Below are 552,042 nucleotides of genomic sequence, written 5' to 3'. Positions count from 1 at the left end.
AGAATATGTCCCAGGCGTTGTCCAAATTGCTGTGTCGCTTCTTCTGCAACTTGGGCTCGTCCCGCAGGTAGCGCTCCAGTTCGTAGCAGGTCTGCAAGGGAGGAGAAGAGCAGAAGGTGAGAGTTCATGAAAAGTCGGTCCATTAGGGCGCAACAAGGTTAATGGGGAAACTGTTTTGGTCCTGGTTCTGGCTCTGGGTTGGTCCAATTCAATTTGCCCGGCGTACACATTGCCGGAATTTTCGAGCACATTAAGCCGATAATTTAGGGACGCTGCCCGCGGCCAGAAACATAAACATAAATTTCAAATTATGCCTTTATGCCTGGCGCAATTACAGGTAATAATTTTGCGCATTGAATTTATGGCCAGTTGCATACTTTTTGGGGCGCCCGACGTCGCTTAATGGAGGCGACAATAAAGTGCACATGAAATTGGGTGGTTTGGGTTGGGTTGGCTGATGGTTTGGGTTACCCCCAATTCCTTTGATCTGCGGACTCGTTTCGCAACTCGTTGCACGTGAAAGTGCACACGGTAAACAGCAAACTGCAAACAAGCCGCCGGCACTTGCCACGCCCCTTTGATGCAACGCATTCAATATACGAGGAAACTTATTTAAGGGGCAAGGTGGCAACATCGAGTGGGTTCGAGTATGTGTCTCTTAAAGTCACCCACAACAAATTGAAGGCACATGACGGGCAATTTGCCCAGTCATTTGTACAGAACCTTTTCGGAGGCATTCCAATTTGATTGGGGGTGCCAACAAATCTTATTAAGGGCGATGCAAAGCGCCGAGTAAAAAGCCAATGAGGCGGAATAAGCAGGCACATCAGCAAAATATGGAAAGAGAAATGGGGGAAATGGGGGAAATGGGGAAAGGGGAAGGAGAAAGCCCCTTTTGACCATTTTTACGGCTCACACATGCCCGCCGCGTAAATCACTTTAAGTGTTATTTCAAGAAAATAATTGCAACACATAAATTTCCACAACCCTTTTCACGCGACTCGACTCGTCGCACGGAGAACAGGGAAAACTATAATGGTTTATGAATCGGGATAATGGCCAAGGGGTGCTGGGATCTGGCTTAGACTTTCGGTTTTGGCCTCAGCACATACAGCATGATTAATGGGCGGCCGCCGCTGCCGCAGCTTCTGCTGCTGCCACTGCATTTCCCCGCCGCTTTTCCTTTATTTTCACTCAGACAATGCAGGCGGCGAAGTGGGGGGATGTTCAATCTTTGAGCAGAAATCTAAATAAAATGTTACATGCGCGCAATGCAAAAGCAATTTGATATATTGTCTCGGGGGTGGCAGGTAGTCGAAATGGGAAATGGGGAAAGGGGAAAGGGGAAAAGGGGGGAAGGTACTATCAAAAATGGCATTTTGATTTATGCGCTGGCGCTTTCGCTGCTCCCGGCGATGCTGCAAACAAATCACGTGAGCCAACAGGCCAAAGATTAGACGCGACTTTCAAATTGCTGCTGGCAAACAAGGACTCCACTCCACTCCCCCTCCAGATTTAGCTCAACTTGGGTGGCTGCGGATTCACCTGATTGATGGCCAGCGGGTGTGCAGTTCAGGACCCGGCCAATTTGTAAAAAAGCCAAGCCAACTTCGTCGGTTGGCCGGCAACAACAACACAACACACGTTGCCAAAACAATATTGCGCCATGTTAAAACTCAATTATTAAGCTAATTATGATGCGTTATCTCACGCTCGGTAATTAGTATAATTAGTGTTAGTTGCCAGGACGGCCGGTATTGTTTGTTGTATTGCGAAAAAGCGCTTGGCTAGTTGGATTTAAGCCAACAACTAAATGCGAGGATTTTAATTAAACTGAAAACCGCATGCAGATACTGCACGCTTTGCGGGCGGTGAAATTGGTTCGCAAAATGCGAATTATTATTGATAAGTGCAAAATCTAATTGCAACCACTTGCCGACCGTCAATTAGAAATGCACAGCAGTCTCTGATCGGCTTTAATATGAAAATGTGTGTGCTAATATTTCATTTCCCCAAAGTGAAGCACAGATTAAACGAAAACAGCAGAGTAGTTGGTTTTATGGGAAATACTTCGGTACCTATATGTTAAATAATATCCGCAATTCTGGCTAACAACCTGCATGTATGTATATAATTATGGATATTGACGGTTTTCCTACTTAAGCCCTTAACAACAGCAACAACGAGGAGGGTTGAAGACTAAGAAGAAGAAGAACACTTGGCAGCAGATTGAAGAGGGCAAAAGTTGGCTCTTTGTTGTAATCAACATAATTATTGTTGGCACAAAGTTCTGCGCGAAGGAGAAAACATTTTTCTGTCATGTGTGTGTGGGAGTAAAACTTTTCTACTTTTCTTAGAAAAACTTTTTTTTCTGCTGTTGCTCATTTGTGTTTAATAGAAATTTATTTGCCCGCCTTTGGATGTGTGCGTGTGTGTGAAGGTACAAATCCCGAATACGGTATACTGGTACGGGTGTCACTCGATGTATGTAACTGGGAAACTGGGAAACTGGTGCGAGGGCGACGACAAAACACTTTTGCGCACTTTTTCCCAGCAATTTATGTCGCTCCACTTTGGGCCACATAAAAATCTTCATTTCCGTGGCGTTTATTTGCCGTCTGCCTTGTGTTTCGTTTTCTATTTCTATTTCTGTTCCAGCTCCTGTTTCTGATCCTAAATTGTGGTTCTCCATTTCCCATTTCCCATCGCCTTTCCTTTCCTTTTTTATTTTTTTTTTCACTTTCTGGTCCTGTGCGGTGGAATTGTGTTTTAACTCTGAGCTGGTTTATGCGCTGCACTTAGGCGATGTGGTGACAGCTGCGGTTATTAAAACCTGCAAATTGTATTTATATCCCCGGGCAAAGTGGAACCAAGATTTTGACAAGCCGGAAAAAAAGAATAGACATATTTCGGCATAAATTTATTGGCTCACAGATTACCGGGACGGCAAAGAGATATTGTGCAGATACGGAAAGTGGAGGCAAGGCGATGTTATCCCCACTTTTAGGCTAAGCAAATTATAGAAGGAAGTTGAAGGCGAGACGAGGGAAAAATGCAGAGGAATCCTTAAATTTTAGCAATTATCTAACCACAAATTGTTTGCCTAGTCTAGAGCATTTGAGTTCTCGAGAGGATTCGAGGAGGTGGAGGTGGAGGAGGAGAACTCCCATTGTGTGGGGCTCGGGCAAATAAAATTTTGAGCCAAACCGGATGAAATGAAATGTTTGCCCAAGGACCAAGCGATCCAGGACTTTGGTGGCAAATTGAATTTGGCCACAGCAAATAGAGTCTGTCATTTTCCCCGGGTTTTCAAAGTGTGTGTTTGGGTGTGTGTGGGTGTGTGTGTGTGCCCACACATGCTAATGTAAAATAAAAGCATGCGATTAAATTTAATTATCTAGCATGTTTATTAAAGTCCACAAATGCGATATGGCAGTCGGGGGTAGGAATCGCACAATTGGGAGAGATTTGGAGTATTTGTCTGCTTGGAATACACACACACACACACACACTGACTTTGGGGCAATCCCCGCGGGATGCCACGCCCCCGGGCAACCGCCTTGGTGGGCGGAACATATTTAATTATGTGTGTAATTGAAAAAGACGCAACGGCAGTTAAGGAACATACGCATGCCTCAAAGAAAAGCTGTTGGGGCTGCGAGAAAAATCAAGCCGTGACTATTATGCGGCACATGTCTGCCAAGTATCCTGGATGTTCTGGATGTCCTGGATGTTCCTGGTGTCCTTGGTGTCCCGCTGCGATTTCAGTGCGTGTGTGTGAGTGTCTCCGCGGTGCGTGTCTGTGTATTAGAAAGACATTAGCCGACGCCAGCGGGCGGCAATCGTCCTGTGGTTACACGAAAGCGAAGGACTCAAGCACCAAGGACTCGGGACTCAGGACTCAGGACAAGAAGCATCTGCCATTGCCGAAAAAGCGCTACACAAATACAATTTTGGCTTCTCCGCCGCCGCCGCCGCCTGCATTATGTCATTTAATGAGCCATAATTCCAGCGAGGGCCTTAAGTCCTCGCCCCTCAAGGGAAATGTTCGCCGAACATTTTTCCGTTCTCCATTTGTGTCTGTCTTGCTGGCTGCCTCCATTTTGAAAGTTTTAATGAACGAAACGTAATGAAATTATGCCGACAATTAATGCCGCTCGAAATGGAAGCCAAGAAGGCACTTTAAGATGGCTTTTTCTCTTAAAGATGAGCATTGGATATCGAATTGGAATATTAGACAGACAGATGCTCTTCCATATGAAATATTGTATGTTTAAATTTGAAACAATTAAATTGTTTACAAGAAACTTTCAAAAAATTAACTTTGAATTTTAATCCAGACTAATCTCTTCTTAAAACATTTAATAGCCCACAAATCAGTGCAATTATTGCAGGTGTAATATTGCCAACAAATCTCTCACTCACTGTCGCAAATATTACAAATATTGCACTATATGGTATGCCTTACATATTTATATCTGAACACACATGCCGGGAGATTACACACAGATTGATACGTTTCGTGTGTCGTTTGGATTGCAACTATTGTTTTCAATTTACGTCCTGCTGCGCAGCTCCAACTCCTTCCCCAATCCCACCGAAAGTCCTGAAAATCCTGAGACTGCCAGCGATGCAGCTCCTTGTTATCTGGCTGTCAGCTAAGTGACTTCTTAATACGGGGAGATTGCGGGGGGCAGGGGGCAGAAAGTGGCTGCAATCTCTGGAGTTGTAAGTGCAGCAGCAGCAACAATATCAGCCAGTCACTAGTCACTCGATTTGGCAATAACAATAAGCCAGACAAGGAGCTGTGGGCTAACAGGGAGGTTGGCGGGGTAGTTGAATGGCTCTTGGCCATCGAGAGGTGACAGGCGACAGGGGCAAGGACGCAGCAGGATAATTGAATTATTGGCATTATCACTGCATTTGCACTTACACCCGAACACGCTGCCACCATCCCCTCTCCTTTCCTCCCAACTCCCTTCTCCTACCAACTTATTCCAGCCACATTACAAAGTGTAATGCGTTGATTTACTTGACCTGCCCCGCAGAAAGCCCGCTGCAGTTGTTTGCCAGTTTGTTTGTTTGTTTTCGGGTTGGAAGTGCACTTAAGCAACTGAGCTGGAGGAGAGTCGGGAAAAGCATTGCATAATTCCGGGCATTATGCTAATTTCCGAATGGAATGGAACTTCGACACACAAACACACACAAGTAGTTCTGCTTCAAAGGAGCACCAGGAGGACAAGGAGGATCACTTTCGCCAGGAGCGGAATCTCTGCTTTTAAGGCAGCGCCAATCGAAGGACTCTCGAGGACGCGCCACCGAAAAGTGTCTCCTCGAAAAAAGTAGTAAGAAAGTGGCTGTGGGGCAACTAATGCGTTGTACGCGCCGCTGAATTTAAATGAGGAATTAATGCGTACATTATTTCCAACCCTGCTCGACTGCGGCATCCCTCCTCAACTCAACCTTAGCGCAACTCAACTCCTGGCTACACAAACATTTTGCCACTTTCCACTTGCCACATGCATTGTGTGCCTGCCGCGTTTCGCTTTCGTTACGATTTCGGTCTTCCTTATTTTCTTTCTTGATTCTTTTTTTTTCGCTTTTCGTTTTCGCCGCCTGCCTTGGTTCGATTACGAGGTCCTTGGGATCCTTATTCCTCCCCCTCCCCACCACCCACCCAGCGAAACTCTGCCCCCGCCATTAGCTTTAAACTTGATGTTATTTGTGCGGCAGAGGCAAATTGCGATGGCTTTTCTTGTTGCCGCCTGCTTCGCTTTACGCTTCGTTTTGTCATTTTGCGGCATGTTGCCGCCTTGGCCCGGCCTAAATGACACTTTGCCCAAATGATGACGCTGACAATGATAATAAATAAATTTAACGCACTTCAAGTCGCAACGACCGGCTCGCGCCCCCCTAAAAAAAAAGCTGAAGCCAATGTCATTTGCATTTTATTTTTTGTTTTTCCTGTTTTTTTTTTTTTTTTTGCCTTCCTGCTGCCGCTGCTGTGTAACCAAAATTGAACTTTATTAACGGCCGAGTGTTTCTATGTTGTGGTCCATATTGGCGGCATTAAAGTCCGGCTGGAAGTTTAAAACACTGTGACGGCTTATCGGAGCTGTTCTGGTTGGACTGGTACGAGACTAAATCGAGAGCCAGAAACAATCACAATTTGCACATGACTGCCTGGGAAAGTGCGCCTGTGTGGGCACTCTGTTGCAATTAAGAGTTGCAGCCACAATTCACCGACTACTTTGAGTCGAAACAATCGATGGCATTGACCAAATGCCCCGGCTACATCCACTTAGTAGGCAATTACATTTGGAGAACATTCCTAGTCCTCCGTCCGGATTGAAATCGGAATGGGAATCGAAATCATAAGCCGCACACACACACACACACACACGAAATTATTTAACACATTTAGAGGCGGCCACAAAATGCGCACACTCACATTCAATCGGAAGGACCGCACACATGTCCTGGTTCAGGACCTCATCCCCGGTTGTCAGCATCAACGACACAGAGATTGTAAAACGTATAAAATAAAGACAAAAGCTTAATAACTGGACTCCCCGACAGGACTTCTTCCACAGCTGCCGTCCTTGTGTGACAATAAAAACTAATTTTTTGGGTCGCATTAAAAGGGATACACGTAAATGACAAAATAAGCACACACATACACACATATACACATTTCGGGTTGTCTGAGTTTCTGGGGAGCCCACAAAACTGTCGAGACGAAAAATGCAATTTCTGTGGTTTTCATTTTTACGGCAGACCCGTAGATGAAAGCCCTTCCCCTCCGAAAGAGCGAAGGTGGAACATTTTCTGTGTCTATTATGGCATTGAATGGATTTTGTGCTGATTCCCCTGATCCCAACCAGCTCCATTCCCCCCTTCCTCCCCCTCTTCCTCGCCAGAAATCCACAATCCACTATCATCTTTCAGTGTCTGCTTAAGTGTTTGTCTAACATTTTGTGGCTTATAACTATCATGGCTTATGATATTGACCCAAAACATGTTTAACAACGCATTTTGTCTGTGCACAAAAACCGAAAAATGTTTCATTTTATATACGGAAAGTGTGTGTAATGCGTAATGTGTATGTGTGTGTGTGGTGTGTGCGTGTGCGTGGGGTTTACGTTTAGTGAGGGGTTTATCGGCTCAATCCATCGATTGCTGGTTGGCAGGACACAAAGGGAACAGAAGCGAGAGAGAGAGGTGACCCAACATAAATAGGAAATTTGTACACAAAGCAGGTTTTTTCCCGACAATGTCGCCCGATAAAAGTAATAATATAAGGAGCGGATAAATGGGGAACATGGGGAGCTCCTCCGTAACAGCAACATGTGTCCGTGTCCCGAAAACTTAATTGCTGGCAAACTATTCCTACTGGGGAGTAGGCCAAATGAAATGGAATTACACTAAACAACCGAGTTTAAGGTCAAGTTTTTCGGGCCCCGTTCAGAGAAGGGACAATCAAATAATGGCAACAAGCTAAATAGCATTGCTGTGCGACCAGCAGCTTCAGCAGCAAAAGTTCTCTTGCCGAATGCAAAGCCAACAGAAATGGACAAAGTTTCCCGCTTCCCTTGGCAGCAGAGATTACGTAACAAGAGTGCCAAGGAATAGGATAGGAACATGGCCATAAAGTTCACTTAGGATGCCTTCTCCGTTCCCGGACAATCCCCTCTTCCCCCGAAAATTTGCATACACACACAGAAAGCCTTTAGTCCGGGGGAACCGAACAGAACAGAAAAACCGGACAAAAGTCGGACGGAGAGGAGCTTGTAGCCCGTTCGTTAACTAAAATACGATTGTATTTTATGCAGCGTGTCATGAAATATGCGACACTGCTTACATTTCATTTACACGCAGTGCGGGTGGATGGAACACACACATTTGCATAGGGGAGGATTCGCCCGCTTTCCCCGCTTTTCCCAACCCCTTTTTGGTGTGCAAAATTTATGCGAGAATTGCGCCAAATGCTGCAGTTGACATCGACCATCCAGAAATTGGCAAATATTTGACCGCTTTGCAGTCGGCATTTGCAATTCTATTGCCTGGCCCAAAGGGTCCTGCGAAGAGATAAGGAAGCGGAAACCACAGGATACACAGGCTGAGCTGAGCCGAGTTGTCTTTAAGCCGACACTCGCATAAAAGTGGCCATTAGTTGCACTCCATTTAACCGGGAAAACGAAAAAAATCCCCCTTTCTTTCTGTGGCCAAAGGAGTGGAGTGGCGTGGAGTGGAGCGAAGGATATAAAAAGCCGTAACAGGTGAAACAAGGACGAGGCAGCCAGAAATTGTGTAACAAAATGCTACGGCATCGCCTCATTCGCATTCATCAGCCCTCGTTTTTAATCCATTATGTGTCGGCGACATAAAGATTTAATGAATCGTAAACCTGAGTAATTGCCATCGCAGCCAGCAACAGGTAGCTCCTGGTTGGCCAAGGATTTAACTTGGCTAAAAGGGGGAAGGGAAACGAAAGGAGTTCCCGTTCATTGATTTCCTTGAGTGCACAGCCGTATCAGCTTGCAGTTTTCTCAGCTTTACTGCCAGGGCAACCACTCGTAGTAAATCGCTGCAGAAGAAGCAAGAAAACCCAATAAACAGAAACACAAAGTACTCTGCGCCAGCAGGTGAAGCCATGGAAAAGCGGGCGAGTTGTTGCCACAAGCTTTCAGCCAATGCAACTGGTGTCCATTGAACCCCGGCAATTAACAACTGCCCAGTTTAAGCCCAACAAAATCTAAGCACATCAAAATTCAATTCAGCTCCACTACAAAGCCTCTCTCCCCCAAAAAAAAACCAAAAAAAAAGAAGCAATCGAAACAGCTTGAGAGCTTTACCCATTTGTGTTGCACAAAACACAACAGTTTTGGGGCTCGATTGGCAGCCAAGTGACCCTTCCTGTCCATTTCCCCTTCACCTCTCCATTCCCCTCCTGCTCCTGCTGCATTTGGAATGCAGTTGGCCAACAGCAACTAAGCCGATTAGTTGTTGCACTGCCAACGAAACCGAAGCGGCAGCTCCAAAGCTGTTGCTCCATGGCCATTAAAACGAAATTGCAAATACGATTGAGCCTACTTTCTGGCGCTTAAGTGCCAACAATGTCGGTTCAAAAGGTGAGTTGTGTGTGTTGTGAGTTGGTTGGGCTGACAGGACAGGTGTTGCTGCAGTTGTTCGGGGGCCAAAGTTTAATTAATGCACTGGCTCGCTGACACCAAGGCATTCAAAATTTATTTGAGGAGCTTCTGCAGCTCGTGCAGTTGTGAAACCAGAGATGAGCTGTTTGCTCGACACCTACATCACCTACATATACTCGTATACTCAAATACTCGTATTCTCGTATGTTTGTAGGTGAGCCTCATGGATTTTTTCGTCGATGTCCACATCGCTTTTTACGGCTATTTTTGCGGCAATTTTCACCTGTCTACCTGAGCGCCCCTCATCGCTTTTCTATTTTTTAACCACAAACACAGGAATTCTCTGCTCCGCTGCACGGCTCGCCAGCCCTTCCATCCGTGTTTTTCCTCTATCTATTTTTTTTTTGCTGTTGTTTTGTTTTAGTTTTTCCCAACAGCTGCAGCCGGCCCGAAGCTTTGGGTGTTGATTATTGAACAACAAAACGCCGCCGAGACAACCAAAACGAACGAAAGCCTGGATCGGCAGACAGGAGGAGCAACGCAATAAAAAGGGGCATAAAACAACCACAATGTCAGACGGCAGAAATCGAACGAGGATTCGAGGATGTTGCTACCGATGTTGTTGCAATGTTGAATTGACCCCAATCAAGCCGGTTGCTGTTTGCAGATAGCCATTGTTACTGTTGCTGTTTTGGCTCGTTTTACACATTTTCCCCCTGCATGCGCCTCTTTTTCTGGGGTGTAATCGGGTTGGGGGTTGGGAAAATCGAGGAAAATGGGCGGCACGGTGGCATGGGGGCAGCGAGAGCCGCAGGGCAAGCAATTGATATGCTCCGTGAAACTTTATTGCCAACGAGAACGGCGAACGGAGAACGGAGAATTGACCATTGGCCAGCTGGTATTCTCGTTGTTAGCCCTGTTGTTTCTGGTCGCTGCTGCATGCACCATTGAATGCGGTTATTTAGATAAAAGTGCTCGAAATTACAAAACGCCATGGATGCCGTTGCTTCTGCCGTTGCCTCTCTGCCTCTGCCGATGTCGATGTCGACTAATTGAGGCTCTCGAATGGCCGGGGTCCCTTTTAAAGGCAATCTCCGCACTTTAAGCCCGGCCAACAACTGAATAATGCACGAATTTTGGGTCAAAAGCGCACCCAACGAACTTCGGTATGCACAAAAGCCCAAAAGGCAAGCAAAAAAGGGCGCCAAAAAATACGTATACGTATTTAAAGTACTCAAATATATATGTAAATATGTATATACAAATATATATATATTTGGTTCAACAAATGGAAAAGAAACCCCAAAGCCAAAGCGAAGGCAGGGAGGCAGATAGCCACAGTCCGTCGGACCGCAATGCTGAAAAGGAAGTTGCTTAATTAAAAGCGGATATTAGCAATTACAAGCCACAGCCAAAAGGACGAAAAAGGACGAGAAGGGACGAAGGGGATGAAAAGGGAGAGCAGCCGATAGAGGGCAGTTCCAATGAAACGGAAGTAAATGAAATGGCATTGAATGGCAGCCAGATAAACTGTGGGGAAATTAAAAACGCGTATGCCCCGGCAAAAAGAAGGCGAAAGGCGGAAGGCGGAAGGCGTGGCGAAAGGAGGCCAAAAGGACCTCGGACCTAGGAATTGAATGCCGAAAACATGGCATGGCGTCTTTGCCTCGCTTTTCTGGCCTGGTTTCCATTTCGCTTTTGACATTGTCGCGCGCTGCCTGTTTAATTTCACTTTGCCGCCGAAGGAAGCGGATGGAAGCGGTGAAAAAGCCAGAAAAAGGTGCGCCCCCAACATAATTAGGTTATCATCCTGGTCCCGGCACTGGTTTTCGCCCCCTTTTTTTTCCTGGCCCACAAAAGTTGACAACAACAACAAAAGTAACAACAACTGAAATCCTTAACAAGAACGAAACGCAGCGCGTAATTGTTAATGGGTTTTACAGCTCTGTTAGCCCGGATTTTTATACAGAGTATAATTTTTGTTGTTCCGTTCTGTGCTGTTCTGTACCGCTTTTCCCTCTTTCATGTTCTGGCTGCTGTTTTTGGCCCTGATTTATGCTGCGACCCAAATGTACAGGGCAAATAAATTATGCATTAGGTGTGGGCTTTCGGTGGGAGCTTGTTATTTGCCCATTTACCACCTGACCCTGCCGCAGATTCTCTGCGCCGTTGTAATTGAATCGAAATGCTAACAATCCGCCAATGAACATTCATCAGGACATTTGTATATAGGGCCAGAAATCGGAGTTGGTTACTCCATGGGGGTTTGCCACCCCTCTAGCCATTTATCTTTCATTTAGTGCCGCTGGTTCGGCTTCTTGACACTTTTCCCTTCGCCCGTCGAAGCCTTTTTAATACCTTAAATTTGCAACAAATCGCTGACAATAATTCGCACATGGCACTCAACAGGAATAAATTACGAGGACACATTGTAACGCAACCATATGGAAAAAAAGCGCTCGTCTGAAACAAAAGCGAGCACGAAGTGAGTGCAAAATATAAAAAAGGGAGGAAAAAAATGAGGGAAAAAAGGGAAAAGCCCCGTCGTAATGGCGCATCTGTTGAGGAAGGACTTTCCAGCACCGACTTTTCACCACCTCCATCCCGCAGTTTCCATTACCCCGCTCGCTCTCGCTGGGAACAATTGATGGACGTCAGCGCTTCGCTGCCCGAAAAAGAATTATTAAATTGATCGATGGCCATGAAAAAAAATATGCGAAAAGGTAAACTGAATAGCGCTGAAAGGCTTCGGCCAGGTGTCGACAACAAAAGGTGGCAGGCAATTGATGCAATTCCCGCAGCTCCAACTCGATCAAATGTCTGAGAGACAAAGGAGTGAAAATATGACACTGCCAAAAGCTGTAATTTGGGGAATATTTATAGGGGTATTTTTACATATTAAGTATTAACAATAAGTTTTAAAATTAACTGAAATTCATCACTTTATACTGGAATAATCTAAAGAGAGAGATTCCATGCTTTAAATAATTCCTAAATAAAAGATATATTACTCTGATGTTAAACAACCAATTCAAGAATGATGTAGTGCACTTTATCTCGTAACTGAGAACCTAGTTTCAACTACAAAGTGTCCTGCATTCCGCACCATTAAAAGCGGCAGCGAAGCTCTTGGCTTAAGTTCTTGGCCATAGTTGTGAGAGGGAGGGCCAAAGTTTTGCACGTTCGCGGCATAAATTCAAAACATGTCGCACTCATATATGAACCGCCATCCAGCAGCAAGTGGCCCGGCTACGTGGCATGCGGCATTTGGATTTGGATGTTTGAGCGGAGCGCGTGCCTTTGGCCAAAATGTGGGCCAAAACGGGGGAATTATGGACGCGTTACGTATGCGTGACTAGATGCAGGAGCCGTCAGAAAACGAGAACGAAGTGTGTAATTGCACATTACGCTTGTCCTGCCGGCGGCCATGATTCTGCTGCTGCCGCTGCCACTTTCGTTGGCTTTAGCTGGCTTTCATTTCGCCCTGTTAACAAATATTACGTATACGCAGTGCTGGCACAGAAAGCAATTTGGCAAAAGCAAAGTTGTATTGCACCCACACAAGCGTTTTAGGGGGGAAGCGGGTGGGGAAAATGCGGGTTCGCATTCGAGTTGATGAAATTGGAATACATCCAAAATGAAAATTAAATTCAACAATTTGCGGTTGTTTTTAGCTGTTTGTCTGCCGAAAAAAAGGAAACCCCAAACAGAAATGAGCCAAAGGGGGCGTAAAGCCAGGCTATCTTTCCTCCCACTCTTTGTTTGTGTGTGTGAGGGTGTGTGTGGGTGTGTGAGTGTGCATTTACATGCGGAAATGTGCAATTTGCCATTTCTCTGATTGTTTTTTGAAACTCAGCAGCAGCTCGTTCTCGGTTTCTGGCTCTATGGCCAAAGTGAAAGTTTCAGTCAGCATTTCATGCGATACTACTACCACTTTTTTCTCATTCATTTTTTTTAGCTTTTTCTGCTGTTTGCCAGGACAATACAGCAAATTGTTCACGCTCGGAAAAGTGCTGGGTGTTATTGTTTTCGTGGCAACACTTCTACCCGAAAATTAATTGAGTGCATATATTTTTTCACGCTGCGTTAGCTGCGATAGCAGCGATAACTGCAAACAGTCAGAAATCACTAATAAAAAACCCCTCGAAATTGGCCGCTGAAATGAGTTAAATCAAATGTGATTGAGGGCGAAGTCGCGGAGTGAGTCACAGTACACCGGCGGTAATTTAATGGTAATTACGTTTTCAGCATGCCTTTGGCATTCTAGCAAATTTCATTGTTAGCACTAAGCTTTTCCAGCCAGCCAGCCAGCCAACCAACCCACCGGTTCCCACCCGCTTTCACCCACTTTTTCTGCGGCAGAACAAACCGCAGCGGCAATTGCCGTTGTCATTGCTATTGTTGTTGCCGCCGTGTGCCAAAAATTTTTGAAATTTTGCAGTTGTTGCAACTGGCATTGTTTTTTCTCATTGTTTTTGTTGCTATTGTTGCTGCTGTTGTTGTTGTTGTTTTCCCGCTCTTGCGGCAACAGCGAATGCCATAAATTAAGTGCGGCGACAACGGCGACAGCCAGTGCAAAAGCAGCCACATGACAGCGGTAGAACGCAAAAAGGTAATTTTGCGAGTGGGAAAATGCAGTCGAGCCAAAAGCAGAACAACATACAACCTACAACATATAACAACCGAATACCGAAACAACCGAACACCCAAACACCCCAAACCGTTGACAATGGCATTGTGGGCCAGGGCAGCCAAAGCCAAGTAAAATGCACAACATTTGCATCTGACAATTGCTGAGGGACTGGGCTGGCAGACATGTGGAATAATATTATGAACTGCAGGCCGAGAGCAAAATTAATTACGGGGAGAGAGTTCTGAGCCAGATAAAAGTGTCACAGGCACAAAAACTAATTAAGAAATAAATAAAAAATACTTCCAATTCTTTGTTGCCAGCCGACTGAAACTCAGACTAACAAGCTTGAGCAATTACCAAAATAAATAAAAGAATAAATTTAAAACGTCTGAAACTAGAAACGCAAATAAAGCAAAGGAGAGATATATATTTATACAGTTATTTGAAGAGGTAAGATAGTACTTGAATTCATTGATAAAACCAATAATACAGGTTGCACGCTGAATATCCAATCCTAATCCTAATAGTTCAAATTTTAGATTTTAGATAATGAAAAAAAGTTCATTTAAATTTCAGCCATCGCCCTTAATAAAAGAGTATTTACCGGATTTCACAACGTTTGAAAGTGTAAATAATTGAATCGCATGAAAGGAAGCCATCGAGAGCTATGGAGATACAAATTTAAAATGCATCAAAGCATTTCAAATATTTATGGGTCAACATGGAAATATGCCAAAAATATGCGCAGCGACCTCAGTGAATATTTTCAGTTGCAGCAACTCCCTTTCGTCTCCTCTTGTGCAATTTAAATTTTCGTTTAGTCGAAGCTGTCAGTGGAAATTTATATTTACTAACTGCATATTAGACCGCAGACCGAATGCCCGATATGAAGAGCCCTCGACAAAACGAAAATAATTCAACGTGGTGATGCTGCAGCAAAAGCTGCAAAAAAATTATTAAATTGCCTTTCCACACGGAGAGCGAGGCAGGCACGCGGGTTGAGGGGCGGTGTTGCCCTGTGGCATACAGGCAATTTGTTGCATGGCATCAAATATGCAATAAATCTAACTGCTAAATCAACAAACAACTGCAACGCACCACAGAACGACAGACAGAAGGACAGACGGACAGACAGTCAGATAGTTCGGCCCAATAAAACAATGCAACACATTTTTGCAATTGAAATTGTAACTGAGCTGAGCTCAGCTCGATGTGTTCGTGTGTTTGCGAGTGGGCCAGCCCTAATCTGATTTACCATAAAGTCGAAAATGCATAACACTCGAAAGGGGGAGGGGAGTGGGGGGATCGGTCCCCAGAACTAACAATATGTGGCATACACCAGGGCGTTGCATATGATTTCAGCAGCCAAACACCGACAAACACACACGGGAAAGCCGAGGAAGCGGGGGAAAGGTTAGCCCCTTGTAAGCCCCTTGCTTTCATTTTATTTGTCGAGTTTTTTTCTTATTTAGTTAGATTTGCAAATACTTGTACAGAGAAAAAAACAAGAACCTCATGGAAAGAATGCATACATAATAAAAAGCCTGTTGAAACTTTGAATTCTTTGAAAAAAACTAAAATCCCGCATAACTCTGTAAACATTTCTGATAAATATTTGTTTAATAGATTTCATAGCCTCTCCTATTTTCTCTCAGTGCTGCTGGATGGCTCGACATGCAATTTGCTCGTGTTCAGCTGGTTTCACTGGTTGCTGTTGTTGTTCATGCATAAAACATGACAAAGTGCGTTGATGTTGCTATTGCTGCTGTTATTGTTATGGCAAGTTTATTTAGCTTCGTTTTACAAAGTACACCGAAAGTTGAGATTTTATGCAAATTCGCTTATTGCGTTCTACAACAATCAGAGTTTGCCCAAATAAAATAATCCGAATAAATGGAATGTATCGCAATGCAAAAACGCAAACGAGTTCCGAGTTCCATTCCGGACACGCCCACGTCAATTGGCCATAATGTTGGGCATTAGTTTGTTATTGCAGGTAGGTGGCCCGGAAATTCGTTTCGGTTTCAACGGCCACTCAATCGAATTTGCTGACAAATGAGCCAAACGATTTGGCCTGTTAGCCGCTGGCTGATAGCTGATAGCTGATAGCCCAACCGCTAATCGATTTTCCGGCTGGGAAAAACTCTAATTGGTCAACATTTGGTTAGCTTCAATTAGGCTATTGGCCGGGCCAAGTAAAGTGGGAGTGAAATCGGTATGGTATCGCATCCTTCTTCAATTGCCGGAGTTATCATTCGAAGGAAGTTATGCTGTCAAGTGGCTGCTGCCACTCAACTGAGAGCTTTTCCCTGTGTGAACTGACGACTGGAAAAGGTGCGAAAAACAAAGCGGAGCGAAACAAAAGCCCGCCTGTCCGTTCCTCCTGCCACGCCCCCTTTTTGCTCCGAGTGGATTCCGCTGTTGTCTCCTCCGCCTTCGCCTCTGTTTTTGCCTTTGCCTTTGGGTTTTGCAGTACGGTGTCCGGCAATCATTGGCAATTGCATTTGCCAATTGGCAGGCCATCAAGATTAGCAGGAGCAGAACAGAACAGGTGCCTTGTGCAACTTCCACATCGAGTGTCTGTTTCTCTTAAACCTGTGTTTCATCCTGCACTTGGAGAAAAACATGAGAAGAACTAATGGGAGTTGGAAACTTAAATGGTTTCCAAGTTAGATCCTTGAAATAAATGATGATATCTGTTGAACTTCAAATAAACAAAAATAATAGTTCATTTGTACTTTGATTATGCTGCGCATATTTGACTACTATATATTGTAAATATTTGACTACTGAATTTTTATAGATTATTTTCTCCAGTGTATTTTACTCTATCTCCACCAATTTATGCTGCTCTGCCTTGTGTGGAAGTGCATGTGCATCCGTGTGTCCTGAGTGCGAACAAAGGCAGCGCCGAAGAGGGAGTGTTTCGGAGGTAGGAAATTCCCCGACTCGACATGCAATTGTTGCGGCTCAAGTGCAAAACCCTCCCCCTCCCCCACCCACTTCCCCCGCAGGATTTCCCCACCCCCTCCGCCCCTCGCACAACCGCCATCCCCTCTCTCAACTGCGGCTGGAAGTCGTGTTTGTCTTAAGTGTTGCCGGCGATTAACAGTTTAGCCCGGCTTTGTTTGCCTTAAGTGAGCTGCACTAATAAGCCGAGTGTGCATGCAACAATTGACTGAATGACTCACGGCCCGAACAACGAAGAGCCAAGAATGGCGAACGGAAGGCGGAAAACGGAAAACGAGAACGGGAACACGAACACGGGGCTAATGGCCTAAACAAACAAAAGTTTCCGCCGTCGCCCGGTCAATTATTTACCTTGCGGTCGAGGGGGCCAACTCACAAAAAACCAAGAAAAAAAGTGGCAGCCAGATGAAGGGGTCGAAAATTGCTGCAGAAAAACTTGTGCAAATACAGTCAAATTATGAGCCCGTTACGGCATCTTTTTGCCATCCTTTCGCAGGAGTGAAAAAATGCAGACAGACATTTATGCATAATTAAAATGGACACCACGCATGGCTGTATCTCTCACTCCCTGTGTGTAAGTCGAAATATTAATTTCCTTGCTGGGCGCCGAGCTGAGCGAAAAACTATAAACTATGAGAAGCGCCAACGGAACGGGAGAGTCCGCAGGCATGAAAATTTAATTTTAATTAAAAATTGAAATGAATTTTTATTAAACTTTTGTTACTGTTTATGCATAATGCATAATGCATGCGGCGCTGGATCCGATTCATAATCATTACGGCAAATGCGGAGCGGTGCGGAGGAGATGGAGAAACTTTTACCGACCGCCAGGAGACGAAGGCGGCGCTCGTGTTTATGGCTTCTTTAATGAAAATCAAAGTTAATTAAAAGTAACGGCGTGCTGGAAAATGCTTCCATTGCGCCCTTAACAGCCAGCCATTGCCATTTGGCCAGGGCCATTCAAAGGCAGCATAAAAGGCCACCCAGTTTTACCACCCAACCTCCAACCATTTCCCACTTTTCCCGCTCCAGACAGTGCAGTTTTGGCCTGGTCAATAACCGCAAACTGCTCCACATAGCAGGGCGTCCGAATGGCAGTGGCATATTGTACAGTTTCCACTCAAGTTTTGCCCCAAAACTCGACACTAAATCATCCCCTTTTGACCTTTTTCCCCATCAGAAGAGAGCGAGAGGCGCTCGAGGACCTTTGTCAAAAATTATATGGGGCCATGATTACATAATTATTGGCTTTTCCGCGTAATCAGTTTAGCGTGTAAATTTGTGTGCGTGCCTTGATTAAATGCTTCGGCGATTCTTTTGACTGCCAGGAGCCATGAAATGGCAACAATGATATCTAAGGGGATAATGCCCCAAAAACTCAAAACTGGTTCGCTTCAGTTCGGTTCTGGGGCTGATGGCCATAATTGGTTTATGTTTGCATACTTTCGGGCATAATATGCTTTTGATTTTGGGCAGACGTGACCCCAGGGGATCCCAAGACTCCCCCGCTAATGATTTATGGAAAGTCAAGTGATTTATTCCTGCTCAGCGAAGTTTGTAATCCAATTTTAGCAGATTCGCTCTGTGGCTTTGCCGATATGCATGTGCCAGTCGAGACCTCAATGGTTCCATTTCGGAGTGGGGTTTTACCTGTAATGAAAGCAAATGTTGAAAGTTAGCCATCGCATCGAATCGCAGGAAATTTCTGTAAAATTTTACTAGGCTAAGTTCAAAAGGAAAACTTTTTCTGCGCTCGAAAGTGTGCTTCAATAAAATGTGAATCCTTTTTGTTCGAGAACAGAGTGTTGGGTCATTTCATTTCATTTCATTCGATTTCCATCGATTTTACATTTTCTAGGTGCTATAAAAACATTCTCAAGTACCTGAAAAGACATTTGTGGCGAGTTGTGGAATTGACTTTAAGGCAAACTAATTGTAAAGCACTTGCAAACAACTTTACTAAATTTGATTTTATGGAAAAGATGGTAACTTGAGCTGGCAATAAAGTTTGCACTTAAAAAAATCTTTAAGCTAATTAAATGAGTGTAACAAAATAAACATTTAAAAATGAATTTTGATAGATTTTCAGTGATGATGGAGTGATAATCAAAGCCTTAACGATCCCCCGTTTTAAATCCCCTGATTATGCTGGCTTGCAAAGTTTACAAAGCTATTTAAGGTTAATGATTCTGTCGCATCAGCCCCAATCTTCTCGGGTAATCACAGTAATTGGCATTAATAATTCAGGCCTTAACCTGTCAGGTCAATAAATCAAAATCAAGCTGCCAAGTCAAGTGAAACAGAAGACGATGGGAAAAGGAAGTCGCTCGAATCGATGAAGGGGAGTGAATTTCAGTAACTGCCACATTCATGTTTTTTAATGAAAACGATTTGAAGTTTGTTTGCTTTCTGTGAAAAATTTATTACTCTGCCTTACTTGGCAGACGACATAAATAAATCCACGCGCCGCACAAACAAATATCAAGCATATATACACGAGTATCCTTCGAACGGGGGGTTGTCTGCCAAAAGCTGTCAAAAGTCCTGATTTGATAAGAGCCAGCCGCAAACAAGGAGCAAGGCTCTGGGCCAGATGTTCTTATTTGGCATGACAACGGAGCTGAGTTTTCTCTGGCTCCTTCCCAATGAGCTCTTTAAGGCTGACGTCACATTTGCCAGCTTTAACAATTAGTTGGCCGGTGGCGGCGTTGCAGCTTTTCTCTTATGTTTTACGAGGCAGAAACCAAGGCTGCTGGCTGATAATCAAGGAAGCGAGTGGGGAGCGTTTTATCGCTTCACTAAGGCCGCAGTTTTTGTGGCACAATTATGTGAGCCAGACGAAAAGAAAAAAGCTGCGAAGACATAAACAAATACAATGCCAGCCAGTCGGGGAAAGCGAAATTTAATATGGCGCCATCTTGGTTTCGTTGGCAGCCTAATAGGCTTTGCTTTCCCCAGACTTTCCACCACCCCACTTTTTCCCACCACTTTTGGCAAATAAAACAAAAGGACCTACATGCCAGGATTCGTACATGTGTGAGGTCGAAAAGGCAGGACCTCAAGGTATGTTGGGCTTTCAGCGCCTTGCGGCTTTTAAGCGGCTTTGGCAAATTGTTTTGGGCCGCAGTCGTCGTCGTAGAGCCTTAAATATTTTTCATATGCGGCAGCTTTTCGCGCCTGCAAAAATGCAATAAAATTTTTACAGGCCGCAATGAATTTCCGTAGGTAGAATTAAATTTATAGACCCGTGCCGCGGAGCACATAATTTAGCATTTTAAGCGGCAATCCAATAGAAATTCCATAAAAAGACGCACTCAGCGGGACGGCAGCGACGATAATTGAATTAAATTATGGCCCCCACACAGAATAGCGCCCTCGGTTATTGGTTTTTGGCCATTCAGACTGTTTCCTGGCTGGCTGGATGGCTAATCCTGGCCAAGGGATAAGAATAACGGCTGGGGCTACCTCAAAATCAAACCCGGAATACTTTACGCAAACTTTTGCAGCGCGCAAATTTACATAGCAGATAATAAAATGATGTCGGAGTTTGGCCATCATCATCGCCTACCCCATATCCATCTATATCTCCATCTCCATTCACCATTCCCCTCATCTTGGTTTTCCAATCCTCGGGCATCATCATCAGCAGCATCCTCGCCGAGCGTCAACATTTTGAAAGCACTTAAACCGTTTGTTCGTACATGCAAAGTACGCAAATCGTGAGCACAAAGGGATGTCCCCACCCCCCACCACACCCCTCCCCCCCTCATTTTACGAGAGTTTTCCCTGAATTTTCCAACCCCCTCCCCTCTTTGAACCGCGTCTCCATCAGCGACTGCATTCATGCATAGACAACATTTCATTTTTCTTCTCGACGCTCGATGCTGGCGGCAATTTTTGCGCTGAAAGAAAACAGACGAGGGTGGGTTTTCCCCGGCTTTCTCGGGAAAATCTGTGCGGGAAAATTTACGCAGCTACTTAAAAACTATGCAGGCTTCAACAGCAGCAGAAGCAGCAGCTCCAGATTCAGATCCAACTTGCCGGCGGCTGGGAAACATGGCCCGAACCCAAATCTTCCGACTCCAGTCGAAGAACCCGGCATAATCCAATTCATGAAGTTGAAAGTCTGACAGGGGCGATGGGTGAAAAACGCAGCCAGCTGTCTGCGCAAATTTGGCGTAAATTTAATTTTCAAATAAACTGCACTTCTCCCCAAGGCCACAGAAATGAAGGGAACACAAAAAAAGTAAAAAAAAATATGGAAGGGAAACCGGAGTTTGGGAAATATTATGCAGTGGAGGGGAGAAAATATTCAATGCATTGCATTTACATCTTGTTATCGCTTGATTAATTGTCATTGTCAGTGTCAGGCAGCGTGCACTTTTCGTGGACGGGGTCGAAGAGCTTTCCCATTTTCATGGATGCTGCATGAGAGTGACATGGAGCAACTTCAAAGGGAAAACTTTTCCTGATTGGCAGCTTTTGCGACTGGCGGCTGATTAATTTCCGCCTGGCTGGCTCCTAATTGAATGCCGCTTGTTTAGCCAGCTTCCCCCGGCCTTCCTCTTTCTGCAAAAAGCCAAGATGAGCCACGAGCCATGAGCCATGAGCCATGAGCCTTCTGAGATACTCGTATATATTTTAACGCGCAATTATCGCAACACACAACCAACCGTTGGCAACGCGCGAACAACAAACAAGGATCTCCGGCCAAGTGCGAAGCAAATTGGCAAACAATTTGCGCCGAAAACGGAACCAGAATTTGTAACTCATTTTGGGCCAAATTAAGTGCCGTCAGGTGAGGCTGCCACTGGCAACAACCGGCTGGAAGCCGAATCCGAATCCGAAACATAGGCCTCTTCCACGCAGCCCTTTAATGTTCATCGCATAAATTTCCCCAATTTATTTTCCCCCGCAGAACAAAGAGCTCAAGGTGGCGCCCCAAAAACAGAAAAACAGAAAAAAAGGAAGAAACCCTACTCCCCAACCCATATAAACGCAGTAAATTAGAATTAGACGCGGTGGGCAATTTTATTGCAGACACACCCCACTTTGGGTGGTGCTGGTGTGGTTGGTGATTCTGGTGGTGCTGCTGGTGGTGGTGTTTTCGGTGGCCACACAACTTTTAATGACTTGAATTATGGCTAGTGGCGACTCCGTCTGGCTGGTGGCGTGTCTCTTTTTATGATTTCTTTTAATATTTTAATTGTGCTGCAGATAAGATAGGAGTTAATGCATATACATTTAGATATCTGCCGGATACGCCGGCCACTAGAGTCCTTGCCATTGGGGGGGCAAAAGTCATTAGGTCTTGTTTATACATTTTATTGGGTCAGGACACTAAAAGTTTTTATACAGAAACGCTCGTGGCTTCCTAATTAAATTTAGAATTTAATTTGGATTTAATTTGTGATTATCATGCCTTGCAAAAGCTTTAAATATGTATTCTTTAAGGACGACCGAAATTCGATTAGGAAAATTCAATTTCCCAACTAATAAAATGTAATTTCTTTTTCATTATCCTTTGCACAGGCACACACACACATACAGAAACACACTCTCAGCGAACTTGAATCGTGACTTGCATTTCCTTTCAATTATTAGACAGCAGAATCTTCAATGGAATTTCAATTAAAATGCCATTCGATTGCTTTCAGTTTTCAGCTCTCGTTTTTGTCACCCCATCAGCAAGTCGACTCATTTCGACTCGACTCACCTCACTTTCGGTGGCAACTTTTAATTGGCAACAAATTCGGCTATTTTGCCGTTTCCAACAAGTCGAAAATCCAAATGGAAACTTTCGCAGCCGCGTGCACCCAACAGGGCTTCCATATTTTTGGCTGTGAAAGCGAAAGTGTTGCTCTTAATTAGCTCATTAAAAGTTCATCATGATGTCGGCACACGAAACAATGGAACTATGTTATGTCGACCTGTGTGTGTAATTTGTAATTGAAACAGCCAATTTCGGGCATAAATGCTGATTGCCATTTATTGCTGCCAAATGCCCGAGTGCCGAATTTAAGCCCCAATGCATAATGGAATGCTATTCTGTCCTGGCCAAGTTTATTGTTTTGCCAACACCAAAAACTGACCAACAATGGGCGAAAGAAAATACCGAAGGAAGCCTTTCTTTTCCTTGCACTTTTCCTTGGCTTCGACTTATTGTTTTCCTCAAGTGCCAGGAAAAACGCTTGGAAAATCGATTGTGGGACAACAAAAACAGAAGTCTGGCCAGAGCAAATGGTGGGAAAAAGTGTGGAAATATTTTCACAGCTTGTTATAAACACATGGCGGTGGAGATAGGAGCTCCGTTCGGAAATTCCAACCGCTCGTAGGTAACAACAATCCACTCATAAAGTTCGCCCATTCTGCTGGAGAATCCTTTCGTTTGGTCCTGGCTCGATGACATGCATATTAATGATACGAGCTTGTCCAGACGGGAATCCGATTCGATTCAAGTCGATTCGAATGGCACACTGTACAGAGTAGTCTGCACAAATATTTTCATTAAAATTGGAAAAGTTTCCGTCCGTCCGACAGTCCGACTGGCTGACGGGACTAAACTTTGCCCGCGGAGAAGTCGGGAAAGCGTTTTAAGTTCTTTCAGCAGAAACTTTGGGGTCAACTTTTCCTCGCCCAATCGAACGGCTCGCTGGTTTAAAAAAGGGGGAAAAGGGATTTTCCGCCGGGACAGAGGGAATTATAAAGCCTTAATGCGCCGGGGCAAATCTGATTAAGCTGCGCTAATTGTTTGCACTAACCAACTGTGACTTCAACAAGCCAAGAAATGCAGTCAGAAAGGACAGTTTTTCCCCCCGCAGTCCCACTCTCAATCTGGCTCTATCTCCTTCTGTGTTCCCTTTTCCATGATGAATGAGCCCGAGTTGAGTGGGGAGCGGAAAATGGGAACTGGGAAATGGGCGGCGGGAAAAGCACAAGCCGGGTAAATAAAAGAGCATCCCTTATGAGGCCTGCCGCTCCTCCTTACCCACTTTCCTCAATTTTCCTCGCTCGCCTATGCCTTCTAATGTACATAAATTCCAACATTTGCTCATTTTAATGGGCATATTTTTGTCATTTTACAAAAGTTTTCGCAAAATGCAAAGAGGAAAAGCGGGAATGGAGCAGCCCGGCATGCAATGTAGACTTTTCCTCCACCATGTGCGCACTTATAAATTTTTTAGAGCGCAGGGATTTTCCATAAGCACAAACATGCAGCGCAGCCAGCCATCCAACTGGCATCTGTGCACTGTGATAAATATATGATAGTCATTTTTTAGGAAAATGAAGAGCCTGTCTGCTTAGTAGGAAATACATCTAGAGAAAATGTCATTTCTTGAGCCTTTCTAAAGTTAATTAATCTAAGAACAATATTTTATCGTTGATAGGTTTTAAATAAATTGATTATTACTCCAATCACCTTTAGATTTTTAATCAAGCAAAATCTGAAATATAATCCGGTTTTATGTAAAACACTTTAATCCAATATATAAGTTTATCTCTTAATAGTAATTGTAATTTGATTTAGATTTAATCTAAAGCTGATTCTTGTCAAACATGTGTGTAAAAACTAATCAAATTCAGATGCTAAATATTTTCCTACGCTATTTGCAGTGTCTGTGGAGGCTGGGAAAATCCAGGGGAGGAGGCCGAAAGGGGGCTGCAAGGGGATGGCTGCTGTCGTCGTCGGCGTGCCACAGAAAACACTGGGAAAACTCTTCAAGGCAGGCTCTGGCCATATATAGAGACACCAGGCAGACAGACAGACAGACGGAGAGAGTTAGATGGGTGGGCGGTGGAGAAAGGGGAAAGGGAAGGGGGAGGGGGAGCAGAAATGGTGGGAGGGGGAGTGGCAGCCAGTTGGTTGTCGTGCCGCTTTGTCTGCCACTGTCTGGGGCTGTGGGTGCCGTGCCGTGTCGCTCTGCTCGGCAAAAGCTGCGCAATGCCTTTATATCAAATGCGGTTTTTATTTCACTGCAGCAGCATCCGCAACAACAGCAACAACAACAACAGCGTCGCATTTAAGCCGCTTGCCAGCGGCTTTAACCAAACACTTTAAGACCGCGATTATTTGCCATATCAGGCCAACTGGGCGAATGCGTAATGAGTGCAGTTTTGCCTCGTTTCTAATATCCTGCGTGGCTGGCAAACAATGCCCGCCAGTATCTGTTGCAGTTTGCAGTTGCACTTTGAGTTTGAGTTTGAGTTGTTTCTTTTTTTTTACCCCAGCCGACGGGTGCAATGAACGCTCAAACAGACAGGCGCATTTCTGCATTTCACGGAACGCAAACGAGAACGAGAACGAGAAGTTTATTTGAAAAGTTGTGGGTGGCGAATGGGTGAAGGAGTAATCATTGTAAAGGCATTACTACAACTTTTCATTCAGTTTGTTTCGCTCGCTCTGCCTTTTTAATATGCCAGATACAAGCTATTCCCCTAGGATGAGCGAATGGATGGAAGGAATGGATGGCTGGCAGGATGGCAGAATGGCAGGATGGCAGGATGGATGAATGGATGGGTGTGGGGTCGCAATTCCATATTAACAACACGGCTCAAACTCTGGCATCGTTTTACGCTACGAGGCTACAACTGCGGCGCGGCCGGAAAATGCCAGGGCTTTTCATTCATGGCGCTGAGAAGTATGCAATGGAAATGCAATGCAAACTATGCACGACTGTGCGGTGAAAGTGGAAAACTAGAGGGGCGACGCCGGCGGAGAGATAGTCGTCCTGATTAATCCTAGTAGACTCTGTATGCTTTAATTGCTTCTCGTTCGCAAAAATGTTTTCGATACAAGCAGAGGATACTTTGTACAGAATTTAACTTTTATATCCTAGGGCGCTGGCACGCCCCCCAAACCAATTTACCGCAACGTCATCATAACCGTAAAAGTTAAATGCGCATAAAAGCGTCAGGATGGCGCTAAAAGGATATTCATGCAGCAATTTCTGTGATTTTACTTGTTTTTTTTCGCTTGCTACACACCACGAAACTCCTCTTCAGCTGTTGCATAATACATATAATAAAAATAAAGCTCGCTTCATAAACTCGATGGCTGTTGAGGCTCACAGAGCTCTGCTTTTTGTTTTTGACAAATTACTTAAAATACTTACGAGCGAATTATTTTGTGCGGGCCAGAAAAAAAAGCGTGTTGGAAATTACCTGAAAATAAAGGGAGAACAATTATTAGATTACGCTGGCGAAAAGGAGTCAATTATAGTGGGTTAGCATGGGATATGAGACCACTTTTCTTAGTTAGCTGTGGTGTTTACAAAACTGTTTTTCTGATTTACCGCCCACCGAAAAAATAACGAACAGCGGGGGAAAAAAAAAGGGAAAACATTTTCGCAGTGAACATTTTTGTTTATGGCCACGCTTTTCCGATTTTCCCCCACCCGCTCCGCGGAAAAGCGAGAATTTATGAGCATGTGCGTTGCATTTGTTTGACAAATTCGCATTGTTTTTGGGGTTTTGCCGGGCGAATTTTGTGAACATTTTGCCGGCGGCCATTTTCACGCTAGATAGAGGATATTCGTTTCTATACACTAGCATTTTTTTTCCATTCCCCTTCTACCGAAAAAATGAGGCTCCCTTTGACATGTTTTCTGTTTGTTTCGGATGAACAATTAAACAAAGCACAATGCAGACAATTGAAAAATGCCATCATGCAGCAGGCGATGTTGTTGCTGGCCATAAAATGCGGTCAGAATTGGTTGGCCAGGGCCATAATTAAAAGCCATTTACAGAGCGCTGCCTGCCTGCCATACAGCCATCCAGCCAGCCCGATAAATATGCAAAACACACAGTCATTTCCATACCGATGCCATACAATAATAATTCCATCAAAGAATTATTGAGAGGCACAGCAAACATTCGTCAATCGATGTTTGCCGCATTGATGAATTGAATTGAAATGGAAATGGAAATGGGAATGTCGATGCTTTGAAGTTCATTAAACTTTGCTACGCGCCCACGCATAGTTTCGTTTGGTGGGGGGATTTTCAATGGGGGAGGGGAATGGGAACCCCCGTGTTTCCAACGGGGGTTGGTTGCCGCCACTTGCCACTTGACTCGCTCATGACGCACTTAGGCATTCTAAACATGATTTCTAGCCCGCGGCAAGTTGTTGCTTCTCTTTCTGTCTCTTTGAAAAGGTGTAGGCCTGCCGAGCGTCCAGGCACGTACTTCGACATAAGCTGCCATATCGGCAGGCCAACCTCCCCCCTCACCACCCCTCACTCTCTCTCTTACCAAAAAAATCAGGCAGATAGATATATAAATAAACAAATGCGGTCACAACAATAGCACTAAATGCCAAACCTCTAAATGAATATTCCATTGTGATTTAAGTTTAAACGAACATATTTGGTTACGTGGTTTTTGTTTGATGTCGAACATTGATTTTGCTAATTTAGCATAAATGGTTTTTCCACTATTTAATATCAAGGAAGATATTTTTGGTTTTTGTTTATCAGATTTATTTATCATTATTTGTTTTGTTTCGCGCTTCATTACGATTACTATTGATTCATCCGCAACTGTAGGGGAAAACAACAAAGGAAAGAGACAAGATTTAAATTAAATGCACAGGGATGGCCACCTTCCCCCCACAAATAATTCCCCCTCATCTCCTTTGCCCATTTCATTTTATTTCTATATAAGTCCAGAGCTCTTACGTTCTTAGGCTGCGTCGGCGTTCGGAATTTTAAAATTTCCCGATATTTGCTTAGTTCGGTTGAAAGTTAAGGCCAGGACGTGCCTCTATTTGGAGTGCAAACATTTCGTAATAAATCAGGAATGCGAAAATAGCAAGCGGATTTTAAGCGAGTTGAGCCGTTTTTATGCAACACAAACAGACAGATATACACACACACACACACACAAAGTGGTTATATATTTTATAATATTTCTCGCTTACATTGTTGTGCACTCATAACTTATTTACATTTCCGCTCTCATTGGCCATTATGCGAAATTGCGCTTATTAATAATGAGTGGGGCTTACAAATAGGATTACACACGCCCTGCGTTCCGCAGATCGATGAGTGTTAATTATGCAGGAGGAAAAACAGCAGCGTCGCTTAAACACTGCACTCTCAACTTAAAGGTTGCAATCGGGTGAGCTGAATCGAATACTATTTGAATAGATTTCAGGCTCATTGAGCACTGGAGGCTGAAGCAAAAAGGGAGTTGGTTAGGTAAAATCGAAAAGCACTTAAGATGCCAAACGGAGGAACATCGGCATCTCTGCACAATCAGTCAGGAACCTCACAATATAAACACCAACGGATGCAAAACGCTTTTGCTGCCGTCGAAGCATTTATGGCATGCCTTCAAAAACGCTGCAAAATGCTGGAAAAAAATGGGAAAACTCCTCGCTCAATGCCAACGAGTGAAATGCATTCGAAGGCAGCGATGTGTGTTCAATATAAGAAGTGCGTTCAACCCGCTCGCCGCCAATATGTAGTTCAAAATGTATTTGCCATCGCCGCCTTTCCTTTTCTCCTTTTCTCGCTTTTCACTTTGGAGCCATGGAACACCTGAAAACCTTTTGCGGTGTCTGCAAATATGTCTGCGAAATATAAATACGCCGATGATGGATCCCCATCTCCCCCCCCCACCCCAATCATATTCAGCATATACAATTTAATACGAAAATAATGTTGCAACTTCCGCGAGGGTCCAGGGCCACTTGCAATTTTAATAAACTTCTCAACGAGGCGGCAACATCAACAACAAGGGGCCACCAGCGAAATGGAATAAAAGAAGAATCAGTAGCAGTAGCAGCAGCAGCAGCAGCACTTGAGACATTGAAAAGGTTCCATAAATGAAAATTCACTTCGCATAATAATGCGAAATTGTAATTATTTTGTCCGCATGCCAAACAGCTTGTGGAGTTGAGGGGAGGTGTTGGGGGTTAAAAACAGGGCAAAGGAATGCGGCACCGATTGAGTAAAAGAGCGGATATCCTTCTTAAAACAGGGGCATCATCCATCCCAGCAGCAGTTGTTCTACAGGCACTGATAAAAATAAATGATTGCAATCTTAAGTAAAGTAAAAACATTTGGAACTGAATTAAAACTTATTCTCCAAGCAAAACTGAATTATTCTTTTTACTTTGGGTGCCTTTGAATTTTATATACAATATTTTGAATATTTTTCTTTATATTTACATTTCTATAAGCAACATTTTTTACAGTGCACTCAGAACAGAAAGACGACAATCAGACTGAAAACGAGAGCAAGGGCCAGACAAGTGGGCAGTGATGAGTAGGACGACACAATGCCACAATGCAATTACAATGGGTCAGGCAGCAGCATCAGAGGCAACAGCAACAACAACAACAACATGCAGAGTAGCAACATGCAACATCCACAGCTGCGGCAAGAGCTTCCCCTGCCCATCGCGTGACGAAGGCAGCCTTGAGGCTGGAGGCATGCCACACAGGCGTCCACATAGGTGGACAGTCAAATTGCCTACACAATGGGCAAAACGGACCCCTCCGGCTGCAGAAATATTCGCTGCAATTCTGCAATTATTGCTGCAATCGCTCTTTCGCCCAGACTCTCACGCAAAAGCGGAAATTTTAATTTCACTCCGGCTCGCGTGCTCCCGATTCGCTTTTGGGATCCACGTAATGAGCGTGGAACACACTCGACTCGACTCAGCCGATGCAATGACTGAATGCCAAACCGACTGACTGACTGCCTGACTGGCTGACTGACTGATGGCATGGAGCTCCGGCTTCAAGCGGCATTAATGCAATTACGTGGAGTCTCAGTTTCAGTTTCGCCATCTGCAGCTCAATCCGGTGATGCTGCACTTGAAATGGGTTTGTGGGCCATCCGTGGAGCATCCTTTTCACCCTCATCCCAATCCCCTTACCCATCCCCCTGGGACACTCCATCCCTCATCTTAATCGAATCAACACACTTGACAATGTGGCGTGAAAAATCTTGCGCCAGCATCAATTTTCATTTATGGGCGAGGGCGAAGACACCTTGGCAAGAAGGCCGCAAAATGAGCGAATACATCAGCAGGATGCCCCATGGGAAAGGAGCAGAGAGGGGAGGGGAAAAGGAGATGGGGGCGTGGCACAAGGACAAGATGTATGTGGGCGGCCGTGTCACATTATCGTGCTGTGCTGTGGCAACATAAAAAATTCACCAACTAATTTGTGCGAGGCGCAAGGACACCGAAATGAAGTCTCGAAATGGGGCATGCCACAAGCACCTCATCCCCCGCTCCCTTCCTTCCATCCTTGCAACGAACTGTCGCTAATTTTATGACAAACGACAGACAGTCTCGCTGAGAGACATATTTATGGGATGGCGAGGGCTCCTTCATCACCTGGCACATCGTACATCAATTTTGGGGGCAGCGACAGGAACGAAGCCGAAGGACATGCCTCATAATTCTCAACTAGCTGAAAGCAGTCGCTAGTCGCCAGTCGCCAGTCCAAGATAAATGGCGGAATGTTCCACAAACGGTCGCCTTTGCACCCAACAAAAATCAGAGAAAAAGGTGTCGGTAATTCGGAAGAAGTTCATTTTATTTATGGTGTACTCAAAGTTTTTGGTTGGTTTTGATTGAAAGTTTTCAGAGGAATTTATGGGTGAACTTTACTTTTAAAGCAGAAAACAGAATGTTTTTTAAATATCTTGATCAATAAAACCAGTAATATTTTCCAATAAACGGTGTCAAAGTTTATTTTATGAGTACTTCTTATTTTTGTAAGTTTTTTTCCAGCAAACGCTTTTAATGGGTTTATTTTATAGTGCTCTCTATCAACCACCGACATCCAATATGTGCAGAGCATTAATTGATACAATTTACTTATAATAAAGCCAAAACTGCTGACCAAAAACAGTATTTATTTGCTCAACGGGAAAACATTTGCACACACTCGGTTATTTATTCGTGTATTTTCCACCTGGCAAACATCAGACGCGACTCAAAGTGAAATAAAAAATAATTTACATTTAAATGAAATATTTTATACTTTATTTTAAGTATTTTCTCATGCATAAAATTGGCATTTTTGCACTCTCCACTCATTGCCACCGACCCTCTTCATCAAATATATCCCACAAAACATAACCTGGGCCTGGGTCGCATCGGAAAACCAACAACGACGAGCCTTTCGGGCCAACTTCACCTTTGCCGGGTTGGGTTGGGCAAAAAAAAAAAAGAAGGAAAAATCAGCAACGAACGGAAAAAAGAGGAAACGAAAATGAAAAGTGGAAAATGTATTTTCAACAAATAACCCACAAATTTTACAGCTGCCGTTTTCATGCGGCTTCGGCGCCCCAAAAAATATGTTTTATTATTTGAAAGTCAAATGGAGAAAATGGCCCCAGCAACAACAACCACTAGCAGGCAGAATCAGGATCAGGAGGAGGGTGGAAAGTCAAGGACGTCCTCGCAGACAAACAAAGAACAGCCGCACAAAAAAGGACAAGCCGCCATTACATCAGATGTTTTTGGGGAATGGCAAAAAAGGGGAGGAGCTGGTCTTATCAAAAGCCTACGCACGACCGATTGTGGGAGGCTTCTGAGTTTTGGGGTGGCTGGAAAAAACAAAAAACAAAAAATACCACGAGGAGATAGAGAGATTGAGGCCGCCTGGACAATTCCTTTTAATGATGGTTTAGTTGCCCCTGCGACTCCCCTGCAATTTGCAAACATTTTTGAATAGTTAATTAAGTGCGACGTGTTCTACTTAAGGTTGAAAATAAAGAAACTGTTGCTGCCTCAAGGTTAGAGCCTAAATCCGACTTGGAAATACACTCACGGCTTGTCAAATAATTAAAATAGGAAGTAATAATCACTGTTTGTTATCCACACAAATATGGGTGTATCCATAAATATTCAAATATATATTTGTGCATGTCGCAAATCCTGTCACCTGTTTAAAGTGCCAATTTAGGAGCAGAAGTTTCCTAAAGGAATTATTTACAAAGTCGGAGACTTTCAGAATTTTCGGGCTCACTCAGCTAAATTGCTTCGCTAAGCGTGACTACAAAGCACGGGGTGTTTTTCGGGGAAGGAGGAGGGGGTAGGCGGTGCCAGGGGGCGTGGCAGTTAAGTACGCACAAAGCGTCTGCTTTAAGTGCCTCGAAATTATGCACAAATTTCAATGGTATTAGTCAAAGTTTGATAATGGCTTCGACGTCTCCTTCTACTTCTTCTCCATCGTCGAAGGGCGGCCAAAAGGTGTGCGCCATAATTGTTGGCCTGTCTGACACTTGATCCCCTCAGCCGGCGCTGTAAAATATTTTAATTTTTCTATTATTTCAGCTGAAGCAACATTAACCTGTGGGCGGAACGGGGAAACTCATCAAATTAGCAATTGTTGCATATTTTCGAGAGCCTAAGCTCTTTGTAATTAGAGCCGCCTTCTGTTTTTCGAGTTCCTGCCACCTGCGGGGCTTGTATTCGGATTCGGGCTTTGGGGTTTGAGTTCTTTGGGTTGGTTCTTTGGGTTGCTTGGGTTCTTGTGACGGTCCATCCATCCATTTGTTCGAGGACGAGGTCTAGACGGGACAGCCGCGTTGCCATGGGGAAGTTTCCTGCTGGCTCACAAAAGCCCGGCTATAAATAATTTAATTGCCCAGGCCACAAAAGGCCGCCAAGGACCCCGGGGCCATTGCATACTAGAGAATATGTCAATAAGCCCCGGCACAGGCCATTGATTATTTACACAAATTATTGCGTTGCCCTGGCGAAATCAGCGAAGCGTCCTGCAAGATGGCGACACGAGCTAGAAACTCAAACGCAACTCGAAACTGGAGGGCCAAAGGCTGAAAGCAGAAAGCCAAGCCAAATCAGGGCCAAGTCATCCCCCAGAAAGTCAACTTCTGTCGGTCGACATCCCTTTATTCAGGGTGTTAATTTTAAGATTTAACTCGCTGAAGGTGGCAAGCGAAATTCCTGAGAGGCTGATTAAATTCGACCCGAATTTAAAGCGGCAATCCGTGGTCTTCGGTTTACTCAAACTTGAGGGGCTGAAGGAAATTCCGGTGGGAATTTGGTTAACCATAACTTTGAGACTTAACTGGCTGAATAAGCTAACTAAGAGTTCCCTACATTCACTCAACTTTAAAATTTAATTGGCCACCAAAGGTATTAAAAAAATCAAGACTATAAAGTAAAGTTACTACGGTTAGAAGCCACTTCACAGGCATTATTAAGTATTTGTTTGTCCTAATACACAGTTTTTATTACATGTTTCGTAGTCATTGATTCGATTTATTTGCTATTTACATTACAAGCAATCAATTTTTCAGCTTCGATGGCTGCGCATCTGCAAATAATTGTGTGCAAACATTTAAATGAATTCAGCTAAAGATAAGCAAATATGGGCTAAAAAAAATAGCAAGGGCCGCGGGTAATCCAATATGGTGGTTACAAATGGACAAAAAACTCATTTCGATAAGCGGAAACCAAAAAACGAGCTTCAATTAAACATCTCTTCATGTTCGCAATAAAAAATGTTTTTTGTGTGAAAATGTTCGACCAAGAAATACTTTGGCTTTTCAATATTAAATTGCGGAGAATCGATTAAACGTTCTTAATTGATTGTGTTTCTCGTTTTGAAACTGAATGGGTATATCAGCAATTTTATTAATTACTCTTTCAGATCTATAGATAACACACGCTCTATGGTACATTTAAATACTTTTGCTTTTTCGACTCACAATTACCTTAATCAGTCGAAGAATAAATTCACAAAAACCACAAGTGCCGAGCACATAAAGCAAAAAGGTGTTCAAGGTAAAAATATTATTGTTCAAGTGTCAGGTTAAAACGTTTTACTCCCCGCAGCGAGTGACTGGCAAAATGTTGGCGTTGTGTGTGTTTATAACACACACATCCGAAAATAAGGAAAAACGGAATAATTCAGACAGACAGTCAGACATTTGGCAATTTTGCAGGTTACTTCATCGCCCGTCAAACGCTCTTCCCACGCTCTTTTCGTCCTGATCCTGCTGCTCCTGTTGGTCTTTTAGTCCTCCAGTCCGACTGACAGGCTGTTTGTGTGGTGTTTGTGTTTTTCGGCTGACATATCATACATCATATTACACGCACGAGCTGTCGGCGGGCGTCTGATCCTGGATTTTATTTGGCGAGGCGAGCAATTAATGTCAATAACCCGCTCATTATGCGGTGTATGCAGCCCTCGCTCGCTCGCTTTTTATATATAAATTTAAGTTTATTTGTGCAGCTGAAATCTACATAATTGCTGTCGCCGCCATAGACAACAAGCAATAAAACTGAAGAAAGGACGAAAGCAAGCCACATAATAATAAGACTTTGGCAACAATGAGCGAACCAAAGGGGGGACAACAGCAAAAAAAAAGGAAAGCTGTCGGGGATGGGTTTGGGGTGAAAAGGAAAAGTGAGTAAATAAAAAACGCGTAAAGTGGGTCAGAAGTGGCGGGCAGCGTGCAGCGGCGGAAAAGCCGAGAAAAGCGGCGAAAGCGGAGTGAAACGTTGCATACTTCAGGGCTGAAACTGAAGCTGAAGCAATAAAAGCCAACGAGCAGAAGTCCGTCCGCTGGCCAAAAAGGGGGTGGTGGTAAAATGGCTGGGCAGTTGGTTGGGTGGATGGGTGGTTGGGTGGCTGGGCGGTAGTTATGTTACCAGAATCGAGGACGCTTCTAGCCTAGGCCAACAAGCTGTGCGTGCGTTTGCTCCCCTTCAGTTGTTGTTATTGTTCGACTCGACTTGCCATTGTTATTGTTGTTAAGCCATTCAGCAGCAGTGGCAACAACAATGACGACACTTTTACAGTCACAACAACAACAAGAAGAAAAGAGGGGAAAAAACCCATAGCAGTGAGCCATATTTACCCACAACAATGGGCCAGGGCCAGTCAGCAAGCCAAAGTTGGCGCCTAGATGGCGTCCATCAACTCTCGAGCACATATAAACTCGCACAATGGCACCTCGCAAGGAGCTTTCCCTGCTCTTCCTACTCTTACTCCAACTTGTATATGTAAGTCTCTGCGATTCTCCGATTCCGTGTCTTTAAAGCGGCTTAAAGCCAAGTCGGCGAACATTAATTACAGCAGTGAGAGCGCTAAAAGCTTTCCACCACATGTGGCAGCTGGAGTGGCAGAAATTGTGCGAATCAGCGGGCGTTGAGATTTCCGCTTGCAATCGGGCGTTTAAATGGCTGCTGCACGGTGAAAATTTATGTGGTTCCCACACAGGATAGATGGTGATTTTAAAGTTTTAACAAGACATTTAAAACGGTAATAGCTTTGTTATTTATAAGCCAAGCGAAGTAATTAAAAAACGCTTCATTCCCAAACAGTTTTAATGAAAATTGGGAAGCAGCGCTGCCGACACACGTCAAAATAGCTACTTAACTGGAATTTAAAAATATTTTATTTTACAAAACTGCAAGAAGGCTCTTGATGAGATTCGGTGGTGCCGTGGACAGAAAAACCAAAAGCAAAGCAAGAGGATCTCAAATTTTTCTTTTGCGCACTCTTCGTGTGCTAATTGGACTTTGTCTAGTGCAGACGTACAACTACAAATACTCATCTGTAGACGGTCACCATTCACTCCGCGCGTGCCGCGCAAGAGGGGTAATGGATGGAAATCTTCATTCTAACTCTCAACCTAGCGGTAAGCAGTTTGATTATAAAAAAATGTTCCAAATAGCTGGTAAAACACCTTCGGAGATAAGGGAAGAGATCATCAGTTTACAACGCCCACTGTGCTCAAAATCTGCGAGCACTAGTACTATAACCTCAATGCTGGCTACAGCATCAGATGCGGAAATCAGCAGTGTTTGCTCTTCCGCGAGTATGGATAAAACTAATGTTTATTACTCCCAACGCTCATCTGGTAATTCATCCCCATTACCCAGAGGTGGGGCTGCAATTGTCTCTCCAACTCTTGGTGATAATTCAAAAATTTCTTCAACTCCGTTTTCTGATGCTGCTACCAAGTTGAAGCTAAGCCAAAGCCATCTGTCGTACAAGAGGAAGAAGCAACTTTCATATACTCCTTACCCTAAGAAGGTGCACAAAGAAAAGTTATCTGGATCACCCTCAGCATCAACCAGCAAGGCAAGCTCTAGTAATAGGTTTGCCTTACTAGACATGGAGGTGGACCTAGACAGTGACAGACCTGTTGAGGAAAGAAGTAATCTTTCCTTGGCAGATGCCCAAACAGATTTAAATGATGATATGGAAACAATTGTCTCAGATAATGAATTTGAACAAAATAATTCTAATGGCAAGAATAATCCCAACAATAATTTAAAACCACCACAAATTGTTCTAAGTTTTGTCAACCTTAACGATCTATTTGATGTTATTTCGGGGATCACTAGTCTAGATAACGTTATCGTTAAAGTAAATCAGGGATCTACAGCAAGAATATTTTCCAAGGACTCTAAAACTTATAGAGACATTGTTGATCATTTTGATGAAATGGAAATTGAATTCCATACGTACCAAATGAAGGAAGATAAACCACACAGAATAGTAGTTAAAGGGCTTCATCATAGCACATTAACTAGCGAAATTGTTGCCAATTTTAAAACCTTAGGTTTTGAAGCTCTTCAGGTGCATAACCCAAGATCTAGGTCTGACCCAGATGAGAAACTCAACATATTTTTTATCAATATTAAGCCATGTGCTAAAATTAATGCCATATATGATATAGTAACTCTTTGCCGCCAACGAGTGCGAATAGAAAGGATGCGTAAAAGATCTGAAATAGCTCAATGTATTCGTTGCCAAGAATTTGGACATACAGCGAAGTACTGCCGCCGGCATCCTAATTGTGCTCGCTGTGGAGAAGATCACCATACAAAGCAATGTGTTCGTCCCCAAGATCAACCGCCTACATGTATGCACTGTAGAGGGAATCATACAGCAAGCTACAAGGGTTGCCAATCTTATCAAGAATACCTTAGGCGATCGATGAGTTCAAAAAAACAATCAACGCGACAACATCCACAACAAAAACGTCAGCAACAACAGCCAATCCGAGAGCAGCAATCTCAGCAAATGCCTAACTCTTCTGCCAGCAATAATATAGGCTTATCTTATGCCTCTATTGTAAGAAATGGAATTGGTCATGCCCAGCGCCGTCTACATGATCTCCAAGCGCAGCCGCAAGTACAAAATTCGAAGAATACTCAACAACAACAATATGTGCTTGACGTTCAGTCTATATTGGAGCAACAGCAACAGCAATTTATGAAATGGCAACAACAACTTCAGCAACAGCAGCAGCAGCAATTCTTTTTGTGGTTACAACAACAGCAGCAGGAACAACAAAAGCAAAACAAACAGAACAGCCTTCGACTTGAAAGACTTGAAAATATGGTTTTCGAAATGGCCAATTCTATTAAGCAGTGGACTGGGGGCAAATCAGTGCTTCACAACAACGTTTCAGCCTCAAAATGAATACACTCAAAATCCTTATCTGGAATGTCAATGGCATTTCAGGTAAAGCCAGAGAAGTGGAATTCTTTGCGCACAACAACAACATTGATATTATACTTTTAAGTGAAATTAGGCTCAATCGAGGTGAAGTTGTCAAAATTTTCGGATATTCCTTCTATCCAGCATATAAACCTTCACGACATAATCAAGGAATGGGTGGGGCGGCGGTATTGGTAAGAAGCTCTCTCAGTCATTTCCCACAACGTATTATAGAAACGAAAAGCATTCAATTGTCTTCCATTAAAGTTGCGACCGGCTTAGGACTCGTGGATGTAAGCGCAATATACTGTCCTCCAGGCCAAAGAATTGTAGAAAGACATTTCACTGATATACTCTCTTCTTGTGGTCAGAGGTACATAGTTGGTGGTGACTGGAATGCTAGACATTGGATGTGGGGTGACACCTACAATTCACCCAGAGGCCGTGAGCTGGTTGAATCGATTTCAGCCAGAGGGTCCAAAATACTTGCCACTGGTTCACCAACGAGATACCCATATGTTCCTAGCCACACTGCTACTTGCATCGATTTTGCTTTATACCACGGAATTATGGATTCTCAAATCAATATCTGCCAAAACTGGGACTTGGAGTCTGATCACATTGCCCTTATTGTTAATCTACTAACAAATGGTTCCAATATCACCCGAAGCCCTCGGTTAATAACAAGTCGGACTGATCTCACTTCTTTCAAACAAATTCTTGATAACTCCTTTCAACTAAATTCTGCTCTGGACTCACGACAAGACATTGAGAATGCAGTTGACACTCTAACTAATAATATTTATATGGCTGCTTCTGCTTCGACGCCTTTGGAACCGGATTATCGTCCTATCAATTATGGTGTTGTTCTCACAAGGGAAGCCAAGGCGCTAATTGTAACAAAAAGGCGCCTTCGAAGAAGAGCAATTCGTTCTCAAGATCCTGAAGACCGTATTTTGTGGTACAGAGCTGCAATGCAACTTCGAACCCTTTTAAGGAGACTTCGAAGCGATTTTTTTGAGCATAAATTGTCTTCCATGGACTACACGGTGGATGCAAATTATTCACTGTGGAAATGTACAAAATCGCTTAAGCGCCAGCCCCTTAGACAGGTTCCTGTTCGGTGTCCCAGTGGTGAGCTCGCAAAAAATGAAGTGGAGCAGGCCAATGCTTTCGGTCTACATCTAGAAGAACGCTTCACTCCGTATAGCTTTGCATCGACAGTTCAGGTTAGCGAGACCCATCAAACTCTGGAGACGCCTCTGCAGATGTCGTTGCCAATAAAGCCTATAAGGATTGAAGAAATATCTGAAGTTATCCAGTCCTTACCGAAAAATAAGGCTCCAGGAATTGATAGAATTTGCAACGTAACGTTGAAGGCCTTGCCCATAAAAGCGATTCTATTTATAGCTTTAATATTTAATGCTATTATTAGGACTCAAGTGTTCCCAAAGCAATGGAAATTAGCAGCAATTCAGATGATCCACAAGCCAGGTAAGCCAGAGGCTGATCCTGAGTCTTACCGTCCGATAAGCCTCTTATCGTCCCTGTCCAAGTTGTGGGAGAGACTCATTGCCAATCGAATAGCAGTTATCATGAATCGAGACAATATCTTGCCAGACCACCAATTTGGTTTTCGAAGAGGACACGGCACTGTGGAACAAGTGCATAGATTGGTGAAACATATTTTGCAGGCCTTTGATGACAAAGAGTATTCCAACGCAGTTTTCATTGATATGCAGCAAGCCTTCGATAAGGTGTGGCATGTTGGACTTTTGCTTAAAATCAAAAACCTCCTACCTGCCCCCTACTATGGTCTTCTGAGATCCTACCTAGAAGAACGGGAGTTCAAGGTCAGAGTTAGGGACAGATACTCTGATAACTATAGAATGAGAGCAGGAGTACCTCAGGGCAGTGTGCTTGGGCCGCTGCTTTACTCTTTATATACAGTGGATATACCAAGCCCAAACAGACATCACATGATAGATCCTTCCAAAGCTTTGATTGCTACATATGCAGATGACATTGCAGTCATCTACAATTCCAGATGTCGGAGGGAAGCAGCAAATGGAATACAAGAATACCTTAAGGATCTTTCTGCTTGGTGTAAACGTTGGAATATGAGAATCAATCCGCAAAAAACTACGAACCCCTGCTTTACACTGAAGAGACTTGTATCTAACACCCCTGAAATCCAGCTAGAGGGAGTCAGTTTGGAACAGCCGTCGCAAGCAAAATATCTTGGTATCACACTGGATAAGCGCCTTACGTTCGGACCACATCTGAAAGCAACAGTCAAAAAATGTAACCAAAGGATTCAGCAACTGCGTTGGCTTACACACAGAAGGAGCACTTTGCCGCTGAGATGCAAGAGGGCAGTATATGCATTCTGTATCCTGCCAATCTGGCTTTATGGTATTCAAATTTGGGGGATCGCAGCCAAATCGAACTACAAAAGGTTACAAGTGTTGCAGAATCGGTTTCTACGTACCATTACTGACTGTCCCTGGTATGTGCGTGGCACGACACTTCACAGAGACCTAAATCTACACACTGTGGAAGAACAGATTGGGAGACACACAAGCCGATACCGAGATAGATTAGAAAGACACCGCAGCTTACTGGCTAGGAATCTACTCCCAGCGAGACCTTTGAGGCGTCTCAAAAGGCAAGGCTTTGCCAAGACGATAAGGAATCAATAAGAAAATACTATATATAATCCTCTTCTTAATGCTGAGGTTTGGTTTACTTTTCTCATTGGTGACACCTGTGTTGTTAAGTACTTTAATTTGCTGTACAGATTCTGCACTAAATAAATAAATAAAGAAAAAAAAAAAAAAAAAAAAAAAAAAAAAAAAATGAAAATTGGGTTTCTGCCCCAAGAAATTCTTTCACTATCGCTATATGTAAATTTATAGAAATTTTAGTTCCTGTGTAACACAACCCTTTCATTGGCCACCTAGGATAAAAAAGTAGAGAGAAGCTGTCGCAAAAAAGTTGTGTAATTTTCCCATTTAAATGCATTAAGCTATGCCTAAAAAGCCGCCAGCAACAATTTGTATGCCAAACACTAACGCACACTAGCAGACCCCCAATACACACACACACTCTAGCACACACACCCATACTCGTTCTCAGATAACCGAACTCTGTTTACTTTCATTTTGCATAACATTAGCGACAGGGACAGGTAGCCAAAGTTTTCCCCACCTTTTCACCTTCTCGGGCATTTTTCACTTTCATCAAACACACACAAAACTGAGAGGGCGCAAAAAACCGAAACCGCATAAAAATTGATGAGTTTCGTTTATGGGTTGTGTGTGTAGTAGTAGTGTGTGTGGGTGGGTGACACACATGGTGTCCTTCCTTAACCCTCCGATGCCCCGCACTTGGCTGCATGCATTAGGCACGCTCTACTTAATCGCAGCGCTCATCAATATGTAAGAGTGCCAAGTTTTCCAAGTCTGTTGCCCCCGAGAGCAAACACAAAAGCAACATCAACATCGCATACACAGCGGCAACATCAACGAAACCAGCAGCAATAGCAGCAGCAGCAGCAACAACACAGCGGCAACAGCAACATCAACAACAAAAGCCACAGCAGAAATCCTTGTATACAAATTAGAAAAGCAAATTGACGGGCTGGGGGAATGGCGATAGGAAGTGGGCTGAGTTCGGCTGGTGACAGCACATAAATATTTATTAAAGATGAAGACACATACACCCACCCACTCACACACTCACACACATACAAGGTCTCAGCGATATCCTTGCAGTCCTGCAGCCTGCATTAATATCCTGTGTGCTTGCGGATTTTGAGTCGACAGATAAAAACGGGAAATTACCAAAAGCCAAAAACCAACAGCAACACAAGGTGCCGACATCACAAACTTTGCAACTTTTCCAGTGCTTGGACCCGAAACTAAATTCCCCTTTTTCGGTAATTTTATGACGGTCCCTTTTTGCCAAAGAGTGACAAAACTATTAGCATATGGTGGGGTTGCAGGACCCCCGTATATATGTATATTCGCCACCCTTCGTCGAGCACTTAAGCATTGTAAAACAAGGCAATTTACCATAATGCAAAGGGCTCCCAGGGCCACACAAACATTTGAATAGTTGTGAAACTAGATAAAATAATGAATTGCGGTCATTTGATAGTGGAAGTTTGCTGGCCGAAACTATTTTCCATTTTCCATTTGATGCCAAAGCTCTTGAGTGCTGTCAATCTGCTTGCAAAGTATTTCGGATTATCATCAAGTGAGAGAACAAGCTTTTAAATTTAATTCCATAAGCATTCTCAGCTGGCATTTAATTGCTGAAGTGAAGAAATTCAAGTGTTTCTTGCCCGACCATCAATTTAAATAGCCTTAACAGGTCTTAATGTCATTTAAATCCCCTTTTAAGCAGCAAGATAAATCATTTACTTGCTAAAGGGAATTGGGCTTATAAGACTTACAAACTATTTAAATTTTAAATTGTAAACTTTATTACTTCTTTAACGCTAAATGTAGCCTACTTTTCCCAGTCGCAGAAGAAATCAATAGTCTGGCAAATAATTTTATTCTACTTTTTAAATCCAGCGCTAAACGCTAAGCGTCGAGCTCAGGTGCAAAAAATGGGAACAGGTGAGTGGGAAATTGCGGTGGAGCTGGGCGGAAGCTGACGTGAACTGACATTACATGCATTAGAAGCTATTAGAACGTTTCGAAAGGATGCTGCGGAACTGAAAGGGGTTTTGGGGGATGAGCGGGGATTGCGGGGGAATCGGTAAGCATCGGCATTCGATCCCCCGCTGATGGCTGTCGTAATCATCGGGCTATAGATAGCAGGAGCACCAGGAGCAAAATCGGGAGCAGGAGCAGTCAGGCATCCCGTGAAGCCGGCTTCAGCCGGGTAAAAAGCAAAAAGTTGCCTCGGCGCACACTTTGCCGTGTCATTGAACGTCGTAATGGCTTCGGTATCCATATGTGTGCCACATCCTTGCACACCCACCCACACACACACACACATACATATCGGATACAGGATATCTATCCGGCGGCGGATGTCGGCACATCTGTGTCTGTGTCTGTGCTGCCGGGTCTGTGTGGAATTTAAATAAATTAATACGCTGTATTAGACACATATTAGCAGAGGAAGGAGAATATCCTTCGATCCTTCGACGAGCGCTTTCCGCACTAGAAATCAGCCAAAAGTTAAAGGTGAAAGTGCATGTGGCATGCCACACACGGTGTGTTAGTTACGGTTGAGTGCCCGCCGGAATGCCACCAGCACACGTACCCATGCACCTCACCCGGAAAGCTGAGAACGGATTGCTGGGATTGGCAACAGGATGAGCTGCACTCAGAGAAAAACTTAGGAAACTAACTTTCATTACCAAGAAGAAACCAAAGTTAACTCTTAGATTATACAACTTCACCTATCATATTTTCTAACAGCCTTTAAAAAATATCTACTAATATATTACAATATCTACATAGTTTTCATTCTTTCAGTGTAGAAACAAAGGCACTCCAGCCAGCTGTTACTGAAATTCAATAACAAATGCATATTTAAGCGGTTCTACTTTGTGTATGCAAGATAGCGAAGGAGTCGGGAAATGAAGAAGAAAGTTATATAGAAATATTTAAGGAGAGACAAAGAAGGAAGACAGACTACCTTTTGGATGCAACAAAATTTTAATGACACCACAAATCTTTGCCCTTCACCGACTTTTACCACCTCGTTGTCGTACTCGCGATTGAAATTCCGATGCATTCAACTTCTTGTGGAGCAACGGCAACTGGAAAATTATTTAATAGAGCTATAAATCAAAGCGAGAGGTGGCAACCCTGATTTTCCCACAACCCCGCTGCACGAGTATATATATATATAGATGTATATATAGGAATACCTTGGAGACAAATGTCGTGCCAGGGGCAAACTTTTAATGAAGGCCTAGGCAAGCAAATATGGCAAAGTTTCTCGAAGGCGGCCAGGAAAATGATTTCAATAATCAACAAGGAATAGCGGAGCACAAAAGTTTTTCCTCGCATTTTCCAAAGGGGGGCGCTGCAAAACGGGGTGGTTTGTCTGGGAGTAAATTTAGAAAATGTAAATTGAAAGCCAATAAGTGTGAGGAGTTGTTTTCCCAGCGCCCTCCAGATAATCTGCATTGCATAAAATTGTTATACTTTTTTCTATCCAGAAGTTATTCTGCCATTCGACGACATTATAATACCGACCCCAAGGGCCATGATTTGCGAACGCAGAAGGGCAGAAGGGCAGAAGTCAGGGCATTTTATCAACGTAAGAAGTTTATTATGCAATACATTACGATCTCCATTGAGGCGGCTTTATTTATATGCAGGCAAGTGCAATTATAGCTCCCCGTACTCTCCAATCGTGTAGATAGAATCTGCATTGAGATAAATATGCGCAAAGAGCAAACCAATCATCGATAAATTCTGTTTGACAACGGCGAGAGGAAGATCCTGGGGCAAAACCACGAAAAGAAATCAATTTCCTGTGACTCGACTCCAAACATTCGACTCCATTTCTTGCGATTATCCTCATGTTTTTTCCCATACCCCCCCCATACATTTTCCGTACTCTTCACTTCTTTTTTCCCTTACTTTTTTTTTTTGTTTGTTGTTATACGGCCTCAGAAGGACCTCCCCGCATCCCGGACACATTTGCCGCCCCAAAAACTTGTCGAGTCGACTAAACCACTCAAGGCTATATAGCCATATAGCCGAGGACATGCAAAGGAATATGTTTTCCCCCGTATCCTGCAATATATTCAAATGTGTGTGCGTGCCTCGCCGGGCTTTGTGTGTGTTAGTGCTTTTCACTTCCTATTACCAAGGTAAACAAAAATTTTATTACCTTTTTATGAGCATGCCGGAGTCACAATGTCGCAGCCAGTTGCCAGTCCGCAATCCGTGACAGACAAAGAACCGGGGGGCCAGCGGATCGGGAATATATAGTATGGGATTGGGGATCGGGGATCGGGGGCACAAAGAGTAAACTATGCATAAACCATAAAAATTGGTAGTAAAAACGCAGGAGTGCAGAACTTCCTCCTCGGCCGCCGCTCCAGTTGTATAAATTCCATTTGAACTGGATAAATTGAATTTGCAAATGACATCAGAGCCACAGACAGAGATGCAGATAAGATACATTCGGAGTTCAGCCTCTCGCTCGCAGATTAATCAGTTTAAATCCAGCCTTTCATCTTGAGCACCACACACATCACACACACCCCCAATCACACACCCCCATGCCCCGTGCCGCATGCCACATGCCACATGCCAGTTGGCAAGCCATATAAATGGTCTCTCGCCGAACCGCTCACATCGATTTAATTTGGGAATTATCAAGGCTAAATAAATTTGCACATTTTGCGAGACTTTGTCGAATATCTTTATCCGTAGATGAGCGCAAATAATTTACTTACTGTGCGAAAAAGAAGCTACAAAATAGTGCCACTTAGTTGCGTCTCAACTACTCGGGTTCAAAAGCCAGCCGGAATATATACACATCGATATGGCTCACAGTGGCTATATATAGAACTGCTGATGTGTTTAAAGCTTTTGATACCCACTAAAATTTAGGGTATATATAGGAAAAGCAGAGACTGTAACCCAATACATTCTATTTAGTTTCAAAAGCATTTAAGTCTCTTTGAACAAATACTTCTCACTTCTGAATTTTGGTTCAAGTTCATATTTGGTAAGGTATCAATACTTCGACTCCCCAGAATACAACACCCAAAATTCATATCTATGGCCATCTATTAGCACGCCTCAAGGTTAGCAAACAGGGGAAGAAAATAAGAAAACTTTTCATTGTTTTCATATTTTGTTTGCTTCAGTGTTTGCCGAAGACGGCGATGAGTTTGTTTGCTTTTGTCGCTGCCTTAATTAGTCACTTGTTTGGCAGTATCTACGAAATATTTCTCAAAATTTATTTACCAAAAATTATATTGACTTCGCTTCAGTGACTTTCTGGCATTTCCACATGGCCGCACTGGATTATTCGGAGATTTAATTTAAAACCAATTGCTAGTTTAGCATTTGTTTGGCTGGCCAGTCAAGTGTGCCAAATATCCACCTAATTGGACAGCATCAATAAACAAAACTGCAGGCTGGCCGAACGCAGCGAGAGCTGTCAGGCTGAAAAATAGATAAGGCCAAGAACCAGTGGGCGGGAAATCTCAAATTCAGATTTATGTTGCAATTTGGCCAAGCAACAAATGGCAGGCGGCATTGGCGATGACACCGAAATTGCAGTGCAGGAAACGCAGCGAGACCTTGAGCCACAAATCCAGCGCTAAATGCGGCTGAAAAAGCGAATTTCCCCGTCCCCCCACTCCCCACTCGCTCCACCGTTCGTATAAATAAACGGGCTCTTGTGGCATGCAACAGAGGCATGCTTAAGAGATTGAGTGGTAATGAGTGGGGGCAGCACAGGCCCTTCTTCTTCCTCTTCTTCTGGCTCTTGCACCAAATCCTCCTCTCGAGGGCACGAGTCGGTTGCCGCTCGCCGCTTGCCGGTTGTCGGCTGTCCCGCCTGTCGTGCTGGGCGTTCTCCCCCAGATTGCTGCAATTAATCAAAAACTCTTGAAATTCTGCGGAAAATGCAGGCAGCTGAAAATGTCAGTCGAATAAACAGGAAGAAAAATGGGGGAGTTTTAGCTTAAAAAGCAATGAATTTTACCTAAAATAAAAACAGACTTGATCTACCGCAAAAAAGCTGACTGCAAAGTAAATACATTTAAATAAACTCGATCTATATGCAAAATAGAAATAAACAAACTCCTTGTTGACACAGATTGTTGATATTAAAAATATAGGAGGGTCACCTGCATTTTTTTCCCAGTGCACAGAAGGTGGTTGGGGTAAAATTTAAGACTGGGCTAAAGGGAAGATATATGCATGCACTTGTTTCTATCTGTGGAACATGTGTTTGCTGTTTGGCCATCGGCTGGATGTAAAATTCTTTGTTTAAGTTTCATTTCATCGCGCCTATTAAACATTTTCTTGACGCCTCTTATTGCCATTGGATCTGTGTTGGTGTTTTGTGTGCGTTTCGGATGGGGGTGGTTCATAATTTGTGTTTATTTTTAATACAGCTGCTGGCAGCCCCCTCATTTATGTTTTGGCTTAATTAAGAAAAATAATTAAACAATGTTGAAATTTTGCAGATTCCGTTATTATTTTTTTAACGGCCGCGAAGCACTAAAAAAACAATGCCTTCATTTAATTTGCATGGAGCTAATTGTATACAATTCGGTTCGGTTGGCAGTGGATTTCAGATGCCAGGGCTGCTGACTCAACTTCTCAATGCAATTGCTCCATTCATTGGTTCCGCTAGTAAGTCTTGTCAGAAGGCTTCTACGAACTTTCCCTGAGTCATGTGCACTTGCAGCTACTAGAGAACAGAACATTTTCCCCTCGCGAACTTAGTCATCGGAATCATCTGCTCTTGGCTCCCAATTGCTGTGTGAACCTAGCTGGAAACGCAACAATTGGGGGCCATTGGCAATGAGTCAACCCATTCCATTCCAACTCATCCGACGGCAGTCACATTCTCACGCAGCAGCAGCTGAAACACATGTTAAGTCATCTTGGGGGATCGGGGAATTATTTACTCGCACGCGTTGCCTATGCAAATTTAATTAGCGGCAAGCAGTCCCCTGGAACAAATGGCACTTATACCCTAGACCTTGAAGAGGTACTTTGCTATATCGGAGTGCTGTGCCAATTAAATCAATATAAGAACTGATATTGATTAATGATGGAAGAGTTTGTTGGTCATTCTTTGGAACAACATCGGAATAAATCAATCAATCTTGCCATAGACATTATACCATAGAACAAAAAATAATGAAATAATGACCTATACATATTAATAAATTAAAATAATTGATTAATATGAAATGGGTATTTTTAACTTAAAAAAGAAAAACTATTGAGGTCCTAGTTTAAACAACCAAGTGTATACTTAAAGATTATTTGCGTACAACACACCTTCTTCAATCAAACACTGTTTATATTTCCCAGGCGAATCTGTTGCAATCGCAGCTAAGCAAAAAATCGATTAAATGATTCATTGTGTGCCAGAGCCCATATAAATAAATAATCCAGAGCATCGAGTCAGTTTCCCCTTCAACCATTGGTATTTTAGCCGCTCCTCAAGTGTTTCATCTGGGCAAACACCCCAAGTTGCCCCAATCGTCCGTCATTAGTCTTCGGTCGTTATCTCGGCAAATATGGCCAATGTGAATCATGTAGTTACTGCGGTTTTACTTTCGATGGGGGCATGTTCCGATAGCGATCCGAGGCAATCGATCAGCTAACATCACGAGATAATCGAAAGAATGCCAGATTTTTTTTCGCCGTTGGCATTTGCTCATCGGATCCCCGATGACATCAGCTCGAGTTTTGTTTTCTGCTTAACAGTTGAAGCCATTCATAAACCAGTTTATCAAAAAATAATATGCATGCCAAGCCGAATGAATTATATAAGCGGAGAGATGGGCGAGAATACCATCATGATATCAGCCGAACGAAAAACATTTCGCGTTATTAGCATATTTCAAAGGCAAGGCGACAGTCAGTCAGTCAGTCAGTTAGGCATTTCGTCATTTCGTCAGTTTGTCAGCCAGAGGCAGGTAGTTGAAATTGAAATTCAATTTCGTTTTCTTTTCAAATTAAAATTTGTTTGTGCTGGAATTTGAATATCAAATTATGTCATTTGTTTGCGAAGCGTCCGTCGCTCGGCTTTTGTTTATAAGAAAAGCGCACAGATCGACGGACACTGACAGCAAGCCAAAATCTGTTTATAAACAAAAAACTTGTTTCGGTTTCTCGCAGCGCGCCAAAAGCAGAAACTCGCAACCAGAAACTCTCAACGAGCTGCTGCAACTTGTCTTCACATATACATATATGCACATATATGTATGTATATATTTCTGGCCCGGCTTTGTATATATAAAGCTGAATTAACTTTGCCATCGATTTACTACGGCCAGGCATGACGCTGTTTATATTTATAAAAGTAACAGAATACCATAAAAAACAAGCTGGCAGAGCTGATAAATCAGTTCAGTCGGCTAACCAGTTTTCAGCCGCGTATGCGTTTATTTTTGTTTTCAGCCCCGAATATCATACACTTCGCATGGTCGTGAGAAATTCCCAAGTCAAAGCTCAAGACCGCTAATTAAGCAGAGAGTACTGCAGATGATGATGACAAAGAACTGGCCAGAAAAGAGCAGTGTTGACCCGAAAATTGTGGGCAAACATACGCACAGTGAGAGAAAATCATTGGGATTACTAGATTTACATTTTAAAAGAATTTTTAAATTTAAATAAGATGTTCTTTTGGTTGTTTCTTTTTGTCAAAACAGGTTTATTTCTATAACCATGGGATATTGTATTTGCATTAGAAAGATCAAGGCCTTAAACATTAAATAGATAATACATAATACTAATTTTAGAGTGCTAATTTAGATTTCAGCTTATTTTTAGCCTTCTAAAGAAATATTTTTTTATCGGAATATAGAATTTATTTAGTTCTGTTTTTGACCGTTTTTTCGTTGGAATGATAGTTTCTTATCTGACAAAAAGATTAGCATAATTTAAGATAAATACCACCGCATTCAAACATTTTAATCATTTTTTTCTCAGTGTTTAAAACGAGCTTGCAACTTATGTGGCCGAGACTCGTACAGCTGTGGCCAACTGGCCGCTCTGGCTGGGCCGTCAATCAAAACGAATGCTGGACATTGCCATAACGACTTCACAGTGCAGCAGCAAAAGCAGCGGCTGCAAAATGTTCTTTTTGGCCAACATTTTGCGAGGCTGCCGGCGGGTTGCGTAACCTTTTCGGCCAGCCGTTTGCACGAGCACTGCACACCGAAATGCCATTAGAATAAATTACAATCATGGCTTTAATGAATTTCTGACGCCATGCATCCACACACACACACACATATATAAAAGCCAGAAGGCAGAAGGAGCGAGACAGACGAACTGTGGCACATGACTCATTAGAGCATCCGCTTTTGGCCAAGCTCCCCAGCGAGCAGCCATTGACTATTAACACAAATAGGCAAAATGACTGCCATTGCGGTGTCGCTGGCAGGTGTTTCGGCTGCCAATGCGGCATTACCATATTTAATAAGCCGAAAAATTATGCGACTTGAATTACAATTGGCCAATGCACTTCCATCTCTGCAGCGAGAGCAGAGAGACAACGGGCCACAGATAAAGCCGGAATGGGAGACGTCCAATAAAAGCCAAATGGCTGCGAGAAAATATTTATGCAGCTGTTTCGGCAGTGGCGTGAAAGCCCTAGAAGGACTCGTCGGCCAAAAGGAATGATAATGAGACAGCCACAAAAGCGGGAGACACCAAGAAATCACCAGAAAAAAACCCGACAAAGAAGGAAACATTAAAACAAATTCCAGCTAAAATTTAATATAGTTGAAATATATATACATTTTGAATTTATAAACACATTTTTAAGTTTTCCTTTTATACTTTCAAACTTAATTAAATTAAAACGAAGAGTAGCATTTTTTCCTGTGCAAAAGAAACTGTCTAAGTTTTTTATGCAAAGAAAAGGAACTGCTTAAAAAGCAAGACAATGCAGCAACGAATAAAATTATTCCTTAGGTTCAAGTGTCAAGTAAATGCAACATCGTACCATTTAAGCCACTTACAAGTTCTGCAGATTGCACTACAAATTATAGCATATTTCATAATATACTGTGAAAGCCCGAAAGCCTGAAAACCTGAAAGCCTTACAGAGTGTTAAGTCCTTCGTTACGTACGTCTTCATTTAGCTGCCAAACCTATTTTCGTATTCAGCCTGCATAATAATTATAAATAAGGGCTGGCAATGCAGCTCAGCGGAATAAGGGGAGCTTAGCAGCGAGTTGCCGTAAATGGAAAACTCTTTAGTGGCATTTTCTTCCTCTTTGGGGAAACTCGACGTGGAGCGCTTGGCTCTTGTCTTGGCCGGGGTCTAATCTTTAAGCGGCTTAAAGTTTCATGCAAAAACTCAATTTGCCACAATAACCTTCAGCTGGGTGGCAACTAAAACCAAAATGGCAAAAAGTGGCATCCTCTCAAGCCGCCTTTTTGCAACCGCCTTCATCTCCTCTGCGGCATGCAATTTCTCTCGTGTTAACGAAAGTTTTTTGCGGCCAGCGAAAAATTCGCTTTTCTTTTGTTTACTTTTGGCCGAAAAGTAAAATAAAAGGTAGGAGTAAAAGCCAGCGACAGCCTGCAACACGGAAGCAGGACGACGCCAGGCCTAGAGTCCTTGCACCCGCCCCCTTCCTCCCTCCCCCTTCTCTTTCCACCACTTCTCTTTCCACCCCGTTCGTTGTTCGCGTTTTTGCCCGCGTCGCGTGTTTTTGCTGATATTGCCACTAAACGCTGAGGCATACTTTCAGGCGTCTGACTGGCGCGCCTACATGACGTCGCACGTTTCCTGTGCCAGGAGCAACAAGAACTGAAAAAAATATATATACTATATATACTACCAAAACGCCAACAAGAACTGGGCCCAAAAATAATAATAATAGCAGTAATAATAGGAGACGGGCCAACGGCCGCAGCGGCACTAAATTCGAAAATAAAAGGAAGCCCGACTCTCTGTCCTCCGTTCAGCGTTTTTCCACCACTTTCCGCCGCACTTTCCCCCCTCGGCAACTAGTTTATGAAAAGCACTAAACTTTGCCCGCTCTTTTTGTTGCATTTTCCTTCCCCCTTTTCCCCATATTTTTCGTATAATTTTTTGTGGGAGGCAAGGCAGGTGTTGCCAATGTTGTTGCATATGAAGCAGGGTTGTCCTTTCAACCGTTTTTTTGCTGAATGGTTTAAGGTTGTTGAAAAGCTGGAGAGCTTATATATAAGTTTAAAAGGCTAAAAATATACATTCTGTTTTGGAAAATATACAAGATAATACCCTATTTTCCTTCTTAATTCTTTCTCAAACTTTTTAAAAAATATTTTGAATTTTTGTTCAGAATTTCTCGCTCTGCACTTTTATGTCTTTCTCCATTGGTGAGGTTCAATAGTTGGTAGGATCAACTTTATGGCCAACTTCTGATTTCTCGACTGCAAGTCTTTTGCTGTCATCGGTGCATATGTGCTGCCCCCCACTCCTGCCACCAATTTTATGCCCCCCGCTGTCTGTTTGGCTCACACTCTCGCTATATTTGGCCGGGTGTTGGGTGTTATTGTGTTTGTGCAGTCGAGCTTGACACCCCGAAACATGGCCACAAAACGCCACCACAGCAGTCACTTAAGAGTCACGTCCTCGCTCTCGTCCTGCTCCCCATCCTGTTCCCTATCCAGTTCCCCATCCTGCTCCCCATCCCGCTCCTCATCCAGTTCCTGCTCCTTCTCCTAGTTTCGAGACCGTGCCGTGCACTTGGCCAACGACTCCTGCCTGATAATGATCAAGGCGACCAGCCGTTAAAGTTGTGCCATTGTTGTATATGTGTGTGTGTGTGTTTATGTCTGTGTGAGTTTCTATGTGTGTGCAGGGTCCTTGCTCCGTTTGTCTTTTGTAATTGCTCTTGAATTGATGGCGATGGCACAGGGTGTGTTTTTGGGTGGTTTTTTGGGTGGCTTTCAGGTGAGCTTTGCGGCGCCATTTTTTGGCCAGCAATTTGCAAATTGTTTTGCAGCAGCAACAACAACAATGGCGGGTGAACTAAAACAAAAAGGATTTAGTGGAAGCCAGGACGAGGCCGCTTAAAGAGCCTCTATGCATGACTATGACTATGACTCCATTAAACGGGAGTGCAGCCAGGACCCTTGTCGCATGAAATATGTAAAATATTCCGTTGCATGGCCGCCGGCGACGCTTCAATGGATGGGGCTTTAAAAGCGTTGAAAAATAAAGGGCGGAAGGGGAAGGAGGAGGGGGAGTGGGGAGTGGGGAGCTGTGCAACCCCCCAGCTGTCTGGCACTAAAGTTATACAAATTAAAATTCAATTGTCTGCAGGCGGCATACAATGCAGCCTCAACTTCTTTTCACTGCGAAATGAGGTTAGGCAACTGCAGTGGGCAGGGATTTTCACAGGACTCGTGACTCAGGACTCACAACTGAATACTGAGGGACTGCGAACTGAGAACTGAGGACTCAGGACTACGACCATATGGCTGCAGGCGGGAAACTAATGCAGTCTTTGCAGGCTTTGCATGCAATTTGCAATTTGCACCCCTCTTTAAGCTTTAAGCCCCCCGGAACACCAACACCAACAGCAACACCAACACCAACACCAACACCAACAACTGCAACACCACCCCCAAAAACAGCCGGCAAAAACACCCAACCACTTTCCATTTTGCAAGCAAGACAATGAACTTTCTAAGCCAACAACGCCGGAGGGCCGAAAGCCAGGACTCATCCATATTCCTAGAGCCACTATCATGACGTCGTCATCCAGGCAAATGACAAACCACAGTATCGCGTGCTCTCTCTCTCTATCTCTTTCATACTCCTCCTCTAGCCGTCCCTTTCTGTTTGTCCAGCCCTGCAGTTGATGACGTCGATTGTTGATTGGGGAGTGCCCCTGGGTTTTTGGATGGTCTGGGTCACACCCCTTTTGCTGGCTGGTTTTTCTGCCCGTGAAAGGGTTCCCAGTCAGTCTGACATGTGGTTTGTTGTCTTTAGTCATTGCCCCCAAACGTCTGTCGACTGCCACGCCCCCTTTTCAGGCAACGGGGGAGTAGGGAGGGAGTAACTGCGGTGTTTATTTGCCGGCTTTGGCTCAGTTGCCTTGTGCTCCCATGAATGCATTTGGCCCCACGAACGGTGGAGCAGCACATGTTGTTGTTTGGCCAAGAAATTTGCATTTTAGCCAGCCACCAGGACAATGCATCGACTATCGATGGAAAAGGGTTTAAAGCATACTTAACAGGGCTTCAAGCGAAGCTATTAGGCTAAGAAAATGGCCACCAACCTGCAATGAAAAGAGCAGAAACAAAAATTAATTAGTTTTGATGGTTGATTTAAAGGGTTCTTAAATAAATAATATGACACTTTCAAAATTATTTTAAAATTCCCTATATATTTTCTTTAAATCCTAACCCATATTTATATACAAACACGTTGAATGTTTTTTTTGTGTTCCTTTCTACTCCAGCAATAGAAACAATTTCATCAATAAATACGATAAAATAGTCATAGAAAATATAGAAGATTGCTTGACTAATTGAATGCCTTGCGGGCCATTAATTTGTACTAAAAGGAAAACAATCAAAATGTTGAGACAGTCCCTTTAGTTCCTCGATTTGATTACGGCGGGAGGGGGAGGCGGCAAAAAAATAAGGACGGACCCGGGGACATCAAGGAAAACAATCAGAGTGCCGGGCTCCAATAAGAACAACACGACCGAAAACGAGGGTAAAACAAACACAGGACTCAGGACTCAGGACACTTGGACACTGAACATTGAAATGGACAACGCAAGGACTCGTCGCACATCATTGGCAGTGTAATTGAGTTGGGGGGTCGAAGCTCGACTTTATTTGCACTCGGGCTTCATAATTTTCGACTTTAATAAATATTGCAGGATCTTACGGCACACGAAGGATACGTCCCACGTCCTTTCGTTTTTCCCCTTGTGTGCCTGTTGGCGTTTCTCATTACTTGAGCAACAGAAAAGCCTGCAGGACACCCCTCCCACACACACACACACACTAGCACACACACACACATACAGAAAAGCAACAACTGTGGCTGTAATAGAGTTTTCGTTTTCGCGCTCGTTTTCCTCGAGTTTTCCTTTTTTGCTCACAGCTGTGCTTGCTTTTCTTTTCCCTCCCCCTTTGTTGTGATAAAGTTGCGCATTTTTTTCGCCTTCTTTCGCTTTCTTGCCGGATTCCTTGTTGCCTTTTTTATTGGATTTCATTTTATTTTCTGTTCTATTATTTGTGTGTTTTCCTTCGCTTTTCCTCCCCCGCCCCCCCCAAACCGCCACTTTACTTCACTCCTTGGCCACTTGTGCATTTTCCGCGGGCGGCAGGCGAAAAAATTAATTTGCAAGTTTTGCCTTTGGCGCAAAAATATTTACAATAAATTGAATTTGCAGCCAAAGCGAACAGAACCGAACCAAACTGAAACGAAACGAAACGAAATGGAGCGGTTCGCAGCGAAAGGCTAACAAAATGCTCAACAAATTGCGTATACGCCGCTTGGTCGCCGCTTGACAAATGAAAATGCTTATTGGATTTCCTTTTTCCCTCCTTGCCACTCCTTTCAGACAGCCCACAAAGCTGGCATTTTTGATTCGATTGGCCGGCTCTTCGTGTTTACCATCAAAGTGGAGGGGCAAAAAAAAGCGCGGAGGAAAATGCATGCAACATCATAAATTGCAACAATGCGGCAAGCCAAGCCGAGCGCCCCCTGGCGACACAACCTGAAAGCAAAGGGATATATGGAGCTTGTTGTGTGGCAAAAGGGTGTAGGTTGTGGGGTGGCTAACTGCCAGCCAATATCTGCATTATTGAAGTTTTTCGCGTGAAAAACAATTAACCGCAAGCAATTTCACCGCTGCCAACGAGGAACAGAAACAGGAATATCGTCGAGCACAGGATCCAGCAAAGCCATGGGGGTTGAAGGGGGGTTTTCAGGGTAAAAGGGGCGTGGTGGCAACAAAAGGAAGGGTGCCAACCTGTGGGCCCAAACAGTAACCGCAGAACCACCGCAGCAAATTAAACAAAGGCCACCAGCGAAAGGGCGAGCTTTAGTCTACAAATCACCTGAAAAGTGTTCTTTTGTTTCTATAGTATATAATTTTACAATAAGCTACACAAATTAATATCCAACAAATAAGATACTTTTAGGGAAGTATTATAGATGCAGAAATAAAAACCATCAACGGTTCATGAGTATTTTTGGATCTTATACTTCATTAGTAGATTGAACTAAGTAATTATAATTGTTGTGTAAAGAAAACAAGTAAGAAAATATTGGGTAAGCAAACCGCAGACAAAAGACGAATGGCGGAGTTATAATGTGTGTGTGAGGTCCTCTCAGCTCCTTAATTTCATCCTTGATCTGCGCCTGAGGACTCAAGTGTTTTCAGCTGAAGAAAAGCATTTGATGTTTTTAATTGAGTGCTTTTCGCAGCACTTGAGAGCGACACTTTCCCACACACACAAACAAACAACTGCAGGGAGATAAGCAGGAGGCAAACACCTACACAGACACACACACACTCTGCCTCACACAATGACACTCTAGGACTCTGTTGACACTTTAGCACGCTGCTTTGTCTCCTTTTTTTTGTGTGTGCGAGATGTTTAGCTTTCGAGAGGGGAAAAAACAGGGGGAGGGAGCAGGAAAGAGCATCGTTTACCCATTTCATTGCACTTAATCATGTCTCGCAGGCAAGTTGCTGCTTCAGCTCTAATGAGTTGCACTTTGACGTCAAGTCAAGGGCCGCCAAAGTGTCGAAGGACTAAACGAAATAAAAACACATACGCCGCACAGCAAACACACAGGATCAAAGATCAAACAGAGGGAAGATCAAAGGATTTTTAACAAATTTAATTTAAAGTACAGAATCTTCTTCTTCAGCATTTATTTTCCGTAAATAACTTTAACATCCTTGATTGTATAACTGTGTTTAAATTTGCAAAACATTATAATTTTTAAGCCCTCAAAGGTGTATACTTAGTAACCTGCTCTCAACATAAGACTCAAAATGTTTTTTAAATGACTTTCGATCATTTGACCCTTGTTCCATAAACTTTTTTGTGTGCAAATGGAGGAGGGGGGAAATCATCTATCCCTTGGGTGCAGGGGAATTTACAACTTTTTAATAAAATCACGTTTGGGCAACAAACCCAAAATGGGCGCACTACTGACAGCGACAGCAAAAGCAAGAGCAATATATTTACGGCCAAGACAAGAAAATTACTGAAGGCCAAAGGACTTAGTGTTTTATGGCCAACTCAGCCAACGCTGAGTACTCACTTTGGACCCTCCTTCCCCTCTCCCCTCCCCTTTTGCTTTTTGGCCCGATGTGTGTCTACTTTGTCGCATTGAAAGCCACAAGGGACCGCCGGCTCACAGACAGATACACATGCAAATAAAATAAGGACAACTATATATCCTATATATCCTGGCAGGGAGCGTGCTCAGTGTAGCGTGAAAAGTGCGAGACGCCGCCATAATGTGCGCTCTGATGCATGCCGCACACAAAAAAAAAGAGCACACAAAATAACACTCACACACACACATACAGAGAGACAGTGCTGAAAAAGCAGGAAAAAGGAAAAGCGGGGAAAAAATGAAAATATGACTAAATTAGCCTGAGCTCGGGGTCTCGTTTATAGTGCGGCACATATAAATTAAGTCCCCGGCTGGACTTGCACATGAAAATGTTCGAAATACAAATCTCTAAGGTCACGCTTTTCCCCTCCGCATGTGTCGCATGTTTTTACTTAACCGTAAAAAAAAAACGACCAGAACATGCAAAAAAAAAAAAAACATAACAGAAGAGAACAAAATAAAATAAAAAGAAAAAAGCTCATGTAAGGCAAAGAAAATGAGTACGGAAAGGAAAAGCCGGGTGTGGGAGCAAATGTAAGTGGGTGGGCGGGGAGGTCACGCATCGAAGGCGCCCGCTCGTCCTCCCAAAGGACTCGTGGATGGCAGTAACAGGCTCTGACGGGAATATGACTGCCACCATATGAGTATGAAAATAAAAAGAAACGGCGGGCTAAAAATATATATATGCGAGTATAGTAACCGATCGGGGAATATCCTGCATGTCGCCGAGAAGTACACTAAACATTATTGATTTTTTTACAGCCGAGTTTCTTAGACATACTCTTAGTTTTCCCCAGGGATGCCCTATAAAATTGACTCAAACACTATAACTTCGCAAGGATCTTGCACTTTAAATGTAATGAAATAAGGGACAACAAAAAAACATGAAAAGACAATCCCCAGCAGATGGGTCCCCAGTTAGAGGTATTCACCCCTCTCAATTGCTGCAGCCCCAAAAAAAAAAAAAAACACAAAAATGTTAAATTAAAAACGCACATCAGGAACGGCCATAACACCACCTCCCAACCCCAATTGTTAGGGATATGTGAACTTTTACGATTTGTTTGCACGGCGTTTTATTTTATTAATACAATATATATAAATTTCGCCTGGTTTTCTGAGCCTTTACCTTGGCACATAAAAACTGTGGCTCAGTAGCAGCTGCCTGGGGATGGAGTGGGTGGGCTGGCTTTTTTTTTGGGTGGTGCTAGTCGGCGGTGTGCGTGCAACCACCCCCGAAGATAACGGGCAAGGTGAGACTCACTCACACAGACTTTGCATAAATGTTGTTAAGGGGTGAGATGGCGAACACCACACCCTGCCGGCAATAAATTTTCATTTGTTTGCCGTGTGTAATTAGAAAATTAAAACCCAGTTTATACGCCACACTAACAGCCATGGGGAAAATGTGGAGGCGAAAAGGGGAGCGAAAACATGGCCATTACCGAACACAAACAGGCGGCCTACTCAATTGACCAGCTCAGGGGTTGCTTATTTTATTTACGACCACCTAGAAGGGTTGCTAACCTTAAACATTGAGCAAACAGCGCGGGCGTAAAACTAAGAGGCACCTAAAACATTTTGCGGCGAATTTCTGAGCAAAACATAAGCTGCACTTTCACCAAAAATTATGTGGCTGCTCTCTAGCACTTTCCAGCGAGCCGCAAAAAGCGTTCATTTTACGACTTTAAGACCCGCTCCCCACCATCCCCATCCACATCCATCCATCGAGCTACAGGCAGCTAAAAAGCAGGAACTCCCCTGGAAAATTTTTATGCGTAAACACGTCGCTGAAATAACCGCAACGGGAATGCCAAACGCATCGCTGCGCCCCGCGACTCATGTAAAAGTAAAAACTCATAAAATTGCATACAAATTTTATGAAAAAACACACTAAGCAAAAAAGGGAATTCGAGCACAAAACTTGACAACAGCGGAACGCATCGCATATTGTTATTGTTGCTGCTCGTTGGGGCGACATTGTTGCCAATTTGAATATGCCAAATGGCAGAAGTGGAGTGCGGCAGAAGTAAGCGGCCCGGAGCATCGGCATTTGCGGACAGCCCGCTCGTATAATTTGTGCCGGCGAACATAATTTTCGGAAACTGACTTTCTGGGGGAAGTCGTCGTAGTCATCGTCGTCGTCGTCGCCAGACTCGCAGTCTCGTAAACCCTGCTCACTATACGACCCCAACAGGAATTGTCTTCTTTGTTATGCCCTTTGAAGAGCATTGCCAATTTTTATGGAATCTCTCCAGTGGACCTGCAAAAAAGGTAACATCGGATTTGGGCCAAAGCTTATAAGCTCGTTTTGTAATGTATTTAAATTAGCTTGGAGTTTCAAATTTGCATCACTGAATTATTTTTTTACAGGGAGAAAATGCATGATATTTATATAAGTCTATTTCAAATATAATAATTCTTGAAATTTTTAAGGTATCTTTTGATAAGTAAGAGTAACCAAAATTCGTGGTTAGTTTTAAACAAATATTCCACTTTTTCCGACTTTCATTTTTTTATAGTTTTCCTGCGAAAATCAAATTGTGCTTCGTGTATTCCTTGTAAACTAAAAGTGCGCTGGCTGAGCACGCATAATACTTACACGCACACCCACACGCACACCCCCACACACACCTTGACATACACACACACACACATAGCCATCCCAAGGTACTCATACATATATGCACATCTTATGGACCATAAAAGAGGAGTGTGCGCCTGAAAAATGGGGCGAACCTGGAATGACTCTCAAAGTGCGGCCTGTTGTAGAGGTTAGCCGGCGTTGAGGTGGAGGGAAAATCGAGGGAAAATCGGAGGAAAAGTGGCAGGAAAACGCCAAGCCGGTGGGCAAGGTAACATTTGACACTAGTTAAAGGAAAAGAAATGCCTGTGAGCCGAGTTGTGGTGACTGTGTCATAAAAGCGTTTGCATTTTGCGGTGTAACACCTTTTAGTGTGATTGTATTTGGGCCACGCCCCCGAGCAGCGCATCCCACAATTGGTCTATGGGGAATACTTAAAGCCCACGCACACCGCCACACTAGCACACACACACAGAAACACTCACAAACACACACGTGCAGGACGCAATGCGCCATTTCAATTTTCTAAATTTACATTGCAGAATGCAAGTGTGTTTGCGCGTGAGTTCCATGCTCTAATAAATGTTGCCTTCTGAAATTCCTCACGTGCCGCACTCTGGTACACAGTAATACATTTTCAATATTTTTAAAAATTAATTAGTCAGCTTTCGTCTGAAGCAGAGAAGCTTTCCATTTAACTACAGTAAAAGTTTGATTTTGAAAATGCTTTGTAAATATATATTCGTTCGTAGAGATTTTTTCATTCTACCATTTTATTTCTTGCAGTGTTCTTCTAGAAAGAGTCATGGAACATGGTAGAAATATACAGAGAGAGACAGCTGCATCTATTGACAAGTTTTAACGCTCAACTTGGCTGGCAACTTCCTGCGTCTTTTGGTGCTTGATGTGATTTTGGTAGCGTTTTATTTGGCGCTTTAAATGCTCATAAAACTTGGGCATTACTCCGTGATTGGCTGCTACCCATACTTCTGGTTGGCCAAAAAAACATGAAACTGCAATTTGTCGCAGCTTCGAGGGCAGCAGCCAAACGTTGATTTACTTCCTGCAATTTGCTGGGCCAAATTTCCTTTTATGGCTCCATAAAAGTTCTCTATCGCTTTGCGATTCTATTTATTTATTTCGCTTGCCGCCCCATTAAACATTAAACGGTCAACATAATAATACCGACAATTAGACAACTCTGTAATCTGAATGCGGCACTAAAAAAGAAACAAAAACAATCAGCTAAATCAAATTTAGCCACACGCAATTTGTCCGGAAAACGAATTAACAACTAATTGCAGTCTGGGTCAGGCAGCATCAATCAAGTGCGATTGCTGATTCGATTTCCAATATCAAAGCGATCGAATATGAGCGCAAATAAATACCCCTGATAATTGTCAATAATGTAATTATTGCAAATATTCAAATTGCAACATTTGAGATTTTCAGAGAGGGAAGCTGTGGGAAATTTAATCATAATTTTAAATTCCGGTTCAACTAATAACGTCAGTTGTAATTAGAAAAACTTAGCAAAGCATTGAATTAAATTCATGGAATTTTCAATTTTAATTTAGCATTTCAATTGACTTTTTAATATTAAAATTGTTTCTATATCCGATTTACTTTGTTTTTGGTTGTGGGTAAAGTTTCTTTCCACTCTGTTTAGCTTGCAAAACTACTTCAATTTAGAAACACTTTTAGTTTTACTGGAAACAAGCAACTAACTGCTTAAAATAGCTCAAAAATGATTCAATTAAATTTAAAGTGAGTTTTCAACTCGAACAAAGGGAACGCAAAATTCTTGAAATCAAATTACATGTGATGTAGGAAAAGCACAAGCAAATACTGGCTAGCAAACCCTTAACTTCAATTACATTAAGGCAAGCGAACTTATTTACAACTCAAGGCGGACTTTTGCTTGTCAGTGGCATTTCATAAATTGGCTTTGCCAGCTCGAATGAAACGAAACCAGGGGAAGCTACTGCCGCAGCCCAGTTTGGTTAGTTTTGGTGAAAAATCCATTTTAATGATTTTGAACATGGCATCGCATCGGGCGACATGAGAAGCCAAGGGCAATGCCAAAGCCAAAAACTAAAGCCGGAGACAAGGAAGCCAGAGCCCGGGCTCGCTGCTATCATTAAGCAGCTTTGTCTGCCAGACAGTCAGCCACTATATATATATAGAGTAGATATAGGAACCACCAAGGAAGGACTCCTCCTTCAACTCCTTTCGCCCGCCCGCTCTCCTTGTTGGTCCTTTGGTAATTTTAATCCCATCTGGCAAGCGCACTTGCCTTCGGGCCAAAACCAACACCACTTGTTTGGGTTCCGGCAGCCCTTTTGTCTATCATTAGTTTTTCGGGGGTGTGATGGCCCTTTGAAGAGCCCGACGTACGCAATCCGAGCATCTTTCCTTTCCCCGGAAAACCCCTTGAAAACCACCTTTCTTCCCCACTTCCCCACTTCCCACACACGATCGCACCTTGGCCTTTTTGCTCGGTTTCGAGTTTGAGTTTCAGCAGAGCGTCGCTCAACCTTCAAAAACCCTATAACCCCGGGGTCGCCGGTGTCACATTCGCTCATATCAACTTACGGCTGCTGTTGATTTAGAGCCGACTTCTCCTTCTCGCAAACATAATATCCCCGGCTTAGCGGCAAAGGTGCGTCTGCCAACACGGAAAGGTGTGCCCCAGTCCCAAAGCGCAGTTGAAATCTCAGGATTTAGGTAAATTAAAGCCAAATGAGATTTGCGGCAAGCCAAGCCTCTTTGGAAGCTGTATACGTCGTATGTATATATACGCAACCCAAGTGGAATATATAGCCAGTGAGATAATGATAATGGCACGCGCCCTTTGCTGAGAAGGCTATAAAATTTATTAACCCGCTTAAAGTGTCAAACGGATCGAACTGAAATCGAAAATTCAAGGGGTAGGTGTAGCCATGGAATGTGGTCAAGCCCCAATGAGGCATAAAACATATATATTATATATGTACACATGCATGGAAAACCGAAAACAATTCCCAAAGAATTCGCTGCCAATTAAAATTGCGCCGCTCGTGATTTACATTCACACCAAATCGAGACAAGAATCTGTCACTGTGGCACATCGTAAATCCCGCCGCAGAGTCACATCGTCACATCGATGTAATAAAAAATAATAAATTCCAGGGCGGCGTTTCGCTTTCAAGTGATGTTGGGTTGTTCGGTTGTTGGGTTGTTGGGTTGTTGGGTTGCTGGTTTCATGGAGTCATGTTCCGCCTAACTTGCTCACTGGAGCAGAAGCTGTTGCAGTGTGTGCGGAGAAACCAAAACTGTGCCAAAGGCTCAATGACATCAAAAGTCATTTGCATACATCAAACGAAAGCGAATCTCTGGGAGAAATGTGTTCGCTCGTTTTGTTCGGTTCGCTCGTACGGGGAAGCCAGGTTTAATTGGCTAATTATGGGGGCCGGCTAAGGAGTACAACATCATCATTAAGTGCTCGGCAATTTTTGCCCCATGCTTTTGATTTCATGCCATGTCATATTAATTAACTACTAGCCTCCCCTCTATCTGCTTGGCCCACTAATCCCCGGGCTCCATTGTTGTCGGGTCCGCACACAGGTGGACGAAGTTGGCCGACTGGCAACAATCATAAATGTCATGGAGCCGTGTTGCCAGGGCCAAGAGCTCTCTGGCTCTCGCTTTTCCAGGCTTGTCTGTCGCCGGGCCTGGCCTATAATTAAAATGCCAGGGAGTATAGTAGTGTAGTGTGGTGGTAGTGTGGAGTAGGGTTCGAAAGACAAAGCGAGACCATCTTTCCATAGCATGTGTGTGTCTGGTGGGGAGTTTTCATGGTCATTCGTTTTTCATCTGCCTTGCCTTTGCCATGTTGCGGGATTTGTCCGCTTGTCAAGCTCATAATTCGATTCGAAATGCTATCGCAGTGGGGAAACAATAAGCAGAGCCGAGTGCTGCAATGGATCAACTCAAGTGGTTGTGTGATAAAGCCCCTTAAAATAAAAAATAATAAAAACAATAAAAAGTTCTCAGAAGCCGAGGCTTTTATAAAAATTCGTTTGCATACGAGCCGGCGGGCGAAACGGCCAGCAATTAGCCAAATGGACTGTGAAAATGCTAAAGTACTCGGTAAAATGCCATAAATCATGGCCAGGTTTGCGTCTGCCGGTTCTTCTCGGCTCCTGGCGCCTACGTAAACAATCGAAAAAATTGTGTAATATGTGCAAGAGATTCGACACACACACTCCACTCACAAACAATCATATACTCGGGTCGTATGTGTGTTTATTTTTTGGCAGTGGGCAAAAAGCGGTTGTCTCTTGTTTAATAAAAGTTCAAAATACACAAAACATGAAAATTGTGTCAATGAACTGCAAAGACCGCAACGAGTTTTTCTCACAATTGGTATTTCTCTCGGCTGCCAGCGATTCAAGGTCTATTAAATGCACGTTTTCGGTTGCTCGCTGTTTGTTGTTCGCTGTTTGGTTGGTTGTTTGTTGCTTTTTGTTCGACATAAAGCTAATGCAGCTGCATTTGAAAGTTGAAGGTTAATCCTATAATAAATTGTACGGTCCGAACGAGCGAGCACACCAGCCAGATCTTGACTGCAGTTAGTCAGTCAGTCACACAAACTGGGCTCTCCATTAAGAACATGACACATACTTGGCACGTAGCTCTGACATTCAAGCCAATAACAAACTAACAGCCAAACAGCCGAGCTTCAACTTGGCCAGAATGAGAGAGGTTCGGCTTTTGTGAGCCGGCTGGTTAAATAAAAAAAAATAAAACAAACCGGCACGCCCACACAAAAAATAAACACACAGAGACAGAACAATAAGCCATACCAATATCAGGAATGTTTATACAAACTACAAAACAAATTATAATTTTTTCTCCGACTCTTGGCATTCCAAACGGGTTAGTAATACTCGTAATGAACAAACAGCAATATCAACCGCAACAAATATGAATAAATTGAGTCGAAACACTTAACCGTAAAAAAAATTATATGCACAAAAGCAAATTGCCTGAGACTGTGGAATTCCAACAGTCAGATACCCATTAAGATTTGAATGTGGAAAATCTAATTGTAATTAGCAATTAGATAAATAATAAATGACCAAAACATCTTGGCTGTTTGTACTAAACAATAACCTTTGGCTAGCCCATCAAACCTGTTACTGATTCACGTATTCCAGGGTACAAATATTTTATGGATTTTTTCGCTATTTGGAGAATTCGAAATGAAATCAGCAACAATAACGAATAACAAAGCGGAGTGTCATGAATATAAATATATGCATTTAAAGTGGGCTTAAACGTGTGAAAATGGTTAGATTGCTGTATTCATTGCATTGTGGCATACAGATAATGAAAATCCCAATTACCCCAGAGAGAGACGACTGACTGTCGGCCAGAAAATTTTCCCATGGCCGTAAGTTAGCGGACAAACTTCAACGGTTTCCACTTCCTCTCGAAGCTCTTGGCCGTTTTGTTTTCGTTTTCCTCTTTTGAACCTGGCCGAAGAGCACGCTCAGTTATTAGCACATTTAGCGGGCAAATTTATGGCTAACAACCTCGCCTCTCTAGTAAGCCCGGCCTAAGACCAAAAAGTTAATTTCTGGTCAGATAAAAGTAACAAAGCCATCAACAACAACAAGAACGAAATGAAAGAGGAAGTCTGGGCCTCAGGACGAGAAGCTCAGCTGAGCTCATAAATTTTGCAGGCCAACTGCGTAAATCTCGGTTGATCTTTCGGGCCTCGTCGACTAGAAGTTGGTTTATGAAAATTGAAAGGCTTTCATCATAAATTTTGCAAGCAAATTGCTCCGGCCAAGGGCCATTTCAAAAGTGCGTGAAGTTACTCAAATATTAATTGCCGATTTTATTGCAGAAAAAACAGCAGCAGCAGCAGCAGCAGCAAAATCAGCAGCTGCTAACAAATGGTGTAAAAATGCGTGTAAATCCTTTAACAAATCTGCACGAAAAGTGAAGTTGCCCCACCAGAAGGTGGGAGGGGTGGAGTTTGGAGTGGAAAATAAGGAGTCCGGTGGCACGTGTCGCGGCATGAGCATCGCGTGCCACATTATGCCAGTTCACGGTCACGTTGGCAAATATTTGTGGCCCATTGTTGCTGTTGCCGTTGCCGTTGCTTTTGCTGTTGTTGTTGCCGTTGCTGTTGCCGTTTTTGCCGCTTTCGCGAAATGTGGCACACACAGTGCAACAACATGTACAAACGGACACAAACAATGGACCACTGCAGTCCACTCTGGACTTCGGAGTTGGACTCCCTCCTGTCGCCTCGTTTCAGCCATTTACCTGTGCAATGAGCATAAAACATCTGAGACGCGTGTCTCGCCGTGTGCACCGCGATATGCCACGCCCCCCTTCCACTGCCCTTCTAGGTCCCTTGAATGCGCCCCCCCTCACTTTTTGGGCCCACCATCACTTGGTCCACTTGGTCTTCCGCAATGTGGCCATGTGGCTTTTATTCTCTTTTTCGAGGCAACCATCTGATGACTCAATGGCCTGATGCGAATGCCGCCAAGTTAATTGGCAAGACGCACACGCTGCGTATGCTTAATGGCCGACACTCGAGCGATTTCTGTTCTTTGTTGGCTGTCTCCGCAAATCGAAACAGATTTGGCAATATATGGAAAGGCAGATCGAAAGGCGAAAAGCGGATTTATTTGCCAACATCTGTCATGGTTGGTCTTTAGATATCTAAGATGTGGCATCTGTGGAGATCAAGGAACAACAAAATCTGGCGAAAACATTTCTTTAACTGCAAATTTAAGAAGAACAGTTCAAGGTTTTCTTATTTGGAATATAAGAAAATATACATTCTGGTTTCTCAGTTTATTCACCCTGAACTTCAATCTTGAAATATATACCTTGTCAAAAATCTAGCTAGTTTTTAGATTGACCTATTTTAAAATTTAAAAAAAAATTCATAAAATATAGATTGTTCTTTGTTCAGCGGGAAGCTGCCCTCTCACTCTGTGATATATGATAGTCGCCGCTGGGAAAAGCCGGTTTTCCTTTTCCTCGCTGCGGGCGTGTGAAAAGCCGGGAAAATTCGAGCGGCATAGAATGACCAAGGGAACTTTCTAAAAGCCGGGCGACTTTCTATTAGCCCAGATGCGCTGGCCAGCCAATAAAGTGGCATAAATTAGCTCAACTTTTGGAATGTGCCTGCATCCGCTGCTGCAAAGCATAAATGCACGACAAAAATGTGTGTTTTTCGTATGCAAATGGCAAAACAGCACTGGCGAAGACAAAAATGAAACTGAAATTGTGACTTCCGCTCGCCAAAAGCGAGAAGCAAAAGAGCGGGAAAAACAAATCACAAAAGCGTCCGAACGAGCGTGGCAGTAAATATGCAATTATGTTGTTTATTTTTAGCTATAAAAATGCCAAACAAGAAAAGAGACCAACAAAATTCATTTAGTTATCATGGAAACGTACATACTCGTGTACAAAAAAAAAAGAAACTAGTTTCCCCGCATTGCATAAGCGCACGACGAAAACAAAAACACGTTAACTGCACACAGATGCAGAGTTGAACTGGAAACCCAAATACCAAATGGCGACTTCGATTTGTTTATTTTGAGCGGGTCGGTCTTTTGTCTAATGTCGAAATCTCATTAAATTGCAGTGTAAATGCATGTCAACGGTTTTATGAATGAAACAGTGCCCATCTCTTTCTAGAAAGAGACAGCGAGGAATGCGAAGGCGCGAGCAAGCATTTAATGGCATTTACAACAAGCGAAATAACAAGCGGAGAGAGACAACACACAGAGATGAAGAAAAAAGAAAAGAGTGTGCAAAAAGAAAAAACAGTAAAAAATAAGGAACAAAAACAAAATAGCTGGCACATGCGCTCAGTGTTTGCTTTTGTCTTTGTGCTATTGCTTTTGCGTTTGCGTTTGCTTTTGTCTTTTCGTTTGCCACTGCAGTTTGCCGGCGAAGTTCAACGAACGGCGAGAAATGAATGCCATAGTTGTTGCTATTGTCGCTGCGGTTGCTATTATTGTTGTTCTAATGAAAGTTAGATAAAATAGCAGACACAACGCGCTGTGTTCCCCTCGCTCTTTTGTGTTTTACATGAAGATTTATTAACTAGCACAATACCGAATGGTAGATAAATACGACAGCAGCAACAACAACCACGGCCTGCATATGTTAAACAAAAGCCCACCTCCCCCTCCTTCCCCTTCCCCACCCCCTCACCAATCACCCCACTTGTTTCGCTGCTTTTTTCCTCTTTGCCTTTTTATCTGGCGATTGCTTTTAATGAATTTATTTGCATTTTAAATTCGTCTGTGAGAGATTTGCTGCACTTGTCCACGCCGCGTATGCGTAATTTATTCCCAACTATCAGTCGGCTCCCACTGGCTTTTAATTTGCTGCTTTTTTGATGCAATTACAATATATTTTACAGGATGATTGATTGACTTGCCTGAATAATTGTTCGTCCGTGCGAGTGCCTCAAGTGGCGTATGCAAATTCAAGTTAATTAAACACTAAGCTGACGATTGCCAAACGCCACTTTGCACTTGGCAAATAAATCGGTAGATATATGTAGTTACATTTCAGTATCGGTGTCATTTGCAAACAGGTCAATAAACATCAAATTAAATACTTCTGAGGGCTGTCAAAGAAATATCATCAGAAGTGTTTCCCTTTAAGTCGAGACTCCGGATTTCCCCCCTTTCTGCCGTTCCCGATCCATCTATCTGGCCTATTCTTGGTTGACTGCCTGTGAAATTGCGGAAATGTTCGAAATTTAATATTGCTCCGTTCAAAGATTGATTCCCATGTTAACCAGACACTCGCACACAAGCGCCCTCGCACACACATTTTGTCGCTGCTCCCTGGAGCGGAACGGGGGGCGAAAAAGGGGATCCAGAGGTGGCGTGAAGGGCGGAGGAGGGGGAAGGGGGCAAGGGTCGAGGGGAATTGGGCGCCCTCTACTCACTCCACTAAAAACACAGCGGAAAAACACAGTTCTTAGATTAAAGAATTTGTTCTGGAACTAAAAAAGATTTCCCAGCTTAGTAAAAATTTTGTTTTCTTCAGAGCCCCATTAATTATTTTTAAAATTTGAAGAGATTTACTGTTTTTTGTTGTATACAAATTCTGGATTATTTCGGATTTTTTTTATTTTTTTTAAAGAAATTCTATTCTTGACCTTGTGGTTTTATCCTCAGTGCACTTTTGCTTCTGACTTCTGTTGCTTTGTGGTTCCCTTTTTTATTTTATGCATTGTTTTAGCACCATTTGCGTTCTGCCATCTTTCCAAAGCGCACTCTTTGTGCTGCAACTGCTGCTGCTGATGTTGCTACTGCAGTTGCTGTTGCTACTGCTGTTGCTGCTGCTGCTGCGCCTCCAAGTTATGGACTGCGGTTTTTGATTAAAAACATTGCCCCAGCCCCGGACTCAAGCGCGCTACCCATTGTTCAGCGAGCGTAACGTTAAAAAAACGGGGCTCAAGGTGGGGAAGACAGCACAATGGAACGTCGTCTGGATGATCGGTTCATAAATATTTTGCCAATGCCACACTCGGCACCCTCGCACTTCAGCAAAATTGCAACGGAATTACTGCCACTGGTCGCAGTAAATTAATTGACAACTTTTATTAGAAAATAGTTACAGTGCGGAGCGGAAAATGCAAGAAAATTAAATAAAGGGGAGGAGAGTGGCGGGTGGAAAGCCCACGAGGCGACAGCTGCAGAGATGGGAAAATGCCGCTGGCCAACACTCAACAAAGTTGCTCGAGAAATTAGCAAACAAAGCCGCAGCAGAAAGAAGAACGAAACAAATTCGAACGCAATTGAATGGAGTGGAGAGCACTCAGCTCCCTGAACTGACCAGCAACTCATTGGGGCCCCAACCTCCACATAATCGTATATATACATATACTATATATATAGCTGGGCATCTTGGCCCGAGGGCCGTTTCCAAGTACTTAAACTTTCGCTTTTGCTACTCTTTGTTCCGAGCACTTATTATTTTTAATTAATTGCGTTTTTTTTCGCATGTGTGCAAGATAATTATAAGCGCCATAAGCGACTAGATAAGAACAACACAGTGGTTTGGGATAAAAAAAGAGATAGGAGAAGCCCTCAGCGTTTGAAAATTATGTTGTTTATAATAGCAAACTTATTATGCAAAGTTCCGGAAAGTTGAAGTGGGGAATTTAAATCAAATTCATGAAGTTCCTTGAGTTATTCGATGGGCCAACTGGTCTATGATTAAATAGGGTTACTTTTAACCCGCTTAAGCTGGAAAACTAAATCTGAGTCGAATGCATTAATTTTGTCTGGCATTTTCACTCTTGTGATCTCCTCCGCTTCGAGTTGACTGCCAAATTAGCACATTTCGCAGCTGCATTCCGCATTCGACTCCCTCTTTTTTTTATTACTTACTAATTAATGGCAGACAATTTGTTAATTAGGACCACGCCCACCGCCTGGAATAAGTGCCAGTGAAGCGTGCCAAAGCTGCAAATGTCTAGATGGCTGACTGGCATCTCTAATTACCTGTAACGAGAGCAAGAAGTTGAAACGGGGATGAGAACGCTGGCAAGGAGTTGCTGGAACAAATCATTATTTAAAGTGGCGATGGGGTGAGTTTTTTGTCTATTTTTTTGTATGTTCTACCCATATCTGAGAACTTTCCCGCTTGTCGAATGCAAATGGAATGTGGCCGGGGAGCCAAAAGTGCAGCGCATTCACTCTCCCCATTCTTACTTTTTTTCTTTTATTTTTTTGCCAACCAACCAACCTGCATTGATGATTAAGCTCGGGTCGTGACTGCTGATGATGACGCAGCAACCTTTCGGGCTGATCAACCATCACCCTTTTCCCGGCCAAGTCTTCTCCATTTGGTTCGGTTCGGTTTGGTTCTGTTCTGGCCTGGCCTTAAGTGCTGGGCGAAGTGCCAAAGTGAAAAGGGACAGCAAATTGCATTCAGCTTGGAAATAACTTAATTCGAAATGAAACGTATTGAAAACCAAACCCGACTGAACTAAATTGAACCGAGCTGAGTCAAGTTGCATTGCGTGGCAGCAGAGAACCGCCGCTTTGGAGGCCAAAAGACACTGCGAGAAGTTTTGTATTCGCATTATACAAGACACAAATGAAGCTCTCAAAAAATCATCGAGTAAATGCCAAGGAGAAGTCAAGCTATAATTTTAAGTGGTCGTAAAAAAATGGTTGCCATAAAAAAATTCTCAATTACATTAACAAGTTTTACTAGCACTTTGAAGAACTTTTCTGATGAACTATGTAGGTTGAAACTTAACTAGGTCTAAGTAAATTAAATTGAAGAGGAAGCAGCTTTAACAAGTTTTTCAAAATGATAATCTTCTTTACAAAAACTAAAGTGAGATTTTACAGAACATTTTACAAAAGGCAGAATATTTTTCATAAAACTAGAAGTTTATGGATTTCTGTATTTAACTCCTCTGTAGTATTTTCTCCCAGTGCACTTAGCTTTGGCAGAGCAAACACCAGGCTCTTAGCGCTCAGCTCGCAGCTAAAGCTGTTGATTATATACCCAAGAGGGCTACGCAAGGGCGGTAGTCGGTGGGCGGGGCAGGTTGGGTGGTGGTGGAGGCGGTGGCTGTGGCTGTGGGCGGTGCGACATATTGATGAACTGCATTTACTCGTATCTGCGGTGTTGCCGGCATCTTCGGCTGATAATGATGCTGATGCAGCAGGGCAAACAACACCCGAACACCGAACATCGAACAACTGCGAGTGCAGTTCAAACAAATTGCAGCCGCCCCGCAGCAGCAGCTGACTACAGTATAGTATGGTATATAGACTATAGTCTATAGCCGACGGTCCATATCGATGGGTCTAAAAAGGGCGCTGCAGGAATGGAATGGAAAATGGCAATGGCAAATGGCAAATGGGAAAAGCAAAGCGCAGCAGCAGTGGAAAAACTAATAGCTTCACTCAAGCTTCTGGCATTGACAGCTAAATGTGCGCGGCAAATGCAATTTGCAGTTTGCAGTTTGCAGTTTTGCGGCCAAAAGGAGCTGCAGCACTTTCTAAGCAAATAGCCAGGGCGAACTCAAACTCAAACTGAAGCTCAGGCTCTCGAGCGAAAGGCAATCGAGAAAGCCAGCTGCAGACCGAGCAGTCATGTATCTGTATCCCTATGTGAGCCAGAGTGTTTGTTTTATTCTATATTTTTTTTTTCTTGGTCCAGACAGACAGTCAACACGTGGCCAAGCGGATGAGGATGCTCGTAATGATGAGTCCGGGGAGGAAACAATCCGTCCGCCCAAAGGGCCAATTGCAAATGCGGAAATATGCGAGAGAGAACGCAGTGAAATAGAAAAATTAAGCAACTGTCAAATCCTATAACGCATAACGAGTCGAGGGTGGCTGACAAGTTCGACATGGCCAGTTCGGTCGAAATTTAATAGCTCCGCTGGAGGAAGAGAACTGGGGAACTGGCAACAGGGAACTGGGAATAGGGAACTGGGAACTGGAAATGGGGAAACTGGGAACCCAGTGGACTCTGCTGGTTAACTGGAGCAGCCATAAAAAGCAGCAAAAACACAACTGTTGACAGGAGGGTTAAGAGCGACGAGGGCTTGGCAATCGGATAGCCATTGCATCTCCATGCAATGCCACTCCACACTCCACTTCGTGCCACTTCACTCCTCTGCTTTTCTTTGCCTCTTTTACAGAGCTTTTGTTCTACCCTTCTGGCCAAGTGGATGTTATAACTTGGTAATTCGATTTGCACAAAGTATTTTCTCTGGGAGCCAAGCGACAGGGAAAGGCGACTTCGATGCTGATGCTGTCCCTCTTTATTGCATAAGCGCATTTTACAGTACAGTCGCCGTTGCGATGGCAGTGGCAACCAGAGCAGCAGCAACAACATCTGCAACAGCAGCGACAACAAGAAGAGCTGCAACAACATTATCAAAGGCAAACGACAAATCGGTTGCCAGTAGCCGGCAACTGTTGTTGTTGCTGCTGCTGCTGCTGCTGCTGCGCCGGCAACATCTACAAGCCACGGCAGCAACATTGCGGTTGCCAGACCCATTGTGTTGCTGCCTGCCTCCGCTGCCGGCTGATGTTGCAGCTTGGCATCGGCATCGGCAACGGCATCGGCATCATCAAGTTACGTTCTTGTCTCATTGCCGCGCTTATCGCGCCATGTTTTGTTGTTTCGCAAATCGATTTGACGCCGTCTCCTTGGCTCGCCATCGTCATCGGTCCATCGTCTTCACTCAAGTGTCAATTTGTAGTTGTTGTTGCTGTTGCTGTTGCAGTTGTTGCTCCTGATGTTGCTGGTGTTGTTGCACACGCAGTGGGTCTTGCATATTGATGGGGCAAGAGCAGGCTGTCCGGCCAACCCACTGCTGGATGGATGTTAATAATCGCCGACTGCAATCAACATTGCTGCCGTGAATGGGGATCCATCGGTGGACTGGGTTTATCCCTCTGCGGATTCGCCATTCGCATCGCTCCCTTCTTCATTAATTCCTACAAATTAATTGTTTCTCGTGCATTTTTTGATGCTCGCGCCGAAGGGCCATTCATTTGCGGAGGAGCTCACTGGTCAAATTGAAAATCGTGCAGCTTCATCGCATCCCACTAATGACAAATAATAATTGCTGGCAATTTCTTTAATTCCACTTGAGTATAATTACTCGGACTGCCAGCAACAACAACAACAACAAGAACAACAACTGTAAGAGCAGACTGCCCGGCATTATTAATAAATTGCTATTGGTTTCTCAGGCTTCTGTCTGTTGAGTTGGAGCAAAAAGCTTAGTGGTTGCATTCCTGTGCTATTTCAGTTGGCTTTAATTCACCCACAGTTTTAAGTCGATTTGTTATGATCAAACAAAGGGTTGTTGCATCCACAAGCCACTGTTTATTATTAGACCTTTTTCAATTTATGGAGAAAGCTCCTTAAAAACATCTGTACATATATAAGATATATATAGATATGGACATGTGTGTTTGGAGGAACCCATACCGACTTATTTTCCAATTCGCTTGTGTGGCGTATTTTTATACGTTTGATACAATGAGCGCAATGAATGGTTGAATGAATGCTTGCCGACTTGAATGGATGAGCAAGCGTACAAATTAAATTATGCCATGACATACACTCGCTCCCTCTCTCTCACTCCCCGAATAGCGCCCTCTCGCTCTTTCCCACCAGGCAAGTGTTTGGCTGAGCTCAAGCTAATTGAATTTCTCACTGTCGCTTGCAATTTTCATTATTATTAAATTTTCAACTGTCTCTCTGTGTACATTGTGCGTAAGTGTGTGTAAGGGTGTGTGTGTGTGTGCGAGTTGCGTTTCGAGTGTGTTTATATTTAGTATCCGTAGTACAAAGTTTTTGCTTATTCAGGCGGAAATGAGATAATGAATGGGCCAGTTCGGCCAGTTCAGTTCAGTCTGGCGAATTTGATTCAGCTTTATTCAACTGACCGACTGACACCGAGAGCCATAAACGGAAAGTGCGTTTGCCCAGAAGCAGCGATTGCTTTTGTTTCGCTTCTTTTTTTGCTGGCTTGTTTGGCTTAATAGAAACAAATTGGAGGCGGCACAACTTAATTAAATGAATGTAAGCGACGCACAGTGGTCGGGCTTGTATGGAACCGCGGCCATAAATACTTCTAGATGTGCTATCGCTATGAAACTTTCACAAAAAATCTATAAAAATATTATAAATATATTATAAAAAAATTGACCGGATCATACCACTATATCCTATAGCTTCCATAGGAACGATTGGATCAGTGGTGGCGCTTTGATGAGAGAGCAGTCCTAAAATCACTTCTAATGGGCAGATCAGGCTAATATTTATACTGGAAGTTATTTACAAGCATAGAACTATAATAAAAAAAAATTGGAGCGATTGCTTAACTCCACTCCCACGCCAACCTTCTCAAAAAAGTTATGATAACAAAAAAATAGTTTGTGGCGGAAAAAAATCGATTTTTTTTTGGCTTATTGTATAGATATTTGTTCCGAAAATGTTCTCAAAAAATTTCAGATCCAAATTTGAAAAACTACAAGAGTTACAGGCCCTTACATGGAGCACATGTCGAACACCGGCCATTGCACAGTATTTGGGCTTGTATTGAGCAGCGGCCATAAGTACTTCTAGTTCAGTTATTGTAACGAAATTTACACCAAAATTCTAAAAAAATATTTTAAATGTATAGTAAAAAAAATTGGCCATATCGTACGTCTATATCATATAGCTGCTATAGGAATGATAGGAAAGAAATAAGTATATAGTATGAAAAACGTTTTTGTTTTTCAAGAAATTTAAACCAAACTTACAGATTGTATGCCTGAACCAGTTTTAGTGAATTTCAATGAAATAAATAAATAAAAATATTTCAAAAAAACATTACAAACACGAGCGACGAGGACAAAACAAAAGCACAATAAGGAAAAACTTTCCCTTTGCAAACGCTAGATGGCATCAGTATTTTCCCGATTATATAAACATCTGCAAATTTCTGCAGCTGATTTTAGGCTTATAAAACCCTAAAAGTCAGACGAACACATTAACATACATACTATTTGTGGGATTTCATGGCATCACAACTAAAACTTTAACTAAACATGAAAAAGATGTTCACAAAATAGTCGAAAAAGGGTTAATCGATCTAAAATACACAAATAATATGTAATTAGTCAGATAAATTTCATAAAACCAATTTTTTAAAGTTAATACCTTTAACTTTAAAATGCATTTTAAATAATTAAATTTGGTGAATTTTTGCGAACGTCCGACCATTTTGAACTTCACTTTTGTTTTCACGAAACTCACTAAAACGCAGCTGCAGGAGCAAAATTGAAGACGTGTTCACACTTTGCATTATATTTTAAGAATGTTCCGTTAGATTTCCGGAAAAAACTAGCTTGCAATGACAAAATATGGATAATTTAGAGACAAATTCTTAACATTTTGACTAATTATTTTAAAGTCGATTTTTCGATTTATGGCCTATGGGCGCAACCACTGTGCGACGGCGGGGCAACTACAGCCGAAAAGTACAGTTGACAGGGGGAACCAACTTGAAATAATTAAAAACCACAAGTGCTGGCTAAAAAGAGCCCGACCGGGCCAAGTCAACTCTTGGGAGCAGCCAGCCAGTCAGCCACATGCGAAAACCACACGAACCGCCGAAAGGAGGCGGCAGGAAGCGAGAGATACGATACACAAAGTGGCAAGGAGGCAAGGAGGCAATGAGGCAAGCAGGCAGAAAAGCCAGAAGAGCAAGAAGAGGCAGATCCCGAGGTGGATTACAAAAGGGGTTAATCAACAAAAGGGAGGGAAACTGTCGTGTTTATTTATGACAAGATGCTTCATCATAATCAGCCCCTGACACTTGTAGAGGCCGCCACAAAAAAGGGCAACCCACACATGCTGCATGCTACAAGCTGCTTGCTGCATGCTGCATGCAGCACATATTGCACGTGCAACGTGCAACACCTCGACGAAGAGGAAAGGCAACTGAAACGGCAACGGCAGAGTGAAGTGGCTTAATTGAAGTGATGCTCAGCAGGAGACAAAGCCCCCAGCCAACACCGAATTAATTAAGAAAGTAACCAAAGGAAAGGAAAGGCAGCAGGATGAGCAGGATGAGCATGAGAAGCAGGAGCAGGAGCAGAAGCAACATCTGCCGGCATCTTGGCTTCGGAATTAAGCAGCTCTCTAGTTCTCTAGCTCAACAGCTATCCAGCTATCTGGCCAAACTCGTTTCGGGCCAGCTCTCTTCGGCCTGAGACTCATCAGCATAACAATAAAGTTCTGTGAAATACGTTTATGGGCGCCCTGTCCCCCCAGCACACTCCAAACCCTTTTTAAATGGCTCTTTACATAATTCTGGTCAAGTGGGAAAACGTGGCAGTGGCAGCAGCAAGCAGCAGTTGAGTTCTTTTGGCTAGTTTTGCAACAGTTTCTCGATTGAAATTCGGAATGTTCGGACAGATCGGTGCGAGATATGCCACCACTCGAGGCACTTTAAACCGAAACTCTGGCAAATTGAATTTTTATGCCCAAAAGAGTCTCGAGTACGAGAACAAGCAAGTAATCAATTCGGAGAGGGAAGACATCAGCGCCAATATTGGAACATAAAGAACACAAATAAATCACATCGTTGCCTGGAATTACTGTTATGAAGCGAGCAGTCATAAAGACAAGTATACTTTTTTTCTTTTTTATTTTTTTTTTTTTTTTGGTTGGTTGTTCAGGAGGCAGGGAGGTGGAAAGCATTGGTTCGGTGGAACATTTTCGCGCCTTTATGGCTGAATAAATTTTTATTCATATAACTCACTCATACACACACGCACACGCAGTTCCAATAAATTGAGGAAAATCAAGTTCTCTCCTCTCTCTCACTTACGGAAAAACGATACGTAAAAGAAGGCACACGCATGGCATGGGCATCGGGAAAATGCTGAGCGGTAGCCAAAAAAAGAAGAAAAAAAGTGAATGCCAAAGAAAAATCATCATCAAAATCACTGAACATCAACGGGGGAGAAATGCCGGTTGACAGCGGGGCCGCTATGCAAATGGTGCTAATTTTTCAAAGGAACTGCTCGCAATCCTTAAAGGAACTGGATTTTCCTTTCGTCTACGCTCCTCCTCGCACGAAACTAATATGCGTAAAATTAGAGGAGTGCCGAAGTTGCAGCTGGAGGAGCAGAAGCTAATTTCCGAGCGAGTTCCGAAATTTCGTTTGTCGCGCACTTGGCTGCCATAACTTATGTGGAGCCTCAAAGGATTATAGTCTAATCCAAACCAGCTTAATCTGCTAGTGCACTATGAAAAATATAAGCCTTAAGCCTCTTGAAAAATAAATACTTAAGGAAAAAAGGTTTTACTATTCTCTAGCTGCTTTAAAAAGTTTCTTAGATCAAAAATTAGTTTACTGTCAGGCTTTACAAATATTAAAATGTAAATAATATTTTTTCAAAATTTTTTTTTCATTTTAAAGCATTGTAATTTATTGAGCTCTTTATTTAACTTTATTTTTTGCGAGTGCATCGCCTCCCACTGCGCAGTGCGACATGTGGAAGAGCTTAATCAACCCTCGCATGGCCCTTTTGTAGCTCTGTCAACAGGCAAAAGCGATTCAAAAGAAAAATGCGAGCAGCAAGAGACAAAGGACCGGGCCGAAAAGTAAAAGGAAAGGCAAAGGAACCAGGATACGAGAGGCCCAGCCAGGAAAATGAAAAAGACCAAAAACATGCCTTTTGACAGCTGCCGAAACTTTTGCATGACATTTATCACTGTCGCATAACAAATGAGCGACAGCAGCAGCAGCAGCAGCAGCAACAGCAACGGCGGCGGCAGCAACAAACATCGAAGAGTGATAAACCCCGGCATTGGCGGCAAAGTTTTCCTCTTCGAAGGGGGCAATCCCACCTACACAGCAGAAACACACGCACACACACACACAGAAAGCAAAGGAAACCAAAAGAAAGAATCAGGCTCAGCCTCCGAACACTCGAGCATAAACTTAAAGTTATCCAGAGATCCAGCGACACAAACAGAACCTGAATCAGCCAAGTGGGATGGGAATGGGAATGGGGATATGGGAGTCGAGGATGAGAATGAGGCTGCGGCTGCGACAGTAATCCCCCTCGATCTCCACCGCACCCTCGATGATATCCCGATATATATATAGTATACTCCTTATCCCTTTGCGCCCCCCACATGACACATGAGTTGTCAATGCAATATAATAAATACGATTTTTGACTTTGTTAAAGCGCTGCCAAGGCGTGTCGTTGTCCCAGATGTCTCCCCTCAAAACCCCCTCCCCCTTATCCCCCCCTTTATCCTTATCAGGAGGAGAAGCCCCGAGAAGTGTGTGTGGGCGGGGGAAATGCGCATTAGGCCGCAGGCGGGACTCTCGGTTTGCGTCTGGTCCTGGCCGCATACAATAAAGGATAATATGCATAAAATGCTCAAGTTTATACGCACCAGTTAAAATGTCATTTCGAGCTTATGCGTGAGAGCTTGTGTAGATTTGGGAGGGGAAAAGCAGAGGGAATTGGGAGAAATTGAAAGAAAAAAACGATAAACGATATTAAGAGGGATGTGAGTGTAATGCGAGTATGGCGAATAGGGTATATCCTTGGCCACGTTATTCGAGATCAAAAATGACTGGCAAACATGTTCATAAACCAAATGACTACAACACTTTGGCTTTGCACTTAATGCTGGAGTTTTTTCAGACTTGTTTTAGGTTATACACTTGAAATCATAGAACTGAAAATTTATTTAGTTGATATTTACTACCAATCATAGTAATAAAAGTGCAGTTTTTAGCTTAGATCACCAAGTAATAAATAAAAGTTTAGAAAGTGCAGTTAACATTTTTTCATTCAATTCAACTTTTATAGCTGGTCATATAAATTTGTAGTTAAGCCATTTTCAGAGCAACCTGCAACTAGTAATCTATACGAAATGCTAGCTATCGATTTCGACTTCCAACTAAGTCACTCCTGTGATTAGTTAATATACCCTTCTTGGAGAGGAAAAGAACCCAGCAAAGGAAACCACAAGAAGAGCCAGATGAGCATGTGACAGGCAAACAATGTTGCCTTTATTGATGTGCGTCTGAGACAGAGAGTGAGATGCGGCATGGGGCATAATGTGGTTGCCGAGACATGCAATATAAAATGGATTACCGAAGGAGGGGCGAGAATGCGACCGGGACTTAATCTAGTCCCGTCCATCATACTGGTGTATCTCTGCCCGATTTCCTGCAGCAATTTCCGTTTAATTATCAGCTGGCCGGTCAACAATAATCTGGCCAAGAGAGAGAGAGAGAGAGTGCCAGGTAAATGGTAACTCCGCATTCCATAACCAAAGCCAAGCAGTTGACCCAAGTTGGCTTCAACTTAAAGCAGACACCGGCGAACGGCAAACGCCGAACGACAAACGACAGACGGCAGAGAGAACTCTTTGACCAAGTTTGTGGGTTCGCCGATGGTGGCAAGCGAAACGACCCCATTAGGTGATAGACAAAATCGTAATCCCAAAGCAAATCAGTTGCCCTGCCCCGAGTTGTGGCAGCCAATGCAAAGAGCTCGAGCCGAAGAGCCGGCGAGCTGACAGCCAAGTTGCAGCCAGAGCCATAAAAAGCAGCACACAGACAGCAGATAGCCAGAAATAGAGTTGGCGGAAGGTGGGGAGTGCGGGGAGCGGAGGTTGGAGAACGGAGATTGGAGGTTGGAGGATGAAGCATGGAGGATGGTCAACCGGCGACTTTCCGCCACACGTGCTGGAAAAGCAGGAAAGCATAGAAGCAGGAAGGCATCAGAAAGCAGCAGGAAAGACCTCTGCAACTGTCGAATGCAAAACGGCAAGGGACCAACTGCAGTTGGCCAAAACAAAAAAAAAAAAAACAACAAAAACGAGAAGGAGGAGCTCCACCTACAGACCGCCAATGTCATAAGTACGAAATGGGAAAAAAGCACATGGCAAAGCGCGCTCTGAAATTGGCAAAACGTCAACACAGTTCCGCTCGCTCGCGATACTATTTCTTTTTTTTTCTACTTTGGTTTCGCCATATTTATGGAGCGGAGGAAGGCCGACCATATTTGGCATCATTAAGCTGCTTTGAGTCGGGCCTTTGAGGGCGTAAAATGAGCAGTCTTGCGATTGGAGATCGTTGACCCCAGACGAGATGCAATTGCCAACCAATGACCTTGATGGCCCCCTATGAAAGCAGAGATAGAGATACGGATACTGATACAGATACTGATACAAATGGGGAGATTTGAGTCTTAAGAGTGAGCGCAGTCTGATGGTGACTTGTGTTTTACACAAATTGACATCTGAAATGGCAGATTCATTTGGCGTGCCGGAGTAATGCGGAAGTGCGTGTCTCTGGCTCAACAGGCAATCCGCATCCGTATCTGTATTTGTATTTGTATCTGTATCTGTATCTGCATTCGAGTCTGGATCTGAATCTGCTTTGTCCATTTGCGGACGTTTCGCTTTTGCTCATCAATGCGCAATTATTTATTTATACAACATGTCTAACAGCCGTCTGTCTTTCTCTCTGTTTGTCTGCTGTTGCTGTTGTTGCTGCTGCTGCCGCTGATGTTGTTGCATGTTGCCACGGACAAAACCCCAACAACGACGCCCACATCGATGTTCCAACACCTCTGCACTGGCAAAGCCCCCCAGCCCATCATTGAATTAAACTTGTATGAGAATTGTTGTTTCCGTAGCTGTTGCTCTTTCGGCCTTTTCACATTTCATTGCCATCGCCGGCATTTGGCTCTTGCCAATCAGTAATTCCACTCTTGTGCCGTTCCTGTGTGTTTCAGCAGCTCCTTTTGTGTACCGATTTGAGCTATTTCCGCCGCTGACAGCAGCAGGAACCCCTCAACAACACACACAAAATAGCCCTGCACTTCCACTTTGCCGTCGAAAACAGTGCGTTGATATCTTAAATGACACCAGCCGCCAAATAAAGATTGACGTCAAATTCATTATCGCCAGCAACAAGGGACTTTTAGATCGAGGGGGAAGGGGAGTTACGGGGGCTTTTGTTCAGATGTGTCAAGTGCAGGCGTACATACGAGTAGATCCAGATAGCCACAGAATGCCATAATGCCATAAAATTCAGCTATACGAGTGTGTGGACTCTTGAAAGCAAACATTTTGTACATACACAATAATTGTTATCGATTTTTAATTGAAGTCGCACACGGAGATGGTAAATGTGCAATTAAAAAGGCAAATAACAATATTTGAATATGCATTGGATGCCTGAATAGTTTATCCCAAGACGTTTTGTTATTTAAATTGGTTTTTGCCAGCTATCGTTTGATTTAGATGACTTTTTATGGCAATTTAAAGAGTGACTATGACTTGGCATTTAAAAATTTAAGAAGAGGTTGATGGAGCCATGAGGGTACACTATTAAAAACCGATTAATCGGATAGTTCTCAGCGAGAGGCAGCCATTAAATTGCTCAATTTGCTGCATTCCAATGTGCTTTTAGTGAAAAAGTGCCAGCCCAATATGGGCATACCTCATGCATACGAAAAGCTTATACCTTCCCCACCAATTTCCCCTTGATTTTCGACTGGCATTGCAACACGAACAATCGCTCCATATACGAACCGACTTGGGGACGGGACACCGGGGCTCTGTTGCTATTTTTAATTCAATTAAATGTCATTTGCGCCACTCAACTTTAAATTTTAACTGCAGCATAATTTGGCCAGGCGACGCGTCGCCCAAAACCGGCAACAAAAGGGAAGCTCCAATGCGATGCGATGCGTTGCATTTTGCGTTGCGAATGTTGCCAGGTTGCCATGAAGCTGCCATGAGGCTGCCATGAGAATGCCATGTTGCGATGTTGCATGTGCGGCACGCGTGGGCAGGATGTGCAGGATGCGGCAGAGACAACGTTGCACGACGCCAACGCGAGAGCTGCCAAAAGGACAGGATAAAAGGAGGGCTCCAAAAGGTTGCAAATGGGGAAGGGGGAAATGAGGAAGGGGAAATGGGATTGGGGAATGGGGCAACGACAAGCAGGCAGAAAAAGAGACACAGACTTGCCAGCGGAGAGGCAGTTAATCTGGCGATAATGACGGCACATAAACAGCAACGATGATGATGGGCAACTGAGGCCAAACAAAAAAAAAAAAAAAAAAACCTTATAACTGGGTTGCTGTCACCCCTTTTTTTCGCTTATTTTTCTTTTTTTTTTGACTGTGTGGGAAGTGGTTGTTGCTGCTTCACCTTCAAAATGCCAAATTGCACGTAATGTGCGACACTTTTAGGCGACAAGCGAAGCATGCACTTTTCGCCTAATTTCCCAGGCGCTTTCACTTCAGCACAAATTAAAGTGTAATCAATTTGGCCCGAGAGGAAGTGGCAATGGCCTGTCGTCGTTCGTCGAGTGACATAATTCCAGCAGATATTAAACACTTTGTCATTTATGTGTCAAAATCATGTCAGCGTGAAAAGGCGAGAGACAAGGAGAGAACCAAGCCAACGAAATTGTCAAGTGTAATAGAAATCAAGTGAGTGAACAGACCGAGCAACTGACAAACTGCCACATGGACGGACTGACACGCATCTAAGGGAAAAGCGAAGGAAAAGTTAGGCAAGGGGAGGAAGGGAAAGGGGAGGTGGAAAACCCGGGGAAGCTGCAAAGAAACGCAGGAGCGAGTCCTTTTAAGTGGCGCACTCGCGGCCTAATGCTCTCCGACATATTTGGGGCGTGGCTTACAGAACGCTGCACTGCACTATATAGAACTACACTTGACTACACACCATGCAACACACTGTGCAACATGGCACCTGTCACGATGCTGGCGCAGTGGCAACTTGATGTCGCTGACAACAAAGCGGGCCAATCCCGCCTGCCTGCCACCCACTAACAAAAAAAAAAAAATCCACCCACGGCAAGTGGAAAGTAACGCCAACTGAGCTCGCTCCATTTTCCATGTGGCACAGTTTCCGCGCCACAAGCTCCTCTATCTCATCCACCCCCCTCCCTTCCTCCTTCGAAAAACTCCACGCCAGCCAAGGCATTGACCAACTTACCTTAATTGAATCCAAGTTCTTATCGCTCGCTAGCCAAAGTTTCTAAACAATATCTTATCATGCGAGCGAGTGCAAACTTTGGCTCGCTATCGCTGGGTTTTTAGGTAAACACAGTCAGCTGGCCTAATATCAATTAATTAAAAGCGAAAGTGCTTGACAACGACAGCAGTAAGCTGGTCAAACTAAGTTTAGTTGTACTGTATAAAATAAAAGGAAAAACGAGTAGTATCAAAGCAACCACAACTTTAATTTCAAGGATAACAATTATGTGTTTAAAAGCCTTACAAGGACGCAAGCCTTTTAGGCCTCAATAAAACGTTTCTGAATGTAGAAGCCCCATTTTTAACCCAGCTTTCTGGCGACCAACTTCAATTAATTAAAAGCGAAAGTGCCGGGCAACGTTGGCGAGCTAAATAAACTGGCCCAAAGAAATGCATACTTTCGGCGACTGGCATTAAATATTGAAAGGCCAGAAGGCTCTCAAACATTCATGGGAATTTCTTATTTCAGGGCGCCGCCGGCAGAGCTTAGCTCATTTGAAATGCAACCAAAAATTGACGCAGCCCAGCCGCATTAAGTAATGGGTGGTGCTCCGTGTTTTTGGTGCCCAAAGGAAGTCACGCATCCGCAACGCCAGAGAATATTCATTTAATCAAGTGGCCTAAGACTCCTGGTCTTCCCTTCGGCTTTTCCCTCACTTTTCCTTTCCTTTCCTCTGCTTTTCCTTTCCTTTTCCCGGTCACGTCAAGTGGGGACTTTTATGAAGCAGCCGCAGCAGCAGTTGAGATCATCTTGTGTGACATTGGGGGGCGGAGGTCATAAAAGCGGGCTGAGCGCCTTTTAATCGCCACTGTGTTAACGTGCAACGTTGCGTATGCGCAATTTTCTGCCATTTTATTGCTGATGAACATCGCAAAATTACAGCAACACTCTGGCCCACACACGTATTCAATGTCAATCATCATTTGCAGCAATTTATTATTATAATAATAAATGTTTCGGGGGCTCTTCCCTTGGGTAAAAAAGGCAAACCCCAGCCCACATTCAAATTTGCTTGCTTTTTTTTCGTTCCCATCTTGGCTTGACAACGAAAATTGTGTTTTCTTTCAAGTAGTTAACATGGAAAACGTTGAACAAATCGCATTAATTGCTGTTGTTGCAGTGGGACAAGCTGGAGGGGGAGGGGAAATGGGAAATGGGGGGTTCTATATGGGGGCTTAATGCGGGACAACTTTTGCCAGAGCAGCCCGCATAAGCATGTGTGTGTGTGTGTGTGTGTGTGTGTGTGTGATGGTGTGCTTTTTAAGTACCGCTATGACAGGCAGTAAAAACAACTTAACTTGGCTTGCCAAGCCAAGCCAAAGCAAACCGAAAACCCAAGGCATTGTTGAGCTGTTAATGAAAAGTCAACTTGATTTTATGCCAGACCAGCCAACCGTCCAAAAGCCTCGGCTTCCTGCCTCCTTTTTGCTCCTTCGTTGCTGCTTTTGGTCCTTCTGCCACGGCGTGTCGCATGCAAAGCCAATGTGCAACAAGACGGCAAGAAAAGCATGAGCCTCTCAGCCATGGAGCAACTGAAAAAACTTTCACTTTATCATTAAGCCTGACGGGTGAACTTTTTTGAGTGGCTGCTCGCTCCTCCGTGTGTGGCCAGTTTTCCAGCCTTACAGTTTCCCAGCTTTCCCAGGCACTAGGACTACTCCCTTATATTGAAACATAAATAGAATTATAAATACTCCACAGGCATCGTCCTCTCAGTGTGAGTGTGTGTAAAAGTGTGTTTATGTGTGTGTGAAAAATCAGTTAAAGTTATTGCATGTCGTCGCAACTCGACATAGACAAATGTTGCTCTTGTCACAAGTGGAAGAGGCAGCAGCAACAGCAGCAGCAGCAACAACACCAGGAACTCCTGGCCCACCCACGTCAACTGGCTGTCTTCATGTGCCTGTTGCCAACTTGACGAAAATTGAATTTCGAAACATGCTGGCTAAAAGAAAATGTACAAAAAAAACCAAGCAAAGGACTACAAAAAAAAAAACGGCATCGAGTACGAGAAACAAAACAAAATAAAACTCTCTCGCAAATAGAGAAACATTTCAGCGGCAAAAACGGCATGAACAACAACAACAAGAATAACAACAACTACAACAAAAACCATGAAAATGACAGCGTAAAGCCGGCAAATGCAACAACAGCAGCGGCAAAAACAAATGCCAACAAAATGGCGGCTGTTAAAATGCGAAAAACGCGTTGAAAACTGTTTGAACAACAAGGAGTTGCTGCGGCAAAGGAATCGAGCGAACGCACAACATCAGGACAACAACAACAACAACAACAACAACAACAACTGTATTTAGTGCCGCCATCATCACTAGAGGTATGTGTGTGTGTGTGTGTATGTGCTTCGCTAAGTGCCTTTGCTCTTCGTCCTTTGGATCCTTGGCCTCCCCTTTCCCCCCATTACTTATTTCCCCCCACACCGCCCTTTATTGTCCTTGTTTGCCAGTTATGTTTTTTAGCTTTACGTAAATTGCGTAAATTGTGTGCATTTTATTACGCTACACTTCATGCTGTCACGCCCCCATTTCCAACCATTCCCCCATCCGCCCATTTTTCATACATCACCTCTTTCTTCTTTTCATTTTTTTTTTTTGGTTGGCAAACATTTTGCCAAGTTTTTTTGGTTGCTCTGCTGTCAGCAGGAGGAAAATGTCTTCGTCAGTTTTATTAGGTGAGAACTGTGCGTTTTACGTGTAAGTTGTTGATGCGAACGGCAAACTGATGTGCGGATGTATCATGTTTTGGCCAAAATATGTTGACTGTATTTTGATGGGATCGAAACTAAGCCCTCGGGCCTGACCCATTTCAAAGGAAATTAATGTAAATTTATTGTCCGACCGTCTATCAGTCAGGCGAACAAGCAATTCGGCCCTTTGCCGTCACTCACGTCGTACCTTTAATAACACATTTTTTTTTTGGGCTAATTGATACGCCTGACGGCATCGCGTGACCAAAACTGAACGCTAAACGACAAAGATAAACACACAAGAAGAAATACTCGTAAAAGCGACAGAAAATGAGAATGAAAAAAAAGAAAACAACCGGCACGAAAAACGAAAACCAAAATCAAATCGCAGGGCGCCAACGAAACTTCCACGCGACGCCGTTCAAGTTCATTGCCATTTAGGCCAAAATTGGCGCACGCGGAACTTGTCTTCAGTCGAAATACAAAAAAAACAAGCACGAAGGAAGCCAAAATACGAACCGAAAACCCAGCGAACGGAAAACGAAAACCAAAACAATTCGAATACAATGTAAAGAAAAACACACAAGGCACACGGCTATTTTTGGTAACGCACGTAGAGCACCGACGGCCGCAGAAATTGTTGGTGAAAATTGAGGCATTAAATTGCACTCGATCGGCGGACGACGGATGGATTGTGCACACTTGGATCGAGAAGACCAGTTTCCCGGCACGTTTCCCCGGTTCCCACAGCCAAACCCCCCAAACCTTCCCGCCACTTTCCACTTGATAAATGCGAGGAGGCATTTAACGCATTTTGTTGCAATTAATTTTTTGGCTTAGGGAGTGTGCAAATTTTTGGTTGCCTGCCAACCGCGAAATGTTGATCGCCGACGGAAAATCGAAAAATCGGAAAAATCTTTTTCATAAAAGCGAAAATCTCGCATTCCATTATCAAGTGGTTGCAAATGAGATTTTTGCCTGCCAGCATGGCGAACTCATTGCTCTCGTAAAACACGGAAAATGCACTCAAAATGCAGTTGAAATTGCATTTAACACATTTTCCCGCCACCCATTTTCCGTGGCCTGCGGGGTATGAGGGATGTTACTTTTGATTTATTTGCATGACAAACGGGTTAATTACAGCATGTTGCGGCAGCAACCAGCCCCAGTGGGCCAGCCAGGCTAACAAAAACAGGATTTTTTTGCTTGCATAGAGGCAAGCACAATTGTTGCATGCTGCCCGCTGCTCAATATACACGATGATGCAACAAACAAAAAGCTGGGACATTGTGGGCGTTTGGAATTGGCGCCAGTGCTCCCTGGGAAACATATATTTATGTAAAAATATTTCGGCAATCGACAAGCTTGTTGTCCCTGCATCGTAAACGAAGTTTTGGAGACCGATGAAAATAAAAAGAAATAAACCCACTTGGCACCAGGAGGTGCAACGTCATTTATTACACCCAACTCACACACACACTGGCAAGCGAGGGTTTCTTTGTTATTTGATTGAGCTTGAGGCTGGCATTGAGTGTCCATAATGGAATTTTTATTTATTAAATGCGAGTCTCTGTCCATCGGCAGTGCCGTTGTGTAATTTATCACAGCCTGGCCAGCCAGAAAGGAATTTTCTGCGGGATTTAATGCCATGACAATGGGTGAGAAGCGGCGGAAAACGCGGCGGCAACTGGGGTTTTGTGTGGAGTGCGGACTGTGGAGTGTGGCAATGCATAACGCATTAACAAACGGCTTTCAGCTGCATATTGGCTTTTGTGATTAACGCTCACACATGCAGCGCGGCGAGCGCACAAAAACATTGATACCCTTGTTGCTGAAACGGGCTATCGATAGCTGCGATTTAACCCATGTTCCAGCGAAGTGAACTATCAGGGGGAAAATATGGCAAGGTACTTTAAGTTAATGAAAGGCTTGCAAAAAATGATTAAAAGGTAATACTTTTGAACCCATCAAATTACGCGTATTTACTATGAACATATACAAGGCTCAAAATCATTTTAAGCTTTCGGAAAAATATTATTGATATAACAACAACGTCTAAACCATTTTTTAATCAATTATGAATGGGTTGTTTTTTTAAGAACAGCTAAAAATAAGTTTCAGTATAAAAAAACCCATTCTGATTTATGCAAACCCATCTACGCTTTTAAAGCCAGACCAATGGGTTAACTGTGAGCTCTTTTTTCAATATTATAACGACTGTTAAATGCCACAAATTGTTTAATGCGTCGGCCTGCACTCAGCCCTCTTAACCCACCACCAGCAGCACCACCAGAACCACCTCCACCACCGCCTCGTTGGAACCTCAGTGGAACTCACGGTGGCTCTCCAGTGTGCAGCCACCGAGCGATTTATGCAAATGCAACCAATGCACTTAGCGCCGTTAAATAAACAAAGGCATTATCAGCAACAGCTCCAGCAGGCAGCAGTCATCAGGCAGCAGAGACAGAATGCAAAATGCAAAATGCAGAATGCAGAAATGCAAGACAATGCATTAAATTCCCTTTGCGAAATGCTGATGTGCGGAGTGCAAAGCCGCAGCAGCAGTAACACACATCAAAAATTCACTATGGAACTTATCTAAATGCACTAAATTACACATTTAGTAAGTATCTTAAATCAAGACCTGCACACACACACTTAAGCAATCTAAGCGCATAAACAACAAGAACAAACGATGAGGTTCGTATGCAAATTTTGCAGCAAGCTGGCTGGCAAATTGAGTTGGCATGGTCAGGGCTCTCAAGATTTTGCCCTAGCTGCTTAATTTGCGTGCGAGCTTTACATTTTTTTTTGTTTCTGCCTTTGCTCCCAGTAGTGCTCAGTATTTCTGCTGCCCTCCATCGATTATGTAAATGCGAAAATTTCCATTAAATGCATTGAATTCCATTACGAACGCATCATCATCATCGTCGTCGTCGTCGTCGTCGTTGTAGTGAGCGTTGTAAACCAGCCATCAGGCAGTCAGACAGACAGAGTGATTCGGTGGAGATCTCAGCTGTGGATGCCCATTGTCTTGCGGTCTTGGCGAATTTATAGCTCGACAACTACTACTGCCGCTCGGCACAATGAAGTCATTTGCTGTGGAATGCTCGCCGCTCGACGAGGCAAGTGAAAATGCCTGGCCCGAATATCGTAAATCGTTTACTGGTCGCCAGCCAGTTGCTTGTTGGCTGTTGCCTGTTAGCTGTTAGCTGTTGTCTGTTGTCTCTCGGAGGTATTTTCATTAGCCAAACACAAATTGAGGCAACACGACACGACACACAAACCGAAAGAAAAACACTTAACATCAACACGAAAAAGACTAAGCAAGCAACAAGGTTAAAATGGGGAGGGAAGTTGGGGGGGGAGGGGACTGTTTAGGCCAAGTCGAGCTCAACATGGCTCTGATCGGCTCAGGTGAGTGACTACAGCGGACTGAGCCACTCGCAGAGCGAGAAAAACCAACAGAAACTACTGTTTAAACATCTCTGCAAGCCGCGCTTGTTGCCACGGATTTTACCTGGTTTTCTGTCTGGTTTTTACCCCTTTTTTCCAATGTTGGCCAATGACCAAACAGAAGCTTACCGATGCTTATTGCAGCTGGCGGGGCTTATAATTTGCGTACTGAGCTTGGAGCCATCATTTTCGTAGTTTCTGTGGGGTGGATGTGTGAAAATTTCTGTGTTGGCCTGCGGCATTTTAGAAACTGCAGCTGGCGTAAATGTGCATTCAAATGGATCTTTTGTTTGCGGCTTTCACTGCTGACGCCGCCGCTTCACTTTTGTATTTGGCTACGCATTTCACACTCTAAGTGGTGAAAATCTCTCTTTGACGCACATTTCAAAACTGAAAACTGTAAAACTGGCAACTGTAACCGAAAACCGAACTGAAATCGTTGAAAACCCGGGAAAATGTCGAGGGAAAATCAAGAGTGCGATGGCGTTTTGGAGAGGCCCAGCAAAACCCTGGTTCTGATAATCTTCACCCTCGCCGTTTTCCTCAAGTTGTGCATCATTATTGTGGAGATAATGGTCTGATGGAATTACCTGAAACGAGACAAGAAAAAAGGGACGTAATTAGTTGGCGTTTTCTTTGCGTTTTCTTTTTATTTTAAGATAAGTGTAAACAAAGAGCCGAGAAAAGCGATTGATTGGGATCAAATGGTGGAGTGACTGCAGTTTTAGTTTTGATCTTTCCCTTCACAGGAGTCGCATTTCATCGGGGGTGAGTTGTGTGTTTCTCTTACTTCTCCTTGCTCCTTCTTAGGTTTTTTCGGGGAGTATTCGATTACAAAAAGGTTTTCATTATTAGCCTTGGTCCTCATCAGCATTTGACTTTTCCCCATTTGCCGCGCAAACAAGCGTAGGCGACCGGAAAAACCGCAAGGGTAAAAACATAATTTCATTTGGCCTGCTGTGCAGAACAGTGAAAATAATTTGACAACTTACTTAAAAATATGTCACATGAAGAAGGTCAGAAATTGGCGGTTGGGCAGCCGTAAAAAAGGGTTGCAACCCCAGGAGCCCCCAGGAAACCAAAAAAAAAAAAAAACACAAACGAACCTCCAGCGAGAAGCGTCGCTTGTCTGGAAAATCAAAATGAAAATCCAGAAAGGGGAGCAACTTTTATTAAAAGCTGTCAGCGCGACAAAACCCCAAACATATTGCCCGAGTTGGGTTTCATTTTTCTTCCCCGGGCATAAAGTTAAAACGTCATCGTGGCTTCATTACGAATTCTTCGAATGCTTCTCACCACCTTTTGGCCAAAAAAAATACGGCAAAAAGTAAAGCAGCCGAAAAGTTTGTAGTCCTTTGATCAAGTTCCATGCGAGGAGTCGTCGTATCACATTTTCACCTGTCTGGCCGAAAAGCAACTGCTCTTTGATGTTGACGGCTGCCAGCGGAAAAGGACGAAAAGTGGGTGCTAAGGATAAGCCACGAAATAGCGCATCAGACATGCATAAAGCCAGAGCCCAAATTAACTCAATTGAGAAACTTTGCTAACAACTCGCAGAAAGGGTTGGCTAACTCGGTTAAGGCCAAGAAAATGAAGGCAAGAATCGGTCTCGCCTTGATATGGATATTGCCACACACAATCCCTAATTAGAATCGATTTGGCTCGAGGGAGACCCTTTTTCCATTTCCCATTTCCATTTGCTAACCCCGCGACCCATCAAAAAACAATTAACAATTTGAGGCACTCAATAAAATATTTAAATGCTAAAGTAAAGCGAATCTGGCGGAGGGTGAACCCCTTTCTTTTTCTCTTTCCCCAAGTGGAGGGAAAAGTGGGAGTGGTTGGGGGGGAACCCAAAGCGAAGGCAAACAATGATAAATTACAAATGAAATTGTAAAAAGGCGCAACAGCCAAAAGAAATGAAGAACAAAGAAAGCGAGGATAACAGAACACGCCGAGCAATTAACGTCGACAGAAAGTGCCACGCCTCCATTTCGGCTGACATTTTCAGAGGGGAAGGGGGAGGGGCGCATTCCATTTGGCCATGTCGACTCAATGATTACTTTCGCCTTTGATTAATTTGAGCTCATCGATATTCGCGAGATGTGCAACCCTTTTTGCCATTGCCCGCCGGCCTAATTGCTTGCCTAATTTAATTGCCACGAGTGTAATTTGTGCCGGCCAACTGACAACTGTGACAATCGGACGACAGGCCATGAAAGTCGAATCCAGGACTTTTGCGACTTTTGCTCTCTCTCTCTCGCTGGCCAAATACTTTTTCCATTCGCCATTCCGGCTGCAACTCTCTAATCAGTGCATTTGATTAATGGTAACTTAGCTCCACTCCACTCCACCCGGTTTTACCTTTTTTCCTAGTTGGGGTGTTGGGATGTTGGGTGTTGCTGGGTGGGGAGGTGTGTCCAAACACCTCGGGCAAAACCACAAAGTCATTTCCGCACTTTTCGGCCAGCATCATTAATTACAAAAACCAATAAAAGTGTTGGCCAAGCATTTAGGCCAAAATAAGTTGTCATCATTAGTAACAGTTACAAGTTGGCCAGACGACCACTAGGAATATAAAGCAGGCAAGGAAAAAAAATGGAAAATGTGGCTATTTCGAAGTAGAGATACTCTCAACAAGAATTGTATGCAAATTCTGATGAAAAACGTAACAACAAATTAACATTTTTAATTCAGGTTATAAATCATCTATATCAATTTGTTTTTGTATGACAACCGCTTTTGTTTTTTTTTTCCAACGTGAAACCTTCTACCTCCTTTCAATACAAATACCCCAAAATAACCCAGATGAATTACGAGAAACTGACAAAGACAAGGAGCCTTGGCAACAGCATTTTGCCGGTTACTTGCAAACAAATTGCCAACAATTGATGAATGTCTGGTAATGAGACGCGCTAACATGGGCCCGAAAAAAAATGCGCAGAAAAACTTAAGCTAAACGCAACTAAAACTCTGTCAAAAGTAAGGAGTACAGAAGGGAAAAGCGGCGGGAAACTTCGCAGATCTAGGCGCCAGGCTAAGGAAAATGGCCTTTTGTATTGGGCCTATAAATAAATAGGCTTTCCAATACACACACACAATCGAGTGTTCGGTACACTGAAGCCATTCGGAAAGCAATCTGTGTAAAAGTAACGTAGTCATTAATCATTATCATATAAACATCAATTGGTGTTTAGAGTGTTCGATAGTCGGGGGGGTAAAAAAGGAGAGGAGAGGTTTCTTTTTCGTTATTTTGGGGGCTGCATGTCTTGGCCAATGTTATTGATTGGCCATTCAGTTGGCATCGAAGTCGTTGGCCGTCTCAAGGAGTGCAGACAGCCGATTCAGCCAAAATAAAAAAGAGAACGTAAGAAATCGGAAAAGAAATCGAAATGAAATTTACCGTAAATAAAAACATACCAAAGTGGAGGGAGTCTCGAATGTAAGTAGAATGAAAAATTTAATTTATAACTGTGTATATATATTGGCCGTTTCTTCCGCAGCAACTTCCACTTCCCTCAATTGGCCTCAAAAAAAAAAAAAAAAAAATAGAGAAGAGCAGAGAGGAGAAGGAAAAGAAATGTTTTGGGCAGCAGGGAGCTGCTTCAAAGGTTTCCTGTTTGGTCCGATTCAATGCATTAAGGCGAAATCATCTTAGCTGAAATCAAATAAAAGCGACAGACGCACACACAAAATGGGAAGAAGAAGAGGTAGGGGGAGGGGAAGGGGGATAAACTATGCTGGCCGAGAGATATAAATCAACAGAAATAAGACAAATTTTGGGAAGCAAGTTGCGAAGTCTCCTCAGCTGGCACCTAATCAAAGGAACCGACCGACCGACCGACGGATGGAGAGACACAGAATTACATGTAATCAATTTGTCATAATAACCATCAGGGTGTAGTATCTCTATGTCGGGATGTGTCTTTTGCTGAGTCATTTAGTGACAGTTAACCTTGAGCCTTTCGAGACGCGAAGGAAGCCCCTCAAATGGGGCGCAAATCTTTAAGAACGCCTCCTTGAACTGGCCACATTTATCATCTCCCACACGCGAGAGCCTCACTCTCATTAATATTTCATATTTATATTTCAAGTTCCTGTTTTCCCCATTCAGTACTCGATAAAGACAGTCAAGAAGTGAACTTATCTGAGCTTGAAAAATTCCCGTTTCTGCTTTCATCTCCTTTTGAAATGTGTTTAAATATATAAAAAGTCAAGAATATATCAGGAGAGTTTTTTTTTTGTAGCCAGCCTCTTTTTTATCAGCTAGCAGAGCGCAACAACAAAATTCCTTTCGCCTGCAGAGCCATCAATCATTATCATTCGAAGCCTATACTCCCTCACTACAGCCTCCCCGACTTCCGAGTTCCATCCTGTTTGGGCTCTATCTTCCTCTGACTCAGAGACCTTCCACATTATTTGTACACACTTACATACATTTAATTTCTTTTCAATTTCGATATCCCCCTCCCTCGCCCTTTTGGCCACTTGATAAATTGCTTTCGCTGGGATCAATCCATCGACTAGGCGATATTTTATTTGGCTTATTAATTTTTCTATATTTATATTCGGGTCTGGTGACCGCAGATTTCAATTACAGAATGTCACGGGCAACGAGGGTAGAGTGGAATTTGGTTTCTGTAGGAATTCTACTTTAAACTGGGCGACTGGTGCTTTCTCCTTCCCCCTGCGAAGCACTTTCAATTTGTTTAATGCAATTGGGGGAACTTTCCATCTGAAAAGCGCGTCAATTGATGCACTTAGGCGCTAAGATCTCCTTACACAAAAGGCGGACACAGTGGGGTGTGTAAATTGATTTCGTTTTTGGGCTCGCCGGCCAGACAGACAGTGTGAAATGTATTACCCAAACGGCGGCGACACGCTGGGGGGATGGCAAAGACCCCAGAGTTTGGATCAAGGGGTGCCACTGTTTTTATTTTCTTTTTTTTTTCGACTGGGCCTTCAAAGTGCATTCGATTCCCATGCTCAGTCCCAATGCCCAAACCCACATAACCCACTCCCTGAGAACGCATTCTTTCGTGATGTTATATGAGCTGAAAACTGTTTGAATGGATGATTAACATATATGGATGGGCTTGGGGATTTATATTTTCTTTTTCCGAGGGCGAAGCGAGACAAAACGAATGCGCTGTTATTGTTGCTTGTTTGTTTCCTCCTCGCTGGCAAAAGGCCTTCGAATTGATATGGAGCATATGACACACACAAAGGGTTCGCCTGATTCGTTTTAAGAGGGGCCTGATTCACGCCTTATCGGCCCCGCAGGAAGTGTTGCCAACACAGTCCTCAGTCTCAGTCCTCCAAACCGAAATCTCGAGTCCGAGTTCAAGTCCGTTTCTGAATGCGAATCTGAATGTGAACCCGAAACCCTTAACCCATGGCCGCCGGCCAGCATGGAATTTTAGCACCCAATGCCAATGCTTCGACACGCCCCTATCATTGTGCAAACATCAACATCAACACCAAACTCGCAGCTATAACAAAAGGCGTTGCGACCCGGCAATTGTAGACATAAAGGAAAACTCTTGGAAAATATTGAGAAATAAGGGAAAACAATTTACCGCCATATGCGAGCAGGCGGGTCACACGACTCCTGATCCCTTTTATGGCCAATGTGTCAGCCACCGAAAATTGCTTTTGTATACACACATAGTACATAGCACAACAGCCACACACAAATTGTTCTTATCATTGTCGCCTTTGGCCGGGAATTAGGAAATATTCGGCGGGCGGAAGACATTGGCGCCAGTTGGTCTTATCGCTTATCAGACATCCAGCAGACGACAGCAGACCGACCAACGTGGGCCTCTCCAAGGTCGAAGGCCATCTCCCTCCCCCCTCACGAATTTTCCCATTGCTGCGAGCTTAGCGAATGTAATTTATGTTTTCGGCCTTTAATTAGCCCGTTTCGAGGCAGCTGACAACCTTTAGGTACGACTGTCAACTGCTTTTGTATTGAGCCCAACTGCTAACCACATCGCATCGCACAAATCACCCAACGGCCAAAACACCCACGCACATCCCACCCATCGCTCTTCCACATTTGACATACATTTTTCGCCAGAATTTTTCATCGCAGCGACGGCGAGGGGAAAACTCGAGGGTTAGGGGTGTAAAGAGGATCCAGGACTAGGCCAGACTGCCAGCCGGCAACAATGGCGTTCGTCTAGCGCCTGAAAACCCCCTCTCTCATCCAGTCGAAACGAAACGAAATGAAACCCCCTCCACTCCGCTCTACAAACCCAAGTACAAGGCAATCATATTGATGCCCTTCCGAAGGGTAGTCCCTGTCATCCAGTTGACATATCAATAAGCCTCACAGCCCAAATTGGATGAGCTGCTGGTTGGTCTTTTCGATGGAAAGATTCGTTTATTATAAGCAGGGGTTTATTTTCAAACCTCCCGAGATCAATGTAAGTATCATATTTAAGATGTTTTGAGAAGTGTTTAAATGGTTTATTGAGGTATCTGGTTAAATGATAATAAGTATTACAAAATTTTGAACTAAAAATAAAAATTTAAGAGGAAGTAGAGTTAATTTAATGAACATTTTAAGTAAGGGTAAAAAAGTATCTACCATGCTTCCCCTAATTTTTGGCTGCCCCTTCTTGCGTGCCATAAATTATGTACGGCTCGCACACACACAAGTACACACGCGTTGCCGGCACCCTCGAGGAGAAAAAAAAAAGAAAAAGAGAAAAACCTCACCCACTCGTCTCGACGTGTGCAAAATTAAACAAAACAGCAAGTGTGCAAAAAATTTAAAATATACAATTTTCAAAATAAAAATGTTCGTGCAATTTTCGGTTCTTGTTCTGGTTCTACCCTCCAGTTTTTGGGGGTGGTTGTTGGTGGTTGGTTCTGGTCTGGTTGCTGGCCTTTTATTTCCAGTTTTTCCACATAATATTCAGCTCGTTTTCCTCTTTATTCGGTTATGGTTTTTTTTTTGTATTTTGCTCAAACATTTGCCCAAGACGTTGACGATGGCGGCTTGGTTCGTTCTGCTTGTTTACCCGAAGAAATGGAAAACAATTTGTATTTGGATTCGCATTCGCATTCGTATTTGTATTTATTCGGAATTTACATAAGAAATAAAACAATGAGTGTGCAATTGGCTGTGGCATAATGAAATTGTGTATCTGCCGCTCAAATGAGTTGGCAATGAAAGATGACGATGTGGAAGGGGCCTTTCGAAGGACCCAGGCACGTGGCTCTCGAGTGGCCCCGGTCATTCGCATTATTAAAAAAGGATTAGTTTGTGCCGCTCGTAAAATTTGTCAGGACTTTGCTTGGCCTTTTTTACGGCCAGAAATCGCACTTTTCGCCGAGGTGGGGTTGGGTCAATAAAGATTAATTTGGGGCATAAAATGGCAGCAAAAAAAAAAAAAAGGCGAAGAGATGGCAACAAAAATGAGAGCGGTCTTTCCGCTGGCAAAATCAATCAATTGCTTAGACCCGTTTTTATGGGCCAACTTTCGGTGTGCCTAGGCAGCTATGTAGCTCTTTAACGGCCAGAAGTTGCTTAAATCCGAAAGGCTGATATAAACGAGATGGTGTGTGTGAGTGTGTTTGTGTGTGTGTGTGTGTGGGGGGAGGGAAATTAAGAGTCAACCCACACAGGAGGATTTTTCCAAAGCGGAAAGTGGAAGGCGGCGACCCAACCCACGCCGTCAGATTAGCAAGCGACTCACAATCAGTGAACTCCTCTCGCTAACAAGGCAGGAAATGCGGGAAGGATGGGGCTTCTCGGTCTTCAGTGGGGGGGAGGGGGAAACACAACTGTAATTAATACGAAACATATCCACTCATTACTAAGAGACTTTATCAACGGCGCACATCTTTCGACCCGAGGAGCAAAAGAGCAAAAAGAACCAACGACAACGTCAACCACGAATGCCGAAAGAGATGGGTTTAGGAGCTATATACATATATATCCATATAGTACTCTGCAGCATCCTCCAGTCACACACACATCTACCGTATACCGACATAATGATGGGGATGGCAGGATAAGAGTTCTGCTGGGGAGACTGGGACCCACAAAGATGCCAGCTTGATGTATGAGTCTAATAAATACAAATTTATCAGGCAGCAGCCGAAGCATACATAATTGTACAACCAATTAGGAATGTATATAATTCAAACTTAAAGCTCAAAGACCATCGAATGGCCACTAAACAAAGTCGAAATGATCCAAATCATGGCGCATTTGTATCTCTTAGTGGCACTGATCAAAGCAAAGTGCATGATTTAATCATGATTTATACAGGCTGGCTGCGCTGACTCACAGTTCACTCGACGAATTCTGGCCAAGGAAAGAGGGTAGGAAAATGGCGAGGAAATATGGGGGAAACAACCGACAACCGGCAACTCAATTATGCGCAATTTAGACGAGTCCTTGCCAATCTAATTGTAGGCATTGCATTGCAAAAAAGCACCCAAACACACGCAAAGTTTACTCTCCTTGGGGGTGAAATTCTCCTCAGGTGAACTCAAACTCGAACTCGCCCTCGTATTTCCGCTTTCCTGCGAATTATGAAACGCCCCAACAGCTGTGCAGAATTTAAAACCCAAGGATGGGAAAACTTCGGGCTGGGTGTCACATAACGTCTAATTGTGGGCCAGTGGAGCTCACATGCTCGCAACGATTATTATAATAATAATTGCGGAATCATTCCGAAACGGGAAGAAAGGGTTAGGCAAATGGATGCCAGAGGTTTAGCCGACTTAATCAGCTTAAGAACTGGAAATGGGGAAATGTGTGGAGTGGTAATCCCCGGGGAACCATCACATGGCTGACCATTTTTTAATGATTTTCCACGCTCCATGTTCTCCTTTCTACTTTTCCCCAAAGACACCTTTCAAGCGGCTGGAAGACTAATCGCAGTTATGCAAGAAAATCCCGAGTAAGGTTCGGAGTCTGCGTTTCTGGGGTTTCGAGTTTTCAGTGCGGGTCTGGTCTGGTTTGCCGGCCGCAAGTTGCAGCAACTTTTCTGGTTAACTCTGCGTGTGGCACAACTGCAGGATGGCAGTAAGCCAATGTGCCAGTGCAACCGCAAGACAGCCGAGAGCCAGAAACAGAGACTCAGACTCAGACAAGAGACAGAGCCAGGGACAGAGACCCGACTCTCAGCCAAGAGCCATATCATAAACTTGCACGTAACCAGTGGGAAAGAACCGAGAGCACTGTTGGCCAGATCGAGCAACGAACCATAATGCACTGGTGCACTGTGCCAAAAAGTAGAGGTATATAAGAAATAGAAGTATTCATAAGAATTTTAATATATTATAAAATAAAATACAAAATTCTGAATAATACTTAGAATTTAGAATTACTCATATACGTTTTGAATTTTAAAGTCATTATTCTGCTTCCAAATAACTGATGACTCCTCTAATTTTTTAATTCCCTATTTTTAGGATTTTATCTATAATTTCCAAGTATTTTTTCTGAGTGACTCTTAGTGCCTCTGCTGCTGTCGCATAGTTAAATGTGAGCTGTGAGCTATGTGCGGCACATACGAATAGGAACACGAGCACGAGCATCCATTGTAGCAGACGCACACTCCCCCAGAACCCAAGCCCAAACCCAAGCCCAAGCCCAGTGGCAGATAAACATACACTGGCATTCCACATTATAAGCATAAATCCAGGGGCAGCCCACAAAAACTATAAAAGGACCTTCTGGGGTGGGTGCGAATGCGAGAGCGCGCATTTGATGATTAATTGCAGCCCAGATGATAAATGATTGAGGGTAATAGGAGTAGCAAACGTGGTAGCTGCTGTTTAGTTGGATTTCACGATGGCAGAGGGAGGGAGGTTTCCAGGGGGAGGGAGGGGGGTGTGTGCCGCATGGTGGCAAGTATTTAAGGCCCACGGACGCTTGGCCCGCACGTTTGCCTTGCCCCTCACGTCGAGCATATTTTCAGCAATTGCACGTATTTCGGATTTCCCCGTCTCCGTTGCCCAAATCTCCCACTTCCTTTTCTTGGTTCTTTCGGCTCTTTTTTGCTGGCTCTGCTAAAATAACTGTTCTTCTCTTCCCGACCAGACTAAGATTTGGTAGGTACACTGAACGAATAAAACTAGTTATACCTCGAGTAAGGTGAATATCAATAGGTGTTTGAACAATAACAAAGAAACATTGAATTTATAATAAAAACTTATTTAGAAACGCAATTTCTCGTTTTTTTTCTACAACCTATTAATGGAGCAACTTTATTTTTCTCAGTGCATTCAATGGAGTGGGTGTGTGAGAGTGTGTCACTCTACTTTTGGCTTATTAGGTGTAAGTCTATGTGTGTTTGTGCATCTGTCTTCATGAATTTCCCAATGGCAGCATCGTTTTCGGGGGCATTTCTTTTATATTTTTTGCTATTCCCTCATTTTTTGCCACTCTTTTTGCACGGGTGTGCGTGTGCCAGTCTGTGTGTGTGTGTGTACGTGCCATTTTGGGTTTTGTTACGTTTTTGCGTGTGCTAAATGTTAACTGCTGATTGCATATTGTCTGCGGGGCGGTAAGAGGTTGTCGTCGCTGATTTCGGCACTTGTGCGGGATTTCAGTCCGTGCAAAACAAATGGAAATGAAATAATGTAATACATAAATTCGTTTTTATTTAGCATATACATATACTGCCATGGTATGTACATATGTGTGCTCAATGCGGCTTAATTTGAAATAATTTAAATACATTAAATGGCAACCGCAGTTGGGTAATCGCTTCAAAGTGTGGCAAATGCGGTGCTGCGATAAAGCCACATCAATGGACACTGATAACTAAGCGCAAATCCAATCGAATCCGCTTAGACGCTTGAATTAAAACCAATATTCTATAACAACATGCAAATCGACAAATTCTATAAATGAAATTAATCACAAATAGATTGGCAGAGTTGAATAGCATTTTTGGCCCACAACCCGATTTCACACGCCAGCAGGAAGCGAAGGGAAATACCATTTTGGGGTTTTTGTTCTGCTGTTTATACAGAAATGAAAGAATAACATTCCGAACGAATTGAAATCAATCTGCAGCATACGAAATAAATTAAGAGTAAAAACCAAATACCATACCCTCTGCTCCATATTTATTTTTGTTAGCATATTTCTGCTTTCTCTGCGCTTTCAAATTGTTTTGAGTGTGCAGCATAATTTCACAGCTTAGATAAACAGCTCCGGAGAGCTCAAGAAATAGATACAGATACAGATACTGATGAAGATACGGATTCGGATACAGTCTCATGCTCAAATACGTTGTATGTAAATTCATAAATAAAATATACATATGCAGATGCGGCATATCTTGTTTGTGTTTGCCACTGCCATCAACAATTGTGATCCAGCAGCTGTTCAAACGAGAAGACACAAGTGTTCGACCGACCAACCAACCGACCGACTGACTGACTGGCGTACCGAATTACGCATCATAACCATAACATAACAGTATAGCAGCTCCCCCAATCCCCATTCCCCAGTCCACTTCCACTGTCACTTCCCCTCCATAACAATTACAATAAAACAATAAGCAACAGCAGCAGCAAAACGCAGCCGCCGCATCGGAAGCAGGCGGAAGTCAACGGAAATAAACAAAACATCCGCAAGTTCTAATTACAAAAGGCACCAAGCAGATATAGATACATTTCAGGGGGCTGGTTGGATGGTGCGGCAAGACGGGGTGGAGAAAGTTCCAATTTGAATTCCGGCTCCTTTCTGTCCCCAACAACCTGCCTTGTCCCGCCAACTTTTATTAAATGCTGCAATTTAAAGTTTTTAACCCCGAATCAAATTTAACCGACGAAATAAAACGCCTAAGTGATTCCAACCAGAAGGAAACAGATTAAAATATACTCTAACAAAAAATAAATAAAATTAAAATTAATATATTTTTGACATAAACCCACTTGTAAACCAAATGGGAATTAAAATAAACTTAAGTTTTATGAACTGCAAGCTTTTAATATCTGTGCATTCCATAACATTATTCAAAATATAAGATGTTTCAGTTTAACGACCAATCATTAAATAAACAAATAATACCAAGTCGTAAAATTATCCATTTGAGTCGGTTACTTAAGTATTCTCAGCCAAAGGATTCAAGTTTCTTTTAGGGTATCTGAAAGCACTTCAACTCGGGAAGAACCAAAAAACCGAAAAACGTCAACCCCCGACGATGTCGGCAATACAAAATACGAAAAGTTATGCAAAAATGTGTACTCGAGTTCAATTAAAAGTTTTTAAGTTGTGCAAATGAAACGAGTGCATTGCGTCTTCAACTGCGACTCCCAATTCAGACGAAGAATTCAGAATTGAGAACTCAGACTCGAACAGGAACTTTGGCTTAATTGCCGTGTGCTGCCAACACAGAGCCATTTTGGCCAGGCCGAAAGGAATTTAAATTCAGCGAAATTCGTGTAGAACAGTTCCCAATTTAGCAGACGATAAGATTAGTTCAGTGTTATTTTGTTTTCTTTTTTTTTTTGGCGCTATGCGGTAATAATACTTAAACCAAATTTGACTTAAGATATTTCACCGAGTGTGTGTGGCCAGCAGCTAAAGTTGAAGGCCGGCTGAAAATCGAATTGCTAATTTTAGTTTAACATTTTTGAGGGGAATACATTTGAATGTTTTGATTTGGCAAACCTATTTTTTGGCACATTCCTCGAATTTCGACTAGCACTACTTGAGGTTTCAATTGAGGCATGCAGCAAATGAATAAAATAAATCAAACAACCAACGGCAGAGTGTGTGTGGTGTGTGTGTGTATACACTAAACAAATAAACTGGAGGTGTGAAAAGTATCTTTAAATTGGTGGCGGAGCTTAAACGGTAGCCAGGTCGGGATGGATTGGTGCGAGATACAAGATACTAAGTACAAGGTAGGAGGTTGAAGGAGCAGCCTCTGGCGAAGAGCCCTCCGCCTTATCGCAGATTTCCCTCGCCGAATGAATTACGACTTTGCGTTTGATGGGCAAACAAAAAAGAGAGAGAAACTGAAAGCGACACCGAAACCGAAACACAATCTTCTTATGCGTCAGGTTTTTTGATAACACCACCAGACCAGCCGGAGAATATGCCAAAGGCCTTTCTTAACAATAATAAAACCAAAAATAAAACAACGCTACGGAACGCTACGACGAACCAAACGAAACGAAACGAGGGAGCCAACAAAGCTGTCTGCAATCAGCTGGCGGCAACTTCGATTCGTTTTATCAGAGCGGCCAAAAAAGCCAAAAGAAAATAATAAATAAAATACAAGCCAAACAGAAAACCTCACAAACAAACAGACCCACACACACATATGCATATTAAGTGTGCGAAAAAATTCGCAACCAACAAAAAAAAAAAAGTATAAGTATATATGCTGTGTATTTAGTATATATATTATGCATGCCCTCAGATGATAACTGACGCTGGTCGCTGACTGCTGGCGAATTTTATATATTTATGGGCCGGCATCTATTTATTCGGCTCTTCCTCTTGATCGCTTTTTGCACACATATAGCAGCCTATACTATATGGATCGGCTAGAGAGCTATATTTCGTATATACGCTTAGCATGCGCACACAATTTCGCTTATCAAGAGTTTTATAATTTTTAGCAATTTAATTTTAGCTCACGCTCGTTCAGGTAAATTCAAGAGTGCGGGACCTTGAAACGGTTTCTTTTCATTTCTTTTCATTCATTTTTTATTAACCGTAGAAACAAACAAAAGATCTGGGCCCCAAAAAAGAAATTTCCATGCCAGGGGAATTCATAACATTACCGATCGCCGACTATTGCGCAATGCCCCGTTCGAAGGAAGTCCGCATAAAGTCGGTTAATGCTTCGATAAAATACCGCTGACTCGACTAAGCAGTTGAGTCTATGATAAATGTCTAAATGCTATATAAATAACGACCCCGACTAAGGGGTGACGTCAACTAAAGGAAAAATTATAGGGAAAACTGGAGAGGGAAGAAATTTGATTTATGTTTAGAGGCTTAAAAGCCACAACGAAACACAATACGAATGAACTAGAAAATTTCAAATCAAATAGGGGTCGCCACATTCTTTTAGTTTAAAAAGCTCTTAATGGATATTATGATACATGTTCAAAGATATTGGGGACTTTATTTTAGGATGGGGATATGTACTATTATGATTTTTATAATAATTTTTATATTTTCAATAAAGAATGTTTATTAGAACTAACCTGTTGCCATTGATCCTCGATCGACGGCTGCGATGAGTAGTAGCCGGTGGTGCAGATCCGCTCCAACTCGTTGAAGATATTGCCACTCGGAAGGATATCCATCTCGAAATCGTCTTCCTCGCAGGGCAAAAACTCTAGGGACTCCGTTTTGAGGCCGTTGTTAAATGTTTGATGGGGCTGAAGAAAATGTTTACCCAAACTGTTGGCGGGACAACAATTTGAGTTTCTTTTTGATGAAATTTTGATTTGATTTACTTTGCCGGTAGGTTGTTTAGGCGACAGATATCTTTTGATTGGCTTTATTTTGATTTCAGAGGGATTTATACATCCCAAAGATGACCGATGCTGCGACGGACAGCATTTTAACACTCGCGCTGGGATAATTGCTATATGTGAATATTAAATATAGCTAATATTTATTAATCTACGCACTTGCACACGCTCTTAATTTAAATGTGGTATTTTCGGTTTCTTATTTACTTAAATTTTATTTAATTTCAGCACTTTCATTTAGAATTAATTTATCTCGATTCATTTATGAATGCATTCCAATATTTGTGTGGCTGGCTGTGTGTTGGTTTCTGCAAATAAAAAAAAGTGCAAATATGAACATTAATCATTGTGTTTGTGATGGCTGTTGTTTAACCCCAATTTTGTTTTAGGCAATTCGCTCCATTTTCGTAATCTGCCTTTTCCCAATCATTTTCGCCGACTCATCAAGCTCAAGAAATTTTAATTCTCTTCTTATTATTTTATTTTTTTGTTTCTTTTTTGGAACTATGCTAAGTTCATTTTCCCAGCTAGCCAGCTAGCTAGCTGACTATCCTACTTCTCTCGCTTGTGTACATTTTCATATCGGTTTCGGATCGTTTTAGCCAAGCTCAACACTTTTTCACTATCAAAACACAGTTTTGGGTCAGTAACCCCGATTTGAAACACACGTATACTGTATATACACGGTGTGCCCATGCATTCGACGGTGTTTCAGTGTTTCAGTGTTCGGTGTTCGGTGTTCGGCTCGAATTTTATTATTATGATAGTCAACAGGGGCTCGGTTTTGAGCCACGGACCTGGGTTTTCGGCCACAACTCGGCCTCAGCCTGTGTTTTTCTTTAATTTCTAAGCGTTGTCCCTCACTCCTCCTCACATCTCCTCACTCCTCTACCACTCTTCCTGCACACGTATACATATACATACATATACACATACAAATACATATTCATATACATATACATTGAAAGGCTGCCGTGTAAACCCGGTCCGATGTCGATTTTTACTACCTGTTTCTTGTTGTTGTTTGAGCCGGGCTCTTTCACCACGTTTTCGTGTTAACTGAAAAAGAACCACCAAAGCCGAACCCAAATTCGTTGACCGTCCGTGTGCGCTTTTGACTTTTTTTTTCCTTCTTGTATTTTGTTTTTCGACGTTGTTTTTGGTACAGTTTTTTTTTTTTTTTTTTTTTTTGTTTTTGTTGCTGCATGCGGCAGCGGTTTCCCTCTCTTTTTTTTCTGGCCAAATTAGAACTTTGCAATGCATTTGTGTTGGCCCGGCTAAAAGAAACTTTCATTACTCAGCCGGCAGTGGGAGAATTATGTGGGGAGCAACCGAGTGTCGCCGGTGATGGAAAAACCAGACTGTGGCTATATCTTTTCTTTCAGTTGTACACAAAAGATAAATCTAGGATTCACAGCTTTAGAAAATGTTAATTCCTTCTTAAAAAAGCCATGAAAAAGAAGAAATAATTTAAGAAACAAGCTCTATAATTAAGGTAGCCTTTCAATAGGATCTGGTTTTTCTAATATTCCTATTGGGGTCATATTTTATTTCCCAGTGTAGCCTTCTCCCTATCACAATCACAGACGATGGGCCACAGTCAATGGCATTTTTATGTTCTTGACTGTGGCCCATGTGTCTCTGTGTGTCTGGCATATCATCTCTGTGTGTTCGCTTTGTTGGCCGGTTCCCTGGTCTTTGACAATAAGCATGGCTTATTGATTTTCCAGCAGCATTCGAAGGCATTTTCATCCCGAACCTTTCACACACTTGTCCTGCGCTCTGAACTCTTCCTGTTTTATTGTTAGCCATCCAATCGCCCTCCCCCGCTCCCCCAAAACCCCTCGGCGGTCGTTTTCATTTTGATTATCGAACATTTTTATCGCTTGACGTTTTTACAAGTTTGTATTATATGTACATATATAAAAAAAAATAGGATAGCAGAGGGGAAGCCAAACGAAACGAATCGAAACAAAAAGTTATGTCTGGGGTACAGTTTTGGGTCCAGTCTGGTGTTATTTTTTTTTTTTTTTGGCCCTTGTCCAAAGGGTTTGGCTAAGCATGAAATGAGCGGATGGCCGGTTCGCATTTCGCATTTCGCTTGAAACTCGATACTCGATACTCGCTTTACCGTATTGAACTTTGAGTTTTGCGTCTGGCCGGAATGACTGTTTGGTCTAATTAACTGCTAACCCAGTTTCCGGACGTTATCGCTCAAGTAAAATCAAATAAAGGAGCGTGCGATGTACAGCTGCTCATTAAGTTTGCCGCGGGCAACAACAACAACAATCATATGAAATCCCAGCCCACAAGCCGAAAAACAAAAACCCACATAAGCCAGACTTTTCTCCCCAGAATCTCTAATGCCGCTGCCGGTGCCACTCCACCCAGCTGCATTTATGATTGCAACAGCAGCAGCATCAGCAGCAGCAGCAAAAACCAAGAGCAACATCCATGGCAGACACACGTAAAGATACTTTACTCAAATACCCTTCAATCAACAACTTAACGCGCCACGAGGGCAGACAACAACGTTAACTTCCCCCGATTCTTCCTTCTTCTTCTGCCTACGTGCGTTTTAATTTTAATTTTTTTTTTTTTATTTCGTTTTCCCTTCTTTTCCCTCATGTTGCTGCTGTTGCTGTTGCTGGTTGGAGATGTTGCTGCTGCCGCTGCTGTTGCTGCTGCTGCTGCGTGGCCACTTCAGTGCTCAAGTTGATTTGGCTGCGAGTTTGGAGTCGCAATTGGAGTCGGAGTCTCGAGCAGTTTGTTTTTGTTTTGTTTTCCATTTTCGAAACGGAATTTTAAGCGGTAAGAAAGCGCGGGATCCCTCAATGTTGTTGTCGCTGTTGTTGTTGTTGCTGCTGTCGCTGATTTGATTGTTGTTGCTGCACATCAGAAACAGAAACAGAACCACATCGCAACGACCTTAACGGGCAGCCAGACTTGCGACTTGGACTCGGATTCACTCAGCCGACAGCGGCAGCAGCAGCACCAACAGCAACAACAGCAGCAACATCAGCAGACACCGCAGCAACATCAGCGGCAGCAACAACAATAGACTGTGGAAACGTCATCAGCAGTCCAACGGGTATTTGCCTGCATTTGTGAGATTTTGTAGATGCTTTTCATCTTCCATTTCTTCGGCTTGGGGACAGCCACACAGGGAAAAAATCGTAGTAATTTATGTAATTTAAATGAACTAGCTCTGAATATAAACCTCTAAAATTATCGATATAAATAATGAAATTTCTAAGGTATACTTTACACAATTAAAACAAAACATTGTAGTACAAAATAGTTTTCTACATTGGAGAAAATATATTTGATTTAGAGAGAGAAGAAAGGAGCATCTTTTATAAGTGTTTTCAAACTTTGCTTTAGCTGGGAGGCCTTAAGATGGGTTTAAATTATTTTTTATAAATTAATTTTAAACTTAACTTGTATTTTCTGGCTGTGCAGCATGACATGGCAACAGAAACAGCAACACGAACGGAATTGAAATGAATTTCATTCCCCGAACTTGATTTGCCTGCTCCTACGCAAAAGGGGACAAGCTCTTCTCACATTGTATTATTTCCTGCTCGTATTATCTGCCATCCTCCACCGTTGGCTCACCCACATATAGAGTATATACTCGTAGCCGTAGTAGCCGCATATATAGCCCAGAAACAAATCAACACTTTGTTCATTTCACACGTGAATTGCTCCAGAGCAAAACCATCCGAAATGAAAGGGGAAATGTTCATGGCTTGTCTATTTTTATATCGCATTTTGTTTACATTCCAATTCGAGTGGGAATTTTCCTTTAGGAATGGCAGGCACACGCATTCTCAATTAGAATTTCCCATTTCATTCTCTGCTGTTGCGGTTACACGCGGATTGACATTGAAAACATTGAAAACAGGCAACGCAACGGAGTTCTAAAACCAAATTTCACATACAAGCCCCTACATCATATTACACAAGAAAAAAATTATTTACAATTAATGTACCACTACTGAAGTAAACGAAAATCTAACTTGTTAGCACATAGAAGTTTTCCCTAAAGAGAAGTAAGTTTAACTTAATCCCTTTTATTTTTAATGTTCTCGTAAAAGCTGTCTTATTAATTTTACCCACATAAAATGAACACCAATTAAATTGTAGTACGCGGTAAACACATCTGTGTGTTTATCGTTAAAGTTTAAGGTGGAAATACTCAGGTTTTTCTATCTGCACAGCCACAATTTTGGGGTAAATTTGTGAACTGGGGATGGAGTTCGACATTTTCCTGCGGCTTCTTTGCGGTTGCCAGCAATTAATTCATATTAAGGTAAAAATGTTGCTCCGGATTTGTACCTGTTGGCAGGGATATGCACGTTATGCCACCGCAAAAGGAAGTTCGGAAATTCTGTCAAGAGATTTCCTTCCCGCTTTACGATTTCACCATTTTACCATTTTACACAAATTGACCAGCAAAACAACAAGGCAATTCGAATCCGAGCCGGAAGGAGAAGGAAACTGTGCTGGAAGGCAGATAAAACAAAAGAAGGAGAAATTCCCTTTCATTTGTATTGTGCCTGTGCGCGTCATTTATTTTTAGTTGGCAAACTGCTTGTGTGTTTATAAACAAAGCGTTATTTATGTTCTCTATTTTATTTTCGTACAGCCAAATAAATATTAATAAAGACCCCGGCGCGTATATTATCAAGGCGACAGTTTCGACGGGGGCACTTTATTTTCGGCCTCCCGGCACATGTGGCATCCCCTTTTAATTGGGTCTGGACCCATAAATAAGACTAAGTCCTCCCCGAATTGTCTTTTCGCAGGCGAGAGTGATTTTGAAAACCATTAGCGGGTATTAACCACATTCCCTACGACGTCCCCTTATATTAACGCCAATCTGCGGCAACACTCAGTGCTGAGTAATTGGATTACAAAGTGAAGCTATCAGTAAATATTTAGTGTACGAGGAACCCGGCCCTTTATGACAACCTGTGCCCCTCTATTTGTGTTGACATTCGATGGAAAGCGTAAGGGGAAACCGAATGCAAGTCGAGCTGGAAGCGATTCGAATTAATCGCAGAAACAAGTGCAATGCCTGTTCGATACGCCTGCATACGAATGCCATATATATTCATATATATATATATATTTATACACCCATCTAGACATTGCTATAAATGTGTATTTCCTTTGGCTATTCATATTTATACGATTATTGGCGGCGGCGCCGGCGAGTCAACCGCATTTCAAATTGAATACTACCCAGACTTTGCATGAATCAGAATCCGACTACGTGATCCCATCGATGCAAATGTATCTGCATCGCCAGCTGAAAATGCTTCGCTGTAATAATAGTCACAGTACGAGAATCTGGAACGGAACCGATTAGACGTCTCGATTTTGGCCTGTGGCGAGCGATGAGTGTAGGCAAGTGACTACACAAAGGAAAAATATCATAAAACCTCTTTATCACTGGGTTTTTTTTATATCAATACCGCAAAAAACAACACGAACCTGCTACAAAAAAATATTACTAGAAACACATTTTTTTAGAATGACAATGTTTAAAATTTCTTTATTTAGCTGAAACCGACAATTACTATTTTTATATAGATTGTGCACTATAAATTCGTTTTAGTTTTTATTTCACTTTATTAGTCATTTGAATGTTTACTGAAGCATTGAACTTGTGACTTGTCTTAAAATCTCACTAACTCAAATTGTTGTTTGACAGTTAAGTGAGTTAGGAGCCCCCAGATAATATCACCATTATTTCGGCAGTATTTCTTTCTCTGTATGCTGTTTTCCTTTTTTAACTTCTATTACTCATTGTACATGGAAAAGAGGGGGTTGGAATGGTTGGGGGTTGGGAATTGTGATTCACAACGGACGTGCTAAAAATTGCACTTGTCTGCCGGATAGCGGTAAATCAAAGCCGCACTTCTCACTCGCCAGTTAATGAGCTTTCAATTTCGGTCTTTTCTTTGGCTTTTCGTATTGCAATTTCCTTTCGGGCCATCATACCTGGCTAACTTGTTGTTGTTGCTGCTGCTGCTGTTGCTGCTGCTGTTGTTGATGTTGTTGTTGCTGTTGGTGTATCTGCAACACTTGCCACCGTAACTGCAATATTTTTTTTCTTATTTTTTTTTTTTCCAAACTCGTTTGCACACAAACACACCGACACACTAACACCAAGACATCGACGCAACGCCGGCTAAGGCAAAAATAACAACAACACAACTAACCAGCATATAGAACAATAATAATAACAACAACGATCGCACACCGATAAGAACTTAGTCGTATATTTTACACAATGATTGCTTGTAGTTGTTGCTGTTGTTTTCCGCGAATTTTTCACGGCTTTAATTTGCAGCGATATCGCCGATATTATGTATATTTTTTTAGTAATTTTCTGTATTTACAGTTGTATCTTTCACTTTTCCACCAGCCGGCGATTTGTTTGGATTTCCTTTGTGTGGGGGAAGGGGGGTTGTTTTTATTTTTTTTTCTACAGTAGCACTTGTGTTTTCCAAGCTTTTTATCAAACTTGTCAGCTTATCGGAGCCGAAGATACACCGCTCGTTTTGTTTTTTTTTTTTTTGTTTACACGCGCTGCTCACACAGATACTCTCACGCACACGCACGCATACACGGCATAAACAAAATCGCAATCCGTAAGGTTTTTTCGTATCTTTCGGAGCTGCGCTTTGTGTGGTTTGTTTTCTTTTTTTGGCCAAAATAATTATCAGTGCGAATATGTGTAGGTTAATCCGATAACTGCGATTGCGGTTGCGATTTTCCGAGTAACCGGCAAAAACGAGGACGAGAGCAAAACGCGTCTTTCCGCTTCGACTTCTGAAATTTGACTGTTATGCGTCTGTAAAGCGAACTATGTTAGAGGCCCCAGTCGGAAAACACTGTTATCAGCAACATTATGCACTCGGCTACGAAATGTTAAGGGGAATGTTAGGTGCATCTGCGAGATAGCGAGATGAAAAAATTCAATTGGTCGCAATTTAAGAAGAGTTTGCTTTAATCGTTTTTAGTGTTTCGTTAATTTCTTGACAACTATTATGTTTTTGTTGAATTTTGTTTATGGTATGCATTTAATGCATTTATTTTTAAAACAAGAAGTTTGAGCTTTAAAATGTTTATAAAATATAATTAAAATTTGACAAATATGACAAATATTATTTTAATTTTTATATATAATTATTTTGCTCCTTAATATTAAAATAAACTGAGTACGCTTATATTTATACTTTTGACTTTTTTAATGCATTTGTAAATTATATGTTTTATTAAACTACTTAAGTTAATGGTAAAATTAAAAATTAATTTTTTGTTCTGCTTTTATATATGTAGTAAATTTATTTAATAAATGAAATACTTTTATTCGTTTTTATTTTCGTTTTTTCAAATAAAAAAAAACTTTGACTGGTAACCATTTATATCACAAAACATCTCATTCAACAAAAACGGTTTTAGCTTTGGCGCCAACATAATTTTAATTTAACCTAACGAAGCCACCGTAAAAACTCAACGAAACTATGCTAACAGAAACCCGAGATACTGTTAACGAATATGCGGTTCGTGAAACGAGAGAGCGAGTGGTGAGAAAAACAAAGCAGGTTTTTAAGAGAGAGCACTCTGAACTCTCTTTAAAAGAACTCTCTTTCCAATTGGGCCAAATATTTAATTTATAAGATAAATGTTAAAATGTTAATAATAAAAATGATAATAAAAAAATAAAAAAAATTATACATGTTTTTTATATCAATATTTTTTAATTCGCTATTTTGCTTATCAAAGAACTTTTAAACGTTTACTGTTATACATTTACGATATTGGCCGGTATGTTAACTAACACTTGTCTAACATTTAATTCCGGCCATGACAATCAATTCCGATCATTTGGCTAATTAGCCAAAACTGGCCAAAAGCCCTTTTGAAATATGTATGCACTTCCTGCGGTACTTCGTTGGCCTCCGTGCTGCTTCAATAATTGACAATCACATTGCGTATACGCCTGCCAGCCGAATTATGACAAGCGGCATAATTGCAAATAAACAAGCAACAATGGGCACCTTTGGTAGCACCCACTAAAATATGTCAACGGGTGAAATTGTGTTTAATGAACAACTTATTTGGATTATAAAAACAATTTGAAATAAATATTAAAAAAATATATATTCTTAAAATATAAAATCAAACAATACTCACATTTCCAATTTTCTTTTTAATTATATTTTTATTTTCACAAAATTAGTTTCAAAATAAGATATATATTCTCTTTACTCACTGTTTAAATATTTTTGTTGTATACATTTCATTTCAGTTGATTTGAAGTAGATTTGACTGTACTTAAACACATGTGCATATCTAACCGCCCATTGAGATTATAAGACGGCAAAGGTGCGTTGACAATTTGACATCTTGCTCCTCGTTTGACTCCGTTCTAGGTGCTCAACTTGGATTCCCACTTCTCAGTTTCCCAGTTCCCAGTCCCCAGTTCTCAGTCCCCAAATCTCACTCCCCGTTTTCCCTGGCCTCCTCCAACTGGCGACGGAAGGCGGAAGTCACACAAATCCGTAAATGGCACAGTTTATGCCACCAAAAGCTCTCCCCAAACTTGGGCCCAAGTTAGAAACGGCAAATTGTCCATTATCGGTGGACGAGGAGGCCAAGAGGGGGGAACCCAAATAGGTGAGGTGGTGAGGGGGGTTTTACCAGTGCAATCGTTATTAATATTGATTGGAGCATAAACTGGCGACGGGATTCGAGCGGGATCTCCATAAGCATACGGCTCGAAATGTTGTCGATTAATTGCGATTATGTAAATGTTAATGTAAAGCGCGTTACAATTTATTATGTTTGCAGGAAGGCTTGCATGCAAAGTGCTCTGGCCCAAAACACACATGTGCATGCTAATGTGCGTATCCGTTAGGTTGCCAAGTTTGGCTTATTGATTTAGTAGACGCTGCAAATTGCGCTTTGATAGCGTCTAATGTGACGTTTGTGCAATTGTAATGGAAATTTATGTTTGTCGGTCTGTGTTTGCCGTTCTGCCGTTCTGCCGTTCCACTGCCGTTGTAGTTGGCCAGGACAGCGACGCTGGTTGGGCTCGAAAGTCCAACTGGCCTTAATTACAGGTGTGTCTGTGGCTGCCCACCTCTGGGGCCTGCATATTGAGCACTCTCTGGAGTTTCGGGAGAAACAATTACGGCGGCAGACTTGCAGATTAAGTGCAGTCAAGGGACGTTCTTGAATTGATCAAACAGTTGATCCGGAACTTAATATGTCAACACCTTCAAGTGTAAAATGTGGGACAACATTTATAAGAATCTTATATATTTTGAATTCGTTATTTAGACATTTTGGAAAGTATTTGTAAGTTTCCTTGTAAAGTTGTAAATCATGTTTGCAATCAACGTAAAAATATGATTTATTATTATTTTGAATGCGCTGTTAAATTTTAATTAAAAGGTAAACTTTATTACAACGCAATCGCGAACATATCAAAACTCATAAAAACCCTGAGAGGCAAAATGAGTTGTCTGTTTAAGCCAGCTACCAATCTCTGACTCCAATGAGTCGCTTGTCCATATTAGCCATCAATAACAGCACTTCAAGTACGTATCTCACAGATACAGACCGCTGGAAGCCACCTACTCAACTGGTAAACTGGCGACTACCAACGGGCGACCGACTGAGCCATTAAGGAAATCATAAAGTGCATAAAATCACAAAGCAAATTGCTCAAAAAACAGGCACAATATGCGCTCGCAGTCGGAATCGCCAAGCAGACGGAGTGAGGAGTGAGGCGGCCAAGAAGACGACACTTTCCAGCTTAAGCCAATGGCCAAAGCCCAAAACCAAAACCCAAGCCAGCCATTCAGCCAGGCAGCCCAGCCAGCAGGTTGTGGGGGCCATGGTTAATGCTGCTGCCAAAGCGAAAATATTTTGATGTATTCATGAAAACATTTTATGCATGTTAAGTAACAGACAAATCGACGGAAACTTATGCTACGCCGGGGTTTTCGATGGCAGGGGCGGCCCATTCGGCTGATTAATAATTTACGTGGTAATATTTCTGTTGGCTGTTACCCCGCCAAACAAAAAAAAAACATAAACAAGAAAAACAAAGGCTGGAACGTGGTACAGTGAAGCTACAGAGACTGAAAGCAAAGGTTAATGATAATACTAATTCATCTCCATAACAATTTAAGTATTTTATTAGATAGGTTCAAACTACTAAAAACAAACATCATGTTTTCTTATCATTATTTAAAGTTCCCCTTAAACGTTTTACACTGTACCTGAAACCCAAGAATCATTCAAGGTGGAAAAGTGGCCAAGAAGGCGAAAGAGATGGCAACAGGCTGAATGCGTGAGTGAGAGGCAAGAAAATGAAAGAAAGAGCGAGAGAAAAACAAGGCAGACGCATATGAATTGGAAACTAATCGTGGAATATGAGAATGATTATTATGCACATCACACTAATCATTATCTCTGTCATGGGCAGTCGGGGGATTCGCTACTTCTTCAGTAGAGGGTGGAAAACCCAGGGAAAATCCAGAAGGAAAGTCAGAAAGAGACGGGGCGAGAGCTAAACATGTGTGGCTCATAAAAATCTGTTGATATTCATTGCATGTCGCCGGTGGAACCCGGTCCCTTTTCTTTTTTTTTTTTTGTTTTTGGGGGGAAAAAAACTTTTCCGGCTTAGCTTTGGGCTTTAAGCACACACTTTGTTTGATTTCTTTTCGGGCCCCGTTAATGGCCAAAACAAATTAATGTTGCAGGGCATTCATTCATTAACTGCTTTGTCATTTCAACGCTACTCCGCCTTTTGCAGAAATTAATTTAATTTTTGGCAAAAATAAACACTTGCCATCCACTTAGCTGCAGTCCATTGCCTCAAGTAAACAAGGCGGCGCAAGTTTCTCGAGATGAAAAACTTCCTTCGGCCAACTTTTATGCGTCTCTATTTGCACGTCTTTGACAATTTCAAACTGTTGGGTATGCAAATAGGCGCAGCAACAATAAGCCATGCGAATCACATGAGCAGGCGAGAGGGTTAAAATACAAACAGAATGACTGACAAGTCTCAGAAACTCTGAGGATAACGAACGAAAAGAAAAAAATGAAGGGGAAGTTGGGGTGCCAATAAAGAACTAAAAATAAATTATACGCATGTCGTTTCGCATATCAAAATGATTACAAAGGCGATAGCAATTCTGAAGAAACTGACCTGCGCAAATTGACTATTAAAAGCAGATAAGGAAACTAATAAAAATTTAGCACTTCAAAAAAACTACTGAGCAACTCAAGAAAATCTTCGGTACATTGATTTCATTTTTTTGTAGTTATTTATGGAGAGCTGTTCAATTAACTATACAAAAATATTAGGCTTAAACACAACATTTTTAATTACAATTCGATGGGGATTTCAAGGGATTAATTATATATTTAAAGCGTATTAAAATAAATTGCTTTTGATATGTTGTTTAAAATTGTTCACAATTATGTTTTACAAATTATTTTGGTCAACTTAATCTCAAATCAGATCGATAAAATGTTTTCGTTATTGTAAAACATACAACCATTTTAATAAATAACCTTTTTAACGCGCAGAGAAGTGCATTTAATTATGAAAGCCAATTGATTTATATGAATATCGTTTTCAGCGTTAATTTGTGCAATACCAAGGGTGAAAAGCTCTCGAGTCATTGTATTATAGAACGGCTTAATATGGATTAACCCGGCCATTAATTTACCGGCTAGCAATTAACGAACAGTTGGCTTAGAAGAGAGCTGTGTAATCCTCGATTTCACGCCACGTTAGATTAATTAACTTTTTCATAAATAATGCCGAATGCAATTTAATTAAAAGCAAACATTTTTTATCTTCCGCTGCGTGCATGCTCGTATTATTTGCTTACTTTTGTGCCGCTGTAAAGCGGAAAGCTATTAAAATTGTGTCATCGCGTATTTAATACATTTTGAAATAAATTCGCATAATTATCGCTGGCGGCGTTGGCTGATGGGATTTGCTGTTGCAATTTGCACTTCTCGACTGGCCCAAAGATACACGCATGAAATGTTTATTAAAGTATCAAAAACAAATACCAGAAAGCTGTCACCAAACCAGCCGCATGACAGCATCCCCCACTTGCCGCAAAATTTGCATATTTGTCTCCGGCGGCGGTCGTCATTTTAATAAAAATGTTTGTATAATTTCACGTCGTGGGTTGCGGCAGCAGGAGCTTCCTCTGCTTGCTTATAAAATTAATTTTAAATTAAACAATTTTAATTATGATTCAATAATCAACAAACACATTGCAGCTTCGTCAATGTTGTCGCAGACTTTCAACAATGCAAATATTGTTTTTTCGACCGTGAAAGCCCAAACCATCGACTATCGCAAATTATTTAATAGCCGCCTTTTCTTTCATGTTTGCCAAAGAATGTTGTCTGTTTTTGCCATAATGTTGCTTAAAACATCAAACTCAAACCAACAGACTTTTGCCTCATTTCGTTTCGGTTCTGCTGATTCAATTAAACAAGAAATGAAAAACAAATTATTGCTTGTTAAAAGTCGAAAATTATTTACTGTCGATAAAAAGTCCAAATAAATGAATTTCTCGGTTGCGTTCAAAGAATTTTTTCCCACCAAAAATGTCTTTAAACGGTTCGATTAAAATACAATTTATATAAGCTCAGTGGAAGAAAATAAGGAGAGTCTGAATATCAGAGTATTGTTTTTATTTCTGTATATAGTAAATGTTAAGCATGAATATTCATACATTAATCGCCCCAATTTGCTTGAAACTTAAAAAATTTCTTTGTGTGCAAAAATATTTTTCATGGTAATTGAATTATCTTTTTTTGGTTCGCCTGTGTGGTCATAAAATTTAAAGAGAACGTTAATTTGCTAATTGAAAAAACGGTTTGTCTGTATAAATTAGTGAACAACTTACGAAATCCACTTGCTCATAATTCATATCATTTTTACTGTCTCTAGTTATGAAAAACAATTTTTTTATTGCTGCAGTGGCTTTTGCCCGATTTGTTATAGGAACTCCCCCTAGTTACTCATTTTTAATTAAATGCTTAATCACTTGCAACAAGTTAAATGTTGATTTTTTCGCAGAGCCTTTCTCGACTTTATTCAATTAGCGTTTGTTGACTCCCGTCCCACGAATTTCTTCCGATATTCCTCGATGCCAGCGGGCACGTCATTACATATGCCACGCCCACCTCGCCAACGAACGCCCCAAACTGAATGCTCGGCGTACATGAAATTTATTTTCACGCATAATTTAAAAACCTTTTGCGCTTTGCTTAATGGCCATTCATTTATTGCATTTGCAACGCCCACACTCACACACACATGCAGGGCATTATTGAATCAGCCACGCCCACTAAAAAGACAGGAGGCCGATAATGGTGCCGACTGACGCCTGATTTCGTTAGTTTGCAGCCTGATGTGTTGGGTGCTCATTAAGCTGAAAAAGAGCCTTTAAAATGTGTTACTCTTAGTGAAAACTCTGAGCTAGTTATAAATTTATCAAATTATCAAACACTTAAGAAAATATCTAAACCACCTAATTTAGTTTAGTTTACATTTTCAAATGCTTAACTCAATTATTGTTTGCATTGTACTCAAGAGACAATTTGTTAAATATTTAACGTATAATTTCCAATTCGTTTAAACTTCACCTTTTGTAGAGGGCCTCAATTAACCAGCAGTTTGTGATTTATTAGGGATTTAAATTCCAGTGACAAGTGATAATTGAGGCAATGACACATTGTTGCTATGGGACATCAATATGCTTGTGAATTAGTTATTATAATGCCACTCCATGACACTCATTTAGACAACTAAGTTGCAACACCTCAACTCCGATTTCACCCCTTGCCAAAGTTAAACGCATTCACTCACTCAACCGCCGCCATTCAGCTTTAGTCGCTTGAATTTGATTTGATTTTGGCATTCGCCCAGGCACACATATCTCCCCCTATATCTATATCTATATATATATATATATATTTATATATATGTGTGTGTGTATGTCACCGAACTCCACCGATTCCTGGCCTTTTGTAGTTGCCTGAGATGCCTGGGGCAAAGCTTCCTGTCTGATGTTGCTGCTGCTGATATTGCTGTTGCTGCAATGGATGTTGCTGCTGTTGCTGCTGCGTCTTGAAAGTTGGCAGGCCACGTTCTGGTTTCGGTTTCGGTTTGCTGGCTGCGATGGGCGCCTGTTGACGCCTTTGGCTTAGCAGCCAGCCAGGTACTAACTTGGCTCTCCACTTTATGGCCGTTTACATGCTCGCCCGCCCGTTTCTCATATCACTTTATTTGCCAGCGGAATTTGCACGCAACTCCCTTCGATAATGATGCTCAAGAATTTTTAATAAAAAACTGCCAGCCAAGGAGGACAGCCTGGCGTTTCGCTCTTCACCTGATGAAGGCAATCGCCAAGGACCTTAATGACAGTCCACCTTTGTCGGTTAGGCCATATATTAATCAGCATATTAATTATGCAACCAGCTGGAAAAAGGAGGAGGGGGAGGAATGGTTTGGACCAGTGTCAAAGGTCAACGAACTGCACGGGCCATATGCATTGTTGGGCAAATAAATTGTTTAACCAACTTTACAGACAACATCCGTTGGGCCGGAGAAAATGGCCAAAAGCAATGAGAATACAAGTACCAGGCAGTCAGCCATGTGACAGGCAGTCGGTCATTATTTCGCACTTTTGTTGCCACTGCGGAAATTTCACAGCAAGAAGAAGCAACAGCAGCAACAGCAGCATCAGCAGCAGCAACATGCGACACGTGCAACAGCGGAAGTCGAGAGTCTGGGCGATACTGTGTGCAACGCCAACGCCATAACAATAATGCCCACAACAAAGATATGGAGTCGCTGACAAAAAAAAAATACCTATAAAAAAAGGGAAAAACTGCGGGAGTCAGGTGGAAAAGATGCAAAAGTCGGGAGCAGACAAAATGGAATTTTAATGATATGAGAAGGCGCGCCATCGGAATATTTTTGCAGGTGAAGCTGCTTACCAGCCTGACGTTTCCCCCTCCCCTCCCCCTCTTTTTCCACCGCCCCTCTTCTCCACTCTTCCCACTCCATTATCCTTTGACCCCGCGTAGTACAACCGGCACTTGAACTACGCCGCTTACTACGCTCTTGGCGCTCTTTTCGGTTTGTTTTTCTGGTTGAGTTTTATTTTTCCTGCGGCTCTGGCGCAGGCGAGTTGGCCAAAACGGGCGAAAGAGAGAGGTTAAGAGAGCATAAGCTGTTGGCAAGCCGGCAAAAATAGAAGAAAAAAGTTGGTTTAAATAGGAACACAAGGTTTTAGACTGAAACTAGAATTTTCAACTGGAAACATAAATGGTTCTCATGCACATAAATCCATAATAACTGTGTAACAACCAAAACATAATTGAAGAAGTTTATATTCAACTAAATAGTTTTTTAGAAAGAGTTAAAAACTGTGAATGAAACTCACACTTGCCAAAGTAGTTTGGTGGTATTATTCACATAGTTCCGGGCTCTCGTATACGTATTTTCTAATCATTTTTGGAGAACCCTTCCTTGAAACCCCTTCTTTTACATATCACAAACACAAAGCACAAAGGCGCACTCACACCATCGCAAAATCGGCAACCGCCATGTGCGCCTGGCGGTATGCAATAGTTTCTGTTTCTCTTTCGACGCCGCGCGGTTGAGTGAGAGTGTGTTTGTTTTATTCCGTGTCCGTGTTAGCCGAGCTTGTGTGTGTGTGTGCGGGCTAGCCGACACCGACAAAGTGCAACACACAGCGCAATGACCGACGTACTCGAGCGTTGACTCGTTTCTGCGAAAACTTTTCTCGCTCCTCGCCCGATGCGAATAATGATCTCAACGTAATGACGATTTTCAGCAGCCAGTAAGCTTGTTGATGCTCCGCCGATGACGTTGCGAACTAGCTCTCTCCCTCTCGCGCTAATCCCTTCTCTGTCCCACACTCTCTCGGCCATTTTGCGGAAGCTTCAACTCACCGCAAAACGCTCCAAAATGAGCAGCCAAATTGCGAGTTCCTTCCTTAATTGCGCACTCGTATCGTTTTGCGAATTTTCTTCCCTTCGACACTTTTCTCTTTCGTATAACACTTGTATGCTCTTATACTCCCCGTTTATAGCACGCATTTCCCCGGTGACGTCACAAAGGCTTTCCCAACGCTTTTCCTCTAGAAGCCGTCGTTGTTTTGGCTGCACAAGCCGGCAATGTAAACAAAACATAAAATATATGAATGGGTGAGTGAGTTGGCCGGGTGCGAGTGCTTGGGTGTTGTTTGGTTGGGTGGTTGTGAGTGTTTGGGTGTTATGGGTGTTATGGGTGTTTTTGGGTGGCAATTGGAGCACCCCGATGCATTGGTATTGGTGCAAATTCGGCAATGCGTGTGCGCTGCGCCTGATGAATGAAAACTCTGGCTGGCGGCGAGGAAAGCGGGAAAACATCTGAGCAGCAGCTGCACGGTCATGTGTTTCGAATTATGCCACTTCAAAGCTATAATCAGAATAATAATTGTTTGGATATGAATGGAGTGGTAATATTGAAAATTACAAGCCTTCTTGTTTGGAAACTCTCGAGGAAATAATAACTATACTAACGATAATAATAACAATACAAATAATGAAAATAATGGAATGATATTAGAAATCTTCAGCATATTATCTAGTTAATTTAATTAGTTTCCCCAAAGCAGCAATTATTAAAGCAATTCTTGGACTGTTTTGGTGGCCTGTAAAATGAAGGCAAGGTTTTTTTAATACTAAGGTTCGGGGCACGAAATGTAAGCATTCGTTGCAGCTTTCAGTCTTGCAGACAAATGCAAAAACGATTGACAGGCCGTGTCAGAAGGCACACGAAAATCGAGTGAGCCGAGAGCAATCGCATTTTAATTTGAATTCTTTCTGGCAAGGCTCTAACAAAAGCCCCCAATGCGATGTGCACGACCAAAAAATGAACTTAAGTTTCGGCCAAGAATCTTGTTGAAGAATTTCTATTTGAGCATTTGTCATGTCTTCGCCTTAGTCTATAAAATATATATTCTCGGTGGGGTGTGTGCAAATATGCGAAAGCTAAATGTCAGAGTCAACCCTTTCGAGCCATTCCGCCTGGTTTTTTTGAACCCCTTTTCTTACCAGCTAACTGGTGTTGTTGGCCCTTTTCGGGTGGAAAGGAAAGTTTTTATCTTAAGCTGCGCTGACAGGCAGCAAAGCGGCAAGCGAAGCAACACAAGTACACGCCGGACAAAGGAGTCGACGAGAGGGTGGGGGGTTGGGTGGAAAATGGGAAATGGAAAACGCTCCTGGCAGGGGGACAGTGGCAAACGTCAAGTTATAGAAAATGCTAGGGCCTGCACAATAAAAAAAAGTGTCACCAAAAATTGCTAATCAATGAGGTTTTTATCAGGAGGTAAAATAAATATTAAAGAGTTAAAACTATTAATAATAAGAAACAAATATAAATCTGTTAATTAAAATAAAACTTATAACAAACAAAGAATATTGTATATACATATTTCATTTGATTACAAGTCATAATCACTTAATTTTTTTTGGTACAAGTTCTCACTTCTTAACATTTTATTTATTTCTTTTTACAATTTAATAATCATATGAATACACCCCTTTTATTTATTCTCAGTGCACAAAAAGGAGAATAGAACTGGTCTTGGGGGGAGAAAAAATTAAAGGACATGCTGAACGCATTCCTTGGGACACGGGCTGACAGTGAGTGATTTGACCATACCCTCATTTGCGTGCAGCAAGGACCAAAGACCGTAGTTGAGCCCGAGATCCGAGTGCCGAGATCCCAGGCACCAATGGATTAATGTGCAAGGATGCGACTCGCCAGGCAGGCCAAGAAAATTACGTCAAGCTACGCACTGGGCCCGCTTTTTACCCCCAGAATCCCTCCCTCAGTCCCCACCCCCTCCCATTACCACTTACCCGCTTCTACTTACTTGGAAATCTGATGATGAGCGCCGACTGCTGCCGGCGGGCGACTCGAAATGGGAGTGGCTCATTTACGCGCTGCACTCGAGTTTCACCAGCAGCCGAAGGAAAAGCGCCGCTCCGACAACTTTTCCCAAGCTATTTCTGCGCCCAAATGACAGCGAAATGTAATAATGAAAAACTTTTTCTTTGTCAACTTGATGAGTATGAAATTTTTCAAAAAAAAAAAAACAAAAAAAAAAAACAGACAAGATTAAATAAAATAAAAGAGGACAAGAAAGGATGGGAATGGTAAAGGGTTAGGCGGTGCGGCGAGCTAGAAATATGAAACGTCAGGACTTGGCCAACTGAACAGTTGGTCCTTGGTTAGCCTTCGAGATTAGTTATGGCAAAGGAATTTCCAGGCGAAGGCGCACGCAAATGATTGCATGCCGCATTACGCATACGCCCGGTTGTGCGTGGCGTGTTTTAAAATTGAATTTTAATATACAGCAGACACAAAGAGATGGCTGTCCAGTACTTGTTCGTTCTATAAGCCAGGTTGCCCTTCGTCCCCTTTAAAAAAACACATGTTCCGCATTTTTACTTTGTACTGGACAAGAGAGAGACGAGAGGTAACATCCTGTATCATCCCACCGTTTTGCTGCACCGCATCCAGGATTGCGGAATTCATAAGCTATGTGCGTTTGCTACAGAAGTGGAATTTTCGCCACGGCAAAGGATACCCGCCTTCCCAGCTCTCAGTTCCCAGTTACCAGTAACCAGTTCGCTGTTTGCAGTACCAGGATCCCGGGCATGCCATTAACCCACTCGCAAAAAGCGCAAAATCGCTTAAATTATTGTTACAAGCTGCCACTGCCGAGTGGCAACAACAAGGGCCAAGTGGCAAGTGGCAAAGGGGCTGAGGGACAAGCCGCCTGAGCTTTTGGCCGCGCTTTGCTTTGAGTGCCAGTTAGCATAACTCCGTTGGCCGCAGGCGAATATGTCTGCTGTTGCCGCTTTTGCTTCTGCTCCTGATATTCCTGCCGGTTGCTGTGGGTGCTGCTCCTGATTTTGCTGTTGCCGTTAGAAATATTTCCGCCGAAGCAGCAAAGGACATCCTTTCACCCGCCCGCCTTCACCTGCTTTTCACCTGACTGCTGCCAACGCCAAACGGGAGCAGAGAGCAGAGAGCTGCGAAAAGTGGCTAAAAGTGTCTCTGGTGGGTGTTACCTAATGCCTGAATGAAAACACTATGAAAAGACGAAAAAATTAAGAGGAAAATATTACAACATGTACTCTCTTTTTATGCTTCAGACGAGCAGTTTCATACAAGGTGTACCAGTAGAAAAAATAGACAAAATAAATACAACAATATAGCAAAGAAAGAGTATCTTTAGAAACAGCATAACAAATTAAAAACAAAAAATAGAAATATCATCGATTAGACATTCAATCATAATCAACCTGCTCTTCAAAGGTTTTCTCTTGTTTAAAAAAATTTATAAAGTCAAGCGAACAAGTTTTGGACTAATCTGATATTAATTCCCACGCTACTCAAGTTCTTATCAACGATTTAGTGAGCATTTTTAAAATTCTCTTAATGGTGAAAAAATCTATTTAAAGAGCGAGGTGATAATAATAAAAAAATGCCCCAGCCGAACCAAATCTTATTAATACTTCAAGCACTTTGCTTATCAACAAAATCAAGAATTGCGCAATTACATGCAGCAGTAAGTAATCAGTACATTTATTATAAACAAAATACATAAGGAACGAATTGCACTCTTTCACCAATATTATATACTAATATTTAATTGTCGATATCGGTGAACTTGAAGGGGAATGGAATGGCCGGTTCCATGATGAACATGGTTTTGTAGGGTTTGCTGGCATCCCGATTGAACTCCACCTGGAAGTTGCGGATCAACTTGGCCACACTCGTCTCGATTTCCAGATCCACAATTCTCTTGCCGATGCACATGCGAGGACCAAATCCGAAGGGCAGGAAGGTGAAAGGACTCACCTGGGACTTCTTTCCCGTTTCGGGATCTCTGAGCCAACGCTCGGGAAGAAATTCCTCTGGTCGGGAATAGAAAGTGCTGTCCTTCATGAGCACATTGGAGCCCAAAAGAACAGTGGTTCCCTTGGGAACATTGTAACCCGAAAGAACCACATCATTTTGGCAGGATCTCATGGTTCCCAAGCTATTGGGATAATATCTGATGGCCTCTTTGATTACCGCCCTTAAATATGGCATATCCTTCATGGTCTCCTCGTTGAGAAGAGTGTCCTTGGTAGGCATAATCTTCAGGAGTTCTTCACGTAGCTTGGTCTGTTTTTCTGGATGTTTCGATAGACAAAGCAGAACTGCCGAGAGAAGGGTAGAAGTGGCATCCACGCCGGCGAAGAGGGTGTCCAAACCCATGACCACCGCAACTTTTGGATCGATCTCCATCAGCCGCTCCATCATACTGTTGCTGTTTATTTTCTCCCCCGCCTGGCGTCGTTTTTCCAGGTCATCCTGGCTTTCCTTCAACAACTTAAGGGCAACATCCAAACTGCCGTTGAGTGCTTTCATCATTTTTCTGTAGGTGGGCGTCGACACAACCTTCCACATCGAGGGCTGAAAATCCAGCAGTTTGCCCCACTCCTCATTTTGCCTAAACAATTGAAGGGTTTTTATGTTGAGGATGATACGGTTGAAAACGGCTTAACTTACGAGGAAGTCAATCCTTGGACCTCGCCATAAACATCTGGTCTAACGTGTTTCCGGAAGTATACAAGCGACTCAAAAGTATCGCGAACAGGCCAAATTCCCTCATTTCGAAAAACCGTTTCAATATCTTTCGTGCTGAAAGTAGTAACCCAATCCGGGCGTCCAAACATTCCGGGCAATATGAATATGTCACCGTAGCGCTTTCGCAACGCCGTTGTATAATCCACTATGGATGCATTGTAAAACTCTCCTCCCGGCATGAAAGCCCTCATGAATTTGAATTTCTTGGGGCGTGGAATGTCATCAAACGACTTCAAATCCTCAGCTGTCTGTAATAGGCTTTTGTTCTCAGACTTCCAAAATGATAATTAGATTTTATCAACTTACATTGGCATTCACCTGACTTTGTGCCACAGCGGAGACAGATCTCATCGATCGAATGGGACCTGTACATATCGCCAATGACCGTGCATTGCTCAAGGTGTTCATTCTGGTGTTCGACTTAGACTGAAAACCTGTTCCCTTACGAATGCGTTCTTATAGACAAATCTTATCTCTAAAACGTAAATTCAGGGAGAGAAATAAACAGAGAGAACCCCACTCAAAGTAAAGCTCCCAAACAATATTAAACATTTAGCAAACACAGCATGACTTTCAGTTTCTTATCAAATAAACGGTCTATCACCCTGAATTGCCTACCTTGCTCAGCAAAATATCAGACAAAATATAAACATAAGCGTGAGAAGTGGAATAACCGGTCAAAACGGCAATTATAACGCTGAGTCTCCTATACTTCATACATATGTTTAGAATGTAAAATTTTCTAAATTTGGAATAACATTTTTCTAAGTTTAGTACAATATATAAACAAATAAAAGTGTGTTTAAATAAAATCTAATAAAAACATCAATCCTGTAGAAATGTCTATCACTTTATAGTGATACAGCAAAAATCCACTTTTTTATACCCATTAATGCGCTAAATACAAATTTGCAAATCACACTAAGTAAACGAAAAAATATACCCAAAATTATAGATAGATACGTTGGCTTTGATTGGCTGTTTAATTTTCTAATTCACGCCAATTTCACGAATACCATAATCAACCTGTTCTTCGAATATCTTCTCTTGGTTAATAAAATAAATAGGCTATGGTGCAAAGTAATATTTATTCCCACGCTACTTCAAATTCTTATCAACGATTTAGTGAGCCTCTTTATAGTTCTCTTAATTAAAATCTATTTAAAGAGCAAGGTGATAAAAATAAAAGAAAGAGCGGTGGAAATGCGCCAACACAACGAAATCTTATCAATACTTCAAGCACTTTGCTTATCAACCAAATCAAGAATTGCACAATTACATGCAGCAGTAAGTAAACAGTACGTTTATTATAAACAACATATATAATATATAAGGAACGAATTGCACCAACTAATATTTAATTGTCGACATCGGTGAACTTGAAGGGGAATGGAATGGCCGGTTCCATGATGAACATGGTTTTGTATGGCTTGCTGGCATCCCGATTGAACTCCACCTGGAAGTTGCGGATCAACTTGGCCACACTCGTCTCGATTTCCAGATCCACAATTCTCTTGCCGATGCACATGCGAGGACCAAACCCGAAGGGCAGGAAGGTGAAAGGACTCACTTGGGACTTCTTTCCCGTTTCGGGATCTCTTAACCAACGCTCTGGTAGAAATTCATCTGGCCTTGAGTAAAAAGTGCTGTCCTTCATGAGCACATTGGAGCCCAAGAGAACAGTGGTTCCCTTGGGAACATTGTAACCCGAAAGAGTCACATCATTTTGGCAGGACCTCATTGTTCCCAAACTATTGGGATAATATCTGAGGGTCTCCTTGATCACAGCTCTTAAATATGGCATATCCTTCATGGTCTCCTCGTTGAGCAGAGTGTCCTTGGTGGGCATAATCTTCAGGAGTTCCTCGCGCAGCTTGGTCTGTTTTTCTGGATGTTTCGATAGACAAAGTAGCACTGCCGAGAGAAGGGTAGAAGTGGCATCCACGCCAGCAAAGAGGGTGTCCAAACCCATGACCACCGCCATCTTTGGATCGATCTCCATCAGCCGCTGCATCATACTGTTGCTGTTTATTTTCTCCCCCGCCAGACGTCGTTTTTCCAGATCATCCTGACTTTCCTTCAGCAGCTTTTGGGCAACATCCAAACTGTCGTTGAGTGCTTTCATCATTTTCCTGTAGGCGGGCGTCGATACAACCTTCCACATCGAAGGCTGAAAGTCGAGTTTGAATGCCAACCTAAAGATATTCCTCGTCGTCACAAAAAGGGTTAGCGCATCTGGATTGTCTCGGTTTTTCCTGATCAAACCCATTTGCCGATCGAAGGCCACCAGACTAAGTGACTCGAAGATCATTCGGCATATCTCACTCATGAAATCATCTGGTACTTCCAAAGTCTTGGGATCACGAATCTCCTTTATACTATTAATAATAATATTTACACTTTGTCTTAGTTTGCATTATCAATTACTTACTGTTCGATAAACTCATTATTGATGTTTGACAATGGTTCGTAGTACACTCTTAATCCTTTAGGTTGCATGAAAATGGGATTAACCGCCGACCGAATTTTTCCCCACTCCTCATTTTGTCTGAACAATGAAATCAGTTAATTATGAATTACATTTTGAAGATCTATATAACTTACGCGATTGTCAGTCCAGGGACCTCGCCATAAACATCTGGCCTTACATTCTGGCGAAAATGTATGATCGACTGAAAAGAATCGCGAACGGGCCAAATTCCCTCGTTGCGGAAAACCGTTTCAATATCTTTGGTGCTGAAAGTAGTAACCCAATCCGGGCGACCAAACATTCCGGGCAATATGAAGATATCTCCATAGCGCTTCCGCATCGTAGTTGTGTAATCCACAATGGATGCATTATAAAACTCTCCTCCGGGCATGAAAGCCCTCATAAATTTGAATTTCTTGGGGCGTGGAATGTCATCAAAAGACTTCAAATCCTCAGCTGTCTGTAATAGGCTTTTGTTCTCAGACTTCCAAAATATAATTAGATTTTATTAACTTACATTGGCATTCACCTGACTTTGTGCCACAGCGGAGACCGATCTCATGGATCGAATGGGACCTGTACATATCGCCAATGACCGTGCATTGCTCAAGGTGTTCATTCTGGTGTTCGACTTAGACTGAAAACCTGTTTCCTTGCGAATGCGTTCTTATAGACAAATCATATCTCTAAAACGTAAATTCAGGGAGAGAAATAAACAGAGAGAACGCCACACAAAGTAAAGCTTTCAAACAATAATAAAAGCCTGGCAAACACAGCATGACTTTCAGTTTCTTATCAAATAAACGGTCTATCACCGTGAATTACCCACCTTGCTCAGCAAAATATCAGACAAAATATAAACACGAGCGTGAGAACTCGAATAACTGGTCAGCAATTATAATGCTGAACCCAATACCAGTATACATATTTTAAAATGTAAAATTTTTTAATTAAAAAAAAATGTTTCTAAATTTGGTACGTGTGTTTAAATAATTTCTAATAAAATCATCAAGCCAATCAAAATGTCTAACACTTTATAATGATACAGCAAAATTCAAATATTTATAGCCATTAAAGCGCTAAACACAAAATTTCCAAGTACACTAAGTAAACGAAAACAGATACCCAAAATGATCGATAGATACGTTGGCTTTGATTTGCTGTTCAATTTTCAATTTCACGCCAATTTTACGAAATTAGCCGCTAATTAAATTTGCATTTTCCGATTGGCCAAATTGGCCAACGCAGTCATCACCTGACCAAAACAGCCGAAAAACGCCTACCTGGGTGGAACCATAACCGCTAAAGCGTCATAGGCCTCGTTTAAATGTTGTTTGGCTTTCGGTTTTGTCTCTCTGCGAATTAAAAATCAGTTTTTTGGAAGGAATTCCCACGACAGATAACAACGGTCGCGTGCTGAAACTATTAAATTTGTGCCACTTAAAGTAAATCTAATCTAGGTGAAAAATCTTTTAGTGTTTATGGATCACATTTCACAAGAAAGTATAATAGTTTCAAAGCCATTTATTGTTCGATATCAGTAAACTTAATAACATTGGTAATCGGTCAAATGAAAGACAACCTGCATGTTAATTTTCAGTCTTTTGTGGTTCTTAAGGAGGTAAAGAGGTAGTAATATTTTACCAAAATTAGCATCACATTTTTATACTTTAAATTAAAGTTTAATTTCATTTTAGCTAGTCAAACTAAAACTCTTGAGCTGCCAAGACTTGGAATGCCCTTGCCTCCAAAAACAAATTACGCCGGCGAATTGCAATCCAAGGAGAGGCTGTAAATCTTGGCGGCATTGTTGCACCATAACTGCCTGAGAGGCCGGATCCTGTGGACCATGGCTCCCATGTGCATAATCAGTGCACTCAGGCGGTTCACAAAAGGCGGAGCGCAGAACAGAACCCAGTTATGTTCAAGTGTCACCGAGGCTGGCCGCAACTGTCGGCAATAACAAACCCGTTGTCGAGTCGAGTCGAGTCGAGTTGAGTTGAGTGGAGGAATGAGCGGGGATGCCCCAACTTCCCAACTTCCCGACCTTCCGTCTTCCCGATTCCTGTTTTCCTGCTGCTGCTGCTGCTGCTCGTGACGCAAGGAGACGTGTTCCTGCGGCTCCATTTTGTACCTGCTACCGACATACATGGCCGCCATTTCAGTGCCTCCGTTTCGCCCATTCATTGGTTCTGAGTGCGTGTGGTCTCCGGTTGCAGTTCTACTCTACTCCGGAGTTGCCACTGCCATTGCAGTTGCTCATTTCTGTGCCACTGCCACTGACTGCCACATGGCCTAAACCGGCTGGCATCTGACATATCTCTTGAATCCATTGCTGAATTCAGTCTTTGGCTTCTTCAGTTTTGCACCCAAGCCTTCCCCCTTCGCCATCGCCTTTGCCACTGCCTTTGTTTCACCCGCCGGTGAAAGGTTTTTAAATTTCGAATGGAGCACCCTTGAAGCTGCCTTTGGCAAGTGGCACAACATCCTGCCGGGGCACACACACACACACACACACTACCACTGGCACTCCCACTTAACTGCTGGAATTTCTCACGTGTGCCGAGCGTCTTTTGAAGACCGGGTTTTGAGCGCATCAGGCGCAACGACTTGAAGTGTTTATATTCCATGCCGACAACTTTATCCACACCACAGATGCACTGCAAAAAAACATTACAAAAATGGAGCAATAAAAGCGAGAACATTTTTAAATTAAATAGTATAAAACCATTAATAAGATTAATCATTTTTCCTTTCCCTGAAATAAAGTTCAGCATACCCAACTAAATCTTTTTAGGTTTGTATAGTTATCATTTCTCTGTAGATTTATAAAATACTCTTATATCCCATTATTTATTCCCAGTGCACCAATAACTGCAACAGTGGCAACATCTCCTGCAACAGCATCCCGAACCGCAGGAGCAGAAGAAGGAGCAGGAGCCGGAGCCCAGCACACAGTTGCCTTGTTTATGGTAATTACTTCACAAATCCTGCAACTTTTTAATTAACTTAATTTGCTTGAAATGCAACAACTTCTCCTGCGTGCGTGCCTGTGTGTGTGTGTGTGTGTGTGCGTGAGCAACGAAATTTCAGCACAAAAATAAAACTGCATTTTATGTGGCCTAAATGTTTCTGCTGTTGGCCGTTGGCTGCTGGCTGTTGGTCATCAAATCAAGTGATTGCCTGGCACACACGACGCCACCTAAGACTCGGCAGGACATGTGGTTAACGCTGTTTTTCCATGTAATGTCACCCGGCTGACAACTCTTCGTGTTCGGATGCGGTTGCTGGGTGGTTTTCCAGTTGGGGGTTTTCCCACCCGCCAACGGGAGCCGCCCTTCAAATGCACCATGCGGCCAACGCACATTGTCAAAATTCGTCACTTGGCCAACACTCATATGCATGTTTAAGAGGGAGAGCGAAGGATTCTCCACCTCATTCTCGTCCTTCCACCTTTTCCTGGCCTAACACCTGGCCTAATGAGCTGTCAGCAGGCGTGGGTGCTACCAACTCGGCAAAGCAACCACAAGATTTTGCAGACACTTCTGGCCAACAGCACACAGACATCGAAACACTTTATATATGTACATGTGGTTTCCGCAATGTGTGTGTGTGTGTGTGTGCGTGTCTTAACATGTCTTGATTGCCAAAAACGAAGACTTGTCCCAAATGTTGCAACTGCAGCAAACGAAAGACCCACACCTAAATGAGGCTCTTGGCCATTTCTGTTTACGAACGGCCAACTAATTTGGTATAATGGATTTCCTGGCATCGATATGGCCATCGAGGCTGTGGCTCTTTTGAGCCTCCTGCAACAATAATAGTGTTAATATTCTGGAAGGGATTTGCAATTGCTGTGGCCGAAACGAGATTTGCAGAATGTCAAAACAGATCATGTACGACAAGAAATATTCAAAGCTATTTTAAAGCAATTAAAATTAAAAGACAATAAATAAGTTCATATTTTAATTAAAAGTAAAACAAATGCCTTTTAATAAAATAACCTTTTTTATGACATAATAAAGTGATATGAATTCTTCATGTATTTTTTTCTGAGTGTTGTTAAGCAAACTTTCCTTTGGTCGTATTAATGTCCCAAATGCCTTTTCATGCAATCAGTTGCATAGTTACGAAAAACCCTTTGCCAAGGCACTCCAAAATGGTATGGAAAATTTGTGCTTTGAACCCTTTTAATCGTGGGACCTTAATAAACTTTGGTAGGGTTTGGCAGATATTTTAAATACGATTTTCACCCATGATACCCAACCCACCAATCTGACTCACTTAACCACTAAATGCCCGCCGGTTAAGCTAAGCCCTTCGGCGAATTGCCTGTTTGATTGACCGCGACTAATTAATAAATTGTGGCAGTTCGACAATGTTTAACTTGGCTGGCCGGCAAAAAAGCGATGCCCGCATAGTTGACTTCACACACCAACACACACACACACACCCGTTCATTTTGTTGATTAAATTATAATAAGCGATGGCAGCTCTTCGGAGCTCTTAACCCCTCCATTCCCTCGATCTCGTTGCTTCCCTCCATCGGGTTAAGCCATCCCACCCATATAAGTCAACAATTACAATTATGCTTTGATGACCGTATGACCAGCACACATTAATTTATAATTTGTTCAAATTATAATTGCCGGCCGTAACTGCAACAACGCACGCCAGTGGCATTTGGGGCATTAACACTAACACCCTGGGGACATGACTAAGCCCCTGACACAGCATACGAAACGAGCTGCCCGAAGAAGAAGGGGGCCTCCCTCACTCGAATTTAACCTCTTCAATTGACCGGACTTTGCTGTAGCGGGCGGGAAAGGGGGGAGGGGGAGGTGGCATTGTTTGTCTGTTGACCTTCATGACGTCGTCAACAGCAGCAGCAAAAGCAACAGCAACAGCAGCAGACAAACAAACAAACATACGTTTGCGCACACCCATCTGCGATTGCACTCAAGGGTTGCACTCTCTTTCTGGCTGTCAGTCATTTTCCGATGGGGATTTTCCAGTTACCCGCATACCCTGTGTTTGTGCGTGAAAATCTTCGAAGCGATTATAATCCCTGAGAAAATTTTTGGGTTAAAAAGGAATACTCTTTTACTAATTGCAATTTATTGATAACAGCATAAGTGTAGAAATTCTGACAAAAAGAAAAACCCTACAAATTATGGTATACATATGTTTAAACTTTAACTATGGCTTTTCAGTATAAATAGAATAAATAATACTCCTAAGATTCATTAAATTTTGAAAGCTAAATTAAAAATTTTGAAACCCTTTTTTTTTTTTAGAATACTTTTCTGTTATTTAAACTAAAATTTTATTTCAAGTCAATATCATTTTTTTTTTATAAGCTTATATTGCAATATTGATACAAACAATAAAATTCCATAACCAGGTATCACACAGTTGAGTGCCTGCGTGATCGCTTAATTAACAGATGACGCATTCGATCTAAATTGAATTATTTACTCGATTTTTATGAATGAATCGCTCGTAAATGAGTCAGAGCACGAGCGTAAGTGTCGCAGCCGTAGTGCTCGAATATGTATCTTTGGTTCATTCAATAAATTATAATTTATGAGGCCGATGGGAGCGGCTTCTGCCAGTGAATTCCGGTTAAAAGTAACTCGCTGGCAAGCCGAGCTCATTAACTTTTTTGGGACACCCCACAACCCCAGAATTTTTGCCGCCCGAAGGTGGAGTTCAAATGGCAACCGGGCCGAAGATTTCTCAATTGTCGCTGTGGCGCCCGAGAGGGTATGACAATTTAATTAATTAACGGCACAGAACTCACTTTTCAAAATGTGTAGGGTGCTCGTGGCGAAAGGAGGAGCAGCTCATGATGGGACACACATTGACTTTGGCCCCTTGGCCCCCGCTTATTACAGAGTAACCGAAAAAGCCACAAACTGGATGTGGGGCAGCCACTTCTGTTGCTTCTCGAGTGGCAGCAGCCATTCCACTCCATACCATTCAATTCCATTCCTCATGATTCGGTGGTGGTTTCATCAATCATGGGAAGTAGATGTTAGATGTAAGAAGCAACCTTACCCGCAGGCGCCTAACCCTTCGATGAACTCATTGAACCCGAATATCACATTCTATGAGGGTCCCTGCCTAATTGCATTATTCGCTGTATTAAAGTCAAATTAACGGGGGCCAACATCACAGGGCCTACGAATCCAACTGGTGAATGTTTAATGGCCGTTTTGCTTTGATGTCTGCTGGCTATCGCATTTCATATTTCCCATTTCGCCATTTCACCATTTCACCAATTTTACCATTTAAAGCAATTTGCATTTATGTTTTCTAAAATTTAGCCATGCAGCAGCAAATAGAGTTATTACATGAAGTGGCCGTTTGGTTTACAGCAACGGATTCCACTGGCCATGGTCGCAAAAATGCTATTTCATAAGCGTTGCATGCCTCAAATTTTACAGCAAATAAACATTCCGCATCGCCGCATCCGATTCTTTGCGTATATGTATGTATTTGTATCTGTGCAAATGTATCTGTGTATCTCTGGAGTGTGTTGCCATTTGCCTTTGTGTTTGCGTTGTGCGTTTGTTTTTGCATATCTGCATCCAAAAGTGCTGCTCTCTCGGTTATGTGCCACAACAATTTCGTTGTTTTTTGTTTGGCTTGACATAAATTACAGCGACAGCACGCAAAACTTCAGCACGCATATTTCCCAGCAAAAGCAACAGCTACGGCTACGGCTGCTGTGGAGTTTTTGCAGCTTTCAGCTATTCGGGGCACAGGATACCGAAAACGCAGGCCGCAGGACCCAGGGCCTTTCATTGACATTCCCAACGCACACAGCGCACCGCGCACAGCGTTCGCCCTGGGTATATGTACATTTTTGTCAAATTTTGTCAATTTTTAAACCGAAACATATTTCTGCTTGCTGTCCCTGACATTCCATAGTTATGCTAATGCCAACATCGGGGGGAACGAGGGGGTGGAGACATCTCCCTCTGCAAAATGTCTCAAAGATTCAGCCAACAAAAGTGTGGCAGCAGTAAATTGAATGTGCCACAATTTGGAAAACAGGAATGGCGAAAGGATAACTTAACCAAAGAAAAGTGCAGAGCAAGCAACAGTTCCTGATCAAAACTAAAGGCCAAGAAATTTATGAAAGAATTTTATACTGAAAAAGAAATGTACTTAATTATGCTACTAATATTTAATCAACTTGATCATAAAGTAATTTTGCAAGCAACTGTTCCAAAGTTTGGTTCTTGAATTGATTGTACTAATTTTCTCTTTGTGTATCTGACAAAACAGACACTATCGAACGTGTAAACATCAATTTGCGATTAAATATTATCGTAAGTGGAAGGCCAACCCCTGAAACGCAAATCTCTTATCATGAACCAAAAGAAAGGGGACTTTGTGGCAAGAAACAAAGCATACTTATTTGGGTCACCCACGCACACACAAACGCTTTGCCTGTTGTCTGAGCACAGATTGCCGAACAAGTTGGCCAAAAAGTGGGGGAAGTGGGCAGGGACTAGACGGCAATTGGGTAAACAAGTCGGCCATGACTATATTTAGGTGTCCATCGCGTAACAATCATAAAACCCGTGCTGAAATAATAAAGTAGACACTGGTATTGCATAAATTGGGTTAGCACAATGGGCCAGAATGGATTTGGGCCAAGTCGCGTATTGCAGCACAATACACATATCTTTACGACTCGTCTCCCCCGATTTTCCCCAGTGAATAACGACCTTTCAGGGGGGAAAAACAAACGTGAGCGGCACTTGCAATCCACATGAATGACTCTTTCAGCCTGCAGGCGAAATTTCGAAGGGGCTTTCGTATGCTGTGTAAGTCGCTTTTTTATGACCTTTGGCCGCTCAAATATGTGCGTAAGATATGCGTAGATGGCCCTCGCCATTCGTTGACGTCGGGCTGAAGTGTCGCCGAGTGTAAATCACATTTACAGTGGTACTGTAATTGAATTAGGCCGTCTCCCCATTCGGGAAACAGCTGCCTCTGCAGCACAACAACATGAACAACAAGCACGAAGACAGAAGGGAATTTAATTTTACGTAAAAGAGCTCTTACTTGACCTTTTATCACTGCCTATTGGGGGGAAGAAATATGCTGGCTTCGAGTCATAAAAATCGGAATATAAAATTGTAAACAAACCAATAAATTGTAGGAATATTACTGAAATTATGCTTATTTAGCTTAAATAATTGGAATTCTACAAAAATAAAGTAAAGTAAAGAAAACAATTAAATAATATAAATCAATCATAATTTAAAAAAATTGTGTTTTTAATATTGTCCGCTAGGTGGCGTAAATATTTTACTATCGCCATCTGGGAAGTTTTACAAGTACGACAAATGTAAGATACATGTAGGGCTCATATACATGTCAAATAGCGCCAATCAAGTTTAGTAAAATTGCCACAAAAGTGGTTGAAGAAATGGCTGATTATATTTTATATAATATAAGAGTAGTGGAGAGAAGGCAGCAATGATTTCAACCCTTTAGGATGCGCTCCTGAATTTCCAAAGTAAGCAATTAATTAAAATTAAATTAATTAAAGTTACTTAAAAAATAAAACCACTTTTTAAATTGATTTTTTTATTTATTTGATGTTCACTGTGTTTAAGAACATGGAATAATACATGTGGTTCACGTAAACAACATCCGAATTGGTAATTGATTTTTAATCTGCTGCAATTTGAAACCTCATTTGGAAGCAAATCCATCTTAACTGTCATTTTCTATGGTCCGTGGTCATCGGGGCCAGCAATTGGTACTTCCTATCGAAATCAAGTAGCCGCAGTGTTGCCTTATAGGAAAAATCGCCAGGTGGCACTTCCCGTTTGAGATCGGCGAACTAAAAAGATCTTAAGACGGCGCCGCAATCGTTCGATTGATACATATATATTGTGGTGATCTTGTACGATATTTCCCGCGCATTAATTGCTTTTGATTTTGGCTGTGCGGCCGCGTAAACAGTTTGAAATGTAGATCACGATCACATGTCTTTTGGCCCGAAAAGGAAACGAGTGCAACAGACTTTGCCACTTTGGCCGGTGTGAAATAAATTGAGTAATTAGGCGGTGTCAAAGCCTGGACTTCGTTGCCAGTCCCAACCAACTGGTTTATCCCAAGATCTGTTTACTTGCCTTTTTGTCTGAGCAATTATTTACCCAGTTTTAGTTTGTCTTTATTGCATTTCGATTAGTTTCGAATGGGTTTTGGACATATTTGTCGCAGCTAATTAAAAATACGCCCCGCGGAATTTGCTTAGACTCGTTTCGGGCTTTTGGCCGGGCCTAAACGTGCACTAATTCAGTTAACAAGTTAATTTCCAGCCCGTCGACATTGGCAACCCTTAAATGTGCTGCTCAGCCATGGCAACGCGAATAACAAAGTTGCCGGCGGCCAAAACAAATGGTTACCAAATACCAATACAATACAAAGTGAGCTCACTTTGAAGTTAAGCTTTTCGTCCTCGCCCACAAAACGCGAAAAAACAGAGAAAACTAATTCATGTACGAACTGGGAACGGAGCAGATCAACTGCAACGGCAAAGTCATTGAATTGCCCAGCTTGGAGGTTGTGCGACCAGGTGAATAAAATCTTCGAACCTTCCTGAAATCTATATCGATATTGGTCTGTTGGCGTCTGTCCTTCGATTAGCTCCCAAAATGCCCAGCGATGCCAACATTGATTGGCTGCTCCACATTTATTTTACTCGCCGCGAGTTCACGCGCTGCCGGCGTCTCATCAAACGTGAGCTGAATCGCCATTTGAATCCCGAGTACCTGTACTTTGTCCAGGTGAGCTGGCCTGTGGTTAATGCCCGGTGTCATTTCTAATTGATTGCCTCCGCCAGGGACTAATTGACCGTGAAGAGGGCAACAACATCGAGGCGCTGCGGCATCTGCAGAAATCCGTGGAGCTAAATCCTCGAAACATCGAAACTTACAAGGAAATCGGGCGAACGCTGTGAGTAAACTCCAAACTCTTTATGTTTCTTATCAACTTTGCAATGCTTTTACGTTTTCATAAAAATATAAAGCTTTTCCTAGCTTGAAAATTTATTTCATTTTAAGAAAAATGTTTTAAAAGCTATTGAAGTAAAGTTTAACTAAGAACCACTAAAATTTGTAATGCACTTTTTAGCTGCAAATTATTTCTCCCCAAAACATTATCTTAACACAAAATAAATTTTGTTGAAGAGTTAAATCCAAGAATTAGTTTTGTAAATGCCAAACCACTTTCAGCTACATAATGGGACGCTTTAGCCAGGCTTTGGGAGTTTTTCGGGAGGCAGAGCAGCGGAGTGGCCGGCAGGACCACGAGATATATCACTATTTGGGGGAGCTGCTCTTTCGGGCGGCCACAACACAGGGCCAAAAGGAGCTGGCCAACCAGCAACAGGACGAGGCACGTGCCTACTTCGAACTGGCGGTGCAATCCGGCCGGAAGCTGGAGAGCTACGTCCGGTTGGCGGAGCTGTATCGCAAGGACAAACAATACCAGAAGGCCATCGATGTCCTGGAAACCTGCCTGCAGTAAGTGGCTAATGACCTGCGTTACCAAGCGATGAATGCTTTTGCCATTAACTCATTTTTAGTTTGACACCCGAGAACTCGGAGGTGCTGATTGAAATCAGCGTGTTGTACCTGAAAATCAACGAGACGCAAAAGGCACACGATCGTCTGGCGGAAGTCGTCAGCATCGAGCGAAGGTGCTCGCCCAAGGGACTTTTGGCCTTCGGCGCCATTTTGCAGGTGAGATATGAGATATGGATGCCTGTTTCCACAATCTCATGTACAGTATTTTATTTGGAAATCTTTTTCTAAAGTCCCGGAACGACGTCGACGGCGCCCTAAGCAAATACAGCCAAATCGCAAACGCTGAGCCGGAAATTGCCGAGCTCTGGAACAACATTGGATTGTGCTTCTTCAAGAAGCAAAAGTTCATTGTGGTAATGGAACGCCAGACGACGTTTGTCATTTCGGTGGTATTTAAGTGTTTAATAATTTCCAGGCCATTTCCTCGCTGCGCAAATCCGTTTGGCTTTCGCCCCTTAATTACAACGCACTGTACAACCTGAGTTTAATCTACATCGCATGTGAGTAATCCAAAACATAAAGACACTCACCGCATTTAACTTCCATTTTTTGGGGCAGCTTTGTGTACATGGTACTTGAATTTAAATTAAAGTCCTGTATTTGCCTTTGGGGATGTACTTTTTGGTGTTAAGACAATGTTGACAAGGTTGTACAGCAACAAATACATAATCATTTTCAGTTTATATTAAGGGAAAGTGCTTTGTGAGAAATACAACTTCAATTCAACACTTTTAGACAATCAAATGCTGTCAGAACATAAGCTTAGAATTTTGCCAGCATGCAATTTCTGCTGGAATCTGGTCAACACAATTTCGTGACAGAAGCACTAGAAGCTGGCCTAATGAAACCTGAATAAACAAAGACAATAGAGACACTAACTATGTGAGAAGGGTAGCACATAAAAGGCAAATATTCACTTGAGGCGGCAGAAGAAAACTAGGGGTCGGGGTTTTAATAAATTTCTTAAAAGTGCCAAGAAAAATCCGAGCCTGGGGCATTTTGTGATCCAGCATTGTTTGTTGCCATTTCTTCCGTTAAGAAGAGCATCTGTTCTTTATCCTGACTTGGCCGCAGCTGAACAATACGCCAGTGCCTTTCACACACTGGCCGCCGCTATAAACCTGCGCAAGGATAATGCCGAGTGCTACATGCTTTTGGGCCGTAAGTTTGTACAACTGCACTTGAAAAAATTTTTTTTCTCATTCTTATTTATCAATTCAGTTAAATTTTTTAATTTCTCTAAACGTTTGAATCGCATCCTTGAAAGTTTTTCATTTTCCGAGGGTCGAAACTTTGATCCCTGTTTATGTCAGATTTCTCCAAGTTTTCGTTAGTTTAATGGTTTATTATTTAAATTATTTTTTTCATAAATTTAAGGTATTTTTTAACTGTAGCCATATTTTATAAAATTTTGACCCTTGTTCATGTCAGATTTGTTTTTTTAAGTTTCCGTTAGTTTCGTGGTTTATTATTTGAATTATTATTTGTTACAAATTTAAGGTTATTTTTGAAGTGTAACCATATTTTCTTAAAATAATACACCTTCGCTGGACAGTGTTCCCCTTTTTCTTAAAAAAGCACACCCCTTCATTCGCCAGTGTAGCCATTCTGTTGAAATAACACAATCCTTTCCCCGGCAGTGTGTTTGCGTAAGCTGGACGACGTGGAGAACGCGTTTGTGGCCCTGGAAAGGGCCAGTAGCATGGCAACTGGTCAACCGGGCGGCGGCCGAAATCCGTTGGTGGTGCTGAACTTTGCCCTCTTTTGCTACGAAACGGGGCGATTGGCTTTAGCCACCGAGCAGTACAACCGGTTCACCAGCCAGGCGCAGGATCTGCTGCTGCCCACGGAAGTAAGTCGCCCGCAATTCGAGCACTCCCAGTGGATGTACGCGGTGGCACGTGAATAGAAATTCCGTCGCGTAATTGGCCACCAAGTCTAGCAAAATTGAACCCGATACCCAAACATTCCACGCACCGCAAGCTCTGTGGGGAGCACATCAGCACATCCCCTAAAATCTCCAACTTATTGCTCTCTGTTTCCTGCAGTACAAATTCCAGGCGACCAAGCTGAAATCCCTTCTGCGTATCTCGAATCAGGGCAATGGCATCCTGCTTGATTCCACGGACTTGGAGGAATCTGATTTGGGACAAAATCGAGCCAGGGATCTGCTGCCGGATGAACTGCCTTTGGAGGTGAATGCTGTTGTCGCCCAAAATTGATTATACTCGTATGTGGTTATTAAAAGCAATAAATGTCACCCTTTTATGTAACTCACATCAAACATTTTATTTGAAAGTGTTCACAATTATTTATAAATAGTATAAGCGGCTTAAACGGTACACTTAATTAGGGTTTCAAAAGAGCCAATGTAAAATGCATTGGAACTCAGCGGAATCCAGTAACTAAAGTACCATCAAAATAGCAGTTGGTAATTGTTGCCAAGAAGAGAAAGCAACTCGGGGCTCACGGAGTTTTTCCATCCTCTTGGCACAGCTATAGTTATATCGAATGGATTCCTTTCTTAAGACCTTAGTGCAAAGTAAATGTCCCGTATTTGTACAACTCGTACTGACTTATCCTAACGAAAACTTACATAGTAACACGAATTTGAAACACCAACTGGTTAATGAATAGTTCTTAACACGTAGTTTAATTGGAAATGAAATGGCACTTTCTAGACAGCCAAATCACAAGCAGAATTATTTTTGGGAACCGATCGATGCACATATAAGTACTTAGAGAAAATCGCTTTGGATTTTGGTTATAAACCATTTTGCAAATTAATTGATTCGTGCATCGGCCAGTGTTTTCCTTAATTCCACACTCACAGTTTCTTTTTTTTCGTTACTCAAGCCAACGAAACTTTTATAAAGTTTTGGTTTAGAAAATTCAAATGGAGATAGGCAGCGACATCTTGGATGTCCTTTATCTAATCCCAGTAAATCTGTATTTTTTCAAAATGATCCTTCGTTCAAGTCGTAATCACATCTTAAGGACTCCTTTCCCAGACCGATTTAAACACAGGTTGTAGTAACTCTGGTCAACCTGGTCATCTCGGTGCTGCCAAAGTGCCGCTTCATGAAAAGCGATCGGAAGGTTGTGCGGAACTGCTTCGACATCAGACCATATAACACGAAGCCTATGGCGGCGTTTATGAGTGCCAGGAGATCCATGATTTCCCCAAAGGGCGGGTAGCAGTGGGCGAAGAAGCACTTTTCCATCACTCCGGAAAGGAGACCCAGTAACCCCTGCGGGAATTCGGTGATCAGAAACAGAACCAGAACTGCCACCAGGAGAAGGGTAGTGCGGTCATTGCGGCGATCACAGCGAGGAGGCCTAAAATAAAAATAGGAAAAATATAGAAATCATAAATATTACTTAACTAATCTATGTATTTATTTATACACCAAAAATTAGGTAAGTATATAATTTAATGTTACTTTTTATTGAGGACTCACTTCTTGGACTTGGATTCGTTCTGGTTGAGCTGGATGGCATACTTGGCGGGATTATTGTAGTCTCTCAGTTTTAAGCGACGTCTGGATGCCTCACATAAAACATGCATAAGGACTGCACTGATCACGATTAATATGCCACATGGCAGCAGTTTGATGAGCACGGAATGTATCCAGAAATTAAACCTGCAATAATTACAAACAAAGATAAATAAGAAGAAATACAATTTATACTAGAGTAGTCTAATATTAACCAGTTAAACTTTTTCCTTTACATTCTAAATAATATTTAGAAATTCTAAGTATTTATTTCTTGTGTAAACCCACCTGTAGAGCGCCGAGTCCTTGTCGAAGTAGACGTGGTACATGGCCTCCGAGTTGAGCCTGTCGACATCATAGGTCTCTCTCACGTTGAACACAAAGTACGTGGGCAGGCAGAGGATTGGCGAGAGGATGAAGGGCAGGAGGATCGCCTCCCGGGAATGTGCGAGCAGGAAGTTGGCACAGCCCCCGTTCGGATGTCTGTGGAATAGAGACGGTAACATTTGGCTATAGGTAAACAAAAGACGGGGGAAGAGAAGAGAAGCCACGTTGCCACATTGATGTGTTAGTCAGATTAGCCGGATGTCTGTGCGAATTGCGGATGTGGATTTGCATGGATGGTGAATCGGTACCAAACTCTACATGGATGGCGGGGTATCCCAGGAGAAATGTGCATGCTTTCTCTGGCTGGCTGGATCTGCTTACCTGATGGCCACGTAACGCCAAACCGCCAGAGTCACGGTCAATCCAATCGAAATCGTATGCAGGATCTGGGTGAAGTGCATGTGAACCAGCAGACAAACTGCCCACGTGTAGCTCAAATCCCTTTCACCTTTAGGAAGAAATTAACTCAAGGAATTAATCACCAGGTTTTTACAAAACAAACTTATTTAAAATCCAATAATATTTTATTTTAGCTGGTTAAGAAATATGGTATAAATATTATATATTATAACAACTTTCTTTAAACTGCCTTTTTATGGATTTAAATAAGTTTCATTATTTTTAAGGAACAATTTTGATATAGAACAGCTCACCAGGTTTCATATAGATGTACTGATACGACGTGTAGGGTATATATTCCAGCATCACAAACATATCGGCCACCGCCAACCACTTGAGGATGTTATTTATGGGCGTCTTGGCCATTTCCTTTCTGGTCAGCACCATTATGTTCAAGATGTTTGCTATTGTCCCAAATATGCAAATCTATGGATTCGAGCGGAGAACAGGGAGCGACATAAAATGTGTTATTTATAAAAGCGAAACTTCCACTGCTCGCACACTTTCAATTGATTGCACTCCCCCCTTTTCTCACTCGAATTCCGAGTGGATAAATGTTTTATTCATTCAGCTCGTGAGCTACGACACAACTAACTTGGGACATTGTATTTACATTTTTCCCAGCATTTCCAATTTCTTTGGCATCTGCCAAATTGTTACCATTTAAGCTGAGGATAGTGGAAGGGTGCTCCTTTATAAAGTTAGAGTAAAGGATTTACTCTACAGATTCCTTGAATGTTATCCTTTCCCTTTTCCGGAAACCATTTATTTTAATGTTAACTGCTCTTTAAGCTAAAAATGTGTTGTTTACATGTACAAAACAGATTCATTGGCCTTTATCATGTCAAACAAAAAAAACAAGGCAAAAAAACTAATGACTGGAAATTAGAATCAAAAAGAAAACACATTAACGCCTTAACCACATCAAATATAATTTGTATCCCTTCAAGAATTCGCTTAACGGAAGCCCGAAACAAAAACAAAAGACCTAGATTCCAGCCCCTTAATTTGATTTGTGATTTTGCTGGTTAAACTGAGCGGACCGAATAACTTTAATTCAGAACAAGGGTATAAAAAGGACCGAATTCCCTCGAATCGGGCGAGAGTTCAAAGGTAAAGCAGTCCCTTGAATTCATCAACAGACTGTCTGGAGGAAAAAAGAGAAAGAATTCTTGTCGGCTGCAATCATGAAACGTCTTGGCTTTCCCCGCTCATCATTAGTCAAAAGTTTCTATTGTTTTCCTCGCCCCACAAAAAAAAAGAAGGCATGTTTTGGGTTTCGGGGGAGCTGTTAACTCACCATGAGGGAAACGTATCCATGGATGCTGTTGTAGGCACGCAGCCAGTTGTAAATTTCCCCTTGACAATAGCCCTGGCACTCATCCACCTGGGGGGTTATGTTCTTCATTTGATATTCTTGCCATAACTTCACGAACTTTTCGATATCGGTGTTCGTAATGTGATAGTCCTTTAAAACACTCTCGTTGAAAGGTGTTCGATGCTGCAAGTGGGTCTGACCCATTTTGCTAATGGTGTCCTGCATCATTGCACGCTGGTTTTTCCCTTGTTATGCTTCTATGAGGAGGCTGAAAACAAAAACAGATTTTTTATTACACAGCTGAAAATTAGAATAACCATAAAAGTTGATTTAAAATATATTTTAATAATATAAGACATACTGAAGTCATTTAAAAGTTATATTTATAATACATAGTTATAAAATCAAAAATTTTTCCATATTAAAAATACTATAGTTTTTTTGTGTGCACGTTTTCATTAAGGGGTTATATACCTTTTTGAGCGAAAAAAAAGAGGGAACTTTGGATTTTTTTTCAGGTGTGAAGCAATTATTTTATGATACTGAGGTTATTATTTATTGATAGTACATGTTTTTATAGACACAATAAACGTTTAATCTTAAAAAAATATATATAACTTTCGAAGTTATGGCAATTCTCTCATAACCCTTTTTTTTTATAGCGGCTTGCGGTGACCACGATGGAAGTCCAGCGGGTCAACTAAAATCAATAAACCAAAAAAATTTTATTAGTTTAGTATTATTTCTAGTTCGTCATTGAATTACTTCAAGAATATTTGGTTTTTTCTGCATACAGTAACAATTTTTTCAAAAAATTGATTTTTCGAGCTCTAAAAATTTTATTAAAAATTTCTTATCTGCAAAATCGAAATTGGCGCATAAAAACTGATTCAATGACGAACTCGGCACAATCATTACGAATATTAAAAAAAAAAATTGAAGAAGATCGATCAAATAGTTCTTGTGCAATCGCGGTCACAGCAAAGGCACTTTTGGAAAAAAACGACTTTGAGATAATCGCATTCAAAGTTTTACGTTGCGTTACAAAGAGTGACGAACCGCCCCTCAAAACGCTGTTTTTCTATCGAACTATTATTCGGATCTCTTCAAAAATTTGGGAAAATGTTCTCTAGGGGATATACTTTAGGATTCAGCAAAAAAAAATTTTTCGTTTTTTTTGAAAAAAAAAGGGTATATAACCCCTTAACTTCAGTTTAGAACGGGTAAATTACCTCCCCTGGGTACACCTGTTTTTGTAGAATTAATTAGTTCTTGCGGCTTATTAGCTGGCAAACCAACAAAGGCAGGATTCCCAGGGGCACCTTATTTATTCGGTCATGAGCGAAATTATAGCCAGATCAATGGCAATGTAAAGCCGGCCTATTTGCACCGGTCAACATGCAAATAAGCCTCCCTCGCTACCGTAAAAACAATGACGGCTGACAAAAACTTTGATTTTCGAACTATAAATGGTAGCCAGTTCTCCATGCAGTTGCTCCATTATGGTTACGCGGTGTCGAAATACCTGGCGAATGCCAATGAAACTGTGCAGCATAATTACCAAAACGTAATGCAATTTTGAGTGGCCAAAGTAGAGCTGAGCTCACTTGTCTACCTGCGATTTAAAACTGCCTGGGCGTTGTAGGCAATTAATTGGCAAGGCACTTGGAAAGAAATCTAAATCGATATATCCACTGGACCATAATGCACAGAAATAATTTAATGTATTATAACCAGATATTGTCAATTACATCGTTAGGTACCCACATAATTATTTGAAAGCTTAAAAGCTAAAAAGTATTGATAAGGTTTTACAATATTAATTTATATATCACTGTTCAAATAATTAATTCTTTGTTTGGTTTTTTATGAAAAATTGTTTTATTTACAGTAGAATAAACTGATTTTTATACGATGAGATTAAAGCACTTATTAATAAAAATTAATTTGTAGAACACCATAAACATAATTTTAACCTGTAAAAATCGTACATTTATTTATCGTGTAAAACCATGTCCACTTTTTCGCCGGTTAGCATATGACACTGCTGCCCGGATCACTCAGTTGGCCAAATCAATGTCGACGTGTCCACACGTCGTCAAAGGTGTTTCATGCGGCTAATGGCCAGCGACGAATCGATGTGTAAGTCTGAATCCTGTTCGCAACATTTCGACATTTCGCAACTCCACCTCTTTGCCACCTGATTGCGTTGCCTCATAAAATGCATATATGTTTTGAATTACTTGCCCAGGTCTGAGTGTAGTGTGATTGGGCTGGAGCTCAACTGCCAGTCGAACCAATATCTGTCAGATATTTGATGTTGATCGATTGGCCTTTCGATTTCGTCCAACGCGTATACGCGTAGTGGGCAATTATGCGTTACGACCGAACATTTAATCGAAATAAAATCTGACCTCAAAGGCTATTAAAAACGTATTTAATTGGCAGATGAATCGTTCAGAGCGGAAATGAAAGATATTAATATCCGGAAAAGTCGTTTTGACGGTGCGCAGTTAACGCTTTAAGTTCAAACGGAATACGACAGGAACTGAAAATCCTCATTTCGATTGCCATCTACTTGTACTTTTCATAGGCCGTAAAAATTCGTTTTATTATATAAATGTCAGTTGGATCAATCGAAGTGTTAAGGTCACCGCAAAGTATGTACTGAGTAAACTTACTTGATATTTACTGCCAAAACCTAATTAAGATTTTGTACTTATAGCATTTCCTTCATCAAGGTAACTTGCTTTACAATGCATTGTTACAAAACCTTTGAGAAATGAAGAACAAAAATTAATTATTTACCCAAAGCAAAGTAAGTAAGGTTGCTAAGTAACTAAGCAAATCCTGGGCATTAGTATATTGTTTCAATTAATTTTGAATCTTTATTTAATAAAACTTAAGCTTTGTGTGAGGAGCCCCACAGCTGCAGAAAATTATCTATTTACCTCCTGTTGCCCTAAGTTGTTTTTCTTTTCACAATCGTACGGCCTTGGGGGATATGTCTAAACAGGTGGCGCACCCACAATCTGCCAAGCTCCCAACCCCCCCACAAACCTGCCAAACACACACACTCACACCCACACCAACACACCCACAAAAAGAAAGCAAAATGGCGCCATCAACTGACATCTGCAGATAAACAGCAACGGCACTCCAGGCTTTTCCTTTTCTGCGGCTGTTTCTCTTTTTCCGCCATTCGCGAAGTCGTTAATTAACGTTCCGCTTGTCAAATATGTAGACATATATATATGTGCGCTTTTATTCATTTTTTTTATTAGAACATTTTGCTGCGGAAATGCGAGTTAGAGAAGGAAGGACTTTTATCAGATGTAGCTCAGGACATAAACCCTCCCGCTGGGCCAATTGACTTGAAGATACGACAGCTTAGCTCCCAGGCATTCGTATCCCATAAGAGAGCCTAATTATGAAGTCCGTTAAGTGCTGCAACTACCATTTAATCGCTCCATATAGCCAAGTCTTTATTGGATGCCCTCTACCACCTTTAAAAGTCAATTTTCAATTAGCCTAGGTAAACAAAGTGCCTCAACTGTCAACCATTTGTTGCTGTCGGCGTTAAGTGAATGCGAAATGGTTTACAAATTGTTCAAATTATTCCAACTCATAATGAAATTCAGACTCATACAAAATTTATTAGGCCCATTTGTCATGGCCTTAGTTAGGCAGCTGTATGCAAAACCTTTTTGCACTGATTTTCACAGATTTCAGTCTGAATAAATAAAATCCTGTTTGCATTCGCAATTTGCCAAATAAAATGTACGAGTACAGCTTTTATTAGCCTTAAGTGCTTTTCATTAAACAAATTGTATTGGATTTAGGTTACATAGATTCACAAAACAAATGTTTCATATTAAGCTAAAACCGTTAGTTTCCGAAATATACAAGTATATTAAATTTGATGATTAAATTCTATATGTTTTACATATTCCACAGGAAAAAGGGTAAATTCGCAAAAACTTTTTACACGAATTTACATTCACAATTTGCCAAAAAAAAAAGTGTATAGCTTTTCTTTGCTTTGAGTGCTTTACTTTAAAAAAAATGTATTGGATTTTGGTTACATGGTATTATTACTTGTCACTTTGTAGGAAAAATAAAATCCAAAAATGAAAACACAATTTTCATATTAAGCAACATCAATTAGTTTTTCCAAGGAACAAGTATATTAAATTCCATAAAAAAAACTATATTTTTTTAACAAATTCTTCAGCAAGGATATTAAATTCGTACAATTATTATAGCTGACGAAGAGCATTCCCCATCGCTTTTAGACATTTCCACAATTGCTCACAAGTGGCTAACCGAAGAATATTATTGTATTTTATGGTTTTGGCATTTAGTAGATCGAATTATTGAGATGAACAAATGGACAAATGCAGCTGCCGATAAATTATAGCTGCAATTGACACTCAAAGTAAGTACTCCAAATAATTTGCTGAATTAAAAAACAATTTATGTTGACTGACTGTGGCGTTCTGTAAGATACTCAGATACACTCAACCACACATATACACACACATTTGTCTGTTTTTTTTTTTTTTTTTTGAGTCGCCTGGCTTGTTTGTGCAATTTTGGCTTGATGTGGGCATATTTTTCTCAATGCGTGTCTTGTACGCAATTTTTACTTTATTTTCGGGCCTAAATAGTTTTTGCCTAATGAGTGCGTTTGACTTAGATTTGAGTGAGTTTCTAACAATCCAAGCGCCGCACTCCAAACGTATAAATAAAGTGGTTCTGGCTGCCAGCGTCGTTAGTTGAATTAAAGCGTTTGCGTGGAAACAGTTTCGAGTCGAGTCGATCCGGCCATAAATCATAAGTAGACCAAACAAAATGAAGTTCACTGTAAGCATTGGCAAATTCGAGTAATTTATTTCGAAAAGGGTCAAAGGAATGCCCATTCGAGCAAGCAATTTTAAAATATCTGCATATTTTCTGTTTCTCCCCCTCGCTGAACGGTAATGGGAAATTCCTCGAAACGCAAATAGCTGCTCCTGCTCATCGCCAGCCTCGCCTGTATCCTGGCCGCACCCGCTCCGGCCGCCGAGGAGCAGCAAGAGTCCGCCGTGAAGGCCAAGCGAGGCTTGTCCTTGGGGTTGGGCTACCACGCCCCACTGGTGACCCATTCGCACTACATCGCCGCCCCGACGGTGGTGCACCATGCCCCAATAATCTCGCATGCACCGCTCATCGCACACGCACCCCTCATCGCCCACCATCCGGTGTCCTCGGTGTCGTATCACCTGCCCACCTACCACTCCATTCACCACTTCTAATGAGGCCTGAACGTGACAAGCGAAACTCCCATATCCCGCAACAGAATTCCCAGAAATCGGAATCAGCATCCAATCCCAAACATTTTGTCCCCTTTTGCTTTGTAAATAAACATTGATGTTGAGCCACTGCGGTTGCCTTCAAATTGCCCTTTATATAAGTGCGGCAAGGATTTTTGTAACCATCCATATACAAAAAGAAAAAATGTTGCCCAAACAGCAAGTGACATTTGAATGCATAGTGACCCAATTAAACCCCAACTTCTATTTTGTATCCAAGCCCCGAAATAAAAGCAGTTAAATAAAGAGTTTGTTGGTTATTAAAAATAATATTATAGATTTCATTATTTAAAAAAAATTAGGAACTTACAATAAGGTTTACCAACTTTTTCTTACCAAAAAATCTACATAAAAGGAGCAGAACTTTTCCTTAATTAATTTGAATCAATTTGGTCCAACCTCTTTTCAAAAATAAAGATGTAATTTAACCATGTTACTAAAGCTGTAATGAGAAGTTCCGACCGCAAAAAAAATATTTGGGTAAGTGAAATTAATATGAAGCTCAGTACCTTGGAATGCCAATGGAAATGAAGTTTGTTTTCAATTATAACCACGCCCATGATATTTTTCCTGCCACGTGAGTACATACTCGTACATACATAAGTTGCCTTTCCGTTTGTAACTTTAAGGCCACCCAACTTGGTTTTTGTGGCAGCTGGCAGATTTAATCCCAGTAGTTAAACACTCATGGTTAGGGCACGAGAGCCCGACATTATAACCATTAGCCGGCTAAATGATGTCCATGATTGCACGGAAATGCAGTTGGTTGTCCTTTACTGAAGCATAAAATGCAGCCATTTCGTAAAACACAGCTTTGGCGTCCAATTAAAACGGGTTCACAAAGCTGCATTGCGCTAGGTTACGATGTACTAAAAGCTAGCGTTCCTCTTATATTAATATTTTATACAAATCTTTATTGGCACCATTTGTTCTTTAAAGGCCATTTTGCACTGAGAGCTGCTTTTAAGCTGTCAGCTTATAAACTAACATTTAACATTCATCTAATAGTTTATTCGTTGACTTATTGGCAAATCAAATTAAAGACGGAAATTTCTATTTGCTTCGATTGTGAACTGAATTGAAATCAATAATGCATTTTATCATACTTAAAACTTATCCATTCATGCAAACTGAGAAATACAAATGAAAGCATTAACATAATTCATGCAGCTTTAGCAGTCAATTAAAGTCACTAACTATTTGAAATTTATCAAGCTTTTTATTGTTTTCCTCCTTACTTATTTAGTTTGAGAAGTTTACAAGTTTGTAAAACTTTTACTTATTTTATTTTGTATTTATTACAAATGTGATTTATTTGCACTGATTTCTTTTCTACAGCTAGGGAAACTTAAAATCGTTGAATTAAACAGAAATCCGCAAAACACCGTATCCTGAATTTTAGTCCGAGAAGCTATCGCTCCAGTAGGTGGTGGTGGGTGGGGCGACGGCCTTGAAAAGATCGCGTCCCTCGCCAGGACGACGTTTGCCCTGTCCGTGATGGCCCATGCGCTCCTCCTTGATGCGCGGCTCCTGCTTGATGCGCGTCTCATCCTTCATCCGGCCGCCTAACTCCTCCTTGTGCCGCTGACAACCGATGGCCTGGTGGCGCTGCAAGCGCTGCTGAGTTAGGAAAGTTCGCTGGCAGCGCTTGCACTCGTAGATGAATCCGTGCTCATCATGTCGCTGGGCCATGTGGTGCTTCAATTCCGCACGCAGCCGGAATATCTTGGGGCACAGCTCGCAGCGGAAGTGGGCCCGCTCCTGCTCGTGCCGCTGCATGTGCGTCTTGTAGGCCCACTCCACCTTGAACTTCTTGCCGCAAATGGGACAGGCATGCTCTATCCTTTCGTGCGTCTTGCGGTGCAGCACGTAGGACTGTTTGCGCGAGAAGGTTAGATCGCAATTGGGACACTCGAATGGACCCACGGAAGCCGTTGATGAGGGCTGGTACTTCTTCTTTTGGGCACTGGATGGTTCGCCATCGCTCTCGGGGCTCCTCTTCAGCGGCTTCTTTCGCGGACGTCCGGGTTTCTTTTTCTCCTTCTTCTCACTCTCATCGGAGTCCGCGGAATCGCTATCGGCACTCGTGGTGCCGGCCACATCGGATACCTTAAACTCATCGTCGAGCTCGTCTTCATCCTCACTGGAGTCGGTGACGGGAGCATCGATGACCACGTAACCGCGTGGTCTCCTGACTTTGTTCTTGCTCCGGGACAAGCGCTTGCGGAGGTCCTGGTCCGTCATCTCCAGCTGCTTTCGGAGCTGTATGGCAATGGTGAGGCTGCCCATGCACTTGGTGCATATGAACTGCGGCATAAAGTCCTTGGGCAAAATCGAGACACTGGGACAGATGACCAGCAGCAGATCCGCTGGCGTGGCATCGATTTGCTTCTTGAACAGATCGACCAGTTCCTCCTTGCTGGTGCAAACGCGGCACTGGTTCTCGTCCACGGGCTCCTCCTTCTTGCGCTCCCGAACGGGTAGTTCCTCGCCAAGCTCCGCGGGTTCATCACCAATGATAAGTTCTCCCTCGGCATCGGTGCCGGTTTCAAACTCTGGGTCAATCTCCTCAACTTCTTCGATCTGCTCGTCTTCTTCCTCGCCACCTGACTCCTCGTCTCCCTTGGCAGCTTCTTCTTCATCCTCTGGATCCTCTTCGCCATCTTTTTCATCATCTAAATCTTCCTCCAACTTGTCTGTGTTGTCATCGCCAGCGTCTTTGGCTGCTGGACTCTTTACTTTCTCATGCTCGTCTGGTGTTTCTTCTTCCTCGCCAGACTTTTCCTTTAGGACATCATTTTCAGCAGAAGTTTCATGCGAATTCTCCTTACTCCCTGCTTCCTTCGTCTTCTCCCCTTGGGAAGCATCTAGTCCATCGGTATCCTCATCCTGCGGCATTTCACCATCTAGATACTCAGCCTCACCCATTTCCGCGTCCTGGTCCGCTGCTGCGCCGCCATCCTCCTGAAAAATTAAGAGAACATACCTTTGAAGACCTTGTTTTTTGTTTTTTTTTTTTGTGTTGTATTTACCTCTAGATAATCTATAATCTGGCCGACTGATTCAGAGACGCCATCTTCGGCGGTATCCATGGATTTAGCCACTTCCCGTGGCTGTTGCTCTGGATTTCCCACGGTTTCCCGGGGATTTTCGCGCTGCTCTCCATTTGTTTCCGCCATGGGCGTTATGTCGGCTTCCATTTCACGACTACTTTTCTTGCTTCTTGAGAGATATGTTTTCAAGGAGGCGGGGGAGTCTTCTTTTTTTGGCGGGGCACCGGCGACTTATGCGTTTTTTAGTTTTCCTTTTGAATTTCTTTACACGCACTTGTTTTTTCACTAGTTTTCCACTTTCTCTTCACTATTTCACATTCCTGGCTCTCTCTTATCTAAATATTTAAGCAGAAAATGCAGTTTTAGATGCAACTTTTCGCAGCGTTACAATTTTTTACTTGCAGCCATATTGGATAAGTATAGGTACACAGCTGTTTGTTAGAGGTGGAGAAATATTGACGGCAACATCGATGACTGCAGTTACTATACTCTTTGCATATTAATTGACCAACAAATAAAAATTAAGAGTGCCAAAGAACATTTATTTTTGCGTTTCAACAATAATGTGGTTTCATAAGATTTAATATGGAGCATATAAAACGTTCATTTATATAACCGTCAGAGCATTAGTATTCTTGCCCGCTTCCTTGATTCCACCTCTAGTTTGCTGACGCCTATCGAACCGCGTGCGCATGCCCGCCGTTAATCGATAGCAGACGCAGGGTTGCTTACACGGCGCAAAATTTAAAATGCAAGAAAATGTGTTACTTGAAACTGGCATCAAAAAATTTTCTTAGAAGTCAAACATTTTTAATGGCTCCCAAAACCGTAATAAAGGAAAGCAAAAACCTTTATTCCTTTGAGTTAAGCAAAACCTACGCGCGTGTTTGCCATAAAATGGGGCTTAAAACTTAGCCTTCCCTTACCGCCCAACCACCCAAAAAACATCCGCTTGAAACAAAAAGCATGTCGTCTTGACTTTTCAACACGGCGAAATAAAAATTACGTGATTTGCATAATTTTTCCGCCCGCTGTTGTGCGCATTTATTTGATGAATGCCATCTTACATTTGGAACATCAACGATTCAACACTTTCTGTTTTTCTCTTTTTCCGGAGCACTTAGTCTGGCTTTTACAATGCCGCAGTGCCCAAATGTTTCCATTAAAATCAATTCCCGGTATAAGAGCACAAGCCACTTTGTTTGTGTTTGTCTTCAAATAAGCAAACACATTTCAATAAAGTGCCAGCCCACCGATTTTCCACCCAACCAAAGGAGCGCGGATGACAAGGCCCCGATATTTATTTCAATTATGTGCCCTGGCTACCAAGAAAAATGTCCGCGCTAATGCGCCTGATTTTCCGTATGTCACTTTCAACGATTTCAGACAGGCTTACAGCTGCTGAGTTTACACTGTGACAAAATAATAGCCCACATTAATTAGGAGTTCATTTTTTTAACACATTGTTATTACAGCTTTGCAAATATTTGTGTAATTTATTGTTCCGGCCACCACCTAAGTTTACGAAAATCCGCAAATGTCATATATTTTCATAGACTTTAGTAACTTTGCCAACGATAAGAGGACGCGTTGCTTAGCATAATTTGAAAATTTGTTTTACAACTTTTCTCCTTGTGGATACTTTGTCTGTCTGGGTATTATTTCTGTTGCTCTTCTGCATGATTTACGTCAACAATTATCGCAGCAAGACGTGCTCGGGCACCTACTTGACATTAACATCGTTTTCCGACTTGGGCTTTATCTCCACCGCCTGGCCTTCCCTCTAGGTCCTGTCGACGTGGCTGGGACCAAATCGCTTATGACGCCAGGATTGCACCGGCGAAGGACCGCAGAGCGAAAGTAAAAAAGATAAATATAGCGGCTGGGCGTCTGTGGCAGTGATAAAAAATCACGGCCATGTCAACTGACACACAACACACAACACGGCACAATTCAACTCCCGGCGGCGTCACACAGTGATTAATTATGCATGAACGTCGCATCCCAAAGACAAACAGGCAGCATATGCTCCTCGTTTCCTTGCTGAAGGCTTAACATCCTGCATAAGGAAAACATCGTTCGTAGCCTTCAAGGTACGCTTTAAATGCCATTAAATCTACGTCAAATTTAACGTATAATATTTATTTTTTCTATTTTTTAAATTTGCATATTAACCTTGATAAAAACAAAAACTTCCTGAAAATGAGGGGAATTCTATAAGGGAACCACTCTGGTGGAAAAGAAATATGTTAAATAGCAAGCAAAGAAAACATAAGCAAATGTTCTTCCTACACATGAGTGAAAATCACTTTTTTTTTTGGTACAATATTTGATAAAATAATTTTGTTGACATTATTTATTTATAGCATACATCAGAAATGTTTTATTAATCTTAGCGTAGATCATCCTGTGCGCCCTTCATCTCACCTAGGGAATTCAATTTTTCCTTTCCTGCGTGCAGATAATTCTTAAACTCAGCACTAAAGGTAATTAGGAGGGTTTTCCCCGATGTCACTGTGTAATTCAAAAAAGCAAGAGTCTTTGAAATGCTTAGTACCTTCTACTAACAGTAATTCTTATTCTTTTTTTGAACTAAAAAAAATAATAAATAAACTACTTGGAACAAACTTTAAGCATTTTTTAATTTAATACTAAAGGAAACAATTCTTTGTTTCTTTAACACACTGTTTTACAAATACAGTATAATTCGCTTAACTGCATCGAGTCGATTGCAGTGATTTTGGAGGCAGCTATCTTAAAAAGGCAGCTAACGTAATTTTTATAAACTGTCTAAAATAGAATGAATTTTGAATTTCGTCTTGATTTTTAATTATACGGTTTATTGTTGATCTGTCACACTTGTATTTCGTGCAGAGAACACTTTTATCAACTTTTTCGCTGACAGCCGTAATAATTTGGAGCTTTTCTTTTAAAGTTAAGCCAACCAAGCGCTTCACTTTACCCATTTTTACGATTAGGAATGATTTATGCACACAAATGGCACGATCAAAACAAACGAAAAACGGACATGCGCAAAGAGATGCAAGCGTTGCCATATGCACAAAAAAAGATACATGATTAAAACTCATAAATTTGTTGTTTCCAAATTCGAATCCTAGATGGCGCAGTTAAGTTGGATGATATTCATAGAATAAGACAGTTAAATTCTGCCGAAACGAGGCACTTAAGTGCGAAAGGCAGCTAACTTGAATGCAGCAAACGTAATTAATTTCATACAAATGAGACCATAAATGCAGAAAAAAATAGAAATAAGGCAGTTATCTTGACGATGCAGCTAAGCATCGAGGCAGTTAAGCGAATTATACTGTACAATATACCTTTTTTAAAAGAGGTGGGTATTAAAGACAGAGCAATTTGCTCAAGATGTCGCAAAAGCCTTGGTTTCAATAGCAACTGAAGTTAATTTAAGTAATCCAACTTTGCCCGTGGGTGGCAAAAAGAAGATAATTATAACCCTTGTTTCATGACTAAAAAAACTTTTTTAAGATTACAAGTATATTTTCTTCTTTTCATATTAAACATTTGAATAGAGAAAGTACATCCACACTTTTAACTTGATTAAATGTGCAGTTAAATATAAAATCATGATACTTAATTAGTGTAAATTAAAAGTCCAACATACCAGCAATTCAAAGTTTACTTTAATAAAAAAAATGCAAACATTTTTATAAAATTACTCGGTGGAATAACCACATTGCAGTCTAATTAAAAACAGCCACATTAAAAAGCGAACATCTCTTTAATTGGCCTGGGAAAAATAAGAATTTAATCTGGCTTTTGGCTTTAGCTTTCAGCACTTGTAATTAAATAATTAAATGACTAACAGGCTGCATTTGCCAACATTTACCTTCTGACATTTAAATTTGTTTACCTTAAACATTTTCTGCACATGAAATGAGAGTTCTGCGGTTGAGAATTCTCTGTTCGCAGAAATAAGGAAAAGCCAGCCAAATTCTTTATTCGGTTTGTGTTCTTTGATGTAAAAACTTTCTAGATCTGTAAGATACAAGCTTGCCAAGCTGATTCAAGAATTTACCCAAGTCTTTTGTTTATCTACACAGAATTTAAGAATTATTCCTTGCTTCGATGGTGTCCTGGGAAATGCAAATTACATTTGAACATGTTACCCTGGCGTTTCTGAAGCTCATGTAATTTGCAAACTTTTCGCCAGAAGCTTACAAGTTACCAACAAAATTAACTTGCCAATAATGGGATTTCCACCTGCCAGCTGAGAGTCTGATCCATCATTACAACACGTCTATGTCAAGGATAAATCTAAATATTCAACAACATACATACATGAGCCCTCAAAATGCCTTACAAAATGCTATCAACGTCGTCTGCTTCTCAGAATCAAATTCGACTCATCAAAAGTCGAGGGAAATGGCAAAAACTCAATTAAAATGCATCGTTGACGATGACGAGAATGCAATGACACACCAATCGATTAATCAACATCAGCAAAGAAAACTCGTACATAATTAAATAGAACACATTTTCCTGGCAGCAAAGACCTCTAGTAGAAACGGAACTGACAGCCTAAATTAATTACCAAGTACTGAGAACATAATTGTCTACTTGTTATCATTTATCTTTAAGCAGGAGCTTCCGGCAATATATATGTAAAACTATTAATAAGTTGTATAGGATAGGTCCCGCGGTTATTTGTTATCTATTCTTATGGCAATTGTTTTTCATACTGTACGCTAATGGTTGCCGTAATTAATAAGACATTTATCAAATTACCAAGCTGGCGTAAATTCTGATGTCAAGTTTTCGGGCAGTCATTTAAATTTTTGGCATAATCCGTTCGCACATTACGCATACGCAGCGTGTGTCTGCCTTTGGGAAAAACAAGCAATGAAAATGAAGAAATTCAAAGGGGAACGTAGATATATAAAAGAACATATATACTTAGTACTTTTTTGTGCCGGCATATAATAATTTATTAGAGTATAATTTAAAAAGCCCTGGGGTAACATGTTTACTCTTAGCTCTTATTTAGCTATTTTCACTCGTTTATTTTGCCTTGCTCGGGACTTAAATACACAAAGCTAATATATATCCATGAATAGGGTGCGTATGGGAGTCTGATTTGCACACGACCCAAATTGGACGACCAGGGATACAGATAAAGTACACAAGCACAAATTATGAATAGACGTAAGTATAGGGCTCAGTGTTATTAATACGAGCTCGCACTCGTTCGATGCCATAGATCACAATTATTTGCGGGTCGGACAGGCCAATAAACGAAGCGATAAGAGGCTTTACGGGTGCCTCATTAGCCACCCGGCCCCCTTCCGCCGAAAGGTATTGCCGTGAACAATTGCCATGTGTCAGACGGAGCTTCTCTTTTCCATCCGGGTTCCTTTCCACCGGGCAGACACGCAGCCATCGGAAAATATACGTCTCTCTTTTAACAATGTTGTCAATTGGGCACGTGTTTGCATTAGCGGTGTACACTGTTCACATCTTTATTTTGGCATTTCACGTCTTAAACTGATTACTAAAGACGGGCCACACAACAAACGCGCCTCGTTCCATTAAAATTCCAATTTCAATCAATTTTTTACAGGCATTGCCAGACGTTCTCTGCCCGGTCTAAAGATGTTTAAAAATTTTGCATAAATTCTGCGGCAAATTTTTTGTTAATTTGCCGCCACGCCACGAAGAAATTCCCGAGTTGACGTAATTTATGAAACGTACGAAATACCAAAATTTTACTTTCTTTTGGCCTGCGTTCGAGCGGCAAATTAATCGAACCGGTTTGTTTATAAATCAGCATCAAACAGCCAGCGGCAAATGGCGACAAATAACCGAACGATTCTCTTATTTGTTCTTTCATGTGGCCGACATAATTTTAAATAGTTGGAAAACCCCAATGCGTCTGGCCATCCACATCGAAAAAGAATAACACCAAAACAAAACATAAACAGAGATTTTTTAGTCGCTTTCGTACAATGAACTGTCGTATTTGTGTTATGGCAAATATATTCTAGAAAAACACACACCGTTTAAAACTAGTAAAAGTTAATTCTTGGGTGCTGACTTTTGTATACCCAGCTTTTTGAAGATATATATAAACTTGAATTACAATTATTTCTTTTAATTATAATATTCTTTCAAAATATTAAACTGTTATTAAATGTATAGCATATTAAATGTATAATATATTAAATGTACATGTGAATAAAACTAGATAACTTACAATTTATATCTTAAGTGTACCATTGAAAACCGACCCAGAATTTTTTATAGAGCAACTATAGAAACGCAACCTTTATGCCAAATATAAATATTCAAAAAGATTATTTATTTGCATTTACTTTTTGAAAATTATTCTGCATTGTTATGCTTTCCTTCTAGGTGCTTTGAATTCCCGACACACATCTTTTGTTCTTTTGCGAAACTTGTTTTCCCGCTTCGAGTGCGGACATTCCCCGGATTAAATATCGCCATAGAAATTGGTCGGCCACAAAACCAAAACAAGAAATTCAATTTTAAAACAGCTGCTTCAGAACAACCTGCTCATCCCACAATCCGCTCTTCTCTATTTTATCGCGATGTTGGCTTTCATTCATCCCGGTTTTTTCGAGTATAAATAGCTGCGGTCGCCGCAAATTCAATTAGACTCCAAGCCAACCTCAAGAATACTAAACCAAAGTCCCACAATGTCGAAAATCCTTGCTGCCGCCTTCGCCTTCGTCGCTATCTGCCTGATCCTTGTCAGCGCCGCCCCCGCCCCGCCCACTCAGCTGCTTGACGCCCAGACCGCCATCCAGAAGATAATCGGTAAGTTGAGCAAATAGTTCGGAGGACCTGTCAGCGGTCTGACCTTATTTCCTTCCTTCTTTTTTTCTTTCAGCTGCCTACAATCGCATTCCAGGACCTTCGGTCGTCCACCCATGGGAAGTCGCAAGAGTGATTGACCCAAACACCTTCGTGGCCCACTTTTAAACACATACTTACCCTGCTACCTGACTACCTTAACTAAAATGCCTAAATAAATTCTAACGATATATAATTTAAACAAGAACAACAGTCTCGTATTATTAATTGCCCCAGACAGGTATTATTATGCAAAATACCATTCAATCATTCCCCACAGCTTCCGAAATTCGAAAATTAATTAGTGTGCACGAGGACAATCTGCTGAAATTGAATATGTTTAAGGTGACTGCTTAGCTTTGTCCCCATAAATAAATTGACGTCATAAATTCCAAGGATAATTTAAGTTAAATGGGAGCCAAAGTCGTTCTATTCGAATTACGGAGTCACAAAGGTGTTATTTTGCAAATGAGGTTTCGATATTTCGTTTAGCTTCTTACACTTCATTTGTTTGTTTTACTGAGATGTCAATTGCGCTGAAATCAAATAGGCTTTTGGTGAATATATAAATGTAAGCTTCTTTAATGGTTTTTAAATTTCCTTGTGGAACGTTAAATAAAAATATGCTTGCAGGGTCTTAAATACGTATTGCCATAAAAAACGAGAGTACAATTGTGTTAATTGCCATCAGAATACCAGCTTAATTGAAGTCAAAAGGAATAATTTATTCTTTTCTGTACGTAAAACATGAAAAATGTTTTTTCCTTTGCTTCGTTAGTAAAAAACCGAATTAAAAGGCTGAAAATTGTAACAAAGTATTTATTATCCTTGTTTATTTGCATCAATACTTATTAAAAATATAAACTAGTAAAAAAAAACCAGTAGTTAAATGGAGCTAGGGGTTAAAAAACATAATTCATAATAAATAAAAAAAAAGAAATCAATTAAAATTAAATTATTGAATAAGTTGATGTGTTATTATGTAACAACTAGAAATAGTTTAAACAAAGCATCAACATAGTTAACTTTCACACATAGATACACAAAATTCTAATTGGCAATAAAATTGTTCAGAGAAAATATTCATACCCAAAAGCAAATTGTTTTTAAGCTTCTGACCAAAAAATACCCGAAATTTCCTCGTCCACAAATATCTCTCTAACAAAGGTGGCTGGTTTCTCACATAACATTCTAATTGTTTTGAATTTTGCTAGGAAAATATTCGTAGCTCTGACGAGTTTGGTGCCCGGAAGGGGATTTCCGTTTGTGGAGTGCACAAAGTTTTGCAACATTTGGGCTGCAGATGCAGAGCTTAACTAAAGTTGAGTTACTCAACTCTCGAGCAAAGTTTTTCTAGCCCCTGCGACTTATCGCGTGGCAGAAGTTTTCTGGTCATTCGCCTTTTTCCCCGCATTTCGCTCCAAGGACAATTTGATAATAAGTGGATTACCAAGTCATACGCCAACGTTATCGTACCCAGCGGAATCTCATTTTGATGCACGAGATGCTCGAGTGTTTGGCCAACTCTTGAGTCTGCAAAACGCGACTGTTCTTGGCCAAGTACTTGAGATGTGCAATATTGTTATCTAGCGATACCACCACCCATTGATCCGGGGGCTTTAAGTCAATGCCAATGTCAATGCCAAAGTTAAAGCTCCGCCGATATTACATATTTGCAAAGCCCCATCATAAATGCATTTTAGATAAGTGCACGGGGGAAATGCAAATTGTCCTCGCGCCAAACACTCCAAAGCTAGCCAAGTGAAATAAATTGCCGAGCCGGCCATAAAAGCTCGTGCATATGGGTTGGATACCGTTCTCATTCTGAACGCTCCCGTATTTGTTTTATGGCCCACACACATGTGATATGAGACTCTGTTTCATCGTCAGACAGGAGCTGAATAATAAATAGGAAGCGCAATACTTGTGCCCCAAAGCCAAAATCCAACGAGGTCACTAAAATATAAACAACAGGAGTTTAAAAGGTCATTTTGTTGAACCTGATTTTTCAATATAGATTAAATTTTGTTTTAGGAACACATTATTTTGTTAAAGTCTTTTTAAATGGAAAATGAAAATCCTCATTATCTGTGTTTTATACGGAAAGTATGGATCAAATTATCTGTTAATGATATGTACGTAATTGGATTTCCTGGATATGCGGATTCATTTGATTTAATTTTTAATTTGATTTATGCCAAGAATCAAATGGAATTTGAAATTAAAACTGTGGCTATTAAAACTAATTAACAGACAACGGATGAAGCAGAAAAAAACATAAAGGTTCTTCAATTTAAATAATTTTTTTTTTCTAGCATCTCACATAATTTAGATTTCATATGTAAATACTTGCAAGCCTGAACAAACATTAACTAGTATATCTTTTTTCCCTAGGGGAATATAAAACTAAACCAACTAATATCAATCACAATTGCTTTTCCCCAGGCAAAACTTTTTAATTACATATATGGTTTGGTTCGTCGGGTGTCGCTTATTTGATTTTAGTTCGTAATACACAAAAAGGAAGCCAAGGACGTCGCATCAACAACAGCCTCCCTCATTTCCCTGCCAAAGTGACCGCACCACTAATAGTTCCTTAATTGGTCCATATTTACTAGTTCCGCTTCGGCAAGTTTATTGGTAAGCCCTAACAATTAATTTGTTTGCGTGGTCGTCTAGGTTTTAATATCCCTGACAGTGGGATTTTACGAGCGTATTTTACGACTGTCTTAGAGCCAGCATCTTGGCCAGCTGTTGAGCTGCCAAAACAATGTTTATCTCGATCAGGGATTCCCAGTGGAATGCAGAAAACTGGGTGGCAAACCTAACGAAGCACAAACCCAATCAATTGGGCGACAGAGAAAGATTTCATGCATACGCCAGTCGCATAAATTTGTTAACCGCTTTCAAACTACGTCGATTTGGTTCGATTTGCATTGCAAATCAGGCCCCCCTGGCCCCATTCCCAGTACAAAACCAATATAAATAGACCGTGACTTACCTGCCATCATCTGAGCGACTCCTAATCTCGCCCACCATCAAGCCGAGCGGCTTTAATTATGCAAATCAATGGCGCCACAAGAACGTGCTAAAAAAAGAGACAAATAAACATATAACAATTTTAGAAATCTGATAAATATCAATTTCAGGCGACAAGTTAATAATAGCAATGAGGCTTGACTTTAAGATCCATTCGACTATGAAATACCCAATAAAATACTGTGTTTCTAATATATTACAGATGAGGTTTGAGTATACATATCCTCCCACGTAAATTCGCCGACTCAACTGACAGATTTACAGAGCAACTCAGCGAACTCATCCGTTATTACTTATCCAACATGTTTATAATTTTTTTAATATCCTCCCATTCTACACGAGTACCCTGACATTCAAGCAAATAGGGTGGACCCTATTGCTATCTAAGTAGGGGGTGCACATGTTTATATTCAAATTCCCGCCATATGGTGGAATATCAATTACCATCAGACAGTTACCACCATCAGTCAATGCCTTCGTTTGTTTTTCTAACAGGTTTGTTGGTTTATCGCACACACAGACACATTAGCCTTATTGTTTGCTGTACAACAAATTTAAACAACAAAGCAAAATTAATTGCTTGGATTATTTCGAAAATTCCAATTAAACCAAATAAATAACAAAATTTGAAATTATGGTTTCGCTTTAAGTATTAAATTTCTCTTGTGATACCATGTTATTATTCAATTCAAAAAATAAAACTAATTTTAGCTCAATAATTAAATATGCAATATTTGCTATTCATTTAATATTAGCTCAATAATTAAATATGCAATATTTGCTATTCATTTAACCAACGAAAACAAATTCGATGAGGCGAGAAAATTCGGCGCCCAAATGTATGCTTCAAAAAGGTCAACAAAGAAATCCTTTCGCATCATCAAACGCAGTTTGCTCAGCCCCTGTGCACACATATAATATCCAAAGTGCGAGCAAATGCTTTCTTGAGATTAGCAGGTGATTGGGTGATTGGGCGTACATGTATCAAATAAGCCACATTAAGCGAACTCTTTGGTCGTCCTGGATAATGGAAAAGTTGGCGGAAAACTCTTGAGGTAAGCAGATTGCCTGACATGTGCGCATATCGATGGCCATAATGATCCCCAAAAGGGGGAGATGTAAAAAGATGCGTTAGCAGCGGACACGCAACGTTAACCTCGATGATGGGTGACAGTTTTTCCGGCATTTAAAGCTCATCTCAGGCGAAATGTGCCTGCGAAAAAAAATTTTGGAATTTTTTTTTATTTATATTTTTTTTTTTCAATTTTTTTAAAAAAACGTGGGCTTAGCCATCAAAATTGATGGCTCACGGAGGCCAGTAACTTATAACCATAAACGAAACTGATGCCTGATGCCTGCTCGACAATGAGTCCTTTGTTCCACAGCGCAACGACCGTAAAGGACCGGCTAATAAAGGAAAAATCAAATAACAATCATCGCAATTACACCAAGGACATGTTGCAAGCAAAAAATTCGAGCTGAACTGTGCTGAACTCGTCTGCAAATACCGAACCGAGATTATTAGCATAATCCAATGGCTCTTTTAGTTTTGTTGGAAATCAAACAACCGACAACTGTCGCCCGGGTCAAGAAACTTTAAGTGAATTTTTATTAAATTTCATACTCGTGTGTAAGTTCTCTTGGGCAAAGTTGCCTGTCAGTTTAAATTTGAAAGTCAATGTGGAATGTAAGCACATACATTTTTGTAAGTGTCAAATTCAATTTATAAGTTCATTCCGAATGCCAAAATCTACATTTCTAAGTTATTTGTGCTTGACTTTTAAGCATTATACGATGCATATTAAATTTCAAGAGAAAATGCTGATGACTTGCTTAAACGTCAACATAAATTTTGTTGTGCGTCGCAGAAAAGCAAAGGTCTTTCTTGTAAAGTTGTGAAATATTCACTTTTAATATATATTAATACAAAAAGTTATGTCCGTTGTACCCTTTTGCTACCTTGTTGAAGTAATGTGTTTCTTTTAAATTATTCAAATCCCAACGCACTAGACTCATCACTTGGCATTTTCTTCAGCCTTTTTACTGTCGGGTTGAATTTAATTCTTATGTTTATGCCTCCCAGAAGTTCCAAAGGCATAAAATTGAGGAAAATATTAAATTTATCTTAGATATAAGGACCCTTTAAAGAGTTGCAGTCAAAGGGAAAATACACAGCAGATACTGCAAACAGAGAGGGCGATTTATTACAGCATTTTTTCATTTGGATTCCCTTTATTCCATTTTTATTTCAACCATAACGGCGGACACGAAATAGTCTACCATAAATCAAAAAAGCGCCCTTCTCTAGCGAGTTGCTAAAACACCGGGTTCCGACATCCTGGCGACACCTGTCAAAGAGCGTGTTCGTCCATAGTGGACACCAATTAATCATACGGATCTATATGTATAGTATACATTAACTGCACCATATCCGATAATACGCGTGGGGAGTGCCCACTCAACTTATTAGATTTTTTCCACAAGGAACCACCGCTCAGTTTACGCTTTACATAATCTATTTGACAGCAATCAGGGAAATAGTTTCGCAGGTCATTCGAGAGCAGCTAAGGTTACCTTTTTAGCCACAAAGCCCCGATATTTTAGAAAACAGAGTGGCGTACAATTGAAATGAAAGAACATTTATTACACAACCCGCAGCTATCGGAAAAACAAATCAGATAAATCAGATACGCCCATAACTCGGTCGACCGTCGGGATTTGACGGTTTTTGTTCCTGGCAAGTGACAGCCAAGTTATGGTTGTGCACGATTCAGATTTATGTTTGATTATATAAGCTTCTTGGCATTTTCGCCGGTTCCCTGTTCCCAGTTCTCGTTTGCCTTCCTTCAGCTCAACTTCTTTGTGGTAACCCGCGCCATTCCATGAAGAGTAATTTAAATCGTGACCCCCAACCTCAAAGCGCAAAATGCTCCCGAAAGTAGTTTATCCCGTCTCTTCGATAAATTGAGTTGCGGTGTTAACGCTTTGACAGCTTTTAACAATGCTTTGCATTTGCTGATTAAAGTTTATTGATCTAAATAACCACCCACGCAGTGAGTTTTGCGTCATCATCACGCGTGATGGTAATCGGGTTCATAAAAAAATAATTGTTCCTAGATTTTATTTTGATTACCTCAAGTATATCAAAAAAAAGATTATAACTTATTATTAAAATTCATTTTCCGCACTCTTTTTATTCCATTCTTTTTATTTTTCAAGTTCAGCTACTTCACAATCTTTTTGATGGCATAATCGATTAGATTGCATGTAATCCGTCAACCAGGCAACAACAAAGGGTCATATTTTGCGAAGTCATGATCGAATTAAAGGTGTATTCAAAGAGACGCAATAAATAACAAGGCTCCACAAAAGGCGAACTCTTTGGATTAAAAATTGCGTGTTAGACAAGCTCAGGAAGGTAAATGGAATATGGGCTTTTCCCCTTTGTGTAACGAGGCTTTTGCCAATTCATCCAGCTCCCGTCTTTTATTACGCCTTAACTTATGCAAAAAAAAAATAGTATGAATGGGGTAAGGAAAACTGAAGCTTTAACTTTGATATGACTCAAAAGATTTAAAGGAAAATGCAGCATGGCAAATGTAAATGGGACTCTAATTAACAGCTGGAAGCGGCCATTAGACTTAATCAGCTGCACTGGATCTTGACAACAATTAAAGACAAAGACGATTTCACTTGCACAGGCTAATTAGGCGTAATCAAATTAGACAAAAAGTTAATAAAGTGTGTGTGTTCGCTTTGTCTGCCAAGTTTGCTGAAAAGCCGTCATAACAATCAGATGATCACACTGGGTTAATTATCGAGTTGTTTAGGGGAAAGCAGACAAATATTTGAAGCAGCTGCCAGAGATTACTTGGCAGCCAAATCCTGCGACTTGAGGAGAATCAACAAAAGCCATAATCCAGACTGGCAGTGCTCTATGAAAAATTATGCAAACGATGCAGATCTTTAGAAGGGGCAACGCGAGGTCCTTGGCACTTCAAAAGTTGCCAACATTTCTGTTTACAATCCGCCACAGCTATATCACCATCGTGAATTCCGAAGGCTCTCAACGCTTTGCGATGTTAATTTTATTTCATTTCATTATGTTGAAGTGTTCACTTCGTGCGCTTTTCTGTGGCTTAATGCGGATTTTTGCCTTAGCTTTTCTAACGAATCTGAACCTGTACCGCTGAAAACAAATAGTGGCTGCAAGATCTTTGCGAAAACAAAGAAATATGTTCAGCCACAATTCCGCTAGTGGCATACATAATACCTTCCGCTGTCTTTTAGGCCATCCTCTTAGCCAGGTTATCTCCCCTTCCCCCCCGTAGAATCCCCTCATGTGGTGAGCTTAAAAAGAGCGGGTGAGTACACAACTTTTCAATTTAGACAGGGCACAAAGGCAGAGCCGAAAAGTAAAGGATTTTCATACAATTTCGCTGTACATTATACAAAATACCACTTAAAACATTCCAATGAAAGCGGTGAGTGTGGTTGGAAGTTCTTTTTTTTGCATTCGCCTTTCCTTTTGCGTTTTAACTTTTCTTCCCTCGAATTTAATATATTTAAAATCACCGAAGGGCGGAATTGTGTTTGCTTAGCTTTTAAGGTTCGTGAAGTTAACGAGACCAATTAACTTCAGCGCATAACAAATGAGCACATGGTAACCATTTCTTTTCTTAAATTTATGGCTGAGAAGCCATTAAAAGCCACAACATATTTAAAAGAATATTCGACAGCACTCACAAAATATATTATGTTATATATATTATAAACTTGTATTCACACACAATTGTCCTTTTTTCTTTGTTGGTTGCAATACTAACGAAAATAAATAATTATAGTAAAAGCTTAAAGTAAAAAAGTTCAAATAAAATTCCAGCGAATCCAAACTACAGATCCAGTCAAACATTCCGCTATGGCTGATTGTGTACTTAAAATTTTATACTTAACGTCAATAAACTAAATTGGATGAGAATATTTATAAATTTGTTTACAATTGCTCGGCGAGAATGCTGAATTTTTCGCTCAAAATTAAGTTGAGCGTTAGTGGAATTTTTAACAGCGAGCCCATTCAGGCATTAAGGCAAAAAATAAAACTGAAATAAATTTCTCAATTTCAGCTTTTATTTAACACTTGTACAAGCAATCACTTGATATGCCAAAAGCAACATTTATTTATTTATTTTTCATGCCATTTCCCTTTGGCTGTCAAAACGCGGGGGCAGTATCTCAATCACTTTAAATTGTACGCTGTGTGATCGCCCAAAGATATAAGTGTATATTTGAATGAACGGATATTTGTTTAGATATTTGTATTTATATGTTTTGACTTTGTGCTCGGGGAAAAATCTATACCGCACGCGTTGAGAGTCGAATGCAAACTGATGGCAAATTCTGTATTTTTGAAAAACACAAAAATTTGAATACAAATTGTGGCACGTGCTGAGGCAAAACTTTGTCGATTTGAGAACGACCAAACCTAACAATAAATCGCCAAGTGGCAACTTTTACACGAAACACATTTGGGTCCATTTGGGCACAACACTTGAATTTGCCTAATTAATTGCTCGAGATACAATTTCACTAAAGTTATAATGACTTTTCGCCCAAGTTCAGGACATCGCTCAACACTTCGGAGTCAAAAGCAAATGCTGGCCAAAACACAAGTTAAAAAGTTCCTTGTGGGTCCTTTTGACTTCTGCTTGTAACTGAACTTGAGCTGCCAATAAGAGCATTCACAAATACTCGGAATGAATAATAATCCCAGTGTGGGTGTTTAATATCTGCTAAGTCTATTAAATCAACGGGCTTTCATGGTGTTTTGGGAATTTAATTAAGCTTGTGGTGCTTGCTTTTCTTGGAATCAAAATCACTGTACAATCCTTTCAGACTTTTGTGAAGCTGGGAATTCCACATTTATTAATATGATTAATGAAATGAATTGGTTTGCATTCCTGGTATTTTGTGTATGCTTATCGTGATATGGTAAAAACATTCCCAGAAGATTTTACAAAAAATATTTCATTAGGGGTAAAAAACCCAAGCAAAAGGTTATCTAAACGAAAGCAACTAGGTGACAATGGCTTTCATGTTATTTCATTAAGTTAGTCGGATATGAATCTAGAGCACCATGCAAAAAGGACTGCCCCTTGTGACTGTAATTAAAATCAAGAGCTCCGGGAAAACAAAACTAATAAAGAGAGCAAATAGTAAATAAACTCCAGGGTACACAGTTGAGTAAATATCGTTTCTGGTCAGCACTTAACTAAACTGCTGACCAAAATTTTACCACCTAGCTTCGTAAAAGCAAAATAAATGTGAATGTGGTGTCTGCCATTGACAGCTATTATGAAATGATGGAATTGGAAGCAGGAAACAGCGCCACAAGGGGCATATATATCTAGAGTAAATATCAATGTATCGTGTCCTGTCTCCCTTGGTTTCACCTATTTTTCTTCTTTTGCAGCAGAGACAAATTGGAAAACAGATGTACAGATAATGGAAAACAGGATACATTGAGGAGCACACCAGTTGCTGCAAGCAGCGGACTCATTATGCTTAACCACTTAGGGAAATGGGATCTGGGTAACCACGTTTTGTCCTGGATAAAACTTCTTAAGTTTGTCATGAAAATTATTCCTCCCAGATGGCTGGTTTCGATGTTATTTGTAGCTAATTCATGTGAAAAAGTTTGCAAAGGGTACAACCCCGAATGCTGGACTTTCATTTATTTAAAATCTTATCAAACATAAAAATCGATTATTATTTTCAGTAATAATAAAGTTCGAAGGATATACATTTTTAATAAACAAATAAACAATATATTTCCTTTCATTTGTATCACTGTAAAATATTAAAAAACAGATTGTGGAATGAAAAAACGCCATATTCTCCCTTTTATTTGCCTTATTTGTTGAAATGCAGATTACGGCATGAAAAAATGCTGTGGACCTTGGCTTAAGATTGCAAAAACTTTAGTCATTTGGGAAAAAATTCCCCTGTCACTGGAAATTGAGCCTTATTGTGAATCATTTCGAGTCTCGCAGCGCAACAAGCTTTTTTTCACTTTAAGTTCTGTAAAACGTTGCATGAACTCCGGCCATTTGTCTTCATTGAAGGGAAGCCAAGGGTCCCGGCAAAAGGTTCCTTTCAATTAGAATAGCACCGACGGCGGTGTCGGGATGCCTGGACTTTAAGGAACGTGCACATTTCACACTAGCATAAATCAAATTGAATCTACAAAGTAAGCCCAAGGATCCGATGAAAGCACATCTCTCCTGCAGACATGGCAACGGCGTTTGAGCTTCGTTAGCTCCTAGACAAACGACTTGTTGGCCAGAACACACTTAACAAATGCAGAAATTGATGGCCTATTGTTTTTACTGCAAAGTTTCCTCCGGAATCAGGAAAACTTTACCAGGCGAAATGAGAAACTTTTTGAATACAAGACTTCTCACTTACAAGTTTTTTTATTCCGAGAAAAGGGAAGTTAATATAAAGTAAATATATAAATCACAAGAATTGTTAACATTTGCATGTAAAACCAATTATTTTTATACAGGAAAGATTTCATAAAGTTAAAGAAGTAAAAGAAGAACATATTATTCCTGCTACTAAAATGCTTATAATTATATAACTTCTATAAATATTAATAAATTATTAAATTGATATAGAAAGGGTATTAACCAAGTGGACTATTTTCAGTTAAAGACCTGCCCGTTTTATTTTCACTTTGGCCTTCTTGCTCGGATCCTTTCAGCTTAAAACTTCAAATTTCCGTCACGTTGCCCTTAATGCCACCCGAAACATATCCAACTACACGCTCGTAAAAAGAAACGCTCTTGACTCAAATGAAGTGATGCAAACTATAAGCTCCACGTTGGAAATTATGGAATAGAACGGTCTGGGCGGATCTGAAGCGAACCCAAGCGAACCTCTTTGTTTGGCTGAGTTTTGAGTAATGCCACGATGACAGGCATTCAATGTGATTTGGGTCTCGAGAACTTTTAGCGCTCACACTGCGTATACTTATTGAAGTCGACAAATGGCATTGGCCTTAATTCGAGAACTCTGCCAATCGAAATGGTATGAAGTGATGGCTCTAAGCTGAAAAGTCAACTCAGCGCGATGGCAAAAGCCAACAAATTGACGAGGGAGAGAAATGGTGGCTGGGTTTTTATCAATTCATATTTATGCCGAGTAATGGTCATTCGGTAATGTCCTTTTTGTGGACGAACAAACACTTCATCTCTGCCCCAGTAACTCCCACTTTTTTTTTAATAAAGTAGCCATTTTGAAAAGTGGATCTGGCAAAACAGAGATCCCCTCGACATAAAGTACAATTATCAATGTTCGCTGGCCCCATTAGACAATTTATATGCAAACGTCAGACGGCTAGACATTCAATGCTAATGAATGCCAGCACGCACCAATAAAAAAACAGCGAAAATTCATCGGTAAAAAAAACAACAACAATTGAATAAAGTGAAAATGGCAAGAACAACAAATAACGCAATATAAAGTTCAAACGCCACCACCTGAGGCCCTTTTCCAAAAGGTGAGCATCCAAAATGGACAATAAATAAAATTGCTGGTTTCAAATTGGGTGCTAAAGCAAACCTTTTATGTTTAAATATTCCAAAAAGAATGTGAAGAGGTGTACTCATTTCAAGGGTGTGAATAACCATTAGGGAATGCAGAATGTAAAGTGAAACTTTCACAGTCAGATTATTTGTCAGATACTATTCAATTTAGTATAAAAAGTTCGATAGTTGTTGGTATTTGAAGTGAGTAATGTAAACATATTTCTGTTATATATAAAAAACTTTACTGTAGATATTTTTATCAGGGTATTAAGACTTCGAATCATTATTATCCAGTAAGAACATTAATTTTTGTATGCTTTTTTATTTATTCCCTGCCCAGGTAAATTGCCTTGGCAAGAGGAGTTCAGCGATGGCAAATCTTTCGACACATCCATAAATTAACCTTCAACCTTAAAGCATTAACCAAAAGAGCAGAAAATTGGGGGGAGCACAACTTTTGGCCAAAAAAAAAAGATGCCAAGGAAAAGCGGCACGCTTCGCGGGGGCAAAAGTATCCGCAGCAGAATCTCCACTACTGGGAAGTGTTTTTGTTTTTGTTGGATAGAATGGGTGATGTGTCGTAGGTGGTAGATGGTAGGTTGTGGGTGGTGCTGGAGGGTGGTGGGTTGTGGGTGGTGTTCTGCTGTGTACACAGACATCTGCCGAAAACCTCGAAAATTGTTTATTGTTTACTCTTTGCACTCAACATCTTGTTGAAAAGCATCCAGTTGTATCATTGATGCGCGAGTGGAGAGGGGCTAAGTGTTTCGCAGATGAGCAAACAAGTTATTTATTTAACTGGCAAGACCGGAAAAATAGCCGTGCTCCCACGCAGAAAAGGCTTTTTATTTCAATATTTCCAGCATGACAGCAGTTAAATTATAGTGGACGCCACAGCACATCCCATTAGTTAACAAAATGAACCAATGAGGAAGTAAGGATAAATTTATCAAAAGGAATTCGATGAACACAAAAACAAGATGGCTGTAGTTGTAGTCCTGACAACAACACCCCTTTCATCTAGGCAACCCAAGAAAACTTCCCTTCCGGCTCAATGGCATTAACAAAAGGGATTGATAACACACAATTGAAGATATAAAACAAGATGCGAATTACTAAAGCAGACCTTGAACAAAAGCACTTAGAGGATTCTCAGCGAAAAAGAACTCCAAACAATGCCGATTAAAGATTAAGTTGAACTTCTGAGTGGGTCGAAAAACAATCTGCTAGTATTAAATGCAAATACTTGAGCCAAAAAGGCCAAGAACAATTTCAATAGAAGCAATTAAATCGAAAACATTTTAAGAAGGGTGAAATAGAAGCAGTAATTATTCATAAAATTTAATTTCACTTTAAAATTATTTTGCAAGGAAGCTGCAAGGCTAAGAGGATTGTGTCCGCATTTTAGATTAATTGTCAAACAATTTCCCCACATTTATTGAATGTAATACTTCTGTGCTGGGAAACTGATTACTCACTGCCGTCATTTCCGTGGGTTTTCCATGCCAAGTGACACAGCAGGAAGCCGCCTAATGAGACAAATCCCTTCGATGTCTTTGTTCCCGATGAAGGAAACCAATCATTGAACTTCGCCAAAAACTTTAAGTCCTTGTGGGTTGGCCTGGCTAATTAACTCCGAGCTACTGCCGCAATTATTTTTCCCAGTCTGCTGCTGCTGTCTAATGCCCAAAATTTAAGGCACATAAATTTGGATTTATTAGATGGGCGAAGGCGTTTCATTTGGACGACGGACCTTTTCGTGAGTACCGAGCGTCATGCAAGCATTATTTATTTAATTTTGACAGTGCCTCTGGTAATTCGAGATAATGAAGTCTACGGATGGACAGAAGAGCCTGGGTCTTTATGCATTATTAAATTGCCACATGCCGTGCCGCAAGGCTCGACTTATTAAAAAACACCCAGCGGAGATGTCACCTCATGCTGGTATCTTTTTAGAGATAGGATGCTGACGCCATTGTACGGCGAGAAATCCAATTTTCCATTTCCGAATTCTGTGTGTGTGTTTTTATTCTATTTTTTTTTGAGGAATTTTTTTTTTATCCACGTTTAATTTATTCTTTTATGTCCAGAGCGTGTTGCTTTGATGTGCCACAATGGCGGCGCCACAACTTTCGCTCGCAATAAATACAAGTTAAGCATTCCTCAAGCAGCCGCATGAATTGTGATCCATCCATGTATCCTCGTTGGAGTGTGGTTTAGCTTTTTTCGGGTGGTGCGTAATGGCGCTGTTGTGGTTGGGCATCAATTTCCTATTGTGGTAGGATTTCCGCCTGCAGATTGATATTTCTTGTTCGCTTCGCTTGCTATTTGGTCCATCCGAAAGTTGGTCAAGTAAATTCATTCATGCCCCGAAGCATTGAAATCCCACACCATGGCACTTCATAAATTATGCATATGATCAATTAAGTACAGAACATTTAACAACAGGCATTCGGAGGCGGAATGTGCGGTTTGGGACCAGTTGTGCCCATTGGCCAACCGCAATGCCCCCATTTCCCAAAACAGCTTATTGGGCATAACGGGCAAAAAATTATCTCTTTTCCCTTTTTGTTTTAAATAAGGGAACTGTTATCCAACTGATTGATTAAATTTACAACTTTTGCAAAACCTGCCATAAGAAATCATGTCGGTTTTGTTTATCTAAACTTTGATAAAAAGAAGGGAAAAGCAAAAGACAAAGAGAAACCAGGAAATATAAAGAGGGTGGGGCAAAATAATATTTATGGTTTGGAAGAGGCCATTTTTAATTTTGAAGGGACACAGAGGAAAATCTCTTTTCTCAGTTTATGCCTCATTAAATTTATATCGACGGCACAGAAAGAGAGCAATTAGTCACTGATTACAACCCTTTTATTGGCTAACACAAAAGACCCTGAACAACGTTTTCCCAGAAGCCAATTACGACCCAATTTAATGGAAACGTCGTAACCAATTAATTAAAAAAAGGAAAACTTAACATTTAATGGAAATATATAGATGTTGACATTATCCATAACAAATAAGAGTGCGATTTAAAATTGTTCAGTTTGCTCTTTAAAAATAAAAATTGCAATGGTAAGCGATTTAATTAATGAAAAATCAGAAATATTTTGATTGATTAATCTGTTTTCATTAAAATTGCAACAAAAAGGTTACACAGTTTTTCGCACGTTTTTAATTAGCATACCCATACAAATGTTTTTCTTTTGTTTTTTACGAAACAAAAGGTTTTACACTCTCGCTTTATTTTCTTATTTTTTACCCTTATAACGGTTTGCTTTTGTTATTCACACAAATGAATACAAATGAATTTTAAATTTGGTGATAATTGAACATCATTTTTATGGCACTCACATTTGCGTTTTATTTCTGTTAATTGTTTGCGTTTGGAAAATGTCTGTTTGTTTGTTTGTTTTCGATTAGCACTTAAATAAAATGCAACAAAAGTCTTTATTTTTTAAAAATATAATGTTTTTTATAAAGTATTTTAACTTTATTTTTTTCTTTAATTAGATGATTAGATTGGATGAATTTATTTTCGTAACTTTTTATCAGACCGCCTTATTTTCTTTTTCGATCCGTATTTCGATCCTTTCGCGCGCTCTGAACTTTTCCGAGTGAAATGTCCAACTGAAATTCCGACGGACGATGTTCATTTGGCGCCAAACCGCTCGGCACTTCGAATTTCCCCTCCTTCCAGCTTCCAGTCATCGAATTTCGAAACTGGAACTGGAAAGCTTTCTAGCCGGCAAACAGCGGCTGCGCAATACATTGAAAATTGTAAACAAAGGCCAGCTGTTGGAGCATAATATATATATTTTATTTTTCATTGATGATGGAGCATGCCGAATATTGGAGGTAGGGGTTAATTGGAAAGCTAAGGATGAGTGATGCGATTAGGGTGAGCTCGTGTGCAGCTCCAATAAATATCAATGATTTGTGAAATTTTCAAACCAAAAAAAAATAAAAGAACACTTCAATGAAAGTCCCTGATGCAGACCGTATATCATCTCATATGGAATTAAATTGGAGGCCGTCACCCTTGAATGTTGGGTGAAGGCTCGGTAAACGAGGCTCAAGGCCACGCCTTTTACTTGTCACCCTGGCTGAGAATTCTCACAGCTGTCAGCCAGAATCCCGCACACTTGACATCTTCAGTGTTTCTTATTTTCGCCAGCCTTTAATTTCCTTTGTCGTCGCATTATTTTAGCCCTTCGACACCAGGCGTTACGAGGCGTTGCGAACGGAACAGCTTTCGACTGGGCCCAAAAGTGTCTGGCTGAAATGATTGGCAGGCAATAATGGCTGTCTCATTGCTTTGGACACTCCATTTACACGGCTTCAATGAAGCCCACCCATCCGTTTAATTTATGTGCACACAAGGCTGACATCTGTAAAGGTTTTAAAATGCATCTGCCTTCCGAACCATAAAAATATAGTAGCATACATTTAGCTGCATTTACAAGTTATATTAAGGGGGGAAATACAATTAGAAATTTTTTTTTTTCGAAAAATTTTTTTTTGGCTTAATGTACTCCAAATATATCTGGGAGTAAGCCTTTAAAAACATAAAGCCGTCCGGTACTTATTTTCAGAGTTATACGCAATTTAGTGAGGGTGTGTCATATGGCGGACATGCACAAAAGTAAACTTTAAACGCTTCTCCTGAAAAGTCGTGTTTTCAAAGTCGCCGTGCAATGTACAGGTCAGAGATTTTATTTTAATCGAATGCGGTTTTTTGCATTATGTTTGAAATTAAATTCTCCACACCATGAATATAACAGTTTTTCATATTTGTTTGTTATAACATGTTTTTTTTACAATCAAACTCAAAAAAAAATCGTTGTTTTTGAAATTTTTTTTTTAACCTAAAATTTTTTAATGGAAAAATAAAAAAAAAAAAAAAAAAAAAAAAAAAAAAAATATTAGAGATTCCGAATCAAGCAGCGCTGCCGACACACGTCAAAATAGCTACTTAACTGGAATTTAAAAATATTTTATTTTACAAAACTGCAAGAAGGCTCTTGATGAGATTCGGTGGTGCCGTGGACAGAAAAACCAAAAGCAAAGCAAGAGGATCTCAAATTTTTCTTTTGCGCACTCTTCGTGTGCTAATTGGACTTTGTCTAGTGCAGACGTACAACTACAAATACTCATCTGTAGACGGTCACCATTCACTCCGCGCGCTGCCGCGCAAGAGGGGTAATGGATGGAAATCTTCATTCTAACTCTCAACCTAGCGGTAAGCAGTTTGATTATAAAAAAATGTTCCAAATAGCTGGTAAAACACCTTCGGAGATAAGGGAAGAGATCATCAGTTTACAACGCCCACTGTGCTCAAAATCTGCGAGCACTAGTACTATAACCTCAATGCTGGCTACAGCATCAGATGCGGAAATCAGCAGTGTTTGCTCTTCCGCGAGTATGGATAAAACTAATGTTTATTACTCCCAACGCTCATCTGGTAATTCATCCCCATTACCCAGAGGTGGGGCTGCAATTGTCTCTCCAACTCTTGGTGATAATTCAAAAATTTCTTCAACTCCGTTTTCTGATGCTGCTACCAAGTTGAAGCTAAGCCAAAGCCATCTGTCGTACAAGAGGAAGAAGCAACTTTCATATACTCCTTACCCTAAGAAGGTGCACAAAGAAAAGTTATCTGGATCACCCTCAGCATCAACCAGCAAGGCAAGCTCTAGTAATAGGTTTGCCTTACTAGACATGGAGGTGGACCTAGACAGTGACAGACCTGTTGAGGAAAGAAGTAATCTTTCCTTGGCAGATGCCCAAACAGATTTAAATGATGATATGGAAACAATTGTCTCAGATAATGAATTTGAACAAAATAATTCTAATGGCAAGAATAATCCCAACAATAATTTAAAACCACCACAAATTGTTCTAAGTTTTGTCAACCTTAACGATCTATTTGATGTTATTTCGGGGATCACTAGTCTAGATAACGTTATCGTTAAAGTAAATCAGGGATCTACAGCAAGAATATTTTCCAAGGACTCTAAAACTTATAGAGACATTGTTGATCATTTTGATGAAATGGAAATTGAATTCCATACGTACCAAATGAAGGAAGATAAACCACACAGAATAGTAGTTAAAGGGCTTCATCATAGCACATTAACTAGCGAAATTGTTGCCAATTTTAAAACCTTAGGTTTTGAAGCTCTTCAGGTGCATAACCCAAGATCTAGGTCTGACCCAGATGAGAAACTCAACATATTTTTTATCAATATTAAGCCATGTGCTAAAATTAATGCCATATATGATATAGTAACTCTTTGCCGCCAACGAGTGCGAATAGAAAGGATGCGTAAAAGATCTGAAATAGCTCAATGTATTCGTTGCCAAGAATTTGGACATACAGCGAAGTACTGCCGCCGGCATCCTAATTGTGCTCGCTGTGGAGAAGATCACCATACAAAGCAATGTGTTCGTCCCCAAGATCAACCGCCTACATGTATGCACTGTAGAGGGAATCATACAGCAAGCTACAAGGGTTGCCAATCTTATCAAGAATACCTTAGGCGATCGATGAGTTCAAAAAAACAATCAACGCGACAACATCCACAACAAAAACGTCAGCAACAACAGCCAATCCGAGAGCAGCAATCTCAGCAAATGCCTAACTCTTCTGCCAGCAATAATATAGGCTTATCTTATGCCTCTATTGTAAGAAATGGAATTGGTCATGCCCAGCGCCGTCTACATGATCTCCAAGCGCAGCCGCAAGTACAAAATTCGAAGAATACTCAACAACAACAATATGTGCTTGACGTTCAGTCTATATTGGAGCAACAGCAACAGCAATTTATGAAATGGCAACAACAACTTCAGCAACAGCAGCAGCAGCAATTCTTTTTGTGGTTACAACAACAGCAGCAGGAACAACAAAAGCAAAACAAACAGAACAGCCTTCGACTTGAAAGACTTGAAAATATGGTTTTCGAAATGGCCAATTCTATTAAGCAGTGGACTGGGGGCAAATCAGTGCTTCACAACAACGTTTCAGCCTCAAAATGAATACACTCAAAATCCTTATCTGGAATGTCAATGGCATTTCAGGTAAAGCCAGAGAAGTGGAATTCTTTGCGCACAACAACAACATTGATATTATACTTTTAAGTGAAATTAGGCTCAATCGAGGTGAAGTTGTCAAAATTTTCGGATATTCCTTCTATCCAGCATATAAACCTTCACGACATAATCAAGGAATGGGTGGGGCGGCGGTATTGGTAAGAAGCTCTCTCAGTCATTTCCCACAACGTATTATAGAAACGAAAAGCATTCAATTGTCTTCCATTAAAGTTGCGACCGGCTTAGGACTCGTGGATGTAAGCGCAATATACTGTCCTCCAGGCCAAAGAATTGTAGAAAGACATTTCACTGATATACTCTCTTCTTGTGGTCAGAGGTACATAGTTGGTGGTGACTGGAATGCTAGACATTGGATGTGGGGTGACACCTACAATTCACCCAGAGGCCGTGAGCTGGTTGAATCGATTTCAGCCAGAGGGTCCAAAATACTTGCCACTGGTTCACCAACGAGATACCCATATGTTCCTAGCCACACTGCTACTTGCATCGATTTTGCTTTATACCACGGAATTATGGATTCTCAAATCAATATCTGCCAAAACTGGGACTTGGAGTCTGATCACATTGCCCTTATTGTTAATCTACTAACAAATGGTTCCAATATCACCCGAAGCCCTCGGTTAATAACAAGTCGGACTGATCTCACTTCTTTCAAACAAATTCTTGATAACTCCTTTCAACTAAATTCTGCTCTGGACTCACGACAAGACATTGAGAATGCAGTTGACACTCTAACTAATAATATTTATATGGCTGCTTCTGCTTCGACGCCTTTGGAACCGGATTATCGTCCTATCAATTATGGTGTTGTTCTCACAAGGGAAGCCAAGGCGCTAATTGTAACAAAAAGGCGCCTTCGAAGAAGAGCAATTCGTTCTCAAGATCCTGAAGACCGTATTTTGTGGTACAGAGCTGCAATGCAACTTCGAACCCTTTTAAGGAGACTTCGAAGCGATTTTTTTGAGCATAAATTGTCTTCCATGGACTACACGGTGGATGCAAATTATTCACTGTGGAAATGTACAAAATCGCTTAAGCGCCAGCCCCTTAGACAGGTTCCTGTTCGGTGTCCCAGTGGTGAGCTCGCAAAAAATGAAGTGGAGCAGGCCAATGCTTTCGGTCTACATCTAGAAGAACGCTTCACTCCGTATAGCTTTGCATCGACAGTTCAGGTTAGCGAGACCCATCAAACTCTGGAGACGCCTCTGCAGATGTCGTTGCCAATAAAGCCTATAAGGATTGAAGAAATATCTGAAGTTATCCAGTCCTTACCGAAAAATAAGGCTCCAGGAATTGATAGAATTTGCAACGTAACGTTGAAGGCCTTGCCCATAAAAGCGATTCTATTTATAGCTTTAATATTTAATGCTATTATTAGGACTCAAGTGTTCCCAAAGCAATGGAAATTAGCAGCAATTCAGATGATCCACAAGCCAGGTAAGCCAGAGGCTGATCCTGAGTCTTACCGTCCGATAAGCCTCTTATCGTCCCTGTCCAAGTTGTGGGAGAGACTCATTGCCAATCGAATAGCAGTTATCATGAATCGAGACAATATCTTGCCAGACCACCAATTTGGTTTTCGAAGAGGACACGGCACTGTGGAACAAGTGCATAGATTGGTGAAACATATTTTGCAGGCCTTTGATGACAAAGAGTATTCCAACGCAGTTTTCATTGATATGCAGCAAGCCTTCGATAAGGTGTGGCATGTTGGACTTTTTGCTTAAAATCAAAAACCTCCTACCTGCCCCCTACTATGGTCTTCTGAGATCCTACCTAGAAGAACGGGAGTTCAAGGTCAGAGTTAGGGACAGATACTCTGATAACTATAGAATGAGAGCAGGAGTACCTCAGGGCAGTGTGCTTGGGCCGCTGCTTTACTCTTTATATACAGTGGATATACCAAGCCCAAACAGACATCACATGATAGATCCTTCCAAAGCTTTGATTGCTACATATGCAGATGACATTGCAGTCATCTACAATTCCAGATGTCGGAGGGAAGCAGCAAATGGAATACAAGAATACCTTAAGGATCTTTCTGCTTGGTGTAAACGTTGGAATATGAGAATCAATCCGCAAAAAACTACGAACCCCTGCTTTACACTGAAGAGACTTGTATCTAACACCCCTGAAATCCAGCTAGAGGGAGTCAGTTTGGAACAGCCGTCGCAAGCAAAATATCTTGGTATCACACTGGATAAGCGCCTTACGTTCGGACCACATCTGAAAGCAACAGTCAAAAAATGTAACCAAAGGATTCAGCAACTGCGTTGGCTTACACACAGAAGGAGCACTTTGCCGCTGAGATGCAAGAGGGCAGTATATGCATTCTGTATCCTGCCAATCTGGCTTTATGGTATTCAAATTTGGGGGATCGCAGCCAAATCGAACTACAAAAGGTTACAAGTGTTGCAGAATCGGTTTCTACGTACCATTACTGACTGTCCCTGGTATGTGCGTGGCACGACACTTCACAGAGACCTAAATCTACACACTGTGGAAGAACAGATTGGGAGACACACAAGCCGATACCGAGATAGATTAGAAAGACACCGCAGCTTACTGGCTAGGAATCTACTCCCAGCGAGACCTTTGAGGCGTCTCAAAAGGCAAGGCTTTGCCAAGACGATAAGGAATCAATAAGAAAATACTATATATAATCCTCTTCTTAATGCTGAGGTTTGGTTTACTTTTCTCATTGGTGACACCTGTGTTGTTAAGTACTTTAATTTGCTGTACAGATTCTGCACTAAATAAATAAATAAAGAAAAAAAAAAAAAAAAAAATAAAGAAAAATGGAAAAATAATTTTTTTTAAATATGGTTTAATTCATGGTGTGCGCTGTACCTTTAAGTTTAAAGCCCTGTTGCTGTTTTTTGTTTAAGTCGTGATCCTGGACCTGGAGACTGCACGGCGCAAAGTCCTTCCCTAAAAACACGACTCCACATTATTGATCATAAATGGGCTTAATTACAATATTTTTCAAAAAAACTTGACTGATTTTTATTGCTCAATAATTACCCAATAACATGCAAAAAGAATCACTAAGATTCATTTAATACTCTACTTGCAATCCACTCCCAAAGATAGCCCTCATTTCAGGCCTTCTAATTGTATTTCCCCCCTTAAGCTACATTTTGTTTTTGACTCTTAAAAAGGATAGAAACAATTATCCTTAAATAAGTTATACTTGTTTTATTATTTTTTTACTTAATTTTACGCTTGCTTGAGGTATATATAAAATTCGATCTTATAAACGAATACTATTTCAGGAACTTAAAATTGGGCGATACCGAGTTGAGCAGAAAGCCGATTACGGTAAATAAAAAAATTCCGAGTTGAGCAGAAACGATTTTTGGGCATAAAAAATGAACGTCCGAGTTGAGCAGAAACGATTTTTGCACATAAAAAATGAACGTCCGAGTTGAGCAGAAAACCGATTATGGTAAAAAAAAACAAAAACATCCGAGTTGCGCATGAACGCCTTTTCCACATAAAAAACCAATGTCAGAGATGCCACAAAATCATTATTAATTAAATAATTTAATTTTTCAAAAAAATGGTTCTTTTTTCAGTTTTCAGGTTAGTTTTTTTTTTTTGAAAAATTACTTAATAATCATATAGCATATGTATCAATGCAAAATTGCGCGCGCACTTATGCATTGATACATATGCTATATGATTATTAAGTAATTATTCAAAAAAAGGTTATGTTTTCTGTTTTTAGTCTTTTTTTTTTTTAGAAAAATTACTTAATAATCATATAGCATATGTATCAATGCAAAAGTGCGCGCACTTTTAAGTAATTTTTCTCAAAAAAAAAGGTTATTTTTCAGTTTTTAGTTTAGTTTTTTTTTTTTTGAAATTACTTAATAATCATATATCATATATGATTATTAAGTAATTTCAAAAAAAAAAAACTAAACTAAAAACTGAAAAAATAACCTTTTTTTTGAGAAAAATTACTTAAAAGTGCGCAAATAAATGAATAATAAATATGTAATAATTATATGAATAAGTAATGATTTTGACGCATTTCTGACATTGATTTTGCCCAACTCGGAGGTTTTTTTTTTTTACCGTTATCGGTTTTATGCTCAACTCGGACGTTCATTTTTTATGTTCAAAAATCGTTTCTGCTCAACTCGGATGTGCATTTTTTATGTCCAAAAATCGTTTCTGCTCAACTCGGATGTTCATTTTTTATGTCCAAAAAGAGTTTCTGCTCAACTCGGACAATTTTTTTCAATTTTCTGCTCAACTCGGCTAGCCCCTTAAAATTAGATAAAATTGATTATGGAAAATTGTACATAAATATTTGATTCACATATTTATTTGTTACTTGCCCTTAAATAATGTTTTTCGTATTTTTCTTGCAAATTCAAATTGTATTTCAACAAAGCATACTTTTAGGCATATACAATCTTTGGCCTAAGTTAAATTGAATCAATCAACATTTAATATATGATTATGACTAAGACTAATAAAACTTGGGGGTGTATTTTATCAATTATCAGAAACATTAAGCTTAAGTATTTAACCTTATCAAGACTCCCCGCAATTGACTTTTAAGCTCTTGCCAAACACAACATTGTGGTCTTTCTCTTACAGCTCTCTCTTCGAGCAAAAAATAAAGAAAAAAGGTAAACAGAAAAGTTGAAAGCGAGCGTCAAATTGAAACGGAAAGCAGAACTCGTTGAACGTAGATTCGCCGCTCTTCCGCGCTCATTTTATCGTCGAAAGAGAGCTCAATCTGGGTTGGGGCGTACTCTCTTCTTGGGGCATTGGGGGCCTAACGGATTTCAGCTCTGTTTGTCCGTGAACGCCGAAGTCGCCGCACGCGTCTCGTTTTTCGCGCGCTTCTCGCCAATTCTCGGTAAATGCGCAAAAAAGCCAGCAACAAAATCAAATCAAATCGCAACGCAACGCATGGTGAATACATGTCTGTATTTTATAAATAGATCGGCCACAGCCATAAAAAGCATATTTCGAATGAATCAAGAGAAGAAAAAAAAGTGAGACACAAAGTTGATTATAACGATTCTTTGTTTTTTTGAAAGAATTTGCCGCGCGCGCGAATTAGTTTCGAAAATTGCGTATACGCACGGTCTACGAAACACACGAATTAAATTAAACCTACCACAACAAAGGGAACACACACACACACACGCAACCAACATTTAGCAAATGGCATATCAAAAACCGAAAAACCAATAAACATTTCCTAGTATTTTACAACGAACAGAGGATATCTATATGGATTTATATAGCTCGATTTATATAGCAATCAAGGATACAGAGGATACTTTCGAGGAATAGCAGCGATGCCTGCCCAAGGATTGCAATCTCCACCAGGTCGACAGGCTAACGGCATATCAGGATAATAATAAAAATAATAATAATACCAGGGACTTGGACATCATGGCTCCTCTATTTGTCTAGTTGGCAAATACCAGCGAACCGGGAACCAGGCCACACACACACACCCAGAAACACTCACACATACACACCATCAGACACATTCACAATCACACACACACGTTTACACTCTTAGACAAACAAGGACGTTTGTCATTGTGTGCGTCAAGGACGCTGACACATGTACAAGCTCACAAAGCGCTGTGCCATACAAACAAACCAGTGTCGCAAGTGGGCGTGCCAGCTGGGCGGCCTCTGATTAAATATACATCAGTCAAGCGCAAGGATCCTAATTTCCAGCAGTTGTCCCATGTAAAAGGACACGGGCAACGACGGCAACGGGAAGAGCGCAAAACAGGACAGGACAGCAACTTATTTAGCAGGAAAATGGCGCGACGCAAAGGCAGCGGTCGAGGCAGTAAGTAAAATATCTTGTCAATTATTTAAATCGAACTTAAGCTGGAAAATATGACAGCGAAATTCTAAGAATTGAAATTGAAATTCTAATTTCAATTGCTTAAACTTTTTATACGCAACAAAAGAAAAACATCAAGACCATCGTCAAATGTATCCTTAGTCTTTTTATTTTCAATTAAAAATTCTCCGAAATTTGTATCTGAATTCATTTGATAATTGTTCGAGGGGATTTATTATATACCCCAATAATTTTCTCTTTGATGCAAAACCTACCCAAAATACCAGCTAAAGTAATAGAATTTTCCACCTGAGCTCAAGGACGTTGAGATTTTCATGCTGCCATATGGCAAGACACCGATATCCTTACACCCATATTTTTCTTTCGCTGCAAAAGCGAAAAGAATCTCGTCAAGTGCAGTGATTTTTTTCGCGTCTCAAAGGAAAAAATATAATTAAGGAAATAGTATTCAGCCACGCCCCCACTTGAAACCTATGGCTGTATCTATAAGATACATTTTTTGCATTATTATTTGTGCCATGACTGCTTTACTTGCCAGAGAGGAAGAGGAAGAGGAAGAGGGAACGGAAGAGGGAGATGAAGAGGAAGAGAGAGAGCATGCATAAAACATGAAACAACAGCGTCAGTAGTCACTTTACATTGCATTGCGCTTACGCCCACACCACCCACTACAGCCACACCACCCCCGAACCACCCAACCACCCATCCCGTTATCATTTCATTTCAGTTGCGTTGGCGCGCGCGCTGCAAAATGTTGGGGATTCCCTTACGTAATCCCCCAGCGCACACAAAAGGCAAACAAACAAACAGACACACACTCACTAGCGGCCAAACAAAACAAAAACACAAACGAAATGGGCAAAAGAAGGAGGCAAAGCCAGAAAACGGAAAAGCAGAAAACAGAAAACCGAAAAGGGGGGAAAACAGCAAAACAGAAACTGAGTGAAAGAAGAAGAAGAAAAAAACAGACGCAAACAAGGCAGCTTGTTTGCCAGCCAGTCGGAATCGCCCCATGTAAAATGGCCTGAAAATCAAGCTCAGCCAGCGTCATGAACTTTTGGCGCTGCTCGCCCGCTCAACAGGCAGTCCACAGATACAAAGATACTCGCACACATATCTCTACGCAGATACGAAACACACAAACACACACAGACACAAACACACCCACCACAGATACCGAGATACTTGGGCATCCACAGTCTCAGTCGTAGTCGCATTCGCAGATACTTTGCGTCACGCGGCCTGTTAGTCAAGTTGCCCGCTCGCTGTTACTCATGCTACAGTTTGAACCTATTAAAAAGCCAGATACTTTGTTGTTCGCCCCGCTTCCTACGCCGCCTCGCAGATACTTTTGCCAAATGAGATACAAGTGCGCTGCCTGGCTTTTGATATATGCCAAGTATTCCGAGTTGGGCGGCGGATACTGTGTGCATTCCAATAGCGTTTGATACTTCTATTTTTAATACGGTGACTTAAGTTAATTATTTATTAGTTGGAGATTAACTCATAATTATTATAATTATTATTTATTCTTTATTTCATTAGATTGTAATATAATTACCAAAACTGCTTTTAATGTTTGAAGAGATTTAAAACCTCCCAGAAAAGCTCTTGAAAGTATGCTACAAATACTTTATGTACCAAAGAGTGGAAATCCTATTTTAGGGATTGCCTTTCTTTTAGTACCAATAGTTATCGTTAACTTTGAAGACAATAAATAGTCTTTATAGGTTTTTATGGAAAGTACTGGGTAACTCAACTTCCAAAGTCGTAACTTTGGCAGACGCAACATGTTCAAAGAGCTGGAGCCTCACTTGGCTACGCCTCGACTTCTAGCTGCCGATGGGTTTGGGTTTGGGTTTCGGTTTAGGTTTGGGGACGGGCATGGTTATGGGTTTTGAGTTCGAGCTTTGAGGTTGGGGAGCCGAGCTGAAACACTTAAGCTGGCTTTGGCTTTGTCTTTGTCTTTGTGTTTTGCCTTTGCCTTTGCGTTGCCAGTGACTTCGCTGTAATCTCTTTTCGCCTTCGTCTAACAACGTCAAAATTAAAATAGACTTTGCTTTGGGTTCTGGGGTTCTGTGTTCTCCATTCTGTGTTCTATGTTCAGTGTTCTCGGTTCTGTTTTCGCTTTGACTTTGCCTTGGCTCTGGGCCATTGTGCGAATAATTTATGGCGGGGGAGTTGAGAGTGGAAGTTGGGAGTGAGTTGGAGCTGAGGAAATCCCACCCACTCCCACTCCAACTCCAACTCCCTGCGGCTGGCATTTCCCCGCTCTTTTATTTGAGAGTATTTTCATTCCATCGCTACCTTTGTTTCTGTTTCCCTTTGGCAACTTTGCTTTGGCCCGTTCGCATTCCATTTCCATTTCGAATGAAAAAAGAAAATCCTTTTAGTTTGCGTAGTTTTTGCCTTTCAGAAAGGGGTTGCTTTTCATTATGTTGGGGGAGGAAGTGGTGGGGGAGCGGGTTTTTAGGATTGGAGTCCTTAAGTGCTAGCCAACTGCCTATGTAGGTCTAGGTGTGGCCATAATAGAGCTCGTTTCCATTTGTTGATTGCTCTGAATTCGTTTTTAAATTCGAGATTAGGTGCTTAGATTTGAGCTTTGTTTAAAGAGTTTGATATGAACTTCATTAAAGTATTACATTAAATCATAGAACTATGGTACTAAGACATATTATATTTAAATTATAACTCAACTCATAAGTTCATCTATCCTTAAAATTCCAAAACTACTAAAGAAGTTCCAAAATTTCTTTCCATGTCTAATTTAATCGTATTCAAAACACTTCCTGGAAAATCTCTCGACTTCGTCCATTAACTCACCTTGCTTTAGCTAATTTATTTTATAAAAATCTGCCCCTGGCACGCAACAATTCCTAAGCGAATACGATTTCCTGAGTTACCACTTACCCATTCCCCCCAATCGGTTAGCCTCCTTTTTATATTTGGGGCCATATCATAGCCGTAAACAAACACTCGAATCCAGCCTTTGCTGGGACGCCTTTCGGGCAACTGTTGTGGGCAGCCACGCCCAGAAAATTCTCTCTACAGCCATTTCGACCGCCCGCCGCCCCCTCAGCCACTAAAAAGGTCATGGCAGAGGGGAAGCTACAAAAAGCCCCAAAAAAGACAGAGGAAAACAAGGAAACGAAAATAAAAGGAAAATAAATAAACGTAAAATGAAATCCAGGCCCCAACTTTACCTATGAGTTTAAGCAAAAATAAAACCCCATACCTGTGGCAAAAAGGACCTTCCACACAGAGCGAAATACGAACGTACATACAAATATATATAAGGCAATAATAAACAGCAAGAAAAAAATAAAAACAAGAAATTAAGGGAAAAGTTGGCATCTGGGAAAAAAAGCGGAAAAACAAGGCAAAAGGACATGTATATGTGTGAGCTGGCAAACCTCTTCATCACCCAAATACACGTACACTTACACACTTACACACACACACACACCAACCACCTACACATTGAAGGCAAGTCTATGAAAGCGCAGGGCTTCCCCAAATGATAAAGTTTTATTTGCTTTTGCGGGCGCACATTGGATTTCTTTTTTCCTTTTTTTTTCTTTTTTGTATTTTGTGGGGCAGCTGGCGGCAGAGGCAGAGGCAGCGGCAGAGGCAGAAGCAGCGACTTCGACGCCAGCAGCACTCCACCGTAATAAAACGAACATTGAACGATGATGATGATGAAGATGGGGGTGCAGAAGGAAGAGGAGGAGGAGGAGGAGGGGGGAAGAGAGGAAGAAGAAGGAAAAACAGCAGGCAGTGGGTGGCGGTTAATGGGGATGATGACGTTGCCGAGGCGGTCGTCAGTTAGTTGCCACAGAAAGGCGAACATTAAACCAAGTCAACCGAGCCACCCACTGGGGATTTCCCAGAAATTAAGCGACCGAAGGATACCTCTAAAAAGATAGTGAGATATGGACTGATCAACCTTATTATTTATATTTGTGGTGTCAAATGTCAACAAGAAATTACATACGTCAATATAATTAACCATTTTTTCATGGGAACAATGCTTATATAGTTTCCTAAAATTGCTACTCTAATAATACAACAAATTAAAACCCTTAATATTACCTAAATAGGTTTCTATATTTACCTTAAAACAATAAATCGTACTCTCCAAAGATTTATACAAATATGATTTCCAATTAGTTCTTAACTACTGTTTAAAGAGCATACAATATAACCCAATTTTAAGGAGCACTGCTCGGTAGCGACATGTTTAACACAAATGAGTTGGCAACCAACGACAGAGATAGAGCGACTGCGAGTGAAAGAGAGGGGTAGCAAGTGGAAATGGTGGAAAATGGGGGGTGTGACAAGGAAACGTGAGCTTGGCCCCCTTAACAACCCGATGTGTCACGGGTAGCGAGCCTTGTTGGCTATGGCCAATGTGAATTGTTGATGCACTGAAAAAAAAACTACTACTATTAAGTAAGTTTCTTAAAAATCAGAAAATGTTTAAGTGAGTTCATTATAAATATATGAATAGTATGCAAACATTTAGCATACCATATTTTAAACATAATTTACAAACCATTTTAAAAAGTTGTCTTATTTTTTTTCAACTTTCCTACCAACTCAACTAACTATATTTTCTCTCAGTGCACTGAGTTTGTTGCTGGGGCTGAAAGCAGTTCACCAGCAACAACAAGAGGCACAGCAACAGTAAGTGAGTGACGGCAACGACCGTGAAAGGCCATTTGCCTTCCACTTCAAACCCTCCCGCCCTCCTATTTTCCGCCCAACCCTACATTGTTTGTGTGTGAGTGTATGTGTGTGTGTGTGTGCGAGTGTGGCAAGGATAACCTAATACAATTTTTGTTTTTGTTGCCTAAGGACGTGCCGGAATTCGTTGGTGTATCTCTCGATTGCTTCGTCATGGGGTGGCATTGGGTGTTTGGGCGTTGAATGTTGGATGTTTGGGGTGTTGGGGTTTTTGGGGAGGTGTTTGGGGTGTTGGATGTTCCGACCTTTTATCCATAGCCCCCATCTCGAATGGGGCAAAGTGGCGTTTCCTACGTCAGATGCCTAGATTTGCAGCCCTTTCTGTTGGAACAGCTGCTTGGAAAATATTTCCCCTGTAATTGAAGTGCATAATTTGAAAAATATTTCCATTCTTCGGGGAAATGGAACAACGGCTGTGGCTGAAAAGCCCCTCCTCGCCCGGTTAATTAAAGTGCTGGCTTTTCTATTAAATTTAAATCAGGCGAAACGTGTAAATAATTTCTAGTTATTATGCATTCTCAAAAGACCCACAAGCGTTACTTCCACAAACACTAATTAATGAACAAAAGCTTAGTCGGGGAATCATGAACAGAGATTTCGGTTTCTATCTGGCTGCCTCCCCACAAAATGTTCGTTTAATTCCAATTAATTCATACACTGTTTTTGGAAATTAGCATTTACGTACTTGGATTTGTGCGTGGAGCCAACTGTTTATTTTCGTTGCCATTGATAACTGATAACCTCTCTCCAAAACATAGGTCAATGCTAAATGCGGTCAGTGAGTTCGTTGTTTATATGAAGTCAAAAACATATTATGTGGCATTATTTTGGGAGCAAGTGTAATCTGATTTAAGATTTAATAAAAGTAATTAAAGCGTATGCATTTTATTTATTTCATAAAACACAAAAATACTATACAAACGTTTAGTAACTTTAATTAACTAAAAGTGAGTCTTGCTACATTTATTCTTATAACATATTTAATTTGAAATTTATCGTTTGTGCGTATATCACACACGCTTTTAGGTTATACAATATTTTACAAAAGTTCAGACAAGTTCGCTTGCTCTAAAAAATAAACAAAACTTTGGCAATTCAAATTCTAACAGCTGCCCAAACATGCACGATAAAAAAAGACTTTCAGAGGTAAAAAATTCTCTAAAAAACTATAGCGAAATATTCGTTCAGTCGCCTCAAGTGTCGCAGCATAGAAAAAAACTCGATTTTTTTATGATATTTATTTCGTTTTTATTTTCTTCTAATTTCTGTTTGTCTACGCAAACTCACACAAACACAGGCACTTAAAAAACGAACGTGTTGAATTTAGGTTTACAAAAACAAACACAACGCAAATATGCAAAGTCAGAGAAGAGCAACAACAACAACAACAACAAAAGAGTCAACAGAAAATAATAAAAAAAAAAAAAAGAGTAAAGAAAATAAAGGCAGGCATCACGTCATACCGGTTTCAGTTTAATTCAGCGTCGTCAGCTCGACTTGGCCAACGTTTAGGCATATTGTTGCTTGTTTGTGTTGCTGTTGGTGTTGCTGTTGCTGTTAATGTTGCTGCTGCTGTCCCGAAAGCAAAAGAAAACCGAACCAGAAATATGGGGGAAGCTCACGAAAGAATAAATACCAAAATACAAACACAAGACCCAGAGTCCGGCACAACAAGAGACAAACACGCGCGCACTTCGACTTTGGGGCCACTACAACGGATTGGTTTTAAATCGGCTGGGGTTTCCACAGGGGAGAGGAGGGGGTGGTGGGTTCCACACTGACGCGACTGTGGCTGCAACCGACCAGCCAAGTGGTTGCAGTGGCTCGCTTTCTGCACAGAAAACAAAAAAGTACTTCAAACCAACAAAGCAAAACCATTTTTTGTTGAATTTCTGACATAAAAGTTGTCATTGTCTTTTAAAAGTTGCATGCTAATAAAATATTCAGACATCAGAGAAATATATAGTATTCAAGTTACTGAATCTTAAAAAATGTTTATATTACTTCTTTAAATTCCTTAAACAATTTAAGGTAGATTCATTGGTTTTTAAAACCTTCCATATAATGTCAAAGGTATCACTCTGTTGCGCTTAAAATACTTTAAAATTTTTATTAAATTTCTCAGCTATTTTTTTTCCATGTGCCTGCTTTACAATGCACCAATAAAACCACCATTCTGGCACTGTTAACCTGTTTCGGCGTCACTCGTTTTGCGGCGATATCTTGGCTCAAGACTTCATTAAATCGCTCTCGAAGTTGCGGTGGTTCACTGGTTCGGTGGTGCGGTGTTTTGGCCGCCGCACCCACTCGGCCAACAAGCCCAAATATTAGCACAGAGAACCGCCTGAGTGACAGGCGGAGGTGCATTGTTGTTGGCTCGTTGGCTGTTGGCTGATGATTCACCTGACGGTTTCATATATGAGTGTTTCTATCAAGTTTCGCGCTCCACTCCGCTCGCCTTTTGGCCATTTCAAACGGGTTTTATATCATCTTAGCCTTTATTCCGCTCGGCTCTATCTTACTCACCACTCAGCCATCGAGCTAACTTCAAATTATCGCAGCAAATTTCTTGGAATTTCATTTTGGCCCGGTGGGTGATTAATCGTAGTAATCAATAAATTATCAGCACGTATCAATTTAATTTGTAGCCGGGCCCAAAACGCCTCAAATGCAGCATTTGTTGTTTGCCCACGTTGATTTGGGCCTTTCGGCAGACGGCTTGGAAATCTCTGGCTAATTGTAATTGAAATTCACTTTGAAATTCGACCACAAAGTTGACATAGGGCGGTAATGGGAAAACAGGAGTTCTCAATCAAAATGCCAAGTCAATATTAGCCGAAAAGTCAATAGTTTAAGTAAAGTGAATTAAACCTTAAGACTTTATAAATATATAAAGTTTTTTCATGTGTTTTTAGTTTGTTTGTATTTATATCAATATGAAATTAAATTTAATATCATATCATGCACATCCTCCCATTGAAAAGCAAACAGAAAATTATAACTCTTGAGCATAAATTGTTATACACACACCCATCGAACTGAAATTCGCAGAATAACGAAAAAGTGATTTCCGATAAAAAGTTAAGTGCCCCCAAAAGCCCATAAGACAAACAGAATCCGGCCCTCGAGCAGGTTCAAACACTCCACATGGGATGGGTACCTTAAATATGATTATGTTGCAGTGGACATGGCCAAAAGAAAGAGATAGCGATAGATAGGGGAAGAGAGGTAAACAAGGTTACTACGTCAGGTAGTCCCTTCTGCGAAGAGGTTTCCTATGGGTAGAACCACAACCACCGAGGCAACCACTCAACGCCTAAAAGCGCAAAACAATAAACAACCCAAGATCACAGGGAGCGGGAAAGAGCCGGCGATATTTGGACCAGAAAGAGAGATGGAAAGGGAGAGAGAGAGGGGGAGGGGGAAAGTGCAATGGTGGAGACAGGTTTACCGGCTCGTCAGGAACAAAAGGGTTTTATTTTCTGTACTGTGAAGAGGGTCCGAAACTCTCAAGTTCAAATTCGAGCATCATCGATACAACCAACTAGATGCACTCGAAAAAATATTCTCTATTATTTGAACCATAGTAAAAAAGCAAATTAATGGGTGATAAATATTATCATTAAGATATTATATTATATCAATCAGATTTCTATATAAAACTCATATTAACTAAATTGGTTAGCTGATACTTGTACTTTATCTATTAAAGTTAAAAAACATTGAAACAATTTATTTGTATTTACTGTAACTACTGCTTTTATCTAGGTACCTTGCTATCTGTATCTTTATTTCGCATCTGGTATCCTTATCGGTACCTTGTATCTTTTATCTGCAGTTACCTTGTTGTTCTCCTCATTTCTCTGTTGATTAGAAAGTGACTAACTTGGCAATGAATAATGAATTAAATATTTTAACTGGATCTACATGATTGAGATTCCTTTTTCTTTCCGTGTGGAACTGATCGGCTGCGTTCTTCCCTGTTTTGGGTTAAAGACCCATGCAGGGAGTCTCCCCACATCTTGTGCAATCCCCCGTCGAACGTCGAACGTGGAGCGTCACCGTCTCCAACTGCGACTGTCTGGCGACGATGTCGTCTTGTTGTCTGGCGACGGCGGCGTTTTCAAAGCGATACAATCCCTGGATGCAATTGGAAAATATATACTCGTAAGAATATATGCTCTCGCAAAGTGGAAACCCTGGCTGGGTTGCCCCATCTCCGAATGTTGCATATCCCTCTCAACATTTGAATTACTCGCAACAGAAATATTATGCTTTCCGATGAAAAATGAGCCGGGCAGAAGTTTTTCTTATGTAAAGTACTTGCCCAGAGCTTTCAGCTAACAGGATTCTGGGAAAATACATTTTAAGTTGGAAAGACAATGAAGGGGGCAAGAATACAATTTGCGAGGAAACGTAAACGGGGAGTTGAAAAACTTTATATTAAACGACAGACAGAACCGCAAAATCACTCTCTCTCCCTCTCTCTTTCCATCTCTCTTGCTCTGTGTCTTTACATCTCCGCTCTCTTTCTCGCCGTGGGCCATTTATTGAAGGAAGTCACGTTACGAATGTGGCACGTAGTGCGCCCAGCACGTCGGGCACGTCGGTGAGGCGCCAGCATTTAGAATTCTGTTTATAGACCGCTCCACGCACAGCCATCTCCCTCGCACTCGGTGCCACACCAGCCATCCCAACACCCCACCACCCCCTTCCCTGCCACGCCCCCTTTTGCGACAAGCTCGTGCTGCAGATACAATCGGAGCGAGAAGGCGAATGACAGAGAACCGAAAAGTAAAGCAACGTCAAGTGCTACGCGTATCTTGCAGATACAGTGGGGTATCTCTTACTAAACTTTAGTTATCTTTGGAATTTTAAGTAATTTTTTTAACATTTTGTTTTATGAGAATTGTAAGAAAGATTTAATTACTTCCCCAACTTAAGGATACAAATTTCAATTTTGTTGCAAAAATGTATTCTCTTCAAAAAAATATCAAGAAAAAGTAATTACACAAAGTGGCGAAAATTGATTGGCTTACGAGTGCCTCACTGTACGAGAAGCAGCAGACATTGCAGAAGGTGTGGAGGTAGTTGATTGAGGATTGTCGCACACCACACTCACACACACTCACTCCCATTCGCACACGCACACCAAAGCAGACAGATTTCGTTTTTGCGCCTTTTTCTTGTTGAACACGAAAGTTGGCAGCTGTTGCCGTTGCCAGGATGCTCCGAAGTTCGAACTTAGCAGCAACAGATACTTTTATTTTTCGCTGGGACCCCTGTATCTTTGTATCTTTCGCCGGGCAGCAGATACACATACATATACATAGCAGCGAAATGGGACGACATACACACAGACGGCAACATTGTTACCATGGCTATGACGTAGTCGCTGCCGTGTGCTTGTGTGATTTTAGCCCAAGACTTTGGCTTTTCGCTGGTGAGCTGTAATTTATGTTAACGCAGATCGAGAAATAAATCTTTATTTATTTTTCCTCGACTTGTTGTGGCTTTTTTGCACTTTTGCTGAAACCGAAGGACGGGATAAATTTCTGCACAGCAGGGCCAGCTTGGAATGGCGATTGTTTTGCCTTGATAAGGTCGAGGAATACAGACTAAAGTTCTAAGTCCTTAACAGTTCTGAACCTCTAACTTTGTCAATTTTAATCCGATTCCAAAGTGGCATACCTCTAAACGTTTGTAATCACATCCTTGATGAAAATGCGTTAAAAGTTTATAATTTTCCGATGGTCGAAATTTTATCCCTGTTCATCTCCAGTTTTTTCAAGTTTCCTATGGTTTGCCAAAAGGTAACCCAAAACGGCACTTTTTGATCTCATACTTGGTCAATTTTACAAGGAAATGAATAAAAATTAAATAAGTTTTGCTTTAAGGATAAAATTTTATTTTTATTATTTACTAATTAGCAAGCAACCTAAAACATTTTAAATCTCTTGGACTCAAGTCGTTTTCCCATTTTGTACTCCACATTTCCACCAATTTGTATCTTCTGGAAAGGTAAAGCGAGTAACGGGAAAGGCACCCGTGAAATCTTATCGCTTGTGAACCAGCGGCAAAAACAAATACCAGGCAATTAAGGCGAGAGCAACAAAAACAATAACGAAAGCTAATGATAATCGGCCAGCAACAACAATAACAGTCAGTGACTAAAAACAACAAATAGAGTGAATATATGTATATTTATTTCAAAGAAGAGCTAGCGAGAGCAAAAGAGAGAAGCGAGCAGTTCTCTTTAAATTTTAATTTCAACCCAGGGAATTCCCTCTCTGTTTTCTGTTGAACAGCAGGTTGAACGCAGAAATTGAACGAATTTAAACGGGAGAGAGCGAGAGAGAGCATGCAATTCAAAGGAAATTAAGCATAAAAAGTGAATAACTTTTGATAATTGCGGTGTCAGCATTTTGGCATTCCATTTTGCGCTCATTCAACTAGACGAGAATATATTTAGATTGTTATATGTACCTATGTATTTGTGTATGGGATTGTGTGGATATAGGCGGATTAGTAGATGGGATTTGGGTTGTTTAAATGCGCGGTAAAAAAGTATATTGAGTTTGGGTAAAAGTTTAAACAGCTTGAAAACAATGATCTTATGAGATGTACATTTTTATTCAGGAGAAAAAACGTTCATTTAATAATGAACCCCTTCAATTTGTATTCATCCAGCTAATCGCCAAAATGTATGCTGTGGTTTTTAAAATATTGGTCAAGGTATTTTGCATTCGGCTTATTTCAATTAATTATTGCTGCTGTTGATTTTAATAATAGGCGCCACCCCTCGAATTTTGAAATCCCATCCAACTTTTTTGGCTCTTATCACTTTTTTTGCGCAAATATCATTTGCATAGTCACATGTCCTTGACCACCCCACGCCCTCTTTATATATAAGCAGAGATTTATTTTTTGATATCACCGCTTGGCCCTATTTAGCGCATTTGTGCTAATCAATCATTTCGACATGGGAATTCCAAATTTATTTCCTGAACTTTTCGTGCAAAAATCAGAGATTCCAGGAAGTCAGCAAATTGCGATTTAAATAATAGAATTTTGCATTTAAATTTGGGAAAACTTTGCAAACAAATAAAGAAAATCGAATAGAACAGAAGGGTTGGTTCTCTTATTATACAATTTACCCCAAAATGAACATTGAAATCCAACTTTAAAGGCTAACAAAATCTGATATCTACTGATCCCACTTTGTTGTCTACTGGACAATAAAACAATTAAAAAGTTCAAGCAGATGGAGACGAAAGTGCAGTGGGGAGGTGGTCGAGTCCACAGAGATAAGACCCAAATGGCAGATAGTAAAGTAAAGCCACGAAGTCGACTCACAGGAATTCCAGCACTCTGCTCCAGTTGCTCACTCGGTCTGGGAAGTCGAAGCCATTTAATTGTGGGGCTACCCCCTTTATGTTTATGGGTTGTATGGGTTGTGCAAGGCCCACACGCACATGGACGAAATTCTTGGCATAGTTAGGCAAATATATATTTCCATGTGGGTCGCACTCTAGATACGTACATACAGATATATACCTCCACACTCCACCGCCAAATCCACAGAGCCAACTTGAACAGCTGCCCAAAGTCGCCTGTCTGTGGCCCAATGTGCATATCCATAAGCATATTCTTTGCCTGTTTTTGTCTTTAATAAAATGTGCCAGCAGCTGCAGAAAAAAAAAATTGGCAGGCACAAAAATGCTCAAAATGCATTTTTATTTTTTCATTAATTTGTATTTGTATTTGGTTATTTATTTTTGCACTTTATCGTAGTGCTCAGAGAACAAAGCGAGCAGAAAAATTCTTTTCGGCTACGTTTGGAGTGCAAGTGAAACGAACTGCCAAAAAACTTGGATGAAATAAATCAAATTAAAATGCAGCAGCAGCAGCAGCGGCAGCAGCAGCAGTAGACATTACGCAATCAACAGGCTCATACGTCACGGAGTGGGTTGCGAACGAAATTGAAATTGAAAACGACGAATGAGAAACTCAAAGTTTATTGGGGGTGTTTGTATTTGAAGTGTTTGTATATGTACATATATATGTACGTTTATACGTTAGCGTGGGCCGATTTGCAATATTGCGTCGCTACCAATTGAATTTTTATGACACGAGCCCCGACTGAATTTCGTTGAATTGTATTTTTTCCGCGAACTTTTATCTTCGGATTCTAACACTTCAATTTTGTGGCATTTCCTCTGTCTGTGGATATATGTCACCTAACCAAGATATAAAACTGGAGATTGCCATTTAAAATAGATACCTTAGAATGCAATTTAAGATTCGAATAGTAAATGAATCAATTAGTTGACCAACGTTCACAGGAAACCCCCTTTTCCCATCTGGAATCAATCTGGCTGTTTGTTTATGGCAACAAAAATCATCCAGCACACATCTCTAAAAATATAAACAACTAACAGCGAATGGCTGAATCATTTCACTGCCAGTATTCGGCATTCCTAGCCCCTAAAGGGACATTACTCATACGCCCCACTGGCTATGATCGCATCACCATCGAATGGAATCGCATCGCATCTCATCGCATCACATCGCCTCGCTTCTCAGCTGGCTGAGCTCATGCGCCCCCAGCGTATGCGTAATGAGCCGCAAATGTTAATTGTTCTATAAACATTCGAGCCAGCAATTAGTAAGCCAGCAAGACCAAAAACCACAACAAAAACAACAACAAAGCAAAAACGCGACAACGACGATGAGAGGCTTCCCCCGATCACACATACAGCAATATATACACCATATATATACATACGTATTCACTATACAAAACTGCTAAACTGGTTGCAACAACCTCGTAACCAGTTTTCTCGGGCAAAAATAAAAGACCTGGCTGAAAAAGAGCTGAAAGATGACGACGACATTGCCAATTTCAATCTGCCATGCACATGGAAAAAAACGTCATAAACGATTAATAATAAATAACCCACTTTTTTTGAGCAAAAGTTGATAATTTACATAATATTAAAAAATAAGTTAGTCTAAAATCATTTAAATAAAAGGTTATAGGTGTGATTTGTATTATAAAAGCATAGCACTTGTAAATTTCTAGATGTTTAAGTTCACCTAAAAAACTGACTAAAAGTATGCTGCAAAGGATAAGAAATTTAGGCACTTGCTTTCAGGACTTCCGGTCTTGAAATCTCTTAAGATAAAATCACTAATTTTAAACCTCTAAATTGTTACATTTCTGCCACATTTTAATGAGGTTTTCTCTCCGTGTTTTTTGCTGTTGCTGCTTTGATGCGCATGTTTCCGCTTTGGCAAGAAATAAGAAAAAGAAAAAAACGAGTAGCCAAAGCCAAAGTTGGTCGCCAACAAGTCGCGGCCATAAACAAGTGCGGCAGGTGGTAAAAACGCTGGAACTCGGAGATGCGATTCGAGATGGAGTTGGAGATGGGGATGGAGAGATGCGTGCGCAATCGGGGCCGCGTTCTCGGCTTTCGCGGCTACCTGGGCCAACTTCTTTTCCGTTTTGTGAACTTGGCCAGGTTTCTTGGCCGCCAGTTTCAGCTGCCAGCTGACTGGCTTGCATTTGCTGTTTGCCTGGTGCCTGCTTTAATTTGCATGCAGGTTTTTTCCTCTCAGCCGCGTTCTTGTATCTCGTTTTTTCTTTTGCCACATAATCCCGAAGTTCTAAACGATAAGCCTTGCATATTTACGGGGGCTCGATTTGAAGGAGGGGATCTCTGAATCGTTGGCTTATCGCCGATGCGTTCAAAGTGCAGCCACTTGAAGCGACTTAGCTCGAGTACTTTACAACATATATTCTATAAAAATTGACCACAACCGGACAGATGATAAGAATTAATCGTGTAGAGCCCACATTCGGTTTGAAATATATACCAGATCGGAAATGGAGTACAAAATTAGGAATTCAAAGCCTTAGGAAAATAAAATTATAATTAGCAAACAAATAAATTCAGCAAGGCAAAACAATGAACATTATTTGTAGCACTATTATTTGGCATGTAGTAATTAAATAAATTAGTTTATTCATCACCTAGTTTCCCATTATTATATTATGAAGCTTGCTTATCAATTTAAAAAAAATGTGCGTCATTCGATGTCTAAACAGCTGCTGAGAAAAGCGAATCCGAATGATTTTTTCTTCGAAATCGCTTGTTTGGTTGTACAGCATTATGTGTATTTTTAGTGCCTTCATTGGGAATTTCGCCACAATTTGGCAAGAACATCCCCTGTGTATTTTTGGCCACTCGTCAATGCGTTTTTCACGTTCACATTGCGCGAAAATGTAGCAAAATATTTCAAATTATATTGGTACGCGTAGAAGAAAGAGATTCTCCCACAAAGCGTGTGTCTACTTTTAAATTTAGCAAAGAGCGAATGAGTGAGTATTGGTTTGTAAACATTTTTTGGGTGGAAATGAATTTTCAGGCTGGTTTGATGGCCTCCGTCTGCCGCCATTTCGCCTTTTCCACGCTTTCCACGCCCCCATGGAAATTGGCAACAGTTGGCTCTGCTTCTTCTCGGTTTTTCCCCCACGCCATTTGAATACTTTATTGACTATGAAGTGTATAAATGTGTATTTGTGTGTCAGATGTGCGCTTTCCTCGGTTCGATTTTCCCGTACTCTTTGGTATTTTCCTGGCCTTCGCTTTTGACGTCACCGAGTGAAATGCCAGCGGCGTTTTTGTGGGCGAGCTTTGTCTAAGACATAACATTGAAAATGCACTTGAAAACTGTATAATGTACTGTATATAGTCCACTTTTACGAATATATATTCTAATGTTTTGTGTTTTCTATTTTTCAGAATCTACTGTGAATTCACGCAAGAGTGCTTTGGAAACTGGGCGTGAAAAACTTAAAGGTGAGTTGGCATTTTAAAATTAAAAAATAAACAAATACATATAAAAACTAAGAAGCCTTATAAATATAATAATCAGAATGAGGGATTAACCAAGTCATAATATTGATTCCCCACTTAGGGTTTTTAATTCCCCAACTGAAAAGTATATTGCTCATTGCCTATATAGCATTCGGCGTGATAAGTCAATCAATTTATTTACCATGACTCAAAGAAAAACTGGCAATCTGTTACCAGCTATCGCACTCTATAAACCAAAGGCGTACTATAGCTTTCAGTCGAATCTATAACATCTACGTTAGTGAAATACTCCAGGAAATATAGCAATGACCTTCAGGGTTCTATCAATAAGGGTTCCCGGGAAACAAAACGTGAAACAGTAGTGTTTATCTATGGGCAAATGGGTGTGGGGAAAGCAGATGGGCTTCCACTCATGTCGAATGGCGTTTAATACAGTTGTTATGGGTGCCAAGCACAAAGCAATCTCACAGATACACAAGCGAGTGCTTAGCGATATTGATAAAGTGCGTGCTCAGTACATAGGCATCGAGTAATGAAATAGAACCGATTGGAGCTTCGGTTGATAAGGCCAAATGGCGTGATTCACGGCAGCGTTCACACAGAGATACTTTTGCTGTATATAAGTGAATCCAGCAGATACATCTACGCAAATAAGCAACACTAAAGTATCTGCGTATCTCTTTGTGTGCTGGTTGGTGTATGTGCAAGCGTATCGCAGAAGATTATGCGATTATAGATACTTTGCCGAAGTCAGCCGCATTTCACTTTCGTTCCGATAAGCTCAAACGTGACGTCGATACCAATAAAAATGATATCATTGCGATAAGGTAACTGAAATGGCTAAAAAATTGGTTTACCCATTGCCAAAAAAGATACAAAAATATTTAGGATTTATGTTTTATAATAAAATGTTAAAAAGGTGGTAACAGAATATTTAAATATTCATCTGCATGAATAATTTAAGCCTTTAGGTAAGTTTTTTAAAAGAAACCCCCTAAATCTTAAAGTATCTTTTAACGGCATCTTAACTATGGTATCCCGTTAACAAGATCAAAGATACATTTGTGTGAAATACAAAATCCGGCCAGGATTTTCACCAGAAGTGACCTAGGACATTCAATACTACCTGCTCGGTATAGAAATCTCTAGATGGCTGTAATTTAAATACGCTGCCGTGCCATCTTTAATTGCTTCCAGCCAAAAAGTCTGACCTGTTCGGGGATTTAGACCCTTTTGCTGTTGGCCAAGCGCCGGCTTAAGTGCGTCAAGTCAAGTGGCGAAGTAAGCCCCGATTATATCCCTTCGCTGGCAGGGTCTATTGATGATTTTATGGGTTTTACCCGGGAAATTCTGCTGGCCGGCCGTAATGATGCCATTTCGTCTGTTTCAGCTAGTTTTGGTTTTCAGCTCCTACGGTTTTGCGTTTCGTTTCGTTTCGGCCAGGTAAGCAGCGAGCAAATCCATTGACGCAAGTGATTAAGCTGTCTCGCTGATGTCTGGGCCAGCGGAAAACTAGAAAAGCAGAAAAGCAGCGCCGCACGAAGAGCTAAACCGATTCAATTAGCTGACATGTGAGACTATAAACAGCTGCTGGCGTATGCAAATATGCGGCCATGATGTGGCCAACAAAAGGAATAGCAAACGAGCCCAAAAGCCCATGCTTTCAGTTCAGTTACAGCCAAGAAAAATCCGATTCAGATGCAGATTCAGATGCAGATCTTAAGATATATACACATGCGTATGGGCGACAATCAGAGAGTCTCGATTCTCGAGTCGCGAGTCTTGTCGAGTCGTAGATCTCAACATTCCACGGCATTTTTTCGTTGGCGTCGCTCGTCTGCGATTGCCGAGTTTTGCGTTTTATTTACTGCTCTCGGTGCTTAATATAAAGCGATTTCATAGACGCCACAAGTACGTCGTCGAGCGTCGTGCCGAAGAATGTGTACAAAAGTATCTGTATCTGTATCTGCTATGAGTGAGTATCTGCAGCTGTAGCTGTAGCTGTTTGCTGTAGATGTATCTGTGGGAGCCCAGTCGCCAAACTGGCGATTCCCAATCAGCCGGAGCAACAAGCAGCCGCCAGCGGCATCGACTCTCAACTTGTGTACACAAAACAGGGAAGCTGTCTACTAACGAATCTCAAGTACCCTGGGAAATAAAAAAAATATATAATAGCAAACCCAGATAAAGAGATAAATACACAAAAAATAGGACATCAGTATACGATAATCCTATTATCCTTCATTTAAATCTTTTCAAAAGCTCTAAAAATCTTTGGATAACTAGAATTTAAAAGCCCCAGCCGTAAAATACACAAATTTATAGCTTGAAACATTAAATTCTAGTAAATATATTCAATTGCTCTTTTGAAATGGAATTTGTTTAATCGCTCTTTAAACTTATTGCAAACTGAAATCACACTTTTATTGAGTTTATATTGCCAAACTGCAAACGGATTTAATACCCGGCAGATGGGGGCTCTGAGTATATGTAAATTTTCACTTGATTCATGGCTTGCAGACCCGGGGGGGCTTTTGCTTTTGCTGATTGTTGTTATTGGATAGTTGAGGTTGTGCAAATAAACTAAAATAACTGAAATCCGCACCGGGCGGCTGTTTTCGCTGGATTTGATGATTATTCCACCTCGTCGACGTTTGGTTGTTGTTGGGCTGGATTGCTGGTTGCTGGTTACTCACACCCGGTTTCAGTTTCTGTTGACTGCCATCGGCCAAAAGTCAGCGTTGCGTGTCAGCAAATGAGCAATCGACAATCCTATAATGGCCAAGTTAAACACCCGAAAGCTCCACGCGGTCAGTTCTCCTATATTTGTGCCCACTAACATTTAATGTGGAAAACTTGTAGTTGGCCGTTGACTAAGGTCTGGGCGATACGTTTATTTATTCAGTGCTGACGCATTCACCCGCCTTTGAATCGAATGGAAACGAAGTGGAGCTGCTGCTTCTCCACCACCACAGCCATCACCACCAGGCAGTCTGACTAAGAAACTCTGGAACCGAGGCGATAGCCTTTCAATGGAAAGGCCACCTTCTGATAGTGCGGATCGAACTGCGCGGATGAGGATGATGTTCTTCGAAATCGCCTATGAGTTCTCAGAGAACTATGGTGTTATCTCCTGATTTGTACTATCGGTGACACGTTCTACTTCACTTTAAGGGGGAAATACAATTAGAAAATTTTTTTTTTCGAAAAAATTTTTTTTGGCTTAATGTACTCCAAATATATCTGGGAGTAAGCCTTTAAAAGCATAAAGCCGTCCGGTACTTATTTTCAGAGTTATACGCAATTTAGTGAAGGTGTGTCATATGGCGGACATGCACAAAAGTTAACTTTAAACGCTTCTCCTGAAAAGTCGTGTTTTCAAAGTCGCCGTGCAATGTACAGGTCAGAGATTTTATTTTAATCGAATGCGGTTTTTTGCATTATGTTTGAAATTAAATTCTCCACACCATGAATATAACGGTTTTTCAAATTTGTTTGTTATAACATGTTTTTTTTACAATCAAAGTCAAAAGAAAATCGTTATTTTTGAAATTTTTTTTTTAACCTAAAATTTTTTAATGGAAAAATAATTTTTTTTTAAATATGGTTTAATTCATGGTGTGCGCTGTACCTTTAAGTTTAAAGCCCAGTTGCTTTTTTTTGTTTAAGTCGTGATCCTGGACCTGGAGACTGCACGGCGCAAAGTCCTTCCCTAAAAACACGACTCCACATTATTGATCATAAATGGGCTTAATTACAATATTTTTCAAAAAACTTGACTGATTTTTATTGCTCAATAATTACCCAATAACATGCAAAAAGAATCACTAAGATTCATTTAATACTCTACTTGCAATCCACTCCCAAAGATAGCCCTCATTTCAGGCCTTCTAATTGTATTTCCCCCCCTTAAGCAAGTGGATTGTTCAATTTGTTTTTGATTTTTTTGATGGTTTGTTAATCTGTTTTTATATACTTTTATATTGGGTTTTATTTCAGGGAATCGTTTGTTTGTAATGCAATACTTTATTAAAAGTAAACTAAACAGAACGTATTATGTTATGAGAATGATTTCATTTCACTTAAACTTCGCTCGAAACTGAATTGAAAAGAACTTAGCAATTAAAAAACATGTAAATTAACACACAATTAACCGCATAGTTAAATTAATTTTTTATAAAGAGAACTTATGCATGGGAGTTCTTTAAATGGTATTAGACACACCTTGGCAAATGGCAATGCCATCGATCAACGGAAGCATTATCCGTAATGTCGGGCACTCCCAATCCGTCATCGCAACTCCCCATTTGGAGTTTCCCATGACAACCGCACGAATCTCGTTCTACATAGACGAAATTGTCTGGTTGGCTGTTGCAGTATATCCATCAACTTGCCATTTGCTAAGCGGCTTCCAAAATCGATAACGCCCATAACTATGCAATGCGTAATTAGGCTGGTTGTTATGTTGGTAATTACATATCCATGAGTGCAACGTTAAATCGGTTTAGGATATAGATACTTCATGATGCTGCACAGTGAACTATTGTGGAGTTTCTAATAGATAAGAACTTTAATGGGAAATTTGTTTAAAACTTTCAAAACAATATGGTTTATCTTTAACTAATCTTTAATTTTTAATTATCAATTCTGTATTTGTATTTATGTATCTATAAGTGTTGATTTATAATCTACAAGTTTTCTTTACAGTGTGCTTATATTTCCACAAGAAAGGCCATCAATCCTCGTTCTTTTATTTTATGCTGCTTTTTTGCGCTGTGCATTCAATTAGTTTTGATTGTCGCTTCGCTTTTGTCTCTCGCACGTTGACGATGCTCAATTAAAGAAGTTCGCTCTATTGATTACGTTTAATGTCGATGACGAAGACGCCTTCCCCTGTTATTTCCCCCGAAATCCCCCTCTACCACCCTTCCCCTCCCCCATCCGAATCCGCTGTGAAGCAGCTACTCCGCCTCTTGCGAAGGCGACTCCCAAAAGCAGTTCAAGTGAATGGTCAAACCTGTTTGCTCCGCGGACAGCGGCAACATCGAATCGTGGGCAGTTGGGGGCATGTGCACGAGCGGTAATAATAACAAAGTTGGAGCCGCCGAACGGCGACGACGACGTCGCCAACATTTGCTGAACGGTCGAACGGGCTGAACGGGCTGAACGGCCCAGACATGATCACGCCGCCGTGTTGTTGCTGCTGCTCTGCTGCCTGCTTCGCCTGATTGTTTGCGTTGTCTGTCTGCGCCGGAGTTTGGAGCCAATGGGGCACTGAAAAAAAAATTACCATTGAAATTTATTCTATAGCTATTGAAGGTCTTGAAAATAATTTTTTTATAATTTAAACCGATTGCAAATTGAATTCAAAGATTAATTTTATATTGTGTTTCGGATAAAGCGTTGTCATAAGTAGTTTTAGAAAACAAACTTAAATTAGTGGTAAGAATACTTCATCTTTAAATTGTTAAATTATAATACAGACTAAAAAACCAACATTTACTATCATTTTTTTTCGGAAGATCCCCTACTTGTTTTTCTCTGTACGACATTGTCGCCACTTTGGCGGCACTGGCGATCGTAGCTTCTGGTTGCAATGTTTCCAGCGTCGCCCCAATCCCCCCTCTGTAACCCCCTCTGCCCCCGTATCCCCCGACTTCCCCCGACGACGACGACGACGACTGTTTTATGTAGCGCTTAATGGTTTCATTTGGCGGCTGAGCAGCGATTCTTCATGTGTGTCTGTGAGTGTATCGATTACCCAATGCGTGAATGAGTAAGAACCCATCGGATCGGGGGCGACGTACTGCGGCCGTTATTGTTTGCCTTTGCTGCAGTTTTGGGGCCAGCCACTTGTGCCTATTTATGTTTGCCAGACTCGCAGATACTCGCCACTCGCACCGATACTCAGATACTAGCAGCTCGCACAGATACTCAGATACAGATGCCCGGTTAATTGTTGCCGTGCAGCCCAATTGCCGATCATTCGGTCTGCGTGTGTGTGTGTGTGTGTGTGTGTGTGTGTGTGTGTGAGTGTGGGTTTATATTTTTAATTCAATCGATGCGATAGACGTTTTATTGCTGTAATCAATCGTCGCGTGCATGTGGCAGCGTCGCCTGTTCGATTAATCGTACGAGTACGACCACAAGTACCAACAACTGGTATTACACAGATACGGGAATCCGTGCATGCACCGAAAAAATATAGATATTTGAACATCTCTAATAATAAATTTAAGTTTTTCTATGTTATAGTTTTCTTAGGCATTTAAATTGAAATTTATATTCAAGGAATTCCTAATAATTTTAAAATGATGTATCTTAAAGTGAAAGATTTGCCTTTAGAATATTACCAATCTTATCACACTGATGAAATCAGACTTCTTTATCGCATAGCTGTCTCATAAATGTATCTTTAGTCGGATGATTAAAAGTACCATTTCAAAAATCTGATGTCACCTATCCGAGTCATTTGATGACCAGTTCCAGGTGATAATTTCTCCGTGTGTATAGACGCGATTGTAGACGTATACATACGTGTCGCTCTAATAGATGAGTGCGTACCACTCGTCCTCGCTTGATTGTGTTTATTGATTAGATTGTTTACCTTTCTTCGTGATATCATCGGCGACCAAGTGTTGAACGTTATCGTACGTCAACTGTCCAAATAAATGTACATCTGAACACACACCAAACTATTCCTATGGAATATGGAAGTGTATTCCATACACACATATACATATGTATATTAAGAGCGCGTGTGTGTGATAGTTCTTATCGAATCGCTTCCGTTCGATTTGGCACAGAAAGTTTTAGACCTCGGGGGATTTTTACTATTTCTGATAATGTTGTTGTTGTCAAGCTCTTTGGGTAATTCGCTGACGTTATCGGAGATCGATTTTTAATGGCTGTAAAAATGAGGAAAGTGATTTATAGAACGCTTTTCCGGCTGCCACAAACTATTATCCCAATCATGCTATATTATATTTAGTTTGATTGGCAAACAAGTTATTTTGTATAAACGAAAACATTGTTTTGATTAGTTTTTTGTTTATTTAGTAATTTAAATTAAATTTATTTTCAAAAACTGTGTTATACAAATCTTTTCCATCTATGAAATCCAACTCGACTACAAAAATTTCCATCAATTTATAGCGACACCTAAAAAGCTTAAATCAATTAGGACCCGCAAGTTTGGCAATTTCTCAACCAAAAACAAACTTTAACTATAAATTAGCAAACAAAAACTGTACACTGAAAATGGCGCACAGTGGGGGAAATAGAATAAAAATGTATAAATAAACACAACAACAGCAAAAAGTGCAAAACCAATTGATCTAATAAGCCAAGAACGCCAAGGCGCTCACTTTACGCGTTCTTCTTTTTATTATTTTTATTTTTTATTCAACAAAAGCAAGTACAACAATAACAATAGCACATTTTGCGGACGGGCTTCCCTCGCGGCACAGAAATACGCAGCGAAATACAGCAGAAACCAGAAAGATTACTTTAATCGGCCTACTCGACCCGAGATACCCACTACCAAAGACTTGTGCGGTATAATACTATATGATTTCGCAAGTATTTTGAATAGAATTTAATGATTATTCTTGAGTTTTTTTTTTTTGGGTTATGCATTGCATAGAAAAACATTTATATTGACCGAGCCTCCTTTATGAGAATAGGGTATTAAAAGAAGAAGCAGCTGAAGAGTATGAAAGAGGGAGGAGGAAAGTGATTTTGCTCATTTCGTGGAAAGAGAGCGCAACAGTGAGCGCCATATGTCTGCTGTGGCACGAAAATCACTTTAGAGAGAAAGAGATGGTTGGCCGTAAGAACATTCACAGACGCAACAGCGCTTACACACACACACTACCACAGTGACGCGCAACAGCCGACGACTTGGCGACGCCAGTTCACTTGCTTCAGTTGTTGTTTCTGTTTTTGTTATTGCTGTGTTCTGCTTCTCCGCTTGTTGTTCTTGTTCTTGCCGGTTATTGTTAATCATTCGAACAGGAGCGGTTTTGTCGTTTTGAGGTTTTGTAAAATTAACCAACCGTGGAATAATGCTGCAAATACCATGAACGAACACACAAAATGCTAACCTGCAAACATGAATATCTAATTGCCAGAATAAATTTGTATTTTGGGTGCAGTGCGAAAATAAGCACAACTGTTTGCCCCCACGATGGCGTTTGATGGAGAGAAACAGTTGATCGAACTATTAACCCTTATGTGTGCATGTATAGAACTAAAAGTTTAATTTAGTTCAAGCTCATGGAAGATGGAACCTAGCTTACAAATTGTAAATCTATTTGTCTTTCGTACTTTGATTATGGAACCATTCAAACCTACATATTTACATATCTCCAGAAAACTAAGGAACGCATTAACCATAGAAAATGAGTTTAATATACATTTTAATTCTTGTAAGATCCCTTTCAAACTATTTGAAGGTAATAATAGACCTTTAATTGACCCATGGGCACCTGCATTGCGAGCCTCAAAGCGCTCTACTGGCCGCCCAAGGGTTAAGCGTCTCTGCCGACTGCGCTGCCTGCGTCACTGCCGGCGTCGAAAAAAAACACTCGGCCCGCCATTCTTCGATCTTTCGTCTTTCGGTGAGGTTGTTTCGGTTGCTCGTGGCTGTTTCGACGATGAATTCGAATAGGTCGGAATAAACAACGCGCAACATAAACAAAAGGCAAAAAGAAACCACAAAAGAACGGAACATACGCGAGTGTGTGCTAAGCATATAAAAGTGTGTGTGGGTGGAAGTGCGAGTGCAGCCGCCACAACAAGTTTTGTATTAATCAAATTAGATCATAGCGCGGAAAAGAGTGCAAAAGAGAAGCGAAGAGGAAAAGGTTACAGCGAAATGAATGTCATAATATGCTAATTAGCTGCGGTGCAAAAGCAAAAATATACGAAACACACACACGTGTGAAATCAAAGTGCAAATTTCAAAGTCTCTCCCATAAAAAGAGAGCGAGTGAATAAGTGCGTGCGAGTGAGTAAAAGCGAGTGCAAGGAATTCCAAGAAAAACTGTGAAAATTCAAAATAAACAAAAGTCGAAAAAGAGATCCCCTCTCGAAAATACAATAGAAGAAGCAACAGGGGAAATAAAAAACAACACTAAAGTCTGGGCAACCCCGCGGCCGGGCCGCAGTATCAGATTAGTGTTAGTTTTACAACAACAACAAAGTGTGCGGGTGAGTGGTTAATCTGTGCCTTAGTATGAGTATAGGTGTGTTAGAGTGTGGATGTGGGAGCGAGAGGGCACGCTGATTGGACTTGAACTACTTTGAGGCGTTTTACCTGCGCTTTACCTTTTACCTTTCCGTAAATTAAGCCGGCGCCAGGATACCTGGCTAGGTAAAAGACAAACAAAGGCTTGCAACGTCATTGACACGCCAGCGGCAACAACAACAGCAAAAAGTACAAAAGCAATGTGCAACGTGCAGCCGACAACAGACCAACACAAAAGCAACTTAAGGTGGAAATCCACTTAAGGCTGCACCACGGGGCGTTCAGATGGAATCGCTATCCCTCTCGCCACAGTGGAATATTCTAGTAAAACTATTTTTACACATTGTATAGTTTGAAATCTAAAATCTTTAGGTTTGGATCTTTGAACTAGTAGTGCTAAAAATTTAGCTTGTAAATAACATAAAACCTTACTAAAGTTGTTGGAAATCTTGTCCTCATATTTTGAATACAGTAGTAGAAGATGCCATATCGAAGTTCCACTGTATATCTCTCGGTCTTTAGGCCTGCTCTCAAGTGTTTTGCGAACAATTAAACATGCAACAGTTATAATACGTTCCGCCTTTAATGCTATGTGCTTGTGTGCGGCTGTGTTTGCGTGAGTTTTTGAGGAATGCCCTGCCTGGGGATGACGACACATGTTTATCGGCTGGGCAACCCCTAAAGAGCAGTCATGACCTTGACAACAAACACAGCAACAGATACTCCGCAGCACAGAGCTACAGATACAGATACTTTGGGTCTCGGTCTGGAAATCAGTTACCATTTTTTTCACGCCCATTGCGCATGCTTGTGCATACATTTCATGGGGCTCATTTCAAATCGAATCGAATCAATCCAAATAGCCCGCTGTGTTGCCTACGTAAGCGCTTTGAATTTATCAAATTTTTGTATTTACGGGCATTTTTCTTTTTCTCGCTTTTTGCTAATATGCAAAAATTCACAACGCCGCCAACGTATTTCCGTCCTTCAAATGCCAAAACGCCAAGACAAGCAGAAAGAAAAAGAAATAAAATAAAATAAAGAACAACGCACACGATTTGAGAAAAATTATTCTTATGGCTTGGCGCTTGGAAATATTTTTGTTTGCCCTCGAATGCACGATTTGGAGATTCTTTTCTCTAATCGTTTGTTTTGGCGGCCTTTGACAGAGCAAAAATATTTTTAAACAGTTCAGTTTTAATTTAGCACCCACTAAAATACTAAATATAACGTGACAATAGGGCAAAACACTACCAATATCTTTTACTTTTTGGCGCCATAAAATTCAAAAATACCAAGAATGTCTCAAGAATTATGAGATGGGGGCGAAATTTAATTATGATCGTAATGGGCTGCGCAACATTGCATAATCGAATTGATTTGAGATTTCCATTTGGCTGTCATAACGCAAACACAAATAGATAATTTTTAACAAAAATGTGCTAACGCAAAAGGCCAATAGAAGCTACTAAAAATATTTAAGCAGATATATAAACGCAGATGTGTGTATATATAGCCAGCCGACTACTTTGCTCTATACCGTCTACTGTCTAAAATAAAACACTTGAATGTCGTCTTACGTAGTTGGAGCATTTAAAAATACATTTCTAGCGAGGCGGCGGCACCAAAACAAAATAGAAAATTGAGAAAATCAAATTCTATCAGCCAGAAAGCTAAGCCAAAAGTCAAAGACAGTGGAAAATAAAAATAAACAACAATTATCGAACGATTTTTGTCTGCTTTTCTCGATCTTCCGTTGTTTCGCTTTGTGTGTAAACAAAAAATTGTTGGCCTGGCAATTATTTAACACTTTTTGGCCACGAATGCCGCTATTTATAAAATTCTCATTCGAGCTCACCAAATTTACAGAAATGGGGAAAAATTTCGATATTTTTACTTTGAACCTATTTTATATTTACGGTTATCACGCCCAATAGTATAATAATATCCTTTAGAAATAAAAAATGTTGCCTCTTCATTAAAAATCGACATCTAACTATTTAATAAGGGCCCACAGATTCGATTTGAACGTCAATCCCTTTTGTTAACTTAATCTTCAATTTGGTTTTGCCCGATTTCAGCTTATGATTGTTGCCATAAATTATTCGGAACCATAAAAAAAATCCATAAATATATATATGGGATGGTATGAATAAGTGTTATTCGATTTTGTTGTGCTGTGCCAAAAATCAATTCTGTTTATTTTGACTATACCTACATACATATGTGTAGACACAGGAACCTTGGCAATCGGAAAATATCGCGGCAAGAGCTAAACATGATTTTTCCTTTTGAGAAATTTTACAAAATTTCTTCTTCTGACGTCAAACAAATTGGGAATTTCCGTGCTAATATGTGAAGAGTGTATAATATGCCGGGAATTCGGTTTTGTGTGCCAAATTACCCAAATTACTCATTGAGAGGAAGATTAACGAATCGGAACTCCTGCAGAGATGCTTTTTTATTTGGGTGCGCAAGATTTCACACGTATTCTAAAATCTTATCTATTTATCAGTAGCCGTACCTTGGCCTTTTACTCTTGACACAGGAATTCACGCCCTGCTGGTTGATAAGCCCTAAACTGAAATCAATTTTATAAAAAGTATATACCGCAGATTAGCGAAAAACACCAGCGTCAGAACACATTCGGGTAATTGTTTTCGCAATTCCTCGCAATATATCAACAGTTTGGCACTGTGTTTGTTTATATCAATATTTTGCTCTGGAAACCCCTTCTAAGTAAATAAATAAATGAAAGTGTTTACTGACTTGGCTCAAATAGCTTTCAAACTTATCAGCAAATGGCAAAGTTCTGCTCAAAAGCGTAATGTCTTTGTCCTAGCCTTATCATTATTGGAAGGGTGGCAACGGGTATAGTACAAATTCGCCTGATATTTCCAAAAAATCTAGTAAGAACGTAAAGTTAATATAATTAAAAAATTAGCTATAATCAGATTTGAATACTATCCTTTGTCCCTATAACTAACATTATATAATGATCTTAACCAATAAATTGGTTGGAAACCGATTGCTTTTAGGGTATGAATGTAGTCACCAAAATACGTATCTTCTGCCAAAAGCGATCCTCCTTCTCTTTTTCTTTCGAAAGCGTGTGCATTCGCTCTTTAATCGCCTTAATTTGATTTCCTATAACACTTCACCACGGTTGAGTGGGCAACAACAATAACAATGAGACGGGTACGTCACAGCCCCACTCTTTCTCCCCCACCTCTCTTCAAAGAGAGAGATGGAGCATAAAGCGCTTATCAAGCTCTTCTGTTTTGTCTCTGTATGAGTGTAAAATATTATCGCAGAGTCCAAGCTGGAGCAAGAAAATAAGAAGAAGACGTCGCTGATGAAGAAGATGAAGAAAACAAGTAGCCGCACTCCAATATACGAACACATACTCACAAGCTCAACAAGCTAAACTCGTTTTCAGCCACAACATCGGGCAAAATTATTAAAATTTTTAACTTGATTCATGCTCATGCCAACCTCACAAACACAATTGTATGTACATATATATTTACGGCAGCAACAACGATATGGCGGCGGGTTTCCTCGTTTCTTATGAATTGACTCAAAACCAGCAACAATTCCCCCGACAGTGTTGTCAAGTTGTTTGGCTTAGTCATGTTTGCTAGTGAGAGAAAGAGAGAGGGAACGAGAGGGAGCACTGGCTGTGGGGCTTCGTCGCCACATGGCAAACTGTGATGCCAGCTATAGCTTTAAAAAGCTAGCCAATAAAAATCGAAAGAGCTAGATAAATAAGTACACTGGAGATACTGATTATTTACAGTCTTTTTATTTATTTTGTTAGGTTGTTTTCTAAAATTTCGTCCAAGACAATATACTTGGCGGCTAACCTTTTTTTCTAAAAACACACGTATTATTAAAATTACTTTGAATGCTCACAAATCGTAGACTGCAAAAAAAGCTGAATTGACAATACTGATGGCGAATCGTGCTGAATTGAATGAGTGGGAGGGGGATGAGGATGGGCTGGCGATCGGGTCTTTCCCTCGACTATTATGGCAACTCTGGACTGCTCTCTTTCTCTCTCGCGCGCGATCGGTGTGCGCTGTAGCAATTATTATTTTATTATCACTTTTTCCGTTGCTTCGTTTTCTGCTTCTACGCTTTTAAATGCTTTTGTTGTTATCGCAATGTGCTTTTTGCTCTTTGTTTTTTTTTTTTTGCTTTTGCTTTTTTTTGCCTGGTGCTCCCCAGACCTTCCTTAGTCAGCAAAATTTCGCATATTTGTGCGGGGGAATGTGGTCGTTCGTCGCCGATTTTTGTATGTTTGTGTGCGTGCGCGTGTTTTACGGAGCGTGTATGTGTGTGGGGCGTACGTAATCAACAATAGGGGGGAAAACAACAATAACAACAACGTCTGACTGGCTGGCGACAGTCTTTCATTTCATTTCGATTCGTTTCGTACTTCGCGTCACCTGTTGTTGGTTTTGTTTTGTTATATTTTTTTGCTTAATTTTTGCTTGATTTGATCATTTCTCAGTGACTGCCGCAAAATCAAAAGCTAAATAAGACGAAGCAGCGACCCTGTGCTTACTTTTGATTGACAATTGCACATGTGTGTGCGAGATTGCCATCGTGTGTGTGTCAGTGTGCGGGGGGTGGAGACGAAGCTGCCGCAATTATTTGATTATTGTACTTTTTTCTGCCTGCGCTGACGTAGCGCCTTTTTAACACCCAGTAACCCCATGGATTTAGGAGTATTCATTAATGAATTAACTTTTTAAAACATTAAAAAATATATTCGCTTTATCAACAATGCAAACTTCTGGTTAATATTCTGCAAATCCATAATTCCTATAGCTTTTATCGGCTTCCTAAATCTTAAGACAAGTGGTAGAAAAAATTGAATCAGTAGTGGTATCCGACAAATTCAAAAGTATTTCCTAAAAGATATACGCCAAAAAATAAATTTCTTAGAAATGAATTTGTATTCTGGATGTGCCATTTCCCAAAAATCTGTAAATCGATTGAGTAGCTCTCTCTTTAAAGAAGAAGAAATAATTTCTTTTCTAAAATGCTAAAAGTAATGTAATCATCGTTTTTCGTTTGATGGTTTCTTTAAATGTAAAGATCATCTACTGGGTATTAGAATTGTCGGATAACTCGACTTTGGACCTCTTACTTGTTGTTTTTGCCCTGTTCGGTCGCTTCTTCGTTTTCTTTTCGCACACACAAACACGCTAAAACACACTCTGAATGAATTTCGCTGGTCGCCTCGTCTAGTTGCCTTAAATGTTTCACGCGCGTCGGTTGTCGATTGTCGCTTTTTCGATTTTTACATTTTCAATTGTTGCATTTCGCCAATAAACAACAATTAAATCTATGCAAATGAGCGGGACGAGCAGAGAAATGCGTGTGGTCACAATTAAGCTTTGGTATGTTTCTCTTTACCGTTTGTCTGTTTGCGTAGCTTTTATCAGGCGTTTGGCTGTTCACTGGAATTTCTGAATCTTTTCCGCGAATTCGACGTATTATATTTTGTTCACCACCGCTGTAAAACGCTCGCTAATAAATTATAAACAATTGCCAAGTGGGCGAGTGCTTAGTGCTTTTTGCAGTGCGATGACGTCGTTGACGTGGGGAAATGAGGGAATTGGACGACTGAGGGAATGACCGAATGACGGTTTGACAGACTGACCGTCAGACAGATGTGTGGACTTTGTGGCGCCGTTGCCACACCTCGCTGTTTTATTTTTCATTATTTCTCAGTGCTTCTGTAGGTGTTTTTATATTCTTATATTTTTTGTTTTTGTTTCATTATTTTTTGAATTCAGTCGCGAAATGCACTTGTGACGTAGGCGATAGCGTGTGCTCAATATCTGCGTTAGCGAATCAGTCGACAAGCCGACTTCTTTACACAAAAAAAGTATTATCAATATTAAATTAAAGATTTTTTACATGAATTCAAAATTAAATATTAAAGATTATTTTGTATTACATAGCCTTACTACTTTCTGAACTAGAAAAGTGAACCATTTTTTCGTTATCTATTTAGAATATTTTTTTGAATAAACAATCTTTTGAGTAGTGTACCCAGCCCTCTCAGATTATTTGCCTTAGAGCCTTATATATTGCACTTTGCACAGGGGCAATTGTTTTTCGACTGGTTCAATAAAAAAGTGCATGCAAATATAAATGCCAATGCAAATGCAGTTCCAGTTTGTGTATAAAATACATTCCCATGTGGTTCACGTTTACTTGCCGTTTTCACGCCTCAAAATGCTGGCAAACAGGCGTAATTAGAACCCCAATCGTTAAACAAAAATTCGTGATAACGAAAATGTCATATTAATATTTACTTGACTGCTGTTGCAAATGGATTTACGTGGCCAACAATAATATAGTGTAAGCTAAAGATCATAAAAAAATAGTGCACAGTACGTCACAGTGCATTTTGTGCTTTGTGTACATCGGGTATCTGTAGTATGAGTATTCTGGTTTTAATTGCTGGGGCTTTTATAAGCGCCTCCTTCTGATTAGGTTATCTTTTATATTCTCGCTTGACTTTATTATATTGTTGTGACTGTTGGTTTTAGTTCGCCAGTTTTTGCTGTACAATTAAACTAAGTTTGTGATTATGTACAGTTGGACATGGGTATAGTTTTCGAATAGTTTTTAAATACCTGTTTTTGTGTTATTATTGACCTACTTCTAATCACTTGTCAAATCCAAATCCTTGGAAAAGAAATCCAAGAAAATCCTATAAAATTATCTTTTGTGTCATAATTTTTTAACCATATTATTACTGTAAAACTATATGCCTTTCTTGAGTGCGTAGGAATAATCTATTTGACTTTCGAGGTTTACTGTTTGAAAAATATTCTGTTGTTCCGCTTTTGTTTTTATTAGCAACAAACAACACATTCTTATAATCGCTACACATATTTCAATTGTGGCGCAGTTGGCGCCTTGTAATTGACCCAGTCACTCGGTTATTAATAAATTGAGTACATACACAAACACATATGTATTTCCTACACGTGATTATGTAATTAGGATTTGGATCCCCGACCAGCTAATCGCCAGTGAATGTCACTTAATTGCCCAACGAGCTGACAATCTGACAACCATATTCGAATCCATATCGGATAACTGACGTCAACGCGTCTGCAGTCCAGTGAATTGCGAATCGCTGGGTTACAATGGGGATCGCTTATCGGGGGCTTTGTTTCTGACTCAGGCCTACGATAGTCCCCACTGATAACCGATAATGAATCTGGCAAATACACATACGCCGAAAATACGTACTGCATGTACATATTTATGTATGTATGTATGTGGAGCTTGGAGCATTATCAATGGAACTTTTAGGCAATTCTTTTTTTGCGGTCGCACGGCTCGAAAGCCTTATAAAGCTGATAACAAATTGAGTAAACATTGGGACGCGACGAGAGCCGCTGCTGCGATCGCATAATGCCGTATAATGTGTATAATAATAACGCTGAATGCTAAACAGTCGCAGTCGAGTCAATTAACGCGACCCAACTCGGTTGCCAGTGAGTCTTTTTTTTTCAGTCTGTCGGTCGGACTGTGTGCGATTGTGATTTGAGAACTGCCCCGGCTTACTAATCGCCCGACGAGCGAGTCATATATTATATGCGGACAGTGGGGATCACGAAAATAGGAACAGTTGAAAGTGTAGCGTTGTAAAACTGTCTTATCAAAGTCAATGTTCAGCGGCCCTCAATCAGCTGTGAGCGTTTATAAAATTAAAGTAGTGCCTATTTTCTTATCAAAATCAGAAGTAATAGAATTCGAAAATGAAAATAAACATATTTCAAAGCTTTGGTTTTGATTTTTAGTTTTTAAATCCAAAATTTTCTAAGCCTCAATGTTATTGCAACTTGTTTATAGTTATTATCTTAATGGACACTAACAAAATGTTCAAGTTTTCGCTCTCTTCTTTGGCAACATTTTATAATCTCGTTTGTAATCTGCTGCCACTAGGTTTATAATACTGATACGCACCGTTGTCACACATGTGTGCACGAGCTGTGATAAGGAAGCCCCCAACAACAAACGAAACGAAACGCCAGTGACACCAGTCATTACACTTCACTTGTCACTTTTCTTTGGATTTTCGGATTTTTCGGTCGCCAGTCTGGCTTCCATCAGGTGGGGCCTGAACCCTAGCTAAATGGGGAATTCAAAATAGAAAGTTGATAAAAAAGAAACAAGGCAAATATATCTGTATATGTATACTATACATATATACATACATACATATTTCAGCCACTGTGCTTTATCGATGTTGACACGTTCACAGAGTGGGAAATTGATTTTCAGTAGTGCACAGGAATTCGCAATTTGTGATTCACTTGGTGGATTGATCGCCCAGGTAGAATTAGCGTGCTCAGTATCTGACATTCTCAGTTAGACGGCGATAAGATTGAGCCCCAATTAGAGTTGATAAAATGGCTGGAGGTAGGAGTGTACCAAAGACAAGGGTACACTTCTTGGGAAACCCAAAGGCGAACAGCAAGTGCACTTGAATTATTGAGAAAAATTCTATTCAGCCAAAGTGTGTATTAGCTGAAAGTAAATATTTCATGTGCATCGAAACTTGACCAAGTTCTCGGTCAGCAGCGAAACAGTTTGCTTGTTTTGGTAGCTAGATTTTTACCAGTTTATCATATAAAATATTCAAGAGGGCACGGAGCTGAAGAGCCAATGTATAAATGGGCTTATCATGGATGTATCAATTAGCATTGGCATTTAAATTAAATTATGCGAAATACATTGAATTAATTTTGGATTTCTTTTCTCTCTCTCTTTCTCGTTTCGCTACAGATGAGCCTGCTGCAAATACGTCACAGGGTAATAAATTCGATAATAATATGGAAAATGCAACAACCACAACGGCCAAGCATTATAAAACCGCAGGCAAACAGTACAAGACCAACAAAGTGAACAATACGCGACGTGCCACAGCAGCAGCAGCGGCGGCAGCAGCAGCAGCAGCAACAGCATTAACCACAACAGTAACAACGGCAGCAACATCAACCAAGAAGCAGACATATCGAGAAACTGCAACAGCAACAACCACAGTCACTCAGAGAACAAGCAACAAAGCGAACAGAGCAACAGCAGCAGCAGCAACAGCAACAGCGGCAACAGAAGCGACATCAACAGTGTCCAAATCCACAGCAGCAGCACCCGATGTTGCAGGTGGCAATAGCAACAGCAGCAACAGTAAACCCAGTACAAGCACACGAGATAAACTAAGCGAGTTGCCGCTGTCGATTGCTGACAACAGCAACCACATCATCATCAGCAACAACAACAACAATAATAATAACAATAACAACAACAATAATAATAATAATAAATCAAATAACAACAACCATAATAATAACAACAACCACCACAGTGATAATAGTATTAGTGAGAATAATTATGAATTTAAGTGTAGAGATAAAGCAAGTCTAAGTGATAGCAAAATGACGCTACAGCAGATGGCAGCCGTCGGCAGCAACCAGGAGCCAGTGGCTCCGAACGCGGCCAACGCGAGCATCATCATCGGCAGCAGCCAAACCACCGCAAATGCCACACCCGCCACCGCCACCGATGAGGCTCCGTTGGGGGATTGGTCAAATATTTCACGCTATCTGCACAAGAAGTTCAAACGTTTGGCCAGCACCACCGAAGTGGAGAGCGTTGGCGCGACGAACGGTGCTGGTGGTGGTGGTGGTGGCCATCACCCAAGTGGCGATGCCGTACGCACCTCATCGTTGTCTTCGAACAGTTCGCTCTCGCCGCCGCCACCACAACCACAACCGCCGCTGGCCAATGGTCACAACCATGCGATGACCCAACAGCCAAACCATCAGCCAGTGCAGCAGCAGCAGCAACATCAACAGCAGCAGCAGCAGCAGCAGCCACCGCCAGCAGCAACACATGAATTCAGTGCCAATTTTGTAAATAGCAATCATGTCAATGCCATTGGTCATGAGGAGAGCAACAGTGGCTATAAAGCAGCGGCCAGAACGCGAACGCCGCTCAGTAATAGCAACACGAACAGCAACTATGCGGCATGTGCCACCACGCTATCGCCGATAACATTTGCCCAGTATCAGCAAATGACGCAGCCAGCGACGGCAAGTCCGGGAATCCCTGGCGGAGCAGCAGCCGTAGCAAATCCCCCGGGCGAAAAGTCCGGTAGGTACGTTTGCCCCTACTGCAATCTGATCTGTGCCAAGCCATCGGTGCTGGAGAAGCACATACGGGCGCACACCAACGAGCGACCCTATCCCTGCGACACTTGTGGCATTGCCTTCAAGACGAAGAGCAACCTGTACAAGCACTGCCGTTCGCGATCGCACGCGGCCAGAGCTCGCGGCTTGGAGGTGCCAGTCGATGCAGATGACGGGCTGTCCGATCAGGATGCAGAACTGAGCAATAGTAGTTCCGAGTTGGTAAGTTGAAAAATGAGATTTCCGTTCCCAAACCCATCTAATTTATTGGTTTATTGCAGCCAAGTCGCGCTGGTTCGCCGTACGATGAGCCGATGAGTTCGCCCACACCCTCACCTTCCACTTTGTCGGCGGCGAAGAGTGCTTACATCCAGCAGCCGCCGCTGCCGCAGCACATGCAACAGTTGCCGCTGGGCTCGCCGGCGGCGGGGACATTGCCACCCACCACTGCGGATAACCTGCACTCGGCCACTGCCCAGCATCGCCAGTCGATCGACTACAAGCCATATAAGCCGAAGTTCCACAACGCCTCGCTGTATGCACCCGGCAGCAGCAAGGAGCAACAGCAGCAGCAGCAGCAACAGTTGCAAATGCAGCAGCAGCAACAGCAGCAGCAACACCAAATGGCCCAGCAGAAGCTATCCATTCAACTGCCTCTGGTGCAGCAGCCACCTCTTGCTCATCCCACGCTCTCGCCCAGCACGCAAATGAAGATGAAGCACCACATTAACTCGCACCAGATCCAGTTGCAGATGCAGCAGCAGCAGTCACTGTTGGCCCAGCAATCGCTGCTAGCCGCCATGCCAGTGACACCCAGTGGTGTTTACTACCTTGGCCAGCCTCCGTTTTACAACCAAGATGCAGCGGCGGCAGCCATTCATCAGCATGCGTTGGTCCTTCAGCAATTTCAACTGCAGCAGCTTCACTTGGCCCAGCAGCAACAGCAGCAGCAACAACAGCAGCAACAGCAGCAGCAACACTCACCTTTGGTAAAGGCGCCACCACCGATGCAACAGCCTCCAAGTTTGCCGCCTCAACAGGTTGGTTTTAGAACGGTTATTTTTACTAGAACACTGCTAACCATATATTTATTTTTATTACGAACAGCTGGTGCGAGCCAATAGCCAGGTTTCCAGTGCAGGAACAGCACCGGCCACTCCCACGCCCGCCGCCAATCTCAGCAGTTTTGCCAGCTCCAGTGGCGGCATGCAGGTGGTGAGTGTTTGCCTGAAAGTAGTAATCAATGTATGACTTATCTCGGCTTTTATCTTTCTTTTTCTTCTAGAACGTGGCCAAAGTACAGGAGCACATTTCCAAGTTGATCTCGCAAAATGAAGCCATTGTGGAGAATAAGGAGATACTGCTGCAGAAGAAGTACCCCAAACAACTCAGTCGTTCCCGCAGCTTCAACAATGCCAACAGCAACAATAGCTCGCAACACGGAAGCAACCCGGTGGCATTGCATGCAAACAATAGTCACAACAGCAATGCACAGATGCCAGAGCGCGAGACTAAAGTGAATTTGGCACAGGCCATAGTCCAAAAACAGCAGCAACAACAACAGCAGCAGCAGCAGCAACAGCAACTCCAGCAACAGCAGCAGCAACAACTCATCCAACAGCAGCAACTCGAGCAGCAGAACTACTATTCGTACATGCAACAGCAACAGGAGAACCAGCAGCAGCAGCAACAACAGCAACTGGAACCGCCAAATGGCTTGGTTAAACGCAACTCATATAAGCCAACTCCAGCTGCTACGACTCCTGTGAAGCAGCAGCAACAACTGCCTCCCCCGCCCTCCCCACTGCCCATGCAAACGATGCAATATCGTCAGGATCCCGCAACGCCAGTGGCCAAAATCGAGCAACCAACGACGGCAGCTCATGTGATGCCCTTGAACTTGTCAGCCAAACCGAAGCCAACTCTGGTTACAGTGCCAGTTGGTTCCCTACCCACCAGCTCTGTGGCCACAGCAGCTTCGACCTCTGCAACTCCTGGTAGCAGCTCGAAGAATGCTCCACCTCCTGCACAGGTTAACAATTCGATCATCAAGAATTTGCTGCTGAATGCTCGAGGATTGGCTGTGCCAATTGGCGAGGGCGATGATGCCGTCTACTCGTGTCCGATCTGCGCGAGCGAATTCCGCAGTGCGGATGATCTGAAGCTGCACAATAGCACCACCTGCCAGGATGCAAGCTCCAGCGCTCCCATGAGTCCCGCCTCATCGCCCTTCCGCTCCAATTCGATCTCCTTAAGTTTGCCGGAGCTGAAGTGCCACATGGCCAACTCGAAGAATCCACTTTCTCTGGCCAAGTTGGCCTGGTCGCAGTTGAAAACCAAGAGGAGTAGTTTGGTCTTGAGTCGCCTCAGTGCAGCACAAACGCCAGCGAGGACATCTACGGTTACAGCTTCCACTTTGACTGCACCGACAAATGCGCCTGCTCCAGTTTCAGCTGCTGCTTCAGCTTCCCCTAACAGTTCCTGCTCCTCAGATTGAAGCTCTGCGGTTTGTGGATGCTCCGCTGCCTTCGCCGGGTCCTCTGTTGGGAAAAACTCCGCTAGTGGACTACGCCCAGCAGAATGCGCCACGAAAGGCACAAGATTCTGTGGTCATTACTAAAATGCACGAGGACCGACAGTTTGGTGTGCGCGACATTGAAGCTCAGCCCGCCAAGCGAGCGAAGACCAGCGATCAGGTGGCTGCTTCCACCTCCCAGCAAAATCCAAGCTTCAACTTCTCCTTCAACAACCACAACAATGGCAACAGTGTTCAGGAGTTGCAGTCGAGCAAGGAGGAGCGACTGCGTCGATTAACCTACTCTGGCGGCAGCATGATTCCCATCTCGGAATGTCCTGACATGGACAACAGTCCCAAGATGATACGCACTCCCTTGCTGTCCGGTGGAAGTTTCCAGGATGTTTCAGGCAAGGGTAACAACGAAACAGGATCGTCGAGCAAGGAACGCAAGCTGATGGCTCTGGTTAGTGGTAGTGGACTGCTTGGCGTGAGCTCAGGACCTCAGCACTTTCAGTTTCCGCCCATCAACTCGATAACTGCCTTCAATCCGCTCACTTTGCCGCCAATGAGCAGCGGAGATAAGTCCACTCCAGTCACACCAATACCTCATGTGCCCGGAATGCCGGGTCCTGGAAGTTTGACACCACAAATGCCGTTGCTGCCACCACCACCACAGCAACTTCAATTGAGAGTTCCTTCGGGACGAGGACGTAGTCCGAATCGCAAGCAACCCAGTCCTCTTCTCCTGGGAGGAGCAGTTGGCGAACTAAAGGCCCTGTCACCATTCGGTGGAGTTCAGAATTTGCCCAGCGAGTTCAGCCGCCAGCCACCAACTCCTGCCCAGCGTCAAGCTCTCCAGTGGAACAGCAAGGAGACTCCCAAGAAGGCACCCTTTAACTTCCTTCGCATGGCTGATAATGTAAAGACCTCGGAACCGGAAGTTCGTCATTTCAATCTGGACAATGTGATTGCTGGAAAGCAGCAGGAGTTGCCGCTCACACCACTGCATGTGGAAACTCCAAATGGAAACGGAAATGCCGCAGAGGAAGTGAGTCCTGCTGCGAGTTCCTCGACATCGGCAAAATCCAAGTTTCTGCGACCCACTAGCTTGCCACTGAAACCTGGAACCTTTACGCCAAAGCGCCATCATGGAATTACGCCCACGGCAAATACACTGCCTCTGATCTCGCCGGAAACACCGAGGCCCTCCAAGTCCTGTGTGCAACTCTATCTCAATGGACACGCCTACACCTATTTGGGTCTGAAGTGCAGCACCAAGATGTTCTACTGCACGGTGAACTGCCCGCAACCTTCGTACGTGGCTGGAATGCACAAGCTATCGATGTACAGCGTGTGGCAGGTGTGCGAGGAGAATCAGCCTCATCCGCTTGGATTCAAACTGAAGCAAGTGATGGCTCTCTACGACTCACGGCAAAGGATGCTGGGAAATAGCAGCTCGACTGCGATGGCTGGATCGGGAAAACTGAGCTACAATCTCGTATCCGCCCAGCAGACCGTTTCCTCCACTTCAACTTTGTCCAGTAGCAGTGCCTTCTATCAGGGTCCTCTGAAAACGCCACCAACTGTCACGATCGCCGCTCTCAGCGAGGCAAACGTGGCGGCCAAGGCGAACGAGGAGGCGGAGGCCAAGAAGCTGGAGACCAGTCCCTCTGGACAGCCTCTGGTCGGAGGCTACGAATCCCACGAGGATTACACGTACATCCGGGGAAGAGGAAGGGGACGATATGTGTGCTCTGAGTGCGGCATTCGCTGCAAGAAGCCATCGATGCTCAAGAAGCACATTCGCACCCACACGGATGTGAGGCCATTCACCTGCAGTCACTGCAATTTCAGGTTGGTTTTCCTTTCAAGAATAATATATTTCAGATTACTAATTTTAGTATATCTTTTCTTCTTCTTTTGACAGTTTCAAAACCAAGGGAAATCTGACCAAGCACATGCAATCAAAGACCCACTTCAAGAAGTGCATTGAACTGGGCATCAATCCGGGACCAATGCCACCAGATAGCGAGTTCCTGGATGTGGACATGGACTTTGATCAGCAGTCATCCACTTCGGCTGGAGGACGCACATCCTCAATGGCCGGAGAATCCGATTCGGATGATTATAGCGACAATGAATCGGAAAGCAGCGGTAAGAAAGATCATTAAGATTTCTCAGAGACAAATTCTTATTCTTGTATATTTTTATTACAGACACGGACGAATCCAAATCCCGATTAAAAGAGCACGAGGCAGCCAGGGGTCTGTTATCGCTATCGATGACGCCGCCCATTCCGCAGAGCGTCTCTCCTTACCCGCAGCTGCAGGATACACCTCTTCCGGCGGCGAGTCCTGCCAACAGCATTGGCTCTTCGGGTTCGCTGCCCAAAAGATTGATTTGCTCTTTTACATCGCCGAAGCCACCGTTCGACTATCAGAAGCAGGAACAGTATTATTCCAATCCGGAGGAGTCCAAGCCAAAACGCAGCGGTGCCAGCGAGGAGAGCGCCCCCATGGATCTCACTAAGCCACGGGGTTCCATGTCTGCCATCTCCCCATCGCCAGCTCAGATTCCTGTTCAGGATCTTCCCAAGTCGCAGGCCCAGCAGATGCACGATGTGATCTTTGGCAGCGCTGGCAACGAGAGCGGTTTCATGAAGACCCTGATCTCGGTGTCGGACAAGGTGCGAATCTCCGCCGAAATGGAGGAGCTGGCCAAGCACGACGCGGAGTGCGAAGATGTTCAGTTGCAGACGTACATCAAGGAGCATGCCCTGCACCAGGCCAAGATTAAGCAGAGCCAATTCAGTCGCAGTTATCTGATCAACAGCGTATATTCCGCGGCATCTCCCGTGATGAGCAGCAGCAGCAACCTATTTACCACCAACAATAGACCCGTCATGAGCATCAATGAGGTTCCCAGCATAGAAGTTCATGAAGTGAAGACACCTGAAGCCGTTGAGCTGCCTTCGATGGGTCCGGAAACTCCTTCAGCTCCACCAACGCCAACGCCAGCGAAGATTGCCAAGGAGGAAAGGGAGGAAAACGAAACCAATGTGGATCAGGAAAAGCCCACCGTTGTTGAGCCTCATAATGCCAATCTTCCTGCTGCCGTGCAGCAACCGGATGCCAATGATTTCAGTGGAGTGCTGGGTAATCCGCCACCTTCAGCAACAGTATCTGTAGCTGCTGCAATAACCACTTCAACAGCTGCCCCTGTGGCATCTCCTGCTGCTCCGGTGGCATCCTCAGCTGCTGCATCAAACTCAACGCAACCCACCCAGCGAACGGTGATTGTGGGCGAGGATGGCTTCAAGAACTCCACGCCAAGCAGCAAGGGTAACGACTTGCAGCATGTAGCCTACGGCAGAGGAGTGCCACCAGCTCCCATGGCAAGTGATGCTCGGCCCACGTGCACCATCTGCGCCAAGACGTTCCAGCGCCAACATCAGCTCACCCTGCACATGAACATTCACTACATGGAGCGCAAATTCAAGTGCGAACCGTGCAGCATTTCCTTCCGCACGCAGGGTCATCTGCAGAAGCACGAGCGATCCGAGGCGCACAAGAACAAGGTGATGATGACGTCGACGTTCGGGGTTCCAACCACCTCCAATCCGCGTCCCTTCGAGTGCACCGACTGCAAGATAGCCTTCCGCATCCACGGGCACTTGGCCAAGCATCTCCGCTCGAAGACGCATGTCCAGAAGTTGGAGTGCCTGCAGAAGCTGCCATTTGGAACGTTCGCCGAAATCGAACGCGCTGGAATAAGTCTCACTGAAATCGATACAAGCGACTGCGAGAATTCGCTGACATCACTCAAGTTGCTGGCCCAAAAGCTGCTGGAGAAGGATCCCAACAAGCTGAGTGGCTACACAACGCCCTCGGGCATGCTGCCGGTGACCCAGGATCCAGCTAATCCTGTCTCGCAGGATAGTGCGTCCGAAGATGGCTTCAGCGCGGCCATAGCCTCGGCGATCGCCTCGCTGGACAACGACAGTGCTGGCAACACGCCAAAGCGTGGCAGTTCCATGTCCGAGGACGAAACGGTGGCCAATGGCCTGAACCACAACCTGAAGCGTCGGTTGCCGGGCAGCTTTAGCAGCACGGGTGAGGAGAGCGACAATCCCGCAGAGGGCAGTGGCGAGAAGCGGGCTCGTTCTGGCCAGGATTTACCTGTTCCCGTTGCCGTTCCTGTGGCCGCTTCGGCGGCGGCGAGCAACTGACAGTACATGTACATGCTGCAGCCCAGCTGAGGCTATCAGTATCCGGCGGCTTACCACCTGGACACCAGTCAGTACCCCGTCTACAATTCCAGGATCGAGGGCCACCGCCATGACCAAACCACCTCCAACGAGCGCATATCAAATGTCTAAGCATATCGCATTTGGGCACACACACAACTTACTCTAGAGCTAGCCTATAAGACCCCCCAACTACCACCTCTCTTCAGTTATGTTCCCAACTAGTGTTGGGCTAATCGCGAATTGCGAATCGCAATCGAGCGATTGGAGAGCCAGATGATAAGCGAGTCAGCTATTCCAGTGTAAACACTCTTGGGTAATTTGCCCAGAAAGAATCTTATACAAAAAGTCTTAAATGGTTTGCCAAGGCAGTTACAACGCATGCAGATCTGCTTTCGATCTGCCTCTTAAGTATTTAGTTTAAGGAATCGTCATCAGCTAGCCCTAGTTATAAGCCAAACCAACAAGCACACGTATAAATCTATATATATTATATACATTTAACCATAGTTTGTTTTCGAAATGCATAAATGCATCAACTCCTGAAGTGCTGTGAGTCTATCTACAAATGTAAAGCGCCGAAAGCGAGAAAAGTGTGTTATCTATAAGGCCTAGCCCCAAATAATGAATCCAAAACGAACCATAACACCTACGCTGAGTATATTGGTTTTCCATGTCCAAAATAATTCATCTGAAAATCACATAGTTCTTCCTTATTTCAAATTGTTATCTCGCCACGCTGATAAAAAAAGAGCAACTGAAAATGGTGAATGAGAAATAATGCATGCCCCTAGTTTTGTTTTAATTTTTAAAACGACGAGACCACGAGACTCTTTTAATTGTTTGTTTTAATTTTGTATTTGGCAGAAGAGAAACGAAACGATGAAGAATAGCTAACTGTAAATAATCAATATGTTGTCATATATGCATTAAGCGGTAGGTTAGTCAAACAAACTACACAAAGTTGATAGAGATAAATGAAAATATTGTACAAACTGCTACGGCAAGAGCTGCAGCAACGTATATATACGCATAGATATATATATCTATATATACTTGAATGTATGTATGTGGTTAAACAACAAGAAAATGAAGTGATCTATTACATTATTGTAAAATATATCAAAAAACTAAAAAAAAACCAACACAAACAAACATAAAATCTTATACAAAAAAATGACAAAAATAAAGAAATCAATGTGAATATACAAGGTTTATTGAATTGGTTTTTTGGTTAGAAGCGGGTTTGGAAGTACAGGTATTCCTGAAAAAGATAAAGTTAATAGTATTTTGAAATTATTAACTTTTGCAAATAATATACCAATAAAAATGCTGATCCAAGAATCAAAGCCCGTTCTTTGGCAGTCAGCTTGGCATCACTAAAGTAAATATTTGTGGTATACTGTGACTTGCTGGCTAACCATTTGTGGTCAATGGAAGCCCTCATATTGCCACCAGAATGGATCTGGGAAAACATATACATAATAAATATTTGGAATTTTTTCTTAATATTTTTTAAATCAATCCTTACTTTAAAGTAGCTCTCCCTAGGAAGACAAAAACAGCAGAATCCAGAGTTAGCAGGACCCTCCACACAAAATACAGGCTGTCCGGTGCTCTCGTCCTCAATGAAGAACTCGGGCTGCATGAAAGTGGGCGACTGCACCACTCTTCCCAGAATGTTACCAGGTGGAATCCAAATCTCAAGACTTTTTGGCTGACAGCAGAGGGATCCCAGGGCTAGTTTCTTTCGGAAAACCAGAGCTTCTTGGTGGGTTTTATCTAGAAGATGCATCTGAAAGGGTCTTCCCGCTCCCCAGACAAGACGATTCTTCTCTGTGGAGCTCTCACTGGCAGCAAAAATGGCATCTCCCAATGGAGATCGCACCACATAACGATTCTCTGAAGAGACTGCAGTCAGAGCTGAAGAGGAACAATGAGAATTATGGTTAAAAAATTGAAAAATATCCTATTTGATGATAGCCAAAATATATATACCCTCGTTCAGCTCAAAGGTCTGTTCGATATGTACCGATGGCAGGTCCGCAAGGCAATCATATCCGGAGAGGGGAATAAAGGTCCGGCTGCCCGTGACCGTGGCAATGGGAACCGGCAAGGGGATCCGGGGAACCTCCGGCCTTGGCTGCGATGTAATGCTGATATGGGAGTCATAAACTGAAAGCAGACAAGCAAATCGTTTATAATAAATCATTCTGTCAATTTTTTTTGTCTATTAGTAGTAAATATTTGCATATATATTTTCCAATAAATATGTAGTAAATTATTATATTTAGGGTGCATAATAAAATAAAAAATTACTGATAAATGACTTATTTAGTAATAGTCTTTACAAGTTTAAGTGGCTTATACTAATGAATTAAGCTTAGCTTAAATTGTTTTTTAAAATATGTACTATTTTTTTTCTAGCGCTCTTTAAAGCCTTTTAAATTGGAATAGAAGATCTAAAAACCAGACTGGAGTTTCGGTTTTTGTTTTGATTTTCAATAACTACGTGTGCTTCTTTTTCCTGAAAGTTTTATTACTTTTCTTGGGAAAATACAAAAGTGCTAGTGTTGGATACAGATAAGTCCATGGGTATGGTTTTATATTGTAGGATCGGTCGGTTCGATCGGCCCAAACAAAGGCACTTGAGGGGACCGAGACCACAACAAAACGATAGCCGATAAGATATAGCCAACTTGTAGCCGCATATTTGCGTCGAACTGTGACACACTCGCTAGCAATAACAAATAATCCGGTGCAGCGCTTATCAGTTGGTAACAGACATTTACCGTTGTTTGAGAATGAATCACGCTGTGTTTTCATTTCTATTTCAAAACAATATCCCCAATTTACCTCTAGGTTCTGTGGGGCTTGGCTGCTGGGCCACGCGAATCTCACTATCATATTGCAAAGTCCGCACCGCGTCGTTTTGCAACATTTTGATATCACTTTTCAAACTGATTTGACAGCGGTCTAATAAAACGGTCAACTTTGGTAAGTGTGGCAGTCTCGAAATAAAAATTATACTAAATATTACAGGCCAGTAAGCTTAACGATATTTTCAAATCTAGAGTTGCCACGCATACCATTAACAATATACGATATATACTAAATTTTTTTGTGGGAAAACTGCACTAGCCCGCTTGGGTCATACTAATCCTCACAGTTATTTTTGTTGGCAGCAAAACAAAAATAAAAGTAATATTTAAGAAAAACAGTAAAATTAGCCTTGAGTGTATTTTAAATTAGAGTCCAGCATCGTGTTTTTGGATCGCAGCTTGCTAAATGAGGTGGCGACGAACAGCAGGTGAGCAGTTAAAATCAAAAACAGTGCTGGCATTTTGGCCGTCCTTTTTTGTTGTGGAATTTTTTTGGCCAAAGTTCGGGATGTTTTTGAAACGGTTTCTAAGGGTAGAAAAATAACGGACACTGCGCATGCGCGAGAGCGGCGTAAACAAATGCCAATGGTTCTTGGGGGGATTTTTAGCCTCTGGAGCGCAAATAACGACAGTGTTCTCTGGGCCATCGGTGAAACTAGCCAAGACGGCGGAATCTATAGAGAAATCGGGCGATAAGCGGCGCGGCCCCAAGTGCAATAATCAATAAACGTGCTGTGCAAACTTCGCTCCTAGCCAGAGATAAAACCCAGTTGATTGTGAAATTACTGCTATTAAAAAGATAGAAAACATAAATTCCCCCCATTTGGCTGACTTTTGATGTAACCCCCAGTGTTTGGCATTGGCAACTTGCACTTTCCACCTGGAATTTCGGGGGTGGTTTTTCGCCCGGAAAAATCCATGAAAATAACCGTCAAGTGCGCCACGCTGGTGAAAAACTGCTAGGAGTGTTAATTTCCGATTGGACCAAGAATAGAGCACGGCATGTCTCTGGAGGATCCCTTTTTCGTAGTCAAGGAGTAGGTTCCATCGTTCTGCTCCAATGGCTATTGCAGTTTTACTGGATTTCCCCCGATAACTTACCCCCATGTTTTTCTTTTTTGTTTTTTTTTTATTCTAGTGAGGTATTCAAAGCTCTGAACAAAACCCGCGGCCTCTATCTGCGTTGGCGGGAGTTGGGCGAGAGTGGAGGAACGGAGGCTGAATGGACCACCACCGAGCTGCGTAACTCGCTCCGGAGCATCGAGTGGGATCTCGAGGACCTCGAGGACACTATCAATATCCTTTTCAAACCGAACCAATCCAATTCGTTGGAAAATCAATTCGTTACCCGGTACTCAAGGGGTTTGAAGGGTGTATGGAATTTGTCAAGGGGAAAACACAATTTTCTAAGCTTATTTAATCCATTTGTAATTTTACTTGTATTCTAAAGAACTACAGTGGAACCTAGAAATACTGTTCTTAAAAAGTTATTGTCTCGAATTTAATACATAATACTTTTTAATTTATACAAAGAAAGTTGTAAGAAAATATAGTTTTTGGCGTAGATTATTTCAGTTATTTATTATCTTATTTATTCTTATCTTTTTGAACACATGATGAGTACCGGGTATCAGATCTGCTTTATTCACTTAAGGTTTCTCCTTAACCCTAACTTTTTCGATCCTTACGCATTGTTGAGAAGAACCCGAGCAAGTTTCGGATCGACAACCGCGAACTCTCCAGCCGGCGCCATTTCATCGACAACACGCGCGATGAGGTCAAGCAGATGAAGGATAAAATGAGCCTGAATCGGAGTCGGGACAGAGATATCACCGCACACCAGCCGCTGCTCGACAACGATCGCCACAGCCCCAATCACAACCACTCCATTGCCATTCCCAACTCGAATTCCAACTCGAACGAGTACCATCAGAATCCGCACAACGATCGCACCTACTTGGTGGAGTGTCCCAGTGGCCTGAACGGAAACTCGCTGATCAACAGTGGAAGCCAGGCGGTGGCCAATACCATAGCTGGAACCATGTCAGCGGCAGCGGCAGCAGCTTCTCGCCACAGCGGCACCAAGTACTCCAAGCTGGAGAACGCCCTCGACAGTCCCAGTCATTACGGGCAGACGCATCACGGCGGCCTGGACAGTCCGAGCCATAGGTATGTGGGCGAAACGGTGTCCATCCAGCAGCGAATGATCCAGGGCCAGGATGAGCAGCTGGACATGATCAGCGATTCGATTGGCACCCTGAAGACCGTCTCCCGGCAAATTGGCGTCGAGCTGGACGAGCAGGCGGTCATGCTGGACGACTTCGGGAACGAGTTCGATACCACGGAGTCCAAGTTGGACACGACCATGAAGAAAGTTGCCAAAGTCTTGCACATGAATAATGGTGAGTGGTTCGAAACTTTCAAAAGGGAATTTAGATTTTGAATTTCTGATTTATTAAATATGAATTCAGTTATCAAGAATCAGAATTACCTTTGTTCTAAATTATATCTTTTAATCATAGACTAACATATTTCTTTTTCTCTCCGCAGATAAACGACAATGGGCCGCCATTCTGATCCTATCCGGGCTGTTATTGTTTGTGATAATTTTGTTTATTATTTTGTAATTGCTTTCGTTGTGTTTTCAAATCAGTTATGTTTAGTGTAAATTAGATTTATTTATAACTCGGCTTGGTTTTAATTCCGGCTCTTAAACGCAAATCAAATTATATTTATTTAAAACAATTATCAGCATATTCCAAGTAAACTCCCTTGCTGTATATACACGGAAAAATTTTAACCAGATTTATTACCAGCCTCTATAAAAACATATATATATATATATATTGTAATTCCAAAGCTACGGACAGATGATCATGTAAAGTCAATGTAGGCGGGTAATAAAAGATAACTAACTACTTATATACCAAGTGCTCCAGAGTTCTGTCATTCCCGATTTTGGCCAAAGGATACTGCTAACTGACCTGTACATACATCGAAGGATATATCTACATATATACACTAAAAATGGACCTACCAATATCAAACGAGTTATTTAACGAAGAGTCTTAGGAAATTCCTTTAACCAAATCTAGCAAAAACTTGTATGCAGTTGAGTAAATATATACATACAAATATAAATTAAAATAATTACTAACTGATGAACTTTAAATGGAAGCTAAGAGGATTGAATTGATTAATATTAACAATTTGAAAAGGGGAAAGGCTCGCACTTTAAAACTTTCCAATAAACAGATTAGTAAAATAATTTTCTAAAAAGATATTTTTGATTTTTTTATTGGCATTCCCAGATCGTTTTTCTCTGTGCACTTGAAGAGGGAATCGAACCCCTTCTCATTTTCTCTCAACGCCCCAAACCACTCGACAAACCCACTCACTCAGCTGTGCTGGGTGCTTTTGCCCAGAGCTTTTGGGGAGCTTCTGGTCTGCGCAGAGTGCCCAAAGGCGTGCGGAAAGGGGGACTATGAATTCCACCCAGTACATAGCCCCCTTTGGAATTCGGACTACGCCTCTGGTTGCAGCATAAGCACACGGGCAGAGCGGCACGTTTCCATGTGATGTTTTCGGTTTTCGGCTTTCAGTTTTGTTTGCATTTTCCGCGGAGCTGGAGTTTTCCTAGCAGCGAACCTAAAGTATATTGAATTGAAATCCCGGCAGAATGTTCAATTGTTGAATTAATTCGGTGAAACAGTTTTCAAAGTTATTTTGGTGAGTGGAGTGTGCCATGTGAAGTGATTATTCCACCCATTATCACCCCCAAAAAATAAATTAACGAAAAATTTAATTTTCTCTCTGTTGTTTGTGGCTGGTTTTCTTTTTTTTTATTTTTGTTTGTCGCCGAAAACCTTGAACATTTTTTGGCCAAAAATATAAAATCAATGCCAAACGAAGGGAGGTGGATTTCGCATTCATTCATTCCCTCCCACTTCCTCTCGATGGAAAACAAAAGTAAAAGGATTTCGGGCGAACTTCAGGTATAACCAGCTGGTCCGGTTGGCTAGACACTCCTTCTGGGCTGTCGCCTCCCACTGTTGCCTCCGGTTTCCCTTCGCAACCATGGCTATTAATAAATTCATGTAGCCAGAAGCGAGCGAACATATTTGTGAGTGCGTCGGTTTGTCGACATGTGTTTTCCTTTGGTCGAAAGTGTTGCTCTTTGGGGTTTTGTATTGGTGGAGGAGCTTTTTCGAAACTCTTATCAAAAGTCGGAATTGCGGGTAGGAATTCGTTATCGAAAAAGATGAGCCGACATGCCGTTACTTTTTAATCAAGAGACATCTTAACTATCAAACTCAAGTGCCTGGAATTGCATTGCGCCAATTTAAATAACAAATTTTCTAACGGTGGCTCTTGATGCACTCAAACAAATGAGATGTATTTATTTAGAAAATTAGAAAAACATTCAAAGAGAGCAAAACAAAAGCCAGAAGGGCTCGGTATTAAATATTAAAATCAAACACGTAAATAAAGCAATATATGGTTTGTTTCTCTAGCGTCACTATATAACAATTGGCCCACCTATGTAAACACAATTTATGCTTTCAATTTTCTATATATTGCTTTTTTAATAATAGGTAAATTTATTCGTTGCGAAATCTATTTACAATGCTATTTTCGAAAGTGAAAGCGAACGACAAAAGGCTTGTTTTCTTGAAATGTTATTAATTTTTACATTTCTGTATAAAAGATTGCTGTTTATTCACAAGATTTAAATTGAAATATATATAAGAGTTCCTACAAAAAAAGCACAGCTGGCAATAAATAGTAAACATCACGTTCCAAGATTTCAGTGATGTTATTTGAGAAGCAAGTGTTTAGACATGACTGTGAATAAACTGTAAAGTAATATCCGTTTCAACTTCTTGAAGCGTGTTATTAGTTTCTTCAAGTGTATAGTCAATTGTCACCATCTCATTCGCTCACACTCCCCCGCATTCAAGCCCAAGCTGTTTATTATTTAATTTGCATTTCTCCTGTTGCCCTGCAACCCCTTCCACTTGCAGAAGCAGATTCAGTTCCCCGGAATGAGCGGCGCACAGCGGAATCTGGATCGCAAGATCGTCGTAATTGGAGCTGGAGCCTCGGGCGTGGCCTGTGCCACCAAGCTCCTGGAACTGGGATTCCAGAACGTGCTGGTTGTGGAGGCAGAGGATCGTCTAGGTGGTCGGATACACACCATTCCCTTTGCGGATAATGTAATCGATCTCGGAGCTCAGTGGTGTCACGGCGAAAGGGATAACATTGTCTATGAGCTCACCCAGAAACAGGAGGAGGAGCTGCTGGAGTCCACGGGTCCCGTTTATGAGAACTACCAGTGCGTCCGATCAAATGGAGATGTGGTGCCCGATCATGTGGCCAGTCGCCTTAAAGCCATTGTGGGTGATTCCCTGGTCACCCGCCAGTTGGAACTAAGACAGTGTAGTGGTTCCTTGGGCAGCTATCTGACCAACAAATTCTACGACACTCTGCGACGTCCGGAGAACTCTGATATTGATGCCGAGGTGGCCAGGGAGTTCTTTGTTAATTACCAGAAATTCGAAAACTCCGTTGAGGCCTCGGATTCCCTGGAACAGGTTTCTGGCCGGGGTTACCTGGATTACTGGGAGTGCGAGGGCGACATCCTGCTCAACTGGAAGGACAAGGGCTACGTGGAGCTCCTTAAACTCCTTATGCGCTCCAGGGAACTGAAAGTGGAGCACGGAGTTCTGGAGCAGCGATTACTTTTGTCCACTCGAGTGACAAAGATTCATTGGAACCGAAATGATGGACGCGTGGAACTCCAGCTGAGCAATGGAGACATTTGCATAGCTGATCATGTGGTGGTCACCGTTTCCCTGGGAGTCCTCAAGGATCAGCACTTCCGGCTCTTCGAGCCACAGCTTCCCGTGGAGAAACAACGTGCCATTGATGGTCTGGCTTTTGGCACTGTCAACAAGATATTCATAGAGTTTCCCGAGGCTTTTTGGCCGGAGGACTGGACGGGATTTACTCTCCTCTGGAGGGATGGGGATCTGGATGATATTCGCGGCACCTCAAGAGCTTGGCTGGAGGATGTCTTCGGGTTCTACAGGGTGAGCTATCAGCCGAGAATCCTGGCTGGTTGGATAACCAACGAGAATGGCAGGCACATGGAAACATTGCCAGTGGATGAGGTCCAGGCTGGTGTGATGTACCTCTTCCGAAGGTTCCTCAAGTGGAAAATTCCAGAGCCCACGAACTTCCGCACTTCCGCTTGGTACACAAATGATAACTTCCGAGGATCCTATTCCTATCGATCCATGGACACGGAGCAACTGGGCACGGGAGCCAGGGAGTTGGCTTATCCCCTGACTGTGGTGGCCACCACGCCGGAGAGGGAGAAGGAGTCGGAGGACGATGCGTGGCAGCAGAGTCGCTGCGACCGACCGATTGTCCAGTTTGCAGGAGAGGCTTCCAGCGAGCACTACTACTCCACGGTTCATGGAGCAGTGGAGGCCGGATGGCGGGAGGCCAGACGATTGGCCCAGTTCTACGGACTAAGTGCCTCCCGATCCGGAACCAAGTCGCAACTCTAGCTGTAAGTTATCAGGGGGGGATATCGTAGGATATAGCCAACAGCGATACCTGACCCATTAGCATGGGTAGATGTGAAATTAGTCTCTGTCTTCGCACTACGAAAAACAATCAAGAAAACTGAACAATACATCCTGGATAGACTTCATATGCCTAAGCTAAATTTACACGTTTGCCATAGGTTAACATAGATGACGGATTATATATAGACTATATATATATATGTGTATGTGTACGTGAGCATGTCAATATGTCAACAAGTGTGCTGCCCAATAAAGCTGTGTTTAAGTCTTCTCGAAATCTTACTGAACTCCAACTCGAACTTTGCATTTAAAATAGGTTTTTATTAATTTCTCACTTGTTTTCAACAATTTGTCACTACGTTTGGATGAAATCAGTTTTCGAAATGAGCCATGTTACACAGAACTTCTTATTGTATCCAATATGCTCTAGTTAGTGAGTGAGTGTATATACAATTGAGATACAATACGGTTAGCGTTTGGGTTACGGGGGGATTAACTCTGTTTTGGTTTTGGTTTTGCTTTGATTTCAACAACGTGTAATAAATACATTTATAATTTAGTCCATTCTTTGAACACAAATAAATTTTGTACAACAAGTTTTATAATTTAAGTGTTATCGTAATCGTAAGATCGTACATAGATGCTGGTTGAGTTTTTAAATTTCCATCTCTTTGTCTGGTTTTTGGTTTTTTTGTTTTTATTGTATTCATTACTTTGTTTTCACTGTTACGCAAAAAGGTACATGTCGTGAAAAGGACTAAGGCCGGACGGGAGTGGCCAGCAGGACCGCCTACGGGTAAATAGTGTCTCTCCTTCGCTTCGTCGCTCTAGCAGATCGCTAAATTCGTATGGCAAAAATACTTTGGTGTTGTTCAACAAATTGCATGAAATGCTCCTCCTCCTTCTCCTCCATTTTTTGGCAATCCCATCTCTCTACTGCACCCACATCGATGGCGCCCAGATTGGCTCGTTCTCCAGCCGCTGGACATTCTGGACCAGCTGTTCGAAGGCATTAACTAACTCTCCATTGACCAACTCCACATCGAAGAAGTGTCCGTAGAGGTAATCGATGCGTTCGGCCGACTTCACCATATCCTCGAACTCCTCGTCCGTGAAGCTCCTGGCATTCGCCTCGTCGAAGGTGGACTTGGCCCTGGCCTCCGTTCGCGTTGCCTTCAGCACGTCCAGCTCTGGCGGCTTCACATGGATGAGGAACGGTTTCAGCTGGGCAGTGCGCAGAGTCTTGATCGCCTGGTAGTGGGGACTCAGCACACAAACGCATCCCGCATTCACGATCGACTTGACGCTCTCCGCCGAGGTTCCATACAGATGACCCTTGTACTCGCCGTGCTCCACGAACTTGCCCGCCTCGATGTCCGCGTCCATTTTCTCTCGGGGCACAAAGATGTACTCTCTTCCTGCCACTTCACCAGTTCGCATTGGTCGGGTGGTGTCTACAAAGGATTTCCGATTAGAGGTGTTCCAAAAAGGTTATAAAATCTACAAGGAACACTTACATGGCACCGGGCTGCGGAACTTCTCGGGATCCCTGGCTATCAACCTTCGGCGCAGTTCATTGCGGCCCACTCCCGGAGCTCCGATGAGCACGATGGGCCTGAAGACACCCGGCCGGGGATACAACTTGGCCACCTCCTCGTACGTGGCGATCTGCTCGCGGTCGAAGTCATCGTTCTCTGTCAAATCGTACATGATCTTTTTAGTCTTTGGCTGGCGACAGGAGGAACTGCTGCTGCTGGCAGGCAGACGCGGGGAACCAGGTGGGGTGGTGCAGAGTGAGGCGCATGATCCGGCTGGCGATGGCAATGATGGGCGGATGGAGGGGTCCAATTGGTGGTTTAAATGATGGGATGATGCGGCATAAAATTAAAGTGGTTTTAGTCATGGCAATGATGGAATGTTAGTTATGGAACCAATGGAATGGAAACCTGGGATGCTTACGCTTCGAGTCCAAATCAGTGCCATCTTTTAAGGATCTATCGTGCAGGATACGACGCTCCTGCAGCGCCCGACTGGGAATCAGACCAGCTCTCGCCGAGCGTTCGTGCTCCTTGCGCGCCTGCCACCAGTAGGCATCGTCCTGTCCCACGATGTGCAGGACATCGCCGCGCTGGAAGGCCAGACCCGCCTCCTTGCACGGGATGTAGGGATCCACATCCGGATTGTAGTCGAAGTGGGCACGCACCCGCACCTTGGACTCCCGCTGGGCGCCCTTGTTGTCCGCGGGAACCAGCTTGAAGGTAATGGTGCCCTCGGAGTTTTGCTAGAGATATAAGATTTACTTAAGATATGTATGGTTTTCTTTGGGGTTTACTTACCAGTATGGTAAGCACATCACCTGGCGTCTTGCCCTCCACATTGATGTTGTTCACCTCGATGACCTCATCGCCCACGTGAATCAATCCAGAGCGATCGGCAGCTCCGCCGTGCATGATTCTTGCGATGATTATCTTGCCCGTCTCCTCATCCGTTTTAATGGTGGCGCCCTAAAAGTAGGCAATACTTGTCACTATTGAAAGCCAACTGAACGTGCGTATGTGTGTGTGCGTGTGTGTGGCGTGTAGACAGTGCACTATGTTGAATTTGACCCGTTTTTGTGGCCAAAATTAAAAATTTTGAAATTAACAAGATTTTTGAATGCAGGTTGCTTGTATAATGAATGTTATTACTATAGGAACGTATTTTAGAAAAGTGGGCGTGTCAACGCCCCTTCCTCCGCCCACAGAAATGGAAAAAAAACGAATATCTTAAGCAATTTTCAAGTTAGAGACCCCAATTTTGAAACACATTATAAATGTCCTATTTCAAATGCGTCCTGCAAATTTGGTCCAAATCGGATAATAAATATGGAAGGTATTCAAGACAAAAAAATTTTTTTTTTTTTTTGTATTATTCTATGTATTCTTCCTAATATATGCTCCCTAATAATTCAAATTACGCAGAAAACCGCAAAAAACGCATAATGAGCTTATATTTTTTGAATTCAGAATTGAAAGATCTACAACATGTATATGGACACTCACTGATACAATTTGAACCTTTTTTTTAAAACCTTTTGGAAAGTTCAACTTTTTTTCCAAAAGTGACAAGGAGACAACACTTGCTAAATATACAAATTGTTAGAAAAATACGAACAAAACACGCAACATATTAGTATCAACACATAGTACTAACCTGAAGAAATAATATTCATTTTGATTTTTATTAATTGATGACTTTTTGTGAGAGATATGCCAATTTGAAATTGCACCACAAATTTAACATTTAAAAAAGCACGTGGTGAGCGCTTGCAACAGCTGACTTTAACAGCTGTTATTTTAACACTACACTGTTAAATTAACATTTGAGGTATACAATATAGCAATTTGATCATTTCTCAACATAGTAAAATTAAAAAAACGGAAATTTGCATACTCGCGAAAAATGAGTTTTGGCCACAAAAACGGGTCAAATTCAACATAGTGCAGTGCCCAGCGGGAAAGTGGGAAGGAGGTTTTTAGAGTACTTGAAAACCTGCTTCTTTTAGCAGGCGTAGGGGTAGGAGTAGAAAATTTCGGACCGCTAAATGGGGTGGGTTTCTGAATATGACCTTAAGTTACAACGAAGTTGTGACTAATTATTGTCTTTCTTCAGAATATGCACGGTCACATCAGTATAAAATGTCGTGCAAAATGTGTCAAAAGTGAAAAAAAGTTAAGTTTATTCTAAAAAACAAGATAAAGGTAAGTTATAACATAAATATTTTTGTTTGTATATCCTTATTTCAGCGTTACGGATATGGTGAACATAAGCATTTTTACGAAAACTAAATATTAGCCGCCAGAGGCGGTTGTCAAGTAAGTAAGTAATTTTTTTATTTAAATTTATTTTCAATTTCACAAGAACAAACAAATGTTTCTTTTCATAAAATTTGTAATAGATTCGACATCAAAGATTCTGGCCCATATGTCAATATTAATGGCAAATCTGAACGTGCGCAAGCGGACATTTCGATTTCGTCATTTGAAGAACTCGGCCACTTGGACTCCGATGCCGAAGCCAATCCAGAAGCATTTGTAAGTACTCACCACATTTTTAATAAATTTCAATAGCCATGCTTGTTACTATGTAATTACATTTTTTTTAAATTCATATATTAATTTCTCCAACGTACTGTATGGTAAGTATACTTGTTTTTCTAAATTTCTCTATTTTTCACAATACTTTTTAAATATTTTTTGATTTGTATTAATATGTTATATATTAATATATTATGGTTTTTATTTTCAGAGTCACTCAGAAACGACAATTACAGTCTTCGCCAATATCAAGATGATCTGCGTTCATCGTTCACTGAAGCAAAAAATATAATATACAAAAATACTTATGACAAAGGTCCTTGGACTGTATATAGATTAATAAATGCATATACCAAATTAAAAAGTATTGTTTTTTACATGTGGAAATTCTGTAAAGCGGGAAGGCCAAAACCCAGTGGATTTTGGCCTGCATTCAGCAGCCGTAGGTCCAGTGGATTTTGCCCTGCATTCAGCAGCCGTAGGTCCAGTGGATTTTGCCCTGCATTCAGCAGCCGTAGGTCCACTGGATTTTGCCCTGCTTTCAGCAGCCAGAGCGTCCACAGGTTTTTGGCCTGCAAACCTCCTTTACCCCTTCCTTTTGTGTGTCACCCCCGTGTATTTTGAAAGGAGAGACGGCAAAAATGTAAGGGGTGAAGGAGGTTTTTGCCCTTCCGCTTGTATGAAGAAACCACTGAAAAATAGCATATTTTCCACATCTTTTTTCCCGCTGGGTGTGTCTGTGTGGAGTGCGGTTTCCGATGTTTTCAATGTGTGTGTATCTAATGGACGTCTAACAACAACAATAACCACAAAATGGGAACAACGGAATGTATCTCATGTATGTACGAGTTTCGTGGTGTGTGTGCACAGCTTCCTGGCTGTTGTTTGTTGTTTATTTTTAGTGCTTAACAAACGGGTTTCTGTTTTTTTTTACAGTGGACTTTTTACATACGACAATGGACATTTGATTACTTACAACAATTGGCTCCGCACTCTGTGCTCCTGTCTGTGTTTTTTTTATACATTTTTTTCGATTTTATAATTTTTTGTTACAAATGCATTTTTGGTTTTGTTATGGGCGAATTCGAGAAATTGATTCGATTTCATTCGATTTTGGCAAAGGCAAAGTTTACAAAATTGATTAGCATTGGGCAGGTAGAGTTCACATGAAGTACGAGAATGAATGGAGGCGCAGAAAGGAGCAGTTGGCAAAGGCGAAGGCGATGGCGAAAGGGGGCGTGGGTGAAAGTCGGAGGCGGGGCGGAAATGAAAGTCGAAAGTGGACAGTGGAAAGCAATGGACGACGGCACAGAACAGCGATCACGGCGATGATGGAAAATGGGCATGGAAAATGGTGCTCCTGGTGGATAAAAACTCACCAGGGGCTCGTTGCTCTTGACGAGCTGCACAATCTTGATGGTCTCCTCGTCCTCGTCCATTTCGACTGGAGCCTCCGGCAGGTGCGGGTAGAAATCCTTCTGGGCAATGGCATCGTGGGCAAATAGGAGGTGCTGAAATAAACAATTATTCATATATATAAAAAGATTTCATTAATAAATAAACAAGGCTAATCTAGTAATTTATTTTGTTTAAAAAGGTCTCCTTTATTTTTCTGCAAATTAGTTGAAAGTATCTCACATTTGCTTACTTTCTTTTACGTTAATGAACTTTACCTGCACATGGGAGTCCTGCAGCAGGTGGAAGGCCTCCTTGCAGTCGTCGTTGAGGTGGCAGTGCTGCGACAACTGCTCCAGGACCTCGTACAACACCTGAGCGGAGGTGGAGAGCACGGGGGCCAATCGATCATCCCGGCCCACCTTGGCCACCTTCGTGTGGACATTAACCAAGGCATTCAGCTCCTTGGACTCCAGCAGGGCTTTCAGGAAGTCGATTTCCTGGTCATTGGACAGGTTTTCCGACTCCTTGAGCGTGGTGATCAGTTTGGAAAGAGCTGGAAAAGTAAGGCAAAAAGTTAATCCATCATTTTTGGACTTTAGTCAAGGTGCGTCACTCACCTGGATCCCAGTTGATGTCCGATGCCATAACTGCTGCTAGCATGTCACTCAAGCGTCGACGAGTCACTGTCCTTGTTTATCCTTTACAATTTATCCTTTGGCGCTGTTCCTATAATCGAGTTAACAAAATCGATACGGGACTTTAACAACAAGCGAAGGGAGAGACTTGGTAAATTTGCGCATAAACATGTCAACAGGGGGCCAGCGGGGCCAGACGTAATCCGAATGATAATTTCAGGCCCCAAGGCTGGCACCCACAACAACAAACCACCCACTGAACCACCACCCACCGACCAACAACCATAAACACCATAACCTCCCCCTTCCACATAACGACTTCTTTTGCGTCACTCGCCACAAAGGACACCAAACACTGGGATATTAACATACAGTATGGACTCTATAAAATAGTTTAACAATTGCCAAATAATTTTTTATGAAAAGTATGGTATATTCATCCATTTAAACAAAGATAAATGATGACTATAAAGAACTTGTTTAGACAGGAACCTTACTTTAAGGATATTTATATACAGGATATGAGACATGATACATTGAGAAGTTTTTGGGTAGCCATTATTTGGAATCTCTACTGTATAGTTTCCATAACAACATTTTGCTCCCCATTGAACCTGATATGCGGTGGGCGGGGTAAGGGAAGCCCCACTGACGACTCCAAGTCTAAAGAGCTCCCGGCCAGCGGAGCGCCAATGCAATTAGCTGACATTAAGCCCGGCCAAGTGGGGCGCTCGCTGTTGTTGGCCATTGGCTTTTAGCCAGGGGGCCGCTTGATTAGAGCAGGCGCCGGATTTATGGTCACATTCAGCTGCCCAGTGGCCCGGAATGTTGGCGTCTCTTGTTGCAATCTGCACTCCATTAACTGTTCAATGACTGCGCTTCCTGTTGCTGCTTTATTTTTTCTGCGGTTTTTGGGTGGGCGTATCCGTGGATCCTTGGCCAGGTGCCACAATCCAAGGGGTCACCAACACGTTGGCCTATTGCATGACCGGTGCTCATTAGTGCCACCTTTTTCATGGAGCGGTCGTGGGTGGGTGGTGATTAGTGTCAACTGAATGGACGCCTTGGAGCCCAAGAATAGCGTCTCGAGTGCTGCATTCGCATGTCCTTCAACTTGCCACGGGGTTTCAGCCTCTCTATATATGGTAATGGGACCATCTGCACATCTTAGCCAGAGGCCACTTTCCGAAACTTGGCCAACGACCTTGAACTACATACTCGTCGGTACAACGAACAATCCTCCCACAAAAAACCCGAACTACCAACTGTTTTCAGGGTGAGTTGCAACGACGTCAGTGCGTGGGATCCAAGGGTTGTTGCAGCCACTTTTAGGGGGATTTTATATTGTTCCAGGGGGTGGTGCAATTTTAACTACGGGAAAGCCACCACTGCTTTAACTACCACCAAACACGTGTTTTCCTTTTAATGATTCGTTAATGGAGCTACAAATATTTGTAGCAATAATGTTTTACTCAACAAAGAGTTGCACTAAAAAGTACAGTGAAAGTTTTACAACTAAAATTTCCATTACAAGTAATTTTGTTGATTTGGAACTCTAATTAATAAAATTACATATTTCGAAATTTCATAACTCCATTCAATTATTATAAAAGTACGTTAAATGAGCATCTAGAACTTTTGACTATGGAATTCTCGGATTTTTGAAGGGTTTCATGAACTTTGAAAGGTATTTCCTGAAAGGGGGGTTTTTGCATGAGCAACTGTTATTGCTGCCAATCAAGCAAATGACAAGCAGAAGCCAAGAAACCGAGTCAAGCTTGGCCCCAATCACACTAATTACGCAAAGGAAAACCGAGGCAGCCCAAAAGGGCTGGCAAAAAAGTGAAATAATGTCAGTGCCTGAAGGTGGATTGGTGGACAAAGGCGGTCCTTGTGGCTCGAAGATAAGGCAGGTGCCATTTCTACACCTCCCCCTCAAAATCCCCTTCGTTTTCGAGGATAATTGAAAACTCGAAGTAATGGCACTGTGTACTTTAAATCAAACCAAAGAGGCTATCTGGTCATACTGAAAATAGCGGTGGTTTAAGAGAAAAAAACAAATCACAGAGAGGAGAGAGTAAACTGAGAGAGCGTTGAAGTTTTCCCTTGAGAATTTGATTAAAAACAAAATCTGGTCTAAAAAAAAGAAGACTTTCAAATAGAGGTTATCACCTGGAGTTTTTCTGGGCAGTTGGCCAATAAAAAACTGACGGATTTCACTTTTGTCCCAGCGTTGTTTTATTTTTAAATTTCCACTTCACTCGCAGACATTTCACGCACACACAGAGGCACAAAAACACGGCATGTCTGCTATTTTTGCTATTTTCGCTATTTTCTTAGCTATTTTTAGGCCACTTTTATTGCGCACAGGTTTTGTTAACCGTTATTTAGGGGGTCTTTAGAGCCCTCGGAGGATTTCACATGGTCCAAAACGATAATCAAGGTGATTGTCACTAGAGTCCGCCAGCGGGAATCCCAGAACGGCGAATAACGGGAGCGAGAGCGACTGCACACGATGGGAAAAGAACAACGTTTGATTTCAGGAATTATTTTCAACGTCCAGGGAGCTTCAATGGCCATGTCGCCAATCGCTTTCTCTCTCCCAACGCTTTTAATCTTTTTCCCAAGAGCATGTTCTACGCTCTTAAGGTAGCTCTTTTGTCAAAGAAAATAAAAAATAAACATTTAAAAACCACTTTCAAAAAATAGTTTTATTTAATCACCTTGCAGCTAATAATAAGATTAAAATTTATTAAATAAAATACAATTTTAAAAAATCCCTAAACATAATTTTTTAAGTCATTATAGTATTTTAGATAAATAAAACAACTAATGTTTAACATTGTTAACATTTCATTAAAGTTGTTTGGTTATTAATATTATCCTTTTTTGTAAATACCACTGTGCTTGGAGTATTTCCAAAAAAGAGATTAATTCTTTGCGAGAGAATCAGAGCAAATTGAGTAAAGTAGAACAACCACGGGCATGAATGGGACAAAATGCACCACCAGAGAGAATGAAACCCAAATACGGGAGAGCATTGAGCGCCAATTGGACTTTTGCTGGGGGTGGAATCTGCGCAGGTCAGCGAAAATCCGGAGCGGAACAAGTACAGGGTGTCTTGATTGTTTCTACTTCACAAATTTAATTTCATAAAATTTTTTAATATTATATTTATTTTTTAATAAGAAAAACATTTTCATTTTTTTTTCGGAAGTCTCAGAAAATTAAATTATTTTATTTCAAACAAAAATTTGTATAAAATTTGTTATTTATCTACATTATAGGCTAACATCTAACCCAGCAGACCTCCACCCGCTGCTCCCGCTCCTCCCGCTGCTCCGAATCCAGCGAATCCTCCGCCGAACTTTTTGTCGTAGCGGGCGCGGTATCCACCACCGAATCCCCTGGCTCGAATCCGATAGCTCTCCTTGTACCGTCCAAATCCAGCTCCTGCTCCAACTCCGCCGCCAATGAATCCACCTCCTCCCGCGAGTCCAAGAGCCTGTGGCTGCTGTTGGATGACGGGCACCTGTTGCACAATGGGCACTTGTTGGACCACAGGAACTTGCTGGACGACAGGAACCTGCTGAACTCCTCCGATTCCACCCACTCCTCCGATGGCACCTCCAATGGCTCCCACTCCGCCAACTGCTCCGATTCCACCTCCTCCCAGGCCATGAGCTCCAGTGCTCCAAGCACCAATTCCCAGTAACAGCAAAAGTTGCACTTGCAGATCGCACCTCATCTTTGTCGATTGGTGTCCAATAACGATGTGAGTTACCTTAACCAGAGTCACCTGGTCTTTAATACTCCCGGCCAGCGACCTTCGGTTTGACAAACGATGACGATGATGAGGTGTGAACCACTATTTAGTGGGCAAAACCACCATGCCCTTACTAGAACCGTCGAAAAACAGTGCTCGAACCTCAGTGGTTTCGGGGTTTTTTATCCACTGCCCCATTATATGAAAATTGGAAGTGCAAACAGTGGCCACTAATTAATTTGCATAAATAAGCAGCTGGGAGTGGGGCCGTCCAAACAGTTTCCCCCATCATGTTGTGGCAAGCGGTCTACCTGTTCATCTTGGCGTGCGCCGTCGTCAGTTCAACACCGATCCTCTCCAGCGCTGATCCCCTCCAGGAAAGCATAAGAAAACCCCGGCACATTGGAGGATTTGGAGGTGGTGGAATCGTGGGAGGTGGCATCATCGGAGGAGGAGCAGTTGCTGCTCCAATAGTGGCAGCTCCAGCCATTCAAGCAGTGCCAGTTGTGTCCACTGTACCCGTTATCACCACTGTACCCGTGGTATCCAGCATTTCCACAGTGCAAGCGATTCCGAGTTATGGTTACGGTTATGGAGGAGGTTACCCAGCAGCCGGAGGATTGGGAGGACTAGGTGGACTGGGTGGACTTGGTGGACTGGGTGGCGTCGGAGGAGGTGGCTTCGTTGGCGGCGCTGTGGGTTTTGCCAAGTTCAAAGGCGGTTTCTTTGGCTAGATGTTTCCGAATAAATCCGAGTGTTTCTCGAGACCCTCTTTAGAGTACACAATAAACAAACAAAACTGCTGCCAGATCGAGTTTCGTTTCGCCGAGTGTTTGGAATCAACAGATTCGATGAGCTTGCATATTCCATTTTCAACTGGTTGTGGTCGCAGTTGATATTTCTGGAACAGTCTCTCGCCGGTTTGTTTGCCTTAATATATATGCCGAAAATCGCGCGAGGCGAAGCGGATGGGCTTTTTGAGTGGCAAACAACAAGCCATCAAGCGATTACAGTGGGTCAAGTTGGCTGGCTTCAAAAGCATTTGGATACTGAGTAATCAGATGCCTGATTTGTTATCGCTTAAGACGGATTGGTTCTTATATATGGGCTTAATCTTTGACAGTTTTTCCTTTTTATAAAATATTTAAGTGATATTCAATAGGGGATAAAGAACTGTCAAGATGTAAGAAAAATATTACAACAAGAATAAAATGATGATGATCTTTCTTCGTTTCTCTTTCAACAAAGATTCAATTGATATTTTGATCAATCCGATATCATATTACTTCATTGACAACGATCTAGATATTGTACCACTGTCTCCCACACTTCCGCATCATATTTCATCACATAAACACATTAAGATTGGGTCAACCTAATGTATTTGTGTATACGATTTTTTTGGGTTTTCTCTAGGCAATAATTATTCTCACCGGCTTTGCTTGGTTGAGATTGAAATTAGACGAAAAATGTAAAAAAAGACACTCAATGGCAAATAACAAAAAAGGCAATGAACCTCCTTTGTTTTTGATACCAGGTGGTGTGTGTTCTTGACGAATTTTTGGCTATAAATTAAAGCACAAATGGTGGATAAATTTTAGTATTCGGCGAAGTCTGAGAAGGAATACGAGACTGCGAAATGGATTACAAGCGGATATTATTTTTGTTCACCATTGCTGCTTTGCTTTTATGCAATTTTGTGAGAGGAGATGAAACGGAAACAGAAGTTGTGAAGGAGGAACCCAAATCCGCTGAACTTTTGGAAGATGGAGTGACTGCTCAAGCGGATTCTACAGATGAGAATGTGAGGAAAGTGCGTCAGTATTTCGGACCACCACCCTTTGGACCTCCACCACCGCCCTTCTTTGGACCACCGCCACCACCCTATTATGGCGGTGGTTTTGGAGGCGGTTATGGCGGTGGTTTCCAGAGAACTCGAGTGGTTACCCGCACTCGTTATCGCGGTCGCGGTGGTTACTACGGCGGTGGCTTCTATGGTTAATCCGTTGCTGTGAATTTTAATAATCAGACTATGTGATACTTTTTTTGTACTGCCTCTTCAAGGTGCAATAAAATTTTTAACGTTATGCAAGTCCCTTCAATCGGTTGTTTATTGGGTTTTATGAATATATCTTCGAGTTTATGGGTGGGGAAAGCTAAATCAAAGGTGTTTATAAGAGGGCGGCGTGGTTGGTTTGCAAAAATGTTTCGCTTGCTGCTGCTGTGGATCACGGTGGTGCTGGTTTCTTCTCTTGATGAGCGGGAATTCGATCCACAGGTGGCACCGCCCCAAAGTGCAGGTAAGAAATCATATTAAAATCTTTAAAAATATTTCCTTATTTTTAATATTTCGTTTAGTTCCTAAACCCTTCCAACTATGGCGAAGTTTTGCCAAGCAAGTGCGCCAGGTCTTAAATCGTTTTCAGCACAAAACAACCACTCCCCCACAGTTAAAACCAGAATTGGAATACCTACCACAACTCCAGAACCCGAACTCCAGTTCTATGGAGCTCTAAATCCCATATATCAAACAGGAAACTTTTAAATTCACTAAACTAAGTTTTATTACGAAATTCTTAGACTATAGTTTTGGGTTAGAGCTGCTACTTCAACGGAACTTCTTGTTGAAGAGGCTCTTGAAGCTGCCGAGTCCACCGAATCCGCCGCCGAAGCCGTGTCCACCGAAGCCTCCGCCGAATCCATGACCCAGACCACCGAATCCTCCCTTCAGGCCACCGAGTCCTCCGAAGCCGCCGAACTTTCCGCCAAGTCCTCCCAGGCCTCCCAATCCTCGAGCAACTCGTTCGCCCTCCAGTTCATCCACTTGGGGATCCTGATCCGCTTCCAGTTCCCAAAGGGTTAGTTGTTCTCCATCCACCAGTTCAACGGGTAGCGCCAATGTGCAGGAAATCACGGCAATCACAGCGAGACTCAGAGCAAAGAACTTCATAGTGTGACTTTTTCAAAGGGATTCCAAGAGATATGCTGATTAGCTGATTGATGGATGCTGGCTGGCTTGGTACTTAATACCAAGTGCCATGACAACTAGGTTTATATACTTCTGGTCTGGGTCTTGGGCTCGTGCGAAGAGTTGCTAATTCGCAGAATCAACAAAATTTGTGGGCCCAGCAACGGCTGCGATCGGCGATCGGCGATCTTGGCCAAATATACTCGTACTTTCATTCATCCAAAATTTTGTTAGACTTTTGGGATGGGTTTTTGGGCCGAGTTTTTTTTTGGTTTTCAAGTGAGTGAGTGAACGAGTGAGTGTGTGTGCAAATGGTTGGGTTTGCTCAGGTCTTTAACGATAGTTGTTACATCATGTTTGCCATTGCGATTACCAGGTGGCTGGTCTTGAAACGTAATCGCGTTGACCTTAGTCTGTGTTTGTTTTTGGTCAAGATTTTGCTGGACTGGCCCCCCGTTTTTTTTTTTTGAGAACTAGTTTGAAGCTCCTGCTAATCGAAGCGAGTCAGGATTTTGCTGACGCGCGACTTGGCCGACTAAAAATAAAGACATCTCGTTTGTGTCTTAAGTCTTTTGTTTATCATGCTAATTACTAGATATAAAGATTTGCTTAGCACCTAGGGGTATCGTATATAAATTAGCCGGCTAATGCCTCCAGTGTGCGTATCTCTCACGTGCCGCCAGTTTTTGTCGCCGTCTCAGGAATCTCTTGTAGTATTTTGCACTCACAAAGTGTTTGGGGAACTCGGCAACGGGTTTCTGGTACCAAAGTTTAGATGATTGTCGGCGGCGATGATTGCTTCTCGGTTCTGGGATGGCATTATAGCGGGTTTTCCTCACTTGATCCGGGACGAAGGATCTCGACCAGGCCACAGGATCCAGACTGGCATCGTATCCTGCTTCATTTGCTGGCCACCAAGGCTTCGACTCACAAATTCCCATGAGAAGAAACACGAGGATAGGTAAAAACAACAGAATTAGATTTAACGCGGAGTTGTTCATGCTGATATGGTTCACTTAAGACTGGTGCTCCGTGACCTTTCACCCTTGGTTCTTATACCCAGCTGAACACACTCCATTATCGGATTAACACACACACACGAACCGATCCAACTACCTGAACAACTTATCAATGACCCAGGTACTCAGATAAATACATTGCGCAGGTCAACAAATCACTGTGGATCGTAAATCAAAGTTGGAAAAGGTATCTTTATCTATAAGGAGATATCGATAGAATGGAAAAGGTTCAATGGCTCCGCGGGTGAAAACAATTTTGCTCTTTTCACTTTTAAAACTTGTCCCCTTTTTCCCGTTTGCTAAATTACCAACCTTGTACTTGACACCTGCTGCTTAATTAGCGCCTAAAAAGAGGTTACTCCTCAGGTGATATATGATATTTTTAACTGAAGAACGGCTACGGATATTTGTGAGTCATCTAAAACGGACAGGGAAAAAATCCATCTCTATTTATCTGAAAACTAGTAATAATTTCGGTTTAAGCTCTGAATAAAATAATTAAAAACGTTTCTTTGTGTTTAAATGTTCTTGTATTTTGCAAAATAAATAAAATAAATTAGCTTATTGAGTATTGAGTTGCGGAACCCATTCAGAAGTTGGGTGCATAGGTTTGCATGGTCATGCGCTCCAGAAAACCACCGGGTGGTGGATACAATCCCTGCATGTTGACTTGAGAAGCAGGATACAGTCCCGAGTTGGGTCCACCGAATCCCTGGGGGGATGGATATAATCCCGGAGCGGGCACTGGATATCCCTGAGGTGCTGGATAAAGTCCGGAGCTGCCACCATTCACTCCCTGTACATTGGCCATGTTAACTATGTTGTTCAGCGACTGGAAGTTGTCCACCGCAGGATTGGGCACAAATCCGTTGGGCAGCTGGGGATTGGGATACATCGGGATTGGGTTTCCATACATGGGTGGCACACCGGGATATCCAAAGGGATTGAAGCCGGGAAGAGATCCTCCCAAGTTGGGATCCGGATACGAAGGAAAGTTGTTGGCAATGTTGGTCTGCACGCCGGGGATTCCATTTAATCCGGGTGGGGGTGTAATTCCAGGATAAATCAGACCAGGATAGTTGGGATACCTCACCAACTGGCCACCGACGGAGTTCAGAGCCATCTGGTTCATCGGCATTCCCATGGCCATGGTCATGCCTTGAGAAGCCGTCGCTGGAGTCACATTGGCCACCATCTTGATATCCGCATCCGTTGAGGCGGCGGGTTTGAGTTGCCGCTCCTTTCGCACATGGTTATCCTGATCCAGTTCCCGATCCAGTGGATTGGCTCCAGCTGTGCCCAGGATCAGAAGGGCGAGGAGCAGGACAGCTTTCTTTGCAACAAACTTGTTCATTTCGGTAGCAAAATCTGAAGGCGACTGTTTGCTTCCGGCTCTCCGAAATCGCCTTTTATGCCGAGGCCGATGGTGAAAACTTTCTTTTGCAATTATCCGCCTTGGTTTTTCGTTTAAAGTGATGCCTTTTTTTTATGTTTTTATGGCGGCAAAAGTCGAACACAGCGGCCCACTGAGCGCCCCGTCTTCGGTTTTGTAATCTCTTTATAAACAATTCACACTTTTAGCCTAATGCCCAAGGCAAATAAGGTGCGAAATGTCTCAGCGCACGGAGTTCGCCTTGCAGAAAATCGTTGCTCACCAAATGAGTCGTCGAGTGGGGTTTATATTTAACTCAGATCTGAGGGGCGATGCGGGGGCGTACTGTCTAAATAAGAAATTAAGAGTCTGGGAACTCGGTTTCGGCCACTGCCCAAAAGTATACTAAAAAATGTTCTACTGAACAAATTAAAATTGTATTTCGATGTACAAGTATAATAATTATCTGTACTATCAGTTAATTTTTTGTCAGATTTTTTAAAATTTTTATGATACAACTCCTTTTCAAATTTCCAAAAAATTGGTTTGCTCAAAATTGACCAAATAGCACTAATTTTATGTCCACAACATTTTTAATTTTAATCAGATTTTCAATATGTATTTGTATTTCATCGACCCTTGGGTCGATTTGTTTCCAATTTTTTATGCAAAAATAAGCAATTATTAAATGACCAGGCTTGTTAAATAATTAAGACATTTTTTATATTTTCAATTATAAATTTATTTAATTTGTGTTTAATAAATAATAACAATATTCTTTGTACAACTTCTTAATCTAGACCTGTTCTTTTCCCTAACTTTGTGGATTGTTTAGATTTGGATTAACCAGTTAAGTGACTTATTTGCCAAAGCTGTCGGTGTAGGCAGCCCTCCTGGCATCCGCACGAGCCTGGCGAACATACAAAGGATCATCGGCGAGGTAATGTGGGGCATAGTCATCGGCATCGTAGGATCTGCGGTTGGAGCCCTTTCCATATTTTCCATAGACTTCGCTCTTGGGATAGCAGATGAAGTAGTCGCCTTGATAGTAATCCGCACTGGCTCGCTTTTGGCGAACTGGCTCTCCTGTAATATCCGTGGCCGAAACGAATCCTGGATCGCTGATTTGTTGGCTAACAGGAGCTGCTTTGATCAGGCTCAAACTGAAGATCATAGAGATCACAACGAAGGATACGATGCACTTCATGTTTATCAGGTATTTAAGTATTTTTGGTTTCAAGTTAAGGTTTTTTTTTTTAGCTGGATTGGTATGTCCACTGCTATTGGAGTTCCTTGGGGTTCTGTGCCCTAACTGCCGTCTGCCGTTGGCTTTTATAGCCGCGAATCTTCCCCGATACGCGCTAATTGTTATGACAGACCCAAGCGCCCAGTCAGTCAGCCAGTGAATTCCAGTGGTGACAATATTGGGGCACTAATTTGATTTGCCGCGCATCTTTCGATTCAATTAGCAGGGATCGAGCCGCACAACATTTCCGTCAAAGCGATCCAGGCTATTTTTTGCCGGTTTTCCTTTCACGACTCCCCGCTTGTGACGTCATTTGGGGGCTGAACCCCTTTTTGGGGGGAGGCATTTCTTGCGTCTTGCGGTTTTTTGTGTTTTGTTGCGGTAGGCACCGCCGAAATGCGAATGATTCACAAAGGGAGTTGGCCTTGTGTAAGATCACAAAGACCAAAAAATTGCTCATCAATTAGATATTTCTTAGAAGTAGATCTGTGACGTATAAGCTCGAAATTCTTTTTTTTTTACCATAAAAACGGGTCTTAAATGAGGAATCGTAGCATTCGATATCTCTAAAAGTGCTATAAGATTTTCTTTGAGATCTCATTTCTTGGCTTAAATTTAATCTACGGTTTCTTGTATTCTCTAAATTCGTAATATTTTGTATTATATAATTCAAGTTGTGGTTGCCAACCACAACATAAAATTTAAATATAAACTTGGAGACTCTTTCTACGTTTTTATATTTGTGGGATCACTTTGAAGTTAAAAACCACAAGGTTGGGTACCGCAGTGCCAGTCAAGTAAGTCTACAGCGTGATTAAACACTTTGAGCATTTATTTTGGGATATATTTCCAGATATTTTTGAACAGCGAACAATTAAACAGAATAAAAATTCTAAGCTCTAAGTCCCATAAATCATTTTCTTATATAGCCTTTATCGGTTTACTCCAATTGCTAAGCTTTGTCACTACAAAATATTTATTACATTGAATAAATAATGTTCATGAATTGTTATTGTAAATTGCGTGATGTGGGAGGCGCTAATTAATTGCACTCGCGAAAAACTTAGAAATAAACATGAATCATGTTGACAACGTGCCTGTTTCTAAGGAAATGAATTCCACAATCGAGATGGAAAATATTTGAGTTTGCTAATTGAATGTCGTGAATCATAAGATCGCCAGTATCAAACAAACATTATCTGGAGTTCATCTCCGCTGGTGAAATGATGTGCCAGGAACTTGGAGGTAAATTTCCACTAATAAAGGTTTTTCGGGAGTGCATCAAAGCAAAACCACAAAAACCCTGTCCCAACACCAGATGTCTGGATATAAAAAATTGGTCGAACTAGCTTTTTATTGACTCGTCAATTAGTGTATGGCTCAAAACAGGTTACATTATTCAAAATTTCGCGACTCCTTTAAGTAATTTCGCAAACGTTGGCAAATCTTGCTTGAAAAGGCAAAAACAAAAACAAACCAATATAAACAAAACAACAACAAACTTTATAAAAAAAATATTAACATCCAATATAAACAAAACCACATCAATTAACCAATTATTATAGTTTATTGGTTTAGAACTAGCGGAATCTTTGGCTCGGAAGATTTATGAATTGTGGAAAAAATAGAACTCCCAACGTGTTTGGATCGCATTCATTGATTAGCGTTCGGAGACCGGTTCCATTTTTTACGTAGTATTTGCGACTAAGTGCGTAAGCGAATTGCCACGCCCCTTACACCAAATAACCCCCCAATTATCGACCGAAATAAACAGAAATGTTTTTGTTTTCGTTTCGACTTTAATCTATTTTCGGCTTAATCAAATTCGAACGTATTACAATTATTAGCGTCCCCAGCCTGAACTGACTGAAGCCGAAGCCGAAGCTGATGCCGCGGCAGATGCACCGCCTCCTCCGTAGCCACCGCCTGGATATCCGCCGTAGCCTCCGCCCGGATAGCCGTATCCACCGAATCCACCTGGTCGGAAACCACCGCCTCCACAGCAGCCTCCTCCTCCAAATCGTCTGCCAAAGCCAAAGTGACGAGCAGCCCTAATTCCAGATTCCTCATCGATTCCCGGTTGGACTTCGGCATCCTCCAAGGTGACCTTCTGATCCTCCGCAGGATGACCGCTGGTCAGCGCTAGAATCGCCACGAAGACGAGAGCAAACACCAGATATTGTTTCATAATGGACACTCAAACACTTTCTAATATCAAAACAACTTGGCTTCTAACTTTTATAGCCAAATAAGACGGGGAGGTCCCCTTTGAAGAGCAAGTGCTTTGGAGCTCCATCATCCAGAGCTCTGCCATCCAAGTATCATTAGTTACCCGTAAGGCAATTATCAATTGATGCTGATGATTTCACAAAAACTTGAGGTCAACGGAAATCCCAGACGCGTCAGGTGCTGAACCCAAAAGACCCCCTAAATTCTCACACATGTTAGAAAAAACTGAAACAATGTAAAAAGTTCATTGGAAAAAAATCAGTATCAAGAATTATAAATTTTGATCGTTAGGTGTTTATAAATTTTTTTGTTTATATTATTTTTTTTGCCAATGTCCATCTACAATACTTCACAAATTCATAATTCCCTCAGGAACATACTGATAATTTATTCATATTTAGCTTAAATTAGTTTTCTGAATTTTGTAAACAACTTTCATTATTACTTTTTTTGTGTACCAATAGTTCTGTTGGCATCAGACCTTTTGGACCAGCCCCCAAGTTGGGGATTCACTTCTCCTACGGTTGAACGCAGACCAGTTAACAAATATTAAGTGATCACTGACCCAATCTGAGATTTATTTTGCGCAGTTAATTAAATGCATTTTATGGGGGATCGAGTTAACTTTTTTAGCTAAGATTGGTGTCTGATTTGTGGATCAGGGGAAACACATATGTGGATATTCGTGAATATTAACAGGTTCAATAAGAAAAAGTAAAACCAGTTTATTGACCAGTATTAAAGTCATTTCAAAAAGGCGAGGATGATGAGAAAAATAATCGTAAAAAATATAAACAAAACAAATCGTATATCACAACGAAGGACTAAACCGGTTTGGAGGTGTAAAAAAAGTACTTAAGGAGTGCCCATAATTAGGTATTAGTGGTATAGCTTTAGTAGTAAACAGTAGTAAAGTTAACGACTTACTAACCAAGGGTTGAATTTATTATCTTAAGGGTAGGTTTTATGAGCTGATTAAATTATATTAAAAAACCAACATATTTTAAAGGTTTTTAACTATATACAAATATTATATAAACCAAGACACGAGTGTATTAATTGCCTAATCGGGTTGACTAATTGGCAGATGTCTAGCCAGACTTAATCGAATTAAAAGGCAAAGATTTCCACGTCTGGCGAAACGCCGATCAATTAGTGTCAGTATTATAATTCGATTGGGTCCAGAAAGCCCTGGAAACACGAAATGGGGAATCTCAACTCTTATATTTCACCTGTAGTATAAGATGACTCAGAATCGCTATTGCGAATTTTTTAATAGAATGCATCTTCTCAGGGGTGAATAGATTTCCAGCCCGCTAATTAACTTTGCTATTGACAAACTTTATTATTATAGCCGGCAAATATAGCAGAAACGCCCCCGGGTTGTTGGCTTTTTCGAGTGAATGAAACAACAAGCCAAAATCGAAAAAGATACACATAAAAAAACCTGCGGAAGTGAGCGATCGAGTTAACGGTGTGAAACAGATTTCTGACTTATTTGGCCAACTTTCGGCAAGGTCAATGTCGGGTGTGTGCCAAAATGATTCGTCTGCAGACTGGGCCAAAACGAGACGATCGCGAACTGGGCGTGAAAGCAGCGTGGTGGCAACAGGTTGATGACGTTCTGGCCAAAAACTTGCAAAGTTCCGCTCGACCTGCGATCATTTTTTAAAGGTGCCGAAGGTCTTCTGCTATTGTTTCTTTTTTTTTGGCAAACACATTTGGAAATTTTTTTAAGAACTCTGTGGTATTAATATTATTGGGTTTTTTTCGGTCTGTCTTCAGTTGTTAATCTGCATTCGACGGTTTCGGTTACGGAATGATTTTACCCGCGCGCTTGGCTCTGCTGAGCCTTCTTTTTTTGGTGGTCCATGGACAGAGGAGTAGGTCCAAAACGGATCGTCCGCAGGGCAGGACTCTGGGATTATTAACGCCTCTGTTGCTGGGAGGTGGAGGTCCCCTCTTTGATGTTCCCCTGGCTGCAGGACCACCCATTCGTCCAGGAGGATCATCTTCTGCTGGCACCCAATCGGACCCTTCGGATTCTGGATACGGATACGGTGGTGGTTATCCTAGTTATGGATATAGACCATATAGTTACGGATACCGACCCAACTATGGATATGGTTACAACTATGGATATCCGGGCTATGGTTATGGTTATGCGCAGAACTACTACAGACCCAGTTACTACAACTACGGATACCAAAGACCACCGCCTTACTACGGTTACAGGCCAAATTACAGTTCCGTTGGAGTTGGATCCTCCTCCGGTTATCCTTCATCAGGAAGTTATGGAAGTGCAGCTACGAGTTCTCCTGCTTTTAGTCCCTCAACTTCGGCAGCTTCAACTGGAGCAGTTTCGGGATCTGGAGCTGGTAATCCCCAGCTTTCCACCGCCCAACAGGCCCAGTTAGCTGGTCTTTTGGGCCAGGCTCTTGGAAGTAGTCTACGCCCCCTGCTCGCAAATGGGGGCGGGGCAGCTGGAGCTTCAGGAGCGGGTGGAAATTCCCAAGCGCTGAGCGGTTTACTTAGTTTGCTAACCGGGTAGATCAGTCAGTATTATAATTCTTTATATTCAGAACTAATAATGTTAAGTTGCCGATGCATCAATAAGGTTTTTATTATGACGAATTTGTTGTTTTTATGGCCGTAAATATTTTAACTATTAATTAAAAAACTTGTTTTGTAATTGTATGAACTAATTAATATAGGCAATTTATATGTTTAGTCCAAGTTTTTTAAATGTTGTTATGCGTACTTCAAAGCCATGTTAAATGTTTGAAATAAATGTTTTTTATTTGTTAAAAGGGTTATTTCTCATCTGCATAATGCAATTGATTTGATAGGTGGAACTTGTTTCTGGTTGCTCTTTATAACCATTAAACTAATTTATGCTTATTGGTTTTACCTTACTAAGCCATGTAAATTGCTTTGCCTTAATTTAATGTTATTTGTGAAAAAAACTATTTGTTTACTGATGGTCTTACAGGTTTTTCTATGCAACTTGCAAATACGTTTCAATTAGTGGGTGAAGAACTGCATTTGGAGGGTATAAAATGTGAAAATGAAGATGAGTTGAGCCTCAGTTCTTGCGAAGACTGTAAGTCAAGATGTCGAAGCTAGTATTTCTGATGGCCTTTGTGGTTCTTTACGGTGTGGTTTCGGCTTATCCAGCCAACGAGGATGCGGTTCCTGCTATCACTCTAGAGGATGTCGTGGATTTGGGTGCCCAGGAAGCCAAGGAGGGCGAAAGGACAGCTCGCTGGTTATGGGGAGGATGGGGAGGATGGGGAGGAGGCTGGAATAGAGGATGGGGAGGTGGCTGGAATGGAGGATGGAACGACGACTGGAATGGAGGATGGAACAACGGATGGAGAATTTCCTATCGACCTTGGAGAAGCAGCTATTGGTGGTGAATACACCAAAACAGTCGCTTCCAAAATAACAACATCAACTCTCAAAATAAACAACAGCCAACTTTAAAAACTTTTGTTCAAGTTCTTTTAAAGCTCTAAAATTCAAATTGAAGCGCAATTAGGTTAACAAAAAATCCAAAGCTGCCAAGAGCTTTTTAATAGCCAAGTCAAAAAACAAAAGCCATCGCGGTTGTTTACGTTTTCGGATTTCATGGAAACGATTAAATTTACCCACCATAAACAAGATCATTCAGAATAGCAAAAAATATAACAGGACTGTCATTAGATTCAATGGATTGCTGGCCGAATAAAAGAGCGCGTCTTTGGCTTTCGAATCCACAGTTGCACAAAGCAAAGAACCAAGCTCAAGCTAAACAATCTATCTACCAAGAATTCTACCCGAAGTATCTACAAGATGCGTCTGATCCTGCTGTCCATCGTTGGCCTTTTGTGCCTGGTCTGTGCATTCGCCTCGGAGGATAATGGCGCCAATCTGGAGGATCTGCTGGGCGTGGCTCATCACGGAGGACTCCACACTGAAGGGGGATCGAGGCAAACTCGCGGTTATGGACATGGCAATTATGGACGCGGCGGTGGTGGACATGGTCACGGTGGACATGGTTATGGTGGATATGGTGGGCATCACGGAGGCGGCGGACACTATGGTCGTTAGACTCCATAAATAATAATATACTTCCGTTGACAATCCTACTTTCTGTAAAATAAAAAGGTTTTCGAAAACATTATTCAAATTATTTCTATATTGGATGGGAGTTTAAGTTTACAAAATTTAATAATAGTAAAGCAAGAATTCCAAGAAAGTATACCCAATAAATGAATTTGAAAATATGACTTAGGTTTTATATTAACATACACTATATTCCTTTACTCTTTGCAAAATAGACCAACAGAAAATTTGGTCTTCATTTTTTCAAAATTATCGTAAAATGATTAAAAGTGTTTGTACCTTTTGTAAGAGTATTTAAATGACAAGCCCTCTTCCAGTCATTAACACTCCAAAAGAAGAGCTTTGATTTCCGAAAAACTTTTTCAGCTGCAGAACAAAATATTTAAATTTGGTGGAACCCAAGTTTATCCACAAAATTCATCCACATATAACTCAGCAGTGGGCGTGTTTTTGTTTTTGCTTTGATGCGCTCGACCAAATTAAGCAAATCAGTTAAATTATTTTTTATTTCGATTGACAGAATATTAAACAGCGGTTGGGTTATTTCGAGGGGAACCTGATTTGTGAGCTTAGGTTCAATGGCTTGCACTCGTAAATCCCCTGTTGTTTACTTTTTAAAGTCTAGATCAAACACGTCGATCTTGACATTCATTAAACAATTGGGAGCTTATTTGCATATGAATCCTTGTGAATATATGTGATAATTGCGATTATTGTAAGCCCATTAGATAAAGTATTTTTTAAACAGGTATTCGATCTTATATAATGGAGGCGCCCAAGAGATAGATTTTCATTTCACAAATAACTAGGCTGTAAACACGTCAGATTTAAATCATTTCTAGGTTTTACTACATGTTAATAGGCGGTAACTGGCACATGTCAATTTATCAGAAGGGATTAATTCTGAATGCTAAGCTCATTTATCATAAATATTAAATATTAACTATTAACTATTAAATAAATTTGCAACTAGTTACGGTTTAGATAACAAGTTGATAGTATCATAGGTCTATTTCTGACTTTGATGATCAAATGGTTTTTATGGAGCATCGGATTGACGCTTATCTGCCAGATGCAGTCCAAAAAAAGCCAATAAAACAAAACAGGTCCCAATTGTTGACAGGCTGCAAGCCTCAAGTCGAGTGATCTATGCATGAAACCACTTAGGAGCAGCATCCCGACAACTTTCGCAAATGAGACATTTAAATTTTAAATGATTCAGTAATGACAGTCAAAAAAAAAAAAATGACCAAAAAAAAAGAACCAGCAGGCAGACAAAATAACAAAGAGTGTAATAATTGTGTGGTGAAATATAACGATGCAAAGCAGAAACCCGGTCAAAAAAGCCCCTAAACAATCGCACCTCAACCAGGTGTGTATATAGTATGTGGTTGACTAAGAATACATGGACGTACGAGGAGAGGGGACTTTTGGGGGGAGGTAGGGGGTAATCAGTAGAGAGAAGCCAGCTTATTGATGCGTATGAGAACAGGAACGTCGAGTGCGCAGCTCGTCCAATATAAGGCCCGCCGTCTAAGCCAAAAGTCATCAGTTGCACTCAAGACTTAACCAGCAATCAATCGAATCGAATAGAACGACCGGCTAGCAAGATGCGTCTAACAATTTTCGCCTTGATTGGCATCCTGTGCCTGGCCTGCGCCTACGCTTTGGATGATGCCACCGCCAACAACAACGAGCAGTTGATCGGACTCCTCGACGTCGCCGACCAGGGAGCCAACCACGCCAACGATGGAGCACGAGAGGCTCGCCAGTGGGGCGGCGGATGGGGTCACCGTGGTGGCGGATGGGGTGGACGCGGCGGATGGGGAGGCGGCGGATGGGGTGGACGCGGCGGCGGATGGGGAGGACGAGGCGGATGGGGTGGCGGCGGATGGGGCGGCAGACACGGAGGATGGGGCGGCGGTTGGGGCCGATAAGGCTGTACAACTGTCATCCCCTCGAGCTGACATCGCTGACCACGCCTCCGGCCAAAGCCCACCAATTGCTCCACGTCGCAGGATCTCCACCCACTTTGGAGGTCGAGGCGTTAATAAAGAACATTGAAGCATTATAATTTGATTCTCATTTCGTATGCCTGAAGAGGTGTCAAACGGAAATGGCTTTTAGGCCTGTTATTATGGCCTTTCAGGGGGTATCACAATCCAAACGTTGATTTTGCAACTACTTTTCGAATAATGAACCTATCAGATAATTTATCAAACTTGCTTTAGAAAATTTTTGAGTTTATAGATGTTTCAAAATACATTCCAAAATTTGAAAAGAAAGAAAAAAATATAATGTACATTAAAGCAATCAAAAGTTATCAAAGTACCAAAGGGTATTTAACAGTCGCGACTCATTAGTCATCTTGTATTGTTAATAGGCATGTCCTTGCTCAATGGAAAAGTTTAAAACGCTTGGTCCAAGCTGACTTTGCTTAGTGTGAGACCAAATCAAACCTAGTCGACATGGATTCCTTTCTGCAAGTTCAGAAGAGCACCATCGCCTTGCTGGGATTCGATCTGTTCAGTGAAAATCGGGAGATGTGGAAGCGACCCTATCGAGCCATCAACGTATTCGGAATAGCAGCTATTTTTCCCTTCATCCTGGCAGCTGTGCTCCACAATTGGAAGCATGTGATGCTGCTGGCCGATGCCATGGTGGCTCTATTGATTACCATTCTGGGACTCTTCAAGTTCAGCATGATTCTCTACTTGCGCAAGGATTTCAAGCGACTGATTGACAAGTTTCGCTTGCTGATGAAAGATGGTAGGTTTTGAATTGCTTACTCATAAATTCATTGCTTTATAAATTTATTTTAAATATTTATAGAGGCGGGCCAGGGTGCGGAATATGCAGAAATCCTTGATGCAGCTAACAAACAGGATCAACGTATGTGTACTCTGTTCAGGATTTGTTTTTTTCTCGCCTGGTTGTTGAATAGTGTTTTGCCTTTTGTGAGAATGGGTCTTGGTTATTGGCTAGCAGGACATGCTGAACCAGAATTGCCTTTTCCCTGTCTGTGAGTAATAAAAAAATACTCTTATAAAATCTTTTTTAATGATTAATTCCCCAGTTTTCCCTGGGACATTCACATCCTTCGGAATTACGCAATGAGCTTCACTTGGAGTGCCTTTGCTTCGACTGGTGTGGTTTTGCCTGCTGTCAGTTTGGATACTATTTTCTGCTCCTTCACCAGCAATCTGTGTGCCTTCTTCAAGATTGCCCAGTACAAGGTGGTTCGATTTCGAGGCGGAAGTCTTAAGGAATCCCAGGCCACTTTGAACAAGGTCTTCGCTTTATATCAAACAAGTTTGGATATGTGCAGCGATCTGAATCTGTGCTACCAACCCATCATTTGTGCCCAGTTCTTCATTTCCTCACTGCAACTCTGCATGTTGGGCTATCTATTTTCTATAACCTTTGCCCAAACGGAGGGCGTGTACTACGCCTCTTTTATAGCCACCATTATCATTCAGGCCTACATCTACTGTTATTGCGGGGAGAATCTGAAGACGGAGAGTGCCAGTTTCGAGTGGGCCATCTACGACAGTCCTTGGCACGAAAGTTTGGGAGCTGGTGGAGCCTCCACTTCGATCTGTCGATCCCTGCTGATCAGCATGATGCGAGCCCATCGGGGATTTCGCATCACTGGGTACTTTTTCGAGGCCAACATGGAGGCATTCTCATCGGTAGGTTTTGAATAGCAATAAGATGCATTCATTTGATCTGATTTTCTCAGTTTGATTAAGGGAATTTACTATTACTAATCGGCTCGTTTACATAATAACTATAACACCTGAAAAACCAGTTACACAAAATAGACTTTCTTATTATTTCCATTTCAGATTGTCCGCACGGCCATGTCCTACATAACAATGTTGAGATCCTTCTCCTAAAAAGATAAACTTTTCAGCGCATCCTACAATATTCTGTTGATATTCTTCTACCAAAACGGATTTACCCTACAACACATCGAATAGATTTTTGTGCAATTTTTGTTTTATTGCGGAGCATGCGTTGCGGTACGACATTTAACAATCGGATTTAAATATTTTACAAATGTTTATCTCACACACAGTTTGTTAAGCACTAAGTAGAATGTCGATTGTAGAGTGTAGAATGTAGATTAGAGTTGGAATTGGCTGTAGAAATGCACAGGTGAAGCACGAAGATGAAGAGGTTTTTTTGGGGGAAAGGAGTTTGAATGGAAATGATTGTGGGTGGGATGAAGGACCTTCAACGAGCAGCTGCTCTCTCTCTCTCTCCTGTCTCTGGTTCACTTTTGGTCAGGTTAACACTGACCCGCAACGAATTGATTGCCAACTTGAGCATAACGATGAAGAATTAAAACACGAATTCGGTCCGATCTGGATTACTTGAAGAATCTTCCGGGAGCGCCGGCGGCACGAACTGGAGGTGGAGTGGGTATGTGGGCACCTTCGGCGCGGTATCCGTTCTCATCAGCGATGTAGGTGATGGTGTAGACCACGCCATCGGGTCCAGTGTACGAGTACGAGCCTTGCATTACCTGTAGATCAGCGGAATATGGTATTAGTTACTCCGCAAAGTCTACTTCAATATGGGGAGAATGCCCCCGAAAGCACACTAACCTGAGCCTCAATCTGACTTCCTGGGTTCTTCAAGTAGCCAGCCTCATCTGCGCGAATTCCGTTGCTCGTCTCGTAGCTACAAAGTAAACATAAAAACGGTTTAGGGATTATATACAGTTTAAGTAGTCAAACATGAATTTAGAAAATATTATTGCAATGCTTTGTTGGTTTTGCGCAGTCTAAAAAATTTCAATTACGAAATACATAATACGGATTTATTGTCCATTCTGCTCTTTAAGGAAATGTTATAAATTCAATTTTATATGATGTCCTACTTCAAAGCTATGTTATCTTTAATCAAATCCTTTTACTTAATGTTATAAGCCGTTAGTGCTAAAACCGATGATCATATTGGTCATACAACTTTCTTGTTTTCATCACAATTGGATTCGATTTTCAAAAATGACTTAAATTATGAAGTTATATTTTCAAAGTGGTGACAATGCTATAAATATGTCTGGATTTTTGAAATCGTAATCTTACTTGTACTGATAGGAGCCATCGGGATTGAGGTCGAAGTTCTGCTTGAGTATTACTGCATTCGCGTCGAAGGAGTTGCCGCGGGGCGGGGGAAGTCCGCGTTGTGGCTGCGCCTGAATGAAACTGAGGCAGCAGAGGGCCAAAACGAGGGCTACGAAGGAGGCGTGGCTGAGCGTCATGACCTTTTGTGGGCGAAAAAGAAGAGGGGGAAAGGCGCGAGGGTGAACGGGTTGGCAAATAGAGTCATATTTTGCAGATGAGGTGCGGTGTTCAGTGTTTGGTGTTCAGTGTGCAGTGTTTAGTGTCTAAAGCTTAGTGTTGCTGCCCGATTGAGTTGCCGGCGGCTTTGTGTTTGAATGTCAAACTCGTTGCTTGGCAATTAGCATCTGATATACTCCGATTGGCTTTTTGCGATTTGAAAGTTCTTCGAAATGATGATGGTTATGATGATGAAGGTCGTGGGAAAAATATCCATATGAAAAGCTAAGGATCCTGGTTGGCCCAAAAAAGCTGGATGCTCCATGGGCTTTAAAAGGTTATTATAATATCCTCTGAGCAGGATAATGTCCACTTTGGTTTCTTTTTATTTAAGTTGTATTTTGTGATCCTGTTTTTTAAGGATCCACCACCGCAACTTCTAACAATTGAAACTCACTTCGGATTCGCGACTTGATAGCGGTAACTGCGCTGGGAGGCTCGTCAAAAGTGCTTTGACTGGGCTGCAGTTGCCACAAACGTTTTTATACCAAAATCGCATTCACCGCCGCTGGAAGCAGAGCAGAATCAGCCGGCAGAAGCAGCGGCAGCAGCAGAAGCAGAAGCAGCGCCAGCATCCGCAACCCGATGCAGTGCAGCAGTCCAGATTCGTTGGCCAGAAGGGCGAGAGAAGCGGGTTTCGATGCGAAACAAACAGTGTTTGTCTGCCTGACAGCATCAGCCTTAGCATCAGCATCAGCCTCAGAATCGGAAGAGCTGCCGTCGCTGCGGCAGTGTACCACGTAGCGTATGCGCAACGAGTTTCAAATGCAAATGGGCGTTGCGCATACGCCGCGTATGCAGCATTCAGCTTACAGCTTTCGGCTTACAGATCCGCGGCGTTGTAATTTATGTGAATTAGCAATGCGAACTTCATTTGATTAGTGCCCCCGCTGGATGCTCGGCTGGCTGCAATAATTCGTTAAGTCAAATATTAATTAAAAGATTACAGATGTTGCAATTGGATTCGATTTTGATGAATTGGCCATTTGGCCACATGGCTGCCAATGGTTATTGGAATCTTCATCGACTGACATTTGAATGGGCCTCGGGATAAGGCGTAGCCAACTTGTCCAATTCAATGCATCGTTAAAGAGCATCATTTGTCTTTGTTTTCACCTCGCCAACAGCCTGCCCTTTTTGGCCAATTTCGCTGACCAGGTCGCCGAGCCACTCCCTCGACTGCACCAGTTACCCGCTCTTATTGCCGCCTTTTGCCGGCCGGCTAAAGGCAATTTTTTTCACGGATTAAACTTTAAACTTTTGCCAGCGTGTAGGAAATGTCAGTTGCAATTCATAAAAATTACGGCAACAACTGCTGCCCAAAAAAAATTCAACCAACTTTGCAGATGATCACGAACATGATGAACATCGCCCGAGATTTTTGGCCAACTGCCGCAGCCCCTTCATTTCTCCTTTTATTTTTTTTTTTTTTTTGGTTTTCTGGTACGTTTTCCATGTTACTTGGCCAATTTCGCGGTTGCCCGCGTTTTGCTTTGGCCTTCGCGCTGCTTTTCGAAAATTGTGCTGCTGGCTGAGAGAGGAAGAGCTGGCTTCGCTGGCTTACTGCATTTTTCACATTTGGCATACAATTTGCGGCCCATTGCGATTGGCTTACTCACTCCTCCTCGATGATGGTTTGTGTGTTTTTGTTTTTTTTAACACAATCACGGTGGGCTGACAGTTTCCCGTGTGATGATGATGACTGATGGCTGATGTATCGCGTGCGATTCGAACCCGAATCCGAATCCGATATATAGACTCGTTTTAAGTGCACATCAAGTGTATCTTAATTTATGCCCCTTTGTCTGGCGGAGTGGCGTGTGGATTACTATGGAGCACTATGCTAATCGGGTGCAGTTTCCTAAACATTGGCAATCAATCAGTGGTACAGAGAGGTATTTGGGCACTTCGACTGATGGACTGCCTTCCAGCGAATGCGAAACAAGTTTATGACGTGGTTTGTGGATCGCAATGATCAACCTGCTGAGGCGGGAATTTCAGCGATTGCTGGAATATTCGGATCGATCTCGTTACAGTGACTCCTTTTTGGCCTTATCACTTGACCTCTCGGCGATGGCTCACTCTTTAAACGAGTCGCTGAATCATAAAATATGCAAATCTTGTCCATTGGCTGTGAGTGTTTTATTAAATCACATTCTGCCCGCTTCCATAGAATTTCTTTGGTGTTTTTTCCATTTATTTTTTTTTGTTTAACTTCGTTTTGTTTTGGGTGTATTTTTGTATTTTTTGGTTATGGCGTAATGGGACTGGAAGATGCTAATTCGCGGCTGCTGCGCACATTAAACGCCGGTATATAAAGTGGATGGCAGATGTCGTAAGCCAAGTCGTCCGCCGGTTCTCGCCAAGAAAGCACCTCAAACTCTCTCTCCCAATTTTCTCCCCCAAAAAAAGAAAAGAACTAACCACCGAAATGTTCAAGATTGCCATCTGTTTGCTCGCCCTGGCCAGTGGTTCCTTGGCCGCCAGTATTGGCCAGGTCGACAGCACCACCGAGAAGCGCGAAATCATTCCCGTGCTGAAGTTCGAGACGGACAAGCAGCCCGACGGATCCTTCCACTTCAGCTACGAGGGCGGCGACCAGTCCTTCCGCCAGGAGAAGGGCGTGGTCGAGAACGCCGGCACCGACGACGAGGCCTTGGAGGTCTCCGGATCCTATCGCTACATCGATGCTGATGGCAACACTGTTGAGGTGACCTACACCGCTGGAAAGAACGGATTCGTGCCCGTGGGCACCATCATTCCCGCCGAGATCACCCAGCTGGCCAAGGCTGCCGCCGATCTGCCCAGGATTTCCGAGGAGGAGGAGCAGAGGTACCGCAAGGCGCGTTCCCAGGATCTGGAGAAGAGTGCCGAGGCTGCTTCTGTTGTGGAGAAGGCTGTGGCTCCCGTGGAGAAGTCAGTTGCTCCCGTGGAGAAGGAGGTGAAGGAGGAGAAGGAGGCTGTGGTGGCCAAGGCATCGACTGTGGTGGAGAAGTCCGAGCCCCTGCCCGCTGAATCCCAGGTGGTGCCCGTCCAGGTGGTCCTCGATTCCGAGGTGAAGGCCGCCATCGAGTCCGAGATTGAGAAGAAGATCGAGTCGGAGACGAAGACGAAGACTGCCTAAGCTTTCCTAGAACTACCACTACTAGACTACCTAAGTATTGTTTAATTTAAAACCGAGTACGATCGATCTAATTTAACTGGCTAGCAATAAAACGATTCCCTATCTGAAATCCGCATCAATGTTGATTTAAGTGGACGACGGCGACAGCAGCTGCATGTGAAATGCGGATTCCGTGCTGCATATAAATACTTATCATAAATTTCGCTATGGTTAGTGCTAATTTAAGCAGAAAGCTGACAACAAGAAATTATCTCACCGACCGACCACAAACTTGCCATGACGATCATGGCTTAGAATTTTATTGGAGAATATGAAAAGATTAACGATTTTTATAATCAAGCGAGGGAGCGATAATGGAAACAAAGCGAATTGAGATGTTTTGTTTGTTAGGAATTCGGGAGGGTAAAAATATATAGATGACTTGGTAAATAAAGCAAAAACATTTTTATGGATTTGCAAAACTGGTCATTATATTTCCTACTCGTAAACAATTAAAAAGGTTCATTAAAATCTTATAATTAAACATCTTACGAATCTGTGTTTTAAAATCTTCTTATTAGAAAGAGTAAATCATAATAATACAGAGCACAACATTTTTACAAAGTTCATCAGACTTAAGTCATTCGAAACTTTAGAAAGTCTAGATTTTTCAATCAGCTCTCATCAAATAGAAGTTAAATAAAATAAATACCAAGCCAAAAATGAATACTGGCACCACCTGCTTCGCGGTCCACACTTTGCCGGAGAGACAGCGATGCAACTTTGTGTTGACCGCTCATGATTGTGTTGCCAATATGAACCTCATCAACTATTTGGGCTGGCATTACTGCATGGAGGAAATCCGAAGCCACTTCAACTCCTTCTGGAGTGTGCTGGGAATGCTCTTGATAACCATTTATGTCTTTTGGATGATGCAGATGGCCGTACATCACTAGTAAGGTTTATTTTAAAACTCATTTAATTTGGTAGTAAGAAATAGTTCCGCAGTTTCTGTCCCACTTTAAAGGTAATAGCAGATGCATTCCGGTTAAATGAGAGCACGGCTGGGGTTACGATTCTGGCCATTGCAAACGGATCTCCGGATTTGTTCACCGCCATTGCATCGAGGCTTGACTCCTCAAGGTTTTCCTTCCTCGCTTGCATGGCGCAAACTATGTTTTTGCACACTTTCGTGGCCGGAATGGTGATACTCACCAGGCCCTTTAGCATGGAGCCCAATTACTACCTCCGGGACTTTGGCTTTCTCTTCTTGAACACGGCCTACATGGACTTCATCCACAAGCGTCCTGATGGAATCACCTGGCTGAAGGCCTTGCCCAGTGGCTTTATCTTCTTGGGTTACGTTGCAGTGGCCCTCATCGATCAACATTTGCTGAAGGCTCGCATTCGACGTGGGTTACCTTTCAGCTAAATAATAGCTTCAATAACCCATTGAAAAATGTATTATAGAATTGGAAAAGAAACAAGATCCTTCCGTTGGTGACGTGCAATTGGGGGAGCTAAAGCCGCAGGACACATTACCTTTAAATCGTTACGTAATCGACAGGACAGCCGATCGTCAAGGTGGACGACATCATCGGGTTTTTCAGCAGTTCTGGGGAACCGTTGGTGAGTTCGACAAGGAGCGCTTCCGACAGGGGACAATACTATTGAAGGTCTACCTGATTGTGAAGCAACCCATCGATATGATATTGAGGATACTCATCCCAGTGGTGGACATGGAAAAACCCCTTTATGGTTGGTCAAAGCTGCTCTTCAGCCTCCAAGTGGTTCTGGTCCCCACCTACACTGCCTACATAATCGGTGAGCTTATCTGATAATATTTGAGTGTATCAACCCTAACATTTTTTTTAGTCCGGGGACATACCATTCTGGGCACTGCCGCCTATATCGTGACTCTCATGATCATGGTGCCTGTGGCACTCATTATATGTTTTCTCACGCGCACCGACACCCCGCCCAGATTCTTTAGGGTAAGTTAAATATAATTTTTGGCACGTAGTCAAATAACTTGTTTGCAAAACAGCAAAAAAGTATAATATTTAAAAATTAGTACAACCGGAAATATAGTACAATTCTCAGATCTCAGATTTCTCATATCTTAAACCTTTTTTGTAAATTTCAAAATGTATTGAAACCATTGTAACATTGTGGAATTAAGCACCTTCTATTTTTTTTTTTGCCAAATTCTAACTAAATCTGTTGCTCAAATTTCCTTACAGTACACATCTGTTATCGGATTTCTGGCCACCGTCTTCCTGATCTACTGTCTTACTTCCGAGGTAAATGCCATGTTTTTCACCTTGGCCACCGTCTTAAAAGTGAGTCAGGAATTTGCTTTGGCGACGGTCATTTGCTGGGCAATGTACAGTAACGATTTGGTGGCCAATATCGCTTTGGCCTACCAGGGATGGCCTCGCATGGCATTCACGGCCACCTTCTCATCACCCGTATTTGGTAATTAAACAAAATATATTTTATAAAGAGCATAAGAACTTCTATAGCCAACTTTCCTTGCAGGAACCTTTGTGGTTCTAGCTTTGCCACTGATTGTAGAGGCGTTTTTAAAGGCTCCCGCTAAAATTAATGTAAGTGACAGTGGAAATTATATCATTAAATTGTAACAAGATCTATAAACAGCCTTCGGAGGGACATTTTGGAGAGACGGCTTGCATTTTCGTGGAGGTTGGATTGTTGTTCTCAATGCTTGCAGCACTCACAAACAACTTCAAGATGCGAAGAGCTTGTGGTTTTCTTCTGGTTTCTTACTATTTATTCTTTTTTGGAGTTCTAGTTCTTCTCGAGAAGGGTGTGATCCATGGCTATGGAGTGGATGGATAGACAACATGTACCTATACAACCAAGTCTATCCCCATCAAATATGCAAATTCTGTAGATGATTTATGCCTCATTAAATGACCAATTTCATTCTTACGTTTTCCTGTTTGTTAAGTCTTAATTTCGTGTGTCTTTGATAAAAGCTAATGAACGATGTTTAGGCGTGTAATGATGTATTGAAGCAGATGTCTCATTCGTAGCTCGAGGCCTCACTGTACCGCCGCAAAGTGGCCAAACGGGTGCTTAATCATTCGGAGTCCCAGACTTTGATTCTGTGCCAAGTTTTACTCGGTTTTCAAGGTTATTTTTTTCGGGTATTTACCATGTGCACAGGGGAAAAAACAATAAAAATGTGCTGGTTGTCGATCCCGCACGATTATGAAACTTTCAAATTAAATTTTAAATGTTTTCTTTTGTCAATATATCATCATGATCTTTCTTTCGTAATGATTTTGTTGCTTTTTCTCATATTTTTTTTCTCTCTGTGTCTCTGCCGGCTAAGTCAACAAAAAAAGTGTGAATTATGCAAATTTCAAATATTAGTACTCAACGATTCGACTATATTTCATCTTTTGGTTTTGTCTTTTATTTTCGTTTGCATAGTTACAGCTTGCTTTTGCTCTCCATCAATCTTATGAATTAACTTTTACGAGATCTCTTCCAGAAAACACATCCTACTGTTCCGACTTCTCCAGGTAGATTGGCTTGGGCAGATCCTTGGCTGCCTCGGCCACAGCGGTGATTTCCGGGTTGATCGAGGATCCGTAGGGCACGAATCCATTCACTCCGGCGGTGTAGAAGACCTCGACTTCCTCGCCAAGATCGTTGACGTACTTGTAGGATCCCTTCACCTCCAGAGCCTCCTTGTCGGTGCCCTTGTCCACCACAACAGCCTCCTCGGAGCGACTGGTTCCATCTGCACTTTCGTATTTGGTGTCATAGCCTCCGTCCGCCTTTTTGTTGACCTCCGACTTCAAAATGGCCACTGGCTCCTTTTCGGGTTCCACGGGAAGCGATTGGCAGCAAATGACCAAAGCGGCCAGGACGAAAAGAGGAAGCTGCAGGAGATCAGGTTTATTAGTTCACAATAAATAAAAAGATTGAGGAAGGTTTCTTTATCACTATTCAATAAACTGAATACAAAATTCCTATATGATCGATAAGAGACACGTGATATTTATCAATCAGGTTTATCTGTTCCACGTGGCATTTAAATATGATTTTCATTAACAAAAAATGTTATATTAAAGTACAATAGTTATTGAATCCTCGAATGTTTTTATCTTTGATTTTTTTTAAAACATATCCTTAAACATTTCATTCACTGCAACTAATCCTTTATTGATTCCACTTACGATCTTGAACATTTTTGGCGATTTGAAGAGCGTAGAAAGCGAGAGTTAAAGCGCGTGTGAACTCAAAGTGGATCGGTCAGTTGGCTTTTATAGCTGCACACACTCCTGGCTCAGTATTCAATATTTCGATCGCATCCCGCTCTTTTCGGCTCTTTCGCTTAAACATGCTAAACATGTTTGCATCCCGTTTTATGTAGACGATACGCTGGCGAATTTCAAAATGCGGCTAGTTTTTAAATGTCAAGGTCTTCGCGGTGGGTCAGTTTTTTTTTTGGAGCATGGAAACATGGAAAATGTGTCACGATAATGGCGGGAATATTATTCAGTTTGATGACGCCGGCGTTTTGATGACACCTCTGCAAATACAAGTGCAATTGCAACTGCAACTGAAAATGCATAACTTGGCGAAGCTTCACCCACTCGCCAGGTGTCGCGATTAATCAGTCACACCTCGCACCTTACACCACAGAATCACCACACCACACCACACCACACCAATCCCAGAAATGTGTAAAATGCCAGCTTTGATGCAATTTATATTATGATCTGCACTGGGGTGTAGCCCCCGTAGCCCAGGGCGTATATCTATCTATCTATCTATTCAGCTTTATCTACAGCCATCGATCGAACATCTTCGGCTGACAAATGGCCAGATTCAGAATCGCAGCGGGGCGCATCAGCAATTTCATTTACATTGCGGCGCCATTAAACCAATCATCGGTAGTTCCGGGGCTAGTTAATAATGACGATCGTGTTATTTTCGTCATCCATTTCATGGGGTGATAAATACTAATTCATTTCGCTGCACCGAACGACATTTGCATCGCCGATGGCAAAGGGCAATCTGCGATGCTGCCACAATTTATAACTTTGACAGCTTAACTAATTTTCAAAATCTGCGGCAAATTAAATATACCAGCGATGAGCAGGCGATTTCGAAAACACCAGCTGGACACGGCACAAAAAATTCTGTTAACAACAAAATTGCGGGGCTGTTAACATAATATTTGCAAAAAAAATCATTACAATACAATTATTGTGTTGAGTAAAAAACTGACTATTATTAAACAAAATAAAGACTTTTTTGAAGACTAATTTCTTTAATGATAATATTTTGTTGGTTAATACTAACATTAACACTGATTTCTTATTTCTTAGGCGTATACTTTAACATATTCCTTTACTACACTTATTAACTATATTATACAGAAATTATTTTTAATGTCAAATCAAATGCGCAGACCTTTGCTTAAAAGCTGAAAGCTATAAAAACCTAATGATATGGAAGATCTAGTAGTGCAGCTTCCGTTCTGTAGATACAACCATCAAGATTTTTTAAGAGCAATATCTGCATTTATCGATCTGATAGAAAACCAGTTGTTGTATAATTTCTTGCCGTGTGCCGCTCCTTTTCTGGCCAAAAGCTGGGCATTTGCGCCTGGATCGGCGCTTGGCTTTGGTAATTGTCTGGCTAACATTTCAAAGAATGTGTGCCCATCAAAGATAATGGCTCTATGGCGATTTATTTATAGTCTCCCCCATTGGACTGGCGACGTACTTAACGTGCGGCAAAAAGCCATTCTTGTCCGCCGTGTAGGTGACAACCAACTTCTGGCCCGATTCATTGATATAACCATAAATACCGGATACCTCCAGATCGTCATCATCGGTTCTCTTCGCATTCGGCTTTACAATGGCCAGTTCCTCGCGATAAGTTCCATCGGCGGTCTCGTAGGAAAGCAAATACGAGCCAGAATTGAGTTGTTCGACCGACGATTTTAGGATTGGCACCGGTCCATTAATGGCAGCACTCTCAGCGGGCCAACTCCACAGTTGGCAGCCAGTCAAGATCAATAACTGGAAGTTCCAAAAGTCCCAAACGAAAAAAAGAAGAGAAAAATAGGAGTCACTAAACGCTCGGCTATTCATGAGCTGCCGAATCTCGATGGCTTCTTACCAATGCGAACATGATTTATGCTAATACTAAGCGCGCTCATCGAGAATCTGCGCTTTTTATAGCACTCCCTCCGTTAGACGCAATTTATAGACATTTCTCCCCCTTGGATTTCGGATCTCAGATCAGATCTCAGATCGCCAGACAAAAGTTATGCAATGCCAGATGCCTTTTTGAGGTCAGTAGAAAGTAGCAGGTCGAGTTTGCTCGCCATTTCTGGGGTTTGTTGAACCTCCGATTTGCAATTCAAATGGCCACTTAGAAGTGTGGAGCTGGTAAACTGTCGTGTTTACAATGCAGATAGCATCCATGAACAACACATGTGAACCGCGTGGGTTCTGCCACCAAGGTGCAGCACCTAATGAAATTTGTCAAAATTTGGCTATGCGGCATTGTGTGCCATACTGGCTTAGTGGCATGGTAACAGTCTGGCATTGTGGCAGGCGAAAGGTGCAGAAATGGTAACGGCTGACTGCGCCACCAGACTACTTCCACCAAATCTCTTGACTTCCATGCAAATTCCGAGCTCCGAAGCTCTGTTACAGTGGGTGGGCACCTCTGGCGGCTTTGAGAAGCGGCTAACATTTATGGCAAACGGCAAGACAAAAAGAATTCAATAATAATTTCCAGCTATTTCGTAAGACTGCCACAGCAGCCGACTGCGGCAGAAGTTGCATTTTGGCATTTGCCTTGGCCCGCCCAGTTACAATTTCCAGTTCCACTTGCCAAAATGGCCAGGCTCTCGGGCAACGTGTTAATAAATTGATTCTCGGTGGCTCCCCCAGTCCCCAGTGAGTTGGATTTAATTCCGATGATTTAGGTAATGCTGCAAAAGTGCACTTGAACAAATAGCTAAAGATTTGTTTAAGCTATCTGAAGTCCTTTGAATCTTAAGAGAACAACTCCCAAGTTCTCTTTAATTTAATTAATTATTTAATAAGGTTACTCATTAGTAAACTAAATGTAAACATCCTGTTTTTTAATTACTACCTAAATTACTTTTTATTAAACAACACAGCAGGAATTAGTTATCTAAGATCCAAATTGCAATTGTTTGCAATGTTATTTTTAAAATACATCTTTTCAACAATTAAATCTTCAAACTTAATCAATGAGATCATCCCGAGAAAGATTAATGTTTAATGTAATGGAATCTTTAATAAGCTCTTTTAGATTTATATTTCTATATCCAGGAAAACGGATAAATTTCATGATTTTGCGAGTGTGCAATATGTGCTATTTGACGCGCCTGCCGCAGAAGTTGAAACTCATTAATGTAGCAGTTGCAATGACGACGAGGTCATAATTCAGAGCTGCGACACGTTAACCTTTAGCCAAGATCTGCCAGCCGGAACCCGAAGACAGAAGACTGAAGACAGAAGACAGAACCCCGATCCGCAATCGAGGTGGCAGTCGCACTACGCACTGCCTTCAAAGTGAATCAATTAGCCCCGCTGGCGGCCATAATTTCTAACTAATGGAATTCACAATTACAAAATGTCAGGCCGCTGCGGCGCAGAAAACATCTGAACATCTGAGCCATTGCGAAGCCAACACTTTTCTGGCCGCAGTCTATTAATAACCGCCGCCGCGGCTGTCCGACTTTTAGTTGGATTTAAGGCTAAAGCCCGAAGCCTTAAGCCCAAAATACAAAATGCAGTTGGAGTCGTGGGAGGAGTGTCCGACCTGTCTTTAATGCGATTTGCTCATCGGGCCAACATCATTGTGTTGTTGTTGTTGTTGTTGTTGTATTGTGTGTTGTTCGGTGTGTTGTGCGCCTGTTGTGTCTCGCATTTCTGCATAAATTTGGCAAGCCATTTTTATGTCGCTCCCCGCATCGCCATCTTCTGCGCTCGTTTCCCGCATTTATTTCATTTCTCATTGGATTTATTCCAGTTTCGGAGTCTTCCAAATGGCAAATCAATCATGCGACGCTTGGCCAATATGGGCTAAAGCATATTTATAATTTATATTTGGCACTCACATTGAAGCATCTCATTAGGCGAAACGTAAACAAATTGTTTCTCATGGGTTTTTTTATTTTACTTTATGGAGATATTTATAGATTATGTTATCTTGAATTCAAGGTGATTCGGAGATTAAGCCCCAAATATTATATGTAACAAGCGAATTTGGATTTATATCCCTAAAAATCAGTAACACATCAGTTTTATAGGGCTTATTTTTACTTTACCTTTACAGACATTTAAAGCTACTTTACTAATTAATAACTCAAACTGGGTTCCAAGGTGATTTAGAGATTTGTTTCCAAAAATTATTTTTATATTTAAGTTATAAAGGGCAAAGAAACTCCGCATAGGCGTATGAATCTATAAAATAATTTCGAGTTGAAAAAAAAAACTATTTATAATAAAAACTTTATTTATTATTCTTTGTAAAACAAATGAAGCGCACAGAAACATTGTTAAGGTCGAATGTGGAACCTGTTAAGTTTTATCTAGTTTGCCTAGCATACTATTAGGCTGAATGGGATATTGAATAACTTGGAAAAAAAGGAAGTATATTGGCCAGGTTAAAAATAAACCAAGCATTACGTTTACGCAGAATTTATTAACTGAAACGGAAATTATTTGCAAAAATATAGCAGCAAAGAAAAGATTTTTCGTAGATGCAGCAAAAACAACATTAATATGCTGACCCCAACCCAACGGAATATATAGACCTTGTTTGGGAGTGGAAAACCTCATCGGAATTAGCATATGCAATTAAAGCATGAACATGGAACATGGAACAAGACATGTTCGAATTTTAATGGCAGCTCATACAGATGACAAACGAAATTGTATCTGTCAGATGGCTGGCAGTTATAAATGACGGATGGCGATCGCATCACACCTAGACATGAGCAATTGCAAACCCATTCCCAGCCCGATGAATAATCCCACTAGAGCGTGGAACAATGGAACACCTCGATCTCGAGTTGGACAGACTGATTCTCAAGCTATCCTGGGGATAAATCGTATCGCTCGGATGCGCTGATTGACAAATGATGTTTATGGACCGGGTTGAGGTCCGACTGCCACCTTGACCAAGGGAAAACGAGGGGCCATGTCGGCACATAACTCAGATAAACACCTTCGGGGCAGATGCGAAGACAGGTGCTGGTGCAAAAAGCCCTGCATTTGCATATGGGGGCCAGCCTCATAAACAAGTGCGCGGAAGAAGGTGAAGATATCAATCAGTTGGTTGGTTGCTTGGTTGGCCGGTGGTCAAAGCCAAACGAAATTCGTTTGTCCTTCTGTCAATGGCCGATAAAAAACCAATAAAGCTGCCACCCCAGCGGCGGCTTGTTAACACGTAGATAAATTACACTCGACCCGCTGCTGGCGGTGGTAATCTAACATCAGTCAGATGCAGTCAGAAACTGATACCAAGAGCACAGGAAGCCACCGATTGTTCTGACCATAACTGAGCTGAACTGAGTTGAACTGAACTGATCTGAGCTTTAGGGCTGAGATCGAGAACCACATAAATACCGCTGGCAGCCGGAGTCGCTGCTGCAGTCGTGGCACGACTTTCGATCAGTGACTTCCACCGCCAAGTGGCAGCAACGGATTTGCTTCGGTTCGCTATATCGGTTCTGGAAAATCAAAAAGAAAAAAAAGCCAGCTCAATTTCCCAGCTCTACGTCGTCGTCGGGAGTTTATCGAGCGTGTAATTTGTGCTCCGTTCGCGAGATTTATGATCCACGGCACCCGCCCACTGACAGCCTAAATGTCTGCACCCCGCTCGCCCCTTCGATTCCGGCAGATCCGCTGGGTGGCCTGCCTGCTGGCCGCCGTGTGGTTCTCTTCCGGCCAGGCTCAGTTGCCAGGAGCAGGTTTCCAGGGACAACGGCCGCAGGTTCCCCCGCTGCAGCCGCTCCAACAGCCAGCCAATCCCTTCCAGCGCCGCCAGCCCAATCCTGTCCAGGGTCAAGGACTATTCCCGGGTCAGCGAAATCCCCTGAACCCGCTGGCTCCTCCGCTGACGGACGCTGGCCTTCAGAATCCCTACACCAGGTACAACCAGTACCAGCAGCAGAACTACGTGCCCATCACTGCCTACCAAAACGAACTCAATCTGGATGGCAGCTTCTCCTATGGATACTCCTCGGCCGATGGAACCACTGCCCAGGCTCAGGGTTACGTCAAGAACTTGGGATACGGCGAGGGGGTGGAGGCTCAGGTGGGTTTTCGTTTCTACAAGATTTGCAATCTTTTCCGCGCAATCTTAACTTACTTTCCAATAAACGTAGCATACTTTTTGGTACAAATCTTTATAATGATTGCAATTATTGCATTTATTTTCCAACAACCAGGTGATTCAGGGCTCCTACTCGTACACCTCACCAGAGGGAACTCCCATAACAGTACGTTACATTGCGGATGAGAATGGATTCCGGGCGGAGGGCACAGGGATTCCCGCTTCTCCGCAATATTTCACTGGTGCCCAACCTTATCAACAGGGTTTGCTGAATCCCAACTTGAATCCTTACCAAACACCCTTCCGCCAGCTGCCACCACCGCTGCCAAATGCACCATTCCGTCCTCAGATCCCAGGACAACAGGCTTTGACCCCGCTGCAACAGCAACAGCAGCAGCAACAGTTGCAGCAGCAACGCAACTTCCAGCAGCAACAGCAATCGAACTCGGGGCAATATCAGCCAGATCAGCCGTTTAACCAACTGCATTCCGGTAATTTACCCGGGCAATATGCCGGACAATTTGGCCAGCAATCCTTTGGCAGCAATCTCACGGCACAGCAGCAACAGAATCTGAATCAGCAACAGCAGCAGCAGCAGCAACAACAGCAGCAGCAACAGCAGAAGGAGCAGCAGAATGAGCAGCAGCAACAGGCCTTGATTACCCAACAACTGAGGGGCAGACCCAACAACCTAGTGGATCCCTATGGCTACAACCAGTATGGCAGGCGATTCAAGAAGTCCCCAAAGAAATAATTGCAGAAAGAAATATAATTTTAACGATCATTTAGTCGAAATGTAGTCGCAACTCAAAGGCATGAAATACATGCATCTGAAAAGTCAATCTGTTTGATTTAATGGGTTACCTTGGGCTCAAATTAAAAATAGATATTTCATGTTTTCAAGATTCATTTATTTCGATAGTTGCACACACACATTGTCACAAAAGAGAAAAAGGGGGAAGCTTACATAAATAAATTAATCGTTTGAGTGAAAGAACATTTAGGGAAGCCTGCGTTGCACTGGAATTTCTTCGGTTTGAGAGATTTGATTGGCGTTTTGGAGTTGCTTTTCGAATTAGTAGCTATAGCCTGTCTGAGGATTAAACTCTCCGTTGCCGCGGCCTCCACCGGGCACTCCTGGCGGAGGTGGAATGTACTGTGATCCTGTGCCAGGAGCTCCTGATCCTGGCCTGCCGGGCGATCCTGGGCCACCACCACCACCACCTCCTCCAGCTGGGGGTGGAACGTACTGATTGCCACCCGGCAATCCTGGGGCTCCTGGACGTCCTGGTGCTCCACCGACACCTCCTGTAAATAAGTTAAATAATCATTATCAGATTGGCTCTTTAATTTGTATAATCTCTTTATTGTCTAACTTCTATAAAACTAGTTTTAAATGATTATTATCTAGTAACTCTTGTCACTACAAAGACACCGCTTTTAGTTCAAAATTTAAATTTTATGAGAGATCGTCAGTGGATCGTGGGTAAACCGGCCACAAAGTCTGTGCACAGAATTAATTATAAAAACCAACTCGCGTGGGAATTACACTTGACTAATAAAGTTTAAGTTTTAACTCTTCAAATACAAGTCTTCACAACATTTTCTCATGAAGATTTCAATGGTTTAACATTAAAGTGACACTTACAAAATTTTTAATTGCAGAAAAAAATGTGAAGTGAATTAATATTTACCTGCGCCACCTGCACCACCTCCATAGCCTGGTCCTCCGGGAGATCCTAGAAAGTAATAATAAATTAAAATTAATAAATAATACAAATACAATTTTTTTATACTTACCAGGACCTCCTGGTGCTCCACCACCCCCGCGTCCGCCGCCGCCTCCAAATCCGCCACCACCTCCTTAAAAAAGACATGGTTAAACCCCAAAATATATGTTATAAAGTTTACTTACCAGGTGATCCTGGAGCTCCTGGAGCACCTCCACGACCGCCGGCACCTCCGTAACCAGCACCTCCTCCTATAAAATAAATAAATTTAGAGGTTCTAGAGGTTCTTTAGATATAATTTTAAAAACATTTACCTTGACCACCAAATCCACCTCCTCCTGGGGCTCCTGGTGCGCCTGGTGCTCCACCACCACCGCGACCTCCTCCGCCGCCGCCTCCATAGCCGCCACCAGCTCCTCCTTGGCCACCAAAGCCTCCTCCTCCTGGAGATCCTTTAATTTAATAAACATTTTAATTAAGAAAACCAAAAAAAAAAAACCATTAACTCACCAGGAGCTCCTGGAGCACCACCTCGTCCGCTGCCTCCTCCATATCCGCCGCCACCTCCTACAGAAAACAAATATGTGTCAAGCCGGAAGTAGAGAAAATTTCAAGATCACTTACCTTGACCTCCAAATCCACCTCCTCCTGGAGCTCCTGCAATTATGGTTTCATCATAATAAAAATAGATAGAATTAATATAGTTTTCAGAGCTTTATCCAGTCTGAAACCAAGTTATATACTTACCGGGTGCTCCTGGTGCTCCACCGCCTCCACGGCCTCCGCCGCCACCTCCTCCATATCCACCTCCAACACCTCCAGCTCCTCCTTGACCTCCAAATCCGCCTCCGCCGGGAGCTCCTACAAATATGACAAACTTATTCCTTTCCATTATATAAAAATAGAGTAAATTTCTTACCGGGAGCACCTGGAGCACCACCACGTCCGGCGCCGCCTCCAAATCCGCCACCTCCTCCTAAAAATATATTTTTTTAAACCAAAAGAGGGATAAACTATTATATCACTAACCTTGACCTCCAAAACCTCCTCCACCGGGCGCTCCTAAAACAGGAATTTTTGTTTAATAAAATTTTATTTTGTCAATATGTAGTAATAAACTTACCGGGACCTCCGGGTCCTCCGCCACCACCTCCTCCACCGCGACCGCCGCCTGCGCCGCCTCCATAACCACCTCCTCCTCCTGGAGCTCCTGAAAACAAAATTCATTTAAAATAGTATTGGTTTTAAAAATCTGGAAAGTTTTCAATGCAATTGGAAAGTAGTTAACTTACCGGGACCTCCGGGACCACCTCCACGACCAGCTCCGCCGCCAGCTCCTCCATAACCACCACCACCTCCTGAAAGTTAAGGTTCTTTTAGTCCATAGTGTGTAGAATGACAAGATCACTCACCTTGACCTCCAAATCCACCACCTCCTGGTGCGCCTAAAAATATAAATGTGTTATTTTCATAAACACTTAAAAGTAAAAAAAATATTGATTTACATACCGGGACCTCCAGGACCACCGCCTCGGCCTGCTCCACCTCCATATCCACCTGCGCCTCCTCCTCCGGATCCACCTCCAGCGCCACCGCCCCCATATCCTGATCCACCGCCATATCCCGATCCACCACCTCCGCCACCACCGCCACCTGCAAAAAATAAGTGATGTTAAATAAAGGTACAAAAAATCTATTTCTGCGTAGCTACTCACCCTGACCTCCGGATCCTCCACTAAAACCGCCGCCTGGCAGCACGGAGATTCCCTGGGCAGCCAGGGACTTGGCGATCGCTTCTGGAATGGGTGGTGGAGTGGGCAGAGCGTTGCCCGAAGGCACAAAGCCGTTCTCATCCGCCGTGTACATGATCTCCACGACCTCTCCCTCGGGATTTGTGTACGAGTAGGATCCCATCACGGAGGGGATTTCATTCGGGGATCCCTTGTTCTTCACGGTGCCCTCCTCCTGGGCTTTAATACCATTTCCGGTTTCGTAGCTGAAGCGATAGTTGCCATCCCCGTCGTTCTCGTTGACAAAGGAGAGGATCGGAATGGGAGGTCCAGAGGCAGGAGGAGCACCACCTGGTGGACTGGGACGAGGAGCGGGAGCGCCACCACCACCGCCGCCAGGTGCGATGGGTCGACCGTTGGCAAAGCCACCCAATCCATTGTTTCCACCGCCGCCAAAGCCACCAGATCCTCCGCCGCCGGCACCACCTCCTCCAAAACCACCAGGTACACCTCCGCCTCCTCCACCGAAGCCGCCAGCTCCAGCGCCACCTCCTCCACCGTAGCCACCAGCTCCTCCTCCGCCTCCGCCGAAGCCTCCTCCTGGTCCGCCTCCCCCGAAGCCACCTCCCGGTCCCTGGAGTCCCGCTCCCGGACTGCCGCCCGCACTCGCCGCACTTGCCGGCGGAGGCAGGTATTTGTTATCCAGCTTCGCTGACTGGGCCAACGCCAGCGTCGTGATCACCAGAGCCTGGAAGAGATCGAGACAGACGGGGGATTGGCTGGGTGAGTTCACAAATTTATGCAAGACACATGGAAAGTTCATGCGAATCCAGCCTTTACGATCATCGCGATGCACGCTTCGAATTTTGCCTGGAGCATCACTTTGGTACACTTTATTATTGCAAAATAAATAGAAAAATCGAGGGGGTGGCTAATTGCGAAAAAATTGACTTTTATATCTTTAGATGTTATATCAATTTGGGCCTCTTCCATAAATCATTGGAGATTATTAAGAGATTAGAATGTTTTATAGTGGAAGTTGGAAGAGGGAAAGCTATTTGGGAGGATATTAATTCACTATCGGAATAGAAAATGTCAATTTAAGGTTAATATTATATTTAATTAAGAACTTTGAATTAAATTTATAGAAGGTAATTAAAAACTATCTTCTTTATGACTTGCATCTAAGTTTAGGGAAAGGAAGACCTTGGATTTACATAAAGAAATAATCTTAGAAAAAAAGTGTAACCTGACCCCACTTAAGACCTCAATCGGGGTCAAGAGTGTGGCCAAATGTCGGCCATTTCATCAATGGAACTGCATTCGCCCATTGACTGAGTGCGGCAATCCGATCCGCTCACGTTTTCTATTGTTGCCTGCGATCTATGGAATTGCCCATTAAGGCTTTGGCTTTAGCTGTGGCGGGACTATCGAGCTCATCATCAGCGGAGTGGAGTGGAGCTGTCGCAGCCTGAGGCGAACTCTGATATTTATGGACTTCTTGTTAGACAGAAGATGTCTGAAGATGCAGCAGCGTGTGAACGGCAAGTCCGCATTGGAAGAGTGCTCGCTGGGAAGGTTAAGTAAACGGAGCGGAGTGTCAAGTTGAAGTTTAAACCGTTTACGGATTCCATTTGGCCATAAACCGAACTGCAGCTCCGATCGATTGGCGCGATGATGAGCTCACTTGTCGCCGCGCAGCTGAACAATGAAATAATGTTATAATGCTATAACGTATTAATGTTGTAATGTGGAAATTCTGACATTTGCCACACTGACTCATCCGGCGGCATCTGCGGCACATGCAACCGAATCCAGCGAACGAACCAACGCCTGCCCCTTGGGCCAAACTCACTGGGAGTCTTTCGAAGTTCGTGACCATCGAGCAGACATCTTCGACAGCGTTTCGCAACCGCAAATATAATTGCGGTAATTGCAAATGGGCTGCCAATTGGGTCGCCACTGCTTCCATTTCGATGATCTGCTTTGGGGGCGTGTTGGCCACGACCGATCCATCTTGGGCAACTTTGCGTGCCATCCGCCATCTCCGATTGCAAATGGGCCGTTAATTTATGCGTTTTGCGGGGACCACTTGGTTGGTTCTTCTTCAAGACAATCGGATATGCTAAGTGCGATGGGGAAATCCTTGCCAATTTAACACATCAAGATGGGGCATTCCTTAGGTCTATTGTTTTAATTTGCTGTTTTTAATTGCCAGCTGGGGGAAGCCAGTTGGTCATTGGGAAACACATTGTCGATTTCGGGATAAGTAAATAACTTCTGCTTAGTTCTTAATGTGCTTCTCTATAGTTTCGGTTTAACAAGGAATTAATATTTAAGCATTACATTTTTTAAGTAGATTCTCTTTGAGAAATAAATATTTGTTTAAAACAATTTTTTATGGGCAATAATACACTTGAATACTTTGTCCTTTTTTCAATTAATGTGTTACAAATGTAAAAACTATCCGAAATTTAAGAAGATCCTAAATTCACTTTCAATAATGAACATGAGGCAGATTCCCTAAGTAAACATTTGTATTATAATTAAGTACAATTTCTCCGAACATACCAGTCCTTAAACTTTAGTTTTTTGTGGTGCTCAAGACTCACATTACTTTCATTTATCTTTCACTGAACTCACCCACTTAAGAGCCATTGCTGGAAAACTTCAAAGAGTTCAAATACAGTTAAAGGCAATGCAATGAATCCTTGCCACCCAAGTCCTTCCGATGCAGTTTATCCACTGAGCTGAGGTAATCCACGTGAGTCCTTGTTGCACCACTGCTGCAGTGCCACCGCGTGTTGTGGCTCCTCGAATGTCACGGTACTTGTGTGCCGATCGCAGCCCAGGTTCTCCAGCTTTTATACTTGGTTTGGCGCCAAATGCAATCAAATGGAATGGAATGAACGAAAACGCTGTAGCTGCAGCTGAATCTGAAGCTGAAGCTGAAACTGAATCTGAATCTGAAGCCGGAGCTTGCCGCTTTAGAGCTGAGCGAGTGCTGGCTGAGATTTTGATACTTTATGGCATTTATTGCAAACGCTTGCAGCTGTGGTGGTGGTGCTGATGCCTGTATTTTCCAGCCGAGGAAAAATATAAAAAAAAAAAAAAAAATTGCACGCCGAAGGGAGGCGGTGCATCCGAGGTGCATGGGTTCGACTATTGTCTCAACGGCGGCATCTCGTTTACTCAATGTACCTTGTCTTGTTAAACAAACGCTCTCAGCCACATCTCTCCTCGGCTGGTGGGTTAAAATTAGCAAGCAACGGCTGCCGGTGGTGCTGGTGGTGCTCGTAAATTGGAATCCAATCGAAACTCTCAACGCTCGAGCGCATCATCATCATTCAGCTTCATCTCCATTGAATTGCACGTTTGGGAAACCATTTTAATGCGCTTGGTGTCAAGAATCGCATATTGAGAAGTCTGCCCAGACGGATGTCAATAAATCTGACAATCGACTTAGGTCTAACTCAATCCAAACCTCTTTCACAGGGCGTCCAGTCTTTGACCTTTCACCTAATGATTGGCAAAAACTGGATTTGAAACGGTAATAAATACCACTAATATCGACACCCTCCGGCCGAAAGACTTGCCATTGCGCAAAACAAGTTGCTCCACTTGGTGGCAACATCCATCTGCCGCAGCCCCTTCTCCTTTTTTATTTTCGTAAACTTTTGCAGAAAGGGCAGTTGCTTCTTTTCGCTGCTTTTTGGGAAAACTCACTGCATGTCGCGGCGGCCAAGTTTAGCGTAAATGCTTGACATCTTTTGCCAACAAGGAGAATGCTCATTGACATTTGCCAGCCAACATCATGGCTGGCTGGTATGGCTGTTTGGTTATTTGGAAAGGCAAAAACCTCGCAGGTTGTCAGTGGGTTTTATTCTGCATGGGATGGTCACAGCTGTGCGGACCAGAACGCCAGCCAAGTGGCAAAGGAATTTGCACGCACTGTCGGCAATCAAAACACGAAACAATCAAACGAAAAAACTCCACAAAAAAGTCCACACTCAATCGGCCACGTTGCGTATGCGCAACATGCATCACTCATACGCCGCGTGGCCTTGCCAAATTAACACACAAATGAGCAGACGGCCACGCCCCTGCCAGTCCATTGCATAAACATCGAAAAATAATAATCCGCAGCCAGAGGGTGGCAATTAAGATGACTCAACTCGGATGCAGATGCACTGCAGCCATAGAATGTTTGCCGCGCTCTGGGTTTTTCTACCTCGGCAGTAGTTCCTGAACGAGCGGATTATTTATAGCGTAATTATGATTACTCAATCGTAGAAATAAAATACAAAACGTTTATTCAAGCATCGGGTGTTGTGTGTAGACATTAATTAGACAAGTTGGGTCCAGAACGCTTATTCTCCAGTCATCATCTCCATGAATTCTGTAAAATTAATTGAATGGGAGGAAATATCATTAATAAAGTGACCAGAACTAAGGCATATACAATTGTACAATACTTTGTATTGTTATTATTAAAAACCTTTCACAAAAATTACATACGAAGAAATAAACTAAAGTCCAAAAACCTATATAAGTTAATAAGATTTGGAACAGAAGTGGTGTTGCCTCTATTTGCTTTTGAGTAAAGATCTAAAGATCTATAAATAAAGTGCCGCAAGGGCAGTTCCCCTCTTTAGCGGGAAGAGAGGCGTCGCGGAACAAATTGATATAATTTCTGTGGAAAACACCTTGGCAGCCGGCCAAAGAATTTAAGAATTTTATCGCCCGACTGACGGCGGCTAATTGGTCCGCACACCCACCATCAAAATCAACGGTGCCAGAGCCGTCGGAATCGATTTCCTCAATCATGATGTCCAGTTCCTGCTCGGTCAGCTGGTCGTCCAGCTCCTTGAGGATCTCCTTCAGGCAGGAGGTGGGAATGTAGCCATTGCCCTGCTTGTCGTACAGGCGGAAGGCTTCGCGCAGCTCCTTCTGCATGGCCTCATCGTCCTCCTCCACGATGAACTTGGCGGCCAGCTGGACGAACTCCTCGAACTCCAGGCGACCAGATTCTGCAGAAAGGATTAGGGATCAGTATACTGTTTGATAATAAGTTAGATAGCCTTTCAATACTTACTGTCCTCATCAACCTCGTTGATCAGCTCGTCAAGGATCTGCCTGTCGAAGGGCTGACCCATGAGGCGCAGGATATCGGCCACCATTTCAGTGGGGATTGAGCCAGTCTTCTGGTGGTCGAAGCTGTTGAATGCCTTCTGCAGAACGGCAATCTGCTCAGGGGTCAGATCTTCATCCTGAAATAAGCGGAAATAAGAATAAAATTTAATGATGATCTCTACTGAAATTAAATAACTGGAGTTGTTGTGGGCAGTTCTTTTCTGCCACTTAAAATCCTTTGAATATTCCTAATCCCTCTCCACTCACAATGTTGTCCATGTTAAATCCTGTGCTAGTTGTTCACCAGATCGATCACCGCTAACGACTAAATCAGTTCCCCACTTCTTGGTATAGCTCTCGAGATCCCCAAGACCAAAGTACACCCACACAGATCGCCAGGCATTCCAAAAGTAACAAGCTAATTTATGGTTTTCAGCGGCATTTCGAAAATAAAACCAGGGGAAATAAACAAAAGAAGTGCACGCACACACAAACCCGTGGAAATTTTAAAATGTGTTTCTAATTTTTGTGGAGTGAAAAAAGAATGGAAAATACGAAAAGCACTGTAAAACCATCGAGCACTGGCCGAATTTACTGTGCCTGGCCACCAGAAAGCAGCACCACCAATGCCACCACCACCGATTGCCAGGCGATCCACCCACCCAGTACGATTTTGTAGTGGTTTGCTAAGCTTAACAATGACTATTTTTACGCAGCACTGCGGAAAAAATTCCCTAATATTCGGAGGCCCATTGAATGACTATATCTTCCGCTGATTATAAACCAGTTCCAAGTCCGCTGTCACCATCTGTTAAAATTAAACACGGCAATAATGACGATAAAAAAGTCTTAAATTAACTTATTTAAAAAAACATCTCTTTTTCATTCTTTTTCTATCGATACTGGTCTTTGTTTATGGCAAATTAAATGACTGCAAACTCCACACGAAACTAAAATCAAACCCTGTTTTACGACTTAAAGTTTTCGGTTTCGTTTTTATTGAACCCAACGTGACTCTGTCGAATTCCAAACGAAACCGAAAGTGGCCCAAGTTCAATGGTCCAATTTCCCTTAGTGTACGCCTAAGTGGTGCTCATTTAAATATGTATCAGATATCCCTTCATAATTGGAACAAATCTGATCACATTTTCCAATTCACAGCGGTGACACGCTTTATGAATCAATCACGGCGGGCCAACAAGATCATTTTATTTTATAACTCGACCAAATTAACGAGCAATTAAAAAATCGACATTAATTAAGAGGATGGAATCATTCCACGCAAATACTCGCACATGGAAATATCAAACGAACAACGTGCTGAAACATTTTTATAAACGATTCGAATATTGTCTCTTGCGGTTCTGCTTCCTATACGATACGTATATTCAGATTTAAATCAGCCATAATATTAATTTTCGCTTTGTTTAATGCCAGCCATGATATGCAAATTGATTTATACATTTTAATAAAATGGCTGTTTGGCATACATTTCGGTTTTCTGTTTATGTGGCTATGGAATACCGGGAAAATTGAGGAAACCAAATGTTGTTTACGAATTATGACAGCGCCAGCCAAAGCAGCCGCTAAAAAGTTGACGTCACGGTGACATATTGACCATTTGTTTATATTATTATTAATTTATTAGCAGATAATGGATGAGACGCATTTCTCAAGATGCCAGGGGTAAGAAATGGCCAACAGCTGAGCCTGAGAAAAGAATCCGAGGCGCCGCAAGGACTGCATTTAAATGTTAGTTAAATAATTAATAGTTAATAATAAGAACTTGGCAGCTTCAAAAATTTTAAATATATTTTTTTCATTATGTCAATAGTTTATGATTGCTTTAGGTGGTTTATTTTTCGCCAGTGCTGTCTCGATTTGATACCCCGACAGCATGTTGGCATCTTGACATCGCCCTCTCAGCATCTCAATCCATCAAGATCGGGAATTTGTTTTCATCGCCTGCAGTCTGTCGGGGTTTTCATGTTGTGCTTCCAGAGCGATTAGCCTCAACGACCCAGAATCAACGGATTTGGCGGCAAATCGGTAACCGGAGCGCAAGCATTTCAATGTTATTTTGACATTTGTAAGGCGACGAGGTCTAGCCTTGATCGTCGCGGCGGATCGACCACTTATACTACTTTGGATACTGCTACTTTTGCGCCTGGTTGCAGGCAGCCTCTCCACGTAATTAACGACGGCATTCACTTTGCTCGTCGTCATAATTGCAGTGGCATACTCAGAATCGCACAGCTGAATCTTAAAGGGATTGCTTGATGTATCCACACAGAAACGAGAACCTCTTCAAACAGATCTTGCACTTTTATAAATATTTTTATCATTCTTAAGATCAACACTTAGCCCAAAATAAGCAATCTGATATGTCGTATCCGATAAATTGCTTGGAATCATTGCAACTTTTACTGTGAAGTTGTCTTTTTTCTGAAGTTGTTTGAGTTATAAATCAATTTAAGGTTTTGCTTACCATATTACCTCTCATCTTCTCTTCTTCTTTAAAACCTTTTGAAGCCTACTAGTTTACTATCAAGTTACTTTTAAGATCAAAGTTTATATATAGATATTAACCCGGTATGTAATATTTTCATATTAAGTAATATATCAAATCTACTAGTAACTTTGCTGTGTGGGTGGAGTTTTCCTGCCTGAAAGTATGCAAGTGGACTGTAACCTGTTGTTCTTGAAAACGAAAGTGGAGAAACTGTCTGGGGGACCTCAAGTTCAGGGGCACCACTATCATAAATGCTCATCTTTCGGATATATTTGACTATTTTAAAAATATTCATCTCTTTCGTCTGCCCAGGTGACCTTCACTTGCTGTGAGGTGTTATGATATTGGGCAAACTTGTTTCTGTCCATTAATGATAAGCGGAGTTATTAAAATTTTTACACTAGCTGCAAACGCAGATCCTTTTGGCAAAGTACAAAGACGCATGGTTAACACTTTTCAACGCATATATTTATAAAAACTTAAGCATCCTTGGAGGGATGGGCGGCGATCCACTCAATAGCGCGCTGGATGGCCTCTGGGATTGGGGGAGGGGTGGGCAGAGGGGGGTTGGCGGACAGCACCTGGTAACCGTTGGCATCGGCGACATACTGGATGGACACCTGCTCGCCCTCGGGAGAGGTCCACGCCTGCTGACCATTAACAACCCACTCTTCACCCTTCAGGTTACCAGCCTGTTCGACGTCCACAGAGTTGTCGAGCTTCAGGGCATACTTGAAGTTGTCCACGTTCACTTCAGCTTCGTTGCGGAGAACTCCGGCATCTTCGTTGGCAACAGCGAGGGCCAAAAGGCAAGCGAAAGCAATCTACAAGGAGCCCAAAGAACCAATCAGTTAGTATCCATCGAGGATTGCTCCGGGATAATGGCACTTACGAAGAACTTCATGGTGTTTGTTGAAAGACTTGAGAAGGCTTACTGATATCGAACTGAAATTTCAGTCCGCTTTTTATATGGTACTGATGCTTCGAACTCCTCTGCCGGTGGCGCCCAAGTTCAAGTGGAGTGACGCGGATGATTTAAATTTATTAATTATGCATAAGATAAGAGAAAATACAAGTTTATATGTGCCTCGTTATTGCCGTTCAGGTAAAGATCTCCGCAGACGCCATAACAATGTCCATATCAGAAAGACGAGTTTGACGCGGGGGCATTAAATAAGTATGTGTCAACTAGTAGACACATTGTAAAGATATAATTAATTCTCGAATTATTTTCGTCAAAAATATCGAATTTGCATAATTTTTGGCTCCGGTCAGCCAGCGACCGGTTTACGTATTTCTAGTGCGTATCACTATTTTAATCCAGCTTCGGGCGGGCTCTAGGCCAGGCCACCTTGACATCGGGCCAGAGAAAACGTAGATATCAAGACACACGACTGAGAAATAATTTGCTTTATTGTTCGTTCAGTTTAAATCTACAGCTAGGCATTGCCGCTCATCAGTTTTTGCACAGCGCGATCGAATTTCCTGCAAAAATTAATCGCCATTAGGGATAATAAATTACCAAATAGACATAATAATTCAGCTCACTTTGAAGTCAGCGATTCGCCGGGAATGTAGAAGGGATTGCAAATGGCATCTGTGTAGAGCAGGTGAAGATTACGGAATATCTGTAAGGTTTTAATCATTTGAGTTATAATGGCCTATATTCGGATGGGATTAATACGCACCGCTCGCACTTCGTTTTCTCGTAAAGCAACGTTGCTGGAATCGATGACCACTATGAATTTCACCCTGGTGTTGGTCACAAATCCGTAGCTGCAATGTATTTAGTCCATGAGTTAAGAAATTTAAACGGGGAAATCATGAATGTGAATACATCTTGTGGTTCTCTGTGGAATAGAGAAGTCCCAGGTAGAGTTCCTTGGACTCCGGAGCTCCCTTGCCAATTAAACACTTTTCCTCCACGACATCCAAGGCGGCGTGTACGTGGTATTGCAGATCCAACTCCTGCTCCATATCGGAGGTGGTCAAGTAAAGTGGGGCATTCTGTGGACATCACTAAGGTTGCTTACTGTACAAAACAATAAGAGAAAATCTTACGTCCTTGCCAATAACAGCTATGCAAAACGGCATATTTTGATTTTCCTTAGAGTTTTTTTGTTTACTTCTGCGCTAGAGGTGGCAGAAGGACAGCTGTTTTCTCTGATATCGATAGACTGTTCGTCGAAAGTGTGACCAGGGGGAGCGACGGGAGCGAAAAAATGTTACCGTAACTGATAAGGAGTGAATTTTATCTATACTTGTTGTTAGCATTGTTTGATTTCGTTTCGACTCTATTCAATTGATTTGTGTGGACTTAAAAGACCGAAAATTGATCTTGTAGCCATTGCGGATCGGCTTAGCACCCTGCTGGAGATGGCGCTTCAAATAGCGCAGAACAACCGCGATGGCCAGCAGCTGGTGGGTGGTCAGGGTCAGGGGCTCCAGGGAGCGGGGGCACCTGTGGTGGAAGTGTACGTGCTGTTCGTAAACACAACGAATCGTACCCTGGATTTGTACTGGGTATGCGACCGTGATCGCGAAAACATGTACCTTACCCTTAAACCCTTCGAGGAGGTCAGAGTGAACACGTTCAGCACACACAGCTGGTTCTTCCGGGACTACTACACCGGCGAAAGGATGCACGTGCGTTCCCGGAGGATCTTTCAGCCTGTCCGGGTGCGGGTGCCCAAGAATCCCCAGCATCCGGAGCAACTGTGCGACGTGCGCAGCCAGGTGCTGATCCACTTCCCTATGCGGACCCTCCGCGAAAGTTGTCTGTGGCTCGTCGCCCGCTGGCTTATCCGGACAAGCAACGCTCCGAGAAGGATCATCCATGGCTACCATATACCCACGACACTGAAGCAACAGCTCCTCCTGTTGCTAACTACCATCGAATCCTACTCCCGGGTGGCTGGCACCAGACGGCGGAGGTAGAGGCGCGCTTTAAGTTACGTTCAATTAAATGGGGGCCCTAGGGAATGAAAGCCAAGCTTGATTTCCAAATAATTTAATAACTTTAATTGATTTTTCATCCTGGTTTTCGTTTTTCGCTTGTTACTTATGTACAAATTGGCTTGCATAGAGCGTTTTACAGGTTGAACTACTGCCTTTGCATTGTTTTTTTATCTTTAACAGATTACTTATACTTATAACCTATGTATATAATAATTATGTATAACCCTAATGTGAAACAATTGTGAATATTACATACATATATGCGCAATCCTCTAGGTCTAGATGCTTCAGATGCAAATACGTTTAAATGGTATGTCTGTAGTTACTCCCTTGCAATGTTTATCTACGTGTGTGTCGCAAGCTTAATTCTTATAAGTCTGAATCTGAAGTACATTTATGAAATCCTAACGAGAAATAAACAAACAGAAGCACTTGGGTGCACTTTTAAATGTAAAGAAAATGTTCGAACAGATTCTCCTTGAATGTTTTTGTCCACGTTACGAAGACGAACGCAAATACATTGCATAAATACATACAAAATGGTTAATCGATCTGCTGAATCTCGTTCTCATTCAATAATGCATCGGTACTGCTGCGGTTAGGCGGGAGATCACATACCAGTGTTCAATACTTGCGCGCCACGCGCTCCAGACTATCCCCGATCGAACCTATGGGGCGGATATATAAGCACAACTCTCGGTTAGCCAATCGCAATTGCGAAAATCAAGTATGCGTTGTGTGTTGTGAGGGTGTTCTTGTGTTGATCAATGCGAGCGCTCTCTTATTTACCGTCGTAGTTGAAATTCTGCTTGTTCTTGTACTGAAATGTAAGATCGGTAGACTGCTTCCATATAAAGTGGCGTACAGTGCGGAGGTCCATGTTCGGGTCCACCACCTGAAAAAAAAGTTAAAGAATATTAAGACTTCTATCACGACTTTTTAGCAGCCACTCCACCTACCCTATCATTGCACCACAGCTCAATCCGTTCCTCAGCCGGCAGTTGGGATCCCTCCGAGTTTGCATCGCTTTGGCTATTCTGCAGGGAATTGTTCGCATTGCCTCCACTTGGCGTAGTCTCCGCGTTGAGTACCTTCTCCAAAACATGCTCGCAAACCTTGCGGCATTGAATAAATTCATTAGCCACTAGTCGATCCTAAATAAACATTTACAAAGGATATAAGAAGCCTCTTTTTGTTTACATTTAAAAGGTATCACCTTCTTCGTACGCTCTGGCTTGGTCATTTGCGGATGGGGCTGAAGGAAGAACGGTATTTTGAGGAACTTGGGAATGTTCTTCTCGATCACCACATCGGTAACCCACTGTGGCGCTGTCTCGTGGAGCAGGGTGCTCTCGCTATCGCCGGCTGCATCGCGCACTAAAAGTCGGCAAACAGTGCGGCCGCCCACTTCACTATTTAATTTAGAAAAAAGTGTAATTAATAAGCGATAGTTTAGACATGGTTGCAATGCAACTACTCACCTGAAAATGACGGGCGTGTGTTTCGGCACTTGGAAGTATCCATTGCCGTGCATGTCGGGTTCCATTTCGTTTGGTGGTATGCTATGCGGTGGTGTCCAGTATTCGAGCAGGGCCTCCAACAGCAGTTTGCCATAGTTGATCTATAAACCAAGCATTTCAATTGATCAAATTATTTAAGAAGCGGACTGCTAGGTAGTCACCTTAATTTCTGTTGTAGGATCGACGCATTCCGGAAGTCCGGCTTCAATAGACACCCAAGCCGAGAAGCAGTCAACTTCTTCTTGGCCCAAGACAATTGTTGGCATCTTCAGAGAAATATATTAATAGTTTAATAACCTTCAGCTCAAGTCAACCTTAAACTTACCCCGGTTTTCAAATCAACAGTGAACCAGTTTGGAATGTAAACCTGCTTGTTGCGCTTTTTGACCTCCGCCTCATAGTCGACGGCTCCTAATTGCTCTTTTTTGACCACTCTCAGTACATCGTAGACGACAACTTGATCCTGGGAATCCTTGGTTATTATATAACGCTTATCGTTCAGTACCGTGCACTCTTTTATGGCAGCTCCTCCTTTTATGCAGGCCACCTCGGTGCCGCCCTGTGTCCACTGTGCGTCCATGCCGCCCGAGGAGTTCATCGTGCATCTGTCGTACATGGGCAGTTTCCAGCAACGAATGTCTGAGTTCCATGTGGTGGCCCACACCCCAGTCTTGTCAATATTATAGCCAAGACTGAGTACGGGCGCTTGTTCCTCGCAGACCAGTGTTTTGTTGCTAGGATTTCGCAGCTCAGTCACTATTATGTTGCGATCCCGGCTGCCGGATATTATGTACTGGAAGTTTTCGCTCATCAGCAGTGACCACACGCCCTCTTTGTGAACGTGGATGGTTTGAACACATCGTTGCTGGCCCAGGTTCCACACCTTGATGGTGCCGTCGGAGCTTCCGGACACCACCTGATTGCCATCGGGCGAGACCACCAGGCAGCGGACGTTCTCCGTGTGGCCACGCAGCTTCATGCTGCGCATGCAGGTACGGGGATCCCAGATACGCAAGATATTTTCCGTGGAACCACTCACGATTACGGTACCCGAGGGATTCATGGCCAGACTGTATATGGAATCCTTGGACCCGGTCAGACTAGAGGTGGTCACTGTGTTGTTGCTGGCCGTCAAAGCGGTGAGTGTGTTCACGTCCCACAGGAAGATGGCCTTGTCGAGGCCGGCGCTGGCCACCTGCTCGCGATCCTTGGCGTAGGCCAGTGCCTGGACATAGTCGCGATGAGTACGCAGAGTTGACATGCAGAAACCCTTCTGTGCGTTCCACACCTTGACGGTGGTATCACAACTGGCGCTAATAACTAAGCGACGAAAGGATTAATTTCAAGATGTAAGCTGACTATTTGCAGCAACTCACGGTTTCTCCCATTACAACAGAGCACTATATCGTTGACCCAGTCGTTGTGGTGCTCCATCGACTGTATATACTTCTCGCTGGAGTCCGTACGTGTGTTCCACACCCGGATGATGGCGTCGCGTCCTGCAGAGTACAATTTGCCGTTATTGGCATCCAGCTGCAACGCATTGACGCCATTCCTGTGTTGTTTCTCCTCGGCGTCCCGTATCACAAAGGAAACCTATTTGGTGGTTTAATTGAATTAGTTTTACTACCTGTTTCTTTGGTTCCCTATTTCCAATTGGCGCACTCACCTGCATTTTCTTACGTGCTTGACAAGTTTTGTGCGTCAACATGTCGTCCGCGGATATGCTGCAGTGTGGCTGTGGGCGATATCTCTGGACTGGAGTGCTTCAGAAGCTGGTGTTAGGTGTATGCTGCTCGCGGTGCACGTACATCTATCGGGGCTTTTGTTGGGTGGCTAATATTTACCACTTCGCAAATCGAAATCAAGGAATTTCCAGCAAACTACAAATTTTTCGCACCTATTTCGCTCTCTGTCTCTCCTTATTCGGTTCTCCTACCACTCTGTCCCTCTCCCACTCATTCTCCTGCGCCGGCTGGTGTTGCCACCTGGTTTTGCACACTGTGCCGGCTGTTCATCAGAGTTGATGCTTTTGTTTGAAAAGGTAACTAACTCCGGAACCTCTAATTAAATCTTATGTTAGTAACTAAATCATCTAAACAATATATTTTGAAAACAAGTTTACGGTGTTTCCTTTAAAAGATGCTTTTCAAATGATTTCTTAGATCTTTTTTTAATTCCACAATGAGTTAAAGTATTTAAGGTGCTACCAAATATGAAATTCAAAAGCAAAATTATAAAACCATTTAGCGGAAATACTTAGTTAAAAAAGAATAAAAAAAATGGAATGGGAAATTTAACTTTTTCAACATCAACGTAGCTTTCAAAATCCAATAAAAATATGATTCTGAAAACCATACTGTCTTTGCTTATACTCAAAAACTTACTACAACCGGACGGATATTTTTATTTTTTTGTCAAAACATTTTTACTTTTTACCCGAGAACAGTGATTCTCTGCAGATTGACCGTGAATACCGGCAAAGTTAAAAGCTCTGGTGTGCCTAGGCAACCCTGTTCTTTACATAACAAGAAGAAGAAGACGACTCATCGACCCCACCAAACCGGGATCTTAAGATTTAATTGCATTTTCAGCGAAAATAATGGCCAGCACACAGTCAAACGACGCCTGCAGCATATGTGACAAAGTGGGCCTTAAGCCTTTCACCAAGGAAAATGTTTTCAACTACTACGTTCCGCTCCACGGGTTGGTGAGCTACGGAGCCCTTGCGGTGAATGTCATGAACCCCCAGATAGTGCCCAAGATCCTGCCGAAGAAAGACCTCACGAACGTGTTTCTCATCTCAGCGGTGGTGGGCAGTGCCTTCTACATCTATGGAAGACCACACCTAAAGAACGTGAAGAACAACAAGCGGGGAGCGTACGCCCTGCTGGGAGCCACCCTTTTCTCCATGGGATCTGTGCTCGCCTGGGCACTTATCAAGTCTGCCTTGCCACAGGATAACGCCCTTTTGGCTACTTTAGCAGGATTAGGAACAGGAGCTGCCATCGTCAAGGTCGGCACCGATTACATTCAGGACGTAGACAAGCTGCAGAAGAACTAAATCGAGTAGGAGATCAATAGAACTGATGTATCTAACCTAAACTGGGTTCGTACTGTAATTGCTGTCTTGGCCGTAAATAGCTCGTAATGCAATATTATCTCCCACATATTTGAATAAACTTATACAATAAACCCAATTCGAGGTAGCCTTGTTTTGCTCTGATAATGAATCAAGACAATGCTGGTCTGGTCGTAGGATTGAAAATGTTTGCGTTTATTTTAAATTAAATGTACCTTTAATTGCCGTCTCTTAACTGCTAATAATGCTTAACAATTGAATTGTTTTACTTTATGTTATGTATGTGTGTTATATGCGTTACTTTTATAAGTGGTTATTTTTTTTATAAAAACATCCAATCAGAAAGTTTCTCTAACGCCAATATGTACAATTCTATCGGGTTAAAACATTCTACAAATTGCCTTAGCGACTTTGAATTGACGACTACTTTACGGTAAATATATCATTTTTGTATTGCGAATCATCATACACTTTAAACTTATTTTAAATTCTTGTATACATACTTTACAAACGCTCAATGGTCGGACTTAACTAACAATAAATCAGTAAATATATATAATTATATATGTACTAAAAAAAATCAATGAAAATCGATACAATCGGGTCGGCTTCGAAAGTGAATGATTTTCTCGCTGCAAAAAATTCGAATCAACTAAATTATGAATACATATTGCATTTACAAAAGGTTGCTCTTTTACACAGCATCTAATGCGGGAACCTCCAAGAAGGGAGAAACTCACGGCTGCCACTGTGCAGAGAATACTAAACTAGTACAATAGTACAATAATTAAACCCTAAGGCCTATAAACAAGATAAGCATTATTGGAAGATGCAAGCGATTGCAAATATGCAAATATTGCAATTTGTTTGCGGACTACTTTACAAAATCAACAAAAGCGCTTAACGCCTTTCGCGCGGAGAGGGATGCAACAATTTAAATTACATTTAAACTTGGCCCGCATGATCAACAATAAAACCGATGTGTGGACTCGGCCACTGACTGGATTAGTTGCTCCCGCTACTGTTCTTCAGCTGTACGCCCAGAACCTCTCGTAGTTCACCCAACTCCTGAGGTCCCTGCATCAGGCGCTTTACTCCACGCGGCAATCCGCGGCACGATGCCAGATTAATAGAGCTCATCTTCCGGCAGTTCGTCAGTATTTCCTTAACCGCCTCATCGGAAACGGAGGAGCCGCAAAGATTTAAATGACTGCAAGGCGCAAGTTGAGTTTAATAAGCTCACAATAGTTTAATTAATTAGGTATATACTCACGCCATCGGGGACTCCCTGCCTTTCTCAGCGAGTGCGCGAAGCGCATTATCAATAGGTTGTTGCATATTCGCCCAAGCCAGATCCAGTTCAATAAGACTGTGGGCCCACTTAGAGGCAATGAGTTCGAGGCCCGATCTAATTGGGATTAAAGGTAATTATAGCGAATAGTTAAAAATAATAAAACATTAGACTTACCCCATGTCCCGAGTTACTGAGCACCCTGACAGGAATAAATGCTTGATATCCCACGCTGGTAGACGGATAAGGCTCTCGTGTGTCAGCCTTGTGCAATTGCGCACGTCAAGCAGCTTGAGCTTAGAGCTGCTCTTCAGGATGCGCTGTAGGTGATCGTCGCTGATGATGCGTGATTCATCCGTCAAGGCAGCCACCGACAGTTCTTCCAGCTCTGGAAAGCCAGGAGAGTCCATCTAAAAAATTTCAATTTAAATAACCGTATCATCATTCATAACATCGAACGTCTTACAATTTCCTGCATTGATGCCGTGCTTGGTGTAATGTGAGAGTTTGTCACCCGCAGGACCTTTAGTTTCTGGCAACCGCGCTGCAACTTTTCAATGTGGAGTACACCGTGTGAAGTGGCCTGAGTGGTCACATTCGAGAGATCCAATAACGTTAGATTCGGACAGTGCGTCTGAAACAAGAACAAATTAAAAACAAATCAAAGCGAGTAGGATGTAGCACTACTTACCGAAAGAATTCCGACTATTTGCGGAATACCCGCTAGACGATTGTGCGCCAAGTAAAGATGCGTTAGACGGCTGCCCATGGTCTGCAATGCATTGCACAGGGAGTTGACACCAACTGCACTTTTGCTTGCATTCATCTCAACCTGGTCGTTGAAAATTAGCATCAGAAAAAGCTTAGCAACCATACGTCACAACTTACATTAATGGAGCTCAAGTCTAAGCGCTGCAACTTGTGCATGTTATCCACTAAATACGTCAAATGATCTGAGGTGAAACCTTTCCAGCCGGAGAGCGTAATGCCAGCCAGATTCGGGCAACCGGCTGACAACTTGGCAAGGAAGCAATTTATGTCTGATATTTTCCAATTGGCTGAGAAATGATAACTTGAGTTATATGATAGTTTCAGGCTTTGTTTTCCCCACTTACAAACATTCAGCTCTGTACAGGCACTGCAGCGGTTGTCTACAAACCACTTGAGTTTTAGTTCAGTGCGATACTTCTCCTTGACCCAAGTGGTCAGATCCATGGTTCGCCAAAGAGTGGGCCTAAGGGAAACCTGGCGCCAGAGTGAGCAAACCCTGCCAAGGCGAAAGAGGGTGGGCAAACAGCCCTGCGTGTCAACTGCGTGTTCGAAGATCTAAAACAAAATCAACTTTCGTTATATATTTGTTTTATTTAGATACTTGACCGAATCTCACCCTATAGAGGACTTCCTCAGGCAGCTTTTGCGCCCAGACACTCTGCTCGATCGGTTCGCTGGCAGCTTCCGCGTCAGAGCTCGCTGAAACCTTTTTCTCTGCTCCGCTACTACCTCCCCCACCCTTTTTCTTGCGGGGTTCATACTCGGCCTCATCACTGTCTTGTTGCTTTGGTTTGCGTACGCGCTTGCGCACCGGTTTCGAGGGCACAGGAACAACGACTGGTGGAGATGTGGCCCCAGCGGGAGCACCCTCTCCGGCGTCGGATTTCTTTATGCACAGTTTGATGCCGACCTTGTTATCGCTAATCTCGCTTTCGTACATGGGCAACGCCTTGGGCTTGCGGGAACGGGAGGCTCGTGGTGACGTGGTGGCCGCCTTGCTGGGCTTCTTTCCGCTAAGCGCTGAGGAGAGAGGTTTTCCCGACTTTGGTATGGAGCCATTGACTGTTGCTGTTGGCTGAGCCTTCTCCTGCTGCGTCGTCGCCTTAGGAGCCGTTTGCTGGCTTTCTGCAGCAGGAGACCGCTGACCCTCTGAAGCCGGGGAGCAGGATGTCGATGTGGCCGTGTTGGTTTCATCCGTCTGTGTTTCCGACTTGGGCGGCGATAAAATGTTCTCCGGGATGATAGCCGCGCTTCCCGATGTGGCAGTTTCAGAGGCCAGCAATTGTGGCGGGGTTTGAGAGGGCGTCGAAGGTGTAAGTGTGTTTATATCCACCGTGACAGTTTTCTCCTTATCTCCCGGGTCACTCTGTACCTGCTGCTGCCCACCAGTGTCATTTGTGTCCACATTCATGGCCGATCCAGCGGTTTCTTTGGCCGTGGACACTTCAGCTTTCTCTTTTGCGCCATCTTCATCGGACACCTTGGTCTCCTCCACTTGAGAAGTCAGAGATTCGCTCATCACTCCACTCGCTCTTCTGCAATTAAAAAAGAGTACAAGAGTTATTACCTGATTTACACTACACTTTATCATTGCTTGTTGCCATCAATGTTGAAATTCGTATTCGAACCACTACATCGACAAAAAAAAAAGCCGTTACATCCCTGAATATGTCGGTCTTTTAAATTTAAATTACAGATTTTTCATAATTTAAATCCGTATTACTATATGTAAAACTGATTATGCATCTATTCTTTATCAAAAGAAAAAAATGGAAGCATTAGGAGATTTACAACTTTTTTTGAGTATTATTCGTTTATACCGTTATATTTTCGAGCGATTCATTAAGATGTAGGTGCTTTTATTAATTGTATGATTCTATTCCGTTAAGACACTTTTCAAACTTTATATCAGCCGGGAAAATCGATGCAAAAAGAACTCAACCCATTTTGGCGGTTTTTCACGGTTTCCCATTCGCCCCCGTTCTCAATACGAAGAGCTCCTCTCTGAAAACCAACAACAACGTACCGTCGTAAATCTCACCTGCCACAAGATATTACATATATATTTTTTTGTTTTTATTTTTATTCGTTTGTTCGCTCTTAATAAACAAGTCGACCGCAGTTGGGGTCGCACCGACTTGTTAGTGACCTGTGCGCACACTCCGTTTGAGTTCCCGCCATAAATCTTAGTCGAATGGAGGATATGTTGAAGGAGGGCTTCTATTGGGTCCTTTCAGATAGAGAATTTCCAGGGGTTTCTAGTTTCACTATGTTTTTTTTTCAGTTCGCTGCAATGCACTTTACTTATTGCATACAATGCTCGGTGCGACGCGTGCAGGGTGCATAATCGGCATTCAACTCACCACTTGGAAGAGAGGTAGGTACACAAATGTATGTTATCTGCCGATATTCTGGTCGTCTCACTCGCACGCACTGCGGTACTGTACTGCGATGCGGTGTGTGAACGGTACAGCACGATGTGTGTGTGTTTGAATTGTTCGAATTCGATTCTAAAGATTTTTTCCCTTAGCGTTTTTTTGACACTTTATGCCTTTTCTGTTGCCCAAACGGCCGATTTCACATTGGCGCCGATTACGGGGGGCACTGCACAGCAGTTGGTCGCGGCATTAGACACGATTCGTACATTTTAGAGGCGCACAATCAATTAAAACTTATTTATTTGCTGCAACAAACGACGTAGATAGAAAGCTGGGGATGTTGTTGTTGTATCGATACATCACAACAATCGCCGGTGGGACCAGGTGCAAGATAGCCAGTTAATATTGCATTCACTGCAAGTTGTGGCAACGCTCTGCGGAAAACGTTACAGTTTAAAATTTGTGCCAGGGGAGATACCCTTAAATGGGGCTCCTTAGTAGGCGTAGTCCAGGTTGGCCACCTCTGGCAGCACAGTGAGGTTCTTATGCACCTCCAGCCAGCGCTTGGCGTCGTAAGTGGTCTTGCCGTACGTGCGCCCGAATTTGTACATTTCCCCGGGGACGTGGCCCGCATAACTAGGCACCATGCCGTCGTCTTTGTGGTAGACGATAAAGTGCTCCACGGGCGGACAGGTGATGGCAGGCCGGGTGAGATCCTGTCCACAGCACCAAGTATCCCGCTTCCGCTTGTACATGTAGTCCGAGAAGCTGCACAACGCCCGGCGGGTGAGTACCTTGTTGGACTCCCCGAATCGGGTCACTGACATGGGAATGTGTCCGGCGTATCCGTTGATAATAAACTTGTCGGCATCCTCGTCCTCCAGGAAGTGCGGCGATGTGAACTTGCTGTAGGACAGCTTCTCGGTTTTTGGTGGACAGCACTCATCTTTGATGCCCTTGGACACCCCGGTCACCGGAATTAATGGTGACCGGTAGTAGGTCTGTGGTAGCAACCTCTCGTTAATCTTGCGGTCGAACAGACCTTTCCCGCTTTCAAGCAGATCCCTATGATTCAGCGTTCGCTTTTCGCAGCGATACCACTCCATCAGGGTCTCATGGCGAGCCACTCCCGCAGAAGCGGCGGCCACATACCGCTTGCCAGTCTGACTCCGTATATTCGGCACAAATCCGGCGTAGCCCGGTATAATGGGATGCCTGTAAACAGAGTCCACCAGCCCCTCTCGAGTACGCAGAATCTTCAACTCTTGCTCGGTTGGATAATCCTTCAGCCCTCTCTTTGCATGAATGGGTGGCACAATAAGTTCCGGAGCATGGTAAATGCAGGGATCTATGAGCAGCTTGTGGGTTTGTCTTCCATAAGTACGGCCTACTCTGTCGCGATTCTGGGCACAGTGTCCAGTGTACCTGAAAAGCCATCACGTGTGTAAAATAAAGAAGGACTTGATGAGTAAGTTTATTTTCTTACCCTGGCACCAAGTGCGGCTCCGGCGTTATGGCGTGATCCATTTTACTAACTGGAATTTAACTTAGACAAATAATTTGGAAACTAAGCAGTAGATTTACAAGTGTTTTATAAATGAGTTTTATATTTACAATGCATAACAAAGGCCTCAAACGACATATAAATTAATGATTGCTAGATTTGTTCTTAAAGCGACTATTGTCAACCACCACCAATGGAACATTGACATCAAACGCCCGCCACTCGCAGCATTTCCGCGATGCTAACGATCTTTTCGCGTGGCTTTCCTTTCGCTTTTCCCGCTTGGCTCTCAAAATCGTTGATGCGCTGCCAGCCATCCCAAGTGACTACTTGTTTTTCATCTGCATCGTATCCAGGTTTTGCTGAACTAGTGTCCACAACGTTCACAGTTATGTCATCACAGATGTTTTTGGCCACCGCAAAGGCAACGCTCATGGTGGTCACAATGACGCCAGTGGGTCCAGTTCCCAGCCAGCCGGCAACATAGAGACCAGGGTCCACTGTTCCTGAAGCATCATCCTTAAGAACGCGACCGTCAATGTTGTGAACACGGCCTTTGCGGGTGTCAAAATTGATGCCTGAATCCACACAACTGGATTTGTAACCAATGCTGCGCAGGATCAAGTGCGAGGGAAGACGCTCCGTGGAATTGGTGGCTACTGCTGCCTCTTGTTGGAGTTCTGTCACGGAGAATTCCATTTCCCCTGGGCAAATCGATTTTGGAGCCCGCAAAAAGATGGGCAGGAACTGTTTGGAGCCGGAAGTTCTGCCCTGCTCTTTCAGACTCTTGAGCATTAGTTCGGTGAGTCGTTTGCGAGGACGCTGCAGTTTATCCAACTGCAGATCAACTCCTAAACGAGAAGAATACCATTAAGATTCGATTTGGGTTATCCTTGCTTCCTACCTGAGAAATCATCGGTTCGCCAGCGTGTGTCCACGTTGGGCAGCTTAAGCATCTCTCGCAGCTCCTTTATGGTGAAGGCGGCCTGGAGGGGCCCACGCCGACCCACAAGATGCACTCGCTCCACCTGACTGCGAGATAGAGCTTCCAAGGCGTACTCTGTGGTGTCTGTAGTCTACAAACAATTTAATGCTTTTAAGGCTTGATGTGAAAAAAAAAAACAAACTAACCTTTAGGAAGTCCAGGGGACTGAGCAGCATTCGGGCTACATCTACAGCAACGTTGCCCTGACCCACAATCGTAACATCGCGACCACTGAGATCCGGAGCGAGGTTCTCCGCACCCGGCAAGCCATTATACCAGGCCACGAACTTCCGGGCAGATATTACATGACCCTGCTGCTCGTTCTCCAGGTCCAGCTCCCGATCCTGATCCGCACCGTAGGTAAGCAGCACGGCATGATATCGATCCCTTAGCTCCTGCAGGCTCACATCCGTGCCCAGCGATAGGTTTCCAAAGTAACGCAGACGCGGATGCTCGGCGGTCTTGGTGAAGGTGTTGATTACGTTCTTGACCTCTGGATGATCGGGTGCAACGCCAAAGCTGCAATAGGCGATTTGCATAATGGGACAAGTCGTTAGTGCGATAATGCAATGGAATGCCGTGCTCACGCAACCGGGTGCGGATATAAGCATTCGAGTTTGTCAAGGGAGTCATAGTTTGGTTACCAAGATGCAGGTGCCTGGTTGTGCTCCACTGGGTGTTTGCTTTGTGGTGATTATAAGTTCGGCTCTTACTGCAGCCAATCCTCTGTGGAGTCTCGACCAGGTTGGAGGTGCGTATTCACTTTCAATTTCACAATAAGCTTCCTAATATCCACTCCCATTTCAGCCTACTTCAGTGGCATATTTCGCTCCATTGTGGGTCCACTCTTCGGCTTTGGCCTGGGGACCAATAGCACATCCTTATAAAGCTGGATAGATCATCTTACCGCACGAGTCCGAAGGGAACTGGCAACTTCTCGACCACATCTACCACGCAATCGTCCAGTTGCTTGAGGATCAGTTGAGCGGCATAGAAGCCAGCGGGTCCGGCGCCCACAATGCACACTCGTTTAGTGGGCGTGGCGCCTTGGACAATCTGCAACCGGGCGGAACTCGTGTGGAGGCCACGTCTCCAAATGTTAAGTAAATTTGGCACCATTGTTAACCAACTATTCGCCACAAGTTCTTGGTTAATATTTGTGGTTGGTTGCTCCTTGGCAAGTAGATAATTTCATCAGATTTTAACGGGGAATATAGAATGACCGGCAATAATAAATGTTTGTTAATGATGATTTGTTATTTACATTATCAGTTGTTAAACTTTTGGCGGTGATCTGCAAAATACCCATTACTTTTGAATCTAAACAGTGTATATTTCGGCCTTCGCGTTTTGGTAACACTGGTTTTCAGCGGTTTTCCGTAGTTTCATCAAGATTTTAACTAAAAAAATATCTATAACAGACTCTGGATCGTGCTACTAACATTCTATCTTAAGCTTCCGTTAAAAAATCCTAGAGTTCGCTAACAAAATGATAAATTTAAATATTTTTAACCTGCAACATATCGTTGCCGGACCGCGCTCATTAGGAATCTTATCGATATCGACGAAACATTATGACCCCCCGAAGCGGTTTTTTAAATTGTATGCTATCAATTAAATGATTTAATATTTATTCCGGGGGCAGCAATAAATTTTTAAAATGCACTTATGTATATTGTTAATTGATTATATTTAATCTGCCATAGAATGACAGTTTTTCAATCGCCTGTACTACAGTTAACGATTTATTTTGGGTGCTTTTCTAAGCGTAACACAGCAAATTTTATTGGCTATAAGTGAGCTAGTGATCTAAGAACCTGCGATTCAATCGTGGTTGAGGGCCAGATGACGCTTGGCGTCGATAGTGGAACGGCCGTAGGTGTTGCCCACCCGGAATTTATTGCCCGGAACATGTCCTCCGTAGCGCGGAATCATGCCGACCACGCGCGGATAGATCACGCCATTCGGGTTGGCAAAGGAGCGACCCACGCCAGCCTTCTCCACGGGCACCCATTCGGCGCTCCGGATGAAGTGCATGTCGTTCTTCGGGTAGCACCATCCCTCGTCCGGCAAATGGAAGTCAAAACCAAAACCTGGGAACCACAAACCAAGTTAAAAGCAAGCTCTTGTGCAAAACTTAACTTACGGCTGGAATAGGACATGTTTTCTATTTCCGAAAATGTTGTTGAATCCTCCGAGTGTTGCTGCTTAACTGGGTAACTGGAAACTGAATCTGGCTATTAATAGCAGCCTGACAGGAGGCGCTTCGACAAAACGACCGAGTCTCCCATGACAACGGAGGCCAGGATTACCTAGATGGCAGCAACAAGTTCGGTCACGACACCGATTTGCATTTCCTGATGGCTGCGCCGACTTTAATGGCAATTAATTCGACTCCTCGTAACAACACAATTACCGTGGCATTTAAAGAGTTATGGGGGTACTGTTTATTTGATTACGTTTACTGGTTCATAATTTATTCATTTACAGGGCGATTGTATTGATTAACAGATGGAGGGTTTGCAGTGCCGGAAACTACTACATTAAGGATTTCCTCATCTCCTCCTTGATCAATTGGACTTCTTGGCCTTCTTCTGCTGCTTGCTCTTGAGCTTCTCCTGTTTCTTGAGTTCCTTCTCCGTCAGGGATTTGTAGAGCTTGTAGCCGAAGAGAGCTGTAAGGTTGAAAAGAAACTGATTAATAAACTTATTCGGTTGTGGATAAAAATCAAGGGGACTGAGACCGAATATTGAGACAAGGAGAAAGATCACTGCCATCACTTTGGAACTGGAGTAGGTTTGCGCTATGTTGGCGTGTTGCACTATACGCTGCTCGATTTTGCCTATCGTCTCCTGGAACTTGTCCTTCATCTCGGCGAGAAACTGATGCCGATCCGTTTCTGCCAGACCCTCCAGCTTTCTCTGCATCTCGCCGATCCGCTTGACCAGATCCTGTGAGAACTTGCTGCTGGGCCCTGTTTTGGCCACGATCGTCTCTATGGACTGTTTCAGCTGCTCGATAACGCCGAGTTCGTCATGGGAACCCGACAAGCTCATGGTACGGCAATTTACGAAAAAGGGTCTAGGCTTCAACTTCTGGCCGGCATGGGTCTCTGACAAGTACTGGCTTTTTGGTGTCTCTGTGGTGGATTCTACGCTCACCAATTGGTTTATCTTATCGAAAATCGAACGCCTATAAACGAAGCAAACATTCTAGCCGAGGTTTGAGAGTATGAGTGCTTTGGCAGGGCCCTCTGAAACCCCCTAAAACCTTATCGTCCCCTTCACCAGCCGAGAAGCCGCGAAAGTGGGTGCGGATATCGCACCCGATAAGGTTATTTGCCTGCTCCGGAGGACGCTTACCAAAGACAATCAGTATTAGGGCCAACATCACGAAGAACACCAGGTATTCTCGGGAACTGTGGCCGGGATGTCCATACTGCCGCATGAAATCCTCCGGTGACGGAGGTTTCGGGTTGAAGATGCTCTCGCGGAGCTCGGCACGCTCATCATCCGAAATCCCCTCCATGCCCTCGACCAGTTTCCAGATTTCTTCGGCACTGGGCATCTTGAAGTCCGGATGTCCCGGCTCGGGACCGGCAAAGCCATTGGGTCCTCCGGCTGCAGCGGCAGCTGCCACGTCCTCAGCGAATGCCTTCTGGTTGACTGGGTCCTCAGCCATGATCTAATCTCTGGTTTTTAGTTACAGGCAGTGTGTTTTGTGGGCTATCGCCTTTAGCGGTTCGCGTCTGAATGGATGGTATATATATGTATAGGATATCATGATTTACGGTTCAGCTTTCTGGGTAACATGCTACTGGGGGGCAAACAAAATCACAGAAACAAACAACGTGGCAAAATAAACTGAACTGATTTCGAGACTACTTATTTGATTGCCTTTAACACAAGTTTGACACGCGGCATGCAGAGATAATAATACACGATTGGAAAAAAAATTGTTTTAATGAATTCAAAGATAGTACATATCCCCAGATCACACAATTTAAACTATTTAATTTTTGGCGCTCAATCGCCGGTGCTTACGTGCTCCGGCTTCTGCTGTTCGGGAAGACTGGTCAGACACTCTCTAAAATTTATAAATTCAATAAGAAAATAAGCTGTCGCTCGTGTGTAATCAGTCGATTGTATTTCATTATTCTCAGATATGCCCATTAGTTGATTTTTTGCTGCGCTTTTCAATTTGCCTCCCTCCGCCGTCAGCATATTTTTAAAGCTAGTCCGAAGAAGTTGGCATTGCGGAGAGAATATAGGTATAGGTAAAGTATGCGATAAGGGAGAGCCACTAATTAGTCCCGGACCCACGAGCACATAGACAAAACTCAAGTTAGGAAGCGCACCAACGAGATACAGGTAGCTTACAAACTTACAAGTGAACGAATGTAATATTTACAAACACTTTCAATTGTAAATTCAATTTCTTTTAATGGAAATTTATTTGAATATTTTATATTTATTTATTTATAGTTTTTTATTTAATATTTCTTCTTTTGTGGGATACAAAATTTCTGGGAAACATACACAACATATAGACGAATATTATGGACTGCAAATCGAATATCTGACGGGGATATTGTTCTTTAGGAGGTTTGACTGTACCACATGGACTATTGAATTCTTATCAAGCAGACCTTATCGTTCTTGAAACCCACAAACTTTTGACTACGTACACAAGAAATCCGAATAGTGACAGAATAACCATTTAGAACACGTAAGACATATTGCCAAAAGCACAATCCAAATCAAAATATCTCAAACCAAAACAGATAAGAACGAAACCAAACACAAACGGCACATCCAAACAGCTGTGGCAAAAGGGGAGTTACGAAAGGGGCCAACACTCAGTTGCTCGCTTGGTGAAAGTCTTTCGACCCAATTCGCGGTCGGGATTTCGACCTGGTTATAGCATGCATGACATTTGGGAGGGGTTTAAAAAGTGGAAGGGGCGGTGGTTACAAAAGGGGAAGGGGGAGCGGACTCACCTGCCAGGGTAAAAACAACAACAGCCGGCACGTAGAAGGCAAAATCGGGAATGGATTGCTGGAATGGCGAACCGGCGTCGGTGAGGTCAACCATTTTGAAACTATTCAAGATTGTCTTTTCAGAAGCACCTCGCACTTGACTTTTCGCGTTTTACTTGCGACTTTATCTCAATAATTACGAAAAAACGAATGAGAGGAAGCTGCGATTGTCAAACGAAAATTGTATGTTTTCAAACGATACATCGATAAATTTATAAGTGAGGCTGTATTCTGGCTAAAAAATCCGACACACTGTATTCTGGTCATGGTAAGACGTTGCTTTTAAAAAGCCGTTACTTAAAAAAAATTTTGTAGTGGGAGTTTGATTAACAAATGCATGTTAACAGCATGGTATATTTTTAATTTATTCCCTACTTTTTATATACAATTCTAACTCAACAATAAAAATTAGGCTCCCAAACCGCATTGTGTAACATAGGCTTTGGCTAGGGCACACTGGGCATTCTGAGTCCATCGATGATCCGGACAGTTCTTGAAATATTCCATATAGGTGCAACCGAGCATTATGGCTGAGAAGGGACTGCATCTTGGTTTCTGCTGCTGGCCTTGTTGCTGCTGGGACTGCTGCTGTAAGATCATGGCCAGTCTCCTCTGCGATTGTGGCTCACACTTGGAGAAAGCCATAGTCATTGTTTCTACATAGACACTATCGTTGGAGAACCTGGCCGAAAGATCGCTTCTTATGTTGTCCAAGTTAAGTTTTTGAGGTTCCTCAATGTACTTGGATGTTGTAAGGATGCATTCGGCAAGGCACTAAGTTTAAAAAAAAAGGTATTTCATTTACAATTTACTAATGTTATTTACAAATAACTTACTGCAGCAGTATCTAATGATGGTGGACCTCCGGGTTTTTGTCCATTTACTGCTCCTAGAATCCGCTGTGCGCACTGCTCTGACACCTGATCGCGACCTCCATCTCTGCAGCAAAGAGCAGGATCCTAAAAAATGCATCAGTTCCTTAAGAGTCATCTTTATTTTATATAAAATTCTGTGAAAACGTACCACAAGCTGCGGGGGTCTTTGGCAATCGATAGTTGTTTGGCCAAAAACTGGAAGGGTGTTTAGAGAAACTCCCAGCAAAACGGAGATCAGCAAAACTTGACTGGGCGACATTACTGCGATTGACTGACTAAAATGACTGATTTGAATATGGAGTCGCAAGGCCCAATTTATATCCCACACGCAGCTCCACATCCAATGGAACGCAAAAGAGTAATGGGCACTTTATTGTGCCAGCCACGCATGACCAGAAAAGCCCAGCAAAAGTTCATTGTTGCAATCTGCTGCTGTTTGGGGCCAATGTCATAAATAATGTCGTGTTTCGGGCCGTTGACATTGCAGTAAGGTTATAGTTCGTTATGTAAGCTATAGAACGTTCTTCGGTCAATTTAACAGCAATTGCCGAAAAAACTTTAGAGCCGGGAATTTCGCTAAAAAGTGTGTCATGGATGTTAAAGACTCTTGTTTAATAAGTAATACATTATTAATCCAATTTAAATTCGGTTTAGGGAACGAGTTTTTTTTTTAATATTTAACTAGCTTAACAATCATAAAAATGTTACAACAATACAACAATTTGAAATTTGAATTTCACCACCTAATTAGAGCAACGAGTTGGCAGCCCTTTGCAAAACGATTGTTTAGTCATCGAAAATCATGGACGCGGGCAATAAAATGTGAGTAAACAATGTGCATTAAAAATATGAATTAAATGATTATTTCGTTTTATTCCTCCTAGCTTAGTTGTGGGCGATGTGCGGGGTCGCTTCAAACAACTTTTTCAACGTGTGGAGCAGGTCAACAAAAAGGCGGGACCCTTTGAAATCCTGTGTTGTGTCGGCGATTTTTTTGGCGAAGACAAACAAAACGAGGAACTGATTGCCTACAAAAATGGTTTCAAACACAGTAAATATTGTTTATTTTAACCATTTATCACTCACTAGAAGCTCTCATTATTTTAGTCACCGTTCCCACTTATATTCTGGGTCCAAACAAAAAGGAACACGAAAAATATTTCGAAAATCTTGCGGATGGTGAAATCTGCTCCAATCTCACATATCTTGGCAGACGTGGAGTCTACACATTAAGCAGTGGCGTTAAAATTGCCTACTTAAGTGGCTTTGAGGCAACTGATTCCTCTGGTTCCGATCACCAGTTCAGCAAAGCCGATGTAATAGCCGTTCGAAACTCCTGTCTGGTGTCCAAGAATTGCTCCACGGAGTACCGAGGAGTAGATGTGCTACTCACATCGCAGTGGCCATTCGGCATGCAGGAGAAAGAGAACGTATGTTTATAAATACAGCTTCAACAGTATCTTAAAATACCATGTTTTACAGGCCACGGCATCCAAGTTGGTATCATTTCTTTGCCGTGAGATCAAGCCGCGTTATCACTTTTGTGGCATTAATGGTACCCACTATGAAAGTGCTCCTTTCCGAATGCCCAAGGATGAGACTACCCAATTCGAACTTTGTACTCGCTTTATTTCACTTGCGGAAGTTGGAAATGCCGAAAAAGCCAAGTACATATATGCGCTGAGCCTTAAACCAGTTGATAAATCACGTTTACTGGACCTGGTGCAGAAGACAACTAACGAAATACCATGTCCTTTCATTGGCTTAGATTTAGGTGGATCTATCAATAAGAATGAAACGGTACGTATGCGATAAGCTTCCACAAACTACTAAACTGATTCTGAAAATGGTCCATCTTTAGTCCGAAAGTCGACAATATTTTTACGATATGGATGGTGGAAATCGCAAGCGTCCAGGTGGTGATAATAATAAACGAGATAAACGACCGAAAATACCACAAATTGAACAAGGTTTGTTTTTCTAATGTTTTGCAGTCTGTCTCTCTAAAATTTTGAGTTATTTCAGACAAGTGTTGGTTCTGTTTATCTTCGCCTGATGTGGAAAAGCATCTCATTATCACTGTGGGAGAACACTTCTATTTGGCTCTAGCTAAAGGACCCATAAATAAGCATCATGTCATGATATTGTCTACCAAACATGTTCCTTGCGCTGCACAACTAAGTCCTGAGGATTGGGAGGAGTTAAATAAGTTCAAGTTAGCCTTGCGAAAGTTCTTTAAATCCACAGGGCAGGTTGTGTGCTTCACTGAGAGGCACTACAAGTCTGTTCACCTACAAATCAATGCGCTTGCCTTTGAAGAAGGCTATGCGTGGAAAATAAAACATAGTTTTGAGGTAAGTCCAAGGCTTTTTCCTGTGGCGAACTTTAATTCCTATAACCTGAAATATTTCAGGACAAAGCTGAAGAATTCAATCTTGAATTTGAAACCTTGCCGGCCTTGGATTCTGAGAAAATGCTACCTGAAATGGGTCCTTATTTCCTGGCTGAGTTGCCCGACGATACAACTCTTATTACGCGGCAGATGAAACACTTTCCACTTCACTTCGCCAGGTGCGTTAAAATATAAATTTCTGGTATTAGCTGCTTGATTAATTGCTTATTTCCAGGGACGTCTTTTGTTCGGAGAATTTACTGAACTGCGATGAGAAAGTCAACTGGAAAGATTGTCTTCTTGATCGGGACGAAGAAGTGGCACTTGTAGAAGATTTTCGAAAGGCTTTTGCGCCTTTTGATTTCACAGATGATTAAGCAATAACAAAACTTGTATGTATAGTTAAAATTTAATTTCGGTTGTAATTGCTGAGCCCATGCTAACAGTTCATCCATATAAATGCTAAAACTACAATTTAATTAAAAACGTTCTGGTAAAGTCGTTGCCATCAAGTATCTTAAGAGTCACGTTGGTAGATTTTGTTGAGAATTTGCAGGAAGGTTTGATGTGGCACCCCACGAGAGGTTTGTTGTATGTGCGTTTTAATCATGTTGTAGGATTCCTCCTCAAAAACGGCATACGTTGATGGCAGTCCTAGTTCCTTATAAAGCTCCTTGACTCGTTCGACCTTAGCTGGGTCTGCAAAGAATCGCTTTAATAACTTGTTTGTGACATGTTTTGTGTAAAACTTACCTTCTTTGCCATAGCAATCGACCATAATTTGCTTTTGCTCGACATTGGCTCGTTGCATGGCCACTACTGCAAGCCAAGAGCACTTATTGTCCTGAATGTCAGTCCCGATTTTGCCAGTCACTTCCGGATTACCGAAACAGTCGAGGAAATCGTCTTGTACCTGGAAAAAGTTGCCCATTTCAAGAAGAATGGTCTTTGACTGACGGAAGGCCTCAGCGTCCTTGTATCTAAACAGTTGCACAGCGGATTAGAATACACATAATTTCAAATAAAAGTATAATGACGCACCCAGCCAAGTGTAAAGCAATGGCGAACGGTAGGTAGAAGGTGTAGTAGGCAGTCTTGTTTTCCACAATAGCTTTGTAGTTTTCCATGGTGAATTTCGAGACACATCGGTTTGAATTCAGCTGGTCCAATGACTGACCGCAGGTGGTGATGTATGTGATTTCGTGGAATAGCTCCATCAGAGCCACATAGCAGTCTAAGTGACTGAAGTGCTTCTTAAGAATGGCATACATGGCGTTTTCGATCATTAGGGCATCGTTGATGGCGGTCATACCAACGTTTTCAACCTTGTGCCAGCAGGGTTGACCACGTCTGGTTGTGCTATTGTCCATCACATCGTCGGAAATGATGAAGAAGCTTTGGAGCTGTGGGAATAATAGGTTCTCGTTAGCAGGGAAACCTATTTATCTGGGAGGTTCCTACCATTTCTACGCACCAGCCCAGATACTGGGCGAGTTTGATGTTCTCGGGCGTAAGATCCTGGGCAGGAACTAGGTTTTTATATGTAAGAACAGTGAGAATGCCTCGGTTTTTCTTTCCCCTGGGAACATTGTACTGAAGGACTTGTGCGAACCACTTGGCGGCGTCGTTGCAATTATACGTCTTCGTCACGGTGGTAATGTCACGTACAAGATCTGCGAAGCGAAATATATTTAGCACTAGTATTAGCATGATAATTGGCATAAGCAATCTCAGCCCACCTGGGAACACAGCCATAAAGTCACGGCTTTCATCTTTTGACACCGTGACGCGAGCGGCAATTGGCACCGAATGATTTTGGAGAGTCGATAAGGTTCTGTAGAAAAAACAAAGTCGAGAACAATAGAGTGCAGAACTAACACACGGCATACACACACATATATGGCCTACGTGACTGCATAAGTAGGTATCTACAACTTTCTCCCAAAAAAAACACAAAATTTCCGCATCCGAAATCCAAAATCACGCCCAAATCAGGCATCCAAAACATGCATTCCACACCGGTCGAAATGTAAACAAAAGCAGCAGGCAAAGGTCAAGTGCGAAAACCGGTAGATTGATTACCTGCTTGTCTTCTTCAGCTTTTGTTCGTTGACCAGTTCGGTGGGGAGGCCGCCAATGGTGTCCATGGACTTGAGGATTGGCTCCGCGTTCACCTCGTCGCTGGTGGAAATCAGGCGCTGCAGGCGCAGCGGATTAGCGAGAATCCGCTGCTGCGGCAGTAGCATACGTGCCAGCTTGAACATTTTTATTCACGATTTTTGGTTGATAACTATCCGGTCTCAAACTACAATTCAACTTCGGGTACGAAACGGATTAGTGTGACCGCAGCTTGATTGATAAAATAATACTCTTTTTAGGCTGCAAAAATACCGTTAATACTGCTAGGTTTTGTAGCACAAATTTGCCTGTTTTTCTTTACGTTTGCGAAATATTAGGAAGTTGCATTGGAAATAACGAAGTAAATGGGAGTTTATATTACATATTTAATTTTATTCATTATTATTTTTAGAATTTTTGGTTCAAAACTAAAGCATACTTTTGGGGATGTTAACATTACCTTAAAAAGGTTGCTTTGCAATATTAAGCTATTTGATGGCTTTTATTTATGAAAGAAAGTTACTTTATCTCCTATAGCAAGGACCTCTTTGATATTATGTATCCTTTTACTGTTTTCTCTTTAAATAGTTTGTAATCCGAATTTGTTATAGAAACAACAATAACAAATGTTTTTCCCCCTATTAAGTGACTTACAATTGTTTGTATAATGATACCTTGCAATAACCACGCTCTGGCCACACCGCGGTCAGTGTTGGAAATGGCCTGACATACACCGAATGCAAATTGGCAGCTGCAAACGCAAATTACACTAACATGATGGATGAACAGCTAATTGACGAAGTGGCCCAGCACGGGGTGATCTACAACCGGCAGAAGTACTACCTGAACGGAGGAGCCAATGGCGGAAAGTACGAGACGAAGGATGAGGCCTGGCAACTGATTGCGATGAAGCTCCGTACGGACGGTGAGAAAGAGGAGCTCCTCCGGCCAAAGTTTGTGTATAAAGTTTGTTTTCTTTTCCAGTGGACACCTGCAAGAAGCGATGGAAGTACCTGCGTGAGCGCTACGTCTCCCAACGGAAGCAGGGCGATCCGCCTGTCTACGAACACCTGTCGCGCCCCTATCTGGAGAAGATGAAGTTCCTGGACCAGCACATCCAGCCGCGCAAGTCCTATCGCCATGTGCGCAACTTCCTCACATCGCCGCATTCCGCCAACAGCTCTAGCTACAACGAGTACCAGGTGGACAAGTCGAATGGCTCCATGAACAGTGTGGCCCAGTTTGGCAGCTCCGGTCAGGGGCACCACTACCACCAACCGGACCAGCAGCATAGCATGAGTGCCCTGAGCACCGCCGCGGCTTCGGCCCTGGAGAATGTTAATGGCCAAGTAAAGATTGAGGCGGACCAGGTTTTCAAGGACTTCGCTGCAGCAGTGGCCTCGCATCAGCTCCAGCATATCTCTCAGTCTCAGATGCAACAGCAAGCGGCTGCCGTTGCGGCTGTGATGGCCGACTCTTCGCAAGGCTATCAGGATCAGTACAAGGATGGCTCTGTAGGCGTCAACGGAGCGCAGAATAGCGCCGGCAGCCTGACCTCCACATCGTCCTCGATGAAGTCGCCGCTGTCGTCGCCGCTGCAGGGAATCGGGGCTGGCACCCAACATCCTCAGCAGCAACAACTGCAGCAGCAATCGCAACAACAGTCGCCGGCATCTGGTCAGCAGCTACCGGTAGTACATTCCTCTTCCAGCGCCCCAGGCAGTAACATCAGCACCAGTTCCAACCTTCAGATGCAGCAGTCACATGTCTACAACGCCAAGGGCGACGATATGGACTCATCAGCAAGCAGCAATTTCCACATGAAGAAACCCTGTGTTCAGCTGAATGGCAGTGCACACAACCAAATGACCAGCAATGGCAGTCACTTTGGCAACGATTCGGATGACGATTCCGACGACAATAGCCATGATCTGATGGAGCCGCAGGTGTTGATGCAGCATGAGAATCACTACAGTAATTCGATGGGTATGCAGCGAGGCAATGGAAATGGAAATGGAAATAACACCAGCAGTAATAGCGGGAGCCACAACGCCAGCGGCAACAGCAACAGTCACAACAATCAGCAACAACAACAGCACCAGAATATGTTTCCGTCGAACACTGACTTCCTATTCCAGTTGTACCAGCAGTTTCCACATCAGGCCAACAGTTCACACCCCTCAAACTTCGGGAAATTCCAGGCACCGCCCAATCATCCGGGCGTGCAGCGATTGTCGGAACATCTACTGGGCGAATTGGTCACCACGGAGCTTCTCAAGATGAACAAGGAACGCAAGAAAAGTGCACAAAAGCGAATCTTAGAAATACTCTTTTTTGACGACTAAAGGGCTAGGTACTAGTTTCTGTAAATAATGTAAACTATAATTCGTAACTTATGTTAGCTGTTAGGCGTGCTACGGTTCAGCCACAATATTGAGTAGCATTGGTCCAAAATCCCACCAAGAAGGCATTTGCAAGGCTTTCTTGTCGATCGCTTTTCAATTGTGCTAGTCAAGAGCGGCAATAAGGAGGGCCCAAAAGGGGTTTCCGTATCAGCATTAATTTATTCATGTATGTTTAAGTGTGCAATGAAAGGTTTTAAATTATTCGAGAGTGTTAATTAAACTGTATGCAAAGGAATGGAAAAATGTGTTTTTCGACTAATGATAGGACTGTCCAACGCGAATAATAAGCTCCTAATTACAGAAGTATGCAGCTAGAAAGAGTTCCTAATGATATGCAAAGTTGCGTGACCCACTAAGCCAGAGAGGCTTATTTTCAGTTACGTTCAGTAGCCGCCCTGTTGCTTGATTTATTCGCCGGCCTATGACCGATCCTCCAGCTCTAACTGCAAATCCCCGCTGGCTACTGTCTGCAGCGGAAACTGCCACCGCAATTGGCAATTGGCCTGGCTCGTTAACCCTCGAGTGGCCAAGCCACTCAATGTGCCACTGCATCTGCATCTGCATCCTCCTGCACGCTGATTAATGACCGCTTTTGCATTCCCTCGGGCAGAACGAAAGTCGGCTGCGTTATGGATAAGTTTAGGCTTTATTGCGTTTCATATCTTAGCTGGTATAGAGAATAATTGTGTTTTCTGTTGTTAGGCTTAGGTAAACTATGTTAAATAGCATAAGATCATAATATTTGGATACTGGTCAGTGGTGCACTTCTTAGGCTACTTGAATATTCGAGGCTCCTCCACGCATTTAGCTAGCGTAAAGATATATCGCGTGTGGATACTTGTCGGGTTGTCTTTGATTAAATGGAGTTTAGAACCTTTAGCTTATTTACAACTAATCACAGGAGGATTGGAGTTTGGATCTCAGACCTCCTGATTGTCCTCGGACTCGGCCACCATAGTCAGACTTCGCAGCGATCTGTGAATGAAACACAAAATGGAAATGGAAATTATCAGTAATTTACATTTTAAATACAAGTCAAATGTTTCGCAAGAGAACAGCGACGAAAGATGAGTTCGAGATTCGGTTGACTGATACGGGCTATCGCCTTCACGACTTGACTTTTAGTCTGAATCCGACAGCACATCAGCATGGAATACCTACGCATCTGTCTGGCTATTTTGTTAGTCTGTTTAGTCGGTGCCCATGCAAGTGAGTCCGATTCAAAGCCGGAGATAGTGCCTAACTTGGGAGTTAACTTCTGGTTTAGTTACAGGTGATATGCCCACGTTCACTGGCCTGTGCCAGTTGCAAGGCGACTGGTGCACTACCCATTGCCAAATAGCCGGCGGACGGGATGGACTTTGCAACAAGGTGGGCCTCTGCGTCTGCAGACCCTTGTAGTCGAGTGACGGTTAGACAAATCGGAATAAAAGGCGAACATATTTACAATTGCAAACGGTGGATGGGGGCTTTTTCTGCGGATCTGTTACGGGTTGGACGGCCACTTGCCTGGAACGCTCGAAGAGCGAGGGATCCGTGTAGATGGGCTCGCTGGGATCCTCGAACTGGTGGCCACTCTGTGCTGCACTACGCATGGGATTTATCACCGGCAGCTGGCACATGCGCGCCAAGTTTCTGTAAAGACATTAGGCACCCCATAAGTGGACCGGTTGGCGATTGACGACGACTCGACTGGCCGCCTGCCTTTCCTCACCCCGTGGCAAACGTCTTGTGTAATGAGCCGCCGAACATGGACATGTTGGTGCGAAAAGCGTTTGAGGCCCGATTCGATGCGCTCTGATTGGCTCCGCCCCCAGTTCCTCCTCCTCCGCCGCCTCCTCCACCTCCTCCTCCGTTCAGGTTGGGCATGTGTCCGATCTCGGTGAACCGCTCATGGGTGCGTATGGAGGAATGGGAGTGTCCGAGCGAATGGATCGGGGAGTGCCTGTCCACCAGTCGATTCTTTGAGATGGATTTCCAGTAGCGCCTGCAAATATATCTCCAATTAGCATCGATCTTTGGATTAGATTGGGTTCTTAAGCACTCCCTACCTGTAGCCTAGACCCGCCACCAGCGTAATGCTGAACAGCAGGATCATTAGGAGAATAATGGCTGTGATTAGCCCGTGATACTCGGCGGGAGTCATGCACACAGTTTCCACGGGGGCCACCAGCTTGCGGGGATACGACTCCTTCTCTATTTCCTCCCGGGTTTCAAACACCTAAAGCAGATTTGTTACATTCTGTGGATCGTTCTCTTTACTCACTAATCACCTCAATCATTTCCCGCACTTGCTCGGGTTCCTCGTTCTCCTTGGCCTTCTCACCCGATTGAGTCTCATTTAAAGGAGCCTGTCCCAAAGTTGCACTTACAGTGGTGCTGTTGACCACGGTGACTTCGTCTGAGTTGGAAGCCTCCAGTTGTCTACTGCCCTCCAGAGCCAGTGCCTCCGGTTCGGGTTCCTCTGTGGTGTTAAGCGATCTTCGCCGGCGGCCAAAGGAAGGTTCCTGGCGACCCGCTGGCCCGGGACAATAAGCCGGCTGGCATCCTTCGCGACAAGAGCGAACGGTAGCCTCAAAGACCAGGAAGTTTGACTCGGGTATCTTAAAGGCATTGAAGCGGGCTTCCAGAGTGTCACCATCGCGCAGTTTGTCCAACTCAGGGAATACAAACGGATCCACAGGGCAACCGAATCTGTCAATCAACTGGATGCTGCGTCCGGAATAGGGATCCCTGGCCACCACATTGGTGGCGAAGATGTCTGTCACATGGTTGTAGCCATCCTGCGCCTCCAACCGGAAGGTCAGAGGATCACCCACTGCAATGGTGGTGGTGGGTCTTCCCTGATACAAAATACTCAAGCGAACCTTGGAACTCAAAGTATTTTCAGCTGGTAAGTATTCGATGGGAATGGGACTACCAGATCTGCAAGTAAAAAGTGTGAGTGGGAAAAAGTCGGAGAAAATTTGGAATCCGTATTACCCTGCTCCTATATAACCGGAGCTAACCACCGCCTCTCCCGGACCACGGAAAATACAAGTCAGATTGTAGCGCTTATCCCTGCTCGTCTGCACATTGTCCGAGAATTGAACCACTACAATGTTGGTCAAGGTATCGCCATACTGAAAAATACATTTTTAATGAATTTTTTTCCAGCTTTCCAAGTGGTTAGGTCACTTACCCGCTGAGTTCCACAGTCGGGATAACCCTGAGGTCCACTGAGCCTCAATACGTTGACAGTGCCTCCATTCCCACGGAAGAAGCAGCGATCATAGAATCCATAAGTATAAATCCGCCCCAAGAAACCCTCCGGTGTGCGAATGGTGAACTCCATGCCCTCCTCATTACAGGTTTGTGTCACTAGATTATACATTATGCATTTTATTTAATTAAGATACATGATCATTTCAGCCAGCTCTCCACCCACCGTCCATGCACTCGCCATCACTGCGTCCGATGCTGCGCTCGTAGAAATCATAGTTGGAGGCGTCGAAGGTGCCCGGATCGTGGATGTCCAGCTCCCGCGAATCTCTGTCGCTCAGCTCACAGTTTGGCGACTCGCGATCCCGATCCCTATCTCTGTCCTCGTAGCTGGAGGCGGCCGAGTCTCTGCAAATTGAAATTTGCAATGTGAATTTGTAGCGTTTCGTGTAGCGCTTATCTTGTATCTGCATCCCCCTTTCCCCACCCACCTATAGTTGAAGCTGCGGCACACGAAGTCCCGGCTCTCGATGCACTCCCGCTCGCATTGGATGAGACTCGGAACGATCAGAGCTCGTCGCACAAAGTGGCGACGCATCTTGTGCCGCGCGGCAATCTGCTTGAAGTTGTCGCTCTCCTCGCACCGTGTGATCGGAGGTCGGGGACCCGAGCTCACCCCCACTCCCACACCCACATGACCTCCACCTCCTCCGTAAGCGGTGGGTGGATGGGAGAGACCTAATCCGGGGAGGGGCAGAGGACGATCGTCCAGACCATTACCGCCGTAGGGTCGATTGAAGGGACTATCGTAGCGTCCGTAGGGACCACCGCTTGGAGGTCTTCTTCCCGGCGGACCGTCGTACTCCCGATCGTAGGGTCCATACCTATCTCCATATCTCTCCTCATAGTCGTAATCATAGAAAGGAGGTGGCGGACGTTCCAGGCCTAATTAAGTACACTAGTTAGCATTGATCTACTTCTATCTTTACTTGCCACCAAATGGGTTACGGGTTACGAGTGGTAGTTGGTTAGTCCCGTTCCGAAGTACTTACCCGGTCGCCTGCCAATATCATTGGGTCCCGGACGATTGCCGTACTTGTAGATGTCAATGGGATAGCGATCGTTACCTACCGGAAACCGGTTTGGAGTAGAGGCGTACTTGCTAGCACTTCCCGTTGGAGCAATTGGGGCCGGGGGGTATCTTTTCGCAGAGTCGGGTTCTGGTCTCCTGGCACTGTGTACGATGTCATCGTATCTGCCCGGTGGACCACGTGAGTCGGGCAAGTACGGATACCTCGGACCATCCAGGGACGAAGGTCTGTACCTTCTGTCCGGGAAAATGCTATCCGGGGCATCTCTTCCCGTGTAACCGCCCACAGGATCTCGTTCGCGACCAGGTGGAAAACGCGATGCAGGGTAGCGACTGTCGTATCTGTTTTCCCCGTAGCGTCCACCTCCGTATCCGTACGGCCGGAAGGGAGCATCATCATCCGTGGGATAGGGTCGAGTGTGGGGCAGGTCACTGGGGAGGCTATTGTCGTTGATTCCGGGATAGGGCAGTGGGCGGTAAGGCAATCTATCGCGATCTCGATCCCTCTCCCTGTCCGGATATCGTCGATCCCCGTATCTGTCCGCATAACGCTCCGGTGGATAGGTGTCCGGATAGCGATCCCTGTCGCCAGCTCCTGGATAACGATCCCGGTCGCCGGGATAGCGATCTCTATCCATTGGATAGCGATCTCGATCAGCGCTTGGATAACGATCCCGATCTCGATCCCTTTCCCGGTCGCGGTCTCTATCGCCATTGGCAGCCGGACCACCTGGGTACCGATCTGGCGTGGGGTTAGTGAATTAGTTGTCAGTAGAATTAGCAATAAGTGAGCTTATTTTATAGTTGTGACATTAAGGGTTATAAGGGCTTATCAAGTTATCCAACTCAACTTACCATAATCATCGGGGAAACGATCATACGGTCTGCCATAGCCCATTCCATCTCCGCCGGCGGGATATCGGGAGCCATAACGATCTGGCGGGTAGCGATCTCTGTCGCGATCTCCGCCATAAGGATTGCGATCTGTTCGGGGTTAAAGTGGGTATTAAAAGCTAATTTAGAGATCATAAAGTGCAGCACCACCTACCATATTCGTTGCTCGCAAAGTCCGGATAACGATCGTATGGCCGGCCATAGTCGACGCCCTCGCCTGTCGGCAGTCGAGAGCCGCCAGAACCCGTTCCCCCGTGCGATCCTCCTCCGCCGGCTGAACCGCCTGACCCGTAGCGGTCGTCGTGCTTGTTAGGCTGTCTCCAGTTGCTGCCCGACTGATCCCCGGGTCGCTTGCCATCGCCACTGACTCCGTGGCCACCGCCATCGCCGTCGGCGCCTCCGCCCACCACGTTCACTGCGGATAGAAACAAGTACCACAACCAGCAGCAAAGTCAGGGATTACTGGTCCGCTATTAGCACCTCCTCTTGCAACTTACACATTAGATTCTCGTAGTAATCATAATCAGCATCGTATATAATGCGCATGCCGTCCTTTTGATTGTACCGACTCAGGCGACAAGTACGAAAACGATCGCTGTACACAGCAGACCTGTAATTTGCGAGAGGATAGAGTGGTTTCGTTAGTGAGGCAGTAGGAGAACCAGAACGATTAAGTGGATTAAGGACAACGAAGATGGGAATACCCTAAAAATTATAATATAATATATAATATAATATATATAGTTATAAAGGTTTAATGGATTCAACATCTTTGTAAGTCTACATTTCTACTTTTCCCTTAAAGCTATGGGATCAGCCAGCGAAAGTATCTTGTGTTAGGGTATCGAAACTAGAATCAAGACAACGGCAACTGAAAACGCACCTGCATTGGAAGCTCGTCTGGCGAAGACACTCGTCGAGGCACTCGCTCAGCGAACGGCCGGTGATCTCGGAGTGAAACTCACCGCCCAGCCTGGAGTTGCGGTACCGCTGGAATGCCGTATCTGGCCGCCGGCCGCTGGAGAAGAGGTGCGAGGTGACTGAGTTATCTGGATAATCGTTGGCTCGTTCTGCAACGGGAAAACAACATAGTATAGTACAGTATATAGTTGGTGGTTGGGGTAATAGAAGTCGAATGTGGATGTGGATGTGGATGTGGATGCGACCGTTGTGATGGGATGCACCACTGTAATCTTGTTGTCGCTGTTGACTTTTCTCGGCTCACACGAGAGGGTCTTTACGGTAGCCACTTACGATTATCGAGGCACACGAGATCGTAGAAATGGTGTGTGGGACTGGAGCTGATGCTAATGTCATCCTTCTGCGAGATGGAGTCCTCCTCCGAGAGGATGCACTGTTTGCTCTGGTCGTCAAACTCCACGGATCGGCAGAAGTATCTGTGGGATTGCGGTTTGTGTGTGCAATTAGCTAAAGCGTCGCTGAAAATAGAGCTATTAGCCGCAGTACTTACTTCTCGGCCCGCAGGCACATGGTCTGGCACTCCTCCAGCGTCATGTTATTGAATATGTCCACCTCGAAGGGGCCACCCAGGCGTTTGTTCTCCTCCTTGACAAAAACAGCCAGTCCATCGCAACGCCGCTCGGCTAATCAATGGTTCCCGGGGGTTGAATTAAGTCATTTGGACTGTGTGCTTTGGACTTACCATTCAGGCAGGTGTTCTCCAGGTAATCGGAGTTGGGATCATCTTCCATTAGTTCTGGGTGAGTGCGCCGGGTGAATCTGCTCAGCGTGCAGGATCGCATTGTGGAATCGAAGTTTGCCGATCGACAAACGAAGGAGAACTCATTCAAGCACTTATCCTCACAATCCGAGCGATTTGCAGCAGTTATCTCCTTGATGTCACTGATGGGCAGCTTTAGTTTCTTGCGAGGATGCCTTTCGAATACATATCTTCTGCTGGGACATTCCCTCTCCGGGCGACTCGCTAAAGAAGGGAGAAGATATTCACAAACTGGAATGTTTTAAAGGTTTTTTAAATCCCTTACAAGTCAGACATATTTCATTGAAGTGCACACTGTTGGGAACCAGCATCAGACTTCCAATTCCCTCGGGTCCAGCCTGCTCGGAGGTCAAATAGCACAGGGATTCTTCGTACTCAGAATTGCCTCCAAAGGAGGTGATTCGACTGCCTGGTTGGAAATCAAAACTGGTGCAGGTTCGCACCAGATTATTGGATCCGGAACGGTCCCGAAGACACAAGTCCTGGCACTTCTCCAGCACCCGGAACGGTGGTGCCGTATCCCTCACCACATCGTCATCATAACCCTGAAGTTGCTGGTTCGGCAATCTTTCATAGAGCACTCGACCCAAGCCATTTTTGCAGGTTGTTTGACCTGCGCGTGAACGATTTTATAGTATAAGATCCCTCTGCTGTTAATTATTACATCTTCTTCCAATTTAGAATATATTATTGTAAGATGGCTTAACAAATTTCTTCAGTACAATAAAATGTTTTAATGTTTTATGTTAAACTTGAACTTACCATTAATTTCGCTAAGACTTAGACTGACCAGTAGGGCCGTCAGCAGCAGGTGTAATCCCTTTTTGGGTTTCATTGTCCACGATCCACTGTGATTCAATTTAAAATTACTTCGAAAGGTGGTTCCTAGCTTGATCGCGGCATTATTAGCCGCAACCTGGTGGCTTTCTGGTGTCGAAACTATTGCGTGCTGTTTAACTGGAATCAGAATTCGTGGTTAGTCCCGCTGGTTTATCCGACATGATCTAATTAGTTCATTGGCTGACAAAATGACATGAAATATGCGACCTCAATACGGAGAATTTCCCCGCGGCGAGAAGTGTGGCGGCGGGTGGAAAATGGGAAAATCACATGAATAGTTAAATATATTTCTGCCTTTCTGCCGCCATAATGTGCACAATGCGTAACGTGAATTTGGATCATTAAACGAAAATCTAGCCTAGCTACGTGTCGCTCGACTCATATCGATCCGCAACTCCGGATGTCGCTTCCGGCTTATTGTCCACTCAACTCTTTATGCTCTCCGCCCAACCGCCGCACAAAAGCCGAAAGAGTTTTGGGGAAACGTTAGCTATTGACCTCAAGTGGTGGCTGTACTTGGAAAGTGTCGCGTTTAAATTTAAAAAGCTCACCTAGAATTGTGAAATTATGTATGGATAGTTATAAAGGAAAAGAGGATACTAAAGGATAATGAAACTTTGAATATGCATTGAACCGAATATTATTTTATGCTATATGTCCTTTATCCTTTATCATTTTTGATATTCACTATTCACTTTTTTTATCCTTGATGATCCTGTAGTTTTTGGAACACAACCAACTATGGAATAACATATACTGGTATTCCACTTTCGGGAAAATTAAATGTCCTTGGATACAAAAAACATTAATACAGTTTATAGAGTTCCAAAAATTTCTTTAAATTTCAGAAATTCAATCACATGTAAATTTATGTTTGCTTTTCAAGAACCACTTAATTAATTTAAATACCGTTTATGGTTTCAAGGATATCCCTTGAGTAATGGGATATAATATGATAGATTTGAAGCGATTATGTGGGCAGATGCTTATTTGGGGACCGAACCCGACCGATCGTTAGAATATGGCGCGACAAACTGAATTGGAGAACCCAACTTGGCCGCTGGTCTGCAGTTGGATCGGTGGTTGGACCATTACGATTACCATTACCATCGCGATTGCCAATGCGATTAACATTAGCGGGGGCAGCGGCAGTGGCAGCGACTCCATGGCAACAATGGTCGAAAAGGGGAATTAATTAGATGTGGAGACAGCAACAAAGAGCCATGGACACAATGTTCTAAATGCTCGTACGTGGATTGCCATTCAAATGTTAATCAGTGCGGCGAGCAGACCGGAGTTGACAAAAGCCCACCCCCAACGAACCGCCGGCCAACCACCCACTCCATCCTCCAAATTGGGGAGTCGCCGACTTACAGAAAAAAAGTTGGATTGATCTTTAATTTAATTTTAAAATCATTTAACTCGATCCCAGAGTATGAAATAAATTCTTGATTAATAAAAGCATTAATAAAACATTATAATATAATATGTATAATAAAACAATCTATAATTTTAAGCGTGAAAAGGTTGGAACTTTATGTCACCCTTGAGACAGTAAGAACCAAGTATAGAATATATATTAAAGAAAAAAAATGAGTATCATATTTTTTCTCAGTGCAGTAGTACACGCACCCGGGAATTGGGTGTGTTGTTGAAGTTTTTAAAAGTGGTGGAGCTTTTCGTTCTGGCCGAATGTGCACATGGCACATAATGACATTTCGGCCGGTCAACGTTTCATGGACACGGGCGACTTTCCCACTTCCCACTTGTGAAGGGCATGGAGCAGCATCACCTAGTGTCCCCCAAGTGGACAACTCCAAATGTTAAATACCAAGCGAATACTAAACGATCGCCGCTCTTCATTGTCTGGCATTCGGCGTTTGGCGTTTGGGTCAGATCATGACAATGCGTGTCACGTCTGAATAAGTTCGAGGCTGGCTCCAGAGGCAGTGCATCGCGGACTCCTCCTCTGCACTTTGCAGCTGGGCAGCTCCACCTGTCGCCGCTGGGTGTGCGTGGCCCGTCCCCATTGTTAATGATGCCCCACGAGAGTGTCGTTTGGGCGCGGCGACAACCTAAACGAGCCATGCAAATGCAAATGCAAATGCCCAGAAAGAGTTCAACTTTTATTTTCACAAGCTACAAGCTACGAACTACATTGATTCCTGCATCAGGGCCAGCAAGCGATAGCAGTTCTTTAGAACCTAATAAGTAGTTAATTAGTTTTGCAACTAGTTAATTGGTTTTATGTCCTTACTAGCATGTAGGTTCCCAGGGTGAAGGGCAAAAAGGGTTCGGCCACATACATCAACGGTTTCTGGGCTCGCATGATCACAAATGATATGTCCCTTTGGATTTCTGGAGCCTTCGTGTGCCAGTCATTTATATCAAAAGCAGCCTGAGCAACTTCCAAAGACTGTAAAAGATAGTAAAAGTTTAAGCTCATCTAAAAATTGCCATCTTTAGATCAGTAAAACAAAGTTTTTACCCACTCATTTATGAACTTATTTGAAGATCAATGTTCAAACGTAGTAAATCCCTACCTGTGTATAAACCAAAGTGCCTGAGATGCACCAAAGCGACAATTGGGTGAACGCCACCACCATAAGAAGCACAAATTTAGCTGCCATTTTGGGATCCACAGCCGCCGTAGCCATTGTCTCAAAAGCGGATATAGAAATCAGTGAGAAGCTGGATATCATTTGGGCATTGAAGGCGCCATTATAAGCATTATTGGCTTTCTCGAGCAGTCTACAAAACATACTCGATAGTCCTGGTATTAAGACAAAAGAAACTCACTTGATGATGTGCTGATGGTAACGAACCACCTTGCAGAATTCCTCGTGGAACCGGGCATCACTGACCCTCATTTCACCCAGTTTCCGCATCTCGATGCACAGCAGCTTGAGATTGAGGGCAGTCTGCAGAAAAGTGGAAATACCCACCATGTCGATCATGAGGATGCTCATAAGGTTGTGCTGCGAGGTAACACTCATCCAGATGTAGAGGGCCCAGAACTTATTGGGATGCAGGTCCATTCGGTGCCATTGAAAGGGCCAAACGGAGTGGAAGGGCAGCTTGCCCTCGCTAATCAAAGGTTGCAGAAAGATGGCCGCACTAAAGAAGTTGACCAAGCAGAAACAATTCATATATAGCCCCGATTCTACCAAGTAACTCAGCCTCTGCCAGCCCAAAACCTCCTCATCGTTATTATGGGGCCTCAGTTCGCGATTGTAGTAGTCAAAATCGTAAATAAGTTCATCGATCTTGTCGCAGCGCAAATGCACGTAGAATATCTTGGTGAAAACAAGAGCCATCTGTCAGTTGGAGAGTTCCATTAGTTTTGTGCCCGTTGAGTGGGTGGTGAATCAGAGTAGAATCTCACCCCCGAAATCCACACCAGGTCGTCGCCCATATCGATCGCATTCTTGGTTTCCGGCAGGGCAAAAATCATGGTCCACAATATGTTCATTATGTTGCACAGAATGAACAGGTTGATCCACCGGTAAAGAGGCAAGCTGGCCAGCTTCTTGTTGGGATACGAGCACAGCAAACTGTGGGTGTGCAAAGAGCAAAAAGTGGATTACAAAGATTAGGAAAGATGGATGAATAGGTGATGCAACACCACTCACCTCAGGGCGGCGCGAACGTAGTTGAGTGCGAGGCGTGGGATGAGGCCAGGAGTCTCCCTGGCGGCTTACTCCCCGGAACTCGTCGAAGAACCGCCGCAAGAGGCCAAGATTTGATTGATAACCCAAGTCAGCCATTCCTATAAACTGTTCCCTGGATTGGCGGCCAGCTCCTTTTATACAAGAAGGCCCCAAGGGCCTAATTACAATGTTTATAAGCAATTGTTTTGCTGGCAACGCCCACCAAGTTGATTTCCTCAAATGATTGCATTGAGAACATGTGCTGCAAATCGCACTGCTTTGATCGATTTCCACTGACACATCGGATGATATGTGGTTTGATTGTTTGACGGTTTGATTGTTTGATGGTTTGATGGACCTTTCGGTCACTCTGTATGGCGTTCAATGAACCCGACTCTAAATTCGCGTGACTCGGGCGCTCTATTAGATCATCAGCATCATTAAGAACAATGTATAATATATCGCATAAATGCCAGGCTTCTGTTTATTCACAGTTTTTGAAGCGTATAGCAAAACATGATCACCGCAAAGTGATCCCCACTCCATCCAGCCAACCAAATAGTCGCGATGGGCTGGGTTCAATCAACCTGGATCATAAACTTCCTGTGGCGCGTCACCTCCATGGACCACCATCCGCATAAGTAAACTGTGCAGAATGAGTTATGTCTTAATCAGGATCCCCACGGGGCTCCTCGGAGACATCGATATGTTATAAATCCAGTTCCAGTTCGCTATTCAAATTTCCACCAGCACACTTTCCGTCATAATCCCGTGGGCTGGATCGAGATTCGTTTACTGGTTCTGGTGTCTGGACATCCGCTTCCATGGCAACATGCATGCATATGCCATTTATTAACCGACGATGTCGGATGGTTGGACATGGGCATTTAGCAAGGCCATTGGAATCAATCTGGGATTAGACGAGAGACGAGTCGATGGAGTCCAGGAGCACGAGTCAACAGCCCCGTCCAAATTGATGGGTTGTTTGGCTTGGCGTCCGTAATGCTTGTAACAAAGTGTGTTTTATTGTAACCCACGGACTAACCATATAATGGCTCCATAATGGGCCGGCCATTAAAACAAATTGATATCAATTTCGAAACAATATGTGCACAAGTTGCGTCGATGACTCCGCGCCTCGTCATTGCACTCCCATGGCCATAGCCATTCCATCTCCCAACCCATCCCAACCCATTCCATTGGAGAAGCCAGAAGCGATTGTAGCCACATGCAGCACCTCATCCACAGTTGAATAGTTGAATCGCATCGTGGATGGGGATAGTGGTGCTGCAGCAGTAACAGTATAGACCAGTTCCGAGTTGGCAAAGCGCCGTTTGATGCTCTAATTTATACAGCATACTGATGAGTTGACCGCTGTTCTGGAATTGTTCTCCTACGGGTTTGGGTTTCAGTTTGGGTTCGGTTCGGTTCGGTTCGCTTTGGATTGCCATGGACTGCTTCGCTCTGGTCACGAAAAACACTGCAGATCGGAGCACACCTGACCAGACAAATAAACGCAGACACAGACTCACACACAAGATCGCTAACTCCTCGCCCAGAAATGGAAATATTGTAGAATCGTAGCGGTTAGCGTTTAATTGAAATGCATTTGGCTTGTTGGCCGTCAATCAACCATCGCGATGGATGGATAGGCCCCGGAACTCGGCCTCTGAAAGCCCGAAGGGTAATATAGCTATGGGATCTTGACCAGGATGCACACGCAACCCCATGGCGCTGTCATACGCCACTTTGCCAGGCCATCAAATCCACATCCAAATATTGCCACACGCAATGGGGATTCTGGCTAATGACTCAGTCGCCTGCCAGGACTTTAATTATTCAATCCGAGCAAGGAGAGTAATAACAATTATCAGCGTGTTACTCTTAATTGCCTCTGATTGACACCTGATTTTAATGGCCAGTAAAAGAGGTTTTAAGCAAGTAAAAAAAACATAAGTACATCCCATAAGGATTTTATGTGATGGAAATTCTAAACTTAAACATACTTGTCCATTAATTTCTATTGCGTTCATTAAACTTTACGAGCCATTAAAAATCACTTGCTGAAAATGGTAGCCATATAGATTATGGTTTGACACCTGATTTTTAATTACCCATTAAAGAGCACGAGAGCAAAGGAGCCGAGAAGTAATTATAAATGCTATGACGGGAAAAACGCGTGATGTGCATTCATTAATTTCCAGTTCGAGTGATTAAATGCTTGTCGCTCCCCTTTTAGAAATCTAGGAATCATGTGCACATTTTATTAAACAATCCTCAAAGAAACCTACTTTAGCTTACATAAAATATTGTAATTAATTCAGGCTTTAATGTGAACAAGTTGGATGATATAGGGATGCAGAGATCTCGGTCAGTGGGCAGCTTAAGTAACTACCAAATCCCCAGAGCGGGAATCACCATCGCATCCTCCATTAACCGTTATGGACTCGGGTTTCGATGTGGACCAAGTTCAATGAGCGCATTTTCATGTTTATTGCAGAAGCAATTGGTAATAAGTGCGCGACCGCAGACGTGGAGAAAAAAGAACACATTTCTCAATAGTTATTTATGAATACAATTGCAAGTTTGTTTAGCTCGTCCGCACACTCCACTCCGCCGCCACTGGCGTATCAATAACTAGCCAACATGGGGAATAATGTTGGCCAGAGGGAGCTGTAAGTCAGAGGAGGAGCTCCGCAATCCTGGTGCACAGGGAAATATTTATACAAATAATAAACTCCAACTCATTACTGAAAGTGATAAATAAGTTACGGAGATTAGTAGACTCAATTGCCTTTAGGAACAAAAGAAGAGGTTTCCCTTTAGAGAAGAAGATACGAATACACTCTTTCTCAACTATATATGATTTTTTCTTAGTGTACTCATCCCAGACGTGAACTGGTTTCCCAGTTTTCCAGCAGCAGCAGCCACAGATCAGACGACTCACCGCTGCACCGCCGGCGATCTAGAGACGTGTGCCCAAAGTTTGCATAAGTTGGACCTCAACATGGATGTGGACATGGACAACGACATGGACGAGGACCGGGCTGTGGATGTGCATGTGGTCCTGAACCGGGACCTGGACCTGGACCTGAATCTGAACCTGGAACTGAAGCTGAAACTGAAGCTGGAGCTGGCTTCTTTTACAGTTAAAGATTTATGGATCATGCATGGGTAAATGGCGAACAGATACGCGGGCAATTGTGTGTAGGTAACGCAATGCCAAATCGACCACAAATTTATTCCAGCCAGATAGATAAGAGCCCAAAGGAGCATTCGGCCATGGCCACAGCCATCAGGAGATTCGAATCGCCGACTGACACAGAAATACAAATTCGAGCATTGAGCGTCATGAAATGCAGATAGACACAGTCATAAAAACATAAATACATCGATCGATGGGCCATTTACCGAGAACTCTATATGGACTAAATGGATAATGCGGAGTGGTAGCCAAGTGGGCAAGAAGGCGGGATCTTGGGTATCATTAGATGGAGATCTGCGAAACTAAAACTTTCTAAATGACGGGCGGCAACTTTAGCGGCAAAAAACCAAAACTGTAAATGCAGCCAAAGCAAATAGTTGCAGCCGCGTCGCCAACTAAAGTATAATTATTGGCCAGACGAGATGGGAATGAAGACGATGAAGGCTGCAGACGGCAAACTGTAGACTGTAGACCGAAGACTGGCGTACTGAAGACTGCGGTACTGAAGACACTAGTTTGGAGTCTCCAACTGGGAAACTGCACGTACGCAGCGCCAGCAAAAGGAGATGCCAATATTTCTATATATTTCTATATGTTTTTTTGTTTTGTGTCTTTCTGCGGGCTTTTGTGCCAGTGCTGCTTAACTGTTTTTAATTGAAACCAGTTTGCGGTAATTGTCTTTTTGGCTTGTTGCCCCGACCGCCTTACTATATATGTTATAACTCGCTTATGTCAAACAGATTGGCTGTGTAATTCGAGGCAGCCCCATAACTCCACCTGCCGTATAGCTTTTCGAAAGTTTTCACTTGTTCTGCAGCACGGATCTCCGGATCTTTGGATCTTTGGATCTTCAGATCTTGGAATCTTCAGTTTTTCTGCCTCGCAGTTCTTCGGATCTGAAGATTCCATGAAACGCAGCTGCACACTCGAGCGCAACTAAAGCGGGTAAATTGTCATAAATTGAGTTGAACCAATGACAAATGACGTTTGTTTGTGTTTTTCCTTTTTTTTTTTCTTGGTCCACGGCTTTTATCAAACTGGAGCGTGAATCTTCGAAACGGTACTGGGGATTCCTGTCATTTTCCGCCGCCGCCGACCACACGGCGTATGTGCGATGCAGAACCTGTCCCAGTCTTCGTTAATTAGTCTTCTGCAGCCGGAGATCTTCGGCTTCACACATCACAACACTTGGCTATAACCTAGCAGTTGGTTGTACAATTTGTCAAAACACTCACAAGCCGAACTTATACTTTCGAGATATAAGAGCGTGGAGTTGGGTAAAAGAAAACTCGTTTAAGAGCGCACCACCACCGCCTCACTCTCTTCTGATCTTTTCCACGACTCGGGGCTTTGGTTTCTTTGGGCCACGATCGCTTTGGCAGTCGCTCCACCGACGGCGACCTTGATAGACGTCTTAGCGGGTCGAGAAAAGAAAAGCGAACGAGAAGAAAATCCCCCCAGCCAAGTGACCAAAAACCCCAAACGCGAAGAAAAGCCGCCGCTGTCTTCGCTTTCTTTGCGGCCATCAGGGAAAAACAAAAGAAACCGAAACGAAACGAGGCGAATTTTCTAAAAACAATAACATTTATCGCGGCTCAGATTGTTTTAGTGTTGTCTTCGAGTGTGTGGCACGAGATGAAGATGTTTCAAAAATGCTGAAAAACGTGCAGAAAATGCTGCCGAAGAAATGTGTGAAAATGCTGCCAGCAGATGCAAAGTGAAGTTAACAAAGTTAAAACCGAAAAAGAAACCGCTTAAGTTTATGTGCGAAAAGCAATCCTGGGTGTACCTTGTCAGGAAAATTAACGGCCGAAGGTGTTAATTTATTCACCAACTTTAAACCGGGCTCTGCTGTGAGTACAACAAAAAAAAAAAAAAAAAAAAAGAAAAAAGGAACATCCAGATCACATCTACTATCTGTTTTGTTGGCAGGGAAATGGGCTTGTTGTGCCCTTGGCTTGGGTTAATCAGACCATTGCCAATTGAGTTTAGGTCACTGGGCATGGGCACTCTCCCAAATTGAAAAACCTTTTTTTTATTTTCGGCTTTTTTTTGGGAGAAAGTAATTTGCTGGAAAGGCAGAAAAAACAAAAACCATAGCAAAACACCGGGCATTGCACTGCCGTAATTCGGTTTTAACAACTACCCGAAACCCGAAACCGTTGGCCATCCAGCTAGCCAGCCAACTAACTTGGCCCTAAGCCGGCGGGCCTAAGTACATATTAAAGCACATTAAGGCGGCGAGCAAATGATGCGCTCCTCTGGCCACACAATGGACTAACCCAAGATAATAAAAATAACAGCGGAATAAATTTGAAATTTGTTATTATGCTGGCTATATGGGATGATTCTCCAGAGTTCCCCGCCTTTCTGATTTTAGTTGCACCGCTGCCGTGTTCTAAGTGTTAAAAGTACGCCGAGTGTGACGTCGACTGCACTCGGAAGTGTAGCTGCTGCTCCGGCCAGACAATGGTTCCATATCTGCTCCCCGGAGATGCTTCCCGGCCAACTGCAAAGCTCCAATCTCGGAGCTCCGAGCTCCATGCTCGCTGCATGTTCATGTGAATTGCAATGGCCAGGTTAGAATGCGTTGTGGTAATTTTTAATACCCCTCGCCAGTTTTCTCGGGCATGCTCAACCAGGGGAAAGTACATATATCTCTAAATCTATTTCCTGAAGTTAAAAAATATTATTAAATTATTGGCGTCAAAACAGATTAGGTGTTAATTACCGTTAGCATAAATTGAAAGTTATTTTTGAACCACATTAGAAAGCACACTATTCAAACAGAAAGAGACAGTTAATGACTTCGATGGGTTTAATAATGAACCCTTTTTAAAATGTTATTTTGGGACTGTGAATATAAAGTTGACAAATTTACTCACACTTACTAATGCTCAAGAGGTGGGGTTTGAATTAACAAATCAGACTAGATAAATATTCAAGTGGGTAAGCCAATCCATATTAATTTTTAGTGTTTGAGTTTCACGAACAAATTGAGATGTTAATAAAATTTTGTATAAGTAAATAAGTAGGGGTAAAAATTGAATGTAAGTTTTTAATACACGATTTGATGAAAAAATTTGTTTTGTTTATACACAACAACACACAAAAACTGTTGAACATATTTCAAAAAATTTCAAACCTACCAATTTATTGTATTTTATTGTCGCTCATCCCATTTGTGTTAACCCAATTTTAAACACACCCAAAGGCAGTGGTAATTTTTTGGTCTCTAGAACTTAACGCTCTGTTGAACAAACCTATAAATTCGAGGGTACTCCCTCGTCGATCAGGCTGCTATTGCAGTGCTGCCTCTTGTTTATTATGGATAAATTTATGCACAGACTTAGAACAATGCGCACACGCTCTTTCGTGTTGCCCAATAATTAATGATCGCGTACATGGCGGCGGATGATGGGCTGCAATGGGCTGAAATGAGATGGAATAGATGGAATATGGCTAATTTATGCAGTTGGGTTCAATTACCTGTTAATTGAGTTTAGTCGAGTGCGCAAGAGTCAAGACCCAGCATTGGTGCCCCGTGGAGAGTGCGACTACATACACTACATAGTACCACTCACTATAAGCCACATAAAACAGATCTCAGAATCATCAGTCTTCTACTTTTTTACGTAGTTTTCCCAGCATCATCAAAATCGCATCAGTTTCAGTTGGTATTGCTCTGTGGGTTTTGCTGATGTTGCAGTTGGAAAAGCGAAAAGCAGGTCATTACTGCCATTAAATTCGTTTCGAAAATGCAGACAAGCCGAAAAAGCCGAAAACTAGACAACCTAAAATCAAACCAAAACCGAATAACTAAGGCAAAGTCGTAAACAAATCGAAAAGAAAGAGAAATAATAGAAATGATATTGTTGTTATTTTTTTTAAATGCCATAACTGTACAGCAAGTCGAGTGATAGATGGAGATGGCGAGATGGCGATGGCTAAGCTTGTAGATTCCAAGGTAGATGGATGGTGATTATGACGGTGACTGGTCAATCAAAAGACTAAGGCTCCGAACTTTAGTGAGCTTTTTTTGTTATTTATTTGTGTATTTTTTTGTTGTAGTTTTCGTTGCTGTTCTACTGCGTTTTGTAAAGAAATTTTACTTTCAAATTAGGCCGCAACTGTTGCTTTTTATCGCTTTCTTCTCTCATTCATTCGCGCGCACATTATGGCTCTAGATATTATATACCTTCCCTCTTCCCCCCCACCTCTTCCCTTCCCACTCACACGCACCCGTCTCTTTTGTTCTTCTTTTGAAGAGCCAAAAAAGACGGCAGGCACACTGTTCTTCTAAGATCAGTAGAACTCGTAGATATGAACAGTTAGGAGTCCCCAATAATTTTTCTGTGGTGCCAGCGCTCCGCGCTGTGTGTGTGAAATATTTATGTAAATTGGCCTGGCCGAAAGCAGCTAAAGTGCAACTGATTAGCGGTATAAACGGGGTGTTCTAAGCCAAGTGCAGCGGGCTTTTGGTAACGGTACACGCAGAAAACTAGCGTTTTCCCACTGCGACGACGCACTTGATCCACTGGAACAGCGGCCGGGGCATTATGCCTGCTCCCCACTGCGTGGCGGCCAATAAGTATACACTTGCCGCCAGAACGAGTTTTAATTGCAACATTTGTTTAAATGTTGTCCGTTAGCCGCCGGACTACAACTAGCACCAACTCGATGTAGATGTTGCTCCATTTCCAGCAAAACGGACTAAACAATTTCTGCCTCATTAAGCGCTGCCCCAAAGAATGTCAACTTACTTGCCTGCTCGGCCGCTTTCGTTTCGTTTCGCTACCTACGAATTTGGACTTCTTTTTAATTAATTAGCGGTTGTCTTCTTTATTCACCCCACTCACTCCCCTCTTTTTCTATCCAACCAGTTGCAGCTGCGCCGTAGAATCCCCCTGAGTGTGTTTCGTCCAGCGATGTTGCTGTTAAGATGCGGCTCCAATCCTTACCGCTGCTCCTTCTGCTCGCTTTCCTCTCCCGCCCGCCGCCTGCCACGCCCACTTCGGCACCCCGACCACCGGCGCATCCGAGGGCGAGGAGCCACTATCCCGACGAAGATCTCGGCGAGGAGCCACTGATGCCGGCCAGCCTTCTGCTGGAGGAACTGCAGCAGAGCAGCGGGCAACTCGTCAACCTGACACGACATCATGACGGCGATACCTTCCACACGACAGGTGAGTTATACGCTCCCGAGTGAGTTATATATGATCGAGAAGGGGGAATCGGTTCAAACACCAAACATACCCATTAACGTCACTCCGCAGCTCGTTCCTAATGCGTTAACAGGTGGCCAATACTTTAAATCTTTTCTAAAACTGCTTTCCTAGACAATTAATGTTATTTATACTTAATGGTTAAAGTAGATACCTTCTTAACACGCAACACCTTCTCTTCTTTTCCAAGAGATAAATAATTGTAGATGGCTATTTAGAAAAAGTCTCCATAAAACAAATTACTTTTCTAAAGTATTTAATTCTTAGTATGCTAATTTATCAAGCGAAATGCTAAAACATAATTCAATTTATTTGCGATGACAGTTAAGTGTTCTCTACCCATTAAAAACTTTATAATCTAAACTTGGTAAACTAAAACACCAAAAAGATATATGATATATCAAAGACTATAAGCTGATTTACAAGCTATGGAAAATTCTCTTCGATGAATTAATGGATAATACTTAAAATGCTTTATTGAATCTTGCTTATTTTTCTAAAAGCATGGCCAGTGTCACTGCCATTGGCATTTGGCATCTTCGACTGCGTGATGCGGCTGTTTTTCCTCGTGGCTGAACCGCTGACAGCAGCATTAATTTTGCCAGTTAGGCCGGCTTCAGTCCGGTCCAGCCCGCCTGATTAGCCGTCAATCGAACGAAGATGTTGTGAAGTCCCGGCTCAATCCATCTTAACGTTTTCTCCCCGCAGGTCTGAGCAGCGCCTGCAATGCGGACACCTGCATCGGTCTCTCGAGCGGAACGGCTTCCCTGGTGCGTTCGTCCGGCGATGGCGGCCAAGGCAACGGTGAGCATTGGATTAGCATTTAAGTGCGCGCCTGTCATAATCGGTGAAAATCCCCCAAACCCCCAAATCTCAAAATCCTCGAATCCACAGGTGGACTCAATCCGGCGACCTCGTCTCTGGCCGGCGGTCAAATGGAGCTCTTGACCCGCCGTCTCAAGATGCAAAAGGGTCGCAGTCAGATGGCTAATCCAGACTCCAGTGGGGATAGTGGCTGCACCTGCCGATGTCTTCCCTACCAGAGGGCCTATCGCGAGGACCTGGGGATCTGCGTGGACGATATCCATGGTGAGTAAAGCTGAGTAAACATTGCGGAAGCCTCCGGCCTTAAAAACGATTCCCAAACGAAATTGTGTGCTCCATTTCGCGGTGGGAGTTGCTCCCACATATGAGACACCTTCCATCCATTGTTTTGTCATATCCGAGCACAATGGTTGCCCAACTGAAAAAGCAAAAAAAAATTCGACAGAAAAAAAAAAGTAGAAAAAAAGTCGAACCAAATGAAAGAAATGCTGTAATAACAGCTACTGAAATTGTGCAGGGCTGCAGAATGAAAACGAAACGTGACGCAAAGAGGGAAAAAATGTTATTATTATTGAACAAATCGCTTGTTTCCCCGCTGCTAATGAATGAAAGGAAACTTTCGCCGTCGTCTGCCAGCCAACATAAACAATCTCAGCCCGCTGCCATTTCGGGGTCTAACTCAGCAGTCACTTGGAATCCAACTCGCGGATCGGAATTGGACTTGGAATCGGACTCCCAGTTGGACAGAAAGTAAGAGCTGGGCGGTCCGGAAAAACAACAGCGCAAATATGAAGTTTCACTACCGATTCCGATTCCGAGTCGTAATTGATAAGCGTCGATCGTTATCGCAGTGATTTGACTGTATTTTCCCACAACCTCCGACACCCCAAAAACCTAATCGTTTCCCCATTTTTCCATCCATTGTCATAGAGTGCTCCCTTTCGCCGTTCGTGAGTGGTTCCTCGTCGGAAAAGATTCCATTTGTCTTCCTGCCGCTCAAAGGTCAGATCATCTATCCCAGCAGGGAGATCAGCTTTGCCAGTAAGTAATGCACTTTATCACCTTGCATAATCTTAAGTGGTTATTTGCCAAACAAACTGGTTTATTAATGTCCTTATTTCGTCAAGTTCGTTGACAATCCTGATTAGATATAATATTAATTGGAAAAGTCTTAAAAGTTGTCATGCTTTACGGCACTTTACATTAACTGGTTATGTTAACTATCCATATTTCAAGAGATTTATTGACATTCCATACAGTGAAGAGTATTTTTTGCAAAGTTATTTAAATTTGTGAAAGTCAACGATTTATTAGAAAGAGTTTGATGGTTTGTTGCTTTTAATTTACGACCCAAAGCTTACATCCATTTTGTTAGCCTATTTGTATTGTACTAAAATTGTATAATAATGTTTATTTGATAGGCATTCAGACTCCGGTTTGTGCTGTAACTGGTGCCCAGTATTTGAGTTCGAATGGCTGGTCGGATCTGCGGAATCCCATCGATACCGACTACCCTTTTCGGTTGTTCCGCGACGAGGGACGCAGCTTCCTCTTGTGGCTGGGTGAAGCCGATCTCCGCCAGAAGATGCAGGGTCGCCTGATTGTGGTCCACTTGGTGTGTCGCGATATGACGGTGGCCCTGAATTCCAGTGGCCATTTGAAGGGCGAACCTCTAATGCCGCCCAGAAATGTTCATTCGCCGTGTGTTGCCTTCCGGGTGAACGGAAGTCCCGTGAAATATTCCCACAGTAAGTGTAACAATATATTATATATTGAAGGGTTCAAATATAGGAAGTGTAACTCCCTAACCATTTTTAATAGATGTCCCCGAGGTGTTTTTCCAACCAGCCAACTCCACAACTTTGGCCTCCACTTCGGATGGCATGACTATGCGGGAATACGTGGTCATTGGCATTTGCAGCCTGCTCTTGGGTCTGATCTATGTGGCCTCCGTGTTTCTATATCTCTACATGAAGAAGCGCAAACGCCACAATTCTCGCCATTCGCTGGATAACTTGACCAATGATATCAACTATCCCAAGAACGATCAGGTCACTTATGGAGCTCCATTCAGCAGAGTGGGCAGCATTTACTCCTCAAACAGTATGGGTCTGGGGAATGGAAATGAGTCCAATACACGCACTAGTATCGGTAGTCTCAAAGAGGATTTGGGCATTGTGAAAAACAATCCCTTGCTGCAGCATTTTCCCCAGTTGAGCGAAAGGGAGCACAATTCCGGTTTTGCCAGCGATATTTCCAACTCGAATTCCGAGTGCGAAATGGAGGAGAAGATCAAGGTGGTTTGATGAAAACTAATCGTTTACAAATGAAAGGTAATGATTTATTGCTTGCAGACTTCGGTGCTGGTTCATCCACAGCTGAGCAAGTCACCAAAACCAACTGGTGGAGCAGATAATGCCGCTCTGGATGTGGATGACTTCCTGCAGGACAATGAGTGCCTGCCCGCTGAGAATGTGGCGGTGATTGATGAGCTGATGAGCGAGGAGAAGCTGGAGAACCTGCGTGCCATGGTCAGTGGAAATGTACGCAAGAAGCTCTACTTCAATCCGGCCTACTTCGAGCCTCATTTACTGGCGGTAAGTTAAGAATAAATAACAATAATCTAGGTATAATTTGTTATTATAATATATCTTAGTTAATATGTGTTACCTTTTCTAAATTTTCTTTTTTTTAAGGAACCGCCTCAAGCTGCCATTGAGTTTCTGCAGAAGATTCGGGAGGTCATTGCCATTGCCAAGTACAAGATGGCCGCCAAGCGTTATCAACCTTCTCTGAACATAATTCCCGAGGAACTGCAGCCGGAGTCCAGTTCGAGTTCACCCACCATGTTCAACATTCCGCTGCAGCAGAGCTTGGCTTCCAAGGGAATGGGTGACAAGAGGAACAGCATTGAGCAGTGGCTGCAAAGTGTACCCAATTCGGAGGCTACTCCAGCTCAAAAGACCTTGGATAGAGCTGGTCATCCGACTACGAAGAAGGCATCTGGTTCCCCCAGCAAGGGATCCCTGAGAAAGGAAATAACAGCGCCCAAGGAGCGACCACCGCCACCTCCCATGCAGAAATCCAAGCCAGAAGAGGGTCCTACCAAGTCCAGCTCACCAGCACTGACTTCTCAATCCAGTCGCAGTCCCGGAAAGAACAGTCCAGAGCAAAATGCCAAGTCCAAGACTCCCGTGGGAAGCAGCTACGAGGGATTCTCCGCCTTCTCCGTGGCGGCCAATGTCTATGGATTTGCGGAGACTGGCGGGGAGATATACAACAATCCCAAGTTCATGCTGGCCGATTCACCGGCGGCCTCTCTGCGCAGCTCCTCCAGTCGCTCCAAGTCGCTGAGGAAGCGCAGCGAGGTCCTGGAACAGTTCGCCGCCGCCAACTCCACACCCACCTCGCTCACCTCCTTCGATCGCCAGCACTACAATATGCTGAGGAACATGAAGCCGGCGGAGGTGATCTATGATTCCCTGAAACGGGAGTACGCTGCGCACATTCCCACTCCAGATTACGATAGCACCATTGAGAAGCGGATCAAGGACATCTACAGCAGCACGCAGAGCAGCATTCCATCGGTGCCCACTCCGGATTACAGTTCCCTGAGTCGCAAGTCTCTCAAGCAGTTCCAACCAGACTCCCCAATCTACAGAAGGAAATCCCCGCAGTACTTAATAGTGGATTATGAAACGGATAGCCTGGAGCGTTTGGAGCCCAGCAAGCGGAAGAGTTCGCACTCCTCCAGCTCTCCTTCCTCGGATGTGAGCTCCCAGCTGAGTCCCAGCTTGAGTACGGCTCTCCCACTCGAGGAGGAGATGGAGATCAGTCATACAGTGTACGATCGCCTGGACGGATTTCGCAAGGAGGGCGAGATGAAGAAGCGCCTGGCTGCCAAGCACCAGCATCCGCATCCTGGCCAGCAGCAGCAGAGGCAGAAGGAGGCGGCGGCACGCATCAAGTACGACACTCCGTTTCGCGGTAGCATGACCATCGAGGTGGAGCACGAACCCCCTTCCGATTTGGAGCGAACGGATAGCGATCAGTTCGAGCCGGACACATTGGACCGCAAGCCAAAGAAGCAGAGCTTCTGCGACATCTCCGCCTGGGATGGCCACAAGCAGATCGACTCGGACTTCAGCCAGATTAGCTCCCTGCCCGACTTGAGTCGCCAGTTGAGTCCGGCTCCCAGTCAGGCCATGAAGCCGAGGACCGCCTCCTTCATCCTGCGGTCGAGCAACTCGTTTCGCAACTTGAGGGAGATCTACGAGTCACCTTTGGTTGCCCAGGAGAGCGGCAAGTACGAGAAGAAGGCACCGCCAACCCCCGAGGAAGAGGGTCGGATTCTCACCTTGGAGGCTAAACACTCCCGTCGCCAGCGCCTGATGGAGACCTCTCCCACCCACTCGGTGGTGGATGTGACGAAGGTGAACAAGACCACCATTACGATTTCATCACCGAAGCCTGTGGATAAGCCACCACCTCCTCGACCGAAGAGCAATCAGCACTACTGCCCTCCGTTGGTTCAGGGAAAGCGAGCACTGCCTCCGCCTCCCCCAAACTCATCGGATAACCCCGGAGGAGCCGAGGAGGATGCCTACAGCCTGCACAGCGAGATCACCGAGGTCACCGGGGTCTCGGAGTTCGAGAACTCGTGCAACAACACCATGTCCAGTGCTATATCGGCCACCACGGAGGAGCGGAGCCACTCGAAGGGTGGCAAGACCCAGAAGATGGGTGCGAAATCGCAGGAGGAGGACTACGAGATGTACAACAAGAAGATCAACAGCCTGCGCAACGACTACAGCCTGACCAAGTATCTCAATCGGCGGAAGAGCCAGCGGGAGGAGTCCTCCAAGCCGGGACAGGACACCCCCTCGCCAAAGGACACCGCTCCCGAGCCGGAGTTCAGCAACAAGGCCATGAAGGAGGTGGAACTCGCCCAGTTCGACGCTCTATCCATTAGCTCGCGTTCGAACCGGAGCAGTGGACATCTTTCCGAGCGAACCAAGGAGATGTACCGGAATGCCGGGGTGCCCGTGGGGATTGCCTACCCTCAACGGGCGGCCAGCAGTTCCGGAAACGCCAGCTCCGGCGGAAACGTACAAACCGTCTACCGCTGCGAGATCGAGCAGGCCCAACTCACAAATGGAATGCAGATAGCCATCGGACTGAAGGATCGCGCCAAAAAGGCCAAGGATCTGAAGAACGCGTGGCGGAAGTTTGTTACCATGGCGGCCAACAAGTTCAGTCCCAGCCAGAGTCCTGCTCCAACCTATGGAAGCAAAACTTCCGCCGGGTTCCTGGAGGATGACGGCATCGCCTCCATCATCGAGGATGCCGCTCAGTCCGCCGGAATGGGACAGCCGGGCAGCCAGACGTACTACGAGCAGCGCTTCGGGCAACTGGACAGCGGCTACATGAGCACCGATTCCACGGAGCTGTACAAGCGCAGTGTCTACGATCGGTACAACTTCAAGATGCTCTCCGGCCGGGGTCAGATCATCCGGGTGGACACCATCGAGGACAACGAGGACGAGAGCGGACCGAACGACAATCGGTTCGAAGATCTCGAGCATATGGTTTCTCCGGGTCACAGTCGTCGATCGCCGGAGAATATAGCCGTGGTTGCCGGCGATCTGAGCGATGCGGATTCGGATAAAACCCTAACCCGATCGCATTCGCAGACGAACTCGCAGGAGCGAAATGTAAGGGGCAGCACCACCACGATGTCATCCTACTCCTCGGATGAAAATGGACGCGGAAGGAGCACCTGCTGCGGCTCCTCGGAGACGGACGAGGAGACCAATGCGGAGGACATGTGGGAGTCCGGGGCGGAGAGCATCGAAACGCACTCCGTGCTCTACAAGATGATTCGGAAGAGCTAGGATAGGGATCGTAGGTTAGTAGGTAACTAGTTTCTAGGGACGTGCAATAAGAGGAAACAGAAGCAGACGAAAGACTTCCACTATTTTAGGAGTAAGCAACGCAATAGCAGCAATCAGTGCAATAAATAGGAGATTCTTGCCAAACCACAAGGTGCAATTCTTATAGATCTAAGCTAGCTGGTAATAATTAGTATTAAAGGAGAGGAAACCCTTGGGAACTGCATCCAATACGCAAAGTGCGGGTATCAACGGAAGATCAAGAAAAGCGAAGAACCCAGGAAATCCAAGTGCAATCAACCATCAAATAAAATCGTTTAGTTTCGTAACGGATGCGTATTGTGATAAATGTCAGCAGTCTTGGGCCGGAAATGTGCAATCTTAGTGTAAGTTAGTCTTAGTCCCAGTGTAAATGGCTTACATTTAAGTATCGTTAATAAAACTTTGACTTATGTAGTTTAAACAGATGGTTTTTCAAACAGTCAATTTTATTGTTTAAAGGTTGCCTACTTTTGGGTAAGTTAATTTATTTTTCTTACAGCAAGCCCTTGCCATAAATTAATATACCAATCAATAGTTTAAGAAAGCGACAGTGAGAAAATGAAAGTTCTATTAAATTGGAAAAGCCACATATAAAATGATAGATTTATTGATTTAGCCAAAAAACTTGCAAGGTCACGAACCTAAGGTAAAAACCGTAGTAGCGTAAAATCCCAGAGAAAATTTCGGCCAAGATTTATGGCCAGCTCATTGTCCATGTCTTTTGCTAGATTACAAACCCTATCGCTAGATTCGTCAGATTACTGAGTAATGGCCAATCCAACCGCAATCTACAGCCGTTCGATAAGGCGGTTCTATAAATCCAAGCATGGCAATGCTTTCGCGGTCAGTTGCTCGAAAATGTCACGGATTTTGGTCGCGTTTCTCTTGGTGGGATTTACCTGCTCCCTGGCGGATCCCATTCCCCGGAACGATGAGGTGGAGGTGCCCCGGCTGGATGGACGCATTGTCGGCGGACAGGATACGAACATCACCTACTATCCGCACCAGATCTCGATGAGGTACAGGGGAAACCACCGATGTGGTGGCACCGTTTTCACACCGAACATCATCATCAGTGCGGCGCATTGTGTTAACACGTTGTCGGGGCCGGAGAATCTGACAATCGTGGCCGGATCCTCGCACATCTGGTTCCCAACGGAACCGCAACAGGAGTTGGCTGTTCGGCAGTTCATCATTCACCCCAATTACCGCACCCTCAACAATGACTACGATGCGGCCATTCTGATTCTGGATGGAGAGTTCCAGTTTAACGACGCCGTAAAACCAATTGAATTGGCCAAGGAGCGACCGGAACACGATACCCAGGTTACGGTGACCGGTTGGGGAACCACCAGCGAGGGAGGCACCATCTCGGACGTCCTGCAGGAGGTCCATGTGAACGTGGTGGAGAACACCCAGTGCAAGAGTGCCTACTCCATCATGCTGACCAGTCGGATGCTCTGTGCCGGAGTGACCGGCGGTGGCAAGGACGCCTGCCAGGGAGATTCCGGCGGTCCACTGATCTACAACAACACCCTCCTGGGCATCGTGTCCTGGGGAACGGGATGTGCCCGGGAGAAGTACCCCGGAGTCTACGCCTCCGTTCCCAATCTCTATGAATGGATAGAGGAGACTGTCGCCGCCAACGCGGATGTGGGCAAAATCGACTTCCTGTAAAATAAGCTATTGAATATGTCTTCAATGTAGTTCATCCAATTTAAGTTGTATTCAATAAGCTACAGGACTGCTTCTACATTGTCACACCTGAAATTACATAAGGAGATTACCAAATAACACAATCGACAACTTGGTATATTGTTTGTTTGATTACGGTTTTATTATTGAATTAGGTAGCTCTATCCGGGGCGGCAGCCACTTGAAGATAGCGTGTCGGTTGCTTTGGCAATGCCTCTGTTTATTGCGCTCGAGCAGCGGCTATTGTTTCCTCGATCCAATCCACAAAGCTGGCCACGTAGCAGTAGACGGTGGGGTAGTTGGGCCGGGCACAGCCGCGTCCCCAGGAGACCAGACCCACCAGCTGGCCGTCGATGACCAGGGGACCGCCGGTGTCTCCTTGGCAGGCGTCACTTCCTCCTTGGGATACAAAGCCAGCGCAAATCATCCGTTCGGTGACCTCACCCGCGCCGTAGATCTCCGTGCACTGCTCCAAGCTGACGAATGGCACCTGGGTCTGCTCCAGATGGTAGCTGGAAGGTCCCCACTCCTCCCGGTAGCCCCAACCCGCCACTGTGGCCAAGCGACCCACTGCCGGACGCTCCGGACGGATGGCAATGGAGCGGATGGCGAAGTGAGTGAGGTTCAGGGGCTCATCCAGCAGCAGAACTCCGATGTCATTGTCGACTGTGAGGGGATCGTAGTCCGGGTGGTGGGTCCAGTTGGATACGGGGTAGACAAACCCGTCGGTTCCATTGCGGGTATTTGCTCCGGCTACAACCAGGAGCTTGCTGTCCTCCGGCAAACCATGGAGGCACTGGGCACTGGTGAGCAGCGCCTGCTCCGAGAAGATCACTCCGGCACACTCGTGCTTGTAACTGGACTCATTGTCCCTTCGATAGCGAATGGATACGAGGTACGGATGCCGGGCGATGTCCACCGTGGTGCCATTGATTATCCTGGGCTCCGGTTGGGCTGAGATGGATACAATGGACTGCAGTCCAAGCGCCAGCAGCAGCAGCGGGATGCACATAATCCTCTCCATCGATTTGCACGGCCGTGAGGTTCCCATCGAACTGATTGCGAATGGCGAATTCATTCGAACCAAGCGGAATTCCATCGATTGACTTAATGGCCAGTGCTCGAGATAACTCCCGATAGCAGTGCGAGCACAGGGTCCGGCCAAGATAAAGCCATTCCAGAGGTGATTGCCACTTTGTTGGTGGGATATTTTGTGAAAATCTCTAAGTATCCCAAGAGTAGTACATTGCTCTTAAGCTCTTTGCTTGGTTTTTATAAATTTCTAGAGAGTTTTTATAAGAAATGAATAAGTGCTTAAAAAATGATTTAATAGGTAACTACATTTCTCCAATTTTTATTGAAATTTAGGACCCTAAAAGTAAATAATTACTTAAATGATTGTTTCCTATTATTCTTTGGTCCACTCTAATCACCATTTTGTGTGGTAATCAGAAGTCTAAGTTATTGCATACTTTTTGGGCTCCTTTTATTAGCACTTTCAATCGCTGTTCGTTCCTTGGAAATCACTTAATCTCAATCCACCTGCTCAAGGTTGATCTAATCAATGTTCAAGACGATTACGTTTGGGAAAAAATGATAAACACGTTTAGCTTTGGAAAACCCCGAGGCACGTGGCCGAAAAGGGAAATTTATTTGCGAAATTCGGGTTTTCTAATTAATTTGTAGCTCTGCCAACTTAGCATCGATCCAGGGCCTCAAATAAGACACTTTGGCGTAGACTCCCGGATGGGTGGCCAGGGCGCAGCTGTTGCCCCAGGACACGACGCCGTGGAGCTCGTCGCGCACCACCAGAGGACCACCAGAGTCACCTTGGCAAGCGTCCTTGCCACCCACTCCCCGGACGCCGGCGCAGAGCATCGACGGTGTGATGCGATAGGTTTCGTCGCCGAAGTTCTCGTAATCAGCATCGCAGACCTCGTTGCTCACGATCGGAACATCGACGGCGAGGAGCTGGTTCGAGGAGTAGCCACCCGGCGAGGTGGTGCCCCAGCCGCTGATCTTGCTCACGGCTCCCTCGAGCGGCTCCTCCGAAGCCAACTTGATGGCCTTCATGGTGTAGTTGTTGAGCGGAATTGGCGGATCCACAACGAGAATGGCAATGTCGTTGTTGTAGGCGAACTCCGAGAAGTACTGCTCGTGCATGATGATCTCCTTGACATTGGTGATGATGCCATCCGAGCCCGTTTGGTAGTTGGTTCCGGCCACCACCTTGAACTGGCTGGCCACCGTGCCAATGATGCAGTGCGCCGCCGTCAGGACGATGGTCTCGTTAATAATGGAACCTCCGCAGCGATGGCGGAACGCATTCTCCGGCGTGGTGATGCCCTTGTAGCGCAGGGAGATCTGGTAGGGCACCTGGGCGATGTCCGTCACGTAGCCACCCACAATGCGACCGCCGGGAACGGACTTCTCATCCTCATTCTCGGCCTGCTGGAGGGGCAGGCCTTGGGTGAAGGCCACCAGGCAGAGGAGAAGGGCCGAAAGGCGAACCAGCCAAGAGCGCGACATGTTGGCCAAGGCGAGCAGAATCGAGAACTGAGCAGCCCAAGAACTTGGCCGGCAAACGCAGGGCTTATCGATCGGTCTAGCCCGACTATATAGTCCATAAATTTTATTCTGGATATGCATGGTCATTCGTAAGTATGAGGCTTGATTAGGCTTTATTGTCTACTATAACATTGGCCAACATGATTGTGATTGGTTTGGACTTTTCAAACTTTTTGTTTATTTCCTAAACATATTGTTAAACTTTATTTCTTTCTTATTTCTTTTTTTTAGTTTCTAAAATTTTTTAAACATTTTTCCCAGAGTTTTTTACAAAGTTGAAGCTTGAACTTGGACATCACTATTCTCATAAAAAAGTTTATTACCAAGGATTCGATAAGTGCAGTTTTATTGACCAGTTATGTAAGCTACCAACGCAAAGCAAAAATGAATATGGCCCCTGCCTTAAAACTATAAAAAGCTACGCAATTTAAACTTTATATTTATATTTATTTATTTATTAAATAGGGTTACATAAATATCCTGATCATGCATAATTTGCTCTTTGTTTGGCTATCCAGTCCTTGAAGTAGACCACATTCGCATAGACCCCTGGATAGTTGGGCCTGGCACATCCCTCTCCCCAGGAGACAATCCCTGCTAGCTTGTTGTCCACCACCAGAGGTCCTCCGGAATCTCCCTGACAGGCATCCTTTCCGCCGTTTTGAACTCCGGCACAGAGCATTCCCTCGCTGATGGGTCGCCAGTAATAGGACTCCTGGCAGCTTGTGGAGTTCACCACTGGCACTGTGACCTGCTGCAGCTGGTTGGAGGACAGCCCGTTCTCCGCCGTGTAGCCCCAACCACTCACGGTGGCCTGGACACCCACCGTCGGCTGCTCCTCTGCCAGTTCGATGGCTTCCAGGTTGCTGTAGCTGGCCAAAGGCAGTGGAGGATCCACAATCACCAAAGCAATATCATTATCCGTAATCGTGGCGTTGTACAGCTCGTGTGGGATTAGTTTCGTAACGCGCACCACCACGCCATCCATGCCACCTCGGCTATCGTCACCGGCCACCACCAGGAAGTTCTCCGCCTCGCGATTGTAGACGCAGTGGGCAGCGGTGGCTATGGTCACCGCATCCACGATGCTTCCAGCGCAGGTCTGGGCATAGGAACTAGTCGAGGAACTGCGCCTGCGCAGCTGCACCACATACTTTGTGTAGTAAATGCTGGTATCGGCACCACCCACAATCCTGCCATCTGGCATGGCATCCACGGCCAAAGTTCCCAGCAGGAACAAGGCCGCTAAAATCCGTAGAAGAGCTTTGTTCATTTCGTTGTTCGGTGAGTGACTAAATCGGATATTTCAGCTTGTTCGAAAACAGCCAGAAGCTTTTGCCGTATCGCGAATTGGTCAATAAATTGCTTTCGGTCTAACACCGATAAGATGGCCATCCGAAAGCAGTAGCGTTTCTGCGGAATTTGTTCTACCGTAAGCTTGAAAAACCTTTGTTGACTAAGAGCAATGACATCGATTATTTTTGATAAGCAAACAATTAGCCTTATTCTTGGTATAAGTATTATTGGATTAAACAAAAACTTGTTTGTTACTTTTAGAAATTAAAAACAATAAAAGCTTAGGCCCTATACAGTTTTATTGCGACTCTTAAAACAAAAAGAGGGAAATTACACGAATAAGATTTAAAGAAACCATCTATGCGTATACGCAATACCAAATTTGTCATATTGCGTATACGCATGGTTTGCTTAAATTTGACCAAATATCACTAATCCTCAGTTCACAACTTTTCAAATTATAATCAGATTTTGAAGTGGCATACCTCTAAACATTTGAATTCGAATTCTGTAACGAACTGCATCATCGGTTATTTTTTACGTTTTGCCCATTTTTTTTAACTTTTATGGTGCAACCCCCTACCAAATTTCCGATAAATAGGTTTGTTGGAATTAAAAAAATTCACTAATTCTAAGTCCATAATTTTTGTTATTTCAATCTGATTATGAAGTGCTCAAACAAAGTATCACTTGTAATTGACCCACAAAAAGAGTAAGTTCTTCTACAAATTGTTTAGGCTTTACAATCCCTAAAAGTATGCTTGCTTAGTCACGTAGTTTATTACACATATGTATGTATCTACAACGAGTCGGTTGCGTTGAGGATCCACTTCCGCAAAGCGGGCACATCGGCATAGACTCCCGGCAGCAGATTGGAGGCGCAGGCGTAGCCCCAGGAGACGATGCCCACCTGGGTGTTGCCATCCACCACCAAAGGACCGCCGGAGTCGCCCTGGCAGGCGTCCTTCTTCTTCTCGTAGGCGCACACCATGCTGTCGTAGATGATCTCGCCGTACTTGTACTCCGTGGAGGCACACGTCTGCCAGTCCACGATGTCCACATAGACCTCCTGGAGGATCGTCGGCAGGGTCATGCACCAGAAGTAGCACTTGGAACCCCAACCGGTGACCACAGCAGTGGTTCCCGTGGGCGGCGTCTTCTCGGCCAATTCCACGTAGCGAATGTCCTCGGTTTCCTCAACCTCCTCGGCCAACTTGAGTATGCCCACATCGTACTCCATGGTCTTGGAGTTGTAGTTCTCGTTGTAGGTCAGAGCGCGGACAGCCACCACTCGCCCGCCGGAGTTGTAGATGGTGGAACCGAGGCGAACGAACACCTTGGACACCTTCCTGCCCACCAAACAATGGGCGGCCGTTAATATTGTATCTTTGTCAAGTATACTTCCACCGCAGAAATGGCTGCCCTTCTTGGTCTGCAGGGAGACCTGGTAGGGATGTGCTCGAATAGTGGTGTCCTCGCCACCCACAATGCGGCCCTCGCGCTCGAAGGGATCGCCATTGGAAACGCCAACGGAGCCGGCAAAGGCAGAACCCACGGCCAAACAAATCAGAAGAGCCACTAATCCCTGCATTCTGGAAAAATACTGAGCTATCAAAGAACTGCGACCAACATTTATAACCTTCTATCGTGTCTGGGGAAAAGTGATCGAGTGGGTGGAATGTGACCCTCGAGTGGACAGCTGACAGTATCTTTCGATCTTTTGAGCCCAGGAATTAGCATACTCTGCACTTCGGAACCAAAATAATCCAGTCAGCACGTTCCTTATCAATCGGGTCTAACTATCCATCAAAGAAGGCGCACGAAATGTGGAGCACCAGTCAAAACTGGGAAGTCGGCACTTGAAGAGGTGTTATTAGATATAGATTGCTGTTCTTTCTGACCTTGTTGTTGGCAATGTCTAAGCGATTAGGTGAGCTTCCAATAAGACACACCTTTGTTGTGTTTTCCGACAATGCGATGACACCAATAAGACTTGCCATTCATATAATATTTATGATCCAAAATTGGAAGGCCAGTTGTTAAAGTCACGTTTGGTATAATATAAAAGTAAATAAACGTATTTTCGGAGTTGTTTCGGTAATAAATTAATCAAATATTTATTCTTAAAGGAATACGCTTAATTTTTATATAGCATTATTACTAATAGATATAGAAAATATATCGTTCTTGGATTCTTAAAGCCTGAGTAATTGGATGAGTATTTCGCAAGGCACTCCTTTACTTAATTGACTTTCAATGGAAATTTCAAATACTTTTTAAAGGTAAAGGTGGTTCCTACGACCTGGAATTCCCGAAACTAGGTTATATAACCCACTGACAATTTTTAATGGCTCATTAAAAAAACACCAATTAAACCGAAAGTTGCAAAGGCGATGTCACACTGGAAATACCCAGAAAATTAAGGGGTGTCAATATCAACGAACCTCTTTCACCCAATGAAAACCACAATTTCGCAAAGTAAAATGGCGTGAATCAACCGCAAAATTTCCAATGAATTTTTTTTTTATATATTAAATCAAATTGATAACAAAATTTGCTATAAACAACTTTATCAACAAAACAATTCCACGTTGCTCAATGTTTTTTTTTTATTAATTGCTTGCTTAGTTTTGTTGCTTAATATGAAATAATCAAATCCCTTACGGTCAATCGTATTTAAATGCCATTTCATATAGCTAAGTATTATATTTCACAAGTCACGTTCCAATAAAACGTACAACTTCCAGTGTCCAAATCTGCGAAATCTTATCTGTTTCCCTATTTTGCGGCTAATTAATCTTCCGCAGCTGTCCAGACCATCACTCAACTTATCAATGGAAGATGGAGTGGAGCTGCGGCCACGCGATGTACTCCAGGCTGATTAGATACATCGCTCCTGGCCAAATATTTACCTCAAGCCACTTGAGCCCATTGAAATCGCTGGAAGTCGCAGAAGGCACGTCGAGTTATCTAATGTGAATACCCGTGAACTTTACAGGAGATAACGACTGCGACGTCAGCAAGCTCAAGAACTACCTATTGTTTATCTATTCGATAGTGTAATAAGATTTTATTACCCAAGTTTGGATAACCAAATTCAGGCGTTAATAAACTTTAAAGGGTCAGTTTCAAAGGCAAAAGAATTGGAATTTCTTAAAAAGGGATTCCTTTAATTAGGAATTTATGATAATTGGTAAAAAAAATCAATCTAAAGTCCTTTAAACTTAGTTGATTTATTAAAATCTTTACTTTGGGTTCTTTTCTAACAGGTTGTACGAATACTTGTATATTTTTTCTACCTACGTTTATAGTGCTAAAAACTATTAAATAATAAACTTAAAAGAAAACAAAAGTACACAAAGATTACGTATAGTATTGCAAAGTTTTATTGAAGGGTTTTTGACACATTCGCCATAAGGATTGTCTGCTTAAATGCTGTTAGCAGTGCTGATCACCCAGGAGCGGAGCACAGCAACATCGGCGTAGACTCCCGGGTAGTTGGAGTAGGCGCATCCATATCCCCAGGAGACAACGCCGACGAGGACTCCACCGGAGACCAGTGGGCCACCGGAGTCTCCCTGGCAGGCGTCCTTGCCGCTGGCAGCAGCGCAGATCATGGTGCTCCTGATCTGGCTTCCGTATCCGTAGGTGGAGGAGGCGCAACGGCTCTGGCTGACGATGTTCACGTTCACGTACTGCAGCTGGGTGGGGATGGAGCTCGAGCCGGAGGACTGGGTGCCCCAGCCGGAGACGGCGGCGCTGGCTCCGTTGGCCGGGTTGTAGGTGGCCAGACCGATGGCCTTGATGTTGGAGCTGAAGCTCAGGGAGCTGCTCAGGCGGATCACGGCGATGTCGTTAACCATGGTGTTGGCGTTGTAGCCCTCGTGGTTCCTGAAGGAGGCCACCTTGGCCACGACGCCGCCGGAGCTCCAGTAGGTGGATCCAGCACGAACCTGAAGGACGGAGGCGGAAACGGACTGCAGACAGTGGGCGGCGGTCACCACGATGTTGGCCGAGTAGATGGATCCTCCGCAGGAGTGGCTGCCACTGCGCTGCAGGGAGATCTGCCAGGGGAAGCTGCTGATGGTGGTGGCGGAGCCTCCAACAATGCGGCCATCCAGCTGGGGCAGGAGTCCCTCGGGAATGGTGCCTCCCAGGGCGCAGGCAACAGCAGACAACAGGATCACGAACTTCAGCATGGTGAGCACGGCTGGCAAGTGGTTACTTACATGCTCCGAGTCAAACCTTTTATACTGCCAACGGATCTTATCTTCCCGAACTCAAGGGCTTACAACTGCCACGCAATCGGGCCAAAAGAAAAGAGAAAGGGAGAGATAGAAAGAGAAAGAGAGAGAGGGAAGTAAGCTGATTCAATTGCGTTTTATTTGAAGTGTTTGTCTGGGCCTAAACCTCATCGGCGGTCCTCTCGATCCACTCGTGGAAGTGGGCAACGTCGGCGTAGACACCGGGGTACCTCACATCGCCGCATCCGTAGCCCCAGGAGACCACGCCCACGAGGCGGTCGCCGGAGACCAGCGGGCCACCGGAGTCACCCTGGCAGGCGTCCTTGTTGGCGGCGTAGGCGCAGATCATGGTGTCCTTGATCTTGCTGCCGTAGCCGAACTCGCTGGAGCGGCAACGGGAGACGTCCACGATCTTGAGGTCGACGGCCAGGAGGTGGTCGGGAATGGTGCTGCCACCGGACTCGGTGGTGCCCCAGCCGGAGACGACGGCGGTGGCGCCCTCGCGCGGATTGGAGTCGGCGATGCGGATCTCCCGGATGCTGGAGCGGAAGCTCAGGTCGGACTCGATGCGGATGATGGCGATGTCGTTGACCATGGTGCGGGAGTTGTAGCCCTCGTGGTTGCGGAAGGCGCGGACGGAGTGCAGGCTGCCGCCGGAGCGCCAGTAGGTGCTGCCTACGCGGATCTTGATGTCCTTGGCCTCCACCGACTGCAGGCAGTGGGCGGCGGTGATGACGATGTCGTGGGAGTAGATTGAACCGCCGCAGAAGTGCGATCCGTAGCGCTGCAGCGACACCTGGTAGGGATGGGCCTCGATGCTGGTCTCGTAGCCGCCGACGATGCGTCCGTCCAGCTGGGGCAGGAGTCCCTCGGGAACGGTGCCTGCGAAGGCGCAGGCCACAACGGAGAGGAGTACCACGAATTTCAGCATTTTGCTAATTACAATACTGATCCGCGGATCAGCGGCCCTTATATACAAGCAGCGAGGCGCAGATCTCGACTTGATTGACAGCGATAGCTTCGCCAAAACTGTGGCGTCATTTGCCCCGAAAGATATGGCCAGCAGAACTTGAGAACTAATCAGCTTATCAGGCGGCGGCCACTCCACTGCGTTATCCTCCTCGACCACGAGGGATCTCCCCTTTCCGCTGATTAGGAGACACTATCGCCAGATAGCGAGCCCTATAAAAGCGCGCAATTCTGTTCAGGGGGCATCCATTCAGTTCGCACCATGCTGAAGTTCCTGATCCTGTTGTCGGCCGTCGCCTGCGCCCTGGGAGGCACCATTCCCGAGGGTCTCCTGCCCCAGCTGGATGGCCGCATCGTCGGCGGCACCGCCACCTCCATCAGCAGCTTCCCCTGGCAGATCTCCCTGCAGCGCAGTGGCAGCCACTCCTGCGGAGGATCCGTCTACTCGGCCAACGTGATCGTGACCGCCGCCCACTGCCTGCAGTCCGTGTCCGCCTCCTCCCTGCAGATCCGCGCTGGTTCCTCCTACTGGAGCTCCGGTGGTGTCACCATCGGCGTCTCCTCCTTCAAGAACCACGAGGGATACAACGCCAACACCATGGTCAACGACATCGCCATCATCAGGCTTAAGAGCAACCTGAGCTTCAGCTCCAACATCAGGGCCATCGGTCTGGCCAGCTCCAACCCCGCCAACGGCGCCGCTGCCTCCGTCTCCGGCTGGGGCACCCAGTCCTCCGGCTCGAGCTCCATCCCCACCCAGCTGCAGTACGTGAACGTGAACATCGTCAGCCAGAGCCGTTGCGCCTCCTCGAGCTACAGCTACGGCAGCCAGATCAAGAGCTCCATGATCTGCGCTGCTGCCAGCGGCAAGGACTCGTGCCAGGGAGACTCCGGTGGCCCACTGGTCTCCGGCGGAGTCCTGGTCGGCGTTGTGTCCTGGGGATACGGCTGCGCTGCCAGCAACTACCCCGGTGTCTACGCCAGCGTGGCTGATCTCCGCTCCTGGGTGGTCAACAACGCCTAAGCATTTTGCGAATTAAACTAAATCTGAACATACCCGGTCTTTGTTTATTTCTTTGGAGGTGTCTCTCCACAGAATCCAAGCAGTAATTGGGCTCTCAAATTAGAATCAATTTTATGGGTTGACTTAGTTAAGAGTCCAGCATAAACGAAAGTTTAACAAAATCTATTATAAAATCCCAAATCATTCAATTAAGAAGTTGATTAAGGCCATAACCGTCTATTATTTACATTTATGGTCAACCATTTAATTCAAAGTCTGAAAGTTTACGGAAAATTATTCGGAAGGATAGAGGACTAAACTAACAATCTGACCTGGCAAGCCCAATAGGAGAAGTCAGTCTAATGACTTTCTAATTAAAACAAGAAAAAAAGCTAGCTTCGGCAAGTCGAAGCTTATATACCCTTGCAGACATATTTGATGAATGCTCATCAAATGCATAAAGGATAAACAACATCGAAGCTATGACGATATTAGTATAAATTTTTTAGCTATATGATATAGTTGTCCGATTTTGATCAAATTTAATTCGTAATTCAAGAGTCGTTAGAAAACTCTATATTTCCAAAATGGTGCTTGTCTGATGAAAAACAACGATGTTATAATTTTATTTCTGTTATTTCTATATAGATTTTTCTATATGATAACGGATTTAATGAAATTTTTTTTTTTATTCAAGGGCTATTATTAAACTCAATATTTTGAAAATTATGCTCGTGGGATTAAAAACAACGACGTTATAATTTTTTTCCATTATTTATATACCTATTTTTTGATCTTTCCTATGGCAGCTATATGATAGAGTTATCCGATTTTGATAAAATTTAATTTGAAATTCAACAGCAGTTAGAAAATGCCATCTGGAAAAAATCAAGTCGATCTGATCAAAAACAGATGTCTGAGAATTTTTAAATTCGTACTCTCGTATTGGAGCTATCCGATATAGTCGGCCGATCCGGCCCGTTTCGACTTATATACTGCGTGCAATAATTACACAACTTTTGGGAAAGTGTCAGCAAGATAGCTTTAAAACTGAGAGACTAGTTAAAAGGGAAACGGACAGACGGACAGACGTATTTCGATTCAGATCGTGATGCTGATCAAGAATTTATATGTGGTCTGGGGTGTCTCCTTCACTGCGTTGCAAACTTCTGTCTGAAATTATAATACCCTTTGCTCTGCAAGGGTATAAAAACAAAAGTATTATTTTTCATTGCAGTTTTTTATAGGTTTGAAGAGAGCATAAACTATATGCCGCTCCTATAGGCGAAAACCAAAACCAATTTATAGAAGAAACATAATATTTCTGATTTTAACATACAAAAAAAATATAATAAAATATTTTTTTAAGGAGTATTGGTTTTTGAAAAAATTTTTTTGTCTTGTTGAATATCATTTTAAGAATTTCGTCTATAAAACTGAAAAATTTGACTGCCGATTCATCTTAATATAAATATATATAATATTATGATATATATATTTTTAGGGATCGTAGTTTAACCAATTTTCAAGGTTTCTATATTTTTCAAGAATGTCGAGCCGATGCTTAGTGAAAACCTCGCATTATTTTATCCAAATACGTTCTGGGGAAAGCTTTAAAAGCTTATACAAGTAGTTCTATAGGTATTTCTGGACGAAAAAGTGGCATAACATTGTCAAAAGTATGTTCAATAATGTCCATAAAGTTCAAACAAATTGCCTTATCCCTATTTGGGAAATAAAGCCGCGATATGTATATTAATTGATATTTATATACATTTTAACTCCCTGAAAATGTGTATGGACCATTAAAATATAAACAATGTTGAGGAAGAGTAATAACACTGTGCGACAAAATTTAACGAAATGTTTGTTTGAGTTACTTTTTTGATTGTTTTCGGTTAAGGGGCATAAGTTATGCACAAAAATATTTATGCCACCTTCTAAGTGATAGGATTTCTTTTTTTATGATAAATTTTATGAAATTATTATTATGAAAATATTTAACTCAAAATATTATTTTTTTTTTACTTCCAATAAACTATTATTTTTTTTAAAAGTGAAATTTTTTTCTGATTTTTTTGGCTTTTTCAGAGGCATCCTCGCGTAACAAGTTCCATACGAAGTCGCCCAGAGTATAGAGCTGGGAGAAAAAATTTTTAAAGCATTGTGATAAAAGCCTAACGGTATATTTGCTTAATATATTTTAACTAATAGATATTGAACTTGCATAAAACGCTTATAACGGTGAAAAAATATTTTCCCAATATGGTATTATAAGGCTGTGAAATATGCAAAAACACGCATTTTTGGGACCTTTGAGTGTGCGTAGAAGCTGATTGGCTATTGATATTAACAAATCCAAAAACTTGTATTCTTATTTTGACTAGTAGAAGTGAAAAATAAGAAAAAATCAACTCAAACATTTTTTTGTCGCACAGTGTAATCCATAGGTATATTTCTAATCCCGTTTGTCGGACTAAGCCAGAAGATTACGGCTAAAGCACACTATAATCCGACTACAGTTCCCAATATAAAAACGGATAGTTAATATTCAACAAGTTCGTTTTATTTTGCAAGGTTCTTAGGCGTTGTTGATCACCCAGGAGCGGAGAGCAGCGACATCGGCGTACACTCCAGGGTAGTTGGAGTAGGCGCATCCGTATCCCCAGGAGACAACACCGACGAGGACTCCACCGGAGACCAGTGGGCCACCGGAGTCTCCCTGGCAGGCGTCCTTGCCGCTGGCAGCAGCGCAGATCATGGTGCTCTTGATCTCGCTTCCGTATCCGTAGGTGGAGGAGGAGCACACCGACTGGCTCACGATGTTCACGTTGACGTACTGCAGCTGAGAGGGGATGGAGCTGGATCCGTAGGACTGGGTGCCCCAGCCGGAGACGGAGGCAGCAGCACCGTTGGCGGGGTTGGAGCTAGCCAGACCGATGGCCTTGATGGTGGAGCTGAAGGTCAGGGAGCTGGCAAGCTTGATGATGGCGATGTCGTTGACCATGGTGTTGGCGTTATAGCCCTCGTGGTTCTTGAAGGAGGAGACCTTAACGGTGACTCCACCGGAGCTCCAGTAGGTGGATCCAGCGCGGATCTGAAGGACGGAGGCGGACACGGACTGCAGGCAGTGGGCAGCGGTCACGATCACGTTGGCCGAGTAGACGGATCCTCCGCAGGAGTGGCTGCCACTGCGCTGCAGGGAGATCTGCCAGGGGAAGCTGCTGATGGTGGTGGCGGAGCCTCCAACAATGCGGCCATCCAGCTGGGGCAGGAGTCCCTCGGGAATGGTGCCTCCCAGGGCGCAGGCAACAGCAGACAACAAGATCACGAACTTCAGCATGGTGCGAATCCAATGAGTTGCTTTCTGAACCGGACACCTCTTTTATAGGGGGTTCCTATCTGTGTGCCGAAAATTAATCAGAACTTTCAATTATTATTATCTTTTGCGTAGTAGGAAAAGCCAAAAAAGTTTTGGTTCAAGTGGCCGGCAGATGTTCCTCCACTCCAAAGTCCCATGCTTCCTAATCAGAAAGCAAACAAGAATATTAAAAGTCTAAGCGAGCAAATAAATATTCAAGTTAGTTATCAAAAGGACCCCGACTCAAAAAAGAAAGTCACGAGATCATTGCCTACATTTATACCATGTATATATTCCTGTAAGACATCTTGGCCAAGTCAACGACTTCTTATTGCCCTTAACTTATCAATATCTCGATGACTTAAAGGCTTTGTCGGTTGGGAAATTGATTAGGGGTATCTTTTCTGAAATGTACGAATTTTTGTGGTCTAGTCATTCAGCTCGATTTTTTGATACCCTTGCACAGAGTATTGAAATTTCAGTTAGAAGTTTGATAAGCAACTTGGGAGATCATTTCTAGCCTTCCATTTGATTTTAAGAAATCTAAGCCTTTTAGGTTGTCTACCTTTCCAAATGATTTCTTGCTATTGAAGACCGAAATCGGGGATCTATATCTTCTGACTTCCATTAAATTGTGCGTTGACACGTCCCAAATAAAGAATACAACTAATACAATGTTGCGACAACTAAAGAAACATAAACTGTTTAAATCTTTTTTTAGGTCAGCACCTCTAAAAGGACTCTTGTGGATGAGCGCGTCGGCATAGATATTTATCAAAACTAAATTTATATAATACTACTCAAATCTATCAGCTAACAGCTCAGGAATTTGTGTGGTCACTTGGACGGACCTGTTCTGGGTTTTCCAGGCACGCTTTTGATAAAAATAATTGAAAGTTCTGATTAAATCGCGGCGCAAAGATAGGAACCCCCTATAAAAGAGGTGTCCGGTTCAGAAAGCAACTCATTGGATTCGCACCATGCTGAAGTTCGTGATCTTGTTGTCTGCTGTTGCCTGCGCCCTGGGAGGCACCGTCCCCGAGGGACTCCTGCCCCAGCTGGATGGCCGCATCGTCGGAGGCTCCGCCACCACCATCAGCAGCTTCCCCTGGCAGATCTCCCTGCAGCGCAGTGGCAGCCACTCCTGCGGAGGATCCATCTACTCGTCCAACGTGATCGTGACCGCCGCCCACTGCCTGCAGTCCGTGTCCGCCTCCGTCCTTCAGATCCGCGCTGGATCCACCTACTGGAACTCCGGTGGAGTCACCGTTCAGGTCTCCTCCTTCAAGAACCACGAGGGCTACAACGCCAACACCATGGTCAACGACATCGCCATCATCAAGCTTGCCAGCTCCCTGACCTTCAGCTCCACCATCAAGGCCATCGGTCTGGCTAGCTCCAACCCCGCTAACGGTGCTGCTGCCTCCGTCTCCGGCTGGGGCACCCAGTCCTACGGATCCAGCTCCATCCCCACCCAGCTGCAGTACGTCAACGTGAACATCGTCAGCGAGTCGGTGTGCGCCTCCTCCACCTACGGATACGGAAGCCAGATCAAGAGCACCATGATCTGCGCTGCTGCCAGCGGCAAGGACGCCTGCCAGGGAGACTCCGGTGGCCCACTGGTCTCCGGTGGAGTCCTCGTCGGTGTTGTCTCCTGGGGATACGGATGCGCCTACTCCAACTACCCTGGAGTGTACTCCGATGTCGCTGCTCTCCGCTCCTGGGTGATCAACAACGCCTAAGAACCTTGCAAAATACAACGAGTTTGAGTATAACTCTGTGCTTCAGCTTTTATTTGGGTGGGACAATTAATCATTAATGGCGGGCGGCCGAGTTCCAAAGTCGGCTCTTCGTCTGGACGTTGTTCTTGTCACTCCTGGTTACTGGACGAAGATGAGCAGCATCTACAATATCCCTGAAAGTACAAGGCTTTTATTAAACTGAATTTTTTAATTTGTAGTTAATTACTTGAACTCCTCGTAGCTTTGAGTGCTATAAACAGCCCTTAGTTTTGCATCATTGCGTAGTTCATAAAGTTCTCCATCCCGGATGCACTTCAGGCAGCTGTCCCGCAGCCGAATAATCTCCTCGGGCGTTATCTTCCATTCCTCCATGATGATTACTTTTAACTCAATTTGTATGTCTCAGTTTCCAATCTTGGAAACTAGTTTGTTTGACAAAGGTTACCTAGGCAACCTGGTTTTGGTCTAAGACCAATATTGCTTCGTGTAGAGCAGGCCAACGCTTTCCGGGAGTATCAATAATACCTGCGATAAGCCGCTATTAGCCGGCGATTACTTTTACAGCCCAGCGAAGAGTCCCGTCATGAAGTGGTTTCATGGGCAGATACTAGCAGTTTGCACTTGGCTTTCGACATGACTGCTTACGGCTTAGTTGTTTCGGTTTTGGTCCTCCTGCTCCTCGGAGAGGCGGCGAGTGCAGACGCCAGTGGACGGATAGTGGGCGGCGATGACCAGGTGATTCGTAACGCCCCTTGGCAGGTGTCCATTCAGATCAGTGCGCGTCACGAATGCGGCGGAGTCATCTACAGCAAGGAGATCGTCATCACGGCTGGACACTGTCTGCACGGGAAGTCGGTGACCCTGATGAAGGTGCGCGTGGGAGCACAGAACCACAACTACGGCGGAACATTGGTTCCCGTGGCGGCGTACAAAGTCCACGAGCAGTTTGATTCCACGTTCCTGCACTTCGACATTGCTGTGTTGCGTCTTTCCACTCTACTGACCTTTGGCCTCTCTACGCGAGCCATTAATTTGGCCAGGGTGAGTCCCTCCGCCGGATCAACGGCCACCGTCACCGGTTGGGGCAATACGGATAATGGTGCCCTCGCCGAAACCCTTCAGAAGGCCCAGCTGCAGATCATCGATCGAGCGGAGTGTGCCTCACTGAAGTATGGCTACGGTGCTGACTTTGTGGGCGAGGAAACTATTTGTGCTGCCACCACTGACGCGGATGCCTGCACAGGTGACTCTGGTGGTCCTCTGGTGGCCAACAGCCAGCTGGTGGGCATTGTATCCTGGGGCTACGAGTGTGCAAACGAGAACTACCCCGGTGTCTACGCCGATGTGGCCATCTTACGGTCCTGGATTGTCAAGGCAGCGAATGCCATATAAACGGGCTATTCAAAATAAAAAGCATGTTTAAAAATCCAAAATTCAAGCTTGAACACTTACTCGCCCCGCCCCCCAGGTGGAATCGAACCACTTCGACGCTAATCGACTACGGATTTGAAGTCCGCACCCCGGACCACCGAAGCTCAGTGGGGCATTCGACATGGTAAAAGGTACCCTATTTATTCGCAAGCTGTGCTGAAAAAGCAGTTGGGAATTTTAAGAGTGGTTACAGATCAACTTACTTCCGTTTAAAGTGAAAAAAAAAGAACAAAACAAAATACGTGAAATATATAAAAAGGGATATCGTTTATTACAAAATATAAACTCAGAGAATCAGCATAATTCATTTATGGAATGCAACTAGCAAATGCATACAGATTAGTTATCGCTTTCACAGGCGACATCAATACCATTGAGGACTTATGGATTTTAACAAAAGATCAAAAGGTTAGGTTAATTCATAATAGTTGGCCGGCCGGAGTCCGCATCACTTGCGTGGCTGCTGGATGTGGATCTGGGGCTTCTGCTGCACTGCAGCCGGGGGCTTGGGGGAGTGGGCCACCTGGGCAGAGGCGGGCGTAAAGTCCGTGTTGCCCTTGACGGGAGCACCGCTCACCGATCCCGAGTTCACGGCTATGGGTTGCTGTAGGTAACAGATAAGTTATTACAATTCTCAGTAAATTATATTAGAGCACGACTCACTGTAAGTCCAGTGCAGTCCTCTGCGTCCTTGGGCGCACGCTCGGCCGTGGGCGCCTTGTGCTGCACAATTCGCATGCCTCCTGCCTTCACTGAAATCAAAAACGACAACGAAATATTAATTAGTCAAATAAGGCAAATAGAAGTGAAGACCAACTAGTAATTATGTCAATTATAGGAAATATTCCCTATATTTTATACACTTTTAAGGAGGTAGTCTAACTCTATTGATTGGTAGCAATTAATGATTATCTTAAGGTTATAAAATAAGGCTAACAGAAACAGTTGGCTTGAACTAGCCAACCTTTAAATGAAACCTGGGCATCTAATGGCTCTGGTCAGAAAATATATATAAAGTTTGACCAATCTTTACTTCATTTAAGCAAGCTGACTAACATTTAAAACTCCAATGCAAGGGTATAGAACATTTTAGGTCAAAATGCAACTGACGTCAGCACAAAGTGAAAATTATTTTTGGAAGCAATGCCTTTAAGTGTGTGTATGTGTGCGAGTTGTTTGTTTACTTATCAGCTTTGGCCGAAACAGGTTAAGATACTGATAAGGTTTGTAGATATTGTGGCAATTGATAGGATTTGGTGCTTTATTAATTGCCAACGGGGCAATCGTAGATTTCTTATTGGATTCTCAAAAAAAAAAAAGCGTAAAAACACAACATGCCAGCACACAGACACACACAACTGCAAGATAACTTACATGCAGGTGGGTGTCCAGCCACAAGATTGGGTTGTTCATCTGCCATTTTCTCTATTTTTTTAAGCTAGAAATTGGAAAACGTTTATTTTAAACAAGTAGCAATATTTGTTTAAGATCCGTGGGCTTACCTCTAGTTTATTTGTAAATAAATGCGCGGCACCGCTGTGTTTTGCTTTTGCGTTCTAATTTTGACACGTCCGTTTGTTGCCTATCGATAATTTGTGACTCGATTTTACTGCTGCAGTAGCGCAGCTGCAGCAGAGCGTTCACACTGGCAATATACAACTCACATGATGTTGAAAATTGTCCCCAAAAAAATATTTATTTTATATTTTTTTTTAATATTTTTTAATAGTAAACGCAAATACGAAATTCCTTTTTTTAAGACGTGTTACATTTAAATTTTACTATACATAAAAGCCCCACTTCGACTATCATCAAAATGTGCTTGGAAAAATGTTAGAAACACTAACTCATTTTTTCTTCTCAGTATTTATTTCTAATTATAATCTTATGATGCTAAACAATAAGCTCTAGTGCCCCACAAACTATCAATCAGCCTGTGAAATGTTTTGGGCAGCGCTGATGAGGGTATCATGGATGTCCTTGGCCGACTGGACGTGTACCCGGACTGTATTTAAGTACGTAGGATAAGGTATGGGGCCGGCGTTATCCGGCATGAAGGTTTCCATGCGCATCGGGGTAACCGGTCCTGGGAGGTAATGATTTGAGGAGTTCTGCTGCTGAAGGCATTGCATAGCTGTCTTCAAATGAATCTCGATTTGGTCGCAGCAGGCGTAAAAGTCTTCCAAGTGCTTATCAAATCGAGGTACGTGGTGAGCTCCGGTGTCCCTCTTCAAGTTATCCGCGAGATTGTTCTGTTGCAATGTAAAGGCACTCGACCGTATAGTGAGAAACATGGACTCTCGCAGAGGACCCAGCAGACTCTTAACCCGGGATATGTTGTCCAACTTTTCGGCCGGCTGCTGCTGCAACTGCTGGGGCTGTTGTTGCTGTTGATGCTGGACGGGCACAGGTCCAGGAGGTCCTGACGGCGACGACTGCATCACCTGCATCATCTGCGGTCCCGACATGGGCATCATGTTCATGTTCGGATTCATTTTGCACGAAAAAAAGTTTGATTTCTACGGATAAATAAATTTGACTCCGTTTGTTTATTTTCTTGTTAGTAGAAAAACGCGTTAGGGGATTTCTCACCGGTGCGTTGAATACAAAATATACTATTTGGGTATTTCATGTTAAATACTTAAAATAACTTTATAACGAAGGATGTATATTTGATAACTGATTATAACAAATTAAATGTAATAAAAAAATATAAGTAAACTCTACAAACACCTTAAGTTAGAATTGTAACCATTAAATTATGATCGATTTTAAAGCTATTTGGACAGGTCTAAAGCCTGCGGTACTAATCGATAACGATAACCGGCGGCCAGTAACCTGAACAATCAGAACAGCTGTGGCGCTGAAAACACATTTTTCTAAAAGAATTTTTAGGCGCACGGCGCTTTGATAAAGCTCAAATAACATTTCGAACACCATGACCAGGTGAGTGGGAATCCAAGGAGGCTAATTGGGAGACTGTGCCCGCAGGAGCTGCCACAGAATCATAACCTAAAAGTGTCTCTTAACCCACTTCTTTTCGCTTCCCGCGCGCAGGAACAGCATCGAATTGGGCGATGTGACGCCACACAACATCAAGCAGCTTAAGAAGCTCAATACGGTGGTCTTTCCGGTTTCCTACAACGACAAGTTTTACGTGGATGTCCTGGAGGCCGGTGAACTGGCCAAATTGGCCTACTACAACGACATTGTGGTTGGCGCCGTGTGTTGTCGCATCGACACCACTGAAAACCAACGGAGGTTGTACATAATGACTCTGGGATGTCTTTCCCCGTATCGTCGATTGGGCATCGGTACCGTCATGTTCGAGCACATTATGAATTTTGCCGAGAAAGACGGGAACTTTGACAGCATTTTTCTGTAAGATAATTTATAATTCGTATACCAAGAACACTTTAAAGGGTATCAAAATTCTAAACAACCATTTTAGGCATGTGCAAATCAACAACGACGGCGCCATTGAGTTCTACAAGAAATTCGAGTTCGAGATCGTCGACACCAAGGAGCAGTACTACAAGCGCATTGAGCCGGCGGACGCCCATGTCCTGCAGAAGGCGCTGCGACGCACTGCACCCAACTCTAACAGCTCCGCCAACAACACCACCGCCAACTCGAATTCCCGCAGTAAAGCCCGCCAGTTTACGTTTGTTTAAGGTTGAGCGGTTTTAATATGTATAACAACCAGACATGTAGAGGCGGCGAAAACGATGTATTCAATTAGTCCGATCATATCTATGTGTAATCAATAATTACTAACCCCTGCGCGGGAATAAATAGTTCTGTACGGCTCTGGTCAGACCAAATTCAAGTTCACAAGGCAATGCAGCGCAACGGTGGCTTTGTTTACTGCTACGGAAATTTATTTAGCCTATTGTTCTACTTTGGCTTAGTGACTTTTCAAGTGAAGAATCCTGAACATGGAGGAGCTGCCTCGTCTCGGTGGACGACGGCCTACGCCCTATCGGCGCGAGTTTTAATTGTTACCTGTTTTTTGGGTAGCGTGGTGGTGAAGCTAAGGGATCCGGAGATGGCGGCTGCTATGTTTGGGCACCTCAGCCCGCTGGTCAAAGCGATATTCTCATGGGAGTGCCTCAGTTGTTCGATCACCTACGTGGAATACTGTCTGTCGCTAGACAGCCAAAGAAGCAGGCACATCCGACTCGTCGCAAGCATGCAGGAATTCGATCGGTCTGTCCTGGAGGTGTTCCCTCAGGTGCAGTGGAACTATCAAAGGTCACGCTTCAAATATTGGTATGGCACTATGATCGTGGGATTCTGTTTCTTCAGCTTCTCCATTTCGCTGATCTTTGATACGGCGCGTTGCACTTGTGGAATCCCGTCCACTCTGATTATGGCCTGTATGTACACCCTACTCACCAGTTCCTTGGGGTTAATAGGCTTTGTTCACGTGGCAGTCATGGACTTCCTGCGGGTGCGCCTGCGACTGGTGCAGCAGTTGCTCCGCCAACTTTACGAAAGGGATGGGAGTCCAGAGGTTCACGAGAGGATTTCATTTCTGTTCGATATGTCCAAGCGTTGTTCTTTTCTTCTGGCAGAGCTAAATGGAGTGTATGGTTTTGCGGCTGCCGCCGGCATCTTTTATGACTTCACGATTATGACTTGCTTCGTGTATGTCATCTGCCAAAAGATGCTGGACAGAGAGCCCTGGGACCTGGAGTACACCTTCATGCTGCTACACGTGACCATACACACCTACAAGGTGATCATCACCAGCTCCTATGGCTACTTGCTGCAGAGGGAGGTGTGCATTGGGAATAATATTATTTTACTTTGGGTTAAGAACGTCTGTCTTTCTTTTAGAAGCGCAACTGCATGCAGTTGCTGGGCAACTATTCGAGATACTTTCCCGGACAGGATGTGGCCCGCCGGCAGACGGAGGACTTTCAACACTGGCGCATGCACAATCGGCAGGCAGCCCTGGTGGGCAGTACAATAAAACTGAATTCCTCGACCATTTTCCTGGTGGGTAAAACAAGGTAAAGCCACTCTTATCCTTCCCTGTGATTTACATTTAGGTGTACAACGGCATGGCCAACTACGTGATAATCCTGGTACAGCTGCTATTTCAGCAGCAGCAAATCAAAGAGCGCCAGCTAACGTCGGGCATGGATGTGGATATTGTAGGACCTGTGGGTCCCATTACCCACATGGATTAACCGTAAAATTCTTCAATTAAACACCACACATTAATAAACAAAAACAAACCAAGTCCACTTATCAAATTAACTTCTTTATTGTTCAAAAATTAAATCCATAATCAAATCCAAGAAATCTTTCGGCTCTTATTCAAAAATATCCAGATATTTTTTCACTTAAGGTGTTGCGTAATAGCGAATTAAAATTTTAATTTCAACATTTTAATGCAGTAATATTGTTGTGCCATCAACTTCTTAAAATCTTTTGTTTTTTCGTAGGGTATAGAAAATAAAAAATATGTAAAAAAAAAGGAAGTTAAACAACTGAAACTGGGAGTTAGTCTTCATCCTCGTCATCGTCGCCCAAAAAGTGCCAACTGCACCGCTCATATGAAAGCTTGTACTGATATGGATAAGTTTTGAGGGTGCTGTAAGCACTGTTTAAAATGTTAGCGTATTCGCTTAGCTGCTCTGAATTAAAATTTGTGAGTAGATCTAGCTCGTCATAGAAATAAGAGCAGAGATCGTTCGTTTTCAAAGCATCGATAAGATCATATAGTAGCTGTAAAAAAAAAGGCAAAAATCATTTAGATAAATTAAAGATATTGTAGAAATACGTACAGTAAGAAAGACATACTGCAGCGAACAATCCTCCACCTCCTCATTGTCCATTAAAGTGAGGGCGGTGGAAACCAAATGGTAATTACGAATTTTCGGCAAGTTCTTGGCTTCGCAAAGCGCCTTGAGCAGCACAACGGCATCTCGGATGTTCTCACCTCCAAGCTTAAAGCGATCTATCTCCTCCTCAACATCGCTCACCATAAAGGTGCAAGGGTTCGAGCGCTTGGGTCCTGGCGCCCATTTTGGAATCGCCTCCCAATCGCTTTCATCGAAATGAATCTTTATCGCCGGCACAAAGTCAATGGAGAACACATAATCGTTTGATTCTGCGGTGATAGTGTGGCAATTGGTTCCACGACGGTACCGTAGTTCATAATATTGATAGTTCTGGCCTCTCACAGAGCGTCCGTGGACATTCGTCAGAATGCCCTGCATCCATGATTGCACCTCTTCGCGCTTAAGGTACCAGCGATGATCCAAGAGGTTGTCCTCCGTGTAACTATTACAGGGGAGACCATAAAAGTCTAAGTGCACCATCCCCGGACGATGCTGATCCGGACGCACGAATATATCCTCATAGTATGGAAACTCAAGAACGATCATCACGTCAAAATCGCTTCCCGGACGCTGGATTCCAAGCGCTTTGCTGCCTACAGGTCCCAAAAGGGGCTTTTGTTTTTGTTGTTCTTCAAGCATATTGATATTACTTACCAAAGTCTTTGCTTGCCACATGGCATGTTTCGCTCAGCAAACGATTCTCCCTTACCAGGTCCATTACAAAATTCTTGACAATAGTGAAATCTTGATGGACTGGTAGGCCGTAAAGCTCAGCAGCAATTTCATTTAAATGTTGTTCAAATGCACCCATTTTTGCCGTATTAAAGCTGAACTGATGTCTTTGCATTTGAGAAGTTTAAGAACATAAAAACAAATTATAAGGATGATGTAGGAAATAAATAAATAGAATTTAAATACATTACAGCATACAGCTAATCTTTATTCATATAAGGGCACTGCGCATACAAAAGTAACTAATTGATAAAGAATTTGTGCAAAGGCGATTAAATACGGCTTTAACAGTCTTTAAATTACATAAGAACTATTCAAATACAAATAAGCCAAATGGTTTGGTCAACACAAAATACAAAATAGTTTCCGGGGGGTCAGGTTGTGAAGTATATATGTACTTGGTTGCAGATTGCATCAAAACTCCGTTAGGCGGTGCTCATATAAAAATCGCCTACATTATGTACACACACACCAGTGTCTATGTATATATTATAAATGTTTATATAGGTGTATGTTTTGTTTATATAGGCATCCGTGTATATACATGCATACATACATATGTGCACACGCAAAGCGTTCGCCTACTCCGCAGTCCGGACATCGTTTATCGATTTGCGAAAGGCAACAACAACTGCACAGAAACAGCAACAACAACAACCAGCTACAACAACACAACAGCGGCGGTAGGCCGCTCCTCGCCGCTCACCACCCCCCTTCACCATTCGCTCCGTTCCAGCTTACTGACATAGACCATAGCCCATAGTCCGTCCCCTTCCAGGCATGCCCTCCCCCCAACCGCCCCCCTTCCCTGTACCACTCTCTTTTTTGCGGCACAGCTACACATACACACACAGCAGCAGCAAGCATGCACACACACACACGCACACACAGCGAACGAACGGCCCACACACACAAAATACATACAGACAGCCAGGCCTTCGCCGTCGAACGCCAAAAACGCCCAGCGACCCACTACCCGTCCCCCAGCAAACCCTCCGCTCCCCCTTCATCATTCCACAAAATGCTGCTGCTGTTGCTGCTTTTGTTGTTGCTGTTGTTGTTGCTGCGCTGCTGTTTGGGGGCTGGCTGTTGATGGTAATAATGATGATGGCAATGATGATGATGTTTGGAACTGGCAAACCGGGAGCTATGGGTGCGAGAGGGAGGGGGAGAGCCGGCCGCCAGGACTTGTGCCAAAAGAGTGTGAGGGGAGGGGCACAGAGACGTCGCTGCTGTGAGTGAGAGTGGGGGCGGGCTGAGAGGCGAAGTGGTAGAGGCAGAGAGACGAGGCGAGACGAGAGAAAAGCGAAAAAATACTTATAATAAAAGCAACAAAAAACTCGCACAAGCTGAAGAGATACAAACGTACAAACACGCAGTCAAAGCGCAGAAATACACACACTCACATACATAGTGATGTACAGGCGCCGTCGTCGTCGCCTGGCTAAATATTCGCCAGTGTGCTGATGTGTATGTGTACGTTCGTTTTGAAGGAGCCAAAGCGGTAGGTAAGTTAACTGGTCGTAGGTTCGCAACAACAAAACCAGAGTCGCAGCAGCAGCTAAAGAAGAAGATGAAGAAGGGGAACCCACAGGGAGGGGCAGAAGAGACGGATCGATGGAGCCACTTGGTTGGGCCAGAAGCGTGGTTCCAAGAAGGGGGAGGAGATGTTAAACTAGAGATAGGGGCTCTTTAAAATGATTGTTCAAAAAGTTTTTTCCAAACTCAATAAATACATTATTTCGCAATGTTCTTAGAAAACCTTCAGATACCTAAATCTCCAATCAAATAAGAAAGGTAACCCCCTGAAATTTTACGCCAGTGTGTTGGCTCGCCCACTCTGCTGTCATGCTCATCCTGCTCTTCTTTACCCCATACTTTTCCCAAAAACACTTTCCCAACCCCCTTGCCCCATCGCTCTCTTTGTCTTAGAGACTGCTATCCTAGCGGTACAAAAAGCTTTTCTGAGCCAAACTGATGAGGATAAGGCAGAGATCACTCTCTCTTTCTCTTTACGCTCTCTCCCTGCTAGTTACTATCGATATCCTTCCGATATATCTTTGGTTATGACCTTGAACTTGGCTTTTGACGGCACGTGATAATCAACAGTTTCTTCTTCTGCATTTTAAAATGCATTTAAGTAAGCTCTTTGCAGCAGATTTAGCCTGCCACAAAGTGCGGGCAGCAGCAGCAGCATCGCAATTTTGTCGCGCTTGGTTTTCGTATCCAACCCACACATTCATACACCACACACATACTAAATACTAGTGCAACTCAGCAGAGGGCTGCTTGCTTTTGCTGTTGTTGGTTTTGCCTGGTGGGCGGTTAACGCTGGAGCGGTGCGAACGCCCATGTCGACCCCTCCACCCACCCCCTCTCGTTTTCATCATGATGAGCTTGCCTGCTTGTTCTTGTTCTTCTTTACACGTCCTCCAACGACGTTCGTTGTTGTTGTTGGGGCCCCGCTTTTTGTTGTTGTATGTGTGTGAGTGTGCGCGCGCGGCGGGAGGTGGTGGGAGGGGTGCCCAAGGGGGAGCGGTGGAATGGGGAGCGTACTTGTGTGTGCATGCAGCTCGTCGGCGGCGTCGTCGTCGTCGTCGTTTCATTCAAGTGTCCAACGTTTGCCGGAGCGGTCGCACACAGAACGGTAGTCGGACGGTTGGCTGTTTTTGCGCTCGCTCTCTCGTTTGCCCGCTCTTTCAGTCGCTCGCTCTCTCTCTCTCTCACTGTGTACTGTTAGCAAAAGGCTCCAACAATAAAAGCACAAGGAGCCTAAGACCGCTTGCCAAGCACCGTTATTAGCATGAAGGATGTGAAAGTGGCGCGCGCAATCAGCGAATCCTCGACTACGTCAGATAACACCTCCGATTTCATTGAGATCGTCAAGAAATATGATGTCGTTTACAACAATCACAATCCGGATTACAAGAACGTCGAAGTCAAGCTGAAGGTTTGGACACAAATCGCCGATGAGATAGGTCTTTCAGTAGGTAGGTAACAATAATTCAGACCCCCAATACCGTACCACCCTCCTCTAAAAAAGGAGGCGTAGGAAATTGAATTACGTAGAACCCACGCACACTGGTGTATAGTATATACAAATGTACATACATATGTATGTACCTGAAAGCGGCCAAACTCAAACCGCCCGGCCTGATATTTTTCGTACGCTGGTAAATATATGTATATAGAAATCGTACGTGTGTCTGTGTTGGAGTGCGGTCGGCAAATTGCAGCGAGAAGCAGAAACAAAAAAAAAATAAAAAGGAAAACACACTGGCACGCAGAAAAAACAAACAAAAACAGTCAAAGAGCGAAAACTGCGCGCTCTCTGATGCTGAGAGAGATAGAGGAGTGGGAGGGCTAGCAAGAGCTTTTCAAAACAAAAACATTGCGGCAGCATTGCCAGGTGTGAATTCATCACCAAAACAAGCAACCACCTGTGCTACGAAAAATAAAAATTATGTGATCCGACTTTGGTTTAAAAAATTATAAAAACGTATTTTTCTATTAAACGTATTTTACACATTTTGTCCGTAAAGAGTTCCGTTTACTTAAAAAAAATTTCAGACTTCCACACCCTGTATTTACTTTTGCTCTTATTCTCTCTAAGCCGTTTTCCCACTCTCTTGCATAAACACTTTAGATTTATTTTATTGCAATGCCGGCATTATTGTCATGCTTATCCATATTGCATTTCCCTTTAAATCAAAATTTCCTCCATCCCAGAAGTTTAAATTCAATATTTCCGAAACGATTTTCCGCATTACTTCGCTCAGGTATAATTATGCATATGAACTTTAGACTTAAATATGTGCACATTAAGCTTAAAACGATGGAATTCGGGGAATCCCAATGAGCTGCATATGTATATATATTTAAAATCACTTACCAAGAAGAAAATGTTTGGTTAATTGACACTAACTCTGTGTTCCGCTGTCCAATTCAAATTATTTGTAACTGCGTAAATCTGCTTCGCGTCGAACGATTTTCAGAATTGAAATGACTTTAGGCTTAGGGCTTTTATTGAGAAGTGATAATGTGGTACTGTTGGACAGTAGCAATCCCTAAAAATGCATTTTATTCAATTCATAATGCGGCCACACTCCTAAGAAATGGCAAACGGAAATTTAAAATTATTTTTCTAAAAAAAAGGGCTTGGTAAAAGAACTTATTAAAATATATACACTTTTATCAAACAATAAAATAATGAAAATGATTGAAAACGCTTATTTTGTACCTATAAAAGAAATGTTTAACTAAATTATTTTAAAAGTGGTATTAATAAAAATGATTGAAAAAAATATTTTTTTTTTATGTATATTTAGAAAGTGTTTATATTTGTTTATTTCCTTTACATTTTTAGAGGCCTCCAAGCGGAAATGGAAAAATTTGAGGGACAGCTACACAAAATATCTCCGGTCTTTTCGTGTAGGCACCAAAACGTCCAAGAAGTACCAGTACTGGGCGCATGCCGACCACATGGATTTCCTTAAACCATTTCAGGGACCGGGCAGGTTAGTACTTCCCTTACAATGATAAGCATTTCAACCAATTCAAACTGACGACCTACTCCATTTCAGAAACTCCGCCAATGGCAATGGCAAATCCAACGATGAGGACGATACGGAGTGCGATTTTGGCTACCAAGTTTTGGCCAAGGCGGCCAGCAATGGTGGAGAGGATGAGCTGAAGATCAGCATTGCCACCGCCTCAGCGGGTTGCTCATCCATAGGAACGCACACGGTTAACACGTACACGACCGCACTGAGCAGCACTTCGGCCACCGCACCAACCTCTAGCCTGGGCGTGGCCACGCCCCCGAATATGATCTCACCAGGCAGCAATTTGGGCGGTGGAGGAACAGGAGGAGGAGGTGGTACCGGAGCTGTAGGACCGCAAATCCACAATAGCAATAGCAACGGCAGCGCCACCGGCAGTCTAAACTGCGCTGCAGTAGCTCCGATTAGTTCGATGACCCCACCGGCCACCAGTGGCTCCAATTCCGCCGTGGTTCTGCCGCTGCCCATCTCCCCCGTTAGTAAGGCCAATGCTAATGCCCTGGCTTCGTTGGCCAATCACCTGCCCATGGGTTTGGGTGTGAGTGGGTTGGCCCAGCAGATGTTTCCGCTTGCCACGCTCAAGGCGGCGGCAGTAGCCGCTGGACTCCCACTTCCGCCCACCATTACCCCTCCGGGATGCAGCTCCTCGAGTGGAGCAAGCAGTAATGTTGGCTGCCTAATCATCGAACCGCATCTTTTTGCGGCTGCGGATAACTTCAAGAAGGAACTGACAGCCGCTGCGGCAGCGGGCGCTCCTCTGGGACTGTTCCAGAACCTGGCCAACCAGGTGCAGAATGCCAGTCGCATGAATGGCAGCTGTCCGGGAGTCAGTCTACCCGTGGGCAATCCAACTCCGACACCGCCCCCTCCAGCGCCGCCAGCATCCAAGGTGCGAAGGGTGCAGCCATCGCCACAAACCGCGGCCATTAATCTCAGCTGCTCCGGAGCGGCAAACTTGGTACAAACGCAGCCACAGCCGCCGATGCAGATGCCACAAATCCAACAGCAACAGCAGACGTCGCCCGCCAAAACGCGCAAGATCTGCGATCCGCGTTTCCCCAGTGATTGGGACGTGTCGGCCGTGCTGCAGGCGAATCGGGAGCTGGACGCCAACACACTGTTCTTTTTGAGCCTGGCGCGCCAGGTGCGTGCTATGCCCATGAAGTTCCAGTCGCTGGCCAAGATGCGCTGCATGCGAATTGTCAGCGATTTGGAACTGGAACTGGAGAACTTTGACTGCAATGGAGGTGCACCACCGCCAGACGATTCGGGGGAGGTGGGGCCGGGAATCTCAAATACTGCAGCATAGATACTCCGCCACCGCCACCGGATGGCTCTGTGGTCATACTCCCGCCTCCAGTTGGTCCCGAGGGCTCCACGGAGCATTTTGTGTATGTGATGTCGCCGTCGCGCGTGGAGAGCATGATCGACATCTCCTCTGACGAGGAGGCGACCATGAATGGAGTGTCCTCCGCCGGTCAGGTTTAAGCGTATTCGTACAAGTTGTCTCTAAATTAAACTTAAATTAATCTCAAATAGAAAGCTCCAGTTTTATTGATCGGTTTATTTGGGGTCGGCGGGTGCTCCGATGCGTAGTGTACAAAATGTGGAAAAATCTCAGTGGGACCCGGCCAAATTGATGCTACATGATTTTAGTGCGAATGAATTTCATTCAAGGAATCGATGACGAAGGCATCCGTTATTTAGGACTGCACCTTGCCCTTGGCAGTGAAGGCGAAGTAGGCGAATCCGCCCACCAGGAAGGCGGCCAGGAGTTCGGCCTTGATCCAGGGGCCCTTGTAGGCGCCCTTGGTGGGCACAGAGATGTCCAGCAGGGATTTCACCGAGGAAACCTTGTCGCCATCACGCTGGGCCTTGCGCACATTGGCATAGCCATCCTCGTCGAAGAGACGCACCTGGACGTTGCCGCTGCTACCCTGCTTGATGTCCTCCACCCAGCTCACCTGCAGAAGTCAATGATTAGGGTTTTGGTCAAGCTATGGAGGGAATTACCAACTCACCTGATACTTGTCATCGCCGACCTTGGCCACCGGCACCACCTTGCCGCAGGGGAACTCGGCGAACAGGCTAGCGGGTGCCGCTCCGCTGCACTGCAGCGTGAACTCGCCCACATGGGCCAGTTGGGTCAGAATCGTGGCATCCTGCGTGCTGAAGGAGCTCACGGTGGCCTTGCAGCTTCCATAGACGCCGGACGCACAAACGGCAGCGATGAGGCAGATGGCAAACAGTTGACGGGACATTGTGGCCGTGTTTTTGAGGTGGTTTTTATTGAGGAATCAGTTAGTTTTTGGAATACAGCGGCGATTCAACTCGGCGGCCTGCTACTTTCTTTCTCTCTGAAAACGAAAACGAACGCCACGACAGCAACATACGTCACTTGACAGCTCCGAAAATTACCGAAGTCTCTTGGGGTTGATGGTCACACTGTGATAGCCAGGGATGCAAGCTATCTTTTAAAAAATAGCTAAAGTAGCTATAAAAAATACACCATTGCAAAAGTTTACTTAAGTCAACAATGAATTTCAACAATTGCATTATTTTAAGTGCTTTGATATATTGGTCAAAAAGATTACTTGTTGAAAAATATTTTATCGATAAATAAAGAGATCTGCCAAAAAAGGATATAAATGCCTTCCACTTGTAAGTAAAAAGAGTATCCTGTGGGTTAGTAAAGGTGAAATTGGTTAGACTTAATGATCAGACTAATTTACAAATTTAGATAACCTTTATTTTCAGAAAAAATTCCGGATCCAGATACCCTATGTTAGCAATGATGTTATTTATTGACATATGTACATATTTCCCATTGGATTATAACTTACCTTTTCATCTTTCAAATATTCTTACAATTCGGTTTTTGAACAAGCTTATGTTATGTAAGGGAAGTCAGTTATCAAAATACATATGTAAGTTTAGGCCGTTCCAGACACAGTGGTTCGGTACCAACACCTCTTCTAATTACAATAAGTTTTTGTCTGATAGTTTCTCGTTCGTACCGCTCCGTATTCGGTAATCCGTCAAAAATGTACGGCATTTCGATTGTAATTGATTTTGAATGGCACAAGCCAGAGAAAAAGAGAAATTCGAAAATACGGCTTTCTGTTCGATCGGTACAAGGAGCGTCGTCAAAGTCAAGCCGTAAATATTGACTATTGACTGGAAATGATTAATGCCCATCCACCCAGAATTGGCCTTTCAGCTTTGTTTTAAGTACATTTTATTGGCAATCAGAAAATCGGATACTTTCGTATAAATACTTTTGGCTAACAGGCATATATTCGGTTGATGTGGCTGTGACCTTGAAGTAAGCTTGATTTGGTTTTGCTTTTTTTGATTTTATGCCATTTTGTGTTTGTGTTTGCCTCGGCTCCGTTCTGCTATGTACGTTACTTTTCTTTGATTGCCACCGCGCACGGAACTTTTCCACCAAACTTTGCATGTCTTTGATGAATTTGAAATTGTCACAAATGTGAAAGTTTTTCACTTGCCATCCCATCCGGAGCGGAGATATTCATACCCATATTGTGACAACTGAATTTGCATCTAATATTTTGCTGACATTGAGCGACTTGTACGCATTTCTCCTCCCTCCTCCCGTTCCATCTTTATTTTGCCAAAAAAATTCATTCATTCATGGCCGGATTTGCATATTGCCAAAAATGCTGTAATCCTTTCGATTACGAGGCGTTTGGCTGGCTCGTAAACGAAAACAAAAGTTCGTGCGGGTTCATTGAGTCGCATTCGAAAACTTGCCAGACCCATCGGAACAGCACGAGTTTACGGGGGGTCTGGCTAAATCCTGGGCTGGCAGGTGGACAGATGGGTGCACTGAACAAAAACTAAATAAATAGTATAATGGATTCCTTTTATTGGGAGGTTTAAGTGATTTAATGGTTCTATCCACATCTGTTGACAATCATTAGTAATGAGTAATACATTTTTTTTTTTAATTTCCTTAGGGTATCCTATTTATTTTCAGTGCAAATTGTCTGACGTGTGGGTGTGAGCAGGAAATGGAACAAACAACTGAGCTCCAAAGAGAGCCCAGCATAACAGGCAACTCCTTGCCAACGTTGCGACTTTGTTGATTGTTTGTTGGCAACATAAACGAACCCTTCTCGCCAAAAAAAAAAAAAAAAAAAACAAAAAGTACCGATTCCGGTTCGGAGTCCGAAATTCTTCATTCACAAAACGCAGTCGGTGCAAGGCATTCGAGCCAAGTGGACGTGGAAGCCACCTCGATCTCGGCCAGAAAGGGGTTTTCGCATCCCGAAACTGGCTTTCGCTTTCGTGACGGTTAACGGTTTTCGGTATTTGGTTTACGGTCTACGGTCTACGGTTCACGGAGTACGGCTGTCGGTTCGTTAGGGTTTCGCTTTGGGTTTCCATTTCAGTCGCCGTCTACTTTGTTGACAAAGTTATTGCCTCTGGCTTAATGACTTCGTAATTGATTTGCATTCGATGTGCCACATTGATTGGCAATTGAAACGTAAGGCACCCTTGCTTGGGAAGTCCCAGCTCCACGGTCTGCGAACCACAGCCCACTCCACTCCAAACCAGTAACCACTCATCGCCACCGTTGCTAATCAAGGTTAACAGGGATAACTTCATTGTCGCCATGTCGCTGTCTGTGGCCAGCCGTCGTCGCCTCCAGACGACGAACGCTCCATCGTCCGGCGCGAACCCATCCTCATCCTCATCCTTGACTTCCGGTGGTCGCTACCAACTGCCGTTGTCGGTGCGAAAGCAGCACTCGTTTGTGGAGCCCACGTCCAGGTTTTCGGCCCAGCAGAGGGGCTACCTCTCGAGGGGTCTCTCCGTGGGCCGGTCCATCGAGAACATCCGCCAGAAGCTCTATCCCGTGGGCAGGCAGACGTCTCTGGCCGTCGAGGAGGCCACGCCGAGGATCGCTCCCCGCATCACCGCCTCGCAGGTCCAGGGCCTCAGGCTTAGGGACAAGAGTCTGGTGGCCTGGTCTTCCACTTCGTCGTTGCTCAAGGACCAGGAACCAGAAAGGACTACGCCGACTGCTCCGGTGGATGGAAAGATGTGAGTTATCCTAACATCAAGTAAAAGTTTCTTATCGGGGAGAGGATTCATAAATACTTTCAGCTATAAATTCATTTACAAAACAATTAACCGCTTATCTAAACGAAGAGTTTCAACTTTTATTCAAATATATCGTAGATTGTCGCACCTATGGAAACCCCAAAGTGGTTTCCTTTTGTTTGACCTTGGTGTCAGCCGAGGGTGCGTATTGGGTTCCACTCACCGAATACGTATTCGTAATGAGCTGAACGACTCCAGCCATAATGGCTCTCCTGATATCATCTATATAAATATGCCGAAAGTGACACTTTCGATATGGGCGTCGCGTCAAGTTCTCAGTGTGCAATTTGCATGCCTCACGCCCGAAATCAAACGTCAAAGTTTTATGTTCCAGTGCATAACACACGCTAGACATGCTCGAAATGAGGAGCCATGTGCCAGGAGCCAGGTACTTTCGCCTGGAAAACACCACCCACTCCATTCACCACCCAGAGGCACCGCCTGGCGGCACACTTAAGTCGATCAGTGCCTCGGAATCGCTGACAAGATAGCTGGCTAAAAAGCTGAAAACTTGGCCCAAACGATGGTTGGCTGATGGCTGTTCTGTTCATGGGGTTCAATGACCCGCAGATTCATACACTCACTTTCATCGGACGGTGCTCGCCGGGCGCCAATTGCCAAACGTAATTGACATGGTTTCCTTTTTCGAAAGGATAGGCGTGGGCGTGGGTGGAAACCCAACTCCCAACTCCCAAGTTAATTTCTATTTCTGTGCCTTGCATGATTCGGAATCGAGAACAGCATAAATTGCCCGGCAACTAATGCCAAATAATTTGATTTAAATTTAGCCAGGTGGCGGCGCGAGTAGGTCACTCGAAACTTTCCATTTTCCACTTTCATTTCCATTTCCCCGTTTTCCGTTTCCGTTTCGATTTCGTTCACCTTACAGCGAAGTTGCCATTTTTATTATCCCATTGCAGCAGCGCCAAGGCGGACAAGAATCGGATTAATCTGAATATAGTGCTCTCGCAGACGATCAGGGCGACCAACGAGAGGGAGCACGATCCGGAGCAGGAACACGAACCGGAAGCGGAGCACGCCAGCGACATCGAGGGAAGCCATCCGGTGGAGACGCCCGAGATCCCGTTGACCATCTCGCCGGCGTTGACCGTCCAGAGGCGTCCGCCCCTGGTGCGTGCTATGTCCGCTCCCGTCCGCGGATTGGACGAAAGCAGCAAGGGCGTACTAGCCGCCAGCAAGAGGAGCCAGCAGAAGCTGCGTCGCCGCAAGATCTTCGCCCGGACGCCCTCGTCCGTGCCCCTCGATGTCATCGGGGACACCTCGTCGTCCGCCGCATCCGCATCCGTGTCCGCCTCCTCCGCCGGCAACGGAAACACCGCTAAGAAGTCCCTGAATCGGGCACGCAGCGTTGTCGCCCCCGATGTCATCACGTTGGTCTCCCTGCTGAGTTCCGAGGGCAGCGACTCCGAGCGGGAGGACACTAGTTCGAAGGCGGTCTCCCCGCCGCCCGCCGGGTCCGGCGGTCCGGACAAACAGCGCCGGGCGCCGCTGCTCCGAAAGACGGGCAAATCGGGTATGTCTCAAGATCTGGGTTGCATAATGGTCAGAATATCTATTATCCTTGCTTTCATCTAAGTCAATGTTGGAAAATGTCAATTTTAATCCGATTTTGAAGTGGCATATCTCTTAATGTTTGTATTTCAATTCTCTAACAAGCTGCATCATTGGTTAATTTCTTATTTTTTGGCACCTGAGAATTTGAAACAAATTTACCTAAAAATCGAAACCAAACTAGGGATGCAGTTTCTTAGGGGACTACATCACAATCATTTTAAGGTATACCAATCCAAAATCGGACATCAATAGGAAAAGTTATGGGCTTCCAAGTGCTCCATATAGACCATTATCCAAATAGCTTCATTTCGGATTTTTGATTTTGTTTAACCATTATGTATTTTGTCCGACCGCATGGGTATATAAGTTTCGGCTCGCCGAAGCTAGCTTCCTTTCTTGTTCGCAATAAGTTATTCCTGTAGCGTTTAGAACTAATACTTTGTTTGAAACGCAACTAAAGCTTTCTGGCAGTCTCGTTTCAAGACAGCTATCCGCCCACATTCCAACTGGCCTCCAAGGAGTACTCGCACATGATCCGCCGCGGATCGATAGCCCCGCTGGCAGCCCGAATTCGCGCCAATCGACCGCCGACAGCGCCGCCCGTCTCCATTTTCCTCACCGAGGTCCAGGGCAAGATGGACCAGCCGCCGAAGAAGGAGGCTGGTGGAGAGCCAAGCGACGCCACCCTCTCCCCGGACGAGGCCAAGAAGGAGAACAACAACAATGCGGCCAACTGCGAGGAGCAACAGCCGCAGCCGGATCACAATTATCCGGCTTATGTGCGGAGCTTGAAGGAGCGCGAGTGCTGGAAGCTGCACCAGAAGATGGGCGCCAAGGGGGTCAGTGTGAGCTATGAGACGGTGCTGCGGGGCATGCTCACGCCCACGGAGTTCCGGCACTTCCAGAAGCAGCGGGAGCAGGAGGAGGCCCGCGTCCTCGAGGAGGCGGAGGCCGCCGAGGCAGCCGCCGCAGCCGCAATCCTCGAGAGCGGCGAGAAGGAGGGACGCAAGCATCCGGGGACGGCCATCGAACGTCTCTCGGAGGCTCTGCTGCAGAGCAAGTAGGAAGATTCCGGATGGAAGGGAATCCAGTTCCAGTTGCAGAGTTACGGAACGCGACCATTAAATTGCATTTGCCTCTAGAGGACGTAGCAGTAGTCGAGCACTCGTTAATCCGCAATCGCACTCCGCTGAGACACCACATCGGCGTCCACTCCGTAGTCGTAGGATGGTACCCCCAAACCGTAGACCCAACTGAAATCCGTATGTATTGGATGGCGGGACTCAAGCTTCAGTGGACGCAGAGCCTGGCCAATAATCGCAACCGCATCAGAATGTAGAACCCAAACAATAAAGAGTACTAGAAGACACCCAAAAAAACCGCGATTTGGTTGAAAGTAATATTTATTGAGCAATGTAACAAGATTGGGTTTCCATTCACTACAATTTATGAAAAAGATAGTTCTATGGGGATTTTATTATTAAGTAAGTTGAAAACTACAACACCAGTTGAATTTGGTTGGTAATAGCTGGGATATAAGAACATTTTTTGTTTGGTTTTTATTCAGGGAGATCCAGATGTTTTCCTAATCAGGAATAATGATAATTTGGTAATGATATTTTAAATTTGATGACGATTGTTGCGTTTTTTGTAAACCTCTAGTTTTGATTTATAAATTGAGCAGGGTTCAGTGGTAATTGAACTTCATCTAAATAGGGCTAAACAGTTATCAATTATATATAGATACACAATATTTCGATGGTTGTTTCGATGGATTTTACTTGGCCCTCTCTCGGCGAATTGAGGTGGCCAAATAGCAGGCTAGAACGATGCCCAGAATCTGAATAAAGGCAATGCCGATGCCCACACCGATCAGGATGATGGCGTTCTTCTCGATCCGATCCTTCAGCTTGCCAACGCAGCCGTCCTGGAAGAACTTGTCCTTGCCAAGAGCCGGGGAGTCCAGGCAGTGTCCCACGGTGGCATCGATGACATGCGGCTGACAACAGCTGGCCGGAAGGGTTTTGTTCGCACTGAGGGTCCTCCAGTCCGCCGGGGAATCCACTCCGCAGCACATCAGCTTCTGCTGGATGTTGTCCCAGGCCATGGTATCCTCGTTGTTCGAACGCTTGATGGACTCCTGCAGCGAGTTCTTCACCATCGATTCGAGATCCTTCTTAAAAACGCTCGCCGCAATGCCAACTGCCAGTTCCACGATGAAGATGACGGCCAAAAGGACAGCGAACTGTTAAAGAAATTAAAGGGGTTTGTGATCTGATACAAATTATAGAAGCTCTATAGACAACAAACCGTTAGAAGCAGCGTTGGCGACTCCTTGATCGCGCCAAAACATCCCAGGGAAGCGATCAGGAATATAACCAAACCCGTGACTATGAGGACAATGGGTGGAGCAAGGACTCGGCCTTCCACAAAGTGATTGAACTCATTCACATCGGCGAGGACAACAGCTCCAGCTATGAGAATTCCCAGGCCGGAGATCTGTAAGGAATTCGATCCCCCTGATTAATCGAATCGACCTCCAATATATCCGTAAAACAATTTAGTTAATGACTTGCAATCAAGTTCTAATTCGAGCGGGCATTTGTATTTACATTCCCATTTCTAATTGAACGATAAAAATCACCCGCGACTCAGTCAATGGAATTTCCGTGTTCAAGTCAATGTCGTCATTGAAGGTGGCCCGTTTGCTCTGGTTCTGGTCAATGCGAAGGACACCCGATGTCCATGTCCTTTGGAGCACGCATACATCACTTGCATGTCGTTTCAGTCAAATCGCGTTTACCGAATGGGGGGAGTTCTAGTCGATTGCGACTGAAAATGGTATTTTCCAGCGATACCCATCTAAACGAGGCACCTGAACAAGACTCATTGTACAAGCGTAATTGTAGTGCTTTAACTAAGGTTAATTATGGCGAATTATATGAAAATTACTGGATTAGCTAATGATGTTAGTGTGGGAAAAATAAATCTGCAGGAGAGTTTGGCACGTCCTGAATTGGAATTTTGTTATACAGCTTATAATATCTACCTTAAGATATGTATCCTTTTTAAAAATCTTTAAAATATTTTACTTCATGAAAGTTTAGTTCAAAACTTAATTGAATAACAATTTAACTTATACTTTTTTATTAAGAATTTTTTTTTTTAATGAAATCTTGTTTTTCCAAGATGTGACTTTCACTATTTCAATCCTCACTTACCGCAAACAGAACATTAAAGGCAAATAGGACATATTTAATTAGGCTCGGACCGCACGAACGCATTTTGATTTTTTTTTTATTGTTGAGCACTCTTCAAACTTATTTTTGTTTCAGTTTAATCCGAATTTAGAACCGTTGTGGTGGGAGATAATGGGAGATAGCTAGCTTGGGATCGCCCGATGCGACTGGCCGGACTGAAGTTGAGCCACGAACTGACCGGAGCGACGGTCCGGCCGGGCTTTAGAAAGCCCCGGTTCTGTTGTGGCCACTTTGGGGGTTGGCGATGGCAACGGATCCCGCGATTACGGATGGGGTGGCAGAAAGTAAAAGCGAGTGAAAGTCTTGGAGGCCCGATTCGAATCCAGGCCAGGCATGATTAGGCACGGGAACCGGAGTAGGGATCGGGCCAGTTGGAAGGGCCAGTGGGAACTCCCGGGTAGGCTTATTGCCCTATAACCCATTTCGTTGATTTAACATTCGATACCAAAGAACTTTGACCAAGCGAAAGGCGGGGCGATTGGTTGCCTTTTGTGGGTCGCCCGAGGCTTACCTCACTGCACCACCGCCACACCTCAAGTCCTCCGGTTGGGTCATTGCACTTATTACCATAAAAACTCAACTGGCCACCCACGTCTGGTGTTCGTTCTCCCTTTAAAGTTCAGCACTTAGCACTCGGAACTCGACCGGGCCCAAGGCGAAATTAATTGCGTGTTTTCGTGCGAAGGCAAAAGGAAAGTTGTAAATGCCTCCTCGCCAAGAAGCCGAATTCGAATTCGTTGGGTCTGTGCGAAATAATTAAAGACGACTAGAAGTATGCCGCAGTCTTTGGGTGATGTTGATGTTGCGTGTCGGGAATTATTGCCCCGAGTTACTGGAATCCCGCTGGGTGACCCATTCTTTGGCCAGTCGTATCTGGTCACAGAAATCTCGAAAAAAACAAAACCAAAAACTGTTGCTTGACCGTAGTTGGGGAAAGGATTCTCTTTTGAATGATTGGAGGGCAAACATTTGCTGAAGGCCTTCACAATTCAAAGCAAATTGTGGCCCTAAGTTAGAATTCAGCAATCAGAAGTCAGGGGGAGTTATATTACTGGAATAAAGAAATAGGTAGCTAAGAAATATTAAGCGCATTGGTGACGTTATTGGGACTTTTTTAGATTATGGATTTCCTGATAACCAAAGGTGCTAACCTACTTATTTGGGTCACACAGAATGGTGACTGGTAGGTTTTTGCCTTTAACCTTTTTGGTAGGAAGGAAATATATATATAATTGTATAATACCAAAGTAATCCAAAAGCAACACAATTAAGTGGTTTTGTACAATCTCCTTTCGGAATTATAAGTGAGCCTTATCGTACACGTACCTAATTTTCTGTATTATCTTAGCACGTAAAAAACACAGACCCAAGTACAAATAACAAACTTTATTATCAATCGATGCAAACATAATACAAGTAGCTTAGTTAGGTTAGTTCCTCAGGTTTAATATTTTGGGTGGATAATGCTGTTGTTGCTGGAGTATTATAGTTAGTGTGGTTTTGTGTGACTAATGGGTGTGACTGGGGTGCAGGATGCGGGATGCGGAGTCTCTACGATGACCGATTGTCCCATGCCACATGCGCATTCGATCCAGTTCCGGGTGCAGTGGGTTAGTCGAGGCTGCGGGCCATGAAGAGGGCCACGATGACGGTCAGGATGGAGAAGGAGTAGCGGAGGGCGCCGGCGCCACCGTCGCGACATGGCCATTCGTCCACATCCGAGCTGCAATTAGAGGCGGAACAGGCGAACAGGTGTAGTCTCGCGATCTCACAGATGCAATTGGTGCGCAAGCGGATACGAAAACGGATACGGATACGGATACGGATAGGAGGAGTATGGATATGGGTGCGGATATGGATATGGGTATGGATAGCGCTGGAGTGGATAGACAACATGATCTTGTGGCTCCTCATGGGGCACATAGTACAGTGGTTGGTGACGTGGTTGTGGTTGTTGTGGTTGTGGTGGTGGTGCTGGTGGTGCAGGTGCAGATACAGTTGGCGCACTGGAAAACACACATTGTAAGTGGACACTTATGATTGAAGCCTTCGTGGGTGGATTAGAAACCCTCCGATTGCAGCGGTCGTTTGTTATTCCATTACTTTCCACTAATGCTAATGATGTTAGTACAAATGATTGGTAGGAAACCCTTTGTCATACCTACCCAGCCGACCAACCCCAGCAGAGAAGTGAGGCAGTTTGTTTAGGCCATGAATGAGTTGGTGGAAAACAAGTGGCACATACATAGTATGCTAATGTTTAGCTTAGATTTCGGTTAATTTTTGTTGATTTTATTTCACACAAACACACAAAAGGACAGGAGAAAGGTGGAATCGAGTGAGTCAGTGAACTGAGACAGTTAATTGAGGGAAATGTTGAGGGTGTAGGGTGTAGGGTGAGTGACTGAGGGGGGGAAAACTGGGAAAACATTTCATTAGTGAGTGGGCCTCGGGTTACATAACTACACAAAATATATTCGAGCAGCATTTGGGTTTGGCTGTCGCCTTGGAAGGGATATTTACTTGATACCAATAACTCCGCAGGCTGCAAGAAAGAAGAGAATATTCATTACTTCTTTGAGCTTTTAAGAGATGAATTATTTGAATTCTTACCAATGCGGCCACCTGCATTGCCGGTCTTCTTGGAATCCGTGTGGTTGCCCAGGCCGAGATCATCCTCCAGTTCGTGGACGACAACTCCCCTGCCGATGACCGCCAGCTTGCCAGTTAAAGTGATCACAGGATCCGTGTAAGTGATGTCGACGATGCCCGTGGAGTTCGCCTCCAGGTTGCCCAGGTCACCAACGTGACGCACTTCGTGGTCGGGACCACCGTGATCAACCTGGGTATAAAAATAGTTATTAATCAGTTATCCTTTAAAATGTTCTGCAATCAATCAATGATCAGTAATCGATTAGGTATCATACGATCATTATAAATATTTAAAAGGATCATCCACTTACCTTATCGGGATTGTAATGAGCACCCATGCTGGTGCATCCATTGGTCAGATCTCCCTTCTCGTGGATGTGGAAGCCGTGCTTTCCCTCCTTCAATCCCTCCAACTGAATGCGGACATGGACATTCTGGCCACAGTCGTTCTGGGTGAAGGTCACGTTGCCCTTTACCTGGGTATTATCCGATTGCACGGGTCCGATCACATAAGCTATGGCTTGAATGGGCATATTGCGCTGCATTTAAGATAAAAGTATTAATTCGTAGGTAAAGAAATTGTCAAATGATTTCCAAAATTACCGTTTGAGCGGCCGAACAGATTGAGGCACAAAGTGCCAGGGTTACCACAAGATATTGCAACATGTTTAAGCTGAAACGAAAGCAATGTTACATTAGGCACGTGGGGTATAACTATAAATAAATATGTTTTATTAGATTTAGTGGCACAGGCTCGACAAATTTCAACTAGTGATGAGCCAATCTATTATCTTACATATCTGTAAGATCTAAAAATGTATAAATTCTTGATAGTAGGAACTTTGCAAAGATATTTCTCCAAATGTTTCTAATTTTCTTCACACCAAGCTACTTAGGTGTTTTGTTATAATCCCAAAGTCCACGATTCCAGCTCATCTCTGGCTTGGACGTCATCAGGTGTACTCTCACTTGATTCCATTAAAAGCGGTCAGTTGTGTACGGAATTGAAGCGCCTAGCCTCAATTTATGAAACGATTTGTGGGTCATATATGATGTGCGAACGGGTAATATTTATGTGTGTGAATAAACGATACCCAACGAAACTAAATGCAAACAGCCTTTTTCACAGGGTTAAGTGTGGCTGGGAGAAGGTCAATCAACAATCTCTTTTTCGTACGCACTTTGCTTCCAATGCCCGATAAATGAATTGCTCTCGGGTGAAATGGATGGGTGTCATAGTTTATTAGGGTTTTATTTGTTTATGGGTCCGGTTTCCCTAGACCTTATCAATGAGTTCGCCACACGCTTGTGGTACTGAAAACTCTTGTTCCTAGACGATCTTCAAAAGCGGTCAGTACCTGCTCAACAGGAATTCTTATCGTAATTTACGATTCTCACGACTGAATTTTGGCCCTATCTGACGAACTGGAAGTGCGATTACGGTACCAAAAGTATTTTTTGGGACCTACTTAAACTGGTTCAAGTTGTCACGATATGGATCGCAAATTGCAACTAATTGCCATCTTTTGTTCACCAAATACGGTCTATTAGGGCTTTTGCTTGCTGACTGAATATGATTGATTTGAAAATAATTCCTGGGTCTGGATTCAGCTGAAGTCGAAGTGCTGGGTAATGTTATGCTAATGAGACCCTCCCTATCTGAACAATATGATCATAAATTTGCAAACAATAAACCAAAGATTATTTGATTTTTCATTCAATGACTTCGCATCTAATTTAGACGCTGAAACTTTGCAGTTCTGAGATAAGAATGAGGCAAAAATTCTCGTGGAAAGATAGGAATTTGTAAACACTTGTTCGACAAACTCTTCACAGAAGAGAATTTTGCTAAAGCTTTAAACGGTGAAATATATTCATTGCAACCGACAAGCAATAAATATATTATTCATATCCGGACTCAAGTGCAGTTTTACCCACTCACACTTTGGGATTTATAACTGGTTACCTTAACCCACTCAAGGGCAAGCGGACAACGAACGCTGCCCAAAAAAAAGAGAATCAAAGCAAGAAAAGAAGGCTCTTTGGCAAGACGGAACTTAAATACCCTTGCAGTTTCTAAACTAACTAAGATTACTATCCTATTATTATTGTTCTGATTTTATATAACCGATTTATGATATAGTTGTTCCTACCTTTGTCCTAACTGCAAGAAGGTTTTTGGTAAACACAGATTGATGCTGACCAAGAATATATTTACTTTTGGGGATCTTCTTTACTACGTTTCAAATTTCTGTCTGGAGTTGCACTACCCTCAGCGAGGGTATAAATACGTGAAATAAACTGCGTTTTGCGGTAACTGGTTTTTGGTAATACGCAATCCCAGGTAATATATCTATATCTGGTTTTAATAATCGAGCAAACGAATAAATTCAAATTTAATTACACAATTCAACTTCAGCTTGACCTTATTCCAGATTTCTAGCCCTTGTTCTTCTTTTTTTTTGTTCTGCCAGTTGCGCACTCACCTTGTTAGCAACTATTTAATAATTGGGTAGTAATTGTTTTTTGCGAGAATAAAGCGATTGCACCTCTTTACCGTTGGAGAATTGCTACGAAACTGTTCCGAGGCTTTGGCGTTGCCATCGCAGGTCGACTCGCGGAGAGAATTTTGGGGGGATATTTTGGGAGAGCGGATACCGGAGAATGGAGCACCGAGCGCGCTATCTTGCAGAGCGGGGCAAAATGCAGTGGGTGGTCAGCACGATCGCGTGGGAGAGAGACGCGCTCTCCAGTTTATCTTGCGATTAGGTTACCTCTCGCTCTCTCGCAACATTACTACGATTGATAAAATGTTATTTTTGAGCCCTAACAGATAGAATTAAATATCTATTGTCCTGAACAACCCACTTAATATTTTAAATCACCAACAAAATATTATATAATAAATTCTATATAATAAAAATTATTTAAAATTACTTTGAGTGCTACACGCTAACGTGCTTTTCATTCAAATACCTTATCGCCGTAGCGTCACGAAAAGTGCCCCAGGCTCGTGCCAACAGTAATGGCTTAAAATATTGGCAGGCTTGAAGATTACGTTACCTCAAAAACACAACCTTTTCAGCAGGCCGTGATCCAATACTCTAAATAAAACACACATTGATTAGGTGAAAATATTCGTGTATTCACATTATTAAATTGTGCTAATAAAATCATCATACGTACATACAAAAATCACTGAATTATTAATAGCCAAGCCCTACTTAAACTTATTAAGTAAGTAATTGCAACACTACAGCTGCGAAAGAGTACTATCCTCTTGGGAGTTTGTTTAAATAACGCTATTCCTAATTATAATTTTGCACATGTCCGCCTGTTTTTTAACTCAATCGCCAGCTGGTGACGTTCGAGGTTTAAAGTACTTCGATTTACACTAAATTTGGTTGGATTGGGTTCCTAGATGAGTTTGTGTCTGCCCAAAGAGGCTGTGTGCATCGGACTGCAGTTCTCGATCAGCATGGTTTGGCCCTCGTCCGTGGGTGATCCTCCACTTTTGCTGTTGTTGTTGTGGTGAACCCTCTTCATGGGTCGCTTCCTCTCGAGATCCGCACAGGGATGCAGCTCCACGGTCTGCAGACTTTGCGCTCTCTGCAAAGACAGTCGAAGGGGTTTCTTGGGGGGAGTGGGTCGAGTGGTGCGCGTCTCTGTCGCGGGTTTCGCCTCGTTTTCGCTATCGAAGTCGAGGGACTTTACGCTCCTCATATCGCTCGGAAGACGGGCCTTCAGGGTATGGGCCTCACTTTGACGGGGCGTATCACGACGACGATCCAGTCTAAAATAGACAAAAAGGTAGAGGTTAGCCAGGTTGATTAAAGTTTATCAAAGGAGAAATAAAGTGGTTAGGACATTTATGAGTGTCTTAAAAACAAGTTAGATCTTTTGGTTCTATTTTTGAGTTTAAACCTTATAAAAACCATTACCATTAAAAATGATTTCTCTTATTTTTGCTACCTACCCATTGTAATGATTGAGATGCTCCACACTTCGCGCATGCGTGCTCATGAGATGTTCGCGATGAAGCTGCTGCTGTTGCTGGAGGGGATCCCTGGGGCGTTCCCTGTGCTGGCGATCCCGATGCCGTTCCTTCTCACGGCGATGGTGCTGCATGTAGGCCGAATCGCTATTTATCGAGATCTTCGAGGCGGACAGCGACTTGGAGGGCATGGAGTACATGTGCGGCAGACGATCCCTCAGATCGATGTGGGTATTCTCCTTGATCAGCGTCTTAGTGACATGTCCTGGTGGTGTTTGAGTAGCGGCTAGATCGTCACCCATCAGTTCGATGGGCTTGCCACCCACCAAAGTGGTAATGTAGTTGCCCCGCTGGAATATCAGGGGTTTCTCCGGCGGAGTTGACGGTGGTGAGGAGATGCTGATGCTGGTCACGTGCTGTGATTGGTTGGATGAAGTCTGGTGTGCCTGCTGGTTCTGCTGCTGGGAGGGATGATTCTCCTTCACCGTTTGGAGCTCCCGCACCTGCTCCTCCAAATAGGAGATGCGGTGCTGCAGCCTCATGTTGTTCTCCTTCTCCTGATCGAGCTGCTTTTGCGGAATGGGAACGGACTTCTTGCGCAGCACCACCATCTGACACTTGCCGGAGTTTCCCACCTGTTTCTGCAGCTCCTCCTTGGATTTTCCGGTGACCAAACGTCCGTTGATCTCCAGGATGCGATCGCCCTTGTACAGACCATCGCCCTCCAAGGCCCATTCCACATAGAATCCCGGCTGATCTGTTCTCTGTTGAGCTGCCCATCTTCCAGAGGTGGCATGCACGGCATGGAGACTCAGGGCGACTCCAGAACTGATGATGTTATAGAGGGTCTGGGCCTCCGGCTTGGACTTCTCCAGGCGGGCCTGCAAGGCACGAGCCTCCTCCACAATCGACAGCATCTGCAGTTCCTCCCTGCCAAGAGCATATTCCAGTTCGGCCTGACGGATGCGGATATCTATGTTGCTGCAAATAAATCGGAGTAAGTATTGTCGAACTGCTTTAAAGATGGGGTCTCCCTGTACTCACTCTGTAATGTCCAGTTTCTCCAGGGCACTCTTCAGGTTCTTGATCTTGATGCGCTTGTTCTCCGCCTCAGCCTTCAGTCGGTTCAGTTTTTGCTCGGCCGCCGGCTTCTCGGACTCGTCCAGAGGCGGTCCCGTGGGGCGTGGCAGCTTGCCCAGACAGAGCTGGATGCGCAGATTCTGGATGACAGCCTCCCGATCCTGAAGAGCCGATCTCAGTTCCTTGGACTCGCTGCGCGTGGATCGCGAGGAGAGCGTGCCGCCCAGAGAGCCACCCTTTCGCCGTCTTCCGGTGGTGGAACAGTGGGAAGTGGTGGTGGTGGTGGTGGTACTGGCAGTCTCCTGGTTCGTCTCTGCACTCGAGTGCAGACTGTACTTCACAGCACTGCCACAACCCTTCGGATTGAGAATGGTCTGCAACAAAAGAAGGTAAACAAAGAGGTGAGTTAATCTTATTAAGCACAAAGAAGTCAGGGAAGTAATGTAGTCTTGGGTTTATCTTGATAAGTAATGTATGCATATTTATTTTAAAGATTACACATCTCTTTGAGAAACTTATAGTATAAGCTGCCTGCGGGTTGTCTTCTTACTCCTTGGGAATATCGTACACCCCACACTCCCGATTGGCGGGTACAGAGACATCTGAAAGGCATTTGTCTCATTATTTAAATTTAAAAGAAATTATTCAAGGCCAAACCTATTTTCTTGGGATATGGCAAATTCAAATTGTCCATGATTTTGACAAACTCTTCTATATCCTTTGTCAGTCTGGGGTTATAACGCTTCTCCTCCCACACACTGCTTTCCAATTGTCCTCTACGATAATCAGATTATATAAAGATAAATATCCGATATATTGACTCCACTCACTTATAATCGTGTGCCGGATAAATGCGAAAGTTCTCCGGGAGAGTAAAGATCTTGCCGTGCACGTTGTTATAGAGATTTCGCGGACAACCCTCCTGGAAGTCAGTACGTCCACATCCTCGAATGAGGACGGTGTCCCCCGTGAAGACGCAACCCTGATCTTTGATCACATAGCTCATGCAGCCGTTTGTGTGTCCCGGAGTGGCCAGAGTATCTATCACATGGGTTCCAAAATCTATGCGATCCCCTTCCTTCAGGTGGCGATCCGCTTTTGCTCCACTGGCGGCGGCAATGACCGACTGACAGCCCGTCAACTTCCGCAACCAACCGCTGCCAGTTATGTGATCCGCATGCATGTGGGTATTGACTTGGGAAATACATGTATGATATGGTGAAATTATCTACGCATCCGTAAATAGATAGCTATCCCACTTACTGGCGTACTTTAATTGAAATCCAAGATCTTTCACCAGCTGTGCATCGCGTTTTGCCTGCTCCAAAACAGGATCAATGATCACTGCCTCTCCGTTCTTCAGATCCGCAAGGAGGTAACTATAGGTGCTACTCTCTCCATCAAACAGCTGAGATTAAAACAGTAAAAATCTCACTATGAAATTTCATAACACTCGAGATGATTACATACTTGACGGAAGAAGAAGTCCGGAGAGAAGGGCTGACGTTCGGGAAGACTCATGGTTCCAATAGAGCTCATAGGCCGAATATTACCGATCAAGGTGGTGGGGTTTTGGGTTGAGAGCCGCTTGAGGGCTGTTAGCATACTGGATCCAAGCACTCGCATTTTCCACTCGTATCTCAATCTATTTGGGGTTCGTTTCTATTCGTCCGACTTCGGGTGTAATTGGTGGGCTTGCTTGGAATCTGTTGGGGTTTCTATTTACCCACTGAACGTTCCAGTTGATAACTTCTGTTTTGCCAACTTATTTATAGTTAATCAGTATTGAGCTGGCTTTTCGAATCTGATAAAGTTCTCAATTCCATAAATTACTGATAATTGAGCACTTTTTGTTGATGTTTCGATTACAGTCTTTCGATTATCACAAATTTAACACTTGATCAGAGGTAAAGCATATCACTAACGAGTCGGAATTGGTTTACAAATAATGAACGATTTACACAATAATAAACAAATGTTTGGTGCACACAGAAAAATTTCAGCGGCACATCAGCTGAAGTGTTGAGTTTTACTGAGTTGAATTAGGGTGTGTTTGGGGAGCTTCCTCTAAAAGCTTTTGGGGAACCTGTTGCTTTGACGTAGCAAAAGCTTTTTGGGGACTACGTGATTCGCAGAACAAGTATTTCAATGCTAATATAGGTGTATCTAGGAGGTATTGCCAGATATATCATTGGAACAGGCATTACTTGGTAGTTTTGATTTAATATGCATAAATACATCTACTTACATAACTAATTTTATGGGTTTGAATTTTATTCGGCTTATAAGTCAGAGCAAAAGATGTACTTCCATCGCTCTATAATTTTAATGGATCTTTTTAAGCACACAAAACCGAAATCCGTTACAAAGTTTCGTTTCAGCTGCATTTACTTAATGTGCCCCTCAAAACTGCAACAACCACTTCTGGACGCAGTTTTCTTGCACCCCTTTGAATGCAACCCCTACTTTTTACCACCTTAAGAATGTAGTTGAAAAAATGTAGGAAATTATTAAGAAGGGAAATAATTTCGGACCGGACATTGTCCACTACTCCGTGTGAACGTGAGAACTTTTTTGGTCGCCGGATTTGGTTATAGATTTCTTGACTTTTCTCTCAGATCATAAATAAATTTGCATATCTTACGAGTTGGATTTCATTTATTAACAGCTCAGACGGGAAATCTATTTAGCATTCGCGTTGAGTAATTGGTGTAATTTTGTGGAAGGAATTAATTGACCGTATATGTGAGGTGAGGTGAGGAAATCTGGCGAAAGGAGAAGGGAACGTAATGCAACCCGACTTCAGGGTGCGGTTTTTGTAGGGTCTTTGGGTAGGGAAAGTAAAGGTATCGATTGCGTTTCGCTCTGCCTGTGATTACTTCACATTTGGGGGGAGTTGTTTGTTCAGCCTTTTGGTTATGGCCAATTTACTGCGTCTATTTATAGTTGCTATTACCATTGATGCGCCTACACAAAGCCCATGACTAAACACCTGCCAGTTAATGATTCGCATCGATGCTGTTTGTTGATTTTTGGCCAAACAAAACATATTCGTCACTCACTTTTGCTTTCAATCATTTGGCTGCGAGTGAAAGTTCCATTGTGGCGTCTGACTTCTTTCTACTAATTCGCCAGGCAGTATCTACTCCTCGCAAAAGATATATTTAGCCCGAAAAACACCAGTGATGAGGTTCAAATGGCCGAATGTTAAAGATTAGTGGGGTCATAAACACCTCATTTCCACAATCATAAGTGCAAAAGTGACTTTCTTTGAGCCAAAAAAAAGTTTGCAATATTACTCCACATTGCGCTTTTAATATTTACAATAGGAAATTCAAGGCACATGTGGAATTTTGTGAGTCTATTGAATTGTAATTTCACTTTTCACACACTTACCTATTCCACTCACTTCCCTCACATGGGAAAAACGATATTATCTGGTAAAAATATTGAGATACTCGGACTGCCAAACGTTTTAATGCAACTGCTTGAATGACTTTGCATTTGAAACTGCGTGAAAGTGTTGCTCAAAAATGCATTCGAATGGATTTGCAATTAATTGTTGTAATTTGTTTTGAACATATTCGTGTCCGTGTTTTATGTTGTTATTAACGCTTTATTAATCCATATTTATTTGGATTAAGGCGTGTCTATAAAATTTTAAAATGCACTGTGAAATAAAACAACATTGCCTACTTTGATTAAGCAAACAAATAAAACCGATAATTTGCAGTTTGGGCTTATGAACAACTTCGTGCATGATATTCTTGAAGTGTAATTAATCTTCGGACAATTTCTTTGGCTTTATTCGGTGTTTACTCGCTTGTATCTGGGATTTATGTTTGCCCATTTGCGAATTTCGTTTTCGTTTTCGACAACTTTCTAGCGTGTAGCGATGCAAAGTATCTGGGGTGAGTGCTTGCAGCTTATGGTTTATGGCTAATGCCTAATGCCCGATGCTTGTTTAAGCCCGTGCGTGTCTAATCTAATTAGCGTAGATAGTATTCGCGCACTTACATAATCGAATCAGACAATAGGGCGGTTCGCCGCCAATGGGTGTTGCATTAATTATGTTAGGTCTTACACAATGGGCCTATAGGTGCATGAGGTTTTTCCTCTGCAATCGAGGGAACTTACCATGGAGGCGGACTTCTGTTTGGCGAAGGCGCGATGATGCGCGGAAATCGGTTCGCTAACCACACTTCCGGTGTCCATGATCGAAGACTTCGCAATGTTCGTTTGCAGCTCTGAAATGGAGTAAGAGATACAGATACTTTAAGGCATGACCTCAAGTTGACAGTGATGTATAACTACATAACTACTGGTGAACTTTGAACCCATCGCTGGCAAGTGGACAGCCCCACAATTCGGTTCTACACCTCAGCTCGTTTCAAAGTCACTTTAATTTCACGTTCCGCTTGGCAGGGCAAAAACAATTGGTCTGCAATTTTCGGTTCGTCGGTCTTAACAACTTTGGCACGTTACATTTGCGATACGATGAAGACGCTTTAATTAAACTCCCCTGGCATCCAGAACCATCCTCAGAGTTCTCTTTTCACCACTCATATTGCACATCCGTAAACTTAGGAGTTTGAAGGAATGTTTTTCATGCAAATGAGGTGGTTACAAAAAACAACGCACTTTCGGTGGTTCGGGCGGAGTAACAAAGAAATGCATTCGATATGCAGATCTGCACAGCCGCAAGATACACACTCGAGATTGTATCTCGCGGATGAGGTTGCATAGATCACATTACTTAATGTGCCGGCAAAGACAACGGCGACTGCTCATTTCCCTCTTTTCTGGCTTTTCACTTGTTTGCCTTGTTTTTTTTTTCCTTTTGTCGGCACCCGAAGACAAAGCGTTTCATTCATACTGCAATTGTCATAGACACTTGTGACATACAAAATGTATCTCCCAGGGCTAACCGTTAACTTGGTTTTTATTGAGCGTTAAACGAAGAACAAGTTCTATGAAAAAGCAGTGCACATTGCGTTTGCTAGAAGTTTTCCACCCATAACCGATGAGCTGCTAAGTTAAAAGGCAAACTTTCGATGGGAAAGTTTGGAAATACTTTTCGGTTAATTATCTGAAGAGGTAGCTATTATCAGAGTTTTGGGGTGTGAATTTAAGCCTATGGTGTACATTTTTGTAGTTCCTTAATTCTTTATACAATAACATATTTAATGCCCAAAGTAAAGCCACTTCTAATTGGGATATGTATCTCTAGCATCTGTTTAACATTGTACTATTTAGCTTTGGGCTTAGGCTTGCGCCTTTTGCCTTCAAGATAAACCAAGCAAGTCATTAGTCTTGGGGAATAATTATCATGCTGGGACTGCCGCAAGCGACGTTCTACAAAATTTAGCTAAGAACTCCATCTACATCTTGTCTAACCCCATCTTTTGGGGCCTATCTCTCCGCTTGCGTGCTGGGACAGGAACTAGATACATAGAACCCCAGGCGACGAGGGGAGTGCTAGTGCCAGTGCGAGTTTTTCGGGCCAGGTTGGGTTACCTTGCCCAATGTGGGCCTATCATTAATCTAATTTCGCCTTAATGCTTAATTGTGGAATGGAGAAGGGAGTGATACCTGCTTAGAGAGCTTTGAGTGAGAACTACGACGAGTACTCGCACATTAGCAGCTGGATTTGAATCTATCTCTTGCGGCCGATTGTACTTTGTTAGAACGCTTTGCTAATGAGCTGAAATTATGGGGAACTGGGGAGAGGAATCTGTCAGGAATTTACAAAGTATCTAGCGTTCGCCAAATTGCACCAGTGTCAGTTACAGTCCACAATTGGCTGTGGGAAAAGTCTGTCAACCGTGAAGATCGTTCAACTAAACCCTCTTCAGCATACTGGTTAAGTATACTCGTACGTACACATACTATATGAGAGCAGACTTATATGCATGTAATTATTATTCTTCAATTTGCGTGCCCAGCTCTGAAGGGTTCCCCGTGACTGTCTTAATATTTAATAGGAACGAGAGCAAGTGCAGCGGGAGCCGAAGAACCCGGCTTCCCAGGCCCCGGGTCTTAAAAATGTGGGCTCTGAAGCCACTGAAGCGCAACCAGACCAAGAACAAGTGCCCTCTACTCCATAATCAAGTCATTAGGGAGTGTTACGTGAAGGGGTTTCGGTAGGGAAGCCTATATAATTAAACAAAATGCCATCTCGAGCAACTGATCTACATTGCTGGTTTAAGCTAATTAAATTCAACCCAAACTATGAGGCTAAAACCGTAATAACATCGTATTCTATATTCTATAAAAATGAGCTGTCTTTAGGGAAATGCTGGCAATTTGAAGTCACTCGAAATACTTGAAAGTAAATTACACATTTTAAAGCCCACACTTTACCTCACGCTACCATCTCCATTAGCCAAAGAACAGAGTGAGCCCTGTAATCATTTCCATTTGGACTTCATTTATGTTGAGCGCGTTTCCGGCGTTTCAGTCAAGTTAGAGGAGTGAAACTGACAAAAAGCCGAGTTTATGAAGCAATTTGACTCAAGGTAGCGCTGCAATGCAATGTCTTGCAGTCAAGAACAAGCTGCGAATTGTGGTATTACTGTTACTCCTAAATTCAAGCTGCAAATTGCATTTTCAAAGCTGATGGCCACGCAAGTGGAACGCTGTCCAGCGGTTTTCAGTTGGCAAGTGAAACTTGTTCGGATGCGAATTTTCCGGTCTAGCCGAGATATCTCACACAAAATGACCCAAAAAGCCGCGAAATGATGACTAGTTGGATGAAATTGATGTCGCCAAGGTCCCGGGGGATCAGCTCTAACTTGAATTCAAACGGGGACTCTGAGAATCATGCTATAAATTTTAATCAGCAGAGATCGAGATCTCGATCTGGTATCTGGTATCTTCAATAGCCATATATCAACTGCAGTCCGTTCCGATGTCGACAGTTTGTTACGTGTATGTTGAAAACATCTGCCCACGCTTCAAATGCTTGGTTTTATGTAAATTCAATAGCTTGGAAATCAAATCAAATTTCTGTCTATCGTGCGGGGGGCGTTATCCAATCCGCCCCTCTTGTGTTACTTGTATATTTTAATTTTATTTCCAAACGCGCCTAAGAAATTGTTGCGAGATGAGCTCAGTGCGCGCCCACAAATTGCTGAACAATGCAAGAATATTTTGCTCAATTACCTAAATGGAGATGACACCTGGTTATAATACGTACAGGGTGCGCCATCTCGCGCTTCGGTATGAAAATATTAAATAACTTTGGAAAAAAACAAAAATTCATGGAAAATGTTTTACATTTATTTAGATTGATCCTTTACAATTCATTTGAGTTAGTTTTTGAACACAATATCGACTAAGTGACTTCCTTTGTTCTTGATGGCAAAAAGTGTCCTTTTTCGAGCATTTTCCATTACTTTATTGAGAAATCAGCCGATATATTGGCCATTTCGGTGCGAATACTCTCCTTGAGCTCTGTGATGGTCTAGGGCTTGCTTATGTATACCCCACAAAAAGAAATCCGGCGGGGTCAAGTCCGGCCAGTCGATATCGCCTCTTTTTGACACAACGCATCCAGGAATTTTGCTGCAAAAACTGCATGGTTTCGTTTGCTGTGTGACATGGGACCCCGTCCTGCTGTAACCAGAAATTTTCTAGACCCTTCAAAAACTAACTCAAATGAATTGTAAAGGATCAATCTAAATAAACATAAAACATTTTCCATGAATTTTTGTTTTTTTCCAAAGTTATTCAATATTTTCATACCGAAGCTCGAGATGGCGCACCCTGTATATAGTTGTCTATATACCATACGCGTAATAACTTGATTTCAAGCTTTGACTGTTTCGCTTCGGCTGATGCTAATGCGAAATGTTAACAGCAGATAAGAGTTCTGTTAACTTTTTCCAGCTGTTAGAAGCGTTCTGGCAGGGGTAGAGTCTATTGCGCTTTGGCCAGCATTTTAACAGAGCCTCTTTAGCTCAGTGGCAGAGCACTGGTCTTGTAAACCAGGGGTCGTGAGTTCAATCCTCACAGGAGGCAGATCTACGAAATTCATTTTTATTTTAATAAATATTTTAATTTTTTCTCTTCTTTTCAGCAAGGTTAAAATAATTATCAAAATTGCCTTAATTCAGTTTCTGTAACGTTTCGACGTATTAATAACCTTTATGAATAAACATTTGCCCTGCGGGCATGACGCCAAATTAGGTTTGTTTTGTACATATTTCCAGTGTGGCTTTCCTATAAACCTTAACCCCTGACTGGCTGTGTGGTTTCCCAACACCTGCGCCCTGTCTGTTCGAGTTATTTACGAGCTGAAATATTTCTCTTGGCACTAACACACTACGGCAAATACAAATTAGCCCAGCTTGGCAATTGGCCCGGCTTGTCGGGCATTATTATGTGTGCACAAGTGTCACAAGCGCAGCCCCGACATTGATAACTTTAATCGCCTCGGAGGCTGCTCGCTACATGGCCAACAAAATGGACCAGACCGCGGCCGAGATGGCCTGACAACTGGCTAAGAATATGCTTAATGGACTTGACATAAATATGGAAATTTCTTTGTTTGTTTTGGGGTTTATATCTTTCTTTTTATGAACCCTGAGAGACTTCCAAAGAAAAGGTCGTTGGTTTGTTTATGTGGCTGGCAATTCTAATAAACTATTGTATTATTTCATAATCTGAAAAACTATGCAGTCGGGGTCAGCATGTTCGCTTTATACATCACACCAAACACCGAAATATATACAGTTCCGTTTTCTTCAGTGATCACTGTACTATTTGTTTTGCAGCTGTTGCCATTTTAGCTGATAATTGCCCATCATTTTCAGTGGGCAATTAGTCTGGGGTACATTTTGAAAAAGAGTGTGTATAGTATGCCGTTCACAGTTAGAATGTCAGCTGTCTTGAGATCGAGATGCAGATTGGGGTCGCGAAAGTCTCCGCACTGGACAAATCACTTATGCAAATCAATTCTAGAAAGTTAGCCAGCGATTAGGCGCTCTATGAAAGTGCAAATTGCCCTCGCCGGAGATCATAAATACGATCGAAATGAAAGCGAAATCGATGCCGGTAGTTTTGGCTTGGTTTATTTTGTGGAAACAGAAGAGATTTGCAGCTCTCGTTTTAATTGTTACAGCGCCTCGCTGAATGAAAGTGAAAACCGCAACCGAAACAGTTAGTCCGAATAGTCAACATACACAGGTCGACGATGTATGCAAAGCTATCTACCCGAATCTCGGCTTTCTATTCCCACTTAATGGGTGAAGTAGACAAAACAAAAGTCAGCACAAATGCGTTGATGCATCTCGGTCCACACATAGACAAGAAATCACGACATGAAGCCCACATAAAAATAAAATACAGTCATTCGAAAATTAGCATATCCAACAAATACCCAAAAAACAAACTTTGATTGGGTTGTTAGCATTGAAAAAATCAAAAACACAGACGAAATTCAAAGACGAACAGCCAATAGAATCCGGAGAATATGTAAATGACACTCTAGAGACCCCAAAGACATCCTGTCGTAAAGGGTTTGGCATTTCAATGAAGAAATGGAAACGGAGAATACATTTCGGTCACAAGCCGATCAATTGTTATTCAAATGCAGGCAGTGGATCCCAAAAGGAAATATCTAATTAAAATTAATGACAAAAGCGAGATGGGTGATATGCCGACTGAGACACAGACAGAACCTGCCACTGCATCTGAGCCACGATTCGAAAGGGGCAGCTAGAACGTATTAAGTTCGTAGATTGTGATTCAACCGCAAAATTCTAATACGTAATTATATGGTCAGAGATCGAGACATATTCGACTGATTGATTGTGGCTGCTTAGCGGAATTCTACTGGGAATTCCAATCCCATAAGTTTGTCAGTGAAACTTTGAACCTGGTTGTGGCATAATGAGCAAAAACCAAACTATTTACTGCCTTATCTGCCACTCATCAAAAAAGCAAATCGCGTTTTAATAGACTGCTGGCTGACTGATTTATTTTGCAGCATTTTTAGTTTTCTCTGCCGCTTTTGTTATGATAAGGAAAGAGTTATAAAAGAGTTTGAAAGCTCCTCTATAAATATTCAGATATCAGAATCGTTTACCCACGAACGTGGGCATTATGCAAGACAAGTTCCAACTGAAGATCATCAGTAGGAGCGGCCTTCTGCAGAGCAAAAAAAAGCAAATAGGTACCGGATAAAATTGCTCCATCATCATTATTATTTTAGCTGCGACGACCCCGTTTGCTGTAAAGGGGCCGCACTGTATTTTAGAATGCAACAATTGATCGCTGCTTAACCTTTCGCTTTCCGCAAGTGATTTTCGCTCTTCGATTGAAGCCATTGTTGCCGACGATGAAAACTACTTACCAGCTTAAAGTATCCCAGTTAAAAGTCAACCAACAATTTTGAACAATGGGAATGTGCTCAAATCAATGGCAACATTTCATTTCATTGCATTTGATTGGTTTGTTTTTGCAGAGGGAGGAAAGCCGCAATTTGGTGTATTGTATTGTGCCAATTATTTACACTTGGGAAATAAATCAATGATGTCAATGCTTAAACCGTTTGTTTGAAACCGCATCGAAACCGTGGCTAAAACGCGATCGGCACATTTAATGTTAATTTTTTTGTTAATTATTTCCGTTTGCAGTAGTTAATTTAATTATCATATTTCCTCTGCTTGTTTCCTTTGTTTATGGTAAACACAGGAAATTTACTCTCCAATGGGATCGGTAAACAAGTAAACAAAACACACAAATTCACATAGACCGTAGGAGTTTTATATCCGTTTTCCTTTTAGGTTGTTTGAAGAAGGTTCACGAGGACGAGAACTATTCACGAAATCGGCTTGGGATTATACACAGAGCATGCGCGCACACCCGATCTCCTCGACGATTGGATGAGGTCTGAGTCCATGATACTGGTATGAGCCATGGCAGAATGAGTATATGGTAGTCTCATCGGCTCCTAAATCGTTCGGGTTCAGTCTGTTCATGGTAGAATTATACAAGGTAGTCTCGTCGGCTGCAAAATCGTTCGGGTTTTTTCCCCTATCGACCCGAACCCATAGAAAAACACTCTCTCTCTCGCTCTAATTGTAGTGTCGATAGGGGAAAAAAAGCCGACGAGACTACCTTGTACTTATTATACCATGAGTCTGTTAACGTTCAGTGTGGACTTCATAGCCAGGCGGGCATTACATGAAGCCGCTCTCTGGGTTTAGTTTACCTTTCTTCGACTCTCTTTTTCACCGCACCCTCCCTTTAAATTCAGTGTTGCCCTGAGTAGGTTACAAAAATAGCTAAGCGCAATACAAGATTGGGAAAAACTTTGTATTCGAATACATAAGTTTAGTTTACCATTAAATTTCATAGCAACAAAAAAAAAAAAAAAAATAAAATTGAGAGTTAAAAAGCTATAAATACTTTGTAAAGTAATATAATATAATTTACAGATGAGTGAGTTTACAAATGAAATCTTTTTTTTTTTTATAGCTTGAAAATAGCTATGTTCATAAAACTGGTGGTAGGTGGGTGAGCAAGTGAGAGAGCGCTTGTAAAACGAAGAGTAAGTAGTGTCGAAGTGCACTGGTCTCCAGATTTTTTGGGTTATAGTGCGACCAACCCGCTGCGATCGAAATGGTTAATGGTTAATAGAGTTCCAGTGCATTGAACTCCACTCCCTCGTCTTTCGGTGGGTGTCTCTGCCTATTTTGACAGCTGCCGCTGCATCCGAGATTTTACGATGCACTGCGCATCTTAAACTGCTCATTTGCCTGCCGCTCCAGTTGCATCATCGCCTTCATCATCATCGACATATGGCTCTCGGCTTATATGGTGCCCTCTATCTGCCTTTTATCTCCGGCGTTTCGCTCCGATGAGTCCGCTCGTGCGCAAAGTCAATTAAAATGATCACAACAATCCCGAAAAAAACCCTTTACCCTACATCGGGGGTAAAATCCGCATGCGTAGGGGTTGATGGCGTTGATTGTATTTCCCTTCATTAAGTGCAACCCAAAATAGATACACAACGCAGCCAAAACTCAAGAGCGGCATAAATCAAAATTAAACAAAAATTAAAACGGGTAAAAAAGAGGATTACACATGCGCCTCTCGCGCGTTTTAAGTGTGCTGTATTTTAACCCTCGGCCCGCCTAATTGCAAAACTCTTTCGGGTTGATATCGTTTCGATTAGCTAATGTGAGGCAGGGCCACTGCCTATAAATCAAAACCCCCGAGTGAAATGTGCTTTACCGTTAGACCGAGTCTATTACCGAATCCGCTGAAAGCGTCTCGCTCATTTCCATACGCGTTTGTGGCTTCAGTCTTTCGTTTCTTCAGCGAGCCAAGACAAAAGATTGAGAATGCGGAGAATCGAAGAGATATTGGTTGCCTGTCGAATAATAAAAAAAACACCAAAAAAATAGAAAAAAAAACACTTCCTCTCCGGGAAGAAAAACAAAGGAAAACCACTTGACGCTGTCAGTTACGCGACGCCACTTTTTATGGTTTTTCATTCCGAACAAAACAAACAACGACACCGAGAAAAAAGACCGCAAGTGGCTGGAAAAACTTGACTTGCTTTGGGTTTCCCTTGATTTTCCGAGAATAAGATTGAGTCTGAATTTGGGATCGGTTCTGTAATTGAGGCGGAGGTCGGGGCCAAAGGCCAAGCCAAACACTATAAACTCGAACATTTTGTGGCACTTGAGAAATGGGAAAACAGAGGAAGAGCCCTGTTTTCCGTAATTTATGCCAAGTGGATGAGATTCCAATGGCCGAACAAGTAGCCGCTTGCAACCTCAATTAAAACTGAATTTATGCCATCGTAAAGTAAACACGGAGCTACCTGGACATTTTCCGCTGCCGATCCTCTACTTTTCATGTTTGGTTTGAGGTGTGCGTGTCCATGGAGCATATCCAAGATCGCAGGTCTACATAAATTGTCTCACTAGCTACAGAGCAATAGAACCGGAACTCGATCGCGTTTTTGGTCGCCTTCAAGGTCCTGTGGCAGGTGACAGGTGCCCTCGATTTAGGGGATCGGTCTAGTTTAATGTGAATTTGACTAAAGGGAGACTATGATAACTTTGTCACGGCATTTCCATAATTATGCAGTTCCCTGTGGAGTTATTTTAGATGGGCTTACATATATTAATGGGGCATGCAAAAGGGTTACAATACTTAAAATATTAAATTAAGTGAATATTTTGGTAGTATGTGCTTGTAAGTAGCCGGTATACTCAAAAATGGTACATAAATGATGATAAAATGATAGTTTATTCAATGACTTTGATCCACGCTCACCCTTTCATTCTATGCTGAACAAACTAAACCAGGTTTAAACACATTGCAGTTAATACATTCTACAGAAGTAGAGAACAATACTAAGATATAGCTAGTTACGAGGTAACTTTACTCTTAACTACATTAGCTCCCAAAAAAGTGTTGACCGAACTCCCACGCAATCTCAGGTAACCGCGCAAGGAGGTAAACTCTGCCTCCTGTGAGGATTGAACTCACGACCCCTGGTTTACAAGACCAGTGCTCTGCCACTGAGCTAAAGAGGCCCACATTTTGAGGGCGCCCCAGTAGCGAATTTCAGTTGCTAACTGAGAGCTTGGCTTGCACTTCACGCGTTCTATATCTTGTATCTGCCCGAATAACACAAAAGATAGCTGTCGCAGAAAAAGAACATATGTTGACACAGTTGGGCTGCTCTTGTTCTTGTTCTTGTTTCGTCGGCTGTCGCCGAGCTGATAAATGCTTTCCAACGCAATTAAGAGAAAGGTGGAGTGGCAATAGAGACACAAGGTCAGGCCGACCGGATATTAATTTCACAAAGATTACACACATTCAGCGGATAATCAACATTAAGATCGGCTCTTGGGCGCTGCGCTTCAGTGGCCCATGACAATTAGGGTCAGAAAGAAAGAAATTCGGCAGCCTGTTCACCTGTTGCCAAGATGTAGCCATTAGGGCTTCCCTGAAAGCCAAGACGACATGCCTGATGAGCAAATATTTTCACATCATCATTTTGATTACCACGCATCTGCGAGATACATATATATATATATACATATATACTTTTGTTGAGTGCAGTTCGATTTCAGTTTCGAGGCAGCAGTGCGTGCAAAATGGATCAACGATCTTTGCGCTTCGCTACCAGCCGTAAAATCAACTGCGCTTCGGGTCAGAAATTTTCCCCAGAAACTCCGATCGATTAGCTCCCATATGTTGGCCCAAAAGATCGAAGAGTTTTACAAAGGGCACGCAGCAGGATCGGAAAAGGAAAAGACAAGCAACTGTCGCGTGCTGAGTTGTAAAATTTTAACAGCTGCCGTTAATGTGTCGAGGGATAAATGAATTGCCTAAAATTACCCGAAGTGCCCAAATTGCCATCAAATCGCATTAAAACGAGCAGACCTAAACCGCAAAAAAGGATTTCGTATGAGCATTAAGCTGACTAATTCTCCCTGTCTCCCTGTTTTTTTTGCCAATCAATCCGAAAAGTGTCAAACGAAAACAATGAGCACAAAGAATTGGGTAAAAAATTGCTTGATTTAGTGTAAAATTGCAGCAAAAAAAAAACGAGACAACGGAGAGAAATATGAGGCTAATACTCGCTGACAGGCAAAGGACATTACATCAATGGCTCGTCGTCATTAGCATCCCGAAAAAAAAATCGCAGACAAAAAAATATATATGCTGGGTAGGGGAAATCGGCCCGAGGCAATTCGTCACAGTCTGACATTTGGGATACTCATCCCCTGGCACCAATCAATCCCAGGTTGTAACTGTATTACGGATGGCTGGATGTGACAGCTTATGATCCCGACCCAAATCGAGGTCCTGCGCATGCGCCACGTGCCTTTTCCCCTTTTCCCCGTTTCCCGTTATCCCCGCTTTCCCGTTTTCCCTATTCCCTTTTGGCCAGCTGCCTCCGACGCCGCTCTTCAAAATTGGATTGTTTCAACCCCCTCATCGGCTTGAAAATTCATTTCGTTTAGCTTTTGTTTTCCACTTGAGCTGAAGCACTTTCCATTGTTGCCTTTGTAAACACACACATTGCAGTGCATTTTTTTGTTCGTGTTTTGCTTTCTTTTCGTCTATTTTTATTATTTTAAGTTTTTAATTAATTTGAACTGATTTCGGTCTGAAGAGTTTTCCACGCAACGCGTTTACGCTAATGGAACTTAAATTGAATTAAGGCTTTTGTGCACTTCCATTGACCCCAGCGACATTTCCAGAGCAAAAAAGGGGGAACTCATGTGGAGAAGAGGGTTATTGGTTGATCAGGAAACGCAGAAAGAAATTAGAAATCACTGAGAAGAAAATTCTTCCAAGGGAAACGCCAGTAGGTACTTCAAAAAAGAAAATCATAGAAAAGAGTTGAATGAGAATTTAATTGAAATTTGATTCCTTCCGTTGATGGAAAAGTGACAGCTTTAGAAAAATTATAATGAAAGACAGAAACGTAGAAACCTCAAATTGAAATGTGTTAACTGAAAAGTTGAATGGATCAATGCATCACTGTTGTCAATCACACTTTTGATGAAAAGCCATTGAAAGATTTCTTTCAATTTGGTTCATATTATGGAAATCAAATTTCAAGCAAACCCTTTTCAATAATTGAAAACTCTTTATGCCTCTTCCAATTTAAAACTTATGTTCCAACACTTTTAAATAGATAAACCAAAATAATAAATACGATTTCCATCTAATATTTAAGTCGACACCTAATTTATGGACACAAATTTGTTGATTTAGCATTATTTCGCTTACCTTCGCTCTATGAAATTAAGATGACATTAGCTTACTAATCAGCCAAAAACTTGTATATCAGCTGAAAACAACTTGATTCCGATCACCTTAGACCTTAATTTATTTAAATGCTTATCCGAACGTTCAAAATTAATTAAGTGGCACACTTTAATTTGCATATAAACCAACTTGGCACATAAACAAATAAAAAACCTCGGCTGGCAATTGAGTACAAGATCCATAAAATCCATTTTCAAGACTTTTCAGACAATGGCCAAAATGCAAAAGTTTGTTATAAATTATTTATGACGTTTCCCAAATGTCAACAGCCAAATGCGTCGCCCACCAAATGACATTTGTCGGCAATTGAAATGCATGTGGTTCGGAGGAGAAAAATGTTTCTAATTATGAAGCTGTGTATTTTTTTTTTTTGTCTTTTGTTGACAAACTAAGGCAGGAAGGTGCTCAGCCTGGCTTAAACACAATTAAGTTGCTGCAATTAATTTCGGTTTTATTTGATTGTTGTCTGTGAACGGGCTGTGAGTTTTCAGTGCAAAACAAGTTGACATGAATACCTGCAAAAAAGCCCAGACAACAACAAAGAGTTGACAATGGCAGACACAAAACGACAATGCAAAACGGAAGTTTAGTATATTGCAAAATAAAGAACGCAACAGAGATTTGTTTAGATAAATCGGAGTTTGAAATACCCTTTGATGTAATAAAAGTATTGGGTTCTAAACGATTATCGATTACCTCTTTTTTATATTTCGGCACGTTAATAATTTGCTTAATCGATTCCTAGCGAAACAATTAAAAATCAATTTTCTAGTCAATGGCAAACAAATATTGAATTTGTAATGATAGAAGCTAAACAAATAAGTTGTTTTACCAAAAAGGGTAACAAAAAATCCCATAGCAGGGTATAAAAGCAAACAAAAACTCAAATTCAACGGAAGTTTGATGGAATATACATATGTATGTGTGTAAGCAATCGAGAATCATAAAGAACAAAAAAAAGGTTGGGTGAGGGAAGAGGAAATAACAAAATACACTGTAATTAACTGGCGGGGCTTTACAATAAAGGGAAGAGGGTGGGGGATGCATCATTTATGCCGCATGAATTTGCATTTGGTCAGTTGCAAAAGCAATGTAGGGTCAAAAACTGGACGAAAGCGATTCGAAATGCATTCAAAAATCCCGAAATGCAGTTCCACAATGCTCCATGATTAGGGGTTGAATCCGCTGCAGTCGAGGATGCAACTCTCGCAGAGTGATAAATATTTTGCGCCTGGGATGACAGCCCATAAACATTGCGATTACGAGTATTGACAATGTTCAATCAGGACCACACGGGGGCATCCTTTGAGTGGCTCTACTGTACTACAAGTCACTGTGCGTACAAGTGACAGCTGCCGATCCGCTGTAAGCCCTGATGATTACATTGTTTTTGACGGAGGCCACCCCTTCATTGCGACGTGATTGATGATTGACGACAGGGCCGAGATGTACAAGCTGTCATGTCCAGTTGCCAGTTGGCAAGCCAACATGTTTTCCAACACTGCCGCCAGGGATCGGTAAACCCAGAAAGGGATCTCCAAAAAGGGGTTACAAACGCCCAAAGTCAAAAGCGGGCGCGATTCAACAGCTTAGGGAAATTTACATACTTGTGCAGCACAATGTGCACCCTTACCATGGGTATTGGGTTTCGCTTTCCTTTGTGCATAATGCATTTTCACGGCGGGACACCCCGAAAATAGCAATTTGAATTTTTTACCAAAGTGGGCGGTGTAATGTTGACACTGTAATTTACGCATTTCACCTTTTCTTTAAAGCATTTGCATACAGCTTAAATGCCAAGGGACCTAACAAAGGTAATTCGATATGGGAAACATCTATCAACTCAGAGGTACAGTTGTGCCCTTCTCGTATACATTGTAGAACCATTCATGCAGCCCCAGTGACACAATTAGGTGTTGCATCTACCTCTTCCCACGTCAATTCTCCACAATTTACCCATAACAAATTGCCACTCGAAGCTGCACACCCGCAATTCTCTTTGAACTTCGAATTGCCTTCATTAGTTAAAGAACTAAGTCAGCTGTCGTTCGCTCAAGTGCCGATGCCAGATAAGGCCAACATTCACTTCCTCTGTCGTGGAGCCAATTTCACAAAGTACCCGGCAACTATCCACAACTACAATATAGACCTACAACTTTTTAAACTACCCGCGGCAAGCGAGAGTGAACTGACAGCGGCAACTGCCAGCGCATGCGCTCAGCTCAAGTTTGGCTTTTGCCGGCCGCCTTGCCCAAGCCTCTTTAGCTCAGTGGCAGAGCACTGGTCTTGTAAACCAGGGGTCGTGAGTTCAATCCTCACAGGAGGCAGTTTGTTGTGGGTCAATGCCTTTTTTTGCCAATTTTGTTTAACCAAAGTAAAATACAGGTAAGCGATTTTTTTTTAGTTTTTATTAACTAGAATTAATATTGAATGCATTTTTTAAATTTACTTTTGGACTTATTTAAAAGAACCTACAATAAAATTGTAAGCTTTTCTTTTATAAATTTGTGTTTGTTCATGGTTCAATTTAATTCTTTAAAAAAAGGTAAAAGATCCTGAAGGACTTGACTAAATAGAATGTGCAGACTTCGAAATCTGCCTCCTGTGAGGATTGAACTCACGACCCCTGGTTTACAAGACCAGTGCTCTGCCACTGAGCTAAAGAGGCGAACAACGCGGCGTAGTCAGAACTTTTGGTTGTGCCTCTGCCATTTTCTTTCTCAATTTTTGCCAAATTTAGCATGATATTTAATTAATCGTAAATGCTTTTCCGTGCTTGGTAAACATAGCCCATTTATACATGCATGTGTCGGCAATTTTGTTAGTAAACAAACGCAAAACATTCTTTTCTCTTACTAGTTCTCCCATAGCTTTCTTTATTTCTCTTCGGTGCACTCTTTCTTCTAAAAATAAAGTCCCAAAAAAAATCTTCTACCACACGTTGTCGTCGAATTTTCCCGATATACCCATTTAGTTCATTTGCAGTTTTCTTGCTGAGAGTACAGAAATATTTGAAAAAATTCTTAAAACTTGCATAATTTGGAGGTAAAAAACTATAGATAAAATGAAAACTCCACTTAGCCAGAAGACGGGCTTCTTCGCCGAATACTATCTGAAGCTCAAGGAGCAGGCGGGCGCCAATTGCGAGTCGGACATCGCCAAGTTATCAGCGTGCAAGAGTGATGAGGAGCGCGTGGCCTATGTGGAAAAGTTGCCCTGGGTGCAGGAGGGGGATGCCAACCTGGTGGTGAACCAGGAGTTCGCCGGCAAGAATGCTTCTTTGGCGGCGGAGATCAAGGAGCGGGCCACAGCGGCTTTTAAGGCCAAGAAGTGGCTCGAGGCCATGATGTTGTACACCAGGAGTTATGTGGCGCTGCCCAGTGAAAACGGTAAGTGGTTGACAGTATTGACTAGTTCTAGTTTAATGGATCGTTTTATTTTGAAGTGGCGGAGATACGTATTGTGTTGGCCAATCGTTCAGCCACTTTGTACCACATGCAGAAATATCAGTAAGTAGTTCTCAATGTTCAATAAAGGGAACTAAATAATATGTTTTCTTTTTATTTTACAGAGAGTGCTTGATTGATATCAGAAGAGCTTTAGATCTTGGATACCCCAAGGATTTAATCTACAAACTATATGAAAGACAGGCTCGTTGTTACATGGCTCTCAAGGACTATCCCCACACGATTGAAGCATTCAAGTAAGAGTTATCTTTCTTTCATCAAAAATAGGGCTTAACCTTTTGAATTTTTTAAAGGAAATGCATCACCGCCATGGACGACTCCACGCTGACCTCTGACAAGAAGGCCAAACTGAATCTAGATGCCATGACCATGATCAAGATGCTGCAACATGATCCGCGGACCGCCAAACAGGAGGCCAAGCAGCAGAAACCGAAGTTGGCTTTGGATCAGGCCCAGCCAGTTAAGTTGGAGAACGAGTTCGTAAGTCCGCTGGTGAGGATTGATAGCAATCGGCAGGAGGGACGTTTTGCCAGGGCCTCGGCAGACGTAAAACCCGGCGAAGAGCTCTTAGTGGAGCGACCTTTTGTCTCAGTACTGCTGGAGAAGTTTACTAAAACGCACTGCGAGAACTGCTTTGTTAGGTAATATAACTTACTTTCAAGATTTAAGGGGAATTGCTGTAATCTCATTCCCCTTCAAGGACTGTAGTTCCTGTCGCCTGTCCCCGTTGTGCCGATGTTCTCTACTGCTCGGAACAATGTCGTGAAGAGGCCTCTAAGAAGTACCACAAGTACGAGTGCGGCATTGTGCCTATTATTTGGAGATCGGGTGCCTCCATTAACAACCACATTGCCTTGAGGATCATTGCCAGCAAGCCGTTGGAATATTTCCTGAACTTAAGAAAAGCTATTGACGAGGAGTTGACACCAGAGCAGCTGATAAGGTAGGTGCTCTAATTAGCTCATAAATACTTTATTTTAACCTTTGATTTCTAACTTTCAGCCTGCCCAAGGACGATTTCCGCAGAGTGGCCCAACTGGAGAGGCATCAGGGTGAACGCCAGCCCTCCAATTTCTTCCAGCATGTTTTGATGGCTCGCTTTTTGACCCGTTGCCTCCGGGCAGGTGGATACTTTGGATCGGAACCCAAGACAGAAGAGGTGGCAATCATTTGCTCCCTGGTGCTGCGCAGTTTGCAGTTTATCCAGTTCAATACCCACGAGGTGGCAGAGCTCCACAAGTTCAGCTCCTCTGGTCGGGAGAAGTCCATCTTTATTGGCGGAGCCATTTATCCCACTCTCGCTTTGTTCAACCACTCTTGTGATCCTGGCGTGGTGCGGTATTTCCGCGGCACCACCATCCATATAAACAGTGTGAGACCCATCGAGGCGGGTCTTCCGATCAACGAGAACTACGGACCGATGTACACCCAGGATGAACGCTCGGAGCGGCAGTCGCGGTTGAAGGAGCTCTACTGGTTCGAGTGCTCCTGCGATGCCTGCATCGACAACTGGCCCAGGTTCGATGATCTTCCCCGGGATGTCATCCGCTTCCGCTGCGACGCACCCAACAATTGCTCCGCGGTTATTGAGGTGCCACCGAGCTGCAATGACTTTATGGTCAAGTGCGTGACTTGTGGGGAGATTACCAACATCCTCAAGGGTCTGAAGGTCATGCAGGACACCGAGATGATGACCCGCACAGCCAAAAGGCTCTACGAAACCGGGGAGTACTCCAAGGCCCTGGCAAAGTTCATCGATCTTATTCGGATTATGTATGAAGTGCTGGCACCGCCCTTCCCCGATTTCTGCGAGAGTCAGCAGAATTTGAAGGACTGTTTCCTTAATTTGGGCAATGTCTATACTCTGGACTAAAGTGGAATCCTATAAACGCGGTATAAACGTTACGTGGCTTTTGGAATTTAATTTGCAGCGGTAAAAATACAATAAAGGTGTTAACAGTCAATCAATTGGAAAGAAAATAAAATAGTTAATATTTCATCTTGAAAATAAAGTTCGACATATAATGGTTTACTGTTCACGTTTTTCAACTTCATAATCCCGCCACACACAATTTCCTCGATGAAGCTTCTTGCATTCGCCAGCACAATTTTTGTCATTATAGCAACACCGATAACAGCTTTCCGTTTGTAGACAGTCCTTTCCTGAGAATTAAAAAAAAATAGTTAAACCATATGAAATGTGTGCATAGGGTATTATAATTTCAGTTAGAAGTTTACAAGGCAGTTTCTAAATTTCCAAAACATGGGTTTGCTCAAAATTGACCAAATTTCAATAATTATAATTCTAAGTCCATGACTTAATTCATTTTGTTTGACATTTGTAATGACTGCAAGGGTATATAAGCTTCGGCAAAGCTAGCTTCCTCTCTTGATCATTTTCCTATCAGAATTACCTTTACAGGTCTCCCTTTGGTTTTTCCAATAACATTTTTCTGCCGGCTTGGTATGGTTTTCTTCTTCTATTTTTGAACTTGGGATTAACTCTTCTTCTTTTTCTGCTGTTGAAATTAAAATGGGCTCTTCTTCTAAGTTTTCTGTTGTTAAACTTTGAATGGGCTCGTTTTCTTCTCTTTCGGTTGTTATACTTGGAATGAGTTCTTCTTCTATAGTTGAATTCGGAAAGGACTCTTCTTCTTTTTCTGTTGTTGAATTCGGAAAGGACTCTTCTTCTTCTTCTATTGTTGAATTCGGAAAGGACTCTTCTTCTTCTTCTATTGTTAATTTCGGAAAGGACTCTTCTTCTTCTTTTATTGTTGAATTCGGAAAGGACTCTTCATCCTCTTCTATTTTTGAAGCTGTGGTGGGTTCCTCTGTTGTATCTCTAATTATTAGAGTGGCTTCTTCCGTTTTATCTACTGTTATTGGAATATCCTCAAAGTCAGATGGAGGGATTGGCGTAATATCCTGAGCCCGAATTCCAGCCACCAAAAAACACAGAAAAATAATCGAAAATATAGCTGCGGGATTCATTTTTAGCGAACTGTGTTGACTTTAGCTGATTCCACCGAATACTGAATCAAGTTGCCATTTCAAATAACTGATGATTCAAATGATGACTCGAATGAAAATTCTTATCCACTTCCGAAATGTATGAGGCATGTATGTATGTTTCATTCTTGATAAGCCTATGAATATATAAATATAATAATATGGTATTTTTATCCAGCGGTTCTAATTTCACTCTTAATATTTGTAAGCCAAATAACAAAACTTTTATCACTAAACAAACTATATTACTCAAATTGAAAAAAATAAATTTATATTTTTCAAGCTGTTTAGGCTCACAAAACTTATTTTACAGCAGTGTACAGGCTTTATTTGACTTTTAGTTTAATAAGTATTTTAATAATTTATTTTTGCACATAAACAGTATGCGTTCTCCATTGACCGTAGTCAAGCCACCAACAACGCCCTTCGTGAAGCTTACTGCATCCAACTGTGCCGCTGTATGCGTTGTTGCAGCACCGATAGCAGTTGAACGTAGTTTGCCAACCCCATCCTGTAAATTAAAAAGCAAATCGTTACTGCCCTTCTCACACTTAGTCACTTTAATTTTATATATTCCGCATACCATAGCAGCTTCTTCGATACTCCTGGTGGTCTTTCAGATAACACGTTTCTGTGGGGTTGTTCCAGGTCCAAGGGGATTTTGTAGTATAAATGGGTCGCCATGGATATGTGGGTTGCACATTGGAAGGTATCTGGTTCGTAAATATTGGTTCCCTTTGTGTTGTTGAAGTTGGACTGGGTATTGTGGTGGTTTCTATTGTTGTCGATGTAGTGGGCGCTGGGGTCGTTGTTGTACTCCTTTCTGTGGTTGAAGTTGTAGTGGGTTCCGTTGTGGTTAGTTCTTGTGTTGTAGTTGTTGTGGGTGCTATTGTTGTAGTAGTACTCTCTTCTGTTGTTGAAATTGTAGTGGGTTCTGGTGTGGAAGTTGTGGTTGGTTCTGTTGCTGCAATTGTTGTATCTGCTATGGTGGTTGTTGTAGTTTCTTCAGATGTGGTGGTCACTGTGGTAGGGGGCGGAAAGTCCACAGGAACTTCTGGCTTTGTATCCTGAGCCAAAATTCCAGTCACTAACAAGCACAAACAAATAAAGGGAACTTTCATTGTGGATTTATTTTTGAGCGAGCTGTGTTGACGTGAGCTGATGGCATCGAGTACTGAAACCGATCGTCAGAGCCGAGTAGCTTGCACTTGGGTTACAGCTCCAGAGCTACAGTCATTAACACACTTAAATTGACTCACACGCGACGGTAAGGGCTGATAACAGAACACTAGCAGACAAATGGGGGAAATGGCTAGGAAATTAGTCAAATATAAGATGCTGGCTCTTAAACAAAAATTAGTTAGACAATCAACATGGATAGCCATAACATTTCTTACCAGAATTTGATTTGAATACATCCAAATTAAATATAAAAGCTTCTGACATTGGCTTTTTTTTAACATCGTTTGTTTATTGTTCTTAAATTTTTTTAAAAATGATATAGTAGTCGTCACGATTCCATATTAAGTGCTGACACTGTGGAAAATAACTTGGTTTCTAAAACAAACTTCCATAAGGTACATTTTTTATTTCGTTTTTATTTTGTTTTAATTTTTTAAACTTTTTTCCAATGAACGTGTACTTTCAGCTGCCCATAATCATACCGTAAACAACGTCCCTGGTGAACCTTCCTACATTCGGTGATATGCTTGTCGTAATAGTAGCAGCAGCGATAACAGTTGAAAGTCTGAGGGGATGGCCAGCCTGCAAATTGAAAAACAAACAGATGAACTGTGATTCATCTTGGGACATTTCCCCGTTTTAATCTTTTCAATTATACTTACAAGTACTAAGCTCCAACTGGTTTCTCAAATAGCACCTTTCCAAAGGTTCCATTAAAATCCCAGGCTTCTTGCTTGAGGAAGTGGGTTGCAAATGGGGAGGTTGGGTGGTTGGTAATATTGGTGCCCTTTGTGTTGTAGAAGTTGTGGTGGGTTGTGTAGTTGTGGTTGTTGTTTGCTTTGTTGTTGTGGATTCTGTTGTTGAAGTTGTACTTGGCTGTGTTGTTGATGTTGTTGTTGTGGGGAATTCTGTGGTAGTTGGGTTCTCTGTTGTTGTTGTTGTAGGGGACTCTGTAGTTGTTGGTTTCTCTGTTGTTGTAGTGGTGGTTGTTGTAGTTGCCTCTGTTGTAGTGGTCGGCGGATAGTCGACTGGTACCTCAGGGATGACATCCTGTGCTAAAATTTCAGCTACCAGAAACCCCACAAAAATAAAGAAAAACTTAGCTAAGGGCTTCATTTTCGCCGAGATATGTTTACTTGAGCTGAATAATTCGAGTACTGAAATCGCCAGTCCCCGCATAATTTAAGCTTGGGCTATAGAGCTACAGCCACTAACGCACTCAAACGGAATCCCACGCGAAAGCTGAGGGCTGATAACAAAACACATGAAGGCAGAGAGGTCTTAAATGCTCCACTATAAGAAGCTAGAAATGTAAAAATATTGTTTTTGGCTCGTTATCGTTGAGCCATATTTTGAACAGTGTACTCGGAAATTGCTTATCAGTATTTGAAGCGAAATTGGCATTTCGGACCGCTGAAATTACTTGCGGGTGGTTGAGCACGCATGCGCAACTTACCTTGTAACACTTTAGTGTTCGACTTTAACGTTTTTATCAACACAATATACCGGCATAAAGGAAATAAAGTGATTATGAGTAATTAAAAGAGCGATGTCGCACAATGTCTTCTGCGAGAGTTATGTTAAAGCAAAAAATTATGTAGAAGGAAGTTTTATTTCTAATTCTTACTATCAGTATTAATAAGGTATCATGAAGGATAAAGATTTATATGATACGTTCATTTTAATAAATTCCTTCTTATTTCGCACTAATACTATTCGTATTTCTTTCGTTTCAACAGAATGTACACCCGCTAACTTTTTTTTTTCTATAGAGCACTTTGGCGCCATCTAGTTGTTAATATGAAGAGTAGTGAAGTTGTCTTTGCAAGGTTGGTGTCTTAGCTAAAGATAATGTAGAAATGTAAAAACGAAGATATACTTACGTAGAATTAGTCATCAAAACAATACACAATAAAAACATTTTCGAAATGTTAATCATTTATTTCAATATAATTAGTTTTTCTATACTATTTATGATAATAATTTAAAGATTAATATTTACGTCCGTTCAAAAACGAAAGTTCAAGGACAATTGAAACTAGCCAACCCAATTTAAATCCTTTAAATGGAGCGAGTAAGAGTTAAACCACTATTTTTAGCTGAAAATAAAAAGCATAATATAAATATTAAACAGCAAAGGCAAAGTAATCCGCTTATACTAAGTAAATAGGATTCTAAGTACCTCATATCCTAGTTGAGTAACGTGATAAAATGTGCTATTCCCGATCCGATTTACGTCTCCGTTAGCACGCAGTACATCATCAGTAGTATGCAAAGGATACTAAATGCAAAATAAGCCATTACTGGAATTCTGAAGGCTTCGAGTGACCACAATGATTCATGACCTTGGAATGGTGTGGTGCCCTTCTTAAGCTGAAATTTATACATTAGCCTCCGCGCATACAAAAAAAAAAAACCCAAGAACGACATTACGATCGCTTACAAATAAAAGCGATTTAAACTCTCTGTTTTGCAAATCACAGAATATCACATCCCATTTTCGTGACTTATTTATTTCCATAAGCAGCATAGCCCAGTTCTAAAGTTGAGAAATTAGTAAATGTCACCGGATGATTGGCTGTGATGTGTGATGTTGTTTTGGTTTTAGTTTTTGTGCCCCAATTTTTGTAGCTCTTATTTAATTAAACCCTTCTTACAAGTAATATAATGATTGGCAACGATTAAAGCCCCAGGACGTACACAAAAAGACGCACAGTTGTATTTTCTTAATATTTTTTATTACACATAGTCATAATACAATTCGTAGGTGCTCAACAAGAATTGGGAATTCGAGCTCCCATGGGAAAGTGCTTTCGAGGTACAATTTAGTTAAGCTTCAATACAGTTTTCCTTCGATTCGCGTAATGATGTTGTGCATATAATTTAGCTTAAAATTACTCAAATACAATATTGCATTATTCACGTGCTATTCTCGCGTTACAATTAAAATAAGACACTTGCGTGGTTTTTATTTTTTAACAAATAAAAATGTTACATTTGCGTGAAAGGCTCTGGTTGGTGGTGTTTGTTTGTTTGTTTGATTGTTTGGTGGTGGAGCGAACCTAATCTAAGAGAAATTTCGGCAACGGATTCGATGGGACCCTGGCTGGATGGAAAGCGAATGGGCGATGCGGAATGCGGATGGGAAGCGGGTGCGGACATTTACAAGAACATGTAAGGTAGGGTTCGACTTCCGCCTAGAAGTCGTACGAGTCGGCCTCATCGTCGCCCTTGCGTACCTTAAAGATGAACCGATAGACGAGTCCGGCCAGAAGGCCTCCGGCGATGGGACCCACCCAGTACACCCAGTGGTAGGTCCAGACGCCCTGCACCACAGCGGGGCCAAAGGATCGGGCGGGATTCATGCTGGCGCCACTCAGTTTGATCTGTGGTTGTAAAGCAATTAACATCTGAACCCGAAACCTAACTTAAATGGTTACTCACTGCACACAGATGTCCTGCTGTAATGGCCAAACCCACGGCCAGAGGCGCGGATCCCTTGATGTCCTGACGACCAGAATCCGAAACCGCCTTCACCACGAACACCAGGATGAAGGTGATCAGCGCCTCGATGAGCACCGCCTGGGCGCAGTCCAGGGAAGGATCGAAGCTGGAGACACCCAGCCCAGAGCCAACCAGTCCATTAAGAGCCACCTTGATCACAGCCGCTCCTGCGATGGCGCCCACCAGCTGGACGATGATGTAGAAGGCCGCCTTCAGGATGCTCATCTCGCCGACGATCAGGAAGCCGAGGGTCACCGCCGGGTTGATGTGGCAGCCACTCAGGTGACCCAAGCCCTAAAAAAAGGAAGAAAAGTTACTTACTTATTCAAGATATAATAGCTTAACTTCTCCCTCGATTGGTGATTCAAAATGTCAAGTTGACAATGCAACATCTTAACCACCTTCCCCTTTTAATAGCTGCCCTTTGGCTGGTTCTTCGATTTTCCGAGCTTTCCGTTGCACAATCAACTGCCAACATATCGAACTGCCAACGGATACAAGCAATTTGTCAGACTAGCGATGCACTCGAGTGCATTTGTTGCAGAGTGCATAGGTATCTGCAAAGTTCAAGTCGAATCTCCGACTGGAAAGTAAAAGTGAACCGGGGGGTTCTGCTGAGTCATTGCCCGCGAAGAGATCACATGGAGCCACTTAAGTGGATACCGCACAGACAAGCCGAACAGATCGCATTCGATAGAAGCTAAATCGAATCGAAGCGAATCAAGTGTTATGAATGAAGCCGAAACGCACTGCTCACTGCTCACTCAATCACTCAAGGTCGATGTGCAAAAGCAGGCTTCTATGTTTGATATCTCTTTCCAGCCGTGTTTCTGCTCCGTTTTGGCGATACGAATTCGATTTCGATATGGATTTCTCAGTTTATAGTTAGCAGCTTGCAGCTTGCAGCTTGCTGCCTGCCGCACGGCCAATGTCGTGCGTCGCTTTGCGTTTAATTAATAAATGCGCAAAAAATGCCCGTGTTGGCCGTTCGGCCACAAAACGCTAATTACAAATGCCGCCAAGAGCAAGATCGAGTTTTTGGCCCAAACGGCAAACGGCAAACAGCAAATCCGAGCAGCAACTGCAACTCGAACAACTTCTTGACATTTTGGCTATGCTCATGCGTGCATTGCGATATTAAGTTGCCGCTTTTGTTGCCGCTCCACCTGACCTAATCATCGAGATCTCCATCGTGGTAGTAGGCCTATTGTTCTCGTCTCAATACCCATACTCCGCCTAATTGCACACACTCGAGGAGTCGTGAAATTAATCAAATTTATTGTCGAGCCCCAAACCCGTAATTAAATTTAATATATGCATCAAAAGCGATCGCGATCGACGGACCGGCTGCGTGTGAAACCCGAGAGTGACGGACCGACTGAACTTGGACGTGAGTCACCGATTAAATATGGCCGAATCTAGTTAGGTCTTTATTATTTTGCTTTATTGGTAATTTTATTAAATGGATTTAATTATATGACTTAGAAACTGAGAACTTAATCGTTGTTTGTTTTGTGGGAAATTCAGTGCTTACTTAATCTAACCTTTACATAAATAAGAAAGCATATTCTCTGTTTTGCTTTTCCCCTAATGATACTACTGTCATGTTTATGTTTTCTTATATTTGTTGTGTAAACAAAATGCCAATATGCGATTCAGAATGTTATGAGATACATAATACATAATGACATCTCTTATCAAGCAGCGTAATATTTGCTGCTTTCTCGATAAGCATAAATAACCTTATGTATTTACTGGGATGCTCCTTAATATCTTCGATGTAAATGCATTTAAGTCAGTCTGCTTTTGGTTCGCGAATAGAGAAGATCAGAGCAATGAAGCAGATTATTATACTAGTGGTATTGTCGATATTCATCAGGACAGCCTATTCGGCAGAATGCGTGGTAAGTGGTTTATAAAATATATTTTATCTAAAATTCAATTTTAAAATATTTGTGATTAGGGAGAAGAATGTCAATCCCAGTGTGCAAGTTACTGCTTTGGAGTTTTGAATCCTTGCATGTCGAACCTGGCAAATCTACAGAGAAGAACGGAAGCCTGTGAAGCAGCTGTTGCTATAGCGAGAATAGCTCTGAACGATCGAAGACTAGATACCTTTGCTTCTCCATTAAACATGCAACCTGAAAAGAAAAACACTTCACAACTGCTATTAGAAGCCCAGCCCGAAGCCAGGAAATTGGTTTTAAACGATCATTTTAAGCAACTGGGAAGCAAATACTATTATATCGAAAAAGAAGTGAAGCTTAATTGGTACGAAGCTCTGGAGAAATGCCAAAGAATGGGTGCTCATTTGGCCAGTTTGCAAAATCAGGAAGAGTTGGATGCCTTCAACACCCAATTTGATGGCCTGAATCGCTACTGGATCGACGTGACTAGTCAGTTTAAGGATGACGAGTTTATATCTATAACCAAGGGATCAAAAGCTAATTTCCTAAGTTGGGCAGAGGGTGAACCCACTAAGGATGGAAAGTGTGTGGATTTACAAACAGTTAAGGGAAAAACTACCATGAACGATAATATTTGCACAGTAAAACTTCTCTTCGTTTGCGAGAAACCTGTCCAACAATAAAAAAGGATTAGAGTTGCATAAATTGTAGAAAGTCATTCTGTTCTTAAAGTCAAAAGCAAGCTTCCCTTTACAAAATAAGACTATAAAGATTTATTTCTATTTGAAAAGATAAACAAGTATCCCCTGATGTATCATTTCATATCACAATACATAATCTATAATCAATTGAGCATTATTTCACTTTATTTTGTCACAACTCTCCAAGTTCTCAAGGTTTTCCATTGGCTACTAAAAGTCTGGCAAGTCTCTTCTACCGATCGAGATATATATATACGTATGTATAAAGATCGATTGGCTTACGCATGTGCAGTGGAAACTGCAGCTCGACATTTACGCTTAAATCATATTTTATGGCTTTGCAGCTGAAAATCGAATGTTTGTTTCGTTCTGCTTTTCAGCAGCATTTTGGCGATTGTTGTTGTTTGTTCGCCAGTTTGCTTGTTGGCCAAGTCAATTCAAGTTCGCATCGGGCCAAAGCCAAAGTCGAAGTCGGAGTTTGTTCAACCAACTCTATTCGATTCGAATGGAAAACAGAAACGTGAATGCCACACGCACTTCAGTTTTCTTGTTCTTCTTTTGTCGATTTTTAATGCTTTTAACACTGCCTGCATTATTGATTAATATATTAGCATTATTTTAATTACAACAATTAAGTAATTTATATAAATAATTGGGGTGCCTAGCCAATAACAAACAATTAAAATACCTTTTATATTCAATAACATTCTGTAATTTTCCTACATAGTAAAAATTGTTCAAATGAAAGGCAATCCCTCCCACTAAACTTTCGATAACAATCGGTTAACATGTCATGACAATTTCCAAGCCACATTTATCTGGGCTTGTATAAATTTTTCCATTCACGTCACATTGCTGTTTGCCATTTCTCTAAAATGTTTTCGTTGCATTCCATTGTAGTTAATATTATGACTTTTGCCTGTCAATCGATCACTGATTGCATACAAAAGCAGATCTTCCAGAGAGATTTGCATTTGAAGTGCCGATCTGGGGGAACTCAATAGCCCGAGGCTGAAGCCTGGTAATATCATATTTCTTGGCTCATTTCTAACGCTATTACTGGACCTGCCATTCCAGGCCACGAAATTGTTGGCGATTAGCACGTTTTTCAATTCGACGCCACGCGTCTTGCTCCATTGAACACCAATTGCAGTTGTTTCGGATTTGCTTTGGTTTTGGTTTTGCGATAGCGATAACGATGACGATGACGATGACGAACAGGCATTGTCGTCACACCTGCTGGCGAAATTAGCAATGCATACCTGAGTTTATCTTGGGCTCGACTCGTGCCGCAAGTCATGGAAAAGGTGGAAGAGCTGGAAAACCCGCTGCAGGTTGCAGTCATGTGTCCGATCTTTTCACGTGATTTGGCAAGCGACTGGCCAACTGACTAATTTGCCACTAATAGCGATTGTGTTGCAAGTGTTTTCCGCGGGGAAATGACTGGGGCAGCATCCATTGTGCTGCCAATATTGCTACTTGATTTCATTATGGAAATTATCGACGCTTTCAATATGATTGACCTGGCAATTTTTAAACAGTAATCAGAAAATGGAAAGGAGAGCGAATGACCAAAGTAATCATAAATATCACTCATACGACATGTTACCCATATGAAATTGAACCTATCTTCGATCAGTTTAACTTAAATTTACTTCCTAACAAGTAAAAAATAAATACATTTTCAAATTTAATGAGTGCCTTTTAATAAAGTGATTTTAGACTTTTGCCATAAACACTTCTTATTTATAGAAGTGCAATTTGTGATGCAGGGATCTAAATATAGCACATCATAGAAGCCTTTTCGTGTTCTTGATGGATTCGGTTGGCGGAGCTCGACTTTTGTAGTGCCATAAATTGAGCTGAAGGCGCAGATCGCTTTAAATGCTAAGGCACGACTACAGTCGTCACTCGCACACTTGCACAGCATAGCGTAATTAAACGCATAATAATCTAATTGCATATTTTGCGTGTTGATTAATGTTAATTGCCAGCGCAGACGCTTTTGCTGCGAGCGCGCATTTATTATTTGCTCTGCGAGTGCGAGTGCGAGTGAGTTCCATGGTGCGTTTGTAAATCTGTCAATTTTGTAAATTACATTCGCACGCAGTCTTGAGTCTTGAGTCTTGAGCTTTGAGTTTTGAGTTTTGAGCTGCAGCGAGCTGCATTTTTTTATGGCGGGCCCGCGATGTTGTCGCTTTTAAATGCCAATGTCTCTTGGCCAAAATCGCAGCCGCAACGTTTGTGAATGAGCCCGAAAGTGTAACGCGGCGGTGGCGTGTCCTTGAAAATGTCCGCCGATCGACTCACGCACCGCCAACTTCCCGCCCGAAATCTCCATCTGCGAGTTGGATAGCTGATCTCGAATCAGAAGTGCCCAGCTCGATGCGTTCTCTTTGTATGATTTGTGCTGGGGTCTTAAGGGTGGACCCAAAAAAATAAAAAATTCTCATTTTTTTAAACAAGCAATTTAACATAATCATACGCCATGTAGACAAGTACAACTTTAATGAGTTAAATACTACAAAACGATCTAGTTTTCAGATGTTTTTTCTTAAACTTTGGTCCATCCTAGATGAAATCTGTATGCGTATAGTTACCTGGGCGATTGTGGCCACCGTCAAGCCAAAGGTGAATGCGATTTGTGGTACACTTCCGCTCGTCGTGCTGCCAACGCCGACAAAGACCAAGAAAAATGTGCCCACCAGTTCGCCGAACAGCATGCGCCAGATTTTCTTGTTCTCGGTTATGTCGGCAACGCCAACGAATTTCGACATTTCTGTAGATGACATAGCAAACAGAACCAAATATTAGTAGCTTGATCAGTGCATTGCGAATCAAAATTAATTATATGTTTTTGTATGCAGTTGTAAGTTTGAGAATTCGAAACGAAAATGAACATAAATAAAATACTATTTTATTGTTTTTACGAACGAAACATTTCTTATTATATTGTCTCTCAAAACTCAGGTTATATCTTTTTGTGCAAATATTGTAGTTTTAAACTTAATTTGCATTTTGTAGAATGTTATGATACTTTACACAATTTCTGACGCTTTAGGCAATATAAATACGCTTTAGAATGTGCACGTTTATGGCAGTTACGTCAAAAAGATAATGAAATTTCACACCTCGCATTAAAATGTCTCACATTATTTTATTTAGAAACAACAAAAAAGCCATTTCAAAGTGCCAATTCTAGTTGCCTTCTTAGTGTTGTTTACTTATTGTCTAAACTTTTTGCCCTCTGCGCAGTCTCTTCACACAATTTGCATCGTTTGATTAATTAATTTGTTTAATAGCACTTGGCTGTTTACTTCCTGACAGAAGCCTTTCATTCGTCATTATTGCTCGTAGTAGTCGAGTGCTAATGAGTGGGTGTTAATTAATTTGTCTACGGCCAAGCAGTCTTGGCAAATGTTTGCGAAAAATGTTCAGCCTAAGCCCCACTTGCAGTGCCAATAAAACTATTTATAAACGTGATGACTGCCGTTTAATTTGGTGAAATCAAAAGGAATGCAGCGCTTATCAGGGAGCTAAGAAAGTCTGAGAGTTGTAAAAGGCTTCACCTCGTTACTTAAGCCGCATTTAAATAGACATTTTTTTATGGCCGTCACTTGACCAGAATGCCAGAATGCTAAAGTGATGAACACACAACGCCCCTTTTTCCACTGATAAGAGAGGCGATGTTATCGCCAAGTTCGCACACTTCACATAATACGGCAATTATCTGGCGTCCCATGACTCTGAATACTAGTGATAAAAACAATCGTAAAAATCTGGGTGTCAGCAAACAATTACGTTTTGCTACTGGCATCAGTTCAAAAGCAATTGAGAGCTGTAGTACCTCCTCATTAAATTCAAATTCGCCTTTTATAGCACTGGGGGAAATTTCAATTGGCAAACCAGATCAGGTTAACGTGATCTAAATGATCAGAAATCCCAGAGGAATTCCCCCAAACAAAAACCCAGAATACCCATAAATAACTTGAGCTGACATGCACTTATAATATTTCTCGGAATTCAATTTTATCGGAATAAAACTACATTATATGATAAAGCAATAAAATGTAGAAAAAATATGGTGTGACTAACTGCGCTGAAAAGTGACAGTAAAACTTAAGAAATCACCTATCAGAGTTTTAATCTAAATATTTTAAGCCCAGGAAGTGCCCATTAAAGAATATTAAGAGCAATAACCATTTTATCGAGTGAAATATGATAGTCTCAACATGTTGGTGGGCCGAGACTCCCACACTTGGTGCGTAAATAAGATCGGCAAATGAAACCAGATCGACCTGTTGACAAGAATCGCAATTGGCCGAAACTCAATTAGCATAAGTGTACCAAATTTATGGTTTATTTGCAATGAACATTTGTTTAATTCAATCAGTGTTCTCTCTATGTTAATTTCCGAGAACAAAAACAAATGTAAATGGGATTTAATTAAAGATAACAAAATGTCAAACATAATTACACGATCGTTGTGAGACAAGCGAGCACAAATTATTGCCGAACTGAGCGTCTTCGATTGACAATCAATCAATACTGCGAGAGGGGGGAAATTAATAACTTCATCTGCCAGGTATTAATCACGGCAATTGAATTGAAAATTGAGATTCAAGTTCAATGGAACCTCAGGATCATTAATAAGCAATTTGCGCGGCTTTCATTTAAGGCTTTGAGCCGTGAAATGCACTTGGCTTGATGGCTGTTAGCCAGCTTAGTTGACATTCAAATTGGCAGTAACTTTTACTTGAGTTGAATGAAATTTGCCACTTTGTGGAATAGGCTTGTTGGGACTTAGTAACGCTTAGGCAATCGGTTCTATAATTGATGGGCTTTATATCTCTGGGTTCGCTTTCGGGAAGCAAACTAACTCAACAAGTCTCCATAAAGATAAAGTAGTTGCTGCTACCTAAAAATAAAAACCTTATCTTTGGCGCTTGCCCAACTTAATCTAAATTGCCCGGTGCGATTTGTTTTGGGCTGAAACAACTTCGTAGGCCTTGTTGTCACATCCTTGGGTGTTGGTTGATCGCCAATGCTCGACAACACACCTCTGGCTTTGCCATTGAAAGTGGTCTGAAGAAAATCCGAAGTCCAATAAATTACTGTGGCCGGCAGGCACATTAAAAAATGAAATTAACAAAAGTAAAAATCATAATAACAACAATTACACACAATAGTCATCAATTGGAAGGTGAGGGCGTGACGACGTCGAGGCTTTCGGCTGGATTTCATGTGTGTTTTAGCGAAAAAACCATATAGACATGAAAACAATCCATCAGCAAGGCCAACCGCGGTACATTTGCGAGATGAAGATTTATCTGTGTGTTAATTTCGCGTTTAATTTGTCGAATACAATTCGGCAATGCCCATAATGAATCGCAATTCATTTAATAGGAGGGAAAAGCTTGGTTCGAGATCGCCCAATGAATTCTAAGTAATTCGAGTCGTGCGTAGGGGTGTGTTCTTTAGAATTTCGGAAACCGGGAACCCTCCATCAATTTTCCAGCCCATCAATCAGAGCACGAAGTTGTCATTGTCATTGCCATCGACATGAAATTAATTAGTGGAACGAACATCAAAAGTAAACTTGCTTTGCTATCGCAAAAACAGAACATAAACAGAAACAAGCGCAAAGTGCTCACTCGAACATTTAAGGGGTTATATACCTTTTTTTTTCAAAAAAACGAAAAATTTTTTTAGCTGAATCCTAAAGTATATCCCCTAGAGAACATTTTCCCAAATTTTTGAAGAGATCCGAATAATAGTTCGATAGGAAAACAGCGTTTTGAGGCGCGGTTCGTCCCTCTTTGTAACGCAACGTAAAACTTTGAATGCGATTATCTCAAAGTCGTTTTTTTCCAAAAGTGCCTTTGCTGTGACCGCGATTGCACAAGAACTATTTGATCGATCTTCTTCAATTTTTTTTTAAATATTCGTAATGATTGTCCCGAGTTCGTCATTGAATCAGTTTTTAAGCGCCAATTTCGATTTTGCAGATAAAAAATTTTTAATAAAATTTTTAGAGCTCGAAAAATCAATTTTTTGAAAAAATTGTTACTGTATGCAGAAAAAACCAAATATTCTTAAAGTAATTCAATGACGAACTAGATATAATACTAAACTAATAAAAAAATTTTGGTTTATTGATTTTGGTTGACCCGCTGGACTTCCATCGTGGTCACCGCAAGCCGCTATAACAAAAAAAGGGTTATGAGAGAATTGCCATAACTTCGAAAGTTATTTATATTTTTTTAAGAACAAACGTTTGTTGTGTCTATAAAAACATGTACTATCAATAAATAATAACCTCAGTATCATAAAATAATTGCTACACACCTGAAAAAAAATCCAAAGTTCCCTCATTTTTTTCGCTCAAAAAGGTATATAACCCCTTAACATTTAATGTCTTTCAAATCGAAAAATTCCCGCCGTATGCGTAATAATATTTATCGTCTGCAAAATCATTCTGGACTTTTGCCATCAAAATGTTGGCTTGAAATTGCCTGACCCACATACCAAAGAAGTACCTGTTTTCCAAGTACCTGTACCAGGTACTTCAGTTTCATTGCTCATTCCCGTTTTTTCGATTTTTTGCAGAGCCAAATGGAAATTTGAAATTCAAAGCAGGTAAAGATTGGCTTCGTTTCAGGCTTTGTCCCACTCTGTTTTCTTTCTCTTGGCTTCCGTGTTTGAAAAAAAACCAACCGGCACAACAATGTATGAAAAAAAAAACAATTTGTTATTACTCGTGCCCGAGGAGATTGAAATCTCTCGCCGGCTAAGTTTGAAGAAGTTGATACCCATCCAAGTATTCCAAGAATCATGAGATACATTTCAAAACTGTCATCCAATTTTAAAACTCGTTTACATCATCCTAATATTATTAATTCCATTAAATTGTTACCTATTAAGTTCACAATATAACTATTTTTAAAACTCAATGGCTTTTTTGAAGCTTAGCATTTCTTTCTTTCACCATAAAAATATTACCGAAAGAGCATTCCGTATTCGTTACCATATAGAAGTACTTTCCTTCAAATGTCAAGGTCGTTTCCCATTTAAGCAACACCCTTAGGTAAAAGTTCTTAGCACTTTCGCTATCGCTAGCAAGTTTGATAAATCACGATCCTCGTGGGAAAAATTCCTTTCCACTGAATAAATTTCACTTTCATACAACCCCCACGCGATTCAAGTGATTCTCGTAATATTCTAGTATTTCGCAACACACAAGATAACATCTTGAATTTGCGGCCCGTTTGCTTTCAAGTCATTGCCAAGTACGTTCTGGCCAACGATTTATAGCTATTGCCCGGTGGAATGGCCGGCCAACTGACTGAATTGCTGACCGATAAGATAGGTGAGTCAGGTGAGCTGCCTGCTTCCAGAAAATCAGAGAGTTTTGGATCCCCATGTACGGTTCTGTACTATTAAACTGCATATAATTACCGTGTTATTAGTAACACCCGACACTGGAAATTGCTTAGCCCCCAGAACCAAATATAGTAATTCGCATTGTGTGTCCGAATCGGTATCTATGCCAAGTTGGCCTATACAATTAAATGCAAGTCTGAACCCCGGGGAAAAGCGGCGCTGCAGTTGCTTTAAACTTGATAACTTGATGTTGCCGCGGACATCCGCTCGACATGGTCTTCAACCTGTTCTACTTGTGGAAAATGTGGCTAACATCCTGTAAGCCTTGCATGGCAAAGGCACTGAGAGAAAAGAGTGATTAACAAAGAATATCTTAAAACTATAAGAACTGAAATAAACTTCCACACTCCATTATCTATTCAAAGAAGATGTTTTTCGCCTTAGAAATAATTAGGTTTTCTGAATGCCTATCTTTTCTTATCTCTTCCACAATAACTGGCATTTTCTGAATAATTATTTCTACGAGTGCTTCCTGTGCTCAACCTTGGCCATAGCAAAAATCAAGGTGTGTGGGCGTGGCAAAACACACGTGCCCGTGCCCATGGAAAAATAAAGTGAGTCAAAGGCTTGGCTCTGCGAAAACCGCTCCCAAGTCCTGGTCCCAAATCACTCGGCTGGTTATGCCGATTGGGGAACTGCGGTTAGGTGGGGTTAGGTCCCTGACTTATCTGCGTATTACTAGAACATGAGCAATGTCATCGTCTTTTGGCTTTTCTCACCTCGTTGCCAGAAGCCAAGCATTTTCCGCTCTGTGAACTCATTAATTCCCTCGAAACACGCAAACATGGCATAAGTTTTCTAATTTATGGCCATTTCTGCTCATATGTTTCTTAATCATTCAAACTTAGAAGGGAAGGTAGAAATTGACAGGCTGACGGAAAGGATTCACAAAAGTCAGCTTTATGGGTTATGATAGTTTTTAAGGTGTATCAAATGGTAATTTCCCGGACTGACGTCACTTTGGCACGTGTGCAATTATAATCTTCGGGAAAGTGAAAATAAATCAGTCGAAATTAAAGAGACAGCACCTTGTTTTTGTAAGTATTAAGAAGAAAGTAAAGAACAAAGGACTTTGCTTTAGGGAGTGTCTTGACCATTAAAATTGGAGGTATAAAGGAGATCCGTTAATTTGATTCTGTAAATTTTCAAGGGCTATTTTAAAACTTATGCAAATGATGTTATTTTTGTTAATACGAAGTTAATGCCAGGCACAGGGGCATTAATTTCGCATATCCAACTGCAAAACAAAAGGTTCTCGCATATTGTATTCAATCCATTTCGTCTACAACAATTAATCAATCTAATCGGATTATTAATTTCGGTTTGCGCATTTCTTGGGTACTTTTGTAAGGCAAGGTGATGATTTTATTAATAACAGCCGCGGGAAAGATCGAAACCTGTTCGGCCTGGCCATTAAAATCGTTATAAATTAATTAGTCAGATGGGCAGGGACTATTCAGATTCAGTTTTCGTTTGCTGTGCGGGAGGAGTGCGTCCATTATCGCTTATAATCTTTATGGGCCTTTGCTCAAACTCAATTTATGTCGCCTTAACTCGTTTACAGTGTACCATAAATCTGAGTCGATTTATTGGGGTTTGGGGTTTATGACTAACTTTGGCAGCTTACCAATTAATTGCGATAATTTAAGTTTAAACATTAGGGAAATTTGGGAAGATTTAAGGGGGTTTTTGAAAGGAGAAAACTAATTAAACTTCAAAGCCCCAAGACTAACACAATGAACACTTTATATATGTATGAATGTAGATATCGCAACAAAGTAATTTGCGTTGCCAATCAAAATCATTAACCTCTGGACACTTTAACAATTCAATTATTATCCACACAATTCCGTAAATTTAATTCAACGTTACGCGAATCGCAAACTTTCCATGTGAACCGAGCGTCTTCGCTTCTGTGCATCTCAATGGCAGCTTATTATCTTAATTATAAGCTATCTGATTAACAAACAAGTTGATCTTCCATTGAGAACCGAGTTTAGATGCGCACTAACTGTGCTAAGCGTCTAAATGCTCTGCGGCCAGAACCGAAAACATTTCCTGACTTCAAGTGTGCTACTGTTTTGAATGCCAATTTCACCGTGATGTCATGTCAACTCGCCTCACGAGTATTACTGTAATTTTATATCTGCGAATCCGACGCCACAAAAACAGCAACTAACGTCAAGTGGAACTATATTTATATATATAGCGATGTTGGCCAAGATGACATCGCATTGAATTATGAGGCGGGAAAGATGTTAAAGCGAAAAGAGAGATCAAATTAGCCACACGTTCGTACTATAATTTGCAGAATTTCCACGCCAAAGGGCAGCGAATTTCTCACGCACCTCACAGGTCTATTTTTACCGTCTTACTACTCCAAAAATTCCACGATTCCACTTTAAAACAGTGAAGCAGGCAGCAAAAATATTTCATATCTAAATCAAATATTGAACCTTGTGTTTAAACACTTGATCAAATAGAAGCTCAGGCGTTGACATTAATTAGCTGGAACGAAGAATTTCAATAATGGAGCTTGGCTGGCAAATGAATATTTAGCGCTAGGCAAATATTATCGCCATTATCGGAGCGATATCGGCGGAACAAGCGGCGTAAATGACGCCAGAGATCGCCTTTTAATTCTTCGCGGTAAACACAGAATGCAATTAAGATTTTAATTAATTGCCCGTTGAAGCTGCACAAATAAAAACCCCTCTTAATTTGTTTTCTTTTTTTTTCAGTTCATTCACTTGGCGGTTTGGTTTTATAGCTTTCGTTGGGGAGTCATCGCATCGCCATCATCGTCGTCCAAATTGCTGGAGTGTAGTTTCCGCTGTTGTTTACCTATCAAAGTTTTCTCCTATCTGTCTTTATTTTTTTTCTTTCGAGGCTTTTCTGTCATGCAAACTTTCAGTTACAGAAATCATCAACAACCGCCACGGAAGCTAAATCAAAGCAACAAAAAATACGTCTAACTATAGAAAAATAACTCGGGGCTAATTTACCGTCTTTGTCATGCTGCGCCGGAGAAATTATTGAAAACCAATCATCTCGTTATCGCTATCGACAGGCGGACTACTCTTTGATTTACCCAACCCTACCAAGATAGATGATTTATCGAAATACCTTTCATGGCTCTTAGAAGATGATTAATGGTCCATTCTTAGGGTAATTTTAATCCAATTTTAGTAAGTTTAGAAAGTGAAACTAATTGAGTTTACTGTTTATTATTCAGATTTGTTTATTTATAAATAAAATATTTCAATGTCAAATCTATAATTTAATTTAAAGTGTGTTAATTAATAAACAAAACAAACAAAATCTAATTTATTTAAAAATGGCTTTTGGCAATTTAATTAATTTGATTCACACCAAAATTATTTTTTGCTAATTTAATTTTTTTTTTTTTTAATACTTATACGAAGGAAACATTACACTGTCTTACAAAGATTTTGCAACGGAGATGGGGTGTATTTTTTTGTGTTAAGGGTGACGAAAGACTACAAAAAACATCAAAAAAAGGGTTAGTTAGTTGTAGAAATTTCGCAGTAGAGGCAAATTTTAATTTTTCACCTTTTTTTAAAAAAACGAACGTTATAATTGAATAATTATACGTAGTGAGATATATGGGGATGTTCGTAATAGAATTCTCTACGACACCAGAAAAGAATTTTTTAACATTTCTTGCCCCACGGTACCGTTTTACAACGTCAAAGGTGAATAAAAATGCTAAAAATGCGATTTTTTTGAAAAGCATTTTCTACACTTTTGGCTATAACTCGGGATAGCAATGAGGTAGACAACGTCAAATGGGCTTAAAATTTGCGTGAGAGTATTACCTTTGAAACAAAGTACTAATAAACTATATCGGATAAAAATTGTAAAGAAAACTTGTAAGAAAGGCGAAAAATTAAAAATTGCCTCTACTGCGAAATTTATCCAACTAACTAACCCTTTTTTTGATGTTTTTTGTAGTCTTTTGTCACCCCCAACACAAAAAAATACACCCCATCTCCGTTGCAAAAATTTTTTTGAATTTTGTAAGACTGTGTTATTAGAGACCGTTAGTGGGTTGAACTTTTTCAATTTGAACTCCTCATATTTTTTTCAATTAAAATAAAAAAGCCCCGAACAATCAGCATTAACTTTCGCACAAAAGCAAAACAATTTCGCCCCCATTTTATTCGCAATTAACCTTCGCACACACGCACAGTTCGCATTCTCCAGTCTCCGATCGCCAAACGCTCACCTGTTTTCTCAACCATTTTGCTGTCTTCTGTCTTCGGTCTACTGTCTTCGGTCTACTGTCTTCTGGGGGCTGCCACTTGAGTTTGGCAAAGCGTGGGGGGCTTTGAATTGAACTTGTGTTTTGCTTTCGTTTTCAAAGGCGCGCTTTTTGCTTAATTTTTTACTGCTGCAGGTAAAAGTGAGTTAGCGAGCACTCGGATCGAACTGATTTGTGCCAATAGTTTTTGTGGCCGAAATATAATTGTTAAGGTTAAGAGTCTTGAGGTTGCACAATTGTCAGGCACTTGACCACGGAGTCGAATGGGCGGACGGTGGAGTTTTGTCAAATTAATTTCACTCGACGGAGCGTTTTCCTTTTTTTCACACTGGGCGCGATTATGTTTCGCTCGAAATTGGAAAGCGCAACGTACAATAATAACTCGATTTTATTATTTTCAATTAAATTAACCGCTCCGCACCCGATTTCCTTTTCGAATTTTCAAATTGCCGCTGTCGCTTGGCTTTTCTTTCGCAGTTTGAAGTGATTCAAGCTGTGCTACCACGTTCGCTGCTCGAGCGCAAATAAACGTTGCCAACGCTGCCGCTGTAACTGATATACTCTCTGTCGCAGTCGCGGTCGCGGTCGGCGCCGCAGTCTCAGTCGCTGCCTCGGCCAGCGTCGACTGCGGCAGCAAAGGCAGATTTGAGTTTTGGGGCTTGGCCAAGAGCTCCACTTCGCAATGGGCCAAAGGATCTGGGTTCGGAATACACCTGCCCTGATGACTTAATCGAATGGGGGTGTAAAAACATTTATTATGGCTCTTGGGCGGGGACACATGTACGAGTATGTTTTTTGATGGCTCTATTTCGCCAATTTGAGTTGCTTGTACAATTTCAGTTGCAAGCGCAAAAAATTAAATCCCTTCTGGAAAAAAGCTGTTGGCAAGCGTTGGCTTATTTCAGTTACCATTATTGGTGGTAATCTAAAGTAGTGCAAAAAATGTCTGAACTAATTTCAATAATTATATAAGCTTTAAAAGAAATCTTAAAGTGTAATGGCTTTAACGTTTTAAATTTAATGCATTTATTAGCGAAAAGTTATTGCTGATTGACTTTTCCTTGTAAAAATGGTTTTCTTCAAAGGAGAGCATAATAAATTGGAATACAATTACTTAACTTTAATAGAATTCAACTATGCGCGATAACAAATAACTTGCAAATATCTAGCATACGAAAAGAAATATTAATATGATAAGATAAGCCACATAAAAATATATTATTAAGCAGATAAAATATAACGTCATTTTTAATTCACTAAAATACTGTATTGCCAATTTTGCGCCAATTAAAAAATAATGAATTTCAATTAAGTGAAAAAGAGCCAAATTTTTAATCTAATTGTTATTGAGCAAGGGGAAAGTTCAGAGCCATTTTCGGCTTTCGAGCCATCAACTCGCCTTTTCGGGCACTTGATGTATGGACGTGTGCGAAGTAAAACACTCAAAAGGCTATAAACAATTTTGATTAATCTAATTGCGCTGGTCATGCAGAACCTCAGACTTAATTATCGCTCAGATCTTATCAAGCTAGGGGAATTTCGACTTTTGGTAATCCAAAATGCCACACGTTACTTGGCTTCGCCCATCCACCTTAATGGCGGAACATTTTTCATTTTGTTTTAATGGCACATTATTGCAGCTTTTCCACTTTTAACTCGGCTAATGGGTTATGGACGGTTGGGCCCTTATCAGTTTCACTTTTAAACAACTTTCCTCGGCTTTAATATGGCATATTGATTGCGGGGTTTTGCCTATGAATAGGGCTTTTACCTTGTCGTCGCGGGTCTATTTTTATCTCTTCTGGCCAGAGCAACAGTTGCGAGTTATTGACAAAACAAGTGACAACCAGAAATAAAGGAGCCATTCGCCAAGAGCCAAGAGCCTCGATTTTGTTTGTGGAAGCGTCTCAGCCCATTATGAAAACAAGAGCCAAAACTCAGACGGATTTATTTGTGCCTTCGGTTGGGGAAGTGAACCAAAAGACTCGCCGACTGGCTGGCTTTAATGAGTAATTATATTTAATGCCAGTTAACCATTAAAATGGCACGAACTCCGGCTAAATGGGCGAGATAATAATCGCAGTTGTCGAGATGGTCTATGCCTGTCGAATTACCAAAAGATCTTGCGCTCCCGCCTCCTTTTCATTTCAGTTTTCATTCACCAAATTTACTCGCAAAAACTCAGGGAACACCAAATTACTATAGTTGGGTGAGTAGAATCAGATTTGGATCTTAAAAACCATGCAATTAGTGTCACGTTAATTGTTATATGCTCAATCAATCGAATTGCTTTGTATGAAACTATAATGCTTGCATTGATTTAAAAATAATATGATGCATTACAATAGCATATTGAAGTTATATACACTTGTATAGGATATTTACAACTATTACTTGTTAAAACATTGGATATTTCTTCTGAGTAAGTGAAAGTGGAAAAACTAAAATAGGAAATCAGTTTTCAGGAGGCACAATCTTTCTCCCAATGAACCGTATAAAATTGGCTTAAAGCCCATGCTAAATCCATGGAAAACCATCCAAGTGGTAGCTGCAATTACCAAATCCAAATTGAAATGAGTTTTGTTTTGTGCAATTATCTGTTTTCTCTGCACTTGGCTCTTTCGATGCTACGAAAACAATTCAAAATACGGTAACAATAATAACCGTTAGCAGACTCCAGTGACATTGAAACATTTGCAATTGTAACTGTAAAAATGACGGACGATCGCCAAGTGGTCCGAAAAAGAAGAAGAAAATTTCAAACAAAAAAATAAAAGGAAAACAAAGCCGAATAAATGTGTAAGCGCACACAGAGAGAAACCGATAATAATCTCAAACCGAATCGCAAAAAATTGTGTATGCCTATGAAGGCGGCTAATAAACGAATTGAAATGAATTTTGGGCGCACAATAACCGCCAATGAGTCGGTAGAAAATTAAATGCCTCGAAATTGGTTCAATCAGGTGGCAAAAAGTAGGAGCGTGTGCCGGTTTGTTTTTCGCCTATGATTGATTTAGCCCGACTAGCGCCAAAAATCAAATAAAGGTCAATGTCGCACTCCACCCCCTCTGCATATCGTTTTTTTTCCCAGTCTGCGATGCTCTATCTCCGGCGTTTGACACTTCATCAATCTTGGTTAGTGGTCGCTGTAAAAGTGTGAGTCTGCGATCTCTACGGGCTATGCAAATTTTCGACAGAGCTCTGATTATGGTTTGCTAAGATATTTTACTAAGGCATGATATGTGGGTAGGTTTCTATAATATTTCATTATCAAATTTCTTTACCAAAATTCAATTTTTTTTCAATTTTAGAAACACCTTTTCAGAAAGAAAAATTAAAGTAAAATAACAATCTCTTTATATAGTAGTTACTTATTTTATTTGCAAGGGAGTAGATATTGTAACAATATATTTCTTAAGCAGTCTGTCGCTTTTAGCCTGTCTCCACTGTACACGTATATCACACATTATGTTTCAATAAGGCCGCTGCTTGGGGCTGTTGGCGTTTGCTTTTATTGTGTCTGGTCTTGCGGTTCTCGTTATTGTTTTTTTGGCAAGCCTCGTCCAAGTCCAATTCGAAATGTTGAATTGTTGTTGAGCTATTTGTTTTGCACATTTTCAACCGCTTGTCGCTTGCCTCTCCCCCTCCCCCTCCCCCTCGCCATCATCTCCATCTTGAAACTCCATCATCTTTGCAGCCATGACTAACATCTGCGTGTTGTTGTTGTTGTTGTTATTTGAGTTTTCAAGTTGTCTTCACGCATGCGCCGTGGGAAATATTTCGAAGAGCTTTCGTAGAAACGAATCTTATGCGGGCATCGCAACCGAGTTCTGGTCATGGATCACCGATCAGATCTACGCCTCACATTCTCCAAGCCGAAATGTTAAGGTTAATTCTGGCGCACGAGGCGTATACTCACTTCCTGCAGCGCGCACATGGCGTATGCGCGATGCTGAAGCGCGTGCCGTGCCAAAAAATTTTGGGTAATTAACCAAATATAAAAGGCAGTACTTCTCGTTCCCATCTGTCCAGGCTAAAAAGTTCGCAGCACTCCACTCCAATATTGATTGACACAAGCACTTGGTCGTACTTGTACAATTTGCCATTTGTGTTTACTCAACTTCTTCGCTTTTCGATTTTCGCTTTTCGCTTTTTGTGTTCTCGCACTGGCTTTTGTTTTATATAAAAACCCACCAAGAACAGATTTTTTTGTCGCAGCTTAGCGATTTGTTTTGTTCTCGGCTTTTTAGTTTTTTTTTTTTGTAGCTAGGCACGGCCGCTGTTGACTTATGGCGTACGTGTTATATATGTTATATATATCGAGGGTCCATTAAGTTGGGGAACGGTAATGGGGACATAAAAACTGGCAATTGATGAAAATGTGCTGGCTTGCCGTTGCTGATAAGCCGTCGCAGATGTTTTGAGTTTTTTTCGCAATGCAATTTTCAGGGATATTCAAAGCACTCTTGAAGGGGTTAAAATACTACAGAAGGAAGCGAAATTAAATTGATCTTAATCTTAATCTTATATAAGCTATCGCGAAATGTCTAAAAAACGTTACTTAAAATTCCTGAAGCGTTGAATTAAATGTATCGTTCCCAGTTAAAATGAATTAAGTTGTTTTATAAGTGCTTAATCTAGTGTTCGCACATCTACTTAGTTAATGTGTGCGGAAATGGTTATTCTAAAACAAGCGTGATTTATCAGCTTAAATGCAAACATGAAGCGAACGAAAATAAGCAGCTGTTTAACAAGTGTTTAGCAAGCAACGATAATGGCATTAAACTTTTGATATTAAGCAATGGTTTTTATAAAAAATAAGATATATTTTTGAAAAAATAGAATATGGGGTAAGCAAACTATAGGGCAATTAGATCTGAGATATATAGTTTTTAACTTTTTATTCTTACTCTTTTTAAACGAATTAACCTAACTAGCATAAGGAAATTTAAATCATCCCTTTAAATATTAGCTAGTATCACGTCACTCTTTGACTGCCAGCTTTAAATTCCAGAAATGTCTGATTTAATTAATGGCTTCCCACTTGGGGGCGCTATGACCGGACAATTCTAATTTATTATTTTGCCAGTCAGGACACAATTACTTTGCTTTTCCATATTTCACAGTGAGGCTCCTCGCCGACAGAAAAATAAGCAAAAAGCCAAGCCCTTCAACCGGATTACAGCCGTATGCAAATGGGCGCAAGGTCGGGCCAAGGTCATCGAAGAACTATTGTGCGGTGGCTGAAAAGTGGGCGTCGGTCAGGTGTCAAGATTCAAGTGCCAAGAGGAGTCGGCCAGTTCATATATTTCCATTCAGTTGAAATGCGGACTTGACTTTCTTTTTTGTTTCCACAAAGGCGTATGCTGATGGCTCTATGTAAATTAGAAAAGATCCTTATCATTAGCAAGTAGCTACTGGGATAAGTGAGTCATTATTTCAGTCAACTCTGCTTGAATGATTTATTTATGAATTATGAAAAGGGCAAACCTTATGACTCGTCACAATGTAAATGAATCAATTTCTTATCTACTATGAATGTTTTATTGTGAAATTGAATTTGGGCATTCCTTTTACTACTCAGATAAGTTGGGGAATCACCAAAGCTGCAAAAATTGATTTTTAATATCTGTTGGCTAATTTACGCACTGAATATTTACTAGAGTTTTCTAAGCTTGGTTTTCAATGAAAACTACTCAATATAGCTACAAAATGTTGCATACTTTTGGCCTTAAGTAAACACTTTTAAGCCACTGAAGATCATTAATATGCCTTGCCGTTAAAAAATATTGAGGATGTTACCACCCACCAACCTCTATTTGCCCATGCAAACAAACTTTACAGGCTACACCTCGTAAAGATAAAGTGAATTTGATTTTACGTCAACATTTAATGGAAAAGTTCAGTGTTCCCCCAGACGGCATGCACTAAATTAATTAAAGAAATTGTTTGTGAAAGACATGATACGGTCCGTTTTCTACGATAAGAAAGCTGAAAAACGATGGAAACTTTTCTGCAAGCGTCACTGGCTGACGTTGATAATGGGTGGGATTAATAACACCCAAATAAATAACTATTTGCAAACAATAAATTGCCTAAATTGGCTTCGGATTGACGGTTTAAATTTTAATGTTTGCAAGTGGTTCGTGTCTTGGACAGTCGGACTTTGTGTCTCGGCTGAACCCCACCAAGTGTGGTGAGTTTATGACTTTGGTTTATTAATTTCAAGATAATCGTACATTTAATTCGTCCAGCTGCGCCACCGTTTTCAAAAAAAAAGGTAAGGTTTCTCTCTCAGCGCTCCTCTCTTATTTTTATTATTTTTTACATCGAGCTCTCTGCGCCTTCGACTTTGGGGCTTTGGTTTTTCGCTGCCAAAAGCGGACGCGCAGTTTTTGTCGTCGAGTCAAAGTGCGCGGATCGCTTGAGAAGCGCCTCATATTCCTGCCAAATTTAGTTAAATATTTGTTAAGTGCAAGTTTAGGTGTTAGTTGTTGTTGGTGTTTAGCCAAGTTCGACAGCAGGTGCAAAGGTGCAAAAGTGAGGTAATTTAAAAACAAGGTAAACTTCTAATTGGCAGTGATCATAATTACAACAACAAGTAGAATACTTAGCATACAGATCAAAATTAAAAATCAAAAATCTGGAAAGCAAAGATTTATGATTTATTAAATATTTAATTCTTTTTGTACATCAACACAATATTCCTGAAGCTTAAAAAACTGTTTTATTTTTAAATGACTAACTTCATTTTAAGTCTAATGCAATACTTCTTTTAGTACAAATTTTTATTCAAATCAGCTCAATATATTTTTAAAGCATTATTATTTTTTGTATAACAACACAATAATTTTACTTGAAAATATTACGAATTTCTTTCTGTGCATTGAACGGTTGTAATTCCTTTTTCCTACCTTTCCTTTTACCATCATTTCTTACTTTTGTCAAATTGATTTGTTTTCTTATTCCTCAAATTAAGATAAACAAATGACAAAAACACCCTCACATGTGTCAATCGTAAAAATACGACAATTTATGTCGGTTCTTACTTCTGCCCGCCAGGGTAATTCCTAGAAATTAAAAGCGGATATAGAACAAAGATCTTGCCAAATGATATTTAAAAATTTGAACAGAATTTTGGTTTATTTTATTGTGCTTTTCGTTTCAAAACCAGCGTTGCGTGAAACGATGAGGTTGTGCGATCTGTTTAAGCTTTTAAGATTTCTACACGTTTTTGTATTGTGCGGTTAATTAGAAGCGGCAATGCCATGATCCGATGATTTGGTAATGGGACATCGCCGGGGGCATTCAGTTCGTTTCATATCTGACACCCGTGATTGATGGGTTGACCACACCAATTTTCTGCTCTCTGGCTTGGTAATTGGAGAGGCCCCATTGCGATTACTGGATCTCCACTGTAGCCCCGAACACGTGTGGGAGTTTTGGGCATAAACTCTGCAATTGCTTCTGTACTTGTTCCCCTATTTTCAACTCCTGCTCCTCCCACGTTTGGCGTTGAATACAAATTTAAAGCTTAAGTAAGTTTTATGGCTTTTTAAGTGACAAAGTTGCGGCAAACAATTGCAAACGTCTCTATCGGTAGCTGCCATCAGCCGTCATACGCAATTGAGGGTAGGCTAGATCTTATTTAACAGTTTAAAGTTGAAGAAAGAGGTAGTTCTGTACAGGGAATACTCCACTTCAAATACCGAAGAAATATATGTACCATTTTTATGAAAGTTTCGTGACCATATAACCTGAATAGAAGATAAGTTTTTACCAGTCAAAGCAGCAAAAATAATAAAAAAAATATTTAAAAAAACGTGTGACTGCAATATTTTTAAACACTTGACTGCTTTTAACTGTTTTAAAACAAACGACTCACTTTGATGCCCATAAATGGTTCTCCAAACGGTAATAGATAACATTTAAGTCACTTTACAAATCTACATATTTTGTTTATTTGTGGTTGAAGTCAATAAAACAAATGTCGAAAACAAATCCAAAGGTATTACCTCACCACTTCCATCATCGCAAGATTTATACCCTTGTTATTTGGATGTTTTTAATTAATGACGAACGTCTTTGTGTGCTGTGAGTTTTCTTAATGACATTCTTCATTATTTGCATATAATTAAATTTTTATTGGAACACATTTTTAGCCGCCTGACGGTTCAATTCGGTTTGAGTTGAAGTTCATGAACCCGCCTGCCATACACGTTTCGAAAGCCACAGAAATATTTCGAATGACGAAAATCAGCTCGAAATGCGTTGAAATGCATTCTGAATTGTTGGCTGTGCGGGAATATGTGTGAATTTTGTGTGTTTTGTTCCCGCCGCTTGTGCTAATTTGTTGAGCAAACTTTTACTTTATTGTTCGGATATTATGCGAATTGGCACGGACACACTTATACTCTGCCAATACACTTATTAGCGCGCCATTGAAAATTCCGCAATTGAAAAGAGGTTGGGCTGGGTGTTAGGTTTCCAATTTTATAACCAGCTTATCGCCTACAAATTGCTGCCAAATAATCGCAGAGTAAACTTTAATCAGGGCCGATTAATTGTTTAGATTTTTTGATTGCTGTTCTACACGCTTTGGATTTTAATTAGCCTGAAAGAAGAGATTCCCCAGCAGTGAATCTGAACTTTGGAATGTTAGTTATTAGCTGGCCAATTAAAGTAACATTTCGTAGAACCTCATTAATGTTTATAATTACATGCTGAAATTGTTAAATCAGTTTTAACAACTGATGATTAACAGGCGATGACAAATATTTAAAGTCCCAGCTTTTTACCCAGTATTCATAGAATTCTAAACTATGCCGGCGTTTGTGGGATGGTTTTGTTTTATTACAAGGTATTCCACTTATCCGCAACCCAACCTTAAGTCAATTCAATTACTATCTGCTCACTCCTCTGCACTTTAATTTAAGAACAGAACCCGCGTTTCCATATCAGAGCACTTGAGTTTATTGGCTGATATTGATACGAGCCTGATACATGACGCAAATATGACAGAAAATTCATTAAGATTGAATTAGAAAAAAAAATACAAAATGCGGTGAGCATTTCTGAGCATAGAAAATGGGAATTAACATTGAGCGGTCACTGATTGATGGCAAAGACAAATTGCAAATGGAACAATCTATATGATGAATGCTGAGTTAATGTATAAATATATAGGCATATATTTGTAATGCTCATGAGTTTTGGTGTGGGGGCATGGTCAACAAGTCTTAGCCCATTTTGGGGCCTGGCGAGTGATCGTGACCGCATTACGCCAAATAAGAACAGCAAAACAAACAGTCTCCAATGACTCCACTCTGTGGAAAAGCAGGCCTAATCCCCCCGCTACTTTATTGGGTTAACGTTAACCCCCTGAGACCCCCAATCACTCTCAACTGCTCATTCTCGAGTGCTGTTTACTTCAGACGGTGTTTCGCTCAAATATTTACCGCACTTTAATGACTCGTTGCCAATTAAATATTATACACTGTGTTTGCTCAGATATATTCTCACATGCAGCTGATATGGCTGATAAGGAGGTTCGTAGAATTAAGAGGGGTGTTGTTAAAGGGAGCACCCTTAATCGCCCACTTTTAACACATCGACATTGCGTTAAGTGAACAGCTGAACACTTAATGTATAAACGAAAAGATTGACTTAAAATTTGTTATGTTTTGCTGACATGCTTTGAATTATAACTTGAAGACCAGACATAAGTGTCAACTAATTAGGAACGAAGACAATTGCTGCGGAAATGCATATTTTTACTGTCGCCAAAGGTTAAAACAATATCGCACCTTAAATGAGCGCAAAAAGCTGTCATCATCGGTGGTTAAATACCTGCACATGTCCGACAATTGTCCACTTCCATTTTCAAACACTTTTCCATTTACAATTTGGACTGCCGTTTCTATTAACTACCAGACATAACTCACTGATTTTTCCGTGTGTTTAATTTCAGTTCGCTAGTTTCGGTTGGAAAGCAAAGCGAAAGAGATGGGAAAGTTCGAGTATTCACTGGGTCTCAATGAGGTGAGTCGGATCATAACCATTGAAAAGATAAATCTGAATTAAAAATATTTTTTGTATTATAATATATCTTAGCTCAAATCAAAGGAGCTGCGATTGTGGCAGGCCCTGATCGGAGAATTCCTGGGCAACCTGATCCTCAATTTCTTTGCCTGCGGAGCGTGCACTCAAATTGAGGATGGAACCTTTAAGGCTTTGGCTTTTGGCCTGGCCATTTTTATGGCCATCACGGTGAGTTATTAGGAACTGTTAGCTTATATTTTTTTTTTTACTTATTTAACACTACTTTCCAGATTGTGGGCCACTTGAGTGGTGGGCACGTGAATCCCGCTGTTACCGCTGGAATGTTGGTCGCAGGTCGAATCAGTTTGATCAGAGCAATTTTCTATGTTATTTTCCAGTGTTTGGGTGCCATTGCTGGAACAGCGGCTGTTAAGGTAAGATATTTAAAATATTAAAAAACACATTATTCATATTCCAAAGACATGTTATCAACATATTTTAAGCAATGCAAAATAAAAACTGATAAAGATTCGGTTGTTCCCTTGAAAGCAATGTTTCAAGCTTGCTTAAAATCCATTGTTTTCTTTAAATGATTTTGATTGTCACACTTCCTGTTGTGGTCAGAAAGTAACACGTCATTTGACGATTGCTTGAGTTTCTTAAGATGACAAATGAAAACGAACATTTCAAGAGCGATAGTTTATTAAGTACATCAACTTGAATTACATTGTTTTATTTTGTAATTCATTCATTAAGAATTGTAACTGCACTCATTTTCTGTTGTAATAAACAAAGAGCTTAACAAAATAAATGAATTAAAGGGATTCCTTTATCATTTAATTGATGTTTTTTATTTTTTTTATTTCCATCTTAAAGATCCTCATCGATCAGGACTACTACAATGGCTTGGGTCACACTTCCTTGGCGCCGAACATCACAGAGCTGCAAGGACTGGGCATCGAGTTCTTCCTGGGACTTTTGCTGGTCCTCGTGGTGTTTGGAGCCTGCGATCCCAACAAGCCGGACTCCCGCTACACGGCGCCCCTGGCCATCGGAATGGCGGTGACCCTGGGTCACTTGGGCACCATTCGGTACACCGGATCCAGCATGAATCCCGCCCGCACCATGGGCACTGCCTTCGCCACCGATAACTGGTCGTCGCATTGGGTGTACTGGGTGGGACCTGTGCTGGGGGGCGTGGCAGCCGCCCTTCTGTATACCCAGATTCTGGAGGCGAAACCTGCCCCGAAAGTGACGGAGGCATCCGAAAAGTACCGCACACACGCCGATGAACGCGAGGTGAGAGTCAGGTTGATAAGTGCCTGGAGCGAGGAGTCATTCTACTGATCAGTGATCAGTGATCAGTGATCATCACACCCACTCCATTACACACACACACCCATCACACACCTATCACTCACCTCTCACGCACACCTGCATTGTAAATACCACAGCCTTCTTGATTTCAGGGATGCAAACCGAACCGCAATACCAAGTTTCATTCAATTCAACAACTGATTATTAATAACGCTTTAAATGTATTATATCTTTATCGCCTTAGCAGCAGATATTTGTATACTAATGCTCTTACCAACTGCACGCAAAACCTATCTAAACACCACTGTTGTAAACCGAATCCATTGGTTCAGAAATTCTGTGATCCCTTCAACCGAACCCGTCCACAATTTCGATCGGTTTGCATCCCTGTTTAATGAACTTAACTAATTATTTTACTACTATCATATTTTTACAACTTACAGATGCGCAAACTGGAGGGCGCCGCACGCGATTATGCTTAGGAACAGCTAAACTTAAGCGTCTCGAATCTAGAGAAAGATAAAAACCAGAGGAGAACACAATTCTTCATTTAATCTATTCATTTCAGTGTCATAATTATGTCGTGTACTTTCTCGTTCGTGTGTATTTATGTATTTATTCATAAAAGGTTCATTTTTATTTAACTAATACTTAAATGTGTAAGCTGCCCTAAAATGCAATCTACGAAACAAAATTACTTGTACTCTCATTCGTTCACAATAAAGTGGAAAACATTAAATGAAAAGTATTATAAAAATATTTTTTGTTTAGAGTGGTTTCTTTATGAATCGTATTACAAACGATTTAAGGTATCCCACTTTAAAATCGGAAAAAAAACTACAAAAGTTATGGGTTCTGAAAGTTCAGTTTTGGGTCATAGTAATGAAACCATTGAAAACTTGGAAAAATCTGACATGAACAGGGGTAAAAATTTCGACCATCGAAAAATGAAAAATTTTGAATGCAGTTGTATTCAGGATGCGATTACAAACATTTTGAGGTATGCCACTTTAAAATCGGAATTGAATTAATAATGTTATGGGTTTTGGAAGTGCTGTGTGGGTCCCCTTTGCGGAAACCTTGAAAATCTAAAAATATCTAACATGAACATGGGTATAATAATCGAGCTTCACCAAATATAATAATTTAAACGCAATTTTTTATTATTACCATTAAAAATGTTAAAAGGTATGCCAGTTAAAAATAGGATTACATTTGGTAAAGCTACTTTCAAATTAAGCGCCATGAAAAGCTTATGCTGCTAGATTTCCCCGAAAAGTTTTCCAACACTCGTGTGCGGAAAAGCTCAACCGCAGCATACGTCAAAAGCGTCATGCGCCAAAACTGTCAAGAAGCGTTAAGGGAAAATCGGAAAATCCGCAGTCTTCTCCGTCGTTGTCGATGTCGTTGCGTGTGTCCCCCTCAAAATAAATTACAAAATTACCAACTAAAACGGCAACGAGCACAACTTATCTTCCAACAATTGATAAATTATTCGAATTAGTGAATTAAACAATTGGCAAGTGCACACGATTAATTGAAAAGCCCGTTGAAATCAAGGCAAAATTATGCACTAAAGTGTTGTGAGGCAAATCAATAGGAAAAACTGTGAGGCGACCGCAACGGGGGTCGAATGCAAATCGCATTAGGCCCGGAAAAGGCAACAACATTGGCCCAGTTAAGCTGGCCAATCGATTCGAGAAGCGAGAACATATTATGAAACAACCAGGAAAAGTGTAAGGGAAAAGTGGCAAGCGGCTGGGAAAAGTGGAGAAGCTGCAGCGTCGTGTCAACACAAACATACAAAATCAATAATCGCGTGTGTCTGGGCCAACGAAAAGCTGGCTGCCAAACATGTACGAAACGTCAACTCCAGTTAGCCAGTAACTAGGACAAGAGGCAAGTAATTAAAAGAGCTGAAGGATCCCAGCAACGAACAAAATCAAATGCTGTGGGCGTGGTTTCTCGACTGGTTTTGACCCACTATGCAATTAGCCCGTTAGAGACATTAAAATTTGATGAATGGCCAATGAAATGTGATCGGCAGCCATAATAATCGTGGCTAAAACGAAGGCATTGTGAACACTTGTTGAACGGGGTGCGAATTCTGACCCACTTGCATTTGCAGCGGTGGTGCGGGAAAGTCCCGGTGGTTTGCAGCAGTGGAAAGTCTTCGATATTGGCGGGACATTGCGCTAAATTTAGTAATGCCAAGCTAAAACCTTAACCTGAAAAGTTTAGCAAATGCTGCAACGATACAAGGGGATATATGTTTTTTTTTTTGATGAAACGAAAGTTATAAATTAAATCTTGATAATCTGTAACAGTCCCCACATGGACACTGAATTTGTTTTATTCATAGTTATAAGGATTGAAACAAGCCTAGCTCATAATCAATTAACCATGTTAAATAGTTCAGTGAGTGTAAAATTAAAGTCACAAAATGGAACATTTATTAAACAAACCTAAGCCTAAAACATTTTTAGTGAGCACCCGCTGTTCATCATCCTTGGGTTTTCAACTCGCTTAAAGAATAGTCTTAGCAGTGGCATACATATAAATATAAATAGTTTTGTCTGCCTTTCCCCTCGCCTTCTTTTGTTGCCGCCCTCGCATTTTTTTGACACTTTGCCAAAGTTCAATGCAAAAAATGCCGCAATAAATTTAGCCAAACCAAACAAAAAATGTGTAAAATGCAGAACAGAGCGTTAAATCCGGTTGATATGAAACCGATGGTTGGCACTCGAACAGCCGGTCAATCACAGGGGACCGAAGAACCATTGACATCAGCAGCAGCCATGAGTTGAACTCAACCACCCAAAAAAACACGACCCCAACCACTCTGCACCACAGACCAACACACACACCGATTGACCTAGAACACTTATTAGAGGTTGTGCGGCTCTATTTATAGAGCCGTGTTTTTTATCCACTTATATCCATACCATCCACATATAAGCGATATATTTATATTGCCATATTGACGTACGCACTGGTCGCAGTTCCATGGCAACTTCAAGTGTCGCCATAAATTTAAGCGCCACAAATCATTTCCGTCCCAAAACTTTTTGGGCAACTCTCGCACATGTGCACCATTAAAGCACCATAAAAGTTGGGAAACCAGAGTCGGTCGTTATTCGGGAAAGTGTTAATTTCTGTGCAGCGGGAAGTCACTAGGGATTAGAAATGGAAAGTGTTTTAAGGGGGAGCTAGCTGAAATTTAAATTTAAACAAACAAATTTAAGCTCTAGGAATGTTAGGAGAATACAAGGAATATTCCGCGATGTTATTAATAATTTTTCACAAAAGATTATTACTCCCTAAGTATTACTATTTTAAACATTCTATAAGTTTTTACTTTTTATTACTTTTGTTATAACTTTTAGAGACGGCAGAATAATGCTTCGATGGAAGAGTAGAACCTGAGAGCAGATTGCAGACAGCAGATTGTATTAACTCAGATAAATTAGGCCCACTTTAAGTAAGATTCGATGTTGATTTAACCCTTTCCAACAATTAATTAAGCAAATTATTTTAGGTGGGTGGAAAGCCGAAATCCGACCAAGATGTGGACGCAGAGAAATGCAGTCGGAAATTGGCTGTTGGTCTTAACAGGTAATCCCTTCACTCATCCATCACCACTCATCAAAGAACTGCTCACATATAGCAAGAGAAATAATCATCGAGTTAATAATGAACAAGGTCAACAGCGTATCGAATTGAATGATAAACAGAAGCGGAACAATAAACACAAGTGCCAGCATTTATTGTGTGCTGTTTTATGGACCATAAAATTTTATTCTCACACAGATCAAAGAATTAAATGGAGACCTTCTCACACACAAGATTATTAGATTTTTAGTAATAACCAGACACAGGAAAATGTTTTTGCAAAAATAGGAATTTAAATACACTTCAATAACACTAATAACAACAAAAAACCTTTGGTGAGGTTTTCAGCTAATAGACTTTAATGATCTTATTATATCTTGTATATCTTTTGTATGATAGGACACGAAAATAATTGATTTTCATTTGGCTTTATAGCGGCTAAGCTAATTACAATTCAACTGAATTTGAAAACATTTTTTAATTATTTTTGTTTTTCATTTTTCATCGGTATCTAAAATAATCTATAGTTTTTTTGGCATTGGCAAAATTCGCTACCACCGATAATTGTTTTCCAAGTAAGTTTCGTTTTGCGTATCATTTAACCATTCGATTTAAACAAAATTGCCTTCAGTTTTTGAACTAATCTAAAAAGAAAATAATCCCCTGTAAAAACGTGAAAAGCAATTGTTGCGTTCGATATGAGTTTGGTTTGGTTTTCATTATTGGTTTCGTTTCGTACGTGCCGTTGATTGTAAATGCCGTTATATATCGACTGTAAGCAGCTGTCTGTACTCTATACATTCTATATACCCATATATATTGCATATTCCTGGTCTCACATCCAACAACAACACGTATGCGTCTTGAGTTGCAGTGAAGTTCACACCAAAATGTAAACGTAATTTGTAAAAATTGTCTTTCCTCTGTGCCCTTTACAACACTGTCACCTTGGTAATACTTTCGAGTAGGCGGTGGTAACGAATGGCATTGGAACACTGTGTGCACAGAATACCAAGAGCTGTAAAGTAATCCCCGGCGTTAGTAGCATTTCCACAATTCACCTAAGAACTCTATAGTTTCTCCCAAAACTGTACCCAAAACTCAGCTTATATCCAATGACAGGTACAGTTGTGCTTGCTCTGAGGAACAAGGAATCGGAACAAGCCGACAGATCAACTTTACCTGGCATAGGGCATTATCTACAGTCCACTTCCCAAGCCCCCTTGATTTTGTATTTTTGGTTTGTGCTCCTTCTACTGCCCACTTCTACTTTGCTCTCTTCTCTTCCATTATTTATTTGCAGCCGTTATCGGATTTCTAACTTTCATATGGATTCCGCAGACCTCAGCCGAATGTCAAAGTATGAGTCCATTGTCTTTCCAAAACCAGAAACCATTTGCTTAAACCTATCGATTACCTTTTTGCCAAAATATAAGAAAATAAGAGTCATGCATAAGTATATGTATAATCTATTTCTAACAAACTCGAATCGGTTTATTTCGAGTTCGTCTTGAATAAGGAATATTTTTGGATTATCAATGTTACTTAAGATATTTTCGTTTTCATATTCAATGCCCGATCAACCGAAAGATTGGTGCTATTTCTCTCATTCCTAAAGCTTTGCCACCAACACTCGTTTGGTTCTTTGGGGCATCCCATTTAACTCTTTCCTGACATTATTTTTCTTTCGGTTGCACTTTTTTCTCAAGTTTGTTTTGCACCACGGCAAGGCTTTTTAAACTTAACTTTAATTTTGACTCAACAATCTTTTTTAAATATTTTGAATCAGGTGTGCATTTAGGAACGAAATAGTCATTAACCGATCGTATTGCTTTTGATACGAATTTAATTTAAGTTCTGAAACAAACTTTATCCGAGCAACCGATATTGTATCCTTGTTAATTGTGTGTCTGTATTGTGGTATACAAGTATGTGAGTGTGAGTGCATGCTTTAAAAGGACACTTTTCCAACCCTACTAAAACCTTAAAGCACATTTTTTTATTTTTCGATAAATTTTTGTTGCGTTTGTAGGTTAGAAATGAGTAATTGGTTTAATATTTACGCAACACTATCCATACGATACGAAATTAAAGGCCACACAACCAATTCGAAAGAAACTCATCAAACCACCCTTTGATTTTCAAAATGGTATCGATAAATGTTTTCTGCCCGCTGTTTGTTTGTGTTGGCAACTCTTGGCATGCTTTTGTGTGTTGCACGCTTTGACGTTACTGTACTCAAGCTAAACTAACCTCAAACTAGTTCGCAGATCAGCAGTTAACATAGGCTTATCAAGAATGGTAATAACAAGGTATCTTTTCATATAGCGCGATCGATTTACTGCTATGAGTGCGATTCCTGGACAGATGCCCGCTGCAAGGTTGATAAAGAGTGGTTGAGATGGCCTATATAAATTAATGTTTTGTTTTATGCAGGATCCTTTCAACTATACCGCCCTGCCGAGGGATCAACCTCCCTTGATGACCTGCAACGGTTGCTGCGTTAAAATGGTGCGGCATCAGCGATCACGTGAGTACTTAGCAACCCCGACACAACTGTACCCCAGAAGAATAACTGGTCTGTACTTCTTGCTCCCTACTTGCGAATTGACTATCCTTTGACTGACTGATCGACACCCCTGTGTGTGCGTGTCACCGTCTCTTTCTTTCTTCTCTTGCTCTCTCTATTTTTAGCGTACGAGGTGGTGCGTCGCATGTGTACGTCACAGTTACAGATCAATTTATTCATGGTCGATCACGTGTGCATGATGGAAAGTTCAGGCAATGGACATATGTGCTTTTGTGAGGAAGATATGTGCAATTCTAGTAAAAATTTACACACTAACGGTTGCCAGCTGCATCTCATACCCATCGCAGTGGCAGTGTCATGGCTAATGGGTCAATTGCTCAGCAGATAGAAAGTGTTAGGCTCACCCACAGACAACCACACACTCAGAACATACAAAAACACCCAGAGAAAACCCAACACGAACTCACTATCTCTCTTCCTTTCTATCTAAGCGTATGATTTGTAGCTTGATTTGATTTGATTACGATAACAGTAACCATTACGATTGATTTGTTTGGAGCACAGTTTTCGAAGAAGGACTTCGAGTAGTTTTATCAGCACCAAGCGAAAGCTCGAGAAACCCGATTCCAAGGAATGTGAATGCATACCAAAGCTTCCATAGACAGAAGGCTTTCTCTATTTCTCTATCACACACAGTAAACCAACACTATAGCGAGCTTTGGATGCACTGAGTTCTTGAGATGCGAGTTTTGTCGAGTCGCATCGAAGTCGAATCAGTACTCGGTATTTGAATTGCATGTTGTTGATGCTAAAGCTGAAGCATGTAGCGCTTAAGTAGGAATCGTAGTGATTATTACATTTTGATTTCGTTGTTACTTACATTTGTAAATGCCCCAACCAGAGGGTCAAACCGAAGAAACCGAAACCAGTAATTGAATCGATTCTCACTTACTTTTAAACATTTGTCTAAATCATATGTAAACTTGGAATAACTCGACACCCAGACACACTGTATATATCGCCCAGCCCGAAAGTCAAAGTTCATCCCAAAAGTATTTGCAGTGACCAAGTGGAACATTTGCTCATCTTGTTTATTCCAAAGTCGGAAGTGAACTCCATAAAGCATAAAACGTTATTTCGTTGTTATACTCTGTATCCTAGATCTTAGTCATTAAGCTGTAATCTCGGTTCTCGCTTGGACCCCAAAAAAAAAAAGAAACCCCACGCATCATATCACGTAACGAAGCAACAATGAGACCGAACTTCTTTGGTAACCTATCGATCTTAGTGTAGTTAGCCTCATAGAACCTGCCACCAGCACCAAACTGTATAAAGTACCGATCACCCTGGCCCGTTTGGTTTATGTTCAACAAGTGATAATTAGATTGTAAGTAGATGATCCCCGATCCCAATTCCGATCCCACGCCCAAGATCCGTTAACAACCCGTATCCCTCATTATGAAATTGAAATTGAATCAATTCTCATTCATGCTAGTGATAGTTTTAAAACGAATCGAATCGAATCGGAACTTATAGCTTACATAGCTTATGATTTACATTTTTGGAATTTGACTTAATGTTATGAATTAATAGTTATGATTGTCATCTCGATTAGAGTATTCGACTTAAAGTTTTGTATTCTAAGCGTAAAACTTTTCATTTGTATAATTGAAGATTGGCTAATAAACAACCATTTTTACCATACGTATATCTTTAGCAAAATTTACTCTCAACCTATGCCGTTAACTTTTAGCTTCAATTTGCTTTATCTACTTGCTACTCACTTAACCAACTTTTCAACATTCGTGCACTTTTGCCCACGCATTTGTATAATATTTAACCCTAGACTTGGCTTTAGTTCAAAACTGCTTAACGAAAAAACCTAAATGAAAATAATAGAATATCCATATCCGTCCAGCCGGAAGCATGTGAATTTGAATTTCGTTGCTTGGGCACAGGTAAGTCACAAGTCAAAAAAAAAAAAACAACAAACTAAAATTCAAAAAGTCAAGTACAGTTGCGCACCGTTTTCTTAGTTCGCTCTTGCCTCGCTCGTAGATGAATGGGATATCGGATTTTAGCCGGCCTATCTTGGTGGTACACGCACACTCACACACTTTCACTACCCCTCTTGATCCAAGACCCTCCCAACCCCTCCCCCTCCAACTCCGCAAAGTCCTCTACACTAAGCGAAAATCCCAATGCAATGTTTACAACATTAGTTTTTGAGTTTGATTTGTATGGTTTCTTGCTTTCCTGGTATGTTGGTTTGTTCAATAACAGATAAACTTATATATTTTAACCACAAATATCTAACCGATTTTGGTTTGTGAATGTTGACAATATTCTTATAACCAGTATTTGATTGATTGATTAACGGTTAATGCGTTTCAAAGTTTAAACAAAAAACATTAATCAAAACAGGCAATAAAGTTTAACCAAAAACAAAAAAAACACACACGAATTTTGTAGTGCAAAAATAACATATTTTAATTTAGTACTTTTTGTAGTTCCAACATCTTTCTCAGCGCCAACATACTCTATATTTCTCTTTCTCTGTACCTCCTCTATATCTCTCTGTATATCTTTCTATCTGTTTAACTATCTCTCACACTCTCCTAACAACTCTGTTTGATCTTAAGACTCTTTTTACTAACTTTCTTCCAAAACAGAAACCACATAGAACTCTTCCACTAGAGCCACACCTGTAGTATATATAAAAAAAGAAACAAAATAATGAAAGTACACGCAACAACACAAATTACACTCACTGAATGTTAGCGAAATATATACAGAAAGTACGATACAGTTACAGAATTAGCGATGCACTTAGAGAAACAATCAACCAACTCATTAATATACTCTATCAATGGTGAATTTTTACTACTTGTAGGCGCGATTTTTCAACAAAAAATATAAAAACCGTTTGGAGAGCCCAAAAATGCGGGGCCGAAGCTTAAACATCCATAGATTCCTCACAATACAAAAAGCACTAAATTAATATCAAAGATCTTACCAATATAGCGGAATGCTAGCTAAACTGATTATTGGTATTGGTTGATGAATATTGCAAAGAAAAGAAAAAACAGAGACACAATAAGCCCACAAAACCAACTCTCTAGAAGAATCAGCAGTCGCTTTACGAATTAAGTTTAGTTATGGGTTTGTTTACTTTTCCATTATCCATCCCAAAAATATCAGATATTTCAGACTTTCTTTGAGTTTACACCTCAGCTCACCACGTTAAGATCTATTTATTCCCACCACTCGCTCAATCACTCACCTACCTCAACTCACCTTTTCACCTGCCCACTTCGCAGATGGTATCCACATATGTTCCACCAGTGGCGTAGGCAGGAATTGAGTAGAAGGGTTTTTAAGGAAGACCAGTAAGGAGGCTAAATCTGTTAAACTCAAACCCCTGCCCACGCCACTGTGTTTCACCACCAACAAGGTTGCGCAGGCGCGATAGAGAGCTCTCAATCTCTCTGCCGCAGCTGTGCCACGCCCACCACCCACAGCCACCCACGAAAATGGTGCTTTTTCACATACGACACCACTGTCTGACTATGTTTTTCATCATGTACGCCATCGCAATCCATGCCACAGTGGTCGCAATGCCGCGACAGCCGCTCCACAACTGCAGAATACTATTATTTAATTTTTTTCAAATTAAACGCTGGCAATTTGTGGGCGGCAGGCGCGCGTGCATTGCCGAGCAGCTGAAACTTCGAGGGTAAAAATGAAAAATCCGGCGCCGCCTGTCCGGCGAATATATCCAAAAAATCGCTTTTGGCCACAGGCGGCCGCGGTCCCAACTGTAATTGTGAACGTCCGTGCGGCCATTTCCCCCGAAAAAAAACAGATTAAAAAAACACAAAAACTAAGGATACACAGGCAGCTGAGAAAACCGTTGGAGGATCGGCGCGGGATCTTATCAAATCAAGCTTCTTCTGCTTGGGGCTTTAAAAACTAAAGCTTTGAGGCTTACTTTTTACTAAGCAGGTGCTTCCAACTCGCTTTGCTGGACAAATACAAATACCAACATAAATTACCATTCAAAATCGCTTAGCCAACTCAGCATAATCCCAGAAATTGTTAATGTATATCGACAATATTTTAATTGTATTCCAAAAAAGATGAAAACTCAACGAGCACCTTTAAAACTATCAAGACATTGTAACTAGCAAATAAACAAAGTTAAGCAAAACAGCGAGTACGAAAAGCCTTGTAAGAGATTATAATAAAACAAAAGCATTTAAATAAAAAAATAAAGTCAAATTTATTAAAATTAATTGTAAAAATGAAACGGATACATTGAAAATTTAAAATTTTCTGTTGTTATGTATGACTTCATTATCTAGGCAAATAAAATGCTAAAACATAAATACAAAATTACATTGTTTTGTGTGGAATATATTTTTAAATGATAAACTTTATTGTTGAAAATTACCAATAAAAGAGATTATTTTTCTGTCTTTAAATTATACAAAGAAACAATCTATTTTTAACGGCATAAATATATAAAAAAAACGTTTAGTGCTATTTCAAAACCAACGCGCTAGAACATTTTTGCCCACAACGAAATTGTGAGCTCTTTCGATAACCCGAAAACAATTTCCTAACGCCTCACTACTCCGAATTAATTGCCCACCACTAGGTGGCAGCTGGCGATTTGGGGCTGCGTAAATTAACAACAAATTAAATAAATGCAGCTAGGCATCAGCAATCCGAATGTATGCATTTGACCATCCACAAAATTCCACAGATTTAGCCAAAAACCGCATAAAAAATGGTCAATCCAATCCCCCGGAGGCCTAGCGAAAATAATTTCGCCACTCTGGCGACGGTTGCACGACTCCGACAACTCCGAAAATTTCATTCGTAATGGCCGCCCATAAGTAAAAACGTGTCCCGCTGCTGAAGAACAAATTCGATCGTTTACGCTAGCGAAACCAATTGAATATAGCTAAAAACGGTGCGGCAGTGGTAAATACGTTGGAAATCAATTCATTTGAGCATTGCAAGCGCTAGAAAGCCTTGCGAAAAGTGTGAAAAATGTGCGTGAAAAAATCTAAATCGATTTTTTTGTTTGTGAAAAAAAAATCATGCAGCGTTGGGCTTAGTGCGGAAAGAGCTCGCAAGGGGCGCTAATTCACTGTTCGGAGTGTCATCGGAGTGAGAGGCCGTGAATTAACCACAAGCATCGGCGACCTATCGATAACAGTCGCTGGACTAAACTGCATTTTTTATATGTAAAAGATTGTTTTTAGGAGCCCTAAAAATGACACAAGTGAATATTTAATTTTCGGCTAGGACTTAACAGTTATCCCAAGTGAAAATAAGGCAAACTGGTGACTGACAAACTGCAGCCGCTCATCGTTATCGCCGCCGTCGGCGAAAATAATTCACGGCTCTGCAGTCCGCGGCGTCGTCGGTCTTCGGCTCTCTGGCCGCCATTATTGCTTTCCAGCGAAACCACGCTATACGCAAAATCGGTATTTTTGTGTAAAATTTTTCGAGCGATTTATCAACCAGATTGCCCGCGCTACTCTCTGAAAAGTGCGGTAAAGTGTGTGAAAAATTAGTCCCGATCTAACAAAATACACGCACTCAGCGGTTGAACGCTAATTAATCGGATAAAAGCAAAAAACAAAACACACATGAGGCGGAGTTTGCTTGCGTTTTTTTTTTCAATTAACAGAGTTCTGTACAAACAACATGTTAACCGACAGGGTTAACATCCCACAAAAAAGTAGCATTTAATTCGCCGCGTTTGTTTGAGGTGTGTGTTTTTGCGCGCGTGTGTTTGTTTATGCCGCCTTTTTTTCGTCGTTTCTATGATTATGCGTTTTTCGCAACTTAATAACTGAAAAAATTAGAAATGAAATCAGCAGCGGCAATGATTCATAGGGGGCATGTTTTTGTGCGTGTTATATTAGTTTAAAAACGCAAAAACAAAATATATAAATCCATGTGTGTGTAATTTGTGATATTTTCCCGCGCGCGCTTGCCCTCACCTTCACATGTGTGCGCCTGTGTGTGAGTTGTTTACTTACTAGTTTTTGTTGTTGTTCTCGATTCTAGATTTTTATCAGTCAACCGATAACACAAAAGCCAAGGCGAAATAATAATAAATAATAACAACAAGAGGAAGAAACAAGAAAAGAACCAACTTTTGATAAAGCCAAAATACGATGATGAACTGAAATGTGCAAATTTGATGAACGTAATTATGCCAATTCACACAGGACCTTCGATTTCAACGTGAAAAATGTCGTCGACACATTTGCTGCATTCACTGTCACTGTTGTTGCTACCACTGCGTTGTCGTCGTAATTGCCACCAGATCGTTTCCTTGGCCATTATCCTGCTGTCGTCGCTGTCAGCCAGAAGAATCCCCCAGGATCAAGGACGACGACAGCCGAGGCAAGAGGAGGAGGAGAGGGAGGAGGAGGAGCGGAAGCGGGAGGAGGGTGTCCCGGGGGAGGAGGACACGCCCTATATAGTCGCCAATCCACACCCAATCCTCACCAGCAGTGGCACTACGTCTTCGGCCAGGGCAACGGGCACAGGGGCTGCGTTAACCAGCTGGCAGAGCAGCCACAGCCACCGCAGCCCCGGTGCTCAGGATCGGGATCGGTGTCAGGAGCAGGATCAGAAGGATCGGAAGGATCAGCACCTTTTGTACCAGAAAAATCCTCCGCTACAGCTAACAATAACGAGTAGAGGAGCACTCACATCCGCAGCGCAGAGCACGCATCGGAGTAGATCCTCCTTCCGAATCCAAAGTAGCAGTAGCAGCCCGAGTCCCACTGTTTACTGCAGTTGGACAGCCGGAGCAGGCGCCTTAGCATCCATAGCCACATAAGCAGCCGATTCCACTAGGCAAAACACTCAAAACACAGCCACAGCAACAGCAAATAGAAACGTTCCACACACCACAAAAACACCCAATACCACCTCCCCGAAACCCAAAAACAAAAGCCAGCAAGATGTCGAAGCTTTCGTTCAGAGCCCGCCATTTGGATCCGTCCAAGCAGATGCCCATCTACTTGGCCGAGGAGCTGCCCGACCTGCCCGAGTACTCAGCCATCAACCGGGCGGTGCCCCAGATGCCCAGTGGCATGGAGAAGGAGGAGGAGTCGGTAAGTGTTAATTTCTTTAAGGTCCAATCTTGATGTAAACTTATTTGGCCTGTGATCTCTTGTAGGAACACCATCTGCAGCGGGCAATATGCACGGGCCTCATCATCCCCACGCCCGAGGTACTGCAGACGGACCAGCCCTTTTACGATGACTACTATCCGCCGGACTACAAGATGCCCCGCCAAATGATCCACATGCAACGTAAGGATATTAGTTAATCAAATATGAAATCAAACGAAATTAAATGAACTCTTAACCTCACAGCTCTTGGGCTGGACACCGAGGTCCCTGACTATGATATGGACAGTGCCGATGAGGACTGGCTCAGTCAGCAGCAGCGCCTGGAGCTCACCGAACTCAAGTTCGAGCAGATGATGGACCGCCTGGAAAAGAGCTCTGGCCAAACAGTGGTCACGCTTAACGAGGCCAAGTCGCTGCTCAACCAGGACGACGAGACCAGCATATCCGTCTACGACTACTGGCTAAACAAGCGCCTAAAGATGGTAATAATATCTTTGCATAGCTGTCAGTAGGAGGTCATGCATTGATCCCTTATCACTTTATAGCAACACCCGCTGATTCTGACGGTGAAAACGGAGAGTCGACCTGGCGCCAGCTCCAACAATCCCTATTTGGCTTTCCGGCGACGCACCGAGAAAATGCAAACCCGCAAGAATCGCAAAAACGACGAGGCCTCCTACGAGAAGATGCTTAAGCTGCGGTAAGAATTGAGAGAAGTTTGCCTAATGTCGGTTGACAAATCTTATTAATGCTGGCTAATCGTGCTGCTCTACGTTCAGAAAATACTTTGAAATCTTCAATGTTGCCTTAAATGAATCATTTCAAGACGTTTTATCACAATTTTTGATTTCTGTGTAAATACGTTGAGTCATTATTTTGGTCTGCCAGGGAAAATACACTGTGTATTGTTTCCCTTGCTTTGATTGTAAAATGATTTGTTTGATTGTGATATTTTGTGGTTATACATTGTAACAGTAATCATATTCATAATGTTATAGTAATTCCTGTGCTTAAATCAAAATATTAAAGAGAAATACTATTTTGTTAAGAATATCCTTTAACATGAAAAATGTTCCTTTTTGTCGTTTATAAATTCCATACCAGGTAGTTTTCGTTAGCCAGCATACTTTATTGCCCAGTTGTCCCTACCTGAATCGAACTAATCCACCTTTACTTTGCATGTACACCAGACGCGACCTGCAGCGCGCTACCACCATATTGGAGATGGTGCGGCGACGCGAGGAGACGAAGCGCGATCATCTCAAGATGACTGTGAGCATCTTCGAGAAACGTGTCGAAATGCGCGACTTTAACGGTGCTGTTTACTCGGAACTGAATTCTCAGTACAAGCACACAAGGTGCGTTTCGAAATGCCCCTTACTTATCCCGAAAGGTACTGAGGTTCTCCTTGTTTATTTGCAGACCCGCGTATAATCCATTGTATACGAATCAATACTCACAAGGGACAGCGGCGGGGGTATCGGCTGGTGCCATTCTGGCCGCCCTGCCCACGGGTCTGCTGCCGAGCGGAGTTGGAGTAGCGGGCAATGCGAATGTCTTCGGCTCAGGGTCGCAGTACCTGAACACGTCGAATCTGGGTAAGGGTGGGTTGATATCTTTATTTAATATAAATTATAATTGTATAAAATGATTTAATATAAAATTCCTCAAACTTAGTATGATATAATTTAGTCTACAATTATTCGATCTCATATTTCCCTAGTAACATAATTACCTTTTTATTTACCTTTTTGTTTATAAGAAACTGTATAATTTTGTAACCCATATTTTACACCTATCCCCCTTTTCAGATGCCATCAACAGTGGCAGTGGGAACGGGAGCAGCAGTCGCAAGGAAAAGCGTCCATACAAGAAGCGCAAGCACAAACTGCCCCGCGACAAGCAGCAACACCAGCAGCAGCCGACGCAGCAACACCAACAGCAGCAGCAACAACAGTATTTGCCGGGTCTGCCGGCGTCTGGAGGCTCCGGAGTCTCGCCTGCGCACCACCTGCCCCACCACCTGCACCACCTCAGCAGGCAGCAGAGCGCCTCGCCGGCGGCCAACGACTCGATCGCGGATAGCGAGGAGGAGGACTACTTTGGTGCCCAGAATGGCAACAAGCTGGGCTCCGAGAGCGAGGAGGAGACGCCGTTTGCATTTAGGCGAAGGTCGAGCTGTATTTACCTACCGGTAAGTTTTCTATTCGCTGTGAGTTTAAAGCCCAATTCTGATCCACTTTTTCTACAGACTCGACACCAAGGTGGTCGCTGGCCGTGGGACTCAGTCGACGAGGAGATGGCGCCCAGTGCAAACTGTTCGGATGCCAAATACCGTTACACTCTGACCTCCCTCAATTATCCCAGGTTTGTTGCCATTCTATTTTGGCCCATGTCCATGCCCATACTCACTCCGAATCGGGCTAATCTTACAGGCCACGTTGCATCGGCTTCGCTCGTCGTCGTTTGGGTCGTGGCGGTCGTATTCTCCTCGATCGCGCCACAACGAATTTCGACGACTTCTGGTCACAGCTGGACTACACGGTGATGGAAAGCTTGGTGGTCGATAGATGTGGCGACAAACCCAAGCAGGAGCACCTCGAGCAGTTAAGCAAACCCAATTCGCCGCCAACAGTGGTGGATTTGGTTCCTGCCGGAAAGCCCGTCGTCGAAGGAGAGCAGCCTGCTCCGGAGCTAATAAAGGTGGAACCTCCCAGCGACGTGGAGAAGCCTGCAGCGGTTCCAGAAACGGGCCCAGAGAGCAAAGAACTCGAGGTCGAGGAGGGATATGAGATTGATGTAGAGGATTTATATCTAGCTAGCGACGACGAGAATGTGTCGCGGCTTGGAATCTACAGCTCAGCGGTCACGTTGCCCCAGAACTCGATAGAGCATCGCCAGAAACGCCGTCGCCTGCGTCGCAAAAAGCAGCAGCTGCGAGAACTAAATGCAGCCAAGCGTCTTAAAAGATCTTCGGAAGCGGTGGCGACAGCTGGAGAGGTTCAGACGGAGGAGGAGGACTCCAAACCGGCGCTGGGTCCATTGCCCAGAGCCTATCTCCAGCGTCTGGCATTGGTTTTGGGCAAGAAACTGAAAAAGGAAGAGGATAAGGATAAGGAAGTTTGCGAGAATCTGGCACCAGAGCTGCTGGATAAGAAGGATTCGGAGCAGTTGCATCCGCCGCGAGCCAATCATCAGCAGCACCACCGTTCCAATAACAACAACAACAACAACACCGTGTTGAACAACAACAATAGTAGTAGTAGTAGTAACGTTATCAATAAGGATGTTAGCATTAGCGAAAAAATCAATGTGATAAAGCAGGAGGCGGAGGAGTGCGTCGGCGTCGCAGTCGGAGGTGAAGATCAGCCGGTGGCCTCCACCTCGGCGGCAGCGGCCGCCGCTCGAGCCGCCGAAGAAGCCGCTGCAGCGGAGGCAGCCGCATCGACGGGCACGCTTGTGGCAGCCAATCCGGGACCCTCGCTGGAGGAGATGGCCAAGACGATAAAGCGCGAGCTGATCGATGCCGACGACTCCAACGAGCCGCTGAGCAGCATCCGCACAGCAGCTGTCCTGCAGTCCACGCAACCCGATCCCGAACTGATGGACGATGAGGCCGAGGACGATGTCAATCTCGCCCAACTGAGCAGCATCATCCGACACACGGCGGTCAAGAAGGAGCTGGAGGCCCAGCAGCATCAGCAGCAGGTGGAGCACGAACAAATGCAGGCCGCCAGGCGTATGGAAGAGGATGATGCTGCGCCGTGCTTGAACCAGCTGCCAGATGTGATTCGCCTGCGGAATCTGCGCAACAGCCAAGTGCATGCGCGGCCCAAGGACCTGTTCATCCAATCTCCTGTTGAGGATGAGTTCAATGCGGACTACATGGGAGGACTGTCGCCCACCTCCAGTCAGCGGTTGGACATCTGCAATGAGCTGCTCTCGGAGATCAGGCGCGACTGGCTGCACTTCCGACCCAAAACACCCACGGATGAACTGTCCGATAGCCAGGACTGTGAAGTGGGCAAGTTAAACGATAGTTACATTGTCGATTGGACCCAGGCCACGCCCATCAATGTGGAGCTGAGCCGTTTGGGCAAGCGCGAAGCGGATGAAAACGAATCCAACTCGTACTTCCTGAGCAGCGGCTTCAAGTACACGGATCTCGAGTCGGATGCCCAGTTGCTGCAGACGGTTCAATGCCAGGATTACGCCCGCGGTAGCAGTAAGAGTCCAAACTGCTCGGGTTCAGGATCGGGATCTGCCCTGGAATTCAACCTGAGTGGCGGCGACTCCTAAACGATATCAACAACCTGTTGGGCGACGATGACGAGGACGACAACCACGAGCACATGCTGGACAATATCCTGCAGGAGTGCGCCATGGATGACCCGAAGACTTTGAACCAGGCCACCAGCTTTTGGAATGGTATTCTGGATGGCGAGGCAGCTGTGGACGAAGTGGAGATCACCGACCAGCTGCTGGATTGTATAGACGAGAAGAAACCCAAGGTGGGAAATGCCGATCCATCGAAGCGCGCTGGCCGCAATCGCAAGACGAGACTAGCGCAATGTCCGCTGGGTAGTTCCACCTTTACAGTGTGTCCCACTGTGGAAACTCTAAAGGAGCGTGAGCTCTTCTTCAGCCAAGCGCCGCCGGTGGTTGTTACGCCCAAGGAGGAACCGCCCGCGGAAGTGGAACAGTCGGAGGTGGTGGCGAAAGAAGCACCGCTTTTGCCTGTGAAGGTGGAGCCAGTGGAGAAACCCCAGGCGGAGATCGTTCCTGTCGCCCCACAGACACAACAGCTGCAGCCACAAGCCATTGCTCTGCCCACGACGCAGCTGATCAACATACCCGCCCAGATAACCACGCAGAAGCAGCAGCAGCAGCAGCAGCAGCAACAACAGCAGCCGCAGCAGCAGCCCCAGGTGACGCAGTTGCTCAATCAGTTCGCCAGCGCCGGTCCGCAGATCATCGCACGAACGGAATACGGCGGAGGAGCGGCCGTTGGCGATATAGTGACCATCACTCCGCACACGGGAAGCAGTCCGCTGCCCACGCTCACCGCTCAGCAGCAGTTGCAGCACCAGCTGGCGCAGGCCCAGCTCCGCAACGTGACCGTCCAGCAGCGACAGGCCGCGCCTCAGACCCCCAATCAGAACCAGAATCCCCAGCAGCAGTTGCTCTTCCAGATGCAGCGGGATCCCTCGCGCTCCCTGACGCCCCTGCAAGCTGCCGGCGCTGGCGCCACGAGCAACCACTTGATCTACACCACCAGCTGCGGCGAGATTGTCACGGCAGCAGCTGCGGCGGCGGCCAACCAAAAGGTCACCTACGCCATCCAGAAGACGGGAGTCACCAGTGGAGGAGCCACAACCGCGTCCATTGGACCCAACACGGTCATCACGCTGTCCAACGTTAAGGTGCAGAACGATGATAGCTCCTCGGGGGCCAGCGGCAACACCGGTTCCAGTGTGAACATCATCAACACTGCCAGTGGCCAGCAGCTGGCCGTGCACAGCATTGCCGGAATGCAGCAGCAGGGACATCAGCAGGTGCAGCAGGTGACCACCAGTACTCCCCTGCTTGTCGCCACGCCCACCCGCAACAATGTGCAGCAGCAACAACAGCAGCTGGTGCAGCAGCAGCCGATTGTGTGGCGCCAGATGAGCGGCACCAACACGGCGGTGGCCACCACAGCGGTGCTCTCCACGACGGTGGACTCCTCGCCGAAGGCAGGAACCAATCAGATTATCTGGACCAGTCGGGCAACCCAAAAACGGCAGCTCAACGGACCGGAGAATACAGGTAAGATATGGAGATCAGAAGTCATGATTAAATTCATTTTCAGGAATGTATTTAAGACTTTTGTAAGAAATCCCAGTTACATTGAATTAGGATTTCCTTTCAAACGGGACCCTTATAGACTATGCTTTCTATATTATTTTAAACATTAATTTATTTTCCCTTTCAGACATCAACAAACTCCTGCTCAATCGAAAGGTTCTGCGCAAGCATATGTTGCAGCAGCAACAGCAACAACAACAACAGCAGTGCATCCAACTGACCAAGCAGCAGCTTCAACAATTGGTACAGCACGAGGAGCTAGAGGAACTGGTGACAACAACGCCGGGCAACAACTCCGAGCAGATGGACACGAGCGATGGATTGCAGCAGCAGCAGCAACAACAACAACAGCAGCAGCAGCAGAAGCTCAGCAAGGTGATCAAGATGTCGCAGTTTCCGCTGCTCGTGTCGGATGTCAGTCTGCAGCAGCAGCAATCGGTGGCTGGCCAGGCCCAACAGCAGCAGCTTAAGCCGAACTCGGCGGCAGCGATTGCGGCCAACCACAACTACAGCCTGCATCCTGCTTCGACGGCAATCATCACCGCACAGGCGACACCCCAGCAGGCCAACAAGATCTTCCTGACCAGCAGCAATAGCAGTGGCGGCGGATCATCTGGCAACTATACCATTGCAACGGCCACCGAACTGCAAACGGCGGCGGCCGCCAGTCAAAAGCTTCACTACAAGGAGCTGTCCAACTCCAACCTCAAGCTAAATTTTGTCAGCAGCGCCGGCACGGGTGAGCAGGCGCAGCAGGTGGGCGCCACCACGGTGCTGCTGAACAAATCCCAACAGCAGCAGCCGCAACAACAGCAGCATCAGAAGCTCAAGACGCTGGCCACCGCAGGAAACTCACAAACTGTCCAGGGAGACAAGCGGGTGCTGTATACGAGTCTGCTGAATGTGAAGCCGCTGCAGAAGAACAACAGTGGCCAGATGCAGATGCAGTTGGGACCGGGCGGACTGCAGCTCAGGGGACGCCTCAACAATTCGGCGATCATTACTAGAACCCTGCCGCTGGGAACCACTGTGAACAGTAGCGGTGGCACCGTGGGACCCACCACCACCACCATTAGGCAGCTGGTTGCCACGAATGCGAATAATGTGAGCACTCAGGACGGCAGTCTGCTGAGTGCCAAGGAGGTTGGCAAAGCTCTGACCGTGGAACAGGTGATAGCCAGTGCCAACAACGGAGGAGTCGTACTGCCCACCAGCAACAACAATAATAATAACAATGGCAGTGGAGCGGGCGGAAACGGAGGAGGAGGAGCTGTGAGCAGTGGTGTGAGTGCCACGGGAGCTGGTGGAGGAGGAACGGCCGGGACGGGAGCAGGGGGAGCGGGAGTGACGTCCACCATCAACAGATGAGACGCGGATGGCAGCAGCAGCAGCAGCTAACATCGAGTACAACCCCCTTTGCATCTGCCCAGCGGCACTTCGCTCAGTTTGGCAGCGACGCAGGCGGAGGCGGAGGCGGAAACCCAGGCGGTGGCCATATCCCTGCCTCTGGCCGACGCCCAAGTGGCCTTAAGCCAGCTCCTGCAGCAGCAGCCCCACTGCTGCTGCACCCTCTGTTTGGTCAACAAAAGCGAGCTGGTCTAAAGCCAATCAGTTAGTAGGTTTTCCGAGTTTCACATGCATACACAAGACCCGCGCACTCAGATTTATAGTCTGTAAATTAGCAGCCAGCAGGAAGATCTTTCAGCCAGAAAAGAAAGGGCCAAGGGAGAAAGTGAGTGAGTGGAATGGGAAGGAGAGTTTGTTGTATAAATGAAAGCCACCATTAACAAAGTTCGCTTAATTTGATTTTCTATAGCCTATATATAGAAGCATATGTGTGTATAACGATTTAGGTCTTATTTTTCAAGATCGCCTAACCCTAAACCATATTAAGAATTAAATTAATAAAACAAATATATATATGTACAATGTATATGGAAATGCATACCGAGAACTTGGCTCTTTCTCTTGGGCAAGAGATCCCATCCAAACCAACCCACGCTCCATCTCCCCACTTCCTCTGTCCAACACCAACAACAACGGAAACAACTCAAGTGTTAAATAGCAAAATGTAAATATTGGATAATAATTGCAGAACACACAAAATAAGAGCAAGAATTATTGATTTATGAAACTATGTTTAGTGATTCAAATAGTTGTAACGATGGAGAAGGAACCACTTCTCTGCGGCTCACGCCGTTTCAGAACCACGCGCTTTAGCCGGGCTGCTCCACCGATGAGGCATCGCCCCCGCCCAGAACCACCCTATCTGCCCAAAAAAAAAAAACAGGGGCGTGGCACATCAGGGCAGCCCGTAGAAACAAAAACAAAAAAGTAACAAAAACACATTTTTCAATGTACGTAAATTAAATTAACTTATCCTGTAACTTAAACGAAAAGAAAACACACATTAAACTACATTTAGTTATTTTAACTAAGAAATGCAACTTCAGAGGCAACAGATCGAGAGAGATATAGGGAGTTGCAAGAGAACACTATTATTGTATGCTATTATTATTATTATTTTTATACAAGGTAATAATTTTAATTGTATTGGTAATTACAAACAGAAAAGCATGCTTATGCGATGGCGGCAACACCTACAACGGCATAAACAACATAATAAAAATAAAGCTATAATATAAACTTTAATGATAACGATAATATTTTAAATCCAAAACAAAACCGAGTAAAGCAAAACAAAAAAACAAAAACATTTAAACAATAATTATGTAGTGATGTAATTTCGTAGTTTGTAAATTGTAGATCGGTAAGAGCGTAAGCAAGAGCGATAATAAAATGGAAAACAAATTGCAAACTTAAACCGAGCAAAATTCTGATTAAATCGAAATTCATTAAGCAAAATCTGAGAGGAGATCATCATTTTTATTTTCTTTTTTCTGTTTCCCATTTTCAGTTTCAGCACTCGACCCCTACATCAGATTCTCCATATCCAACCTCAACTGGGTTGGATTGCATGTTTGTATCTTGCATCTCGTACCTTGAAAATGTAGTATCGGAATATCTAACGATGAATGGCCATAGTTTCAGTCTTCTTCGATTCTTCCTTTCTCCTCCACAAACCATATACCATATACCAATTGTGATGCGTAAAACTTTTATGATTTGACACTTCTGCAACAGCAAATACGGGTAAACACACACACGAAACTCTATCTAACCAGTCAACATATAGCAGATTAGTAAGCAGAATATATAAAGTAAATATAGCTGTGTATATAAACATAAAAACGATTAATGTCGACTGTCTGATATCCGAGTAATCATTTTTATCTTTCCATTTTCCACGAAATCATAGCTTTGAATTTGTAAGAGTTTTTTAACTCATTTTTGTCTAGTACTTTACAATATCTGTAAATAGTTACGATTAACAATAGTTAAAATAGGCAGCCTTGTTCTGAATTCCGGATGCTATTAAATATTAATTCCACAAATACTTTCTCAATTTCTTTTAACAATTGTTTTTTGATTTTTGGGTATTCAGAATTTTTTGCAAGCAGCATTCAGTACAAGGCTGAGTATTCATATTTTTTATATGTACTTAACAGTTTTAAACTTCTTCTTTTGCATGAAGTGTAAACACCAAACAAAAAATAAAAAAAAAAAACCAAGGGAATTATACAGTATATTTAAAACCAAATATTTATGTATTATATATAATCGATACAGCCATTTTGCGTGTTCGTATTTGAACTTAACCAAAACTACATGTGAAATTGTTTACAGCGAATGCAGCCGACACATCTAGAGGATACAATCTGTGCGTAGAAATAACCCTTCCCATCCTTTCCCAGTTCATCCTTTCACTCTATCGATAAAGTTCTATTACTAACTAATATGTGAAATTTACCAATCGAGTATTAATAGCTTAATCTGCATGTAGCCTACTGTATAGAACTTAAACTACTAGGAATTCAATCGATTTTATATATTGGGCTTATGCAATTAAAAATTAATATAAAAATCGTTTCACTATTTAACTTTATAATTTATTCAAACAAAGCTTGATTTCGTTAAACTTTATTTCTATTTTTTTAAGTTTTGTAAGTTTTTTAATTTTTTCGGGGACTTAGGCCCATTGAATCGAATCCAATCCATATTGCAGTTGAGCTGATTCCCCTATCTAATAATGTATATGAATGTATTGTTAATAAATCAAATAAGAAAACTGGAAACGCTTGTTGTGGTAATTAAGGAAACAAATCCAAAACAAAATTAATAAATATTTAATCTACATAACTGAGACTACTTGCAATACTGTAAAAATTAAACGGATGCACAAAAACCAAGACACATGAGATCGTAGAGATTGATGGATAATTGAATATACTTATGGATAATAAGAAAATAATAAACGGCATAAGCGATTTTAACTGTTTCTTGCATAAGCTATCAAGTACTAAACAAAAAAAAAAAAAAAAAAGAAATAAAGTAAACCTTACACATTTAGAAGCATGGAGCTGAAAACTCATTTAAATATGTGTAATTACGAATCGGATACGGATTGCGGGCCATATACCTCCCATAAAAGAGTCCGAATTTCAAAGGTGTACATATAATAAAAGATATAAATATTAAAATGGCGATGATAAATGATTACAAATATTGTGGAAAACTAATTGAAAGCTGACAGAATCCAAAAAACACAACCAAAATTAAATGCAAAACGACCGGGTGCATGATTACGAAATAAAAAATATAAAAACTAAAAATATATTTGCAATTTAATTTTGGAGGTCGATAAGTATGGGATGCTATAACTAAGGTCACAAAAAAAATATCGTTGGGATAAAAAAAATGATTCAATTTGATAATCCGTCTATTTACTTTAATCACACATTACAATTTCAATCGCGTTACAATTTCGCGTTCAATTAACACTCCGATAGCCAAGTTCGTTTCGGCCCACAAAGCTGTCAAATGGGTTTTTTTGACCGGGAGTGTGTTTACTTTGAGCCTCGTTAAAGCGCCAAAATCAATTAAGGCGGCTCAACGTTTGACAAAAAATGCGAGAAAACAGCAAAAACCAAATCGAAATCGAAAATCACACGAGAAGCAAAAAAGACTGAAATTGAGTTTTGTAAATTGGCAACAGATGCGAATAAATGAATGCCAAACTGGCATTGGTCGAATCAAAGAGAGACGCCTTGCCCGAATGCAAAATGTACAGTAAATAGCCCCTAAAAATTTCGAAATATTTTATTAATATTTAAACAAGATTTGTGAACCCCTTAGGCTTTTAAAACAGAAACTACGAAAATATCCTTTCATACATAAACTAAAAAAATCATGAATGATTCGACAAATTCTTAAAAAGACTCATAGAATAGAATTTAGACTTATATATCTTCGACCTTAGTTAGTATATACTGTATGGCCAGTGTCCACTCTCCCTGTCCGAGTTTATATCTTTCTGTGAGTGCGAAAAGTGTTCGTTTTGGCATCGATTTCACATGCATTTGGTGCGTCGAAACTTTGGCTCCGAATCTGCTGCTGGAAGCTGGTGTTAAATATTTGAAAGCCATGCCGTTGCAGTTGTCACTCACTCCGGTTGCTGCCGCTGCTGGTGCGGCAAAGATCTCGAAAAGGAGTCGGGCAACAGAAGCTCATTTTGCTGTCATGTCGAGGTGTCATGTTGCAATGTCCCAGCTGCCGTTCAAACCAAAAAAAAAAAAAAAGAACTCAAGCTTGAAAAACCAAAAATCAGGCATGAAATTTGTTCAACGGTACGTTGACACTCTCCTATCAAGATGTGCATATAGCCTGACCTTTATTAGCATACGAGTGTGTGTGCTTTTGCCACATTAAGGATGCAATTAAGGCGGTGCAAGGAAGCCCCCCAAACCCCAAAACCCCATCCCCTTTTTCTCTTCTCTGTGGGTCAGATCTGCAGGGAGAATGCAACTTTGTTTCTTTCCTAATTTGATTGCCTCGCTTAGATTTCTGGGCGACTCTGGCTGAGATCGTGACCAGGACAGCCAGTTGCCGCACCTCCAGTCTCCGCCATTGTCGAATCTCAGCCCCGAATTCTGCAGCCCCCTTTCTCCGCTCACCGTTCTCCGCCCCCTGGTCTTCAGGCTCTTCGCGCTTGTCGTTTTTCGCTTTTTTTAATTGGCTACATGACGCGCCAACTGCTCTAAGACGCTAAGTAACATGGATATGGCCCAGACAAGACATAAGAAGTACCTCCTCCAACTGGATACACTGGAGCAATACGGGGTAGTTTACAGTTCAAAATAAACAAGTTTTGGTGAAAATATAATTTTTAAGGTATTTGTATAGCTTGAATGGGTTCTATCAAGTGATGTCTGCTACTTTTAAATTAAAGGCAATGACTTCATATTTCTGTATGAAACTTAATTTTGTTTAAGCATTATCGAGGCTTTTTTAAAGTGTTTCTTGGCTCTCTTGTGCGCCATATTTTGCACTCAATTCCAGGTGCCGACTCCTGGCTGCTCCTCCTCATCTTCAGCCCCATCCTTCCCCATTTTTTGCCTGACTGCTTCGTTAGCATTGTCATCCGTTGATTTAAGCCACTTTTGTTAGCTGGTTGGGAACAGGAATGGCATTCGGAATCCGTATCGATGAGACCCGCAGGCTGTGTGAATATCGGAGGACTTTCCTTTCGCCGCTGACCTTTTGGCTTGACATGATGTTTATTATAATGCAGCCATGTCGGGCTGCATGTGTGTTTTGTGTGGTGTTGGGAATTGATGGGAAAATCAGTTTAATGCTTTTTTATTCATTTAAAAGCTCATTAGCAATGGCTGTCAGAGCTGTGAAAGCGAGTTGGCATTAAGGAGTAAAGGTTGTTATATGGGGGATGCGGAAAATGGTTCATGTAGTTAAAAAGCTGAATTATACTTGAGAACTAACTTATTACAAAAAAGTTTTTTAAAAGGTAAGAAGCGAAAAAAGTACTTTAAAGAAAATGTCATCTTAGTAATTTAATAACGATTCAACATAATTTGCATAAACCTTTTACTTTCTTTTATCTTCCCGAAAATTTTCGAATCGCCCAAATCCAAATTGCTGTCAGTGTCGCGTGCAAATGTCTCCAGTAATCAGAGCTGTCATTTTGTGCAAATATCAATAGAAATGTGTACTTTTTTTGTCGTTTGCTACAGTGACTTGACACTTCCCGGTCACAAAAGTTAAATGAGATTTTTGGCGCCCAGCAGCGAGCAAAAAGTTTGATCGATTTGAAAATGTCAATGTCCGCTGCCAGCAGATAAAATACCCACATATAATCTTTGGTACAGTTTCGACTTTCGTTCGCATTCCACTCTTGCCTTTCTTCGCAGATTCTTAGGGGTTTTTTTTTTAGCATTTTTACTGCGCTGACCCCAACCAATTAGGCGTTAAGTGTTGGCAATTTTTTTTGGTTAATTGCCAGTGTCCGTTCGAGCCGCTTTCATCGCTGGCATTTCGTCCCAGGGGTTAACAGCAGTCATAAGTTTCTGGACTCGCTGTTACCCATTACCACCCCCCGCCAAACCCCGCAGAAATGAGTTCGTCATGAACAAATCAATTTTGAATGCAATGAAGCGGTTGCTTTGCGCCAAACAACAAAAACACAACCATTAAATGTGGCAAATATGCAAATTTTACCGCTTATGGCTTATGGCCTCTCGAAAGTCCTCTTCTTCTTCCCCGATTTCCTGGCTCCGTCTGCTTTTTCTTCCTGGCTGTGCCAATCGGGTCGCTTGACCTTTTGTTTTTCTCAAACTTGGCCTTTATAGGGTATTCCTAACGTCAATTGGAACTGCTAACGTTGCAATTTATTAAAAGGCTAAATCATTTTCTTTGAAAAATATAACAAGTAATGGAATCAATGCGAGTTTGGTCGTTTGAATTAACTATAAAAAAATGACGTTCTCATTTAAGCTTTCCAAAACTCATTCAAAACATTAAACTGATTAAGTGGTTTAAGTCTCTTAATTACATTTGCCATAAAACTTAACGTATTTTAAATGTATAGGCCATTTGCCATTCGACTCCTTCAGCATGTTTTTGCGACTGCCATGAATGAAAACATTTGCCATCGCGAATTTGGCCTCGAGCGTTTGGTGGGAGCAGGTGGAAAGATCACTGAATCCCCTTTTTCAGAGAGTGGGAGAAGCAGGAGGAGAAGAAAGAAGGAGAAAGATCTTGGCCGGCATCTCGATCGTTTGGCGTTAATAGTTTTGTTGCACTCGCACCGTCTCGTTCTCGCCTCGGGCTCTCCATCGCACTCCCTCTTTCGCTCTGGGGCATATTTCCATGTTGATGATTAAATTGCGATAAATTTTAAGCAAATTGCATTTCGTGTACAACAAATTGCAGAGGCGTCGATGATGCTTTTGTTGTTTTTCCTTTTTCAAACAGATCCTATCGATGATAGACCACAAATCGTAGGCGTTACGGTAATTTTCGAGGTGAAAGCTGTTCAATGTCCCCACTTCATTGTAATACTTTGCTACAGAATGAATTTTTAAAGGTTAAAATGCTCTACATTTCAAAATTACATTTTAAAAACTTGTTTATATTCTAAGATTTGTGACAGCAACAACAAGTAGATTAAGCTCTCCGGACTAAAAAAATTTAATTTTTAATATGTTGTAATATAATTAATAGGACGATAAAAGACAACTAGTATTGTCACGAAATGGATTTTAGTTTTCTTTTTGCAATCAATCCAGTTGGATGCCAGAAAGTATGCAATCAACTTTATATACTGAGGCTACGTTGAAAATCCTATCACCGTGACCATCCTTGTCGACATTATCGGGAATAAATCAAATAAGTATCCGCACACAGGACACATGACAAAGAAGGAAGAGGGGTAGACCGCAGGAGACAACGAGGGGGGAATGGGTAAATTGCATGCGATTGAAATTGAATGGTTTAAATGGTCATTTCAATGGCTGCAATTTAACAAGCCGTAATTAGTTGATTGTTGTACCAAATAAACTTAAATCAACAACAACTGACAATTGACATTTGCATGGAGGAGCGACGGTTAAATTGAAAGGACCCGCCAAGTGACCCCCTCCTCTCGCCCTCTCTTTCCATCGTACATAAATAAGCAGGCGTTACAAACTGCTTGCACACACACACACGCAAGCCAGCCTTCCCTCTCCCTCTCGCAAGCACACACACATCACACACATGTCAGGCTTGTCGGCCATATTGTGCCAGTCCGTCTCGCTCTCTCGCTCGACCGCAGTGCCTTGTGCTTTGTGCTATTTATTAACCTTTTATTTAATGCTATTTGCTTAAGCGTTCTGCAACAACAACAACAACCGATGACAGGCCATCGCCTTGCAATTACCCCAGCTCTTCCCACTCCCTTTCCCCATTCGCCATCTCCCATTGTGTCGTCGCACTCCTCGCACTTCAATTAGTGTGTGTGTGCGGCAGTGTTTGTGCATGTAATTAGGTGATTGTCAGTTTGGTTCAAATGTCGCGTTTTATTTATTTGCTTTGAGACCCATTCGCTGGGGGAATTGGGATAGAATGAACTGGAAGGTTATAAATGGGTTATACTCTAAAGAAAAACACAAAAAAGGTAGTTTTTTTGATTATAAAGATAATAAAAATTAATTGAACACCAATTCGCTTTTATAGAGTTAGTGTAAAATTCCCCATAAGCCCAGCTTTAATTATAAAAAATATAATGTTTACTTTTTTACAAAACGTAAACTTTTTTTTAGTTTTTTTCTACTTATTATTCTTAAAGGGACAAATGAAACTGTAATTAAGTAAACACTGTAATTGCTTCTTCCCATCAGCGAATTGTTTTAAATATTCCGCCCAATTTTTTGTAAAACCACCTTATCAGTTTAACCAGACAAATTGCCTCCCCTTGACATGTACTTTTTTATATGTACTTATTAATTTTCTTCGAAAACTTTTCCACTGCTAATTGGCTGTTACGCACCACCCCTTGGAAAACCCCCTCCTCTTAGCCTCCAACAACCCCAATGGCATCTGCGAGCCAAACCCAATCGATTTCCATGGCGAGTTGAAAACCATTTAACTGTCAATTAAATACAATTTCCACATGCCTGTTATTGATTTTTCTCTCCAAACTGTCGACAAGTGGAACGGACTGGGGGATAATGGAGAAGGGGTTTGACTGCCGACTGACGACGATGATGATGATGATAATGATTACGGCTGTCGTCACGTGTTAATTGATATTAGAGCAGCACGCTCTCCATCGAATAAATTATGCAAATTTCAATTGAGACAAGAAATCAAATTCAATCAAAGCAAAATCAAATCGAATCACAACACACGTCAAATCCGAATTGCGCAAACCGAAAAGCAAATTATTAATTTGCGCAACAATTGTTAGCCATTTGTTGTTTGGTTCGACATTTTTTTTTAACTTATGACATAGCCATGTCCATTGTTTGCTAAACGACGTTAGACAAACTGGCCGCAAAATCACAACAATTACAGTCTCCAATCCAAATCCAATCCCCAATCGCAACGTAATAAATGCTACGATTCGATTAAAAGATCAGCTCGAAAAGCAGCAATACAAACGCAAGCAGCGAAAAAAGAGCAATTGGAGACCAACAGAGTTGGCTCTTTCTTTAAGCCCGACTTAAATAGGTAACTGGAAATGCGCCGAGAGTGGCGTTAAAATAGCTAGGTTGTCAACTCCACAGTCCTATAAGATTGACAATGAGAGCGGCGAAGCTAACGAGGACCATCGATCCTGTTAGCGGGCGAGAAAGAGAGCACCCATCCGCATCCACATCCGCGCTCTGTTCTGTTTCTGTTCTTCTGATGTTGCTCGTTTGTAAGCTACATACATTTTTGCGCTTCGTCCGACAGCAGCGGCAGAGCCTCAGAGATCAGGCTTCAACTCCAAGTCCCCATTCTTATTCCCCAGCTCCGTGCACTTAGCTACTGCTAGTTGGAACAGGGCTGCATTCAAGGACTCCTAGACGTATGTGATGGTATTTAATTTAACACTTAAAATATATACCAAGCATAACAAATTTAAATATTATTAAATTTTCTTAAAATATTACAAATATTTTAGATATTTTTGTATCTTGTGTAAGAAAAAGGAGAAGAGTAGATAAAGACATTTAAAGTTACATTCAAGAATCTTGGAATTCGGTGACTTAAATTAACTTAGTTGAATCTATCGAACGGAACATTGAAACTCGTGTAAAGAATTAAAGAAAAGCTTATTGCCGCCCCAAACGAACCTCTTTTGAATCCGCTCCCCTCAAAGCCTGAATCTCACTCTCTGTCCGTCTGACTGAGCAGCTTCATTGGCGTTTCTTGTGCTGCTGCTGCGCTTTGTTTAAATAAAAGCCTCTTTAAGTTTATCTATTGCCGCGCATCTAAATTGTGTGCCCAGTGGGGAGCTGTTGGGGGGCGGTCGGGGGTGGAGCTGCCTCGGCTCACTCACTGCGATTATGCTATTTGTTGTTGTTGCTGCTGCTGAAGTTGATGCTGTGGCGGAAAAGAGAGAGGGATAGAGGTCTTGTAATGTTTTGCCGGCGCGCTTTGCTCTTTTGTCGTTGTCGTTGTGTTGTCGTTGTTACTTATTGCTTGCGTTGTAGGCTTCATGTTTTGATTGTATTTATTTTAGTTTGAGTAACTTTACTGCGATGCTTTTTGTTGCTTTTCTTGCTTTCGGTTGCCGTCCATTTCTGATGAAGATTTTCTGCGCGATTAACTAGCGAGATCGCCTTACGCTCCGCGGCGTCTTTTATGTGAAAAGCGTTTCGTGCGCGGCTTTAATCATGTCTCCGCTTTGCCTGGAATCTGCAGGAAATGGCCATGGTGAAGGGGTTGGCCGGGGAGAATCAGTTTGCTTTTCAGACATTTTGAGCAATTGCGTTTAATTTTATTCATAATTCGTGGTCTTGGGTTACCATAGTCGAACTTCTGTAACTCAAACTGCCATTAGGCACATTAAAATTTAGAGCTGCGAAAAGATTGACTCACGCTAATACTGGTAATGATAAGTAATATAAAGTAGACATGATTCAACCCGAGTTGCCAATGATCTTCTTATAAAAGGTGATTAAGAGAAGCTCGACTGTAGATATTTTATGATCTCTATTCTCCTCTTTTTCTTCCCCTTGATCGCTGTGTCTAATTGTTTCTTCTGAGGGCTGAAAATTAAGCCAGATTAATTCGTCGGTCGGGGGTTATACTATCGTGGTGTCGGCATCTGGCACTCGCGGCTTTGTAATGCTGCAACAAAGTTATTAAACTGGCTTGGATTGGTTTGCATTTCGGGGCGTGGTTCCAACGATCTGATCCGACGCGATAATAAAGCGTGGACAGCCCGAAAACCTCCATGATCCAGGGCCTTTATGGGTTCAACAGCAGCGATAAAAAGATCGCTGGAATTCCTATACTTTACGTCCAATCTGTCGGCGATAACCGGGAAAGGTGCAACTTTGATGGTCGATTTAAGATATGAAATATGACCCATTAAGCACTCTAACATGGTCGCTAAAGAGCTTCGCGGCTTGATAATGCAAATTAATGCAGCCCTCCCTGGGTTTTTTGTTAACTACAACTAAGGTTTTCTGATTTAATTAAAAGAGTGATCAGCATTCCCTACATAACCTTACCTCAAACAAGGCAAACCTGTTTTCACCCCACGAATGCCGCACAAAAAATCTGTCACAAATACTTGAAAGGAAAGCTAAATACAGATTTATGAGCACAAAGCTCTGCAACAATGCAATATGTTGGCCAATTAGACAAGCCCAAACATACGCATGACTTTCAGTTGGTCAGGGAAGGGGTATTTACAAAATGGTAAGGCATTAAGCAACTATTAAGAGTTTAAACTAGTGAACTTAAGCCTTTTAATAGTAAACAATTAAGGTTGCCTCGCAAAAAAAATAATGAATATGATTAAGTGAACCTAAGCCACAAAAATACGTTAATGATCCCTCTTTCGGTCTTTACCAACTTACGCCCATGATTAAGTGGATGCAATTGTACAAGTATTGGTATTCATTTACGCAGAACTATCATCAATGTTGTCCGATGTGATATGTGTGAAGGCAAAACGACAACAAACAATAAAACTGCGACAAAAAAGCATCAAAAGCAATTATGAAATCACGGCAGATGTTGGGGCAACAAAAATTGTGGTGGTGATTTATAAAGCGCAGCTAACAACAACAAGAATGACATCAAAAGCGCAAAAATTTTCGTTGAACGAGGCAACAACAAAAAGGAAAAAATAAACGAAGGAGTAAAGGAGAAGGGGAAGCTGTGGCATGTGTTGTACATAAACATACACATATGTGTGGGGTACATAAAGCAGGACGGAGGATGCCAGCAAAAAAGGACTGCAGATGCCAGACCGCAAGGAGGAGCGAAAGGGAGGGGGCAAGGAAGAAGGAGGGCAGCCTACATAGAGTGAGATTTACGACTTAAATGCTGCAGCGCATAATCAAAACGACAAGGCGCAGATGTAAATGGAGTGGAGTTCTTATCCCTATATTCTTTTTTTGGGGCGACGACGCACTTAATTAACAAATATACAAACACTTAACATAACCTCAACTGACAGGCGACAGGCCGCGAGTGCGAGCGGGATGACAGTAGGGTACGCCCCGACGCCGCTGATTGGATGTTCGAAAAAGCCAGAGCGAGACGCAGAGTGCGAGAGAGCGTGTGTGAGAGAGATTCTCTTTCGGCGGCTCTCAGCTGCAGCCGTCTCGCTTTGCTTTCAGTTCGCGAGAGAATCAGTTGGTCGGCGGTTCGAACCAGCGCACGTTACGTTTTTAACGGGCGAGCGGATTAACGGTCGGAATCGATAAAATCGCTGGTTTATTAGTTGTCAATCGGAATCAAAATCGCGTTGTCTTGGCTATCGAAGTGATACATTTGGCTTGTGGTTGATGTTTTTAACGATTTCGGCCTGCCCTGAAATGCCGTCGGCTTTTGGCCCCTGTGAACTTTTAAGCTGAAGACCCAGAGCCCCAAAACTGATGTCCACTTTGGCCAGCAGTCGACCGCCCCCGCTCAAGCTGATTATTTCCTCCTTGGAGGAGGCAGAGGAACGCCAGGTGGAGGAGGAGAGAAGAGCGGGAGGAGGAGGTGGCCAAGAAGTGGGTGAAATGCATCCGGATTGCTTACCCCTGCCCTTGGCTCAGTCGGGGAACTCCCCGCAAGTCCAGCAGGAGGAGGAGGAGGAGCCGACGGAGTGCGAGGAGCAACTGAACATAGAGGATGAGGAGGAGACGGAGGAGGATCAGCGGGAAATGGATTTGGATCTGGAGGATCCGGCCAGCTGTTGCAGTGAGTCGAGTGTTTTGAGCGTCGGTCAGGAGCAGTCCCAAGCTGCCCAGGCGGCATTATCTGCTCAAGCTCAGGCCCGGCAGAGGCTTTTGATAAGCCAAATCTACCGACCGTCGGCTTTCAGCAGCACCACCACTGTTCTACCGCCCGGCGAAGCAACGCCCGAGGAGCTCCTGAACTTACCGCCCTCCACGGGATCCTTCCAGGAGGAGTTCCTGCGGAAGTCGCAGCTCTACGCCGAGGAGCTGATGAAGCAGCAGATGCATTTGATGGCCGCCGCCCGAGTAAATGCCCTCACAGCGGCGGCAGCGGGAAAGCAGCTGCAAATGGCCATGGCAGCTGCGGCGGCGGCCACAGTGCCCAGCGGTCAGGATGCACTGGCTCAGCTGACGGCCACCGCTCTGGGATTGGGTCCCGGTGGAGCGGTACATCCCCACCAGCAACTGCTGCTGCAAAGGGACCAGGCCCACCATCATCATATGCAAAATCACCTCAACAACAATGAAAATCTGCACGAGAGAGCCCTCAAATTCAGCATAGACAACATCCTTAAGGCGGATTTTGGATCCAGGTTGCCCAAAATCGGAGGATTAAGTGGCCATATAGGCGGTGGCAGTGTGAGTGGTGGCAGTACAGGCAGTGGTAAAACAGCTGCAACTACCAATGGCAACAGATCTCCCCTCAAGGTGCCCAAGAAATCAGGAAAACCCTTGAACTTAGCTCAAAGCAACGCCGCTGCCAACTCCAGTTTGAGTTTCTCCAGCTCGCTGGCGAACATTTGCAGCAATAGCAATGATTCCAACAGCACCGCCACCAGCAGCAGCACCACCAACACCACTGTGGCGCCAGTGGACCTGGTCAAGTCGCCACCACCCGCAGGAGGAGCAGTAACCACGGGAGGAGCGGCCAGCAAGTCCGGCGAGGAATCAGGCACTCCCATCGTTTGGCCAGCGTGGGTCTACTGCACCCGCTATAGTGATCGTCCCAGTTCTGGTAAGTCCTTGTTACTTTATTAAATGTGCCTGACATCTACAAAAGATGAAAATCTTTTATCCGTCGGTTCAGTCAAAATAATAAAATAAAAATCGAATTACTTGTGTTATAAACTTTTATATAAAAGTAAAAACAATATATAATTTATAATTTGTGTAAGAAACAATAACTTTTTTTTAAGAGTGCTTGCATCAATTTTAGTGGCAGTGATAGTGTGCTAGCACTCGCTCTTTCCACAAATGCAAACACACTCGAGGAGACGAGTTGTTGAGTGGTGGCTCATAAAGCGGTTGTGCAAACAAGCGACAGACACCACAGACCCGGCAAACGGAGCCAAACCACAGCAACCCACAGCTCATTAGTTTGCCAACCACCGAAATAGTGAGTGAGGGAGCGACAAGGAGGCAAAGCACTCACCCCGAAGTGAAGTGTCTGCTCGAGTGGTTTTCATGTCCTTATGGCTTATGTAACATAACTTAAGCTCATTATGCCCCCACCCCCAACCCCCGGCATGTGTTTGTGTGTGAATACGCCACCCCAACCCATCGAAAGCAACCCTTAAGCGAGCTCCCGGCAATCATGGCACTCTCATGAATTTAGTTTATGCCACCGCAGGGAATTCGTAATCGTTTGCCTAATAATTTCATGGACAAAATGTGGGGGAATCGAGTGGGTGGGCGAACTCCATATGCTGGGGAGTTCATTTACGGGGTGGCTTATTGCTGTTTGAACAAGCAATTCGGATTCCTTGATAGTTTTTGGCAATCTCCCGGAATCTCTGGTAAATCCATGGATTATGTGGTTCAAGTGGTAAATCGAGAGTGATTTAAACCTTTTGAAGTGCTTACCTTTATTAGCCTTCTAAGTTACTTAACAATAAGTTCTAGTCGAGTTGCTAAACCATTTAAAAAGTGTGTTCAGAATGAAATCGAATAGACTGATAATCGAATTGTTGTAACATTATTAAATTAACAATAAATGGTCATATAACTATGGGAGTGACTTTATCTTCAACGATTCAAATTTAATTGCTTTATTAAGTATCATTTGATGCAATTTCTTAGATTGAACAGATTAGTTATTTAAGCACTTACGACAGTTTAAAGCAATTATCCACACGTTTCAGAGATCTAGCCAAGCAGCTAAAGAAAATCACTTTTATAAATAGGTACCCACTATTTATTTTATAATGAAAAAAATTGTTCTGCCAAACTTTCCTAATTTCGAATTTTCCACAGCTTTTCCGAGCTTGCCCCAAATAAATTCGAGTTTGTATAATTCCTTGGCAATTTACTCATTACGCTGATGGATGTCAAACCCATAATTATTTAGAGAGGGTTTCGGGGTTGGGGAATCTCGTAGCTGAATCCCCAAAAAACGAATTCCGCGTTCCAAGTGCATAAATCTACGCTTTTGGGTGGGTTTTGTCGCGCTCGCTAATTAACTTGAAACGATTTTTTTTTGTCGGTCCCCTCCACTCAGACTGTCTCTTTCGCTCTGGAGTTGCCTGTCTCACTCGCTCCGGGGTTTTAAGGTGTGTTTATTGTTGTGGCTTTTTCATTTTCTCAGTTTCATTTTTAGGTTTTTTTCCAAGCTCTTTTTTGTATAAATTTAGCGTGACTAAAACGAGATCTCGATCGCAGTGCGGTTCCATAATTTGAATGAATGTTGTAGGCGATGGCGTCGTTGTCGTCGTTATCGTTGGGCCTCCGATTCGGAAACGTTTTCGGAGTGGCTATATGGAGCTGCAGCTGCCATGGCAAACAATGATTTAGCGTGAGATTTGCCGCAGTCAGCTACAAAATCGGCGAATTAAAATGCCAGCCCAGAATAAGAGTCATAAATTTGTTGCTTTTGAAAAATTACTGTGGTCGGGAAAAATATTAAAAGTTTTTTTTTTATAATCCCAACAAAGGTGTTAATTTGACAAATTAATGCAACATATTCCGTGTGCGCGTAGGCGATTAAAACAGTTGCCAAAAACGTACATTCGACAACAAATTAGTTAATTGCATTTAACGGCCATTTGTGGTCCACATGATATATGGCTAACATATGGGAGCCTGTCGGACTGCATATATGCCGTCTATTTCGTGGGCCATTTTCGAATCAGATTAATGGCATTATAATAAAACAACGCACAGCTTTTGATAATCGATACAAGATTGCGTTTAATCTTAGAAATTGTCGGTCATATTTTACGGTTTTTATTGCTGAACAAGAGGGAGTGGCAAAATGTTCGATTTACTGTTTGCATCTAGCAATTATGAATGTTGAGTTTTATGTGGTTCAGGGGATTAATCAATATTTCCTTATGAAACTTGAATGATGAAGGAAAAAATGTACACATATAAGGATGCTTTTTTAACTCCATATGTCCAAGTGTTTTGTTTCCTCCCTTAGTTTTTTAAGTATTATTAAAAAATGTGCATTGAAAAGTTTCCTTCTTGTTTAATTAAAGCCCAACGGCTAAACTATAATTAAGTTCGGGCTATAAAATGTTCTTCAACAAAAACTTGACGTGCCATAACCGATTATTGTTAAAGCCTGCTTTTCAGGCAATTAATTTTTTAGCAAAAATGTACGAGATCAGTCATATGGTAAATTAATAATTGTTTCCCCGTGTATTATTGAGAGCGTATCCTTTCCTAGACTTATTCAGCATACACTTTTTATAAAGAAAGATAAGACAAACAAATGTGGTTAAGAACTTCGACTGGCTGAGAACCCCCTTATGACCCTTGTCAGCCAGTGGAAAGCAATTTTCGCATTTGTCCGGCACTTTGCGCTCATTTAACCAGTAGCTGAGACAGCGACAAGCGGGAAAACAGAAACGGGAAAAGGGGCCAGCGGGAAAACGGGAGCGACAGCGATCGCCACTGAACCATTAAGTAATTTTCAATTTGCGCAGAAGACGCGTCTCGAACAGCTAGAGAAACAGAAACAACAACAACAGCAACAACAACAGCAACAACAACAACAACAATGACAACATAAACAAACGAATTTCAATTACACCGGCCTGCAATTACCCCCCTCGAAAGCCTCCGATTTTCTCATCTCAGTGCTCTTGCTGTTGGAAAATTGCTGGAAAAGTTTCTTTGCCTCCGCTGCCTTTGCATGTTCTAAACGGAAAATTTACTTAGGAAATTGCTCTAAACAAAAAGGAAGAAGCGGATAACAGCAGTGTTTGAGTGCAGGTCAACTTCGCTCTTTAAAAGTGAAAAGTTATGGCTGATTTTCTAGCTGTTTAATAGGTGATAGTACGCCTTTAGCGAAAATTATATTGTTTTTAACTACGTGAAAAAGTAAAACTTAACAACGCCTTTGGTGGTGATTGTCAGCCTCGTTCCCATTATTATTTAAATGGCACCCGCGGCTAGGCGGAAATTATTTTGAGTAAAAAATAACGATATTGAAAAATTAACAACCTATTCAATTAAATCCCAATGGAGCAGAATTATTTCCGCGCATAAACCTGCACTTTACTCCCAACATCTCCTAATGTATGCAATTGGGGCAATTTGAAACCGAATTAGGGAGGGCGCATATAGCCCACAATTATTATTGGCAACCATCAAAGAACTCAATCAATGATAGGAACACGAAAAGTTTCTTAGCCAAAACGATTTTACGGCTTAAGTGCGCAATTTGCGTTGAAAACGCAACAACAAAAACACCAAGAACAACGTTGTTTATGACCCAAATGCATTCATAAATATGCGAGGCTGTCACGTCATATGATAATCACGATATCCAGAGCCTCAGGAGAACTTTGGGAACTCCGCTTTTCCCACTCCCTTTGGCCGCCAAATTGAGCCATTGAGGAAAATACTTACCGGCTCATGTGTTGGCCTCTTTCCTTTCAAACACTTCTAGAAAGTTCTCTCCATGTGAGTGGTTAGATAGCTAGAACCTCTTTAATGAGTGTACCCCTCAGTCTATCACTTTTCGGCTTTAAATTATGAGGGATTTTGTGGGTCAAAAGAAAACTTAAATCAATCAAAAGCTACTATGTAAAAAATCCATCGGACTAAATTACTATTTGTAGTCCACAACCCGTTTTAAAAAATCTTTAGCGCATGCAACTTTACTTCTTTATTAGTAGGAAGTCCTAAATCTATTCGGAGTATAACCAAATACATTTGAAGACTCTTTTTCGCTAAGTGTATGATGGGTGTTAGGAAGAAAAGGCAATGGCAATCAGTCGCGGCGATTTATGAAGTGACAAAAATTAATTTCAACTGTTAACTTATCGCACAACCAACAAGCAACACACAAAAGCAACAGCAACAACAACAAGAAGAGGAGGGAGCAGCGGCAGCAACTGTAGCAGCAACAACAACTAGTAGCGCCTTTTAAGGCTTTGGCAACTGCAACTGCCGCAACTGGAAAAAGCAGCCATGCGCCTTGGTAATAAAACTGTCAGACCCGCAGCCCCAAACGCCCCCTTGCCCCTTTTAGCTTATTTTTTTTTTTTTAACCGCGGCACGATAACAGCGGCAGCAGCGAAAAATGTCGTTTAAACTGTGACTGGACTGCTGACCGCATTTGGTTAATGTGAACTGAAAACTGCTGCTGCCGCGGACAGTTGCATTTTCTGCTCAACAGTTAATATGGCCTGAAATTGGGCATCGGCCAGGCATTTTGTAATTGTTTCTGCATACCCTAGCTTGGAGCAAAAAAGCGAGGTAGCTTGGGCATTGTAAATGATAAAGGAGAAAAAGAAAAATGTATCTCTATTTTAATACAAATAAAAAAAAAAATTAATTAATATCCAAAGTTGTCTAGTTAGAAATAATTGCTATGCTTTCTCCGTTTAAATAGTTTATTATTATCTCAAGTTCACTAATTTAATTAAAACTAAAATCATCAGCAGAGTGTCAATCCGTCGTTATCCATTATTAAGCCAAACCACCAAGAGGTTCGCCCAATTTCACACTCAATAGACAGCGACCTGCTTATCTATCATTTGACTTGAGCTCCCCATTGGGGCAACGAAAAGTCAAAAAGAGAATTATTAAAAATTCAGAAATTTCAATTTCGTATGTAACAGAAACCTCAAGATCACAACAATCAAGACTCGACAACGAGCTTAGGCCCGAAAAGACCACCCAAGCTGGTCGACAAACCAAGAGGCAAAAACAAAACCGAAGCCGAAACCGAAAAAATGTTGAATTGAAAGACAAGTTTCCGCATTTGGGTTTGGGATTTCATATTGTATAACTTGGGCATGGCATATAAAAATCATTTTTATAACTTCATTTGTGTTAATTTGAAAACGAGGCAACACCGCGTCGCGGGGTGTGGAGATATTTACAGCTGTCAAAATATTTTCTACAAGCAAATGACTTCATTCATCAGGCAAATAATATTTTCGAGAGACGTGGGAGGTTCCGGAATGGGGCAGGGTCGCCCTTTTGGCATTCGGGCTGGCAGTCAATCAAGTCAATCACTCGCACACAAATATGCATCTGGCCAAAACAAACAAATAATCCCCATAAGCCTCATTATTATGACTGCAGGCTGTGGGATACCAATGTACCTATATGTATATATAATATTATATATGCAGCAACAATGATAATTCGAGCCGAGAACTCTGGGCTTCTATCGCAATCTAATTAAGCTTGACGGCCGACACACACACGAATTGTTGCTTTTACTTAATCGTTTATTTATTGCTCACACTCTGATTCGGATGCGGATTCGGCTTCGGTATTCTGTCACTAATAATGAGCTTATAACCCCACCGATTCAAGTTGTGGTCATGTCTGCCTACTCGATATACGATTTGAATATTTCAATAATCAAGTCGCTTTTGCGGTTGGCCAGCCTTAATTGAACTCATTTTTCAGTTCGGTAGCTGGCTCTATTTTCAGGTTGTGATCGGTTGTTAGAACTTATCAATTAATTGATTGGAAAGTTTTCTGGAGGAGTAAAGATCTGCTGTAAAATTTAATTACGTCTGACTTAAATTTACTATTAATTTACTATTATTGTTATAATTGTTTTGATTTTTAAGGCTTTAAACACTTTCATAAATGAAGAAACAAACTAGTACTTTTTACTTTATTTACAACCTACGCAGATATTATTTACGCAATGGAAACTCTACAAGTAGTATCCAAACTTAACCCATTCCCTTTTGCCCCGCTGGCCTTTGTGGTGTTAATTGAAGCACATAACTCGCACCCAAGCCGAGTTTATGCCTCCGATGATCATCCGAGATCGGAGCCAAGGGCTTTCTTCGAGGCGGCGGAAATTTTGGGGACTTCCTTTGACAGCTCTCGGATGCCAGGGAAGATGTTGATGTGGATGTCATACAGCTTGACATGTCTGCAGGGATCGCTTTGATTATTTTATGTCAGTCAGTCACGACAGATATCCAAGTCGGAGAATCGAAGTGCGTGTGTGTGGTCAGCCGCATTTGTCAAGTTTAATTGGGAAGCGAGTTGGGTTCCCTTGGTTTCACTTTTCCCCAACCGAGGGGGAAAAAACAACAGAAAAAACCAAACCAAAAGAGATACTTTGCATGCCCAGCGAGCCGCTGATGCTTCCCTTTATTTCAGACACATGTTTGGCGTCGGCGTCTTGGACGTCGTCTTATTGTTTGTTTATTACTTGTTTCGCTTTAATTACTTGTTCGTGATGATGACGACGACCAAGATGCTTATGCTGATGCTGATGGAGCTGGAGATGGAGATGGAGGTGGAGATGGGCCCGCAGAGAAATCGGATAGTCACACTTATTGGAATTACTGCTTCATTATCATCTCTAAAGAGTTTTGGCCAACTTTAAAGTGTTAGTGGGAAAACAAAAGGTGCCTGCGCACCGAAAACTGGTTCAGCGATGGCCCAAAGTGGAGTGGAGTGGAGCAGCCCCAGCCATCAGCCGTCGAGTGTTGGGTAAATAATCAGTTTGGTTAGTTACTCCGCGGATAATTGAGAGATTCTAGCATCGTTCCAGGAAGCCCCCACAGAAACCGCAAAGGCGCCAAGGGGGCAAAAAAAAAGAAGAAAAGGGAGAAGGCAATGTCAACTGGGGATCAGCTATTGTCTAACTTTTGATCTATATACCAGGGAAGCTCCCTCAACTGCAGAATCAAGACAAAAAGGATCGAGTGGTGAAGGGGAGCCACAAACCCCCTCCCCCTCCCCCTTTTGATCCCCACAGCCAAGTTGTTGTTCAGCGAGCCAAGTTCTCGGACCACCCAAGTTGACAGCGAACACGAACAGCGCTTAAGCTTGTCCTGTACTCGCAGACCGGCAGAAAAGATGCTCTGGAGATGGAGCTGCACTGCAGATGGAGTTCGAGTCGGAGTTGCAGCCTCGGTTGGAGCCAGCGAGGCTGCTGCCTCACATTTTGGCCAAGGGGACCGCAGACGAAGACGTCGTTACAGTGCATACAAATAAATTTTATTAAGCAGTTAGAAACAAGCCTTAATGAAATGCACCACGAGCAGACAGAGTCGATGTCTGATGGACTGCGAGATGGAAGCTGGAAAATGGGAGATGGGTGCGTGAGAATGTGATAAACGAAACGAAAGACTAAGAGCAAGTGAAAGGAACTAATTAACGGATATAGAGGAAATTAAAGCAGTAATAGTTTTTAGGTTTGGAAGATTAAAAATAAAGGTTAAAAGGTTATGTAAACGATAGTTAATTAAGCATTGCAGGGCATTCATATTCCTATCATCTAAGATAATATTTGTATCACATCTTATATCATATTTGATTTCAGTCATTTCATCGCATCCTCTTATATCTTTACTCATCTCTAACTGCTTTAATCCTAAACTTGCGTATAAAGATGATCTTTTCGCTGAGGGGAAACGATTGAGGATCAGATCCGATCTGATCTTAACCAGTAGCCGCGATCGGTTGGACACTGTGGAGCTACTCAATTTGCCGGCCTTGCCAATGGCTGATGTACACCAGATCCCCCCGTTTGCCGATCCTCGATTCCGATTCCCGGACTGATCGTCGTGATCGTCGCGATCTTCGATCTTTCGAACAGCTTCCACTCATCATCAGTTGAATGCAATCGTCGATTGTCGATTGTCGTTGGCCTGTTGCCGGTTTCATTGCGATTTATGTGCGTAATAATTGTGACAATCACAACAAATGCGAATCCTACTTCGGAGCCGCTGACAATCGATGATAATGACGATACCGATGATCGCCGGAGGCAGCTTTATGATCACTTTTGTCATCATTACTGCTCTGGTGGCCGGAGCGAGTTCATCTCGGGTAATTAAACTGCATTTGCCCGATGAATTTATGCCCCATTGCAGTTAACTGGGGGAAATAAATTTCCTAAAGTAGGCTTGTAGGTAACACTGATAAATCAGGTGAATACAAAATGGCTAACGGAAAGTATTGAGAAGCGGAAAAATCGTTACATAATCTACTGACCTAGAATTAAGAATCAATAAGTATTATTATCTAATCGCATCTATAACTCCTTTTAACACTGGGTGGTATCGTGTCATGAACGGATCCATTAGCGACAAATTATAGCACTCCGCTCGACTTCACTCAAAGCCCAAAAAAGATACGCAAACTTGGTGTGCGTGGAAACTCAATTGCCCGAGTTCGAGATCGGTTAAACTGCTTCAATTGCTCGGGGCGCACTCGCACAAATAGCCACCGATTTAGTTTTATTTTTGGTTTTTCTCTACTGCCACAACAAAAAAATGTGTAAAAATAAGAGAAACAGTGTCAATAAGATTGATGGCTCGAAGCTCTAGCCAGTGCCAGCTGACGAGTGTCCACCACGAGCTCATAGATAGCTGCATTCAAAACTGGCTCGGAGTGAGAACGAGTATCCGAGTGCCCGAGTATCCGAGTATTCGAGTATCTTTGTATCTCTGTATCTGGGCATCCGTGTGCGGCTGTGCGCCACTTAAGTTCGGTGTCAGTCAGCTAGCGGGGTCTTGAAGAGCCGTCTTTTCGAGGGGAAGGAGAGGGGTGGGAGGGGGATGGAGGGATCGCACGATGATGTGGGGACCACACACATTGCAAATGTTGATTGCCGACTTGACTGACACTTTTTGATAAGTTGATTAAAACGTATTTCTGCCTCGGACACATTTATTCTGCCGTCTCCGAGTGCATTGACATTGAGAAGCTCTGATTGAGAGTGAGCGCAAAGAATGAATGGGCTCTGGAATTCGTAATCTCTGTGAGTCATTACCGATCACGGTCAATTACGACCGGTGGCTGTCTTGGCCACTCTTGGCCAAATCCCACATTTCCCAGAACAACAACTACTTGAGGCGGCAATTAACGCGCTCGCGATTAAAATCGCCTGGCAAACGCGACACGAAATTGCTTAATTAGAAACAAAAATGGGTTCAACTCGACTTCATCTCGATTAATTTGTTGCTCTTTTACGTTTACGTTTGCGTTTACTCTACGAATTTGTTATTTAATTGTCTGCGGGTCGAGGGCCTTCGGCATCGATTAATTGCCCGACAAGAGCAAAAACTATTTCGATACCATTTTGATTCGAAGCCGATCGGGCAACGATTTAATTGCCATTTTAAAGGTTAAATTATTTTGTAGCTTATGCCCACATTTGGTATTGATTAATTGCAATTGACTCTATGCCAAAATTGGCTACTGGTTTCCGATCCGATCCGATCCGATCCGACGTTCTGATTCGATTCGACACGAAATCGAAGCTGAAATTCGCAGTTGAGTAACGAAATTGAAACCACAAAGGAATGTGACATGGAAAACGGTGGGGAATGGATTCGGACTTATGTGTGATGATTGTGGGGAATTGGAGTGACAAGTTGTCGGAAATCTGTTCAGAGCATCGGATACAACATGATATTGCCAGCAGGAATTTTTACAAAATTTGATAAAAAAGTTGGCTGAAAATTGGCCAAAATGCACTAATTTCAAGTCTATAACTTTTCTAATTTTAATCCGATTTGAAAGTGGCATACCTCAAAATGTTTGTATTTGAATTCTTTAACGAACTGCATCATTAGTTATTATTTTTTTTCCATATTTATGATGCAGCTTGTGCAAATGTAAAGGCACACAATTTCATTGCCTCTTTTTATGAAAGAAAACCCCAAAATGACAAGACATAAGAACTCGATTGGCTCAAAGTGAGCCGGGCTTCAATCAGAAGAATGTTGTCCATTAACAAGTTGTCTCCAGAGCAGCTTTCTTATCCCGATTCCGCCGCAAAACATCTGCTGGATGAGTCCGTCCTTGCCTTGATTTCAACATCTGTGGGGAGCAAGGAATATTTGCATTTAAACATCGTAATCATATTTTGAGCTTATATGCTTTATTATTCGCAGTTAGTTTTTCTGTCAATTTGGATGATGATTGAACTGCCAGTGATTGAAACATTTCATTACGGAGCTCGTTGAAGATCCATCTGCGTGGCTTATTTTTTGGTGGCCTGGATTTAAATAATTGGATATGCGTGTGGTAGAGTGCAGGAGATTTGGGTTCCAACTGACGACGTTCAATCTGCATTCGAGTTGACGTTGATTTTAGTTCCTGTCCGACCTTCCTGGCGCCTGAACCCCCTTCTCTTCAAAAGGGGATCCACTCTGCAGCTGCCCGGGTACTCGAAAAACTTCAGCTTGGGGTAACTTCTGCGGTTAATTTCTGCTTGACTAAACGATTTGCCATTCATTGGCAATGCCGAGAGCCGAAAGCCCCTTGCGGTTGTTCAGTTGCACAACTCTGGAAATAACAACCGAAAGAGGAACAAATTTATGGTATTTTAATATTGATTTGCAAGTTAAGCGATTGCGTTCCGTTCTGTGGTCTGGGTGGTTCATTAGGGCACTTTGCGGCCGAAAAGGGGATTCGGAAAATGGTTGGGTCTTTTCGCATAATTTGGTACAACTACTGCCTTTTAAATCGGTGTGCAATAATTTTAAGTAACCAAACCATACGGGTTGTAAGCTGAGAGATGTTAAAAGCTACAATGTCAAAAAGTTAGTTTGGTTAGGTAATTAGCTAATTTTAATAGTTCACATGATCGATGACAGATAACTCTTCTAGCATTTAACTTCAGACATATTTTTTCATGACTTTGATCACCCTTCAAACCCCAGTAATAAGCAAATTAGGAACTCATTTTATCATTGAGCTGTGAAAGTGGTAAAAAATATATTCAAAATGTCAGAATCTTCCCCATATATTTATCAGTATTTGCCTAGTTACAATGTCTTTTTAAATAAGCTTGTTTGAATAAGTAATTTGCACCTTCAAGTGGTTCACATGATCGATGACAGATGTCTCGTTCCCTCATGGCCCAAATACAATTTTTCCATCCCTTTCTGAGAACTTGGAAGTCAAGGTCCAGTAATAGACCATACCATGGCTTCCATTTCTATTTGATACTTGGTCTGTAATTTTTTTCAATGGCCATTGCTTTAAGTTGTCGTTAGTGGTTGTCTTTTTTTGCTATTCGGTGGTTGTTGTTTTTGCCGTGGGACAACACTTGTTTTCATTTAATGTCTTTTTAATGGGCAAAGCCATGTTTGCTTTTCATGTTTATATTCGTTGCGTTTTCCTTTATTGAAATGCAAAACCATAAGGCAAGGGGGCAAGAAAATTCATTTTTTCACTTCAAAAATATATATAATTTTATTCATTCTTATTTTTTGCTGTTGTTTGTTTGTTCGCTGCTTTTTTGTTTGTTTGTTAAAGTTGTGTTTTTCGAGTTAATGATGTTGTTGCGTTGCTTATGTTGTCGTTGCTGTTGTTGTTGTTGTCGTGTTTGTGTCGTGTGTCGTGATCGCACCCAAACAGGCCAAATGCCCCTTACCACCTCACCTTTTTGGCCAAGACGAACGGCTTCAGGTGCTTCGGGTTCTCTTTCATTTTGGTAGCTGCTCTTTGACAAACGCGTTTGTCTGCCCAAGTGTGCAAGTGTGTGTCTGTGTGTGTGTGTGTGTGTTGGCCATGTTTTCCTCATTGGAGCAATTATTATTTATTATTGTTGTTTTTGTTGCCGCTACTGATGTTGAGCAGGTGAGCAGGTGTTAATTGTCAGAGTTGAGTTCGTTTTTGGCTCGCCATCTCTGTCTTTGCTCACTCGTTCTGTCTCTGTCTGGTTTCTTTCTTAAATTTAGTTGGGGACTGCCACTTGTTACCTGAAGGTGAATTGAGTTGCTGGCGGCTTTTCAAGTGCTTCCACCGCTTAGAATTGAGTTCAGAAAAAAGGCTTTAAGCATAGGAAAATATTTGATTATTATGTCTTAAGGTTCTTTTATAACTTAAAATAATTCTGAAAATTTAATAAATTGGTTTTTATCTTCAAGTATAGATAGTATCTGGAAGACAAGTAGACTAGCTTCCCCTATTTATCTAGACCATTCCCCCCATTTTCAAGTGATCATCGCAACGACCTTCTGGTTCAATTAACTCGCATCGGGGAACTTGTTATGGCCCCTTGTTAAATCCCTGTCCCTGATTTCAATTCCCCCAGCAAACACAATAAACGATGTGTCCGTACAGAACTTAACCGCAAAACGATTACAAATGGTGAATAATGTAAAATCCATCAACTGCAAATCAGGCGAGTGAGCTGCTGCCTGACAGTTTGTTTGTGTGTCTAAAGCGGCCCGAAGAATCCCGGCATTTCAGGGGAGGGAGGCAGGGGGAGACGGTGGTTGAGGATCCACCAGATCCACGATCGTTGGCATGTGGCAAAGGCAGCAAAACTGGAAACCAGACAGTCCGTAGCGCACACACAAAATGCCCATTTGATGGACCAAGGTAAATGGAAATTGCAGCACTGGGGAAATAAACAAAGGAAAGCCAAGACAGGCAACTGGAAAAAAAAGCGAAAAAAAAAAACGAAAAACCAGGGGAGTGGGTGGGGCGGAGAGCTGGCAAATATTTGCGCTCCATTGAAAATGCGGTTAGAGCCGCTGGAAAACCCCACACCAGTCCGCCCCCTTCGCTAAATTGTGGGCGGTGAAAGCTGCGTAAGGCGGAACTAACTGTTGTAAATTTGTTGACATTAGCTGGTCGCATTTACATGTGCATTATATATGGTATACTTAGTGCTCATGGCTACCGCAACAAAATGAGTTATTTTCCACTTTGCCAATGGCAGGCCGCAGACTTGTCATTAAAAATCCATTAACTATAGTAGCCAACTGTTGTCGAAGGAGTTTTGTGGTTCGATCCGAGTGTTTTTTGGGGGCAGGTCAAATGTACATGACTACTGGCAGACAGGCAGACAGCAGGCGGTTAACACTGAGAGAAACTGCCGGAGCGAAAACGAAAACTGCGGCTAATAGATCTTATTAGGGTTGGGGCGTTGCTTGGGTTGAGTTATTTACGGGTGGCTTGAAGCAGAAAGGGAAAGCATGAAATGGGTTTATTTTCGCTCATCATGACTTTTTAATGGGCAACTTTCGATTTTATTTAAATGTAAGTCAAAGGAAAGAAATCTCAGTAATGAAAAATACAATCTATGCAGGGTGACTTCACTTATGGTCTTAAGTTATTCTGAAATACTTCCAAATAGACCACCCATAAATCGTCATGCCCACAGAATGCAAATGATCCGGTCCGAATGAAACTAAACTAAATGCATTAATGAACAATCGGCAATTGGAATTTTTGTGTAGTGTAATTTACGAGTAGGTCTCTGTCACGCCTGGCACATGACTCACTTGGATCCCGCCATATCTCCATCTCCATTTCCATCTGGCAGCCCCAAAAAGCCCGCAGACCACACACAAACCCAAAATAGGAAGCGGGATGGAGGATCGGAAGAGTTTTCATTGTAAGCTATTAAAGTGGGGAAAAGCGTGTGTGCATTTTTAAGCCAAAGCATTCCGCTTTAAGCAGCCAACCATTCATCCATCTATCCATCCATCCATCTGGCCACCCACATTGCCGAAGGGGTGAAGAGGGAGTAGTATTCGTTCAAAGGGACCGACATGTCAGAGATTTGCAAAAATATTTCACAACATGAGAAATGCGATGCAGCAAGATGTCAACCGAACGCACAAAACACTTAAAGATGCAGTTTTCCCCCTAAAAGATCCATCTGGAATGGGGAGCATAAATCACACTGTTCGCCGGATTGGGCGGGGGATATAGCTGGGTGGTATTATATGTAAGGGTTAATGCGTGCGCAATGTCTGGCCTTCTTACAACCAATTAACCAGCAAAGATTTCCGTTGCGCTCGCAAATCAATCGAAATCGAAAAGAAAACGAAACCAATATCGAAATCGATGCAGCAAATACCAGAAACTGAGGATCGAGGGGGGATATCGGGGAGCAGGGGCGCCACACAGACTTAATTAAGTCATCAACCAGAAGGCAGGCTAATTGGAGATCTGCGCCGCGATCGCGGCATCCAACGGATACCAGAATCGGGGGACAGACGCAGATACGGAGATTCAGGGAGAGGGACTCTGGACTGGATGGAGGGATTGGGATCGATGCAGGAAGAGGGGGCTGCGGGGAGAGGAGGATCGGGCCAGATCAGTGACCACGAGACGCACCCGCAACTCGAAGGCGGCGGCGCACACAAGAACCACATGATGAACAGCCAAAGAGATGATCATTATGATGAACTCCGTTTGGTGCACTGAAAATAAGATGAGTTATAGAGCAAGTTATAAAAACTGCATTCAAATCTTAAGAAATGAATTCAAATAATATACGTTTTTACCGATATTTATGAAAATTAAAATTATAAAATATTGGTTCAATCATAATGTATAAATGATATCTTGTGACAACTTTTCTCCCAGTGCACTTCTCGATGATTCAGTAAATCAGCGGAGACCACACACATGTGCATGTGCTCTTGTATCTGTGTGTCCAGCTAGGAGTTCCCCGCTATCGCTGTCTCTGTCTCTCTCTCTCTCTCCCGAGATTTGAGATGGAATGACTCACGGATCGAACCTTAAAGCTGGCAGTTCTTTTTTTTGGCAAGGCGAAGAAGGCAGCAACAATGAGGAAAGCGGAGCAGCAGCAGCGGACCACCTAGCAAGATGGTCCAAAGCTGGGACCCATTCCCATTTCCATTCCCAGGCTGCCTTTAGGGTGGTCCCAAACTGAACTCTGCAATGAAGAAGGCTCTCCCCTAACACTCGACGACATAATCTTGGGACAAGCCGAAAGACGAGACACTTTTTGCGGTCAACATGTCCTGTCAGCAAGCGTGTAAAGTTTAGTTACACTTACCCACAAAATTAATTGTTTTATGTTTTTTCTGGTTAGGAATTTAAAAATAAATAAAAATGTTGGGTGTTTATAGGTTCTGCAATTGTAATTAAGTATCGTTTTTTAGTCATAATTAAATTTTAAATATTTATGTACAATATGTTGTTGGTTGGACCTCGTTGTATAGTGTTTTTCACCTGATTCCGATGTTGTTGTTTTTTGTCTCCTGGCTTATCTGCAATGTTTTTACATTGATTCGGGACTACCAGTTTCTCCTAAGCGATGTTTTTCCCCCCTAGTAACACATTTGCATACCGTAAATGCAGCATTGACATTTTTATTAAGCGAGTAGTTGGTTAATGCTGTTAACCCACGAAAGCCAACGGAGCCTGACCACACACATGCACACTTGGACACGTGAATTATTTACCCCCGATTGCAATTACAAAACACCGATAGGCATCTGGTTCTTGCAGAAGAATTTGCATTTGGGGAATTAAGTAACGCGCGCGAGTTTAACTGCTCTCCCCTCCTGGACGCACCCCTCGCTTCCGCTCTTGCCCTCTCTCTTCGCATATAATTAAGCCGTGGAAGCCTGGAAATTGCGAGCAGAGGCAGCGACTGCGACTGCGCAGCTGCACTTGGGTGGTCCCCTTTGCTCTCTTGTCAAAATGTGTGGTCTTTATTAATAACAACAGCAACAAACGAAGGGGGAGTGAGGAGGATGGGGCGAAGTTTCGCTGTCGCCAATACAAAACGGATGTGTTGTTGTTGTTCTGTGTGTTGCCTTCGAACTTGTTGCACTGCAACTTGCATGCGCGGAGATCCGCGAGAGCCAAGGAGTTCGCGAGAGAGGGGGACTGGGGGCCTGGGACTCTCCCTTTTGCTCCTTTGATTTCTTCCGCAGAAGCTGCAAATTAAAACATTCCTCTCCGCTCTCTTCTGCTCGCGATTCTTTGTTTGCTTTGCTGATGACGATCATTTCGCATTAAGTTTAATTTAAGTTGAAATTAGTTCGTTAATGAACTCATCAGCAACAGTTTTTGACTTTTGTTTATTGCTGCAACCATATGGGGGATATATGCGCTATGTTATGGGGATAGGGTATATTAGTTTTCAACAGGACTTGTAGGTACTGACTTACAAACTTGCAATTTATAAGTAAAAAGAAATATTTTAAGCATTATTGTCTTGACTTCTTAGGTTTCCCTTTTTCAAGGCGCAATGTTTTTGCTGCCGCTCCTTTATTTTTTCTTTTGGCCAAATCCTAATGAGTTAATTAAGAAAGGCAAAAACATTGCAGCCACACAAAACAGACAGCTAACATGGGGATAAATAAAACAACATTTGAGAAACACGAGAAACGCGTCCGAACAAGAAGATCACCTCTTGGAAAGATTTAAATAAACTATGTTGCAGCTGCAGCAGCAGACGGAAAGAGAAAGAGACGGGGCTAGCAGATGATGAATCAACTATCCCCGTCTCATATTATTAAATTCTAGCACGCGTGCAAGTAATTAAGCCCCCAAAGATGAGACATCTCTGCCTATCTCACACACATAGATCCCCGATATCGTTATCGAACATGTTCATCTTGCACGCTCGGCGGTAGAGAATTGCTGGAGAGAAGATTTACGAGAAGAGGGACCTGAAGAAGGGCGCAGAAGAAGCGGACTGCAGCTGGGGAGAAAGTATGAGGTTGGGTTTTTGTTAGTCGGTGCCTTAATGACATGCTAATGACTCCAAATGAGTTGACTTTAATGTAATTGAACAATTAACTAAGATAAGGATGCGGTCGTTCGGTTCGGTTCGGTTCGGGGAGGTCAGGGGAGAGTACGGGTGAAGAAAGAGAGGAAGCCGAGAAAGGTGCCTGGGGCTTTGTTTAATTTTTTATGGTCCACTGAAAATCGGTAAAAAGGAGGGAGAGTTCCTTTTAAAATTTAAGTACTCAGAAAAATACTTATTATATAGATTACGAAAACCTTCATTAAAAACTTTTTACGTAAAAGGTATTTAAATTTAAATTGGTAACTGAAACTGGTTTCAAAACTTGGCTTAAAACTATTGATAAATGTTTTCATATGGAGAGGTATTTACTAAACGATCTTCAAGTGCTAATTTCTTTATTCATAAGCTATCGATACATCCGCTGGGGCTTCTTCGCACCCTCCTTTAGACTTGGGTGCCCATATCATTGTTTATGCAGCACATGAAGCTGCGGGAAACAAATTTACTTGCATGCCACAGATTCAGCTGGAAGCTGCCTCCGCTTTCAGCTTAATTGCGTGCATAAATTGTTTCAATTTCAATAAAAAAGCCAACTCACTGCGAAACAAAAGCAGAACAGAAATGTTGCACAACTGGCCTGGCTGGAGAGTATCAATCAATGTGAGAAACACAGCCAGGCGATTGTTTGGTTGCATTTTTAGTTTGTGTAATTAATATTCTGTGCACTCACATCACAGATACAAAGATACACAGCAACAGAAACCGAAACAGATACAGATACAGATACTCGGCGCAGATACGGATGCTTTGCGGATACACTCGTGTTAACAAGCCCAACGACAATTGACATCTGCTGCTGCCACTGTCGTCTGGTTTTGTTTTCAGACTCCTGACTAATGGCATAGAATTTGCCAAGTTTGAATAATGAATGTGTTCTATATTGAGCGTATGTTGGTGTACAAGATACTAGATCAACCTGCCGCACGCCTAATGCCCGACATTTTCGACAAACGCTTTGTAATTGAAATGTAAATTGAGGCCCGGGCTTAATTGATATGCTCGGCTACCACTTTGGCTCGATTGTGTTCAATTTGCATCTCACTAAATTAATTCCATCCCAGGAATACATCATGAGTTGACGGTTTTCAAGGGGTAGTTAGGTGGCTCTCTAAGTTGGGGGTGGTTTCTACGTTGAATAATCGCAATAAAAGCTTTGACACGCTCCAGCGATTTACATTGTGATAAGGGTTATTATCGGGTTTCTGATTTACAACGCTAAGGAAATAATAAATACTGTGAAATTGCAGGTTTATATGCTGTTTAATCTAACATTCATAATTTAAGGTTCCGGAAAGCAACAATGCTTAAATGAACATCTGATGTAAAAAAGGTATTTCAAAGGATTTTGCTTTAAAGAAATGCGAACTAATTACTCATGTCATGATCGAAACTTTTGTATTACTTTGTACAAACCACTTTTTTGTTATCTCCGCCCAACGAAGTACTAACAAATTTAATTAAATTTTCGATTCCCCCGATCCCCGCCCCTCGGAGTCAATCCATTCCACTTAATAATTGAGTGTGGTTGCTGCTGAAGGGTGGCGACTGGTGGGTGTACAAGTGCTTAAACAAGCTTTCATGCAGCAAATTCAATAAGCCCGAATCCAATAAAATCCACCCCCAGACGCCGTGGAGCTCTCCATCATCACCTCCCCAACCCCCGAAGGAAATTGTTTGAGTGCGGCTTATCTTGTCGACACACTCGTGGGTGATTTTCCAGGACTTTTTCCCCGGGGGGTGGTGACAAAATGTGGCTTATGATTAGCGTGGAAAATAAACAAGGGAAACAAAGAGTCCGGGTTTGTGTTCACTTGTTTGTGGTTTGTCATCTTGTTCTGCTAAATATTCATGCGGATGCACAACCCTAAGTTCGAGTGGGGGTGAAAACTCTGCCATTTTTTTGGGGGCGTTGCCGGCGGAAAAGCTGGCAGAAAACTCGTCGGGCAAAATCGTCAACTCGAGGCTAATAACTCATTTAAAACGAGTGCCTGACAACGTTGCTGTTGTGCTGTTGTTGCTGTCGCTTGTTGCAGCTGCTGCAGCTGTTGCAACAGCAACAGCAACTTGGCCCCAAGAGCAAAATAACTTAATTTCATAAATGGCCACGGAGAGTCGCTAAAGTGGAAAACGGCTTTTAGCCGGCTGAAAAATTTAGCTGCCATGTTTGACTCTGAATCCAGTCGACTGATTGACGTTGCCACTAAGCAATCAGCCATGCAAGTGTGTCTGTGTCCGCGCTATTAACTTGGCCAATTCGTGTGCTTAATTATGCTTGCAACGCCGGCTCCGGCTTTTTTCCTCTAACGTTCTTCTTTTCATATGCCAAAATTGCCTCTGTCTGCCGCCGTTTTGGCTTTTCTTGCATGCAACATTTGCATTGATTGTCGGCTCTTTCGTCTAACCAAATTGCCGCCAGTCAGCCAACTGTGGCTTATGGAAATTATTATGGTGACATTTTCATTGCACGGCTAATTGGGGCCGCGAGATTTGGAGTTTTGGGCGGGGAAAAGACTTGAAGTCCGGGTCGCGGCAAGTGAGTTATTAAATGGCGCTCAACAAGGCGTATGAGTAATGCCAAATTGTTGGCAATTTCAGCAAAGTGTTTTCAGAGTTGTTCACTTGGGGCGGTGGAAAAATTGTTGAATAAAACCAATACAAATTTGGTTATGCAAACGAATTCACATAAGCAATAAAAAAGAATTGGAAAATGACTTGTAATGTCATTAAATTGTTTGCACAAATAGAAAAAATAAAAACCTGGCTGGGTATGTACAATTAAAAACTGTTTAACGCACTCTCACTAATTTTTAGCTTTCAAAATACCATTTAAGCACCACTAGAAAAACAGCGTTAATTAAATTGAAACCTTTTTGAGTTATTATCGGTACTTTTTACAACCAATAGCCACAGATTACTTATCCAATGCCCACGCCCACTTGACTGGATTTGCTCATTCCCTCATTCAATCACTTCGAAATCCAATTCGCTTGAAAGTTTGCTGGCAAATTGCGCAAAACAACAGCAAACAAAAGTCAATTGAATGCAGCCGAGGAGTCGACAAATCGAATCGGAAATTGAGAATCTGCAGCAGACAAACTGAGCAGAAACGAAAGCAAACAAACAAACAGAGTAAGGGGAACGAACACGCCCACAAACGCAGATATGGACACACAGATACTACGGATACGGATACGGATACAGATACTTTCGCCACCCCCTCCCAACTCCTCAAACCCGTCGACGACTATCAAAAGCTCGTGTATGGAAGCTGTCAGCTCGAGTTGAATTTAATTAAATCCTTCATGTCGGCGTGTCTGTTAAAAATAGACAAATGACAGTTTCCTCTTCACGGGAAAAAGGGAAAATCGAGGAAGGATGTGTAAACTGCAGGCAGACAGGAATTAGCGGGGGGTGGCGGGGTCTTTATCGGAGGATAAGGGCCAAGTGCAGCTCCGATGACAGTTGAAATTGAAGCACAGATTACGACAAAAAGCTGAAATTGAATTGAAATTTGTTTTGCCTGTGTCTTCGCTTCGCTCCTTCTTCCTTCCATAATTACTTAATTAAAAGCGCCGAGCAAACAACAATCGCGCGAAATCGGGCCAGCCGGAGGATAATAGTAATTAAAAGTCGCCAGATCGAAGCGTGAGAATTTTAACAAAAACGCTGACGGGGTTTGCTTCCAAAGCGACATCCAGAGCATATCGATAGGGTCCGCGGCTGAAACTGAATGGAAACGATCCCATCCAACTTCAGCAGGTTTGTTTACGTTTTAAACACTCTTGCAAGTTCAAGGGATTTTGATTTTTAAAGGTGGTTAGTATCACAGTATATGAAACAAGTTTAAATTTAAATTTTTGTAAGCTTAGAAACGGGGTTTTATTTAAATGGATTGCTTCTTTTATATTAATTTTCTTGGTTCACTTTCCCATCTTAAAGTGTATGTCCATGTTCTTTATTCTTATCTCCTTAAACACCACAACAGCTATCCAGCTCCTGGAAATTGTCAAGATGCCAGAAGAAGGGGCTGGCTTCACTGAGCCAAGAACTGATCGCGTAGTCTTCTATGCGGCGTCTTCTGGCGCCAGCAGCTTCCTCTCCAAGTCTTTTCTTCTCCTTTTCTCGCCCAACTCCGCTCGAACATCAGACAACCTGCTGACGTCATAAAAACTTTGATAACTTAATTAACAACAGAAAGAGCAGAGCAGCGTCCCCAATCAATTCGGGTTCAAAATTCTTCGGCTGCTGCTCCCTTGATTTTCTCAAAAAAAAAAAAAAAAAAAAAAACCGAAACTGATATCAATACCGTATCCCCGAATTTAAGGCCAAAGAATGCGGTAGGTAAACTTAGCCAAATTAAAAGTGATCGCATCATTTTATCGATAATTTATCAAAGCCGAAAAACCCAGTGGCGAATACTCTCGAAACTTTTTTTCGGCCAAGGGCTCGGGTCCATAAAGGCATATAAAAGTTCTCGGGGGAAAGGGAAAGGGAAGGGCGACCTTTGGAGACCATGCGAATCGGTCGACGTGTGTGGTCCACATGGCGGAATCCAAAGCGACGTCGTCGTCTTCGAAATTAGCATAAGAGCCCGATCATGATGATGATGTTTTTGTTGCCGATGACGCCGATGATTATGATGATTATGCTGCCCCGGTCGAGCGGGAGATCAGCTGCATGGCCGAGAGAGCAAGCGTAAGAGCCAGCTCAGAGGCATGGCCAAAAGCCGGGCCATAAATCCACGGCGAACACCACCGCACAGGTGGTCAACTTGGGCGGCTCGCCCTGCTGATATTTAAAACAATCTGTTGTGCTTTTCAATTACTTTATAGTACGTACACGACATACGAACGATCGGCCAGGCTTTTGGTTTTGGCTTCGGCTTTGGCTTTGGCTTTTTGTCTGCCACACAGCTCAGCCATAAAAAATGGTTCAGGAGCGGAGCCAATCGATTAAGGGAGTGGAGTGGTCATAGACCTGTAATAATATTAATTTGTTTTTGTTTAATAATTCAAAATCTAATGTAAGATTACCAATTATGTATAATTTTAGTGAATACATCTATTGTATATTGTTCATATTTTATTTCCACTTGTCACTTTGAATGCGCTCCTGTTTGCAAGATACTGTGTCTGCTCCGTACTCTGGAAAAAAAATATGAAAAGAAAAAATCTTATGAGCTCAGCTGTACTATTAATTGTTTTATTAAGACATTTCAAGATTTAACATGCCATACACCCTACCGCACAAAGTGCAGGGCATAGCAGACTCTTGAAAAAGCTTTCTTAATAAAAATTTAATTGTATTCAAATGATGCAACAGAGTAAGCAAGAACTTAATTTTTTAGGGAATAAATATGAATTTTAAAGCTACTATACAGTAGATAGAGAGTTAAATTGAGATGTTGATTTACTTTGTGGAGGGAACCCAGCAAGTGGCTTAAGCTTCACTAAAGCCAAGTCCAGGGATCTGGACCTTCTGTCGAAGCCCTGCATCTGGGGCGGAGTGAGTCTCGGTCCGATCTTCTGCCTCACTGCCTTTCCCCAGCCTCAGCGTCATCAGCAGCGTCATCATCATCGCGATTGTGGTCGTGATCATGGGCTCGAAGACGATCATCGGCGATGAGGACCCTTGGTGTGGTCCGGTCCGAGTGGTTTGCATCTCGGTGATCCGTGGAAGATTGATGTTAATGTCGGCATCGCCCTGGTGTGAACACACTTATTCGCGTATTTGTTTTGCAACCCTGCCATTTGGCCACACACGAAGTCCACGGAGGCTCCCAAAAGGGGCTATCGCCGCTAATAGAGCCATAAAGCGAACATTTATTGATCTACAAATTATTTGGGGGCTGCCGCTGGGGCTGAGCTCCGATTTTTTGGCTGCTTTCGTGGGCAATCTAAATATTCATTAGTGTCTGGGCGGCGGCTTGATTGGTCGGTCGGTCGATCGCCTCAGAGATCGCAGCGTTCTTTCGATTTAATTTTATTTTTATGGCCCCCAGAACCCGCTGACTACCGCAACCGACAGAAAAGCAAATAAACAAACACTCCGTCGATATCGATGCGATACCTTTCGTTTCGGGTGGTCTCCCAAGATCAATGCCTCTGATGTGTTCATTAGGGTGAAAGTAACTCGCAGGCCCACAGACTTTGACTGATCTAATTGGAGAAACTAGAGCTGCGATCGCGATCGAGATCGAGACCGAGAGACTGAGGATTGCGTTAATTGAGAGGCCATAAAAGTGCACTAATTTAGTCGAAATATCCATAGAAGCGTAAAATGTTCACACCTCAATTGCACAAAGCCAGAGCAACGAGTCTATTAAGGCGCGCTAAGCTCGAGATACATCCACACTCGCAGTTGCAGTTTCAGATTCAGATACATGTGCAGATACGGACACAGATACTTTGGCCGGCCATATCGGTGTCGCCTGTACTTGAGGCCTCCGGCCAACTAAAACTTAAGCTCGAACCCAATCTCAATCTCAATCCCAGTTGCAGTTCCAGGCCACCTGATGCTCAGCACTGGCGGATTGATTTCTGTTTCTTAATGAAATTGTTTGCTAATATCAGCGGAAAATGCGGTTTGCAATTTGTCAAACCAGTTGCGGCCGGCTCATGGACCCAATCAATGCTATAGGTGTAAGCGATATCCCCGACAGGGTATTGAATCGCCAAAGGTGTGAGAGCGCGTAAAAGGTTGCCACGGAATTCACTGGGATCACTGTGGAATCTTCGCCTTATTAGGGCTTTCAATAGCGATTATCTTCAGGGGAATAAGTTGGTATATTATATTAATATTTCACTGTATTTCGTTTTATAGGTAAACGATTTTGTACAGTGAAGAACTTACTTTGTGATGGAGTAATTATAGTTTTCCCCAAGAAGCACAATTATTCCTTGCTTTCATTTGCCGACTTCAATTTGCGTTTGAGGCAACATGTTTTGACACCTCCAACTCGCCCATGGAGCATATTCAATGAAGCTATTCCCTGCGATGAAAGAACCGCGAGGACAACTTGGCCAATTTCATATGCAAAGCCGGCAAGGGCTATGCAAATTAGCCACCAACTCTGTGGCAGTGGCAACAACAACAACAGCAACGAAACCATAATAACAAAACGACCGCACTGATAGAGCAATTAAGAAATATGCTTAAAAATATTTTCATGCAGGAGAGCAAATTATGCGGTGGAATGTTGTCGCTAGCCTTTGGCGTTGGGTTGGTAAGAGCTAGTTGGCCAGTTGGCCAGTTAGGTTGGACTGGCTGAAATGGCTATTTTCGATCGATTGAGCGATCGATAGACGACGAAACGCTGGCGAAGCTTCCAAGCTATTTACGATCAGCGGCATCGTTTGTCATCCGGCGATTGCGGCTGTGATTGCGAGTGTCGCGCTGTCCGCGTCAATCACTCCACTCAATCGAACGTGCAATCAAACCGATGAGCGACGCGTCGTCATGTCAATATTCATCAGTGTCGCCAAACAAACCGCAGTGTTAATTTGCCTGTCTGCTCAGGTTGGTTTCGCTTTGTGCGTGGGATCAGAACGATGGTTACAATCCCCGAATCACCGAATAACCACCGATCAATCATCGATCGATCGAACGCTTTCACTTTCCACATGTAAATTTTCCCCAGCTATGTGTTGTCTTTTATGGCTTATTAATGGCCTGGAGTCGAATGTGCGATCATTAGAGACAGATACGAGATACGGCGATGCGAGATGCGATCGTCTCGAAACAGATCGCTTACATCGAAGCTCGTCGATTGAAGCTTATGTGACTGGTTCTCGATCGCCGACCGACCGGCTCCGTCTCGATCTCCATCTGAGTCCGAATCTGTATTTGTATCTCCATATGTATCTGTATCTGTATCTGTATCTGGCTCGCTTTCTGGCTTTCTGGCTCCCCTGTGACGCGATCGCCGCGGTCTGTGTGTGGCCCGTTAGTTTGAGGTCTTTATAAGTCAATTTCGGTGGGGCTTTCAGTTGCAGTTTGGAGCGTGAGTTACGAGTGTCGCACTGGAATACTCCGCCACGAGATCCTTGGCCATTCGCCTCCTGCAGGAATCATTCCCAGTCATTCCGCGGACTTAATTGCGCTGCTCTCTCACTGGCAGGTTCATTCATTTGCCCGGCCTAAAAGGTAACTCACCTGGCCGACCAGATTCCTTTTGCTGCCTTGCTGCCTGGCTGCTTTTGGCATTTGCAACTCATGTTAAGCATAAATAAAACAAATGCGTTTATTTTAAACATATGCCCCAGTGGCGGAGGCAGCCGGCTTTTTGCTCAAGCTCACTCGGTTAGCAGTTGGCTTCGCCAAGTTGGGTCATTGAGGCTGCTGATGAAGACATCTTCCCGTTTTTGTTTTCTCCGCCGTCTGTTCTTGCCCGTTGTTGTTTTTTGATGAACAGCAATTTATGTGTATGTGCGTCTCCGTTTTTGTTTATTTCTTGGCTGGCTTAGCAAAGAACAAGGCCACTGCTCGGCTTCTTTTTGCTGGATTTGGTTTGTGGTTGAATGCCGAAAAACATTGGCTCTTTAGAATAATTGTTTGATTGCAAGAAGCAGCGGTAAACAGCTAAAAACCGCAAGGAACAGCTTTCATGTTTGCCAAAAAATTTTAAATTTACTGAACATTTTACATGTTATTAAATTTATGTAAGCCAAAGAACCTCCTTTGAATAATGGTCTTAAATAATTCACTCTTTATTGAATTGCCCTTAAACCATTTCTTTCTCAAATTGCCTTTAAGTACTGCGTCCTTCGCTTTTGATTGAGTTCATATAATTTGTATTAAAGCCAATTTGAAGTAACCCCCCAGGGACAACCTCCAGGAACTCCCCCGAAAAACAACTTTGAAACTTTTATTGTGTCAAATTTGCGCAGCAGAGCAATGAAAAATTTAACACGCTATAAATCACAATTTCCACAAGAGGAAAGAACGGCAAGGAAAAGATTTCCCTTTTGGCAATTGTTGCATTGTGAGACTTCTATTTTTTTTTTGGCAAAAAGGAAAACTGGCAACCCCTTGGCAATGTCCTTGCGACGCGTTGGCATGCAGCTCGAGTTCAAGCTCGCTTATCTACGCTTGCCAACATGCGTTTTCCTTCAGCGGGAAAGCGGAAAAGGGGGTGCTTTTCCCGGAGGCGGAGGTCACCGTGACTTGGATTTTCCCTGTCGTCGTCATCGTCTCCCGGCTGTCTGACAGGTTCAAGGTCTGAATTTCCCTGCTCCGGCTGTTTGTTTTTATTGTCGGCTGCGTGTGAAATTTAAAACCGTGATAACACCTTACAACAGCCACGCCTACTTGTCAACCCACCGCCCCGCTCGAGTCCTGCGATATTTTGGTTTAATTTCGCGCCCGTCGGCAGCTTTGGCATTTTGTTGACAAAATTGATTTGTTCAATTTTTCCAACGATTTAACTTAGGGCATGACTTGGTTGCGTTGCCATTAGTGCCGCTACATTTGTTTTGAAGGTTGTTGGGGCGGCTGGCGATGGGCGTTGGGCGTTGGGCGAAAAGTGGACGTGGCCGAGTGGGGTCTTAGAGAATTTTTGCACGTTTCGCCGGCCGAAAGTTTCCGCTGAGCCGCGCTGACGTCGAGGAATTTAATCAATTTCCGATATTTTATTGATTCGCGTTAAAAGTAAATTAAATTTTAAATTGCCCCAAGCAGTTTACCTTAAATGTTCTAACCTATATCATTTGCTCTCTTTCTTTGCAGGTCGAAGTAAGTACAAAAGGACGAGAACCGTGGCTCAGTCAACTGGAAGTTCAGGATCGATAAGATGGTGTTTGGTAGTTTGAAGGAACTTAAGAATGGGAAATGGTAGAACTTACGCGAAAGCGTTATAAAAACATTTCGTTTATATGATATTCTTATAATAGAAAAACAGAAGAAATTGAAGTCTTTAAATAATGATTTGCTAAGCAAGCAAGCAACTATTAAGAGTCTGTCTCAAAAGACACAAATCAATTTTCAGCCAAGATAATTTCCCCAAGAAGTTCATCCCCAAGTAACTCGCAAATGCCTTATGATAGATGGAGCTCTTAAATTACAAAATACTTGCCACATATTTGACTTTCGTTTCGAACATCTTGCGGTCACTTGACTCGTCTTCTTTGACCAAAATATTCCCATTAGTGAAACCTCATAATCGCTTCATCTCTCGTTTTGCGTTTTCCATTTGCATTTCGGATACAGTTTTCCCAACTATTTCCGAAACGAGCCAAAGTTTGAAACCCCATTTTCGGCTAGAATTTTATTTGCTCGCTTCTGGCCAACTTGCGGGCCAACCCACATCAAGTGGCGCAATTCTCTGCGCCTGTCCGCCCCGAATTCTGCTAATTAAATCCAAGACAACTCAAGTCGTTCCCTTTGGGGTTGTTTTTTGGGATATCCTTGAGGAAAATTAGCCACAGTCAAAAGTCATTGCGTTGATTACTTTTTGAAAATGACGCGGGCAAATTTCCACCCAAAAACTTTAATTGTTTTAGCTGGTGAGGATCGCAAGGGGAGAAGGAAAATGGGGAAGACCTTACAGCGAGGTTGTCTGGACGCATTTAAATGTGAATTAATTGCCGGGCTGCGCTGCATATATGAGGCGCAGGATTTATGTCCGCCCGATGAGTCGGCAGTCGGACAGGTTGAGGTTGAGGTAGAGGTAGAGTTCCAGGCCCAGGTCCAGTCATGTTGGTGCCATTAAGCGCTCCCCGGAATTTTTATGACCTCCGCACTCAACTCATCTCATTGTGTTTCCGATTTTGCAGGTCCACGGGCGCGAAAACCCAAGAAGCCGGCGACGTCCAGTTCAGCGGCGGGCGGAGGGGGCGGGGGCGTCGAGAAGGGGGACTCCACGGACGGGGGCGGGGTGCCCGAGGACAAGAGGCCGCGAACGGCCTTCAGCGGGACACAGCTGGCCAGACTGAAGGTAAGTCGATATCCGTTTATATTTACCAATCATGCACTTAAGCTAACGACAAAGTTAATGATCAAATACAAAGGGAATATTAAATTGGTTGCGAACTGGTGTTAAATAATTGAACAAATTTGAAGAATACCATAAAAGAATAATAAAGTAGTGGCTAATAATATTGGTAAATATATCATTTTAAAAACTATTTAGCTACTCTATTGAAATTGATTTTAAATTAGTTTTGCTACTAATTGTCTTGAATAAATAAACCAATTTTTAAGCACAAATATAATAATATAACAGAGACTTTTAATCTTTGAAGTTTGTCTTGTTTATCTGTTAATTAGTATTACTCTATCCTTCCCACCCTAATCAAAATTTGTATATTTTTTAATTCATAGCACGAGTTCAATGAGAATCGATATCTGACGGAGAAGCGCCGCCAGCAACTGAGCGGCGAGTTGGGTCTGAATGAGGCCCAAATCAAGATCTGGTTCCAGAACAAGAGGGCCAAGCTGAAAAAGTCGAGCGGGACCAAGAATCCACTGGCGCTGCAGCTGATGGCCCAGGGATTGTACAACCACTCCACGATACCGCTGACCCGCGAAGAAGAAGAGCTGCAGGAGCTGCAGGAGGCGGCCAGTGCCGCTGCCTCGAAGGAATCCTGCTAGAGGAAGGGGTCACTAGCAATATCTACGATCTAGTATTTATGGAGTAGCGTGTAAGAGTAGGTTAAGCAATCCTTAACGATTAAGTTGTACAATATTCTAGTCCAGCGCACACGCAACTGAAAAGCAGAATCGGAAACCGAATATAGTAAGTCTCCCGAAGAATTCCACCCGAAGAAAGCCCGAGAAGAAGCGGTTGCGTGAGCGCTTTGTATAATAGATTCATAAATTCACAACTAAATAATTTAATAAACATTTAAATTATACACGCCGTGTTGTTGCTGTCGTTATCAAAGAATTTTGCATAATTTTAATTTGATTGCCATATGTGTTTATGGGCCTCGGCCAATCGGCCAAGTGGGTGGTCTCCGTCTTTAGCGATAAAGCGATATACATATTATATATAAATTTCCATTTTCCGTGGGCGTGGGCATTAATTACTCAATTAGCAATGCGCGGATCAAAAGATTGGACGACCGGCCGCAGCAATTGCGGGAATTACATTCGAATTAAATTCATTATGCAAATCGAAGTTTAAAGCTGCTATCTCCCAGCATAATCACGCCTAATAAACGGCGTCTCGTCTCGATGGCAAGCATTAGGTATACTATATTATTAAAGTCCCTCCTTCTGCGGTTTGTTTTGGCCCCTCTCGTCTTCGCTCCCTCCTCTAATTTAGCCATTAAATTTGCATACAGTCGTCAAATTCAGGTGTGTGTATGTGTGTGTATGCGAGTGTGTGAGTCTGCCAACGGCACAAATTGACACCTTGACGGCCAAAGCGGCGTCAAAGCGGCGAAAACGGCGCCCGTTCGGCAGAGCTTACCTGAAACAAACTGAAGTGCAGCGTCAACATCGCGTAGGTGTTAAATGTGTCTGTCATTGCAGGCGGTACGATGGGCCCGGCGGATTGGGGGGCGGCAGGCGGTACAGTGGATCGCAGGCACGTAACACCTGCAGACGTTCCAGGGGCCAAACAAAGTGGGGGCCAACAAAAAATAAAACAAAAGGTAACCAAAAACAGAAATAATAAAAGCAAAATTGGTAATTTATTTGGAGAGTGGTTCTCACCCTAAAATTTTTTGAAAGGTTTTAAAGTTTTTTGTACATCTATCGAATTATAATCAATTTAGATTAACCCTGTTTTGCATAAGTATCGAACAACAAGAAATTATAATGTAGCGAATTTATTCAAAATCCCATTTTATGGTTTCTCTAATAAAATGTACTCTGCAAGCCATAAACAAAATGTATAACAAGTATAGCACAGTATAAAAATCTATATATAAAGCAATATAGAATCTTTAATTTGTGGTTCTGGTTTGCCTTTGTGCTCCACTGGCTGGCAAAGCAAAAACAAATTCGCCGTTGCCTTCGAAAGCGCGCGAAATAAAAAAAAAACGTCTTAATTCGCCGTGAATGATTTACGGTTTGGTTTTGGGTTTCACGTGGATGGCGACATTTGTTTGTGGATCGGGCAGTTGAACAAAGGTGAACGATACTACGTAACAACGGCCGCGTTATAACGTTATTACGTTCGGCACTTTATTCGCGAGGCTCCACTGTGCGTGGGAGTTTTTCCGCGTGGCCTAAGTGATTTTTTATGGCACGCGTCTGGGGAAGATATAACTTCATAAAAAGTCAATTTAAGTTTAGTAATATTTTGCTGAATTTATAGTTGCGAGTATTTTGTTTAAGCATAATTTTTTATTACCTCTGCCGGAGTGGAACTGGATTTGGATCGGCGACTGGGAATGGGAATGTATATATATAAGGGGGTCTTGAACTGTTCGTTTTTGGAGCAAAGCGCGGGGATCGCCATGAGTCATTGGGTGCGAGTATATTACGTTATAAATTCAATAAATGTGACCATAAAAAGGCCCATTCAAATACCTTGTCCGCGTACATTAATCCCGCTGTCCTGCGACTCAAGCCGCTTTCCCCTCCACTGAATCCCCCTGACCCCCTTAACCCTTTTCTGCCAAACATTACAACGCCTCGAATGCTGCCGCAAACTGCTGGAACTGCTCGAAACCCCGGCTCCCTTTAAACCCCCCGTGCGCCAAATGATTAATGTCTGGCAGCTCGCAGCCTTGGCGAGAGTTAAAGCCAGAAGACAGAGCCAACATCCAACATCCAGCATTCGGCATTCGGCATCCAGAATCCCGGGTCCAGAGTCCGAGTGTTCCCGGAATGCCAGCGCAAGTAACCCGAAAAAAGACAATACGCATAAATCTATGGGGTTGACACTTAGTACCCAAAGACCACAGACTTCAAATGAATTTGTTTTGCAGATCCACGGATGAGTTTCGTGGGGGCAGGGGGGAGGAGAGGGGTCATGCGGGGCAACTGAGTGGCGAGGCGTCATAAAATTGGCAACAAATTGTTTTCACGCCGTTTTAAATACACATTTTTTAGCCGATACTTGGAGACCGTTTAATGAGCGAAACCAAAAGGAACCAACGTAAACCGAACCGGGTGACCGAAACGAGAACGGGAACTGAACAATACACTGCAAGAAAACGAAGATGTTATGTAAAGATTGTTAGTACTTTGTTAGATTCTATGTAATTTATTAGAATTAAGTCTCTGTAACCAACTGAAATGTATTTTGATTGTTTACAAATTTTGTTATGATAATAAAACCAATTTAATGACTAATTAAAACGATTTTTCTCGCTCTGCATGGTGAACGACATTCTGCGAGTTGACGGACGCTCCACGTTGAGCGTTATACTTGGACGCTGGACTCGCCAATAAATTTGCGGCTAAGGAGATAAGCTTATAAATTTTAACTGTAATTATGCGACACAAGATTTATGAAGAGTCCGCCGGGCCAACTTTGCCGGCTGTCTCAGCCCTTTCAGCTGGGGATTATTAATGAAACACCAACTTACAGCGAAATGCGCTCACACTTTCTGTGGGGGAAAAGTGGAGTGGTGTTACATCTGTCCGCTTGGCGGCAAAACTAGCCAGAGATTTACGAGCATTTACCCATTTGGCGGCGCTTCTAATTCCCTTCGCTTAATGAGTTTTTGGGCTGGCTCATGCAAATAGAAGCCCCCTTTGGAAGGGTTTATCCCCGAGTTCCCCAAAGCCGAACCGACTTTATTGATCCACACACACACACACACACACATGTGTGGGTGTGGCTCGTCTCATGAGACAGATCAAAAGCGAAAAAACCAGCGACCTCCCACGTAGCGCCAATCGCTTGAGGAGATCTGCGTATTTGACATTGCTGCTCAGCGAGTGGAGTCGCCTCATTACGCCTGCGCGCAGACAATCGCCAAGATCAAGCTGAAAAAAAGGTAAATAAATAAGAAGGCAAAAGAAGAACCACAATAAAAGTATCTTTAAGATACCGCGTGGGAGCTGCAAACGAAATATCTGCGATAATTTCAGCGCAGTCTTCGATTGAGCAAATAAGTATCAGCTCTTTGCGATTATTGAGCTGTAGTCTTTGCGGCAGGGGAATTGGATTATAATGGGTTGGCTGGTGTGAAACAGGAGAAGCATCTTTATGGCCTTCATAATGCATTTGGTTTTAAGAAGGTAATTCGCTAAGAACAAAGGTAAGTGGAAAGCCTGAAACTTAATTAAAGGGAACACTTCCAAGCTAGAGACATAAAATTATATTAATAAACATAGATTTAAAAAATTGTAATAAACTGAATATCAAGATTAATATTAAAAGCAAGACAGAGCTTTAGCATTTAATTTATCTTAACGAGCTAATAACAGCCCGTTTGAAAACGTGATAATTAAATAACTTTATGTCACAGAAAGCAAATACCAATCCCCAAAGTTTTCCCGAGCCATTCCCACCTGAACAGCTGAACAGCTGAACAGGTAAAGACCAAAAGATGGGTGGGCTGGGTTAATTATGCAATGAAAATGCCTTCGAGCTGCCGGTGACATATGAAAATGGGGAAATAACATTACGTTTTCATTCGTGCCCGGCCGACAAACGGGAGCGTACTCGAAGTGCCATTCGAGCGGAAGTATCTTGTTAACATGCAAAACAAGCCATTCCGAAAAAGGGGGGAACGAGCTGTTTATGAACCCGCCGAAAGTGTGGAGCTCTGTGGATACGGATACGGATACTGACTCACCGAAAGTTGGTTAGTTTTTGCCCGTCTTGCGATCCCACCTCTTCAATTCAATTAGGAAATACCGAGGGCAATCGGAACTGGGCAAAGGGAATAAGAATGGGAATGGGGCAGAAGTTGGGGGTGGAATGGAAAGCCGCATCGTAAAATCTAACGATGTGGGCCCCACCCTGGGATTGCATTTTCATGGCACATTTGCAGCGCAATTTTAATTGTATCAATGGGCAACCCGGCAACCCTTTTTTCCCGGCCTAAACGCGATTGGTCACGCATGTCCGTGCTCCTGAGAAAAGGACTCGGATTGGGATTCGGACTGAGAATGGGAATGGGAATGGGAATGGGCTTGCAATAGAGACCGGGCAATAAACACGTAACCCAAAGCCCAAATAATATTTAAAGTGTTATAAAACTGTCACCAGGACAACCGGCAGATGTCACTCGAGTGCCTGCGACGCCTTTGATATTGGTTTTCCGATTAGAACATGGCTAAACATCTGTGACCTGCCCACCAACCGAACCACCATCAATTAGACACACTTCAACTCCCCTGACAGCCGGAGAGCTGTCAAAACAGAAATTGATCGCGTCTGGGATTGGGACCTACGAAACCGGGACAATCGTGGGTGTGTATCCGCACCTGAAAGGTACAAATCAAATCAAAACATTACTTGCATAAATTGACGGACAAAGCGGCGGACAACCGCAACTGTGAGAACTCACAATTGGCAATTGGCAAATGGCAAATGACAAACGGTGGCAAGGTCGCACCTTCCCAGAAGCCCTTTAAATGGAACACTCCCCGGGAAAAGCAGACACCACGTCCTCTGCATACAATTACGGCTAATGCGGTGCCTCTCCAGGGGAAAAGGGGTGATCAAAACCCAGCAGGTGTGACAGTGCACCGCCGAACCATCAATGTTCATCAAGCCACCAGTGAAAGTGCCCTCCTAGGAACCCCAAATAGGAACCCGGGAAAAGGAACCCACAACAAGGGACCGAAAACCCTAAATGATATGCACAGTAGCCAGGCTTCGGGGAGGTCCAATTAATCGAGTGTCGAGTCGGACATACAAATTAAAGGTCATAAATCCACTGGGAGGTTGTTGAAAGTGCCCCGCGGAAACGAAGGAAATGTCACCGAAAATTATGAAGGTTTGCGGCAACCCTCGATTCATTATGCACCAAACGTGCGCATTAGAACAGGCCCAAGAAACGGGAAGCGGTTCGTTGCAGTTTGGGGTCCTCGAACTGCAAAAGAACACAGAGAGAAATTAATTTATTTGTTGACATAAAAATGTTTTGTTCATTTTTGAAAAAAACTCTCGAAAAACGATAGTTTTTTGTTAATATCTTAGTAATTAAAGTGCCAAATATGGAATGTCATACCTCGTTCGACTTGAAATTCAATTCCTAATCGACTGGCATTCAAATCAAAAAATATTTTTTTAGGGCATTATACGAAAAAAAATTAAAAAAATAAAAAAACTTTTTTTTTGGTCAGCTGGAAATTTTTAGGGATGCTTAATTTATTGTTATAATTGCTCAAAAGGGTTCTCAAATTTCTCTTTTTACTCAAGTTACATTAAAAAACGCATCAGAAATTGGACCATTTTTTGGCCCACTAAGCATTTCCTTTAATTGTTATTCATTTTATTGATTGCAGTGCAGTTGCACAAGTTGTCGCAACGAGGTTGTTGTCGCTCTTGTGGTTGCCACTTGGCAATCTTAAGTCGGTCAGCGCATGCGCGCCTGCATATTAAAAGCATAAGGTCGCTTGGAGGAGTGGGGATCCCAATTCCGATCCCTAAAGCGATCCCGAAAACCGAAACCCAAGCCCAGACAGGGCAGATCGATGTTCTTATTAGTATTATGCTCATATGCATACGTGCTCGCAGTTATGATGAGTGACATTTGATCTTGTTTTGTGTCAAATTAAGAGGCTGCAGCTGGCGCGGCGGAGAACTCGGGATGCTGCTGATACATTATGATAATCGTGCGACCTTTTTTTCGGGCCCACACTTAAGCCGTTGAGTGCTTGATTCCTGGTAATTTGGGGGCGCTTCATCGGGCCACACGTACTGCAGGATCAATCTGAATCTGCGTTCGAATCTGGAGAGTATCTGTATCTGCGTTGTCATGATTTGGCACTCGAGTGCCACTCCACGCCCTGGTGGCTTCGGTTAATAAAAGTTGGCAGTTGCCAGTTGGCACCGAGGGCAGATTGGTCCCCATCTCGGTGTCTTCACTTTTTTTCCCATTTCGTGTGTCCGATGTCTGATGGCTCAATCGAGGGACCACACGGGCAGTTGCCCGAAATATGGAGCAAACCTGTTGCCGCCGACTCAAGGGCTTCGCTGGATGGATGATCTTTTTGTGTCGGCTCATATGCAGATGACAGATCGCAGGACCACCGAGATCTTGATCCATTTGGCCAGCAGCACGGCACACATGCGATCGGGCGATAAGGAAGGCCTTTTTCCAGGTGGGTGATCCTTTCGAGTGGAGAGTGCGCGATCATCAGCAGATTTTGTGCAATCATTTGACATTATTAAGATGCTTTCTTAGCTTTCTCATTAAAATGCCTACTATAACTAAAAACTACTTTAAATTAATCTTTTAAATAAACTTTGATTTACCGATAAAAACTACATTAAGATGTTGATTGATTAAAAAAGAATTTATTGACTATATTATGTTGTGTAAAAGACAGTAAATAATGTTCTTGAAGTCCTTCCTGAAGTTCAAAGCGGGTCTAATTAATCAATCCCCATAATTAAAATCATTATCATTATCAGGCACTTCGCTGAATTCTAGAACCCGTTCCAGCACTACTCTACTTCCCAATTAATATGCTAAGATGCCAATCGAGAGAAGTGATTTGTTGTCGCCCATTTGTCAGTGTACAAAACACTCATCTGAGCGATTGTCAACCGTCGCTCTGCACTCTTTACCCCCCGATAAGAATAAGCCGTGGTCCATGGTAATTGCATGAATCACAAGATCACTGTCCGCAGATTAATTTCCCCTGGACATCCATCCATCTCGATCCAGCTCAACACTTTTCGTCTGCCCCTCCCCGCAGATTAATCACCGATCGCCGCCTGATGAATTGCTGTCCACTGGCTGTCCATTGACTCTTTCAGCTCGATCCCGATTTGGCTTCGGATTGAAAGGGCTAAGTGGCGGGACTTCGGAGATCTAACTCCGGATAAGTCGCTGATGAATATGTTCAATGAGCGAGGAATGTGCGGCCATGGCTATTTAATTATGCCTCTGCGAACGTTTGCATATGTATGCCCTGCAGTGGTATGTAGATTTCTTTGTTTCCATTTTTACTTTAATTAAGCCATAATTTATCGCCAACAGCACGCGGACACGCAGGCCCAAACAACGAAAAAACATAGGGCCACACTCGTCGCCGTCTCCGCCGCTGCTCACCTGTGTATTTTCTGCCCACTTGGCCGACACCTGCCCGTGTAAATTACCCAACAAAGCGGGCCAAGTCGCTCCACGCGACACTTTGGCTGGTCGACTGTTTGGCCGTATGCAAAGTGCTGGCTAAAAAGTGCACAAAACTTGGCCAACTGAAAGAGAGAAGAGGAGCTGAGCAGGCCGGGAGTGAATTAGCCAGCCCGGTGGTCTAATTAGAAACGATCTTGTCAATTAGCCGGCGAGCAGGCCACCGGGAAAAGGTAACTAAACTAAGGCCCAAACCAAACCAAACCGAACCATGTCATGTTGTCTCTGGAGTTTTTACCGAAATTGTGTTCGGGCCTGTGTTCATTTTTTCCCCCCTGGTCGCTTGATCGATGCGAATACACGGATCGGGAGAAATTATATGGCTGCCGTGGCGGTCGATTCAAATTTTTCAATTTCTCGAAACCCCCGAAAAAAAACCGAAAATCGAAAAAAAAATGAAAAACAGTGAGCAGTGTACATGTTGTCCAGCGCTGCGAGTTGTCCCCAGAGAAGATTCGGTGCGCAGGTGACTCTGGCCCGATTTACCTGGAATTCGACGCTTAACTAATGATGCTCATCAGGCTGCTCAATGGACCCAATCCGGCTACCGTATCGAGGGGGGCGATCTTCGATCCCTGGCGGCCAGTGGTTTCCACGGAAGATCGACGCCAACGAAAATCAATTTTCAAACCGCGCGCTTAATTACCCATTATGAAAAATTGCAGTCGTTAATGTTTTCGGTTGCCTATCAAAATCAGTTTTTCCAAATAAAAAACAACAAAAAACAAAAACAACGAAAAACAAATAAACGCAGCGACTGAGGATCACCATTCACTCTGATCATCGTCATCATCATCAGCATCTGTAGCAACAGCAGCAGCAGCAGCAGCAGCAGCAGCATCAGCAGCAGCAGCAACAGCATCAGCGGCAGCGTGGAGCGTTGAGCGTGTAAAATGCTTTTCCGCGTCTCCGACTCGCAGAAACCTTTGGCCCTGTTGCAAAATGCGGCAGCCACAACAACTGAAAAAGCTGCAGGAGGAGGAGGGCAGCGGCCGGAACAACAACGATTTCTTACACTGGAAAAAATGTTACTAAACAAATCATGCAAGGTGCTTGATTGCTATATTAGTTATTAAGGATTTTTAATACGAAGACGGAAGCTTTTAAAAATTTATATAAAAATAATTTTATAATATATAAAATATCCAAATGATTAATAATGGAGAGGATATGATTAAGGCAAACACCTCACAGAAGAACTTAATCTATTAGAAATTTATGGTAAACTTAATTTCAATTATTGATCATCATAAAATAAAATAATATGAAATATATCACTTAATAATAAACACATTCTCTTTAAATCCATACAAAGTTGATCCAAAATGTTTTGCCAATTCCGAACGAACCAACTCTTTTCGCGCAGTGCACATGCCCGACTCGTCGCAGACACGGCATCTGGACCACCCAAGTTGCCGGCTTGGACTCGGACTGTACGAGTTGGCCCATTGGCGAGCGAGTGGCTATTAAGCCAGCCCCAAGCCGGGCCACTCGATGATTACTTGAAATTCAATTGCAGTCCATTAGGAGTGATTAATACGTATGCGATTCGGCGGCAGTGGCAGTGGCAGAAGTATCTGTGCGGAAACTAAGAGCGAAGATCGCCGGGCGAAGAGAGACGTGGATCCTCGAAAAATGCACTGCACTTAAAATTATTGACACTTTGGCGATCGCGGCGACTACGTGAGCCGGCTACTGTGATAGCCAGGCTTTCAATCTCACCAGCTAAGAGAGCGGTTAAGAGAATGCGAAGGGAAGAACCCAGCCAGAACCAAAGGACCAGAAGACTGGCGGCCAGAAGACTCTGCAGCTTGGGACCACACACGAAGTTTTGGGGCTGCGCCACAGGCTGCTCTGGGCAACGGAAGGCGGCAACATCGACAGTAGTTTTGCGGCTCGTTTGCTGCGATGACTCTCCTCCGATCCCCATGATCACCAGCACGATGATCACGACGTGATCATGATCATGATTATGATCGTGGGGCCGGCGAAACCTCATCATCGTCGAGCTCTTCCTTCGCCTGATGCGGCGCCAAATTGCAGAAAAGTAAAACAGCGTTTAGCATTGTGCTTGTAATGATCTTGGTCAGGCAATCCGAGGGTCTGCCGTCCGCAAATCTTCCGCAGAACCGAAGAGTCTCTTCCCGGCTTAAGAGAAGACGAGCCCGACTCGTTCGCTGAGTTAGCGCCTTGGAAAGGGTGTAATAATTTATGTATTTTGATTAGGACGAAGGTTTGTGGACGGTTCGCTTTTGATAAGTGCCTTTGAGATACTTTTTAATGAAGCTAATGAAACATGTTGAGCTTTTAGATACGACTCTATCACTTAAGAGTAAATATGTACTTTAGATACTTGGGCAATCAAATATACTTCTTAGGCCTTGAGTTAATTTATTGTAGACATGTTTAAAAAGTTTTTCTCTACGTTTTAACTTAGAGAAGGTATCTAAAGAATGATTTATTTAAAAGACCTCAGACAACCTTAGAAAAAAATCCTCTTTTAAAATATAGCACAAATAAATTATTTCTAACCACTGATCAAGCTTAGGCAATCTTTTAAGACTGACTTTTCCCTTAATGACTCACCTCGTTAATTGTTTTGATCTCAATTCAAGCGATTTGGTTATTGCGAGCGATTAAGGGCAGGCTATATATTTCCAGCGAATTAGATGTCTTTCACCATTAATTTAACGCGGAGATCAGCTCAATTACACCAACTCTGGCTTTTATCGCACTAATTACCTTGGGGCCTTGGGATTGCTGAGATTGCGACGGACCCGAGGATTTAGGGTCTTCGGAGTTGGGCCCATAAAAATCACATCAAAGTCGCGTCCGTTTCGAAAACTAGTCGCTATAAAACTGCAATTACCCGGCATGCACTAAAACGCTCAGTTCGCAGCACTCGGATTTATGGCCAACAGAAAAAGGCATTTAAAAAAAAGGGGGCCAGAGTCCGAAAGAAACGAGCATTAAATCTCGCCTCACCACCCACTCGACGAGGTGGATTTTCCTCGATTTTATTTTCCTCTTTTTTTTGCGCCGGGCAATTCTTCTTCGGCACAAAAGAAGCGGCCAACAAAAGCTCAATTTGTACCTCAATTAAGGCGTCGACCATGGCACAGTGGGGCAAAAAAGCTCCACTGCTTGTGGCGCATTTCCGTTTCCGGCGGGTTGGGGTGGTAAACTCCTCACCCCCCTTTTGGCCAACCCACCCAACCCATGAGTTATGGCCAAGGTTCGTGCTCAGAGGCGCTGCACGGAGCCAGATAAAAACTGTTTGGCCGAAATGTTCCGCTGAAACGTCCTGACTCCTGAATGGAGAGATAACCAACGGCGGCGCGCGATTTTCAACACATTTGCCAGGATACGTATACATCCTTTTTCTGCTGTGCTAGCACGGGTTACTACCCCAAGTCACCCCAAACCGTTTTCCCCGCCGCTTTTCCACGCTTTTCATTCGTTTTATTGCGCCAATGTTCAGGCTGCAGTTTCGACCGGTTTTCCTCGCCGTTTTGTCGGGTTTTTTGTTTGTCTTATTGAGCTTTCAGCACTTTCGCTTGGCTTTTCTCTCTTTTTTTGGCTCACTTCTTTTTGGCTTTTAGGGTGGCGCTGGCTCAAAAGTGCAGAATCAAATAATTTACTTTCCAATTCGCGCTGAGATCACGTTTTTAATTTGAAAATTTTACAACTTGCGCGAACAATGTTTATTTTTACACAGCCACCGAGAAACGGGGGTGGGGTGTGAAAAGTGGGTTTTTTTCCTTTTGGTTTTTTGTGTGAGCCAAGCGAATTCAATTCCAAGTGCTGTGGATTCCACTCCCCTAATCGGGAATCAGCGCTGAATTTGTTTATGAAGCCCGCTGCTACCAATTAACCCTGGTGTGTGCCTCGCTTTTGTGGCGTTTGCTCGCTTTGCATACGGAAAACAATTTGTTTTTCTGTTTGGTTACTTTTGCAATAAGTTTGCGTCTGCTAAAAAGGGTAGTCGAGACCTTGAGATACTCTTAAGTAAGGGAAAAACCTGATTACGTAAGATTGCGGATCTTAAGATAAGATAAGTAAGTAATATTAAAAACTAATGCTGCAAACAAATAATTTGTTTTGGTCTGACTGACATTTGAATTAAATGTTTGGAATAGGAATTATAATTTGTCTGCATATTAATTTTCTAAAATCAATATGCATTTATCCTTGTGTACCGAAAATTTTTCACATAAATTTCAAATCGAAAAAGCAACAAATGTAATATCGCTGAGCGAGCAATTTTCGTTTAATTGCCGTGTTTTTTGGGCAAATATTTCCCCTGCAACAGGACGATTTCGGTGTTTGCCCGGCTTGATTAATTAAACGGCGGCTTTTCGACCACCCACAAACCTAACACGCATATGTACGTGAGATTTTGATATATGATTGCAGGCCCGAAAACCCCGGCGATCCGTAATGGTGCAATGGTTGGTTTGGCTGGATCAAAACGCAAAAACATTTCGCATAACGCGAATTTCATCGCATGATAAATGACGGACTTCCGCTGCACTCGCTGCGATCCAAAAGGAGCGACTTGGAGGCTTATTGTTTGTCATATTCAAATGCCAAAATATTGTCATTATCGAGGAGGCTCTTTTTTCGTTTCATTTATTTTTTTGCAATCCCCATTGTTGGGGATCATTTGTCTCCTTGGCATTGACCACCTCGGCGTTTTTCGTATCTGCTGGCTAATGCATTTCTGGCCAGTTAGTCGATTGGTCATTTATTCAGTCAGCCAGTTGGCCAGTTAGCCAGTCAGTCATTCCCGCAGTTGCAAGGTTGCCGGTGCATTTCAATTAGGTGGAGTCTTTGGCTCGTTGGTGTCTTGACCCGCGGTTCAAATTAATAATCGGTTTCTCCTCTCTCACCTGGCGACCCACTTGGCGGCAGACACCTCAATGACATTTACATACACGAAATAATGTTCGTTTTACGTTTGGCCATTAAGCATTAATAAGCACAAAATAATGTTAATAATGTCATCATTGCGTCGCGGACCCACCGCTGAGGTGAAAACCTGAAAGCCATGCGTACATGGCATTTTTTTGGTTGGGTAATAAACGGCGGTCCTGGCTCTCACCCATCGACATGCATTTATTCATAATACAATAATAATAATAATATATTTATGGTCGTTTGACAGTGCCCATAAACGAAATGTTCAATTAATTTGGCCGTTTGATGGCTGCAATTACATCCGGGGATCCAAAGCAAAAGGCGCCGCTGAAAAATCATAAATTGGTGGTGATAGAATAGTTTTTAGATAAGTTTTTCTTCCTGGGGTTTTATAATGTGTTCTGAGGAAATAAAAAAGAAGATAAATATTCGATTAATTCTTGGGCAAAAAATGTTCTCTCACCAATTTAGCTCACAATTAAAATTTGAATACCCCAGAGATACTTCACCAGCTACTAATACCTCCAATAATTTGTAGTAAGCTATGCAGCTCTAAACCATTGATCTCGGAACTCGGCGCCCGTGTTGACCAGCTCAATTAGCTGGGCATTGAGAGCAGTTAGCAGCTAAGGAGGTGCAAATCGCCGGCCAAACAAAGGCGCAAGCAGCTGAGCAATTAGCAGGCAGCAAATTGTACCCGCTCACGTAGTCCGCTTCCAAAACGCCAAATGCAGAATGCGCCTAACGAAAGACAATCAATTACAATGGGTTAACAAAGCGCGGCTCAAATATTTGGCCAGTGCTAAGCGCCAGCTAGGGAAAAGGGCCCACTGAGGGGTTAAGGGCGGGAGTTGAGATACAAATATACAGAGAGTTACTGCGATACAAAGGTACACAGGCCGATCAAATGCGTTGAGTCAACAGCGCATTGACGTCTCGAGTTGAAGGAGATGATGATGATGCCAGGGCTCAAAGATCTACAGCCTTTCTGGCCATGTTGGCGTTGACTTCTGCTGAAAATCCATGCCAAGTGTGTGAGCCGCCCGACCAAATGAACGACCGACCATCCGGGCATTTGAATGTTTGTTTAGGCTGGAGCTGAAGCCGAAACTTGGCAGCCCATAATGTGAGATACTCATGAGATACTCCTCATGCCATTGGTAGCGCCGAGGCGAAAAAAAAAATACAAAAAAAAAATATATAAGCGGGAGAGCCGGCCCGCGACTTGGAGCGCCTGTCTGTTGGCCATAATTGAGTGCACTTTCCACGGAACTCTGGCAGCAGCAGCGATTATGAAATGCCAACAGCTACAGCTACAGCATCAGCTTCAGCTTACAGCTTCAGTTTCACTGACATTTCTGGCAGCAAATGGCGAACATCAGGCGCTCGTAATCGTAACGTTTAAGTACGACTGTTTCGTATTTCGTATATGTAGGATGCTTCCATCGGGGAGCAAATCTCGTAAATCAATTGATAAAGCGAAGCGGAAACAAGTGGCGCTGCGATGGGCCAAATAAATCTGCCGCCGCCCATTTCGACGTTTACTAGATGCCGGCAGCGCGGCAATTAAGGCGACAAAACTGCAAAATGCACCACCCAAAAAGCGCAATTAGCGATCTGTATGTTGTGGCGATGAAGGATGTGGGGTCGAGGGTGGCAGACACGTGTCCGCAGTACCCAAATCATAAGGGGGCACAACCATTCACTCCAGCATCTTGAGCAGCATCTCCACACAGAGAGAAATCAGACAGAATCAATCTCATTGTGATGTGTATGATAAGATTATACATTTAAAAACTATTTTTGTCTAAAGAACTTAAGAACTAAGAACTTAATTTCATTTTACAGTTTTTGAAGTTTATTTACAAAATAATAATATCATATTTTTCAGGTATTGAAGAACACTGTATAACAAGTCACAATAATATGACTAATCCAATCAGTTATGATTTCTCACCGTGCAGACTGTATAGTTTGCGTTTTGTATTCGTAGCCAACGTCAAAGGGGCATAAATCACAGTCGGTATGGAAATGGGGATCGGGTTAAGAGGGGAAGCTGCGCCCACACAGACGACTGACTTATGGAGCCGGCATATGTGTTTTTGTGGCTTTTTAATAGCTCCCTCGATGGATCGCATCGTCGCTCCCCCAAACTCCGTCTTTATACACATCGGCATCCCCAACTAAATACCCCTATACATTGTATGCGCAATTGAAATTCCATTCCTTGAGCTGTCTGAAAGTGAAATTTAGTGTGTCACTTGGCAATTTCTGCTAATTAGAAGTGTTGAAAGTGCTTGCTTTGATATCGAACCAAACAAAAAACAGCTCTTAAAACGCAGACTTCGGGAGTTACACTGCAACCATAAAATATAATATGTAACTCAAATGAAATTGACATCTCGTGACCCCGACTTGCTTCGATGATATCTCAATAATCCCCTTTGCTAATCGATGGGGTATATAATTTGCCTGCGTTTTTGTTGGCCCAACTATTAGACAGCAAATTACTAACACATTGCACACGCCAGTTTGCTGGTAATCAATTACAGGTGACCCCATCGTTACAAAATTGATAGAGTCGTGCGGCAGTTTCAATCGGATCGATGAATCAATACTGTTATTGAAAGTGATTCATTAAAGTTAAATCGAGTCCTAAAGCACGATTTTAGTTAAACGATGCAAAATGGTATTATTTGGTTGGGATAAGTATTTTGAAAAAAGGTTATAAATGTTTTGTAGTGCTATTTAAATTATTCAATATTTAAATATTTAATGAATTATGCAAAGAAGTAAAAAAGAAAAACTAACAGTTTCAGTTTCACTTTTCCTGAACCGAAATACCAGATTATATAAAGGCTAAATGAAATCTTTTACCCCGACCACATAAACATATACACCAAAGACATAAAGTGCGAAATAAAAAACTTCGTTTGATTTCCGCTTTCATTTAACTCGATTTGCAGATACAGACAGACAGACAGTCAGATTGCGGCGATGTTTGTGTGTATTGCTAATGGGCAAATTGTCTAATTGGTTCATTACGTGCACAAATGGATTTGCGCCTCTATAATTCGGGCGATTTGAATCCGCCTTGGCTGAAAACCCCTCGAGACATGCGAACGGATGGATTTGAGCCTCAAGCTGTGCAATTAGCGTTTGGCATCAATTCATATTCGTTTTATACACTCGTTTATATGTACATGTTCAACTGCAGTGCACATCAACGCTTGCCAGTAAATGTCAGCTGCCCATCTCGCCCCCTCCCTGATTGTGAATTGCATTTCGCGTTTGCATTTATTTTCAGCAAATTAACGCCGCTCGCCGCAAGATCTGTGCCAATAAATCATTTGATGCCGACTCGGCTGACTGCTCCCTGCCGTTTATTCTTTTTGTTTTTTCTCTTTTTTTTTTATTTTTTTGTCTTCTGTCTCGTCACAGATATTTGTTTATAGTTTTCGCGGATTTGGCTTTAATTAAACGGAATGGAATCGAAGACCAAGAAGCTGCCGTCATTCGGCAGCGGCCTCTGATTTTGATTCGGAATGTGATTGTGCAATTAGCGGCAAAAGCAGCACCCTCGCCCGGCGACAAGTGTTCGTGATTTAAGTTCTATAGCCTTTGATGTGACAGTTCAAAAAAAAGGGGGATAAAACAAAGGATCTCGGCGCCCTCTGAAAAAATAATGCCACCGTTTAACCCACATGTAATATATTGGTGCTATATGGGTGGTATTCTGCCTTTATCTTGCAAACCAAAATAATTTGTAACTCCATGATAATCTTACATGAGAATCAATCCCGAAATAAAAACAAAGTTTTCCTTTAATTTTCTCCATAATTGTTTTATTTCTTTTTTTCATTTTTTCTTTTCTTGAACTTGCTTTAGCACAAACATTTCTTCGTTATTTTCTTAGGTGCATTTCTCAGCTATTAGTTGCTCGTTAACATTTCGCTTAAAACTAAAAATACTCGTTCATAGCAATCCTTACGTGTGTAAACTAGAAATTAAGCTAGGGAAACTGTTAAGTTACTTAATTTACAAAGTGGTTCGTAAGCACATAATTTATGGGGAATAATAACTATAGATAATTTTGTGTAGGAATAATAAACGTCGGAAAGTCGAAGCGTTTTTTGAGTGCAGGCGAGAGAGATAGCGACAAGCCCTTGTGTTGGAGGATTACGAGATGGGTGGATATAGCATAATACTTTCGTTTATCCAAGGGTGGTTAAATAAATACGCCAACAACTTACAGCTCGAATTCGAATTCGCTACGCATAGATCTTGTGCTTAGGCTAGGGTTATATATATACAAAAACATATGTACGCTACAATTATATCACATGAAAAACCATTTGTACGCCCTCGAATATTGCACGCCGCCCCTTGAAGGACGAAGGTCCTTGAGAGAGTGTTATCCCCAAGTGGAGGACACTGCTTAGGGGATCTGCCCGTTCATGCGCATCTCGAGCTCCTCCTCCTCCTTGGTCAGCGGCACGGTGGTGTGGTTGTACAGTCCCTGGGCCATCAGCTGCAGGGCCAGCGGATTCTTGGAGCCCGTCGACTTCTTGATCTTGGCCCGCTTGTTCTGGAACCAGATCTTGATCTGCGCCTCGTTCAGGCCCAGTTCGCCACTCAGCTGCTGGCGTCTCCGCTCGGTCAAATATCGATTCTCGTTGAACTCCCGCTGCAAGTAGAAAAAAGAAAATCCAGGATGAGTTTCGGATGGCAGAGATACTCCTAGGCAGGTAGGGCGAATCAATTATTTGCGGTTTTGGGCCAAGCGTGGCTAATTGGTTAAGTACGGATGGACGGAAAGGGACAGGATGCGGTGGCCAGGATGCATTAACAGCGGGCGGTGTCAATATTTTGGTGCAAATATGACACAACAAACGGACGCAAAATGGGATATGGATATGGGTCGGGGTATGGGATATGGGATATGGAGTATAGCTATAGGAAAATGGAAGCGAGTCTCACCTTGAGGCGGGCCAATTGTTCGCTGGAGAAGGCGGTGCGTGGTCGCTTCTCGTCGTTGGTCTTGTCCTTTGGCTGTTTGGGGCGGCGGTAGCGGGGTCCTGAAATGCAAAGAACACAAGAAATACGTTAGTTCTATTTGCATAAATGCGCCACATACTATTAATAATATTAATGATTTAATTAGCATATGTCTGGGCGGCATTCCCGACCGCTCGCACTCCCTTTCGCGTGCTGGCGGGGAAGTGTTCAATTTGTCAGCTGTCAGCGGAAGAGAAGAACTCTAACTCTAACTAACGAACCTTAAGGTCGCAGAATGTGGCGGGCATATTTTAGGCAAATGATTTCCCAGCTCTCGGGCTCTCTAATTAGCGACCGAGTCCAAGTCACCGGCTAATTGGCAACTAGGGACCGCGAATGATGCCGGGGCCCAAGTGCTTATTAGATTTCCACACATTGTAAATTATAATTTAATTGACCGGCAGTAAGTGGAGATCGTTTGATTAATTCCCAGCCGCCGAGTGGGGCTATCAACGCCTCGCTTATGGGCTGCCATCGATTGCATCGCCACCAAATTAAAAAACCATTGCGAGCCATAAAAAAGCACTTAACTCGTCAATTAACACACGGCCTAAGAAGAGCTGCAAGGAAAATCTCGGAAAGAGTTTTCCTCCGCGGGGTTTTCCCCACGACCTTTCTCCCCCGCTTCTTCTGGCCGTCAATCGTCAGCGCGTTTTAGGGTCTTCTGCTTCTGCTTGGCGTGTGTGCGTGACTTGTGACCTTCGACCCGAGGATCTAACAGTTCCGATAGCCAGAACGCTGCCTGCGCTACATGTTGTCACATAAAGTGTCGCTCTTCAAAAGGAGCGCAGCGCTGCGTGAGGCCCAAAAATCCGATTCGGATTCGAAATGGGAACTGGGAACTGGCAACGGGAATGGTTATAGAAATGGGAGTCAGATTCGGGCTCATTGCCATTGTCCGCGTGTCGCCTAATTGTGGCAGTGTCCTTCGGATTTATGACACAAAACAAAGCAGCTTGAAAGGCTGCCGCCACTATTACGCTCCCCAAGGGTGGTCCCCAGTAACTAGATACTGTTTTTTATGTGCCATGTAGCATATAAATATTACTGGGTTTCTAAGGCGGAACCTTTGGGAGTTCTTTGCTTTGAAAGAAGTACAGCAAAAGAAGCTAATTCTCAACACACTTCATTTCTAAAATTCCCTACTCTTCATATTAGTAAAACTAATTTTTAAAGATACTAACCTGAGCTGGGACGATCGCTGTAGCGGGTGCAGTACACCCAGGCGGGCCACATCTCGTTCTTGCCGCCCTCTGTGGTCGTGGATCCCGTTTCGGAACGCGTATCGTCGGAGGACTCCATGCCGGAATCCCGGCTAACGGCGGATGGCGGAGGAATGGGTTGTGGCTGGGGACTGCTGGCATTGGCCGCGGATCCGGATCCGCTGGCTCCACCCAGGCGGCTGCTCGGCGAGGAGTTCAGCGAGCTGGCTGCGGAGGAGCATCCCGACGAGGAGGAACTGGAGCTGGTGGCCACGGAGGAGGAGCTGCTGATGGTGGAGGCATTGGAGGCGGGCGGTGGGCTGGCCAAGCTGCTGGCACTGCTGCTCAACGGAGGCTGTGTCATGGAGGGGGCAGCCGGCTGTCCAATCTGGGAGACCGCTTTGCACAGAGATCCCAGGGCGGACTTCTCGGGATTGGTGTCGCTCATCTTGGAGCTCATGGGCGGCGGGATGACGGCATTGGCTGCACTGCGGCGCAGGCGGCTCTGGACGATCTCCTCGTGGATCCTGGGATAGGCGGCGGGATTGAAGCAGTTGAGGAAGTTGGCCCGCTCCAGCATCATGGCTGCAGTGGCTGCTGCAGCGGCGGCCTGCTGCTGCCGGCTGAACTCCAGGAGATCCACTCTGGTGAAGGCGGAGGGCGTGGCTGTCTGAGAGCGGTTCGCCTCGAAGGGCCGGAAAATGCCGGCCTGGTTTTCCAGCGGCTTTCCTGGCTTCTGCACATCACCGAAACGATCGCTTAGGATATTGGAAATGGAGAAGGCCAGCGAGGGCTTGGCCGTCGACTGCTGCTGGTGGGCGGGCGGTGGCAGGCGTCCTCCGGCGGACGTGTCGTCCACATCCACATCGATGTCGTCCTCCTCCTCCACATCCTCCTCCTCGTTGGTGGTGTGCGTCTGGTTGTGGAAACTCATGTCCCCGATCACCGAGTCGCTCTCCTCCTCCTTGATGGTCAGCGGCGTGGACGAGGCGGGCGTGGAGCAGGAGGCGGGCGATCCGCTGCCACTCAACCGCTGCTGCAGTGCAGCAGCATGGGCGTGGGCGGCCGCAGCAGCTGCTGCAGCAGCCGCCGCTGCAGCGGCATCAAAGGCCATCGCCGGATGGTGAAAAACTCCGGCGGCCAACTGCTGTTGGTGCAACTGCTGCAGTTGCTGCAGCTGGTGGAGATGCTGCATTTGTTGCTGCTGCTGTTGCTGCTGCTGCTGGTGGTGATGGAGATGCTGCATTTGCAGGGTAACGGGACTGGGCGCTGACTGTGGACTGCAGCGATCCTCCAGGGCCATTGGTCTTTAGTTGAACTCGCTAAAACACTTGTCACTGGGTCACTTGGCACTTGGCTACTGATTTCTCTGACTGCTCAGATTTGTCAGTTTGCTGTTTCTCTGAATTTCTGCTTTATCTTTTCGTATGTTTGATTTTCGTCTGTTTGTTCCGACACGCACGTCTGTTCACGTCGAGCGCAACGAAAAAATTAGTTTGACTTCGGAATCGCAGCGCCGACGTCGGGGAGAGTTGAATGCGAGAGCCGATTGAACTGTCACGGGCGAAAGAGAGGTCCGAGTGCGGGAGCGAGAGGGCAGCAGGGCACAAGTGGCTAGGCCTATGGGTGCGAGCGGTTCAGAAGGCGAGTGAGTGAGTGACAGCAGTTGGTGACAGTGACGTGAGGAGATGAGAGTGGAAGATGTGCCCTAGCCTTCCACTGATCGATTTTCGCTCTCTCTTAGCCTTGTCACCTGCCCTGTGCTAACCGGTTTTGCTGGCTCACTCACTCTTCCCGAGAGTGCCACTCTCTCGCTCGCTCTCCTTCGCTCCTTCTCTCTCTCTTGCCAATTTTCGAGGGGGGCTTGTTAGGCGGCAATATGACTTTATTATGCGCATGCTGGAGCTGTCAGTCGGTTGACAACTGTGTCCCCAGCGAACTGCGCAGGCGCAAGCTCTCCCTCTCTCACGGGGCGTTACCAAGCCAGCAGACCATAGCCGCACTGCTCACTCCTGCGTGCAGTAAGCCAGGAAAATGGCTGCCCGCTTGTTGAGGGGGAGCAGGCATCTACCATCTCTTTCGCCAGACACTTTTCATAAGCATTTAGTTTTTGTTGATTTTGTTTTTGGCCGCGACGTTTCAATCTGCGTTTTCTACAGCCTACAACTTTATCGACACCACCTTTACTCGGGAAAAGAGGGGGAACAGAAGGGAGAGAAGGAAAACCGCAAAGCTAATTGTTTTAATTTAAATGGGGAGAACTTTTTATCACCCCACCTCCACCAGAATCGTTTTTGATATTTCACAAAAACACGCTAAATACACAATGACAATTTATTCCAATGGGCCGCCAATTAACCAGTTAAATGTGCCTTGAAAAACAGCTGACGCAATTGATTGATATTTAATTGACTTTTAAATTATTTATTTGCCCATCGAATATCGATTTGCCAGTCAAGCCGAAACCAACAAAAAAAAAAAAACCATCGCTAACTGTCAAAATAAACTTCGAAAGGTGTTAAAAACGAACGCCATTTGGCATTGGACATTAACAATAGATTTTTTTGGGGGGCCTCTAATCAAACGAAGATCTACAAATGTGAAACATGTGCTGCAAATAGTAGAGGGAATCCGAACGAACATATAGCCACTGATATATGGCACATAAATCAACGAATCTGTTTAAGCCGAATAAAACCGAAATCAAATAACGAAATCGCTAATGAATTGCCTTATGGCCAGCGGTATTTGTTGTGTTAATTTTTGCATAATAAAACCGATCGATGCCATGTGGGCTTCTGATTTATGGGGCGAAGGATTTAATTAGAGAGTAATCTTGCCACCACTCCCACCTATTTCCTGTTGCCAATTGTGACATAAGCAATTCGGGCCAATAAACTAACGCCCAGACGATAAGCCATAATCCATATTTAGAGCACATTTCGTGGGTAACCTGTTCCCTAATCAATGGGCTGATATTTATGCAATTTTTATGCGCATTTTTATTAGTATCAAATGGACTTGGATCGAATATAAATTAATAAATATCTTAACGGCGCGAATGCTTGAATTAAATTGCTGTTGGGAGGCCTTAACCGTTTCGATTCGGTCTTAACCGGTTCGAACGCACCTTCCAGTGACTCCGGTCAGCCATTAAAAGTCGAAGTTGGAAAAACTGGAAGCTGGAAGGGTGCTTCTGCTCTCTTTCCCCTTCGAATTTCGAACTCGATATATAGTTGTCCCCCTCGCTCTCTATTCGTTTCTCGCTCTCGCTGCCCTGCTCTCTCACGCATGACAACAATGGCTGCTGACTCTGTCTCGCACTCCCCCTCTCTCTCTCTCTCTTACACACGTTATGACTGTGTTGTTGCCGTCGGCAGCTGTTGATTTTTCCACTCAACTTCCACCCTTCCATTTCAATCCATTCCACACTTTCCGCTTTGATTGCCATGATTTTCAATTATTACCGTTGTCGTGTTTGCTCAGCGTTTGGCCACAAAGGGGTTAAACTGCCGCCGACAGTTGCGTAAAAATGCGTTAATTAAAGTTTTCAACTTGTTTCTGATGCTGTTGCTGCTGTTGTTGCTTTCCCGTTTGCCCTTAATGATAATGATGCGTATGTTTGGATAAAATGGTAACTGCTAATGAGCTTTGCCTTTCCACCACTGCGGCTACTGTTTCTGTTTCTATGTCTGTTTCGGTTACTTTTCCGTCTCTAATGGCTTTTTCTCAACTTCGTTGCTGCCGGCCAAACAAAAGACTCGAACAACGAACTTGTCAGAGTGCCAAAACATACCAAAAACCCCATAACAATATATGGATATTTGTATTTCTGTACCATTTGCATTTTCAAGTTTAATTTATGTACCACTACAATCTTTTCATTGTGATCGCAAAATATTTTAAATATCGTTATGAAACAAATTATTCCAGTCGTGTTGTATGGCATATTATAAAATATATATAACTCCAGTGATATAATTATCTGCAATTACTGGTCAATAAAACTCTCCGCTGCATAGGGTCTTAATCGCAGGCTACAACTCAATTGTCAAACTTGAATCGAAATTAAAACTGGAATGAAAACTGGTCGGAATTAAATGAACGCCTTGTAGGGCTCCAACTCACACGATTCCCCCTCGCCGGGAACCCAATAATTTCTCTTCGCTTTAACAACTGAAACTGGAAATGGGAACTGAAGCTGGGAACTGAAACTGAGGCTGGGTAATTTAAAATTCATATTTTACGCAGCCAAATGCGTAAATCCGTCCGCTGTGCTGAGTGCCGGCGAGTGGCGATCGGGAGTTATTAATGGCCACACATGCGAGTCATAATATACTCGTACGTACACACAAATCCGAGTTTTTCGCCCCACTCCGCTCGGGACAAATGAGCCGTCCGTCCGTCAGTCATTTGCATACCCTACCATTCCGAAAGAGATGCTCTCCTTCTGGGAACTATTCGGATATTGAGTTACCAGTCGTAATTGAAACCGACGATCTGCTGCACCGATATGCCGAAAGTTACACAGGAATTAATGGGGAAAGTGCGCCACTTAGGAAGATAAAAGGTTCCCGAATGATATTCGATATTGTCAGCATGATTTATTGGAGCTACATAATAGTTATCTAGATAGACATTTCTTTGTGAGTTATTGTTTCTACTTTTAGTTGTGATTTATTTGTTGATATTAGGTAAAACATAACGGAAGTATTATTTTTAAACAGGTAGGATGCATAAAAAACTTCATACATATATCATGTAGAGAACATAAAATATATTTTTCAGGTTAATTATTTTTATAATTTTTTTTAATAAGGGTATTTGGTAGTTGTATATTTAAAGGTTCCCCCCAAGCTTTCTGTGGCTGTCTTTAATTAAAATTTAACTCTGTTCGTAAATCGTTTGTCAGTGAGCTGGCTGCCTTCACTTCACTTCGGACCAACTCCCATCACTTCCACCTCCTGTTGACCCAACCCCCGGCCCATTAATACGCACAATGCCTCAGGCTTTAAAACAATTTTTAATTTGTTAAAAATACATTTTTTTTAGGTTGCTGTTCATCCGTTGAGTTGTCGCCTTTGGTTGTTTTTATCGTGGCTGTTGTTGTTTCGCTGTATTTCGTTTAGGGTTAAATGTTAATGAACTTGTTGATTATAAATTTGACTACTTTATTTGCCCAGGGAAAATAGCCAGCTAATAGATCGGACGGATTGGCCAAAACAACCAAACGAGTTTCATATTTATTGCTATTTGACTGGCCGCTGTTTGGCGTTTTTTATTAATTTTATTAAGGCGGATGGCATTTCATGAGCTCCGAAACCGAAACCTAAAAAGATTCCAGAGTCGTAAGAATTTTATGACTTCATCTGCCCACATTTGCATGAGTCTTTAACTCGTTTTCGATCAATTAACCCACTCGCTTTTGCTGGCTAATTTCCGCTGCAAGTTACCACCAAAGCTGTAATTTGTTTAATTTGCCACTCGCCGCAAATTGTTTTCTCAGCTAATTTGTCAGTTTAAGCGAAGCTTGTTAGCCGCTTTCTGACATTCGCTATTGATGTTTGCTCTTCTCTTTCAGGCGCTAATTGGTCTTGAGTGTTTAATATCTTATTTTAATGCTTAAATGGCAATTAATTTCTTTACTTTTGCTTTGGCTTGCTTGTAGCTAAACACAGTGCAATTTTCTCTTAGGTCTGGTGAAAGTTGTAAAAGTCACTACGGTTTTAATCTTCCTTTGTTGGTGTCCTAAATCCCTTGTTCGACGCCCACTTAATTGGCTATTGGCAACACAGACTTTCCAGGAAATCTGCCAAAAACAAAATTGCATAAGCCAAAGGATAAGAGTTTGAGCGACTTAAGACACTTTTGTGTGTTTTGTGTGTGGTTAATCCAATAAAAACCTAAGCGGACTGGTGTTTACAAACAGACCCAAATATGACTCCGGCCAAATCTGTAAATTCGATTAAACCGCAAAGCATGAAAGACGGACGAAACGTTCTCTAAGGATATTAGACAGGCTCAGACGGAGGCTCACAGATGTTGGCCAAGGACAAGGACAAGTGCAGGCGATTTGCAACGCACCCACGACAGGAGGTCCTTTTTCCGGCTGCAAATAATTGTGCGGTTGGCAGGACGAGGACGGACGGGGTCTCGAAAACTGAAAAACAGGACGAAGGCTACGGAAGCTGCGAACGGCAGCAACTGCAAATGAGTTCCCACGGCGACCTTGACTCGTCCTTGCTGCTTGGCTAATTAAGGTGCTTTCGCCTGCCTTCTAATGATGTTTTTCCCTGTTTTGTTTTTTAATCAAGGTCGCTGGAGTCGCACGACCAGCAGCAAAACGTTCTGGGTGGCTTGTCCTTGACTGGAAAAATCATTTTCCACCACTCCCCGATATTCGGCGGGAGTTCAAAGGATCGAGAACACTCCAAAGGCAGCCATTTTATCGTGGCTGACACCTGAAAATGCCCGAAATGAAAAATAAAGCCAATTTATGGGCCACAGAAAAAGGGAACATAAAACGGAGAGCAGCAAATGGCAGGCAGGGAAACTGTCGGCCAGAACGAAAATCATTTATCACGACACCCCACACCAAATATAGCCTAATGATCTCGGCCCAATCTCGGACTCTCCCAGCTGGAAAGCGAGAGAAATCCAATAACATTTTAATAACAAAGCCACCATCGGCCATAAATAAACAAATTTCCTGAGAATGGAGCCCCAACGAAAATGTATCTATATCTCGCTGCGCGGACGCTAAAGCGTAATAAATAATTAGTGGAGAGAATGATTGCGGTAACAACAACAGCAAACACGCCCTCAAAAATGCCGAAAACCAAAAACCGAAAAACCCGAAATAAAACTTTACCTACGAACCCATGAAAGATGCCTTAGATATGGACCCATCAACGGCGGGATACAGATACACACGGTTGGTTGTATCTACAAGGTTTCTCACTTACACACTCCAACCGAGAGAACTGAGAGATTGTTCGCCCAGATTGGGGCAATCAATTTCGGTTTTCCTACCAATGACCTGAAACTCACATAAAATTAATGCGCCTCTCCCATTGGACGATTCGAGGATGATATCTTTTTGATTCGGCTCTACATAGTTCTCTAATTCGAGTTCGGATCACGTAGGAACAATTAGTGGGGTATGGGATACTTGAAATGGATATTTACTTATCATTATGAAATGAGCCTGCATATTAATAGAAATCAAGATATAGAAAGGGATCATCTTAGGTTTAGATTCGTTTGTTAATGGAAAAGATTCTCACTTCAAAATTTGATTAATTAAGTAAGTTATTTTTGGGCTTACTAATTTATACAAAAATCTAATAACATATATTTTTTTTCGATTTCTTTTGAAGTTATTCATTTATGCAAAAAGGCATTCCTCGATACTTATTTTGCACCTCAATTAATTCTTAATTATACGCAAAAGTATGCCAACTATGTCTGACTCAATAAAATTCTCCATTCCTGAGTCACTTTATCGACTCATCTCCATAAAAGCAACAATGAGATCATCCCCAACCTGAAAATGAGTTTTCCACCTACAAGCTCCACTTAAATTTTCCGCATTTCCCCACCAACGCTCCAAGCGAAGCGTTTAGTTCCACTTAAATGCATAATGCAGACAAAAAACCGTTAGCTAACTGAGCAATCAGAGGAATAGTGTAAATTATAGACGCGAAAATTGCTCGGCTAGGGGAAAAAAGTTTTTTTTTTAAATCCATAAATTAGCACCTCATTCCACATAATTGCAACCGCTGAGGCGACTCGAGCTCAACCTGTTGGTTGCTACCGCGTTTGCGTTTGCGTTTGCTTTGGCTTTTGCTTGATTGAAGCTTTCAAAATGCCGTCTAAAAGTAAAGGGGGAAAAGGGGGGATCGGAAGAGGGGTCTAAGTGCTAAGTGCAGTGCAAATATTTGCAGGCAGCCAGCTGAGCATCGGTTTCAGTTGCCTTTTTTCCCCGCCACTATTCATTTATCAAATCAAGCGTAAAGTGAGCAGCAGGTTGGTGGCCGCATGGGAGGTGCACTTCCTCCGATCTCCGCTATCCGCTCTCCACGCTCCACTCCCCCTGCTGACTTGCTGGCCAAGTCAATTGAATCAGTCAAGCGGCAAACGCTGATTAGCGGCTAAAACCAACAGCAGAAACAGCGGCAGCAACAAGCTCACTGGCACGTCCACGCGGCGCACTTTACTCAATCAGAGGACAGATACATAGGAAAAAATTTAAAAAGATCGAGGGGAATGCATTAGAGGTTAAATTTATATATCTAAGCAATTCTATTTATTTTTACTATAATAGAAATTAACGAAATACTGTAAAGCTTTGTAAAATGAATCAGCAGGAACATCATTAAATCAGCATGAAATAAAAAACGATCGAATTTTTAAGAGACCCACTCTGTAATTTTTTTTCCAGTGAAAACCGCCGGAAGGCTTGCCTCAGAGCATCGGCGTCGAACACGTCAATTGGCCGCAAAATTAACGCATTTCGCGCTTTCGTTTCTAAGCCAATCTGCGATCCATTTCAACCTAACAAGCTGACAAGCCGCCGATCGGGTTTTCTCGGCTTTTCAGTTAATCATGCGGCGAAAGCCGAAAGCAAAATATTGTTATTACAATCAGAGGAAAGCACTTACAGGCTTTTCTTCGACTGATCCGCTGATCGTAAATTATGAGCCGAGTGGCGGCAAGGGGTCAGAAAATCAGAAAAATCAGAAAAAAAATTTCAGAAAAGATCCGAAAATGGGAATGGGGTTTTCCGTCTATTCTTCTCGTCCATTTGTTTCGGGGCAATCCGATAAGCGGCGGTGGACAAACGAGATGCCGACACCGACAAATGCCATACAGGACATTAGTGTCACGCGGAACAAGGGAGATGGAAATCCAGGGGCTTGGGATGGGCCCTTCTTCTGCTTCAGATGCTCTTCGGATGCTCTGCTGCTGCTGCGGTTGCATTTTGGGGGCACTTTGCGGTCAGGTCATCTTATCGGGGTCTTAGGGGCGATGGCAACCTGTTGGTTGCCTCATTTTTCATTGCCCCTTTGTTGTGACAACAAATGGCTCGGTGCGACTGTTGGGCTGCCGACTGTCGATTTACATTTAAAATGCCCCCTAATCGCCTCTCCAGCTTCGTCCCCGCGTGTGTGGTCCTTGTACTTGGCAATTAAAAGGGAGAGTCGGCCCAAAAGCCGCTTACCGAACGCCAAGAACGATCGCCTTCGTTAGCTGCACTGCAATAAATTTCTAATATATTTAAAGGGGTGATTCTATTAATTATCCATAAAAATATGTAAGCTAAAATAGTCTAATTCTGTATAGTATTTGCTTCTCCTTGCATTTTATCTGGGAGCACACAACTATTTAATAATGAGTTTGAAAGAATGTGAAAGTTACTAGGAAGTGGAAAACTATCTGTGATTTTCTCCAAGTATCTGGTTCGTGCGTGTGCATTTAATCGCCGCTGAGGTGCCAAAAGTATCTCTGAAATGCGTAGCATTCCGGGCACCCAAAAGAGCGAGATGGAAAATGCACTGCGCCCTTGCGGATTTCGCTGAAATTCAGAATCGTGAGAGAGTTGCGACTCATTTAAATCTCGTTTGCGCATGCGTCGTGTGTGGTCTTCGTGTTCAGATTCCAGTTTGGCCCTAACCCCCTCCCCATCCTCCTCATTCTCCTCTCCCGCTGCCCCTGCCCTTTTTGGCCATTGTCTGCGGCAAGTTATCGAGTGGCTGCGTTGATAAGCCAAACTCAACGCCTGCCAATTAGGCCTAGCATTCGGTATCTAATGCCAAGTGCCAAGAGCTCGCTAATTGGCCGAAGAGGGGGGAGAACTATTCCACTATCCACTCGCTGACAGACATGGATTTGGAACAGGATAGGATATAATATTATTGTGGCCAAGGAGGGGGTACAACACCCCGGCCAGTAACCATTCTAAACGTCAACACTGCCGATAAGCAACTAAATTATTAACACGAACACCCGAAAGCGGCAGTTCTTTAGCAAAAGGAATGAACTCCGCTGCTTCATCGATTGTTGAGTCATAAAGTATATCGCATGGCCAGATAAAAAGGCTTTTGGCTTTGGCCAGAACACCTGAGCGGCGCATTTCTCGTGAAGTTGCTGAAAAATTCAATCCGGAAAACCCATGAAAACTTAATTTCATCAGGGGGAGTTGCCAGCGATTGAGTTGTGTGTTTGATTTTTGCCCTCTATGAGGGGCTCTACTGTAGTGGATTCCTGTAGAGTCGCCAGCCAATTAAACGATCATGCATCACAGCCATGGACACTAAGCCGCTTGGACTTGTTCCCTCTTCAAGTTTGCGGCGATGATGAATTGGGTTTGTCTAAAGCCGCGTGTCAGAATGTTTCGCTACCGTGAGGGCTTCGTGGGGTTAAGGGGGGCAAACGGGGGTTAAGGGGGCTTTGGACACCCACGCCAAGTGATGTTCGTAAGCCCAATAAAATTATAAGCTGGATTAGTGTCATCCCGGACAAACAATGACAGCAGCAGCAATAAAAGAGAGTGCACAGTGGAAAAATAACAAAACTAAAAATTTAAAATTAGAATTTGAATTATCGTTAATACATTGAAAAGTAGTAATTACTAGCAGAGGTATCTGGATTTATTTTACATTTGTAATGACTTCTTTACAATAAAATTCAACATTTTTTTAAAATTATTATAATTATTGTTATTATTATTGTTATATTATTGTTCCAAGTGGAGTGTAAAAATAAAGCAGGAGTTGAAAATTTTTGAGAAGGGGGATTCATTATACATGTTGTTCCCTGGAAGACAGCAGCTACTGTGACTGATTGATTTATTTGGATTCAAGGTTAGGCCAGGATCGATTGATCCTCCGATTGACTTTGGAACCCCCCAACGAAGTGCAAGGTCGCCAAATGGCATCGTAAAACCCGGAGGGATCTCGAGCTCAAGGATGTTAGCCTACTGTTAGTCCTTGGACTGATGCGCGTGCCACGCGTGTCAGGGAATCGAGAAGCAGGTCCTAAGGTCACAGGTCGTGTGTCCTTTGTGTCATTGGTCATTGTTGGCAACTCGAACGCGTGGCAGCTAAATGCGAACTGCTTGTAATTGCCCATCGTTCGGGTTAATTGCGCTGACAACCTTCGGAAAGTGCAACCTTGCAGCGCACACACTTTCTTTCTTCGGACCGAAAGCAGGCCAATCAACAACTTTTCCAACTCGGCACTCGCAAATTCCTCGGCTCCAGCAGCGCTTCCATGTTTCGCCAGATTATATCGAGCTGGACTTCATTAACGGTGATTTGTAATGGGAGTTCCCAGAGTTTCATGGCCCGCCATCGATAAAAATCGCATTAAGTGAAATAAATGCGTTGGCCATTTTCATGGCTGCATTATTCATTTGTGCGCCGTTGCGGTATGGGCCATAGATCTTGCATTATACTGCCCCGTCCGTATCGTCTGTATCTGTATCTGTCATAAGAGTATCTTACAAATTGGTTGGCGCAATTATCGCCAGTGCGCCCGATAACGGACCCCCTCGATCCGCAATCAATGGGGCACTCGCCATGGGACGGATGAGTCCGGTTAATTGCTTCTCGGATCCGAGAGCATCCAGAAGATCCATGGATCGGTGCCACAAGGTGGCGATAGTGAGAGAACATCGCCGCAATTATCCAGATACATTTGGCTTAATTGCGGAACAACCAAGGAGCGTGTGAAGCGTCTGCGATTGGATTGCTTTCAAGCAATGGGAGTGGACATTGAATCTGGAGGTTGGCAGCTGTAGAATGGTTAAAAATGTGCTCTATAAAAGTTTGATTTATGAACATACTAAGAACCAATAGTGCATATCTAGAGAGCTTATAAATAAAAGGTTTTCCCTTAACCCTATTTTCGAATATCAATGTTTCCTACTCCTCGAACCGCAGCTTCTGACTAATAAATTCGTAACAAATCAATGACCCCGCCCAAGGAGCCGCCGCAGCATCCTAAGATGAAGACAAGGACCCCGACTAACAATACGAATCTTGGACAGTACAAGAATTTCTACTTTAGCACCACGCAGTTGGCAGTTGGAGTTGAGATGCAGCTGCATCCGCAGATGGAGGCATTCTTCACGCATCTCAAAATATGCCACAGAAGCCGGAGAAGAGAGGGGGTGTACGGGGGGGAATGGGACCCTGGTCCATTGGCGAGTCGAAAATATTAACCAAAAGTGTATGCCAAAAGCAACTCTCCCTTCTCCTCCCAGTTCGCCAGTTCGATGTCGCGGCTGCTCGACGTTCCCACCAGTTCAACTCTAATTGTGACTTTATTTGCGCATTTATTGCGGCCCGAGACACAGATACACACACACACACACAGCGCCCTTTGGAGCAGTTTAAAGCATTCACCATCCAGCACTCGGTATCCCAGCATCCAGCAACCAGCATCCAGCATCCAGCGTCCTTAGCGCTGCGTCCACTTGGGTGGTCTCGAACAACTCGCGGCGCATCTTCAAAGCCCCGTCTCGAACCTGAACATGCAGCGAACCTCAAGCCCGGGCTCAAGCTCCGGCTGAACCTGAACCTGAAACTAAAACTCAACCTGAAAGCGAGGCGGGGGAACCAGAATCTCACTGAGAACGAGACGGGGGCAGCAATGCCTGCCACACAGAGAGAAAAAGTGATCTGAAGTTGGATCACACTAAAAACGATTGTGACAAAATTAGTTAAATAAATTTTGTTTAATTGTGGTGTTCTTAAAATATTTAAACAGGATTGTTATATACCTTGGAATTCATTGAATGTGTTGATTTAAAATGTAAATGAAACTAATGATAATTAAAAGTGAGATAAAATAATTATTATGAAATGTTTAAATGTTGAAATACATATAATAGATAGAAACTTAAGCCATGGAAAAATCGTATTTCTCAACTCAAGATGTTATGAATTTTTATACCAATATTAAAACTCTTCACAAAAACGCAGTACAGTAAAGCACCCTTTATTATGTTCCTCGCTCAGTGCTGTTGCCGGTTTGAATGCTGAGGCTCTGGGGCATGCAACCGCAACTCAAAAGCTGAGACTTTCGGGCAGCAGCGATTCTGCACCCAAACTGAATTCTAAATGATCGTTGAAAATTCTGCGGAACAGTGTTTCGTTGGAATTTGCAAATGAGTTGTGTTCGCTCGCCGAGGATCGAGCCCCACATCCCCACAACATCGACCATCACCACCACCGCCCACCCTCTCTATTCGTGGGCCTGCCTTTGAATCCAGTGCAAATAATAAATTCTCAGAGACATTCGGGAGACGTTGTAATCCCCCAGAGCACAAAAGACCAGACTCCCTGGCTCTGGCTCTCCGGATTCATGACCCATTTCGCGATCTTTCCTAGGCTCTGTGTTCGAATTTATTAAAATTAATCACCCTGGTTGGCTGGTCGGAGGGTCGCACAAATAGATTTCCCCCTTGATTGATGGCCTCCGATTCCTGTTCGATTTTCAACATAAATCAATTTCGCAAATTTGCAACTTTCGCTGGCCAACAAGAGTTGGGCCATGTTGGCCCAATACTAATTAGGAGCGTGGAGGGAAAATGGAGGCTAAAAAGCCCAAAGGCTAAAGCGTGTGGCACGCTCGATTTTGACTGCCGATTTTGAGTCCATATTAATGGCTTTGTCGCCTCGACTTTCATTTTATACGACAGCTGGGAATTTGGCACACAAAACAAATTAGCTTGTTTTTAAAAATTCAGTAAAAAATGTTTTAAAATGTAACAGCTGACAACCTGCTGATTAAAGCACACAAATCAGATCTAATTGGGTTTTAGGAAGCCTTCTAATTGAATTTTTATGTGTACAGCTTGCTTTCTGTATAAATACGGATAACTCTTTTTAAAAGCACTTCTCGCACTCAACTGTGAAACGTGGCTGTCTAATAATAGTACCCATACTATATCCAACACCTAACAAAACCCGTAAAGTCCGATCTTACAATTGAATATTAATGCAAAGTGTGAACAGATTCGGATGAAATTAACAGCTTGAAAGGTGCGATTTGCGTAGATTGGGCTGAGAGCTCTCTATAAATAAATTAGCCACCTGAATGGGGTATTATCCCCCCTCCTGACATAACTCACTCGGAAGCCTTGTGGCATATTTCATCTCTCTTATTTTCTATAAGCATGGCTGATTTCTAGCTACTCCGTGACGGCACGTAGACTCATTGAAAAAGTCGGAAGATCCAAGGAAATTAATATGCATTAGGAGGTAGAAAAAACATTTTGGTTACAAAAGAATTATAGATATGGTTTATAGAAAGGTGTTACTCGGATAGCAACTTTGTTAGCTCTAATTGTTACTAAGTTTCTTAAATGATTTAATTGCAATGAATTAAGCTGGTTTAAAGTGGAGTAGATAGATAGAAGTGTATTGCGAATTGAATTTTACATAATAATAATAACTTTTATGTAAAGCTTTAATCTTGATTTAATTAATATATTCTTTCAAGAAGATGTCATATATCACTTGGTATATTTGCATTTCTCCACTCCTCTTCTCGGATTCTCCGATTTGCCATACTTCACACACCTTGACACACCTGTGCACATTTTGTCAGCACTAGGCGCCACTGCAAATAAAACAACAAACAAGAATAACAAATAAACAATTACAAAATGGGGGCACTGCAAACAAAACTGACATTTTACACCTTTTCATTATCGCTGGCAAACTGGCAAACAAATCAAGAACAACAATGAGGAAGAGCAAACAGCAGAGGGCCAAAAGAACAATGCGAGAAACAGAGGAAAAAGGGGGAAGTCTGGGCAAATAAGTAGGTGCAATGTATTATTTGTTTTATCGCTTTAACTGCCGGCGAACAACCCGACAACTGGCGGACCAACGAGCGGCTAAAAAGCGCTAAGCGTTCAGAGCCCTTTTCCACCTGGCTTTCCTCCACATGCCCCCATTACCTACTCCCCTTTTCAGGCTTTTCCACCCAAAAAGGCATCCAACTGCACGGGGGATTGTCAAATTGAGACGGCAATTTCAGTGCTCAACGTTCCGCAAAGCTTTTGGCTGGATCTTACGATGTTCCGATGGATCTGGGTGACTTAAAAAGGGGGTGGGAAAATGTGGAGTAGCTTGTATCTCAGCCGCTCTAATCATGATCCCATTTAGAGTGCACTTGAAGGGAAATGAAAACGTTGCACATAATTTATGGTCTGCGCATGCGTGGCCCTCGCTGTGGAATTAAAAATTCCCGCGAAAGGGGGGAATTATCAGGCCATTTTGGGGCGGGCAGAAGGGGGTGGTGGTATGCGGTGTGTGTGTATGAGCGGGTCAGCGAGGCAGAACAAAGCTAATATTAAACCAGAGGTGGCATAAATTAAACGTTCATAGCACGTATCATTTAACAGGAAATTGCGCATTCCGCTGGCTCTTCATAAAAAAAACCCTCTGCAGATCCCCTCCACTTACCCCTTTTGGTTTTTTTTTTTCGTTTCCATTCCCGCTCTTGATCGAATGGCCAGACATTAAGTCATAATTGCGACTGCGGCGGCATTTGTATCTGTCAGATACATTTCGAAGTTGGGGAAACTCGAAATTCGAAACTTCGAAAACCAGTTTCCCTGTGCAGACAAAGACAGCAAGCTTTCGAGGGACAAAGATGGGTAGATCTGTTAGAGGGAGAGCAGGAGACTCTCCACTCTCCAAGGAATCCCAAGGAGTCGCTGGTCGAGTGTCCAAAAACTCTGGGGCGGAGCCATATATGTAGACCACATCTGCTTATCTCGAGGATGGCAAACTAAAGCCCGGATATTTATGACCCTGGCTTATAGCGCTCGCAATTTAATTAGTCTCGTGTGCCGGGGCGAAACGAAAACTGTTAAAAGAAAGAGGAAACTGCACATGGCTCAGTTTAGAAGGCTTTCGGTTCCACTTCGGTTCCAGTCGTGGCCAATTAAGCGATCTGGCCATGGCCAAAGTTTTTACCACCCTCCTCCTCAAAACGAAAGAAAAATAAGAATTCAACGAAAAAAAAACCATCTTGCATCTTCCATCTCGCATCTCCAATTTCCGTTGTGCCTGGTGGGCAACAGACGGCCAACAAATTGCGCACAACTTCATCATAATCAACGCTCGGACAGCTGCAACATCGCGGCACCGCGGCAAACACCACGCCAACAACCAGAGACCAACAACCACAAACCAACAACCCGCAACCAGCAACCAGCACAACTTGCAACAACAATGGCCTGCGATCCCGATCCCCAGACGCTGGCGAGTGGCGAAAAACTAAGGTTAAACGCTGGTTAAATTATTTTACGTGCCTCTCGGACTGGAGGAGACTCCGATTCAGACTCCAGCTCCAACTTCGACTCCATCGCATCCCATAACTCAGTGATCGGCGGGGGAAGGGGGAGGGGTTTTCTTGGGGGTAAGGATTGGCTGGGGAAAATGATGTGAAAATTGTGCCATAACTTTTGGTTGCTGCTGCCGCAAGTTGCTGCGCGCTGTTGCTGCTGCTGCTGCGGCTGCTGCTGCTGCTGTCTCCTTGGTGTTGCATGTGGCATGTTGCTTGTTTGTTGCCGTTGTTGCTCAATCCTCTCGTGCCTTGGCCCGGCTTTTGTTTCTCCTCCGCTATTTGTTTTGGCAATCGAAGCCACAAATCATAAATTGCATTTTACGATATTGATTGACCAAAATGCTGTTTGCCGATGTGGGCGTGTTTGAGGCGTTTGTTGTTGGCTGAAAAAAAAAAACCGCCTGTTCACTGGCTTTTCCCCGGCCAGGTTTTTCGAGAGCTTTTCGCTCTGGGCCCTCGTTGTTTGCTTTGGCAGGGAATTATTATTATTATTATTTGCTTGAGATTAAATATCACTGAATTATGGGGTTGTCCGTCGAGTTTCTCGCATTCGATTGCTTTTTGTTTGCACAATTCACACTCAAAAGGTCGAATGAATTGAGTGTGGGAAGGGGCCACTTGGCGAAAAACTTAATTGCCTTGGGTATCTCACCATCTGTAATTTTTGTGGGTTGGTAAGGTGTTTTTTGGTGTTTGGTTGATGACTGAAAAATTCTTTGGACTACACATTGGTAGAAGACCATCAAATTTGATTGTATTGCATTAAATTGCTTAACCTTTTTTGTACATTTGACATTTAAATAACATCCTTCTTCCCAAAACAATCTGGCTTAATTATCTCCCCGGAAATTCTTGTTTAATTCCCAACATTAAGAGAATCACGTTTATGGGATAGCTCGAAATTTCAGCAACTGAGTCACGTAGGCCAAAAAAAGGGATCACGACATGAATCAGTTAACCAGCTGCTTTTCTTATAAACAACAACAATAGCCGAGTGGAAAGTGTTGGCTTATGAAGACATAAATTTGCAAATTGAAGAGCCAAACCTAATGAACATCATCCGCGAGATGATGGAATGATGATGGCGACTGGGTACCCGATCCAGCTTAATATTAAAACCCATTTCCACGACGGCACTTAAGACCTTAGATGAGAGGGAGGGGTGCTGCTGACCGGGGAAGAAACCTGCAATTAAACCATTAAATTAATGAGTCGAGAGAAGAAGAAGCGACAAGTGCAGGACGGGCTGCCAGTCGAGAGTTAAATGAAAAGCGCGTATGCAGTTGGCCACGCCCACTTTTGGCTGCCACCCATTTAATTACAAAGAAGCGAAGAATGGAAGTGTGCACAGAAAACAAATTGGATATCATGCACTTTCTATTATCTATTTAACAAAACGGATTTTAAATGTATAATCATTAAATAAAAAAAAAAATTAAAATAATGCAGTACACTTACATTTAATATCATTTTTATAAAATGGACCCAATGCTACTTATTGGATTGATGTATTTAAAAATTGAACAGCATTTTCTTCAGTACAATTCTAACCTTGAAGTATTGTAAGTTCCTGTGATAACTTAAAATATTCTTTACAAATTCTGATGTTGCATGCGGCGTCAAATACGTTTTTATTATTTAACATTGTACCTATCCTTAATCTGTTAACATTATCTTTGTAAAATGCTCATTTTTTCCGTGTAAAAAGGGGGCAACAAGGCAAAGCGAAGCAGACGAAGACGACAAGGAAATTGCATATGGGCAAGAACAAAATCGCCTGGCAATTAACCACTTTGATGGTGGCTGCCATGGTGTCCATGTCCGCGGTGGTGCCAGAGTGGTCAGGGTGGCTCCGGGGATCGGTGGTTGGCTCTCGGCCATCGGTAAGTGGCACTTGTTGTGGCCATGTTGTGCGGCTCTCGTTGCTGCGGCTACATTTTTATTATTAAATTGGATTGGGTGCTTAAATAAATTATTTAATAAGCACGTGATCTACGCAGCTTTTTTTTACCCGCTTAAGCAATTTCACTTCGCTGTCGAGTGGTTTTATTTTCCATACTTTATTTTAGGGCCAAGGGCCAATTGCTGACTCCGCCCCACCAAGTGGAATCGTTTGGTGGTTTTGGTGGTTTAGCGGTTAAGCGGGTGAGTGAGTCTTCATCTGGCAGCATTATTAAATCATTGCAATTTGGCCAGAGCCGAGTTAACCATTTTTGCGGCCTTTGTAATAACAACGCAAGTCGAGCCGCCATAGCTGTTACATGGCCAAGAGTGCTGACCAGCTCTCATATATAATTCTCCACTTTATGGCTGAATTGCAACTTGCAAGCGGCAACTCCTCCTGCGTGCACACAAAGAAATTTAAATAAATTATTTAAATATATAATAAAATATATTTGCATACAAATATGAATTTCTGATCTATGTTTTCACAGATTTAAGTACTTTATTTACTATATTTTAGAAAATATACAACAAAAGCAATTACTAAATGTAGCAAAGATGCAAAATGTGTATTATTATTAATTTATTAAATGTTCATTAAAATATTAAAATATTAAATAATTGATAATCTTAAATCTTTATCTATATATATAATCAAAAGCTTTGAATTATTTTTAGTGTTTCTTGCAATCTTTCACTTGATCGAACGATCATTTTGCGCGTACTTTCAGTGCAATTTTTCTCGGGTGTGTATGTCTGTGTGCCCCACTCAATCACGCCTGCAAGAGCCCGCCCCCTTCTTGGCCATTCCCCCCTCCTGCCACGCCCCTGCCCCCTTTCACAGCTGTGGCATGCTGCTTTGTAATAACCATAATGGCGCGCACGATTTATGTTTTAATTTTGCATTTACAGGCCATCTCAGCCAGAAGAAGAAGAAGACGAAGATGCTGGGGAATATGGCCGAGAATCGGGAGAATTGGACGGAGGAGAAGATGAGCAGGCCATGAGTCTTAAGTCCTGTTTGATTGCCGCTGATAGCCGTGCAATTGCTGTTGTTGTCGGGCTCTGAAATGGAAATTATGTTTGCAGGCGCTTAAAATCGATTAAGTGATCCCCATCAATGGTTTCCATCGCAGCAGCAGCAAAAAAAACAAAAACAAAAAAGATTCAGCTGGCCTCTTTGGCCCTCAGGTGCAAAATAATGCCACATCCACTTGGCCGAGAGTGAAGAAGCGTTAAGATGAGCGGATTGGAGTTGAGTGACTCCTGGCTCATATAAGCGATGTATCCCCCTAATTACTATATCTGCAAAATGGTTAAAGAAACCAAAATTAGTTTAAACAGGAAGCATCAAAGATTGAGCTATGTTAAGAAATGAAACTATTTCTTTGTCATGTTCTTATCACATATAAATTGAATCAAATAAGTATGTACTCCTATCTAAAAATGTATCTTAAATTTGAACACATGCTTTTTCCATATATCTAATCCAACCATCAAATTAAACCAAAACTAGACTCCGATTAACCATATAAGCAGGAACTGCGGGGCTCTGAGACAATTTGGACACAACTACGAGCCCCGAGCTTCCACATTCCGCAGAGCCTTTGAAAGTTTCACTTTGGCGCCTTCTAACCTTTAGAGAAAAAAAACCAAACTGAGCCAAATCGAATTGAATCGAGAGCTGACAGAAGAATGCAGCAGTCGCAAAACACAATTTACCATCTACTTAATATAGGCGCGACATTCTGTGAACCAAATGCAGCTGCCAATTGCAGTTGCAGTTGCAATTGCTGTTGCTGTTTACTGTAGCAACATTTGCTGCTGCTGTTGTTGCTGCTGTTGTTGCTGCTGTTGCTGCTGCTGCACAGTTCGAGGCAGCAAATTGTCAGCGTGCAACAATCTACACCATTAAACAAACGATGCGAATGGGAAATGCTGGCAAGTTGCCTTATATAGACAGGGCTCGAAGTTGGCAATCTAATTAGTGTTAAGTTTGCGGTGGCTGTGGATTTGGCTTTTTAATTAAGGGGTTATATACCTTCTTTGTCGAAAAAAAAGAGGAAAGTTCGGATTTTTTTTTAGGTATGTAGCAATTATTTAATTACACGGGTGTTTTAATTTTTTGATAGTACACTTTATTAACTATGTTTGTGCAAAATTTCGTGGAAAAATATCAATTAGTTTTTAAGGGGTGGCTGTTTCCCTTAGAGGCCTTTTTTTTTTAGAGCCTTGCGGTGATAACGCTCCTGGTCGAACCGGTCAATTGAAACCATAAAAGTAAAACAATTTCATTAGTTTAGAGTAATATCTTGTGCTTGAACGAACGATTTAAAAATTTTTTATTTTTTTATGCATACGGGAACGTTTTATGCTAAAAATGAGCTTTTTGGTCTCTAGAAATTTCACTAAAAAATTAATTTCGGCGAAAAAAAAATTTTTGCGTGAAAAGTCGATCGTTCAAGCACAAGACAATTTCATTACGAACATTTAAAAAAAATTTGAAGTAAATCGGCTTAGTAGTTTTCCGCCAATCGTTATCACCGCAAAGTCATTTTTCAAGAAACACCATTTCGAGATATTCGCGTTTAAAGTTTCAAGTTCCGGTTCTAGCCGCTACGAGGCGCGCGGTTAGGAGCGCTGTAACTTTTTTTCTACTGCTCGAATCTCTATGAAAATTTGGGAAAATATTCTCAAAGAGTTGTTCTTTAAGATAAAACAATAAAAAAATTTTCGATTTTTTGAAAATAAAAAAGGTATATAACCCCTTAAAGCCAGCCAGGCAATTAGAGTAGCTGGGATGCAGCAAAAACAAAAACAAAAACAAAAAATCGTGAGAGTTTTTGTGGCTCGTACTAAACATTTGGCAAACCGCAATTGCCAGCGCCGCATGTTGCAAACCGCAGAGAATTTAATTTGGCACAGTGCTGTTCAGGCTATCAGGATCAGGACACCTTTCCCCGCAGCCTCGGAGAAAGACAAAAAATTAGTTAAGCAGGCGGGCCAAGCAAAAAAAAAAACACATGGCCGGGCAGGACACAGCAGGACATCGGAGGACTCACAATACGGAATGCAGTTGACTTCTTGTTGGCGCAACAATGATTAGTTTCGGTCAAAGTCAAAGGAGTCGCCTCCGAGCGAGTGTGTGTGTGTGTGGGCCAAGTCCGTGAACAGGAGATGCCTTTCGGCCCGGCCTTTTTGGCCTGCCTGCGGTCGACTTCGCTGTCAAAACAAGACGATTTATGCCCTTGTATTGAGAGCAATCGGGATAACAAGGCATTTGCCGCCGCCCTTCGAAAGGTGCGCACACTCAACTAGGGAACTAGGGAACCCTGGCCAGGATCGGAGCTAGGATCGCATCGGAGATGAAATGGAATGGGAAGTGGTCTGGGGAGGACCAATGGTGATGTTGATGTATGTTCGATCGACGGATCGTGCATTAGATGCCATCGCCGGGGGCCGCTTTTAATGACCACAGCAATTAATCTAAGAGCCTTGGACGCCTCCGTAGCAGCACGTACGTACAGAGAGAAAAATCAATGAACTAAAAAAAATGTGTACCTCAAAGTAGAATTGATATACTTGCTAAACTTCTACAGAATAAATTTATCTACATTGTTTAATAAATACTACAGTTAAATACAAAGTTTCTTATTGATATTTATCTTTATCATGAGTATTTAAGTACTATTTTCTCGCTGTGCAAACACGTACGTGTTGCTGTATGGACAGCAAAATTAATGCAACAATCCGCTCTTATCGGGCCAAAGAGCCGAGAACTCGGCTTGTACTTAAGTGGCATACATTGTAAATCTCTTTAAATGAGCATTTAAGCAAAGCGAAGACACCAATCTCGATACGAACTCGAATCCGTATGCCGTATGGGATTCGGAATGAGAATACGAATACGAATGCCAACTCCACTGGTCGACCACTCCTGCAGTTTATGTGTGACTGTAATTCAATGCTCAATGCGTTGATAGCATCGCCCAGAAAGTCGGTGGAAAATACAGAGTCGCTGGATCCCTTCGGCAGCGGATTGTCCCAGAAGCCGGATCGTATTGTCACTGGTAGCCGAGGGCTCAGAGTCCACTGGTTGCGGGATGGAATTGCCAGTCGAACTGGAGGAGAAACGATCGGAGACGATCAGCCTTCGTCTGCCGTTTGGTGTCCTCAATATGGAAATACCCTTAGCTTTAAGGAGTTGCTTTACATAGCTTCTTAACTCGGAAACAATATGTGACATTTTCAAGAAATTTTAAAATATATTTTCTATTATACAAACTAAGCTTCCATTTACATTACCAATCTAAAATTCCTTTTTACTCTTAATAGTTTGCACTCATTCTTTGTTAACTTGATTCTAGAGTCAAATATTATCTTGGATCTTATTGCTAAAAATAGTACAAATTACAAATTTAAGAGTATCCCCTCTTCTTAAACTTCATCTTAAAGCTTAGCCACCTTGTTCTGCTGTCGACCGTTTGGGGATATTTATTGTATTGTTGCATTTGTTTGCTGCTACTTTGGCTGCTGTTAACGTGGCCATTGCTGCCGCGGTTGTTGTGGTTGTTGTTGTTGTTGTTGTTGCTGTTGTTTCGACTGCCTCAGTTGTTTGTTGCTGCTGATTGTCGTTGTCGTCGATGTTCCTCGCGATCGCCTTTCAACGCGCGATCGATCGATTAATGATCGAAGTGGAGAAACTCGAAGGGGAGAAACTCGTTGTTCTGGGACAATGTTGCTGTTACTCTTCCTCTTGTTGTTGTTTTTGTCGCCGTGACACTTTCGCCGGCTCCTCGAGGATAAAAAATGGAGAGGGGGTACAATCCACGATGGTCACCCACTGACTCGGCAATTACAAGTCATATATCATTAAAACAGGACACAGGACACATGTGCCGGGGTGCAATGTGCTGCAACATCAGAGCGAACTCGGCAAATGCCGACGACCATCGAAATCGGAGCCTGCACTTGTTCTCGGGGATGCCAGGACCACAGGACCACCCAGACTAGAGCTCGGTAATCACCCACAAAACTGGGCATTATGTCGGTCAGTTAACAACATAAAAAGTCAATAAAAATCCTTCTGACATTTCTTGTCCTTCCTCAGCCGTTTGACCAAATGCCGACATAATTGTTGTGACAGCCAGACGCACACACATAAACACAAGGAGCAGGGGTAGGGGGAGGGGTAACAAAAAAGGACACAGGACTAAGGAGATTATATATAGTATATGGCCTGACAATGGCCGAAATTAATGGGCCCAGGACCTCAGTGCGGTGAGCGGCCAATGAGGCAAGAATCGGTCAGAGAATCCCTCGGAGAATTCCCCTCGGGGGAGAAAGTGTTTTGTCGGCACCGATGAATTGCATCAAACGAGGCCAAGATACAAAGATACCTTGGATATCCCTTAAAACCCAAATACGTATAGTCATCGAAGGTCGATCAATCGATGGATCCGCCAGGAAGTCTTGCTGCGCCGCACAAAATATTTTGACACTAAGCGCGGCAATTCCATTTGTCTCCGATTACATTGCCTTCTGGCTTCTTAAGTCTTTTATGGCCACCGCGCCCACTAAGCCTCTTATGACAACCGCACCGGACCCGGACCCCCAAGCAATTCTCCGCCGATCTACCGGAACTATTTGGCAGCCCCATTAATGCTAATGGCATCCGCGGACCAAACTCATTGCTATTTTTCATGAAATATTGGCGAAACTTTGTATGCGGCTCGTGTAATGTCCAGTCATAAATATCGAAATGAGTTTTCAGCACATCGAATGGAAATGGGTGGGGCATTTGGGAATGGCCAAGGAAATGGTTATAGAACACGGAGTTAATGGGGGAAATATTGGTTGGAAAATCAAGAGGTTGGCTTGGAGTGATAAAAGTATGATGAAGTGGTCGCGAAAATGTTATTATATAAAAGCTATGTTGTGTCGGAAATCTATTTTTCATAAAACTAGTTGCGATGATGGAGCTATTAGTACATAAATATGATGAGATGTCTGTATATGGAAAGTAACAGGATATTAAAGCATATGTCTTCATTTCCTGTCTAGTTTGTATACAAACTTCATTCGCCCAACAACCAGTTAGATTTCAGTCCAAAAATTCACTGGAAGTTAATCGCTTAACCGTGTTTCCTTCTCCCAACATTTGAAACAGAAATAAGCAATCGAGAGCTAAGCCCAAAATAAGAAAATAAGAAACAGGATTCAAAGAGGTCTGTGTTTTTAGCTCGAGATTTGGTTGATCATGGGGATTGTAGATTGGGGACCTGAAGCCTTCAAGAGCAGAAAGACATTTTGCGGAATATTTCTGGGTACCGACATCGGTTGTTGCTGTTGTTGTTCGTTGTTATTGTTGTTTCTGGTCGTCGGATGTCGGACGCTGGACGCTGGACGTTGGACATTGGACAGTGGACGTCGGTCGCCGGTCGTCTGTCCAAATCGAACAGAGACAGCGACGAGATAATTTTGCAATGCTTATGGCCGCCAATTTGCGGAAGATCGCCGTACAAGGAGCCCAAAGCATCCCGAAAGCGACTGTGCGAGTGTGTGCGTTGATTGGTTCATAAGAAAAGGAGCAGCAGCAGCAGCAACAGCAGCACAGCACACAAAAAACCCACAGAGATCATTTAAAAAGCAGACAAACGGCGATCGTGCTTAAGTATCCAAAAAAAAAAAAAAAAAATCGAGAAGAAACAAAACTGAAAAAGAGGCAGCTGGAGTGGCAGGAAGGGCAGAGGATGCGGCAGAGGAGGATGTGGCTACCACGAAGTGCAGCCATGCCAGCGATAGCTACAACTATATAAAGCGGATCGGGAGGAACCCAGTTCCCGATCCGAACCGACCGAACCCAACCGACCCGACAGACAGGATCAATATACAACAACGTCGTTTTGGGCTTGTACATAATTTTGCATTTTTATAAGGCAACAGGCCAGAGCGAAGCATCGCAGAGCAGAACCCTTCTCCGGTTGAAACAAAATGTCGGTTACGGACCAGGGCCATTTAAAGACTCGAACTGGGAGACGAGAAAATTAAGCAGACTTTTGTGGCCCTTTTTTGTTTTTGTGGTCCAAGCAGTGCGTGTGTGTGCCCTGGTAATTATTATATACACCATGATGAAGACGAAGATCGGTTCGGCACGGTTGGTCCATTGGATCTCCGGTTGTTGTGGGTCTGCTCTCGAGCTCCTCGCTGTCATGTCCATGCGCTGGGGCTGTCAACAGCCTGCGGGATAAAATGATCAACATTGATCGCATAATGATCAGCAGCAGCGGCAGCACTTTTTAAATGGTTTCTTTACCACACAGTAAACAAAGTGGAAATGCTTTTGAAATATATAAAGGGGGTTATTAATCCTATTCATATTTTCCAAAAAAAAGTAATTAAATATGGTAGTCTCCTTTGGGGGAAATGATTTACCAAATCCCTTAAAAATATTACGATATGATTGGATCCCTTTCTTGCCTAAAATAATTCATTATTAAATATTTTATTCTGTATTTTATTTTTTGGCAATTTTATTTAGTTAGGAACCATTATTTTTTCGGCTTACATTTTTTAACAATTTTTTTCCGTGCAGCAAACTTGGTTCACTTGAGTTCGCTTTCGGCCAGATTGCTTTTGCTCGCTGCGTAGATCGCTGATTAAGTGCGTGTCTTTCAGCCCGGCTAAGTAAGCTATTATGCGTGTTTCAAGTTCGGCTCTTTGCCGCCCTTTGCTATGATTCCGATTTCGATCGACCCGCATAATTTAGTTAATTATATTTAATTGAATTTTAAAGCTACTGGTTAAAGTCGCAACCAGTTCCCAGGTATTTTTTTGGCAGTACGTGCCCCGCTGACAATTTTGCGCCTTTCACTCGCCGCCACTCGAGCCCTGACGAATCTCGATCTCAGTTATCCCCCTTTTTTGTGGCCAGACTATCATCAGCGGGACAGACAAAAGTCAAACGGAAACAGAACCCTTCCCCTTTTCGCTATCTGTTACACAATGAAAGGAAGTGGAAGGACTTTCCCAGGACGCGTGACATAAATCATGGATGAAAAGCCGAGCACAGGCCACCAAGGGATTTGTTGTGCAAATCCTTCGAGAATTGATTTGTGCACGCTAATAAGCCCGAACAGAAAACTAAATTATGTTCCAGGAACCACCCAGAAATATCCGGCTTCCTGTTTTCGGCTAAGCCTTTGTGTGTGTTTGTGGTCTTCTCAGCCAAATGACATAATCATAATCATAGACAGTCGACTGTCGCGTATGAATTTCAATTTCAACCCTCGAAATTCTAAGGGTGGCAATTAGAAATTGTGTTTGCTTTGGCCACCGACAAAATGGCGTCGCATCGTTATGGTTGCAGCTCTGGTCACGGTTCCGGTTTTCGGCTTGGGCTTTCCAAACATGGTTCTAACCCACCCGAAAGAACCCCCATCAGATAATTCGGGGAATTGAAAGCCGTGCGGGCGATAAATACGCGATGGAAGTGGTTCGAAAGCCATGACGAACGCGACTCGAGTGGGTGAGAAAGGATTTCGGGTGGTTTACACTGCGAGTGCTTTACATTTAATGGACTAACCCTCGAGAACTGCAAACATAATTAAGATTATATACATTATCTCTTTACGAGGTTTTAAAAAGCAAAGCTTAGAGCGGTTAGTTTGCTGAGATAAATTTATTTTACTAGTTTCGTTCATTATAATAAGGGATTGAAAAAGTAAAATATAAAATACTTTTCTTCTTTTATTTATTATTATTAGTAACTACAAATTTAACTGGATTTCTTTACCTCCCACCAATAAAAACAATCCTTTTTTCTGTACTCTCCCCTTTAAATAATCAAATGGCTGAATCACAATCACTCCATTTGAAGCCGCCGCTCCCATTTGGAACTCCTTGGAATTCCTTGAGGCCTCTCCCGCTTCCCACAGACGGATTTCAGATGGTGCAACCCCCCGCCAGGAGCCTTCCCCCTCCCCTCTCTCCATCCTGCCCCTCCGAAACCTCGGAACTCTGCTCCATTGCGACTGCAACTGTCGGCAGGCATTAATGTCCAATAAATTGTTTTTGTCAAATGTCGCGCACCCCGTTGATTTTAATGTGGCTTAAATAGGACAATAAAACTAACCGCAAGAAGCGAAGAGCTAAGAGGAGATGGAGGAAGGGAGGGAAGGTGAGCGACTCAAACATGGCCAGCAGGGAATTTATGGTCGCTCTGTATATAAAATAGTGCGTTTTATATGCCTACGTATTCGTAAATGGTATGGCATCTGGCTGGAAGCGGAACCCGAAGACACTCAATCGAACAGGTGGAAGGGGGAGCGGGAAAGCGGGAATAGGGGGGATGGGGAATCGAGGGGCTAACAGGTGCTTATCGCCCTGCATCGTGACATTTTATTGGAGGCCCAGAAACCGACGACCAGAAAGGCCAAGACGATGCTTATCAATGGCCCAATGGCAGAAGGGCCGGCAGCTGACGCAGAACTAATGGCCAAGATCGAGCATTGGGGGAGTGGATGTGGATGTGAATGTGGATATGGAAATGGAAGCGAAGGTGCACATAAACTACCATTTTATGACTGACAGGGCTGACAGTTCGTAAAACCCGAAAAAGTATAGGTACACAGAAAGAAATCATATTAAAGGCCAAATGGTTTCTGAAATAATATCAGTTTATCAAGATTAAGCATGAAATCGTTTAACTTTATTACGAATAAATGTAAATAAATCAAATAAACATTTGTTTACTATTTCATATAGTGCAATTTATTAAATGCAAACAAAAATCAATTACTTAAGCAATCTTATGTTCAATAAAAGTAATAATAACCATAAACTAAATAATATGTTTTTCCATAACTCAATAAACATGTTTTTCAACGTGCACCTACATACATACTAACTCAGCTCTCCGTTTTAGCTGGAAATTTACATGTTTGTGGCGTAAATTGTTATTTTAATTAATTTTCTTGCTCGTGGAATTCCTCGCACGCGTTGCCGCCAGTCAAAACAGAGATCAGCGGCCACAGCTCCGGCGAAAACAAAATTAATTTGGCCAATTTGCTGGCCATACCCATGCCCATGCCCATACCCAAATCAGGCGGCTGCCCCGCTGAGCGCTGATCAATTAGCCATGGGTGTCGGCATTGGTGTCGGAGTACCGCTGTCCAAATCCCACTTACAGAACCGAGTTCACAGGCGCCGCCTCCGCGATGGACCACCCAAAATGCAGGGCCCACTTGAAGGATGGGTTCTGCCAAAATACGGCAACAGTCAGAGATTTCTGAACTAAGGAACACAAGGCAAATAAATAAAAAATTAATTAAAGTATTTTAATGATGCCGCTAACAACCGGGCAGCTTTTGGCTCATCCTCGGATCAAATCGGATCCCAAGGCGAGTCATCTCCCCACTTAATGATTCCTTTTCGCACCTTTTCATGTGGCGCGCAGTCCGTATCTGAATATGAACTCCGTCTCTAACCGACGTTTATTAAGCAAATATTTTGACTCATTCAGATTGCTAAGCAGCCGACTGACTTGGCCTCTTGATTTGGGGCGAGATTAGACCCGAAAAAAAATAAAAAGGGTTAAGAGTAAGACAAGCGAACCACTTAACTCAAAAAAACTATTTCCTAAATATTTTACTTTTGTGCGTGAGTCCATTTATTAATACTACATATAACGCTTTGATATTTCTGTGATAAATATTTAAAATATTTCTTTGATACACTACCAAAAAATAGAAAATCCCATTAACTTATTCTATCCATATTTCACTTTAACTTTCTAGAGAAAACTGCAACTAATGCAGCTCTCCAAATTACAGAAAACAAAGCTTTTAACCATTGATTTTCTCGAAAAAAGGTTTTTCCGGAACGCTTTGATTAAAACTTTATTCCCAATCGGGCGCTTGTCTCAATCACTTGTCCGGTGATTGTCTGGCAAACGAGACTTCAATTACGTGCAGTCGGTAAACTGCATATCCCCCCATTTTTCCCCACCAGTTGCCAGTTGCAACAAATTATCCGATTTTCCCCCCGTCTCCGGGGACCTGTAATCCATATTGGCCCAACAATCATTTAGCTGTCACAATTCTTGACATTTCAGTTTTTCATGACGGTCGGCAACACCCACACTCCCACACACCCTCGAAAAAAATAAGGTGGGTGGAAGTCCTTATAGCAGTGCATTACTCATAAGGGACTTGGTGGGTCCTGGTTCGGTTGTTATTGCTGTTCCCGGCCATATAATTTATACCTTCAGCCCATTATATGGTAAATTATATTTTTACCAAAATGATGAAAACATTTCAGTCACGCAATCCTGTCGGGGCAACTGTTGGGGCTTTTGGCCTGTATTATATTTTGCGTAGAAAAACTCAATTTGCTAAATGAGCAGGAGCAGCAAAAAGCAAGGCGGCTTATATTCCTTTTTTCCTGCCCCTTCGATTTCGGGATCCAGTTTTTTTCCTGCCAATTGTCACCCAACCTCAAAGGTGCACAGAAAAAAATTGTTTTGGGTAAACAGATCTGCTTAAGCTTATTTATTTGTAGTAGATTTTCATTTGAGTAAAAAGTATTTA

At 42.7% G+C, this 552,042-nt stretch overlaps 89 protein-coding genes, 1 long non-coding RNA gene and 5 other non-coding genes across 116 annotated transcripts in view; 41 read left to right on the top strand and 54 right to left on the bottom strand.

Annotated features, from left to right (window-relative positions):
• The window catches only part of LOC108086608 (Krueppel-like factor luna), a 119,102-nt gene extending 9,109 nt beyond the window's left edge, over nt 1–109,993 (bottom strand). The window contains exons 1-3 of the mRNA XM_043208334.1: nt 109,154–109,993; nt 102,869–103,449; nt 1–91 (exon numbers count right to left, since the gene is read on the bottom strand). The exon at nt 1–91 is cut by the window's left edge and continues 1,248 nt beyond it. Coding sequence (XP_043064269.1) covers nt 1–91; nt 102,869–102,970 — 193 coding nt within the window. The 5' untranslated portion in view covers nt 102,971–103,449; nt 109,154–109,993. The remainder of the gene's footprint in view (nt 92–102,868; nt 103,450–109,153) is intronic.
• On the top strand, nt 77,241–89,350 carry LOC108086372. The gene has a single exon (XM_017183273.2). The coding sequence runs from the start codon at nt 89,116–89,118 to the stop codon at nt 89,239–89,241; it is 126 nt and encodes a 41-aa protein (XP_017038762.1). The 5' UTR covers nt 77,241–89,115; the 3' UTR covers nt 89,242–89,350.
• A 12,860-nt stretch (nt 109,994–122,853) lies between the features above and the next one.
• LOC108086376 (probable cytochrome P450 12d1 proximal, mitochondrial) lies at nt 122,854–124,345 on the bottom strand. Its single transcript, XM_017183277.1, has 3 exons — nt 124,239–124,345; nt 123,855–124,180; nt 122,854–123,795 (listed from the first exon to the last, which is right to left on the bottom strand). The coding sequence occupies exons 1-3, from the start codon at nt 124,338–124,340 to the stop codon at nt 122,946–122,948; spliced, it is 1,278 nt and encodes a 425-aa protein (XP_017038766.1). The 5' UTR covers nt 124,341–124,345; the 3' UTR covers nt 122,854–122,945.
• An 862-nt stretch (nt 124,346–125,207) lies between these two features.
• LOC108086375 (probable cytochrome P450 12d1 proximal, mitochondrial) lies at nt 125,208–127,021 on the bottom strand. The gene is made up of 4 exons (XM_017183276.1): nt 126,920–127,021; nt 126,537–126,862; nt 126,364–126,480; nt 125,208–126,310 (listed from the first exon to the last, which is right to left on the bottom strand). Exons 1-4 carry the CDS (start codon nt 127,019–127,021, stop codon nt 125,290–125,292), a joined length of 1,566 nt encoding a protein of 521 aa, XP_017038765.1. The 3' UTR covers nt 125,208–125,289.
• Nucleotides 127,022–135,878: 8,857 nt separating this feature from the next.
• On the top strand, nt 135,879–139,243 carry LOC108086377 (Bardet-Biedl syndrome 4 protein homolog). Of its 2 annotated transcripts, XM_017183278.2 has the most exons (10): nt 135,879–136,009; nt 136,081–136,220; nt 136,277–136,389; nt 136,668–136,958; nt 137,021–137,177; nt 137,252–137,374; nt 137,437–137,521; nt 138,096–138,182; nt 138,662–138,873; nt 139,070–139,243. In XM_017183278.2, exons 1-10 carry the CDS (start codon nt 135,931–135,933, stop codon nt 139,241–139,243), a joined length of 1,461 nt encoding a protein of 486 aa, XP_017038767.1. In that variant the 5' UTR covers nt 135,879–135,930. The 2 variants fall into 2 exon arrangements, with proteins under 2 accessions (XP_017038767.1, XP_017038768.1); XM_017183279.2 differs by lacking the exon at nt 138,096–138,182.
• A 788-nt stretch (nt 139,244–140,031) lies between these two features.
• On the bottom strand, nt 140,032–173,111 carry LOC108086378 (G-protein coupled receptor dmsr-1). Its single transcript, XM_043208204.1, has 8 exons — nt 172,863–173,111; nt 160,883–160,969; nt 142,605–142,890; nt 141,559–141,730; nt 141,227–141,353; nt 140,807–141,001; nt 140,483–140,665; nt 140,032–140,360 (listed from the first exon to the last, which is right to left on the bottom strand). The coding sequence occupies exons 3-8, from the start codon at nt 142,848–142,850 to the stop codon at nt 140,039–140,041; spliced, it is 1,245 nt and encodes a 414-aa protein (XP_043064139.1). The 5' UTR covers nt 142,851–142,890; nt 160,883–160,969; nt 172,863–173,111; the 3' UTR covers nt 140,032–140,038.
• LOC108086371 lies at nt 147,218–147,919 on the top strand. Its single transcript, XM_017183272.1, has 2 exons — nt 147,218–147,488; nt 147,632–147,919. The coding sequence occupies exons 1-2, from the start codon at nt 147,477–147,479 to the stop codon at nt 147,917–147,919; spliced, it is 300 nt and encodes a 99-aa protein (XP_017038761.1). The 5' UTR covers nt 147,218–147,476.
• LOC108086374 (zinc finger protein 316) lies at nt 149,176–151,463 on the bottom strand. The gene is made up of 2 exons (XM_017183275.2): nt 151,009–151,463; nt 149,176–150,940 (listed from the first exon to the last, which is right to left on the bottom strand). Exons 1-2 carry the CDS (start codon nt 151,174–151,176, stop codon nt 149,375–149,377), a joined length of 1,734 nt encoding a protein of 577 aa, XP_017038764.1. The 5' UTR covers nt 151,177–151,463; the 3' UTR covers nt 149,176–149,374.
• On the top strand, nt 157,698–158,086 carry LOC108101617. The gene is made up of 2 exons (XM_017206031.1): nt 157,698–157,845; nt 157,919–158,086. The coding sequence occupies exons 1-2, from the start codon at nt 157,725–157,727 to the stop codon at nt 158,008–158,010; spliced, it is 213 nt and encodes a 70-aa protein (XP_017061520.1). The 5' UTR covers nt 157,698–157,724; the 3' UTR covers nt 158,011–158,086.
• An 8,342-nt stretch (nt 173,112–181,453) lies between the features above and the next one.
• Nucleotides 181,454–225,066, top strand: LOC108086440. Its single transcript, XM_017183351.2, is given in 9 exon segments — nt 181,454–182,460; nt 198,033–198,089; nt 216,184–217,808; nt 217,868–218,626; nt 218,694–218,801; nt 218,872–220,053; nt 220,055–221,958; nt 222,032–222,258; nt 222,321–225,066. Coding segments are annotated over 9 exon segments (7,935 nt in total). The 5' UTR covers nt 181,454–182,429; the 3' UTR covers nt 224,363–225,066.
• Nucleotides 225,067–225,544: 478 nt separating this feature from the next.
• LOC108086441 (phospholipid scramblase 3) lies at nt 225,545–227,359 on the bottom strand. The gene is made up of 5 exons (XM_017183354.1): nt 227,207–227,359; nt 226,349–226,525; nt 225,882–226,273; nt 225,672–225,815; nt 225,545–225,614 (listed from the first exon to the last, which is right to left on the bottom strand). The coding sequence occupies exons 1-5, from the start codon at nt 227,289–227,291 to the stop codon at nt 225,585–225,587; spliced, it is 828 nt and encodes a 275-aa protein (XP_017038843.1). The 5' UTR covers nt 227,292–227,359; the 3' UTR covers nt 225,545–225,584.
• Nucleotides 227,360–227,863: 504 nt separating this feature from the next.
• On the top strand, nt 227,864–230,389 carry LOC108086466 (syntaxin-6). Its single transcript, XM_017183393.2, has 4 exons — nt 227,864–228,269; nt 228,371–228,528; nt 228,921–229,634; nt 229,783–230,389. The coding sequence occupies exons 1-4, from the start codon at nt 228,235–228,237 to the stop codon at nt 229,857–229,859; spliced, it is 984 nt and encodes a 327-aa protein (XP_017038882.1). The 5' UTR covers nt 227,864–228,234; the 3' UTR covers nt 229,860–230,389.
• Nucleotides 230,390–230,778: 389 nt separating this feature from the next.
• On the top strand, nt 230,779–234,115 carry LOC108086454 (spermine oxidase). Of its 2 annotated transcripts, none has more exons than XM_017183376.2 (2): nt 230,779–230,961; nt 232,263–234,115. In XM_017183376.2, exon 2 carries the CDS (start codon nt 232,278–232,280, stop codon nt 233,805–233,807), a length of 1,530 nt encoding a protein of 509 aa, XP_017038865.1. In that variant the 5' UTR covers nt 230,779–230,961; nt 232,263–232,277; the 3' UTR covers nt 233,808–234,115. The 2 variants fall into 2 exon arrangements, with proteins under 2 accessions (XP_017038865.1, XP_017038864.1); XM_017183375.2 differs by having other exon boundaries at nt 230,780–230,961; nt 232,257–234,115.
• A 13-nt stretch (nt 234,116–234,128) lies between these two features.
• Nucleotides 234,129–242,471, bottom strand: LOC108086453 (MAGUK p55 subfamily member 7). 4 transcript variants are annotated; one of them, XM_017183371.2, is made up of 9 exons: nt 242,110–242,471; nt 239,920–240,028; nt 239,578–239,855; nt 239,284–239,415; nt 238,881–238,910; nt 236,165–236,332; nt 235,788–236,109; nt 235,346–235,639; nt 234,129–235,282 (listed from the first exon to the last, which is right to left on the bottom strand). In XM_017183371.2, exons 2-9 carry the CDS (start codon nt 239,960–239,962, stop codon nt 234,762–234,764), a joined length of 1,788 nt encoding a protein of 595 aa, XP_017038860.1. In that variant the 5' UTR covers nt 239,963–240,028; nt 242,110–242,471; the 3' UTR covers nt 234,129–234,761. The 4 variants fall into 4 exon arrangements, with proteins under 4 accessions (XP_017038860.1, XP_017038862.1, XP_017038861.1 ...); XM_017183373.2 differs by having other exon boundaries at nt 235,346–235,522; XM_017183372.2 differs by lacking the exon at nt 238,881–238,910.
• Nucleotides 242,472–243,223: 752 nt separating this feature from the next.
• LOC108086390 (glycine-rich cell wall structural protein 1) lies at nt 243,224–243,685 on the bottom strand. The gene has a single exon (XM_017183292.2). It carries the CDS (start codon nt 243,683–243,685, stop codon nt 243,233–243,235), a length of 453 nt encoding a protein of 150 aa, XP_017038781.1. The 3' UTR covers nt 243,224–243,232.
• Nucleotides 243,686–243,982: 297 nt separating this feature from the next.
• On the top strand, nt 243,983–244,596 carry LOC108086391 (glycine-rich protein 5). The gene has a single exon (XM_017183293.2). It carries the CDS (start codon nt 243,994–243,996, stop codon nt 244,435–244,437), a length of 444 nt encoding a protein of 147 aa, XP_017038782.1. The 5' UTR covers nt 243,983–243,993; the 3' UTR covers nt 244,438–244,596.
• A 727-nt stretch (nt 244,597–245,323) lies between these two features.
• On the top strand, nt 245,324–245,805 carry LOC108086396. The gene has a single exon (XM_017183298.1). It carries the CDS (start codon nt 245,343–245,345, stop codon nt 245,703–245,705), a length of 363 nt encoding a protein of 120 aa, XP_017038787.1. The 5' UTR covers nt 245,324–245,342; the 3' UTR covers nt 245,706–245,805.
• Nucleotides 245,806–245,906: 101 nt separating this feature from the next.
• Nucleotides 245,907–246,248, top strand: LOC108086388. Its single transcript, XM_017183290.2, is given in 3 exon segments — nt 245,907–246,003; nt 246,062–246,148; nt 246,151–246,248. Coding segments are annotated over 3 exon segments (282 nt in total).
• On the bottom strand, nt 246,243–246,653 carry LOC108086387 (keratin, type II cytoskeletal 3). The gene has a single exon (XM_017183289.2). The coding sequence runs from the start codon at nt 246,651–246,653 to the stop codon at nt 246,312–246,314; it is 342 nt and encodes a 113-aa protein (XP_017038778.1). The 3' UTR covers nt 246,243–246,311.
• A 658-nt stretch (nt 246,654–247,311) lies between these two features.
• On the bottom strand, nt 247,312–247,684 carry LOC108086386. The gene has a single exon (XM_017183288.2). It carries the CDS (start codon nt 247,670–247,672, stop codon nt 247,316–247,318), a length of 357 nt encoding a protein of 118 aa, XP_017038777.1. The 5' UTR covers nt 247,673–247,684; the 3' UTR covers nt 247,312–247,315.
• A 589-nt stretch (nt 247,685–248,273) lies between these two features.
• LOC108086395 (U1 small nuclear ribonucleoprotein C) lies at nt 248,274–249,057 on the bottom strand. The gene has a single exon (XM_017183297.1). The coding sequence runs from the start codon at nt 249,042–249,044 to the stop codon at nt 248,280–248,282; it is 765 nt and encodes a 254-aa protein (XP_017038786.1). The 5' UTR covers nt 249,045–249,057; the 3' UTR covers nt 248,274–248,279.
• A 742-nt stretch (nt 249,058–249,799) lies between these two features.
• Nucleotides 249,800–250,349, bottom strand: LOC108086392. The gene has a single exon (XM_017183294.2). It carries the CDS (start codon nt 250,267–250,269, stop codon nt 249,922–249,924), a length of 348 nt encoding a protein of 115 aa, XP_017038783.1. The 5' UTR covers nt 250,270–250,349; the 3' UTR covers nt 249,800–249,921.
• A 1,738-nt stretch (nt 250,350–252,087) lies between these two features.
• On the bottom strand, nt 252,088–252,502 carry LOC108086393 (glycine-rich cell wall structural protein). Its single transcript, XM_017183295.1, has one exon. The coding sequence runs from the start codon at nt 252,494–252,496 to the stop codon at nt 252,152–252,154; it is 345 nt and encodes a 114-aa protein (XP_017038784.1). The 5' UTR covers nt 252,497–252,502; the 3' UTR covers nt 252,088–252,151.
• A 1,848-nt stretch (nt 252,503–254,350) lies between these two features.
• LOC108086379 (prisilkin-39) lies at nt 254,351–255,088 on the top strand. The gene has a single exon (XM_017183281.2). The coding sequence runs from the start codon at nt 254,357–254,359 to the stop codon at nt 255,086–255,088; it is 732 nt and encodes a 243-aa protein (XP_017038770.2). The 5' UTR covers nt 254,351–254,356.
• Nucleotides 255,089–255,646: 558 nt separating this feature from the next.
• Nucleotides 255,647–256,026, top strand: LOC108086383 (protein suex-1). The gene has a single exon (XM_017183284.2). The coding sequence runs from the start codon at nt 255,651–255,653 to the stop codon at nt 255,954–255,956; it is 306 nt and encodes a 101-aa protein (XP_017038773.1). The 5' UTR covers nt 255,647–255,650; the 3' UTR covers nt 255,957–256,026.
• A 288-nt stretch (nt 256,027–256,314) lies between these two features.
• LOC108086384 (glycine-rich cell wall structural protein-like) lies at nt 256,315–256,697 on the top strand. The gene has a single exon (XM_017183286.2). It carries the CDS (start codon nt 256,372–256,374, stop codon nt 256,627–256,629), a length of 258 nt encoding a protein of 85 aa, XP_017038775.1. The 5' UTR covers nt 256,315–256,371; the 3' UTR covers nt 256,630–256,697.
• A 1,480-nt stretch (nt 256,698–258,177) lies between these two features.
• LOC108086477 (glycine-rich RNA-binding protein 2) lies at nt 258,178–258,718 on the top strand. Its single transcript, XM_017183404.2, has one exon. The coding sequence runs from the start codon at nt 258,255–258,257 to the stop codon at nt 258,579–258,581; it is 327 nt and encodes a 108-aa protein (XP_017038893.1). The 5' UTR covers nt 258,178–258,254; the 3' UTR covers nt 258,582–258,718.
• A 27-nt stretch (nt 258,719–258,745) lies between these two features.
• On the top strand, nt 258,746–260,552 carry LOC108086475 (odorant receptor 47a). Its single transcript, XM_017183402.2, has 4 exons — nt 258,746–259,413; nt 259,477–259,666; nt 259,721–260,336; nt 260,493–260,552. The coding sequence occupies exons 1-4, from the start codon at nt 259,113–259,115 to the stop codon at nt 260,541–260,543; spliced, it is 1,158 nt and encodes a 385-aa protein (XP_017038891.1). The 5' UTR covers nt 258,746–259,112; the 3' UTR covers nt 260,544–260,552.
• A 72-nt stretch (nt 260,553–260,624) lies between these two features.
• On the bottom strand, nt 260,625–262,430 carry LOC108086476 (cuticle protein CP14.6). The gene is made up of 4 exons (XM_017183403.1): nt 262,393–262,430; nt 261,741–261,919; nt 261,258–261,333; nt 260,625–261,175 (listed from the first exon to the last, which is right to left on the bottom strand). Exons 2-4 carry the CDS (start codon nt 261,914–261,916, stop codon nt 261,020–261,022), a joined length of 408 nt encoding a protein of 135 aa, XP_017038892.1. The 5' UTR covers nt 261,917–261,919; nt 262,393–262,430; the 3' UTR covers nt 260,625–261,019.
• Nucleotides 262,431–264,352: 1,922 nt separating this feature from the next.
• Nucleotides 264,353–265,190, top strand: LOC108086394. Its single transcript, XM_017183296.2, has one exon. The coding sequence runs from the start codon at nt 264,427–264,429 to the stop codon at nt 265,117–265,119; it is 693 nt and encodes a 230-aa protein (XP_017038785.1). The 5' UTR covers nt 264,353–264,426; the 3' UTR covers nt 265,120–265,190.
• A 582-nt stretch (nt 265,191–265,772) lies between these two features.
• LOC108086389 (mitochondrial sodium/calcium exchanger protein) lies at nt 265,773–268,053 on the top strand. Its single transcript, XM_017183291.1, has 7 exons — nt 265,773–266,053; nt 266,107–266,510; nt 266,569–266,922; nt 266,974–267,092; nt 267,342–267,576; nt 267,640–267,707; nt 267,760–268,053. Exons 1-7 carry the CDS (start codon nt 265,821–265,823, stop codon nt 267,958–267,960), a joined length of 1,614 nt encoding a protein of 537 aa, XP_017038780.1. The 5' UTR covers nt 265,773–265,820; the 3' UTR covers nt 267,961–268,053.
• A 434-nt stretch (nt 268,054–268,487) lies between these two features.
• On the bottom strand, nt 268,488–269,379 carry LOC108086397 (endocuticle structural protein SgAbd-6). The gene is made up of 2 exons (XM_017183299.1): nt 269,313–269,379; nt 268,488–269,015 (listed from the first exon to the last, which is right to left on the bottom strand). Exons 1-2 carry the CDS (start codon nt 269,322–269,324, stop codon nt 268,632–268,634), a joined length of 396 nt encoding a protein of 131 aa, XP_017038788.1. The 5' UTR covers nt 269,325–269,379; the 3' UTR covers nt 268,488–268,631.
• Nucleotides 269,380–270,824: 1,445 nt separating this feature from the next.
• On the bottom strand, nt 270,825–271,281 carry LOC108086399 (endocuticle structural glycoprotein SgAbd-9). Its single transcript, XM_017183301.1, has 2 exons — nt 271,270–271,281; nt 270,825–271,169 (listed from the first exon to the last, which is right to left on the bottom strand). The coding sequence occupies exons 1-2, from the start codon at nt 271,279–271,281 to the stop codon at nt 270,825–270,827; spliced, it is 357 nt and encodes a 118-aa protein (XP_017038790.1).
• Nucleotides 271,282–274,804: 3,523 nt separating this feature from the next.
• Nucleotides 274,805–276,308, top strand: LOC108086385 (CCR4-Not complex 3'-5'-exoribonuclease subunit Ccr4). Its single transcript, XM_017183287.1, has 2 exons — nt 274,805–275,454; nt 275,588–276,308. Exons 1-2 carry the CDS (start codon nt 275,002–275,004, stop codon nt 276,224–276,226), a joined length of 1,092 nt encoding a protein of 363 aa, XP_017038776.1. The 5' UTR covers nt 274,805–275,001; the 3' UTR covers nt 276,227–276,308.
• Nucleotides 276,309–276,361: 53 nt separating this feature from the next.
• Nucleotides 276,362–282,092, bottom strand: LOC108086478 (glycine-rich cell wall structural protein). 2 transcript variants are annotated; one of them, XM_017183405.2, is made up of 16 exons: nt 281,576–282,092; nt 278,918–279,680; nt 278,712–278,855; nt 278,615–278,647; nt 278,495–278,560; nt 278,326–278,412; nt 278,232–278,264; nt 278,122–278,178; nt 277,950–278,063; nt 277,827–277,859; nt 277,713–277,769; nt 277,517–277,654; nt 277,388–277,453; nt 277,273–277,335; nt 277,167–277,211; nt 276,362–276,780 (listed from the first exon to the last, which is right to left on the bottom strand). In XM_017183405.2, exons 1-16 carry the CDS (start codon nt 281,588–281,590, stop codon nt 276,548–276,550), a joined length of 1,947 nt encoding a protein of 648 aa, XP_017038894.1. In that variant the 5' UTR covers nt 281,591–282,092; the 3' UTR covers nt 276,362–276,547. The 2 variants fall into 2 exon arrangements, with proteins under 2 accessions (XP_017038894.1, XP_017038895.1); XM_017183406.2 differs by lacking the exons at nt 277,827–277,859; nt 277,950–278,063; nt 278,122–278,178; ... (1 more) ...; nt 278,326–278,412; nt 278,495–278,560 and having other exon boundaries at nt 281,576–282,086.
• A 1,136-nt stretch (nt 282,093–283,228) lies between these two features.
• LOC108086450 (troponin C) lies at nt 283,229–284,464 on the bottom strand. Its single transcript, XM_017183368.2, has 4 exons — nt 284,333–284,464; nt 284,028–284,202; nt 283,711–283,962; nt 283,229–283,331 (listed from the first exon to the last, which is right to left on the bottom strand). Exons 1-4 carry the CDS (start codon nt 284,342–284,344, stop codon nt 283,303–283,305), a joined length of 468 nt encoding a protein of 155 aa, XP_017038857.1. The 5' UTR covers nt 284,345–284,464; the 3' UTR covers nt 283,229–283,302.
• A 2,559-nt stretch (nt 284,465–287,023) lies between these two features.
• LOC108086452 (cuticular protein 47Eg) lies at nt 287,024–287,576 on the bottom strand. Its single transcript, XM_017183370.1, has 2 exons — nt 287,470–287,576; nt 287,024–287,401 (listed from the first exon to the last, which is right to left on the bottom strand). The coding sequence occupies exons 1-2, from the start codon at nt 287,479–287,481 to the stop codon at nt 287,057–287,059; spliced, it is 357 nt and encodes a 118-aa protein (XP_017038859.1). The 5' UTR covers nt 287,482–287,576; the 3' UTR covers nt 287,024–287,056.
• A 396-nt stretch (nt 287,577–287,972) lies between these two features.
• Nucleotides 287,973–288,773, bottom strand: LOC108086451 (trafficking protein particle complex subunit 2-like protein). Its single transcript, XM_017183369.1, has 5 exons — nt 288,639–288,773; nt 288,415–288,584; nt 288,266–288,353; nt 288,126–288,205; nt 287,973–288,062 (listed from the first exon to the last, which is right to left on the bottom strand). Exons 1-5 carry the CDS (start codon nt 288,669–288,671, stop codon nt 288,017–288,019), a joined length of 417 nt encoding a protein of 138 aa, XP_017038858.1. The 5' UTR covers nt 288,672–288,773; the 3' UTR covers nt 287,973–288,016.
• A 35-nt stretch (nt 288,774–288,808) lies between these two features.
• On the top strand, nt 288,809–290,086 carry LOC108086449 (protein Vhl). The gene has a single exon (XM_017183366.2). It carries the CDS (start codon nt 288,954–288,956, stop codon nt 289,512–289,514), a length of 561 nt encoding a protein of 186 aa, XP_017038855.1. The 5' UTR covers nt 288,809–288,953; the 3' UTR covers nt 289,515–290,086.
• Nucleotides 289,572–293,015, bottom strand: LOC108086448 (WD repeat-containing protein 48 homolog). Its single transcript, XM_017183365.2, has 9 exons — nt 292,725–293,015; nt 292,432–292,651; nt 291,381–292,375; nt 291,217–291,321; nt 291,017–291,156; nt 290,752–290,947; nt 290,495–290,689; nt 290,325–290,430; nt 289,572–290,203 (listed from the first exon to the last, which is right to left on the bottom strand). The coding sequence occupies exons 1-9, from the start codon at nt 292,764–292,766 to the stop codon at nt 290,160–290,162; spliced, it is 2,043 nt and encodes a 680-aa protein (XP_017038854.1). The 5' UTR covers nt 292,767–293,015; the 3' UTR covers nt 289,572–290,159.
• A 424-nt stretch (nt 293,016–293,439) lies between these two features.
• Nucleotides 293,440–294,255, top strand: LOC108086436. Its single transcript, XM_017183347.2, has one exon. The coding sequence runs from the start codon at nt 293,658–293,660 to the stop codon at nt 294,117–294,119; it is 462 nt and encodes a 153-aa protein (XP_017038836.1). The 5' UTR covers nt 293,440–293,657; the 3' UTR covers nt 294,120–294,255.
• A 48-nt stretch (nt 294,256–294,303) lies between these two features.
• Nucleotides 294,304–298,735, bottom strand: LOC108086430 (F-box/LRR-repeat protein 6). 2 transcript variants are annotated; one of them, XM_017183337.2, is made up of 9 exons: nt 298,241–298,735; nt 296,816–297,734; nt 296,544–296,754; nt 296,317–296,486; nt 296,120–296,260; nt 295,895–296,062; nt 295,606–295,838; nt 295,411–295,545; nt 294,304–295,347 (listed from the first exon to the last, which is right to left on the bottom strand). In XM_017183337.2, exons 2-9 carry the CDS (start codon nt 297,716–297,718, stop codon nt 295,143–295,145), a joined length of 2,166 nt encoding a protein of 721 aa, XP_017038826.1. In that variant the 5' UTR covers nt 297,719–297,734; nt 298,241–298,735; the 3' UTR covers nt 294,304–295,142. The 2 variants fall into 2 exon arrangements, with proteins under 2 accessions (XP_017038826.1, XP_017038825.1); XM_017183336.2 differs by having other exon boundaries at nt 298,563–298,735.
• Nucleotides 298,736–298,860: 125 nt separating this feature from the next.
• On the bottom strand, nt 298,861–300,179 carry LOC108086433 (UPF0605 protein CG18335). Its single transcript, XM_017183340.1, has 2 exons — nt 300,064–300,179; nt 298,861–300,002 (listed from the first exon to the last, which is right to left on the bottom strand). The coding sequence occupies exons 1-2, from the start codon at nt 300,102–300,104 to the stop codon at nt 299,072–299,074; spliced, it is 972 nt and encodes a 323-aa protein (XP_017038829.1). The 5' UTR covers nt 300,105–300,179; the 3' UTR covers nt 298,861–299,071.
• On the bottom strand, nt 300,153–302,616 carry LOC108086432 (NADPH:adrenodoxin oxidoreductase, mitochondrial). Its single transcript, XM_017183339.2, has 4 exons — nt 301,974–302,616; nt 301,213–301,585; nt 300,986–301,157; nt 300,153–300,932 (listed from the first exon to the last, which is right to left on the bottom strand). The coding sequence occupies exons 1-4, from the start codon at nt 302,183–302,185 to the stop codon at nt 300,289–300,291; spliced, it is 1,401 nt and encodes a 466-aa protein (XP_017038828.1). The 5' UTR covers nt 302,186–302,616; the 3' UTR covers nt 300,153–300,288.
• LOC108086438 lies at nt 301,684–301,990 on the top strand. Its single transcript, XM_017183349.2, has 2 exons — nt 301,684–301,817; nt 301,874–301,990. Exons 1-2 carry the CDS (start codon nt 301,715–301,717, stop codon nt 301,951–301,953), a joined length of 183 nt encoding a protein of 60 aa, XP_017038838.1. The 5' UTR covers nt 301,684–301,714; the 3' UTR covers nt 301,954–301,990.
• Nucleotides 302,617–302,737: 121 nt separating the features above from the next.
• On the bottom strand, nt 302,738–303,243 carry LOC108086437 (protein FAM166B). The gene is made up of 2 exons (XM_017183348.2): nt 303,213–303,243; nt 302,738–303,159 (listed from the first exon to the last, which is right to left on the bottom strand). The coding sequence occupies exons 1-2, from the start codon at nt 303,226–303,228 to the stop codon at nt 302,891–302,893; spliced, it is 285 nt and encodes a 94-aa protein (XP_017038837.1). The 5' UTR covers nt 303,229–303,243; the 3' UTR covers nt 302,738–302,890.
• Nucleotides 303,244–303,507: 264 nt separating this feature from the next.
• LOC108086435 lies at nt 303,508–306,297 on the bottom strand. Of its 4 annotated transcripts, none has more exons than XM_017183344.2 (3): nt 306,066–306,172; nt 304,429–304,814; nt 303,508–303,740 (listed from the first exon to the last, which is right to left on the bottom strand). In XM_017183344.2, exons 2-3 carry the CDS (start codon nt 304,745–304,747, stop codon nt 303,637–303,639), a joined length of 423 nt encoding a protein of 140 aa, XP_017038833.1. In that variant the 5' UTR covers nt 304,748–304,814; nt 306,066–306,172; the 3' UTR covers nt 303,508–303,636. The 4 variants fall into 4 exon arrangements, with proteins under 4 accessions (XP_017038833.1, XP_017038832.1, XP_017038835.1 ...); XM_017183343.2 differs by lacking the exon at nt 306,066–306,172 and adding an exon at nt 305,110–305,223; XM_017183346.2 differs by lacking the exon at nt 304,429–304,814 and having other exon boundaries at nt 306,066–306,297.
• A 99-nt stretch (nt 306,298–306,396) lies between these two features.
• On the bottom strand, nt 306,397–307,262 carry LOC108086434. Its single transcript, XM_017183342.2, has 3 exons — nt 307,128–307,262; nt 306,941–307,063; nt 306,397–306,878 (listed from the first exon to the last, which is right to left on the bottom strand). Exons 1-3 carry the CDS (start codon nt 307,236–307,238, stop codon nt 306,513–306,515), a joined length of 600 nt encoding a protein of 199 aa, XP_017038831.1. The 5' UTR covers nt 307,239–307,262; the 3' UTR covers nt 306,397–306,512.
• A 454-nt stretch (nt 307,263–307,716) lies between these two features.
• Nucleotides 307,717–309,892, top strand: LOC108086443 (CWF19-like protein 1 homolog). Its single transcript, XM_017183360.1, has 8 exons — nt 307,717–307,801; nt 307,864–308,030; nt 308,087–308,409; nt 308,462–308,779; nt 308,841–308,949; nt 309,005–309,333; nt 309,393–309,550; nt 309,607–309,892. Exons 1-8 carry the CDS (start codon nt 307,782–307,784, stop codon nt 309,746–309,748), a joined length of 1,566 nt encoding a protein of 521 aa, XP_017038849.1. The 5' UTR covers nt 307,717–307,781; the 3' UTR covers nt 309,749–309,892.
• Nucleotides 309,769–311,705, bottom strand: LOC108086445 (farnesyl pyrophosphate synthase). The gene is made up of 6 exons (XM_017183363.2): nt 311,454–311,705; nt 311,111–311,205; nt 310,833–311,044; nt 310,413–310,774; nt 310,125–310,351; nt 309,769–310,070 (listed from the first exon to the last, which is right to left on the bottom strand). Exons 1-6 carry the CDS (start codon nt 311,633–311,635, stop codon nt 309,889–309,891), a joined length of 1,260 nt encoding a protein of 419 aa, XP_017038852.1. The 5' UTR covers nt 311,636–311,705; the 3' UTR covers nt 309,769–309,888.
• Nucleotides 311,706–312,171: 466 nt separating this feature from the next.
• Nucleotides 312,172–314,130, top strand: LOC108086444 (uncharacterized protein DDB_G0283357). The gene is made up of 2 exons (XM_017183362.2): nt 312,172–312,414; nt 312,474–314,130. The coding sequence occupies exons 1-2, from the start codon at nt 312,264–312,266 to the stop codon at nt 313,832–313,834; spliced, it is 1,512 nt and encodes a 503-aa protein (XP_017038851.1). The 5' UTR covers nt 312,172–312,263; the 3' UTR covers nt 313,835–314,130.
• Nucleotides 314,131–314,521: 391 nt separating this feature from the next.
• Nucleotides 314,522–322,712, bottom strand: LOC108086442. Of its 4 annotated transcripts, none has more exons than XM_017183357.2 (20): nt 322,570–322,712; nt 321,583–321,777; nt 321,086–321,433; nt 320,743–321,024; nt 320,551–320,683; nt 320,334–320,476; nt 319,963–320,149; nt 319,577–319,689; nt 319,234–319,494; nt 319,041–319,169; nt 318,148–318,927; nt 317,587–318,040; nt 317,322–317,503; nt 317,076–317,254; nt 316,877–317,016; nt 316,168–316,819; nt 315,946–316,115; nt 315,609–315,881; nt 315,342–315,529; nt 314,522–314,869 (listed from the first exon to the last, which is right to left on the bottom strand). In XM_017183357.2, exons 2-20 carry the CDS (start codon nt 321,653–321,655, stop codon nt 314,853–314,855), a joined length of 4,704 nt encoding a protein of 1,567 aa, XP_017038846.1. In that variant the 5' UTR covers nt 321,656–321,777; nt 322,570–322,712; the 3' UTR covers nt 314,522–314,852. The 4 variants fall into 4 exon arrangements, with proteins under 4 accessions (XP_017038846.1, XP_017038847.1, XP_017038845.1 ...); XM_017183358.2 differs by having other exon boundaries at nt 315,404–315,529; XM_017183356.2 differs by lacking the exon at nt 314,522–314,869 and having other exon boundaries at nt 315,307–315,529.
• LOC108086447 lies at nt 315,000–315,350 on the top strand. The gene is made up of 2 exons (XM_017183364.2): nt 315,000–315,103; nt 315,162–315,350. Exons 1-2 carry the CDS (start codon nt 315,043–315,045, stop codon nt 315,293–315,295), a joined length of 195 nt encoding a protein of 64 aa, XP_017038853.1. The 5' UTR covers nt 315,000–315,042; the 3' UTR covers nt 315,296–315,350.
• Nucleotides 322,713–323,813: 1,101 nt separating the features above from the next.
• LOC108086398 (odorant receptor 47b) lies at nt 323,814–325,427 on the bottom strand. Its single transcript, XM_017183300.1, is given in 7 exon segments — nt 323,814–323,864; nt 323,918–324,076; nt 324,204–324,411; nt 324,460–324,977; nt 325,046–325,214; nt 325,293–325,348; nt 325,350–325,427. Coding segments are annotated over 7 exon segments (1,239 nt in total).
• A 4,484-nt stretch (nt 325,428–329,911) lies between these two features.
• LOC108086470 lies at nt 329,912–340,919 on the top strand. The gene is made up of 9 exons (XM_017183397.1): nt 329,912–330,368; nt 333,399–333,701; nt 334,449–334,544; nt 334,635–334,829; nt 335,496–335,606; nt 335,987–336,313; nt 336,387–336,862; nt 336,920–337,162; nt 337,262–340,919. The coding sequence occupies exons 2-9, from the start codon at nt 333,458–333,460 to the stop codon at nt 340,457–340,459; spliced, it is 4,890 nt and encodes a 1,629-aa protein (XP_017038886.1). The 5' UTR covers nt 329,912–330,368; nt 333,399–333,457; the 3' UTR covers nt 340,460–340,919.
• Nucleotides 340,920–341,356: 437 nt separating this feature from the next.
• LOC108086464 (trypsin delta) lies at nt 341,357–342,311 on the top strand. Its single transcript, XM_017183390.1, has one exon. The coding sequence runs from the start codon at nt 341,357–341,359 to the stop codon at nt 342,173–342,175; it is 819 nt and encodes a 272-aa protein (XP_017038879.1). The 3' UTR covers nt 342,176–342,311.
• Nucleotides 342,312–342,313: 2 nt separating this feature from the next.
• LOC108086465 (trypsin eta) lies at nt 342,314–343,243 on the bottom strand. The gene has a single exon (XM_017183392.2). The coding sequence runs from the start codon at nt 343,215–343,217 to the stop codon at nt 342,414–342,416; it is 804 nt and encodes a 267-aa protein (XP_017038881.1). The 5' UTR covers nt 343,218–343,243; the 3' UTR covers nt 342,314–342,413.
• A 555-nt stretch (nt 343,244–343,798) lies between these two features.
• LOC108086473 (trypsin zeta) lies at nt 343,799–344,756 on the bottom strand. The gene has a single exon (XM_017183399.1). It carries the CDS (start codon nt 344,720–344,722, stop codon nt 343,865–343,867), a length of 858 nt encoding a protein of 285 aa, XP_017038888.1. The 5' UTR covers nt 344,723–344,756; the 3' UTR covers nt 343,799–343,864.
• A 431-nt stretch (nt 344,757–345,187) lies between these two features.
• Nucleotides 345,188–346,066, bottom strand: LOC108086382 (trypsin eta). Its single transcript, XM_017183283.1, has one exon. It carries the CDS (start codon nt 346,032–346,034, stop codon nt 345,246–345,248), a length of 789 nt encoding a protein of 262 aa, XP_017038772.1. The 5' UTR covers nt 346,035–346,066; the 3' UTR covers nt 345,188–345,245.
• Nucleotides 346,067–346,813: 747 nt separating this feature from the next.
• LOC108086381 (trypsin theta) lies at nt 346,814–347,681 on the bottom strand. Its single transcript, XM_017183282.2, has one exon. It carries the CDS (start codon nt 347,646–347,648, stop codon nt 346,857–346,859), a length of 792 nt encoding a protein of 263 aa, XP_017038771.1. The 5' UTR covers nt 347,649–347,681; the 3' UTR covers nt 346,814–346,856.
• Nucleotides 347,682–349,420: 1,739 nt separating this feature from the next.
• On the bottom strand, nt 349,421–350,275 carry LOC108086467 (trypsin alpha). Its single transcript, XM_017183394.1, has one exon. The coding sequence runs from the start codon at nt 350,254–350,256 to the stop codon at nt 349,486–349,488; it is 771 nt and encodes a 256-aa protein (XP_017038883.1). The 5' UTR covers nt 350,257–350,275; the 3' UTR covers nt 349,421–349,485.
• Nucleotides 350,276–350,418: 143 nt separating this feature from the next.
• Nucleotides 350,419–351,260, bottom strand: LOC108086472 (trypsin epsilon). Its single transcript, XM_017183398.1, has one exon. The coding sequence runs from the start codon at nt 351,230–351,232 to the stop codon at nt 350,462–350,464; it is 771 nt and encodes a 256-aa protein (XP_017038887.1). The 5' UTR covers nt 351,233–351,260; the 3' UTR covers nt 350,419–350,461.
• A 260-nt stretch (nt 351,261–351,520) lies between these two features.
• On the top strand, nt 351,521–352,326 carry LOC108086469 (trypsin beta). Its single transcript, XM_017183396.1, has one exon. The coding sequence runs from the start codon at nt 351,533–351,535 to the stop codon at nt 352,292–352,294; it is 762 nt and encodes a 253-aa protein (XP_017038885.1). The 5' UTR covers nt 351,521–351,532; the 3' UTR covers nt 352,295–352,326.
• Nucleotides 352,327–354,817: 2,491 nt separating this feature from the next.
• On the bottom strand, nt 354,818–355,624 carry LOC108086411 (trypsin delta). The gene has a single exon (XM_017183313.1). The coding sequence runs from the start codon at nt 355,614–355,616 to the stop codon at nt 354,855–354,857; it is 762 nt and encodes a 253-aa protein (XP_017038802.1). The 5' UTR covers nt 355,617–355,624; the 3' UTR covers nt 354,818–354,854.
• A 980-nt stretch (nt 355,625–356,604) lies between these two features.
• LOC108086410 (trypsin delta-like) lies at nt 356,605–357,409 on the top strand. Its single transcript, XM_017183312.1, has one exon. The coding sequence runs from the start codon at nt 356,615–356,617 to the stop codon at nt 357,374–357,376; it is 762 nt and encodes a 253-aa protein (XP_017038801.1). The 5' UTR covers nt 356,605–356,614; the 3' UTR covers nt 357,377–357,409.
• Nucleotides 357,410–357,425: 16 nt separating this feature from the next.
• LOC108086421 (coiled-coil domain-containing protein 103) lies at nt 357,426–357,815 on the bottom strand. The gene is made up of 2 exons (XM_017183323.2): nt 357,603–357,815; nt 357,426–357,549 (listed from the first exon to the last, which is right to left on the bottom strand). The coding sequence occupies exons 1-2, from the start codon at nt 357,746–357,748 to the stop codon at nt 357,450–357,452; spliced, it is 246 nt and encodes an 81-aa protein (XP_017038812.1). The 5' UTR covers nt 357,749–357,815; the 3' UTR covers nt 357,426–357,449.
• A 182-nt stretch (nt 357,816–357,997) lies between these two features.
• On the top strand, nt 357,998–358,809 carry LOC108086412 (trypsin iota). The gene has a single exon (XM_017183314.1). The coding sequence runs from the start codon at nt 358,010–358,012 to the stop codon at nt 358,766–358,768; it is 759 nt and encodes a 252-aa protein (XP_017038803.1). The 5' UTR covers nt 357,998–358,009; the 3' UTR covers nt 358,769–358,809.
• A 25-nt stretch (nt 358,810–358,834) lies between these two features.
• Nucleotides 358,835–358,921, bottom strand: Trnastop-uca. The gene has a single exon. It is a non-coding gene; the product is annotated as a tRNA-Sec (tRNA).
• A 125-nt stretch (nt 358,922–359,046) lies between these two features.
• On the bottom strand, nt 359,047–360,434 carry LOC108086420 (death-associated protein 1). The gene is made up of 4 exons (XM_017183322.2): nt 360,310–360,434; nt 360,182–360,245; nt 359,471–359,559; nt 359,047–359,411 (listed from the first exon to the last, which is right to left on the bottom strand). The coding sequence occupies exons 2-4, from the start codon at nt 360,225–360,227 to the stop codon at nt 359,256–359,258; spliced, it is 291 nt and encodes a 96-aa protein (XP_017038811.1). The 5' UTR covers nt 360,228–360,245; nt 360,310–360,434; the 3' UTR covers nt 359,047–359,255.
• Nucleotides 360,435–360,654: 220 nt separating this feature from the next.
• Nucleotides 360,655–361,380, bottom strand: LOC108086417 (mediator of RNA polymerase II transcription subunit 29). The gene has a single exon (XM_017183319.2). It carries the CDS (start codon nt 361,300–361,302, stop codon nt 360,733–360,735), a length of 570 nt encoding a protein of 189 aa, XP_017038808.1. The 5' UTR covers nt 361,303–361,380; the 3' UTR covers nt 360,655–360,732.
• Nucleotides 361,381–361,617: 237 nt separating this feature from the next.
• LOC108086418 (probable N-acetyltransferase san) lies at nt 361,618–362,636 on the top strand. The gene is made up of 3 exons (XM_017183320.1): nt 361,618–361,753; nt 361,865–362,188; nt 362,259–362,636. Exons 1-3 carry the CDS (start codon nt 361,746–361,748, stop codon nt 362,479–362,481), a joined length of 555 nt encoding a protein of 184 aa, XP_017038809.1. The 5' UTR covers nt 361,618–361,745; the 3' UTR covers nt 362,482–362,636.
• Nucleotides 362,637–362,642: 6 nt separating this feature from the next.
• On the top strand, nt 362,643–364,023 carry LOC108086405 (putative gustatory receptor 47b). Its single transcript, XM_017183307.2, has 3 exons — nt 362,643–363,590; nt 363,650–363,811; nt 363,865–364,023. The coding sequence occupies exons 1-3, from the start codon at nt 362,649–362,651 to the stop codon at nt 364,003–364,005; spliced, it is 1,245 nt and encodes a 414-aa protein (XP_017038796.1). The 5' UTR covers nt 362,643–362,648; the 3' UTR covers nt 364,006–364,023.
• A 35-nt stretch (nt 364,024–364,058) lies between these two features.
• LOC108086406 lies at nt 364,059–369,425 on the bottom strand. The gene is made up of 4 exons (XM_017183308.2): nt 369,287–369,425; nt 365,317–365,501; nt 364,606–365,255; nt 364,059–364,546 (listed from the first exon to the last, which is right to left on the bottom strand). Exons 2-4 carry the CDS (start codon nt 365,471–365,473, stop codon nt 364,322–364,324), a joined length of 1,032 nt encoding a protein of 343 aa, XP_017038797.1. The 5' UTR covers nt 365,474–365,501; nt 369,287–369,425; the 3' UTR covers nt 364,059–364,321.
• On the top strand, nt 367,980–371,494 carry LOC108086403 (formin-like protein 7). The gene is given in 4 exon segments (XM_017183304.2): nt 367,980–368,384; nt 369,761–369,911; nt 369,978–371,221; nt 371,224–371,494. Coding segments are annotated over 4 exon segments (1,803 nt in total). The 5' UTR covers nt 367,980–368,197; the 3' UTR covers nt 371,445–371,494.
• Nucleotides 371,495–371,500: 6 nt separating this feature from the next.
• Nucleotides 371,501–372,366, bottom strand: LOC108086419 (translocon-associated protein subunit delta). Its single transcript, XM_017183321.2, has 2 exons — nt 371,978–372,366; nt 371,501–371,920 (listed from the first exon to the last, which is right to left on the bottom strand). The coding sequence occupies exons 1-2, from the start codon at nt 372,215–372,217 to the stop codon at nt 371,660–371,662; spliced, it is 501 nt and encodes a 166-aa protein (XP_017038810.1). The 5' UTR covers nt 372,218–372,366; the 3' UTR covers nt 371,501–371,659.
• A 596-nt stretch (nt 372,367–372,962) lies between these two features.
• Nucleotides 372,963–378,030, top strand: LOC108086404. The gene is made up of 4 exons (XM_017183305.2): nt 372,963–372,986; nt 373,937–375,026; nt 376,007–376,620; nt 377,133–378,030. The coding sequence occupies exons 2-4, from the start codon at nt 374,596–374,598 to the stop codon at nt 377,723–377,725; spliced, it is 1,638 nt and encodes a 545-aa protein (XP_017038794.1). The 5' UTR covers nt 372,963–372,986; nt 373,937–374,595; the 3' UTR covers nt 377,726–378,030.
• An 8-nt stretch (nt 378,031–378,038) lies between these two features.
• LOC108086414 (CD63 antigen) lies at nt 378,039–380,081 on the bottom strand. Its single transcript, XM_017183315.1, has 3 exons — nt 379,883–380,081; nt 378,972–379,160; nt 378,039–378,906 (listed from the first exon to the last, which is right to left on the bottom strand). Exons 1-3 carry the CDS (start codon nt 379,943–379,945, stop codon nt 378,439–378,441), a joined length of 720 nt encoding a protein of 239 aa, XP_017038804.1. The 5' UTR covers nt 379,946–380,081; the 3' UTR covers nt 378,039–378,438.
• A 1,211-nt stretch (nt 380,082–381,292) lies between these two features.
• On the bottom strand, nt 381,293–385,170 carry LOC108086408 (extracellular superoxide dismutase [Cu-Zn]). 2 transcript variants are annotated; one of them, XM_017183311.1, is made up of 6 exons: nt 385,060–385,170; nt 383,177–383,246; nt 382,885–383,112; nt 382,535–382,763; nt 382,445–382,466; nt 381,293–381,644 (listed from the first exon to the last, which is right to left on the bottom strand). In XM_017183311.1, exons 2-6 carry the CDS (start codon nt 383,237–383,239, stop codon nt 381,533–381,535), a joined length of 654 nt encoding a protein of 217 aa, XP_017038800.1. In that variant the 5' UTR covers nt 383,240–383,246; nt 385,060–385,170; the 3' UTR covers nt 381,293–381,532. The 2 variants fall into 2 exon arrangements, with proteins under 2 accessions (XP_017038800.1, XP_017038799.1); XM_017183310.1 differs by lacking the exon at nt 381,293–381,644 and adding an exon at nt 381,651–381,927.
• A 527-nt stretch (nt 385,171–385,697) lies between these two features.
• Nucleotides 385,698–398,532, bottom strand: LOC108086402. The gene is made up of 5 exons (XM_017183303.1): nt 398,005–398,532; nt 391,785–391,894; nt 387,612–388,021; nt 386,550–387,548; nt 385,698–386,366 (listed from the first exon to the last, which is right to left on the bottom strand). The coding sequence occupies exons 2-5, from the start codon at nt 391,860–391,862 to the stop codon at nt 385,991–385,993; spliced, it is 1,863 nt and encodes a 620-aa protein (XP_017038792.1). The 5' UTR covers nt 391,863–391,894; nt 398,005–398,532; the 3' UTR covers nt 385,698–385,990.
• LOC108086407 (persulfide dioxygenase ETHE1, mitochondrial) lies at nt 388,102–389,680 on the bottom strand. The gene is made up of 5 exons (XM_017183309.2): nt 389,118–389,680; nt 388,911–389,055; nt 388,478–388,841; nt 388,305–388,423; nt 388,102–388,249 (listed from the first exon to the last, which is right to left on the bottom strand). Exons 1-5 carry the CDS (start codon nt 389,271–389,273, stop codon nt 388,194–388,196), a joined length of 840 nt encoding a protein of 279 aa, XP_017038798.1. The 5' UTR covers nt 389,274–389,680; the 3' UTR covers nt 388,102–388,193.
• On the top strand, nt 395,598–395,669 carry Trnat-ugu. The gene has a single exon. It is a non-coding gene; the product is annotated as a tRNA-Thr (tRNA).
• A 2,602-nt stretch (nt 398,533–401,134) lies between the features above and the next one.
• Trnat-ugu lies at nt 401,135–401,206 on the bottom strand. Its single transcript has one exon. It is a non-coding gene; the product is annotated as a tRNA-Thr (tRNA).
• A 4,509-nt stretch (nt 401,207–405,715) lies between these two features.
• Trnat-ugu lies at nt 405,716–405,787 on the top strand. Its single transcript has one exon. It is a non-coding gene; the product is annotated as a tRNA-Thr (tRNA).
• Nucleotides 405,788–406,056: 269 nt separating this feature from the next.
• On the bottom strand, nt 406,057–406,128 carry Trnat-ugu. Its single transcript has one exon. It is a non-coding gene; the product is annotated as a tRNA-Thr (tRNA).
• Nucleotides 406,129–406,434: 306 nt separating this feature from the next.
• Nucleotides 406,435–408,955, top strand: LOC108086400 (SET and MYND domain-containing protein 4). Its single transcript, XM_017183302.1, has 6 exons — nt 406,435–406,849; nt 406,906–406,969; nt 407,032–407,163; nt 407,221–407,568; nt 407,628–407,870; nt 407,930–408,955. The coding sequence occupies exons 1-6, from the start codon at nt 406,525–406,527 to the stop codon at nt 408,798–408,800; spliced, it is 1,983 nt and encodes a 660-aa protein (XP_017038791.1). The 5' UTR covers nt 406,435–406,524; the 3' UTR covers nt 408,801–408,955.
• LOC108086422 lies at nt 408,830–409,938 on the bottom strand. Its single transcript, XR_001771133.1, has 2 exons — nt 409,342–409,938; nt 408,830–409,090 (listed from the first exon to the last, which is right to left on the bottom strand). It is a non-coding gene; the product is annotated as an uncharacterized LOC108086422 (long non-coding RNA).
• A 247-nt stretch (nt 409,939–410,185) lies between these two features.
• On the bottom strand, nt 410,186–411,088 carry LOC108086415 (integumentary mucin C.1). Its single transcript, XM_017183316.1, has 2 exons — nt 410,520–411,088; nt 410,186–410,447 (listed from the first exon to the last, which is right to left on the bottom strand). The coding sequence occupies exons 1-2, from the start codon at nt 411,055–411,057 to the stop codon at nt 410,299–410,301; spliced, it is 687 nt and encodes a 228-aa protein (XP_017038805.1). The 5' UTR covers nt 411,058–411,088; the 3' UTR covers nt 410,186–410,298.
• Nucleotides 411,089–411,509: 421 nt separating this feature from the next.
• Nucleotides 411,510–412,258, bottom strand: LOC108086416 (integumentary mucin C.1). The gene is made up of 2 exons (XM_017183317.1): nt 411,781–412,258; nt 411,510–411,700 (listed from the first exon to the last, which is right to left on the bottom strand). The coding sequence occupies exons 1-2, from the start codon at nt 412,232–412,234 to the stop codon at nt 411,552–411,554; spliced, it is 603 nt and encodes a 200-aa protein (XP_017038806.1). The 5' UTR covers nt 412,235–412,258; the 3' UTR covers nt 411,510–411,551.
• A 1,576-nt stretch (nt 412,259–413,834) lies between these two features.
• LOC108086463 (aquaporin) lies at nt 413,835–429,469 on the bottom strand. 2 transcript variants are annotated; one of them, XM_017183388.1, is made up of 4 exons: nt 428,923–429,469; nt 419,831–420,009; nt 414,563–414,916; nt 413,835–414,504 (listed from the first exon to the last, which is right to left on the bottom strand). In XM_017183388.1, the coding sequence occupies exons 1-4, from the start codon at nt 428,936–428,938 to the stop codon at nt 414,316–414,318; spliced, it is 738 nt and encodes a 245-aa protein (XP_017038877.1). In that variant the 5' UTR covers nt 428,939–429,469; the 3' UTR covers nt 413,835–414,315. The 2 variants fall into 2 exon arrangements, with proteins under 2 accessions (XP_017038877.1, XP_017038878.1); XM_017183389.1 differs by lacking the exon at nt 428,923–429,469 and adding an exon at nt 426,973–427,014.
• Nucleotides 416,388–417,377, top strand: LOC108086461 (C-type lectin 37Db). The gene is made up of 2 exons (XM_017183387.2): nt 416,388–416,526; nt 416,586–417,377. Exons 1-2 carry the CDS (start codon nt 416,407–416,409, stop codon nt 417,210–417,212), a joined length of 747 nt encoding a protein of 248 aa, XP_017038876.1. The 5' UTR covers nt 416,388–416,406; the 3' UTR covers nt 417,213–417,377.
• A 5,869-nt stretch (nt 429,470–435,338) lies between the features above and the next one.
• LOC108086468 (aquaporin AQPcic) lies at nt 435,339–441,064 on the top strand. Of its 4 annotated transcripts, none has more exons than XR_001771136.2 (6): nt 435,339–435,519; nt 438,929–438,999; nt 439,072–439,227; nt 439,290–439,433; nt 439,876–440,440; nt 440,760–441,064. XR_001771136.2 is itself a non-coding variant. In XM_017183395.2 (6 exons), exons 2-6 carry the CDS (start codon nt 438,964–438,966, stop codon nt 440,796–440,798), a joined length of 798 nt encoding a protein of 265 aa, XP_017038884.1. In that variant the 5' UTR covers nt 435,341–435,503; nt 438,929–438,963; the 3' UTR covers nt 440,799–441,064. The 4 variants fall into 4 exon arrangements, 1 of the variants encoding a protein (XP_017038884.1); XR_001771135.2 differs by having other exon boundaries at nt 435,340–435,503; XM_017183395.2 differs by having other exon boundaries at nt 435,341–435,503; nt 439,876–440,298.
• Nucleotides 441,065–443,703: 2,639 nt separating this feature from the next.
• Nucleotides 443,704–450,753, top strand: LOC108086425 (protein quiver). Of its 4 annotated transcripts, XM_017183326.2 has the most exons (7): nt 443,704–443,797; nt 443,855–443,931; nt 444,456–444,503; nt 445,232–445,288; nt 446,257–446,309; nt 446,365–446,458; nt 446,623–450,753. In XM_017183326.2, the coding sequence occupies exons 2-7, from the start codon at nt 443,883–443,885 to the stop codon at nt 446,844–446,846; spliced, it is 525 nt and encodes a 174-aa protein (XP_017038815.1). In that variant the 5' UTR covers nt 443,704–443,797; nt 443,855–443,882; the 3' UTR covers nt 446,847–450,753. The 4 variants fall into 4 exon arrangements, with proteins under 4 accessions (XP_017038815.1, XP_017038816.1, XP_017038817.1 ...); XM_017183327.2 differs by lacking the exon at nt 444,456–444,503; XM_017183328.2 differs by lacking the exon at nt 445,232–445,288.
• Nucleotides 450,754–451,225: 472 nt separating this feature from the next.
• LOC108086423 lies at nt 451,226–461,076 on the top strand. Its single transcript, XM_043208304.1, is given in 12 exon segments — nt 451,226–451,436; nt 452,546–453,606; nt 453,672–453,807; nt 453,871–454,109; nt 454,173–454,327; nt 454,818–454,985; nt 455,050–455,231; nt 455,439–455,821; nt 455,879–455,994; nt 456,063–457,918; nt 457,921–459,435; nt 459,602–461,076. Coding segments are annotated over 11 exon segments (6,378 nt in total). The 5' UTR covers nt 451,226–451,436; nt 452,546–453,453.
• Nucleotides 461,077–473,229: 12,153 nt separating this feature from the next.
• Nucleotides 473,230–503,594, top strand: LOC108086460 (homeobox protein invected). The gene is made up of 4 exons (XM_017183386.1): nt 473,230–474,774; nt 501,469–501,474; nt 502,515–502,675; nt 503,062–503,594. Exons 1-4 carry the CDS (start codon nt 473,472–473,474, stop codon nt 503,329–503,331), a joined length of 1,740 nt encoding a protein of 579 aa, XP_017038875.1. The 5' UTR covers nt 473,230–473,471; the 3' UTR covers nt 503,332–503,594.
• A 16,115-nt stretch (nt 503,595–519,709) lies between these two features.
• On the bottom strand, nt 519,710–523,617 carry LOC108086474 (segmentation polarity homeobox protein engrailed). Its single transcript, XM_017183400.2, has 3 exons — nt 522,122–523,617; nt 520,860–520,957; nt 519,710–520,566 (listed from the first exon to the last, which is right to left on the bottom strand). Exons 1-3 carry the CDS (start codon nt 523,440–523,442, stop codon nt 520,318–520,320), a joined length of 1,668 nt encoding a protein of 555 aa, XP_017038889.1. The 5' UTR covers nt 523,443–523,617; the 3' UTR covers nt 519,710–520,317.
• Nucleotides 523,618–552,042: the final 28,425 nt, after the last annotated feature.

The sequence above is a fragment of the Drosophila ficusphila genome, unplaced genomic scaffold (genome assembly GCF_018152265.1).
Source record: "Drosophila ficusphila isolate 14025-0441.05 unplaced genomic scaffold, ASM1815226v1 contig_414, whole genome shotgun sequence".
NCBI lineage: Eukaryota > Metazoa > Arthropoda > Insecta > Diptera > Drosophilidae > Drosophila > Drosophila ficusphila.
The sequence above is the reverse complement of the archived record's forward strand: the minus strand, read 5'-3'. Positions and strand labels throughout refer to the sequence as shown.

Bases quoted from the DNA above. Each gene is read 5' to 3' on its own strand.
- LOC108086372 (XM_017183273.2), top strand. From the start codon at position 89,116: ATGTCGAGGGAAAATCAAGAGTGCGATGGCGTTTTGGAGAGGCCCAGC.
- LOC108086376 (XM_017183277.1), bottom strand. From the start codon at position 124,340: ATGAACACCTTGAGCAATGCACGGTCATTGGCGATATGTACAGGTCCC. The intron at 124,181-124,238 runs GTAAGTTGATAA...AGCCTATTACAG, and splicing joins AAAGTCAGGTGAATGCCAAT to ACAGCTGAGGATTTGAAGTC. The intron at 123,796-123,854 runs GTAAGTTAAGCC...TCAATTGTTTAG, and splicing joins GTCCAAGGATTGACTTCCTC to GCAAAATGAGGAGTGGGGCA.
- LOC108086375 (XM_017183276.1), bottom strand. From the start codon at position 127,021: ATGAACACCTTGAGCAATGCACGGTCATTGGCGATATGTACAGGTCCC. The intron at 126,481-126,536 runs GTAAGTTATATA...TTCATTGTTCAG, and splicing joins GTCCCTGGACTGACAATCGC to ACAAAATGAGGAGTGGGGAA. The intron at 126,311-126,363 runs GTAAGTAATTGA...TATTATTAATAG, and splicing joins AATAATGAGTTTATCGAACA to TATAAAGGAGATTCGTGATC.
- LOC108086377 (XM_017183278.2), top strand. From the start codon at position 135,931: ATGTACGAACTGGGAACGGAGCAGATCAACTGCAACGGCAAAGTCATT. The intron at 137,178-137,251 runs GTGAGATATGAG...CTTTTTCTAAAG, and splicing joins CCTTCGGCGCCATTTTGCAG to TCCCGGAACGACGTCGACGG. The intron at 138,183-138,661 runs GTAAGTTTGTAC...TTTCCCCGGCAG, and splicing joins GTGCTACATGCTTTTGGGCC to TGTGTTTGCGTAAGCTGGAC.
- LOC108086378 (XM_043208204.1), bottom strand. From the start codon at position 142,850: ATGATGCAGGACACCATTAGCAAAATGGGTCAGACCCACTTGCAGCAT. The intron at 141,354-141,558 runs GTGAGCTGTTCT...TTCTTCCTAAAG, and splicing joins GTACATCTATATGAAACCTG to GTGAAAGGGATTTGAGCTAC. The intron at 140,666-140,806 runs GTGGGTTTACAC...TAATTATTGCAG, and splicing joins AAGGACTCGGCGCTCTACAG to GTTTAATTTCTGGATACATT.
- LOC108086374 (XM_017183275.2), bottom strand. From the start codon at position 151,176: ATGGAAGCCGACATAACGCCCATGGCGGAAACAAATGGAGAGCAGCGC. The intron at 150,941-151,008 runs GTAAATACAACA...TTAATTTTTCAG, and splicing joins AGATTATAGATTATCTAGAG to GAGGATGGCGGCGCAGCAGC.
- LOC108101617 (XM_017206031.1), top strand. From the start codon at position 157,725: ATGTCGAAAATCCTTGCTGCCGCCTTCGCCTTCGTCGCTATCTGCCTG. The intron at 157,846-157,918 runs GTAAGTTGAGCA...TTTTTCTTTCAG, and splicing joins CGCCATCCAGAAGATAATCG to CTGCCTACAATCGCATTCCA.
- LOC108086441 (XM_017183354.1), bottom strand. From the start codon at position 227,291: ATGTTGCAAAACGACGCGGTGCGGACTTTGCAATATGATAGTGAGATT. The intron at 225,816-225,881 runs GTAAGGATTGAT...ATGTTTTCCCAG, and splicing joins CTAGGGAGAGCTACTTTAAA to ATCCATTCTGGTGGCAATAT. The intron at 225,615-225,671 runs GTATATTATTTG...TATCTTTTTCAG, and splicing joins TTGGATCAGCATTTTTATTG to GAATACCTGTACTTCCAAAC.
- LOC108086466 (XM_017183393.2), top strand. From the start codon at position 228,235: ATGTCTCTGGAGGATCCCTTTTTCGTAGTCAAGGA. The intron at 228,270-228,370 runs GTAGGTTCCATC...TTTTTATTCTAG, and splicing joins CCCTTTTTCGTAGTCAAGGA to TGAGGTATTCAAAGCTCTGA. The intron at 229,635-229,782 runs GTGAGTGGTTCG...TTCTCTCCGCAG, and splicing joins AGTCTTGCACATGAATAATG to ATAAACGACAATGGGCCGCC.
- LOC108086454 (XM_017183376.2), top strand. From the start codon at position 232,278: ATGAGCGGCGCACAGCGGAATCTGGATCGCAAGATCGTCGTAATTGGA.
- LOC108086453 (XM_017183371.2), bottom strand. From the start codon at position 239,962: ATGCTAGCAGCAGTTATGGCATCGGACATCAACTGGGATCCAG. The intron at 236,333-238,880 runs GTAAGTAATCAA...GCCTACTTTTAG, and splicing joins AGAGTGCGGAGCCAATTGTT to GGCGCCACCATTAAAACGGA. The intron at 236,110-236,164 runs GTAAGTAAACCC...TTATATCTCTAG, and splicing joins GTGATGTGCTTACCATACTG to CAAAACTCCGAGGGCACCAT.
- LOC108086390 (XM_017183292.2), bottom strand. From the start codon at position 243,685: ATGAGGTGCGATCTGCAAGTGCAACTTTTGCTGTTACTGGGAATTGGT.
- LOC108086391 (XM_017183293.2), top strand. From the start codon at position 243,994: ATGTTGTGGCAAGCGGTCTACCTGTTCATCTTGGCGTGCGCCGTCGTC.
- LOC108086396 (XM_017183298.1), top strand. From the start codon at position 245,343: ATGGATTACAAGCGGATATTATTTTTGTTCACCATTGCTGCTTTGCTT.
- LOC108086387 (XM_017183289.2), bottom strand. From the start codon at position 246,653: ATGAAGTTCTTTGCTCTGAGTCTCGCTGTGATTGCCGTGATTTCCTGC.
- LOC108086386 (XM_017183288.2), bottom strand. From the start codon at position 247,672: ATGAACAACTCCGCGTTAAATCTAATTCTGTTGTTTTTACCTATCCTC.
- LOC108086395 (XM_017183297.1), bottom strand. From the start codon at position 249,044: ATGAACAAGTTTGTTGCAAAGAAAGCTGTCCTGCTCCTCGCCCTTCTG.
- LOC108086392 (XM_017183294.2), bottom strand. From the start codon at position 250,269: ATGAAGTGCATCGTATCCTTCGTTGTGATCTCTATGATCTTCAGTTTG.
- LOC108086393 (XM_017183295.1), bottom strand. From the start codon at position 252,496: ATGAAACAATATCTGGTGTTTGCTCTCGTCTTCGTGGCGATTCTAGCG.
- LOC108086379 (XM_017183281.2), top strand. From the start codon at position 254,357: ATGATTTTACCCGCGCGCTTGGCTCTGCTGAGCCTTCTTTTTTTGGTG.
- LOC108086383 (XM_017183284.2), top strand. From the start codon at position 255,651: ATGTCGAAGCTAGTATTTCTGATGGCCTTTGTGGTTCTTTACGGTGTG.
- LOC108086384 (XM_017183286.2), top strand. From the start codon at position 256,372: ATGCGTCTGATCCTGCTGTCCATCGTTGGCCTTTTGTGCCTGGTCTGT.
- LOC108086477 (XM_017183404.2), top strand. From the start codon at position 258,255: ATGCGTCTAACAATTTTCGCCTTGATTGGCATCCTGTGCCTGGCCTGC.
- LOC108086475 (XM_017183402.2), top strand. From the start codon at position 259,113: ATGGATTCCTTTCTGCAAGTTCAGAAGAGCACCATCGCCTTGCTGGGA. The intron at 259,667-259,720 runs GTGAGTAATAAA...TTAATTCCCCAG, and splicing joins GAATTGCCTTTTCCCTGTCT to TTTTCCCTGGGACATTCACA. The intron at 260,337-260,492 runs GTAGGTTTTGAA...TTTCCATTTCAG, and splicing joins ACATGGAGGCATTCTCATCG to ATTGTCCGCACGGCCATGTC.
- LOC108086476 (XM_017183403.1), bottom strand. From the start codon at position 261,916: ATGACGCTCAGCCACGCCTCCTTCGTAGCCCTCGTTTTGGCCCTCTGC. The intron at 261,334-261,740 runs GTAAGATTACGA...TTTACTTTGTAG, and splicing joins GATGGCTCCTATCAGTACAA to CTACGAGACGAGCAACGGAA. The intron at 261,176-261,257 runs GTTAGTGTGCTT...GCTGATCTACAG, and splicing joins GAAGTCAGATTGAGGCTCAG to GTAATGCAAGGCTCGTACTC.
- LOC108086394 (XM_017183296.2), top strand. From the start codon at position 264,427: ATGTTCAAGATTGCCATCTGTTTGCTCGCCCTGGCCAGTGGTTCCTTG.
- LOC108086389 (XM_017183291.1), top strand. From the start codon at position 265,821: ATGAATACTGGCACCACCTGCTTCGCGGTCCACACTTTGCCGGAGAGA. The intron at 266,511-266,568 runs GTGGGTTACCTT...AATGTATTATAG, and splicing joins GCTGAAGGCTCGCATTCGAC to AATTGGAAAAGAAACAAGAT. The intron at 267,577-267,639 runs GTAATTAAACAA...CTTTCCTTGCAG, and splicing joins CTTCTCATCACCCGTATTTG to GAACCTTTGTGGTTCTAGCT.
- LOC108086385 (XM_017183287.1), top strand. From the start codon at position 275,002: ATGTCTGCACCCCGCTCGCCCCTTCGATTCCGGCAGATCCGCTGGGTG. The intron at 275,455-275,587 runs GTGGGTTTTCGT...TCCAACAACCAG, and splicing joins GCGAGGGGGTGGAGGCTCAG to GTGATTCAGGGCTCCTACTC.
- LOC108086478 (XM_017183405.2), bottom strand. The intron at 277,860-277,949 runs GTAAGTATATAA...CCATAATTGCAG, and splicing joins TGGAGCACCAGGAGCACCCG to GAGCTCCAGGAGGAGGTGGA. The intron at 277,336-277,387 runs GTAAGTAAACTT...GTCTTTTTTAAG, and splicing joins AGGAGCTCCAGGATCACCTG to GAGGTGGTGGCGGATTTGGA.
- LOC108086450 (XM_017183368.2), bottom strand. The intron at 283,963-284,027 runs GTAAGTATTGAA...TCCTTTCTGCAG, and splicing joins CAACGAGGTTGATGAGGACA to AATCTGGTCGCCTGGAGTTC. The intron at 283,332-283,710 runs GTGGGTGTGCGG...TTAATTTTACAG, and splicing joins TGGCACCGTTGATTTTGATG to AATTCATGGAGATGATGACT.
- LOC108086451 (XM_017183369.1), bottom strand. From the start codon at position 288,671: ATGCCGTTTTGCATAGCTGTTATTGGCAAGGAC. The intron at 288,206-288,265 runs GTGCGTATTAAT...AAAACCTTACAG, and splicing joins GAGAAAACGAAGTGCGAGCG to ATATTCCGTAATCTTCACCT. The intron at 288,063-288,125 runs GTGAGCTGAATT...TAATTTTTGCAG, and splicing joins GGCGAATCGCTGACTTCAAA to GAAATTCGATCGCGCTGTGC.
- LOC108086449 (XM_017183366.2), top strand. From the start codon at position 288,954: ATGGCGCTTCAAATAGCGCAGAACAACCGCGATGGCCAGCAGCTGGTG.
- LOC108086448 (XM_017183365.2), bottom strand. From the start codon at position 292,766: ATGTTGACGCACAAAACTTGTCAAGCACGTAAGAAAATGCAG. The intron at 292,376-292,431 runs GTGAGTTGCTGC...TTCGTCGCTTAG, and splicing joins CTGTTGTAATGGGAGAAACC to TTATTAGCGCCAGTTGTGAT. The intron at 290,690-290,751 runs GTGATACCTTTT...ATGTTTATTTAG, and splicing joins AGCCAGAGCGTACGAAGAAG to GATCGACTAGTGGCTAATGA.
- LOC108086436 (XM_017183347.2), top strand. From the start codon at position 293,658: ATGGCCAGCACACAGTCAAACGACGCCTGCAGCATATGTGACAAAGTG.
- LOC108086430 (XM_017183337.2), bottom strand. From the start codon at position 297,718: ATGAGCGAATCTCTGACTTCTCAAGTGGAGGAGACCAAGGTGTCCGAT. The intron at 296,261-296,316 runs GTAAGTTGTGAC...TTCAACGACCAG, and splicing joins TAGACTTGAGCTCCATTAAT to GTTGAGATGAATGCAAGCAA. The intron at 295,546-295,605 runs GTAAGTCTAATG...AATCCCAATTAG, and splicing joins TCAGTAACTCGGGACATGGG to ATCGGGCCTCGAACTCATTG.
- LOC108086433 (XM_017183340.1), bottom strand. From the start codon at position 300,104: ATGGATCACGCCATAACGCCGGAGCCGCACTTGGTGCCAGG. The intron at 300,003-300,063 runs GTAAGAAAATAA...ATGGCTTTTCAG, and splicing joins GAGCCGCACTTGGTGCCAGG to GTACACTGGACACTGTGCCC.
- LOC108086438 (XM_017183349.2), top strand. From the start codon at position 301,715: ATGCAGGTGCCTGGTTGTGCTCCACTGGGTGTTTGCTTTGTGGTGATT. The intron at 301,818-301,873 runs GTGCGTATTCAC...CTCCCATTTCAG, and splicing joins GAGTCTCGACCAGGTTGGAG to CCTACTTCAGTGGCATATTT.
- LOC108086432 (XM_017183339.2), bottom strand. From the start codon at position 302,185: ATGGTGCCAAATTTACTTAACATTTGGAGACGTGGCCTCCACACGAGT. The intron at 301,158-301,212 runs GTTAGTTTGTTT...AATTGTTTGTAG, and splicing joins GTCCCCTGGACTTCCTAAAG to ACTACAGACACCACAGAGTA. The intron at 300,933-300,985 runs GTAGGAAGCAAG...CTTCTCGTTTAG, and splicing joins GCGAACCGATGATTTCTCAG to GAGTTGATCTGCAGTTGGAT.
- LOC108086435 (XM_017183344.2), bottom strand. From the start codon at position 304,747: ATGGCTGAGGACCCAGTCAACCAGAAGGCATTCGCTGAGGACGTGGCA. The intron at 303,741-304,428 runs GTAAGCGTCCTC...TCAACCTTACAG, and splicing joins CCTAATACTGATTGTCTTTG to CTCTCTTCGGCTACAAGCTC.
- LOC108086434 (XM_017183342.2), bottom strand. From the start codon at position 307,238: ATGTCGCCCAGTCAAGTTTTGCTGATCTCCGTTTTGCTGGGAGTTTCT. The intron at 307,064-307,127 runs GTACGTTTTCAC...TGCATTTTTTAG, and splicing joins AAAGACCCCCGCAGCTTGTG to GATCCTGCTCTTTGCTGCAG. The intron at 306,879-306,940 runs GTAAGTTATTTG...TTTTAAACTTAG, and splicing joins CATCATTAGATACTGCTGCA to TGCCTTGCCGAATGCATCCT.
- LOC108086443 (XM_017183360.1), top strand. From the start codon at position 307,782: ATGGACGCGGGCAATAAAAT. The intron at 308,410-308,461 runs GTATGTTTATAA...CATGTTTTACAG, and splicing joins GCATGCAGGAGAAAGAGAAC to GCCACGGCATCCAAGTTGGT. The intron at 308,780-308,840 runs GTACGTATGCGA...GTCCATCTTTAG, and splicing joins CTATCAATAAGAATGAAACG to TCCGAAAGTCGACAATATTT.
- LOC108086445 (XM_017183363.2), bottom strand. From the start codon at position 311,635: ATGTTCAAGCTGGCACGTATGCTACTGCCGCAGCAGCGGATTCTCGCT. The intron at 310,775-310,832 runs GTAGGAACCTCC...TTATTCCCACAG, and splicing joins TGGGCTGGTGCGTAGAAATG to CTCCAAAGCTTCTTCATCAT. The intron at 310,071-310,124 runs GTAAGTTTTACA...GATTCTTTGCAG, and splicing joins CGATTGCTATGGCAAAGAAG to ACCCAGCTAAGGTCGAACGA.
- LOC108086444 (XM_017183362.2), top strand. From the start codon at position 312,264: ATGATGGATGAACAGCTAATTGACGAAGTGGCCCAGCACGGGGTGATC. The intron at 312,415-312,473 runs GTGAGAAAGAGG...TTTCTTTTCCAG, and splicing joins GATGAAGCTCCGTACGGACG to TGGACACCTGCAAGAAGCGA.
- LOC108086447 (XM_017183364.2), top strand. From the start codon at position 315,043: ATGGAATACCTACGCATCTGTCTGGCTATTTTGTTAGTCTGTTTAGTC. The intron at 315,104-315,161 runs GTGAGTCCGATT...CTTCTGGTTTAG, and splicing joins TTTAGTCGGTGCCCATGCAA to TTACAGGTGATATGCCCACG.
- LOC108086442 (XM_017183356.2), bottom strand. From the start codon at position 321,655: ATGAAACCCAAAAAGGGATTACACCTGCTGCTGACGGCCCTACTGGTC. The intron at 317,017-317,075 runs GTAAGTGACCTA...TGTATTTTTCAG, and splicing joins CCGACTGTGGAACTCAGCGG to TATGGCGATACCTTGACCAA. The intron at 316,820-316,876 runs GTAATACGGATT...TTTTACTTGCAG, and splicing joins TCCGGTTATATAGGAGCAGG to ATCTGGTAGTCCCATTCCCA.
- LOC108086470 (XM_017183397.1), top strand. From the start codon at position 333,458: ATGCGGCTCCAATCCTTACCGCTGCTCCTTCTGCTCGCTTTCCTCTCC. The intron at 333,702-334,448 runs GTGAGTTATACG...TTCTCCCCGCAG, and splicing joins CGATACCTTCCACACGACAG to GTCTGAGCAGCGCCTGCAAT. The intron at 334,545-334,634 runs GTGAGCATTGGA...TCGAATCCACAG, and splicing joins CGATGGCGGCCAAGGCAACG to GTGGACTCAATCCGGCGACC.
- LOC108086464 (XM_017183390.1), top strand. From the start codon at position 341,357: ATGTCACGGATTTTGGTCGCGTTTCTCTTGGTGGGATTTACCTGCTCC.
- LOC108086465 (XM_017183392.2), bottom strand. From the start codon at position 343,217: ATGGAGAGGATTATGTGCATCCCGCTGCTGCTGCTGGCGCTTGGACTG.
- LOC108086473 (XM_017183399.1), bottom strand. From the start codon at position 344,722: ATGTCGCGCTCTTGGCTGGTTCGCCTTTCGGCCCTTCTCCTCTGCCTG.
- LOC108086382 (XM_017183283.1), bottom strand. From the start codon at position 346,034: ATGAACAAAGCTCTTCTACGGATTTTAGCGGCCTTGTTCCTGCTGGGA.
- LOC108086381 (XM_017183282.2), bottom strand. From the start codon at position 347,648: ATGCAGGGATTAGTGGCTCTTCTGATTTGTTTGGCCGTGGGTTCTGCC.
- LOC108086467 (XM_017183394.1), bottom strand. From the start codon at position 350,256: ATGCTGAAGTTCGTGATCCTGTTGTCTGCTGTTGCCTGCGCCCTGGGA.
- LOC108086472 (XM_017183398.1), bottom strand. From the start codon at position 351,232: ATGCTGAAATTCGTGGTACTCCTCTCCGTTGTGGCCTGCGCCTTCGCA.
- LOC108086469 (XM_017183396.1), top strand. From the start codon at position 351,533: ATGCTGAAGTTCCTGATCCTGTTGTCGGCCGTCGCCTGCGCCCTGGGA.
- LOC108086411 (XM_017183313.1), bottom strand. From the start codon at position 355,616: ATGCTGAAGTTCGTGATCTTGTTGTCTGCTGTTGCCTGCGCCCTGGGA.
- LOC108086410 (XM_017183312.1), top strand. From the start codon at position 356,615: ATGCTGAAGTTCGTGATCTTGTTGTCTGCTGTTGCCTGCGCCCTGGGA.
- LOC108086421 (XM_017183323.2), bottom strand. From the start codon at position 357,748: ATGGAGGAATGGAAGATAACGCCCGAGGAGATTATTCGGCTGCGGGAC. The intron at 357,550-357,602 runs GTAATTAACTAC...TTGTACTTTCAG, and splicing joins CAAAGCTACGAGGAGTTCAA to GGATATTGTAGATGCTGCTC.
- LOC108086412 (XM_017183314.1), top strand. From the start codon at position 358,010: ATGACTGCTTACGGCTTAGTTGTTTCGGTTTTGGTCCTCCTGCTCCTC.
- LOC108086420 (XM_017183322.2), bottom strand. From the start codon at position 360,227: ATGGCAGATGAACAACCCAATCTTGTGGCTGGACACCCACCTGCAT. The intron at 359,560-360,181 runs GTAAGTTATCTT...TTTTGATTTCAG, and splicing joins GGCTGGACACCCACCTGCAT to TGAAGGCAGGAGGCATGCGA. The intron at 359,412-359,470 runs GTGAGTCGTGCT...TGTTACCTACAG, and splicing joins AGGACTGCACTGGACTTACA to CAACCCATAGCCGTGAACTC.
- LOC108086417 (XM_017183319.2), bottom strand. From the start codon at position 361,302: ATGAATCCGAACATGAACATGATGCCCATGTCGGGACCGCAGATGATG.
- LOC108086418 (XM_017183320.1), top strand. The intron at 362,189-362,258 runs GTAAGATAATTT...CAACCATTTTAG, and splicing joins AACTTTGACAGCATTTTTCT to GCATGTGCAAATCAACAACG.
- LOC108086405 (XM_017183307.2), top strand. From the start codon at position 362,649: ATGCAGCGCAACGGTGGCTTTGTTTACTGCTACGGAAATTTATTTAGC. The intron at 363,591-363,649 runs GTGTGCATTGGG...TCTTTCTTTTAG, and splicing joins GCTACTTGCTGCAGAGGGAG to AAGCGCAACTGCATGCAGTT. The intron at 363,812-363,864 runs GTGGGTAAAACA...ATTTACATTTAG, and splicing joins ATTCCTCGACCATTTTCCTG to GTGTACAACGGCATGGCCAA.
- LOC108086406 (XM_017183308.2), bottom strand. From the start codon at position 365,473: ATGGGTGCATTTGAACAACATTTAAATGAAATTGCTGCTGAGCTTTAC. The intron at 365,256-365,316 runs GTAAGTAATATC...TGGGACCTGTAG, and splicing joins TGTGGCAAGCAAAGACTTTG to GCAGCAAAGCGCTTGGAATC. The intron at 364,547-364,605 runs GTACGTATTTCT...TTTTTTTTACAG, and splicing joins TGCAGTATGTCTTTCTTACT to CTACTATATGATCTTATCGA.
- LOC108086419 (XM_017183321.2), bottom strand. From the start codon at position 372,217: ATGTCCCGTCAACTGTTTGCCATCTGCCTCATCGCTGCCGTTTGTGCG. The intron at 371,921-371,977 runs GTGAGTTGGTAA...TGACTTCTGCAG, and splicing joins TCGGCGATGACAAGTATCAG to GTGAGCTGGGTGGAGGACAT.
- LOC108086404 (XM_017183305.2), top strand. From the start codon at position 374,596: ATGTCGCTGTCTGTGGCCAGCCGTCGTCGCCTCCAGACGACGAACGCT. The intron at 375,027-376,006 runs GTGAGTTATCCT...ATCCCATTGCAG, and splicing joins GCTCCGGTGGATGGAAAGAT to CAGCGCCAAGGCGGACAAGA. The intron at 376,621-377,132 runs GTATGTCTCAAG...GCTTTCTGGCAG, and splicing joins CCGAAAGACGGGCAAATCGG to TCTCGTTTCAAGACAGCTAT.
- LOC108086414 (XM_017183315.1), bottom strand. From the start codon at position 379,945: ATGCGTTCGTGCGGTCCGAGCCTAATTAAATATGTCCTATTTGCCTTT. The intron at 379,161-379,882 runs GTAAGTGAGGAT...AATTCCTTACAG, and splicing joins CCTTTAATGTTCTGTTTGCG to ATCTCCGGCCTGGGAATTCT. The intron at 378,907-378,971 runs GTTTGTTGTCTA...TTTCTTTAACAG, and splicing joins CGCCAACGCTGCTTCTAACG to TTCGCTGTCCTTTTGGCCGT.
- LOC108086408 (XM_017183310.1), bottom strand. From the start codon at position 383,239: ATGTTGCAATATCTTGTGGTAACCCTGGCACTTTGTGCCTCAATCTGT. The intron at 383,113-383,176 runs GTAATTTTGGAA...TCTTAAATGCAG, and splicing joins TCTGTTCGGCCGCTCAAACG to CGCAATATGCCCATTCAAGC. The intron at 382,764-382,884 runs GTAAGTGGATGA...TTTTATACCCAG, and splicing joins CTCATTACAATCCCGATAAG to GTTGATCACGGTGGTCCCGA.
- LOC108086407 (XM_017183309.2), bottom strand. From the start codon at position 389,273: ATGCGAGTGCTTGGATCCAGTATGCTAACAGCCCTCAAGCGGCTCTCA. The intron at 388,424-388,477 runs GTGAGTGGAGTC...TGATTATCGTAG, and splicing joins TATCCGGCACACGATTATAA to AGGACAATTGGAAAGCAGTG. The intron at 388,250-388,304 runs GTTTGGCCTTGA...AATGCCTTTCAG, and splicing joins GCCATATCCCAAGAAAATAG to ATGTCTCTGTACCCGCCAAT.
- LOC108086402 (XM_017183303.1), bottom strand. From the start codon at position 391,862: ATGGACACCGGAAGTGTGGTTAGCGAACCGATTTCCGCGCATCATCGC. The intron at 387,549-387,611 runs GTGAGTACAGGG...ATTTATTTGCAG, and splicing joins GAGAAACTGGACATTACAGA to CAACATAGATATCCGCATCC. The intron at 386,367-386,549 runs GTAGGTAGCAAA...TGTCTATTTTAG, and splicing joins CATCTCAATCATTACAATGG to ACTGGATCGTCGTCGTGATA.
- LOC108086400 (XM_017183302.1), top strand. From the start codon at position 406,525: ATGAAAACTCCACTTAGCCAGAAGACGGGCTTCTTCGCCGAATACTAT. The intron at 406,970-407,031 runs GTAAGTAGTTCT...TTTATTTTACAG, and splicing joins TACCACATGCAGAAATATCA to AGAGTGCTTGATTGATATCA. The intron at 407,569-407,627 runs GTAATATAACTT...TTCCCCTTCAAG, and splicing joins TGCGAGAACTGCTTTGTTAG to GACTGTAGTTCCTGTCGCCT.
- LOC108086415 (XM_017183316.1), bottom strand. From the start codon at position 411,057: ATGAAAGTTCCCTTTATTTGTTTGTGCTTGTTAGTGACTGGAATTTTG. The intron at 410,448-410,519 runs GTATGCGGAATA...TTTAATTTACAG, and splicing joins GTATCGAAGAAGCTGCTATG to GATGGGGTTGGCAAACTACG.
- LOC108086416 (XM_017183317.1), bottom strand. From the start codon at position 412,234: ATGAAGCCCTTAGCTAAGTTTTTCTTTATTTTTGTGGGGTTTCTGGTA. The intron at 411,701-411,780 runs GTAAGTATAATT...TTCAATTTGCAG, and splicing joins CCAGTTGGAGCTTAGTACTT to GCTGGCCATCCCCTCAGACT.
- LOC108086461 (XM_017183387.2), top strand. From the start codon at position 416,407: ATGCATTTAAGTCAGTCTGCTTTTGGTTCGCGAATAGAGAAGATCAGA. The intron at 416,527-416,585 runs GTAAGTGGTTTA...ATTTGTGATTAG, and splicing joins CCTATTCGGCAGAATGCGTG to GGAGAAGAATGTCAATCCCA.
- LOC108086463 (XM_017183388.1), bottom strand. The intron at 414,917-419,830 runs GTAACTATACGC...TCCTTTTTTTAG, and splicing joins CGGTGGCCACAATCGCCCAG to GGCTTGGGTCACCTGAGTGG. The intron at 414,505-414,562 runs GTGAGTAACCAT...TTACAACCACAG, and splicing joins CAGCAGGACATCTGTGTGCA to ATCAAACTGAGTGGCGCCAG.
- LOC108086468 (XM_017183395.2), top strand. From the start codon at position 438,964: ATGGGAAAGTTCGAGTATTCACTGGGTCTCAATGAG. The intron at 439,000-439,071 runs GTGAGTCGGATC...AATATATCTTAG, and splicing joins ATTCACTGGGTCTCAATGAG to CTCAAATCAAAGGAGCTGCG. The intron at 439,228-439,289 runs GTGAGTTATTAG...ACTACTTTCCAG, and splicing joins CCATTTTTATGGCCATCACG to ATTGTGGGCCACTTGAGTGG.
- LOC108086425 (XM_017183326.2), top strand. From the start codon at position 443,883: ATGTGGACGCAGAGAAATGCAGTCGGAAATTGGCTGTTGGTCTTAACA. The intron at 445,289-446,256 runs GTATGAGTCCAT...CTTTTCATATAG, and splicing joins GACCTCAGCCGAATGTCAAA to CGCGATCGATTTACTGCTAT. The intron at 446,459-446,622 runs GTGAGTACTTAG...CTCTATTTTTAG, and splicing joins GGTGCGGCATCAGCGATCAC to CGTACGAGGTGGTGCGTCGC.
- LOC108086460 (XM_017183386.1), top strand. From the start codon at position 473,472: ATGTCCACTTTGGCCAGCAGTCGACCGCCCCCGCTCAAGCTGATTATT. The intron at 502,676-503,061 runs GTAAGTCGATAT...TTTAATTCATAG, and splicing joins CACAGCTGGCCAGACTGAAG to CACGAGTTCAATGAGAATCG.
- LOC108086474 (XM_017183400.2), bottom strand. From the start codon at position 523,442: ATGGCCCTGGAGGATCGCTGCAGTCCACAGTCAGCGCCCAGTCCCGTT. The intron at 520,958-522,121 runs GTTAGTATCTTT...TTTGCATTTCAG, and splicing joins CAGCGATCGTCCCAGCTCAG to GACCCCGCTACCGCCGCCCC. The intron at 520,567-520,859 runs GTGAGACTCGCT...TTCTACTTGCAG, and splicing joins AACAATTGGCCCGCCTCAAG to CGGGAGTTCAACGAGAATCG.